A 576,716-nucleotide genomic window follows, 5' to 3' on the forward strand; every position below is an offset into this window, starting at 1 on the left:
AAATAAAGAAATAAATATATTCCAGATGTTTTTTCCACTTCAAAGCTGGCATCAGGTATGAAAATAGAATCTCCAGACCCACACGGCAGAAACTCAGAAGGTCTGTTCTATATGTCAGAGGACTACCCTGTTGCTTGAAGCCTGCTTTGTACTTTCAGAGGACTGCCTGCTGCCACTGGCATAACAAAACTTGAGGGGACCCCCTGCAAGCCACGTGGAGGGGCCCCCTGCAGACTCGATCAGGAGCTCTCTGGCCAGAGTACTGTGCTGAGGGGGTCCCCTGGAGCTTGGGGGCCCCCTGCACCACGGTGGGCTGCGGGGGCCTGTGTTATGCCACTGCTGCTGCTTGAAGCCTGCCTTGTTCCCTCAGAGGTCTGCCTGGCTGCGAGAACCCAGTACTACCAGAGTGACTTCAAGGGCTAATTTGATGGCCTCCTGTTCAGAGCTACTGGGACATAACAAGCTCCAACAACTTGAACCCTGTAACTGGACTCTGCCTGAAGTGAGTCCTGACCCTCCAAGTAGTGCCCACCATGTCCTGGACCCTTGGAAGTGATGCTAAAGTTGCCCAAAAAAGGCTAAAATGCAAATGGGCTTTTAAAATGTTCTGCCAAAAGTGCCCTGAGAAACGGCACAAGACCAGTACCTACCTCTTTCCTGACCTGCCCAAGATGCATCTCCAGTTGGGCTGATTTCACGGTAACTCCTGCCACATTCTTTTCCACAGCAACAAATCATGTTAAGCGGCTCCTCTTAGGAATGGTATCCAGCCTTGTGGAGCCCTCGTCATCTACAGATTGCAACTTCGTCTCACTGGAGATTTATTTTCGACTTCCAAAAAAGAGACTGAGTTTGAATCTAGAAATATTCACTGCAACTTCGTCCAGCGGCTCCCAATTGCCTTGCCCCGCTGAACTTTATCTTCCCGGCATTTTTCTACAAAAATTCCTCTAAGTACGAAGGTAAACGGAGACTGAGTGCTCCATCGCGGTTGGCCATAACTTTTGACTTTGCTTGGTTCTGGCATGAATAGATGTCCGCGGTTGTTGTTTTGAACCTTAAGGTGCTAGTTTTGACAAAAAACCTAAAAAATATATAACTCTAGTTCAACTTACTGGATTTTTGTTATTTTGGTGTGGAATAATTTAGTAACTTCTACTCTATTTTTCTAAATTGGTATGGGATTTTCCTTGTGTTGTATTTTCACTTTATTGCTGTTTAAGTGTTGTATAAATATGTTCTTCATTGCCTCTACGTTAAGCCTGATTGCTTTTGTGCCAAGCTATCAGAGGGTTAAACAGATGTTAATTTAGTTCCTTTTGTAGTCCACCTTGAGAAAGAGTGTGGTTGTTGCTTGAGAAGGGTTTACCCCTCCCTCAATCAAAAACCCAGAGGCAGGTTTACAAGCCCCTTGCGACACATTTACGCTGCCGTTGCGTCACTTCTGTGACGCAGTGGCGGCATAAACCATGCGCCATGTTGCACCTTATTTACAACGTGACACAGCTAGGGAGATGTGTCACGTTGTGAAGCCCTGCGCTACATTAAACCTGCGTCAGGTTTAATGTATACAGGGTGGGCGTTCTGTCGGAAAAAGCCTCGAAAAAGTGATGCAGTGAAATCTACAAGATTTCACTGAGTCACTTTTCCGATGCTGCTGCGTCAAAACCCTGCGCCTGCCTGAAGCAGGCGTAAGGCGTGACGCAGCATGTTAGGTATGGGCAGCCCCTGAGTATTGCTGGAGTTGCGTCGCGCTTGCAACACGACTCCAGCAATGCGCCGCCCTTACGCCATCAGATGCGTCACGCATCTGTTTATCCTTGCGCCACGATGCGCTGCATTGTAAATGCGGCGCATCTGTGGTGGCGCAAGGGTAAACTTGCGTGACGCATCCTACCTGGCGCATCCCTGCTGATATGCAGGGATGTGCCAGTCCTTGTAAATCTGCCCCCCAGTTTCTAACACAAGGTCAATACTGATTTGTATCAGGTAGGCCTCTGTCTAGAGTAGCACAGTGGGCAAAAAAATGATGAGTTGGAATGCGACTTAGTATGACTGCCAGTGTTTTCAAATATTTGGAAGTATTCTTCCAATCACCTTTTGTGTGTTTGATGTGACACCCTAGGCAGCCAAGAGTATTCCCAGATGCAAGTTCATTGCACACTGCGAACAGAATTCAAGCTATACCTCACTGATGAGGCCTAAATGTTGAAACCAGTCTGAGCTAGTTTGTGGAGGAGACTGACCTGGCAGTTTGGAATGGTCTGTTCCCATGAATAGCATGGTGGGTACTCATTTGTATAAGGTGAGCATCTGTCCAGAGGGGCAGAGTGGGGGAAAAAAGATGGCTTTAAATGCTACCCAGAGTGGTTGCCAGTGGTTTAGATTCTTTGCAAACATTCCTCCCATCACCTTTGGTGTTGTTGATGCTTTCCGCATTAGTGTCAATAATGACTAAAATAATCCAGTCTTCTCATACCCTTGCAGGCAGCTGTCAAAAATGCACCACGCCACCATCACCTCTCTTCCATAATCGTCACCTCTCTTCTAAAAAAACCAGGGTATGAGCCAGAGGTTTCATCTAATTACAGATGTCCAAGAATAGCTCAGCAGAAAAGGTCCAGGAAACTTGATTCTTGCAGAAGATGGAAGGCGTGGCAGTGGAAACTACACTCATGCAGGGCAGACACTTTCATGCCTTTGCTAAAACTGCATGCTATCCCAGGCAGTACAGTTCTGGTAGGCCATAATTACACCCACAGATCACAATAGGTAATGCCTTCTCCTGAGACTAGAGAGGAGGTGTCTGGTAATAGCAGCTCTATGACTCTCTCTCACTTTCATATCAGTTCGTACCCAAACTCATTTACTCATCTGTATTGTTTTTCTCCTCCTCTATCCCTCCTGCTTAGTTCCCCCCTATTGACTCTGATGGTACTGCCTTCCAGTTTTGCCTCGATTTGTATTTTACAGTGAATCCTATTCTGCAGTCCTGTTTGGCATCTCAGGATCACTCAGCATTTCCCTAAGTCCAAGAGTTCGACCATCTTCTGTTCTCGGTGAGTTTCCAAGTTTGCCTGGTTAATAGGTGCAGTGAAACTCCTCTGCTCATGGGGTAAGCATTTATTTCCTGTCTCCCTGGTGTTTATATACATTGATTTTACATCTGTTTCTATATCTATCTTACTCCTGTCTCTCTGTGTTCCTACAGCTATTGTGCCGCAAATGTGTGAAAATGTGATGCCTGTTATCTGAGAGTCCAGTCCAGGTCTTCCATCAAACAGACTGCTGGCGCGAGTGTCTCTCGCTCTCCTTCCTTCACAACCCTTTTCTCATTAGATCTGGATTCCATTCATGATTCTGGAGATTAGATACTCTCCATGAGCTAACTCTTCATGGATGTTGGTGGGAAGGATTGCCACAATACCAATCTCAGGTCTACCTGCAAACTTAAAGTGCTCAACGTCCCAAAACAATTTCCACACTTCTTGAGAACAATGCCTTATTATGGATCGATATCCAATATGGATTACCTCCACACCAAGGCACTGACACTACAATACTCAACATTAGATAGGAGCCTCTCACCTTGTGTATGTGCCATGATATAACTAGACTGATTTGCAGCATTTGACACCATATATCATAAAATACTACTCGGTCAATCATCGGTCTATGCTGGAAGTAGCAGTATTGCACTGTCCTGATTTAGGACCTTTCTTGACCATCAAATTCATCAAGTCAAAATAGGCACATTCTTCTCTGATACCACAATCATTTCTTATTAAGTTCCTCAAACATCTTGTCTTTGACTGAGTTTTTTCAATAGCAATACCTTGCCCTTAAATCATCAGTGTCAGGTATATGAACCCTACACTGATGGAAGCTACACAATTACCTCGGCTTTGACAGTCAAACCATGGAAGCCATTTTCCTGGGCACTGCAAACTTATCTTATCTCCATCTTATCTGACCTGATTCCATGGGTGCCTGACCCACTTCTTTGAAAAAGTCCCACAATTCTGGAGAGACAAACCTTACCTTCTCCCACCAAGTTAACGCTGTCACCAAATCTGACTTTCTTCGCATTCAAAGCCTTTTCAATTGTATTGTTATTACATGTATGTTGGATTTTTGTCGTTTTGGTCTTGTTGAAGTTTAGTTAAAGATACTTTATTTTTCCTAAACTGGTGTGGTGTCCATTTGTGGTGTTATCTCCGTATTACGGTGTGTTTTGAGTACAAATACTTTACACATTGCCTTTGGGATAAACCTGTCTGCTCGTGCCAAGCTACTAAGGGTGTGAGCAGGGGTTATCTAAAGTTTGTATCCCCTTAACCTGACTAGAAGCAAGGGTCCCTATTTGGACAAAGGTACCTACCTCTACCAACTAGACACCCCCATTTCTAACACTTATGATTCTGAGAGTGAGGCGCTAACAACTGAGCAGCAAGCAGGGCAACCCTGTGGGTCCTTGTAATTGTCTAAGCCCGTATTGGTGGCATGGGGATCCTAAAACTACCCTTTATAAGAAACCCTGAGAAGAATAGCTCCTCTCCCTTGAGATAGATAACAGCCTCTGGGGCCTAAGGGCTGGATTGTCTAGCGCTACGTAAGGTCCAATCCACCAGTGGAAAAATTCCCCAGGGCTATCTGTGGCACAGCCTGTTCTCATCAGGCAAAAACCACCAAGATGAGGAAGAGTCACCAGAACCCAGACCCATGATTCCTCTGTAGGCACTAAGTGGGTGATACACTGTGGGACACTACTGTTAGGGCTCGGTAGGTTAGATGTAGAACACTGGCTTGATCCTGCTTTGCTGCATGGATTAGGATCTTCTAAAAATACTGACTCACTGTGATGTATGTATGCCTTGGCTTCTATATAGAAACTCAACACAAGGCTGTGTGATTCCCATGCTGTATCACTCACCGCTGTTCTATGGCCACAGAGTATATGTAGGTCACTTCTGGTTTACGTCTGTCAGGGAGCGAAGAAGGTTCTCCTTCCCCATGGTGAAAGGAGTGAAACATAACATTATTGTAACTATGTGAGTGTACTCCATTATGGCTTTAACAATTGAAAAGTACTGTGATTGGTGTGCCTCCCTGAATTAGTGGGAATCTGTGAGCCGAACTGGATAATGAATATATGTTTATGCCTGAATTTACTCTACTTACGCTGCCAGTAATTCACAAAGGAGTTCCTGGAAGGTGTAAGCCCATTTACGTGCGTGGAGATGTACGCCATTAGTCCGGATTTCTAAACATCAATATACTACTCAGAAAGTGGGAAAGTGGGTGTTCCAAGCAAGACGTGATTAGCCTTGGAAGTTTGTAAACAGCCACAAACCTGGATGTTTATCAGCCACAAACCTGGACATTTATCAGCATTCACATACTCTTCTCCTTCCCCTTCCTATTCTGGAATGGGTCGGATTTTTACTTCACCCAAGGTATGGCATTACTCCCTTTCCAGAGTGGAAAGAGGAAAGACTCTGGGGTGTAGTGGAAGGGGTTTCTCCATTAGGAAAAATCTTTTCCCCATGGAAGAAAAAAAAATGTGCGTTTGCATAGGGGATCCTATTTCCCTGCGGAGCTCTCTGCTGTGGAGAGCTCTGCACAGTGGAAATAGATTGTCACTGCTGAGATTGTCACATGACCTTTCCAGGAATACACATGGAAACCTGCACCTTGTTCAGTTTTCCATGTGAATTCCATGGAATGTTAGTGAATCCGAGAAAGTAGTAAATCTACACTCAGAAAACATAGGGCCTGATTCACAAAAGTAATTTACACTTTTGAGTAAGTCTACACTTTGGAGTAAATTTTATCATTTTGGTATTCAGAAACTCTGAGAGTAAACTTACTATAAAAGTGTGAGTTACATGTCTCCTCTCCCAGAATAATACAGTTGGCTTACTCTTGTGTGGGTGGGTGATATCCCACCCTAAACCCCATCCATGACCCTCTCTAAACACCTCTTATTCCTCTCTAAATCTATCCTCTTTTTTAGTAAATCTGCCCCTTTTCCCATCCACTCCCTCCAGTCCCATCTACATTTAGTACTAAAGCGAATAGTTAAGTGTGCATAGACTCCGCAGTCTCGGTGGAGAACTCCTCACACATATGTGTAGGTAATGCAGAGGCACAAAATTCTCCATGTAGTTTATTAATTGCAATTGCATAGAGTGAGGGGTGGTTAGATATCAGCATAGTGAAACCAGAGATAGATACCTTATTATACAGGGTCTTAAGTAGTAATAAATATTTTCCATTGTTTAGTATTTTATTTTTAACACATTTTATTGAGATTTTTGTGGTACAGTATGGCCGGTGCAGAATACATAAACTCAAGTTGAAGTACATTACAGAATAGTACAGTATATCAGAACCATCAGCAAGAGCCTGTGAATGCACAGACCAACAAAACAACCTTGGCACAGGCTACACACTTTGCTCCCCCTTTGTGGGATATGTCCTTTAAGCCTGCGTATATGGCCGAGTCTAACTACCATGAGAGTATAAATAATTCAGTGAATGTGCTGCCTGGTTATGGAGGGTCTAGGGACTGTAGGGGGTGGGGGGTAGGTCCATACCTTGTTAGGCTGCCCAACTGGACCAAATCTTCCTATGCTTTTGCGGACAACCTTGTGCTTGAAACACAACTATTTCTGTCCCCATGCACCTGTCCATGGCCCACCTCCACCCACCTATCGATGGCGGAGAGGTCCCCTTCCAAAGTTGGGCGATATCCCACTTGGCTAGGGTGAGGCCTAGGAATAAGAAATGCTGCTTATAGCGGTTTTCACCAATCACCTCTGTACTGTGTAAAAGAAATAATTTGGGTTCAAGGGCTAAATGCCAGGATGAAACATGTTCCAGACAGGAGGATACATTCCGCCAGAATGGCTGGAGTGCCCCACAGCTCCAAACTGTGTGTAGGAAGGTCCCTTCTGCTTCGCCACATCTAAGACATGTGGGGGACAGTATCGCACCCATACGCCAGAGGCGAGAGCGTATATAATATGTCCTGTGTACATACTAAAATTGAATTAAACGGTATAGTGTGACTATAGTAGTACCTCGGGGCTAGCTATGGCCTCTGTCCAATCATCATCTATGAGGTCTGGGACGTCTGCCTTCCATGCTGTACTTGTTGTGTTTAATATACTTTGGTTATGGGCATCAATGTTTGGTAGATTTGCCGGATTTTGTGGGCACCGAGGTCACCCATCAATAAGCATCCTTCTAGAGGGTGGAACTCCGGTAATCCTTCTATAGAGCGGATTAATGGTGTCAGGGCATCCCTAAACTGTAGGTATCCGTAGAATTGAGTGCGGTGGAGGTGGTATTCTGTTTGTAGCTGCTGAAAGGAATTAAGTGCTGTCCCTTGCATTATGTCTCCTAGCGTTGAAATCCCAATATGATCCCACGCACGAAAGCTTGGTAGCGCAGCGACTGGTTCTAGGTAGGTCCCATGCCACAGTGGGATCGTCTGTGTCAGGTGCCCTCCCCAACCCATCTTCCTCACTATGTGGTGCCATAACTGCATGACTACTTTCTACGCTGGGGGTAGATGTTCGGGTTCGTTTGGCTATCGAGGAGATCCAAGAGAGAGGTATTGCTCATCGTAAGTCTCTCCACCGTGAAAGCCGGGTCTGTCAGCGAGCCATACCACGACTCGTTAATGTTTAGTAATTGGGAGGCTGCATAGTAAGAATATATATCAGCTGCCGCAATCCCACCACAATATGTAGATTGTGTGCAAGTCCGCAGCGCAACTCGTTAGTGCCGCCCCCCCACAGAAAATTATTGAGGAGTGAGTTTACTTGTGGAAACCACGCTTGTGGAATAGTATAGGGAAAATTTGGAGTCGATATAGAATGCGTGGCAGGGAGACCATTTTAAAGATAGCGGACCGCCCAAACAGGGATAGAGGTAGGGTTGACCAACCCTTCGTTTCCTCTCGGAGATGAGATAGCAGTGGGTGGATATTATGTGACCAGGATGTCATTGGACATGGTGAGATGTATACACCTAGGTATTGACAGCCCTCCACGGCATGGGACAGCTGGGTCGCCCATGTACGTCATCCCTGGTCTCCGCAAACTGAGAACAGCACCAACTTCGCCGGGTTAGTTCCAAGACTTGAAGTTTCCCCAAGTACGCAAAGTATCTATAAGATTTGCAGGCCAGAGAACCCAAGGAAGAACAACACATCGTCCGCGTATAACGCAATCCTGTTGGCTGCCTCTGCTGACCAATCGCTAATGCAAATAATAGCAGGGAAAGTGGGCAGCCCTGTCTTGTACCCCGATTGATTGGAAATTGCACTGATTGTACTCCTGCCACCCTTATGGAGGCAGAGAGATCCGTATATCAGGTTGAATATAGCACAAAAAACACTGTGCAAAATTGAGGGCACAGAGTAGCTGGAACAGATAATCCCAACTCAGGGAGTCAAACGCCTTTTCAATGTTGGCTAGTATGAGGGCCGCGGGGCACCCCAGTTCTGGGGCCATCGCAATTGCATTATGGACTTGCCTAATGTTGTGTCGGGTGAATCGGTGTGGCATAAATGTAAATGTCAAGGTACTTATAGAGCGCACTGTCACCAGACGGCCACCTTGCGGTGTCGCCTTTGCAGTTTCCTGGCGCTGATACTCACACCGCTGTGGAACCCCTCCTGGCTTTCCCTGTGAAGTGTCCACTCCTGGGCACCCCCAGGGTGAAGCCAGGCATCCTTAGCGCTGTTGGGGCCGGTGTGGAGGCGAAGGAAGCTATTGCCCAGAGTTGCAGCTTGGGGCCCGTGATTAGAATAGGCACCGAGGCGAGAATAGACAGGTCCGAGGAAATTGAGCCCGAGCCTGGCCGAGGCGGTAATCGAACCCTGGTCCCTGGCCAGAACTCTGCTTCAGGGTCTGCCGCTCTAACCATTGAGCCACACTCCTCCACCATGCTGCCATGAAGCCAGCATGGTTGGGATGGACAAGCTCGTTAATGTATGTGCAAAGGCGATCAGCGAGAACCTTACCCAAGAGTTTAGATTCAAAGTTCGGAAGAGATATTGGGCAGTAGGATGAGGGTTCTTCGGGTGGACGTCCTGGCTACAACGCCAAATCGGCGATGCAGCGCGCAATGTAATTCGTTTTATTTATTTATTTATATACACAACTCCGTTCAGTAGCATTCCGGAGTTTACTATCCTCCCACCCTGCCCCTCCCCGCCCCGCAGCACTCGCTCGAGGAGCCGCCAATGCTCGTAAATGAGGCCCTGTGTGTACAGATATTCCTTCATGCTGTGGATCTTTCTTCAGAATAGCAGTGTTTCTGCTTTCTACCGCTGTCACCATTTCGGGTGGTTTTGAGGATGCCACCTTTTTCTCAATAGAACCAAGCTCTTCCCCCTTTTCCAGTTCACCGCCTGTTACTTTCACTAACTTTTTCGACATATCTCTTTTGCTCAGCATTTCTCCACCTATCATTTTTTTACATTTAAAGTCCTTTTTGCAGTAGCAGCTGCTACCGAACAGAGGTGATAGGGCTGGGGGAAGGTGGAATGGAGGGGGTGGGAAATAATAAAATTTAAAAAATAGCATTTACCTTTTTACCGCCAGCCGCTGCCTCTTCTTCCTCCGTCCTCCTGTCTGCACTCAACAGGAAGCACACAGCCTCCCAGAATCCCCTGACCAGCGTTGTGATTGGTCTGAGCACCGTGGTTCGGCACTCAGACAGGGGCTGGCAGGCTGTGCAGGTTCTCCACCCAGGCTGTAATGCAGCCTGTGTGGAAAACATGCACAGTGGCATAACACTTTGGCCAGCCCAAGACAGCTGGCCAAAGTGTCATGCGCACTTTAGGTGCTGCCACCACTCCTTCCCCTGTGATGCAGGGAGCCAGCCCTGTCTGTCTGGCTTCAGCTGCAAGCTGAATACAAAAAAACAAAATTATAATATTTTCTGTATTCCGCTTGCAGTTGAAGCAGTGGGACGACGCTCTTCCGCCTTAGCGGAGGAGCCACTGCCTTATTGGTAGGCAGTCCTGCCTACTTTGTAAGCACGTCATTCCACAAAAGAGCTCTGTTTTTCCAGGTGACATTGTGGAACTCATGAATAGTTTGTTTCGGAGTTTGTCTTCCTAAGCAATGAGGATTTCCACCGTGTCCACATCTGTAAAGAATAGTTCTCCTGCCATCACTCCCTTCTGGTTCCTAGCTCCCAAGATGCAGCTGGCTCACAGGCTTTTTCGGCCTGCCAAACTGTGACATTAGTTTTACCTTAATCACTTCCGTGTGCGAGGTCCTGCTGTGCTGGCACACTTCAACACATTTTTGTGAGCTTCTGATGACGTTTTTTCTTTTGTGCAATACTGCAACACCATCTTGCATGTGTATCTCACTCACATTAGGTTGTCAATATTATTGTTTCCATGTGCGCATACCCAGATCATTACCATGTGATGATTTGCAGGTGCAACACAATGCAGATTTATGGCATTGGGGCAACACAAATCTTTCAAGTGTTGTTCTGTTCAGCACCAACATTAGTACATTTCAGGGGTGATGTTGGTAACACCCTGCGGCCTTTCAGACCACAGACTGTCACACCCTAAGTTCATCCAACATGCTGCAGAAAGTCTCATCCAGGGCCTGAAGAAATATGATTTGATCACTCCCATCCTGATGGCACTCCATTGGTTCCCCTTGCCAGCACAAGGCATCTTCAAAACCAGCTGCATCATTTACAAAGCCATCACAACCAGCACCCCTGCTTATCCTGCAGACAAGCTCACTATCTCCGATGGTTCTCCGCACATCCGCAGCTAGGACACCATCAGAGTGCAGACTAAGAAGTGTAAAAAAGAAGAAAAAAGTCAGCAGGCCTTTTCTATCTATGCATCCCGGATCTGGAACAACATTGCTGTATCCAACAGAACAGCCCCAACGCTGTTCCAATTTAGGAACGAGTTGAAGATGGACCTCTTTAAAGAACACTACATCACAATGCATTAACCATCCACAACCCAGCTTCCTCTTCTATTGCTGCTTTTCTTTGACCATGTACAGTGCTCTGCTGACTCTTGGCTCACTTTGCGCTATAGAAATGCCACATACATATATACCACATTCATATATGATTCCCTTCTATATCAGTGTAGTCTGAGGACTGGGGGTGTTCAGGATAGGTAACATCATCATTTAGGAGTCTCCGGCAGTCCACTGTGTTGCTGCTTGTCACTTCTGTCCATGCACTATCATCGCCAGACTGGGAACCTTGAGCTGACCTGAAAATTTGGCGGACCAGCCCCGGGTGGTGGGAGGGCTAGTCTGCACTGCTGCTTTTGTTACTGGGGGGCGATATTGCAGTGCTGCTGCAAAACCGGCCCCCACCCTTCCAGCCTCCCAAGAAAACTCCTGATGTCCGTTGCGGCCAGTCCGGCCCTGTGCACTATTGTTGAACCAATCAGACTGCTGGCCTCATAAAAGGAAGTTTACTTTTAGCATTTGCCTACTATAAATAGTTGTTTATTTGTGCCTGTTAACACTCACTTTAATTAGAACATAGGAAAGTCGAGAGCTCCATTGAAGACAATGTAGGGGCTCCTGGTCACCAGTGGCTGCAACAGACTTGCTGCTCTAACATTCTAATGATTGTCTTTCTATTTCTCCCTGTTTAATTTAGAACATTCTACCCTCAGTGGATGGAAACTTCTAATGGTAGTATAGTCCTTTTTCCATGGCTAAACCATGTGTTAAAGGGACCCTCCCTCGTCTTAGCTACTGACCTGAAGCGCAGGCCTGTAACAGGAAGAAATGCCTTTAACAACCATTGTGGCCCGTGACAGCAGGCTCTAATTCTATATTAACACACTTCTGAAAATTTAAATGGAAACTTTTTTAAAAAACAGACATGGCTTCTTTGTTTCTTCTTCGTCACTCATTTAGCTTGAATAATGATTTTGACAGAGATCATAAATGATCCCTGTCCATCCCATGGGAATGTGTTTTTTTTCTATGTGGAGCTCCAAGGTGAGGGTGTAGTCGACTTGATGTCCTTGTGTATATATTCCAGAGTCAATTGGTTAAATACAACTGTTCACTTTGGGCTCCATTAAGAATGTCTGAATACATTGTATAATTGAAATCACTCAGAGGTAGAACTGCAGTCTGAATACATTTCCTGGTGGACAAGTCAAAGAACAGTGGAATGGAATATCCACCCACAGAGTGCCGTGTTTTTGAGCAGCACTCTGCAGATGAATCATGCCTTAGCCACCTCATCACCTTCTTCCTCCTGCTGTCTCATCAGGAGCCTGGAGAGTATGAACAGGCTGGCCTGCACACTGGCAGTGTTCATGAAAACATGAAAGTCATGTTTACATGATATGCGGCGGAAGAGGAGAAGGTGGCTTAGGAGGCTGAGGCATGATCCATCTCAAGAGTAATGTTTAAAACATGACACTCTGTAGGTGGATGTCTGGAATGAGCATATCTGATGAGAGTAATTCAACTACAGCCCCCTCACACAGGCACAAGCCATTTTATATAGTAGGAATACCGTGTATGCCTCACACAGCACAGCATTTTTGCTAAAAAGGGGTTGTTAGAGCACACAGAAGTACACCCCGGTGCTCAGCAAGAGACTGGAAAGAGAAACAAGGGGGATCTCAAGCCCTGCCTCTGTTTCTTAAAAAAAAAAAAAAATCAAGTGAGATTGCTCTGTTTATGTGCGGATGAGAATGCGAGTGGGTGAGTGTGTGTGAATATGTTTATGATTGAAGGAGATTGAGTGAGAGTGAGTGGAGGTCTGAGGTTGTGTGTTTATCTATAAATAGGTGAGAATGACTGGGAATAAGTGAGAGTGAGAGTAGATGTGAGTATGATTGAGAATGATGGCGTGAGAGTGAGGAAGTGAGAGGGAAGGAGTGTGAGTGAGGCAGTATGAGTATGAGTTATGGAGAGGGAGAATGAGTGAGAGTAAATATTTGTGAAACTGAGTGTGAGTGTATGTAAGAGTGAGAATCAGTGAGTGAGACCGAGTTGGGGAGTGTGAATGAGTTAGAATGAGGAAAGGGGAGTTAGAGCCAGTTAGTGACTCTAGTTGAGAATTAGTGAGGGAGACTCAGGGAATGTGAGTGAGGAGTGTGAATCACTTAGTAATATTGAGTTGAGAGAAGTCAGTGAGTTTGTGAGAGTGTATGTGAGTGTGTGTTAGGCTTGTGAGGCTGTCACAGGCTACAGTGTACTTAAGGTTATTCTTGGCTTATGGGGGCACACATCGCACCATTGTGGCACTGGCAAACTGGATATAATTATTGGCATAAGAGTGGTCCCCTGGTACAAAATACTGGTCCAGGCACGCTGGAGGCAATTCTTCGCATATGGGGGCATTAATGGCAAAATGCAGGCCTTGGCATACTGGAGGCAATTCTTGGCATATTAGGCACCTATGGAAAAATGATTGGCCTCAATGAGGGTAACACAATGTCATACCGGGCGGGGGTGGGGTGGGGGCGAGGGGTAACCAGGAGTAAATGATGCCACTGGCATATGGATCACCGATAGCATAAGCAGCATCAATGCTAACAGTCTGGTACTGGCAAGTTGTATATATTTCTTGGCATTAGGGGGATTCAATGGGATTTGAGTGATACCCATGACAAAATGATGGCACCGGCACACTGGGGATAGTTCTTAACATATGGGGGAGGGAGACCCATGTCAATATTTGAATAATTATGGTCAACTCATGGTAAGATTTGAGCTTCATTGGCAAGCCGTGAAAGTACTGGAATGCTTCATAAGTTCCCTCTAGCTTTTGAGCAAGTTTTTAGAATTTTCTTGGTGGGAGACAACACGAGGCTCACATTGTTTGCTCACTGGAATTCAGGGCAAGTATGACATACCACCATTTTTTAAGATGACCAGACGCCACTGGGCATATGATCAATGCAATAATGGAGCAACTGTTGTATAGGCACACATTGATGGCCAGTGACTCAATTATTTTGGGTTCAAGAACTTTGAGACTTGTAACCATGAAATACATTTTGCAGCTCAGGATTCCTTTCTCTGGGGTTGTAAGTATGTTGTTAATTGGTCTGAACAGTTGTATATCGACCCTCCTTATGTTGCTAAACCATAGGACAGAATCAAGATTCTTTTTGAAGTTGCATCATTAAATCGTATGATTCTGAGAGTGAGATGCTAACAACTGAGCTGCAAGCAGGACCACCCTGTGGGTCCTTGTAAATGCCTAAGCACAGTGTGGGTGGAACAGGGACCCTAAAACTACCCTTTAGGAGAGCCACTAAGAAGAATAGCTCCTCTCCATTGGTATGGATAACAGTCTCTGGGAACTAAGGACTGGATTGTCTAGCACTACGTCAGGTCCAATCCACCAGTGGAAAAATTTCCCAAGGCTATCTGTGACACAGCCTGTTTGCTTCAGGCACAAACCAGCAAGGATGAAGAAGAAACACCAGAAACCAGACCGACGATTCCTCTGTAGGCAGTAGGTGGGTGATACCCTGTGGGGCACCATTGTTAGGGCTCGCTAAGTAAGATGTAGAGGACTAGCTGGATCCTGCTTTGCTGCACGGATTAGAATCTTCTTAAGATACTGGCTCACTGTGATGTATGTATGCCTTGGCTTCCATCTAGAAACTCAACGCAAGGCTCTGTGGTTCCCATGTCGTATCACTCACCGATGTTCTATGGTCACAGAGTATATGTGGGTCACCACTGGTTTAGGTCTGTCAGGGAGGGAAGAGGTTCTCTTTCCCCATGGTGAAAGGAGTGAAACATAACATTACCATAACTGTGTGAGAGCACTCCATTATGGCTTTAACAAATGAAAAGTACTGTGTCTTATGTGTCTCCTTGAAATAGTGGGAATCTGTGATTTGAACTGGATAATGAAAAGGGGCCCGATTCACAGAATTAACTTAAAACAAAATCCTAAACTTACTACCATTTTGGTATTCACAAAAGGCACTTACTCATTTTGGTATTCACAGAAGGCACTTACTCATTTCGGTATTCACAGAAGTTAGGAGTCCTAACTTTAGGACTCCTAAATGCCTTCTGTGAATACCGAATGTCTTAAAGTTAGAATTTTTCTCAGTTTAGGAGTAGTAAAGTTAGGACTCCTAACTTTAGGACTCCTAAACTGAGAAAAATCCATTGTTTAGTATCTGTTTTTATTGAGATTGTTGTTGTCCATTACATCCGGGGCTGAATACATAAACTCAAGTTGAAATACATTACAGAATAGTACCAGTATATCAGAACATCAGCAAGAGCCTGTGAATGCACAGGCCAACAAAACAACCTTGGTACAGGCTGCACACTTTGATCCCCCTTTGTGAGATATGTCCTTTAAGCCTGCGTATATGGCCATGTCTACCGATCATGAGAGTATACATAATTCAGTGAATGTACTTCCTGGTTATGGAGGGTCTAGGGACTGTAGGGGGGTAGGTCTATACCTCTATAGGCTGTCCAACAAGACCAAATCTTCCTATGCTTTTGCAGACAACCTCGTGCTTGAAACACAACTATTTCTGTCCCCATGCACCTGTCCATGGCCCGTCTCCACCCATCTATCGATGGCGGAGAGGTCCCCTTCCAAAGTTGGGCGATATCCCGCTTGGCTAGGGTGAGGCCTAGGAATAAGAGATGCTGCCTATCCCCTATGTACTGTGTAATAGAAACAATTTGGGTTCAAGGGTTAAACCCCAGGATAGAACCTGGTCAAGACAGGAGGATACCTTCCGCCACAATGGCTTGAGTGCCCCACAGCTCCAAACTGTGTGCAGAAGGCATGCCTAAGCTGTAGGGATCTGTAGATTGGAGTGTGGTGGAGGTGGTATTCTGTTTGTAGCTGCTGAAAGTAGTTAAGTGCTGTCCCTTGCATTATGTCTCCTAGCGTTGAGATCCCGATACAATCCCACGCACGAAAGCCTGGTAGCGCAGCGACTGGTTGTAGGTAGGTCCCATGCCACAGTGGGGTCGTCTGTGTCAGGCGACCTCCCCAACCCATCTTCCTCACTATGTGGCACCATAACTGCATGACGACTTTACACGCTGGGGATATATGTTCGAGATTCGTTTGGCTATAGAGGAGGTCTGGGAGAGAGGTATTGCTCATCGCGAGTCTCTCCACCGTGAACGCCGGGTCCGTCTGCGAGCCATACCACCACTCGTTAATGTTTAGTAAATGGAAGGCTGCATAGTAAGAATATATGTCTGCTGCGGCAATCCCTCCACAATATGTAGATTGTGTGCAGGTCCACAGTGCAACTCAATAGTGCCGCCACCCCCCACAGAAAATGTTCGAGGAGTGAGATTACTTGTTGAAACCACGCTTGTGGAATAGTATAGGGGAAATTTTGGAGTCGATATGGGATGCGTGGCAGGGAGACCATTTTAAAGATAGCGGACCGCCCAAACAGTGATAGAGGTAGGGTTGACCAACCCTTCGTTTCCTCTCGGAGACGAGATAGCAGTGGGTGGATATTATGTGACCAGGATGTCATTGGACATGGTAAGATGTATACACCTAAGTACTGAAAGCCCTCCGCGGCATGGGACACCTGGGTCACCCATGTACATCGCCCCTGGTCTCCGCAAACTGGGAACAGCACTGACTTCGCCAGGTTAGTTCAGAGACCTGAAGTTTCCCCAAATACGCGAAGCATCTGCAAGATTCGCGGGCCGGAGAACTCAGGGTCTGTTAGGAAGAACAACACATCGTCCGCGTATTACGCAAGCAATCCTGTCGGATGCCTCTACTGACCCAGGGGGTCCTGCCTCACCCAAACCACCAGCGGTTCTATCGCTAATGCAAATAATAGTGGGGAAAATGGGCAGCCCTGTCTCGTACCATGATAGATTGGAAATCGCACTGATCGTACTCCCGCCACCCTACTGAGGCAGAGAGATCCGTATATCAGAGTTGTATATAGGACAAAAAACACCATACAAAATTGAGGGCACGGAGGAGCTGGAACAGATAATCCCAATTCAGGGAGTCAAATGCCTTGTCAATGTTGGCTAGCAAGAGGGCCGCAGGGCGACCAAGTTCTGGGGCCTTTGCAATGGCTTTATGGACTCGCCTAATGTTGTGTTGGGTGGATCGGTGTGGCATGAAGCCAGCTTGGTCAGGATGGACAAGCTTGTGAATGTATGTGCAAAGGCGATCAGCTAGAACCCAAGAGTTTAGATTCAAAGTTCCGAAGAGATATTGGGTCAGTAGGATGAGGGTTCTTCGGAGGGGCATCCTGGTTTGAGGAACACCACAATTTCGGCATGGAGCCAGTCAAGAGGAGGAATGTATTGTCCTATGGCTTCATGGAGTGCATCCCAGAGGTGTGGGCCTAGTTGGGACATATAGGATTGTAAGAATTCACTCGGGAATCCATTAGGACCCAGTGCGCGGCCGGGGCTTATGCGCGACAAGGCCGCACCAAGCTCCTCTACTGTGATTGGTGCATCTAGATGATCACGGACATGATCAGGCAATGCTTTAGGTGGTATATCTCTTAGGAATTCTCCTACATGATTGGATCATGTAATTACCTTTTTAGCATATAGAAATAAATAGTAGGATGCTTAGGCTTGGACGACAGTGTCTGGGGTGGTGCATAAAATCCCTTCCGCGTTTCGCAGCACAGGCACCGAGGCGGGTGACTGTGAAGCCTGACAAAGGCGATGTAATAGCTTAGTCGACTTATCACCCCATTGGTAAATTCTAGATTGGGTCGCTTGCCACACCTCTTGGGCTTCGTTAGTGAGGTGTTGGTACAAATGTTGCTGTGCCAGGAAGAGACTGCTATGCTGCGGGGCCTTTGCCCTCCCTCACCTCGGCTTCCAGAGCCTGCTGGACGTTTTCCAAGTCCACCACATGTGCTAGGCGGCGGCGCTTTTCTCCTGCGCGATAACTGATATCTATACCTCGGATCGTGGGCTTAAGGGCTTCCCACAGTATTGTACCAGAAGGAGCAGTATCTGCATTAGATTCCAAATAGTCTGTGATTGCCTGTCAGAGGGTGGTTTGATATGTTGGATCGCGTAAGTGCCAAGGTGACATTCACCATCTGAAGGGGAGTTTGTGAGGTCCGATAAGCAGCTTTAGGGTGATGGGGGAATGGTCCGAGAGACCCCTGGGTAGAATGGAAATGGATGAGACCTTGTGAATGTAGGTAAGTGGAAGAAAAAGGTAGTCTAGCCTAGATAGGGATCCATGTACTGCTGAGAAGAAACGGAAGCCTGATTCTGCTGGATGATACGCTCGCCATGCATTCGACCACCCTAGAGTAGAGACTAGATGATGAAGTTTGAATTCTCCCGTTTAGGGACTGTGGTCTGTCTCACGCCATCGATCAATGGACCACATAGTGTCATTCTAATCACTACCCATCACCGATAAACTGTCTGGGATTTCCCCCCATAGCTGTGTGACTCTATCTTCGAAAGTGTGTCCTGGGGGGGAAGTGGGTGCGCAGAAGCTACCTAGCGTCAGTAATTCCCCATATAGTGTGCCTGTCTCTATGATGTATCGTTCACCGGGATTGGACCAGGTTTTGGATGGGCAGTAGGGGACCCTATGGTGTATGAGGATAGTCGTGCCTCGTGACCCGCGTGCAAACCCTGAATGATAAACCTAGTCATAACCAAAGAGGGCCACACGTGATGCTTTGTTACCCATCCTGTGCGTTTCCTGTAAGAGGAGGATATTGAGCTCCAGTCGTTTGGCTTGCCTGAGGACGGCGCCCCGTTTGATTTTGTCAAGTGCCCCATGAACATTCCAAGTCATAATATTGAGCCCTCCAGGCAGAGAATTAGTAGTATTCGCGGCCTTCTACATTCCAGGGGGGATGCCAGATGCAGAGTGCATGTGCAGAAGTGCTGTGTCACTGTGCCTGTGCCTAAACTGGAATAACTCTTGTGGAACCGAAAACTATACCCTATCCCCCCTCCCCAATACTTCCACCAAAATGAAATATCTGACGCAGCTGGAGGGCTCACAAGGCCCCAACGGGAGACCCCGGGATACTCCCAGCAATGGTTCCCAAACTTCCCATTGTCATTAACCATGATTGTTCAGGGCATGCAAGTAGCACCGGTTAATGACCCCCAAGCCTGGTAGTGCTCCATGGATCGACCATGTTCTCCAGGCCAGTGAATGTCTGCAGCAGGAAACTGTGGCAAAGTTTCAGCTGCGTCTCCGCTGCGGTTACGACTCATCACCCTGTGTCTGGGAGCGCCAGTTTGATCTCGATCTGTGGCATCTTTTGGAGGTGGATCTTTTCGGATGATTCCTGTGGGTGCCTTGTGAGGAGTCAGACTCCAGTGGTGGCGGGGTGTGTGGTTTCAGGTGAACCGCCTCCTCAGTCCATGTGAAAATCGCCTCCGGAGTATCGAAGAAGAGAGACTTAGATTTGTAGATGACTCGCATTCGTGCCGGATATAACAGCATATATTGAATATTTAGTTCTCTGAGCTGACGCTTAGCTGCAGTGAATGATTGTCGTTATTGTTGAACAATTCGGGTATAGTCGGGGAAAACCATGCTGGCATGAGAATTGTAGAGCAATTTATACTTATGGCTTCTGGCAAATTGAAGAATGGTGTCCTGAGCCAGATAGTTCAACAGTTTGGCTATGACTGGCCGGGGACGTTCTTCCCCGGGGTGTGGGGGGTGGGGGGTGAAGGGACGCTTCCTTGTCAATGCTCAGTGGGCTCGTTCTAGGACAAGGAGTCCTCTGGCAGGAGGGATTTCAGCCACCGTGTGACGAAGCGTTCCATAGAGGTACCTTCACACCCCTCCGGAAACCCAAGAAGGCGCAGGTTGCTACGTCGGGAGCGGCCCTCTTCGTAACCAGTGTGTCGCTGGCATGGGTTATTGAGGCGAGCAAGGCAGAATTATCCGGGACGGGGGCCTCCATTGTGGGCATTGCTTGTCCCGCCGGGGCCAGTAGTGTATTGGCCCAGTGTATTCTGCTGCGTGGTGGGACCTTATGATTTGTCCTTCATCATGGTGGCCAATAGGGGGGCCTGGAGGCTAGGTGCTGCCTATTTCTCCATCCACAACAGGGACAACCGCCTCTCGGGTATCTTTGCAGGTCTTCTCGCCTCTCCGGGTGCCTCTCAATGTGTGCATCTGGTTGAGCCACTGCGGTCCGGGCCTCATGGAAACAGACCGCCCCAGGTTGCAAGCTGCAAGCTGCACCAGGCCTAGCTCAGCCGCCTCTGTAACCTGGGGACGAACAGCCAAGTGGGCCCACTAAAAGGACCACACTTGCCGAACCCCCAGCCCACAGCACCCACCCGTGTGATTGCTGTCCAGCGCTGGCACTGGCACTAAGGCCACCAACCTTCCCACAATGTAGTTTAGGGAAAGGGTCTGGGCCCATGGCCTCATGTAGCACCGTCAAGAATCTGATGTCACCATCACAGGAATATGATGAGGGGCGCACTTCCAGGCACTCACTGCACCACCGTGTGAGTGGGGGCTGCCCTGCACCCTAAACGACCCCAGGGGAAGGTCTTGCACTACTGGCCTGCCTTAATTTATCAGCCAGTGCTGGGAGGAAACGCCGGGCCTCGCCTGAGGCCCTGGAAAGCAATGGTCTTCACTGACTGCCTGGCAGGCGTGGTGTTACATGCAGATGCGGCCACTGATGGGGCGTCCACCTTCCCCGGAGGGATCCACAAGGGCCGCCGCTGGGCTGACTCCGTCAGTGGCGGCCCCGCTGTCCAGGCGGCACCGAGCAGGGCAGCAGATCCGCCTCACTTCCTCGCCCCTCCCGACATCGCGGGCCCACCACGGGGTCCCGAGGCGAACAGTGATATTCTTTGCTTTTGCAAGCGCAGTTCACACCAGGCAGTTCCTCCGGCTCACTATTTCTGCATCAGCCGGACTTCTACATGGCAGTGCAGGCCTCAGCTGCAAGGCCGCAGCTCCTCCCTTGTAGAGACGGATCGCCTTGTCTCCAAGCATGCCGCTGGTCTGGAACCGGAACATCAGTCGGGGGCTCCTCTGCAGGATGTACTAATTCCTGGTCCGTTTAGTGGGATTTTACACCGGATTTCGTCAGATCATGGGCTTGGATGGTCTGAGCTCAACTAGGTTGCGTCCGCCATGATGGCTGTCCAAGCCACGCCCCTTGTTTAGTATCTTAAGTGGTAAGTTATTAACGATTTTTGCCATTTATAACAAAGGACTATTTTACCTGTTATGATCATTGTTAAATCTATGATTTCAGTGGGGTTAGTATGATGTTTTCTTCAGTTCTTCTAACATGACGCTGTGTGTGAATTAGAACCATTTGTTTTTTAGGTCTCGCCTGACCCAGCGCATGTGCTGGTCTGGCGAGACTTATTGAGAGGGCTCCAAAAAGTGCTACCAGGCCAGCCTAGAGCTACAGAGCATGTGCGCGGGCGCGCGCGCCACGCTTTACCGCGATTACTTTCACTTTCACGGCCGCACGGCCGCTTGGCATAGCCAATAGGTCTTGCTTTTGGGACCTTATAAGTATTTAGTTATGCAACTGTTGCATGGCTAAACACTTATAAGGTCCCAAAGGCGAGACCTATTGGCTATGCCAATGCTTGTTATTTCTGTGATTGTTTCTGTACTTTGACAAAAGAGGCCATTGGGCAGGTTTTGCTTGACGAAGAGTATAATTGTATGGACAGGTTCAAACATTCTGTCACCTTGCCACCTACCTAAACAGAGGTCGAAAAATGGGTGGGATCTGTTGGGGATGACATTCCCAAGCTTTTTCAGTTTTATAAAAGACAGTTCCCATACCTTATGGCAAAGAATAACTGTTCCTGCAAGGTTAATGACGACCCCGAATTGCCTGAGGTTGAAAACAAAGAAGAGGTCTCCAGCACTGTGAAGGTCAGTTTAATTAACATTTGTTTTTATTTAAAGTGTACGCTTTTTATATACAGTTACTTACCTCTAGGTTAATGTCCCGCAATATAGTTACAGAATATTTTGTTCTTTTTAGATATGCATTTGACTCCACTCCCATTGCGCTAAGGATCACAGTTCCCATATTTGTTTTACGCACTTCGACCACTGACCGATGTCCTTAAGAGGGTAATTGACCCTGGCTTGTCCCTTGTGGCCCCTGGTACTGCCCTTGTGATCCCTGGCCTCAGAGGAAGCAGGAACAGTGCATCAGATAGGGAAGAAATGCGGGGTTTGCAGCTCTCTTTAGATTTGGCACATGGGAAATAAAAGGACTGCTGCTCCTTGCGGTCTGTTTCTACTGTTGATTTCCCTCATATTACCACTGAGATTACCTGCAGCAAGCTCAAATGCATGCAGCCTTTCAACCTTGCAAACTATCCATACAGCATCTTTACAAATCCAAAATTGCCTCAATTTTCGAACATGGGCCACTTTTTCAGCTATCTTGTTCACTAATAGGAGCCACTTTAATTTTGGTTCCCAGGTACTTTCTATCCCGGACCCTGAAGAGTGGTGCTTCGGTCAGTGAGGTGCTTTAGACAAGAGGGGTACTTTATACAAGATGGGTGCTTTACAGGAAATTGGTGGTTTACATTATTTATTTATTTTTGTAACTTTTTATTGGCATTTTCTGTATTTACGTACATTACAGCAGTAATGATGGCATTGTTATAAACTAAAAAAAATCTCGCATACTCTACATCTTGGCATGAGATCAGGTAACATCATGGTCTGCAATCTCTCGCGTAGCCCCAGAGTCGATGAGGAAATTGGTGGTTTACATGACAGAGGAGTTTTACCAGTGTGAGGTTCTTTACAGCAGAAATGTGCTTCAGATGAGAGTGCTTTGCCAGAGAGAGAGAGTGAGAGAGAGCGAGAGAGAGAGAGAGACAGACAGAGAGAGACAGAGAGAGAGAGGTTCTCCTGAAAGGGATGCTTTACAAATGAGATGTGCTATGAAGAGGTAATGCACCATGAATGGGAACATTGCAATGTTGAGCACTCCATTGAAAACAGTGGAGAGCTATGGGCTACTAATGGCTGGTAGAAGTCCGGAGCATCAATATTCCAATGTTTAACAAAGGCTCATGGAGGTCGAATGGATTTCAACTAACCCTGGGCATGTAACTCCGCTCCGCCAGTGGAGATTGCGGAGATTTGCCTACTCTGCGCTCTGTGGCGAACGTGGAGTAGGCAAAAACTCTGTCTTCGTGGCAGAGCGGAGTTAGCCGCTCCCTCCCCCTCCCAATTGCTTTAAAAATATATAAAGAAGGCACTTACCTGTATTTCTGCCGCCTCCCCTGCTTGGCCGCTCTCCTTCCTGCTCCTCTCGCTTCCTCGATGACGTCCTTCATAAAAAAAAAACCACTACGTTGCAAGTCTGGTGCGTGCGCCAAGCAGGGGAGGTGGCAGAAATACAGGTAAGTGCCTTCTTTATATATATATATATAATAGGGTGATACCTTACCGTGTCATGTGATCAAGGCCCAAGGTCGGGCTGAAACGCATCATGGCGGCATTGTGCGTGTTGAAATAAAGAAAATTGCACTGAAACTGTGGTCCGTATCCGTTGTCCATGAGGAGGCAGTAACGGAGTTCTTGGGATATATATACATATATATATATATATATATCGATAAAAGTTCCTCTCGCTTCTCCTCCAAGTGTTGAAGGTACGTCGTCGATAAGAATCACAGCACCACAAAGCACATTCCAGTAGTATTTATTTTAGATGGAACAGGGCATACGCAAAAGACGGTCTACGCGTTTCGGCACTCGGCCTTCGACTGGACCATATATATATATATATATATATGTTTGCCATGTTGTGTCCAAAAACGAAAGAGCACTCCACTGCAGGCCACTTATTTCAAAGCTTTATTCGTTTGCAGGAGCAAAGCCGCTTGAAGTTGTCAGACATATAGTGCCTAACGCGTTTCGAGTCTCCTGACTCTTGATCACAGGCTTAAGACGGCATCACGGAACAAGAAGCAGTTCACGGAAGTTATATCCCCCAGATGGGACCACACAGGTGAGTTCAATTACACGCCGTGCACTATGGGATCTGTAGTGCTGCTTTAATCATTAATACCCTCCAGTGGGTTTGTTACCGCTTTGCCTCTTTTCAAAATTCAACACAACCCTCCAGTGGGCTACTGACAACACCAAGCAGTTCAATTCTTGGTCCGCTGTGACCGGATTGAGGCGGCGAAAAGTTCTGTGCCCAGCGGCTCCGTTCCACATTTTAACAGCGGTGCTTCTTTCACGGCGGGACAGCCGTAAATATGTTTGCCATGTTGTGTCCAAAAACGAAAGAGCACTCCACTGCAGGCCACTTATTGCAAAGCTTTATTCGTTTGCAGGAGCAAAGCCGCTTGAAGTTGTCAGACATATAGTGCCTAACGCGTTTCGAGTCTCCTGACTCTTGATCACAGGCTTAAGACGGCATCACGGAACAAGAAGCAGTTCACGGAAGTTATATCCCCCAGATGGGACCACACAGGTGAGTTCAATTACACGCCGTGCACTATGGGATCTGTAGTGCTGCTTTAATCATTAATACCCTCCAGTGGGTTTGTTACCGCTTTGCCTCTTTTCAAAATTCAACACAACCCTCCAGTGGGCTACTGACAACACCAAGCAGTTCAATTCTTGGTCTGCTGTGACCGGATTGAGGCGGCGAAAAGTTCTGTGCCCCAGCGGCTCCGTTCCACATTTTAACGGCGGTGCTTCTTTCACGGCGGGACAGCCGTAAATATGTTTGCCATGTTGTGTCCAAAAACGAAAGAGCACTCCACTGCAGGCCACTTATTTCAAAGCTTTATTCGTTTGCAGGAGCAAAGCCGCTTGAAGTTGTCAGACATATAGTGCCTAACGCGTTTCGAGTCTCCTGACTCTTGATCACAGGCTTAAGACGGCATCACGGAACAAGAAGCAGTTCACGGAAGTTATATCCCCCAGATGGGACCACACAGGTGAGTTCAATTACACGCCGTGCACTATGGGATCTGTAGTGCTGCTTTAATCATTAATACCCTCCAGTGGGTTTGTTACCGCTTTGCCTCTTTTCAAAATTCAACACAACCCTCCAGTGGGCTACTGACAACACCAAGCAGTTCAATTCTTGGTCCGCTGTGACCGGATTGAGGCGGCGAAAAGTTCTGTGCCCCAGCGGCTCCGTTCCACATTTTAACGGCGGTGCTTCTTTCACGGCGGGACAGCCGTAAATATGTTTGCCATGTTGTGTCCAAAAACGAAAGAGCACTCCACTGCAGGCCACTTATTTCAAAGCTTTATTCGTTTGCAGGAGCAAAGCCGCTTGAAGTTGTCAGACATATAGTGCCTAACGCGTTTCGAGTCTCCTGACTCTTGATCACAGGCTTAAGACGGCATCACGGAACAAGAAGCAGTTCACGGAAGTTATATCCCCCAGATGGGACCACACAGGTGAGTTCAATTACACGCCGTGCACTATGGGATCTGTAGTGCTGCTTTAATCATTAATACCCTCCAGTGGGTTTGTTACCGCTTTGCCTCTTTTCAAAATTCAACACAACCCTCCAGTGGGCTACTGACAACACCAAGCAGTTCAATTCTTGGTCCGCTGTGACCGGATTGAGGCGGCGAAAAGTTCTGTGCCCCAGCGGCTCCGTTCCACATTTTAACGGCGGTGGTTCTTTCACGGCGGGACAGCCGTAAATATGTTTGCCATGTTGTGTCCAAAAACGAAAGAGCACTCCACTGCAGGCCACTTATTTCAAAGCTTTATTCGTTTGCAGGAGCAAAGCCGCTTGAAGTTGTCAGACATATAGTGCCTAACGCGTTTCGAGTCTCCTGACTCTTGATCACAGGCTTAAGACGGCATCACGGAACAAGAAGCAGTTCACGGAAGTTATATCCCCCAGATGGGACCACACAGGTGAGTTCAATTACACGCCGTGCACTATGGGATCTGTAGTGCTGCTTTAATCATTAATACCCTCCAGTGGGTTTGTTACCGCTTTGCCTCTTTTCAAAATTCAACACAACCCTCCAGTGGGCTACTGACAACACCAAGCAGTTCAATTCTTGGTCCGCTGTGACCGGATTGAGGCGGCGAAAAGTTCTGTGCCCCAGCGGCTCCGTTCCACATTTTAACGGCGGTGGTTCTTTCACGGCGGGACAGCCGTAAATATGTTTGCCATGTTGTGTCCAAAAACGAAAGAGCACTCCACTGCAGGCCACTTATTTCAAAGCTTTATTCGTTTGCAGGAGCAAAGCCGCTTGAAGTTGTCAGACATATAGTGCCTAACGCGTTTCGAGTCTCCTGACTCTTGATCACAGGCTTAAGACGGCATCACGGAACAAGAAGCAGTTCACGGAAGTTATATCCCCCAGATGGGACCACACAGGTGAGTTCAATTACACGCAGTGCACTATGGGATCTGTAGTGCTGCTTTAATCATTAATACCCTCCAGTGGGTTTGTTACCGCTTTGCCTCTTTTCAAAATTCAACACAACCCTCCAGTGGGCTACTGACAACACCAAGCAGTTCAATTCTTGGTCCGCTGTGACCGGATTGAGGCGGTGAAAAGTTCTGTGCCCCAGCGGCTCCGTTCCACATTTTAACGGCGGTGCTTCTTTCACGGCGGGACAGCCGTAAATATGTTTGCCATGTTGTGTCCAAAAACGAAAGAGCACTCCACTGCAGGCCACTTATTTCAAAGCTTTATTCGTTTGCAGGAGCAAAGCCGCTTGAAGTTGTCAGACATATAGTGCCTAACGCGTTTCGAGTCTCCTGACTCTTGATCACAGGCTTAAGACGGCATCACGGAACAAGAAGCAGTTCACGGAAGTTATATCCCCCAGATGGGACCACACAGGTGAGTTCAATTACACGCCGTGCACTATGGGATCTGTAGTGCTGCTTTAATCATTAATACCCTCCAGTGGGTTTGTTACCGCTTTGCCTCTTTTCAAAATTCAACACAACCCTTCAGTGGGCTACTGACAACACCAAGCAGTTCAATTCTTGGTCCGCTGTGACCGGATTGAGGCGGCGAAAAGTTCTGTGGCCCAGCGGCTCCGTTCCACATTTTAACGGCGGTGCTTCTTTCACGGCGGGACAGCCGTAAATATGTTTGCCATGTTGTGTCCAAAAACGAAAGAGCACTCCACTGCAGGCCACTTATTTCAAAGCTTTATTCATTTGCAGGAGCAAAGCCGCTTGAAGTTGTCAGACATATAGTGCCTAACGCGTTTCGAGTCTCCTGACTCTTGATCACAGGCTTAAGACGGCATCACGGAACAAGAAGCAGTTCACGGAAGTTATATCCCCCAGATGGGACCACACAGGTGAGTTCAATTACACGCCGTGCACTATGGGATCTGTAGTGCTGCTTTAATCATTAATACCCTCCAGTGGGTTTGTTACCGCTTTGCCTCTTTTCAAAATTCAACACAACCCTCCAGTGGGCTACTGACAACACCAAGCTGTTCAATTCTTGGTCCGCTGTGACCGGATTGAGGCGGCGAAAAGTTCTGTGCCCCAGCGGCTCCGTTCCACATTTTAACGGCGGTGGTTCTTTCACGGCGGGACAGCCGTAAATATGTTTGCCATGTTGTGTCCAAAAACGAAAGAGCACTCCACTGCAGGCCACTTATTTCAAAGCTTTATTCGTTTGCAGGAGCAAAGCCGCTTGAAGTTGTCAGACATATAGTGCCTAACGCGTTTCGAGTCTCCTGACTCTTGATCACAGGCTTAAGACGGCATCACGGAACAAGAAGCAGTTCACGGAAGTTATATCCCCCAGATGGGACCACACAGGTGAGTTCAATTACACGCAGTGCACTATGGGATCTGTAGTGCTGCTTTAATCATTAATACCCTCCAGTGGGTTTGTTACCGCTTTGCCTCTTTTCAAAATTCAACACAACCCTCCAGTGGGCTACTGACAACACCAAGCAGTTCAATTCTTGGTCCGCTGTGACCGGATTGAGGCGGTGAAAAGTTCTGTGCCCCAGCGGCTCCGTTCCACATTTTAACGGCGGTGCTTCTTTCACGGCGGGACAGCCGTAAATATGTTTGCCATGTTGTGTCCAAAAACGAAAGAGCACTCCACTGCAGGCCACTTATTTCAAAGCTTTATTCGTTTGCAGGAGCAAAGCCGCTTGAAGTTGTCAGACATATAGTGCCTAACGCGTTTCGAGTCTCCTGACTCTTGATCACAGGCTTAAGACGGCATCACGGAACAAGAAGCAGTTCACGGAAGTTATATCCCCCAGATGGGACCACACAGGTGAGTTCAATTACACGCCGTGCACTATGGGATCTGTAGTGCTGCTTGGCAAACATATATATATATATATATATATATATATATATAATTTTTTTAAGGCATTTGGAAGTGGGGAGGGAGTGGGGAGGGAGCGGAGCTACGTGTAGCTCCACAGAGTTTTTATCTACCTCCGTGGAGCTACGCGTAGAGGCACTACGCCAGCTAAAGCACACGTACACCGATTGGTTTCATGGCGCTGCTCTAAGATGTGCTGGAGCCCTGTTGAATTACTCGTATTACTCATCTAAACAGCCAAGTCTTGAGGAGTCTCCTGAAGCTCAGGGGGTCGGTGTAGGAACAAATTTCGGAGGGAAGGGAATTCCAGTATCTGGGTGCCATTATTGCGAACCTACAGCCACCCTGACGCTTCCGTTTGACGGAGGGTATTGTCAGGAGGTGCATCTGAGCAGAGCGCAAGTTGCGCAAGGGTGTGTACCTTTGAATAAGGCTATTGATGAATTTGGGACTCCTGCCATTCAAAGATTTAAAAATAAGGCAGCCTACCTTAAAGGCGCCTCGCTGTAGGATGGGGAGCCAGTGCAGCTTCCTCATGAGAGGGGTGACATGTTGCCACCTAGGTTGCTGAAAGATCAGTCTAGCCCCCTAGTTCTGCACCAGTTGTAATCGTTTGTTTAAATATAGTGGGATGCCAAAGTATAGAGAGTTGGCATAGTCTACATCTAGAACAACCTGTATCAGTGCTTCCTGTGGGAGAAATCTATAAAGGAAAAAGTGCGGAAGAGATGCGCCGAAGGGGTGGTTAGTGTTTTGAAGATGTGCTTTAAAGAGGATTAAGAGCTGCTTAAATGACTTACAGGTGCTCTAAATGGACTCAGTGATGTACAACATAAGTGTTAATATTTCACAAAACTGCAAATTAACATTTAACCCTATGATCCAAACACATACATTCAGAGTGCCCTAATCCACTTGTTACATTTTTGGAAGTAACACAGACATGCTATATATAATTTTACTTTTTCTTGTCCTGCTTTTGGAGTGATCCCATACATCCCCCATTCACTCCTCACTATTTAGTGTTGGTTGTTCCAGTATGATTCTCTATTCCTCTATCCTTAAAATGTTGATAGCATAATGTTCTTATTTGAATCTGAGGACAGTCTGTAGAAAGGATGTCGATGACTAGGGTCCTTACATCATCTGCTGCTTAATTGGGTCATTGTAAACAGACTCTCCACACGGCCTCTGTAGAAAATCTGCGTTTGCACGTCTGCCATACCTTTCCTCTGCTAGACACTGCTTGTATGGGGGTTCTTAGTGCATGTTTACATGGGTGCTTGTACATGCATGTAAAGGTGCTCTAGTTCTGGCTGCAGGTGCGCAGACTGTCTGTTCTTTGCATGAAGAATCTGGAGAAGGCCCTGAGCAGGGTCCCATCTGCAGGGACCCAAAAGAGTATTCTATAAAGCCAGAAAGAGGCTAAAGGGCAGGAATGTGTAGCATACAGGTACTGGGGAACTTTCAAGGACAACAGCGTGCTGGGAAATAAAACTACACAACTGTACTTTAATACTTGTAATACTTTTCCTGTGCTCGTTTATCTACGTTCCAAGACTGAGATTAAATTACATGGTACTCTCAGTTTCTAAAACAAATTATAAAGTGAACTTGTTTTGAACATTATAGGCCCATCAACATTCCAATTTTAGAAGTGTTTTGATATTGATAATGGTTGATTTCAACTTGACTAGTGTATTTTACATTGTTGTACAATATTTGATAGGCTTTTAATCAATGCTACATTATCTTAATTGGATATCTGAACATACTACCAGAAACAATGCACGTAGCTGCATTTTCAGTAGGATTTGATGTCTGTTTATAGGGTACTTCTTTTGTATCCATAGAGAGTTTCCAGCTTCTGTGTGTGATGTAAGTAACCAAAAGTTAGATGCATCACTTCCTGTGATAGCACCAAGCCAAAGGTCATGCAATGTCTCTTCCTTCAATTTAATGGGATCCAAGGGTCACGTGATGACACTATCTGTTATGTCATCAGGTCAAAAGCCATGCGATGTCACTTCCTGTTACATTGGGGTGGGTCAAAGGGCAGGTGATGTCACTTCTCGTACTGTCACCAGGTCAAAGTGCATGTGATGTAACTTGCTGTGACATCAGGCGGGGGCCAGCTGGCATATGATGTCGCTTTCGCTGCACCTGGCAAATTGATGAATCGATGTCCATGGAAGAAATACACCACACGTCTGCTCCCTCGCATTTGATGCAATTAAACGTCAACTAAAATTGAGTTCCTGTACAAATATGAGAAGAACAGTGAGTAAATTGGACAGGCTATGTGCATAAAACAAGGATATTCAAGTAGACAGGGTCAGACAGGAAGCAGAAACGTAGAATGTGATTTGTTTATACTTCCTTGCATGGCCATTCTCATCCATGCTCTCTCTGTCATACCTAATAACATTAATGTTAGTTTTAAAAAGGTCTTAGGCTACACCCACAGCAACCCAATATGACATTTGTATTTCTTTGGGTATTTAAGGTTAGCCAGTATAGTGCCTATGTAAAACACAAACTTGAAATGATTTGAGGTTGAGGTTTACGTGGTTGAGGTTTACGTTGTTAACACACTGTGCACTCCCTGAAACGTGCAGGTGGGCTGTGTAGACATTACATAGTCATCATTATCATTCTGACGGAGCACACAGAGCGTCAACATAAAAGAATGCTCCAAAAGCTGGCTTTCCCCCCCTTAGGCAGCTTAATAATTGAAGGCTACATGTATTAGGATGGCTCATGAACATGGGTTGTTTTGTTGTTGCGCCGGAATGTGGTCATAGTTTTGTAAAAATTCAGTTTAAAATGTGGGTGACCTTGTATGTTCTGCTGTCAGCAGCCAACAGGCATCAGGAGTAAGTGAAGCAAAGCATCAAAGCAGCATCAGGCTCTGATGATAATGAAGAAGCTACTAAATAAGATACAAATCATTTAAAATAACAGCTATGTGTGCAATGATTGAGGTAAAATGGAAAGCTGAAATGACACGCATTTTATATGTGCAGACTGCACTATGCAGAAATAGTTATTTATATAGGCCGCAGAAACGCTTAAATGCAAGTTTTATTTTAACTAGAAGTGAACACGACAATGTTGAAATGTCCGCCATGGAATTTAGAGGCTTGACCTTAATGTGACATGCTTAGAAATATTCATCATAACTGCAGAATGTTCTGTTTTAACAAATGTATTAAAAATTGCTACATAACATATTATTGTAATAACTAAACTTCGTACCTCCCCATATTGCACATAATGCTGAAATAGAATAGTTGCACATTTTTAAATAGTATTTCTTGGTTGTGTTAATGAAATGCATTACTAAACAGTGTTTTCGCAAGTCAATGTTTCTCTTCTTTAGCACAGTTCATTGTGTACGCAATTAAACATTTAACATTAGATTGTTAAACTGTGTTTGATGCCTATGGGAATGGAGGCTTATGGATCGAGAAACTACATACGTAAGATGTCTGTAACAAACTTTGTGATAAAACTTTGAGAGCTGAATGTTATTTCATGGGAAAGGAAGAGCTGAACTCGCTCTGAAATAAATGCTGCTGCCTAATTGGATCTGAAGAGGAAAGACCTGATACAATGTCTACAACATATTTTGTGCCTTTTTATATTGGTGCGGGTTCCTGGTGTAGTCAACACTCATTCCACACAGCGATTCCCAGACACCCTCCCAGTTTCCCTTGTTCTCGACTGACAGCTGTGGCTACTGCTGCTGCTGTTAATCCTTTGCTTTATTAATGTGCTCAAGTATTACAGATTGCTACTGCAACTGTATGCGTATTTGCTGGTCGGCGGAGTTTCATGAACTACTCTTAATGGGAGGTTCGGCTGCTTTCGTTTGGTTTTGAGCTTTATGCTCTCTTTTACTCACTCTTATTCTTTTAAATTTGAGTTCTCCTTGAGTTCTACTAACTCTAAATTTTGGTACTGTTCTTTAGAATGGGTATCTGTCTTTTATGGAATGCACTTGACGCATTATTTGATGATTTGTTCTAACCATATCTTTATGAGACTTCTGTAAACGTGCTTGAATTTATTGACTCATCTGAATAAAAAGAACAAAAAGAATCTTACTAAACTCTTAATGAGAAATAAACTTTTAAAACTAATTTAAACTCTCATCATTGACTGAACTTAGAACTATCATTGTGATTTAACTTATGATGAAATAACTCCTGATTCAAAACTCGGTGGCAAAGATCCATCACCTGAATCGAGTTATACTCGGAAGTCAGCACAGGAAGGTGGCTTAAATCTGGAATTGATTGTAAGAAAAGGTCGACCCATATAATTTACATTTTGACCCAACTCCGTGCTATCAATAACAAGCACTGATAAGACAAATGGGTCTGGTCTTTTCTATAAGTTAAAGTACTTTTTCACTAATAGGCTGTCAGAAACAGCTGGATCAGGGAGGAGACCAGACGACGTAGGTAATGCTTATGGGTTGTGTTTATTTTCGCAGTTACAACAATAACCAGGGGGCATATGTATCAAACGATTTTTTAATCGCAAACGCTGCGATTCGTAAAATAACAGTGTTTGCGATTAAAAAATCACTAATCGCGATGTATGAGCCAATATCTCATCGCAAAATTAAGGAATTGCTAATTTAGCGATTTCTTAATTTTGCGTAAGCATTTAAGAAATCGCAAAATGCGATTTCTTAAATGATATGTAACACGCACCCAAGTTGTGCGAAATATCCTTAAGAAATCGCAAATTACCACCAACTTCTAGTTGGTGGTAATTTGCGATTTCCTTTCAAAATGCACTGTTTTGAATTTTACAAAGTGCCACGTGGCGCACATACATGCCCTTAGGGCATGTATGTGCGCCATATGCGCACACATGCTCATTTCAGGGGTGCATCAGGGTGTCATCATGACACCCTTGCACCTTTGAAATTATTCTCAAATTGCGATTATCAAATTACGAATCGCAATTTGAGAATTACTTCACATTCATTCCTATGGGTCTCCTGGCCCATAGGAATGAATGGGAAGGTATTCCTTAATTGCGAATTCGCAATTTGCTAATCGCAATTAAGGAATTTTAAGAAATCGCAAAAGTTTTGCGATTGTTTAAATACATCCCGTTTTGCAATTCTCAAATAGCGATTCTTTAAAAATCGCTATTTGAGAATCGCAAATGGAGATGTTGATACATATGCCCCATAGTCTTTAGTTCAGCCTGAGGTATTCTTCGTGAGCACTGAGGCCTTCAGTTGGCGTTTTCCCTCTTTGGTCGTCTGTCTGGGGCCCCTCGTATCGTTCTCCGTCCCGGGCTCGCCACATAGAAGGGTGATGATGTAACAGAGGGGGGGTTAGTGAGGGGGTATAACGCACAATAAGTCCCACAACGTGAGGAGAGGGTAGTTCCCAATCACCAGAGCGAGTAGAGCAGAGTGGACACCCAGAAATCGGCAGCCCACTCTGTTAAAGGATTCTTCCCTGAGCGTTCGTTCTCCCCGTAGAACCCCGTAACCCCTCCCTGCGTCTCAACTCAGAGAAACGAGAACGCACCTGTTGTAGCCACGACCCTCCGGGGCCGTGGCAGGGCGAATCGTCCTCCTTGCAGTCTTTAGGGTCTTCTCTCTCCCTGTTGCCAGCAGCCCTTCGCTCTCCTCCGATGCCAGGTTCCGCAGCTCCCTCCTTCCGGTCGCGCGCCCAATGGACGTCTTCATCCGGTTTTAATGGCCCCTGCTCGTGGACTGCGTCTCCGAAGGGGGCGGGGTTTCCGATCTCCTCGTTCGACTTAAAGGGCCAGTCCATGGAAGGGATACTCGTGGTCCGTGTTGCTCTTCTCCAGTACTCGTCAGGGGGCTGGGAAAAAGGGAAAGAATCGGGGCACGAAGGTGAGTCTTGCTCATTGTTACTGTCGGAGGGTGGGAACATCCGACATAGGCACGTTTGTGTGTGCTAATGGGAGATTGGATGAATACAAGAAGGAGTCAATGGCTAGATGAATGGATTAATGAGTTTAGGAATTACTTAGTGTATGGGCGAATAGAATATGTGAGTGAACTCATCCGTTCATCCATGCACTCACTCATGGTTGAATGGGTGAGTGAGTTCATGGATAGGTACCAGATGAATGAATGACCACACCGCTGAATGGATTAGTATGTTACCGTTAGACCTAAGTTTTTCAGCGGGTTTATCCCCAGACTTTTTGCTTTTGGGCCTCCTGTTTGTTTTTGACCTTGTTTATGTTGGTTTTAGGACTCTGGGCACTTTACCACTGCTGATCAGTGCTAAAGTGCATATGCTCTCTGTGTAAATTGGTAATGTGGATTGGTGTTTCCATGATTGGCTTATTTGATTTACTACTAAGTCCCTTGTACAGTGCACTGTGTATTCCCAGGGCCTGTAAGTCAAATGCTGCTAGTGGGCCTGTAGCACTGATTGTGCCACCCACACAAGCAGCCTTGCAAAAGGGTCTCAGGCTTGCCATTGCAGTGTCTGTGTGCAGTCTTGTTGCTAGGTTTGTGTATTGACTGTCTGGCTTTAGAGTGACAGGGGCTGGGGATGTGCAGTCTGTTCAGACAGCTACTTGGGGGGTGAGGTGTGTCCTGCCTATCCAGGGTGAGTCAGGACTGGGCTGAATAGACCTGGGCTGCATTCAGAGTAGAGGGAAGAGATTTCTTTCACACCTGAATGGGCCTGATGTGCCTTGGACAATGCTGTCTCCATCTCCTGCCGGGAAGCTGCACCAGAGAGGACAGAACTGGTTTCGGCTGAGCACAGTGCCTCTCTGACACCAGAGAACAAAGAGAAATGGACTATAAAAAGTGGGGCCCAGACTTTTAGATCACTTTTGGACTTCAACAGGAACCTCTGCCAAGGGGATGAGCTGGAAGAAACTGTAGGAGGAGTACTGCCCCTTTGTTGTGTGCTGTCTGGGGTTGGTCTGTAGTAGCTGTTTCTGCCAAGGAGAGGAACTGTGTGTGTATCCTGCTTGAGAACGTATCTCCAAGGGCTTGGAAGTGGAGCTTGCCCCCTGTTCAAGAGGTCTCAGGAACAGAAAAGGCCTCACCATCCTTCTGGGCACCGCCTTTGGAACCACCAGTTTCAGTCACCGCAGAAGAAAAGGGCAATCTACTCTGTCATCGAGTCCGTCGCAGGATTCCGTGTCCTGAAGGTCCTGCAGAAGGCACCGCCGTACTTCACACCGCGTCCTTGGTCTCACCAACACCTTCTGGAAGAACGTCACCGAGCCGCTGCTTGCACCACGTCCTGTGGACACCGCACTCAGCACACCTCTTCTCACCCTGCCTGGATGTCACCGACACTGTCGCTGCCCGACCCGTACATCGACTGGCTCCGTCGCCTGTACCGCAACCTGCCAGCACCGAATGGAGCACTGCCTCACCCCGCACTGTAAGCCTTAATCTTACCGACGCCGTCTGGACGATCGTCACCGAGCCGCTGCCTGCACCGCATCGTGAGGGCACCGCACCCTACACCACTTCCATTTTTTGCAACGCAATGGCGACGGTTGCTCCGAACATCTCACACTCGTGTGTCGGCCGCAACAAGAAAGGAACTGTTTTCGAGTCTGTCTACGATTTAGTTGACCGACACTGACGTGCTCGGCTGAAATTGTTAGACTGTTGTTTTCAGCATCGAGGTAGCTCCGGACGGAGCTACCAACTTGGAGGAACTGTGTTTTTTGGATATTTTCTACAATTTGAAGGTTTTTTTTTAAAACTGCATATTTTTAAGAACTGTATTGTGGATTTTTGTCATTTTTGGTCTAGTTTGGTTTAGATAAAGAATTGCTTATTTTTTTTAACTGGTGTGGTGTCCATTTGTAATGTTACTGTAAGCATGCACAAATGCTTTACACACTGCCTCTGAGATAAGCCTGTCTGCTTGTGCCAAACTACCAAGGGGGTGAGCGGGGGTTATTTTAGAAGTGTATCCCTCTTACCCTAGGAAGAAGGGTCCCTATTTGGACAAAGGTGCAAAACATTGCCAACTAGAGACCCCCATTTCTAACAGTTATGTTGATGAAAGGGTGCATGACTGGATGAACACTTACGCATTCCTCTTCCTGCCAGTCACCCAAACATAACATGACTCCATCAACCCAAGCAATCATTCATCCATTCTTCCATCCATATACATCCCCTCAACACACATCTAAATATCCATTAATCAACCCACAGTCATATATTGGGTACATCATCCTTTTATCCACTCACAAGCATGAATCCATTGATCATCCATCTACAAATCCACGCATTACCCATTGACTTGGGTGGTGTGTACATGGATGCATGTATCTCTGATTTTGTATACGCCTGCATGTGTGTTTATGTGTTTATTTTTGCCCAGGTATGAGTTACTTGTATGTAAATAGGTGTTTGTATGTTTGTCGCTCTGTATGTGTCTGAATACTCTTAGGTGTTTTTGTGTATCTCTTGGTGCCAGCCTGTGCATATATGCATTTGTGCCATCAAAGTGCAATAGTTCCTATCTACATGATGATCTGTATGTGCATGGAGACCTGTAGGTGGTTTGCTCTACCATTACAGAGGCATCATGGCTTGCTGTTCTCCTGCTTCAGGATCCCGCCAGCATAATGGAATAGTAGAAGATGCCTTTCCTGAGCAGACATGTATTCCTATTCCAGTGCAATGACCGCATGCCATTGGAAATGGAAAACTCCATAGGTTGTGATTGACAATTGCAATAAAAAATGCTGATTAATGTGATCTTGTCCCGATTTGAATTCTGCTTCCAACTAATAGCTGAGGGAGACTGGCATTTTGCCCCTAGTTCTGTATAGATTGTATAAGCTTTTGGGAAACAACTAAGCTCTTTAGCCAGACCTAAATACTCATTAGGTAAAAAAAGCCTGTGCAAGAGTACCATGAGAACGTGAAACTCTAAGGCCCTGATTAGAAATCAGCCACTAGATAAAAGTGGTGGATAGAATGCTTAAATTATTCACAGCCACAGGCATTCACTCTGGTGCATCCCAGTCCATTGTTTTTTCCACACTATGCCACTGTGGATGGAGACCAGTCGTATTCAAATCAATTTTGGTCCTGCTCCAATAGGAACAGTCCAGCTCGAACTGCCAAACTAGGTGTCCTTCAGACGGGAACACAAGCAGCTGCAAAAGAGTTTCGATCTACTTAGGTATCGTCGGTTAGTATTAACTACGAGTCCTGTGGCACAGTAAGCATGGGACACACGCATGGGCATAATTGTCACATTTAGGGCATCTATTGCAAAAAAAAACAAGCACTGGCAAAGCCAATCGGCCTCTCCTGTGCAAGAGCTATTGGCTTTGCTAATGTGTTTTAGTCATGTTGTACATCAGCATGGCTGCTGTTCAGTATGGCTAAACGTTAGTGGCATAGAGGAGAGTGGCATGGAGTGGAGTGTTGTAGAGTGGAGTAACAGGTTGAAGTAGAGTGTCGTAGAATGGAGAGGCGTAGAGTGTTGTGAAGTGGCATAGCATGGAGTGAAGGGTTGTGGAGTGGCTTATAGTGAAGAGGAGTGTTGTGGAGTGTTGAAGAGTGGAGTATCGTAGAGTATAGTGTCATAGAGTAGAGTGTCATAGAATAGAGTGTCTTAGAGTAGAATGAAAGGTCATGAAATGTACTGGAGTGTTGTGGAGTGCAGTGGAATATAGTGGACTAGAGTATAATAGAATGGAGCAGAGTGGTGTAGTGAGGAGTGGAGTGGAGTAGAGTGGAGTAGAGTAGAGTGGAGTGGAGTAGAGTGGAGTAGAGTAGAGTGGAGTGGAGTAGAGTAGAGCAGTGTAGAGTGGGGTGGTGTAGAGTGGAGTAGAGTAGAGTGACGTGGAGTAAAGTGGAGTGGTGTAGAGTGGCGTAGAGTGGAGGGGTGTAAAGTGGAGGGGTGTACAGTCGTGGAGCATACAGTGGTAGAGTTGAGTAGAGTGTCATAAAGTGTTGTGGCATAGAGTGTCATAGAGTGGAGTGGTGTAGAGTGGAGTAGAGTGGCATAGAGTGGAGCAAAGTGGCTAGAAATGGCATAGAGGGAGTTGCGTAGAGGGGAGTAGAGTGGCACAGATTGGAGTAGAACGTCATAGAATAGAGGGGCATAGAGTGGGGTAGAGGGACGTAGACTGGAGTAGATGGGCATAGAGTTGAGTACAGTGTTTTAGAGTGGAATAGAATGTAGAGTGGAATGAAATGGTGTGGAGTGTCATAGAGTGGAGTGCTGTAGAGTGGAGTGTCATAGAGTGGAGTGCCGTAGAGTGGCATAGAGTGGAGTAGATTAGAGTGGAGTATCGTAAAGTGGAGTAGAGTGGAGTGGTGTAGAGTGGAGTGAAGTGTCGTAAAGTGGATTGGAGTGGAGTGGTGTAGAGTGGGGGTGTAAAGTGGAAAGGTATACAGAGGAGAAGAGTGTCATAGAGAAGGGTGGCATATATTGGCATAGAATGGAGTAGTGTACAGTGGAGTAATGGAGCAGAGTGGAGAAGTATGTCATAGAGTGGAATGGAGTAGAGTAGAGTGGTGTAGGGTGTAGCAAAGTGGCTTTAAATAGCATAAAAGGAGCTGTGTATTGTGGAGTAGAGTGTCGTAGAGTGAAGTGGTGTAGAGTGAAGAAGATGAGCATAGAGTAGAGTGGCACAGAGTGAATGTGAGGATCCATTCAAAACCCACCCCGGTACCCCTTTACTCACCTCCAGCTCCGCCTTCACGGTCTCCATGCGTCCTGCGGCTCAATGATGATAATGAGAGCCGAGTGTCACGGTTGCCAATCCCAGGGGGTTCGGCGAACTACAAAAATGGCCGACTCACGGGGGCACACATGCGCAGTGGCCGGCCAGACAGGTCAAAGCGCAGCCACCCCAAGCAGTAACGCTTCGCGTTCCAGTTTTGGGAGAGTGTGGCTTAATGTCCGGGTCTAACACAGCACTTCCGGAGCGTCGGAATCCTCATCCGCGTCCTGCTTCGTTGCGGTGTTCTTCTCCTTCCTAGATCTCCTCTTCTCGGTGTTCCTGTTCCGTGCGCCTCCTCCGCTTGTTGGATTCCGTTTTCTCTGACTACCCGCTGCCTAAAAAGAAAAGAATAGAGAAAAAAGGGTGCATTACTGAACAAGACAGTAACAGCGCTTTGCGCTGATATTTATTTCAGTTTTCCTTGCCCCTGTGTATACTTATCTGATACTGTGTTCCTGACGCTCTGGTCATCCGCTCTTTCTGTCTAGGATTAGTTACCTGTTACAAGGTAGAAAAAGGACATTAGTTATTCATACCTGAATATTAAGGCGACACCTTTTGTTTGGTCATTAGAAAACATTTATTTGGGGAATTACATTACACAAACAGAAGTCTTGTAATAAGGTGGGTTCATTAGCATAGGACCTTCTATACCGTTTCCTCCTTTTATTTAGGTCTCCCTCTAACTAAGTAGTTCCTTGTTTTTCCCTCCACACACAGACATATGCCTGACAACCTCAATTACTTGAATGACTTAGAAGAAGGCAAATCCTAAGGTATGGAATAACACATTTAGAGAGAATAAGGGATAGAAAGTGAACCCTTCTACATACTTATCAGTTCTCTGTTCTTCTCTCTTTTCTACAGCTTTTGTGCCTTTTCCTTGCCTGATTCTGTTGCAGCCTCGGGTTTGATGTGGGACCCTTATCTCTCTCCTTGTTTTGTTTCCCTTCTTCCCGGGTAACCATTGTCACTTTGACCTTGTTGGGTGCAATAGGTAGTTCAGGAAAGTTGCAAATCTTTCTTCATGTCCATGACGTTCCTGCGGAAACATTGTTGAAACCTGACAGCGGGAACTGCAACACCGCGTTCCGAAGACCAGACCAACCACATGACAAGGAGGTGGTTTCCTTGGGCCAATCGGAAAGGAGAAAAGGAGGAGGAAAGGAGTCAGGGATATCAACGAGGGACACCCAGAACCAGGGAAAAGACTCAGATTTTCAGGAGGACGCGGAAAGAAGGAACGCCAACGAGGAAGTCAACTTGGGGGAAAAGGAGGACGTGGCGGTCGTGGCAAAAGGAAACGTCCACTTAAATTCCGAGAGCAAAGACAGCCCCATCAGGGACGTGGAGGACGGGGAACCTCCTTACAGCTGGTCCGAGGAGTGGTGGTTCCTGGAGGAGGCGAGCAGTCCGCCGCAACTCTGAAGACTTGCGGCCTCACGCGGTATGTGATGCGGGCGAAGGGAGGGGAGGCTGATATTTGAACAAGACGCTAAAGGGAGAGCGAATGCAATAGAAGTCCGCTTCTAGGACATATTGTATATAAAAATGTTTTTGTTTTAAACCCTTTTTGCCCACGGTTTTCCTCACCATCCTGAAACCAAATGACCCCCCCGCACCCCTGTTTTTTTTTCACTAAAGAGGCTTCCAACACATTGTTAAGAAGCCAGATAAAGAAAAGGGAAGAACAGAAACGTGAGAGAGAGTCTGCCTAGCCTACCCATATGCATAGGCCTGCCTTTACTTCTTTCTTTGGTTTTTTTACTCCACTATTTCACACATTCCACTACTAGGGTGTGGTGAAAGGATAGCTTTAGCCTTAATAGCCATACTTACCGCTTCTTTTCTTTTGTGTTGTTTCACTCCACCGCAAGCTACCCAGGACCCCACCTTGATGACATAGAGCACCTGGAAGAAGAGAGAGAGAGAGAACAGTGAAGCAACTGTATATCATATGAACTCCTACAACGAAACAGTGTACTCTAATGTTGAAACAACCCACATTTCAATATTTTGTTATGGATTAACCAGTGAACCACCGCAATAAAAAGATCCACTATTAACTCTATAAGGCCTCTCGCTTCTGTTTCCGCCTGACCCTCCCACAGTGGAGTAGAGTGTTTTAAAGTGGAGTAGAATGAAGAGTGGAGTGGCGTGGAGTACTGTAGAGTGGAGTGTCATAGAGGGGAGTGCTGTAGAATGGCCTAGAGTGGCATAAAGTGGAATGGTATAGAGTGGAGTAGAGTGTTGTTGAATTAAGCGAAGTAGAGTGAGATAGCTTAGTGTGTCGTAGAGTGGAGTGGCATAGAGTGGATTGGGGTAGAGTGGAGTGGCATAGAGTGGAGTTGAATGGCATAGAGTGGAACGGAGTAGAGAGGATTGGCGCAGACTGGAGTGGCATAAAGTGTTGTAGAGTGGCATAGAGTGGATTTGAGTGTTGTAGAGTGGAGTGGCGTAGAGTGGCGTATGCTTGGTGTGGTAGTGAACTGTCATTACAGACAAAACATTTTCAATTGAAATGGCCATTACATTTGCACAGACATGTTTGAATGGGAAAATTCTAAAGCGCACAAACAATAAAGTGTGGAAATGCCATTACCTAGTGTATTAATTTGTTTTAATCGTACTAAAACATTTGTTTCCAGCACACTTCGGAATTACAAACAAACATGCTTCATTTGTGCTTTCCTAATTCTAATATATTCTGAAATATTTGCACAGTTCATTTACAAACATTAAAATGGTGTGTGCTAGAAAAAAATGCTTTCTGTTCACACTCACAGATTGTCAGATAAATCCGCTCACATTGGAATCAGACAAAGAAAAGTAAATAGCAAGCTTCCACAGAAGACAGAGCCTGACATTTGACCTTGGTCTTTGGATGCACAGCAAATGTGACAAGGTAAGAACAAAGGGGCAAATTTACAAACCCCTTGCGCAACCGGTGCGTTTCTTTTTTTGACGAACCGGCGGCGCAGTGTGGTCCTCCATATTTAAGAGGCCACGAAAAGCCATCCTGCGTGGCTTTGTAAATACGGCCCCTTTTCACACAGCACTTTGCGTGAAAGGGGTGTTCCAAGGGTGTTGCTGTTGGTGTTCCCATGCAACACCCATGGATTCTGACGCATTCCCAGATTTACGTTTCATAAACCTGGGAATGCGCCAGAATCCTAAGCACTAGGCAGCACATTGTGCACCAATGCAATGAAAAGAAAGGAATGTGCTGTATAATGTTAAATACAGTGCATTCCTGCCCTTTCCTTTTCACGCAGCGCAGTAAGTTGGCTTGCTGCACTACGTTATAGTTTGATAAATGTGCCCTTGAGTATCTAAAATGGAATGCACTACAACATCATGGGGTCAGGAAGAGTGTGAATGTACTAATATGGTAAGCAACTACTGTCTGTGAGCGAACTAACTTTAGAGCTCAGTTGATTTCACGAGTTAGCAGAATATTCCAAAGAATGAACACAGTTGCAGAGGAAGCAAATAAAATTTGAAACTACTGGTGCCTGGACAGAAACGGTTCTCTATCCTTTAGAACGAATTGTAAAAGGGGTACACCCAAAAGACAATGACAGGTTAATCATATGGTCCCATTACAGTATCCTCGTGATTTTCTGTAGGATATAGACTTGTCAACAATGGTGCAAACATCTGATAGCTTTACAGAGTAACTTAAATCAAATCTGATGCTTTGTAGGGTATCAACGGAGGTTTATCATCGCTGCACATACATGTCCCTGCTTTTTCAATCTAGAGCCAACTTAGCACCAACATTCGGTTCCAACTAAAAATGATATATTTAGATATTGGCTTAAAATATTTTCTCTAATTAATCCTGTCCTGACATTAATAAGAGCTCCAGGGCCAGATTTATCATAGTGTTGCATCGCCCTTGTGCCATGCATGTGGATGCAAGTGCTACGCAACACTTAAGTCAAATTTATCAAGTCATGCAAGGCTACATTACATGGCCTGCATGTCTTGATAAATTTGCAGTAAAGCAGGGCAGCGCAAATTGCTGCCTTGTGTTACTCTGCCCAAGGAAGACGGTCCATGGGTGGAGTGTGGGTGTTTTCCATGCAACCGAGAAGGGATTTTGGCGCATTCCCAGATTTACCATTAGTGGTAGACCTGGGAATTCGTCAAAATGCTACGCCTCCGCAGGGAAGGTGTAAGGAGAAGAAATATCTTTATTTCTCCTTGTTTTTCCTCTTGCAGCACTCATAGAAAGAGGAAAATGCCTCTCAGGATTGTTTTTGTGCAGGAAGGTGCCCCTTATAGGAGTCAGCGTCAAATCAATGGTTGTTGTTGTGGAACGCCCACCACAACACCCATTGGCCTCCCCTTTCACGCTAAATACAGGGGGGCAGATTTACAAGCCCCTTGCGCCACTTCTGCGTCACTTTTAACCTTGGAAAAGTGATGCAAAAGTGGCGCAAGGGGCTTGTAAATCTGCCCCAGGGTGCCTTATTGACAAGGCAGCATTAAGCCAGATTAAGTGGCTTAACGCTGGCTTGTAAATAAGGCAAGGCGCCTATCGCCATCACAACATCACTGAAAGTGACGTTGTGTTGGCGATAGGGGCTTGTAAATATGCCCCCAGAGTTCGGTAGTAGTAAGCTGAATCATTTGTGCACATTATCTCCTTCCTAACAGATGTAGTAATATGGACCGTGTAGAAAAGGGGTATTACGCGCACTTCCTAAAATTTCATGAAGTTTTCAAGGTTGTGCCGTGCTCACGGGGTATCACTCTCCGAGATGGAGTGAAAATAAGAACATTGAAAAGCACCCCCAATGATATGGGGTGTGTCCCCCAGGCACTGGCTAATTGCCGCAGGTGCGGTTTTTAATTTGTTGGGCGAAGATAGTTCATCACGAGTTGAAATATTTTCAAGGTAAAGTTTTTATTGTTTTCTATTCATTCATAGAAAAACGAACAGCATTTTTACTCCTTGACTGACGAAAGTTCCGTTGTAATTCACAATAACATGATCATTCCCATAATCGTTCCCAATGCATTTCGGCAGAATTTGCCTTCATCAGGGGAGATCTACAAGCAATTATATACATAGTGAATATACAATATACGACATTCATACAAAACGAGGATATGATGCAATGTATATGACTGGAAGAATAAAAAGAAAATAGTAAAGCGTGGGTTGTTGGAAAAGCGTCGAGTGACGATAGAAACATGACATGAAGAGATGGTGACGGTGAAGCTAAGTGACTTATGTTATAGTTGTGAAGAAGTATAAACGAGTGCCCGTGATTAAACGCTAAAAGGTAACAAAAATAGGGTGTAACTAGCGCGTTTGTAGTGTTAACGAATAACAAAGAGAGTAAAGTGCCTTAGGTTGTGAATTCAAAATGATCGCGTTGTTGCAGGTTGTGCCGGTACCGGTAGTGAGGTGTCGTGCGGTTAATACGAAGCTGTTAGAGTTAACATGTGAAAACGACGTTGCTAAACGTGCGAGAAATTAGATTACGTTTTCCGCCAGTGGTTAAATGCGTATTCTCCTGCCGGGTGTGCCGGTAGAGTAACCGTGTATAAACAATGTTGCTAAACATGCAAGAAAGTTACATAGTACGCCGAAGTTTAGATGCGTATTCTCTTACCGCGTGTACGGGATTCAGAAGCGTGGATTCAATGGTGAAGTGGTGATCTGGATTGGTGCGTGAATTTTTAAAAAACGAAGATGTGATCACGTGATTCAGATTACTGGGTCAAAAAGTGAAAACAGACTATAAGTTAGTGGTAAGTGGTGATGTGACCTAGAAGAAGGACTGAGAACGTAATGTGGAGCTTAAAATGTGTGTACAAATTAACGTGGTCATTAAAATTGAAAAGAGGTAATTAGAACGAGGTAACATACAAATAGAAAGGAATTAAAGTAAGTTTATATAATGAATTGGTTTTGAAAAGGTGTAAGGGGGTTGAGAGTGAAAAGGTGAAAACAAAGAAGGAGATTGAATGAAGAAAAAACATAACGTGTTTAAGGGCAGTGACAACATTTTAGAACAGAGCATGGTTTGGGTAAAACAATGTTAATGGATAATGCTACTTTGGATGCTGACATGTTAAAGGTAACAAGAAAATTCTGTGCGATCATTCATTCCTTTAGGCTTCATAGAGTTCAATAGGTAAATCCAATGGTTTTCTCGTTGTAGGAGGAAGTTGTGGTTGTCTCTCCCTTCTTTTTTCTCGATAGTTTCCAAAATACAGAATTTTAATTGGCTTACTGAGTGTTTGGCTTCGGTGAAATGTTGGGCAACTGTAGACTTCATTTGTTTGTTTCTTATGTTGGACTTGTGTTCATTTAATCTAACTTTGATTTTTCGTTCGGTTTGACCAACATAAACCATGCCACATGGGCATTTAAGCATGTATATGACGTTGTTGGTGTCACAAGTGGCTGTTGTTCTGATTTTAATTTTGTGTCCTTTCAGGGGATGTGTTATATAGGTGCCTTTGATGATATTATGACAGTTATTGCAGTTTAGGCATGGAATTGTGCCTTTTACTGTTTGTTGGATGGTTGGTTGCGTTTGTTGTAGAAGTTCCCCTACGTTCTTATTTCTAGTAAAAGCGAATATGGGAGTTTCATCAAATATGTGATTGAAGTCTTGTTCCAATGTGAGGAGTTGCCAGTGTTTGCGAATAATTCGTTTATATGAATTACTCAGAGTTGAATATTTGGAAACTATGGTGATTTGATTTTTTGGATCTTTGATTTGAGGCTTCAAGAGTTCACTGCGGGTCTTCGTGGATGATCGTTTTCGTGCTTCATGCAATACCTGATCAGGGTATCCTCGAGATCTGAATCTATTCATTAGGGTGTCCGTTTGTATGTTGGATCTGATTGGGTTGGAAACAATTCTTTTGATCCTGAGCATTTGTGAGTATGGAAGGTGTTGTTTGAGCGGTAGGGGGTGGAAGCTGTGAAAGTGAAGGGTATTGTTCCTGTCTGTGGGTTTACGGAAAAGATCTGTTTCAAAGTTAGTGGAAGTTCTGGTAATGTTAACATCCAAAAAGGTGATAGAATGGATGCTGGTATGGTAGGTGAACTGTATGCGCTGGTCGATGTGGTTAAGCTGTTTCAGTTGGTTTTCAAGGATGTCATTAGGGCCGTTCCATATTATGAATATATCATCTATGAATCTTAGGTAGAGTTTCAGGTGATCCGTCCAGGTTTTTGTGCTCAGGATGTGATCTTCTTCAAACCGATTCATAAAGATATTGGCGTACGCCGGGGCTGCGCAATTACCCATAGAAGTGCCCGTTAGTTGCTGAAACCACTCATTGTTGTATTGGAAATAGCTATGTAAGAGAGTGAATTGCATCAGTTCCATTAGAAAAACTTGTAGGTCCGGTGGATAGTTGGTTTGTAATAATGCGTGTTCTATTGCTTCCAAACCAGATGAATGGGGGATAGATGTGTACAGAGAATTCACGTCTACTGTACATAAGATGATGTTCTCATCACTGTTGATGGTTGTTTGATGTAATTTGATTAGAAAATCAGTTGTATCCTTGATGAAGGATCTCATGTTGTAGACGCTGGGTTGTAAGTGGCGATCGAGGTATTTGCCCACTGGTTCATGAATGCTTCCTCGTGTGGTTACAATGGGTCGGCAAGGTGGTTGAGTTGGATGTTTGTGAATTTTAGGTACCAAAAATATAGTTGGACTTTTTGGGTTGGGTTGTATGAGGTATTTTTTGACTTTCTCGTTGATAGTACCCATTTCAAAGGCTTTTTGGATCAAAGATTGTAGAATTCCCATAAAAGATGTAGTGGGGTTGAATGCCAGTTTCATATATGTGTTTTCGTCATGTAGGTGAAGAGTTATCTGGGAGTTGTAGTACTGGGTGTTGAGGATAACGAGCGCTCCTCCTTTGTCGGCCTTAGTACAAGTAATGTCTTTGTTTTGTGCAATGGCTTTAATGGTGCCTAGTTCCTTGTTAGTGAGATTTTGGAATTTAGATGTCTTCTTAGGGTTGAGTCTCGCTATGTCTTTCTTCACTATTGATTCAAACAGGTCCAGACTTTTGTGGCTTATGGGAGCCATAAAGGTACTTTTGGTTTGTAAACCCATGAGGGGATCCTGTTCCTGTTCTTTGGTGGTTTTTAAGATGTTATCAAAGAAGTGACTGGCGGAAAACGTAATCTAATTTCTCGCACGTTTAGCAACGTCGTTTTCACATGTTAACTCTAACAGCTTCGTATTAACCGCACGACACCTCACTACCGGTACCGGCACAACCTGCAACGACGCGATAATTTTGAATTCACAACCTAAGGCACTTTACTCTCTTTGTTATTCGTTAACACTACAAACGCGCTAGTTACACCCTATTTTTGTTACCTTTTAGCGTTTAATCACGGGCACTCATTTATACTTCTTCACAACTATAACATAAGTCACTTAGCTTCACCGTCACCATCTCTTCATGTCATGTTTCTATCGTCACTCGACGCTTTTCCAACAACCCACGCTTTACTATTTTCTTTTTATTCTTCCAGTCATATACATTGCATCATATCCTCGTTTTGTATGAATGTCGTATATTGTATATTCACTATGTATATAATTGCTTGTAGATCTCCCCTGATGAAGGCAAATTCTGCCGAAATGCATTGGGAACGATTATGGGAATGATCATGTTATTGTGAATTACAACGGAACTTTCGTCAGTCAAGGAGTAAAAATGCTGTTCGTTTTTCTATGAATGAATAGAAAACAATAAAAACTTTACCTTGAAAATATTTCAACTCGTGATGAACTATCTTCGCCCAACAAATTAAAAACCGCACCTGCGGCAATTAGCCAGTGCCTGGGGGACACACCCCATATCATTGGGGGTGCTTTTCAATGTAATATGGACCGTTCCACTTCGTCATCCTGTTTTTTTGGTAGACATCATGTAGTTTTTCAAACAGACAATCATGTCTCAATTTAGGGGCTAGAGTGGTATGGTCACTAGACACGTTAAAGTGTTTGATTCGTGTGTGATGTGTCTTTGCGTTATTTCTGGTTTCTCTTATGAGTGCTATGCATAATTAATGACCCACTTTGCTGTGGTAGTGCCTTTCCTTCCTAGTGTTTTGTCATATGCGCATGTGCGGTGCTCGAGGCTGTTCTGGGTTTCTGATTTTTCTTGGCCGCACACGCTTTTGGATTTCCTTCACGCCTCATTTACACCCTTCGATTTGTCTGGAGTATGTCATCACAAGTTTTCTAAATGTCAGTAACCATAATTTTCCTGCAGGCTCTGGAAACATAAATGAACCGAAAATAATGCATATTAAACTATTTTAAACACAATTCACTCGATAATTGGGGGGAATGGCCTTTTAAAAAGGTACAACTGAGACGCTCCTTAAAAATCACTCCAACACCTCTTGCCATTGGTAAGACTATTGGTTCTTAAAATAGAGCTCATTCCAGACGGCAGCAGTTTATCTAAGGTAATCAGTGCTGCCTGTCAGCCTTGTTTGCCTTAGAAATAAATAATCAAGGTGCCGTTATTAAAATGATCGGCAATTTGCAAAGCATACTTGACAGCAGAATGTACACTGATTACTGCAAACTGAAGTAAAGGTGTGATGAAGGCTGTCATGATATGTTACATGAGTACAGAGAGTTTTCTGAAAGTTGCAGTCTCAAAAATAAATTTTACTGAGACTGCAACAGGTCTTTTATTTTGTGATTTTTAAAAAAAACTTTTTTTTTTAACCTTGGTAGTGCAGAGAGTCACAGTGCAAAGGTGGCTGTATGCGAGGGTTAGTGCACACTGTTATCACGGTGGGCTTGCATTCGCACACTCAGGGAGCTTTAGGTTTTGGCATGCACTGCTGTGCCTTTTCACCTTTTGAAAATTCTACCCAGGACCTGGGCTCCATTCTCCAACATGCAGTGGCACTTAGAGCCAATTTTGAGGTGGCGCAGGCCCGGCGAGGTCTTCTTTGCTTGGCCTGGTTGAGAACCTCTGAAAGGCCCCAGGGAAGAGCTTCGGCTGGCTCGGGGAGGCAGCTGTAAGTTCATAGCCCAGGGCTCCATTCTCTGGCCCGCCGTGTCACCACGTGCCTGGGACAGAGCCCAGCAGATACTGGAAGGGCTCCTCAGCTTGGCCAAGTTAAGATGCTCTAACTGCACCCGGATCCAGCTGTCTCAATGTGGTACCCACCCCTCTGATCCATACTCCATCCACCATGTCACTTAGAGCCCAGGAAGGACTCCTGCAGGTCCAGTGAGGTCTCCTCTGCTTCGCTGGGTTTCGAAGCTCTGACCTGGCCATGAGTCAGAGCTCCAGTTGGCCCAGGGTGGAAACCATGGTCACGGGGCTCCATTACCCAGCCTGTCATTTTGATAAGTGCCAAGGAGGTCACCCCTGCTTGGACAGGCTAAGAAGCCCAAGAGAAGCCCAAGGTAAGAGCTCTGGCTGGACCAGGGTGGAAGCCCCTGGGCTTTATTTTCTGGCCCACCATCTTGCAAAGCACCCGGATTGGGGTCACGTATGCACTGAGAGTGCTCCCCTCATTTCCGAGGTACAAATGTGCGTCCGGGCTCCAGGTTATAGCGCCATGAGGCCAACCCACTGCAACACTGTTGGGAAAGGTGCCTTAGACTGATAAAACACAAGCAGCATTTGCATTGGAGAGCTACATGTAGTATTTCCCCAGATTGTGCATGGTTGCACAGGTGACAAACATGGCCAGATTGTTTGGTGCATCAAGTGAGAGACCTACACGACTCAAGCACCATACACAGCTTTGCTTTTTGTACAAATATTTATCACCCTGTAGGCTAGTTTTTAGCTGAAGGACCTCACACTGACAGCCTGTTTAATGTGGAGGTGTGAGGAGATTAAACAGACACATTTTCGGTGGTGCATACCTTTTAAACATTAAGGCACAGCCGGAAAGTAATCCACATTTACCAGACTTCATTGATTTGAGCGGGGCCAACTTAGAGCACATTTGTGCTAGTTGGGAAACAGATTTTGTCGTGGAGTTTAGCCCATGAGACTGGCACAGGACTGCAACCTTTACTGCACATGTACCCCAAAAGGTCCACCTTAAACTAATTCAGTTTAAGGTTTAGGCCTCACCTCCAGACAGCTTAGCTTAGCTGTCTGTATCACTGGTTGGCTTTCTTGTCTGTTTTATTTGCTTGGATTTTATTTGATGACGTTTCTTCCTGTGCTGGGGTTTGCTTTTGGAGCATAGCTTATTTGGAATCTTTTGATTGAATGACATGTATCCTTCTACAACTTTCAGGAAACTCAATTTCCCTTTTGCTTTTACACTTCATGGTACTTCATGTGTTTTCTTGCTTTCTCCTGTGTACTGCTTCCCTCTTTCACACCTCCTCTGGTGCTCTCCGTGTTACTCTTCCACCCCCAACTCACCTACTCACCAATTACTTCCCCTGCACTTAGCCATCCCACATGGCTTTTTTTTTTTTCGACTCTTTCTTCATTGCTCCCCCTCGCTGGCCGGCAGCTTTTAGTGATTCGCTCAACCCCCTGCTTCCAGGGCTTGGCTGAGCAACTCCCACACAGCATTGAAGTGAAGCCCACACATGCATCATAGATTGAAAGGTGGACATTGATTAGAGCGGTAACACCAATATCTCCAACAACTGACCATCACAAGCCAAGTTACACAGGGCAAATCTAGCATGGGGAACACTTGGGTTAAGAGTATATTTGAAGGAACAACACTACATAAATTGAGAAGACAGCACTACACATCTTATCTCCTTATAAAATGAACAGACATATGGAAATGAGGGCCAGGAGCAAGTCACTGTCAGTAAGAATAAAATGAAAAACTTACAGTTGGTGAGAGAAGAATGACAATCGCTGATGGTATGCCAAGCCGAGCAATAACACAAAAAAAAAACAGATATACAAACTGAATGAATTGGCAAAAGTTATTCACACACAGAATCTTCAAACATCTTAGAAGGTGTAACCTTCCTCTTTGAACTCCTACACATAATTACTTCATCATCAATGGAGATGCTGCAAGTGGAGGAACTGGTAGCAGATGATGGTGAATTCCTATACTCAAGTACGGGGGTGTTGTAAATGGTATTCTGTCTGTGTCTCTAATAAGAACACTGGAAGATTGTACCCTGGTGCAAAAGAAGAAGTATCTTCTACCTCTGGCTCAGAGGAACACAAGTTGATGTTGGAATCTTGAGTCACAGGTGACAAATGGTGTTCATTCTCTTGACACATCACATCCTTGTGCAAGTTAATATCATCTACATCATCCAAAACGTTCTCTGGGCACAGAATGCGAAATGTGATTAAATTTAGGAGGATTACACTGGACCACTCGCTTTCAAAGCCAGCACTTTCACTCAAACAGATAGAGTTCCTTATCACTTTTACTATTTCGCAAGGTTCGTAGACCCTCTCTCTGTTGGGAACCTTTCTTGTTTGCTTATTTTCACATGGATCCACTGTTCCACTATCACTTTGTCCCCTTTTTATGGGTGTAGTAGTCCTTGTATCCCTCATCAGTTTTTTTGTATCCGACCCTTCACTACATCAGTGGACCATTTACCAACTTTTTGAATCCCTCAACCATCTTGAGTTACGTTTAGAACTTGGTGTGCTACCTCTCACAATTTCAAATGCACAGAAACCAGAAGCTGTGACAATTGTCATACTCTTAGGCCCCATAGTTCTTAAAACGATTTTGCTCCCAATCACAACTATTTCTCATGACTAATTGGATAGCACCCTTTAAAGCTCTATTAAATTATCCCGCTATACTGTTACCACTGGGATTCTCGTTCTGTGCATGATCCCTACATCCCACATATATATATTTTTTTTTGATGGAGGTAAGTTGTACTCCATTGTCACTCAGTAAATATGGAGGGACAACTCCCCCTTGAAAATCCTCAGCCAAAAACAATGAGACACAATCAGCATCTGCTTTGTCCACAAAATGGCCACAGTATGGAGAAAACATCCATCAGAACGATTAAATATTTAGGTGTCACTCCAGTAGGTCCCATGATGCTATCCGCATCAAACTCCCAGAGAGCGTCAGGCATTCGGAAGGAGGTCGCAAGGTCTTCAAGGACTTGTCAGAATCAGCACAACTAAAACTTTATCTATTTCACTGTCTGTGCTGGGTCTGATGCCTCTCTTGGTTTTGACAATACAGAGATGACCCTCATGACACTGGGATATGACTTTATGTCTTGGTGATTCCAGTGGCAGACTCACATCTCCTCTAATCAATGCCCTATCTGAACAAGAGAGTTAATCAGGTACTTCACAAAATGTTTTCTCAGACTATAAAACCCTCTGTCTTGCCATCCTCGTAACACAAAACATCTAACATTTTAAAAACATATGCCTCACTTATCATTTCTTCTGGGATCCACACAATCCACGATCACAAATGAGTGCCATGTGAAATTCCTCATGTTTTTCCTCTTCATTCTACATACCATGGTGGGCATCCTTGACAAGAAGTCTGCTATCACATTTTTTTCAGGCAAATATCCTACCCTATATACTAAATCTTTTAATCTAATCGATAATTGAGCCATGTGAGCACGTCCATTCACCATTCTGCGATTAAGTGGTTAAGTGAGAGTCCTGAACTGCTCAAGAGCCCATGCGCGGGCTAGTGCTTCTTGCTCTATTACAGTATACCTTTCTTAAGAAGGAGAAGCAAAAGAGGCCACAACATAATTTCCTTTATCATCACATTGGGTCAAAACAGCACATAGACCTTTAAAAATTGCATCCATGTGAAAATACTGGTACATTGGGAAGCGTATTTACTAATCTTTCGTGAGACGCAGGGCAGCAAGCAAAGTAATGCTCCATATTTGTAAATATATGGTGCATTTCTGCCTTCTGCCACAGCTGATGGACTGTATGCTTCCTAGCGCCAATGCAGGCATCCTTGCATCATGGGTGACTGCATTACAGACAGTGTTGTTTTATGCAGGATGAAGCACCTTCCTGCATAAAAACAATTCTTAGAGGCATTTTTCTCTGGAAATGCAGGATGAATCACTCATAGAAAGAGAAATTAACGAGGAGAAATAAAGACATTTCTCCTCCTTACGCCTCTCTGGGGAAGGTAGCTTTTTGACGTATTCCCAGGTTTACTAGCTTTAGTCAATCTCAGGATGCGCCAAAATCCATGGGTGGATGTATGGTAACACTCATGTTCCACCCAAGGAAAGCCTCTGAGCTTGAAATGTAGCGTCATGTAGCTCTAGCAGCAGAGTTGCATTACATTTCTTTGCAAAGCCACACAAGGCTGTGCAAGTCGCCTCTTGTGTGGCTTTGTAAATATTTAAGAAGTCTTTCTGTTGTCCTTGCATCTCCTTGCGAGGCACATCGGCAACGTAAAGGTTTGCTGGGTGTCAAACCCTTGCAATGCAAATGTAGTACATATGGCACTCTTGATTGCTTCTAAACTCTCTTGGCCTTCAGCAATCCACAAAACGGTTAGATTTTGACTTCAACAATTGCCTAATATGGTGTATTTTGTTTGTGAAGTTACAAACAAACTTGGCATAAAATTCCAACATGGCCAAGAAGGATTTAACGTCATCCTTGCCTTGGGGAGGAGAAGCTTGAGTGAGTGCCTTCAGCAACTTTGCTTTAGGCTTTATGCTTGCCTCAGTAACCTCAGGTCACAAGTATGCTATGCTCTCCTCTGTAAACTTTCATTTGGAATAATCCACAATCAACCCATTATTGTTCAAAACCGATGCAGTAGAAGCGAAGCCAAAGGGTATTCTACTAAATTGGAAACAACCATCAGGGGTGATGAAACCATGCATTCTGTTAATTTTGGGTAATGGGAATCTGTTGAATAAAATACTGTTATTTAACTTGTGAAGATCTACAGAATGCTTGATTTTTCCGATGGTCCAGTGTGGCATGACGAGAGGGGCCAACAAATCTGAGGACCCAATTGGCTCGATAATTTCTGCCTCTACCAACTTTATCATTTCCTTTCAAACTTTTCCCATGATCAGGATAGGAATACTTTTGACCTTATGGGGTTTTAAGCAGCGATTTTCCTTCAATACAATTTTGTGTTCAAAGCCTTGTTTGCAACTTGCTGATTTTTCAAGTGAACACATCATTAGATTTAACTGGCATGGCTTTCTTTGTAGTCTCATCTTCTTCATTAAAAAAAACTGCTCTCTACCGTTGGGATCCACAACTATGAGCAGGTTAATTTGAACCACCCACACAAAGACTAAGGGGCTCTTCTTTTTTACATAGAGTTTGAAGGTGTTCCTACTCTTAAGTCTGAAAACTAAGTGCAAGTACCCTAACATGTCTATGAACTTCCCATTGCATCCCTCCAGATTGATGTCAGTCTCAAATAAATTTGGTCCCAAATTGTTTTCAAATTGATTTCTCCATACACTCACCTACTCAATGCCTGAAACATGTTTATTAACAAAAGGCAAAGAAGTTAGTAATTGCAAAACAACCCAACATACCTTTGCCCTAACAAGGACATTGTGCATATAATGCTAATATGTTTAGAAATTGCATTATCTTTTTAAATCTGCTCCACATAGGCAATCAAGAAGTCATGTCACATAATTAAGAGTGAAACTTCTGAAAACAGGAACTAATGAAGGTGCCCTTTGTTATCGTGAGAAAACGGTTGAGAGACCTTTGAATAAGAGACACACAGTGGAGGCTTGTATGCTGAGCTAGCAGTAGTCTAACTTTCTCACAAGCACCTAGGTGAAAGCAAGACTTCGACTCTCACAGATGAGAAGGCCTACACATCTGGTATAATATAGTAGTACATTATACATGCAGCTTAAATCAGAATGGCTAATATAAAAGTGGTACTTTCATAGGCGTAAATCTATGTGTATGTTTAAGCACTTCCCTCTCCTATGGTGTAAGGCGACAATATGAATACAGACATCTCCTATGGTCATACAGCACAAAGGTTTGTTCATAAGTTTCACAAGCGAGAGTGTCTTCATGCCAGAATATGTCCCAAGACATACAGACTAATCAACAACCTCGCAGAACCGAAAGCACACCAGAACAAGACACAAACCCACCCAAAATGGACTGTTCCACATCACAAGACTCACTGATTACAATGCAACCAAATCTGTTCTACAACACAAGCGACCAAAACCCTAACCCAGCTGTCTTCTAACACCCTATCTACCCTTTCTATAAGAAACTCAATAGTTCTACAACAAAGACAAAAACTAAGCAGGATCCTAGTCAAATCTAGACCCTATTTCTCTGGTGCCTCCTCCTATGACTACAGCGACCACAGGATAAGAATGGAGAGTAGATGGGATCACTACAGACAAATCAGTTATAACAGAAAGGAGCCAAAAAACAACACCCCTCCAGAACAAAGGCGTTTACTGATGCCCAAATGGGTTTGACAATCAAAACACAAAAACACACTTCACTGCTCTCAGTAGGCCCACTGGTTGCACTTCTAGCTCAGGATGTCAGAAGATTCTAAGAAGTAACCACACCACAATTGAATCCCCATGAAAGACCCACTACATTGACCTAAATCATACACTGAATGAACACGTACGGTCACCTACAGTAAGGTGAGGACCAAACCCAGACAACTCGATATTCAAAGAGCACACACCCAGAACAATCTAAAGCGATGACCAACATACTGAATCAAAAGAAGAAGGGTACATAGTTCCTTGGTGAGTCTAAAATCTCAGTCAGAGAACTTGTTGTTTTCACGATGGCAGGCTGTCTTGTTGTACAAACAATAGGAGGAGAGGGATTCCTCCTTTCGGAACTAGTGCCCTCACACACCCAGCAAGCTAGGTGTCCTGCTTCATCATATGGGCCTGCTCCTCGTCGGGTCGGCGCTGCAATACCCGACGGGCACCCATAAAGGGGCTCTTTGTCGGAGATCTTTCGTTCCTCGCCTTAAGGTGTCATGGGTGTGAGGGCCTTAGTGTGTGTAGATGTAGTTGTGAATGTGAGAATTAAAACAGCTCAGGACTCCTATAAAACAAACTTTATTTTAGAAGGGCCCCTGCCTGATTAAAAGGGAAAGGAGTGGCGGCTATCTGACTATACTGGGTCAGGATATGGGTGCTCTACTCCTCGTGGGTCGACATGTTTCTCGCCTATTTGTCTGGTGGATCAGTGGCAATTATTCAGGACCTTAAAGTGAAACTATCTACACCCAGTGGTAAGGTGGGAACTTACCTACCACTCAGTGGATAAGCGGGATAAGTACCCGTGGATTCAGAGGACAACCTAATCTCTAAGTAGATCGTGCCTCCTCAGTTTCCAGCGGGCTCTGGACACATTAAAGATTTGTGTCTGGTTCAAGTAGAAGCCGAGTGGTAGACCTACCCCGCACTGCTGGATCCGGGATGGTGTGGGGTAGAAATAACACTCTAGTCAAAACTGAGTCCTGGCTGTCTCAAAACAACCTCAAGCTGAACTCCCCTCATAACAGCTACTCACACATTCAATATTGGCTCAATTACCTAGACCCCCTCAACTGAAAAACTACTGTTATTGATTCCACCAAATCCCTCGGAACAACACGGGACAAGAATCTGAACATGCTAGCACATAATATTGCAACCATGCGCAGAGCGTCATTCCAGCTCAAACTATTGAAGAAAGTGAAACCATTGCTGCCTCCCTCAGACTTCAAACAAGCAGGACAGTCATTAGTGGTCTTCAGACTAAAATACAGATCTGCAACCCTTTAGGTCTCCCCAAGGTGAGTACAGCTTCACTCAAAGGGACTCTCAACGCAGCAGCGAAACGGGTAATAGGCACTAGACACTTTGACCACATTATCCCAACGCTTAGGCATCTAAACTGGCTCCCTCTCAAGGCCAGAACTCAACTGAAAATTGCTTGCCTCTCACACAGAGCCTTACATTTTAACAAACCGATTCCTCAGTTAGCCTATCCCCTGAGCTCAATGGGCACCACAATGACAGTATTATCTTTACAGGACAGAAGCGCACCCATCCTTCCAAAACCACATTCAATCTTTGCTCCCGTGGTACCTGGAACTGAACGGATTCTGAAAAGACTCAGAAAACCACACTGGAGATTCTATTGCGTGGCCTAATAAGTGAATGACGGACGTTTAATATTATCTCTGTAACAACATACAATATCTTAGTTGAGTTTGTTTCTTTTGATGTATCTGTTTTTATTTATCAACCATATGTACAGTGTTCTGATACCCTTGGGTCATATTTGAGCTTTATAAAAAAAAACTCTAAACAAATGACAAAAAATAAAACAAAATCTAGAAAGTTTAAGACCACTTTTCAATTAACAGTCAACACTCCCCCAATACTTCCTTTTTCTTCACTTCTAAAAGATCTGTTATCATGCTCCTTACACTATTTATTTGGGGATTTTCAGGTTTCCTCTTATAAACTTAGTGAAAATGTCCAACCTTACCACACATGGCATCAATGACTGCATAGTAAGTGGTTGTTACCATCCTATCTATAACAGCATTAGTCTTTTTTACCTGAACATGCAGCAGATCTACCCACTTTCACTACAGTCATGAACATTTCCCCCGATTGTTTCTCCGTGATCACCAAGCACATAACTTCACTGTATAATTTAATTTTTGGAGCTCTGAATCCCCATTTATCCCTACCTTGTCTTGGATGGCAGGACTATACGCATTGATAACAACCTGTGCCATATGAATAATCAAAATTTACAGCCCAGAGCCAACCTCTTTATGGCTGTTAGAGAATCGTTGAGAGATTAGTAATTTTGTTGCTTCCTATGGAAAAGTATACCTTGCTATTCCTGTGCAGACCTTCAAAATAAAGTATGCATCCAAGGGGTGGGTGGAACTCGTGGAGTTTCACTATGTGGAATTCTGTGGAGTTGCAGTGCGACCGGTGCAGCCGCACTGGGCGCTGACCTGTGGAGGGGGTGCTGACCTCAGGAAGACAAATGCAAAAACAACAATTGATGGACAGAATGCAGAACAATGTCATACATTCACCCCAGTACAGAGATCTGGGCCTAAATCCATCGTTTTTTTGCTTCCCATGCCATTCCAGTTTGAACCCAGCCATATGCAAATCAGTCTTGACCCTGCGCCCAATGGGAGCAGTCCAGCCTGAACTACCAAGTCTGGTCCTCCCAAATTAAACCCATATCCAGATATGTGACTGGGGGTAAGTGTCTGAAAAGTTTCAGCGCTCCGTCCATCATCTCCTTGGGCTTGCTTTGTTCACCCTAAGTTGGCAGGGTATGCCCAGACGTGGGTCCCTTGCTCACTTTGCCACTGTATTCAAGCTAGCCTGGCTGATGAGGGCTGTTAGCCCGAAACCGGTCCCAGGATGCTTGTTTCCAGTCCAGGGAAGACATGGCTTGGCAGTTCGGGCTGGGTTGTTCCCATGAGGCACAGGGTCAAGACTGATTTGCATATAGCTGTGTCGGAACTGGGGTGGCAAAGTGAGCTAAAGAACGATGATGGATTCAACCCAGATCTGTGACTGGGGGTGAGTGTCTGAAACATTTCAGCTCTCCGTCCATCATCTCCTTGTGTCTGCTTTGACCTCAGGAGTGGGGGCACTGTGTTTAGCAGTAACTTATGATTGGAGAGATGAGAGGCACCTTTGCCCGGTGGTCTTGAGGGAATAGAGGAGGTCATAGGGGGGGTTCCAAAAATTATTGTCGCACTGGGCACCTCCAGCACTGTCAGCCAAGGATTAATGTACCTGCTGGAGAGAGATTGGAATTTTTTAGTGACAGTTTTGACTCAACTAGCACAGAGGGTTAATAGGCCTGCAGCAAAGAACGTGTACCATGCAGATTATGGAACAGTATTTTATGTGCAGAGCTCAGTGGGTTACAGCTTTTGAAACAGAGATCCTTTTGTTACTGTGCAGTTCATAAGTTACAATCATAATCTAGCACAGTGGGCTATGACCTGCCTTCAAGGAGCTGAATGCACACTGCATTGTGCAGTTTAGAATGTTATGTTTTTTCCCAGTCTTTCATTATTCCAATGTTGCTAAAAAGGGTTTGCTTGGGTAGAAATACATTCTTATTAGTAAAGCCAACCATAACCACTGTTGTTCGCTCTGAATCCTGTTTGTGCTTCTCCAGACCAAGCTCTCTTAAAAAATGCTTATTAATATGAATGACAAGTGAATCCTACACCTTGTAGTTCCCTTTTTCTTATGTCTCTGTATGTGTGTGTGATGTAAAGTGCTCCCACACCCTAAACTGGTATAAGAGGCGCAATAAAACAAATGAAAAACGTGTGAGAGGGGCTATGGCGAGATTAGAGGCATTGTTGGAGGGTCTTAGTGAGGGAATCATTGAGAGCCCCAACAAAGATTGTCATTTCCTGGTGCACTGTAAGATCATCATTTACTATACGTTAAGGGAACATACAATTGAATATATAATGACTAATATAAATGTGTTACAGAATGCACATTTTTTTTGGGGGGGGAGAAGCCACAACATGTGAAGCAGTGTAATTTTCCTCTTCCACATTCTCCCCTTTGATTGCTGGGAAAGGATCCCTCATTTAATAGTCCATCACTGCATTCACCTCCTTATGTTCTGCCCTTTCTTTCTATGGAGTCCTTGTGTGACACCTTCTGTGTTTTGATATACACACAGCTCCTGGATTCGAGGCAGTGATGTGTAAATCTCAGAATGCTTGTGCCACTAAGTGCAGTAACAGCAGTAGTGAGTGCACACAATTTTCTCTTTAAGTAAATTATCTTACTACCTTCACAGGCCCATAATACAGTGATGTCCTTGGGGTCCTTCTTCACACAATGATTGGCATGAGTTGATTACAGCATTCAGTACCAAATGTGGTGAGCTGAGAGTGTGAAGTCACACACACATGGAAAGAGCACTCACTATCCACCCCAGTCGTTAATTAAGCTTGTCACCAATGTCCTGATGTCAAGTCCACACATACATCAATATTAAAAGGTGGAAGTCAGTTACCAGGTAGCACCAATATCGCCAAAAACTGACCAATTCGCATAGGACCATTCTAGAACATAGAACATTTGGGATAAGGATAGAATTAAAGGGACAGTACCAAGAGAATGAATTGAAAGGGCAACACTGCAAGCATCTGTCTTGAGCTTCCTCAAAAACTGATTTCTGGTGTTCGTCATGCTCAGAATGGGGTTGGTATGATGTCCAAATATCTGAAGTTTGATCAAGTAATTCTAGATCTCAGGTCAGTCCATTGGCTGTCTGTGGTTAGTACACTCAAAATCAAGATTGTAGAAAATCCACACCGTGCCTCTTATGGTGCCATCCCTCCCTGTCTCTTGAACAAACAAATGGCTGGGCTGGCGTCTGTCTCCATCATTTCCGGCTTCACTAGAGGTTCTGGAACTGCAAGGCAGACCCGGCTGTTGTTAGGGTTTGGGTCCCTGTGTATTTCACTGGAAAGAAAGACAGAAGAACAGGCAGGGCAACCATCAATGTTTTAAACAGGGGCAGCACTGCTGGGATTGCACAGTGCCTAGTGCACAAGCATTTCAAACCTGTTTGAAAGGTTTGGCACTTGTGTACCTTTCAAGAGCATAGTTACTTAGGCTGCGTCTACACTGTCTCAAATAACAATGACCTAAATAACGGCACCGTCTCAATACTTGGAAAACTAAATGGGTTTACCCCCAGACTTTTTATTTTTTGAACTCCTGTTGTGACCTATATTTAGTTGGTTTTAAGACTCAGGGCACTTTACCACTGCTATTCAGTGCTAAAGTGCATATGCTCTCCGTGTAAATTGTGTTTATGGATTGGTGGTTCCAGGATTGGCTTATTTTATTTACAACTAAGTCCCTAGTGCTGTACACTCTAGGTGTCCAGAGCCTGTAAATCAAATGCTACTAGTGAGCCTGCAGCACTGATTGTGCCACCCACACAAGTAGCTTTTCAAAGGTGTCTCACACCTACCACTGCTGTGTCTGCGTGCAGTTTTTAACTGCTATGTTGACCTGGCAAGTGCACCTACATGCTAGGTCCTAACCATCCTTTTTCTCACATATAAGACACCCCTAAGGTAGAGAAAGGACTGGACTGTTCTTTCTGCATACTAAGTGCCTCCATGGGCTTGATGTAGAGCTTGCCTCCTGTTGGAAGTCTCAGGGAAATCAAAGACTTCAAACTCTCCTGGGTAACGGCTTTTGGAATTGGATGTTTCAGCTGCCACAAAGAAGTAAGATAACCCGATGCCATCAACAACGCTGCTGCCGGTTCCATGACCTGAAGGCACCGCAGAGGGCACTGCCACACTCCGCAGCGCAACCCTTGACTCACCGACGATGATGTCCGACGCTACCACTGATCCGTTGCTTGCACTGTGACCTGTAGGCACTGCATTCCGCACCGCCTTGCTTTACGCCGCCACCCTGGTATCCCCGACGATAAAGCAATGCCGTCACTGATGCCACTGCCTGCACTGTGACCTGTGGACACCTCTCATGGAGAACACAGAGCTCCGTTCCGCTTTGCACTGCAGCCCGGGTCTCACCAACGAGGCCACTCCAAGCTGATATCGATGCCGCTGCTTGCACCATGGTTTGGGGCAGTGTTCATAAGTTACACAACGCAGTGTCCTGTCCCACACCACACCCTTATCCCACCAACGCCATCGACTCCAGATCATCAACTGATGCTGCTGCTTGCACTGCGACCTCTGGGACCCGCACACTCCATTGTCCTGTCTCGCACCACAGCCTTGGGTCTACCGACGACAGCGCTTCAGCAACGATGCTGCCAATGTTTGCCCTGTGACCTGTTAGCACCGCAACAAGCACCGTCCCACTTCACACCGCAGCCCTGGTCTCACTGACGGTGTTGGATGACTGTCACTGAACCACTGCCTGCACCGCGACCTGAGTGCACCGCACGTTGCACCGCTCCAGTTCACACCGTAGCCCGACGCCTGCTGACGCTGGTGCTCCTGACTTCAAACTCACAGAGTTTGACCTAAAAACACACATGCCTTCAAGGGCCCGATGACTCCTGCACCGACTCCCTGAATCAACGCCTGCCGCCGCCGCTCCTCTGGAGCTAACCGCAAGGTCCAATGCCCTCCATCTCCAAAGGTACTGTTTTACGGGTTTCCCCAACACCGCAGCTGGCCCGCGACACTGCGGTCGGCTGGAACTGTTGGATTTGTTTGCTCACGATGCCGTGATAGCCCCGGATGGAGCTATTGAGTTCAAGGAACTGTTTTTAAAGCCTAGTTTTGCATTATTTGTAGTTTGAACACTGTATGTTGGATTTTTATCATTTTGGTCTTGTTTTACACAGATAAATATTGGATATTTTTCTAGAACTAGTATGGTGTCCTTTTGTAGTGTTTTCACTGTATAACTGTTTGTTTTGTGCAAATGCTTTACACATTGCCTCTGAGATAAGCCTGGCTGCTCATGCCAAGATACTAAGGGGGTGAGCAGGGGTTATTTTAGATGTGCTATACCCTTATCTTGACTAGAGTTGTCGATTCTCCCAGGCTTAGGTGCTTACCGTGCATACCCTAGCCAACCAGAAAACCCATTTGTAATACTAAATAATCAACAGAAACAGCTGGCCATTGAGTGTCTGCAGCAGGACTTTAACCCCTTCAGCGCTGCGGGAATTCCCCCGCGGTGCTGAAGGGTTCGAGCGCGGGCGGGGCCATGACGGAACGGTTCCGTCATGAGCACAGCGCAACCGATGCTCATGACGGAACCGTTCCGTCATGGGCATGGAAGGGGTTAAGGATGCTGATTTGGAGTATCACCTAAGTGAGAATGGTGTCTGTGCACTCCTCCACCTATACAATCCTCTCAGTGAGTTAAGGACACACTTTTGAGATCTCTCTATAACCTATATTTAACTCATGCCTTAGCTGTACATGTTCTGTGAGCGCTGAAAGCTTGCACTAGTCTGCCCTGATGAATCTGTTCTGCAGGGGATGGGAGACTGCGGTGGCTGCCGTCTGTGAGAAAGTGAAGCTTGCTTTCTTACTTCTGTGCTGTATCTGTTCTGTGAGGTATGTGTCATAACATTGATAAAGTTAACACTGCATATTCCCTAGGTCTACCTGTCCTCTGAAGGAGGGAAGGCTGCAATGTTTCCTGTTCTATCAAAAGGGGTGTTTTCACTGCTGTTGCACAATTTTATGAGAAAGGATATAATGAGTGTACTTACAGAACGTCCCTTAAGAACCAGAGACTGTTTCATAATATTTGAGACACCAAGGGGGATAGTTACAATAAAATGTAGGACATTTTTAAAATGCAGGGATGCGCCATATTTACAAAAATACAGCGCACCCCTACGTTTCCCCTACCGCTGGAGCTAAAAAAGCGGCCAAGCACCAGCGCACACACCCTTGCGCCATGTTGCAAGGGTGCCTGTGCTGCAGGGGTGATTGTTTATGTGCAGGAAGGAATACCGTCCTGCGCATAAACAATCTTTAAAGGCGATTTCCATTCTGCAGCATACATAGAAAGAGCAAAATACAAGGGAAATGTAATAATTTTTCCTTGTATCACAATACTAAGACCAGTTTTACATGGCCTTAGTTTTTTACGCTGCCACATCCTTGTAAATATGGGGCAGCATCAAAAAGCAATGGGTGTCCTGGTGGAACACCCACTGCCCTCACCTTTGCCTCAGCGGGCTGCTGTGGAAAGAGGCATATTTACAATGTGTTGTTAAGCCACGTTAAGTGGCTTAATGCCACGTTGTAAACATGGGGTATGGCGTAACGCCACCGGAGCGTCAGGAAAAGTGACTCTCCGGTGGCGTTAGGATATTGTACGTATGCCCCTCCCTCCAGTTTTATAGTCAGTCCTGAGGAAACCCCTGCAGGGGCAATATTCATGTGCTGTAACATGTTGATTGAAATAATCAGGCACTTGGCCCTCCTATTTCAATCTTCTGGTAGAGAAACACTTGTAAAACCCGTATTAGCTCACCCATCTAGAATTTTTAAATAAGTTTGATATTTTAACAAAGAGAGAACATAAATGAGCATTATAAAGGGAGGACATCATTTCACCAAAACTAGTGAACCCATAACTATACGATTGTGCAACCAGTAAACAGTGTCCTCTTGGATGCTTCTCAATGCTATAAGAGCAACCAACTGATAAAGCATACATATTAGGTCAGTGAGGGTTTTAGCTCCATAAGAGTTTTGGCTGCTTCTTCTAGGACTTTTGTGCTTCTGGTTTGTTTATGTTATGTCTATATACAAAGAATGCACAACAGCCCTTTAACTCCTCTGATTCCTTGTTCATAGTGTGTTAACTACTGCTCTGAATGTGTGAGAGAATTGTGTAATGTTTTACTGTTGCGATCACCTGTACATTACTTGTTCTTGGTTTAGGGAAGACTGCTCTGCTGCTGTCCATGTTGTTCCTTTTTTATGACGCTAGGTATAAAACTTTCCACTATACAACAGACAAGAACAATTCACATTGTCAATGCTTGTTTTAATGCATGATGTGAATGAGAGTGTGAACCTGCTCAAAATATATGAGCAGATTTTAAATTCAGTTTTACGTGTAAAACAATCTAGTTTTTTTTTTTTTAATGGACGAGGCAACTTTGTAAAATTTTAGAACATCGTTGACAAGCGGCTCCAATATGGTAATGTATTACACATTCAGCGAACTATGGCATTTTAGCCAAAAGCACTTTGCATGCTGGGGCTTTGATCTGATAATGACAATGTTAAAACCAAATGTACGAGCCCCATAATGCATCATGTTGTTGTTTGAAAAGTCAGGAATTGCAGATGGTATCATATGTCATAGTGGCACTTGGCAGACTTGAAAAAAAGCAAAGGAAAATTTAGTTCCTGACATTCTTCATTTTTCTCTCATATGCTGCTAGAAATTGGGTTCTGGGTTGAGTAAGGTTTTTCCCCTAGGCCAAGCAGAACCAACCACTCTAGTCAGGGTAAGCTAGATACACAACTAAGATAACCTGTACTCACCCTCTGGTAGCTTGGCGCAGAGCAGGCAGGCAGGCTTATAAAAAAAGAGTCAATGTGTAAAGTATTTGTGCAGCACACACACACAGTAACACAATGAATACACCACAAAAAGACTCTCCATAGGTTTATAAAAATAGGATTTTATATTATCAACACAACGTGATCAAAATTACAAGAGTCCAATACGTACTTTGCAAGTTATGACCTTTAGGCATAAAAAGTAAACACAGTGCCAAATCAGCATTCACAATAATAAACTTATTGGCAGTTATAGGAGTCAGATGAGAGAACGACTCTCAATCAGTTCAGGAAATATGAATGGTTACTTCTTTGTCGTGTTGGGTTAAAGTAGTGCACAAAGAGTACCCGATGAAAGTCCTGCATTGGTCTCTTGTGACAGGGGTGTGCTGGAAAGCTCAACTGCCTGCGAGCGAGCAGGAGGATTACAAGGACCCTGCGGGTCCAATTTCACAGTAACTCATCTACAGGCAAGGAATGGGATGTTAACCTCATGGTTCTTTTGGTGTGGCGAAAGGGCAGACTCAGTGGTCTAATGGTGAAGAGACACACAAAGGTGGTGATCTCTTTTTGAGTCCAAGCCCCTCCCGTGGGATTGCGGCGAACGGCTGATGTCGTCCAGAAACTCCATGTTGCCACGACACCATGTCAGGCCATGCTAGGAGGGCTTCCCTTGGTGCTGCAGAGAGTTTTACAAGCAGGGCAGATACGACAAGCCCAGACAGGGCACCATGAAGGTGGGGGCAAATGCAGAAGCAGGCACAACTGTCGCCACTGCAATCTCAATGGTAGGGCAGACAAGACAAACCCAATCAGTGCCGGTGAAGTTTTTTGGCAAAGTCGAGTTAGCGATCAGGCATGGCTTATCTTTGTAAGGTTCAGGCCGCTGAGCTCAACAGTTGCAGTGTCCCACGGCAATAGTATGTTGAAGTGTTTGATGGCCCTGAGACTTCAGGAACAGTGGGCAAGCCAGAAAGCCCTTGGAGAACACTTTAGGTCAGCACAGCACAAAGGTAGCAGGCAGCAGGGCAGCACCACAAGGCAGGTAGCAAAGTGGCAGTCCCCCCCACAGCTCAACAAACAGCAGGCTAACACAGCAGAGCAGTTGGCAGAGTGGCAGTCCCTCCTGGAAGCACAGCGGTCCTTATGGCAATGTACAGAAGTAGAGCCAGCAGTGTCTGGTTACAGGTCCAAAAAGTGTTTGATTTGAAGGGGTCAGAGCCCCAGCACTTATGTGCAACAGTGCCTTTGATGTAGGGGTGACTTCAAAGTAGCCCTCTAAAGAGCACCAGTCCCCTTTTCCTCCCAGTCCTGTCTGCCAGTCTAGCTATGGGCAGCAAATCAGCCCTTTGTGTGGGGACAGGACACTACCTATTCAAGTGGAGTGTGAGCCCCTCCCATCCCTTCTGCCCAGGAAAATCCATCAGTATGCAGATGAATGCAGATGCAGTTGAGTGTCTTGTATTGTGGCTGTCTAGAGGGAATGCACAAATGTAGCTGTCACTCTGGCCAGTCCAGCTCAGATGTGTATTGGAGGCAGGGTGTCAGGCACACAGAGCAGTAAGCGTAGTGAAATATCCACTTTCTAAAAGTGGCATTTTTAAAACAGTAAGGTTAAATACAACTTCACCAGTAAAGAGGAATTATCCTTTCCAATCCAAGGATATAAAACATAAACAAGTTACTCCTCTCTGATCAGGAATTACCACTTAAATAGGTATAAGGGAATTCCCAATGCTAACCTATGGGAGTAGTGAAAAACAAATGTAGCTGTTTGTCACTACTAGGACACGCAAAACATAACAGAACATGTCCTACCTTTTATTTACATAGCACCCTGCCCTTAGGGCTACCTAGGACCTACCATAGGGGTGAATTAAAGGGGAGTTTTAGGGCTTAATAAATAGTCGAAGTGGTAGTGAGCTGTCCACACATGCACCGCAGTGGCAGGCCTGAGAGAGGTTTGAAAGGCTACTTTTGTGGGTGGCACAATCAGTGCTGCAGCCCACTAGTAACATTTAACTTACAGGCCCTGGCTATATGGCATACAACTTTACGCGGGACTTACAAGTAAATTAAGTAAATTAAATATGTCAATCAGGTATATACCAATTACACACATGTTTAGGGAAGAAGCACATGCACTGTAGCACTGATTAGCAATGGTAAAGTGCTCAGAGTCCTAAGGCCCACAGAAAGATACAGCAAAACTTGGTGATAAAAAGCAAAATGATTGGGGGAAGACCACCCTAAGGATGCCAGGTCTAACACTTGTCCCCCCAGCTGAAAGTGGGGAGATCAACCCAGTCTCTAGGGAGTTCTCTTCACTAAGGTGGCAAAAACCTAGACCGGCAATCAGCATTGGAGTAGTCTACTCCTGGTCTGTGTTCCACTCTGAAGTCCATACCCTGTAGGGAAATGGGCCACCTCAACAGTTTTGGATTCTCACCCATCATTTGCATGAGCCACTTGAAGGGCCTGTAGTCAGTCTGAAATAGGAAGTGAGTGGCAAACAGTTATGGACTCAGCTTCTTTATTATTATTATTATTATTATAATTAAATTTCTAAAGCGCTCAGCTACCCATAGGTTTCCCGGCGCTAAAACCAAAAAGTGAGAGGGAAGAGTCAGAAGAGAACTGTTAGATATCAAATAGCCAGGTTTTTATCTGTCCACGGAACCTGAGATAGTTAGGTTCAGTTCGTATCTGAAGAGGGAGAGAATTCCAGAGTGAGGAAGCCAGCCAAGCAAATGAGCGGCCACCCATTCTGGCTTTCTTGATTCTAGGAACCGACAGTAGGTTTTGATTAGAAGATCGAAGATTACGAGAGGGATGGTATGATTGTGCCAAGGGGTTGAGATAAGAGGGGGCTAAGCCAGAGTTTATTCTGTGGATGATGCAGAGGGCCTTGAATTTTGTCCGATTTTCAATTCGGAGCCAGTGCAAGGAACGAAGGGCATTGGAGGTAGGAGAAGTGTTAGGTAATTTGCAGAGAAGTCACGCAGCCATGTTTTGAACTGTCTGCAGCTTAGGCCCTCACTATTGAGCTAATTAAGTTGTGATAGAACTGCCCTTATGCCATGCTCTGAGGCATCCGTCTGAATGATAAACTTCTTGGTGAAGTCAGAAGCCCTGAGCACAGGAGCTGTGCACCTGGCTTGCTTCAGGGAGTCAAATGCAGTTTGGCATGCCTCTGTCTACATCACATTCCTGGGCTGCTTCTTGGAAATCAGCTCAGTCAAGGGCACAGCAATGGTGCTATGTCTCTTAACAAATCTTTTATAGTACCCAGTGAGGCCTTAGAATGCTCTGACCTCCTTCTGGATTTTGGGGGGCAGCCAGGCCATGATGGTTTCTACCTGGCGGGTGGGAGGGGCGCACCTTCCTCATTCCCACCAGGTGTCTCTAGTACACCACAGACCCCTGTCATATCTTGCACTTACTTGCCTTGATAATCAGGCTTGGCTATTGCAGATCCTGAAGCACTTCCTGGAGGTGAAAAAGGTGGTCCTTCCAGCTGCAAACTGAAGACAGCTATGTCATCCAGATAGGCAGCACAGGCTGCCTCCATACCAGCAAGGATGTGGCTCACCAACCTCTGGAAGGTCTCAGGGGCGTTCTTTAATCCTAAAGGCATTCCCTTAAACTGATAGTGGCTGTCTGCAGTGGAGAAGGCTGACTTCTCATTTGCTCAGTCCGTTAGGGCGAACGGCCAATACCCTGATGTAAGATCAAAGGTACTTAAGTACTTGGCTGCCCCTAACCAGTCAATCAGCTCATCCTCACTGGATATGGAGTGAGCACCTGTTTTTGTCATTAAATTTAGCTCTCGATAATCCACACAGAACCTCACTTCAGGTGTGGTGCCCGCGGGGGCCGCTTTTGGTACCAGAACCACAGGACGTGACCGGCGCTACTAGCAGTTCCATTACCCCTAACTTGAGCATTTTAGACACATCAGCCTTAATGCTGGACCTCACCTTATCCGACAACCGGTAAGGTTTATTCTTAACAGGGAGGTTGCCCCGTGTGTCCACATCATGGGTACACTGGTGGGTAGTCCTGGGGATTAGGGAGAACAAAGAGGAGTACTGTCCCAATGCTTGGTGGCAGTCTCTCTGTTGTTCAGAATTTAGAGTGGGGAAAAGATTACTTCTTCCACAGACCCATATTTCTCCTCACAGGCTAAGAGGTCAAGGAAAGGGTTCCATCTCCTTTTACTCCTTGCCCTCCATCACCAGCAGGCGAGACCTCAGACCTCTCAAAGTGGGGTTTGAGGTGATTGACATGCAGCACCCGGTGGTGTTGCATAGGGGTCTTGAGATCCACAAGGTAGGTGGTCTCCCCCTTCTTCTCAATCATATCATATGGGCCAGTCCAGCAATCCTGGAGAGCTTTGGGCTCCACTGCAGGGAAGGCTCCTCCATTAGGGCAGAGGAGCGTCGCCCCACTGCTTTCTCGCAGTGCGAGAAGCAGAAACATAAAATGGTAAAACTCTAGGGCCGACCAAACCAGTCATGCACACTCTCCCTTTTCTCCATGTAAGCTGCATGCAGCCTACATGGATAAAATGGCCTCCCCATAAGCCCCCGGCTGGGCGCCAACCCAACCAATGTTGCCATTGCAGCGTTGTGATTGGCTTAGGGAAGGGGAGGGAGGCTGCCTGCTTCCTGTTCCACGGGACCCAGCCAGGAGCTGAGACGGGGTGGGACCCGGGAAGGTAAGTTTATTATATTAAATCCCCCCCATGCGAACCCCCGTGGAATCCCAAAACCCACCCGCCCCCCCACCAGCGAGTCATGCCGGCCACGACTGCTCCACTGGCTCCATTTGTCCACACTTTCTGATCAGACTGCCAATCCACAGTAATAGGATTTTTTTCATACCACTCCTTTCTGACTCCCTGGCTGGCTTCTAGGATACTGGAAGTTTGCTTCCATGACTTTGCCATTTGGATCCTGAAGGACAGCATGTAGCTCACCACATCCTCGGGAGTTTCCCTGGAAGATTGCTCCCAGCCTTCCTTGACTCCAAACACAGGGGTTCTGTAGGAGGCTGGCTAAGTATCTGCTGCACACTTATTTAAGGGAAGCATCTTGCACTAATCCAGACACCCTTATGTTGATTTTAGTGGTCTTAGACAACCATAGAAAGCTCTCTAGGGGTTAGCTGTGGAGAGCAGCCTTCAGGCTTGTCTTGAAGGAGTGTTAAGCAACTTGTTTTACCAGATCTAATCATGTAGTGTAGGTTAAAACAAAAAGGATGTGCACAGTGTATGTATACAAATATGTCTATTAATTACACAACACTCACTAACACATTGGTATATCACCTCCACGGAGATATCAACACAAATGCACACTAATACTTCTTCAATTGCAATAGGTAAGTAAGCACAAAATACAGTGGTCTCCAGGGGGAGACCAAACCATATATTAAGAAAGTGGAATGTGAACTGCGATCGAAGTTGGGACTTGGACCAGGAGACACAGTGGAGCTGAGGACACAAGGAACCACCCATGGTAAGTACCCAGGAACCCCACGGAGGCTGAATGCAGAGTGGAAACACAGCTGTGTGTCCAATAGGAGTCAACGGGGAAGTCACAGTTGCAGTTTTGAAGAAGAGGGACCCTTGCCAGTGCACCCTGAAGAAACCCAGTGGAAGACAGAAGGTTGGAGAGTCTCCCCACCCGTGGATACTCCAGGAACCAGGATGCCTATACCAGGGAAGCCGGATGCATAGGTGTGAAGTGACGTCAGAATCAGCCGTAGACCACAATGGAGGACTTCAGAAAAGATGCTGTTGGAGAAGACTGTGCAAGAGTCCAGTGGAATCCAAGGGTTGATTCTGGACATGAAGTACCTGTAAGCAGAGAGGACAGTGTCCATGCTACTCGGAGGTGACCAGGAGGCACAGAAGAGCAATGCCCACTGATGACGGATGTATCAGAAGTGATGATGGTGACCTTATCGCTGCAACTGTGAGGACCAGGCGATGCCGAGAAAGACAAGGTGCCATGCTTGAGCTGTCTCACATCGAAAGTCGAGAACCAGGGGATCGGTGTCCGGCGAGTGCACTAACAAGCCTTAGCAGCTGCAACAGTTGTGGAAAGCGAAGAAGGAGCAACGTTGTGACCAGAAAAGTCCAAGGAACTCATTACAAGCAGGAGAGTTAGAGCAGGGCCTAAGCAAGCAGGGGACCCCATGGAAGCAGGAGAAGACCCTCAAGAGGACCCATAGGCTGAAGGCACAGGAGTCACAAGAAGACACCTCAAGCAGCTCACCAAGAAGGAAGGCCCAGGGTACAGAGGATGCAGTGAAGATGCTGTACTTGGCAGGAAAAGATGCTGTAGGCTGGAGCTTCTTGTAGCCTGAAGATTTCTGGATTGCACAGCCAACAAGCCTTGGCAACAGCCAGTTGTTGGGGTGCACAGGGGTTTGGTCCCAGCAGTTCTGACAAGGGATAATGGCCTCAGAATTGCAGAGAGGACAGCTCAGGCCTCAAGGGAGTTGTAGAAGCACCACTTGTGTTGCTCAGCCTTTTGGAGTCCACAGGACATCAGGGGCAGCAGATCGGTCAGCTTTATTGAGTTGCCTGCAAATGCAGGGGAGTGACTCCTTCACTCCAAGGGAGATTACGTAGGGTTTCCTTGATGCCACAAATCCTGGAAGAAGCATAGACACAAAGAACGAAGAAGACTTGCAGAACAGCAAGACCAGGAGCAGCAGGGGTACTCCTTGATGCAGTCTCGATTCCAGGATAAGTCCAGCGAAGTCCAAGTGTCCAGACAGTCGAAGTGTGATGTGGTTTCAGGCTTGAGTCTTGTCCCACTGTGAATCTGAAGAGCCACCCACTGGTAAGCCCTTAAGTACCCTAGGGAAAGGGTTGGAACAACTCAGGGATCCCTCGCAGAGGAGGGGCTGGACAGAGTGGAGGATACTCCTGTGCCCTTTGTCCAGTTTTGCACCAGAGTCAAGGGCTCCCAAAACTTGTTCCAACTGGATTATGCAAGGAGGCCACCAAATGTACCCTTCAAAGCAGTCTGGTGGCGCTGACAAGTGCCCCACCCAGCCCAATACGCTAAGTCCTGTCTGGGAGGTAGTCACAACTCCCTGCAACAGCAAAATATATTGTTCTACCTTCCCCTGCTCAAGCACAGCTCAGCAGCAGGAGGGCAGAATATTGTCTGTGGTCGGCAGCAGCACTAGCTTGCAGTCAGACCCTGAAAGGCTGCAACCGGGAGTACGGAGGGGTTTCCTAAGGGAGCCCACCAGTACATGGGATCATACTTCCAACACTGGAATCAGTGTTGGGGCATGATTCCAACATGTTTGATTCCAAGCCACTATATAGTTATACATCTCGTAATGGCTGATATCCAGTATATGTATTAAAATGACTGACTGCACCTACAGAGCCTGGAGAATTGACTCCAGGGTTAGTAGGGGTTTCCTGCTCTTGCGTAGACACCTTCACACTCATAACCAAGCACACTGATTCAGGACTAAAAGGCCTGCCAAAGGGGTGATTTATAGGTTTTAAGTGCAGTGACCTCAGCTATAAGAAAACGTATATCTGTTGTGAGGGGTGCTAGCAATGGCAGGCCTGTAGTCACAGTTTGAGTGGTCTCTCATGGGTGGTACAATACATGCTGCAGCCCATGGGAGACCCCTGGTGTACCTATGCCCTTGGCACTTTAGTACCATATACTAGGGACTTACAAGGGTACACCAGTAGCCAATTGTGGCTGTACAACAGTACTTACCATGGTGAATGTAGGGAGGATGCACAGTGACTGGAGTCCTGATTAGCAGGATCCCAGTCAGACTAGTCAAAAGAATATACTGACACCAGCAAAAAGTGAGGGCAACCATGAAAGCAGATCCTACTTTCCTACAGGTCCTCTAACAGGGTGCCCACACAGACGTTTAAATGGGCTAAAGCCCACTCCCTTCTGTGGTACCTCCCTGTAGGCAAACAACAGGCATGGTAAGAGGATATCCCACTTTATCCTTGGGGCCTCTGGCAGACCTCTGATCATGCCCTTCAGGGTCTTTTTGAATCTCTTAACAAGCTCATTGATTTGTGGATGGTAAGGAGTGGAGAACTTATAAGTTACCCCACACTCCTTCCACATTGACTGCATATATGCAGACATGACGTTTGTGTCCCTGTCAGACATAACTTCCTTGGGAAAACCCACGCAGGTAGAAATCCCCATCAAGGCCTTTGCCACTGCAAGTGCAGTAGTGGTTCTTAGAGGGATTGTCGCTGGGTACCTAGTGGCATGATCTACCAAGACCAGGATGAACCTGTTGCCTTAGGCAGTCTGTGGATCTATAAGCCCTACAATGTCAATGCCTACCCTCTTAAAGGGTGTGCCGACTGGCAGTGGGTACAGGGGGTTACTATATTGCACAAGGAGAGAGATCAAGGGCATTAGTGGGCTCATGTCTGCCCTTATTCACATAACATACCACAAAAGGGTGAGACACCTTTGGGTTTTGCTCTGAGCCCAGTTGGCTTTCAGCTAAAAAAGCAAGCAAGCATAAAACGTCCCTACAGTCTACTGTAGCTACCTACTCTTATCCCAGTGTCAAGGCAATTCCAAGAATTGGACGAGGATGGCTCACTCACATAATGTGACATGCTTCATCATTTGCCATCTCGTTCCACCCTGGTAAGATGGTACTACCAGGGCGGACTCAACCTCAGATGGGGGCTGACCTGAGGGACTTCTTAAATATTTCTTATCTTTTCTGGATAATGCTATGATCCAGTTTTGTTATTTTAAAAGCCTTAGGAGTTGCCGCCAGGTTGATGAGGGAGGTGGGGTGCTATTCTTGTTCTGCTTGATTCCGTCTCCCTGATATGGATGATTGAACAGCTGCAGAAAATCAATATGGGTGGATCTGCTCTCAAGGTCCTTCACTATTTTCTCACCAACAGAGTTCAACTAGTTAACTGTGGAGGCTTCTAGGCTGAAGCCTTCAGTCTCCCGTGTGGAGTCCCTCAGGGTTCTCCCCTGAGTTCAACTCTGTTCAATATTTATGTTGCTCCTTTGGCTGGATTGGTGCGCTATTTTGGGTTCCACGTACTGTCGTACCTGGATTACACCCAGATCATTGTGCCCATTTCCAATGACCTGACCTCTGTAGCTGAGAATTTAAATCACTGTATGTCTAGCATTAGCAGATGGGTGAAAGACAACACCCTTAATCTTAATGCTGACAAGATCGAGGTCTTGGTCTTTGGCACTCAGGAGGCTATTTGGTCTAAAATCTGGTGGCCGGAAGACTGTGGACTGTTTCTCACCCTGGTCAGATTCGCCAACAACCTGGGCATCTTGTTTGACAATATCCTGAGCTTTGAGTCGCAGGTCCATCATACCACGAGTACTTGCTTTCTCATTATAAGGACTTTGAGAAGCACTTTTCCTTATATTCCAATTGATTTGCATCAATCAGTCATTCTCGCTCTTGTCACCTTGCAATTGGATTATTGCAACTCTTTGTACCTCAATATTAATGCTTCCTGTTATGTTATGTTATGTTATGTTAGATAAATTTATAACGCGCGATAGTTACTCCAAGGAGTGTCCCAGCGCGAAGCCAAATGAGGAGAACTAAAGTAAGAGGCTATGGAAACAGATGGGTTTTGAGGAGACGTTTGAAACAGAGTGGGTCCTTAGTGTTGCGCAAGAAGAAAGGGAGAGCATTCCAGGCCGCGGCAGCTTTGACCGCGAGCGAGCTGCCCCCGATCCTGGACCGGGAGAAACGTGGAACCTTGGCCAGCAGGAGGGCTGAAGAGCGGAGAGCTCTGGTCGGGACATAAAAGGAAAACCGCCTCTGCAGATAGATGGGACCCAGGTTGTGAAGGGCTTTGTAGGCAATGACCAATGCTTTAAACTTAACCCTTTCGGCCATGGGCAGCCAATGCAGGGCACGGAGATGAGCGCGGACGCTGCTGCTTCTGTCGATTCCAAGGAGGAGCCTTGCGGCTGCGTTTTGGATCACTTGTAGTTTATACATGGAGTAGCCAGGTAAGCCCACATACAGGTCATTGGCATAGTCCAGGCGGGAGAGTAGCAGGGCTCGAACAACTGTTTCCTTGGCAGTTCTAGGGAGAAGAGGAAGAAAACCCCTAAGAACCTTGAGAAGGCCAAAACAGCCACCCGAGACCTTCTTCACCTGGGCCGCGAACGACAGGTTATCCTCGAACCAAACTCCGAGATTTTTAACGGAGTTACCATTAGAGGGAGGAGGAGGAAGATCCGGGGGCCAGATCTCATGTCTGAAGTTCAAGGGGAAGTTGCCATACAGAAGGATCTCTGATTTGTCTTCGTTGCACTTGAGTTGGGCTCTAGCAAGCCAACCAAATACCGAAGACAGACACTTCTGTACAGGCAAGACGGAGTCTTCCCCCTTGGCCCAGGTAAAAAGAAGCTGTGTGTCATCCGCATAGGCTATCACCTTAGCCCCCAACTTCTCGGCCAAAAAGACCAGAGGAGTAACATAGATGTTAAAAAGGAGGGGGCTAAGGGATGAACCTTGGGGGACACCAGTGGGGACCTCCTGCCGAGAAGAGGCGGCCGGTGGCACCCAAACCTGTTGGGTACGGCCCTCCAGAAAAGACCTCAGCCAAGCGAGGGCCAAGCCAGAAACCCCAATCTCAGAGAGGCGGGAGAGCAGTCTGGCATGGGGCACCGTGTCAAATGCTGCTGACAGATCAAGCATTACCAGAGCTGCTCTGCCACCAGCATCTAAGCAGTCCCTAATCGCCTCTGAGATCTCCACTAGCGCTGACTCTGTGCTATATGATGCCCGAAACCCAGACTGGGCTGGGTGCAAGGCCTCAGATCTTTCCACGAATTCGGAAAGTTGTCGGGTCACTACCTTCTCACATACCTTAGCAAGGCAAGGGAGAAGGGAGATAGGGCGGTAATTGCCGGGCAGCGTGGGGTCAAGGGACGGTTTCTTCAGTAATGGAAGAATTTTAGCCTGTTTCCACTCCGGCGGAACACATGCCTCCCTAAGGGAAAGGTTAATAATAGCATTCACCTCAGGGTTGATGATCTCCGCGACCGCGGCCAGCAGTCTGACAGGGCATAAATCCGAGGGTGAACCGGACTTGAGGCCCTTAAGTAATTTCAGAGTACTAGCCATGTCGACAGGAGGGAAGACCGACAGAGCGTGTATTGGAGCGCCCCGAGAGGGAGCAATCAATCCATCTTCTGCCTGGAAAGCTGAACACACAGGCAAGGACTGCTGTATCATACGGATTTTATCCTTGAAAAAGCAGGAAAGGGTATTGCACCAGTCAGTCGTGGCCGGGCCCGAGCAATTGAGAGCGACAGGGGATGTAAAGCTCTGAACTATATGAAAGATCTCCTTCGAGTTGTTACAGGCCTGTTCAATACGCTCGGTGAAATATTGCTTTTTAGCCTGAGAAATGGCGGCGTAATAGATCTTTTGCTTACTCCTCAGAGCGGCCTTAGCCAGAGGACAGTAGTCCTGACGGCGCCAGGCCCGTTCCAGTTTTTTGCAACTGTGTTTAAGCGTGCGCAGCTCAGCCGAAAACCATGGTTTTGAAGGCGCTACTCTCGAGGGCCGAGAGGAAGTAGGAGTAGCCAGCAAGGTCATGGACTTGTCCAGCCAGTTGGAAAAGCCAGCAAGGCTCCCCTCGAGATTATTAATGAGGGAAGGCCTGGAGGCCGCCAGGGCCCCAGCCAAAGAAACGGGGTCGACCTTCTTAAAGGCTGGTTTCCGTGAAGTAGAAACAGCAGCATGATGTTGGTCAGCCTTCCAGGAAAAAAAAGTGATACAGTGGTCTGACCACACAAGGGGAAGAGGATCCTCAACTAGGATGTTAAAATTAGAACAGATCGGGTCAAGGATGTGGCCACCCTGATGCGTAGGGTGGATAACCCATTGAGACAGTTGAGTCATCTGAAGAATCTCTTTAAAGGCACAAGCCTCGGTAGATGACCCTTGATCCAAGTGTAAATTCAAGTCACCAAGGAACAGGAACTGGGAAAAACGAAGCGCCCTTGCAGTAAGCTCATCTCCCCACTTCTGAATGGAAGCATGGGCAGAGCCAGGGGGACGATAGACCAGCGCCCCACCAAGTAGAAAATGGGGGGAGAACCTAATACTGAAATCCAGCGCTTCACCAGTGCCCCAAGCATGGGTTTCGCCCCTAATAAATTCCCATTTGTCTCTGAAAACAACCGCTACACCGCCACCCCTGCCCTCCGAACGGTCGGCCCTTGCCATTTTAAAGCCCTCCAGGATAGCCAGAGTAACATAAGGGTCAGAGTTGGAATCGAGCCAGGTTTCCGTAAGGAACAGAAGATCAACAGGGTGGTCGGAGAGCAGGTCGAAGATGTCGGCGTGATGTTTTTTTAAAGACCGTACATTAATTAGGGCGGCAGAGATAGATGGAACAATATCCCGTTTATGCCGTTGACCTAACAAACATGAGGCATCAGGAGAGATAGCCGGGAGACGAAAGCCACAAACAGCACAAACATGCTTCTGAGCATTCAACATATCAAACTGAGAATGTGAAAGACCTAAAGTCACATTGAGACTCAGTAGCTTGTCCCTACCATAGGTCAGCGCAGCACGAACGCCCCCCATTGGAAGAGCAGAGTAACGGGCGCAGGGCGCATCCGCGGCGCGGACGGGCGCAGACGGGCTTGCCTTAGGCGCGCCTTCGGCGCGCCAGCGGCGCGCCCGCTGCACTCGTCTGCTGCGCGTCCGCCCCGCGTGCATCTTTGTAGGCCGGCAGCCAGAAAGACTAGAGAGCGCACTACAAAAATGGCGCCTCTCTATGGCTGACCGGCAAGACCAGGAAGTGAGTGAAGTCCCCCCTGAAGCAAATGGCAAATCACCCCACAGATTCCCTCGCCAAGAATAAAACGTTCACAAGCTTTTTAAAAATGCCACCCTTTCACCCAGCAATAAAAACAAGCGGGATACGATCTGACAGATGAGTAATTACATTAACATTTACAATTGCTAAAAACAGTGTCAAAAAAGGAAACGAAGTCTTGTTTCCTCTGTTAACAAACTGCAACTGGCTCAGAATGCAGCTGTTTGACTTATCTTGAACATCCCGATGCATCTTTTGGAATGAGAAGAGATTCGTTCCCTCCACTGGCTCCCAGTAAAACAAAAGGATTCTCTTTAAGTCTCTCTCCGTGGTTCTTCTGGCTTTGCATCAGAAAGGCACTTCTCAGCTTAATTCCTTTTTTCAGTGTTATTCCCCGAGCAGGTCCCTCAGATCTTCCTCTCATAGGCAGGTGCTAGGTCCCAGATTCCCCAAGGCCAGATGAGGAGGTTGGTCCATCTGGGTGGCTCCTGCTAAACTGTAGAATACCATGCCTACACACATCTCAGATGCCAATTCTTTTACCGTTTAAAAAAAACTGCTGACAACTTGGCTTTTCTCTCTCCATCTTCTTTAGCTATGGGGTTCTTTGTTCTCTGTCCAGTTTTAGGTGCTCCCCACTAGCACGTTTACACCTTAGGGTACAGTGTGCTTTATAAGTTCCATTAACATAACATAACAATGAATACACCACAAAAAGACTCCACACAGGTTTATAAGAAATAGGTTCTTATATTATAAACTCAATGAGAGCAAAACAGCAAGAATCCAATAAGTACTTTGCAAGTTATGACCTTTAAGCCTAAAAAGTAAACCCAGTGCCAAATCAGCACTCGCGATAATAAACTTAGTGGCAGTTACGGGAGTTGGGGAGAGAATGACACTCAATCTGTTCAGGAAATATGAATGGTTACTTCCTCGTCATGTCAGGGTTAAAGCAGTACACAAAGAGTACCTGACGAAGGTCCTGCATGTGTCTCTCGGGATCGGGGTGTGCAGAAAAGCTCAATCGCCAGCGAGTGAAGAGGGTGAATATAAGGACCTCACGGGTCTGATTTCACTTGACTTCTTCTCCAGCCAAGGAATGGGATGTTAACCTTGTGGTTCTTTTGGTGTGATGATGGTGCAGACTCTGTGGTCTGATGGGGAAGTGACACACAGAGGCACAATATCTTTTGTAGTCCACGCCCCACCCTTGGGGTTGCGGTGAACAGCTAAAGTCATTGGGGAACTCCCGGGCCGTGCTAGGAGAGCTTCCCCCAATGCTGCAGCGAGTTTTACAAACAGGGCCAACATGGCAAGCTCAGCCTGGGCACCACGAAGATGGGGGCAAATGCAGAAGTAGGCATGACTGTCGGCACGGCGATGTCACTGGAAGGGCAGACACCGCAAGCCCAAACACTGCTAGTGGAGTCTCTTGACAAAGTCCACTTAGTGATCAGGCATGGCTGATCTTTTGATCTTTGTCAGGTTCAGGACTCACCAATTGCAGGGTCCCACTGCAGTAGCAGACTGAAGTCTTTGATGGCCCTGAGACTTCAGGATAAGGGGTAAGCCAGCAAGCCCTTAGAGAATGCTTTAGGTCAACAAAGCACAAAGGTATCAGGCACTAGGCCAGAACAAGAAGGCAGGTAGCAAAGTGGCAGTCCCTCTTGCAGCTCAACAAGCAGCAGGCCAACACAGCAGAGCAGTTAGCAGAGTGGCAGTCCCTCCTGGAAGCACAGCAGTCCTTCTGGCAATGTGCAGATGTAGAGCCAGCAATGTCTGGTTACAGGTCCAAAAAATGTCTGATTTGCAGGGGTCAGAGCCCCAGTACTTAAATCCAAAGGTGCCTTTGATGTGAGGGGTCACTTCAGAGGAACCCTCTGGAGTGTACAAGTTCCCCTTTCATCCCAGTCCTGCGTGCCTGTCTAGCTATAGGGGGTAAACCAGCCTTTGTGTGGGGACCGGACACTACCTGTTCAAGTGGAGTGTGAGCCCCTCCCTTCCCTTCTGCCCCAGAAGACGCATCAGTATGCAGATGAATGCAGATGCAGTTGAGTGTCCTGTTTTGTGGTCATCTAGAGGGAATGCACAAATATCAGCCCAGCCAAGATGTTTATTGGAGACAAACTGTCAGGCACACAGAGCAGTAAGTGAAGAGAAAAGTCCACTTTCTAAAAGTGGCATTGCTGAAACAGTGAAGTTAAAGCCAACTTCACTAGTAAGGAGGATTTATCAATATCAATCCAAAGATATAAATCATGAAAAAGGTACTGCTTTCTGATCAGGAATTACCACTTAAAAAGGTATAAGAGAAATGCCATACATAGCACCCTTCCCTTAGTGCTACATAAGACCTACCTTATGGGTGACTTATATGTAATAAAAGGGGACATTTAGGGCTTTGCAAGTAGTTTTAAATGCGAAGTCAAAGTGGCAGTTAACTTTCCACACAGACACTTTAGTGGCAGGCATGAGACAGGTTTGAAAGGCTACTTCTGTGGATGGCACAATCAATGTTGCAGCCCACTATGAGCATTTAACTTACAGGCCCTCTGTATATGGCATACCACTTTACAAGGAACTTACAAGTAAATTAAATATGTCAATCAGGTATACACCAATTACACAAGTTTAGGGAAGAAGCATATCCACTTTAGCACGGATTAACAGTGGTAAAGCGCTCAGAGTCCTGAGGCCACCAATTGGTAACATAGCACTCTCTGGAAAAAGAAACTGCCATGCTAAAAGTACTTTTTTACCAGAACAGTGCGAGCAAAAGCAGCTCGAAGACACAGAGAAAAGCACTTTGTCAGGTCCGGTTTTGGTTCCCAGTCCGGCCCCGTTCAACACCTTTTTACTTTTCCCCCTCTACCTTCTATTCCCCATAGGATGTGTCTATGTTATGCTATGTTCTAGAAACTCATGATGTAATCTTTGTAACTCGCTAATCCTCATGTAAAGCGCTCTGATACCTCCGGGTCTAGCCAGCGCTATATAAAACTCTGTAAATAAATAAATAAATAAACAAATGCTGATTCTAAAGGAACCGTAAGGCTTTTAGTGTTATTATAATATGCGGCAGTCGCGCGCTCTGGGCGTTCAGCTCATGCAGGTGAAAAGCAGCGGTGCGCCCTGTAGTAGTAGTTCACCCCCACCCCACCCTTCTGAATGGAAAACTATCGATCATCGTACTGCAGTGCCTTGGCTCTGACAGAGGGAACTGCGGCGGGGAGCTCCTGGTCCGGCTCATTAGCATATACGTACACGCAGACGCAGAGCCCAGGGGAGGACGGCAGTGCGGGAGGGAGCTCGTGAGGACTCAGTGCTGCTGCCACCACTACCGCGGGACCGTGAAGAGGCGCAGTCTAAAAACAGCCCTCTCCTAATAAAGCGATGGGGCTTGCGCTCTCGAGCCTTCCTCCCCGGGCGCTATAAATACCCGAGCGGCAGAAGAGGAAGGGTTTGGCTGTCGCATCTCTGAAACCTAATACGCACCTGCCAAAGTCAAAGAGAGGGAAGGGAGCGGGAAAAAAAGAAAAGAAAGGATAAACAAGAGAAGTGAAGAAGAAAAAACACACAGACGTGTGGAAGGACTAACACGCCCAACAAAATGCCGCGAGTTGATGCAGACCTCAAACTGGACTTTAAAGATGTGCTCTTCCGGCCCAAACGAAGCAGTCTTAGAAGCAGATCGGAGGTGAGCGCTTTCATTCTTACACTTTTTTCTGTTTTACAAAGCCAGTTCAGTTGGAAATGCTTATTCATTTGAATTGTTATCGCGCTTTTATTATAGCGCTTCACAAACGTGAGAAAACGGTGCCAAAAACGTAATCAGGTGTGATGCAGGTGCTTTCTTTGTTTTGGATTTATGAGACAGGGCTTAAGTGGCAGTGGTGGTACTGGGATATTCCGGCTGTTTATTGTACATTTGTCAAGCAGGTACTTTGGTTGGCCGCTAAAGGTCCCCCAAAGCGCGGTCTTTTATATGTTGCTATGTTAACTATCCAGAAAACATTGCTTACTAGGAGCAGGTGCATCGGAGGAAACAGGTTGCTGACGGTGACCTAACCTGTATTTATCCTCTAGTCTAGTTATAAGTACAGTATATCGCAAAAAGGACGCCCTTCTAAATAATTAACTGAATATACTTATTTACATGTCACGGAAACTTGATTTTTGTATACCAGTTTATGCAAGCTTAAAATCTATTCTGTAAACAGTTAAACAAAATAAATGTGCTGATTTTCGGACATGGAGAGCACAAAAAGCTAGGACAGCTCTGATGGAAGTTCATTCAGTAAACTGCAGATTATTCTGTGCTTGGACAGGGTGAGCATTGACCCCCTGAGCTATACATTCAGCTTTCCTGCATTGAACAGGGATGCGACGCTCACCTTTAGCCTAGTCTGCGCCGAAACGGTTTCGCACAGCCTGAGGGGACCTCATTTGACAGTCCCTTCCCAGGTCAGTAATGAGAGCCCCGGGCTAAATTTACGCTGTCGAAATTCTGAGGGAATGGGATCGGGGGTGGCACGCTTATGTTCGAGTAATGTCCGAACCCCCAGGGCATTTTTCATGGGGGCCTATCAGTTTGCATCACGTCACTGACAGCTCGGTATATGCCCTTCCGATGACCTCTCTGTGACCCGCACTGGTGTCCAAGTCCAGACTGGATGACCTTGACGTTCAGCGTGACCCAGGGCTGCAGAAAGTTCCCCGTGGAGTAAGTTTCTTCAGCCCACGTCACTTACACCCGCCAGAGGGATTCATAACAAACGTGGCCTGTGGGAACCCAGGGCTGGGAACTTAATTGTTTTCCCACCATCAACTTCAAAACGATTTGTCATCTGAACTAAGAGAACTGATCCAAGGACTGCTTACACGCAGAGATAACTGAATGACTAAACCACTGGAATGACAGCCTTGAAAGGCCAGATGTTGGGATGCGCTGGCCTAAGCAACTATCATGGGAAGAAAGATAATGGGTCAGCGTACTTCAGCCAGTGGCTCTCTTGCAGTGTGGGTGATTGAATTGCCCCTAATCATATGTGCACATCCACCTAAAAAGAAGGGCACATGAGTGCCTGAGCTGCCGGGCAATACTTTGCCAATGCTTTTTTCTTTCAGTTACTTACCCTTTTTACTCAGGCATTCATGAATGTTTAAATTACGACCTACTGGCAGGGACACTGGAGTTATGTGGCAGTGAGAACCAAATTATGCAGCAAGGTTGACTACATTATGGGGCAAGAAAAGCCCAACAATGCGTCATAACGCTGTCACGTTTGTGATAAAGCATTGCCTAGTTATTGTTATTCTTTTTTTTAGGCACAGTAGCACTGTCTCATAACAAGTATCAGTTTAAAAAACAAATAAAATGATAAACAACTGAAAGATGACCAGTCACCTGCGTAGGAACACACATTGCCAGGTTTTTAATATTTTTTGATCCTATTGAGCTAGAACCATTTTTTGGTTAAAATCTGCAGATTATGCAGCAGTTGATGGGTTAAGTGCCATATGCGGCAAATCTATAATTATGTGGAAAACGTAGCAGTCACAGAATCGCATAATTACAGTGACCTTGCCTTTTCGCTTTGCCAGTGCTTGTTTTCTTATCCAAGTACTCCACATACAGGACTATGTAGGCCCATATTTACAATACAGGAGCAAAACTAATCCAGGTCAAGGGTGCTGTTGACTAAAAGAAAAAAATACTTCCTGCCGGTATCCCTGATGACGTGGCCAGTTTCCATCTTTGTGCATTGTAATGCATTGGATTAAAATCCCCAAGTTATGGAGCGCCCAACAAACTGAATTGCCTCTTTATGCTTTAATCGTAGGCCTCTTGATCACCCAACTGGAAGGTCCTCATTGGCAGTAACCTTAAAATATTTATGTTACTCAATGTAGACCAGAGTTCAAAAAGCAGCAAGTGCTTTACAGAGAACTCTTTTATTGTAGTAGTAGCATCTCAAATACAGGGCACTATAAGTTTGTGTGAAATTTACAAATAATGAGACAGAGGAAGAAACAAGCAATGGCATAGCCCATAGGTCTCGCCTTTGGGACCTTATAAGTGTTTAGCCATGCAACAGTTGCATAACTAAATACTTATAAGGTCCCAAAAGCGAGACCTATTGGCTATGCCAAGCGGCCGCGAAAGTGATTGCGATCAAACATCAAAGCGGCCGCAAAAGTGAAAGTAATCTCGGTCAAGCGCGGCGCACGCATGCACTGTAGCTCTAGGCTGCCTGGTAGCACTTTTTGGAGCCCTCACAAAATGTCTCGCCAGATCAGCACATGCGCTGGGTCAGGCGAGACCTAAAAATTGCACCTATCACATACAGTGAGACTAGTTAAACTAATGTGGTGCTCTGGTCAGAAGAGCAGCCTCCTCATCTTCTTCCTAGGGGTATACCGCCTAAACATATTGCACAAGAGTGACCACCACACACAATTTTACTTCCTTATGCATGTAACATTCATAAGATAAAGAGAATGGCAACATAGCTGGTTTTCAAGTCAAATGAGAACTAATAGAATGCATACAGTTGGACATGACCCATTTTAGAAGATCGTATAATTAATGAAACCCTGAAGAAGTCTCTTGTGAAGAGACGAAACGCGTTGGCTACTTGAAAAATCTGATTTTATGAAGATTTGACATTTTCTAAAAAAACAAAAAGAATCTGTAAATTAACTGTGTGAAACCCATATCTTGAAAAAAATGAATGTTACATGTATAAGGAAATAAGTTTGTGTGTGTGGAAGTGCATTGTAGACTAGTTGACATATACCAGGATTTAAAGGGGAAGTATGTCGGAGGGACACCAATACTCAACATAATTATCATTTTTGCGAAATGTATGAATTTTAAGCCTAGTCATGCTCACTTCACCTCATGCACCCGTAAGCATGCCAGACCAAGATACTTCCATGTATGTGGAATACTTTCATGTATGTGTGTGTGCTGCACTGTTCATTGCACAACTCACCATTGCCTACTGTCTCCGAAAGCTATGGTTGACTATGGCAGTTCTGTGCACAGTGCTAGGGCACAGTGCTAGGTAAAAGTGATGGTGAGTAGGTTAAGGAATTTGTGAGCAGCTCTCTTAACTCTATGTCGTGTCATTATACAATGTCAAGTTCCTTCACTGCGTTCAATTCTGTAGAAGGCACACACCGGTGAAACTATTTTGTGTACCGAATAACCTATGTTGTGGCAACACTCCAGCAAACCTGCATCAGTGAGTTTGAGGTGGTACCTTGACCTTAGGATGACCTTTCTCTCTGCTTGGCCTTCCATTGCATAGCAGGCATTCTAGCAGCATATTTCACTGATCTCTTGCTACGTCATAAAAACACACATTCTCATGTACCAGTTCGCTATACACCTGGATTACTACGATGATCATATACCATTCGTACATTATCATTGGTGCTTTAAAAAACCTGTATTCAACAGATGAAGTAAGAAATACACAACTGCAAGTTACACAGTGTGCAATGGCAGGCGAGAAAGAGAGGAGGAGCTACTAAAACCAATAAACAAGCCTGATAGTAATTGATGCTTTGTTGAAGTGTGGCTTTTCAAGTCTTTGCTTCATAGGGTCTGGTGGGTGTGCGCAGGGCTTGGGTGGTGGGTGGGCAGGAAGATGAGGTTCCCCTGCTGCACAGGTTGTTATTTGAACAGGTACTGTCGAAGCATTATGCTGCAAGATGTTTAACAGCTTATAAGCTGTTGCTGCTACGCTCTTCTTATGAGATCCAAACAGCGTCAGGCATAATATGAACTAATTGAAGCAAAATGTCGGACAGCGTTTTTCCTGCCACTTGACTAGCTAGCTACAGTGACTATAATGCTTTGGGGCACGGGAGATTGTGCTGTTGAATCATGAAATGGTGTTGTGAGAGATGAGCAGTGAAACACATAGCCACAAGAGCCACAATGAATGCATTAGGAAGTCAGAAGAAAAGGGCAATTAAAGCCAAGATATTCACCGGATGGTCACTTAAGCTGTCTTCTTTCAGAGCAGCTACAAGACATGTTTGTGATTTGAAACTATTTCCTAGCAGCCAAGGAAAGTGAAACATCTGTAGAGCTCGATCTCCCAGACCACTTTGTAGCCAGAGATATTCACAGTCTGTTCTTAGTTACCCAACTCCCTGGCTGATTATGGTTGTAGCGTGGCGGTGATAGCTCTCAGTCCCCAGGTAAACATGGAAAATAGCAAACCAAGCATGAGCAAGCTGAGTTAATAGACACTTTTCACACATGACTGAGGTAACTCATTAGCCCATGTGCACTAAATGAGTTGCAAGAGGTCACCACTGCAGATCCACAAAATGGCGCCGGCTTATCCTGAGCGCAGTGTGCATCTCTCTGGTGAAGATGCTGGGACTATCGATTATTCACAAAAACTGTATTTCTGTAGGGCAGCGCATGTCAGCAGCTTTTGCAGATGTGTCCATCAAAAGCACTAGAAAATTAGGAGTCTAGGCTTGTGGTAAGGGACCCTCGGTAGGTAGGAAGGGGACAAACATGGCAAGCAAATGTATCCTATCTATGACATTGACCTGGATATCTCCTATACTCTTCTTGCTGAGCTCGAAATGGTTACATCACTCAATACAACGCTTAACGTATCTACTACTAGCATTCTGCACGTTTCTTCTGACCCTCCCCTTCACAGTGTACGTATCTCTCTTCTCCATGTGATCCTGACTCCTCCAGCCCGCTCCCAGATAGTCACCCCCTCGTTCAGCCCTGCGTTCTCCCAGCATTTCAACTATTTTAACTGATTTTTTTTCTTTCTTCAATCTCACACCTGAACTTCCATCTTCCAGCCTTTCCACTGTCAACTGATCCACTCTCCTCCCTCAATGTCTATGCTAAACTGCATCCTCCTTCCCTTTATCCTCTATGTTTTCACCCTCTTTTTCCAGCCTCTATATAGTCCTCACCCCTCATTCAAAAAGCGTACTCTTGCTAGCTCTGCCTCTAACTGACCTTGACATTATTCACTATTGTTATAAAAGAAAGATACCAAACTGAGCAAGAGTCAAGCAGCAGCCTCAGACACTGAAACCGATGGCTGGCACAGCCGCATACAGGCTCATTTAGGGGTGTAACACCAGCCCCTGAGGTGCAGGAGGCCCTCAACTCTTCATGGACATGGGGCTCCCCAATCATTCAGTGGGCCCTATTCAGCATAAGGTCAATGAATATGTGTTTTACATGGGAGACTCAGAGGTCTTTCTAAACCAACAAAACCTGAAGCAGGGTACACACCTTGGACCGAAGGGGCCTTAGTTAGGGGCTGAAATATGTCAACAAGTTGTTAGGGCTAGAGGATCATAATATCCTTTTTCCTCAATTGAGACTTATTTTAACCATTCCCAAACAACAGTTGTTAAAGGGAAATCAAGTTGGTTTGAGGATTTGTTTTTTTTGCTACCCCAGCAGTGAAAATATCTAAAGTGCTCCCTGAAACATGGTCACACCCATCCTGGTTTTTAGGGACCGGGATGAGACCTGATGATGAATCATGTCACTACTAGAGTGGGTGAGGGTCTTTCAAAAGAAAAGGAATATTTTTTCCTTTCTTCTGATACTGACAGGATATATATTTTTTACCAGAAAAGTCTCACATTTAGGCAGGAGATACCCAACTGGTTTCTTTCAGACTCAGGGGTCCCTAATCACATTCTGTAAGGGGGGCACCATGGTGCATTACTCCACTGGAAAGATTATCCCAGACTGGAGCAATCCAATTCTTGGTTTCAGGGGTCTGAGACTTCTAAGTGGAACGCTGCAGTGTCATCCATACAGGAATCCCCAGACACTTTAGAATTAAGTCCTGCAGTGTCTAAGGCTATACATCAGTCAGGCTGTCACCTCAACCTCTCCCAACTCATCTTAGGGTGGGGGTTAGGAGACTCACATCCGCATCCAACTGTGTGATGAGATAGGAGAGAGGGTGTGGGAAAAAGTAAGGAGCTGAAAGCTGAAGCCTGCATGCACTGCGCATACTTCATCTTTCAGTTTCCTGCTTTAATGCTTGAGGTGAGAATGAGCTCCATGCCGTCCCCCAGGGTCCATGCACTGAGGTGCGGGAGTTGAATAGTGCAGACAGCTGAAGGTAAGTAAAACACGCATTTACAATGTAATGGTGTCGGCATTGGTAAAGTTAGAGCTATTGGCATTGCTCATGACATTATTTTTGTTTATGTTTTTGTTTTTAAAACATTTAAAGAAACGGCATTGTCATGAGCAATGCCAATAGCTCTAACTTTAACAATGCCGAGACCGTTGCATTGTAAATGCTTGTTTAGCTTGTTGGAGTGGGCGAAGCAGTTTAAAGGGAAGGGTGGGAGTAATTTGGCACTTGCAGGTAGCAAGAAGTTAAAGGTTTACAGTGACATCCTACGCACTCCAAATAACTGACTAATATCCACCACTCACATTACTTTCATATTTCACTATATTGATTCACCGCTAATGCTTAATGGGTTCCAGAGTAGCGTGCTACTCGCCGAAAATGCGCTTTGACGCCTCTTCAGTGGTAGTAATCGCTATATAAATGCAATTACAATACAATATGAAGTAAAGTCAGTTCAGGATGTGTAGAGCATAGATATACTGAGAGGCAGTTGAGCTGGGGGGAAATTGTCGAGGAACAAATAAGGTCGGGGGGGCAACCGGTAGGTGAATACTGACATATAGTGAGAACAATAGTTGTGCAAGACGATTTGCCTAGGGTTGTAGAAATATTTGTGATGTGCACCTGCTTCATTAAGTAGCCTTTTTCACACTACAAGTTGTCATGGTCTGTGCTGTGTCCTCTTGCCCAATGAATATCGTTCCCTTGTTTAAGTACAACTGTGTGCAGGTTTGTTTTATTACTACTTGGGAATGCACACAAACCATTCCACATTCACTTCCTGTGACATCTTTTGCAACCATGGTGCAGAATCTTAGTAAATCCGGGCCCAACTTTTAAGCCGGAAAAGCACATGCTGAAAACTTTGCAAGCGGCATGGAGTCCTTTTTAATACTCACAAGAATGACAGGGGTTTCACAAAAGAATAACTTCGTGTAGACCCAACTGTGCTTGGAGAGATACTGTGCCACGGCTGAGTCTGTACAGAGGCGACTCAGTGCATGCTAAAATAGGAAGTATTAACCGATGAAGCTCGTCAGCAAGAGGCGAGGAAACTGCGTCACTAAGAATTCTTCCCAAATAATGACACTTATTATTTAGAAAAATCGCATTTTTTTTTTATGTGTTACTCCATTCCACTGCCGTGTGAAAACATCACTCTTAGCAAGTCCCACCAAAAAGAGACTTACTGCTAACATGTTAACCCTTTAAAGCATGAAATATTGTAATAATCATCGACTAATCGTTGTCTTATGGCGCTTCAATTTCTTAACCTACTAGCCACGGCGACTCGTGTTTTCGTAGACTATCCGATCACCTCTGGCCCTGGAAGTATCCTTCACAAATACCGTACAATACGGTATTTTAAATACGCGCCTGGTTTCCCACTAGTTGCTATCATGTCACATGGGTTGTTTGTATAGCGCTTAATGGGCAGCACTACAGGAGAGACAATGAGGTAACCTGTTAGGGGAGGGGGGGTTATGGGGGCGCGGCAGGGGGGGGGGGAGGAGAGGCAAAGGAAGGGGGAGAGGCAGGAGGAGGAAAGTGGGTTGTAAGGTGCGGCAGAAAGGTGGAAGGAGGAATCGATCGCAATCATTCAGTCTGTCCTCTTCACCTGCGCAGCTTGAAAACAAGCCTTGCTATGGAGACGGGTTATCTGCGGCCACGAGCTCAGACATACAGGACCGGCCAATGCGGTTTAAGCAGTACACACAATGGCTACAAATTCACATCATGCTCCGCGGGAACTTTCCATTGACTTTTACTTCACAAAAATTATTTCTTTTAAATGTGTTGCAATTTAGCCCGACATTTCCTGTTCAGCAGCGGCGCTTATCCCTCTCCCCGACCCACACTCACTCACTCGTCCGTCAGTCTAAGTGACCTTGGGTGTCTGGCACTGGCGTGAAACTCGGGAGCCGCCTCTCTCCGGACCAGGTAAAAACTAAAGCCTTCCCAGAGGAACAACAAGGCAGAGCAAAAGGCACACCACTGCCTTTCTCCGAGGCAGAGCAGAAATGCCTCGGAGAAAGGCAGCGGCATTTCGGATTCGGGGCGTGTTTGTCTTTTCTCTCCTCCAGCCATTGGCTGGAGGAGAGAATGAGACTTCTTGCAAAAAACACGCCCCCCGATCCGAAAAGGACGGGGCCTAATCGGAATGACTGACCTCTTCTCCAATGGCTGGCCAGCATTCAAGAGGCCAGCCAATGGAGAACAGGGGAGAAGAGGGGCGGGTTCAAGCCCCTCTTCTCCAAGTCATTAAATCTCGGAGCTAGACTGCGCAAGCGCAGCCTTCGCAGCCGAGACCTAAAAACTGTCAAATATGATATGGGTGAGTGAGATATTATGTATGTCTGTGTGTGAGTGTATGTGTAAGACTGCAAGCACGTGTGTGAATAAGAATGAGTGAGCAGGAGTGAGTGAAAGTGCAAATGAGTGAGAATGAGTGTGAAATTGTGAGCGGGAATGAGTGAGTGCAAATCAATGAGAGTAGGTGAGACCAGAGATGTTTTTAGTCATGGGCAAAGTGGGCTCTGACCCAGGACCCACTCTGTTCTGCAGATAGTCTTGCTCTGATGACCGTCAATAATTCTTAAACATATTATTTTAAATACCGTTTTCCTTTAATTTATTTTTAATGTGGGTGATGTATGGGATTCTATTACAGGCATTTTGCAAGGAAATGTTGTGTTTATGTTTCATTCAACAGCCGTAATTTTTTTAATTTTAGATCAAAACAGGACCTCACATGTGAGAAATGGGAGGGGGTCACAGAGATTATTTGCCATAATATGAGTGAGCTGCTGCTGTGTTACAAAATTGAAAACACACGTCGCTATCCCTGAATTTTAGATGTAAACACATTTAGGGCCTCATGTAGGTAGCGAAATACCGGTCGGTAACGGCCGATTTTCGGTAAATATGCCGTTACCGACCGGTATTCAGACAAGTGAGATGTAGGAGTCCAAAAACCACTTTTCGGTAAATATGAGGCGGTAAATACCGATTCATAGTTACCGAATTCTAAAATACCGATTCATATTTACTGAATACATAATTAACGAATCGGTAAATATGAAGTGGTAAATATGAAGTGGTAAAAATTTAAAATGACATGTAGGAGCAGTCGGTAATTAAGAAATCCAGTAAAATCGGTAAATAAGAGTCGGTAATTAACACGGATGGAAAGCAGGTGGTAACCATCAACAATGCACATAAGCAATCCCAAAATGCAACAGCGTGGACAACATGGCCGCCATGTACGTCATTGCAAGGCGCCTACGTCTACAGGCAGCAGGACTGAGGGTGTGGCGACGGGAGGAACAAATCTACAGACAGCGCATCACACTATTACAGCTGACTGATGCAGAGATACATGAGAGGTACAGGCTACACCCCGAAACCATCATGGACCTGATAAGGGACCTGCACCCACTCCTGGACCAGCCAACAAGAAGGGCGCACGCCATACCACCACATGTGCAGGTGCTCTGCAGCCTACATCTACTGGCATCCGGCAGTTATCAGGTGGTGATAGCTGCGGTGGGTGGTGTATCCCAGAGTTGCCTGTCCCGTTTCTTCAGGAAGTTCCTGGATGCCATGATGCAGAGAATGCACCACTACATAAGCTTCCCAAACACACAGGCTGCACTGCAGAAAACAAAAACAGACTTTTATCACATGGCACAGTTCCCCCATGTCATCGGCTGTATTGATGGTACACACATCCCAATCTGTCCACCAGCTGATACAGAGCACATCTACAGGAACAGGAAGTCCACCCACTCCATCAATGTGCAGGTGATCTGTGATGCAGGGAACATCATCACAGATATTGTTGCAAAGTTTCCTGGGAGCACCCACGACTCTTACATCTTCCAGAATAGTGGGATCTACACACGACTGAGTGCCGGCGAATTCGGAGAGGGATACCTGCTGGGTAAGTAACAGTGACGCCCCTTGAAACCTGCAAATCAGAGTGTATAGAGGCATGTAACTGATGGTTCCCTTTTACTCATCCAGGCGACAGTGCATATGCATGCCGGTCATTCATCCTCACTCCCTACCTACACCCAGCAACCCAGAGTGAGAGACGATACAACGTGGCCCACAAATCTACACGCAATGTGGTGGAGCGCACGTTTGGACTACTGAAGAGCAGGTTCCGCTGCCCCCACAAGAGCGGAGGCGCACGCCAGTACAAACCCATCACCTGCTGCAAGATAATTGCCACTTGTGCAATGCTGCACAACCTTGCCACGAAAAAAGGTACAGATGTGGAACTAACATATTTTGAGGACAACGAGGATGAGTCAGGCCAGCCAGAGGGCAGCGCAGCTAGAGTGCCAACTGCAGTCGATGGGAGAGAGAGACGGGCAGAGATCACATGCAACTATTTCTGAGTAAGTGAGGGGACACAGCGAGTTGTGAGAAGTCATGACGTAGTTTAATGTGGCACCACGCCATGAACAAATGAACAGGCCAATCTGGCAATATGCCATCTATACAATGAGTATGTCCAGGGTTACGTCACCCAATGGCAAGTGGATAAGCAGGGCCACATCAATGTTTGCGCATACGCGCTGCAGTGGTGGATTGCACGGCCTGTGCATCCTCACTAGAGCCAACCCCAAGCCGCCTGCTGCTCCTGCGTGCTTCGGGGACGGGGGGTGTGATGCTGCTGCTGGTGTCGATGCTCTCCGCAGCATCCCCTGCAGCAGTTGTCGACGCCTGACTACTCAATAGCACCCCTAGTGCACTTGTCACCTGCACCATCCCCCGAGACAGGTCGCTGCAGCACTGTGTTAGGCCCTCCTGCATCGTCACAGAGCGCCGGCAAAGTAGGGAAGTCGCAGTTGCCAGACGGTTGAGTGCCCTGCTGGTAGTGTCCCTTCGCTGGCGTTCCCGGCGCCGTGCTTCGATGTCAGCATCTAATTTGCTGCACAACTGCTGGATTGACTGGGACATGTCCCGAATGCCCGCAGCCATGCCGCCAATGTTTGTGTCCATGTTGACTAAGCTTGTCTTCATCACCCGCATGTGCCTCTGGACTGACATAACTGCCTTTGATTGCAGGCGCTGTTGCTTCAACATTTGGCCCTCGAGCCCCAAGAAGACACCATGGCCGTCAGTGGGTGCTGGTGGACTCTGGACACGCGACCTGCGGCGCCCTCTTGCTCCCGTCTGTGCTGCCTGTGAGGTGTGGGGCACAGTGGGATGGCTCCCTTCCTGGGGCCCGGTGCGGTCTTCTGGGCCCATGCTGTCGTCTGACGAGGTGTCTAAGGCTCGTAGCCTGGCTGCTGGACGCCTCCTCATTCTCACACCTGCAAGCGGAGATGTGGCCGGTGAATCGAACATGAGTGGCGATGCTGGCTCTGGTGGTGGTGATGCTGGCTCTCGGTGAGGTGATGCTGGCTCTGTGTGCGGCGAGGCTGGCTGCGTAGGTGGTGCGGCTGCAAGTGGGCCTGCTCCCTGGTCTGAACTCGTGCTGGCTAGAGGTGATTTTTGTGGCCGGTGTGCCGTCTCCCCTGCAGCATGCCCTGTACTGCATGATGTCACATCTGTGGACAGAAAAACAACATTGGCTCAGTGTCCCCGAAGGGCTGCATTGCAAGCGTCACAATAAATCATTTCACATTCCAATCTGTCCTCTGTCTCCTTGTGCCTCGAGTGCGTGACATGCCTTGTTGCCCTGTGACATTTACGTCATGGTTAGTGTTGCCCTGACTACATCTCCCGGAATGCATTGCCTGTCTGCACTGACACGTGTGGACTGCAGTGTGATTCTCGTTTCACAATGGGGGATGTGGGATAGGGGTAGGGGAGGCTACATTGCTGTGCTTTCGTCTTACCTTGGTGTGTTGCGGCTCTGGCAGAGCTGTCGGCGTCCCCAAGACCCACGACGCTCTCTTGCTCGAGTGTGGCCGCCACCAGCTCCTCCAGTTCGGTGAGGGCAGGTGCCCTGTTGGTTCCACCTCCGGTCTGGCTGGCCTCCTTCTGGATGTCGCCCATCTTCCTCTTGGTCACAATCCTCAGGTCATACCAGCGCTTTTTGAGGACCTCAATGTCCCTGTGGGTCACTCCCACAGCATTGACCTGCGCCTGGATGGCCAGCCATATGTTGCGCTTTTCGGCCTCAGGCACTTGCAGGGATTGCCTCCCAAACAGCTTCTGGTGCTGCTTCACCACCTCCTCCACCAGCACCTGGAGTTCCTTGGGGCTGAATTTGAGCTTCCTCCTCCTTTCCCCTCCGTCTTTCTGTGTTCTCTGGCTGGACATGCTGTTCGTTTCCCGCTCGCACATGCAACTGCTCCCTGCCTCTCCTCTGCACTCCAGGCCTCTCCAGGGTCGGCTAATTATGTACACCTGCCTGGGTGTGGCCACTTCGGCTAATTGTGTACACCTGCCTGGGTGTGGGCAGTTCCTGGTTGGGTGGGCTGTCGTTGCACAGGATTAGCTGTTTCGTCAAGTCATGTGATGTTATTTACCGAATCCGTACGTACCGATTCGGTATTTTCCGAATCGGTAGATACCACCTCGGTATTTTCCGATTCGGTAGATACCACCTCGGTATTTTCCGAATCGGTAATTATCACCTCGGTATTTACCGAATCGGTGAATTCCGATTCGTATTTACCGAATGTTACCGAATCGGTAACTGTTACCGAATTTTTACCTACATATAACTTACCGATTCTAATTTACCGATTCGGTACGGCTCGGTATTTAAGAACCGGTAAAATTTATTTACCTACATGAGGCCCTTAGAGTTTAGACGAGTGTGTCTGTGCACTCTCCGTTACCTGGCCAAAGAGGGCATAAAACAGCTGAAATTGTATCATAAATCCAAAGCTGTTCAAAACAGGGGTCCCCAAAAATAAGTTTGGCCCAGGGCTCCCAAAATCCTTAAGATGTCCCTGAGTGAGTCTGGGAGTGAGTTGGAGCAAGAGAGAGTGCTGTGACATACTAGAGGTAATGTTTGACATATGGATCATCATCAATGCCAATTTTGTGGCACTGGCATATTGTATGTAATTCTTGGCATAAAGCACACCGATTTCTTATGGGGGACCCATAAACAAATGTTGGCCCTGGTGCAATGGAGATAATTATTCACATATGGGTGGAGGATACACCAACTGTACAGTTTGTAAAAAATGGGGTTAACATCTGGGGTAGGTCAGACTGCATTGCCTTAATTAACCATGAAAGTACCTGAATATTTAATGAGTGCTCTCTCAGAACCTATAGCTTTTGAGCAAATTTATGTGAGAATTGTTCTTTAAAATGCATTATTTCCCCCAGTTTTTTTCAAAATGTTCTCAGGATAAACTCGCAAGTCCTACTAGCTGAGCTACCTCGTTTGACTTGCTTGATGGTACTCAGGGCACGTACTACACCCTACTACTTTCAAAGATCACCACCACCACTGCTTTCCAATTTACCACCTCGTCTTCACTGCGAGTATTTTATTGAAAAACTTGACACCATTACCCAGAAGCTTCCTCTTCTGAACTCTAATTTCCATTTTAATGCCTCATCCCTATCATCCCCTCTGAAGACTGTAAAACTCACTCTCCAGTGGCTGTGCTACCACATCCTGTTGTGCCTCCCCCTAGCCCCTTCCTGGCTCTTCCCCCTTCTCTGATTTTCTACTTCCACCCTCCCTTCTTCTATTTTCACTGCTCATATTCTCCTAATTCGTATGAGCCAATGCCCTATGAAACCCAGTGTGCTTGCTAGAAAACCTTGTCCTGCGAATTTCAGAAAGATTGTTGCCTCAGATGACCCTATCTGCTTGACTTGAAGCTCTCTGCTGCCTAAACTACACCCTCCTGAACTTCAAATTCAAATTCTAACAGCACCAACATAGCTGCTACTATCCTTGACATGACCTTGCAATCCTCAGTTTTACTTGCACTTTACTTAACCAGTCCTCTCAACCCTGTTTAGATATTCTTGTTCCTACCAATGATTCAATTGTCAGAGAGGATCACCTGGAGAAAACTGTTTGGGGATGCAACATACCCCATGTTTTTCTTCTTTTAAACTCTTTCAAGTTGATCTCTTCCCTAGTCACACAAGACTATGAATTGTTGCTATCTCCTTCCTGGGAGCAACTTTACTTTCTTATATGAGCTAATTGAAATAATCACATCAAATCTCCTCCAGACATACATCATCTTTTGGGAGATTTTAATATCAGGTGCAATAATTCCTATGGCTCAGTCACTTCTTCACTGGTACCTTTGTCTCAGCTAGTGGCCACCTTAAACTTTGCTGTAAACCTACCCCTAGCAAATGCCCTATTCTAGGCCTTTCTACTGCCAAACAAGATCGCACACAAACTTTGAACCTTATCATCTTGGGTTAGTCTAATTACAAGATGATCCCCTTCTTCTTACCCCACATCACTACAGGTACTCTCACACGGGCTAATACAGAGCATTTGTGGGGGCAAGATTATCAACTTCTAGAAAGACATCATTTGAGACCTTTGATCTCCTCACTGTTACCTAACGTCCTGCTTTCTACACCTCGGATCTCTTCTGTGAAGAGAAATAACCTTTCAATCAAAGTTGTTGTCAAGGATATCACCCTGTCTCAAAGAAATCACTGAACATCTCCAAAGCTCCAAAGTGATTCTCACCTGGCCTCCTACACCTATTAGCTCCACCCTTCTATCAAAGTCATTGTCAATGATATCACTGTAACTCTAAGAAATCACTGAACATCCCCAAAGCTTCAAAGTGATTCTCATCAGGCCTCAGTTTTAAGAAATGCTCCATCAGATCTATAAGCTTGTGAGAATAATGAAAACTCCTCTGCCACTTACCTAGCTAATACTCAGAAGACACAAATGCAGAACCTCCATTCTCTAAGTGAAAACAGCATATCTGAATTCTAAAATACAGAGACCTAAGAAACTGTGAAATGATTACCCCTCAAAAATAACTATTCTCCTTCTTTTCCTGCTGCTACCAGAAGCAGTGAATTTAGCAAATTTTTATTTGACAAATATACAAATTATATAGAAAATTGAATTCTCTAATGAGATCTCTTTAAAATAAGGCAGAACTCTAATATCCCTTTCTGTTTCTCTTAATGCCATATTTGCACCATGTTGATCTCTCCTTGGAGCTTCACTCACCCATCCATCTCTCAGAACATCCCTCTATCTGCTGTTTCCAAAACAAAAACCCTCTTACTACCCAGAGGGCGTAATCTCTTGTCAATTGGCAAAATCTTTGTTTAAGCCTTTCTCCCTAATTGGCTGGTCCTCATTAACATATCTTTTGAAAATTGTGTTGTACTGAACTGCTTCAAAGTTGAAACTGGCATTCAAAAACATACCTTTGTGTGAACTGTTGCCATCTCATTGCATCAACAAGCGGATTGCATACAGTGTTTTTCTCAAAATTAACTATCCTGAACCCATCTCCAACATATCATATCACATTAAGTATATTTGTAGAGCACTGTAAATCACCTGTGAGGGTCTCGAGGCGCTGGAGAAGCTGGCTGTTGCATGAGGTTTGATCATTCAAACATCCAGGTCTTTAGCTCTCTCCTGAATTTCTGGAGTGGCGGAACAGTCCTGAGGCACAGGGGGGGGGGGGGGGTGGGTGGTTTGTTCCAGGTCTTGGCCGCCAGTGCAAGAAGGAGAGTCCTGCGCTGTTGGCTTTGTGGATCCATGGGGTGTTGGCGAGGGAGAGGGAGGCAGATCGGAGGTGTCTGGTACATTGGCGTTTCTTGATGTATTCTGGTCCTTCGTTGTGCAGGGCCAGCGTGGACGAGCATCTTGAACTGCATCTCTTCTGAATCGGGAGCCAGTGTAGTTTCCTGAGGTGGGGTGTGATGTGGGTCCATCTGTGGAGGTCGAATATGAGTCTTGCTGGGTTTTTTATCGTCTGGTGTCTCTTCATGTGTCGTGCAGTGATTCCCATGTAGAGTATGTTCCCATAGTCCAGTCTGCTGGTGATGAGGGCCAGGGTGACAGTTCTTCTGGTGGCTATACAGAGCCACCTGAAGATCTTGCAGAGGATGCAAAGGATGTAGAAACAGGCAGCTGAGACAGCGTTTACTTGGTTCTTCATGGATAGCTTGGATACAGGTTTTCCTATTCCACAATGGCTACAGGCATACACAACATTTTTATCCATATCAAGATGAAGAGGCATAAAAGCTGAGTTTTTGTGTGTCGTCAGCAGCTGAAGTTTTCCACAAAATCATTAGAAAAGTGATGGCTAACTTTCCAGGTGTCATCGATATCAGTGACAACATCACTCAGACTACATATGAAGAAAAGAGCACCATGGATTACAGAGTGGGATGATGAAGAATCTGTAAGAAAGAGGGTTAACTCTGCATTTTAACAGATGACTTATATAAAGCCATACCTGGAGTTCTATGGTCACGTTTTCACCATAGTTGGAGTATTCACACAGCCTAAGAATGTGAATGCTATAAAACAATGCCTAATTTACCAAATCTGCAAGTGATGAATCTTATAGGCATGTCCACCTGCCGTGGAAGGCTCTTTCCAAATCTAGCAACACTGAAAGAAGCCCTCACAACCTTGTTCAAGGTTAGTCAAATTTGAGGTGGATGATACAACTCAGGAAACTCTTCAAACCAGAAATGAGTCTCTCCTGGCAGACACAGTATTGGCTAAAGTCTCTCCAATATGGAACATTCATATAGTTTTAGATATCAGTGCCTGAGTATTTGGAACAGTGCTCCCGCGAAAGGTCAAAAAGAAGTCTGTCAAAACTATATTCAAGCGTGGTTCTGACTCTCTGAGTCCAACAATATTCTCAGATACAGAAGGAGGCAATTTCAAAACAGACAGTTTTACATATATGAACATCCATTTTGGGTAGTCATGAATCACAAGCTGTTAGTACCCCAGTTCCAAGGCTCTCCTTGCTCTCCTCTAAGGGTCATTCCAGGCTGACAAACCAGCTTACTATCTAAATCACTGCCATGATTTAGAGGATCTATTAATGATAGAGGAGCAGGCCATCAGCATCGTATTTGCCTTTATAGCGTTCTTAAAAGAAGAGGGGAAGCCATCTGCCCTAGGGTGCAGCACTTGAAAACCTGGTTCTTCGGAAACTCTTTGGTTCATTAGTACTGTAGTGGACTCTCTTACTAGACTTGCAGCTGGAATCTAGCACAGGGAAGCTCCGGACTGGAGTAACCATGCGCTCTATAAATCTCTAACATATGTGAAACCATATCCTCTCATGAGATATGGGCATTGTCTAACCTGGGATGGTGGAGAGAAGAAGGAGACTTAACAATAAAGAAGTTACTAATGTTAAAATGTCATGTTGGATTCCCATATAGGGATCCTGGCACTTGACTGGGGCTGACATTCTGGCATTCAGACAAGTTCTGAGTGCCTTTTTTACCCTTTCATGTTGTGAGCTCTCTGGAACCACATGGATGTCAGCTGATTAGCTGGACCCTTTACTGGATGTGGAAAGGCACGAAGTAGAGGGAACCAAAGACATTCTAGCATAGGACAGTGTAGGGACTGCATAGGAGACAAGTTCCACTAGATGTAGAAGACCTATTACAAAGGGCCTTCATCACAAATGAATAGGTTTAGCATTGTGCTTGTGGTCATTTCATCCTAAAATGGAGACGCAACAAACTGATAAACTGCCACAGAGAAAGAAATACCGGCACCAGCAATGTGAGACATGGATCCTTTGTGAGAAATATTTCAAGTTATGCCTGGGGTGGGGTGATGCTCTAAAGAGGAGGAGAGCTATTAAAGCCTAATCTGCACAGGATGCCTGGCTGCCAACTCCACTCTCCCACGTGAGAAGCAGCGGTTTAGCTATTGTCGCAACATGTTTTGTGATGTTAACTTGTATAGCGCACTAATCACCCAAAAGAGGATCCAGGCACTTGGGCGCGGTGTGTAGGTGTGTGGTCCCAAGGTGCTTATATGAAGAGTCAGGTCTTCAGCTTCTTGCGCACTGTATAAATGAGGAGGAGACTCTGATGTGTGGAGGGAGGTCGTTCCATGTCTTGGGTGCGATGTAAGAGAATGAGCAACCTCCAGCTTTGCTTTTACGGATGCAGGCGTGTGTGTGAGTGAGGCAGAGAGTAGGTGTCAGATGGGTTGGTAAAACTGTATGTCAGATGAGGTATTCTGGTCCTGTGTTTTGTAGGGCTTTCTATGTGTGTGAGAAGTTTAAGTCATCTGCACTTGTGAATGGGGAGCCAATGAAGCTTCCTGAGGTGCGGTGTGATGTGGGTGCGGCGTGGGAGTTCGAGTATGAGTCTTGCGGCTCGGTTCTTGATGGTCTGGACTCTGTGTAGGAGTTTGGAGATTCCACCGTAAAGAGAGTTGCCGTAGTCCAGCCTTCTGTTGGCGGTCCATCTGTTGTTCTGAAGCAACCATTTGAAGATCTATCGCAGTATGCCTAGGATGTGGAAGCAGGAGGTTCACACAGCCTTGACTTGAGCCGTCATGTTGAGTTTTTCATCTAGGATGATCCTTAGATTTCTTGAGTGGTCTGTGGTTGTGGGTGTTGGTCCTATCTCCGACAGCCACCAGGTAGATCCCATGGGGAGGTCTTGTTGCCGAAGACCTGTACTTTCCGTCTTGTTGAAGTTGAGCTTCAGGCAGTTGGTTTGCATCCAGTCTGCTTCCATACCTGCATATTCCTGTGCTACCAGAAAGCTAACAAAACCGTACCTGGTAAACCAGCAACCTATTCAACCAGAAGTAAAGCGACTTCTGCTGCATTACTGAGAATGATGCCGATCTCTGAAATCTGAAGTCTTCTCCCTTGTGTGGTGTTCTTTCTAGATATTTGGGCATAAGTGCTGGGCACAACCACAATTCATTTACCTCTAAAGGATCTTAAAGAGTACGCACAGAAGATGGTTTTGACCTCCTAGTACATCCTATTCTAATTACCCGACCATGGAGTCTGCATGCTGCAATGCCACTAAACGGAAAGTTTTGCTCAATCTTACAGTGTAATGTACTGCTAAAACCAGGGACCCGACAGGTAGCTCCATTCTACCCCAGGTGCCTGGGCAAGGCCACATAATACCTGCATCCCTTTCTGCTGTTACAACAGTCACTCCACTACGCCCCCTACAGCATCATAAAACAAGAGGGCAGAAGTCATACTGGAAATGATAGTTGCAGAAATGAGGAAAAAACATTGCTGAAGGCAGATATATACTCTGGATCTAAAACAACATGCACGGATTGCATAATATTGGATTACTCAGCTGATTTTCAGAGTATTAAAATAAACATGAATATCTTGAAATAAATGAATGCACAAAAGATAATGCATATAGGTGTAAGAGGCACTTGGCTTGCCTGTGTAAGGGGACCACTGCCGCCTTAGTAAAAAGTTTTCAACCCACAACTCGCTAGGTTTATGGTTTTTGGGAGGAAAACTTTATAGAAAAACATGGAAATAGGTGGAGCCGTTCAGCCGGGCTTTGCGCGAGTGCACACCTCACTAGTGCTATCCTGCAGGACAGCCACACAGACCCTGGGCCCTGCAGTGTGTGCGTCCGTTATTGATGCCCCCACGAGATAATAATGAACGTTTTTGCAGTACACACTTTTTCACATTACAGATATTTAAGGCATGGAAAATGAGTATTGAAGTAACCTGTATAAAATCACACAATATGTAGTCAGGGCCAGGATTGGAACCTAACTGAACTTAGCCTTAATACTGGCTGGTCTCCATCGGTGTAAACCCTCCAGATTGTGATGGGGAGGCGGGGAGGGAGGGTGGGGGGAGCTGTATCTCACATATCCGACTTATATACATTGACCTTGTGCTGTATGCAGTGGTCGAAGTGGGGAAAAAAAAGTAGGGGAACTATGGGCGGAGACTCAGGGGGCGGGGCTAACCCAAGGTTTGGATTAGTGGGCGGAGTCGGAGGTGTGGCTAGAAAAAGCAAAACATACCAATTTTTGAACGTTTGGCATTTCACTGACCAGTTACAGCTTATAACGTTATTTAATTCAAAGAATCAATAAACATGTTTATTTGAGGTTTAATATATAAGTTGTTTATATTTAATTCATTTACAATGTGGGACATGTTTCCAATCACAGAATATTCCAAATACGCTTATAAGTGGAATCATAAGCCATTTGTCTCCGAGCCATGCAGTTTCTTTCATCTGTACTTCTCCTCCCTTTTTCTAATCATTTCTGAACATAAAATTCAGGTTTAAATTCTATGACAGGTGGCCCCACGATATTTATGAACATTGTAGAAGACAGACGATTGATTGATATTCTGTTCCGCAGTGGTGTGAGCACATCATTCATTACACTAAAGCCCCGTTCACATTCAGCAGTTGAGGTACAAAAGGTGTTTATAATGTGCATTAATGGTTTCAGGCTTTCAGAGATGCAATTTTTATTTTGTTTGTACTCTCTGAAACCAAGGATGTACTGCCTGGTCTCAAATACATGCAACCTGCTACAAAGGTTTTGTAATTCTCCCTCACCGTATAAGATGTCTACTGGATCTGGCCAATAAACTGGTTGTAGGAGTTTCATTCTATGTACTAACTCTTTGTATTCTATTTCATCATTGTTTGTGGTTGTGCATCTAGAAACATTTGATGCATTAGGCATTGTCATCCTTTTTCGCAGGCTATTTGCTAAGCTCCTAAAGAACTGTGCCCTATTGATGCTAACACAGCCTTTGTTCTGTTGCAGTCCTACACCAGCAAACTGCGTCCGTTCAGCAGCATCTAATGCAGTTGTAGCAAACAAAGGGCCCGGGTGAATCAGCCATTGATTCAAACACTAAAATCTGCATCTGTATTGAACGATCGGCCTCATATATGGTCATATCACGCCGCTGCAGCCTTCTGGATAGGTCACCCTATTCTGTGAGAGCATCATATAAAATGCCCATATTTTCAACAAACACCAGGGAGGTTAATAAACGGTTTAAACCAGCATATTTCCTCTGCTCAATGTCACTCCTCGTTGAGTCTTCGGAAGATTCCATGAAATGTTTAATAAGTCCTTTGTAGTTATTCCAAACAGCTCTCACAGATCTTTCACTTGAGGACACCCAACGTACATCTAGCACCTTTCCAATTGCCAAAAGTCTTACTTCTACCTCCAGAGCACATTCCCCAAGCTCTCTCTGATTTTTCGGAGCGGCATGGTAGGTGGTATATAGCTTATCAAAAAAAATTTGAGCTGATTAATGCCTGCGACTTCTTTACAAACATCACCCACAGCAAGCTCCAGCTTGTGGTTAGCACAGTGCCATACACTCAACTGTGGATATTTCAGTTTCAGAAGAGTTGCCACACCAGATTTCCTACCTATCATATTGGAAGCACCATCTGTTACAAGCTGAACCAAATGACTTTTTAAATACTCATCAGTAAAACTGTGTCTCTCTAAGCATGCAAGTAAGGCATCTAAGATTAGATCTGCTGTTGTGCTTGGCAACTCAACAAGGTCCAAGAAAAAGGTCAGTGGCTTATTGTGTTTATCAATACATGCTCTTACACAGATAATTAGTGTGGTCAATTTACTATTTGTGAGCTTAGGGACATATTTATGGGAATGGTGGCGCAGGGCAGCACAGCAAGTTACTTTGCTGCGCTGCCCTGCGTCACAGGGAAAGGGCGGGAATGTGCCGTATTTATCCAATATGGTGCATTCCGGTCTTTTCCCCCTGCACTGGCGCCATTTCGACAGCCTAGCTTCAACGCAGGCACACTTGCCCCATGGTGCAAGGGTGCCTCCTTTGCATGCAGGATTGTTTTTGTGCAGGAAGGGGCACCTTCCTGTACAAAAACAATCTTGAGAGGCTTTTTCATCTTTCTATGTGGGCTGCAGAATAAAGCACAGTTTGAAAGAGGAAAAAGCAAGGAGAAATAAAGATATTTTTCCTAGTTATGCCTCCTCTGGGGTAGCGCAAGATTTTGCCGCTTTCCCAGGATTACAAGTCCTTGTCAATCTATGAATGCGTCAAAAACCGTGGGGGTTGTGTGGGAGACTTTTATTATTGCAGGAAAACTACTGCGTGACAAAGCCACTGCTGCTCTAGGGTGTGCTGCTTTGTAGACCTGCCCGCAAGACTGGTGGTGAACCTGGGTATGAATTGTGGTGGACAGGGCTTCAAGTTTACCCAACTGGCCACCGGTAGGGTTCACCTGCTGGTGCTAAGAGACCAGGGCTTCTAAGGTCTAGTGGGGCCTTCTAAAGTCTATCATGGGTGCTCCCTCAGGAGTAGTCTGATGGAAAAGGCATGAAGGCTGAACCAGGTTCCCCAGTTCCAAATTTGGTAGCTCTGGCCATAATGCCACATCCTATCCCCACCGAACACCCTTCTGCCCCACTGAGTGAAACTCGCACTGTCTTCACCTACAACCCAATTCTGCCCCATTATAAGCACCTGGATGTGACTCATTTCAAATTATGCAGTGCCTGAAAAAAAGTAACAACATTCTGGGAAAAGCAGATACTCATAGGGAATGCAGGATTATGTAAAGCATGCAAAATATAAGCAGGAACGACATGTTACCTTAACGCTTTTACTCTCGTTCAGAAATCAATGAGTATTTTTTGTCTCAAACATTGAGGACATGAATATAGGGCTCCTCCTGTACACGTGTTAAGCAGGGCTCAGAGACAAAGGAACTCTTCAAGAGAATCTGATCTGACTCACGGAAACCCACAAGGGCTCCTTCTTATCCACAAATTGTGCACTCTTGATTGTCAGCGCCAGGATGCCTGTTAGGTGAGAGTGCGCTTTACAAGTGAGATAAATAATTCTTATTCATGTCAGCCAGCTAGCTGCTCAAACATAGTATAGCACATATGTATTCAAGTGTCCTACAAAGAAGAATGAGTGCGAGTAAGTAAATGTGGGTGTGAATGATTGAGTGCCTGAATGTAACTGAGCATGAGTGAAAGAGTGTATGTCGATGAAAGTGAGTGAGAAGGAGTCACGTAGAGTAAGTGAAACTGTAAGTTAGAATGGGAAAAGTGGTGAGACTGAGTGAGTGAGAATGTGATACCGAATGTTGAAGAGTGAGTGCAAGTGAGCAATTTTCAGTAAAAGGGAAAGTGAATGAGAATGAATAATGGTGGTAGTGAGCCTGAGTGAGATAACATGTGAGCAAGCAGGACAAAACACAGGCCTTGGCAAAGTGGAGCTAAATATTTACTTATAGGAGGAACATATTGTGCATCTTGAAAAAAAATGTGGTCAACTCCTGGGGATGTTGTCTTGGCACAGTAATGGCTTTGGAGAGAATTTGTGTAAAAATGGGGTGTTGAAAATAAAATGCAGTATTTGACCCTATAGTTTTTTTTTCAAAATTATCTTGGGAGTAGCAACACCCAGACTGCAAATCCTCCGGGCCCTCCTTTATCTCTTCTTAGTCTTACAAGGCCCAGTAAATCGCACTCTTTTCCAAATCTCTTTCTAAATATTATCACTCTCAAAAACTGTTTTTTCTATGTAATTTTCCTTTGATGGGAAGAGGAGGTTTCTGAGGTGGTAGTATCAGGCAAGTGACACTACTTGGGCTCCCTCTGTTCGAGCCTTCATGGAGGATCCCTCTTCATTGCTACCTCCACCTGACCCCAGACTCCGCAACGCACTCCCTTACAGGCTTGATTATCCACTACTCCTCTCCAGTGCACCTTATCTCACAGCTGACCTTGGGCCCCAGCCCCATATCAGGCACCATCGGGCTCCACTTTCATTTTTCCCGGTAAAAACATTAGTAAAATCACCTTCAAACTTAAAACATTGAATATAGCAGTAAATATAATTAGCACACACTTTAAAGTATGTTCCACAGTAGCCCTTATGACCCGACTGCTAATTAAATAAACAAAAACAGAAAGGCCATGACAAGGCCGGCTTTAGCGCTGATGCGAAAGTCTTTTTTGGCGCCACACCAATAATCACTGCCATACGCCACAAGTGCTCCTCATCTCCCCATAGCCGCTCCCCCTCATGACCTCCTCCTCGGATTCCCTCACTGCCACCCTCCACCAGTGCCCCTCATTTCGCTGTAGCCCCTCCCCCTCATGACCTTCTCCTCAGAATCCCTCACTACCATCCTCCAGCAGTGCCCCTCATCTCTCCCTAGCGCCCCCCTCCCCCCCATGACCTCTTCCTCGGATTCCCTCACTGCCACCCTCCAACAGTGCCCCTCATCGCTCCATAGCCACTCCCACTACCTCCTCCTCGGATTCCCTCACTGCCACCCTCCAACAGTGCCCCTCATTGCTCCATAGCCACTCCCACTACCTCCTCCTCGGATTCCCTCACTGCCACCCTCCTCCAGTGCCCCTCATCTTTATGTAGCCCCTCTCTCATATGCATTTCATTTGTTGTGTAGCGCTACTCATATCAGTGTAGTGTGTGTCAGTATTTTACACCACGCATACATTATACAGAGACAACGAATCATACAAGTATGTAAATCAGCCTACAGGGAATGTCACATAAGCCAATGAGGATTACAAGGTGTATGAATCACATGTCATCCATACTGGTGGGCAGTTATTTTAAGAGGGTTTGGTCTGGAGAAGCACAAACTCAGGATTTAAAGAGTACTCCAGTGGTTAGGGGTTGGCTTTACTGATAAAAATGTATATCTGCCCAAAGATACTCATTTTAGCAACATTAGAATAATGAAAGACTGGGGAAGTTCTAACTATATCACAAAACAAAAAACGCGAAGTTCTAACTATATCATTCAGGTTTGCATGCAGCTCTTTGATGACAGTTCATTGGTCACTGTCCTATGTTAGGATTGTAACTTCTGAACTGCAAGTAACACAAGGATCTCTGTGACAAAGCCAGTAACCCACTGAGCTACCCACATAAAATACAGTTCATCTGCACTTAACTACTAACAGAGAAATGATTGCTCTCCAGCGGGATCATTAATACCCAGCGTTATCTGGGCATTTCTTTATTGTCCTATTGTTGTCCTGCATCGGCCATGATAATGATAAAAACGGATTAAATGAAGCGCACACGAAGTACATGTCCTGCTGCGCCTGTGCAGAATTTAAAAAGAAAAACAAATAGTGACACATTCTCCTACCTATTCCATTAGTCAATCTTAGTGTCGCAGCCTGAAGTGATAAGCAGCTGCAGGGGTTGGGAAAGGTGAATCAAAATAAACAAACTTCTTTTCTCCTGCGCTGCTGCATAGAAAAAGAATATCCACGCAGCAGGACAGTGGACAAAGGTTACCACGGCCAAAGAAAGGATGTGTCGCCTTCGCCATGCCCCTGTTGGAGATGAAGGGGTGAAAAAATAAACAAAGCCTCGTTAACATGTAAATGGTCTTTTAAAGACCTGTGAAGTACTCAGGTACGGCTGCGTTAATCTCTGAAACTGTCTGTGTGTGCGCGCCCGGGCTTTGAAGCACTTTGAGCCCCATGGCGTTTGGCGCCTGCCTTCAAGCCCTTACTAGAACCGGGCCTGAATTAGGGCAGTCCCGGGACGCTTTTTTAAAATCAAGAAGTAGGGGAACGGACTAGCATAATTTTTAAAAGTAGGGGCACGCCGTGCCCTTCCGTTCCCCCCCACTTCTAACACTGGCTGTATGCCCTTTTTCCTACCGGAAGGGCTGCACTCCGAAAGGTAGCAGCGCTACCCCACTTCGCCCCCACCCTCCATGTGCTGCAATGGCCCGTGTTACGCCCCTAGTGGTCTCCTGCTGATCAGCACATACCAAACATGTGTTCAAATATTCACGCTATTTCGCAGTTGGGCAAGGCTTTGAATAAACGTGTTTTTCTTGTAGAACCAAGACTGCCTGAAGGAGGCCGATAAGCTGCCCTGTCCAATTATCGGTCTGTTGTGTGCCGTTGAAAGGACAGCGCGTGAACAGGTTCCGCCCGGCGCGCTCCGCTCTTGAAAGAACGGTTGGTACGCGGCGTGAAAGGCAGCCAAGGTTAAGGAACATGAAGCCGTCATTGGACTGTACCAGAAGAAAGGAAAGAAGGGAGGGACGGTACACCGGGCGGCTGCCAGACTGGCATTATATCGGAGCTTAGCAACCCCTCGGGCTTGAAACGGGCGCTGACTCCGGCTTTCGTTGCGGGCTCTCCTTTCCATTGTCACGAACGAACTTTTTAACCACCTTGGTATGGGTGGGCCACAATGCAGGCGTCAGCTGTCCTCGCGGAGAGACGCAAAGAGAACGCAGAATGGGGGTGGTAGACAGAGATGGACCCAGAGAGAACTATACAGAAACAGGGAGATCAAGATGGAGAGAGAGAGAGAGAGAGAGAGAGAGGGGAGGGCAGAACAGAGTGTGAGTGACTGATAAAGACAGAGAAAGACTGAAAGGGAGTGAGAGAGAGGGAGAAAGGCGAGCGAAAGATAGAGGAGGACATAAAAAGGATACAGTGAGGGCAGGGCTTTAAGTGGGATGAAAAAGCTAGGGATTCCCAAAGGGGCGTGGCCAATGTAATTAAGGGTGTGGCTTAAAAAAACATAAGCTAAAAATCTGTGCTTAGTATAGTGTGCCACCCAACTTGTATTTTGCTCTTTCTGTCATTGTATCCAGATATAAAACACAACATGCAACATCATTCCTACAAGTTAGGAATATCGGCTTTGTCAATGGTTGTTGCATAAGATAAATAAGCAGAAACTATGGCTTATATATAATATTGAAAAAGCTTCGACTTAAAGCCTTGGTGACAATGTTGCTACTCCCGAGTTTCATAAAGAGAAGGGAAATCCGGAGAGAAAATTGTTGTTATCACAGTTACTGCCAACAATAGCTGACTCGCGACTCTCCTGAGCGAGAACAGGCACTACGTGGCATCACTTTTCCTCCCCATTGGTTTCCCCAACATTCCACATTCCACGGCTCACTGTTACTGCCAGTAGTTTAACGTTTCCACTGACAGTTGCTTGCTCCCCAGCAGTCGTACTGCACAGACGTGTATGGGGCTGTTTAATAAAGACTTACAGCTTCGAACCTTACGAGTTTGCTTCGTTATTACAAGTGGTGATGAGCGGACAGCCCCTCACATCAACCACCTTCGTGTTTGAGTCAATCAAGACTTCTATGGGAGCACCGTACTCACCACCTGCTGTGAGCTATTTTGAGAAGGTGAACTTCAATTCTATCCAGAAGGCTGAGGAAGGCCATCGCCTTTGATGTCTTCAACTAGCAGTATCCTGAATTTGCCATAGACGATCTTCTAAACCTCCTGAGGAGTATGTGTCTGCTTTAAATTGCGTGGCTTTAACATGTAGATTTGGGCAGTTACAAGAAGAGTTCATACGTGATCAGATCATAATGCATGCCAGTAACCCCAACATTCAGGACAAACTTTGGGTCAACGGTGAATCCTCGGTAAAAGAATTGGTTGCTTTAGTCAGAAAAGCAGAACTCACTGGTAGGTGTGCAAAAGCCAATTGAAGTCAGGTTAGTAAACACAACCAATGCTGACAAATGCAAAAATAGGGAAAACAACAATAAAAACATGGCAAATGAAGATTATAAGAAAAAGAGCAATGATGGTAAAACCTACGTGAAGAAATTCAGTGAAAACACTGATAGAAAATGTTATCGCTGCGGATCTTCTTCCCACCTTGCTGACTTCAAAAAGTGTCCAGCGAGATTTCCAAAATGCACCTCTTGTGGTTCAATAGGGCATTTTTCCACCAAAGTTTGCAATAGGAAATTCTACAAACGTAGCAAGCCTGTTAGACACATTCAGAGTGAGTGTTGTGAGAGTTCTGATGAATCTGAAGGATCTGATTCCGATAAGATCAACTATGTATTTTCAATTGAGTACAGCATTCTGGATGTCAATCCCACAAAAGCCAAGAAACCCATATGCGAAATTAAAATAGGTTATGTTATGTTTGTGGAACTTTTATAGCGCGCTAGGGTGTCCCGGCGCTTGCTGTAGTTCTCCCAACACCCAAAGCATAGAGAATCAAAAAAGCCATGTTTTAAGCGCTTTCCTGAAGTATAGAAGATCCTTCGAATTTCTCAAATTAAAAGGAAGCTCATTCCATGCCCTAGCCGCCCCTGCGACAAAACTTCTACCGCCCCATCTGGCTTTCCTTATGATGGGGAGAACAATCAGTTTTGCTCCTAAGAAGTGCAAAGATCTTGCCGGTACATACCAGCGAAATTGTTGTCTCAGATGTAGAGAACCTGTATTCTGCAGAGCGCGAAAAACTAAGCAAAGGGACTTGAAAAGAATTCGCTTTTTTACCGGCCGCCAGTGAAGTTTTCTTATTGCGCCGGAAATCGGGGTAAACCTCGAAGTTCCCGTAAGCAACCTGGCTGCTGAGTTCTGGAGCATTTGGAGTTTACGTAAGTTGCCCTCGTGCATGTTCAGATAGAGACCATTACAGTAGTCAAGACGTGACATAATCAAGGCTGTTACCACTGTAAATTTGCAATCAGATGGCAAAAGCGGAAGAACCTTCCTCAGGCTCCTGAGTATGTAAGAGGTGGTGGAGACTCCCGCATTCACTTGAGCTTGCATGGAAAGGCACTCATCCAGCACTACGCCCAAATTGTTAACTTTTTTTGAAGGGACTGGAAGAGTGCCCATAGTCTCAGGCCACCAACTAGGAGTCCAGATATTGACATTATTGCCAAATAGCATCATATCTGTCTTACTTGCGTTAAGCTTTAAGCAATTCTGTGACATCCAACATCCTACTGCACCCATACAGTCATGTAGCCTCTCCCCTGACGCCCTCTCCTGGCCTGGTTGCATAGAAATTACTATTTGAGTATCGTCAGCATAAGATGTTAGACAAAAGCCGAACGACTCAATCAAAGTGGCCAGAGGAGATACGTAAACATTAAAAAGCGTGGGGCTAAGGGAAGGACCTTGTGGAACCCCACAAGGAAGAGAAAAGGGATTGGAGACAAAGTCACCCAAAGCCACTGACTGTCGTCTGTCGGAAAGGAAGGACTTTAAGGGAGACCATGCTTTGTTCTGTATTCCGCATGCCGACAACCGGTCCATTAACACTCAATGATGGACCGTGTCGAAGGCCGCGGAAAGGTCAAGTAGGATCAGCACCGCCTTACCACCTTGATCCAGCCCTCTCCTAATCTCATCCGTAGATTTGAGAAGGGCGGTCTCAGTGCTATGCCCTTCTCTAAAACCAAATTGGGTGGGATCCAAAACATTAGTGTCACGCAGAAAGGCACTCCGCTTATTATTCATATGTTTTTCCACCAGTTTCGCCGGTAAAGGAAGGCGTGAAATAGGTCGAAAATTGTTTGGATCGTTAGTATCCAAGTTAGGTTTCTTCAAAAATGGAAGCACCAAGGCTACCTTCCATCGTTTAGGAAACTGCCCAAGAGAAAACATAGCATTGAAGAGAACCGTCAATGTCAAAGCTATGGGTTCAGGTGCCAACTTTGCTATTGCCACTGGACAAGGATCATGAGGCCACCCAGATTTAGCAGTTAACAGAAGATTAAGGGTGTCTAAGTACGCTATAGGAGGAAAAGTATCCCGGGTGGAATTTAAATCCAGACAGGCCTTTGGGCCTAAGTTAGTGCACGCCGGGTGTTTAAAAGTATTAAAAATTGTTGCTACTTTAGTCTGAAAAAAAGTAGCAATTTCCTCACAGAAATCCCTAGTGGGAGTAAGGTGGACAGGCAATGGGTGCGCTAGCCTAGTGACTATTTTATAGAGTTCCTTTGTTGAATTACTCGCGAGTTTAATCTGGTTTGTGAAAAACTCTTGCTTAGTTTCCATCAACAGGTGTTTATAACACAAAATACTTTGTTTATAGATCTCTTTTGCAGATGGAAGATAGCCCTTCCTCCACGCCCGTTCCAGCTGTTTACATTTTAGTTTTTGGGATTTCAGGTCTGGCGAGTACCATGGAGCTGTAGGTTGTAGCCTTTTAGGAGTAATAGTTTTTTTAGGTGCTAGAGTAAGGCACACCTCCTCAATCCATGCTGTATATACAGAGGCGGCTTCTTCAACCTCTGAAGGGAGGGGTCTCTGAGTGGAGAGTAAACGATCCCTAAGATCATTTCCTCCAACCTTGTTCCAAGTTCTAATTTCCTTAAGCTTCCCCACCGAAGGGACTCTGCCCATATCTTTCAGGCCGATTACCTCGAACCTAATGGCATAGTGATCAGACAAGGCCAGAGGAAAAACATCAATGACCGAAAGGTGTGTGGAATTGGAAAAGATCCCATCCAAGGTATGCCCTGATTGGTGAGTAGGAACCCGGACCAGTTGTTTTAGCTCTAGACTACCCATGAGATCAAGCAGTTTTTCTGTGTCTTTATCACTGTCCATTTCTAGATGGATATTAAAATCACCCAAGATGGTGAGTGAGTCCATAGACAAACCTTCCTCAAGGACAACTCCCACCTCTGCTAAAAACGGGCTCCTAAGTCCCGGAGGTCTGTAAATTAGAAAACCCCTAAACATGTAACCATGATGGAGAGTAAAAGCGAAGGACAAAGCTTCAAAACACGAGTTGACAATTATGTCAAAAGTCGCTTTAATAGAACTATCGTAGATCACGGCCAGACCTCCGCCTTTCTTAAAAGGTCTGTTTGCAATATAGCAAGAAAAACCAGGGGGTGTGGCTTTCACGAGGTCTGGCCCCGACACTTCATCCATCCAGGTTTCCGTTATAAAAGCTATTTTAATGTTATTATCCTCTATCAATGTTGCACACTCGACACTGTGTTTAACCAATGAGCGTGCGTTAACCAATAGGCATTGAGACACAGCCGTTGTCCTGCCTTTGATAATAATAAAACCATTTTCGCGAGCTTCTCTTAGCGTTTTGCCAAAACCAAGCACTGGCAAAGTTGTAGAACAGGCCGGGCAAAGCAGTGGTGTAAAACCCACCCCAGAACCGGGTGTAACACAAACACAATCAGGCAGCCTTGTAGCGTTGTTCATTGCTCGTAATTGCCCACTAGAGTAGCTGAAAATGGGAAGGTCACCTAAAAGTGATTGACCAGGGGTTTTGGCGCATGGCGCGGTACGAGCGCGGACGGGCGCAGACGGGCTTGCTGTGGGCGCACCTCCGGCACGCCAGCGGCGCGCACGCGCCTTGCGTCCTCAAATAGCGAAGTGCCCCAAGAAGCTGAAGCGCCGGCCACCACTCCTCCTAAGATGGCGGCACCTGCCAATCCGCGCACTCAAGCAGCTGTGCAAATATGCAAAAGTGCAAAAAGGTTGTAGTGCCAACAATGATTAAAACAAATACTGTGTCCCCTAAACAAATCAGCAGCAAGCACAGTAAACACGATTAAAACTTTAAAAATGTTTAAAGGATACCGTAGCGTGATGCAGCAAGTGATTCTCCCGGCTCAAGCCTCAGGAGATTACAGCGCTGCGCGCACGCGCCATGCGTCCTCAAATAGCGAAGTGCCCCAAGAAGCTGAAGCGCCGACCACCACTCCTCATAAGATGGCGGCCCCTGCGAATCCGCGCACTCAAGCAGCTGTGCAAATATGCAAAAGTGCAACAAGGTTGTAGTGCCAACAATGATTAAAACAAATACTGTGTCCCCAAAACAAATCAGCAGCAAGAACAGTAAACACGATTAAAACTTTAAAAATGATTAAAGGATACCGTAGCGTGATGCAGCAAGCGATTCTCCCGGCTCAAGCCTCAGGAGATTACAACCCAGATAGGTGGGGTGTCAATGATCACTGTTGCTGATTCAGGCTCTCCTTTTACAATTGTCAATGAGAACATCTGGAAACAACATTTTGTTAATAAGATAGGTGCTTCTCTTGAAAAATCTAACGTAACAGCCAAGAGTTATACAGGTGACAATATTGAGTTCATAGGGACGCGAGAACTTGAATTTGAATTAAAAAATCGGAAAGCTTTATGCAAACTCTTCGTGGCAAAAAGAGGACCCTCGGTCCTTGGGTGGAACGACCAAGCTGATCTAGGGATCATTTTGAATCCAAACTGCACTAACCCAGTCATGTCTATTGAGGATGTACATAAAAATAAACATACAGTTGAATTAAAAGATAATGCTTCACCATGTGTATACAAAGTCAGACATTTACCAATATCAGTCAGGGATGACGTTCAAATTGAACTCACCAGTGGAGTCATCGAGAAGGTTGAATCCGCCGAATGGGTCTCTCCCATGGTCGTCGTTGAACGTCCTAATGGAAAGATCGAACTCTGCTTTGATCTGAGAGATCTCAATAAGAGTATTATTGTTGACCAATTTCCACTGCCTCGTATAAAGGACATTTTTGACGCCACCAAGGATATGAAACTGTTTCCTATTATAGATTTAAAGTCTGCTTACCACCACGTACCTTTGCATGTCGATAGTAAAAAGTATACAACCTTCATTACACCGTTTGGTTGCTATCGCTTCACTCGGTACCATTTGGTTTAGCTTCAGCTGCAGCACTTTTTCAAAGAATAATGTCATCCATCTTTGAGGGCACTGTCGGCATAAAGACCTTCCAAGATGATATCCTTGTCATGGGCAGTAACAAAACGGAACACGATGCACGTTTCAAGCAAGTGTTTGAAATTCTAAAGCATAATGGGCTAACTGTTGAATTAGACAAATGTACATTTTCGCAAAACAAAGTTGTTTATCTGGGTCATTGCATTAGTCAAGATGGCATAAAACCCAAACAAGGCCCTGTTGAAGCCATCCTCAAAGCACCCTGTCCCACCAGCAAAGATGATGTTAGAGCATTCGTCGGTTTAACCGAATACTCTTCCAAATTCATTAATACATTTTCAGAAAAGACATGCGACATCCAGCAAATTACTTAAGAATAAAGTTAAATTCATGTGGTCCCCTGCTTGCCAAAATGCGTTCGATCTCATTAAAAAAGAAATAAGTGGTGCACCCTTCCTGAAAGGTTGTGATCCCAAAGCTCAAATATTCGTTATAACTGATGCTAGCAACAAGGGACTTGGGGCTGTTCTTTCACAGATGGATTCTGACAAAAATGAGTGGGTGGTAGCCTTCGCGTCTCGATAACTGACCACTGCAGAAGAAAGGTATTCATTAATAGAATGTGAAATGCTTGCATGTACATGGGCCCCAAACTACTTTAGAGTCTATGTCTGGGGTTACAATGTTCGCTTAAGGACAGATCACAAACCCCTTATCAAGATTCTTTCAGCTGCTGGCTTACAAACCGCTTCTCCCAGGTTGAGCAAAATGTCTGTCAAATTGTTAGATTACAATTATACAGTTGGATACTGGCCTGGGGTCAAGAATAAAGGTGCAGACTTTCTAAGTAGATTACCTTTACCTAATGAGGAAGTCTTGGAAGATCAAGAAGATATTGAGAAAGTAGCTCTACTTTTTGATGTGGACTTCGATGGTGTTACAAAATCTGAATGGATTGAACACATGGAAAGAGATCTCACACTGCAAAGGGTCTGTAATGACATCAATAACCATTGGCCCGAAAAGAAACATCTTGACAAAGATGCCAGAATTGTTTGGGAACTAAGGAATGAATTAAGTGTTGAAAATGATGTGCTATTTAGGATAGGGAAAGCTGTTCCCCCCCGAATCTCTTAAAAAGAAAATCCTTAAACTTTGTCAGATAGATCACCTTGGTATCTCCAAAACTAAACAAAGAGTCAAAAACAACTATTGGTGGCCTAGAATCGATAAACAAATTGAAGTCTTAATCAGAGACTGTGTAAGTTGCAACAACTCTGACAAAAGTCTCAAGGTTTCCAGAGTTCCTTTAAATCCCATAGAATCCCCAAGTATGCTGTGGGAAAGAATAGGGTTGGACATAACTGGACCTATAGAAGATCATGATGGGGTACTCAAATACATTCTGGTGGTCGTTGACCATTTTTCAAAGTGGCCAGAGATTAAAATTGTCCCAAATGAAGACAGTTCCAGTGTTGTATCATTTTTGGACAAACTTTTCATGAGTGAGAGACTGCTGAAGTACATTCTAACAGACAATGGACCCCAATTCTCCTCCGAAGCATTCAAATTGTTCCTTGAAAGGAATTGTATAACTCACAACACCTCTTCGCTTTATCCTCCTGAAGATAACGGCCTTTTCGAACGTTTCAACAGAGTAATAAAAGGCAACATACATTTGTTCAGAAATAGCAATCTCAATTTGGAAAATGAGATATTTAAACTCATTTGGGCATACAGAATCACACCCAATGCCAGCACGAATGAATCTCCATTTGTCCTCATGAGGAGTAGACAACATAACAGCAGAGATTTAGGATGGTTGCCTACGTCAAAACAGATTGAATGGTCACCTGAAACCATCAGAAGCAACATTGAAAAAGCATAAAGGTGTTATAAAGAATGGTATGACAATAGACATGGCGTCAAGCATCACACGTTTAAGGTTGGAGATCTGGTCAAAGTTCGTCTTGAAAGAAAGGTCAGGAAAGGAGAAAGTAGATTTACTACACCCCTTTGCATCTGCAAATTGTACAATAATGCGGCTAAACTCAGTGATGGCAAAGTGTAGCATATGAACAGATTATGCAAATGTAGTACAGTTGGCCAACAACCTAATCAACAACATTCGAACAGATGTAATAATGATTTATAGGTTGATAATGATGAACCAGAAAATGTACATAGATCAAGGAATGTTTGTGATGAAATGCATCTAAGAAACTGTGACTCCAGTGTAGATGATGTCCCTTCTTCCACTAATCCAATTGATCATCACGCACCTGACTCAGTGATGAAACTAATTTGCACTCTGACTTAGAGATTGCTGGTGACAGTCATGGTATTACTGGAAGATTTGGTAGACACATACAAAAAAAAAATCATCGATTTTGTATGTGACTAACAGTACACAGTTAACAATGTTTTAAGAGAGGAAGATGTGTTGTGATCACAGTTACTGCTGCGTGCCATGAACATGGCACACAACAATAGCTGACTTGTGACTCTCATGCGCGAGAACAGGCACTACGTGGCATCACTTTTCCTCCCCATTGGTTTCCCCAACATTCCACGGCTCACCGTTACTGCCGTTAGTTTAACGTTGCCACTGACAGTTGCTCCCCAGCAGTTGTACTGCACAGACGTGTATGGGGCTGTATAATAAAGACTTACAGCTTCGAACCCTTTCGAGTTCGCTTCGTTAAAGGATTTCCCTTCCCCTACAACGCTCACCTGGCATGACGTCATGACGTAACTTCTCCACTAGTGAGAAGTGAGCAGTGAGCAGTGTGAGCACGCGCACATCGATGTGCCTGCTGTCACTGCAGTCTGGGAAAAAATGGCCCGCATGTGCCAGGGCACAAAACAGAGCCAGATAGAGACCCGGTTTGAGGCCCCCTTTATCAAACTGCTGCTGCGCAGCACCGGTGAGACCCAGCCCACTTAAAGCCTGACTGAGAGTGACAGAGAGAGGGGGAGCCGGAGAGAGGGGAAGCAAAACAGAGAGATAGAGGGGAGTGTTGAACAAGATAGAGGGAGAATGAGCGTGTAAGAGAGAGGGCAACAGACCTCAAGTTGACGCAGTCTCCTTGAGAATGGAGGAGAAACACATCCTTTATATGCAGTCCTGTGGAGAAAATGGGCGTGTCCATGTACAAGGACTGAATACTGCACTGAATGATATCACGTTTTAGATTTACAATGTGAAATACATTTACAGTGTGCGTTTAGAGACTAATGCTGCTTCTGTTAGCAGATGGATCCATATATATGTTAATTCTATACGCAAACCTAGCTAAAAAGCATCGGAGCACTGTACAAGGTCAAAGGCAAGCTTAAAGTCAGCGAGTAATAGAGAAATTTGAGTTGTGAATGGTTAATGTATTTTCGTGTAGTATTCTTTAAAGAGATGAGGTTTTAACTCTTTCCGAAAATGGGGCATTGCTGGGGCGTTCCCAATGGACATAGGGATGTGGTTCTAGATCCTGGGTGCATGGATAGAAAAGACTTGCTGCCTTGTTTTGTTTCATTTTTGCACTTCTTAGTCTGCAGTCTGATGGTGACCAGGCTGTGGGTGTGCTGAGGACCACCAGAGATGATGAGCTTGTGCATGAATAAAGTGGGGTGCTCGTAAATGAAGCAGCTAATTTTGACGATGGTGCAGATCTGCAAAGGGAGCCAATAATTGCATCAGGATGGGGGAGATGTAATCATATTTCTTTGGGCCCTGGATGAAGCATGTAGGATGCCCTTAACAGGTTATAGTGTGGACTCGTGAGAGGCTGTAGAGCAGGGCATTACCACCTTCCAGATGCGAGAGTACTAGGACTTGAACTGCAGTTCTGAAGTCACTTTCTGGAAGAAACTGTTTCACTTTTTTTAAAAGAGAGATCTGGTACCAGAAAATGGTCTCCTTGAGGGTGAGGCTGGTGTCCAGGGTGAATCCAGTTGACTTGTTTCCATTCGAAAGTTGAGGGTCAAAGCCATCAAGTTTCATGTCATTGAGCTAAGTTCGTCCTGTTTCTTGTTTGTTGTTCTTGGAAAATAATAAGAATTCTGACTTGGTTGCATGGAGCTTCTGGTATGTGCTAGACAGCCAGATCTTGATGTTGAGCGGGTAGCGTTTGGGATTTTTGTTGTCTGAAGCAGAGGAGACTTTCCAGTACAATTGGGTATCATTGGCATATTGGAGGATCTTGATGCTGTTATCGTTGAGTAGAGAACCAAGCAACTCAATGCAGAGGCGAAGATGTCAGGGCTCCGCAGGGACATCGATCTTCTGATACAAGGAGGTGCACATGTGAACAACCTGTGTCGTTTGGAAAAGTAGGAGGAGAAACAGTGAAGTACATTGCCATTGAATCCCATTCTAGATGTTGGGGTGCATATGAGGGCAGACTGTTCCATTGTGTCTAAGTTATCTGATAGGTCCAGCAGTATCAGGAGACAGGGGTCATCTTCATCTATGGTCAAGAGGGTATCGTCTATGATGTGTAAGGTGGCAGTCTCTGTCTGGAAAGTGACCTGAAATCAGACTGATAGTAAAGCAGAAGATGGTTAGCAATAATGGGATCTTGGAGTTGAACATAAACTGCCTTTTTAATGATCTTGCCAATGATTGGTACATGCGTGGTGGGCCGGACGTTGCTGAGGTCATCTGGGTCAAGTGTAGGTTTGTTCAGGAGTGGAAGGATCTGTCCTTTCTTGAGAGCTTCTGGGAAGATGTCTTGAGTGAAGGAGGCATTGATAATGACAAGCAGGAGAGAGAAAGCTTCCCCCAGAGAGCTTTGATGAAGGACAAGGTTAAAACTTCAGCTTCATATGTAACACGAATACTCACATTGTCCACTGTTCTCTATTTATTTTCCTACTATAAATGTCATGGTACTCAATGAAAGGGAGTCTTTGCCGATTGCTTGTCTGGGAAGTTCCTTTTCTTTAAGACAAACTAGAGGTGGAATGTTTGTAGTACATGTGTATTCCTTACAAGGAGATATCGGATTGCTCATATACACCATAACACAGCCAAAACTTTAAGGTTTCGAGAAGTCGGGCACTGGAAGGACTCTTCAGTTTAGTGGCTTGCACTGCCCAAACAGTAATGCTTAACAAACCCCACATCAAGAAAGAACTCATTTGGAACATCTCCTAAGTTATGATGAGGTTTCAAATGGAGCGTCGCAGGGCAGAGTTCACACCTGATCTGGAAACCTATTCTTTGCAGGAATTTTTAGCTCACTGTGTGATAGTGGCTCTTTACACTGAGTGGATATCTGATGAGAGATAAAGCTGCGTTTCACACAGCGGAACCATGTGAGTTGGCAGGCCTGGCATTCTCAACAACTGTGTGATAATCTTTCCTGAGTCTTCTTCTACACGATTTAATTAAGAAGCGACAACATTCAGGCAGAAAAAAAACCTACACTTGATTTCCTTCCTCTGACAACTCACAACCACAAAACTGTGACTACTTTACTCTTTTACATCAATTAATGGGACCACTCTTATTGCCTAACTGGCTCTCTAGGACTCGTGCCCAGCTAAATTCCTCGAAACATCTTTTCCGTTTTCTCAAAACTCAAGACTTAACTATCTGTTCATCAGGTCAAGATATTATCCCCATTGTGTGAAAACTGCCACTGTGGAACTCATAAAAAACACACACCTTGGACCACAAGATCTCAGCAACTTTCAGCCAGTCTCCCTTCTGGCATTCTTTGGCAACCTTGTGAGAAAACAAAACTGGTGTTTAAACAGCTCCAGCAATTTGTCGAAGACTTCCAAGCATCCATTCCCAGCCTAGATATAGTATGCAACTGGTGATCCTATCTGCTTTGGATGACCTTGGCTCTCTGGTCGAACATGGGGGTGGTGAGGACTATTACCTTTGGACTTTTCAACAACCTCTATCACCATAGATCAGTCCTTCCTTAAACAACCCTAGGTAAAGTGGGTTTGGGCAACCATGTCATCAAATGGACCATGTCATTTCTCTCTCACCATCCGAAGATTACTGTGTTACTTTTCATTCCCTATCTAACCAACTGAGCAACAGGGGTTGGTCCTATCCCTGCTACCTTTAAATCTATACATATGACCTCTTGCTACTCATGTACAACACCTTGGGGGCTGTAGATGACAAACAAATCTTATTTGGCCTGTATAATCTGATTGAAATAAAATGGAAAGATGTTAATAACCTGCCTTACTTAAACACAATGATGGCGGTCTTTGAACCTGCTGAAGTTAAATCCTACCAAAACTTAGGTACAGCTAATGCCCAAAGCATCTCCTTCCTGGCTCTCAGCTTGCTGGTGCAATCGAGGTAAATACCACTCCTCTGCCCATCGAAAGGCTGGACAGTAAAATACAGCCATATATTGCAGGTATTGGGTCCCTAACACCCCTGGCCTCTGTGCCACTGTAAATACTGCACTACTGATAGCTACACCCCCTGAGAAGGGCCTAGCAGCCATGGGCCACTGCTGTGAATCCTAGAGGGCCATACTAGATCTTTGCAACAAGGCCAATTTCAGAGGATCCAGTGGTTTAGCAGTGGCACTGTGGTTCCCCCACCGTCCACCGGCTGGATATTAAAATACAGCCATAATATGGGTGCATTCGGGTCATAACACCCCTGGGATCCAGTGCCAATGCACGTGCTGCACTAGTGATAGCTACAGCAATGCGAGGAGCTTCATCCCCTGGGTCTCACAGCCAAGTTTCAGTGCTGCAAGACCCAGGGAGGGGACCTCTCTCTTGAGCCTCACAGTGCAAGGTCATGGCTGAGAGGTCAGGGGAGAGAGGAGTTAGTGGTGTAGGAGTGGTGTGGTGGGCCTTGGTGCAAGCACGGGAAAATGCTCCCAATCCGCTGGATGGACAGTAAAATACAACCATCATTGAGTGCAATGGAATCCCTACAAACCCCAGGGCCCCAGTGCCACTGCACTTTTTGCACTCTTGATAGCTAGACTCCTGAGAGGGTCCAGGTGAGAGTGTCCCTTTCCTTGGGCCTCAAAGTACTGGACCAAGGGACCAAGGCTGCAATGCTTAGGTGAGGGCATCTCCTGGGCTTGGCAGTGCTGGCCCCAGGGAATAGGGTCCAGTGTCATAGCAGTGGTGCCACTGGCCCTAGTGCAAACAAGGACAATGCGGCTCCCCACACCCTCTCCATTGGCTGCACAGTAAAATATGCAAAAACAACAGTTGATGAACAGAATGCAGAACAATGTCATACATTCACCCCAGTACAGAGATATGGGCCTAAATCCATCGTTTTTTTGTTCACCATGCCGTTCCAGTTTGAACCCAGCCATATGCAAATCAGTCTTGACCCTGTGCCTCATGGGAACAGTCCAGCCCGAACTGCCAAGCCAGGTTGTTTCCGGCCCAGGGAAGACATGGCTTGGCAGTTCGGGCTGGACTGTTCCCATGAGGCACAGGGTCAGACTGATTTGCATATGGCCTTGTCTGAACTGGGGTGATGGAGTGAGATAAAGAATGATGTAATCCCAGATCAGTTGACTGGGGGTGAGTGCTTGCAATGTTCAACACTCCGTCCATCACCCCCTTTGGTTTTGCACAGTAAAATATAGCATAATTTAGATGCACTGGACACCTAACACCCTTGAGGCCATGTGTCACTGCACCTGCTGCTATGTTTATAGCTAAGCCTTTGCAAGGGACTCTCATACCCTGGGCCTCACATCTATAGACCAGCACTGCGAGGCCCAGGAGAACGTGTGAGACCAGGGGAAGCATGCCTCTCCTGGACCTCACAGCGACGGATCGTATTTTGCACCCTGGAAAAGATGACCTCGGGGGTTGACGTTTCCAGGAAGGCCTGTAAGGATGATAGGAAAAAATTAATAGCAAACTATAATCAAAATATGCCAATAATTCCAGGTATACACATAAACGTAATCTGCAACTAGGTTTCCACATATATGTCAAAGACACACATATAATTTTACAATTTATATAATTTTTATTTATTTTCATCAATTATTTTTCTGTATAAATATATATCTCTTTAGTTTCATCAATTAGGATCACTTATTTGTTTTCTTTATAGAAAATTATTTACAAAAGATAAATCACAAATATCAAAAATTACATATAAAAGACGTTTCATAAATGGATATAATGATCTGATCTAATGGCGATAATGATACGGTCTATGTGTAGTCAATGAGAGCAATGCGGTAGATGGAGACTACGCGCGTTTCGGCAAAACTGCCTTCATCAGGAGACCGTCCATTGCAAAACGAATTGACATGTAAAGCTTCATTTAGTATTGTTGAGGCTCTCCAGAATATTTAGCAAGTAGTAGGACAACTCATTTCCTAAGTGTTGACAAAAATCATCGTTACAGAATCTGGCATGAAGTAATCGTGAAGTCTCCAAGTGACAACTATGTTGTCGACCAGCGGAAGTGCTCTTTGAAACCTGTCTGGGTGAAGTACAGCTCGGTTGCAGTGTGCTTTAAAATCTCGTTCGACAGCAGCTTCTCACACAGCCTTTTCGTGAATCCTTCTGTTTGTTATTCTTTTTTTCTTTAATGCTTTAGGGAAGCTGCTCCGCGAATAAATCCCAAAGATCGATCGCTCACATCGTGTAGCATGTCTCAAGAATTGGGAAAAGATGCTGAGTGCAGTGTTGGACCATTAATAAATCAGATCTTTTCCCAATTCTTGAGACATGCTACACGATGTGAGCGATCGATCTTTGGGATTTATTCGCGGAGCAGCTTCCCTAAAGCATTAAAAAAAAAAAGAATAACAAACAGAGGGATTCACGAAAAGGCTGTGTGAGAAGCTGCTGTCGAACGAGATTTTAAAGCACACTGCAACCGAGCTGTACTTCACCCAGACAGGGTCCAAAGAGCACTTCCGCTGGTCGACAACATAGTTGTCACTTGGAGACTTCACGATTACTTCATGCCAGATTCTTTAACGATGATTTTTGTCAACACTTAGGAAATGAGTTGTCCTACTAGTTGCTAAATATTCTGGAGAGCCTCAACAATACTAAATGAAGCTTTACATGTCAATTCGTTTTGCAATGGACGGTCTCCTGATGAAGGCAGTTTTGCCGAAACGCGCGTAGTCTCCATCTACCGCATTGCTCTCATCGACTACACATCGACCGTATCATTATCGCCATTAGATCAGATCATTATATCCATTTATGAAACGTCTTTTATATGTAATTTTTGATATTTGTGATTTATATTTTGTAAATAATTTTCTTTAAAGAAAACAAATAAGTGATCCTAATTGATGAAACTAAAGCGATATATATTTATACAGAAAAATAATTGATGAAAATAAATAAAAATTATATAGATTCTAAAATTATATGTGTGTCTTTGACATATATGTGGAAACCTAGTTGCAGATTACGTTTATGTGTATACCTGGAATTATTGGCATATCTTGATTATAGTTTGCTATTAATTTTTTCCTATTATTGTTAAGTCCCTGCGTATAGCAAACCAATTGGTTATGTAGGGGTCCCCTTCTTTAAAAAAAGGCCTGTAAGGATGTACAAAGGGCTAAATGGAGGCTTAGTGGCTTAGACATAGGGCACAAGAAGGAATGGGTCAGTGGACTAATATTGGCTGGGTGACAAGATGGAAAAGAGTTGGGGAGATACAATGAGATTTGAGTTTATAGAGAAACAGTTAAGCCTTAAGACACAAGATTGTGAGACACGGGGAGAGTTAAACTGGGGCAGGGAGACACAAATACAGAGACATGGGGTGGGGAGAGACATGTATATGGTGGCATAGCGTTATAATGCTACAGCCAGTGCTTTAAATAGGCATGTACTCTCCGGTATTGAGTACCAGCACTTCTTTAATGTGAAAAGTAGAGTAGCTGCACTTCTCAGCACTGCTCCAATACATTTAATGGTGGAGTACAGGCAATTCTCAGGAGCAAAAAGGTACTTTGAATAGTAAGCACTGCTTCTATATGTTCATTTAAAGCACTGACTACAGTCACTGTGGTACAGGGTAGGCACTGAGTAGATTGATGATATGAACAGGGATGAAATAGCACCCCAAAATGAACAATCTGACATACACAGGTTTCGTAGAAGGTCTCAAGACCCAACCAACCTACCCTAACTCCTAGGAAGCTAATAAACAGAAGACCCACAATAAATGAGGGAGCTGGCTAGTCACTTGGGTTAAGTAGAGGGTTGCAAGACCACCACAGGGAAAGCCCGTAACCTACAATCGCTATTCTCAACAATCACATGAGTAAGATGATAGCTTGCAAGACCAGTGACATCCAAAGGATTTGTGTGGCCCTGGGCAATGTATATTTTCGGGGCCACTGTTTGGAAAACCTTTACATTTATAACCCCTTTTTGACTCATTCAAGCGCTTGTGATGCAAAACAACATTCAAGCCCTTGTGATACCAAACAATTCTGAATTATATGTTACACCTTCAGAAACGGGGATACCCAAAAACAGCCAAAAGCTCAAGTTGCCTGGCATCCACCAGCTAAATAGTAGCAAATAAAAGCTCAAAGAATAATTGATAAAGCAAATTCTATTTCATTTGGGTATAGAATTGTTTTACTTGCAAAAACAAAAGTTTATGTGAATTCAATGACTAACCAACATGTTACTTTAATTGCGGGCAAAACATGTTAAAGGTAACTTGTTCGATGTTTAGTGGACCAGTGCATAAAATTAGAATAACGCAAAAGCACACATTGCTTGAAACCGTAGCTTTAGCTGTTGAATATTTGCACTCACATATATATCTCCCTTCACTACCATCGTTCTTGCTGCAGCAGTGAAAATCTAAGCACTACTCTGAGAAGTGTGACCCTTCCATTGAAACAAAATCTAACATCTTTGTCCCAATCTCTCTTCCCCTGAATTGTCCCTTATTTCCTCCTTATATGTGTGTGCACCTTTCTTTTTAGACAGTTACCTGTGACCCCCTAAATAATAGAAATGGGATGGGGCAGGATAGAGGAAATGGGACAAAGACATAAAGAGAATAGTATAGCAAGAGACGTGAAGTAGAGGGAGACGGGGTAGAGAAAGAAATTATGTAGAAAGGTATGTGAGATAGGAAGATATCTAAAGTAAATAGAGAAATATGAGGTAGCCCGAAGGCAAGATAAAGAGAGATAGAAAGAGGAAGATTTTAGAGTGTGGTGGGGGTAGAGAGAGATAGAGACAGGGAGAAGAAAATGTGTAGTGGGGCAGAGGAGTTCAGTACTCCAAGGACTGAGAGAGAGAGATAAGTATTGTAGAAAAGAGGTGAATCAGAGAGAGGTAAACGCTGAAAGAGAGATAGACTTGAAGAAAAACAAAGAGATGCAAGGTAGAGAGAGAGAAACATGTGAAGAGGAAATACTAGTTCACGTAAAGAAAGTAGTGGGGAAGAGCTAGAGAGAGGGGAGAAGGATAGAAAGAAGAATATGGTGTAGACCACAAAGAAAGTTGAGAGGCATACATGAAATAGAAAAATATATTTGGGATTACACAGAGGTAGAGAGTTCTGAGAGGAAGAGATGGTGGGGAATAGAGAGCAATAAAGAAAAAGGTTAAGAGATATTCTTGAGATGGAGGTCCAGAGAGAGATATGTTTGTGTGTGTGTCTGTGTAAGTGTGTGCATGTGTCTGTGTAAGTGTGTGCATGTGTCTGTGTGTGTGTGTGTGTGAGAGACAGTGAGTGAGAGAGAGAGAGAGAGGGAGAGAGAAGTTGATGATAGAGTAAACGGGGTGAAGGTTGAGAAATATATGTAGCAAGAAAGGAGTAAGATAGAGAGGTGAAGGACATGGAACAGAAGTAGAACAAGAGAAAGGGAAGGTAAAGGATTGAGGTATTAAAACAATGGTCAGGTAAATTGAGAGGTAGGGTAGCACCCTCCGCAAGATTTTCAATTGGCTCCCCATTGACACTAGATGCACCGTCACTCAAGCCCTGGTCTCCAGCAGACTGGACCACAGCAACGCGCTCTATACAGGGATCTTCATGATTCTCCTCAAGAGGCTGTAGACGATACAGAACTCAGCCTCCAGACTCATCCTTGAACGCCCAAGCAGATCTACATCACCCCCACCTCAAGAAGCTTCACTGGCTCCCCATTTAGAAGAGATTCCAGTTTATGATGGTGATCCTGGTCTCAAAGCCCTTCACAACCTAGGACCAGCGTACATCAACCACCGACTGAATTTCCACCTCCCGTCCAGACACCTGTGCTCTGCCTCCCTCTTCCTCGCCCACACCCCCAGCATCTGCCACAGCAAATGTGGAGGATGCTCCTTCTCCCACCTCGCTTCAAAGTCCTGGAACGACCTTCCACTTCACCTATGGACCTCATTCTCTCTGATGGAATTCAGAAAAGGACGCAAGACCTGGTTATTCAAATGAGCACCATCAGCAACACTCTCAGCCTGGATACCCTCACAGGTGATTAGTCACACTATACAAATCGAATTGGATTGGATTGGAAGAGAGATAGAGACATCAGTGGGGTGAAAAGAGGTAAGATAGTGAGGGAGATAAGAAGTAGCGAGATAAATTAAGTAGCAAGGTGAGGGAAAGTGGTGAGGTAAAGAAAGGGCTGCGAGAGAGATAGAGAGGTAAGCTAAGTAGGCAGTGGCGTAACAAAAGTTGAGGGGGGCCCTCTGCAAGGTACCTGTAGGGGCCCCACTCCGGATTTAAACTGGAGCTCTCAGGCCTGAGTACCTTGCTTAGGGGGCCCTCTGTAGCTCGGGGGCCCCCCGCACCACGGGGGCTGCGGGGACCTCTGTTATGCACCTGCTAGTAGGGACAGGAATAGAGAGCTGGAGAGGGGGGGTAAAGATAGAGATGAGGTTGTGTGATAAGTGAAGTAGATGGAGGAGGGATACGGGGTGGTCAGATGGAAAAAGAGCAGTGAGGAACAGAAACAGGGATGAGATAGAAGGAGCTTAGATAGAGAGAGAGAGAGAGAGAGAGAGAGAGAGGATCAAGAGTGATGGATACAAATTCAGGCACTGAGAGTGATAGAGGGGCAAGGTCATGAGAGAGGTTGAGGGAGTTGAAGTTGAGTGAGGTATAGGTTGAGTGAGGTATACTGGGTATATTGAGAGGAAGGCCAGGTACATAGAGAAGTAGAGATAGAGCGAGGGTTGAAGTATAGGAGGTGAGGTGAATTTAGGAAAGCGAATTCACACAGAAAGACAATTTTTCACATTAATTGCCACCAATTGCCTAACAGTTTGAGGGTGAACGCTAAAGCATACGCTTAAGATAAAACATCTTATGCCTACACACTTCTTAAACATTTCACACATTATATGTGTGCTGTGCAACATACATGCAATTTGTGAAATGCTTTGAGAAATGAAATTTGTGAAATGCTTTGAGAAGTGAAAACATTTTCATGTTAGCACCTGCTTTATAGGTGCTATTTGGTTGTGCAAATACCAGTCTAGCAATCCTAGTAAGCTTTGCATCACAAACTATGGGTGCTTGTGCTAATCTGGCCAAATTACACCCAAGTAATGCCCCCTTGACCCAAAGTGGTTTTTAAGCAGGGGAAGGAGCTATTAGTGCCGAGAAAAGGACAGCTTTCCAGCACAAATTACTGTTTGCCTTGGAAAGTAAATACCCTTGCAAAAGTTTGCTCTGCTTAGCGTCAATTTACATCACTTTCCCTCGGCGCACATCCTTAAGAAATCTGGCTCTAAGTTTCTATTAAGGATGTTCAGTTGTAAAAATTGAAAAAATAATCTGTATAGTGAGTAAAGCTATTATGGCAGAAATTACGACTGTCTCATTTACTTTACAAGGGATCCCCATGGAAGGTGGGGGCCATGGGCAATTGCCCACTTTGCCCATGCCTTAAAACATCTCTGTTCAAGCCCCCCCCCTCTTTTGTGAAGCCCTGTGTTAGTATTGAAGCGCACACCCTGCATCATATAATCTGCATTCTGAACATTTTAAACTATATTCAGTTGGCAAATGATACACATTAAAAACGTGTGTACCATCACATAGCATAGCACAATGCCGGGTTCATAGAATATGTGAATCAACTGCCTAAAACTGAGGCCCCATATTTTACAAATTTAAGTCTTGGGAGATCCGATTCTATGGCCCAGAGAGCTACAGGTGCCCCAGCTGGGCATACCCATTGCACTTAGAGAGTTTCCCTGAAAAGAAGAAAAAGGTGACAGATGAAATGCTTGAATTAATTTCAGCCCAAGCTAATTACTGCACTATGAATTCCAGTCCATTTTTGTTTTGCTCAGTGTTCTACAGAGAAGCACAAACCATATGCAAATGAGCCTTGGTCTTCCATAAGAAAACAAGGACAATTATTGGATTCTACATGAGTGTAGAGCAAGTAGTGTTGCAAGCAGCATGCTAGAGGAAGCAGTTCTCCCATTGGCTGCGTATTATTGACACCTGTCCAACATGGTTCAGAGGTCCCAAGGCAATTCGGGAATAATGGTTTCCAAGTGTCACGAATCTAGTCCTTTACCACTGTGTGTTTCACCCACTATTCTGATGGATGCCAAACTGCATACCAAGTACACCCCTGTACTGCTTTACACTTGCGTAGCAGACAAAGCCAACCAAGGCTTATGAGAGATGTTGAAAACTCAGTAAATCACCCTGACATCTCAAAGTACATCAATCTTCTGGAAGTGAATTATGAGTTACTTTTAGTAAAGGGGAAAGTACTTTATTAAACTCAAGCCTACATACTACACATGTAAGGCCAGATTCACAAAGGTAAGTTACACTTTTGAGTAAATTGCACTTTTGAGTTTACCACTTTTTGCTTATTCACAAACTTGTAGTATAAACTACTACTAAAAAACACACAGAGGTAAATCCAGCACCACACATGATCAGTCAAAATAATCTTTATTTGGTTACTTTAAACCATAAAAGATACACACAGAAAATAATGTTAAAAAGCTCATGATCAATCTGACAGTGTAAAAAAGAGGTTGTGTGAAAATCCTTTAAAGTCATACCATCATAAATAGAAATAAAACTACACTTTCTTAAAATCATAGAAGACCGTCACACACAATTCATACCAGAGTCACTATAAACGTTGTCTCTTTCTAAGTCTAATTGCACCCACTAAAAATGATGCTCCATTCAGGCAGACGTATTCATTGTGCAGCATCTGTAGGAAAATTAAGGCAGGTCTGGCTTGTGTTATTTGTTTCCCTCCTAGTAAAGGTAAAATAAACTAATTACGGAGAGCATTATAATATTCACAGAATAAAACAGAGTGCGATATGTGTTGTCAAAATATCAAAAGGGAGAGGTACGGGGAGCGGTTTACAGAAAAAGCTAAGGTCCAGCACCAGTGCTCCCAAGGCTGAATGTCAACAAAATAAATGGGAACTGTTGCTAAGGAAAAACTAGTTCTTTACAACCAATTTTGGCTTGAGATATAATGTGTCCAGGTATTATATAGGTGGGATCAAAGTAGAAATAGGGGAATTCCTCCTTATAGAATTGGTGCCCTCACACACCCTTGCGGGTGTCATGCTTCATCATCGGGCTGTGCTCCTCGTGGGGGCGGCGCTGCAGTCCCCCAGATTGAGGCACTGATAGTAGGCGCCTCAAAAACCTGTTCTCTATTACTTGTAACTCAGAGGCCTCTTTATAGCCCCAGATGTCCCTGCCATAAGACACTATAGAAATGCATTTGGAGTGATAAATCTTGATCAATGCCTTGATAGGCTTAGCCCCCAAATGGCGGGAAGAGTCAAACACTGAAGCCACTGCCCTGGCCATGTAGTTCCTTTTAGCTCTCAATAAGGGGGCCCATGAACTCTTCTCATTAAGTAGGACCCCTCGGTATGGGAAAGCTTTTATTTTGAATATCTTTCCCCCCTCAAGAGTAGATTTCTTAAATTCCTTTCCTCCTGGCCCCAATACCATGTATGAGATTTACTGTAGTTTGTACACCAATCCAACCTATTCATAAAACTAACAAAGGAATTGAGCAATTGCTGCAGACCTATTGCAGTCCTTGTTAGCAGCACCACGTCGTAAGCATATAAAAGAGGGGGAATAAGATGTAGTCCCTCTCGAGGGAGGTCTTTACAGGCTGCACATTAGGTCTACCCCAAATCATTTATATATAATATAAAGAAGAGTGGAGCCAATATACATCCCTGTCTTTCTCCCCGGGAGACCTAAAATGGTGCAGTGATGTTCCCTGCCTGATTATATCTGAATACTACGGAAAGATCTTCATGCAGTTCGTGTAAAAAGTGTGCTACATCTTTATCGAAAAACCCCTGTTAAGAAGAATGGTCCACAATATACTTCTATTAACCTCGTCGAAGTCCGACATGAGGTCCATAAATGCCAGATGCAGTTCAAAACTTGATCCAGGGAACTTCTGCTCACTCTAAAACCATACTGCAAATTGGACAGAACGTTTTTTTTGCCTAACCATGAGGACAACCTGGAAAGCATAACACATCCCATGACCTTGACTATTGAGTCAATGAGTGATATAGGTCTGTAACAATGAAAGGGGATCATTTCTTTCCCCTTTTTTGAGCACCAGAACAATGACAGACCTAAGCCATGATTGTGGGATGCCCTCTGTTTCTGCAGCATTTAGAACATTGGTCAGAATTATAGCTCCTTTCTCAGGTTCTGTTTTGTAGAGATCGGCAGGTACATCGTCTGGGCCAGGAGCTTTATTTTTGGACATCTAAGCAATAGCCTTGTCTTGCTCTTCCTTGCAAAAAACTAAATTAGATTTACCATATGTGTCGACCTCATCAGGGGCTGACACTTCAACTTCAACAGTATCATAACCACACAGGGACAGGCACTAAAGTGGCTTGCAAACTTTCTGGACCAGCGCACTCAAACTGTTAACCTGGGTCCCTTTCGTTATCGCATCCTGGAGCTCACCAAAGGGGTACCCCAGGGCTCCTGCCTCAGCCCCATCCTGTTTAATGTGTAGGTGTCCCCCCTTGCAAAAATGATCAGAGAACATGGGTTTACTCCCTATTCCTATGCAGACGATACCCAACTGCTCTCATCTTTCGATAGTGACACAGACTCAACCAAACGTCTCTTTGCTGAGGGCATGCTAGCAATAGCTGGTTGGATGACAGATCATTTCCTCCAGCTGAATGCTGCCAAAACCGAGATTTTTCTATTTGGCACCGCTCAGAAGAACTGGTCCCCGATTGGTGGCCCGCTGCGCTGGGCACAGCTCCCATCCCGAAGCTTATGGCCAAAAACCTGGGTGTCTGACTCGATCACTCTCTATCTATGAGAGACCATCATGGCCACCTCAGGCACCTGTTACCACACGCTGAGTCTGCTCCGTAGAGTATTCCAGGTGCTTCCTTTATCAGTCCACAGAACCCTGATTTAGGCCCTGGTTACAAGCCACCTTGATTACTGTAACTTTCTCCTTGCTTGGCCAATGAATCGCTTCTGAATAGATTGCAGGTAGTTCAGAATACTGCAGCACGCCTCGCTCTAAATATATCTCCCAGAACATCGTCTAGGCCATTGCTGAAGAAGCTTCACTGGCTTCCCATCCGCCAGCGAATAAAGTTAAAAATTTGCTGCTTAACCCACAAGGCACTTCATGGCGGAAACCCAAGCTATCTGGCGGAAAAACTTAAGCTCTACCTTCCTGGAAGATTTCTGCGTTCAGAGGGAAAAGGGTTGCTTGTTGTCCCCCGCTTTAGAAAACGTCAAACTGGGGGCAACACTTTTGCCTACCTGGCTCTGAAATATTGGAACTCCTTGCTCATTGAGCTCCGTAAGTGCAGCAATCTCCTTCTCTTTAGGAAACTCCTAAAGACAGAACTGTTCCGTTACTAATTGCTCTGACCTGGCATTCTCTTCTTCTGCAGCGCGGAGATACCCCTTCGGAGCGATTCCAGCACTTTATAAATCCTATACATACATACATACACATGAAATCATTAATATAATTAAAATACTTAGAAACATTTATATAATATAGTGGTAAAAATATATAAAAAATCATACATAATTTTAATTTCATTATAAAATAGTTAATGGAAACCTATTTGAATTATAAAAATTAAATTAACAATTACCATTTTCAATTATTTGCAATTAATTCTATATATACTTTAATTTAATTAAATATATTTCCATTAATGAAAGATCAATTTCAAAATTAACATAATTGTGCTATAGCATTCTATTATTTTGTTCTACATTTAAAGTATATAAAAACACTTACATTAATATTTAATATAAACATATTTTTAATATTAATTTTTGAGTTACATTTTAAAAAGATGTTCCCTATACCTTATCATGATGAAGTATAGTGAAAAATAAAATAATTTATTTAACTCAAAATTACATATTACAAATACTTTTATATTGCATTTTAATGTAAATTCATTTTATAAATTTATCTCAAATGTCCAACCAAATGGTACAGCACTATTAACTTAATTTTGAATTAAAATGTTACTTAATGGATTCAATTTCACGACAAATCTTTTTTTATGAAGTTTAAATTAAAAAAATAAATACACTTGGGGATATTACCAGGCTCCTGCATGGTCTCATAGGAGTCTCTCAGGCTCAAACCACTCAAAATTCCCAAAGGGCCCAACCCATCTAGGACATCTGGTTACATTACACAAGGGGAAAAACAAAGTGCCAATGCTCTGTGCACAATTATAAGAGTCTGCAGTTATTGAAAGGAATAAAAAGGTTTGTCCCGGCACCCATGCTCTGGAATCCTTTTACCTTTTAAGATGTTTATTTCAATAGCAAAACAACTCTGTAACCACAAACATTTTCATACACCCAGGTGAAAAGCTAAATCATAGGCACGGTCTATCATGGTCAGAACCTTTTTCACGCTGATCGATGCCCACAGATGGATCGGGGGAACAAAGACACAGTCATGAATCAGGGCTTCAAATGCTGATATCTGCAAAGGATTTCCAGGAGGTTTGCGTTGCGGAACTCAGCAAAGCCTCAACTAACTACCTCTCTGACAATATCCTAGCTGGGAGATGAGCGTATGCGGTTCATAAAGGTCTTATGGAGTCAACAAGGGGCACTCTTGCATCAGAGCTAAGGGGGATCACTACAAGTCAGTGAAGGCAATGATCTTTCTCCTGGGCCCTAAGAAGTGTAGATAGTTGATGAACCTGCACGCCAGCACCGCAACTGTGTAACCCCTTGTTCTGGCAACTGCTCCCAAAGGCCCTCAGTCAGCTGGGCATTATCAACTCCTTTCAGGCAGTCTGTCCTCTGCCGGGTGCAGCCAGGCAACTCCTTTTTCCAGCAGACAGGGTGAGTCCTTACTGCAGACTGTCTTACATTGTCTGTAGCAGGAACACTGACCTAGGCTCAGCACCTAGGCTCATAGGAAGGCAGCAGTCATGCCTGAATCACAGTATCTCCTCAAACACAGTGGTGTGTAGTTCATTCATCTACCAGGTCAATGCACAACATTCCTCCTGGAACCCCCACCGGTGAGTGAGAGTGCCAAGTTCAGACTCCTGGACCAAGACGAGCCAACCTCCAGGCTCTAATAATAAACCGTGTGGTCTACTGCCAGTTTGTTTTTTTGAATTAAGAGAAATGAGTACAACAAAAATACATAGCAGCACGCCATTTATTATTTATAAAGGGTGAGAAGGGGAATGTAAATTTGTATTTTGTATTCACATTGAGTAGAGCTGGTTGCACAGCCATTTTACACAGTTGTGTGATCCAAAGGTCTAGATCAGGGGTACTCATAGTACGGCCCGCAGGCCGCCAGCGGCCCGGCAAGCCTTTCTTGGCGGCTCGCTGACCTTTTAGACATCGTACCGGTGTTTTTTTTTTTTTTTTAACAGTGTCAGCAAACACAGACTCTGCTCTGTGGGGGCCCGGGGATTCAAGCGATAGTCGGAGTGGAGCTGCTGGGGCGCTAAGAGGTGAAATACAACAAAGCCTTGTTATCATGCAAATGGTCTCTTAAAGACATGTGAAGTACTCGGGTGGGGCTGTGTGTGTGCCCTGGAAGGGAAGCTGCCTCAGCTGCCACACAAGCAGAGGAGGGGGAGGGAGAGGTGACAAAGAATGACAAGAGAACAGCAGGGTGTGAGAGTCAGGTAAGGGGACAGAGGGTGACAGAGGGCAGTAGGGAGAGACAGAAACAGACAGAGACAGATAGGGATAGAGACTAACAGAGACAGGGACAGACAGAGACAGATAGGCAGAGACAGGGACAGACAGATAGAGGCAGAGACAGACAGAGAGGCAAAGAGACAGACGGAGAGGGAGACGGAGAGGGAGACGGAGAGGGAGGGCGACAGAGAGAGAGGGAGACGGAGAGAGAGGGAGACGGGGAGAGAGAAGGAGACGGGGAGAGGGAGCGAGACGGGGAGGGAGGGAGAGAGACAGAGAGGGAGGGAGAGAGACAGAGAGGGAGAGAGACAGAGAGAGGGAGGGAGAGGGAGGGAGAGAGACAGAGAGAGAGAGGGAGACGGAGGACGGAGGGAGAGGGAGGGAGACGGAGGACGGAGGGAGACGGAGGACGGAGGGAGACGGAGAGAGACGGAGAGGGAAGGAGAGGGAGAGAGGGAGGGAGTGGGAGAGAGGGGGAGTGAGACAGAGAGAGAGGGAGACAGAGAGAGAGGGAGACAGAGAGGGGAGACGGAGAGAGACGGAGAGGGAGAGAGACAGATAGAAGGAGAGAGGGAGGGAGACAGAGGAGGGAGGGAGATGGAGGAGGGCGGGAGATGGAGGAGGGAGGGAGACGGAGGGAGAGGGAGGGAGGCGGAGGAGGAAGGGAGACGGAGGACGGAGGGAGACGGAGGAGGGAGGGAGACGGAGGAGGGAGGGAGGGAGATAGAGAGAGGGAGAGAGAGAGATATGTGTATGCCGGGTCCGGTGGCTCAGTGGACGAAGGCGTCCGCTGCAGGGACCTGTGTTCCACCTCATGGTCACTGTTTTTTTTTGTTGCTCTAGCCCCGCCCCCAAGGTGCAGCCCTCGGCCACAAACCACACTGTAAATTTGGCCCCCAAGAGAAAGTTTGTGAGTACCCCTGGTCTAGATGCTTGAAATTAACTGACTCCAGTGTTTAAAACTGAACATTTATGAAAAACGTGATATAGTAGACAATCTGGATAAGTTCATTTGATCCAGATATTATGAGGTGATTTGTAAAGTGTTTTGTCAGTCCCCAAGGCCATGTCATAGAACTTTGAATGAGTGATAAAAGGCATCTTTTGCCTCTTTAAAACATATTTTTAGGTCCAGCATTAGCCAATACTTAAAAAAATAAAGAAATAAATAAACTATATACAGTATAACACTCACATAAAAGGGCTTTCAGTCTGCCTTCTTCATCCATTGTTCTGCCATAGTGTCATCGACATTTTGCTTTCACCCAACACAGGATACTGATTGGAAGACAGGAACAGCCCTCTTCAGACATTAGCTTACTGAACTTTGAGTGACAGCATTTTCTTTTGCACAATTTGCACATCTACACAACAAGTAGGTCCCTTCAGTACTGAGGACTGCTGGACCAATGTGTGCTTTCATATGAAGAAAATATTTGGACTTTTAGACAGTACTTATTTTACTTATGTGAAGACCCTGCAGCTGTCCCAACATGGCTATCAGCCTCCTCGTGTGTGATATTCCTTCATACAAAAAACATTCACAAACAGAATAGTTATTGGCAAAGCCAGAAGGTAAGCAAGCCTATTGGCTGTGCCAACGCTTGTTTTTTGTAATTATAGTTGTACATCACTGGTATATTAAAGAAGTCTCAAGCTCACTGCTTTCATCTTTGCAGATGAAGAATGAAGCCCTCCTTACGAGTGACCGGCTGGGAAGGGGATTATTATCATACCTTTTAAGGGTAGTGCGTGTGTATAAGCTTAATCAGTCCGTCAGCCAGTAACTATAACTACAGGTGACATCCACGCTTTTCTTTCTGATGCGTTCCTTAACAATGCGGGTGGAACAACGAATGTGCCTGAAACATCCATTCCATTTACAACGCAAGTTGTTACAACGTCTTGCCTTAGCGGGCGCTGTTTTTTAGAATATTATAACTTACTATTCCAACTCCAGTCCCCGCAACAGTAGGAAAGGTGTTGTACTTTAAAGTCCAACGCATCTTTACCGTATGCATGTCATTGTAACGACTTTCTCTGTAAATGGAATGCGTGGTTCAGCCGCGTTCGTTGTTCAACCCACGTTACAAAGGCAATGCGTTGTTCAGCGGTCGTCGTATTTGCTGTTTCCCATGTCAGTCATGTTGGTTACAGTTGCCAGTCATGTCGGGTGAGATGGTGTTGAAAGACTAGTGGAAGACTAGGTTGGCATACAGCTTAAAGTTCCTATTCTGTGGCAGGATGCAAGTCTGCACTTTCTGGAACAAGTTTGGCTATAAAATGGATAGCATTATTTGGCTATCAGTTCCTTTACTTCCTTCGTTGCAGTCGTGTTTAAGCACGTCTCTCGTAATCCCATCCATTGTGCATGCGCACATCAGTGGCATAATGCAGGCCCAACGGTGCAGTGGGCCCACAAGGAATGAAGGAAGCCCCTCAAGCACTGATGCCATGCCTGTACGACCTGAAAAAAAAACCAGAAACTGCTGCTGCCTGTTCAAAGCCGGTTCCATCAGATGTGCTTGGCTGTTTGCCTAGTTGCCAGTAGCGGTCCGTGGAGGGAGTTCCGTGGGGCGGTGAGGCGGGGCGGGGTAATGTAAACACCGGAATATGGATGAACGGAGGTAAGTACACATTTAAATAAATAAAACAAATTCCTTTGCGCGTGCTTCATCGCAAAATGCGATGCAGCGCGCGCAACGAAATTCGTTTTATTAATTTAAATGTGTACTTACCTCCGTTCATCCATATTCCGGTGTTTACATTTCCCCACCCTGCCCCTCCCCCGCCCCGCCTCACTGCCCCACCTAACTCCCTCCACAGACCGCCACTGCTAGTTGCAACATTTATTCTCTGTGTCTCGTCACACCTGAGGAAGAGTAAGAACAGGCCAAAACAGAGAGAAAGAACCACCAGGGAAAGAGAAATGACCTAGAGAGAGGACACTGTGAAGAGTCAAGAGGGTGTAAGAAATAAGCAAACTTTAGAGTTAAGTGATCAAGAGACGGCTACATGAGAGTGAGAGAGGGAAAGAGTGAGAGCAAGGTTATAAAGAAATAAGTGAGCAAAGAAGCGGAATGTGAGCACGGGAGAGAGACTAGAAAATGGAGAGAAAAAGAGAGACATCACACCAGTAAGAGCAGAGGGAGCCAGACAGAGAGACAAGCAGGCTATAAAACACACAGTTTAATAACAAATACCTAACAGAAAGACGGAGACAGGAAAAAGCGAGCAAGAGAAAGCGCGACATAGACGTTTTAAAGAGACAGGTGGAAAAAAGGGCAGAGTGAGAGAGAAAGTTAAAGGGAGAAATTGAAAGGGAAATACAACACTTAGGCCATGATTGCGAGTGCTCCAGAGGCGCAATCAGTATTTGTTGCAATCAATAAAGGCCAACATCCCTTCGTTTGGAATTTGCAAGTGCAATAAATACCCCTATAGAGCACCTATTCCCCAATGATGAGACATAACAATCATCAAAATCTGCTTGTCCCAGTAATTCCCGGCTCCTTTTCGCCCATTACACGAGTCTCTGTGCAGCTTTGTGAAGTTAAGCTATGGGGGGGACAATACTTTGGAGTATGGTATTATGATATCCGTGAAGACCTGGCTATTCGGCTAATCAACTAGACCCTGCCAGCGCCTGGATACCCTCACGGGTGATAAGTAGCTCTCTACAAATCTACAGATTAATTGATTGGTAGGCAGGGGTGCCTCATCCTTTTGAGCGGAGGAGTGTCGCCCTGCCTGCTGCGAGCGAAGCAATCATACATGAATAAGTAAAATGGCATATCAATGCAATTTTACTTAAAAGCTGCAGAGGAAAGGCAGGGGGTGGGACTGAATCCTGCAATTGCACGATTACGGCTGCCCCTGCAGTGCGCATGTTAAGTTGGCAAGCTCTTTTGCTACGGTCAGCCCGACATGCGCATTACGCACCCAGCAATTCACAGTCGGGGGGTGGCTGGCATAGGTCCCCAGCCTCAGAATAAGTGCAGGGTTAGCCTGCTCCCACCAATCCTGGAGCTGCTCTCAGCATGAGACCAGCTCCAGGATTGGTTGAATTGGTATCCAGTGAACAGAAAGGAAGGCCTTTACTTGCTTGTGGACGCCGATCGGGAGGAAAGGTGCGCACCGGAGGAGCAGTATATGGTGAGTGTGGTGCCATAGCGCCTCACCATATTTTTAAAGTTGTAGCCGCCATTGTTGGTAGGGAGACACCGTCATTGAAATTTGCAGAGGGGCCCGTACACGCCTCTACATACACTTGCGGATTGATGGAGAAAGATTTCAGTGTTTTGATGTGTCTGCTGGAGAGATTTGAGTGCAAGCTGAACACCCCCAGTTGAAATCCTTGTGGGCCATCTTGACCTTTCATATTTCCATTGTCGACAAAACCAACATGACTGAGGTGTTTGAAGAGTTTACCTGTCAGGTACCTGGAGACAATCCAGGCGGTAGATAACACTTTGCAAACATCTGTTATTAATATTTCAAGTATGGACATCCTGAATCCACAGATGAGATTAGCGATTTGTTAGTATAACAGTTATTAAGTGGATATCTTTTTTTTTGTTCTTTGCCTTCATCTGTCAGATTGTTTGTTTTGGAATGAACTATGCTACCGTCATTGTGATGAAAATTCAATAAAGCATATTTTCAAAAAATTGTGGCACTTACAGGGAAATAGCGTTCGCGTGAGAGTAATAGTGAAATAAAAGATGGAGCAAATGGACAGACGTAGTTTCCTTATCACTGTCGCTTCGCACGTGTTTTGTGTAACAATGCTTGAATGTTAGTTATTAGGCACGTACCATTTCTTTCAGAGATAATGCCCGGATGATTGATAATAGCTGTCTGCCAAGCTGCAGATAAATAAAGCTGAGTTTAGGAACAGCGGATGTTATTCACCCCATAGATTGTGTAATGCACTCTCCATATTTGATGGTTGTGCTCTGTTTAACAGCAGTGGCGGCTGGTAGGGGACAGTGGCGTGAGGGCGGGGAAAGGTGGTGGGTTAAGAAATACATTTTTTAAAAACGTACTGATCATCGCCAGTCGCCGCCTCTCCGCAAGGAACCGGGAATAGGAAGCACCCAGGCTTCCAGACGCCCCCAGCCCGGTCTGGTCATGTTCTCCACCCAAGCTGTATTGCAGCCTGGGTGGAGAACATGCAAAGAGTGCATGACTGTTTGGCTGGCTGGAGACGGCCGGCCAAACAGTCATATGCACTATAGGTGCAGCCATAGCCACTCCTCCCTCTGGGTCAAGGTGCCCAGGCCCGCCCCGCCCTGCCCTAACCTGGCGTTATTATCATTTAATTTTCCCATTGCATTTCTTCATAGCACTGGGGCACCGCTCCTCCGCCTTAGCGGAGGAGCCGCCGCTGTTCAACAGACGAGTTCCAGATCTTGCCCCATATTTATCATTTGTATACGCAACACAATGCAGCTAGCCACCTTGCTGTGCTGTGCTGCGTGAAAGGGCAGGACAGCTCTCTATTTAACGTTATACGTGCTATCCAGTCCTTTCCTAGCACTGGCGCACTTTCAGCTGCTTAGTGCCAACAGAGGCACCCTTGTGTCATGGTGCAAGGGTGCCTGTGTTGAAGGCAGGATTGTGTTTTTTGCAGGAAGGAGCACCTCCTAGCACAAAACAACCCTCAGGCATGTTCCTCTTTCTACATGTAGAAAGAGGATAAAACGTGGAGAAGTAAGGAGATTTCTCCTCATTACGCCTCACTTGGGGAGGCGTAGCAATTTGAAGCATTCCCAGGTCTGCCACTCATGGTAAATCTGGGAGTGCGCCAAAATCCATGGGTGGATGCATGGGAACACCCACGCTCCACCTATGGAACGCCTCACTGGGGCAGAGCTAATCAAGGCAGCGATTTGTACTGCCTTGCCTTACTCCAGATTTATCAAGGCATGTAGGGCAACGCATGGTAGCTGGCTTGATAAATCTCACATAGATTTTGCATCACCCTTGCTCTCCCTTGCGTGTCACAAGGGCAACACAAAACCTTGATAAATGTGATCCCTTATGTATCCCATGAAGTCTATGGTATTCCATCTCTCTTTGAGAGGCCTATAAGATTGCTCTGCGGATTAATGAATCTGCCACTGACGTTAATACACAACCTGCAGTCATGGGTTTAATATATATTATGAAAACGTAGCCAGGTCCGAGCAAATGCCAAATCAATAAAAATAAAGAAGATGGAGTTGCCCTCCTACACATTGTCCTAAAAATCTATGGGTCCTGTTTGCAAACTGCATTTTGTAGGACTACAGTGGTACCACTCAAGTACAAAAAAGGCTATTCACAAACCTACAGCTGGAGACCTCCTACTCTTCTGTCTTTTGTGTGCTTAGCTTTCTGCCTTGGTGGCAGAGATCTCCACACACATAGGCATTCGTTTCAGTTGTAAATGTGGTATGGAGAAGGAAGAATGGCTGGAAAATGGAAATAGTTAATATTAAATGAGAGAGGTTTAGAGAAATGTTAGGAGGAGTATAGAGAGGGACATGCTGATGCAAAGACACACCCACAAGAATAAGACCATTGCTATTCACAAACTACACTTCTAAAGATAGTGCTACCCTAAGGATCACAAAACAGATGTTATTGTTGTCCAGCCCAGCCTTGTAGTAAGTCTAGCTTCTTTCTGTTTTCGCATCTTCTCTTTGTTGGATTTGTAACCCAGCGTTTCTAATTGTATATTAATCTTTACACAGGTGTACATGATCTTGAGTCTGCATGCCAGTTTGGTGTTCCATCGATGTTTTGACTTTTTGTCTTTGCCTGGATTCTTCTTGCCTCTGACAATGGATTTTGTACTATTAGACGCTGTGTAATACCTCTAGTGTGAGCTTCTGTTTACTTTGGCTGTATTCAAGTTTTCACTAGTTTCATGCTAAAGTAGGATTGGTTTTCCAGTTTTAAGACTGATGTGATGTATTTAATTTATGCCTGCTTGCTTGGTATTGTGGGTATCTTTAGCCTTAGTATTTGTACTTTCCACATTTCATTATGTATTGTTGTGTTAACACCTATGTTGGCTGTCATATGCTTCCCCCCACCCTATATACCTCATCTATGCCTTAATTGTACTCGCAATGTACCTGTGATGCAGCTGTATCTGTAGTTATTCAATTTGTATGTGCTGGAAATGTTATATTCTATTGCTTATTTATTTTTGCTAAAATGAAAAAGTTTTAAAAAATCATTTATTTTTGTATTGGGAGGATTTTATCCTTTAGTTGTGTTTGGGATATGCCCATTTTCAGGATTTTACATTGTCACATCAGGTTCCAATAAGATGGTCAAACTTCAACTTCTAATAGAGGGTCAGCTTTTTCACTTGTCTAGCCACTGTAACCACATCGATATGATTTCATGGTGGATATCTGCCTACGGAACATTATATAACAATATGTTGGTTAATTTGGTGCATTGATATGAATGCATTTTGCTGTACTTTTATACAGGGGAAGTATATTTCACACAATATGATCTCAACCCCCATGATATGTATGATTAAATAGTATATAGTACTTATATTAATATGGTAGGAATCATGGAGATATTAATATAACACCTATCCTGTAACTTAATAGTATTTAAGTTTGATAGGTATGTATATTAGGCATCACTAATGAACTGTTTCTTATGTTGATTACATTGTATTGAATGTTAGGGATGACCTTGGTGGTGACTTGTAGTTATTAAAAGGGAGGTTTAGGCTTTTTAAAAGGGTGATTTTAACAGGTCAAAATGGCAGTTTTAAAACTGCCATGCAGGGCTGCTGTGGCAGACCTAGAGTCATGTTATACATGGTCACTTTAGTGGTGGCGCAATAATTGCTGCAATGGATTAGTGATATTTAAATTACAAGCCCTGGGTACGCTGGGTACCAGATAGTAGGAACTTACGTGTAAGCCGATAAGGAATTTGTAGCCAATTCGACATACTTTGAGGGCCCAGAGCACATGCACTGTAACCTAGTTGGCAGGGTCACAGTGCACAGAGTTAAAAAAACACAAGAGCATCAGTCCAAAGAAATGAGGGTGATTATACAAAAAAGAATATATTTTATTGTGAATATTTATTATGTATTATTTATAATGTAAAATAATATAATTGAATTATTGAATTATTTATTAAACATTAATTTTAAAGGGTTATTGTGCTGTAACATTTTAATTGTATTATTTGTGTGTTAAAAACATTATTTTGCATTATTTTGTAACAATATTTTTTATATATTATATTTAAATTAATACATTTCATTGATTTTCCCCATCCTTTTCCATTGGGAGATCTGCAGCAAAGTGGTGGAAATCACCACCTACATGTGAAAAGTTACTAGCAGTAACTTTCCACTAATAAATTAAATCTTAGATGTCTCCACCGATTGTCCGATGGGGTGGAGACAAGTAAGTCTGCCCTTAGGGGTAAAACGACGCTTAGAAGTAGTGAATAGCACAGAAGTATGCACGTGCAGAAGAAGATTTACATGTGAATAAAATTTACTCATGTAAATTTACCATTGTGAATTGGCCCTACCCCTAAATTTACCACTGAAAATAAATGCACACATTATGCATACAACTATTGCAGAATTTCTCTGCACAAGATCTCTCTGCAAGGCATGGCGATCCTGTACAGGGTAAAAAAAATGACCTGAGTCACAGGGAAAAAAACTCAAGTGAGCATCAAGGCCATTGTTATTTTGTTTTTCTGGAAGAAACTTCCACGTTGGGTGTATATTTCTGAAAAATAAAAAAGAATGCCGAGTAGTGACATAAAACACAGCACCACCTTAGTAATTTCATCTGCCACAGGATATCTACTCCACCTGTGACTGCAATGAAGGCGTAGGGATCCCCTTCAGGCAGGCAAGCATCACTTGATCTGGTGGATGATCCTCTAATAGGGGGTTTGGAGGTTTGGGTGTTCACTGACTTGGCGAGCCACACACCAATTTAAACATGACCCTCCGAGTCCTGCAGTAACAATGGTAGAGGACCCTGACCACCTGAGAAAGTTAGCACTGAATGCACACAAACGATAGATGCCACAAAATGCACAAAGATCTGAATTGTGTAAGCACAATTGACATGTCAGGACAGCAGCAAAATCTAAATTGCACCAAAAACATCATCAAAAGACAAAAACTCACAATGTTATTCATTGTGAAAACATAAACCACAGTAAAGATATGGATCAAAATATAGCTTTTATTGGGCGCAGAGCAAACATGAAAAGCAAAAAAGAGTAGACATGAATATTGCATCAATCAAGCAGAAATCATTGGGGAACACCACAACAAAATAGGTACACCTGCAATATCATAGTCAATGCAGAACAATGATCAACTGGACACTGGATGTCAAGCACCTGGGCCAAGCAACCTCTAACATAAAGATACAGGCTATACCAATAAACATTTAAGCTGTAAACAACAGCCATGGATACAGGCAATACCATAAACATGTAAGCCATAAACAACAGCCATACAGAAAACTCTTTTTCATTTACACGCAACGCTGCATGGCATGCCAAGTTCCACCTGACAACTAGGAAGGAAGCAAAGAATAAACAGCAGTCCAGGTATAGGACATCATTCCATCTGAGAGTATGAATACATGCAGGCATTCATACTTTCCTAGGACACCATCAATTTCACCAAAGGGACGGTGGACACAATATAAAGGGATGGTGGACACTATATAAATATCATCACTCATTCACCCAATAACCTTCTATTCCTTATTACCCTCCATATCACATCTATTAATACCAGGGTTCATGCCATATCTGGGGAGATAATGTGCCCCTGAGCACCTTGATACTGAGTCACTAGGTCCTTACAGCAGATTCCAGATACACAAATGGTATCTCAAAGCTGCCTATATGAAAGAGTGTAAGGCAAGTTACAGACACACTCAAGCTCCACATGGCACGTCACTTCCCATTTCCAGGCACACCACGGCAGATACAGAAAAGCATCAAGAGACATTTATAAAAATAATCACCGCCCACTCAATGACAATTGAGAGCAACCATACAAAGACAGAGGTTTCAAGAAGCTCATCAAGTATGCTATTGTCTACTTGAACTGCAAAGGATACACCATAATCAGCAAAAAGATGGAATAAGCTCACTCACACTTTATGGCACATTGAAAATGCACTCTGGTTTCATGGCATAAGGTACCCAGCCTAAATGTTGCCCTCTGACAATTCCATATGTAAATTGGGATTTCAAAGATGTAATATATTCCCAATCAATTGGCCACATTTTTATTGTTTGCTAAGTAGATTATCCTTTTTATCCAGGGCCCCAACCAAGGTAGATTAATATCCTGCAATTGGGTAAGTGGATAGTGATTCACGCATATCCTTGGGCTTGTACATATTATCATTGCTTATTTAGTTATAGAAATGCACCCCAGGTGACCCCTGGATGTAAGAGTGGATAGCTGTAATATAAATTACATAAATCTGTGAACAGAAGTGGGTGCACACTGTTTTACCTTAATATGATGTGAATGAGTTTGAATATGAATTGAGCAACACCCAACTAAGCCCCTGTTAAAGCCATCTTAAATGCTGCGGAACATCTTCATCACATATCTCCACTTCTGAGAGAACAGCACTGGGTCCCTTTGGAAGCAATATGACTTTAAAATAGCCATTCACAAATCATTGCACCATGTATAACCCACTTGTTTAGAGGATAAACTACAAATCGCAGCTGATGCAAAAAATCACGAAGCAAATCTCGTTAACATCTGGAGAATCTCAAAAAACGGAAAAACAATGTCAAGTTGGCCATTGTCCTTGGAAGGGATTCCATGCTCAGAGTAGCCCAACTCCAGGTACCCTCAACTCTGATCTCAGTGATGACAGAGTATTGGTTTGGGAAAGGTTTTAGGGGTTGGGTTCACCAGGGAAGGAGACCTGAAAAAACAAGCAAAATCGGTATTAACCAGTTCTCCAACAATTTATTTAATTACTCTAGAAAACCTGGATTAATGATATTTTGCCTGGGACCAGTAGCTGATTCTGAGCACTTTCTCTCTGCCTGCCACTTCATCTGCTTTGTCATTTTCAGGGATTAAGTGTTACTGTGAATTTGAATAAACAAACATTATCTGGGGGTTCAACACACAATATCTCTCTCGTGCTCTCATACTCTCAAAGATTTTCTAAACTCGCTTCTGGTGATTTTTTATTTTTTGATGTCTCTTAAATTCAGAGTCATTTTCTTATCCTAACCATTTGGTGCCTGCAGCCTGTGTCCTGGGTCACATGACTGTAAATAGTTGGCAGATGGACTTTGCATATTCCTCCCAGACTGTAAGACAAGGGGGAATAGGTGTTGGAAGGATGGGTGGGGCAGGGCAGTTCCCTGCCCAACTTACATTTCAAAGGGCTACCTCCAGCACACTCCCAAAGGTACTTGACACCAGCCTATTTTCACCCTAGACCACTTGAAGCCTGGGCAGGGAAAGAAAGGAAATTTTCAGATCCAGATGTGGGGGTGGTCAGGATATTACCCCACTTCAAAGGCTAGCCCAGGTATAAATATTGGTCCTCCCTGAAACATCACTTTAGTGCACTCCTGGACCTGTGGAAGACTCCAAAAGGTCTGCCTTGTTCCCCCAGAGAACTGTCCTGCTGCTACCAGATGACTACTCTGTTGCTAGAGACCTCCTTGGACCCCCAGAGGACTTCTTCGCTGCTTGAGGCATGCCTTGCTGAAAGAGAAATGGACCATCTCCTTGTTCCCAGGCTACCCGAGTGACTCCAAGGGTCAGTTGGCTGACCTCCTGTTCTGTGCTGCAGGGCCACAACAAGCACCAGCGGCCTCCCTGCAACTGCCCATCTGACCTGCTGCACTGAACCTGCACCGTGATCTGCCTGTGCTCTGCTGACCTTTGCTGGAGTGAGGTTCTGAACCCCAAGAGGTGTCTCCCCAGCTCCTGGACCCTTGAATGCATCAGAGAGAACTCCTCCTGGCTTATTTGAAGGTTCCATCAAATCTGGCACAAAGAGATGCGAAGCTTCACCACACAGCTGAAAGCTTCATCTGAACCAACGCCAGGCCACACAAAGCTCTGCAAAGCCTCACCACATACCTACAAGCTTCATTGGAACCAACGATGAGCAACACGAAACCCCGTAAAGTCTCGCCGCACAGCTGAAAGCTTAAGCTGACCCGTCATCAAGCAACGAAACGTCCCGCAAAGCCTCTACACACTGCCTCATCGGAACCAATGCCGGACAGTGAGTAGCCTTGCAAGGCAACCTGGGCGGACCTTGCACCAAGGACTTGAGGTACAAACTTGGTCCTGTACCTGGCCTGCGCTTCATCGCAGTCTGTCTGAACTTATGACTTTGACCTGTTCCAGTGAGACATGTTACCCACAGTTGACGCTTTCTGCTTCTTGCTGCTATTTTTACTTAAACTTTTTAAATCAGTTCTACTGATTTTTGTTGTTCTTTTATTTATTAAAATGTACTCTACTTATTTTTCTTGTGTTGTGGTTGCACTTTTTCTCTCTGTGTGCTACAAAAATACTTTACACATTGCCTCTGAGTTAAGTCTGACTGCTTTTCTGACAAGCTACCAGGAGGTTAAGCACAGGTTCAATTATTGACAATTGTGGTTCACCCTGACATGAATTATGCTTGTTGCTTCAAAGTGGTTTCCACCCCCCTCAATTAAAAACCCACTTTGTTACAATAGTTCTCTTGGGTTCTTTGATCTTTTACTTTACAACTATCAATTCTAAACAACTTATTCTGATTTGCAACACTCCTTTAACTTTATCTACAAATCACTTCTAAGTCGTATTGTTTTTGCTGCTTGGCATGCAACTTTGATTAGGGAAAGGCATTTTCCTTCCAAGACTGTTTACATCCACAACTTAATCAATGGCAACAATTAAAAAACGTTGTTGTGGAACCTTTTGCTCTCACTATAAAAGCTTGTCATTTAGCTTTAGCACGTTGCGCTGCTCCTGGGATCCCCGCATAGCAAGGAACTGCTTCTCAGCTTAAGCTTCAATGAGAATCTCATTGTGATGATTCGACAGGACTGATCTCCTCACTGAAAAAACACAAGAAATGCTCCAGAAAGTTGCAGCTGCTACAGAACTTGACTTTGCTCTTTTTACTACGGGGGAAACTGAAACTGAGAAATGCAGAAAGAACAATAGATGGACAGAATGCAGAACAATGTCATACATTCACCTCAGTACAGAGATCTGGGCCTAAATCCATCGTTTTTTTGCTCCCCATGCCATTCGAGTTTGGACCCAGCCATATGCAAATCAGTCTTGACCCTGTGCCCCATGGGAACAGTCCAGCCCGAACTGCCAAGCCAGGTCCTCCCTGGACTGGAACAAAGCCTCCTAGGACCGGTTTCGAGGTTTCACCCCTCATCAGCCAGTATAGCTTGACTCCAGTGGCATGGAGAGCACGGGACTCACGTCTGAGCACATGTCTTTGGGTGTAGCCTCCCTTTTTAATGGTACCCACCCAAAATGACTGCTGTTCAAAGGATTCTGGGAATTAAACTCACAAACCAACGTTTGTGAGGTTTCTTTTAGTTCAGCTCCTTTTTCCATTACAACATTATAATGGAAGTTTACCCAATGCCTGATTCAATGTAAATATAAATTAGTCTTTTTTCCACACAGAAAAAGAACAAATGTTCCTCAAATTCCTCTGTCAAGCAGCATAAAGGCACAATTTAGATTCAGTGACCAAAGATGGCCAAGAAAATATTAAATTAGTTAACAGTAAAACACTGTTTCTAAATTTCAAATAAAGATATCTTGAGAATGGTGGATTATTATATTCTAAACAGGCTTCAGATTTAAACACTGTTTTTTGTGCAAAAATGATTGCAACAAAGTGTCTAAGGAAGCAGCAATTGAGGTTGGAGGAATAGCTAATGGATTGTACCAACTATGTCTCTGTCAAAGATGCAATAGAGACCTCTTAACATAATATAGCAAAGGAATTCTCGAGGCCCGTGGTCGGCTAATGATGTCGCTAAGCACGTCTCTGTATGGTTTTAATTCTTCAATGTAAAATAAGTGTAACCAGTACAGTCTGAGCCTTAATTTTGTGGGCTCTATGAAAGGTTTCAGTGCAAGATCTAATCTAAAGGGCAGTAAAGGAGTGTTCTGACTAATATTCAAAAGGCACCTTATGAATTTGTTCTCCTCAAACTCTTAGCGTGCCACCTCACAATATCCCCACAATTCTGTGCCATAGGGAGCAGCATTATCAGTTTGGGCTTCGTAGAGTTCAGTGGATGGGTAAATTGGGTAGGAGGATGTATACTTGGCAAACCTGAGGACGGTCGAAGCCCTTTGATTAATGAGTAGAGAACTCTTGGTAATTTGTGACATCCATGAGTTGGAATCCTTTAGCCTGATTCCCAAAGAATGGAATTCTCTAACACTCTCAAGGTGATTCTCCCCCAACCTTATCCTCCCCCTAAAGTTTGTACGTCAATTGAAAGCCATAAACCTGGCTTTCTGGGCACTGACTTCCATCCCATGATTGTCACAGAATAGGGAAAGCCTATGAGGCAGAATTTGTAAGTCCTTTAGAAGTGAAGAGTTTGTTTCAAGGGGTTCTTTGTTCTCTGCCTTACAAACTATAAAACTTTAACACTCAGCCAGGCTTTATTCAACACTGTGGAATTGCCTACCTGAAATATCGAACTCACTCCTCACTTGTCATTATTCAGGAAGGACCTTGAAACTTACCTCTTTGCATCTCACCTAGTTTCTTCAATTCTGTATCTCTGTTCCATTCTTTTTGCTGTCTCACTCCAGACAGCATTGTATACAAAACTACATAAAATAAGAATTAGATCAGCTCTTTCTCATGGTTGGATTGCTTTCTTGTCTATTTCAGTCTCTGGTCTATTCCCTGTACTTGTGCATATCCCGAACATGGAGAATTTAGTTTCCACCTTTGTGCTTGATTGGTTGAATGGTTGAATATATCCTTCTACTGAACTATTTAGTCCTTTGTGTCATTATTTGTGATTTAGCACTCCATGGGAGTGTGTGTCACACTCCCCCTCTCTCTTGCTAGTAATGCTGTGCACGCTTGCACTCCTTCCATTGCACCCCTATCTGCCTCTCACTGCACCAGTTCTTTTTTTCCCTTCCCTTTAACACCGAGCACTGCTGTTGCTCGGTCTCATGCTCTCTCTTTCTCTCTGTTTTCCATCTCTCTACCCTCCCCTGGATTCTCTCCCGCCACTGCTGTCCCTCTCCCACCACGCTTTTGGCCAATGTTGGATGTTTTTAAATTTGCACTTGCACTGACTAAGCAAACAGTGGCCATTTTGAAAGTGTATTTATTTATACTTCCACAAGCCATCATGTTGTGTGATGCAACATTGGATGACACAACATGGTTGCCATCTTGGAAGTATTAAAAATAATGTTCCAAAATGGCCAGAGCGTTATTTTCTATGCTTTCAATATGTCCTCCATGTTGCGTCTACATGCACCATGATAGCCATCTTGAAAGTATAGAAAATCACTTCCTAGATGTCCGGGCACAGCTATTGGCTTTGTCAATGCTGGTGCAATTGCAAGAGCATTGGCAAAGACAGCAGCAGCACAATGATGCCACTGGCAAAGAATTTGAAGTTCCCTTCCCTGTTCTTTCTCTATACTATATGTGACTCCTATTATCGCTCCCTCTCTCTCTCTTGGATTGTCTTTTCCCGGTATGTTTCTTCATGTTACCAGTAAAGCGCTCCTTTTTCCCTAGTGGTTAAGTCCGTGCTACTTAAATTTCTTTAATAAATAAATAATAAATAATTTAAATCCCGCGAGCCTGCTAATTGCACCCAGCCATGGGTGTGTCTGTCCCAATACTCTGTGGAGTCATGTCGGTGACATGTGTAGTGCCTCAATGTGCCGGGACTTCCACATGCATTGCACAGTTAACTGTTAAGATAGGATGACGAATGAGAAAATCTGCATTCCAACCATGAAACAGAGCATCACCTCAGGGAAACACTGCATGTGAAACCAGTAGCAGTAGAAGATATACAACATTCATTTCCACCTCCAAAATGCACAGTAGTTTTAGTTCCCGAGAAATAACTGCCAGCCCAGTACTCTGCAATGTATACATTTCCTCCTCATGTTTCTGAAATCTCTTTGGGAGAGTTCAACTCCTTTAGATGAAGACAGTTTTTAAGGTGAGTCAAAAATATATTTCACAAATCCAAATTGTATATACGGCCCTCGTTACTTTTCAGTCAAAATATTATTTCAGGGCACTCTGTTCATTTCTGTATTTGCATAATAGCCTTGAGTTTTGCTGCAGCCTCTTCAGTGAAAATGTCTTTCCCTTCTGGCTTTTATGTTTTCCCAAAAGCAGTTAACAAGCTCAGCTGTATTTCCTTATCTGTAGCTTCAGGGGCGGCTTGGGCAGTGCCTCTCGGCAGATGAGACAGGCTTTTGCTTTTCTCTTCGCCTCAGACGAGAGGGCGCCATCCATCAGCCTTTTTTAGTCGACCTGACAGGTTAATATGATTCTAATTTCTGTCTCTCTGTTCGTAAAAGGGGCACACAGCCTCGGCTTCTGTGCAGAGAGCTCGGAAATGAAGTACAGCCTTTGAGCGAAGCTGAACATTTTCGCCCATTTGATGTCCAACATGCCTGTCCTTTCTCCTGATTGGACTGCTGAATATTGAACATGGAAATATTGCGATACAGGAATATTGTGGTCACAATATCGCGATCCGAAATATTGAAAAGTAAGTGCATATAGAGGAAGTGTAGATTTACCATTCCTAGTCCCACAACTACACATCTTGAAGATAAGTAATGTCAAAGTACATCAATATGGCATCAGGTATAGACAATCTATACTTACCTTTCGGTATTTCGGTTTCACTATTTATTTTGTCCTCAATATTTCCATGCCATGATAGTCTGTCTTCGGTATCAGTCTTTTGATCATGTTCCAGGCTCTCAGTACTTTGCCCCAAGATCTTACAGTCACTTCAGAGTGAAAGGGGCACACCGCCTGAGAGCTGTTGAAGAGGAATGATTGGCTACAGTGCTTAGATCTGAGATGCCTATTTGACAGTTCTTATTTGGGATACCCGTCATTGTTTCTTTGGTTCCTGTCTTCTTCAGGCACTTAATGCTGGTCACATCATTTTTTTATGTAGCTGGAAAAGGTTTTCATGTCACAAGAGGGTAGAGTCTGATCCAACAGTGTCTGGCATGATGTTACTCCAGACCTAGGGATTTGTTATCAGAGATTTCCCAGGTACAAGTTATAGACTTCCTTGGGTTCAAGTTGGACTCAGTAGTGGTTGTGTTGACTTTACCTTCCAACAAAATGGAGATCTGCAAGATTCAAAAGGGAACAACAATTTGCCAAGGAATTAGGCCTAGCTGGTGATCCTCTTGTCTCCTTGACTCAGGTGATATTTCTGGGCCTGTTAGATTAATGGGATCTTCAGAGGAGGATAGTCTGCATTTGCAGTGTGGTTTAGTCTACTTGTCACGTGTTCTATGGTGAATAGAAGTCAGGAAAAGTGCTGCTATGCTGTTTGATTCACATGGACACTTAGACTGGGCATGCTAGTTTTGGAACAGCCCTGGAAGTGGTAATCGGAACCTATGCAAGTTGTCTGGGCTGGGTTGCAAATTGCAGCCAGCATTGACATGTAGAAGACGTTCAAGGCTGGACTTCGACATCAACTGCCTGGAGCTGTTAGTGAGGCCTTGCAGTAAAAGCCCTCATGAAACACTAGGTACAACGGCTCATTCTGCTGAAGATGGACAAGGTCTCTGCAGTGCATTATACCAACTGGGGAGTCCCAGGTCCTGACTGGTGTCTGAGCCAGGAAGAGGTTTTTGGCAGTGTTATCTAGAACACCAGGTAACAGCACTTGTGGAGTATCTGCTTGGATTGAAATATCAGGTGAAAGACCAGAACTCAAGACATTTCATAGATCAAAGCACCTGAAGCCTGGACCAGAGCGTGCTGGTGTGCTTTTAGGAGAGATAGGGTGGTGTCGGGTTTGCCGTCTCAAGAGATAGAAGAGGCAGTTTTATAGTTGAAGGGCAGATCAGGACCAGCCAACAAGTGAGCATTGTTTGAAGAGTAGAGGCCAGGTTTGAACAATGACTTCCCTCCCCTCAGACCCTCATGTAGTTTAGGAGACAGGGGATCTGGCAGGACTGGAGACGAGGGTTCATCCCTGCCTAAAGAAAGGTGAATGCAGTTTGTGTTGTGCAGGATTTCAGGGTGTAATGGAATATCAGGGAGATTTGAAGTTAGGGGTACCAGACTCCAAATACCCCTAAGAGTTCTTATAAAGACCTCTGTGTAGTGGGTGTGTGGAAAGCGGTGGGCATTCCACTTCAGCAGCTGCAGTGTACATCTTGAATGTCAGGGGAGCAAAGACTATACCCACTTAGATGGAGCACCAGTGGGGGCTCACCTTTTGGTATTCATACTTTTTAAAGGAATAAGGCAACAGGTCCTCCACAACCTCTGTACTCCTTGCTTTGGGCTGTTCATTGGGTGTTTTAGTTATTCTTGGATTGACTTGACAATGATCAGCTATTACTGAAAGACTTTTCAGGGAAGTTAGTAATGTTCTGGATGATTTTGTGCTGCAGAGTTTTGCATATCTTGGCATTAGATGAGTCCAGCAGATCTTTTCCAGAAAAGGAACAATACTACGTTAGCTTCATGCTACGCTTTTTGGGCAGAAATGAAATAATGATTGGTTAGATGCCTTAACGAACATGCATGAAGTGTGAACAAAGAAGTTAAGGGCCAAATGTGTCAGGCAGTTAGTTGTTCATTGCTATTAAGCCTTCTTTTCAGACAGTGACCTCTCCCACACTGGTAGATGAATAAATGTTGGCACATATTCAGTGTGAATGTGATTGCTTACAAGGTGTGGAGATGACAATGTGAGAGCTGTAGAGTGATCTGGTTGTTATTGGAGTAATTTAAACCTTCTCAATGGTCCGCCGGTCCGCCTTGGTGTTGCAGCCAAAGGTCTCCGCTACCCTGGCAATGAACAATGCACCCTATTTATAGATTCATGCCTGGCTGGTGGGGATCTCGATGTTGTGAAGGGAGCTTTTGTCATCGTGGCTCCATTCACAGCGCAGAATGTTTGCTCAATGGAGACTGTATTTAAAGAACCTGCTTGGCAAACGTTTTGGTTTAGAGAACGCAAACTCCCAAAGCAAGAGATTTTTTGCTTTATGCAAAAAACACAAATTTCCCCAACACACGGGGAATATTCTCCCGGCCTACGAGGGCCTTCATCCATTTACCCTGCCCATGTCTGCCATGCTTCGTGTAGCGGACAGAGCAGGGATATTGAATAGCAGCCGCTCTGCTCACAAATGGGCACAGTGGCTGTCATTGTGACCTGGCAATCGCTGTAGTTGTTTTATTTTATTGTGCTGCGACTGAGTAGTGAGGAGAATGCATAATACTCATCTCTGTGTCTCCAATAGAATACAGGCCATGCTTAGCATGGTTCAGAAAGTTGCCATTGCCATCCAAACCCTCTCTTGACATATTCTCAACTTTGAGTAGTAATGCAGTGTCTATGTAAATCGACCCAACTCAATACAACAAACCCAACTTTCTTGATTCTATTACTGCGTTTCCCAAATCTCTTCCAGCCGGGTTCACAGTACACATGAACGGAAATCTGAAATAATCCTACTAGTGACAGTTTTTAAAGTCAATCTGTATTTGTTTACAATTTAAGGAGTTACAGGTATCCACAATTTGTAAGTCATTATCCAATCCTTCTGTACAGTATTCCAGATTTGCTATGATAAAGGGTTTGTGTTGATTTGTATTTTCTGACAAACCTGTATGGCACCCGACTCTGGGGGCAGATTTGCTGATGTTTCACACAGTGCAACGCTGCAAGGCAAGCTGATGCGCTCCTTGTGCGAAGGGGAGAGAGCAGAAATGCACCATATTTACAAATCTATGTCACTGTTCAGCTCTCACCCAACACTAGCACACTTGTTGCTGGGGCTGCCTAGCACCAACACAGGCACCCTTACTCCACGATTCGTTGTTGGCATGATTGTTTTTCTGCAGGAAGGGATACTTTCCTAAACAAAAAAAATCCTTAGAGGCTTAATTCTATTTGTCTGTGTTCTGGAGAATGGAGCACACTTTGAAAGCGGAAGTGACAAGGAGAAATGAAGATACTTCTCCTCGTTACACCAAGGTCAGTTAGATGCACCATTTTGGCGAAAACCCAGGTTTGCAGACTTCATGAAATCTAAGTTTGCATCACAATCTGTGGGTGGAGGCACGAAAACTCCCATGCTCCACACATGGAACACTTTCCCTACGCAAAGTAAAGCTCTGTCTTCTGTTACTTTTTCACTAAGCCACGCAAAGCTATGCAAAGTTGATGGTGTAAAGTCTGCATGTTGTCTTGCAGAATCCCAGCCTACCACAGAGAGATGCGGCCAGGAAAGGTGCAGCCCATATATTGGTCCCCACCTAGGCAGGGAATCATTTTTGAACTTACAAATGCATTTGTGAAAGAGCTTTTGGCACACTAAAAATACCACACTATATAACTGTAAAGTTAAGAAAATTGGATTGGGACTACTTGTTTCACTAGCCATGGTATATTTGAATTGATTTATTGCAGCTTGATGGCCCAAAAGAGTGATGCTGTTAAAATTGTACATACTGTATTAAATAGGGTAGTTGACAGAGATACCAGAAACTTTGCAAGGAGTTAACTTAATTGCAGAATCAACTCAATCCTATTGAAATTAAACAGTACAGTTTGTTCCCACAGTCTATGGATCATGGCATGCACTTCCTGAGTAAGCCTCGGAAATAAAAAATAATGTGCCCATATCCAAGAACAAGCTGAAACAAGCCTTCTCCCTGGTTTATTCATGTGGGGTTTTCATATCAAGTGGGATAATCCATTTTAATTTAATTTGACCTTTGCACAAACTAGACTTGTAAATTTGCAATTATAAACTGAACCTTTGTTTTGGTACAAAGTAGAAGCATGTATGTGAATGGCAGTCGCGCAATAACTACACTCCACGCTGTTACTTGAAGCGTAAAAGGCCATTTTATTAGGACAAGGTTGCAACCATTTAAACTTTATTAAACAGTACATAAATGCAATACATATACTTTCCCATCCCATACCTACTCATTCTCCATTCATCCTTTTCCAAACCATCTCACCAGTTTGACTCTTCCCCATTCACTCGGTGACCTCCTTCCTCTCCCCATTCTGACCTTCACTTGCCCTCCAAGCATCCTCTGTTGAATCTCCTTCATTGCTTCCGCGCCCCGCTATTAGTCACCCATGTACCGTTCTCCCCCCCGAGGGGTGGATCCGCCCGTATGTGACTCACCACCCCTCCAAAGTACCGCCAACCAGGGATCCCCCCGTAGGGCGGTTCCCTGCCCCACCCCCCAGTTCCTGGGCACCTTTTGCCTCCCATCAGCCAACCCCGCGGCACCCGTGGACGACCAATCCACCACTTAAACTTGTGTCCCGTATAAAAGTACCATCGTTGTGACAATTGTTGGTTGCGAAAGGTGCCAAACCTACGCAATACCACTTGCTCCTCCAGTTCCAGTGCACAAAAAATGTCCCACAATGCGGTTGCTGGTGGATGACCATTCACAACTGCAACACACGTCCCGTGGAACCATTAACATTTCGAGCCAAACCTTGTCAATACAAGGTGCCCCCTAGCGCGGTGAACGACCATCCACCACCTGGGCCTGCATCATGCGTAAACCAGTAACCCGTTCGTGCTAATCTCTGTCCATGAAAAAATGCCACCACTGCGGTGAATGACCATCCACCGCCTGTCCCCACATCTGTGCCACAAGTAACCTGGTCAGACCAATCCTTGTCCGTGATCAAAGTGGGGGGCCCCCCCATCCCGGTGAACGACCATCCATCACCTAACTGCGGCCCGTGTAATAAAGAACCTCCAGGCCAACCCTCGACCATAAGAAATATCTCCTGTGAAACAAAACCTTCTGTTTCCCTTCGAGGTAGTCTCATCACCAGTGGGCCTTTACCTACCCATCCCCAACGATAGCATCCCACTCTCCACATCTGCAAGGCACCGTCATGCACATAACCAAAATTACCCCACCGTCCATGTCAGTGAACCATATCCCCTTCCATGTCCCAATAGTGCAAAGCCAAACCAGACATATCCCAGAATACCCCTTTCACCCACATGTATCCCAAATCCACTTGTTCCTCGTGACACCATGTCATCTGTACCGGCCACAACTCCCCCCATTGTCATTCACTGTTTCCCCCATCGCACACAGCCGGACGACTGTGTTCCCCGCCTGGTGACGTCTGTACGCCTGCTAGTACGCCTCCTGTGCAGTCCACTGCCTAGGCGAATGGCCAACCAACGAGGCGACCGCACTGGCGCCCAAACCACGCCCATGACCCGTCGCTTATTCGTTGTCTCCACCACAGAAAAAGAATGATCAGTCCGGCAAGCAATATGGCCCGCTCGATCAGTCCTTATTTGCTAACCCCACTCGCTATGACCCTCCAACACTACATCCATCCACTGCATCCCAAAGAACTCAACCACCCCCAGCTTCGCCAATTGTCCCAGGCACAAAAAACCCCGTCCGCACAAACGCTTCACTGCTCCGACCCTGGTCTGCCCTGCCTAACAAACCAAACCCCTGGACCACTCTAAACAGCTGGCCCAAGCAACCCTCTCATCCCAGCCCATGACCCGTCGCTTATTCGTCGTCTCCACCACATTGCCCGACCCCAAGGACCACTCCCCCAAACTAACCTCCGGAAAATACCACTGCCCTGTTCCTTGAATCTCCCACCGCTTGCAGCACCCCCACCCCCAACATGTACGAACCATCCTCGATCGCCTGCACTACCTGCACCTGTTGCATAGACCCATGTAGCCGGTGACTAATCAACCTCCCGTGCCGGATTTCGGGCCCCTTTGCAATCTGTCCCACGGTCCCCTGCCCAGACCCGGTCTCCCCCAGTCCACCACCAACTGCCTAATGACAAACTGGGAAAAGAAATCTGAGGGCGCCCAATCACTCCTCCTCCAGCCGAAACTGCAATTGAGAAAGACCACCCATGCAGATTCTCCTCTGGTAACGTCCCCCAGGCTGCAAAACGCACTTCCCACGTACCTCAGATGCAAACCCTCCTTCTTCCGCTTCAACAAGGACGTGAACTCTCACCCCTCCCCACCACACTACCGACCATGTCAACCCACTGAGACGTCCACAACCCAATGAACTCCCTTCTCACTGTGGCCCATAGGAGGATGGCAAACCGACAGCCAAACCAGTGCGTACTGCTCCACTGCACTGCATACCTAGGTCTGAAATCTGCCCATAGATCCTTATGTCTCCCCACATCCTGCGATGGAAGGAACTTGTTACCTTTCCGGACCATACAACAAAGTCTCTGATACCCCTGGGACTCACTAGTGCTCCATAGAATCCAAGAGGAAAACCAATGACTGCAGCACCCACAAACCCCACCCAGGATCATAGAACCCAGTGTCCGACAGCGTCCCCCACCCCATTCTGGTCAAGGCGGACATACCTATCCTCCACCCTACTGTATGACGCTTGCCTAGCAAGTGTGTAAGATACGTCCATCAAGAGCCCCATACCTGCCAAGTCCACAGGCACGTCCCCTACCCCCTTGTCGATGAGTTTGACCAAGTGCACCCCCATGATAGCCGAGCAACCGGACCACCAACCCCGCTGTTGCCTTGAAACCCCCATAGTCTGCCATCCCTCGTCATAAGCCTCACGTTGCACAGCGCCTGCCTCTCTTTCCCGACGCGGACCAGTCGCCACCCCCCAACCCATGCCAGAGAATCCCTGTCCGTGCCGCCGCACCGGCTGGCGATCTGAAAAAGACGCTCACCATAAGCCCCTGGCCTCCATGAACCGTATAAGGACCCCTTGCCCCGGACTTCTCCCCCAATCCATCCCTGCTGTGAACTACTTACTATGGCCTACACCTGTAGGGGAAGAAACAGATACATTGACACACCAGTAATTGAACATTCAACCTGGCAACTAGGAGTCCAAGACCCTAACCAGTAGGCCACAATGACACTTGCACGCCCGCTTAAAGAACCCCAGAGTGGCCCCCGTGTAACCCCCTATGAAAGGGGGTTCTTCTCAAGCCTCCAACCCCTAGTTAAGTGACCCATCAGGAACCCGCCGACGACACAAGTATACCCTCGGTGTGCCGAGAGGCTAGCCCAACAAATAAATGCCCCTTCTGGGTTATCTGAGTCAGGGCAAATCTCAGCCCTCCTCTCTCCATGCTCTGTCATGCAAAAAAAAAACAACCCACCTGCCATCATGGTGAATCCTCGGGGCAACTGCCCTGTTAAATTACTGTTGCCTACCTGATTAATGGAAGAAACTGATACATTGAAAGACCAAGAAATGACACGCGCCCTTGAGAGTAAGATTCTGAGACCTTAACCATTAGGCCACAGTGACTCTCCCATAAGACCCGATCCCCGTAGAGACCGATAGCCTCCTCCATGAACAAGCACCCCTGGCCCCCATCCGATACTCCTGTCCAGCCTGGCCAGCCACAATCTGAGATCCCTTGGGCAGACCCCCATTGCGTGTGGTACCACCATGTCCATCCGGATCCATCCCCACTAAAACACCAGGCTTCCCTTACTCCAGCAGGATGCCGCCACTGCACCCGGCATCATGCCAACTCCCTCACAATCCCCACACACCCCAGCCGGCCAGCTGAAGTCCCCTCTCACTTCATTCCGTTACCTGAGAGTCCGTCCAGGACCTCCACCACCCGTCCAGCGCTGCTGCGTTCTGTCGCTCCCCGTCCGCAGGTCCGTCCGAGGCCATACACACCTCCTGCAAAACTAAAACAGGCAGATTACCGCAACCCCCCCCACCCCCGGAAAAAAACCATTCCACCACCACAAACCACTTCTGTCCTCAGACAACCCCCCTCCTGTCACCACTTCACACTCCCCAGCACTTCGCGTCGCACCATACCAAGTGACCCCCAATCCCCACCCCGAAAAACCCCACTCATCCACAGCTATCTTCACATGTCGATCCCTCGTTGGAGGGGCAGGTCGCTGCGGACCCCCCCTACCGCTTCAGGCCAGCTCCCCGGGACCGTCGTGCAGCCTACTTGGGATGCCCCATTACTGCTGGCATCAATCGCCCGGTCCTGGTCCCCCCCCGCCAGGCTGCTCCAACCTGGAGTACCACCGGGTCTCACGCCGTACTGGCAGTCCCTCACCCCTACCCTGGTAAAGTCCGTGGCACCCAACAAACCCTCCCCTCTCACTCCCCAGCCCCCCCGCAGGAAAAACCCTGACCTGGCCTAACCGCACCCTGCCCCGCCCACCGAACAGGCCCCCCAGCCACTGGAGAGGACCAAGACACCCAGCCAATACCTGCCACGCCCAAAGGCGGTGATAACCTGCATCGCGACCCACCGCAGCTGCACACAATGCTACAGAAGGCCGTATGCACCACCCCATACGCGCCGGCTCCCACAGACCACCGAGTTTCGAATACATTCTGCATATGAAACACGTGACCCAGCTCTACGCGATCTCAAATAAACACTTGAGAGAAGGTCATGAAAACCCCCAAGGAAATCTAAAATAGCTCTTTGGGGCAGCGGGGGCTAAATTTTCCATCTGCTAAACTGCTTCTACCATCTCATAGGCATGTCATCTCGGGGGAGATTAGGAGTCCAGGTTTGTGGGGGAAAGTTTTTCTACAATGACCAGCTGTGTCAAATTTGATGCAGGCACCGGCCCCCCTGGAAACAGGCTCGGGCTCTACACCCAGGCGGCAACCCCACCCCCCACCCCCCACCACGCATCGCGGCTCACACGCACGCTTGGCCGGCTGCAGACTAGCAGGGCCCAGGCCGGCCTCCATGCACCCGCCGCAGCTCCAAACACAAATCCACATCAGCAATAGGGACAGCCGGGGCGGGGGGATCTTAAAGAGTTCCCTGTTAAAGCTGTACTCTTATGATGAGATTATAAGAAAGTGAAAGACTATAGACCCTACTCCCAAAACACAGCAGGGTGAAGTGCATGTCTCTGCATTGCATGTGCACTATGTTATTCAATCTATATGTTTGCCTGATTTGCAGTTGAGAAAGGTTGTACATATGTACGCACAAAAAACTAGGAGTGGATGTGCCCATATGGCATTTGCGAATACTGAGAAATACTTTTTATGTATACGAAGCCACAGGGGCGACTCCTCCGCTAAGGTGCAGGAGTGTCAACCCACTGCTCTCAGAGCAAGAGGAAGGACAAATAAAATGATAATAACTGTTATTTATTGTAAATAATCTAGGGCAACTTCAAAACAATGAAAATCTCAGAACATGTCAAAAATAAAAATAGTGACACTAGTGTTTAGAAAAGTACAAAAACAATTTATTCAAGATACATAATTCTATTTTAGATTTAAAAACATGATAAATCTAGTCTTACAGAGACCATACTTTGTGCATCATCCTAACTACACACATTCATCACACATTCAGTCTGCACTCTATTATTCATATCAATATATATCTATTTGAGAACAGTGCAAATCACAATTAAGTCAAAATTGATATAGCAGAACATCTCATTATAACAATGATTTTTTAGGGTGGTTTCCAGATTATCTCTACGCACGTTTCGGCAGATCACTGCCTTCCTCAGGAGTTCCACCACTGAATGTTGTGCCCAGGCAGGTAAGTATTTCAACAAATAACGATGTAGGATGAATAAGATGGAAATTCCAGGTTCAAACCCAAAATATGGTATATGAAGAATACCTAAAAAAGAGAAGAAGCCAGCATTTCACAGTTTGCTTATTAACTTCTCACAAGAGGACGAAATATATATTGTTCGCTTAATATGTTGACAATAAAGAGGTGGACGATTTTCTCTTAAGCCTCTAAACCTTCAAGCTTGCAAGAAATGAGCCTGACAGGATGGACGAGCTGCCAATCCACTAACTCTTGCAGCATGTGCTGAGTGCTGAGAATAAACGGTCACGTAAAGGAATCGTGCAGGCAGCTCTTTTTACTGGTGTCAATCACGTAGACTGGGACGCCCAAGATTTCAAACGTAGCATAACTCTGTTATTAAAATTTTATTTTCCATAACAGGGCTTGGTTAGTGTGGGGTGGGGCTGGGGTCACAGGGGGAGGAGTGGTGGCACACTGTAAGTGCGCATGACTGTTAGGCCGGCCGTCTTGGGCCGGTCAAACAGACATGCGCACTTTGCATGTTCCCCACTAGGCTGCATTACACAGCCTGGTGAGGAACATCCGCAGGCTCCCATTCCCTGTCTAAGCGCTGAACCACTGCTCTTAGACCAATCACAACGCTGCCGTGATTGGCTTAGAGGAGGGACTGAAGCTGAAAAGAGACGGGGGCTGGCAAAGGGAAAGTGTTTTTTTAAATTTTATTGCCCCGCCTCACCAGACCCTGACCCCCACTGCCCCCTCTCCCCCCTTTTCCCTGCCAGCTCTCACTGCAAAGCCATACATTTATGGATGAAATATTTGCAAAATGCTTACTTTTGTAAAATTATGCTCATCTGTTAGGTAAGTCTACATGGGAATAAACTTTCAATTCTCTTTTCATTTTTAAGACTTGGGCCCAGTGTCAGAAGATTTTCCATATTAAGATTCAATTTTGAAATGACAATGTGTTTGTAAGCTCAAGAAATATAGTAACCATAACATAATGGGAGAAATGAATGAAAGAATAGCTGCTGTTTCTGAGGCTAATGCATGGCATACATGTGCATAGCACTACCTGGTGGTTTGTCTTAATATGGGCACAATTCTGTGGGGCCAATTGATTAAACTATTGAGAAGTATTAGGAGTAGCTCTTATGGAGTACCACTTCACATACAAATAAACGACTGTTCACAAAGATACAGGCATAGTCCTAAACACTGCAACCTCCTGTCTCACTTTAGCATGCTACTATACCACATGTGCAGAATTGTCTGGAAAAGTAAGCCCAGTACTGAGTAGTAGTGTGGAAATTGAAAGGGAGGGATGGCCCACATATCTACTCACAATATGAGGCGCTGAGGCAGAGGGGAAATGAAGGATGGACACAAGGAGGTAAATAGGAAAACAAAAATAGACCTACAAAGTGTAATCCAGAATTCCGAATGGCCCTCAAGACCTGACTGTTCAAGTAAGCCTCTAGGGCATGCAAGCGTCTGGATACCCTATCGGGTGATTAGCCGCGCTTTATAAATCCTGATTGATTGATTGATTGAAATTGTACGTTAGATACAATAGACAGAAGTTACACTCACTTCTAAGTAAGTAGTACTGTTGGCCAAATAGTCTCTAACGTACTCATGTCTCACTTATAGTTCACACAGTACTTATGGGCACTTATAGGATCTGCAATTGAAACAAACATAAAAACAATGGAGGCAGTATTAGCACTATCAGGACAAAGGTAAATAAGTGAACAATGCATATACCCAAAAATTAAAGCATGTCCACACAACAGATGCTCAATTGTTAAAATATAGACATGACTTTAAAATACATGTAATTATGTAACACATGACCCTTGTGACAACAATCAGATAGTGACACAGAAATACACATAAGGACAGCTAAAAAGTCCTAGGAGCATACACACCAAGCATATGGGCACACACGGGTAAATAACTTCCTTCGCATCTTGTAGCTCTTGATCAAAGAGGAAGATGAAGGCAGACAACTATCCCTAACAAATAGGCAGAGAAATGAGCCAAGTCAAGTCATTCAAAAGAATAATTGAAAATTCTTGTTGCCAAGAGTAAAAATCTGGGACAAAAACAGTCGAGAGTGGTTGATGAAGACAATGAAAAATAAGGGGAAACGCACAGCTTGTGATGCATTAATCACTCATTAATCACTCTTTTAAATGTGGTTGAAAAAGAATCTGACATCACAAGAAAATATTCAACCTCATCTTTGGTGAAGAAGCTCACACGGTCATCTTCGGACAGACCACCTTAGTGGAAAGGGCATTTCCTAACCCCCAGTCACACCCCTTCATGAGGTACATGAAGAAGGCCAAGATTCACTTCTTTTCTCCAACACAGAGCTCCACAGTCTAGCTGCTGCTCTTTCCACCCACCGGCATTTGAATGCAACTCAAGAAATGCTAAGATGCAAGTCCGCCCGGCCATGCAGTGAGCATGGAGTCCACCACACTTAGTCTGGCTGCACACTAAGTGCACCATCTTTCCTTACTTGCTTATCATCTCAGTTAAGTGCGCTCAACAGTTCCAACTGATATCTCACACCTTGTTGAAACATTTTTTATTATTTTCCAAAACAACAATGACTGTTCATTACACCACGGGTCCCCGTGTTCATTAAGGGTACCTTCCCTCCCAACCCCAACTCGTCCCCTCCCCCCCACCCCCATGTCAGTGCGCCCCCGTCCCCTCCTTCTCCCCCGGTGTGCCCCCCCTTCCAAGGAGATCAGTTACAGTTGCTCACCCCTTCTCTGTGCAGGCAAACCGTCCCTCTTGTCCATGCCTCTGGTATATAGCTAGGGATCTCCTTCCTTCCCATCTCCTCTCATTCCCCAGTTCCCCTCATCTCTGGCCGATCCGACGTGCTCCCTCCTTCGATATCTCACACCTTGAGGGACCCTTTCAAGACTCCAGCCCTTATTCCTGTTTCTCCTCTTTAGAGTCAATTAAAAAACAAATCTATGTAGCATATTTTATCATAGCACAAGTGGAGCTTTCTAACATCTATGTGTAATTTGCTGTTAGGTAGTGGAATTGCATTATCAGCCATTGCTAACCATCTTTCACTGTGAACACAATCCACATATATCCTGCTAGTGAATTTGTATTAAAGCCCCCAAAGTAGCAGAGAAACACTCAGAGAGCCCTCACCCAATTTTGTTTCTGAAGAAATAGATATCCTTAGGTGAAGTCTTCCAAAACTATTGTCAGCTGTATGGGAGATGAGGTACCAAGCTGGCCAAGAGTGAATGTCTGGAAGTTTGGACAGAGATTGCCAGGGAGTGCACTGCAGTGGGTGACACCAACTCTGAGCTGTGGAGTGCAGCAAGCACCAGGAGGCCCTCTAGCGCAGGATCCATATCAAGGGCGAGGACATCTTAGGATTTGTGCCCCAGCCCCTCACCAGCTCACCCCACTGCAAAAGAGATAAGATAAGATAAGAAAAAAAAAATTATTGCACAATTAATTAAAATCATTGCAATGAGGCCACATATAAATGTACAATATAAAATGCATATATTCCAATATTAAAAAGAGTAGAAAAATTGGTTATTTCAATCGATTGAGTGAAAAAGCTAAAAACTCCGCTAAACATGATGCTTTAAAAGGAGAGAAAACTAGACTCAGCATTACAAGTTATAGTTCTGTGCAATGGTCGGAGTCACAAAATGCCTTTACTGCCATAAGGTATTTCAAGAAGCGTGCCGCCAGCTGTGCCGATTCGCCTTTCATGCACTCGACTAGGACAGCTTGACATGTCCGTATATTTAAAATACGCCAGATTGGGTGGAGCCAGTATATTCTCAGCGGACGCAGTGTCTCACAGATGCACAATATGTGAGTTAGTGATGCCTCTACTGCTCCGCATGATAGCTACGCACTCGTTGTACCCTCGCCCATATTTGTAGAGTGATTCTCTTAGTTACAGAGGAGATGGACAACCTGGAAACCACATGCCAGGAAGAGAGTGATGATTGGGATCCTTCTGGCCAGGACCAAAATGTTTCAACAGCAGGCCACCCACCATTGTAGCCACCTCCAAAAACATTCTCCAGGCCCCTCCAACATTAGTGCCTGAGGCTGCCTCTCCCATCGGGTTCCTTCCACAGAGAGTGCCTGTCCACCATTTAATGGTGAGATTTACCCCAGAAATCCTTGAGCCCTCTCGTGGTCCTTCTTCCACGTCCCCTACATGTGTGCCCTTGAGACTTTCTAGGAGGGCATCAGCTGGGTAGGTGCAGGGCAGCAGGCCATCCTGGATGTCTTTGCAACAATAAAAATGTTTCTCAAGGATTTAAAAGATGCCCAGGCTGCACACCACTAGTAGATGATCTGCTTGTTGTCCTTTTAGATAGGCACTATGCGTCGTCCTCACCAACCCTTTTCACTTCACTTGCTGTCTTTCTCAGCCCCTCACCCTCTGCTACGACCTTGTCCCTGGATTTCACCCTGTGTCTCAAATTACTTTGGAGGTGTCTGGTCCTGCCTCACCTACCAACACGCAGTACGTGAGCAGGTGGTGGAGTGCTCCTTACATCAAATGTGGAGAAACCTCCTCCTTCCAGAGGGATGGCTTTGCCCAAGTCAATCCTTTACACATGTGTGCCATCTCGCTCGCTAGCTTTGTTGTTGACCACTTGAAGGGCTGACTCATGGAGGTTGTGACATGGAGACTTCTGCGCTCACCTTGGAAATGTAGTCACTTTGGAGACAACAAGGGAGTTCTGCCTATGCTGGAACTGGGGACTCATCTGCCGGGTATGTTGAGTAGGTCAGTCGTGCACTGCCAGGACAGCATCCATGGCATTTATCCTTGGGGCTGGGGACTTTCAGTTCAGAATATCACTCAACTTTGGAAATTAGTGTCCAGCAGCAAAGTGGTGGTAGATGTGTCATCCTGCATGGGGCCACCAATGTCCTTGTCCTCTACACAGGGTTTTATCTTGGAATTGCACTGCATCCCATGCTACAGAATGGAATCTATCATTGTCAGGCTTGTCAGGCTTAAAGCCTCCAGGTACTGTGAAGGAAGTATAGATCCATATTGATCCATTGACATGGTGTGGTGGTGACACATATTGACTGTGACCTGGTTATTGCCTTCACATATGGACACTGTCCAATTGGATATGATTAATGCCTTTGTGGTACAGAGTTACAGGGTTCGAATGTCTGACCCACTAGTACTAAGGACTCAATGTGCCAAACCGAATTAGCAAACCAGGTGGACTGCATCAATACACAACCCACTGATAAATGTTTGTGTAAGATGTGTTTCTAGTAACACCCATTCCCATGAGAAAAAACACAAGGACAGCTTGTGGAAACCCAGACCCATTAATAAATCCCACACTCAGTTGTGCAGGAACAATTTTCAGAGTGGGGGCACTGCCATTAATGTTAAATCACTGAAGTCATGGTGATTGTGAAAGATCTAAGCGTAAAAAAAAAAACAGGTGTAGCAATTGTGCCATTCCCATTCAACAGGAGAGTGGGTGTAAGGATGTGGTAAGGATGTGGTATGTAACTGGTGGTGCATTTTGGAACACTGGAGGGGCAGTGCACTTTCATTTACAGACAGCATATTTTCCATTGAAATGGTCTCTAAATTTGCATACACATGCAGTTTTACTGGTAAAATACGTAGCACAAAAACAAATATGTGTTGAAATTGGGTTTCAGTGAATATTTGTGACTTGTACTTCACCAAGTAAAGGGGCATATTTACAAAAGAATGTTGGAGCGCGGTGCTATGCCAAATTTGGCAACGCCGTGCTCCAACATTTTTTAAACACAGAGATGTGCTGTATTTACAAGAATACAGTGCACCCCTGTGTTTCCCCTAGCGCTAGCGCAAAAAAGGTGCCTAGTGCCAGTGAAGGCACCCTGCCGCCATGTTTCAAGGGTACCTGAGCTGCAGGGCTGATAGTTTATGTGCAGGAAGGGGCACCTTCCTGCACATAAAAAATCAATAATGGTGATTTGCTCTTTTTATGTGTGTAGCAGAATGCAGCACACATAGAAAGAGCAAAAAAAAACGAGGAGAAATTAATAATTTCTCCTCGTATCCCCATTCTAAGACCAGGTATTCCCAGGCGTTATTGGCGCTGCCTCAGCCTTGTAAATCTGGGGCAGCGTCAAAAAGCAATGGGTGTTGCAGTGGAACGCCCACTGCAACACCTATTGCATGCCCCTTTGCCGCAGAGGACTGCAGTGGAAAGGGGCATATTTAAAAGGTGGCATTAAGCTACGTTAAGTGGTTTAGTGCCACCTTGTAAATACGGGAAATGACGCTAGGCCACCGAAGCGTCATAAAAAAATGACGCTCCAGTGGCGATAGGGGCTTGTACATATGCCCCAAAGTGTTTTGATTTCTTTTGCTCCTATTTATTTTTTATTTGCATCACACTTCATAATGACAAAAAAGTGCTTAATTTATGCTTTCTTAATTGAGGATGTATTTTGAAATATGTGTATAGTTAATTTCTGGATAGGTAAATGTTGTTGTGCCTTAAAAAAAACTGACATGCTACACCTTTTCCTTTCCCCTGTACCCCAGCAGGATTGTCACTATATCACTTTTATAACATCCTCTCAATTTGCAATCAGAGAAATAAAAGTATACTCAAGTTTCTGAATAAGCAGCCACTTGTCAGAAGATACAGCCTGATATTCGACCTTTGTCTTTGAACGCCCTGCAAATGTGACAGGGTAAACACAAAATGTAAAGGCATCTTTATTGCTCATTTAAACTCTCAACTCCAGTATGATAATTTCTGGGGGTGCTGCAGCATCCCAAGCCCCCCTACTTCCAGCACCTATGCACACACTCACGGGTCACTGGAAACGGAATATGGATTTTAAAATGTTTATTTTAAAATCGTATCTGGAGCATATGATATGAATTTTAACAACAGAATAAAAAATAAAGCAGCGAAGCTAATTATGGACAGTGAAAATACCAGAAAACATTTTTACCTGGGTATTGCCTTTTAATGCCCTAATACCCTCATTGTACTATTTGTAGGTCCTTTGCTAGTTCTAGCAGATTAGTAAATAATAGGCCTATTCTTGAGTCTCAAAGGTGGTGCGCATACCTGATTTGGGACAACAGGGTTTGCCGTTGAATCTCAAAAAGCGAGCTTGCTCTTCCTATCACCAGGGCAAGAGCAATTGTGTCTGTTTGAAAACAAACACAGCCCCCCGCACCAGTCAGTAAAGGTCAAACGTCTCGCAGTAGCCTTCGGGAAAGATGGCCGCTGATGTCGCGCCCGGTCTGTTTTGATTGCCTGGGTGAAATCCTCTCTGATCTCTGGCCAGATGCATGCATTTTTTATAAGGCTTAGTTAGAGAGCTTCGTGAAAAATGCAAAAGTAAACAATAAGAAAGGTTTAGCCAGAGAACTTGTTGAACACTGCTACAATAAACAGTAAACAAGGCTTAGCCTGAGAGCTTATCGCACAGTGTCAGACTAAACATTGAACACAGCTTAGCCCAAGAGCTTGTCGCACAGTGGCACGATGAGCATTAAACAGGGCTAAGCTAGAGAGCTCGCTGAACATTTGCTAGAGTAAATATTAAATATTAGGGAGCAAAGCGTTCTTGCAGTCTCTAAGATTAGATGCACCTCTAATAGATTCTAATAGCTTTGTTACTACAAAAATTCTGAGATGCATCTTCCCAAGGATTTCCACACAAGGTCCAGGCTACTATCTCTCTTGTTCTGTCTAAACTCGATTACACCAATAGCCTCTATCTTGGATCATCTTTAACATCTATGAAAAGACTACAGCAGATTCAGAACTCTGTTGCCAGACTACTCTTACATATAAAGCCACAAGTCCACATCTCCCCTGCCTTGAAGGCCCTACCGCCCCTTACCGGTTGCAAGAACATCCACATTCAAGCTGCTTTGTATCACCCACAAAGCGATACATGGAAGAGGGCCGCTCTTCATCAGAAATAAAATCACCACATACATTTGACAAAGGAACCTCTGCTCTAGATTGGTACCTTGCCTCAAAATCCCACTATACAATAAAAATATATAGGTGGCATATCCTTCTCTGTTCAAGCAGCCAAACTATGGAACTCTTTAAACCCGAACATAAGAGCCACAGATAACTACCTTATCTTCAGAAGACTACTCAAGAGTTGGCTCTTTCCCACTTATCCACCATACTCAAATATACAGCATAACCCTTTGTATATAAGCATCTATTTGGAATATACATATCTGTACCTAGATATGTGTATTCCTTTGTATAAATGTGTAGAATAATTATGTCTACAAATATATAGATATTCGTTAGTTCTGCTTAAGAAATGTGCATACTACTAATGGTTATATTATTCTGTGTTTAACATGCATCTTGGTCACTGAAAAAAAATAAGGACATTTTGTATCATAACTGTTTATCAACAATTGCTTTATTATTGAATTAAAAAAAAAATTAAACAATGAAAACTAATAAATTATCTTAAACTACAGCAACACTTGGAAGTCTGAGTTTATTAAATACAACCTAAATCTAGATATATTACGCACCTTATACATACCTACCTTCCATGTACTTGTGTATCTTTATATGTATTACTTTACTCCTAATTCAGCACCTCCAATGCACGAACCTATATCTCACCCTATACCTCTCTCAATATATCCTCTACCTCCAGTCTCTGACTCATCCCAAACCCCATTCTTCTACTATGATCCCCAAAAGAACCCTTTCTAGACTCTTACCTCTGCTTGCATCATTTCAAACTTCTTTTACTATTGCGATCTGTTTAAATGTTATTGATGTAGCACACAGGGGCGGCTCCTCCTCAAGAGTGGAGGAGTGCCGCCCCGCCTGCTGCGAGCGCAGCAGGCCCACAACAATAAGTAAAATGGCATTTCAATCTCATTTTACTTATTAGCCGCAGTGTGAGTGCTGGGGGTGCCTGACTCTTGCGAATGTAGGATTACATCAGCCCCTGCAGTGCACATGTTGGGTTGGCCTGCTGGTTTACTACAGCCAGCCCGTCATGCGCACCGTAAATTCAGAAATCACATGGCTGTGAAACAGATGGGGGATTGCTGGTACACGCCCACAGCCTCAAAATGAGCACTGGGTTAGCCTGCTTCCACCTATCCTGCAACAGCTCTCATGCTGAGAGCAGCTCCAGGATTGCTTTTTGGTGTTCCACTGAGTAGGAAGGAAGTCCTTCCCTTTCCTACTTGATGAGGACGCTGATCGGCAAGAGAAGTGCTGAACGGTGAGTTTGGCGCCGTCGCGGCTCACCATATTTATATAGCTCTTGCCACCCCTGGTAGCACAGTCAAACAATTTTTAATTTCAATATAGTTGCTTTCCATTCATATCAAGCGCAATAATTGGGTTTTTTGACGTTGTGCAGTCAACATGTGTTTCGTGGCTTAAAGTAAACTGCTGCTCCTTCAGGGCTTATTCAAATCTCCTCATAAGCTACTAAATTAGGAACTTCCTATATATTAAGAGAATCCATTGATTTTTGAAAGTTGTCGGGGTCCACTTTCTGTCACCTAATGCAGGACTGTTCACTCTTATAGGTCACGGAAGGGTGGCAGGGGCTCAATATAAAAAAGCATGTTCAGATGGATATTTAACTACACCTCAGGTCTAGTTATTGCTCGTTTACGCTAGCCTCTCCTGGAACATAACTTAAGAGAAAGTTTCTACAACGCACATTTTACTTGTCAGGATTGAAGTATTAATGCATTGGATGGCCTCCATGGCTTCTTGGGTGAAAGACTGGATAAGAGATTGCAGATGAAATTGAGAAAGATCGATTGTAAACTATTAGAAGACTTAGAGGTCTAGCATGAACTCCCTAGAAATCTTGTTTACCCCCTGATACTACACGGTCTGGAGCACAGTGTTCACAACCTTATAAGATGTGATAGGTAGACATGCGTTTGAACAAGTGTGTTGGGGTGCTCCTTTGCTCCTGTATGTATCCTGTGCATTTTGTAATCTCTTGGATTCTGCTTGCTACATAGCAATGCCAGCATTGTAATTTGACTGTGTTGTTCAAATTGTAAATGAATAAAATGAAAATAAAAAATATATTATAAAAAAAAAAACTTGAATGAATGTGTTCTGGTGGAAGCAGTAAATGATCATAATAGTATGCATGGTTAAACGGAGAATTTGTATAGTCTTAAATCAATGATTCCTTCATCTAGACAAAAATAGCTGTGTAGTACAGGCTGGGAATATCGAATCGGAAGTATTGACGGGTTACAATATCGTGACCGCAATAATGAGGGACAAAATATCGAAAGGTCCGTTTATATATACCTAACTCCACAAATATGTATTTTGGTACTATATATATCTTCACGGTTTGTAGATGTGGAATTAAGAGTAGTACATCTTCGCCTCCTATTGTGCGCTTACCTGATCGATATATTGTCCTTCGTCATTGTGATCATGCTATCGAGAGCCGTCAATATTTTTCGGATTCGACAATTCCTACTACAATCCAGCTGTGTGATGTCATGCAACGTAATTAATAAAAACAAAATATTCTATCAAGATTCTTTAAAAATTGCACTAATCTCAACCAGTTTATTAGAATCCCACATATGTGGGACCTACATTGTTTTGTGAGTCTTCGTAACACAATTGCACGTGGTACAGAATTCTATTATTAAGGGGGATGAGCATTGCCACATAAACATATATACATCCCTTTACACCTTTATAAAATGATTTAATATGTGCTTCTCTTTTAAAGGCAATTCTTGTATTCAGTTTATTTCTATAATAAAGACTATTTCGCACATGTAGAGAAATCTTTGGAAGGGCTAAGGATCCAGGCTTCTCGAGAAGACTGTTGTTTCTGTTAGCTGGGCCTTGCATTGGTCCTGTGGGTGCTTTGGAACCTTTAAGAAAAGGTGCAAAGTATGTAATGCTGTTTTTGGAATTATCTATCCATTATTGACATTACTATATGCCACGCCTCCTCAACATTAATAGAAAACGTTTTTCCAGCTAGAGAAAATTACAAGAAATAAAATATCATGAAGGTCTCCTGCTATATACTTTGAAAGCTTTCCAAATTTGTTTTTATGATCAGAGGTGAAAGAAGTCTCTTTGCCACACCTAGGGCCCTTTTTACAGTGCATGGTACAAGGATCACATGATCACTGGCCCAGTAATTATTGTTCCAGACCATTATTCTCACACTGTACCACACAATTACGAGTTTCAGGCTTGACATGGGGAATAACATCTGAGTCACAAAATGATCAGACCCTTTCCAGCAGGCGGTTCCTGGATTTCAGGGCAGTGGAGTTACCAGGTGCAGGTGGAATTACTTTGGAATTACCAGTTGCAAGTCCACTCCCAGCAAATCTAGCATCATACTCGCCGGAATCTCCTGCGGAGATGCCACTCACTACAATTCTTAGGTGGGCTATTGCTCCTGAATTGTATGTTTATAATATTCAGATTGCTTGTATTATAATCAGGTTGCAGTTTTATCATTGCTCGTCAGTCCAAGTATGATGAATGTTGAATATTGGTCTCCTTTTGTCACGTGCCATATATATATATATATATATATATATATATATATATATATATATATATATATATATATTACCTACTGGCGGTCGCCAGTAGGTAGTTATAGTTAGGACCCCTTTTCCATAGGAAATCCGCAACATTCTATTTTGAATAACTTTGGCGCCGGTCGACGAATCCTCGCGAATTTCTCAAAATAGGTGGGGCGCTACGCTCCGCTCCTACCCTGAAAGTCTCGGGGGGATACGTCAAGCGGGGGCTGAGATAAAAGGGGGGTCCCAAAACGCGTTTTTCCCATGCATTTTTTAATAGGACCTTTAGAACGAGCTACAGCCCGAACGGCTGAACAGAATTACTAGAAATTTGGCAGAGAGGTAGTCCCTATGTCAAGGAAGTGCCTTTTGTAGGTTTGGTGTAAATCTGTTCAGTAGATTCTGAGAAAATAGCCTTTAAATCAATATATATATCTGAGCCCGCTTACGGTACGCTTACCGTACGCTTACGGTAAGCTTACGGTACGCGTACGGTGGCGTGCGCGAGCGCGAATCTGATTGGCTCTTAGATCTTAGTAAACATTCGAATCGGCCGAAACCAGGAAGCGGCGTCCGCCATTTTGTCTCTCGCACTGAGTGTTATTTATCAAACATGATGCCAAAAAACATGTTACGGGGCTGTTTTGACAACTCCCTCCCACATAGTCATGTTGAGGGAGTCCCCAAACATCCCCCAAGAGCAAAAACGGTTTTATTTTTTTTTCGGCAATTTCGCCGAGTACGCTTACCGTACGCTTACGGTAAGCGTACGGTAAAAAATAGAAATAAAAAAAACACTATCCACACTTACCCCACCCCCTGTGCTTTTGGTGGCCGTAGGCCACCAAATGTACAGGGCTTATTAAATCAGTAAAAAAACTATATTTTGGCAACATGAAATTATAAAATCGAAATAAAAAAAACACTATCCACATTGACCCCACCCCCTGTGCTTTTGGTGGCCGAAGGCCACCAAATGTACAGGGCTTATTAAAGTTGATAAAAACCGTGCACGGAACGCACTGCGTTAAGTGGGCGCGCACGCCTCGAATGGCGTAAAGTAACTTAGCATTTAAAAAACCGTACAAATTCACTGAAAAAACCATAGGTTTCACACACGTTATAGTTAGGAATTAGCATTTAAAAAACCTTGCAAATTCACTGAAAAAACCATAGGTTTCACACATGTTATAGTTAGCGGAAATTTTACTGATAAAAAACCAATGAAATTGCCCCGTTATAGTTAGTGCTGGCAACTATAACTCACGCGACCGCAATCTTCTGCTGATGACATATGTGTCTTTATGAAAAAAAAATATTTGTAATATATGTATAGCTAAAAATGTATGGAAGAAGACATGGGCAAATAAGTGTCTAAATACAGTATTAGCATCAGCAGAGGATTGCGGTCGCGTGAGTTATAGTTGCCAGCACTAACTATAACGGGGCAATTTCATTGGTTTTTTATCAGTAAAATTTCCGCTAACTATAACATGTGTGAAACCTATGGTTTTTTCAGTGAATATATATATATATATATATATATATTACCTACTGGCGGTCGCCAGTAGGTAGTTATAGTTAGGACCACGTTTCCATAGGAAATCCTCAACATTCTATTTTGAATAACTTTGGCGCCGGTTGACGAATCCTCGCAAATTTTTCAAAATAGGTGGGGCGCTACGCTCCGCTCCTACCCTGAAAGTCTCGGGGGGATTCGTCAAGCGGGGGCTGAGATAAAAGGGGGGTCCCAAAACGCGTTTTTCCCATGCATTTTTCCATAGGACCTTTAGACACAGCTACAGCCCGAACGGCTGAACAGAATTACTTGAAATTTGGCAGAGAGGTAGTCCTCAGGTCAAGGAAGTGCCTTTTGTTGGTTTGGTGTAAATCTGTTCAGTAGATTCTGAGAAAATAGCCTTTAAATCAATATATATATCTGAGCCAGCTTACGGTGCGCTTACGGTACGCTTACCGTACGCGTACGGTGGCGTGCACGAGCGCGATTCTGATTGGCGGTTACATCTAAGTAAACATTCGAATCGGTCGAAACCAGGAAGCGGCGGCCGCCATTTTCTCTCTCGCACTGTGAGGGAGGGGCTGTAAACAAAGGCAAAAAACATATAAAGGGGCTGTTTAGACAGCGCCCATGCACATAGCCATGTTAGTTGAGTCCTCAAAGATCCCCCAAGGCCAAAAACAGTAAATTTTTATTTTTTGAAAATTTCACCGATTACGCTTACCGTACGCGTACCGTGCGCTTACGCTAAAAAATATTAAAAAAAAAAAAAACACACTCTCTGTGCATGGCATATTATTGTCATCACTTACAAATTAAATTTAACAGATTACCTATCACAAGGAAGCGCATAATATGTCCTCCATGTGCGCACGGTGCGTAACGTGCCTACCTTGCGTGTACGGCACTAACTGCGTAAAGTGGGCGCGCGGTGCGCGAAGCGCACCGCGTGCTCACTGTGCGCGCACGGTGCGCGAAGCGCACCGTGCGCGCACGGAACGAACTGCGTTAAGTGGGTGCGCACGCCACGAATGGCGTAAAGTAACTTAGCATTTAAAAAACCGTACAAATTCACTGAAAAAACCATAGGTTTCACACACGTTATAGTTAGGAATTAGCATTTAAAAAACCTTGCTAATTCACTGAAAAAACCATAGGTTTCACACATGTTATAGTTAGCTGGAAATTTTACTGATAAAAAACCAATGAAATTCCCCCGTTATAGTTACTGTAGGCAACTATAACTCACGCGACCGTAATCCTCTGCTGATGACATATGTGTCTTTATGAAAAAAAAAAATTTGTAATATATGTATAGCTAAAATTTAATGGAAGAAGACATGGGCAAATAAGTGTCTAAATACAGTATTAGCATCAGCAGAGGATTACGGTCGCGTGAGTTATAGTTGCCTACAGTAACTATAACGGGGGAATTTCATTGGTTTTTTATCAGTAAAATTTCCAGCTAACTATAACATGTGTGAAACCTATGGTTTTTTCAGTGAATATATATATATATATATATATATATATATATATATATATATATTCAAAAAGACACTGTGAGCTCCTCCTGGGATTTCGCCCGTTGTTGGGTGGTGCGCTACGCCGGTAGAGCCACCGCCGGCAAATTATATCCAAGTTGTCTGCTAATAAGCAAAACGCACTCTCAGTCGCTGTACAGGTAACTTTTAATTAGCACTGTAACGCGTTTCGGGAGACACGCTCCCTTGGTCACACAGTGTGGCATCTGATCACACGCATCCATAAGTACAAGGTGAAATCAACATAGTCAAAGGACTGCCGGTTTACAGTGCAAAACAAATTGTGATAATAGCGGCCATCTTGAAGTGGTGTAACGATATACAAACCAAATGGTATACATATACATAAACAAATCAGACTGGCCTAATGTGCAAGGTGACAGTTATTCGTTAAACCCATGTCAATACAATTCGTCATAGTGACTGGTTAAAGACAGAAATAATGGTCACATATACTGTCGGCTGTCAGTGCGAAAATATTCTTAGCGGCCATCTTGTAATTGTGTGAGATTAGAACCAAGTGGTATGCAATATCACAGATCAAAACCAGATTTCCTCTCTAAAATACGGAGTTATGCATCTTAATCATGTCAATACATTATGTCATAGTCACCGATTTATGAGAGGAACTATCTCTTACATAATATGGCAAAAGTATATAGTAAAGAAATTAAGTTGATTACTAGATTGAATTCAGCCTCATAACTCTATATACAGTACGACAGTAATTCATCAAAGCCATGTCAATACATCTCGTCTTAGTGACCGATTGATGAAAAAAGGGGGCTATCTCATTCATAGTTTGACAAAAGCACAAAAGGTGATTGCTTCAAAAATTGGAATATTCGCACCAGTTTGGATGTGCAAGTGCCGGGAGGAAGAGAATAAGGAGCATACATAGTAACTGAACCGGCTTATAAGTCCAAATGTACTCTAAAGTGTACTACGGTGCAGGCGTGATCCCTACAATACAATTCAATAAGACGTGAAATCTAGAAAAAGAAAGAATATGTGAAACAATACTGGTGAAAAAGAGAGTAAATAAAATCCAAATAGAAAAGGGGTGTTTTCATATCTACTTATTTGCAGATTTCATTCCAATGGAACCGAAGAAAAGGGTAGGAGCCCGTGAAGTGCTCGTGAGGATATAAAGGGCCCCTTCCTTTCCTCCTAAAATGATAAACAACAAAGAAAAAATTGTGGTTAAAATATTGCCATTATCATGTTATCATAAACATCTACACAGACTGTAAGAATTACACATGCATAATACGATGAGAAACTACAGCAAGGAGGGCTAGTCCTCAATCAAGTGTGTTGCCAATTCCTCATCTTGATTATGACCTTTCAGGAATTTCGTTTCAAGGTCCATAATCCACATAGATTCACGTTTCCTCAAGGACAGTTCCCTGTTACCTCCTCTCCTCCCCACTCTCACTTGTTCTACAACAAAATAACTGAGTAAATTGCTGTTGGAAAGGTGGAATTCAGCAAAATGCCGTGCAATGGGGTAGTGTGGATCCTTGTTATTCACTGCTCTCAGGTGTTCGAGAACTCTCTTCTTAGCCATGTGAGTGGTACTCCCTACATATCTTTTAGCACAGGGACATTCAAGAACATATACAACATATGTCGTGCTACAAGTAAGGAATTGTGTTATGCTTCTTGTACCAACTCTGCCAGGTATACTCAATTCTTTAACCATCTTGCTGTTTCTGCATGCCTTGCAATGTCCGCAAGGATGGAAGCCTTTCAAATTATAGTGATATGGGTCCTTATTAATTGTAATGTCACCATGTACTAATATATCTCGCAAACTTTTACTTTTGCGGTATGTTATTTTGGGTCTGATGCTGATTTTAGGGCCTATGATGGAGTCATTCTGAAGAATATTCCAATTGTCAGTTAGGATTTTTTGAACCTTACTTGAATCTTTGTTGTAAGTTAGGATCACCCTTGTCTCATTATTTTCCATCATATTTTCATGTGTCTTAATTTCTAATGTTTCCTCTCTGGTTATCTTTTCGATTTTAGAGACAGCCCTGTTAAGCACCCAATCCGGGTAACCTCGTTCCCTGAATCTTTTTAGCATTATCTGTTCTTCCTTGTGGTATCCCTCATTGTCACTACAATTCCGTCTTGCCCTCAGCAGTTCCCCATAAGGTATACTCCATTTAAGGGTGTCAGGGTGGCTGCTGCGGGCATGAAGAAGGCTATTACCGGCTGTTTCTTTCCGGTACAGTTTGGTTTCTAAGGCATTGCCTTTAACTGAGATCTTGATGTCAAGGAATTCTATTTCTTCTTTTTGTAAGTTGTGAGTTAAAACAATATTATAGGAGTTGTCATTCAGGAGGTTTACAAATTCTGTCGCTTCCTGTTCACTACCTTTCCAAATAAGGAACAGGTCATCTATGTATCTTAACCAGGTGTCAACTTTGTTAAGATGAGTGGCATGTTTGACATCATTACGCACTTCTTCTTCCCACAAACCTAGAAACAAATTCGCGAAACTAGGCGCGAAACATGTCCCCATTGATGTACCTGTGATTTGTTTGTAAAGGTCGCCGTTAAACAAAAATATATTATTGCGAAGACACATGTTCATCATCTCTATAAGCATTTTAGTGTGGTCAAGATACATGATGTCTCTCTCATTGAGGTAATGTATGCATGCTACAATTCCCTGACTGTGTTCAATGATAGTATACAAGGAGCATACGTCTAGGGTTAGAAACATGTAGTTTTCATGCCATACAATACTATCAATTTTGCGTAGGAAGTCTTTAGTGTCTTTGACATGTGTGGGTAATTTAAACACATAGTCTTGTAAAAAGTGATCGACATACTTAGATATATTTTCAAATACACTACCAATTGATGAGACAATTGGTCTACCAGGGGGTACAAGTGGGTCTTTGTGGATTTTGGGAAGAAAGTAAATGATGGGGAGTTTGGGATAATCTCTTTTGAGGAATAAAAATTCTTCCCATGAAATAAGACCCTGCTGCTGCCATATAGACAAATTTTCCCATGTTGTGGTAATACTTTCATTGTATTCTCTTGAGCTGCTCTTAGAATAGAATTTGTCATTTCCCAGTTGTCTGTATGCTTCTTTTAGATACATTTCTTTTTCTTGCAAAACTACATTGCCCCCCTTGTCAGCTGGGCGAATGACAAGGTTAGGGTCACTACCCAATGTAGTAATAATTGATCTCTGTTTCATGGTAAGATTAAAGGATTTGTCCTTCCCTTTATGTCGTCCATGCTTGCAATCTAGAAGTGATTTGGTGACTATATCATGGAACGTATCAATGTTGTCGTGTGGGAGCTTAGGATAGAATATGGATTTTGGCTTAAAGCCCGTCATAGCTGCTTTATCGGTAACAATATTGTTTATCTCTGCAAATGTATTTTCACTGCCTTCATCTGAGTTAATATCATACGCAAGATTCTGCATGGTACGTACCATGTTGGCATCCCCTACAGTAAGGCCAGGTTGGTCATCAGGATTCAAGGATGTACTGCTAAAATCAGACGTACCACTTTTGAGGGTGTGCCATTTGGTAAGTTTCAGCTTACGGATAAATTTAAACATATCTACTCTTGTATTGGAGTAGTTAAAAACTTCAGTGGGGCAAAAGGATAAACCAAGACAAAGTGTTTTCCTCTCGAGGTCAGACAAGTGTCGGGTAGTGAGGTTTCTAATGGTTTTATTTACCATAGTGTCGTCATCCATCATTGATTCTTCCTGTAGCCTCCCCGTCTGGTTCCCATTGGCTCTGTGGTTCTTCCTCTTGATTGTTCTGTGCTTCCGCCTTGTTCTCCTTTGTTTGCTGCGCCCCTGCCTCTTCCTCGTCCTCTTCCCCTCCCACGGTTTCCTCTTCCTCTTCCTCTCGGTGTTTGTTCCTGTGGAGGGGTTGATCTCCCCGACTGCCGCCCCTTCTTCAGCACTCGGAATTCGTCCAAAAAAGTGGCCGGTCGGGTTATTACTTCAACTTCGGATGTAGTGCTGGTTGTTCTTTCTGAAACATCCGTATCCGAGTCATCAATTGTAGTGGTCGTTTGAGCCGTAGTTTCCGTGATGGTAGTTATATCCTTATCTGTGTTGGATGTTTGGATATCATACATATGATCGTACTTCCTGCTATAAGTTAATATGCGACCTGTTTCATATTCTATGCAATCGCGATGCAGCTTTCTTTGTTTCCTTATTTTTATGTCCTCTTCATGCTGCGTGAGTTTTGTTTTTAATTCTTCCTTGAATTTTTTAATTACAGCTTGTTCATTGTGTGTTTTAAGTTCTTCTTCTAATTCTAGTATCTCTTTCATTATGCTCTCCCGATCTTCCCATGCATATTTGACAAGAATGCAGAGCATAGTTTTTGAGCTTTTCGTCGAGTTCTCAGACCACTCCTCCAACATACGCGGGTTAGGGGATTCATATGATGGTGTGGTATAAATTCTTAATCCGCGTTGTACCATCCCTTTGTCTATATAGTCTTGGAGGGAGATTGCCTCCCACCATTTTGATGTTTCAGATTTTTTTAATTTCTCGTATTTTCTAAGTTTCATCATGAGGGTAGCGTCAGTGTTCGGTCTTATAATCCCCTGTTGTATTTTGCCTGGTGCCCTTGCTAAGAGCGTTTGTGCTGCTAGCCGTCTTTGCGAGTCCTCATCTATATCCATGGGCAATAGAACAGTCCGTGAAGAATGTAAGTTAGCTTATTCTTTCACTTCAAAGTATAAAGTTTGTCAACAATCAGTAACCACGAAGCCTCGTTTTTTCTAGATTGTATCTTATGAAAACACCTGAAACTTTCTTCTAGTTTCTAAAAGTTACCAGCTCCCCTTCAACATATTTGAAGTTCCCAATGCCGCTTGAATATATTCCTTAGAGGAAACCGCCATCAAGGTTCTGCAGGGACCCAAAACCAGAAAGCGTAAAGTCAGCTTGCTGCTTGACACAGTCACGGTGAGGATAATACCCCGGTCCTGAAATATATGAACACAAACTCCCAATGCCCTCCCGTAGAACAGCCAACTAGAGACGCCTACCTCCCACTCAGAAACGCTGCCGAACAAGTCAGCGCGTATCCCACGTTAAACTTTCGGATGCGATCTGCGGGGCTGGCTTACCTCTAGGACGCTGTCGGGATGGGTCTTCGATGACACAGGCAGGTTTCACTCGTAGTTGATTCCAATCGTCTCGAATGATTCGGCGGCCGGCAAAATCCCTCCGTTAAATTCAAAAAGACGCTGTGAGCTCCTCCTGGGATTTCGCCCGTTGTTGGGTGGTGCGCTACGCCGGTAGAGCCACCGCCGGCAAATTATATCCAAGTTGTCTGCTTCAAGATGGCCGCTATTATCACAATTTGTTTTGCACTGTAAACCGGCAGTCCTTTGACTATGTTGATTTCACCTTGTACTTATGGATGCGTGTGATCAGATGCCACACTGTGTGACCAAGGGAGCGTGTCTCCCGAAACGCGTTACAGTGCTAATTAAAAGTTACCTGTACAGCGACTGAGAGTGCGTTTTGCTTATTAGCAGACAACTTGGATATATATATATATATATACATATATATACATATATATATGTTTATATATATATATTTATATATATATATATATTCACTGAAAAAACCATAGGTTTCACACATGTTATAGTTAGCTGGACATTTCACTCGTAAAAAACCATTGAAATTCCCCCGTTATAGTTAGTTCAGCTAAATATAACTCGCGCGACCGCAATCCACTGCTGATGACGTCACATATTACATCACTCATGACATGGTCAGTGACATCACTCATAACATCACTGATGACATCTCAAATGACATCACTGATGACATCATCCAGTGAATATGTGTCTTTCTAAAAAATAAATATTTTTTATATATGTATATCTAAAGGTTAATGGAAGAATAAATGGGTAAATAAGTGTCTAAATTGATGTTTTTTTTGGTAAAATTAATTGTATAACTGACTTATTAACAGTATCTTAGTGAATACAGTGATGTAATATGTGACATCATCAGCAGTGGATTGCGGTCGCGCGAGTTATATTTAGCTGAACTAACTATAACGGGGGAATTTCAATGGTTTTTTACGAGTGAAATGTCCAGCTAACTATAACATGTGTGAAACCTATGGTTTTTTTCAGTGAATTTGCAAGGTTTTTAAAATGCTAATTCCTAACTATAACGTGTGTGAAACCTATGGTTTTTTAAGTGAATTTGAAAGGTTTTTTAAATGCTAATTTCTAACTATAAAGTGTGTGAAACCTATGTTTTTTTTAGTGAATTTGTAAGGTTTTTTAAATGCTAATTTATGTATGTATTATTATATTTTTTATATATTTATTTTACAATAAACTACCTATGTATATAGTTATAGATTGACTGTATCCTGTAATATGGAATGGCTCGTTTAAAATGTTTTTTTTTTTTTTAAGGGTTGTTCACCGTGCGCGCACCCCGCAATTTTTTTCAGGGACCCCCTGACAAAGGCTAGGGGGTCAGGAACTCTCTACCCTGCCCCCTTTTCACGTTCTCCAACTTTGTTTTTCACTGCCACACACAAAATGGCGTCCGACACTTCCTGATTTCGACCGATTCGAATGTTGACTGACATCTAACCACCAATCAGAATTACGCTCGCGCACGGCACGGTGCGCGCATATAGATATTTATGTACTTTTAACTGCAATTTTCTCAGAAACTACTGAACAGATTGACACCATATATGCAAAAGGCACATCCCTGACCTGAGGACTACCTCTTTGCCAAATTTCAAGTAATTCTGTTCAGCCGTTCGGGCTGTACCTTCGACTAAAGGTCCTATGGGAAAATGCATGGGGAAAACACGTTTTGGGACCCCCCTTTTTTCTCAGCCCCCGCTTGACGAATCACCCCGAGACTTTCAGGGTAGGAGCTGAGCAGAGCGCTCCATTAGTTTTGAAAATTTCGCGAGGATTCGTCAACCGGTGCCAAAGTTATTGTAATATCTTTGCTGTGTTGCTGTTTTATTTGTACCCAATGAATTACTTTTGCATTGTTTTGAGCTGAAAGCCCATTCAGTAATACATGATGAAGGAGAGTCTATCATCGTTGATAGGTTTTGAACTGTGACGTCAGTTCTATACGTATAGCTCTTTAAGTAAACATAATCTGAGCCGGAAGTAAGGTTGGACAGATCTTTAAAAGAAGCATGTTAATGTGCCCTTTGATTCGGACCACATTTCTAGAAGTTTAACATCACAATTTAGACATTTGCAGTTCACGTTCATGTTTCCAGATCTACAATGCATGTTCATCATCATTTTTAGGGCCTTATTTAGAGTTTGGCGGATGGATTTCTTGTCACAAACGTGGCGGATATCCCGCCCTCTTTATTACAAGTCCTTTGTCTCTTTTGGCACTTGCATTAAGGCGGATCTGTCACATTTGTGCAGGAGTAAACTGTTCCAAACTCTAAATCAGGCCCTTAGTTTCTTGGATGATCATGTTGTCAGTAGTAAATGGAATAATTCATAATTTCTCCAATTAAAAATCCCTAAATCATATTGAGTCCTTTTTAGATTCAGCAGGAGGTGGCCTCCCTCAACTCTTACTTGATTTTAGCAGGAAGGCATCCTGATTCAACTTTCCCCCTTGCAGGCAGGTGTAAGACTAACTTTGGTGCCGTAGTGCCGTTGAGCAAGTGAGCAGCGTTTGGAGGAGTGGAAGAAAATCCCCTGCTCTAATATGTATTGCAGAGTTGAGATGTTGAATCAAGCGCATGCTGGAGGCAGGACATAATTATTATTATTTTTTTTAAAAGAGGCACAGGGACCGCAAGCTTTTCCCAGGAATTGACCACCAGCACTGCCACAGGCTATGCTTGCTGCACAAGAAGAGTGCCTAGATTTGATCCCACCTCATGCCTCCTACTTCCTTTTGTTTATGTCTCTTTATCTCACTCTTGCAGGTTGTTTTTATCCCCACTTTCTCCCATTGTCATTGTTTTCCTATTTTTATCTTCCTTATCCTTTCTCCCTTTTCTACCTCTGCTCTGAGCCAAAAGCCAATCATGAAAAATCAGTCTCCGCCCCCAAAAATGAGTGCTGGTCACCCCTGCCTGCAAACACAAGCACAAATTAAGCACTGGCTAGAGTCTCGGGAATAGGAGGATGGCAGCTTGTATGAAAATGGGTGGTATCAGGGTTTTCCTTATCCTAACACCTCTTAAATTCTGCATCTTACCCCCTGGTGAGATTCAGATACTTGAGCAGCTTCTTACCCCTTCGGAAATATTGACGGGTCACAATATTGTGACCACAATATTGAGGAACAAAATATCGACAGGTAGGCTTATATACATTTTCAATACCTAACTCCACAAATATGTACTGCAATGCTATATATATCTTCAAGGTACTTGGATGTGGAATTAAGAGTAGTATATGTTTACCTCCCTCTGTGTGCTTACCTGATCGATATTTAGTCCTTCGATACTGCTGCACAAGTATCTACCCCTCATGCTGCACAAGTATCTACCCCTCATGCTGCACAAGTATCTACCTCTCATGCTGCACAAGTATCTACCCCACATGCTGCACAAGTATCTACCCCTCATGCTGCACAGGTTTTTACCCCTCATGCTGCACAAGTATCTATTACTCATGCTGCACACGTTTCTACCCCTCATGCTGCACAAGTATCTACCCCTCATGCTGCGCAAGTATCTACCCCTCATGCTGCACAAGTATCTACCCCTCCTGCTGCACAAGTATCTACCCCTCCTGCTGCACAAGTATCCACCCCTCACGCTGCACAAGTATCTACCCCTCATGCTGCACAAGTATCTACCCCTCCTGCTGCACAAGTATCTACCTCTCATGCTGCACAAGTATCTACCCACATGCTGCACAAGTATATACCCCTCCTGCTGCACAAGTATCTACCCCTCCTGCTGCACAAGTATCTACCCCTCCTGCAGCACAAGTATCTACCCCTCATTCTGCACAAGTATCCACCCCTCATGCTGCACAAGTATCTACCGCTCTCGCTGCACAAGTATCCACCCCTTATGCTGCACAAGTATCTACCCCTCATGCTGCACAAGTATCTACCCCTCTTGCTGCACAAGTATCTACCCCTCTTGCTGCACAAGTATCCACCCCTCATGCTGCACAAGTATCTACCCCTCTTGCTGCACAAGTATCCACCCCTCATGCTGCACAAGTATCTACCCCTCATGCTGCACAAGTATCTACCCCTCTTGCTGCACAAGTATCCACCCCTCATGCTGCACAAGTATCTACCCCTCATGCTGCACAAGTATCTACCTCACGTGTTGCACAAGTATCTACCCCTTAATATTGAAGGTTAAAACATCTTCTTTTTTCTCAGGTGGATCTTGTGCGAACCTTCACATTCCGTAACTCCAAGCAGACGTTCACTGGAATTCCTATCATTGCTGCAAACATGGACACAGTGGGCACCTTCGAAATGGCGGTAGCTTTGAGCAAAGTAAGTCATGAAAGGGGAAGAGTTTTTATCTTTTTCCAGATTCCAAAGTGTAATGTAATGTGAGAACGTTTTTCAGCAAATTGAAAGCCTTGTAAACCTTTTCAGAGTCTGTATCTTAGAATGCTATAAAATGGTTGTTATCACTTCTACAGCAAGCTTTTGTCATACTCATTTTGTACTGGCCATGGAGGATTTCTCAAAGAGAAATAAAAAAAAACATTTACAGGGCTCATATCTTAAGTTAATTCGATCAGTTTCTCCAAATTATCCAGTTAGTGGGCACACCTTACCTCCATGGACTGACCAAGTTCAAATGGCATCGGAAAGATTTTTTTATTAGCCTGACAGCTCAACTCCACCCTTACTATCTCTATCACTCTCTGTCTACCTACAGCCCTCCATGTTTGCACTGCAAAAATCTAGAATACATGACATGCTTCAAATATACGATTGCCTTTAACTTTATTAGCAAATACTACTTTTTTTTGCAAACTGATTAAGATCAGGTAAGGTTCCACCTATCAATGGATGTCTCTTCAGAGGATTCCAGTTCCTTCTCAGAATTGTTTTTATAATGAAAGCATCAGTGCTGGAAGGAGAATGGAACGTATGGGAGTTTGGGCATCCTTCGTGCTTTGTTTTTTCATGGCAGCACGCAGTAGATTTTCTTGGGGTATCGGGCTGTGTTAATCTGAACAGGTTCACAACGGCCTTCTCAATGACCTCTGTGGAGTACCCTCTTATCTCAAATTTGGTAGCCATCTCTTGCTTGGCAAAATCAAAGCCCTCCCCAGTGGTGCAGTTTCTTCTGGCCCTCAGAAATGCTCCTTAGGGGATACTCCACTTCAGATAGTTCAAGAGGCTACTGGTGCCATGTAAAAGGCTGTTACCAGCTGTGGACTTCCTGAATAGTTTAGTGTGCAGCTCTAGTCCCACTGCTTCTACTGTCAAATCTAGATACTGCACCTGTGTGTTAGCTATGTGTGCTGTGTAGCCCCAATTAAGATCTTTAATGTTTAGGACTTCCACAAAGAGCTTAGCCAACAGGGAGCTGCCGACTCGGGAGCTGTGGATCCAGATTCGAGTCTCGATGTCGGCGCAATATCCTGTGATTCTGCACAAATCTCTTAATCTCTCAGTGCCCATGGACAGTGCCAGGAAACCCTCACGGGTGATACGTTGCGCTATATAGGTCTACAAACAAACAAATTCTGTGTGATACAGAGGATCCTTCCAAATGAAGGCGAAGGGGATAGGCCAAAGCCTTAAGGATCCTGGACTCTAGGGTTATAATAGACTCGCAGACTAAGGTAGCTGAAGGGCTTAGTTCTGGTAAAGAATTAGTGGTGCATATTAATTGATGTCTGGTGTCTCCACTCTTATCGTGAGCTCATAATACATAGAATCAGATATTGGACGTATGGAGATTTTGATTGTCCACAAGGCATTGATGTTGATTGATTTTTTTTTTTTTTTTAGCATTTTTGAATGTTTGATTTGATGGATACCTTGATTGGACTACACTGAGCATGTTTTCATGGTTAAGAAGAGATGGTGATGAACCACAAGTGAACAGAGGGATCTGACATCTTGCGATAATAATACCTGTACACCATAATGAGTGCACATCTCATTGAACTCCACTGGATGTCAAATCGTGTTATGGTACTCGCTGTAACTGCCCACAAAGGGCTTTATTTCCAGCAACAGTGGCCCTTTGCATTTCGATGGATCTTTGCAATATATTTATAAACTTTCTATATATATATCGTCACTCATTGAGGTTTTCTGGGATCGTTGATTGGGAATTTAAACATGTGGGACATGTAACAAGAATCGTGATCACCACATACATGATTAAGTTTACCTTTAGTATGTGTAGGAGTTGATTGTATCAGAGTTTAGTACTCAGTTACTATTACTGCACAAGTTCTTGAAGTGAACAAGGCTCGGGCCATTCGAAGCCTCAGAATGTTATCAATGGTGTCATTTGAGATTTCAGCAGTGATGTCATATAGCATTGAATGAGTGATGTAATATGTGAAGTCATAAGCAGTGTATGGCAGGGGCCCAAGTTATTGTAGCGAACCATAACAAGCGAATTTCAGTGGTGTTCAGGTGTTGTTTTGTAACCATAACTGACTTTAATTGTGTTTTTTTCAGTGAACTTCAGAGGTTCTTTTTTAAACATATATTATGGTGTTTTCATCAAACTAAACCATAACCTCACTGTAACCTTTGTTTTCTTTTATTGAATTATCATACTCATTGTGGAAGTGTTTTTTGCACCTCAATCTAAATTAAATTCTAGTCACTGCGGGGGACACATTTTGGCTTTGACTTGTAGGGCATAGCTGCAGTCTCTTTAGAAAACTTTTACATAGACACCTTAACCCATTAAAGAACATGTCTTGTAGCAGGGGATTGACTTCATATCATGTTTTTATGGTACGTCCCTGTTTCCTAAGTATACCAGGGATTGTGTTCACAGAAGCTGTTCTGTAGCCTATAACAGCAGCTAAACTGCAATGTGTTCTCCTTCAACTGCACACAGTAGGGCCTTACAGGCCAGGCCCTGAGCACCAACGTCAATAGGCAGACCTTTTCCATACGCAGTATGGGGTGCAGGATGTGACCTCTGGGCAGTCCATGAAAAACTTTCTTCATGGGCATTTAACATCCACAGTGTCCGGCCTTTGAATGTCTGTTGTCGTGGTGAGATCACCTGTTTTAAAGTTGTACACTGCATGGGCCTGGTGCGGGGCCTGGGCTCAGGTGAGGCCCTCTACCCCACCACCAGTATCCATTCAATCCCATTGCAGACAGTCTTCAGCCATGTGCAGTGGAGTTAGGCTGCAGGGCCTGGCATCTTGTCAGGTCCTGCACCCACCCAATGTGGCAGTATGACCTCTATTATTCACGCCCTGTGACAGTGGGGGCCAACTGCAGGGCCATGAGCTTCCAGACCCCTTTAGCCAATGAAGCTTGCCCTGGTGTCGGTATGCCAGGTAGGAGGTAGCTTGGTAGTGCCACCATATACTGTGCCTCCAGGCCTTGCACAGTTGTGAAGCTTACACCAGGCAGTTTTGGTGTACCAGCTAGGCGATACTACCACCTCTGTAGTGGCAGTGCTTAATTTGAGCCAGTGGTTTCAGAAACTCGGCACCGGCACTTAATTATCAACCCCGGCACTTATGACAGCTGCATCATGGTGGTGCTGTTTGTGTAATTTAGTGATGAGCATAACAATGCTTGTTCATTATTTCTGAATACATTCAAAACAACTAATACCTGCTGAGCAAGCCATTTTGATAGCTTTGGGGGCCTCGAAAGACTGAATTGTCATACAGATACATAGGTACTATCATTGGCAGCGCTTGCACGGGAAATGGGTGGTGCAAGCTGCAGTGGCATCTTGACGAGGGCCCTGGCACTTTTTACAAATTAAGCACTACGTAGCTGGTCACTTGAGTCTCTGAAGCTTGAACCTGATGTTAGTGTACCCGGCAGGTCCATAAAGCTGGCACTGCGTGGTGGTGTACTGGGTGTGTGTTGCTAATCCCTCCACAGCCATGGCCCTTGAACACCTGAAGCTTGCATAGGTGGTGGTGTACTGGGTGGGCAGTACTAGGACCTTCACAGCGGGCCCGTCAAGTCTCTGAAGATTGCACCCATTGGTGGTGTACCATGTGATTCGTACACAGGCCTCTGTAGTCTGGCCCCTTGAGTCTCTGAAGCTTGCACTAAGTGATGGTGTACCTGGCGGGTGGTACTAGTGCCTCTGCAACCAGGCCACTTGCGTCTGGGAAGCATGCATCCAGTGGTGAGGTGCTGGGAGGGCGGTACTAGACCAACCACACTGCACATGTCCAGCACAATGGCATCTGGCCGCAGTGTCTGGTCTATGACCAGACTATTCTATTTTTTTGTCCACATTATTTTTGTATTCACGGATCCAAAACAGGATCCTCGAATCAACAATGGAGAACCTCCCCAGGGCCACAAATCCACTGGATCTGTGGACCTTGCAACAAAATGTTTTATCTTTTTAATTTTAAACATTGGTGGACCCACCCCACATGGTCCTGGGGATCAGTGTCTACTGGCCCTGCCCCCTTACCTGCCCTTTACGGGTTTTTTTCAGGACTCAGGTCTTGTAATGGCTGCTACATTTCCTTTCAGTATTACTCAAGATAATCTGATTCTTTTGCATCTAGAGTTTCTCCTTTCTGTCTGCAGATTCAACCTGGCCAGCGGTTTTCTTATTTTTTTAATTCTAGGATTCGAGAATACCCATGGACCCTTAACTGCCAATATATTTCGAACTTTTTCTGCGGGTTAACCCGAAGCCCCTATTTAAAAACTATTTATCAAAACTTACTGAATGGATTTAGGGCAAATAAGAAAAAAACAATGCTTAAGTAAAGTTCTGCCTTCGTACCAAACTTGATGTAAATCTAATCCACCATTTTTTCTGTGTCGAGTAGTGAATTCTATGGAAATAAAATGGAAAATGGCACTTTGAGACCCTCCTGCTTGATAGATCTGTGTGAAACTTACAATGAAGGACTCAAATAGAATGAACTTTTTTTGGAAAGCTTGTGCAAATTAATTAAGCAGTGCCAGAGTTATTCAGAAAACAAAAAACGCTTTTCCTATAGAAACTCAGTGCTAACTATAGCTACATTGGCACTCTCGGTGTGTGTGTGTTGGTGTGTGTGTGTGAAGACAAGCAGAGTGTAATATCCTATGACTCGCGGGACTCGAAGCTTGCCCCCAATACTCCAAGTTAGCCACTTAGGTCCCCATTACATGTGACTTCATTACAGATGGCCCGTAATTAAGAGTAGTGCCAGTAATAGCGGGAACCCCTGTGCATTGAACCCTCCTATAATATTGCTTGCTTATTCTTCACATAATGTTCTTCAGTTATTCTGCCAAAATTGTGTTAGTTTATTCCTCTTCTAATGTTGTGCATTTACCCCTCTATATTGAAGCTCAATCATTCCACCGCATTGTGATGTTAATTTATTCCACAACAATATTGCTTGTTTATTATCCCTAAAGAGATCTAGCTCAGAGGGCTAATGTTCCCTCTACAAGGTTATTTGCATTACCTGCAAACCAAAGGCATACATTCTAGAAAGACTGGCTCATAAACTCTTTCAACCAGTGAAGCCAGCCCTCTCTTAAAGCCAGGCTGGGCAGGGCTTCCCTCAAGGTATCAGATTGGAATGTCTGGGACTGCATCTACCATTTTGACCCCTGTTTAAATTCAGGGTGGTCTGCAGCACAATTCATAGAGCAGCAGATCAACTCATTAGGTTAAAGTCCTCACAGTGACTTGAACATAATGAGACCTTAAAAAAAATATATATATTTTCAATACATTTTCATGATCACTATAAAAATGTAATAGGAACTAATAATAACAGTCTAACAACTGACATACACTCTAAACATAGACTCATGAGCAATGAGAGTTTGACAGGACGATTATGTCTCTTTTAATGATTTCCTTATATCTCCTCCATATATATCTCTTCCCACATCTTTTCCCACACTGTGTTTACCCCCCTCCCCTTCGAGCATCTTTCCTGCCCCGGCAGTTCTCAGTTCATTGCTCTATGGTCTCACTATTGGACCCAGATCTTACTAAATTTGTGAGGACATACCCATGCATTATAAATTGATTCCTCAGCCTGCATGCACCAGTCTACATTTTAGGAACATTTGTTCACCCTCAGTGTGACTTCAATGCTCCAAAGTCTGAATACATCTCTTTTTTCCACCACCAGGGCAGTATTACTGGATAGGAGATTATATTTGGACAAAGTCTGCTCTCGCCTTATCCTCAGTAGTGCCACCTTTACTGCTATCTTTATTGTTGTCTCCAATGCTCTTGAGATATGTGTCGTAACACCTTCCCAAAACAGCCTTACCAGTGAGCAGTCCCATAAAGTGTGCCTCAGAAATCCCCTCCTGGGAACAGTTCCTTAGACACCTACCATTAGCAATCCACTCAATCCTATGTAATCTACATCTATTAAAGTAGCTCTGTCAATGATTTTGAGTTGTTCTGGATGGAAGACCATTCGAATAGGCGCCTCCCAAGAGTATTTATATGCCTTGGGCCAGTCATCTCCATCTAGAACCCACACATCTTTTTCCCTTTGTTCCCTGAGGGCTGTCAACAGTTCTTGTTTGCTGTTTAGTACTGTCCTATAAATACGATAGATGGCATGCCTATTCAATGGGATCACAATCATTGTGCACTCCAGCGAGGATTCATCCACTAATTGATCAAGATAAGTCTTATATTTGGACAAATCAAGTATCAGTTGGGTATATTGGGAGTATTGTGTGGTAGACAGCTTGTATTCTCTCTGGAGGTCCGTGAGGAGATCAGTCCCTCCAGATCCCACACACCCCTAATCTTGGACATCCTCAGCAGATCCAATTTCCGGAATCTCTGGTGCCTTGTTAAATCTCCTAGGATCGCTGAGTCCCAGAGGGGCTTCTTGACTGTGAGCCTATTCCAACAGACCCCGCCTCTGTTGTTCTGATGACTGTCACTGCAATTTGAACCACCTGTTCCTGAAGGGTACCCTGCCATGCCATGACACTATGTAGGCAGCGGAGATTGTGGCAGATGGGTCTGAGTGGTTTACACCCAGATTGATCTGGGTGAATTATATGGTCTAAAGACGATTGGCCAAGACCTTGGACAATGTTTTCACCCTGGTATTAAGCAGATGGATTGGTCTTTAGGAAGAACAGGCTTCTAGGGGCTTTCCCTGTTTGTGGGTAGGCACAACATTGGCGGTTTGCAGGTATCAAGAGAGCAAACCTTTCTCCTATGCCTCAAGAAACACACATGTGAGTGGAACCTTAGCCGATGTGCCAGACATTAAAAAAATTCTGTTGGGAGGCCCGTTGGCCTCCCACCATGTAGCTGTCTAATCATTCCTGCTATTTCCCTAACCTCCAGTTTTTCTTCTTGGTGCACGATGTCCTCCTGGAATGGCCTTGGCGTGGGGATATCTCAGACAAAGTCCTCCAGATCTGCTCTGGGGCCATCTGCCCTGGACCTGTAAAGTTGCTCAAGATCTGTCGCAAAGCATAGTGTTATATGCATGGCAGATCTGTGACTGGGGGTGAATGTTTTGCCAATGTGCAACATTCCGTCTATCATCGTGTGTGTTTTGCTGTTCACCCTATGTGGGAAGGGTATGCCCAGACGTGGGTCCCGTGCTCACTACGCCACTGGAGTCAGGCTATCCTGGCTGAAGAGGGGTGAAACCCTGAAACCGGTCCTAGGATGCTTGATTCTGGTCCAGGGAAGACATGGCTTGGCAGTTCGGGCTGGACTGTTCCCATGAGGCACAGGGTCAAGACTGATTTGCATATGGTCATGTCTGAACTGGGGTGGCGGGGTGAGCAAAATACCGATGGATTAAACCCAGATCTGTGACTGGGGGTGAATGTTTTGCCAATGTGCAACATTCCGTCCATCATCTTGTGTGTTTTGCTGTACACCCTATGTGGGAAGGGTATGCCTAGACGTGGGTCCCGTGCTCACTACGCCACGGGAGTCAAGCTATCCTGGCTGAAGAGGGGTGAAATCCTGAAACCGGTCCTAGGATGCTTGATTCTGGTCCAGGGAAGACATGGCTTGGCAGTTCGGGCTGGACTGTTCCCATGAGGCACAGGGTCAAGACTGATTTGCATATGGCCATGTCTGAACTGGGGTGGCGGGGTGAGCAAAATAACGATGGATTAAACTCAGATCTGTGACTGGGGGTGAATGTTTTGCCAATGTGCAACATTCCATCCATCATCTTGTGTGTTTTAGTGTTCAGCATGACCCCGTGCTTGTTCATGACTCCCCTAACCCACTTCTGGTTCTCATCTATTTGAGCTAGCCAGGTGAGTAGTTAATTGACCCACCCTATTGCCCACATTGTATAGCTAGACTTGTTTGGCCTGAAACAAGGCTGTGCCTCCCCCTCCCTATATTCCTCTCTGATAAGCTCTATTTTGCACATCCTGTCTGCCCCTGCATGTGAATGTAGTCTGCCTCTCTAAAAGTCAGTCGCTGATCTAAATTTTATACTATCTGAATCTTTTTGTTATGATGACCAGAAGCAGTACCCAAAATGTGGCTTCACATTGCTGTTTTATAGGCTTCCCGTAATGTTTCCTCTGTGTCCACCGATCCTATATAAGTCAGTGGTATGTGTTATCTGCTTTTTGACCTCCCAGTCACGCAGGTACCATGGATCGAGTCTCGACCCTGGGCTCCGACCCTGCAGCCGCATGTATAGGAGAGTGCTCAGCATGGAGTGTCAATGATGCCACACGATAAGTATTGTGTATCCCAAATCTCCCCTCCCTGGGACGTTGATATGAAAAATTATCCAGGCTGGAGAGAGAGTGTAATCCCCCAGTGAAATAAGAATATTGGTGGGTTGTGGGGAGCAATTCTTTCCCAAGCTCAACCAAACCCAGAGCCTTTATGAACCTGCAAAGTCTATTGTCAGTCACCCCTCCCCAGTTGACCTGTGGCAGTGATCCTATCCATGTCAGCATGCAGTGTAATGTTTAGGTTCCCCATGACCATTATGGCATCCGGGACCTGGGCAATCCAGCTCCCCAGTGTTTCCTGTCTCACGGATTTCAGACCCTTGAGGAAGTATAATTGACTTAAGTACAATCGTTTCTCCATTTCACACCCCACTGATTGCTGCACAGCAGCTTCCTGGATCTGCCCAATCTAGAGTCACAACTAGTGGGAGAGACCTATGTAGTACAATGCCGGCCCCAGTGTGCCAGACTTAAACCTTGAATGGCCCTAAACCCTTTATCGAACCCTGCCAAGGAACCCACACTTAGTCTACACCAAATGGGTCTCTTGAAGCAGGACCATGTCGGGTCGTGTCTCGAAAAGAACTAACTCAGTTTCATTCTCTTCAGCGTACTTCTCAGGCCATTAAAAGTCCACACGAGTATTGTTAGTTTAAGCCAACGTGATCCCATTGTCCTTGTGATTCCTATTGTAATTGTTTCCTACGCTGTCCCATCTTCGTTCTCCTGTCTGAATAGCTTCTGCATGACCTCAGTGATGCCAGAACTCCCCATCCCCCCAACATCTTCCCCAGTACCTTACAGCCTCATGCTGCAACCTTAACACAGATTGCCATTCCATTGCCTAAGACGTCTATTGCCCCCCACATGCATCTCATCAAGCCTTAAACTTGGATTGTGTCCACAAGTCATCGTCTGCAATCCACTCCTGTTAGTGAGAATGGGGCTTTGCAGGTGCATCAGAGTGTTGTGTTCATCTTTCGTGCACTCTCTGGTTCAAAAAGCTCTAAGTAGAGTTGCAGCAGTTCTGTATCAGGATAATCAGGTCTTTTCCTCTAGCCGTAGCATCATTCCAACCTCCCTGTCTACCATGGTCATTTCCTCCACCCAGTCATCTGGCCTGACTGTTTTCCTACTCAACTGGGTGCCACCTTTCAAGCCATTCTCACACCCTTCTGGCGTTGTGAAGAACCACGACTGTCCCTATAATCTGTAGGAACAACATTATTTATTGTATGTCATGCTTTCTTAGCTCCATCTTTGCTCTATCTAAAGAGTGCTGCCTCATCTGCATTTCTTACATGCAATCCAGGAACATCAGTACCATCGGGTTTTCAAACTGTAGCGTGCCATTTTTCTGTGCTGCTCTAGGGATCACTTCGTTGTCACAGTAATTTAGAATTTTAACTACGAATGGCCAAGGTCTGGTTCTTGGTTTAGGCAATGCCCTAGGCAGCCTGTGTGCCCTCTCAACTACTAAATGGGCAGAGATATGCTCTGGTCGCACTGTATTCTTAACAAAGTCATCCAGGAAGCATTCCAGTTCCTTCCCCTCACAGCGCTCTGGTAGACCCACCAGACAGATGCTATTGCGACAAGACCTTCCCGCCACATCCTCAGCTCTAGCATGAGGGCTTTGAGTGGTCTCTTGGAGGTGATGAACCTTTATGTGAAGAATTTTGTGCAAGACACCTTCCTGCACAAAAACAGTAATTACAGTAATTAATGGCATTTCCCTTTTTCTATGTGCAAACCGCTTAAAAAGAAGAAAAAATGAGAACACCTGGGAGGCGTAGGATTCTGATGCATTCCCAGATTCACAAAACTTTGTAAACCTGGGAATGTGTCTGGTTCCATGGATGTTGCGTGGGAACACCCACAGCAACACCCATGGAGTGCCCCTTTCACGCAGAGTAATGCTTGAAAGGGGCCCATATATACAAGGCCATGTAAATTCACTCAGGGTGACTTTATGTGGCCTTGTAAATATGGGCTGGCCCACTGCGCCGCCGGTGCGTCAAAACATTGACACACCGGGGCAGCAATGACCTTGTAAATGAGGCCCCAATTTCTAACAGTCACTATATTTAGATATAAAGCAAGCCTATTGGTTTTAACTAAACAAAAAGAAACCAAAAAGGGTCTAAGGGGGGTGTCAATGTATTAAAACCAAGTAGTAGTGGGTACTGATCCCAAAGGATTAAGAGATGCCACACGTAAGCAATCATACGTACCAATTGGTTAGCACATCCAAAAGTCATGGCTTTTCATCCTCAATGTGCTCCTCTGTGTGCAGGGATGCTTGCCATGTCACACAACCAAATGTTACAAAGTACCCAGTATGTGTCCCTAGTGCTATCCCTACCACACTTGTGTTCCTCTACTTTGGAGTATACAGTTTCCCAAAGAGTTAGGTCTCAGGACCACAACACAAAAAATGTGTCCACAAGGCTATCTCCAACTTTTATTAGCATAGATCCTTGGCACATGATTAAAAACACAAAGACATGCTCAGACCATGATTTTGAGAAAGGCTAACATGTTTCAAAGCCAAAACAATATTTGGCATATTCATCAGGGCAAGAGGGCCCAACGTTCACCCATTGATTCACCACACCTGTTATAAGGAAAAAGGAAACAGAGACCATAGCAAGTCCCCGGGGAGGTCAAATTGAATTCCAAATTCACATAACAAATCACAGGTCTGTGGCATAAAGAATGATCTTATACACAGTATATTTACCAAGAGTCTGCCAGGTTATTGCCTACCAGTGGACAAATGAAATAATTAAATCTGAGTCAACCCACAAACACTGGGGTTTTAGAAGAAATCGCGGCGGAAACCCACGCACTGCGTCTTGAGCAGGAGTCAAATCCTTTGAAGTTGTATAACTTGAATTCCTATGGGCCAATTTCCTTGATCTTGGGTACATTTCACTACTGGTGGCAAGCTCTAGCCACAGGCAGCAGGTCTCCTGACTTAAAAGGGGCACATGCTGCAGGTAGCTGGTTTCATTGGCGCCCTGCCCCAACCTTTTCCTCTGCTCTCCACAGACACATTGGCATCCTGGCCATCTTGGTGGGCATTTGGGTGGGCAGTGGCGTCCAAGTATTCCCCTAACTGGTTCTCAGGGGCATGAGGGGGCCAGTGCCACTAGTCCTTGCGAGTCCCATCTAGTCCTGTAGGTCAGTTGCAGTCAAAGTCCTTAATCTATTAGGGGTATCAAGTGGCTTCTTTTTTCCAGCTGGCCATGGTGTTGCTGCTGTCGCCGTCCAGGGTCTTGCTGTCTGTCTCTACCTTGTGCATGTGTTTATAAATGTAGGCCGAAAGTTGATGCCAGGCACCCCTGACCAATCTTAGGGTGCCACATCATCCCTCCACCGCTGTCCCAACCGTCCTGCGTCAATTTCTGGGGAAGTCCCATATGGCAGAACCCTTCTTCCCTGGATAGAGCACCTGTGCCCTACCAGAGATAGGCATATCCTCTCATTTGGTCACTTCAAACCAGTTCTGGGGTCACTTCTGCCCCCACTGGGTTTGGAGAAAAGTTGGCTTGAGGCACAAAATAAAGAGAGAAGGCCTGGTGTCAATTTCATTGGCTTGTGACAGGGAAGCTCCTTTGAAGTGTAACTAGTCCTAGAGCACAGCCCCCAGGCCATCCTGTCAAAGGAAGACCAGAACCTGCCCACACCAAAGACCTTTGTCTGGGAGCAATAAACATCTCACCACAGGGGTGCCATTCGGCTTTCAGGTGGCAGTTGAAGGGTTACAAGCGAATGGCACAAGACGGGTAACTTTCTAAAAGTACCAGTTGCTCAATAGTAAGACAAAATTCGATTTCAACATTAAATTGGATTTTAAATTAGGATTAAAATGAGTCCCTAAAATATTTCTCTAGCTGCTAGTAATCCGGATTTAGCATTCAATAAATGTAAAAATGTATTCCATGTTTCCCTATTGAAGCAGCCAGCTTTGCTGCTGTAAAAATCGATTTTTGGGATATTTCACTGTAAGGACATGTTCAACATTAACTTCCACATGTCTTATTTTCAAGTATCATGCACCTTGCCTTTAAGGGCAAAAAGACCTACTTAGGAGTGGCTTATTTATATTAAAAAGGAAGGTGTAAGCCTGTCAAAACAACATTTTGACAGGTCAATTTACAGTTTAAAACTGCCACAGCCAAATGGTGGAAATGAATTTGTAAACTGGGTGTACAAAAAGGAAGTTAATAAGAGAGTCTTTGGAATTAAAACAATAACTGCTGTTTCTTGCACCAGCATTTTTGCCTCTTCTAATTACATGTGAAAGTTGCTCTTGCAACATCCCTCATCCGAATATTGCCAATTGTGATGAAGAGCTCACATAAAAGTATTGTAAGAGGCCTCTCTATCAACGTTTGTTTTTGATTGAAAGTACGAGTTGGTAAGATAGATAGATAGAAAGATAGATATAGTTTTTTGTGGGCTTAATTAAAATCATTATAACTTGCATAAAAATATTCAAATGTTCTTGATAGTTTATTAAATTACCCTAAGAAAATTAATGCAGTCAAGCGGACTGAACTATAGTAAATGTATTAAGTTATCCCTTGGACTGGTCTGCCCAACTTCAGAAATGTATGGGGGTTCAAGAGCACCTTTACAGGGTGACCAAGAAATAGAGCATCCAAGTCTATAGGAGGACCGTTCAGTAAGTTTTATCTCTATAGGAAAAGTGGTGAAAATAATCACCACAAGCCACCGTGACAGTGCCCCAGGTCCCAGCGGCTTACTGCAAGCGATCTTTAAATAGAACGCCCAACTATTGGGCTAAACATCTGCCCACTTTATGCAATCATGTCCTTACTGACCAGATTATCCCAGACGGTTGGTGGCGGTCGATTCTGGCCCGAATCTACAAAGCAGGGAAATGCACACTACCTTCCAATTACCGGTTCATCACTTTAATGGATGGGGAGGCAAAATATTTTGCTAAATGTCTGCTCCCCAAGTTGTCAGTCTGGGTTGAAACAAATTCATTGCTACCGGTAAACCAGACCAGGTTCATCAAGAGAACAGGCACAACCACTAACATCCAAACGCTGGCCCTGCTAAACGATCAAGCAGGCGATGCTCCATAAATCTATACCTGTGATGTAGATTTTCTTTCAGCATTTGATGTAGTACTACAAAACATCTTGTGGTCCAAGTTGCAAAGCTGGGGAATTTTTCCTCTCCTCCTAAGAGCTATTCAAATATTGTACACTGATACATGGACAAGGGTAAGGCTGGGAAAAGGCACGTTGGTTTAAAGAAAGGGCTTTATGAAAGGATGCGTACTGGTGCCATCTCTCTTCAACTTGTATTTAGTGGAGCTGAAAACAGCTTTAAATAGCGTCAATTGTCATTCCCCCATGGTGGCTGGATTTAATGTCTCACATTTGCTGTATGTCGATGATATCGTGTTGATTAGTGCCAACTAGGTCGGCCTACTGCACCTAATCATCGTAACCGCCCAGTATGCTGCAAAACATGGGCTAGGAGTCAATCTTAGCAAAACAAAACAATGCTAGTAACAGCGAGAAGATGCCCGCCGCCCATACTCTACCTAGATGGGTCAGCTTTGGAAACCATGTGGGAATACAGGTATCTGGGTGTAATTATTTTATTCAAAGGGTGCTTTTATGAAACAGTGCAGTGTGATACAAAGGAGAAATAACATGCTAACTGCTGCTTTTTGTTCATTACTGTACTCTCTGAGTGGGACGCCTTATTCCTCACAGAAACATGGCTAAATGAAGACAATTTGGCAACTATTCCTCTGGCTATCCCTCCGGGTTTTAAAATTAGCTTCTCGAACAGAGAGGAGGACAGAAGGGGTGGCGGAGTGGCTATTATCTTTAAGGAAAAATACATATTGGCGTCCTCTACACCTACCACTATCTCTGGCATAGAGGGGCTACACTTCTGCCTTCAAATCAATCCTCAACTATCGTTAGCCGGCCTGATTATCTATAGACCCCGGATTGCTCCCCGACAAACACTTGTGAACTTATGGATGTGTTAGTCCAAAGCTCTCTCGCTCACACACACTATATTATAGTAGGCGATTTCAATGTCCACGCGGATCGACCGGACTGTTCCCAGGCCAACCTACTTATCACTACGTTGCAAGCTGCCAACCTTGCTCAAATTGTTTCTGGACCTACGCACCGGACAGGCCATACGCTGGATTTAATTTTCTCCAACATATTGGATACAACAACTAAGACTCCGAAGCCATTGTTATGGACGGATCACTTTCTCATTCCTTTTTTAATTTCCTTTCCATCTCACTGCCAGACAAGGGGAAAACGCTCTTACGTGCGTAGAAACTGGGATAATATATCAGTCGATACCCTTTGCCCTGCCCTCGCAGCTGTCCCCTTAGCCCTGACTTTAGATGTGAACTCTGATGCAGTGGCATTGAATTGCTGGATAGGAAATATAGTAGAATCCATTGCACCTGCAAAAATTGCCATGTCTCGCAGAGAATCCCCTTCCGCCCCTTGGTTCTTCACAGAGCTGATGGCGGAAAAAAGCTATTGCAAAAGGCTGGAACGCCTTTGGCGAGTAAATTATTGCGATTTAGCAAAAACTCGCTATAAAAAAGCTCTACACGGTCTCCATCAATCTATAAAAAAAGCAAAAAACCTATTCATTGTGAATTCCATTCAGCTAGCGGAGCAATCAAGCAAAGAAGTCTTCAAGATTGTTCATTCATTTTTTAAACCTAGGGCCATTGAGACTGAAGTTACCCCGTCGGCAAGACTTTGTGAAGACATCTCGGACTTCTTTGACAATAAAATTATGAAAGTCTATAACACCTTCACGAGTCCTGAGCCCACAATTATGGCAGACTTGATTAAAAATGTGACGCCCTCCCTATCCTTAGCTCAATTTCTTCCTATCCCCCTTCATGAAGTATTGAAGGAATTACAAAAATGCAAATCTGGGGCCCCGGATGACCCCTGCCCGACTAAGCTCTGGAAAATGATGTCAGACGCTATTGCGGTACCACTCCTACATATATGGAATACGTCCATTGAAACAGGTACGTTTCCTGAGTGCTGGAAACATGCCACACGCCTTCCTCTGAAAAAGAAGCCCAATGGTGCTCCAGATGATCTGAGCAATCTCCGCCCTATCTCCTTACTAGCAGCCCCAGGTAAAATGCTTGAAAAGCTGATACAACGACAACTGAACAGCTTTATTGAGGATAAAGGCATTCTACATGAAACACAGTCAGGCTTCAGGTCCGGTTTTAGCACTGTGACCGCTCTTATTGAGGTAGCCGAGTCGATCAGGTGGTCCTTAGACTCAGGAGCATCAGCTATGCTGGTGCTCCTGGATCTATCAGCCGCATTTGATACGGTGGATCACGGTAGACTGCTGCTACGATTGGAGGACATAGGTCTGGAAGATAAGGCATTGAGCTGGCTCCATTCCTATCTTACAGATCGCTCTCAGAAAGTGGCATTGGGCACCTTCTCCTCTAAGCCTAAACGTCTCTGGTGTGGCGTCCCTCAGGTGACGGCACTCAGCCCTCTTCTTTTTAATGTTTATCTAGCCCCACTTTTCACCCTGATTGCCAACTGGGGGGTCAAGGCGATTTCGTATGCAGACGATACACAATTAGTCTTCCCCTTCCTGGAGGTCTCGGAAGCAGCCTTTAGTAAAATGAGGGGCTGCCTTCGAGATGTGGCTTGCTGGGTGAATGCAAATAAACTAAAACTGAACGCAAGTAAAACGGAGGTAATATTCTTTGGAAAAAATACTCATCCTCCTTCGGACCTGTGGTGGCCTCCTGAAATGGGCCCACCACCTTCCCCCGGACCCTATGCAAAGAATCTGGGAGTAAAATGGGATGAGAATCTCTCTTTTTCCTCTCACATACAGCAGGTCACTACTGGATGTCTCCATAAACTCAGAAATCTGCGTAGGTTTCTTTCTTTTCTTCCAGAAGAGTGTCGCAAAATGGTAGTCCATGCGACAATTACATCCAGATTGGACTACGCAAATGGCCTTTATCTTGGCCTACCTAAATATCTGGTGCAACGCCTTCAGATTGTGCAGAATGCGGCTGCGAGACTGATAAAGCATATTCCTTTTAGACAGCATGTCTCTCCGCATCTGCGCGCACTGCACTGGCTCCCAGTGGCAAGCAGAATAAAATTTAAAGTTCTCACCCTGGCGTTTAGAGCACTAAAAGGGACGTGCCCCAATTACTTAAAAATTAGACTCCCTCGCTACCATCAGGATAGGCGCTTGCGTTCCAACTCCCTGCTTCAGCTACAGGTTCCACGAGCAAAAAAAGCTAGACTTGGGGGCAGGTCCTTTTCTGCCGGCACGGCGAAACTTTGGAACGCCCTGCCCTCTGCCATTCAATCCGCTACGACAGAATCTAGCTTTAAGAAGCTTCTAAAGACCTGGCTCTTCTTGCAGCAAACCTAAGCAATTCCCCGTGCCTCCTTCTCCGCTGACTTGCTTACTTAGTGCCGGGACACCTCCTCGTGAGGTAGCTGTTCGCGCTCTACAAATATCAGTATTATTATATTATTATTATTCTCTAAAAGGCCCGTCTTTCCAACCACTCCTGCAAGTTATGACTGCCAAACATGTTGCTTCTCTTACGTATGCAATTGAGGCGTTGAGAGGAAGAGCTGATCAAATAATTGATAATGCTATAGCAGGGACATACCGACCTGTGCTTAATCTTCCTCGCCATGCCTCTCCTGCTAAAATTCGTCTTGAGTTTGCACTTAGAAAGCAGAGCATTAACAGCTTGGGTGCTTATTTGAAATTTAGCTATAAACTTAAAATAATCCAAGACCTAGTCCAAGTTCTATTGTGTGGAAGGCCATAATTGACCCAAGAAACACCGTTGCATATGATCATCTAAACCTGGCTATAACTACCTTTAAGGCAGAGGATCTTTGGGCCTAAACCCTCACACAACCAGCTTTCAACAGAATCATAAACTCAACAAGGAAAAAGATCTCATCCCTTATGGACAAAGCTGTGTCGACCAAGAGAGCTCACGCATGGATGGTAACAGGTTCATACGGCCTCCTTAAATCTCATTCGTATTTAGGGGCCCTGTTTGGCCTAAAGTTCAAGCTTAATTTGTTAAAACTTCGGCTAGGTGATTTTCAAACAAGCTTTAACGCCCCTGTGTGGAGGAGATCGTCTGCTGGAATATTATGTTGGCTTTGTAATTATCACATGGAAGACATATGTCATATCGTCTGTACCTGCCCAGCTCTAAGGACGGAACTGAAAGGGCTGTTGTGACAGTTCCTCCTAAGAAACAGCATACGCATGTGCCGGCAAGCGATTATAGCCTACCTACAAGGAGAGGACGCGATGTTCTGTGGGAAATTCCTCAAGCTCATGTGCATTGCAGATTCAGAATTAGCCAGCCGTGGTCCATGCAGGTAACAGCGGTGGGGGCAGGGGGGGCGCGCTGTGGGGGGATTTCGAGGGACAATGCCAAGGGAAAATTAAATAATTCGGCATCGTCCATCGAAATCACCCCCAACGAGGCCCCTCCTCCCCACCGCTGTTACCTGCACGGACCGCGGCTGAAGTTAGTAAAGACAGTGTTATGGAAGGAGGGATGGATGTTCATACATCGCGAACGATTTCAACGCGTGCATTTACCACGCGTGTAAAACATCGCAATGACCATTACATCGGCATTTTTAACAACGCACGGCGTTTCAACGCCAATGCGTTGTTTCCTATTGAAAGTACAATACCTCGCACACAGCCAAAGCGCACGCCATTACAACGCATGGTTGTTTCGAAACGCATGGTTATTTTGAAAAAGCGTGATCCCGCCTCTTACACCCGGAGCCCACTGCCCCCCCCTTCCCACGACGCTGATACTTTTCTATTTTTCTTTTTTTTTGTTTGCGGCCAATAATTCTACAATTGAAAAGCGTACATTACCTCAATGTTTCCCTTCACCTCCCTAAAAACTTCATGGGGTGGTATAAAATGTGTCGGACACCGTGTTTCCAGCCATTTGCGACACCATTGCTTATTAGCTATTATTATCTTTGAAATGTATTCTGGCTGTCACGTCGTTGCAGTCTTGTGAGCCGCTGATTGTCTGATCATCTGCCAAGGAATATATAACGAACGACGTATTTTAGTTGTACTCGACATCATGTCCAAACAGTATGACAGCCATCTAGTAGACGACACCGATTCACTTTTTGTGACAGTTACCAGGGCAATACAGCTACCTACTGCAAGTACCTTATCAAACACCACGTTATAATGCTTCATTGCCCAAAGCCCTAAGTGACAATTGTGCATAGGTTACTGTTTATGATACATTGATTAGCTTATTGCCTCAGGTTGATAAATGATGTCTTTTTAGAAGACACGGGCACTGGTGAATTTGTCATCTTTCACGTGCCCTTAACTGAATTGCAACAGAGCCCAGCCTGTCCATTAAGGCCCCCTAAGAGCCAGTGGGATAGAGAGTACCAGTGTTTTTGTATGACATACTGTTTAATTCTATAATTTCCCTATCATTTCTTTTTTTTTTTTTTTTTTTTTAAACCGTTTATTACAAAATTAAAAAAATATACAAAGATGGGCCTACAACCTTCAGGCCGGCCGCTAGCAAGCAAAAGGAGCATGTGATACAAACAATAGCGCGCATGCCGCGGCAAAGGGAAATGCACAGGAGTTAGAAGCGGTGGTAGCCACGCCATCCGGACCCCACATAACGGTTTCATTTTAATATGAATAACAACAAAAAACAAATCCACAAGGCAACCCACAATCGGAAACAGCAGCATGCGCTCCCCTAGAGGGGGGACCCTACCAATCCATAGGAGTATCAAGGGGGGGAAAAGGTCAAGACGGGGATTAGGTGGACTCAGTGCCCGGAACCGGGGAGATAAACTGGCTAAGGGGACGGGGCCGGTGACGGATCGGGCAATAACGGCGGGGTACAGATTCCCCCGCGGTAGGCGTTCCAGGGGCCCCATACGTTCACCCATGTCCCAGGCTTACCTCTCGCAACATACACCACCTTTTCCCGAAACATGCACCAATCCATGTTATCCTTCCATGCCGAGACAGTCGGCGACCTCTGGGAACCCCACAGTTGAGCAATGTCGCGTTTGGCCACCATATATCCCAGAGTCACCCACCGCGTCTGCGGCACCGAGTAGTCGGTTGGCTCCCACACATTCAGAAGGCATCTCCTCGCTTCGGGCAGCAGCGACACACGCGTAACCACCCGCAGGACCTCATGCACACCACACCAGAATCGCTCCACCTCCGGGCATTCCCACAAAATATGGAGGAAGGTCCCCAACGAACCACACCCACGCTTACACAACCCGTCCACAGCATAGCCCATACGCAGTAGCCTTGGCCCCGTAACATAGACCCTATGGAGTATCTTGAGCTGGACGAAGCGAAGGCGGGCCGGTATGGCCACCTCTTTCGGGGAGGCCACCGCAGATACCCAGTCCTCGTCATCCAGCTCCAATCCATCGGCCACCCATGCCTCACGAAGGTTAGTCAGCAGTCCCGAGCGGTCATTGATAAGTTTTTTATAGATTAATGAAATCGTGCTGTCCGGTACATGTCCATCTAACACTCTATCCTCCAGAGGGGAATACTCCGGGATGGAGGCAACGTCCGGGAATACGGAGCATAGCGCATGACGGATCTGCATATACCGAAAGTACTCCCTGTCCTGCAACTGGAATTCTGTCTGTAGCATCTCGAACGTTTTGAATCCCCCCCTCGTCCAGAGATCACCCACCCTACTGATGCCTATCATGTCCCACTTCTCAAAGCCCTTCGAGGTCCACAGGGAGCCCAACTGCTCAGATGCGTATAGTGGCGCCGCCCGGGTCAAACGATCTTTCCACCCCATCGCCACATTAGCCGTGTGCCACACTCATACCATGACACGCGTGGGGCCCGTCAGACGTGCGTCAAGCGAGCTGGAGTAGAGCGCTCGGTTATAATCACCACCCGGCAGTAACATCTTATCCATTTCAAAGGCCGGGTTTAGAGCGGGCCCGTACAGGCCGTGATTAATCGCAGCCAGCTGGGAGGCCCAATAATACCGTTTGATATCCGGGAGGGCAATCCCCCCGTCATACCACGGGAGCGTCAGCTTCGCCAGGGCGATACGCGGTCTACCTTCCCAGAACAGTCGGCGCTGCAAACTCTCCACCTCGCGAAAGTAGCGCGCCGGGACGACGTCCATTGTGTTCTGCAGAGCATACAGGAAACGCGGCAGCGACATCATCTTAAACAATGCCGCCCGGCTGAGCGGCGAGAGCGGCAAGCGCCTCCAACGCGCGACATCCTCCTTCAGGCGCTGGAGGGGGGGAAGCAAGTTCTGACCATATCGGGCCTCCGCGTCCAGGGTAATGAAGACACCCAGGTACCGAAATCCCCGCGGGGCGATCTGGATAGGACAGCCCCGCGGAAGGATAGGATCCTCCCCAGAGAGAACATAGACGCACGATTTAGCCCAGTTGATGACAAGGCCGGAGTTAAGACCAAATGAATGCAATACATCAACCAGTACTATCAGTGATTTACGTGGGGAAGCCAGGTACAGGAGAATATCGTCAGCGTATAGAGATACGCGGTCCTCATACTCGGGGGTCCAGCGGAGACCACGAATAGAAGGTTCCCACCGCAGCCACTCCGCCAGGGGCTCCAAGGCGAGCGCGAAAAGGAGCGGCGATAACGGGCAGCCCTGCCGCGTGCCCCTGCCCAGCTCAAACGGAGCCGACACTCTACCGTTCACAACCACCTGCGCCAGCGGGCCAGAGTACAACAATTTTACCCAACTGATGAATCCTGGGCCAAACCCAAACTTCGCGAGCGTCGCCCAAATATAAGGCCATTCAAGCGTGTCAAACGCCATAGTGGCGTCCAAGGACGCCAAAATGGCCGGCTCTCATATGAACGGGACACGTGCGAGCACCCCATGCAAACGCCGCAGGTTAAGCGCTGTATTGCGATGAGGGACAAAGCCGGACTGATCCTGGTGAATCAAGTCACACACTACGCCGACCAGCCGATTAGCCAACACCTTGGCGAGGATTTTGGGCTCCGCATTCAATAGCGAAATAGGCCGATAGGATGTGACCCGGTCCCGTGGCCTCCCCTCCTTATGGATAACCACGATAGTAGCCAGACGCTGGTCTAGCGGGAGGGAACCCGCCGAGTGGGCCGCGAGGAACATAGCACGGAGATGCGGCGCCAGCGTATCCGGTCGCAGTTTATACAACTCGTTGGGAAGACCATTAGGACCCATGGCCTTGCCGGAAGCGACCGAACGTATGGCGAGGGCAATTTCTTCGGAAGTTGGAGCGGCGTCCAACGACACTCTGTCCTCCTCCGAAAGGGAAGGCAGCGCGATATCCCTGAGCAGGGCATGGGAATCCTCTTCAGAGCGGGAGGACACCGGGGAATACACCCCACGGAAATAGTCTGCAAAGCAGGAGACAATTTCTTCTGGTTCAGTGACACACACACCATTCTGTTTCTCAATCAACGGGACAACTCGACTTGCTCTCTCCTTTTTGTCCAGCCACGCAATCAATTTACCAGCCTTATCACCCACATCATACAGTACCACCGAGGCCTTCATCTCAGCAATGGCGCCCATGACGTCTTGCAGAGTCAGATCCGTGGGCAAATCCGGGGCATCAGGGGGGCCCTCAGAGGACTTGTGCGGTCCGCCGGGAGATCCCTTCTGGAGGGTATAGCGGTCCATGATGTTGGCCTGATGTACGGCGCCACGCCGGGTCGACTTGGTCTTCGACCGATCTCCGTCTTGTTTCGTGGCCATCGCCACGGGTCACACACCCGCACCAGCTACGCCGTAGAGGGCAGGCAATCAAGGCCACGAGCTCCGGGGGGCCACCCCAGGTCGGCGGGGCGGGTCACAGCCGGCAGGCAGGCAGGGTCTCCCAGCGAGGCCACACCAACACAAAGAGCTCAGCGATCTCACTTGCAGAGACGGCAAGGGGGTGCGAAAGTGAAAGCGAAAGTGCGGGGTACGCGACTCGCCAGGCCCATCCCGCCGTTGTTGTTCACTTTGCCACTGGGTCACCCCCAGCGCAAATCCGGGGTCCGGCGAGAAGTGGGCCGCAAACTTCAATCGGTGCTCACTCCGGTACCCGAAGTCCGATTCGAGAACGGGGAACGGGTACCACCTCGGCTCAGGCTCACCGACACAGTCCCCTCAACCGAGGCAGGATGAAGACAGGATAAACGTAGGAGGTTGCGGAGGTCCTCGGGAGCCTCGCACCTACGCGGCCATCTTGGTTGCGCGCTAGGCTCCTCCCACCCCTATCATTTCTTTATTTTATTTTCCTGCTCTGTTCACGAACAGGCCAATGACGTCACCATACGTAGTAACCCAATTAATGTCCACTGTCCATAAATACATAAATAAGTCATATCACGCTGTCACAATACGTAGTAACCCAATTAATGTTCACTGTACATAGTAATGATTAACATTTGTCCTACCCAATGAATTTTCATTGTCCCCAATTAATATTCACTGCGGAAGAGGACAATGACGTCACCATACGTAAATAAGTAATAGCACGCTATGTTATCAATATTACTTGTCAATATTACCGTATTGTCTGTGCCCAATTAATGGTAACTGCGGAAGAGGACAATGACGTCACCATACGTAAATAAGTAATAGCACGCTGTGTTGTGTTGTTAATATTCCAATAAGTAATAGCACGCTGTGTTGTCAATATTACCGTATTGTTCCCAATTAATGTTAACTGCGGAAGAGGACAATGACGTCACCATACATAAATAAGTAATAGCACGCTGTGTTGTGTTGTCAATATTACCGTATTGCCCCACGTCACCATACGATCAATATTAACGTATTGGCTCACGTCACCATACGTCCATAAGTAAATGTCCCACGTCACCATACATCCATAAGTCACCATACGTAAATAAGTAATAGCACGCTGTGTTGTCAATCTTACTTGTCAATATTACCGTATTGTCTGTGCCCAATTAATTTTAATGCGGAAGAGGACAATGACGACAATGACGGCACCATAAGTAAATAATTAATAGCACGCTGTGTCAATATTACCGTTGTAATAGAACGCGCGATGTAACAGCATGCGCGTTGTAATCACATGCGTTGTTTCGTAATGCAATGTTAATGTTCCCGCGATGTAAAATGTGCGTTGTTATGCACCCGCGATGTTCGCACATCGTTGTAATGGGTGTTCACCTGGAAGGAGTATGCTGCATGCGCTTTCTGATTGCATTGTCTTTCCATGAATAGATATCTTCTTCTTCGGGCCCCAAGCTGGAGGATCCAAAGTCAAAGTACTAATCCCTTTCTCTCAGAAGAATCGCCATTACATTTTAGTCTTGGTAGTGTTTAACTGTAGTGTTTTTAATATGATTCCTTGCTAATCAAGTTATGCACTAAGCGCCTTTCCTTGAGCATTTGGCCTACCATGATTTTTGTAATCACTGAAAAAGAAGAGTCGCATAAGGGCAATTATTATGTTTTACTCTTTGCAGTTTTACTTCTTGACTTCGTAGGATGATGATTTGCAGTTCAATTTAAGCCCTGATCACCCTTACATGAGTATTATTACAATTTTACATTAGTAAGCCGATTATGTATGACTCTTGCACCTCTGTATGGTGACCGGGAACTCATGTCAAACCCCAAGCACTTTTCTAATTAATTGTGTTATTCATTTTCTTTCACACTTTACTGTGGGGGGTGTGAACACATGTTGCAGTAGCAAGATTTTGACGAACATAGGTCCTGAAGAAATCCGTGGGTAATATATCCGTATGGCTGAAACATGTCGACCTTAGAAATAGCAGTCATTTGCTTATACTGCTATGTTTTGCACTGTTTTTAATAAGGGTGTGTGGAGTTTGTTTAATTAAAGAAGTGTTTTTCTCCCCACAACTATTTTTAAGATTTCACTCACCATATATTTTTTGCACTGCACAATTCGCAGAGGATCATCAATTATAGACACAATTGTCTCTCTTTATTGTGAGGTCTAGTTCCACCTATTCATTTGAGTAAGAGAGCTTCCCATAGAGGCAGTCTCTATGATCAAGAGACAGGCCTCTTAATTGGGTGGATGACCAAATGATAATACTGATCATGGTAAAAAGATTGATGGGAATCCATCCTCTGCTCTTAGATTCTATGTGTTGATTCCTTATATATACATCCTTGTATTCTTGTGCTTCCTTCTATTGGACCCCCAGTTCTTATTGTGGTTGATATAGACCGGGAACTCATGTCAAGCCCCAAGCACTTTTCTTCGTGTATGGACACTAACAAAGCATCATCATGCATGTGTGCTGATTCTCTGATTTGACTTCTCACTTGTTGCGTGATGAATCTTGCATGTCTTATATCGTAAATGTACTTTAATCCTTTTAATCTGGTACTGGTTTTGGTGATTACATGTGATAAAATCTTTCGAAGGCTAAGGATACACATATATGTACATCATGGATTTTATTGCATGAGGTTTTAACTTGTGAACTTTTGACTAAATTTTAAGTTTTAATTAACTGAACAATAAAGTTTTAATAATAATAATAATAACTTGGACTAAAAAGACAGTACAAATGTACTAACAGGTTAAGGAATATGGTAAAAGAAACAAGAGGTGATAATATTACAAAAAACGTCTAAGTGTCTGGCACCTTACAGAAAGTACGTAAATGCAAAGAGAGAGGCACCACTACTCCAAGAGACAGGGTTCAGTCTTAGACTATCATTCTCAAATAATTTCCCTTACAGAAAGTGTAAAGTTCTCCCCCAAAAAATTATTTATAATAATATCCTCATCATTAATTATTTCAGGTAAAACAGAGTGTAGCAAATTTATTGAGATTATCAAAAGGATTTATGGTACTTAAGAATTGCCTATTAGACTAATCCTTGCACAATTTGGGTAGCACAGGATAAAATCTTTTGGAGGCAATTCGACTAGCAAGGCAAGTATGGACCCTTGAGATATCCCCGGGGATCACCAACCGAGCGAAAGTGCGATAGTGTACTCATAGTAAGTTTTACTGAGGTGGAGCTGCGCGCCCTGTATTATACTGTCACCAAGTCCTCTGAGGAGCCACAGAAATCGGTTTGTTCAATGCCTCACCGGTGACAGCTTCCGGAATCTTGGTGTTATTTTGTACATCTATGACACATTTCATTCATTTAAAAAATCTTGATTTCAGTTGCCACAAATCGTCCTTCAAGCCGGTTTATAGTGCCTTAGAGCAGCTCCATATACGTTGCTGATGGAGCTTCAGGGGTAGCCAGTATACCCTTTGGACCCGCGAGTTCCTACAAATGCGAACCACGTGAACTGAGGGCTCCTGTGCCAGTCTGCACGGATGGCCTTACTGGTCTGTACTACCAGTTAAGCGGTTGTAATGATATGCCTTGAGGGAATGCAGTCAATCCTAAGCCGTACCAGTTGTCTTTTTATGGCAAAGGTGAGTGAGTGGTTGACTTAAATATTCTAGTCAATTCGAAAAATCGTATAAATTCTCTACTATGTTTGCATAGGCCAACTGACGAAGTTCCAATCTGCCAAGCTGTATTGAAATTATTTTTGCCTGTTTTATCAGCACCTTTGAAAGTTGGTTGTTAGGGAGGAAGCTTTCCCTTAGATCTTAAGCTTCTAGGCACTGAAATGCCTCTTGTAAATAGGTGTTTCAGGGAACATAGCTTTTTTTTTACTGTCCAATAAAATATGTTTCAGGGTGCCTTCCACTGCCACTTTGAGCTTTGTACAGAACACTACGGGGCAGATTTACTAAAACCTCACTCAACGCAGGGCAGGAGGCAAAACATCTGTGTGGTGTTGCGCGGGAAGGAGAGAGCAAGAGAGCTCAATATTTACAGAAATATGGCACTCTCCTCCCGTCTCCCCAGAGCCGGTGCTGAAATTAGCTGCCCCGCGCCATGCACACATCTTCGCATAGTGCATAGTGCCTGAGTCTAGCATAGGTGTTATACTAAGAGGATAGCCTTCCAGTACAAAATACTACACTAACTTTAAACTGTTTCCCACTATGTATGTATACTGTACAGTGCAGCACATATACAAAGTGGGATAAGGAAGGAGAAATTAAAGCATTTCTCCGTCGAAGGGGCATATTATCAAGCAGGGCGCTAAAATTATCGCCGATTTAACGGCAGAAAACTGCCGCTAAAGCGGCGATAATGGGCTTAATAATATGCCGCAGAGAATTCCGATAGAAGCCCATGTTGACACCAGAACATGGGCTTCTATTGGAATTCTATAACGCATTTTAGCAAGCCCATTAGTGCCGCTTTAGCGGCAGTTTTCTGCCGCTACAGCGGCGATAATTTTAACGCTGTTTCATGATAATATGCCCCATAGTTCCTACTTGAAATGGGTGCTATTTTCTGACACTGAACCTGTCTAGTTTTTGAAGTAAATAGGACTTAACGTCAGACAGCTTGGGTGGTTGTATGGGAACGCCAATGCATCACCCATGGTTTGCCCCCTTGGCGCTCAGTAACGTGCAAAGCAGCACTTAGCGCTGCTTTGCTTTATTTAGCGCTGGAAAGTAAACCAGTGAAAAAGATTTTGCGTCACTTTTGTGATGCAAACACGGCTTAAAATCTTAGCAAATCTGCCCCCCAGAGTCTAGCCTGTAGCGTTAAATCTTGCATTGTTTAATTAATTCAAAATGAATTTGAGATGTCGCTGTCGAATCTGGGAAGTGAAACAGGTGGCCATAGCATCTGCATTGAGCTCTGTCTAGCCAGCTACTAGCTTATTTCTGAAAAACAGAGCTCCAAATGTGATTGACATCAGAAATGTGCTTGTTATTACCTTGCATTAGGCTGACAGGTATGGGCCTGTTAAATGGATTAAAAGCTTCTGGAAGGCGAAAATCAATGCTGTAGCAGTACTTTTCAGCATGTTTAGGTTGCTTTCGTAACAGCCTCTTTCCTTTAGCCAGACACCCACATATTATATGATCTAACTCTTTCCATTTTCTCCTTTTCCAAATAACAAGTATCCTTTTTAAGGAGGTTCCGACCAAAGACCATTATTCGTATTCGTCTTGCAGAACTTCACCAAAGTACCTAAAGATCTTTGCAGACCAGTGGGTGTTGCATTTAGTAAGATGCTATTGTCTGCTTATTGCAATGCTTCAACTGCTGTTCCTGACAGTGCTTAATTTGTAAAGAAGTAAGTGGCAGGGCCCTTGACAGGAGGCAACTGCAGTTTGTGACACCTATTGCCCTTGTCAGAGCTGTCAATGGCAATGGTCTGGTGGCTCAGTGGACTAATGCATCCACTGCAGGGGCCTGTGTTCCTCCTCATCGTCATAGGTTCAAATCTTGGTGGGTCCACTCAGCCTTTCATCCATTTGTGGTCAATAAAATGAGTACCGTTGGGTAACAATATACATCTGTTGTTCGGTGCCAAGGTGCCCTGTTGCTGGGGTGAACGTGCGCTTTACAAATACACATGTTATGTTACCAACATAACTGCTAACCATCACACTGCTACAGGTGTGACAATTCAGACTATTCCATGCTTTAAAAATGGCTTGGGTGGTAGGTATTAGTAATTTTTACATTGTATTGATCAAATAAACAGCTTTTCTTTTCATGACCTCTAATTGAGATATCCAACGCCACCATGTGGCATATTGTCAAAAGTCCTGGTGATGACAATTAAGTGCCAGTGCCGAGCACCGGAAACCACCGGCTCAAATTATGCACTGGTTCCTGACATCATTGTGGGGCGCGCTCTTGCAGTGGATAGCGTTGCGTGACTATCTATCTGCCATATAGAGTCTGAATAGTAGGGGTGTCAAAATGCACCCTGCTGTAGCCCCATATTTGTATACATTTTTTCAGTTGCAACCCAGTTAGTTTAGACATTTACCCACTTATCCGTATAGATGCCAACAATTTCCTTAAAATGAATACTCCACTTGAGTAGCATTTGTCAGACCTATTGAAGGGCATGATAAAGTCGATCAAAGTGGTATCGAGTTGCAGGCCTTGCCTAGACATTGCTTGCTCTGTCAAAGACCTCAATCAGAATATATTGTCTTCTATGGAGTATCCCTGTCTAAAATCATTTTGAGTGGTTGGAATGAGCCCATTGTCCGAATTCCTGGCTTACACTTTTGGCCAATCCCTTGCCTTCCACCTCCAGCAAGACAATTTGGTGAAAATGTTTTGGCTGATTTTAGGGGTCCTTTTTATGAATGGGCACCAACAAAGAGCCTCTCCAGCTGTCGGGAATGGTATTATTGAGTGAGCAGTTCTTAAAGAGAGGAAAGAGAAGGTCTACCATTCTTGCGTCCCCACTTTAAAAATCACTTTAGGAATTCCACTGGGGCAAGGAACCCCTAGTGCACGCATCATCTTCATGACATCAATTACTATTTGACATGGTAGAAACAATTTGGTGGATCTACTGGGTGGTCCTTCTGGTGGGTGCTTTGTGTCTTTATCTTCAAGAGTAAGTTCAGGAGTAATGACATATAATTGTTTGATTTAATTTGATCATGTTGTAGGGGAGATATTTACACTTGATGACTGACAGATACTGTTACCTAAATGATTTCCTTTTATTTATTTTTTAAAGTAATATCAGAATTGTAAGGCCTTTGTTGTATGAGGTAGCTATTCAGTTTTCTTTTCTGGGACTGGATTTCGGGTCCACAGGCATTTTGGTCATTGTAATTTGCTCCCTTGGCACATGGTTTATCTTCTATGGCAAACAGAAATAATAAAGATTTTAGGACAGTAGGCCAGTCAACATTGGGGGTGACACTTATCTATCTGTGCACGTCACCCAAATATTCTTTCATTACGCTCATGAGGTGATCGCATTTGTCCATGGACCACTTGACTCCTTCAACAGGCTCTACTTCTGCCTGAGTTCCCAGGAATTTCACCTGTTTCAACTGGTGCCGCTTTGCAGACAAACTGGCACATGCATCAAGCTAGGTTTTTGGGAGTCCTTAATTGCGAATATTAAGGATTCGCAATGAAGGACTCGCAAAATCCTATGCATGTAGGAATCGCTATAATAATAGCGATTCCTACACATTCCTTATTTGCGTGTCTCAAATTGCGAGTCGCAAATAAGGAACAGCTTCCCATTCATTCCTATGGGCCTACAGGCCCATAGGAATGAATGGGAAATTGCAAGCGCAATTTGCGAGTAGCAATAGGTACTCGCTAATTGCGCATGCAATTTCAGGGTGCAAGGGTGTCAAAAGGACACCCTGTTGCACCCCTGGAATTGAAGTGTGCACATATGTTGCACACACACATGCCCTTATATGAAACTTTGAAAAATGCATAAAAGTGCTTTTTTCAAAGGTTTTGCAAATTACCATGAAGTTCAACTTCATGGTAATTTGCACACCCTATTAGCGAAATCGCAATTTTTTTTTACTTTAATGCATTGCATTTAAGAAATCTCAATTTGGGATTCCTTAAATGCAATTGCAATTTAAGTAAACGCAATTTAGAGATTACTTAAATTGCGAGTTTTGCATTTGGGATGATGCATCCCAAATGCAAAAATACCGGTCGCAAAGGGACAGATTCTGAGAATCTGCCCGTTAGCGACCGGTTTTTGCTTTGATGCATGTGGGCCTGTATCTTCAGACTCGTTCTTGTTCCCCAAGGGTGAGCCCTATTGACTCTTTGCCTCCAGATTATCGCCCAATGTGATTCCTTTGGCCTGTGACACAAAATGGGGTTCACTGTTAACATGGACAAACTCCAATTCTTCCACATCAAAATGATTTTTAGGCTGCGATTCAGAACTGATCATTTGCTCAGGAGGGCCCTCTTCCACAGGGACTAACTCAGGAATGGTCGCCTCAACTCCTTGCCCTGTGCAACAATGGTATTATGGAATCTCCTAATACCATATTCGCACTGTGTCTCTGGTGGAGACTTCTCTGGAGCAAGATAGCTCTTTCCAAAGTTCCCCTTTTCCTGCCATTTATGTGTGTCTTTTTGTTTTCTCAGTCTAGAGTGGGCCTGTAGCAGGAGGGAGCTACGAGTCTGCATTACTACCTACTTTATTTTCCTCAAAGGTACTATACAGTCGTCCTTGTTGTTTTCCTTTTGTTGGGGAAATGGATTTGGTAGCCTTGGCTGGCAAACGCATGGGAAAAGAGCAAGGTAAGGCCAAAATTGCATGCGGTGGCACAATAATCATACGCTGGAAAGTTGGAGAGTTTCATGCTTGGTTGTGCTTCCTGGCAGAAGTGTTTTAAAAGACATGGATGGACCGAAGGGCATGCGGTATATGGTCGTCATCCACACCTGGGGCGTTAGCCAATTGAACTTACACCCCCTGGGGACCCAAGCAAACCATGCCAGTCCCCTTCACCAGGCAGCCCCACCAGTGCTCCCTGCCCCCTCTCACTCAGCCAGCCGGACGTACCAGTGGCCTCCGCTGCTGGACGTCCACTGCAAGCTAAGGGGAGGGTTTGGGAGGGAGCATCAACAGCAGTGCCTGGCAATCTGGGCAATCTGGGCAATTAGGGAACTGGAGAGCTCTAGCTGACCAGGTGAGAGCTGATCACAGCACAAGCCCCCTGGTCGCCTCTGTGAACCTCTGTTAGCCTCCTGAGGCTTTGCCTCTGCCTATCCCACTCTATGCCTGCTCAGGGCTTCAGGAGCTTTCACTGGATTGTTCCAGGTCGAGCAGGTAATACATTTTTACTTGCTAAATCTCCTCTAATAAGCCCAAGTTCCCAAAATTAAGGCACACAATCTTAAAGCACTAATAGGCCAAAGTTACTTAGTGGGCTCTTAATATGTCAATGTGAAAACAGAATGAGCCTTCTGATCTAGTTAAAATAATGAGCGTTACGTCAAGTCGGGGGACTGCAATCTTGTGGATAATAGAACAGTTGCAGTGTTGGTAGTAGGGCAAACCACTGCCCAAACCACTGACCATTATCAAGTCTATTTGCATAATGTCACGTCCCGGCGTAGTTAGCGGTGGGAACCACACATGAGGTGAGCGTGTGCGAGTGAGTGCCTGGGTATTGTGTTGGGGACTACATCTCCCAGAATCCTGTAAGGGGCGTCACCCGCCTTCTCTCGGACTGCCTTCATAAGCTCCGCCCTGGGACTGCTCGGGGCTTGTCAATCCAGTTACTTTGTGCAACTACGTTTGACCCGCCGTCCTCGTTTCCAGAACTACTCGTCCCGCTGATATCCAGCTGAGACCGCCTACACTCCGGAGCAGCCTCTCTGAACCGGAACCTAATAGCTTCATCACGCGCAGAGCCGCGCGTCTGAAAACCGTTACGGGGATCTCGAACTCGAGACCGCAACTAAGTTCGCTGCTGTTTGAGACAGCTCTGTGGCGGAGAGTCTATTTCTGCACTTGCACTAAAGTGCTCGAGTATTTCAAACTCTCCCGCGCATTTGCGCGTCATTGTATATTTGCATCCTGGTTCGATAGGGTGCTCCTCGGCGAGCCGTTTGAAAGGCTCGGATCCCGTTTTTGTTATATAACTTTCTTGGCCCCAAGGAGGGGACTTCATGAGCCGTTTTGTAAGGCTCGTTTTGTTTTAGGAGTACTTTTACTCGCAACATCAACAGGCAAACGTCTCCAATTGGGATTGAAATCGTGTGAGCAGCCTCTGCCACTACTGGGTTCCTGTCTATCTACACGTAAGCTGATCTCTGTGCCTGGAGTTTCCTGCTCTAGCGAACCACCGACATGCAGAGCTAAGTACTTGTCCTTTTTATATTTCAGAGGGAGTGTGTTTGCATGCAGTCTGATGGGTTTAACACGCTTCAGGAGGTGATTTAATATGACCCTGGAATAGAGAACCCTGACCCAGGCACTGTAAGTGCGTGTCTGTTGTCCATACACATATACCACTTCCTTATTGACTGCTGTTGGTACATATGGTGTGTTGTGCTTATTTCTTGCTGCAGGGAACACGGGGTTTAGACAGTTGGAGACCCAGAGCCGGACCACAGTCTGTTACCTGTCCACAGAGAGTCATTTGCTGCTGTGCCTTTCTTGTTTCTTTTGTCTCTTTTTTCCCTTTCCCCTGTTGGGGAGTTGTCCGGTGAGGGATATATATATAAGTACTCCCGGGCTGCTCCGCAGTGGGGACAGGGTCACCTGACATCCTTCATCGCTCCCGCTGTGTCCGGCTTGACAGGTTAGTGGTAATCTGCCTACGGTCTGACAGATTGACAAGCCCACGGTTACTTACAGCCTGAGCGATGGATACCTCTACCATCCTTACTTCAGTGTTAGAAACTATGACCGTCTTACGTCTAGAAGTAGGCGCATTTAGGGGCGAGAACCTTTTGTTACGGAACGAGTTGGGTTCCCTGAGACAGGAGGTAACGGGGCTTTCGAGAGCCCACCCTACGGGGGGAAGGGGGGGAGGTTCCTATATTAGAGATTGGACACTGCCACCACCTGCCACTGCTCACACTCCTACCAGGGTTACCCCCCAAGCCCAGAATAGGGGAGTCCCGGGTGCAGAATCCCCTTCAGTGCATATTCTTCAACCAAGCCATCTACCCCTTGCACCGCCAGAGCGATTCACGGGAGACCCTAGGAAATTTGGCATATTCCTGAGCCAATGTAAGCTGCACTTTATGTGCAAACCCGCAGTGTTCCCCTCTGACCAGGCCAAGACTGCCTTTATAATGTCCTACCTGGGAGGTAATGCGGCCAGCTGGTCCCTTCCCTTGATAGAGAGAGATGACCCGGTCCTGTACAATTTCACTGACTTTTGCTCGGAGATGAGTAAGTTGTTTGGCAGGAAGGCGCACCACTTATCTCTTGATCGAGAGTTTCTCACTCTTAAACAAGGGTCACAGGACCTCCTCACCTATATTACTAGCTTCAACAGACTCCTCGTTGAAACCAATTGGCCTGTGGAAAAAAGGACCTCCATGTTTTACCAAGGACTCAAGGGCGAACTGAAAGATGTTTTAGCACAAGTCGTGCACATGCCAGACACCTGCGAGGAACTAATCAACCTTACCGTTCAATTAGACCATCGACTCCAAGAACGCAAAGGAGACCGGTACCGACCTGAGACATGGGCCTATTTACCCCGTCCCAAGTCTGTGGTAGAAGACCGCTCGCCTGCTCCTGATGGAACAGAACCCATGCAAGTGGGTGGAATAAGAGGACCTCTTAGCCAAGAAGAGCGAGACAAAAGAAGAAAACAGAGGCTGTGCATGTACTGTGGTAAACCTGGACATTTCATTAAGGAATGCAAGACCCGGGCTCGACTTGTGACTAAAGGCACTCCAGGGAGCCAGACCCTACCGGTTGTCGGCTACTCTGCAGGGGATGCGGGAGACTAAACCTCTCAAACAAGACCGAGACCCCTTGTTTGAGACCCTGGGAGGAAGCGGTCTCTTCGATGGTGGCAAATACCACGCTAACCGTAGTGGCTCACATAAACCTATGTGTGTCACTGGAATTACCCTCTGGAGACACTATTATGGTACATGCCTTGCTGGATTGTGGGGCTACCGGCAATTTCATAGACCAACAGTTCGCCCAAAGCATAGGTATCCCGTGTGAAAAGAAACAGAAACCGGAACACGTTAAGGCAGTGGATGGTTCTGCTCTGACATCTGGGTTGATACGGTTCCATACGCAGAAGGTCCTGATGCAAGTGGGGATTCATCACTATGAGTACATCCAATTTGATCAGATTGATGCCCCCCACTTCAATCTCATTCTAGGGATGCCATGGTTAACTTATCACGATCCCTTAGTACAGTGGGCGGCTCGCACAGTATCCATGAATTCCGTGTTCTGCAAACAGCATTGTACCAAGGACCTGATCAAACCACCGGAAGTCGTCCGAACCCCTGCGGGGTTACTCACTATGGGAGTGAGCAGTAAGACTGTGTGCTGTGCCTCTACATTTCCGGACGAATAACGACAGTTTCATTCCGTCTTCAGCCAGCAAGAGGCAGGGAAGCTACCCCCGCATAGAAGCTATGACTGCGTGATAGACCTACAACCAGGAGCCCTTATACCATGCAGTCGAGTGTATGCCCTGACAGAAGCAGAAACCACGTATTTGCGGAAATACCTTGACGACTTGTTGGCCTCCGGTTTCATTCGCCCTTCTACCTCCCCCGCCTCATCACCGCTCTTTTTTATCCCTAAGAAGGAAGGAGGATTAAGGGCTTGTATAGACTATAGAGCCCTCAATAGAGTGACCATAAAAAACAGGTACCCCTTACCCCTGATACCTGTTCTATTGGATCAACTGAAAGGAGCCAAATTCTACACGAAGCTAGACCTAAGGGGGGCATACCATCTAGTACGGGTGCGCAGCGGGGACGAATGGAAGACGGCCTTCCGGACAAAGTTTGGGCTTTATGATTATCAGGTCATGCCCTTCGGACTCTGCAACGCACCCGCCGCCTTCCAGTACTTCATGGATGAGGTACTACGAGGGCTATTGGATGTATCCTGTATCGTCTACATAGATGATATTCTCATTTACTCCTCATCTATGGAAGACCATACACGCCATGTCTCGGAGGTGTTGGACCGACTACAACGTTTTGCCCTATACGCCAAGTTGGAGAAATGTCTCTTTCATGCCACTGAAGTGGAATTTCTAGGATACATTATAGGCCCCAATGGGTTGTGTATGGACAGCAAAAAGATCCAAGCCATAGTCCAGTCGGAATCACCTCCCAACGTAAAAGCCCTCCAGAGCTTTCTAGGGTTTGCTATTTTTTACCGGAGGTTCATAAAGGAGTTTTCCCGTATTATCCAGCCCTTCACTCACTTACTGAAGAAGGGAGTTAAGTTCCTGTGGACCGATGCAGCAGAGCAAGCTTTCCAGACCCTCAAGAAAACCTTTACCCAGGCTCCTGTACTAAGGCACCCTGACACATCTCTGCCTTTTGTGTTAGAGACGGATGCATCCCATTATGCCATCGGAGGCATTCTCTCCCAACGCCACCCTAGTACGGGACAATTACATCCTGTAGCTTATTTCTCAAAAAAGCTAACCTCATGCGAGGTAAACTACAGTATCATGGACAAAGAACTTTTGGCTATAAAAGGAGCATGCGAAGAGTGGAGATATTATCTCCTGGGAGCCAAGCATACCGTAGAAATATTTACAGACCATCGTAATTTGCTGTTTCTGAAAACTGCAAGGGCGCTAACACCTAGACAACTCCGTTGGTCATTGTTCTTTTCAGATTTTGACTTCCTCATCAAATACCGTCCAGGACCTCAAAACGGCAAAGCTGATGCCTTATCAAGACCTGCCTCCATACCCGAAACTAATCAAGTTCTAGAACGTGACCTGCCTGTGATCCTGCAGGGAGCCTCTTTCCCTGATTCTCTCTTGGCCTCCGCCACTACTCTCGAGTTTTTGGACAAGGTAAAGGAACAACTAGGAGATGTTAACATCCAAGCGTGGATCAAAGAAGACCCTGAGCACCGTAAAATCAGTAACGACTTTCTGTATCATGATGATAAGTTGTATATACCGAATGGCCCTTTGCAACTTCAAGCCCTACGATGGATTCATGACTCCACACTGGGCGGACATCTCGGTATACAAAAAACTATACAAGCAATGAAAAGATATTTCTGGTGGGCAACCTTGCCAGCAGATACAACCACCTATGTCTCTGAGTGTGCCATTTGTACCCAAGGGAAAGCGCAACACAAAAAAACCAAGTGGTTTGCTACGAAACATCCCCGTACCTCCAACACCCTGGCATACACTGTCCATGGACTTCATAGTGGACATGCCTTCCAGTATGGGACATAACACTATACTGGCCGTAATCGATCACTTGACCAAAATGGGACATTTTATAGCACTATCTAAATTACCCTCATCCGCAGAACTGGCCCAAGTGTTTTTGCAACACATCGTACGTGCTCATGGAATCCCGGCGGTGCTCATCACGGACAGAGGGACCCAGTTCACTTCAAGATTCTGGAAGGCTTTATGTGACACTATGAAGGTAGATGCTCGCCTCTCGTCTAGCTACCATCCGCAGACAGACGGAAAAACAGAGAGGCTGAATCAAACGCTAGAGCAATATCTTAGATGTTTTACATTACAACATGAGGAGGAATGGACCAGGCTTCTGTGGTTGGCTGAATTCGCCTACAAAAACGCCGAACATTCCTCCCTAGGGTGTTCCCCTTTCTTTTGCTTAAATGGTTACCACCCTAACATGTTGCGCTTTGAGAGACCTGCACAGTCCAAACACCCTACCATACACGAGCACCATGCACATCTCCGTAGAGTGTTACAAGAGGTAAAAACACAGCTTAGCAAGGCCCAACTCCGGGACAAAAGATATGCCGACAAAAGACGTACCCCAGAACCTTCTTATGGGGTGGGAGACAGAGTATGGCTTAACACCAGACACCTGAGAATGAAAGGGAATACGAGACTAAAACCAAAGTTTGTAGGACTATATGTGGTAGATAGACTAATAAACCCTGTGGCTGTTAGGTTGCGACTCCCTTCTTCCTGGCATATCCATCCAGTCTTTCATGTGTCATTGCTACGACCCTGTCTTCCTCAGACCAGATTGCTTCGAAAGCCCCAACCACTAAACATTGAAGGGGAGGAGGAATACGAAGTGAAGCGTATCCTTGACTCCAAATTAATTCGGGGACGGGTTCATTATTTGATTGATTGGAAGGGATACGGACCTGAGGACCGTTCCTGGGAACCCAAGAGCAATCTTTACTGTCCAGACCTACTCACACACTTTCACAGGCGATTTCCGTCTAAACACGGCGGACCGTCGGGACGCCGGTCATTGAGAGGGGGTCCTGTCACGTCCCGGCGTAGTTAGCGGTGGGAACCACACAAGAGGTGAGCGTGTGCGAGTGAGTGCCTGGGTATTGTGTTGGGGACTACATCTCCCAGAATCCTGTAAGGGGCGTCACCCGCCTTCTCTCGGACTGCCCTCATAAGCTCCGCCCTGGGACTGCTCGGGGCTTGTCAATCCAGTTACTTTGTGCAACTACGTTTGACCCGCCGTCCTCATTTCCAGAACTACTCGTCCCGCTGATATCCAGCCGAGACCGCCTACACTCCGGAGCAGCCTCTCTGAACCGGAACCTAATAGCTTCATCACGCGCAGAGCCGCGCGTCTGAAAACCGTTACGGGGATCTCGAACTCGAGACCGCAACTAAGTTCGCTGCTGTTTGAGACAGCTCTGTGGCGGAGAGTCTATTTCTGCACTTGCACTAAAGTGCTCGAGTATTTCAAACTCTCCCGCGCATTTGCGCTTCATTGTATATTTGCATCCTGGTTCGATAGGGTGTTCCTCGGCGAGCCGTTTGAAAGGCTCGGATCCCGTTTTTGTTATATAACTTTCTTGGCCCCAAGGAGGGGACTCCATGAGCCGTTTTGTAAGGCTCGTTTTGTTTTAGGAGTACTTTCACTCGCAACATCAACAGGCAAACGTCTCCAATTGGGATTGCTATCGTGTGAGCAGCCTCTGCCACTACTGGGTTCCTGCCTATCTACACGTAAGCTAATCTCTGTGCCTGGAGTTTCCTGCTCTAGCGAACCACCGACATGCAGAGCTAAGTACTTGTCCTTTTTATATTTCAGAGGGAGTGTGTTCGCATGCAGTCTGATGGGTTTAACACGCTTCAGGAGGTGGTTTAATATGACCCTGGAACAGAGAACCCTGACCCAGGCACTGTAAGTGCGTGTCTGTTGTCCATACACATATACCACTTCCTTATTGACTGCTGTTGGTACATATGGTGTGTTGTGCTTATTTCTTACTGCAGGGAACACGGGGTTTAGACAGTTGGAGACCCAGAGCCGGACCACAGTCTGTTACCTGTCCACAGAGAGTCATTTGCTGCTGTGCCTTTCTTGTTTCTTTTGTCCCTTTTTTCCCTTTCCCCTGTTGGGGAGTTGTCCGGTGAGGGATATATATATAAGTACTCCCGGGCTGCTCCGCAGTGGGGACAGGGTTACCTGACATCCTTCATCGCTCCCGCTGTATCCGGCTTGACAGGTTAGTGGTAATCTGCCTACGGTCTGACACATAAGAACAACATTGTGGACTACTGTCAGGCCTAACATGTTACTGGATCAGCCTTATTGGATGACAGAGAACAACTATTAACTTTCTCCAAGTGTTAACTCTCAGCATTCTTGGTTTGATTGATCCGCTGGTCACCTAAATTACAGTTAGTCGTCATATTGTGTTTTGACCGTCTTTCGATTGGATGAGAGCCACTGGCAAAGCACTTTCCTTGTATTAGCCGTAAGTACCACCAGAGTAATTCTAGGAGATTTTCAATCTCTGGTGGTGGTATATAGGCACAGCGGTGCCCCCCCCCCCCCCCCATTAGGGCACAAGAGCGTCACCCCCCCCCTGAAGCCAGTGCAGCAAAAGAGAAGAATAAAACGGTAATAAAATGAACTACCGTTTTATTTTTCACTGCTCCCAGCCCAAGCAGTGTTTGGGGGCGGGGCTGCTGCTGACTGGCAGCAGGGGAGTGGTGCTCACAGCACCAGTTTACACTGCGCAAGTCACTTTGGCCAGCTGATTTGCGATGGCCAGTCTGACATGCGCAGGAGGGCAGGCACAGGCCTCCTGTGCCTGCTGGCGCATCGAGGCAGCCCCCTCCAGCCAATCCGGGCTCTGCTTTCATGCTGCTCATCTGCAGCATCGGAGCAGCATCAGGATTTGCAGAAGCCGGTTGCCGGAGGCTCCACGAGGTGCTGTCTCACTGAGAAAGAAGAAGAAAGAAGAAAAAGACGGAGGAGAGAGGAACAAGGGTAAATACATTAAAAAAAATGTATTCTCTTTTTGGCCCCCACAAGGTTTGGCTCTTGGTCCCCTCAATGCCCCTCCAGTGGTGAGGGTCTCTGACTGCCACTGTATAGGCATGGAGTACAACAAGTTTCTTCCCTCACTACCTCCTCTTTAACATATAGTAGATCCCTCTAATAGCAATCAGCAGGAGTTGTGAGATGCACACAGGCCGCACCTAACAATAGCTTCTTTGGAAAGAGGTTGTGCCGGGCCTGCCAGAGTCAATCACAGTCGATTCCAAATGACCTTTTTTTAGGTTTTGTGTTGAACAAGTGTTTGCTTCCCAGAATTGGACTACAGAAAGGCCACCACAACACCTATTGCTTTTTGGCGCTACCCCAGATACACAAGGCTGTGGCAGAGACTGAGGCAGCACCACAAACTAAATGGAGTACCAAGCATTAGATTGGTAATATATATTCATTTCTCCTCGTTTTTTGCTCTTTCCATGTACGCTGCATTCGAAGGTGCAAATCGCCATTATTAATTGCTTATGTGCAGGAAGCTGTCTGTTCCTGCGCATGAACAATTGTCCCTGCAGCGTAGGCCTCCTTGCAGCACGGTGGCAGGGTATCTGCATTAGCGCTAGGCAGCTTTTTTTGCACCAGAGCTTGGAGAAACATGGCGCATCCCTTCATTTTGAAAAAGTCAGCATGTGGCGCTGCCAAATGTGGCGCAGCTCTGCACTCCGACATTGTATTGTAAATCTCCCTCTTAGTTTGCACACAGCAAATGGGAAAATATGAAAGAAAACTGCAATGCTGCATGTTCGAAATATAAACGAAGAATTACCCTAATTGTTGGCATTACGGGTTCATTGTTATGCAGTACTTTTCCTTTGAACTTCGGCCATCAGAATGTCTAAAAATAATGTGCATAAACTGCATAATAGATTTGACTTTGTTTTTGTTCCAGCACACAATGTTCACCGCTATTCACAAGCATTATCCTTTGGAGGACTGGAAACAGTTTGCAGCCAATCACCCAGAATGCCTTGAGGTACGTACGGTGCACTCAAGAACATATTTAGCGACGAGTGTAATCAAGCAAAGCCTTAATATATTCTGTTCAAAATGTGCCTAACAGCCTGCAGCGTTGTTCAAATCACTTGTTTGAAAAGAAGAGAGATGGCAGAGGGTTTTTAGAGGTTTACGTGCGTGGAAATCACCTTAAATGTTATTTAATTTTAAGAATTTGATGTAGGGTAGACATAAGATTCGGAGAGTATGGGTGGGCAAAATTGCAAAAGATTTTGCTGGCATAAGATACATAAAATTACATTTATTATATGAATGATACTTTGTCGCCATGTAAAATTTCAGTACAAGAGGCCTGTTTAATGTGCATTAAGGACGAAGCTGGGTTCAAGTCTCGGCTACGACGCTCAACATCCTGTGATTCTGGGCAAATCACTTAATCTCCCCGTGCCTAACAAAAATGAATGTGTCCATCTGTAACGAAAGTGGTGCTCATGTAAAGCGCTCTGATACCTGATATCAGGAACCCAATTAGTACTACACCATGCCAAAGAATCATATTCATACCACCAACCCACCCTACTGCTCTTCGTTCATGTCTGTGTTTTCCTTATGGTTCTCATTGGTTCATATTTATAATGAGGGCCGCCTTCGCTTGAAATTTATTGGACAGCTGCAGCCATACATGAAGGTTGGAAACTTTAATTGACGGTCACTTTATAAACGTTTGTAAAATGTTAGTCAGGTACTTCAAATCAGGGTTGGTTGAGAGGCTTGTCCAAAGAACCACAGTGCAACCTTCCTACACCACCATCCCTGTAAGAACCATCCTATAGCAGGGGAGGCCTGCTGCATCCTTGTATTCCCATCCATGGAAATTTGAGGAGGTGTCACTAAGAGTATGGTGCAGAAAAAGTGCATATGTGTATGTGTTTGTGTTTCTGTGTGTGTATTTGTGGAGTCAGTAGACCATAATTTCATTCTTGTGTAGTGCCTAATTAATGGAGACTTGATTCTGCAAAATGATTTTCATATATTAAAGCCATACTCGCAAATTTGATATTTTTGAAGTGATCTATTGTCTGACACAGCACACACTGTAAACTGCTTTGCTACAAAGCAGTAGCACATTTTTTGGCAGATAGGCGTGTCAAGGGTTCAAAATCTAAAATCACATTAATTTATCAAGTGGGAAAGCCAGGTTTCAAACACAGGTTTGTTAACTTCAGAGTTTGTATATTAGCAGATGGACCACCCCACCACTGGCCCAAGGCGAATTCTTTCTTTGGCCATTCAACTGGTAGGTTGATACACTTTAGAAAAGTCACACACAAATATTTTGAAAGAGTAAATCTGTTTTTTAAAGTTCTATATGCCTCTCTGTTGATGTTATGTGAAACACAGACTGGATGGAGAATTTTGAATATTTCTTTAAGAATTGTACACTTTTCAGTGACTTATCGCAGCATTATCAGCAGATCATCTTGTGAACATCAGACTAATGGTCTTCATACAGAAGATTTTAATGCAAATAGAAAACTTTTTAAATCACTAAGGTCCAGATGCATCAAGCATTTTTCTCCTCGCAAACAGGCTGATTCGCAGAATCGGCCCGCTTGTGATCGTAAAAAATGCTTTTGCAATGCATTAAACCCAATTTTGCGATTTGGTAGCCTGTTACCGAATCGCAAAATGGGTTTGCAATTTTTTATTTGGAAGGGTAGTGTTTAGGGCGTCCCTATCAAATAGCGAATCCTAACAGAATGCATGAATGATTTGTGACTATGAATGCGGTCGCAAAACATTCGCATATTACCACCTACTTAAGTAGGTGGTAAGACATTTGCAAATAGGAAGGGGTCCCCAAGGGGCGCCTTTCCCTTTGTGGATGTTTGTAAAAGCATTTTTAAGAGCAGGCAGTGGTCTTACGGACGAAATGCATCTAGCCCTAAATGCCATTGTTGTAGGAATGATTCAAACTAAATATTGCATCTTCTTTGTTTCTCCAAAAGTACCAAACGGTAATATCACTTTGGGTAAGGAAATACCAAATGAGTGTCAACTCTCATCTGTTTGTTGTCTTACATCTGAAAATATCTGTAATGAAATCCAATAATCCCTGCCATGCTACAATGGGTGGACTTGGGGTCAACTCATGACCATCTGTCCTCCTTGGTGCACTCTCCTGAAGTATGAGTCTGCCAGGGAGCACAAAGCCAGGTACTTTTACTTCTTCTCTACATTCCCGAAAGGCCGTCTCACCAAGGAGCCAGAAATACGTAAAGTCCAAGTGTGGAGTCTAGCTTACCAGGCGCGGCCTGTGCAGGTAAGGGTGGTGGAGAGGGGTGGGGTGGGCGATTCAACAGACGACGCCAAGGGAAAATTAATTATATATTTAATTTTCCCTCTGTGTCGTCTGTCGAATCCCCCCCACCTCACCCCACCGGTCTTACCTTCACTAGCTGCTCCTGTAGCTGACACCAGGTTATTGAATCGAGGATGTGATGGACAGTTTTTGTAGCTGAACAGATATGTTTCATGTATTTATTTATTAAGGAGTTTTGTAAAGCACTGTGGGCCATATTATCAAGGAATAGCGATAACATTATCGCCACTTTAGCGGTAGGAAACTGCCGCTAAAGCGGCGATAATGGGCTTGATAATATGCTCTTGTGAATTCCCATAGAGCCCAGGTTCAGGTTCAGTATTTAACCTGCAGGAGTACAAGCACGGGTATGATTCCAATATTTTAGCATAGGGCAGCGCCAAAAGCCTTCTAGCTGTGCTACTCTACGTCAAAAGAAAAGGGCCGGAATGCGCCATATTTACGGCGCATTCCTGTCCTTTCTGCCAGCGCCAATGCACAATCTGCAGCCAAACGCCAATGCAGGCTCCTCTGCACCATGGTGCAAGGGTATCCGTGTTGTTGGCATGATTGTTTTTGTGCAGGGAAGGGACACCTTCCTGCACATAAACAAGCAAAGGAGGTGTTTTTCTCACACTATGTTTGCTACAGAATGCAGCCCATGCTGAAAGAGGAAAAAACAAGGTGTAATGAAAAAATTTCTCCTCATTATGCCTGCTTTGGGAAGGCGTTAGTTTTTGCTCAGCACCAAAGTTATGCTATTCTGTAAATCTGGGGATGTGTCAAAAACCATGGATGTTCTGTGGTGTTAGAATTTGGGCTCTCTAGTTGGCAGTGGTATACACCCTGTCCAAGTAAGGACCCTTCCTTCATGTCATGATGAGTAAATTACACAGCTAAGTTTGCCTGTGCTCACCCTCTGGTAACTTGGCCCGTAGCAGTCAGGCTAAACTACAGAGGCAATATGTAAAACATTTGTATATAACACACAGTAACACAGGGAAAACACCAATAATGGACACCACACCAGTTCAGAAAAATAAACTATCTTTATCGAAACCAAAAAAGATCAAAATGACAAAAATCCAACATACATATATCAATATATGACTTTTAGAAGGTAAAAACAGTTCTGTCCATAGAAAACTATGGATGCGTCACTTTTAGCACAAAGTATCGTGGATGTGTCAAAATTACAGGATGAAAACAGGCACTGGGAGGTGCGCGGTTCCTTACTCGCTAGGAGAGTGATGCGTTGGTTCCTTACTCCCAGGGAGGGTGATACGTGGGTTCCTTGCTTCAGGGGATGTGATTCATTGGTTCCTTACTACCACACAGGGGAGGTGATGCGTCAGTTCCTTACTGAAGAGGCGGTGGTGCTTTGATTTCTTACGGCAAGGGGAGGTGATGCATCGGTTTCATACAGAAAAGCCCAGTGTCATTGTAGATTTGGCGCACAGGTGGATTGCATGAGAAAATCCAGGTGCTACGGCTTGATGGGGTGGCGATCCAGGGGCTGTGTTGATTTCTGTAGCCGCAGTTAGGTGATGCGTTGATTTCTCCAGGCACACAGCAGGGTCTGTGTCCGAGTTGGAGCGGGAGTTTCGGACTTCAGAGACTCGGCACTTAGGACTCGGGCAGCGGTGGTTTCTTGGGCCACTCTCAGGCGCTGTGTTGGAATTTTCAGTCGCACTGCAGTGATGCAGGTGTTTTCAACCTCACTGCGGTTTGCGGCGGGAAAACGACACTGGTAGGGCGATGCATGGATTTTCAGCAACAGGAGCAGCGAAACAGCCCAGAAATTGAGTTTGGCACCACAAGGCAGGTCAGGACTCTCAGCAGTGGATGTCAGGGATGTTGCAGGTGAAGTCTTTGTATCCCTGAGACTTCATAACAGGAGGCAAGCTCTACATCAAGCTGATGTAGCGCTTGAAAGGTTGAAAATCGTAGGGGTGCGTTATATTCACTGTTAGTCGGCACCCGCATATAATCAAATGTGTACTCAGGTATTTTGTGTGCAATGTATTAAGAATTGTATAATCTATATCGATTTCAATAGAAGTGTTAGCTATGTACAAGAATATTGTGAATGTATTAGAGAAATGCATAGAGTTAGTTTATTTGAACACAATGTGATGTTAAAAACGTGTAGTTTAGAATTCGTGTCTGTAGACTGTTTAGTTTGACCACACATGAAAGAAAGATGTAAATGTCAATACTGTGATTTAGGCATGCTTGTGTAACCGTAGTAGTGGCCAGAATTCGCATATATCGTTGAAGCGAAAGGCCTGGTATTTTCTTATGTTAGCCAAGGGCAATAGGCCAAAAAGGATTTATTCCAGTAGAGGTTTTAGGCTGTAGTAAATTGCAAAGTTAAAAGATGCGAAGTATGTCTGCCTTGCATGATCTCACCCCAGGTGCAAGGACAGTTGCTCGTTAGTAGAGAAGCTCTTTGTTCATGAATTGACTTATGTAGTAAAAGCCAGACATGGGAGTGCATTGGAATGTGCCAATCGTAACTCCTAGTGCGGATGGTGTCTGGGACTCAAGGCCAAGCGATGGACGATGGAACTGGACAGCGCTCTGTGGAAAATTACTGAAAGACGACCCCGCAGAAGAGGAGGTGCAAAGGGCGTGTTCTGGGACTTGGGGTTCTGTATTAGGGAAAGCGCCCCGAGGGTGGAAGCAGACCAGAGCAGCCCAGAGCAGAGAAAGGCTAGGCGAAGAGCTAGAGGGGGCAACTTAGACTAAGCTCTCTAAGTGAAGACTTCTCAGGAAGTTTCACTCTGACACCTTTCGACTGAGGGTCTCAAGGGATTGCTAAGTAGGGATGTCATCTAGTACAGAGTAGGGACAGAGATGGTATGGTCCAGTGTCCCTAATATCGACATTGGCTTGGTAGTTTTCTACCTCATGCTTTTAGAGATTGTGCTTTTAGTTATTTTTAGCCGTATGCGGATTCTTCGTAGAGTAGCATTTGTGTTAGTGCCTATGTACTTGCTGTGCCTCGTATTGAGGACTTTGTATCTTCAAATCTTTATGCTGATAATAAAAGCCAGAGAGCCAAGAGATTAAGTCTCGAGTCCTTGATTATGACAAATTGTGGACAGCATTTTCTGATAATTGTGTTTATTCCCTCAACGCTATTGGGCAAGTAAAAAGTTCCATCCGACCAGAGTGGGTTCTAGTAGATAATTGCGGGATACTAAAATGGGCCGGAGCAGTTGGTAGCAGAGACGGATGGTTACTTCCGATAGCGAGGGACGATTAGATTAGATAAGGATAAGTGATCCTTGAGGCCCAAAAGACGATAAGTGATGGTGAATCATCAGATGGCGAGCAGCAGACGGCAGCAGATGAGCATCGACGGCGAGTAGCAGTGCGGCAGGAAGCAGCAGTTCCAGGAGTGAGTATGAAGAATGAGATGTTGTAGATTGCGGTGTTGATTTGTTGTGTGATGTCTTGCGGAGTTGATGTGTATGTCGTGTGATTGTGAGATCAGGCTGTGAGCGCGCGCAGCCCAGGAGTTGTGGTGTAGAAGACACCTGAGATAGATTTTGTTGACCACCCAAAGGAGATCGTGAGGTACCATCGATCACCTGGACCGAGATAGGGGGAGCGAACGTGTGTGTGTATGGCAACTTAACGCTGGTCGTGGGTTGTTGTGTGCGGATCAGAGTGTTAGTAACCTATCAGTGGTGATCTGTCTGGCCGGACGGGGGCAGACGGGCGCCAATCGAGGTCAACAAGGTCAAGAGACTGTGGACGAACAGTCAGAGGCTGTGGACGGACAGCCAGAGAAGTAACTTAATCGGTTATTTCAGTGTATGAAAGGGCGTGAACGTGTTTGGAGAAGGGAACTGCTGCGAACGGAGGAAGGTGACGTCAGAGAGTGTCGCGCTCTGATAGGCCGGTTGGTGTGAGTCGCGCTGTTATTGGAGGATTTAAGAACAAGAAGTAAATAGAGCGCGAGATCAAATTCGCTCGTTATGAAGTGTCTTAGGGTTTTGCGAGAATTGTGTAGAGGCGATAAGCATGTGGTTGTTCGAGAGGGAGAAGAAGCCCCTCCCGAGGACACCCCAGCACATTACATGGCAAAGAATGTGGGGTTACATACTATAGTTTGGATCGAGAATTGGCACAAGATTACACAAGGCGAAGGGGAACTAGCTTTCCCGAGGTATGGCTCATTTAGACTAGCGGTGCTGTACCAGCTGAAGTCGGTGATGGGGTCCTTAAGACCCTTGCCAAGACCGGCACAGTTCGAAGCATTACATGCGTGGATTAGAGCAGCGCATGATAAGGAAAAGGGAAGAAGTCAGGAAAGGATGAGAAAGTCGATCAGGGCATTTCAGGATGCCAAGTGGGACGCAGCGGAGAAAAGATGGAGAGTGCAGACAATTGGGGAAGAGAAACTGTATCCCTTATTGATAGACTCGACGGGGATAAGGCATGTGAAAGCACAGGAAGAAGAGAGTGACTCTGATGATGGAGTGTTGCAAAGATTGTTAGACGAGAGACCATCTCCCTATAATCCAGATGAAGCAGACGATAGGTCGGTTGAGAGAGGGGAAACTAGAAGAGTAACCATTCAACCTGAGACTCGAGTGGAAGGGTTGGTTTCGTTTGAAACAGAGAGTTCACGGAGTCAGTCTGAGGCTAGTGGGAGGATTGAAAGAGAGATGAGGTTACCGGATGCATTGAGGGTACCGGTCACCATTGGGCCGATTGTGTCGATTTATAGTCCGGAATCGGAGGAAAGAGAGAGGTCTGAACAAGTGGCAGAAAGAACGAGGAGAGAAAGCGAGGAAAGTGGGTTGGAAGGGGCAATGGCCCAACCTCCAAGCCCTGTACAATGGAGTACACCATTGGTAGCGGTGTCAGACACATCTAGGGGCGAAGAGGACCAGAGACCGGTGAGGCCGAAAAATTTGATGGAGTCGAGATCAGATTTAAGGTCATGGGTACCGTCAGAGAGGCATCTGAACCTGAATGTGGTCCAATCGGAGAGAGCTCGGGATAACTTTAGGAGTTATTCTGCTCCCATAGAAGCACCAGAAGAGAGGAGAGAGAAGGAACCAGAATGTGAATATGATGAGGGACGTGGAGCAAGTTGTCAGGTGTTGAAAGGAGCCTTGAGAGCGGGGATGTTGGACATAGTCAGACTCAAGGCTGAGGTAGATGAAATTGTCTATGGAAGCCTACCGCTTGAGAGGATAGTAACATACAATCCGGATGAGCTGTTCTTTATAGCGAAAGATGTGACTCGTAAAGCACGAATCGCACACGAGAAATTGAGGGGATTGGCGAAAGAGTATGATGTGGACTTATCCAAGACTAGGACGTTGCAGGGTAGTCATAGGATGCATTATACCGAGCGAGAGCTGGAGGAGAAAAGGGTTGTTGGATTAATGTCACATACTAGAGAACTGATTCTAGCCATGCGGCCATGGCTGATGCTTGATAAATGGGAAGAGAAATGGTCTAAGAAAAAGACCTCCAAGGGAGCGGAAGGAGGAACTCCGGGTGAAGGGTTGCTACTGGCAAAGACTTTCCCTTTGAGGGAAGTGGCGAATGGAGGATATGTGCATGTACCATGGAGCAGGGGGGATTTGGCATCATTTACGAATGATTTTCCCAGGCTCAGGGAGAAGCCTGCGGAGTGGTACAAGCAAGTTGAGCATTTTGATATTGTGGTTCCGGGAGATCTGTGGAACGCATGTAAGGTTGCTGTTGATTGGCCGGACTATGAGCCTGAGAGGAATATGATTACAAATGGTCCGTTGCCAGCGGTGATGAGGCTGTATGAGAAAGTAATTACCTGGTTGAAATCAAAGGTTTCACCCCAAGACATTGATTGGGTGAAAATAGACAGGACGGTGCAGGAGCCAAAGGAGACAGTACATGAATTTTATGAGAGACTCTTGAAGGCTTTTAAGCAGTACAGTGGGCTAGATGAGCTGGAAACGAAGGATATGGGACAGTTTGTGTCTAAGTTCGTGTTGGGTTTGAAGCCCGAGGTTAGTCTCATGATACAGCAGCATTTGATCTGTTGGCAGAATAAGCCCGTAGATGAAATCTTGCGGTACGCCAGGTACTGCACGGATGAGATTGAGTCGAAGCACAAGAAGATGAAAGATAATCTATTGCTCATTCAGATGCAAGCTGCTCAGGGACCGCCGAATGGGGGTCCAGTGGTAAGGAGACAGGGAAATTATCAGGCCGGAAATCAGAATGTTCAGGGTCAGGCAAGGCCAAGGCCTATAGACCCTAGGACTGGCATAGATGTAGCGATACTGAAAAAGACGACTGCTTGTCACCAGTGTCACCAGGTGGGACACTGGAGGCGCGAGTGTCCCTTGAACCCCTATAATCAGCCACAGATGGAGGGAGGAATGGTTCAGGTCCCTGGGGCGGAACAGGTACAGACGGTGACTACACCGAGAATGATGCAAGGGGGGACCGGCATCCCGCAAGTGCAGATTCCCCAGCCACCCAGGATACAGAATATACAGCAGGGAGCTCGAACTTATTTGCAGATGCCCATGTTTGAAGTAAGCGAAGAGAAGGATATGGATTTACTGGCTCGGTTGAGTTTAGGCCAAGATGATGACTGCATACTTAGGGCCATTCTAGAGGTAGATCAGAGAGGACCCTTTGTGGAAGCAGAACTCGATGGACACCCTACTACCTTTTTGGTTGATACGGGGGCTACCAGGTCAACTATAAGATCAGCGGTAGTTCCGGGTGTAGCCCTTTCTTGAGAAAGCATACAAGTGGTTGGAGTGGCGAACAAGAGGCTAGTTAGCCCCTTGACAGAACCGATTCCAGTCAGGATAGGAAACTTTAGGGATCGACATCAGTTCGTGGTGTGCGATTCTAGTCCTGTTTGTTTGTTGGGAAGAGACTTATTGTGCAAGCTCAATTGCACAATCTACTGTACCCCGAAAGGAGTAGAGGTGCAGACAAGGGATGATGATGCGACCTTTAAGGTTGCAAATCAGCGGGTGTGTGTGGAAATGTACCCAGCTTTGACAGGGGAGGAGCTTCCACAGGATTTGAGGGAGTCAGTATCGGCTGACGTGTGGGACCTAAGTGGGGAGGAGATTGGCTTAGTCAGGGGAGTGGAACCGGTGAAGATACAAGTTAAGCCAAACGCGGAATTCCCGAGAACGCCTCAGTATAAATTATCCCCTGAAACGATTGCAGGGATTAAACCTGTGATCGAGTCTATGATTAGGCAGGGAATACTGGTGGAGATCATGGGTAGTCCATGTAATTCGCCCATTATGGGACTGCAGAAACCAAGTGGGAAGTTCAGGATAGTGCAAGACCTACGGAAAATAAACGACATAGTCGTTCCATGTTGTCCAGTGGTACCGAATCCATCTGTGATACTGTTCCAGATCCCATGTGAAGCTGAATGGTTCACAGTGATTGACTTGTGTCAGGCATTTTTTTCGATTCCCTAACATGAAGAGAGCAGATTTCTTTTTGCATTTAGACTAGAAAATCGTGTATTAACGTGGTGTCGTATCCCACAGGGGTATACGGAGAGTCCATCGATTTTTAATCAGCTCCTAAAGAAGAATCTTGAAAGTCTTGTGTTGCCGCGAAACTCTGTTTTGGTGCAATACATTGACGACCTGCTTGTTGCGTCAGAAACAGAAGACGCTTGCAGGACCGACACCATTGCGCTGTTGAATTTCCTGGGAGAGAATGGTCACAAGGTGTCTCCGAACAAGCTGCAATACTGTTTACCTGAGGTACAGTATTTGGGGCACAGAATTGAGAAGGGTAAAAGGAAGGTGTCTCCAGATCGCATTGATGCGATTCTGAGAATGCCAGTTCCCTCGACGTAGAGGGAAGTTAGAATGTTTTTGGGAATGGTGGGCTATTGCCGCCAGTGGATCCCAAACTTTTCCTTTGAAGCGAAGCCTTTACAGCGGCTGACGCGAAAGGATATAAGTGATCCGGTACCATGGGACGACGAGTGTTTGAAATCATTTCTGAGGCTGAGAGAAGCCTTATGTAGCGCTCCTGCGTTGGGAATGCCGGATTACAACAAGGCATTTGCATTATTCTGCTGCGAAAGAGAAGGTTGCGCATTAGCAGTGTTAACCCAGAATCATGGAGGTGTCCGTAGACCAGTTGCCTATTTCTCAGCTACTTTAGATCCAGTAGCTTCTGCGTTGCCCGGATGTCTCAGATCTGTTGCGGCAACAGGTGTCAGCATCGAGAGATGTGAGAGCATTGTGATGGGTCATCCTCTTACTGTACATGTGCCACACTCTGTTGAATTGTTGATGACTAGGACTAAAACACAGCACCTCACGAATAATAGGCTGACTCGTTATGAGCAAGTAATTCTTGCAGCCGATAACGTGGTATTGAAGAGGTGTGCTGTTTTAAATCCTGCTACATTGTTACCTGTTCCAAATATAGATGATAATGAAGATTGTGAGGACCATGATTGTCTCGACGTTACGGAACTATGCACCAAACCGAGACCTGACATTGTCGATGAACCGCTCCCGGTGTCAGATGAGATTTTCTTTGTGGACGGTTCATGTTTAAGAGACAGTGTCGGTCGATTGAGAGCAGCGTTTGCTGTATGCACCATCACGGGGGTGGTTGAAGCCGCTTGTTTAGAAGGAGTACACTCCGCGCAGGTGGCTGAGCTTATTGCCTTGACTCGTGCCTGTTTGGCAGCCGAGAAGATCCGTGTAACTATTTACACGGACAGCCAGTATGGGTTTGGTGTGGTTCATGACTTCGGACAGCTATGGTCCCAGAGAGGGTTTATGACGTCTTCAGGTTCTCCTATAAGAAATGGGGACCATGTACGAAAATTGCTTGAAGCATTGCAAGGTCCTGATGAAATCGCCGTTGTTAAATGTGCTGCACACACGAAGGGAAATGATTTTGTTTCATTGGGTAACAATTATGCCGATGAAGTAGCTCAGTTTTGTGCAGAGCAGGGATGCAATTTTACGGAGACTCACATTGAAGAAACTGAGGAGGAATTGGTGTATGATCAGATGTTAGCAATGGCAGACTCATGGGAGGAACTGAAACAGCTTCAGGAAGGAGTCTCGGATCAGGAGCGAGACAGTTGGATACGAGCTGGATGTGAGAAAGGAGATGTGGATATATGGGTTTCGAATGATGGACGAGCAGTGTTGCCGGAAAGTTTGTTGAATCCCATGGCGAGGTTGATACATGGTGCTGTACATCTTGGTAGAGACGCAATGATGAGAGTGTTTCGTAAGACTTGGTACAACCCAAAGTTTCGGGCAGTGGCTGAAACCGTGTGCCAGAGGTGTGTCACTTGTCAACAGATGAATGTAGGAAAAAGGACTGCTGTGACGTTGAGTCACATAGGGAGGTCAGGAGGACCTTTCAATAGGTTGCAGCTGGATTTTGTTGAAATGCCAAAGTGTAATGGGTTGAGGTACATATTAGTGATAGTATGTGTCTTTTCCAGGTGGGTGGAGGCGTACCCTACACGCAGATGTGACACACTCACGGTAGCAAAACTACTATTGAGAGAACTCATTCCAAGGTACGGGTTCCCGACGTCCTTTGAATCGGACAGAGGAACTCATTTCCATAGCGAAGTTATGAAGTTGCTTTGTGCTGCCTTGAATATAGATCAGAGGTTACATTGTAGCTATAGACCAGAAGCTTCAGGGATAGTGGAGCAGGTGAATGGAACTCTGAAGGCTCGGATGGCGAAAGTATGTTCGTCTACGTCTCTGAAATGGCCTGATGAATTACCTTTGGTCCTTATGAGCCTCCGAAGTGTGCCTGATAGGAGGACTGGGTTGTCACCTCATGAAATCCTCATGGGAAGAGCGATGCGCTTGCCTGCAATACCTGCTACAGCTCTGATAAATATCACTGATGATATGATCCTGGACTATTGTAAAGGCCTTGCTGACGTGGTCCGTTCTGTGTCTCAGCAGGTGCAGACAGCAACGGTTCCAGCTGCGAGCGACCTGTGCCACGACTTATGCCCAGGTGATTGGGTCCTAGTCCGAAAGCACGTGAGGAAGAGTTGCCTGGATGCTAGGTGGTGAGGGCCGTTCCAAGTGATCCTCATCACGAACACAGCAGTCAAGTGTGGAGGTTTACCGAACTGGGTGCATGCTTCCCATACCCGTAGAGTTCCAGCACCCTTAGAAGATACAGCCCCTCTCGAGAACGAAAATCCAGCTGAGCCGACAGAACCATCTGAGAGGGCCAGTCAAGCTGTAAGGGTTGCTGAAGCAGCTGATGGTGCACTGAATCGAGCTGAGGAAGGACGTGAAAGAAGTACTGACCCAGAAACAGGCGAAGGAGCAAGAGGTGCAGTGGGCAGTACGGAATCGAGTTCGGACGAAGAGGAGGAGGCCAGTGCACAGGGTATCGAAGGGAAGACCGGAGGTGCCACAGAAGCAGAAAGGGTTTGGCCCGCAAGACAAAAACGGGTAAACCTGAGGTTGGTACCGGACACAGATCTTGCACCAGTTTCGGAGGAGCCAGAAGAAGAATCAGGCGACAAGGAGTATCCTCAAGGTATAGTGAGAAGGTCAAAGAGAACTAGAGTGCCAAGTCGGAAGTACGCTTCACCAGAGTGGGCATATCCAGTGACTGATGCCAGGGTTACCGAGCACGGGAAGATTGAGGTCGATTACATTGGTCAACAGTGTCCCGCTCCAGAGAGTGGAAGTGTTGCTGAAAGTTCCGGGACTGGAGATCGAAGGAATTCTGACGATCCACATTCCGAGTCCACCTTTCCTGAGTGTCATTCGAGGTATGATCTTGGACAATTTAGAGTTCCCGACGTTCACTACTGTGCCAGATCCACAAGCACTGATCATCCTTAAGCTCGAAATATTGCAGGGAGTCCTGGAACTGTTGGGACCAGCAGTTATGTTGGACTGATTGGAGAGGGTTGCAAGCAGGGAGGAAGATAACCTAGATCCGAGCGGAAGAAGAACAAAATTAGGGATTTTTCCGTTATAGAACGAAGAACAGTTAGGGAGGGTTTGCCTAAGTTCACGAAAGAGACATTGATTAGAAAGAGACTTACCATTTCAGAGACTGTACTGGACATTGAGTATATTCCGAAGATGGCAGATCCTGCAAACACACATCGTAGGGCTAAATTGATAATAGGCACATTGATAGGGGTTGTGATAGCCACTATATTTGCAGTGGTGATAAGTTCGTACATGGTGGCTCACAGGCAGGAGGGGAAGGTTCAGGGAGCACCCACACCTATTACCCCAGGGCAGAGAGGTGTTAGTATCCGAGAACAGGGAACATCAAAGTTAAGTGAGGATCGCAGACTCCATATGGATTTGTCGAAGGGTGATTTTAAGCTTAATGCTTATGCACAGTTATTGTATGAATATGTTGATGCGATGGATGTGAAGGATTGTTATGTGTGCATGCAGTTGCCCGCTTCAGTGGATGAAGGTATCAAGTATCATCATCTCCCATTGACATATGGGATTTCTTGTAGTTTATTGCTCAGTTTATTTTACGACAGGAGACAGTTCGAGTATTTCTTTTCAAATTTTGATACGGTACTTCCTGAAGTTCCAGCAATCAAGCATCTGAATAAATACGATTATTATAAGAAAGAGGACAGACTCCTGAAGTATTTTAGACCGACCTTGAAGTTGGATACTGCGCATGCTCACAGGCATAACCTGACATGTGCGTTATCTGGGACGGAGAAGAAATTTATTGATCAGGTAGAGGACAGATATAGAAAGTTGACCCAGACACGAGACACCGGAGATAGCCCAGTAGATTGGACAGAGGAGGAGAAGGCTCACAAGTCCAAGGGAAGTTATGGACCAATAGCGTTAGATGAAGTGCAGAAAGGGAATTTGTGTATTGGGCGGCCTCAATCGGCCACGGAGAAGGTTGCAGTAGGACATAGCACCTGTTCTCAGACCTTCACCCTGGAAGCTTCTGTTAAGGACTTTATGCAAGGTCCGGTACAAGTAATTCCGACGGTATATTATGTATGTGGGAAGAATGCTTATGTCAGGCTACCTGCAAATTGGTATGGCATATGCTATTTGGCTATCATATTCCCGAAGATTTATCACACAGAGGACTTGGAGTTGTTAGAGACGAAACAACATTCTAGAAGACGTAGGGCTGTAAATACAGGTGCAGTGATTGGTGATATATATGGAGCAATGATACCTAGTATGGGTGTGGTGTTGAATGACGTGAAGATCAGGAGGTTGGCGACTGTAGTTGATGAGTTGTCTATGAATACGGCGAGGTCTTTGTTGTTGGTGGCTGGAGAGATGTTGTCGATACGAAATATGGTTATGCAGAATCGCCTTGCGTTAGACGTGTTATTAGCCAAGGAAGGTGGAGTCTGCAAATTATTGAAGGTTCAAGAATGCTGCACATATATTCCAGACAACACGAAGGAGTTAGGGAAGTACATAGATAACATCACAACTATTCACAAGGAGATTATGGACTTGACGGAGGAGAATGTGTGGGAAAAGATTGGACAAGGATTTGGAAGAGTGGGAACGTGGTTTGCGAATTTGGGAAGAGGATTTCTTGGATCAGTGTTGAAGCCAATTATCATTGCTGCAGTTTGTGTGATTTGTTTGTGGGGATGCGTGAAAGCGTGGAAGTGGTATCAAGGAGGCAAGGTTGAAAGAGCTCTTAGGGCAAACGAGAAAAGGATGGCGAAGTTTCAGGAGCAGCAATATGAGAGTCTTAAGAGGATGGAGGGAGTTCGACATGGCAGAGTCATGACCAGTACGGTTTAAATCAGTTCTAAAGAAGAAGATTGTAGTGGTGTGATGACAGATGTCATCAAAGGGGGGAACTGATGTAGCGCTTGAAAGGTTGAAAATCGTAGGGGTGCGTTATATTCACTGTTAGTCGGCACCCGCATATAATCAAATGTGTACTCAGGTATTTTGTGTGCAATGTATTAAGAATTGTATAATCTATATCGATTTCAATAGAAGTGTTAGCTATGTACAAGCATATTGTGAATGTATTAGAGAAATGCATAGAGTTAGTTTATTTGAACACAATGTGATGTTAAAAACGTGTAGTTTAGAATTCGTGTCTGTAGACTGTTTAGTTTGACCACACATGAAAGAAAGACGTAAATGTCAATACTGTGATATAGGCATGCTTGTGTAACCGTAGTAGTGGCCAGAATTCGCATATATCGTTGAGGCGAAAGGCCTGGTATTTTCTTATGTTAGCCAAGGGCAATAGGCCAAAAAGGATTTATTCCAGTAGAGGTTTTAGGCTGTAGTAAATTGCAAAGTTAAAAGATGCGAAGTATGTCTGCCTTGCATGATCTCACCCCAGGTGCAAGGACAGTTGCTTGTTAGTAGAGAAGCTCTTTGTTCATGAATTGACTTATGTAGTAAAAGCCAGACATGGGAGTGCATTGGAATGTGCCAATCGTAACTCCTAGTGCGGATGGTGTCTGGGACTCAAGGCCAAGCGATGGACGATGGAACTGGACAGCGCTCTGTGGAAAATTACTGAAAGACGACCCCGCAGAAGAGGAGGTGCAAAGGGCGTGTTCTGGGACTTGGGGTTCTGTATTAGGGAAAGCGCCCCGAGGGTGGAAGCAGACCAGAGCAGCCCAGAGCAGAGAAAGGCTAGGCGAAGAGCTAGAGGGGACAACTTAGACTAAGCTCTCTAAGTGAAGACTTCTCAGGAAGTTTCACTCTGACACCTTTCGACTGAGGGTCTCAAGGGATTGCTAAGTAGGGATGTCATCTAGTACAGAGTAGGGACAGAGATGGTAGGGTCCAGTGTCCCTAATATCGACATTGGCTTGGTAGTTTTCTACCTCATGCTTTTAGAGATTGTGCTTTTAGTTATTTTTAGCCGTATGCGGATTCTTCGTAGAGTAGCATTTGTGTTAGTGCCTATGTACTTGCTGTGCCTCGTATTGAGGACTTTGTATCTTCAAATCTTTATGCTGATAATAAAAGCCAGAGAGCCAAGAGATTAAGTCTCGAGTCCTTGATTTTGACAAATGGTGGACAGCATTTTCTGATAATTGTGTTTATTCCCTCCACGCTATTGGGCAAGTAAAAAGTTCCATCCGACCAGAGTGGGTTCTAGTAGATAATTGCGGGATACTAAAATGGTCCGGAGCAAAGCCTTGGAGAGCTTCTCAAGCAGGATTTACAGCAAAGTTCAGTCTTTGTCCTCTTTCAGGTAGATTCAGGCAACTGCTGGCCCACCCAGCAAAGCAACGCACAGCACAGGGGCTGCCCCTCACAGCTCTTTAGCTCTTCTCCTTGGCAGAGGTTCCTCTTGGTCCAGAATTGTTCTAAAGTTCTGGGGTCTTAGGTCTCATACTTATCCCCCTTTTTCACTTTGGGTCTTAGTCAGAAAGTTTCTCTTTTTCAGTAGATCTAGTTCTGTCCTCCCCAGTCCAGCCACACTACAGGGCGTGGAGACAATATTGTGCAAGGCAGGCACACTTATTCATGTGGCAGTGACAACTCCTCCCACCACTCTAGGCCAGTATGGCTCATCAGCATATATAGGGCACACCTCAGCTCCCTTTGTGTGAGTGTCTGGAGGAATGCACAAACAGCCCCTGTCAGTCTAACACCAGACATTAATTCCACAAGCAGGCAGAGGCACCCAGAATGGTAAAGCAAGAACATGCCCACTTTCTGAAAGTGACATTTTCAAATACACAAGTTAACAAGCATTTACAATGCAATCGATCTTGCATTTGTAAAAGTTCAAGCTATTGGCGTTATAAATTATACATTTTTTATTTATATTTTTTGTTTTGCAGTGGAGTGAGTAGTTAACAAAAAAAAATTCCCTTGTGCATCAGGTAGTTTTCAGGCAACAATAAAATATCAAGATAACTCTTGTGATTAATGTTCCTACTAGTAAGAGTTCAGAATTTTGTTTGGTTGCAGTTATGGCTCATCGTAATGTAGCAGGGAGGGTTAACGTGTGAGTGAATTTTGAATAGCACTTTAAAAAAAAAATGTACGTCAGAGAGAGGATATGGAGAGATGAGGTGCATTGTTGGAGAGTGGTAGTGAGGGAATAAATGGAGAAGGAGCAAATGGGGAGGAGAGCCCCAAAAAAGACTGTTGTAACAGCCCAAGAATCATTGTATAATTATTTCACTGCCCTCCAATAATTTGTAACTTTCAATAACATCAAAAAACGCAAATGTGGCTTGCGATCTACAACAAATACCTAGGGAACCAAGTCCCAGTCTCTGTGGCAAGTTTCACAGCCGGTGATTTCGGGCAATTCGTGCAATGTTTAGGTGCCAAGAAAACACACACACGCTAGTCTTAGCAGCAATAGATCATAACAGTTATGCTAATGTCCTCTTTTATATAGGGTAGCTATTGCCTTTATTCAACCTTCTTCCCAGACTGTAGATTCCTTGGCTCAACTAAAGGGAGAATTAGCATAGCTGTAAAGATTGTTATCGTTCTTGTGACCAGCATGTATGTTTTTTATTGGCACTTAGTTTGTGTGCAAAGGTTCCCAAAAGGAGGACACACTGTATTTAAACATATTGGAAATCAAACACACGGTTCTAAAACGCGATCTGGTAGAAACAACACTTACAACGTAGTGAACGTAAAACTAATGTTTAAAACAATCCACTATCTCCTTTTTCACCCCTTGCTTTCCAGCTCTATTCTGTCTTCTTTCTCTCTTCTACACTGATAACGACATGTAGAGCTAGCTAAGAATCATAATGTCAAAAAAGCAATTGGAATAACCTATGCTAACCCTGTAACAGTACTGCTAATGTGTTCTTGTATAAAAATTAGTAAAACATGTTGAAATAAAAAAAAAACAATTTAGCTATAAGCTCCATTTCGGAAATAGATAAACATTTCCATTCCTAAATACATTGTAAGACTTTGTTTCTTTGGACGTCGTGCTTGTGAGTTTTATTAATGTGTTTTTTTGTTTATTTTTAAATTACATTATTTATGAGCTTTGGAGCACGATGAAAGATAGATCTTACTCTAAAATGTGTATTTACGCTGTTAAAAGTGCTTAACTGGCATCAGAAGGTTGTGTGGCTTTCCATTTAATTTATTTATTCAGGACTGAAAGTGTTTCTTTATGTCCAAAATGGACCCTGTTGGTACATTGTAAAGAAGCGTATATGCTGCTAACGGAGCAACCGCGCCGCAGCTCAATGCACATTGTAGGAAGACGTGTTCAGACGCGCGCAGGGGGACGGGGTGCTTGCTACCACTTGTGATGGGGTTGTGAATTTTGGTGCACGCACTGTGTAAGTGTGAGCAGGTTGGCTCAAGCAGCTCTTTGAACTCTGGTCCATAACATATGTATAGCCCGTACCGTACAAGTTGGAGTCCCGCCAAGGCCATCTCAGCTCTTCATCCTTCATAAATTGGGCAATTGAGAAGCATCAAATTGGACATTGGCGCCACCTCATATTTACCCCCCCCTCAAAACAGTGGTAACAAAACAAGTTGTTACTACTGTCGAAAAGATGCCCGTTGTAGGTTAAGTGTATCACAACAAGCAACCCACAATGGTACTGCTTTCATTTAGGCCTCAACACAAGCACTACCAATCTTCTCTCAGAGTACCCTCCTCACGGTTGAAACCACCTGTGTGCTTGTGATTGTACAAGAGGGTGTGAGCAAAGAAAGTGTGATCTCCGATCCATGGACGCTCCTGGTACTGTTTAGTTACAGGTCTGTTAATTTCACTTAACTATAGCCCCTAACTATAGCTCCACTGTGTAAAGCGCTATGACAACACGGAGGGATGATCAGCTGCATATAAACTGCATATAAACTAAGATAAATAAATGAACCATTTCAAGTTTCGTCCTATCCCCCCTCATTAAAAACGTATATGTGATATTTCACTTTTAAATCTGTAAATTCATGCCCAACTGCTACCTTTTCTAAGGGGTTTAAATAGTAGGTGGTATTAATGTCCAGTTTAGTGGTCCCCATGTTACCATCCTCGGAAGAGGGAAGTCCGCTGAGATGGCCAAACTGGGAGTTGAAATGGTGACCTGTAGATTACAGCCAGTGTCAGAAATGAGGCTGGGAGAGCAGGCCTGGCTTTCCTCTGCAGAAAATACAGGCGTGTGCTCTCCGCACACCCATACAGTCAGATTTAAACATTTGAGAGAGAGTGAGAGAGAGAGAGAGAGAGAGAGAGTGTGTGTGTATACACGTATATACGCGTTGACACACTTGATGGTTGCTATTTGGAAGAAACCCCACCAGCTTGACCTGTGCGCCCCCCCCCCCCCCCCCCCAAAAGGAATTATAAGGATGCCGCTGCCTCCGCGTCAAAAAATATATTATCGTCACTTCTATGGCACTTAATAATCTGAGGTAACCAAGTGCTATAAACAAACAACAGCAACATGGTTCAATTTCAAAACAAAAAACGTTTTCAGAACTTTCTTAAATTGATCAACTAACAATCCCAACAAGGCTGGCAGTAAAAGAGGCATGGTAACCAAGATACACATGTTCACATTTTCACATTTTAAGCTGCGAGTTGTCAGAAGATGCTCTGCTATGAGGAATAAAATACACACTATCCTGTCACCATCTGCAGACACCAGAAGCATGCCGGGCTCTGGCAGTAAACAATGACTGATAAGTAAACGTCTCTAAAATTGCTCCTTCTGCCGTTTGAGGTGCACCTGGTGAGATCTCTGGAGCTGGGGGCCCCTGCAGGAAGGATTTTATCTTAAGTGCTGCATTGCACAGCGAACGCCCCTCCCCCGATACCCTCTCCTCTCTGCAGCTAACTCTTGCACAGCAGAGCTTAGGTAACTCCATACAGAGTCCTGGTTTATGGTTTTGCTTATCCCACGCCGTCCAGTCGGAATGAATGACAGCTGCATGGTGTTGAAACTCTAGTGCACAGTGCCCGGAACAGACTCATGCAGGCATTATAAACATGAACGCGGGCTCTGTGCTGAAACAAAGCACAGCTTCCGAGTATACAAAACATGTGCGTGTGGCGGCCCTTGAAGCGAGCACCATAGTAATAAAAAAAAGCGGGGGCCGTGCTAAAACACGAAGCGTGGCACCAGGGGCACTCACACCACACAGTAACAGGCCTGCACACTTTCATGCAATCATTATAAACATGAACGCAGGCACTGTGCTGAAACAAAACTTGACTCTTCACGTTGCGGCCCGTGAAGCGTGCGCCATAGTGATTAAAAAACATTAAAGCGGGCGTTGCGCTAAAACATGAAGTGTGGCACTCACACCACACAGTAAAACTAGGAGGAAATAAAACAAGTGGTTCCCAAATGAACAGATAAACACTCACAGGAGTAAGGAAACTGTACTTAGGCGATGCTCCCAAGCTAAATACGCGAGTGATGTATTGGTCACCAACCAGTAATGACCTAAGAAATAAGAGTGAAGCAGAAGTGAACCAATAGCATGTAGCAGTCTGGATTACACTCCCGTTTAGCGATTACACCAGGCCTTGCAGACAAGCGCATTCATGCTGCCTAGGTTTGACCTAAAAACTATCTTCACTAAAAGATGTATTTTTAAATTCTGAGTTTAGGGAACCTAAACTCCAAATCTCTAGCTTTTCCAAATTGAGAGTTACACTTGTACAGTGTTACAAGGCAGTTCTAATGATAACTTATGGGAGAGCTAGTCCTTACAATAGTTAAAAAAATGAAATTCGTAGTATTTCAATATCAGGGCATGTAAAACACACCTTTCACATACACTCACCCTGCCGATGGGGGCACCTTGGCCCTACCTTAGGGATGTCTTACGTGTTGTAAAAGGGAAGGTTAGAGGCTGGGACTTGCCAGATCGACAAGGCAGTCTAAGACTGCGTTCACAGATACTGCAATGGTAGGCCTGAGACAGGTTTACAGGACTACTCATGTGGGGGGCACAACCAGTGCTGCAGGCCCACTAGTAGCATTTGATTTACAGATTCTGGGCACCCATGCTGCACTGTACTAGGGAATTACCAGTAAATCAAATATGCCAATCATGGATAACCAATCACAATCAAAATTTACTGATGGTGCACTTGCACTTTAGCACTGATCAGCAGTGGTAAAGTGCCCCAGGTTCCCAAACCACCAAAAGCGAAGTCCAGCACACAGTCAATAATACAGGATGTAGAGGCAATAAGTCAGGGGAAACCACACCAAGAATGCCAGGTCTAACACATGTCCCCTCCACCTGAAATGTGGGGAGAAATAGCCATCCTCATTGGAGTTCTTATCACTACGGCGGGAGAACCTGGATAGGCCATCAGCATTGGCGTGTTCTGTACCAGGGCGATGTGGTGTTTCACGTTAAAGTCCATCCCCTGTAGGGAAAAAGACCACCTCAACAGTTTTGGCTTCTCACCCCTCATCTGTATTAACTGTCTAAGGGGCCTGTGGCCTTTCTGAACCTGTGAGTCCCAAACAAGTAGAGTCTTAGCTACTTCAGTGCCCAGACCACAGCAAAGCTTCTCGCTCACTTACACTCCACCTCTGTTCCCAGGGAAGCAACCTCCTACTATACAGGTTGGTCCAGGCCCTCATCATTTAACTGTGAGAGTAAAACCCCAAAATCTTACTTTGAAGCATCTGCCTGTACAACAAATTACTGAGAGAAGTCAGGTACCTTGAGCAGGGGGGCAGTGCACATGTCAGTTTTCAGAGCTTTAAAAGCGGTTTGACAGGCATCAGTCCAGATCACTTGTTTTTTACTTCTTCTTCTATGCTCCGTAAATTGCCTGTTTGTGATCGTGCTTTTTACATTGCTGATTGCTTTGTTTTAAAATTATCGTATTTACTGCTCTTTGATTTTAACTGCACTATTTGCACTTTTGGCGCTCGAACCCCTGTCCTGTAGCCCTTGTCCCGCCCTCCTCCAGACGAGCTGGGCGTTCAGACCAGTGCTCCGCCCCTCCCCACCTGATTAGGATTAAATGGCCACCTTGTTCAGGAAGCGCAGCGGACGAGCGCAGCGGGCGCGCCGGCGGCGCGCCGAAGGCTCGCCAAAGGCAAGCCCGTCTGCGCCCGTCCGCGCCGGTCCCGCGCCTAGTGCCGGAACCCCTGGGCCTGGGTCAAGGAACAACTCGAGCGGTCACATTTACAGTCGTGACACTCTCCTGGCTCTGTGGCGCAAATGCAGGAGCCCGGGTTGCGTGATCCTGGAAATGCAGGAGGAGATACTTCCCCCTCAGTGCTGCATCAATTGTGGACAGGCTCTCCCCTTGTTAGGTTGGCAACCTAGTAACTCTCTCACTGCCCTACCTATTCCTAGGATGAGGAAAGAACACGCAGCAATTACATGCATGCTATTGAATGCCAGATCCCTGGTGAAACATAGTTCAGAGTTAGCGGAGCTTATTATCGAAACCAAATCTCTGATAGCATTTATCACTGAGTCCTGGACTGACGCTGCCTCAGGCCCAGATGTTGTTAAGGCCACCCCCTCTGAGTACCAGTGCTTTGTCCAAAACAGAGAAAGTAAAAGGGGAGGAGGTCTTGTTATTATTTATCACAACTCGATCAGAGGATCCTTCCAGTCGGCCACTATGGATTTATTCGAATCACTTATTTACAACTTTACTCTGTCCAACCATCAAACTCTCAAGGGTGGCTTGATCTACAGGCCCCCAGGACCCAAAGTCCCGTTCCTCCCTGCACTCAGTGGTCTGTTAGAAGAAGCGCTTTGCGCTAAGACTTTTACTCTGCTAGGAGACTTTAACTTTCATCTGGAGTGATTCTGACTCGGACATGAGAGACCTAATAGAACTGATGCACGGTATGGAGCTGAACCAAAGGGTCACCGGCTCGACCCACAGGGCAGGACACACCTTAGATGGGATCTTTTCTAATCTTCCCAACCTAGAACTCATTGCAGTTCAACCGGTTTCCTGGTCTGATCATTCGGTGGTGCAATTTGAAATTACCTTAGCCACGCCTCCCAGATGTAGTAAAGTCCTGAACCCCCCCAGAGTGATCAGGAGGTGGAAAAACATAGATGGAGAGGCCTTAGAAAACTCGCTTAAAATCTCCATGGAGCCCCTCCCAGTCAACCTGGAAGATGCTGCCACTGCCTATACGAGCTGGTTGGAGGCTGCCTGCCTTAACCTAGCCCCTCCTAAAACGTATCACTCCACACGCTCTAACCCCTCGGCACCGTGGTACTCTGAACATATCAGGGACCATAAAATGCTTTGCAAAAAACAGGAAAGACTCTGGCGGAAGAATTATAAAGAGGAGGATAGGAAGCTTCTCAACGCAGAGTTGAAAAGGTATAAACTCGCGATTCAAGAAGCTAAACATGAGTTTTTTTCAAAACGCATTAGGGAGGCCGGTAATTCCTCCATGGAACTGTTCCGCACAGTATCGTCCCTGGCGGCCCCCAAACCAGTGGAGATACCTCCCAGTCGCAAACTATGTGAAGACTTGGCGAAATTCTTTCAGAATAAGGTAGAAAACATCTTCCTTCCATTAGACACTCGTGCCAAGATGGCCGCTCCAGAAACCAACTTAGAGGCAGATAGCAATTCACCTAGGCTATTGAACTTCTCCCCCATTAGGGAGGAGGAGGTGAAAAACCGTCTTCAACGGATAAAATCTGGCTCCCCTAATGACCCCTGCCCAGCCAGTGTGGCCAAACTTGCCTCATCGACTGTGGCCGCAGGTCTCACTCCACTGTTCAATGCTATGCTGGACACGGGGGAGTTCCCTTCACGTTGGAAACAAGCTTCCATCCTTCCCTTGTTGAAGAAACCGAATCTGGAGCTGACCGATTTGAACAACTACCGGCCTATTGCCAGGTTGCCACTTCCAGCAAAAATCCTAGAGGGTATCCTAAACTCGCAGCTGAGCGCCTTCTTGAAGACAGGTCAGAGCCTGGATCCATCTCAACATGGATTTTGGGCGGGCCATAGCACCGAATCTGCATTGATCAAATCAGCAGAGGACGTAAGAACAGTGATGGATGCAGGAGGCAGAGCCGCCCTGATCCTGCTGGACCTGTCCGCAGCCTTTGATACGGTCCACCACAAGATACTTGTGGACCGGCTCAGGGCTAGTGGCATTCAAGGATATGCGCTCAAAATCTTGAATGCCTTTTTGTCCAGCAGGACTCAAAAGGTGGCGCTGGGGGACTATGAATCTACCCCTTTCGTGCTTCCCTGCGGAGTCCCTCAGGGGTCCTCCTTGAGCCCTACCCTTTTTAATGTATACGTCTCCACCCTGGCACCGGTCATCAGATCTTTTGGCTTCAAGTTAACATCATACGCGGATGACACTCAGATAGTAGTTTCAGTACTACCGGGGGAAACAGACAGCACCGCGGAAAGGTTCAGAGGCTGTATGCGGGAAGTCAGTAATTGGATGACGCAAAACTGCCTTAAACTTAATTCAGCTAAAACCGAAGTGTTGCTTTTTGGGTCCAGAGATAACTTCTGGTCCCCGTGCTGGTGGCCGGAGGAAATGGGCACCCCCCCAGCTCCGGTCTGGAAGGTTAAAAATCTGGGCGTTCTGATGGACGATTTGCTGTCCTTCAGACCTCAAATCAATGCACTCTCCTCAGCTACTCACTTCGTCCTAAAAACTATTCGGAAAGTTTTGCCTTTTCTTGCTGACGAATACAAGAAGACGGCGGTCATAGGTCTAGTGATGTCACGACTAGACTACTGCAACAGCTTATTGTTGAATGCCCAACAGGGGCTTCTCAACAAACTCCAAACTTTGCAGAATGCGGCAGCCCGACTGATCACAGGCACACCTAAATTTGCCTCAGTGTCACAGGATCTGGTAAAACTACACTGGCTACCAGTTCGCAAGAGAATTATCTTCAAATCTCTTTGCATAGCATTCAAGGCCCTGCATGGCCTGGGACCCCACTGCATTTCTCAACTTTTTCAATGGCACAGACCTAAAAGACTGCTGAGGTCAGCAGAGCAGGGTCTGGTAGTCATCCCCAGAGTCAGGAAAGCTCGCTGGGGTGGGAGGAGTTTCTCCCTAGGTGCAGCTAAGGCATGGAATTCTCTGCCACTGCACCTTAGACAACTGCCGGACCTCTTGTCCTTCAGGAGGGCCTTAAAGACGTGGCTCTTCTCACACTAATCACTTGTTTCATACACTCACTGTCAATCAGCGCCAGGACACCTCTGGGTAACAGTGCGCTTTATAAATGTGAAAAATAAAAAAAATAAAAATTCCTGGATGTCAGCTCAGTCAAGGGGGCAACAATGGTGCCATAGCCCTCAACAAATCTCCTGTAATAGCTGGTGAGACCTAAAAAGGCTATCACCTCTGTCTGGGTATTGAGGGGCTCCCAAGCTGGAATTGTGTCAATCTTAGGTTGTAGGGGCTCCACCTGGCCGCTTCCTACCTGGTGTCCTATGTACACCACAGACCTCTGCCCGCCCTGGCACTTACAGGCCTTGTTTGTGATGCCTGCCTTCTGCAGAGCCTTCAACACTCCCACAAGTTGTTGCAATTAAGTTCCCAGCTGGAACTGAACACTGCAATGCATTGCTGTGTTCAGTTCCAGCAGTTGGCTATAGTCACTCTGCTGTTGTGGAGTCAGTGTAAGGGAGAGGTTCATGCCTTCCACTGATCCATCGGGCAACTTGGCAGACAGGAGATCAGAAAGAGGCTCTCTCTTCTCTTCCAACCTGTCATCTGTTACCAAATGCATGTTCGCTTTCAAACCTCTCAAAGTGAGATTTGAAGCTGTTGACATGTAGGACCCTTAAAGGGTTCCTGGGAGACTGCAAGTTCACCAGCTAGGTGACAGCACTCAGGCGCTCCACCACCTCAAAAGGCCCAGTCTACTTGTCCTGAGGCTCTACTGAGGCCATGACCCACACTTTCTGGCTAGGCTGAACCTCCACCAGAGTGGCATTCTGGTCCAACCAATGTTTCATGTCCTTCTGGCTTGCCCCCAGGTTCGCCTAAGAGATTTTCCTGAATTGTGCAGTCTGGTTTCTGAAGGCCAGCATGTAGCCTAATAAATCCTAGAGAGGCTTACTGGGAGATTTCTCCCAGCCTCACCAGACTAAGAGCTCCTCCTACAGGGTGCCCATACAGTTGTTCAAAAAGGCTGAACCTTAGTGACTTCTGCTGTACCTCCCAGTAAGCAAAGAAGAGGCATGGCAAGAGGACGTCCCGCTTGGAGTCAACCAGACCACCAATCATGCCTTTCAGGGTTTAGTTGAATCTCTCATCCAAACTGTTACCTTGAGGGTGGTAAGGAGCGATTAACTTTTAGTTTACACCACACTCCTTCCACAGAGATTTCATATACTGGGATATGAAGTTGGTTTCCCGATCATACACCACCTCTTTGGGAAAACCCATGGGGGAAAAAATACCCATCAATGCCCTGCCCACCATGGGAGCGATCGTTGTCCTCAGAGGGATGGGCACCGGCTACCGGGTGGCATGATCCACCAAGACCAGGAAATACCTGTTGCCCATGGCTGTGGGGTCCAGAGGCCCCACAATATCAATTACCACCCGCTCAAAAGGAGTGCTTACAACAGGGAAAGGTTGAAAGGTTAGAGAGGAGCCTTACATCTCCTCCCACTCATACCACTTGCCTGACAAGTTTAGCAAAACCTACAATTCACTTCAAAGTGCCTTTGCATTTGGGGCCAAAAGAAGTGGTTGACAATCCTTTCAAAGGTTTTGTCCTGCCCCAAATGTCTTGCCAAAGGCACATCATGAGAAAACTCCAGTAGGAAGGTTCTGAAGCAATGGGGTACCACAAGCACACAAGCTTACCCAGGCTCAGCAACTTTAGGCTCGCTTGCCAGTAGACCATCCTCCCAGTTGATCCATTGTGATCCAAACTGATCACCAGCTGCCTGGTTTGCAGCCTGCTGCCACAAACCAACAAGAGAAGCGCATTCCTGCTGTTCCTTGCAGAACTCCTCCCTGGTGGGACCCCTTCCCGCTGCCAATGGGTCAGCTCAGGTAAGTCCCACAGTTCAGCCACTTGTTCCCCTGTAGGTTCCCTGGCATAACCTTTAAGGTATGCCTCCTCCAGGACCGCTGGAACATTTGGTGCAGGTATCCCATGCCTTTTACCCCTTCTCCTTCTGGCAGGCACCTGGGCCACTCTTTCAGGCCCCAGGTCCTCTTGCTCACCCTAACAGGCTGCCATTGATGAGTGGTCACACACGTGCACTCAGGCAGACCATCTCCAAGTGTGACCTGCGTTCCTCCTCCTTCCAAGGGGAATCCACCAGGTCATTCCCTAACAGACAGTCAAAAGGCATGGTTGAACTCACAGCTACCGTCATGGAACCTGAGACCCCCCTCATTTTAAAGGGAACCTGTGCCACCTTACATAGGCACACTGAGTTTGCTGCAGCAACTACTTGGTGAAGTGCATTGGGGATTACCTGCTTTTCAGACACCAAGCGACACCTGACAGATGTCACACGGGCTCCAGTGTCTCTTAGAGCCTCTACCCTTTGGCCATTGATGGTCACCCACTGCCTGTATTACCTAGTGTTCCCAGGCAGAGAGGTTTCCTAAACCATCTCACTATCCCCTTGTGACACATGGGTCATCCCAGCTTACTCCCACTCTTTACTTGGATCCAACTCCTCCCCAAGCGTTACACTGACCAACCCATGTCACTGCACACCATTGAGTGCCGGTGCCCACTTGGAACATTTGGAGTTCCCCCTCATGTGACCCTCCTAACCACATGCATAACACTTGCGGGGACCTCCCTTTGCTGGCTACCCTGCAGAGTTCCATGACTTCTTATCACCTGGGGGCCAGGGACCTTTACCCTTGGAACTAGATTGAGGCCCTCTGGGAGCTCCTTCTGTTTACCCTTGTCCGCTCCATTCTTCTGCAGGGGACCCTGCCCACTCTTGGCTGAGTCTCCAAAATATCCCTTGTGGAACATGGTGCTGACCCAGCGGTCCACCTCCGCAGCAAGCTTCCTGGGGTCAGTAAGCCTACTGTCAATTAAGTGCTGGTGCAGCTCTGGAAAACTACTATTAGTCAAGTTCTCCAATGCAATCAAATCATAAAGCACTTGATAATCAGTTACCATGCTGCCCTTCTCCCAACCTTCCAATGCTCTGCAGTATAAGGCAACATATTCAACCCATGTCTGTGACTAAAGTTTTTTGAAGGCCCTGAACGTCTGTCTGTACATTTCTGGGGTCAACCCATTGCTCCTGGTCAGGGCTTACTTCATAGGGGGTACCTCACCTTATCCTCATAAGGCAAAGCTATCAAAGTGTCCTTTCCCTCTGCAGTGAAGCGGTTCCACACGTCCATTCCCCAGTCTCTCTCAGGGACCCTGTGGGACAGCATGGCTACCTCATACCCATTAAACCACTGATCAATGTCTTCCCCTACAAACACTCTTTTATCACTTCCTTAGGTATATGTACTCTCCCTTCTGTGTGCACTGAAGACATGCTGCCACCAGTTGAGATGGACTCTACACTATTAGATTGTATACCCAGTTCCCTCAACCCTCTGTCATGCTCTAAAAGCAATTCATTTTCTTCCTTTGCACGTTTCTGCTTTTCCATTTTCATCCAGTGCTTTTCAAGCTCAAACTCATGCACTGTGCTCCTTTGTCTGTCTCCCATCTCCTCTGGGGATAGTCATTTGAAGAGACACTGCTGCCTGCCCTGGAGGGCACCCTCCCTCCAGGTAGGTCCTGGCCCAACACCCCATCCTGCTACATGTTTAAATCCTTACCTCCCCACAGGCTATTCTGAATGCCCACTTGCATTCCTAGCTTCTAACCAGGTCCACAGCACCTTTTCACACTCATTCTCCCTGGTGAGGCCTCTCATTGGGACTTTAAACATTTTGCAGATTGATTTCAAATGTGGCACAGTGTGGGATCACCCTATCCTCTTCAAAATCCAAATGTAAATCTGATGAAATCGGAAGTTCAACTATTGGTAAAAAAAAAAAAATACCCCAAATGTGAAAACAGCCAAAGAAGAAAGAAAAACGTTATGTGGTTCCCTAGTGGTCTGCACTAATCAGTAGTAGTGTATACCAATTACTGTAGGTCAACTACAAATGCAAGTCCTGTCGTCACTGCTGGCCACCAGTGTGAGAAATGGGGGTCTCTCTAGTTGGCAGTGGGATACACCCTGTCCAAGTAGGGACCCTTCCTTTTAGTCAGCATGAGTAAAATACACACCTTCATTTGCCTGTTCACACCCTCTGGTAGCTTGTCACACAGCAGTCAGGCTAAAATACAGAAGCAATGTGTAAAGCATTTGTATATAACACACAGTAACACATTGAAAACATCATAAATGGACACTACATCAGTTTAGAAATATAAAATATCTTTATCTAAACCATACAAGACCAAAACAACAAAAATCCAAACTACAGTTTTCAAAATATGACTTTTAGAAGGTAAAACAATCCTGTTCATAGAAAATATGGATGCATTACTTTTAGCACAATGTACCTGGGATACGTCAAAATTACAGGATGAAACAGGCGTAGGGAAGTTGATGTGTCAGTTCCTTACTTGCAGGGAAGGTGATGCATCGGTTCCTTGCTTCAGGGGAGGCAATTCATCGGTTCCTTACTGAAGAGGAGGTGATGTGTTGGTTTCTTACTGCAAGGGAGGTGATGCGTCGGTTAGTTACTGAAAATCACAGCATTATTGTAGATTTGGAGCACAGGTGAGTTGTGTGAGAAAATCCAAGTGTACTGGTCGATCAGGTGGTGATCCAGGCGCTGAATTGATTTTTTTAGCCACAGACAGGTGATGCGTTGATTTTTCCACACGCACAGCATGACCTGCATCGGAGTCATAGCGGGAGTTTCGGACTTCGGAGACTCGGAGCTCAGGACTTGGGTAGTGGCCTTTCTCAGCCCAGGAACAGGCATTGTGTCAGAAATTTCAGCTGCACCTCAGCAATGCATGTGTTTTTCAATCACACAGTGGTTTGCAACAGGAAAAACAGCACTTGAACGGCGATGCATGGAATTTCAGCAACAGGAGCAGCAAAACAACCTCCAAGGGCACAAAAATTGAGTTTGGAAGCACACGGCAGGTCAGAGCTCCCAGCAGTGGAGTTCAGGGATGCTGCAGGTGAAGTCTTTGTGTCCCTGAGACTTCAGAACAGCAGGCAAGCTCTGCATCAAGCCCTTGAAGATCTTCAAGCAGGATTCACAGCAAAGTTCAGAATGTCCTCTTTCAGGCAGCTGCAGGCCAACCAGCAAAGCAACATACAGCAAAGGGGCAGTACTCCTCCTCACAGCTCTTCAGCTCTTCTCCTTGTCAGGGGTTCCTCTTGGTCCAGAAGTGTTCTAACTTTCTGGGGTCTTAGATCTAATACCTTTGAAGTCTTTGTCGGAAATGTTCTCTTGCTCAGTTAAACCAGTTCTGTCCTCCCTGGTCCAGCCACACTACAGGGGGTGGAGACAGCATTCTGCAAAGCAGCCACAGTCTATTCAGGTGGTAGTGACAACTCATCCCACCACTCTAGCCCAGGATGACTCAACAGCATATGCGGGGCACACCTCAGCTCCCATTCTGTGAGTGTCTGGAGGGAATGCACAAAGAGCCCCTGTCAGTCAAGAACCAGATATTGATTCCACAAGCAGACAGAGGCACACAGAATGGTAAAGCAAGAAAATGCCTACTTTCTAAAATTTGAAAAACATCTTCACTAAAAGATGTATATTTAAATTCTGAGTTCAGAGAACCTAAACTACAAATCTCTAGCTGTTCCCAATTGAGAGTTACAATTGTAAGATGTTACAAGGCAGCTCCAATGATAACCTATGGGACAGCTAGTCCTTGCAATAGCGGAACATGAAATTGGAAGTATTTCACTATCAGGACATGTAAAACATACCAGTACATGTCAGACCTTTCACATACACTGCACCCTGCCCATGGAGGCACCTTGGACCAACCTTAGGGGTGTTTTACATGTCGTAAAAGGGACGATTAGGGCCTGGCAAGTGGGCGCACTTGCCAGGTCAACATAGCAGTCTAAGACCACACTCACAAACACTGTAATGATAGGCCTAAGACAGGTCTACTGGGCTACTCATGTGGGAGGCACATCTAGTACTGCAGGCCCACTAGTAGCATTTGATGTATTTACAGGCCCTGTGCACGCATGGTGCACTGTACTAGGGACCTGCCAGTAAATCAAATATGCCAATCATGGATAACCAATCACAATCAAAATTTACTGATGGTGCACTTGCACTTTAGCACTGATCAGCAGTGGTAAAGTGCCCCAGGTTCCCAAACCACCAAAAGCGAAGTCCAGCACACAGTCAATAATACAGGATGTAGAGGCAATAAGTCAGGGGAACCACACCAAGAATGCCAGGTCTAACACATGTCCCCTCCACCTGAAATGTGGGGAGAAATAGCCATCCTCATTGGAGTTCTTATCACTACGGCGGAAGAACCTGGATAGGCCATCAGCATTGGCGTGTTCTGTACCAGGGCGATGTGGTGTTTCACGTTAAAGTCCATCCCCTGTAGGGAAAAAGACCACCTCAACAGTTTTGGCTTCTCACCCCTCATCTGTATTAACTGTCTAAGGGGCCTGTGGCCTTTCTGAACCTGTGAGTCCCAAACAAGTAGAGTCTTAGCTACTTCAGTGCCCAGACCACAGCAAAGCTTCTCGCTCACTTACACTCCACCTCTGTTCCCAGGGAAGCAACCTCCTATAATTTACAGAGGAAGCATTTGCACTTTAGCACTTATCAGCAGTGGTAAAGTGCCCAGAGTACCTAAACCAGCAAAAATGAAGTCCAGCACACAGTCAAGAAAACAGGAGGTAGAGGCAAAAAGTCAGGGAAATCCATGCAAAGGATGCCAGATCTAACTTGTGGGAACACCCACAGCAACATCCATGGAACGCCCCTTCCACGCAGAGTAAGGCATTGCCTTACTCCATCTTTATAAGTCCATGAAAAGCCATTCAGGGTGGCTTTGCGAGGCCTTGTAAATATGGGCTGGCACACTGCGCCTCCGGAGTGTCACAACAGTGTAAATATATCCCCGAATCATCTTACTCATAGGCACTGTCACTCACTCTGGACACGGCCCAAGCCTTCCTGAATGCTTCATGCTTCTTCCCATCAAGACATACAAAGTTTTATCACACACACCCACTCTGCAAGCAAAATAGCCATACTATTGAGGGTTATGCAAACAAATATTTTGAAGTATGTGTGAATTACAGTTTACTGAATATATAAGACTGTTACACATTATGTACTATTTAAGCTTGGCACATAAATGCAATAATCACTTTGCAGAAAAGGTGCTCCAGGAAAAATCAGCGTTTTCGTGTTCTTCCTTTTCTGATGTTTCCAACACTCCAGGTTTTGAGGTCTTTTCTTGGACTTATTGAACACAAAATGCAGTGGTAAGATGCATATACTTTCTGGGTTCCTGGGACCCCCCTCTTTAGATGGCTGTGGTACAATAGCCAGATTAAAAAGCCACCTTGGAATATTATGTTCTCACACACAGAACGAAAAGTACATGTTTGCACAATGGGCTTGCAGATCAAAGGCAAATCCTTGAAGCCAAACTGTGAAAGGCTTTTTTCTCAGAAGCTAAGACCTTTTCTCAACATCATGAATTTTTAAGAATTTGTAAGAACATTGCTTTTTTGTGTGCATGGTGGGTGAGACAAATAAGCAGCCTTTAATTGAAGAAAGGCAAAGTTGGATATCGAAGTGCATGTTTTCAGTTGCAGTACGGTGTCTCATCACACAACACTCATAGACTTAGGGCCTTATTTGAATTTGGAAGGTACTTCAAGTCCTCCAATTTCTAAAGTGTAAAAGAAAATACAATACACAGGATAGCTCATAGAAGTCTAACATGCGTTAAATTCAAAACAGGTGGCAAGAATTCCAAATAAGAAAGGCGGTTGCCAATTCAAACGACCAGAGCTTTGCCCTTAATCACTTGGAGCATGTAATGCTGAAATCCATACATTTTTGTGTGACAGTAACACACTTTACCTCAATGCTAGTAAATGGAAGTGAGAAAACATGACAGAACTTAAACCTGCACATAGGCACCAATGAGAAGGTGCTACAATCTCATAGGGAGAAGAATGTGAGAAAACCTTGGTGAATGTACTGCACAGAATAACATGATGTAGAGTCATTTAAATTGTGTGTAACTGTGCAGTAATAGTTTTTGTGGTCTTTAGGTTGGTATAAAACAAAATATCAATTTACTAAAATGTGGCAGCACACTTTAGGGCACACATGAGTTTTAGCTTTTTCATAGTAACATGGAAACTTTAAGGGACATGTGAGTTTGTGTCAGGGTCCTGTAATCCTGCCATTGGGTGGCACTACTTGAAGACCTTCTGTGAGTCTGCTGTCATCATGAATACTAGTATGGAACCTGTGCTGAACTTCAGTGTCCAAATTCTTTTGGAAATCAGAACCACTCCATTCCAGGCTTTACCATCTCCTAATGCATCATGGTACTTGTATGCCTTACCTTACTATGAGAGCTGGAGAGGAGACTTTTAGTGAATCATATTATACTTGGAACTCTGTCTTCCCTCTTCCAGTATGTGCATGTACTCCCTTGCTTAAATTCTGGTCATATTATGAAACTAGATCCGATCCATGCTCCAGTCCAGATTTTCGTTCTGCCTAATGGTTGCTTCCTGGAACCTCTCTCCTCTCCTTCAGGCAGCGGGTTGAAGGAGGGTCTTTATCTCCTCTCGCCTGTACTTTGCTGCAGCCAACTCACACCTGTTCTGAACCCCAATCACCCTGTGTGGCTGTGATCTGGGAGGAGGGATTTAAGCCTGGCTTCTGCATTCAGAACTTGTGCTTCAACTGCCATTGCTGGGAGTACCTGCTTTCTTCTCCAGTTGCTTGTACTAATGAATCATTGAGAGAAATTCCTGATTCCTACTACTACTAATTGCAGTGTCCTGCTTTTCTCTGGCTGCCCAGGGCAGCATTGGGCTTATTGTGTTTCCCTTGTTTCTCAGTCTCACCTTCCTCTGCCTATCCTTTCTAGCCAGATATCCTGATTTGTGTGTTTTCTCTGTTGGGCTTCTGACCACGTATTCGCTGAGCAGGCAGTTGTTCCATTTGTTTCCTTTTTCTGATTTACAGGTCTGTTCTTGTTCTGTATTCCTGTGCTTATTCGATGTACCAACAGGGCATAACTTATTCCAGTGTCTTTTGTGTAAATGATTGAATTCCTTTTTAGTTCGAACCTGTAACAGCGTGCATGCGCTGTTCTGGCGAAGACTTTATGTAAGGGCTTTTGAAATCTCACCACACGCTCGTGCGTGTGGTTTTGTTTTCGTGGCAGGCTATTGGGCTTTGCGTGCGTCTTTCTGAGAAAGAAGGCATGCAATTGCATGTCCCGCCTTTGCTCCGCCCACGGTTACCCGCACAGGCCACATCTGTTTTCAATTATCGTGCCCAGACATGGGCGCAATAATTGAAAACAGATCCTTTTAGCTTGCGCGCGTGCACACAACTCCCGGGCTTAGTGCTTTCACCTGATATTGTCCGATTACATTACATTAGGCCACACCCGCTTGCTTGTCCCGCATAATTATAGCGCAAACTTGAAACAAGGGCATTATAGCGCTTCACACGGAAATCAGCTCCCCTTACACAACAGTTTTTAAGCACAGTGTAACGAATCGATTTGCATGGAATCACACGATGCTGCGCCTGAGCCAAGATTCGAACCTAGTTACCCAGTTCTAACATCCGCAGCCCTAGCCGCAACGGATGTGATATTAGGAGATTTGCCATAAGAAGAAGCACTCCCTGAGCTGTGAATATGTAGTGCTTTCACCTGATATTGTCCGATTACATTACATTAGGCCACACCCGCTTGCCTGTCCCGCATAATTATAGCACAAACTTGAACCAAGGGCATTATAGCGCTTCACACGGAAATCAGCTCCCCTTACACAACAGTTTTTAAGCACAGTGTAACGAAGCGATTTGCACGGAATCACAAGATGCTGCGCCTGAGCCGAGATTCTAACCTAGTTACCCAGTTCTAACATCCGCAGCCCTAGCCGCAACAGGTGTGATATTAGGAGATTTGTCATAAGAAGAAGCACTCCCTGAGCTGTGAATACGTAGTGCTTTCACCTGATATTGTCCGATTACATTACATTAGGCCACACCCGCTTGCCTGTCCCGCATAATTATAGCGCAAACTTGAACCAAGGGCATTATAGTGCTTCACACGGAAATCAGCTCCCCTTACACAACAGTTTTTAAGCACAGTGTAACAAAGCGATTTGCACGGAATCACAAGATGCTGCGCCTGAGCCGAGATTCTAACCTAGTTACCCAGTTCTAACATCTGCAGCCCTAGCCGCAACGGGTGTGATATTAGGAGATTTGTCATAAGAAGAAGCACTCCCTGAGCTGTGAATACGCAGTGCTTTCACCGGATATTGTCCGATTACATTACATTAGGCCACACCCGCTTGCCTGTCCCGCATAATTATAGCGCAAACTTGAACCAAGGGCATTATAGCGCTTCACACGGAAATCAGGTCCCCTTACACAACAGTTTTTAAGCACAGTGTAACGAAGCGATTTGCACGGAATCACAAGATGCTGCGCCTGAGCCGAGATTCGAACCTAGTTACCCAGTTCTAACATCCGCAGCCCTAGCCGCAACGGATGTGATATTAGGAGATTTGCCATAAGAAGAAGCACTCCCTGAGCTGTGAATATGTAGTGCTTTCACCTGATATTGTCAGATTACATTACATTAGACCACACCCGCTTGCCTGTCCCGCATAATTATAGCGCAAACTTGAACCAAGGGCATTATAGTGCTTCACACGGAAATCAGCTCCCCTTACACAACAGTTTTTAAGCACAGTGTAACAAAGCGATTTGCACGGAATCACAAGATGCTGCGCCTGAGCCGAGATTCTAACCTAGTTACCCAGTTCTAACATCTGCAGCCCTAGCCGCAACGGGTGTGATATTAGGAGATTTGTCATAAGAAGAAGCACTCCCTGAGCTGTGAATACGTAGTGCTTTCACCGGATATTGTCCGATTACATTACATTAGGCCACACCCGCTTGCCTGTCCCGCATAATTATAGCGCAAACTTGAACCAAGGGCATTATAGTGCTTCACACGGAAATCAGCTCCCCTTACACAACAGTTTTTAAGCACAGTGTAACAAAGCGATTTGCACGGAATCACAAGATGCTGCGCCTGAGCCGAGATTCTAACCTAGTTACCCAGTTCTAACATCTGCAGCCCTAGCCGCAACGGGTGTGATATTAGGAGATTTGTCATAAGAAGAAGCACTCCCTGAGCTGTGAATACGTAGTGCTTTCACCTGATATTGTCCGATTACATTACATTAGGCCACACCCGCTTGCCTGTCCCGCATAATTATAGCGCAAACTTGAACCAAGGGCATTATAGCGCTTCACACGGAAATCAGGTCCCCTTACACAACAGTTTTTAAGCACAGTGTAACGAAGCGATTTGCACGGAATCACAAGATGCTGCGCCTGAGCCGAGATTCGAACCTAGTTACCCAGTTCTAACATCCGCAGCCCTAGCCGCAACGGATGTGATATTAGGAGATTTGCCATAAGAAGAAGCACTCCCTGAGCTGTGAATATGTAGTGCTTTCACCTGATATTGTCCGATTACATTACATTAGGCCACACCCGCTTGCCTGTCCCGCATAATTATAGCGCAAACTTGAACCAAGGGCATTATAGTGCTTCACACGGAAATCAGCTCCCCTTACACAACAGTTTTTAAGCACAGTGTAACAAAGCGATTTGCACGGAATCACAAGATGCTGCGCCTGAGCCGAGATTCTAACCTAGTTACCCAGTTCTAACATCTGCAGCCCTAGCCGCAACGGCTGTGATATTAGGAGATTTGTCATAAGAAGAAGCACTCCCTGAGCTGTGAATACGTAGTGCTTTCACCGGATATTGTCCGATTACATTACATTAGGCCACACCCGCTTGCCTGTCCCGCATAATTATAGCGCAAACTTGAACCAAGGGCATTATAGCGCTTCACACGGAAATCAGGTCCCCTTACACAACAGTTTTTAAGCACAGTGTAACAAACTCAGCGCCACAACAGCATCACTTAGCACCACCACAGCCTCACTCAGCACCACCACAGCATCACTCAGCACCACCATAGCATCACTCAGGGCCACCACAGCATCACTCAGGGCCACCACAGCATCACTCAGCACCACCGCATCATCACTCAGGGCCACCAGAGCATCACTCAGCACCACAACAATATCACTCAACACCACCACAGCATCACTCAGCACCACCACAGCATCACTCAGCGCCACCACAGCATCACTCAGCGCCACCACAGCATCACTCAGCACCACCACAGCATCCCTCAGCACCATATCAGTATTACTCAGCATCGCCTTTGCACTAGTACACCACCACATCATCATCACTCAGCAAGACCTGAATATCATTCAGCATCACCTCAGCATTGTCTCCGCACCAGTCACCACCACCACCACCACTACCACCTCAGCATCGCTCAGCACCACCTCAGTCTGCTCTCGGAATCTGGCATCTGTTGATTCTCCCCTGGCGTCTGGCCGCTGCTAGTGTTATAATACAGGTACTAGTTCCCAACCTTCACCCTCCGATTGTTTATGCCCCCTCAAAAAAAGCTTTAACAAACAACCATTGGAATAGGCAGAAACAACACTTATAAGGCCCCAAAGGCGAGACCTATTGGCTATGCCAATGGTTGTTCTGAATCCTATTTCCAGGTTTACTATACCAGCAGGGCATTACTTGTTCCAGTGCCTGTTGGGTACAGCCTCTAGTTTCTTGCACTGAATCCTAGTTCCAGTTCCCTGTACCAAAGGGGCACTACTTGTTCCAGAGACTAGTGAGTACAGCCAGCCCTTGATCCTGTATTCCTGTTCTTGATTTCTGAAGTCCTGTTCATAACTCATTGTCTTGTTTTTCTCCTTGTCTGATTGCTGTCTTGTCTGTTCCGTATTCTGGTTAATCTTTCCACTCTGGTTTTCTGTTCCACTCTAAATTCGGACCACTGTCTGTTGCAGTCCATATCTGTTTACAGTGTGACCTTTGGCTTGGTATTCCTACCGATCAGTTGTGGGAAGAACCGCTGCTGTTGGACCCAGGTTCCTTGGAGTCTTACCTGTCTAAGTGCTGTTATCAGTCTCTGTCTACCTTGTGCTGAGTACAACAGTCTCTATACAGCAGGCCCCATTATGATTTCACCGTATGACTGTTGAAAAGAGCAATCAGCTGGTGTCAGTCCAAAGGGCTGTCCTTAAGCTACCAAGAGACCTCTTGTTCTGTGTTGTTTAAAGGCCTCAGTTGTACTTTGAGTAGCCTGGTATTACCTTGCCTTGTCTCCTTGCTAAATGTTACCTCTGGAATCTCTCTACCTCCTTTTTAACATCTATTAGAGCCCTCTAATAGTAATCAGCAGAAACGCAGCAGGAGTTGTGAGATGTACACAGGCATCACCTAACAATTGCTTCTTTGGAAAGAGGTTGTGCCGGGTCTACCAGGGTCAATCACAGTCAATTCCAAACTACCTATGATCCCCGCGGAAGGTTTTGAGTTGAACAAGTGTTTGCTTCTCAGAATTGAACTAAAGAAAGTTAAGAATCCTAGTTGTAAGACTTGTCTAGTCTACTCTGAGCAAACGCAACAAGATGAAGGATGGTGTGCAGAAACCTTTAAACCACTCACCCATCAAGAGATCTGGGTGTAATCCATCTTTCTTTTGCTCAGTATGCCACCCCAGTTGGAACCCTGCCATATGCAGATAAGTCTTGACTATGCTCTTCGTGGGAACAGTCCAGCCCAAACTGCCAGGCCCAGTCCTCCTTGGACTGGAAACATATATATTGGGTCCTGTTTCGGGGTATCACCCCTCATCAGGCTAGTTTGAATCCAGTGACATAGCGAGCAAGGGACCCACATCTCGGCATACGCTTGGCCACTTAGAGCGAACACAACAAACAGAACAAGATGATGGACGGAGTGCTAAAACTTTTTGACAACCAGGCAAGAGATCTGGGTTTAATCCATCATTCTTTTGCTCACTATTCTACCTCAGTGTGGACCCAGCCATATGCAAATCAGTCTTGACCCTGCTCCTCATGGAAACAGTCCAGCACAAACTGCCAGGCCAGGTCCTCCCTGGACCGGAAACAATCATCCTGGGACCAGCAAGTAATCCAGGTCTGGGCATACCCTTGGCCACTTAGAGCGAACATAGCAAACACAACAAGATGATCCCCAGTCAAGAGACGTGGGGGTGAATGTTTGATAATGTTCAGCATTCCGTCCATCATCCTTTTGTGTAGCTATAGGTGCCTTAAGTGGAAAGGGTATGTCCAGACATGGGTTCCCTGCTCACTGTGCCACTGAATTCAAGCTAGCCTGGCTGATGAGGTGTGATACCTCGGAACCGGTCCCAGGATGCTTGTTTCCAGTCCAGGGAGGAACTGGCTAGGCAGTTCGGGCTGGAATGTTCCCATGGGGAGCAGGGTCAAGACTGATTTGCATATAGCTGGGCTCAAACTGGGGTGGTATGGTGAGCAAAAAAACGATGGATTTAACCCAGATCTGTGACTGGAGGTAAATGTTGGACAATGTTCAGCATTCCAGCCATCATCTTTTTGCCCTAAGTGGGAAGGGTATGTCCAGGCGTGGATCCTGTGCTCACTGTGCCATTGGATTCAAGCTAGCCTAGCTAATGAAGGGGTAATACCCCGAAACCAGTCCCAGGATGCTTGTTTCCGGTCCATGGAGGAACTGGCTTAGCAGTTCGGGCTGGACTGTTCCCATGGGGAGCAGAGTCAAGACTTATTTGCATAAAGAGCTGGGCCCAAACTGGGGTGACATGGTGAGCAAAAACACAACAGATTTAACCCAGATCTGTGACTGGGGGTGAATGGTTGACAATGTTTAGCATTCCGTCCATATCCTTTTGCCCTAAGTGGGAAGGGTATGTCCAGACGTGAGTCCCGTGCTCACTGCGCCACTGGATTCAAGCTAGCCTGGCTGATGAGGGGTGATACCCCAAACCAGTCTTAGGATGCTTGTTTCGGTCCAGGGAGGACTTGGCTTGGCAGTTCTGGCTGACTGTTCCCATGAGGAGCAGGGTCAAGATTGATTTGCATATAGCTGGGTCCAAACTAGGGTGGCAAGATGAGCAAAATAAACCATGAATTTAACCCAGATCTGTGACTAGAGGTGAATATTTGACAATGTTTAGCATTCCGTCCATCATCTTTTTGTGCAGCTATACTCTACCCTAAGCCCATTCCTATGATCCGCTGCTCTGGGCACCATTCATCCCTGTGGAACCAGCAGAAATATCTCTGTGGATAAAACATTTAAATAAATGCACCTATCCTGCTTTTGCTCGCTGACAGTTTCATTTTACAGAAGGAAACTCTAAATATGGAGTACAGTCTACTAGTCTAACTTCCTCTGCATTATTATCCCTAAGATGAAGAAATTTCTGCAGTATTTTACTGCTCACATATAGTTTTCTTCAGAAAGTTTTCGATTTTCAGTTTCTCCCAAACTTTAACTATGAACCGTAGTCATTATATTCCCAAATAAGACAACTGCCTTGAAAATGTTTAAAACACAGTCTTAAAACCCACAATGAGCAAACATATTCTAAAATATATTAGGGTTATTTTCCCTACATCTTACCACACGGAGATCTCCACCACTCAGTTGCCGATCTCCCTATGGTATAGGAAACATTTTCCTACACTTTACCAAATGGAAACCTCTGCATCGACTGCTGAGTCTTCCTTTTGTAAACGGTAGGGCAAAGTAAAAAAGTTTATTAAACATACAAAAAAATTGAAATATTAATATAGATCAATTGTATTTACTTATTCGTAATGTAGAGCAAAAGAAAACAAGCTACAGCACTATTAACTTAATTGTAAAATAAAATGTACATGAAATTTAAATATATTAAATTAAAGTCACTTTTCTCAAGTTTAAATAAAAAAATGAATTCCCACCAAAAGTATACAAATATTTTTTTATTATGCAATAATACTTATTAAAAGTGGTGTATAGAATTTATTAAAAGTAATCTAATTATATGTTATTGAAATCTAATTTAACATGTATTTTAAAACTCAAAATGAGATGTTAAGATATTTTATAAAGAAATGATAAATATACATTATTTTCATATGTTTTACATTAAATTATATTTATTTATTATTTTACAAATTTTTTATATTTGAATTTAATTCAACATTATTTTCTACTGAGTTTTATTTTACGTCCATACCTTGATTTCTGTGGGAGGGTTTTTCAGTACCAGTGGTTGGCCACAAGCGGTGCGGGACTTACTTCATTCAGCTCTGAGCTGGAGAAATATGCAACCAGTTTGGGTCTCTTTTTGGCTGTAGTAATTTTAGAAGGCAGTTGGTGAATAGCAATGACTTGCTTGTGGGTGGGTGCATGCCACTCCCTAAACCCCTCCCTAACCTTCCCTAAACACCTCCTTACTCCTCCCTTAAACCACTCCCCTTCAGTAATAAGTGGTCTCCATTTGCTGTCACCACCCCGTTTCCCTCTCACATTTAGTACTAAAATATACACTTATGGAGACACTCCAAGGGGGTAAGGGGGTGATTTCAACAAAGAAAAAGATGGGAGAGGGAGAGGTGGACACTGCACGCAAGGTTGTGAATAGCATTTAGTACTACGTTGGTAAGCCTGTTGTAGGAAGCATCAGAGAAAATGCAATTCTTAGAATGCTGTGCTTTAAGCCTGTAGGTACCTACACCTTACATCATCAAATAAGGCGCTATTAAGCAAAGTTGAGTAAATTTCTTACCAGGAGAAGATACATTTCCGTTGACACATAATTACAACATGCAGACGATTAGCAACTCCTGGTATGTTACAGAGTACATGTTACATTATACTGTCTCATTTAGTAGTAAATCAGGCACTTAGTAGTGCAGAAATAACAGATAATACGTGCATGGTAATTCATCACGAAACAGTCACAATGTTCATGATGGGTTAGCTTAAGTCCTGCAACATGTAAAGGCGACAGAGGAACTCTTGATTCCAGTATCCACTAAACAATAAGCGACAGTAAAAAGCCCAAACTAGTGTCCCCTTGTACCCCCCCCCTCCCCACCGGATACCTAAACCGTCAATGGTACACATGATTCCACAGGTCTAGCTATGGAGTATGAATCTTTGTGCGGGATGAGCTAGAGAATGCCGGCTGTCACATAACATGTCTAGTATGGAATGTCACTACGTGAATCCATCTCCTCATCTCCCTCCCGCAACGTAGTGTCTAGGAGCCCTGGATCAGGATGTTCTTCATTTTGAAAATCATGCAGTATGGCGTCCCAATAGGTTGCAATGCGGTACTTACACCACCCTTAATTATTCTCCCTGTACAGCATGGCACTCTCGGCCTGGGCCCATATCAAGGGCGATCCCCACCCGTCAGCTAGTGACAGTGGCTCAGGTGATTTCTAATGCCGCTTGATGACATTTAGCTGTCAGAATGCCCAAATCAAGAAAGTGAGCGGTGACCCTATGCTTCTTTCCCCTATGAAACAGAGCCAGGATACATATTTCCCATGTATGTAAAGCTGGGCATCCTACGCAGGTGGACAGCTGAGTTGTGATGCCTTGCCAATAAGCGCGGAGGAGCGGAAAAGCCCGTAGCATATGGACTAGGTCGGCGTCGAGCAGTTGATATCTAGGATACTCGGCATCAGAACGATTAAAATAACGGTTTATTTTAGCAGGTGTAAGGAAGGCTCTGTGGATAATATAAAATTGGATGAGTCGGAAGCGAGTGTTACGGTGGGGGCACAAATTGGACTTTCTAATATGGCTTCCCATTCGTTGTCCATGTAAGGATTAGATTAAGTCCCCCTCCCAGCGTTGCTGTAGTGGTAGGATCTGTATTGCCGTGTGAAAGCTTAAAGATCCCGGAAACCAGTGTGTGAGGTGTCTGTCTGGTCCCATGATATGCAGGTATTGTATTGTGAGGGTTGTTGGGGGTTCCTGCAACATATCACCCCATTTGTTGCCCAGAAGTGCAGTTAGCGAGTTATACATGAGGAATTGGCTAGTCTTCCTTCACCAAGGAGTCACAAGGAATGAGGGCATTGTCCCTATAGAGGTCCCCTAGGGAATGCAAACCAACCTCTATCCAGTCGGAGAGTTCCGCAGTGGTGACGCATCTCAGGTGTGCCAAGCAGTTGTAGGGCCGGCTCGTACGAGACGTCTTTCGCTTAAGCTACAGGCAACAACGGTGCACATAACCATGGACAGCAGCGACTCAGGCGGCTTCCCGCAAGTGCATGGGCAGTTGAAGAACCGCTGAGAAAGACCGGGCTGACAATAGCATGGCAGTGTCAGTCAGATGCAGTCCTGCCAATCACTTTGCTACCCATTGAATCTGGGCGGCAAGGTAATACTGTTCCAGATTCGGCATCAGGAGTCCACCCTGGTCTGTGGGCAGCTAGAGTTTTGACAGCGCCACCATGCAACGCGAGTTACTCCAGATGAATTACCCCTCCCCAAGTATGGTCATAATTTCAGTTTTGGTAAAACAATGCCTGCCGCCAAAGCAAGGGAATTTAAATATGACAGTGGTCCTCAAGTTCCCGCCGTGGTCTAAATTAGCCAAAGGGTGATAGTGTGGAATTTTGAAGCTACTTAAAATATGAAACATGTGATATTACAGGTACTTTGGTATCATAATGGAAAGCTTCCTAATTCTTTTAATTTAATTTCATGCAGATTGGGTTAAGGTACCCACGTTGTTGTCACATGATATATCAATTGTGTGTGGAGCCGTGGAACTCAAAATGAAGTATCTAGTTGTCAATACCGCAGCATAGTGGCTAAGTTGTGTTTTCATGAAGCTTTCACCTGCAATGGAAGTAGCTACAACATGACATTTATATTAAGTAGATGCATTGATCACCTAGTATAATAAATAATCACTTCCTCGTTTCTGTCTCACCATCCAGCACATAGCAGCAAGCTCAGGGAGTGGACAAGCTGACCTCGAAAGACTGACCTGTATCCTGGAGGCCATTCCACTCATCAAATACATATGCCTTGATGTGGCAAATGGATATTCTGAACACTTTGTGGAATTTGTTAAAAGTGTACATGCCAAATTTCCAAATCATACAATTATGGTAGGTCCTGTTATATTATGTTTTATGCTGCAGCATCGTACCTCATGTTTTAGTTTGTTAATTTGTGATTTGTTTTGTATAGTATCCTCTTTTACAAATATGTTATGATGTGGTACCTGATATATAGTGTGCTATGTTTCATGTTGCACTGTGTCATGTTACAATGCAAGTTATTATATGCTGTATGTGTTATTTTATACAGTTTTTGTTCAAGTATGTTATGCATTTTTTAATGCCATTTTTTGACATACCACTTGATGTTGTGCTTTGTTACAACCTATGCAATGCTACTACTTTTTATGCTACACTTTATTAAACATTGTGTACTTTCATTTACTGGTTTACTTCATTCTACATTTGTGTAGTTCGGCTCTGCCACATTCTGGTTTAGTGTACTCTACGATAAACAAACTACAGATCAAGAAACAACTCAGAGAAATAGATGAAGAGCAATAAACTTTAGAAATTGCATTACTCAATAATATTAATTAAAGAAGAGCAGAAGATATGGAGGGAGGAGGAGAGGTAGAAAGTCAGTTAGATTGGTAAAAGTGTGCGAGGTAATACGAGTTGAGAAGTGAAAAAAGGTTGCTACTAGTTGAAGGGGTGTATTTTACTACTTTCTGGATCTTCTTGGCAGCTCTTGTGTTCCACAATGAGGAGGCTGGGCCTGTACTGGACAATACTGGATACTGCTTAGAGTTATATCACCATCTATTTGAATTGGTTTGGTTGTTTAAGATAGAGGTTAAATAAACTGAGAACCCTTCCCTTGAAGCACGTGTCTGAATCCATTATGTGGCTCAGCTTTTTCCCTGTTGGGCAATTGTATTGGATGTCACAGAGAGGCCAAATGAATGAGAAGACAAGTGTCACCATTATCCAATATGCAGTGCATGGTGTCATATGTTAATCCAGTGGAATCTTCAGTGCTACAGCCTTAATGAAACTCATATTGATAGCCTGCTAAGAGAATGTTGTTTAGAACAAATGTGTCAAGTTGCACAGAATCCTACTTTTTCCAATGAATTTGAAAGGCATGGTTGACTAGCGAAAAGTCACTTATTGTTGAGTTGATTCGGATCGGCATCAGTAAACAGATAGGTTCGTTACCATCACTTACAGGAAAGTAGAGCGTTGTTCTTGATTATTGGTGAGAAAGGAAGGGTATTGGACTCTGCTTTATTTTTTAGATCTTTAGTGATGAAGAACATTTGAAGGTCCAGACATTTGATATTGGATGGGAGCATGGTTTCCTGTTGTTGGGCCCGATTCACAGAACCAACTTAAGACAAAATCCTAAACTTACTACCATTTTGGTATTCTCAGAAGGCACTTACTCATAAATGAGTAAGTGCCTTCTGTGAATACCAAAATGAGTAAGTGCCTCCTGTGAATACCAAAATGAGTAAGTGCTTTCTGTGAATACCAAAATGGTAGTACGTTTGTGATTTTGTCTTAAGTTAGTTCTGTGAATCGGACCCGTTGCGATTTGGTATTTAGTGAGTTGTTTAGGTCTGTTTGTTTTCTGCATGCTTTCTTGCAGCAAACACACTTTGACAGATATAATATCATTCTTGTATTGTTCCCGCACCTTTTACGACTGATAGATGCATTGGAGATTAATCCGACCTTCACATTCTTTCAGGCTTACAGAGGACTTTCCCATTTCTGGAGTAGCTCATTTTCGAACCATGGGCTATTGGTTCTCATTGCAGATTTTTTTTTTTAAGAAGAGTGATTTTAGAAATAGTGTTTAGTATCACTTTATAGGTCTCGCCTTGCTATCAGCGAGACTATTGTAAGGGGGTTTTAAAAGTGCTCCCAAAAAGCAGATTGGATGGCTAGCACGCGCACAATCACGCGCATCGTGCCGCCATGCAATCCGTTTGGCATCGCACTTCAAAGGGTCCGCTCCCCCGCCTGGAATGCGCTCCCCCGCCCCCGCCAAGCGCGCGCGCCACGCTCCGCCGGGCTTGTTTAATTAAGCCCTGAACATAACAATGCTTGTTCTACCTACAGATATCGGCATAACCCTTATTGAAAAAGAAATGTTTTGACGTGTCAAGGTTTCTCGATTTTTAAGTCCTTGTCAATTCTTTCATTCCTAATGTCTTTTCTCTAGCACGATTTGGTTTGAAATCAGACACAAATCAGCTTCACAAAAAGAGCATTTACATAATTAGCAGACTGAGTTCACATTGTTCTTGCATGCTTGGTGCTGCACCGTGCCATAAGGTACTTGGTATAGGCACACAATACTGCTGGTCTCAATGTGTGTGGTGCCGAGCTGGTCACACAAAGAGTCAAATTCTTGTCGTGACTCGTGAGGGGTGAAATATGCTGCAGGGGGCTTGCTCCACTGAACTGGAACAGCCGGCTTTTGACACAGCTGCCACATTCACCATAAACGACTTTCACTATACCACCATGACCCACAGCGCTTTCTTTTAAACACTCTTTATGACCAAGCAACAACTTTCCATTATCTTGGCTGACCCCCATCCTGTTTTCGTGACTTGAAAGGAAACTGTGTTCATTTGTAAGGCGCAGTTTATTTCCATTCCCGGCAAAAAGAACTAATGTTGACTAGCAGGCGAAATCGCACTTTTGGTTTCAGCCAATGAAACTGAGGGTTCCTATTGTAAACACTTGCAGGATCGAAGTGTCGGGCTCGCATGCTGCATTTGATCTAAAGAGATTTACAACGGCACTGACAGAAAAACAATGTTTAATCTGTTCCTCAACCTGGAATTTCCGTTTTCACTTTAAAGCACAGCATACACCCTCAAAGTCCCATTAATTGTACCTTCAGTTTTCAAAGTAGCAAACCATTATAAAATAAAAACGTTGTGGAATTGTTAAACTCAGTCAGAGAAATGTGCAGATCTTTGCTATCAAACACCCTCCCATCTCCATGTCAAAATACAAAATAAGCCCCCTCCGACTCATCTCCAACCTGCTCCTGGAAAATGTCAAACCCGTAAATAATCTATTATCTACAGGCGAGACACACTAACGTGTAATTCTATGGGCGGGTAAAAATCTGAACGTATTTGTAAACTTCGCAATATTTGCCGAGGCTCAAAAAATGAATAGAAGAAAACTTCAGCTACAAGTAAGTTTGTGATGCATAAACTCCACAGAATCCTATATTGATGTTCTGCCCCCACCCACGCCCTCTTTCTTTCTCGTTCTTTGCTTCTCCTCCACACCTCCCACACTCCACCCCTCTGTGTCGCTTCTCCGACCCCCTGCCCCCAACCCCACCGACATTGCTTACCCACAAGCCGAGCACTCCATATTGTTTCCCCCACCCTGGCCCTCTGTGCTCCTTCCGCCACCCAGACACTCCATGCTGCCACCATCAAAGCTAAAAGAGTACACAAGCATTTGCAATGCAGTAGGTCTCGCATTTACACGAGTTTAAGCTATTAGCATTGTAAATGACAATGCCTTTTATTTATGTTCAAAAAACAAAAATAAATGGCATTGTCATTTGTAATGTAATGTCAATAGCTCAAACTCGCGTAAATGCAAGACCTATTGCATTGCAAATGCTTGTTTCCATTTGTCAAATGTGGGGTTATCGTCCAGCTAGCCTTGAAATTCAGGTGCATTCGTCTTAAGTGGCTTAGCTAGTGCCTAGTCCTGAAGATGGCTGGATGCTATTTTTTTCAGCTGCCTGAGTGTCAGGTTAGTAAGACTTGGAATTCTTCTACAATTTGATTTTGAACAGGACGACACAATGCATCAGCCATTCCACTTCACCAGGCTCTACACATTCTAGTTTAGGTAGATCGCTGCTTACCAGGTCAACGTGTTGCTTGTAATTTGAGTGCTGCCTGAGGGTGTTTTGGGGGTCATTTTCGAGAAGTCGAAAAGGCCAGTATTATTCCCCCAATTAATGTTGAAATCCCATACTTATATATTTTGAGCAGAGACGGTTTGCTATGAAGTTACGCAATCAGATTGTTTAGCGATGAGATTTAGTCCAACTTGGAAGGGAGTGACATAGTTGTTAAAATGAAGTGTTCCAGGCAATGTTTAGGAATTCTAAAGAAAGTCTTGTTTTTTTTTTAATAGGGAAAAGAGTTATGGTGTATAAATACAATTCCATTTCCATTATCTATTCTGCTATCTGCCCTACAGATGGAACACATTTGAGGAACTAAACCTCAATTATTTCTTGTGAGAAGTGGTGTTGCAAGGCCAAAAGCCATCGTGCAAACAAGGGAAGTGGCCCACCACCCCATTAGAGCATGGTAAAAGCAACATAATTGTGGTGCAGAGGTTCATGAAAAACTCTGGTGCCCCTGTATCATTAATATCTACTTCCTGCCCATGAGTCTGCATTCAGCCATGCTTCAGTTAGCAAAAGGAAGTGCAATTTGTGCTTGTCAATGGGGTCAGCTATGGAGCTGTGGTATGAATTTGCTGATCCGTGTAGACCAATATTGTTACTAAACCTTTGCGTCACCTTGCATCATGCAAGGCACTGCAGGGCAATAAACAAAGGCTAATTTGGAATTTAAAAAGCCATGCAAGTCCTGATTTGCATGGCTTTGTAAAAATGCCACGCAAAGCAGCTGCTTGCGCTGCATTATGTTACATTTCAACTTGGGAGGTGTTCCATGGGTGGGCATGGGCACCTCCATGCATCCACCCATAGATTTTGATGCAATCCCAGATTTACTAAAGCTAGTAAACCTGGTATTGTGCAAAATGCTAAGCCTTTCCCAGTGAGGCCTTACGTGAAGAAATATATTTATTTCTCCTTGTTATTTCCGTATTCCCTATGTGCCTCATTATGCAGGACACTTAGAAAGAGGAAAATGCGTCTAAAACAATCCTGCCTGTAACACAGGCAACCTTGTATATGTTGCAAGGGTGCCTGCACAAGGAGAGAGCAGTAATGCGCCATAACTGCCCTCTACCTTTTACGCAACTTTACTTGCTGCCCTGCAGTGCGTGAAAGGTTTGTAAATATGCCCCAAGTGTTTCTGTGTAGGAAGTGGTTTATTTGGGATTTTTGTTTTGGGAGATGTATTATATTTAGGTTTGCCGTCCAGTTTTTTTATTTGCTTATATTATACTAACACTTTACACAGCAACTAAATAAATAATTAAATATATTGCACATGATTGCTGTGCTCAGTTGGCAGTGAAGAAAAATGTAGGGGCATATCAACAACAGACGGCGATAAATATTGCAAAGCGCGCTTAGCGCTTTTATATTTATCGCCACCTATCGCTGTAATTTATCGCCCGGATAAAGCGTCATCAACAACGCGTTTCTCCAGGGCGATAAATTATACATCAAAAGTGGCGTTATGCGGGAATATCGCTGTTAATCCAGCGATATTCCAACAGCGATAGAAGAAATCCTGATGATAGGGAGATGTGGACTCAGCCACTGAATCCACCTCCAATTGCATAGATAGGGTAGTCATAAAAAATAGCAGTCTTAAAATACCGGCGATAACAGCGGTTAGCGCTGTTTTTTATATCGCTATGGGTGTCCTGGGCCGTATTGTAAATATAGAGGACAGTTAGCGATCATTTTCCCTTAGTTTATGCAGGGAACGCCTACTTTGCATCTCATTAGAGATGCAAAGCGAGGCGTGAACTAAACGGGAGCTGAATCAAGGAAACACGCGATAGCGTGTCCTTGTAAATAATGCGATATAATTTTTGCCGCTTTTCGCCCAAAAACGGACGCTAAAGCGGCGATAATTATATCGCCAGCCCTTGTTGATATGCCCCGTAGATCTTTACGGTTGCTTGAATTATATGTAAAAGGGCACTCGTTATGAATAGTTTGCACTTTGTCTCATTTCGATACTTTAGTCAATATTTTTGAATGCAGTTGTTTTTTTAACTTTTCATTTTGGAAGGGCCAGTAAAATGTAGGTAAACTGCATTCTGTGAGACAGATTTTGGATATTATGCAGGAAAACCTGTTCCTGTGACTTGGACTGCAAACTAAAACAGTTTAAGGTGCTTAGAGTGCAACCTCTTTTTCCCGACAAAAAAACCTATAATTATTATGATGCATTATTATAATGCTGTGGTGTACCTTGAGAGACTCTGTGTTAGGTGCTATTTCACGCTATATTATTCATGTGTTTTATTTTGGGATTTCACGTGTTTTGTGAGTCAGTGTTATATATTTTGTTATGCTTTGCTGCCTATCATGAAATGATGTGCTTCTTGTTTCATTGTACCTTGAATATTTCAAATTACGCTTCTTATTTGACCTCACGAGTTAATTCTTCTTTCAGATATTTTATTGTGCCATCCATAATGCGTGTTATGTTATTAATTGATATGCATTATGATATTATGTTGGACATGTTATGCTGTGTCTTTAATTTATTCTGTTGTGATTTGCTATAAAGTAATACGGCCTTAGTCGTGGCTTGCTGGCTATTTTACTACATAGAATGTGTCAACAGAAGGAAGAAACGGATGTGAAAATGTTCTTTGCTTGGCCTGTTTCACATCCCTAGGGTATTTTTTCCATCTGTGGCTTACACATATATTTGAATCTTCAAGAGAAAAATTCCCAGGCATTAGTTTATTTCTTTACTTCCAAAAAACCACATTTATAATATGATCGCCAGCGCTTGAATATATATAGGACATGACAATCCTCTGATAGCAGTCTAGTTAACTCTTTGGTACTAGTGGTTAAAACACTGAAGTAGCTAAAATCGCTTTGAGAAGCTGGCGTCTTGGTTGCATGCCTGGGCGACGCAGGGTGAGTCCAGATTTACTATACCTTTGCCCCAGCGCAAGGTGGCGCATGGTGCAATCTATCCAGCTCAAAAGGTGTTTTGACAGGAAAGGAGCCTTTTTTTCAGCACAGTAACCGGTTTGCGCTTCTCTTTGTTGCTTCACGTCAAGTGGTTGTAACTGGGGTTGATCAGTGAAAACATTCATAGGTTTTGACGCAAAGCCCAATCTACTAACATAGACTAGTCTTTTTGTCAAAATCTAACACCTACTGGATGCAGGCATTATCAAGGGCAAATATGATTATTTCTAAAATAAATACATTACTTCTGTGCGGCAGTGACCATCAGTCATCAAGTGTGAGGAATCCTTCAGACTTTGTCTAGATTTGGGTATTTGATTGGATGGATATGCCTCTAATACAAATCCTATGCCCCACAGCGCGCTCATCTCTGCACCATGGTGCATGGCTATGAATCGCGCAAGTCAGCCTTATTAGGGTGCTAGCACAGGGGATGACAGCATCAGGCTAAATTTAGGAGATGGCTCTGCATTGTGTTTAACCCTGCGTGCAACGGAGCACAGCAAATTTAGTTGTGTTGCTGTCAGTGGCGGCCACCACAAACAAAGTGTGGTGAGTCGGGTGGAAGGAACACGGGAGGGGTCGCGTCCCACTGGCGAGTTTAGTAATGATATATTAATTTAAAAAAAGAACTTACCAGAAGCCGCCGGCCAGCTACATTGTCGCGCCTCCTCTCCCTTCCTGGTCCCAGTAGCCCCTGGGAGAGACTCCCATCCAATCACCTTGCTGCAGAGCAGCGCTGGGATTGGCCTGAGCAGGCTGAAAAGATGCTCCGCTCAGGGAGTCTTTGAGGTTCTCCAGCCCGGCTCTGGGGAAATCTAAGTGCGCATGTGTGCTTTGGCCGACCTGAGACTGCTGGCCAAAACACATATGCGCACTTAGGGAGTGCAGATAGCACTCCTCTTACCCCTCCAATGCATTCGCCCCGCCCCTCCCTACAGCGCTGGCTCAGAGCCGGCAATGAAAAATCAAATGATGCTAGAACATCGCTTTAGTTTTCATTATCTGACTCTGAGCCAGGCAGTGGGGCGGCGCTCCTCCGCAATTGAGAGCCCCCGCTGGTTGCTGTGCTGCATTGTGAAAATTTGAGTAAATCAGGTTCTTGATTTCAGGGGTGTATTTAGCAGAAGGGGATGCTCAGCATTACCCCAGATGTTTGTGGCTGGTCTGCTTGGAGATTCTGTATTCTGTGTCCGTGTCCTACAAGAAGTCACCACTGCAGTGTGCCTTGGTTATCATCCATTTCAAATTAATGTAATGATTTTATAGTATATTGTTTGCAATGTTTACAACATAATTAGCACATGTCATACATGATAATCCTATGAGCTCATATTATACTTATAGCATCTTCAAAGAAATTGCTGTACAGTGCTGACTTGTTCATTTTTATTTAAAAATACTACTTACAAGGCAGCCTTTTGAGGGCTCTTTGTGATGATAACTACAGCTGTGGCGTGCAGTGTGAGAAACAGGGACTACTCTTGGTGCTGGGTTCCCCTGTTTAATTTACACATTGCAACTATTTATGTGCTTCTTATAGCAACTCACATGGCCTAAATGAAGAGCTTGTGAGCCATCATGAAATCACCCATTCTGCAGGTGGAGCCAAGTCCTCAGCTAGGGATAGGAGCAGGTAAGGCTGAAGCCGGTGTTTGGACAAAATATTGAGTTTTTTATATCGGGAGACTGAAATATCGTGAAAAGAAATATAATGAAATAAAAATATTGTGATGCAAAAATATCGTTGCCAAGAGTACAACATCATTGTTAAGAATATTGTTGTTAATATCGTTTTCAATAATGTAAAATCTGCAAGGGCAGCTACGTTGTGGACAAACGCAGAACTATTGATCATACAGTGGGAGGCTGAATTGCTGAACACTGTCATGATGCATGGTGATAATATGCATAATTAGAATATGTCTAATACTGAAATGCAATAAAGATATTTTTATAAAAATACATAGTTGTAAAAAATATAATTTCTTTATTATGTGTTTTAGTTTCTAAAATTATTTTATGTGCTAATATTGTTTGTATAATTGTTATTATTTTTTTTGTATAGTTTGTAATTTTATAGATTTCGATTTTTTATTTTAATTGCTAATAGCAATTTATAGTGTCATAGCAGGTCGTTGGGATTGTAGGGGGATTGGTTGGGTAGTTAATTAAGTAATATTTAATTAATTAATCCTTTTAACATAAGTGTGTAATGGATATTAATTATGTGCAATATGTAATACTGATTTATTTTAGTTTTAGTTGAGGTGCGGGTTGCTAAGTTTGTAGGGGCATAGGGTGGGAAGGTAATTAAGTAACAGTTAATTAGAAGTTGTTAATAATATTTTAATTGATTATTAATTATGTATATTGTGTAATAACTATATACTTTAGTTATATTTTTAGATGTGGGCTGCTGGGTTTGTAGGGGTCTAGGGTAGGAAGTCCACTGGTTTCCCAACTGTTTATAGTATTTTTAGTAAATGTGTTTTTTGGTGTTTTACATTTGTAATATTTGATTTATTGTCTAACGTTAATAATATTGTTTTGTTATTGAAGTGTTTATGCTTTTATTGTGTATAAATGATACATCTTTTGAATATGTGTGGCCAAGCCCAGGCCACGGCTTCACACAACCACGAGACCTGAGTGGGTCGGCAGCAATGCACTCGCAATGCACAGCGGATCTGGAGGGGCCGTTTTCACTGCCAGGGTGCCTCTTTGAACTTTGTTTGTCCCACGAGGATTATTCACGCTTTTAAGGCCAGCGCCCACTTGGTTATGGTAATTAAGACTTCAAGTCCCATCATGCAACAGAACTACTCACCTGAAATTAATTGGGTTTTAATATGCAAAATAGAGAAGGGACTTCCACAAACAACTGTGTAAAATAAATAATGTTATTAATTATGTTACGTTATATGTTATATAAACGCAAACACACATATATGTATGTATGTGTTTGTTTGTTCAAATAATTATATAATTTTATATATATATATATATATATATATATATATATATATATATATATATATATATATATATATATGTATATATATATATATATATTCACTGAAAAAACCATAGGTTTCAGGCACGTTATAGTTAGGAATTAGCATTTAAAAAACCTTAGAAATTCACTGAAAAAACCATAGCTTTCAGTGGCGTTATAGTTAGCTGGACTTTTCACTCGTACAAAACCATTGAAATTCCCCCGTTATAGTTAGTTCAGCTAACTATAACTCGCGCACCCGCAATGCACTGCTGATGACGTCACATATTACATCACTCATGACATGGTCAGTGACATCACTCATGACATCACTGATGACATCTCAAATGACATCACTGATGACATCATCCTTGTGATAGAGTGGCAGACCTCCTCTCCCCCAATATAACCTTTGATACACACATTCAAAAATAGAAACTACAATTTTCAAAACAATGGACATACCAATATCAGTTACAACGCCATTGCAGGGAGGTGTAAAAAGGGGCACGGCCTGCACCACCTCTCTGCAATGCAGAGCAGTGGCACTTACTAGAAGCACCTGGTGGGCTAGTTAGCCCCCAGGGTCCCTCAGGATTGAAAGGGAATTATTTCCCCAACTTAAAACGTGCCACAGGGTGTGTTTGCACACGTCCCCTCAGGCCCCGTCCCCTCCCTTCACCACTGTGTAAACGCGCCCTGTGTCCCCTTGTATCCTAAGGGTCCCTAGGGTCAAACTAGCCCACTAGGTACCACCAGTAAGCGCCACAGAGCCGCGTTGAATAGAGGTGTAAAAAGGTGCGTGGCCTCAGAACACCTGTCTGCAACGCAGCTCCCTGGCGCATATTGGAGATACCTGTTGGGCTAGTTGGCCCTCAGGGACCCTCAGTATTGAAGGGGAATTAATTCCCCAACTTACAACTGGCCAGGGGGCGCGTTTGCAGAGTGCTGCAAGGAGGGGGCGTGGTCTCCACCGCGATGCCGGTCTTTTATTTATTTTATTTTCTTAAGAAGGAGGGCTGTGTGGCCCCCCTTCTTTTTCTAACTTACTGGCCCTGGGGACCCCATCCCCCAGGGCCTGCACCCTAATTCTTTTTTGTTGAAAAAAATACATTTTGCCCTCCCAAGGCCTTAATCGGCCCCGGGGACCTTTTTAAAAAAAAATTCTTTAGGAGGGGGCTGCGTTGCCCCCTTATCAGGCCACTTATGGCCCCGGGGACCCCATCCCCCGGGGCCGGCCTTTGTTTTTTATTATTTTTAAAAAAAATATATAGAAACACCTAGGACATGCTGGACAAACGGTATGTACCTATCACCATGACGATTTGTGTGATATTCATTAAAAGGCGACTATGCAGAGAATGAATCCACATAGAATGTATTTACACCGCTAGTGAAGCTCTGATGTGTCTGACGCCCTACCGTGCCTAATCCCGGCGCCCCCGCCGGTGGGTACTCTCCAAGTAGACACCCTTGTTGTTTATTTATACAAACATGGGTAGCTATTGACGGGCACATTTAATATACACGCACACCAAGCCATTCAAAGGGGATTCGACAGAAATTCGACCAAACTATGCAAGAAACCCCCCTCACGGTTAATAAATCACACATCCACCGCCGGATGTGTAATACTTTTTATTTTACTCTCTGGAAAGGAGACGAACCTCACTTGAGAGTCACTGCTTGCTCCTGGCTGAGCCCAATGCTGTGTTACACCCACCAGTGCCTGCCGAGTGCCTCACACCTCTGTGTTGTATTCCACCAGCTAGTGCGTATGCTATGACACTCTCTAGCCCATGTGCACTGTGACACCACCCCGTGAATATGTCATGCCACACTTGCCTTCGCACGGGTTATATTGCCCCATCTAACGTGCCTTCCTCGATGCCTATGTTATAACGCACAGCGCTATGCCATACATATTACAATCTGAGATCCATATCTTTGTCACAGTGCATATGCAACGTTACACTTCCAGGCACATATTTTATATTACAACTTTAGAGACTAGTTAGGTTACTCAACACTGCCCTGTGCATATTACACTCCAAGGCGCATATCGTATAGCACGCGCTAGTGCCTGTGCTATCTCACGCTCTCCAATGAATCTGTCATTGCGCACAATGTATTGCATATTATATTTCTCGCCCCGGTTCATCTTATATCACACTTTTTGGTGCATAGTTTATACCATGTACTATATCTAGTTTTCATTTTCAATCGTGCTCTCAGGACTATGTTCTATATAAGACTGCGTCCACCTACCTTTTCACGGGCATTACATTTTGCGATGGGGGGTGGAGGGTCAGGGGGTGTTTCTGCCATGTGAGCCCGGAGTCGCAGTCACAAACGTCCTCTTCTTCCTGAATAAAAGTGAGATTATGCTGCATACTTGTTCATATTTTAAGTAGTTCGCACAGACACACATTTTAAAAACAATAAAGTTCCTAATACCCATCTTCTCTGAACAGTTAGCTTGCTGCCCGATCCACCTCCTCCCTATCATCTGTTGTGTGAATCCATGGACTAGCCTCCTCCCTCCTGCCATGCATGGTCTGATGTGCTGCCACTGCCCTCCATTTAGCATGATGTACCAGTCCACTCCTCCTGCCCTCCATTGCCCAATTCTATGGCCCATCATTGACCTCCTGCTTAGCCTCTGTGCTTAGCTTGCTGCCCCTATTCTCCTTCCCCATGCCCTCCGATGTCTTTGTGCATGCCCCTGCTCCATCCTTTTTGCCCACCATGTTCCATGGACCTGCCACTCCTATCTACTCTGCGTGTTCTGTTGAGCTGCCACTCCCCTCCCACCTGCCTAGCATTGTCAGATGACTGTAACCTGTCCCTGCCACCTCCACCCTGCCTGTCCACTTGCCATGCCCCTATCCCCTTCCTCCTGTCCTCCATGGTCCATTTTACTGCCACACCCTTCTGCCCTCCCTGGTCTGTTGTGCTGCAACTGCTTCTCCTGTCTGCCCCGCGCGGTCTGTTGTGAGGCCCCTTCCCCTGAACTCTCTTGTCTGTGCCCAGGTCCTGACCCTCTCTTCTATCCTCCATGGTCCTTTGTGCATGCCCCTGCACCCTCCTTCTTGCCCATCATAGCCATTGTGCTGCCACTAACCCCCACGCTTGCCATGCATGGTCTTCTGTGCTGCCATGGCCCCTCCCATCTTCCCTGTGTGGTCAGATAGCTGCCCCTGACCCCCTCACACCTTCCCTCCATGGTCTGTGTGTATGCCATAATAGTCTCATTGTTGCTATCTGTGGTGTGTCTTGTTTCTAGTGCCCATCCTGCCTGACCTCCATGGTCATCTTGCTGCTCCTGCCCTGCTCTAATGCCCCCAGCCCTCTGTTTCCATGTGCAGACCCCTATTCCCTCCCTCCTGGCTTGTCTGTTCCATTGGAATGCCCCTGATCCGTCCCTCCTGCCCTTTATGGTCTGTTATGCTGCAGCTTTCTCTCCTGTCTGTCCATTATGGTCAGCTAGCTACCATTGCCTCTTTCCCCTCTGTTCTCAGTTGTCCATGTGCATGGTCCTGTCCTGCGCGGTGTGTAGTATTGTGCTGCTGCAAACCCTGATGCCTGCCCTGTAGGGTCAGTTTGGTGCACCTCTCCATGTCCCTCCTGTCCTCTGTTATCCGAGTCCATGTCCCTACCCCAATTCCTCCTGCCTACCATGATCCAATGTACCATACTTGCGAACATTTTGAACTTGGTAAGAGGGAGATTTTGAAAAAAACTGGGGTATTGATTTTCCCCTTTGAGTTACATTGAAAAAGAGGAGATTGTAGACAGGAAACAGATCAAATAAAGCCCATTTGAGCTTAAAAACATTGGACGTTTCCTGGCTGAAACAGGTCTGTTGGCATGTATGGTTGTAATACCACTGCCTCTTCCTTCTGCCCACAATGGTCTATTATATTGCCACAGCCTCTCTTGCCAGTCCTGTATTGTTGGTTTGTTGCTCCTGCCCCCCTTTCCACTGCCCTCCATAGTCTGTTGTGCTGCCACTGCCCTTCCTGCCTGCCCAGTGTGGTCAAATTGTTGCCTCTGCACTCTCCTACCTGCTTTCAATTTTCAGAGTCCGTGCCTCTGGCCTCTGTCTCTCAACAGTATCCCAATGAACAACTAGATTGCTAACATTCTATATTTATTACAAAAGTGTGGAACGCCTGACGTCATCTTGATGTAATCAAAACTGTAATACCTAGAGTATTTCCTTTAGAAATTACATATATGAGAGGGTCTTATTTGCATCAAAATTATGGTTAGTGCTCTAAAAAACTAAAATGAGGACATATTTTCAGAGTTTTGAAATAGCGACAAAGAACTTTTAAATTATTTGTAATCTTTATGTTTTTTTATCCAGTTCACCACTGTTGCACCTAGGGGAGAGGATGTGGTGTTACTTCCAGAGCTGCAGACTTTGCAACTGGGGAACCAGGTTGGAGTTTCTGCTTCAGCTCAACATTCTGTGATTCTGGTCAAATCACTTAATCTCCCCATGTCTACAACCAAAATGAATTTGATCTTGTGTGATGTAACCAAGGCTCATGTAAAGCACTCCAATACCTGACAAGTCTCCACTATATAAAACTGCAAATACACAAAAAATAAGTGTTTTGCACACTTCTGTCATTGGGCTTCATGTGGGCTACATCTGGGTGATATTTGTGCTGCATTTTGGCTCTTTTGTCTCTGGTGGCCATCTTGGGAGATTTATTTGTTATGAAGTTTCCTAATTTCCTCATTTACTGCAGTCTCCTTAGTAGGAAATGCTTTCAGTTTTTTACTTTGATTCCATCAAGAAGGTATTCAGATATGTCACACATTTGCCATAAATTCTGAATGTTAGCACTCTAGTTGCTCATTAGATCACTGTAGTAAAGCTACTGCTCACCACGGAAGTCTGCTGCTGGTATTAAAATTGCATGTTTCAGTCTGCGTATCAGAATTTATTAATCAAATAGAAGAGGATTTGAGAAGTCACTCAAAATGTGCCCTCATTTTTCTTTCTTCAGCACTAATCATAATTTCTATGGCAAAATGAACCCCCTCATTGTGTTCGTTTTTAAATTAAATGTTTTAAGTGTTACCAGTTTATTCCAATCAAGATGGCTTCAGGTGTGCCATACTTTTGTCATAAGTAAGACAGTAAGCGGTCTAGTGGTTCTTAAGAACACTCTGGGACATTCTGTCATTGGGCTATACTTGGGCTACATCTGGGTGATATTTGGGCTCTTTTGTCTCTGGTGGCCATCTTGGGAGATTTATTTGTGATGAAGTTTCCTAATTTCCTCATTTCCTGCAGTCTCCTCAGTGGGAATACTTTCAGTTTTTTATTTTGGTTCCATCAAGAAGGCATTCAGATGTGTCACACATTTGCCATAAATTCTGAATGTTAGCACTCTAGTTGCTCATTAGATCACTGTAGTAAAACTACTGCTCACCAGGGAAGTCTGCTGCTGGTATTCAAAGTGCATGTTTCAGTCTGCATGTCAGAATTTGTTTATGAAATAGAAGAGGATTTGAGAAGTCAAAATGTGCCCTAATTTTTCTTTCTGCAGAACTAATCATAATTTCTATGGCAAAATGAACCCCCTCATTTTTTTCCTTTGTAAATTAAATGTTTTAAATGTTACCACTTTATTCCAATCAAGATGGCTTCAGGTGTGCCATACTTTTGTCATAAGTAAGACTGTTAGCGCTCTAGTTGTTCGTTAGAACACTCTGGGACATTCTGTCATTGGGCTATACTTGGGCTACATCTGGGTGATATTTGGGCTACATGTGGGCTCTTTTGTCTCTGGTGGCCATTTTGGGAGACTTATTTGTTATGATGTTTCTTAATTTCCTCATTTACTACAGTCTCCTCAGTAGGAAATACTTTCAGTGTTTTACTTTGATTCCATCAAGAAGGCATTCAGATGTGTCACACATTTGCCAAAAATTCAGAATGTTAGCACTCTATCCCGATCACGAGCTGTATGCTAATTGGCTGTAAACACTCCAAACCAGGAAGTGTTGGCAGCCATGTTGTGCCTCGATAGAGCCGAGGCACAAGAAATCAGTCATACAAGTGCGCAAAATGCAAAAAAGGGGGCAGGGTGGAAGCACCCGGACCCCCTAGGCCTGCTTTTTTTTTTTTTAAACGGGAAAATTCAAGGAGGATTAGCAGATCCAGCCACGGGGAAAAAAAATGAAGCGCGGGCTGCCGCCCTTCGATACTATTTAGCCCCCAGGGGGGCTAGGTCCCGGGGGCAATGGCCCTGGGGACTGCCACCCCCCGGGGTTCTACTTAAGTGTGATTGCGGGGGGCACCCTGCCCCCCGCAGCCCCAGTGACCGCCACCCCCCGGAGCTTCTTAGTTTAATGTTGGCGGGGCCTCTAAGGCCATGACGGACCCCCCAGCCCCGGGGACCACCACCCCCTGGGGCTTTGTAAATTGTGGGAGGGGGGCCGCGCAGCCCCCCTCATGGAGCATTGTCATGGCCGTGGGGACCGCCACCCACCAAGGCCGGCTCCTGCAGTGTCCCTGGGTGCCCACCCCCGGGACACTGTAGTTTGCTATGGCAGGGCGAGAGCCTCATGGCTCCCGCCCTGCCTTAGCAAACTTGGTTTGGATTTTGAAAGAGAGAGCAGGGAAACCTGCTCTCTCTTTCAAAATGCAATCCAAATTGCTTTTCCACACGGGGAGCTGCATCTTAGCAGCTCCCCATGTGGATAAGCAATGCCGGCTCCTGAGGGACGCGGGGAGCCGGCGGGACCGTGGGGAGATTGGGGACCCCCCCACAGTCCCCAATGGAGAGGGCCAGCCCTAGTGGATGGGGTCCCCGGGGCTACAAGTGGCCCGGGAGGGGGACCACGCAGCCCCCCTCCCCAAAATGTTTAAAAAAAAATAAAAACAAAGGCCGGACCCGGGTGATGGGGTCTCCGGGGCCATAAGTGGCCTGAGGAGGGGGGCAATGCAGCCCCCCTCCTAAAGAATAATAAAAAAAAAAGGCCATGCCCTGGGGCCGATTAAGGCCTCGGGAGGGGGGCCACGTGGCCCCCTTCCAAATTTCTTTTTTTTTTTTAATTAGGGGGAATGCCCTGGGGGTTGGGGTCCTTAGAGCCAATAAATTAGAAAAAGAAGGGGGGCCACACAGCCCCGCTTCTTAAAATAAATAAATTAATAAAATACCGGCATCGTGCCGGAGGCCACGCCCCCTCCTTGCAGCACTCTGCATACGCACCCCCTGGTGCATTTGCAGATGGGGAACTAATTCCCCTTGAATACTGGGGGTCCCTGGGGGCCAACTAGCTCACCAGGATGCGCCAGGGGGCTGCATTGCAGAGAGGTGTTCTGAGGCCACGCCCCTTTTTACACCTCTCTGTAACGCAGCTCTGTGGTGCTTAATGGAGGTAGCTGGTGGGCTAGTTGCACCCCAGGGACCCTCAGGATTCAAGGGGAGTTAATCCCCAACTTAAACGCGCCACGGGGGGCGTTTGCACAGTGGTGAAGGGAGTGGGCGGGGCCTGAGGTGACATGTGTGCAAACACGCCTTGTGGCGCGTTTTAAGTTGAGGAATTAATTCTTCTTCAATCCTGAGGGTCCCTGGGGGCCAACTAGCCCACTAGGTACCTCCACTAAGCGCCACGGAGCTGTGTTGCAGAGAGCGTGGCCTCTGAACACCTCTCTGCAACGCAGCTACATGGCGCATACTGAAGGTACCTGGTGGGCTAGTTGGCCCCCAGGGACCCTCAGGATTGAGAAGGAATTAATTCTCCAACTTAAAACACGCCACAGGGCGTGTTTGCAGACAAGTCACCTCAGGTCATATACATATATAAAACATATTTGATTTTCAGAAAAACACACATTCACTGGATGATGTTATCAGTGATGTCATCAGTGATGTCACTTGAGATGTCATCAGTGATGTCATGAGTGATGTCACTGACCATGTCATGAGTGATGTAATATGTGACGTCATCAGCAGTGCATTGCGGGCGCGCGAGTTATAGTTAGCTGAACTAACTATAACGGGGAATTTCAATGGTTTTGTACTAGTGAAAAGTCCAGCTAACTATAACGCCACTGAAACGTATGGTTTTTTCAGTGAATTTCTAAGGTTTTTTAAATGCTAATTCCTAACTATAACGGTCCTGAAACCTATGGTTTTTTCAGTGAATATATATATAAATAGCAACACATATTAGTGGAATTTGTTTAATTTATATTAGATTAACTTTTTATTTTAAAATATTTAAAATTTGCTACTTGAAACTCTGTATTAAAAAATCAATAGTTTTGTATATATTTGGATGATATTAGTGTCAAGGATTTTTTTTCTCGATATTTTGGTGCTTACCATTATATATTTCGGTACACTATGTTTTTGACAAGATATTTGTGTCAAAAAGTATTGTTTATGTCGATATTGTGTCAATGATCTGCTGAAGCTACAGCAATATATGTCATAGGTTCTTTTTAATCACTTCATAGCTCATAACGTGTATTTGTAAAGTACACATTCACCCAAGGGTATCATAGTGCTGAATCTCAGAAGAATACCGCCGGGATTTGAACCTCCGACCATGAGGTCGAGCACAGGCCCCTACAGTAGACACAACAGTCCACTAAGCCAACAGACCCTCCTATTATGGCTCAGCTGGGGCGGTATCACACAGGGAGATGGGATTGCTTTTGCATTTTTGAATGGCCCACTATTATCACATCTGGCAGTACCTTGGGTAGGGGTACACTAGGCCTGATTTTATCATCAATCCCATGAGCTCAAAAATGCAAGAGTTAGATTCAGCATTAAGATGGAAGCCCAAGTTCAAATTTATTAAACGCTTGTGGGGGCGCTCGAGCAATGCAGGGTGGCTCTTTTGTAGTGTAAACAAGAGCACTGATCTAAAGTGGGAAGTTAGAAGAGCAAAATGGGACAAGTAATCCCCATAGTCAAAAACGTAATAGCAGTAGGTATAGTTACCTATAACAAACCCAAGATGATAATAGGTGTCAGAAAGCTGCCAGCACACCTCTGCATATTCAGCAGTGGTGTGACTAGGTTGTGAATATTTAACCCAGATTGTCCCTCATCTTTTGAGTACCATTCAATCAATCACTCAATCAATCAGGGGTTTGTATAGCGCGCTACTCACCCGTGAGGGTCTCAAGGCGTTGATGGGGAAGGGGTGGTAGAGCGGCTCCGGATCAGTCGAAGAGCCAGGTCTTGAGGTCCGTCCTGCCCATTGCTCATATTCACTTCAGCTGAAATGCAGAGACAGGGATAACAAAAGAGGAAGAGAGAGAGAATGAATCACATTAATGTTATAATGTGTTAATTTGTTTTTAGGGGCACACTGACACCTCAGGTGGTTCCTTAGTGGTTGGAAAAGCCACATACACTTGTGAGCCTGGTTGTGTTGGGTAACAGAGGAAAGAAATATCATTTTTAGACATCTAAATGGCCTATAGATTTCTTAATGCTAAAGGAATATTGTTTAAGAGTTTTCCAGCAATGTTGCAGATGTCCATTTTCCAAAGGGAATTTCTTTTGGTTTTCTCAAGTAGAATAAACAACTATCCGCTGATCCATATCCTGTCTTTGGGTGGTAATGATGCAACTAGTCAGTAAAGGACTTTTATCAAGTTATATAAAAGGCCTGGTGGCTAGAGGAAGTACTTATTTATGCCAGACTTATTTCTGGAGCCAGGACACTCTTGCTGCTGATTAGTGGCAAGTGCTGATGAGCCCAAGCCCATGGCAATCATTAATCATCAGTTAACAAGTACTGTACTGAGGTGAGGCTTGGCACTGTAAAGCCAATGAGTCCTCACACACTGGCACTGGGATGTCCAGGTGACATCTCATAGTCACACTCAATATATAAGGGAGAGTATAGAGAGACTGCAGTGGAGCTAGCCACACTCGCAGTTGCCTCTAATTGGTTGACTGTCCTTAATGGAGAGGCTTAGCTTGGGGGAGCCAATCATACAAAGTCCTATGTCTTCGCATTATGTCCAGTTGCTCTCAATGCTGCCCAAGCCCTGGGGCATATTCACAAACAAATTTCAGAGCGAGCAGCGGCACCAAATTCAGCAGCGCCTCGCTCTGACAATTTTAAAACTCAGGGATGCGCCATATTCACAAGAATACAGCACACCCCTGCGTTTCTCCTAGTGCTGGTGCAAAAAAAAGCAGCCTAGCGCCAGTGCAAGCAGCCTGCCGCCATGTGAATGGCGCTGTTTTTGGCACTGCCTCAGCCTTGTATATATGGGACAGCACCAAAAAGCAATGGGTGGTGCGGTGGAACGCCCACAGCAACACAAATTGCACGCTCCTTTGCCTCAGAGGACTGCAACGGAAAAGGCATATTTACAAGGTTGTGTTAAGCCACCTTAAGTGGCTTAGCCCCACCTTGTAAAAATCGGATAAGGCGCTATGCCACCGCTGCGTCAAAAAAAGTGAAGCTCCGGTGGCTTATGGGGCTTGTTAAACATGCCCCCCAATTTGTCCAGGTGCCTCACGTGAACCCCCTTCCTCCTTGAATCAGGGCATCACAGTGCAAAGGTGGCATATGGTGTATTATAAGACTGATTACATCAACAACCACCACTGCAGTTTGGTAAGCAGAATGAAATATGCAAGTCATACACCAACTTACAATTATGAACATCAACACTTAACCATACTTTAGGGGCAAGTACAGGAAGAAGAAATGAAGCCACTTTCAACCACTTTAGCTTAAATAATCTGCACAAGATCTGCCCCAGACACAAAACAAAATCAGTAAATGAGCTTGTGTAATTCACCCCCACTCACTAAACGTAAAGCTGTAATACTTCTCAAGGTTTAAATGACCACAGTGCTGAGGAAGGCCCATCATTACTACAATCCCTCAGAGCAGCTGACACATTTTGGCCATACTAAAGATAAGTCCGAAACAAATGAAGGGGCATATTAACAAGGGCCGGCGATAAATATCGCAAAGCGCGCTTAGCGCTTGCATATTTATCTCCGGCTATCTCTGGAATTTATTGCCTGGTTAGCACGTTATCAACAACACGCATCGCAGAGGCGATAAAAATTCCAGAGATAGTGTGGATATCGCCGTTTTGCATTGGCTTAAAACAGCGATATCCTAGATGATAGGGCCTGTGGTCTTAGCCACAGAATCCACCCCCCATGTTAAATATGCCTTAGTCAGGAATTTAACAAATGTAACATTTCTGCGTTAAGGCATACTTAACGCGATTTAAAAAATCGCTACCCTTCCTTGTTAATATCGTGAAGCTGCCTTCGCGATATTTTCCCTGGTTGGTTTCACAGCCACTCCTACTTTGCATCTCATTAGCGATGTAAAGTTAGGCGTGCTGGAAACGGGCGCTAAGTCAGCAAAACACGCAATAGCGTGTTTTTGCTGATAAGGCAATGAAATTATCGCCGCTTTTCGGCCGAAAACGGACGCATAATTTCATAGCGCCACCTTGATAATATGCCCCGAAGACACTCAACAACATAGAGCCAAGCCAAAAATATAATAAATGATATAATCCTTTCTTTTCCACTTTCTCTTTGTGGGAAGTACATTAACTTGATCTAGGACAACCGAAATGAACTAATGTAAAGTAAATACATTTAAAAAAAATCACTTTCCGTAGATCCCCCTGTTTGTGAAAAATGAAAACATTCAATGTTCATGTATATAAATATAAATACAGTTGTTAAGTATAAAAAAGAGTAACACTTCGAGATCATGGTACATTGTATTCTGCATTCATAACATTATCGCCCAGGTTTGTGGTCCTTCACACCAGAACCTGGGCTTCTATTGGAATTCTCTAGGGCATATTATCAAGCCCTTTATCACCGTTCTTAATAATATGGCCCATAATATGAATAGATGAATTGTATCGGCTATAAAAAGTAATAGCTCGCCACGGTGTAAGGGTGACTGAGTTACCAGTAGAATTGTTTCGGTGCACAGAAAATTCCCAGAATAAAATGTAACACAAGGCGCTGTGTTGCGTCACCTTTCTTGACTAAACCACGCAATCCAGCGCATATCGCCCCGTGCGTGTCTTTTAAATATCTAATTGCATTGGGGCAGATTTACAAGCCCCTTGCGGCACTTTAACGTCATTTTTCCCATGTCAAAAATGACGCAAAAGTGCCGCAAGAGACTTGTAAATCCGTCCCATTGTGTGTTGTGGCTATACCACAAAAGTGGAACAACCATGACGCAACATGTTACTAAATATGGCCCTTGGAGATTCATTTTCTCTGCTTTCTCCTCTTGCCACTGTTTTCCTATCTTTCTCTTCCTGTTTCTTTCTGCCTTTTCTACCTTTCTCTGTCTTACTCTGAGCCGAAGTATGATCATGATAAATAAGTCCCGACACAAAAAATTACTGTGTGTGCACGCCAGGGCAACCACCTCTCCGAATTATGCATTGAAAAAAGATATCATTCGAAATTAATCCCATCAAAAGATATCTAAGACTTTATTTAAATATCCACTGGGTGGCAGTAGAGCTCTAAAATACTGTTTTGGCCGTTAGAACCGGAGCAGAGATTAACAGTCTTGTGCAGGCATGCAGAGTGGTGGCGTGTGATTAATCCCTAATGTGCCCTTATTCAAGGGTGTAGTCAGACATGCAGTAGAACAGATGGATGGAGTCCGCATTGCTTGATTCGCGACTAGAGGCGCTGATTACGATGTCTTGACGCTTGCTTCTTGTATTGTTTTCATGCATTGTAACTGATGAGTCCTTAGTCCTGCCTCTTAGCTAAATCTTTCACCCAAACATTTACAATGGCGGCTCCTCCGCTATGGCGGAGGAGCGTCGCCCCACTGCTTTTAAGCAGTGCGAAGTAAAAACATAAAATGATACTCACTTTGAGTTATTATCATTTTATGCATGTGCTCCTTTGCGGGCAGAGCAGAGCAGGGCAGGGGAGGAGTGGTTTGCTCACTCCTAAGTGCACATGACTCTTTGGCTGGTCTTATCGGGCTGCCCGAACCATTCATGCGCACTTTCCCCGTTCTCCATGCAGGATGAATTACAGCCTGCATGGAGAACATACCCAGGCCCCCATTACCTGGCTGAGCATTGAACCAGGATGCTCAGACCAATCACAACTCTGCATTGCAGGATTGTGATCGGTCAGCAGAGCTTGAGTGCTTACCTGGCTATGCTTCCTGTTCCCCGAGTTCAACGAAGAAAGCAGGAGCAGAGACGTGGGACCCAGCGGCAAGGTAAGATTATTTAATTATTTATTTTTATATTGTGTACTGCGTGACACACCCCCCCTCCACGCCTGCCCCCGTCCCGCCAGCCAAGCAGGCCACCACTGCATTTTAGAAGTGCCTGGGAAACTGAACAAATCACCAAAAAAATTATATGCTTTTAAGTAAATGTATATTTCACAAAATATAAAAGAAAATGCTGGAAACAATGACGGTGAGCATAGGAGAAAGCTGTAGGGTTGGTTTTTTCCGGTTACGTATACCATATGTTGACATTCGAAAATGGTGGTGGAGAAGCAGACTTGGAGGAACAGGGGCCACTAGAAATAGACAAAATACTTTGCTGTCTATTTCCATAGCTGCCTTGCCCTGTTCCATTTCTGCACATGACCAGTGAGCTGGAGCACAGAGGCCTCCAGCTCTTCCTCCAAGAACAGGGAACACCATGACTGGTGCTTTTCGTGGGATAAGCATGCGTGCTTTGGTTAAATGATGGAATGAGTGATTATAGTAGTACATGTAGGAGTCCTGCATTTAGCTAGGCTGTGTTTCACTCACTGTTTATTTAAGGGGTAGTTTTATGTCTGTATATATCTTCTGCACCACCCCCTTATTTGCTTCCCCCAGATTGCACTGTGTGGTATTCAGTGCAGGAAATGAGTGGGATCTGGTCAGATCTTGGATCCGACAGCTATTATTGAGCCGGATCCAGGCTGGCCCAGATTAAATTTGCTGAATTTGTCACAGTGTAATTTGCCAGCACTGGGAACATTTAGCAGCGCGCACACGGTTTTTTCTTTACATTTGGAGCCAGTGCTTAATTTGTAAAATAATAAGTACAAGGGTCCTGACCAGGAGGCCACTGCAGCTTGTACCACCCATCACCCCTGTGATTTCTGCCAAAACAACTACTAACCATCTCTCTCGCCATGCAAGTGCGACAGTTCAGATTATTCCAGGTCCCCAGAGCGAAAGGAATGGCTGGAGACTCAGGAATTAGCAATTTTTAATATATATTGTATTCATAGACAACCGTTGTTCTGCTCATCTCTAAATTAGGTGAGCAGCGCCACCATGTGACAGACTGTCATAAGTGCGGTGTTGACACTTAAGTGCTGGTGCCGAGCACCTGAAACCAATTAAGTGCCAGTGCTGAGCACCGGGAATTTCCGGCTCAAATTAAGAACTGTTTGGAGCATCAACCTGCAGGCAGAGAGGAGGCATTCTTATTTTTACTTCTGGCTCAGCACAAAAGAAAGGTCTGATTTAAAGGGACATCATCCCTCCTTTTCTTCAAGCTTCATTCTAACTGGGATCTATCTGGAGCCTAACACCTAGGCCCAATTTACAAGATTTTGTGTTGAGGTTGTGTTACAAAAGCAGTACAAACCAATGCAAAAAGATTTTTATTTTAAATTTACTTTCTGAAAAGTTGCCTGAAGGTAACCCAAAACAGCACAAAGCACTGCTTTGCATTACTTTGCATTGAGGGAGCATTCCATGTGTGGTACATGGGCGTCCCCATGCAGCCACCAATGGTTTTTGATGCAAAACCGTATCTACGAACAATAGTTGACAAGATTTTGCGCCAAAATTTATGCCACTTTGAAGCAGGTGTTAAAAGGAGAAATGCTCTAATTTCACCTAACATTTCCACCTCTGCATGTGTGATGCATTGTACAGCACACATCTGAAGTAAGAAAAGTGTTGGTAAAGTTTATCTAGGCATATTATTTTGTACTGGAAGGATAATCTTCCAGTCCAAAACCTATGCTAGACATCATACATACACCCTTGCACTATTATGCAATGGTGTGTGTTTGTCTGTGTTTGTGTCTGTGTGTGCCTGTGTGGCGCTCGGCTGCCCAACTATGCGTCGGTGCTGTGGAGAGAGCAGGACAGTGCCATATCTCAGTAGATATGGTGCTTTCCTGCTCTATCACACAATGCAGCGCAGCAATTTTGGGTGCTGAGCTGCACCCCATGACATCTTTCTAAAATGGGCCGTAGGTGCCAATGCAAGGGGGGAAAACAAAGGAATACAACTTGTGATCATTTCACAAGTACTAAAGAGAAACTATAATTTCGAGGTAGGTTTTCGATTTTGTTCAACCCCTCTACATAAGTGAAATGCACGCACTGTAAGGATGTCTGATTTATCTATCTGTTTGCATGAGTAATTACACAAGTGACAATTTAAATGTAAGTCTTTTATTGTGCTTCTCATCCCAATGTAGGGTGTCACAGTGCTCATCATCACACACACACACACACACGCACACACACACAGACACACATTATTCAGTGGCAATAAATCATACAAGTACAACGCAGGCTCCCTTGCACCATGACGCAAGAGTGCCTGTGTTGGCGCTAGGCAGCCAAACGTTCACCAGCGCAAGGAGAGGACATGTAGAATATGTTGCATTACTGCCCTCTCCATTTCACGCAGCACAGCGCAGCACGATGTCTTGCTGCCTTGCGTGAAATATTGATAAATCTGCCCGTTATTAAGGTGGGAGAGTTGAATGACTTTGAAGTCATTTTCCACATATTACCCAATGTTATTTGTACTCTCTTTTCCAGAATATATTGTCTTGTGGGTTAGACTATAAACACATCCCCTCTGCTAGGTTGTAAGGTTTCTAAGAGTAGTATTCCTTACTGAAGGAACCTGACTCTTTATATCGTATAAAATAAAGAGGCATGCTGTGTAAAGAGTTCAGGTATGCCTCATGAGTGGACAGGGGCTTGCTCTAGCAATCTCAAGGTGCTCTATCTAAGGTAGTGTAGTCGAGCAGCATTAGGCTTATCAGAGAGGAGTGTTATACATTGTTTGCACACACTGAGTCAATAAATGAGGCACACGCTCAAAAAAGAGATCCACAATAATTTAGAAAAATAACAGGAATTTTTATATATATTTTGAACCCAAGAACTTCCTAATCAGGTAAATAAGATTTTGTAATAGACTTTTTACAGTTTTAGCAATATTAACCAACAGTGCGTTTTTACACGCAATGCTTTCCTGTGGGAGAAAGAACATTCACAGCAGACATATACTTGAAATACTTTTCCATGGGACCCCTTTCGGTCGTTAAGGTGGTAGAGGGACAAGGTTCAAAGTTCCACCAGCAGATTGCTGGACAGGTTGGTAGCCTTGCTGACTATGTGGTAGAAAGGAGGGAGGACACATGAAAATAGTTGCAAAGAGGGACTTAGGGACAAAACTGGGATCTCCCATTGGGGTTTCCAGATCATGAGGGTCCTGAGAGCTTGGGGGAGCTGTCGATCCTTAGGCCCAGGCCGGGTGGCTTGTTGCAGGGGTTATTGTAGTTGGCTGGCACTTGTGCGAGAAGGGTCTCAATGTCGTCAGTCAGGGCCAGCAAGAGAGACAAAAACATGACAGCTGGGCTGGTCTCTGCGGTGCTGATATCCCTCGTTGGCTGGCCGTTGATGATGTCATGAGAGTCCGAACTGGACTTCCAACAATGTTTGGTTGCAGCAAGGGTCTGGTACCCCACGTATTGGTGCAGGAGGGCTCGTGGAGGTATTGGCATCTTCAGGCTTGGCAGTAGGATGGAACTGAGCTCCTTGGGTGTGCTCAGCTTTTCCTGGGGGACTACTGCTCGATGGACTCAGTGGACAACAGCTTCTTTAAAACGGGCATCACAGTTGCTGTCTGCAGGGTGCGGACTAGTAGCTCCTCTACTCTAAGGGAGATGCTGGTTGCTTGCCGAAGTGCTGACAATCCTTCTGGGCTTGTGGAGGATGCACAGCTGCAGAACGAGTTGGGTCTTTGCAATTGTCAAGGTTCTGTGTGGCAGGCAGGGTTTGGCGCCAAAGTCCACAGTAGTCTTCTGTTCTTGCAGTTATCGGCTCTTCAGTATCCTCTTCTTCATTGTAGTCAGTGGAACATGAAGTTTTGGATTCAGGGAGACCTCTAAATTCTAAATTTAGGGATGTTAGGGGAGTGAAGAGTAGTAGCTAATGGAATGGACAACCTATCCTTGGGGTCACTACGCCCCCTATATGACCACTTCCTCTGGGAAGTGGGCATAACCCTGTTCCAGTTTCCTAAATTCTGTCATTACCAAGATGGTGGAATTTTCCCAGAGAAGGGCATTCCAAGCAGCTCACCTTAGGGGTGTGAATGACCTGGGTGTGCTCCACGCCTACTTCGTATACTGATTTCCCGGTTGTCTTGGTGCCAAAAGGGCCTCGGGTAGGGAGTGGCATCTCCCAAGTCTGGGGGATGTCAGGGTGGGTATATCAAAGGCCTTGGTATGCTGATTGCTAGCCATCCTCTTTGGAGGACGTGTAAACACCTCTTGCCAGAGCAGGCATTGTTCCTGACATTTGATAGCGGGGGTGTTAACCTCCTAGGGGGTCAGAAGCACGTCTGTGGTGGCAGGTGGACCGTAGCAGTCAGCCAGCACACTAGTGAACTAGTAGGTTTCAGCAGGTACCTCTAAGGTACCCTCTGGGTGCACGTATTTATAAATCCATCACTAGAATCAGTGTTGGTTTATTAATATAAGATGTTTGATAACAAACATCCTTGGTTTCAGTGAAGCCATATGTAGCTAGAGAACTTGTATTCACCAGTGCCCAGTACATATCCTTAAGATGACTTCCCTGCTCACTTGCAATGACTATGAATCAACTTACACATCACAGGGACATATCTGCTTGTGCAGATATGTCCACACATGTAATATAATGCACCCTATGTAAGGACTGTATGGCCTGCTGTAGGGGTGACTTACATATATTGCATGCAATGTCTGCAGGAAGTGAGCCATGTCGTGTTTCCACTTTTGTCTGCACCATCTCACGCAGCCTGCAGTGGCATTTTGCACGCATGTGGTGAGGTCCCCCCTAGAGTGGCACAATACATGCCGCAGCCCTAAGGGACCTTCTTTAGTACCCAGACCCTGGGTACCAGGGGTACCATCTATTAGGAACTTACAGGGACACTAAAGGTATTGCCAATTGGGGAACAATTGTACAGTTTTAAGGAAAGAGATCTACCACTGGGGACCTAGATAGAAGAAACCCAGTGCACTTCTGTCAAAATTGCATCAAATACAAGGCAAAATGTGTGGGTGACCATGTCAAAAAGGGGCCCTTTCCTACATTTACTAAAAGGGAAATGTCTATTCAAGCAAATGCTCTGTGCCTCCAATTGTAAGTAGCACGCTTTGCATGTAGCAGTAGGCAGTAGCCTGCTTGTTCTCTTTTCAGTACTCATTTATTTTGACCAATCTTCCCACCTCCCCATAATTTCAACACCACAAAAAATAGACAAGAGCTCCCTACTCAAATCTATACTTAATATAACTGAATTATTGTGAAGCATTACCTTACTCTCCCCAAGGAGACTGTTAGATGCAGTGACTGTTTCACGTGTTGCCCTAAAGGGGCTGCATCCTTCCATACTTTCACCTACTCATTTTTTCTTTCACTCACCCTTTTATTCAGCCATCCACCCATGCACTCACTATTTAAAGCATTTACAAATGCACTTACCCTTTTATCCATTCACCCACTCACTCACCCTTTAATTATCCTTACAGTAGGTCACACCCTCATCCTTCTGTTCATGCACTCATTCATCCATCCAAATGATGACTCTCTCTCACATAGATCCCCGCATCTATTCTCACAAACACCAACTAGTAAATAAGTGGAGAAGCACTGTCACTTATAAAATACCTAGACCTATTGTTTTTGCAAAAAACATTGGGGTAGTGAAAGGCATCCTTCTTGATTCTGGATTCCAAGTATCATGCATGACAGTGGCAGCTAGTCCTAGTTATTTACCCAACTGCACTACGCATGCTGAGATGTTTATGAGCAATCACACTTGACTGCTTTATTTGCAGTCCTGGTAATGGTACCTGACTAGTCATGACATATCGTTTCTGGACCAGCATACACCAAGCATCCTCCAGTGTCCTTTTCAGGCAAGCCTGCGTGACCTCTCAACACATAGTACAGCTTTGTATGAGTTTCCTGGGGGATACTTACCCTGATGCTTTGTGCAAAATCCAGGGCACAGTAGGTTGAGCGCACACAAACAGAGAGGTCTTCCACACTTAGATTTCTACTACAGACTGGTGATTGAGTGCTGCACCAAAATAGGGCTATCCCAGTTATATGGGTAATGTGAAAATTTACCCGGAAGCAGCACCTTCCTCATCCCTCTGCATGCACTCCCAGTTGAAGAGGCACGACTGGGCCAGACCTGAAGTGGGCCTCCCCGAGAACAAAAGGATCCTGAGGGCACTCCTTGCAGTCCACATCAGTGCATACCACCCTTGATACAAATTAGTGCAAAGTAGTGCATTACACTACTTTGTGTTACTTTTAGGCAACTTCCCAATGGAAACATGTTTTGCACAGGAAACTAAATCCAAAATCAACACTTTGTGCTGGTTTGCAACCCTTTTTATGCCCCAGGTTAAAGTTTTGATTAATCTGCCTTATGTGTTGACTGCTTCAAAACAGGGCTGGTGCTTCCATAAGGCAAGGCTAAGTAGCATGTTTTGGTGCTACTGCTAGGTGGCCCCAAATTAAAAGAAAAAACAAAACTTTAGGGGGCAGTGTGCCCTCCAGAAGCAAAGTGCTACTTTGCCTAAGGCACTGAAAATCCTTGCACTGTTTCTTTCTCCAGACCTATTGTGCTTGCTGTCGAATTGGCTGGTACTTGGTGTTAGCCTCTTGTATCCATGATCAACTTAAATGTTAAAATCTCTCAATAGTTGCTCATTTGCTAAACAGTTGCACCAGGATTTTAATTGATATTTATTCCCATCCTTCCTGGCCTTGCATTGAGCTCGGGACTTAAGCAGTAAGTGTGTGATTTCATAGTATATCTCAGATTGCTCGTGTGCAGTCAGTAGGAGACAATTTTGCTAAATTGGCTGAAGAAATGAATAAAGATGTTCTGTTTATTTCCATAAATGGTAAATATTTCTGTTGAGCTTACGCAAAAGTCTGCTATCATGTGATTTCACATGTTTGTTGTCCTAGACAACTATAGTATTGTGAAATGCATGCCTTTATCCTTATTTATTGCAAGCCTTTGTCATCCTCTCAGGCAGGTAATGTGGTGACTGGAGAGATGGTAGAAGAACTGATTCTTGCCGGAGCAGACATCATTAAAGTGGGCATTGGACCAGGTAAATCTAAGATGCATCTATGGTAACTATTAACCTATTGTATAAGCGTTCATGCATTCTAGAGACTGTGTTACTTACAGATGTACACTATGGCAAAATTGAGCAAATCCATTTTGGACTGTATTTGCTTGATGCCAAATATAGGATGTATCCAATTCAAAAAGTGTCAGTACAGAGGAAAACAAGAAATTGAGAAATGATAAATAATGGAGACAATAATCTGAACAACAAGCTGTGCTCACAGAAAAAAGAACCAAGTCACACTTGATCAAGTACTAACCAAAAACTGAAGGCGAGAATTCACTAGGTTATACCACAGTAAGAAGAATAATTAAGCAGTCAAGGTCCTGAGGAGTACTCAAAAGCAATGAGAGGTTCGAAACGCGTCAACAACTGGCTCTGGGGAGTTTTTAGCACTTGACGCAGAGAAAAATGTACTGCTAATTCTATTAGACCTATCAGCTGCATTTGATACCATCTCTCATGATATTCTGCTGCAACAACTTAATCTTTGTGGGATTTCCCACAGGATGCTGGCCCGGGTTAAATCCTTCCTCTCAGATCGCAGACAGACAGTTATGTTAGAAACCTTTTTTCCTCAAAAAAACCTGTCACATCAGGGGTACCAGAGGGTCTGCACTCAGCACTGCATTGTTTAACATCTATATCGCCCCTTTACATCTTTACTTAAAAATTCTCAGTCGTATCGGTATAGCAGGTCAAATCCTTTGGATGATGTATGGTCATATTAAATCATGACTCTGACTAGGTCCGGAGGGGCTGACCACCCATGGTGGGACCCTTGCCCCAGGCTAACTATATAATCAATGAGATACAAAGAAAGAGGAAACCACAGAGGAGCACTTCTGGACCTAGTCTAACCCTGGTTTAATATGACCATACGTCGTGTAAAGGATTTGACCTGCAATACCGATACGACTAAGAATTTTTAAGTAAAGATGTACAGCTAATGGTGCTGCTATTTATCCCAAAAAATCTGAAACAAATATAGAGTGACAAGTGCGTCTTTTGAACAAGGATCTCAATACCGTAGGGAGACAGGATTATTGCAAGGTCTGCTCAACCTGAGAGAAGGGATCACTCATACAATAGAACGGACATTTGATGAGCCCTGAAGAAGCCCTTAAATAGGACGAAACACGTTGGCTACCTGTGAAGAAAAGAAAAGTTATAGAATAAAAGAAATTTGCAACGATTTTACTTGTTGGAACTGTTTCTTTTTCTTTAATGTGTGGTGATCAAATCATTATTGTAAGAATTGGAATTATGTGTCTTGTAGGAAAACCTGCACCTTTGTGTTTTTTCCATATACCTTTTGGCAGTGAAAAGCAGGCCAAATCTATCTTGAGAGAAGTCTTTGGAATGAGTGAAAAATGTGCGGAAATCGATTCAGAAGCACCAATTTCAGATGTTATTGGAATATTTTGTGGATTTTGGTGTTTACATGCTCATAAATCTGCATGGTACAGTAAATCCCATACACTTTTTTCTTGTTAAATTCTGGCAGCTTCGACCAGCTAAAATTTAACTAAAGGTATGAAATGTAATGCAGCTGTTAAATACCGGATGTGGTAAATACCATCCAACTTGCAATTCCGACCTTTGCACAAAACATTTACGCAGGTGTTGGAAATCAAAGACCCACTCTTGCACTTAGTAACTACCATATCCTGAAGTATCAATAATGGCAATCCTCAGAGGAGGAGCCTAGCGCGCAACCAAGATGGACGCGTAGGCACAGGGCTCCCCGGACCCTTGCCGCTCCTCGCAACTTATCCTGACATTATCCTGGATTTGTGAACGGATTCTGGAAGATGAACCTTGGCTGAATCCATAACTCTTTTCAGAACGTAAATCGGACCTGGGAGACCTGAAATATAGCGTCTTGCATTTTGGAGGCCCACCTGGAAGCTTTGCCCGGTGCTTTGGTGAACTGTGGGGCCGGGGAGTAGTTGAACAAGAACGGCATCGGCGCCTTGCCAATGACCGCGCCCCCACTTTCAGTTTCGCTTTTGTACTTCTGCATGGCCGATTGAGGAGCTACTTCGCGCGGCTGGGGCGTCCTCCGGCCTTTGTACTGGACTGATTTGTGCCTTTTTCTCCACTTTTCCGAGCGGGCTCTCGGACAGTCTGTGTCTGATCTGCTGGCACCCCTTTGCTATCGGTCCTGGCGGACCCCTCCGGTGAGCATCGCTTAACATGGCGGGCAAGGGGGACCCCGAGAAACGGAGGACCAAGACATCCCACCGTGGGGGACCAGTCCAGAGTAACATCATGGATCGTTATACCCGGGCAAAGGATCCCCCGGGCCAGCAAGTGCCGCCGTGGAGGACTCTGGTGGTGGTGGCCCACGGAATTGTCGCTGCAAGACGTTATGGGCGCCATCAACGGCATAAGGGAGACCATCGCCCTGCAGTACGAGGCTCTGGCCCGTAAAATTGACACGGTTGCCATTGATGTTACGTTAATTCGGGCGGATCTCTCTAAGACTAACGAGAGGGTTCAATCGCTGGACTTGAGGACATCCACTCTTGTCACGGATGTATCAGACCTCCAGGCAACTCTTGGCGATCTAAAGTCGGCGAACGACACGATGTCCCGCCGGCTGGAGGATTTCGAAGGTCGGGCACGACGCAATAATATCCGCGTCATAGGTGTGCCGGAGACTCTCGACAATCGTCCGGTGGACCTCATGGTCGAAGATCTCGTCCTCAATCATCTTGCTCCTTCAGGCCTGAGCAAGTTCTTCGCCGTGGAGCGTGCCCATCGTGTCCCGGGCGGTAGGCCTCGACCAGGAGCTCCCCCGAGGCCTATTATTGCAAAACTTTTTCATTACAGAGACCGGGATGCGATCCTGCAGGCCTCGAGGGTGCACGGCCCAGTTAACTATGAGAATGCCTCCGTTAACTTCTTTCCGGACTTCACCCAACTCGTTCAGAAACAGAGAATGGGCTTTCAGGGGGTGAAGCGCCGTCTTCGAGATTTGGAACTTAAATACTCTATGCTTTTCCCTGCCAGGCTTCGTGTGGAATATGAAGATCGGACTATCTTTTTTGAACGCCCTGACATTGTGAGTGACTGGTTAGACTCCCTGCCGGACCGGGGCGAACAATCTGGGCGTACTGGCGGTGCTGAGGGCGGAGGGCCTCCGCAGGAATGATTCTTGGTCCTCTACTTTGACATTTCCTTCTGCGCCCAGCCAGGTTCTACTTCAATTGTATATTTTGTCTATTACTGTTCTGTTTGGATGCGGGCGGGGACGGGTCCCTTTCCTCCTCTAGGGTCTTTTTGTAGCATGGGATTGTTAGGGCGACAGGCACACTGCAAGTTGGGGGGGCTGTATAGTCCGCAGGGGTGCAGGGTGGGGGGAGTTGTAATGGCGTGGGGGTGGGAGGGGGACAGTGGTTGTTGGGTTGTGTATTTTTTCTTTTCAAGGCGGTGTGTTTGTTTCCTTTCAGTTTTAGGTGTCTGGCTGCGTGCCCGGGGACTCCAGCTTCTTGTGTTGGGATGGGGGGGACGGGTTGAAACTTATGTCTTGGAACGTCAACGGATTGGGGGACCGTATCAAACGTGGGGTGGTGTTGCAATATTTGCGCCGATTGGCCCCTGATGTGGTATTTCTTCAAGAGACGCACTTGGTGGGCAATGTATGTCATGCCATGAACAGGGGGGGCTACCGACTGGTTGCACATTCTGGCTTCACCACTGGATCCAGAGGGGTGGGCATCTTGCTGCGATCTTCCCTCCCGCTTGAGATTGACAAAGTTACTCTTGATGATAGAGGGCGCTATGCGTCCTTGACTGGACGGTGGGAGGGTCAGACTCTTTCATTGGTCTCGGTCTATGTTCCCCCGGGCCTCCAGACCTCCACTTTCTCTGATGTGGGTCGTATGTTACTTGAACTTCCTGATAGTCTCTTGCTTGTGGGTGGGGATTTTAATTCCGTGATTTCTGGCGAGTTGGATCGTTACCCTCCCAGAGCCCTCTCTGCCGCCCAGCCGTGGCTCGGCGGGTTCTTGGACACTTTTGGCCTAGTGGACTGCTGGAGGTTGATACATCCGACACAGAGTCAGTACACATTCCACTCCGGGGCTCACGGGAGTCTCTCCAGACTAGATTACTTTCTTATGCCAGCGGCCCAGACCACCCGGGTCCGGGAGGTTAAGCACCTGGCCCGGGGTATTTCCGATCATTCCCCATTGTGGCTCCTCTTCGATACCGGGATGCGATCCGCCGGGCGGGTCGCCCCCATTAACCCCTGGTACCTGCGTGACCCCAAGATCCGCAAGGGTCTCATTAAGTCGCTTGACCAGTATTTTCTTGAGAATGAGGGGTCCGTCTTGTCCTCTGTGTCCTTGTGGGAGGCTTTCAAAACGGTTCTCCGAGGACACGCCCTATCCCTGATCGTGGAGGCCAAGAAAGCTAAGAACGGGGAGGTGGTTGCGTTGGAGGCTGAGATATCGGGGTTGGAGGCTGCCTTGGAGACGGCTGTCACTCAGGACGGGCTCCACGCTCTCAGCCTGAAGCAATTCGAATATAAGTCCCTTGTTACGGAGGCTGCTCGGACAATGTATAGGGAACAGCAGGGTAGGCTGTATGATGCTGGGGATAAGGCGGGTAAATTGATTGCTTGGCTTGATAAGAAGGAGAGAGTAAATCGAGTGGTCCCCGAGCTTCAGACGTCGGAGGGAGTGAGTGTGACTGACCCTGGTGAGATTGTGGAGTGTTTCGCTGATTACTTCCGTGCTGTGTACTCCCCGGTGTCTGATAGGGATGAGGCTGACTCCCGTCACTTGTTGAAGGATATTGCTTTGCCCTGCCTGTCGGTGGATGAGCGTGAGCAGTTAGATGCCCCGTTGTCGGTCGACGAGATTGCTACCGCGATTCGTTCCCTTCGCTCAGGCAAGGCTATGGGCCCCAACGGACTCCCTATTGAACTTTACAAACTGCAACCGGATAAAATTGCGCCATTTCTCCGTCGTATGTTTTCGGAGTCGCTTGAACTTGGTTCTCTCCCTGCTGACCAACGTTTGGCCACTATAGTCGTGATTCCCAAGGACGGTAAGCCTCGGGACCGTTGCACCTCGTACAGGCCTATTTCTCTGTTGAACGCCGAGCCGAAAATCCTTGCCAAGGTTCTTGCTAATCGCCTGCTTACTGTTATCTGTGACCTGGTGCATCCGGACCAATCCGGTTTTATCCCGCACCGGAATACGGCCCTTAACTTGCGGCGGCTACATGGCGTACTTGCAAGGGCGGAATATCTCTCAGAGCCGGCCATCTTGGTTTCCTTGGACGCCACGATGGCCTTTGATACGATAGAATGGCCGTATCTTTGGGCCGCCCTGGCAAAGTTCGGACTCGGGGCGGGATTTATTAGTTGGGTTAAACTCTTATACGCTGCTCCGTTGGCTCAGGTTGTCGTTAATGGGAGGGTTTCCCGGCTCTTCGTTCTTGGGAGGGGCACTAGGCAGGGGTGTCCGTTGTCTCCCCTGCTCTTTGCTCTGGCTTTGGAACCGCTCGCTGCTTGGCTTCGTTGGGAACCGTCGATAAGAGGGATCCAGTGGGCCCCTGGCTTCGAGGATCGAGTTTCGTTGTACGCGGATGACATTCTTTTGTACCTCACCTCACCACGTCAGTCACTTAATGTGCTCTTTGACATCCTTACTTCCTTCGGCAAGAACTCTGGTTTGATCATTAACTGGTCCAAATCTTGTGTCTATGCTATATCCGGTGGCTTTCCTCTCTTGCCTTCTCGTTTTCCTATTAAGGCGTCCCACTCCGGCTTTACGTACCTGGGGGTGTACGTCTCATTGGACCCGGCGGTCCGCTACGAGCATAATCTCCTCTCTCCACTTCGGAGATTGAGGTTAGACGTGGCCCGTTGCCGTAAGCTTCCCTTGTCTCCCCTCGGTCGTGCGGCGCTTTTTAAAATGATGTCTCTTCCCCGATTCCTTTACGCACTTCAGAACTCCTTTGATATTATTCCGGCGGCCTACTTCCGGGAGGTGGAGAGCTTACAGAGGAGGCTTGTTTGGGATGGTCGTGCACGTATTGCTCTTGCAAAACTGACTCTCCCCTGGTATGACGGGGGCATTGCACTCCCGGACATCAGAAGGTACTATTGGGCCTCCCAGCTATCTGCTATTAACCATGCAACGTACGCACCTGGTCCGAATCCGGCTTTCGAAATGGATAGATTTTTGTTGCCTGGCGGCAACTTTAACAGAGCGCTTTACTCTCGATCGGCGGGGAAGAACTTAACCGGTCCCACTAAGATTGCTGTGCGCGTGTGGAGGGCTGCGAATGTGGCCACGGGCTGGAATGAGCGTTTGACGGGTGCGACCCCTTTGTTTGCGTCTGAAAGATTGGGAAGCCTCTGGACGACGAAGGGCTTTGAGCGTTGGGACACGATTGGCATCAGTAGGGTAGGTGATCTTTGGGTGAAGGGTGCGGTTAAATCCTTTGCTGCGCTGCAGAGTGAGTACGAATTGAGTGAGCGGGAGTTCTTTCGGTACGTCCAGGTTCGGCACGCCTTGCTCTCGGCCTTCGGGGCTGGGACTGCAGTCCCTGTGTCTTCGCCACTCGAGGACCGCATACTCGACGGTCACTTGCCCGACAGTACTATTTCCCTTATCTATAAAAAACTAATAAACGTTCGGGCGGATCTCCTCGTGCGCCTTCGGGAGGCGTGGACCGGGGATGGTGTGGAACTGGACGATGAGGATTGGCAGTCTGCGCTGTCCTCCCCTAAGGAAGTGGCCATACCCGCGCGTCTCCGTCTTGTCCAGCTTAAAATTCTCCACCGTGTCTACGTGACGGGCCCTCGTTTAGTTTTGATGGGTTTTTCTGAAGACGGGCTCTGTAGGCGCGGCTGTGGGCTCAGCGCCACTTTTCTCCATGTTCTCTGGGAGTGCTGTGAGGTGGCGGAGTATTGGCGCCGGGTGCATGCTGTCATGGAATGCGTCACTGGGGTCGCTTTGTTGTCCGAGGCTCGCCGATGTTTGTTGAACGTGTGGGAGCCTAATGACTATAATGCGGCTCAGACTCGGTGGGCGGCCTTTGGGAACATGATTGCTAAGAGGGAAATCGCACAGCGTTGGGGTTCCCGACGGCCTCCCACCGTGTCAGTATGGAAGGAGAGCATGGATTGGTGCATGTGCAGAGAGAAGACTGTGTATGTGTCTCGGGGTAAGCCGGGGGCGTGGGGTAGAATCTGGGGTCAGTGGAACGCGTACCGAGGGAACATCTGCACGCCCCCCCTCGTGGACACATCTGATGCCGCCTTGTCCCCCTGATCCTGAAGTTCCCGGACTATTACATTTTATCTCTAGACGGTTGTGGCTCTCCCGTCGCCCCCACCTCCCTCTTGCTCATCCTCATTGTCCACCTGAGGGTGGAGTATGTATTGTGTAGTTCCCCGGATGTGGTTAGACGCCCCTTTTTGATGGTTTCCGCCTTGCTTTTTGGTGTTATTTTATTTTTTCGTTGTTTGTATTTCTAAAATCTATGTATCCTGATACCCTCTGAGGTGCACTCAGTAATTTGTTAATTCGGCTGGGCCCCAGGGGGCCTGTTGCTGCCTTGATGTTGTTGACCATGTACATATTAGCGGCCGGCCCTGGTGGTTGTAGGCCCATGTTTGTATTGATTTTTATGTACAATAAAGGTTTTCGCAAAAAAAAAAAATAATAATAATGGCAATCCCATTTTACCACACAACTCGTAATGAGACAGGATTGTTTTTTTGTGGAGGGGTACCTTCCTGCACAAAAGCAATTCTTGGAGAATTTTTTTCTCTTTCTAGACATTCTGCAGAATACAGCACATTTCGAAAGAGAAAACAATGAGGAGAAATAATGATATTTCCCGTCTTTGCGCCTCCACTGGGTAGGCATAGCACTTTGACTCATTCCCAGGTCTACCACTCATGGGTAATCTGTGAATGCACCAGAGTCCATGGGTAGACATGTGGGAACACCCACACTCCTCCCTTGGAATGCCTTCCTGGGGCAAAGTAACGCAAGGTAGCATCTTGCACTGCCTTGCGTTACTCTAGATTTACCAAGCCATGCAGAGCTATGCAAGGTGGTCCTGCATGGCTTTGAAAATCTCATCTAGGTTTTGCGTCAACTTTGAGTTATCTTGCTTAGTGCAAAGGCGATGCAAGCTTTGATGAATGTTCCCCCTTGTCTTTAAAAGTTCAAAACTGCCTAAGTTTGCAAACATGGGACTCTTTTTAAGCTATCTAATTAACTAATGGGACCCACTTTTATTTTGGTGCCCGGGCCTATTTTCAGCCCCAGTGCTGGCAGTGGGCTCGTTGCATTGGGTATGTAACTCATCATCTGTTTGGTATCTTTGAAAGAGGTGGAAACTAAGCAGTAATATAGCAAAGGCTTCATTTAAATTAGTCGTTTACAAAGCAGCCCAGCAAAAGTCAATATAAAAAGAATCCCATATCTTCCTCTGTATCTCATCTGCTTTTCTACATGTGTGTATACACAGTTCACACCTTGCAGTCATTTATTTTCTTAGAAAAACTAAACTTTTGCAGGGCGACTTACACACTGAAAACCTTTCGCGGCTGCCAAGCACAATACATAAAAATACAACAGCTGAACCTCCTGCCTTTTTATGAATGCAGGTTTTTGCACTGTCTAAATAGTTGCACACCCTGCTGTTCACTAGGCCCTGCAGAGACAATGAACTGAAGCCAAAGGTAGCAAGCTGTAAGGCCTATATTTCCATTTCATCTGCACACACTGGTCCACTGCCTCGGTTTTTCAATGTCTATATAGTTGGTTATTGAATGACGAGGTACTTGGTAGCCACAGAGAAAGCTACATTGTTCCATTCTATAGGAAGTGATGCCAGTAACAAAGAAACATAAACAGAACGCCATTATTACCATCAGGGCTGGAAGAGCAGACTGGTTTGGAGCCTGATTGGTGGAGCTTCTTCAAGCTGAGGGAATGTGCATCATCAATACTACCGTAAGGCATAAGGGGCTCAAGCAAAGGTCAGGGAGGTGTGCCAGAATGCCTGAAATATCCACTGCTTCAAGCGCAGGCATTAATTTTGAGTTATTGCATGTACTGTAGAGACCAACAGCAACACTTGTGGGAGGCGTTCAGACTGTTGTCTGGTGTATCTCCGCAGGTTCCCAATTCATTGAAGATAACTCCATACTTTCCGACTTCCAAACAGGATTCCGTCTAGGAAGAGGCCCAGAATTTGCCCTCTTCGCCATCTGTGATGACCTCAAATTACAGTAGGCCTGAATGGCGCTGCTGTACTACTTCTCTTGGACCTTTCAGCTGCCTTTGACACAGTTAACACTCTAATTTAAAGACTCTACGAAGCCAACATAGAGGGGACTGCTCTCGACTGGTTCACATCCTACCTTTAAAACAGAACAAATGTCATCCATTCTTAATCTTTCTCATCCAAACCGTACTTCACAAAAGCAGGGGTCCCTCAAGGCTTTATCATCTCATCCATGCTTTTCAACATCTACATGAAGTCACTACCAGCAATGATCAATGAATTTCAGCTCACCTGCTATAACTATGCAAATGACACACCAATACTCCTTAAACTGGAAAGCTCAAAAAGACATTGGAAGCTCACACATTTTCGGTTGTCTCAGAGCCATTGATGAGTGTGATTGGCGTGGAGCCATCTCAAATTGAAGGCTTCCAAACAGAAATAATCACATGTGGCGATTGGAAAAATTATGACCCACTAGCCGCCTGGCCTGACGATCTGGGACCACCTCCTAAAGTATCTAAAGAAGTAAGAAACCTTGGAATTTCCATGTCTCTAAGGTATCAAATAATGCCCAAGTGGACAAATTAGCAAGGTTAAGCTTCAATACTGTGACAACTGTGTGATGCATCTTCCCCCACCTGAGATTTCCACATAAGGTCCAGACTTCTGTCTCTCTTGTACTGTCTAAACTTTATTACACCAATGGCCTCTATCATGGATCATCTTTATCAACTATGAAAAGACTACAACAGATTCAGAACTCTGTTGCAAGATTATTCTTACATCTAAAGCCACAAGTCCACATCTCCCCTGCCTTGAGGGCCCTACATTGGTTACTGGTTGCCTGAAGATCCACCTTCAAGCTGCTTTGTGTCACCCAGAAAGCAATACATGAAACAGGACCACTTTTCATCAGGAATAAAATCACCAAATAAACGCCAAAAAGGAACCTCGGGTGTTGCCAGCAGCTGATGAAGATGGCCCCTAACTGAAAGAGCTGTGCTGGCCGCCAGCTTGCAGACCTGAAATATCCGCTATAATCCGCTCTTCAGGAGGGAACTAGAGACAGGAGGATAGCCAAAGTCGAGTAGGCCACCCTGATACGCGTAACAACTCTATAAGGGGGCCGCTGTGCAGAACAGGAGGAGCGAAGAAAGATCGGCCATAGCAGGCAAGATGACGGCGCCCATGTGACCGGAAGAGCTGTGGAGATTCAGCCGGAGAGCCAAAACAAGATCAAGGCACCGCCAAGGCATTTCGCCTCATAGAAGCGACCGAGACGCTACATACCCACGGTGTGGGGTAAACTAGTCTATCCTCTTCCAACGCAGTCTCTATCGCGGCATGGACGCAGTAGTGTACCGGGGAGGCTGACAGCATACAGCACACACATGCTCGCAAGCCCCAGGGGGGTGTGCAATGTGGTGATCTGAGCTGGGCCATACGAGTGGGACAGTGGCGGTGTGCCCTACGCCTCGATCCTGGATGGGACCGAAACGGAGACCGGGTAAGGGGCAGGTGCGATGCCCAGAGGGAGTGCTAGCAGTCGGGCCCTTCTGATACTGTGGGCGGCTGAGGAGACTGACGTCTGCAGTGCGGCCTTGAGGTAGAGAGCGAGGCCCCCCGCAGTCATCATTACAGTCCGGTCCAGACGGGACCCAAGCCTGGATACCTCGCTTGGGGGTCACAAATGCTGAAGACAGCTGAGAGGTAACAAGCCTGGCTCTGTGGAGCTTGCACTGAGTGCTACCAAGCCCGGCTCCTGTGGGCTGGTTGTCAGTAAGAGACAATTTGGGGCTGAGGAGGAGCCTGAAGCAGCATCTACGAGGCCCTAGTGGAGACGCGTCACGGGTTCTCCCCCCAGCAATTGGATCAGTGAAACTCTCCCCAAAAGGCGAGATCAAGGTTTTGAACTGACTTGGGGCCCTACATGAGAACTGGTACGAGGGAGAGATTAAGTGCGACGAGCGAAGAAACTCTTACCAGCACCTCCTAGCCTAGCGTGAAGCACAATATCCCTCAGAACCAGGGCTGACCAGGGAAAAGCCGCTAGTACAACAACAGGCAACAGCCATGGGCCATACTAAAAATGCGAGCGCCAGGCCAATCACATTGCTAAGTATACAGTTACGATGGGCAGTTAGGAGGGCACAACGGGAGGGACGCCGCAGACCAAGTTGGACGACCAGACCCCTGGTCCCTCCTTAAAAGACATCATGATGGCAATCAGGGAGCTGCGGGGAGCCCTAGAGCCAAAACTAGATTCAGTTACGAAAGAGGTTAACTTACTCCAAGCAGACCTCTGGATAATGTCGGCAAAGATGTCCACAGCCGAGGCAGGCATAGGGGGACTATAGTCTAAAACTAAATGCCTAGAAGAACAAGTCATGACGCTTACCAAAACTCTATCTTAAATCCTTGCCCGGCTCGAGGACCAGGAGGGCAGAGCCCGAAGGAACAACATTTGAGTGGTGGGAGTGCCGGGGGGAATGGAGGGACCCTCGTTGGACCTCTTCCTGGAAGATCTGATCCTAAACAAGCTGAAGCCCAAACGCTTGTCCCGGGGCACCTCCGCGCATGATCATAGCCCAGATATGGAATTTCAGGGACAGAGATGCCATCCTAAAGGCGGCGCGCCAGCATGGCGACTTACAGAATGAGAATGCCACCATCTACTTCTTCGCTGATTTCACGCTCCAGGTCCAGCGCCAATGATGCACTTTTGATGCGGTCAAAAGGGCCTTCCGGGAACAAAATGTGAAATACATTATGTTATTCCCCGCGAAACTAAAGATCGTCGAGGCTGGAAAACGTATTTCTTCAACTCGTCAGCCGAGGCAAGCGATTGGCTGGAAGGATGGCGTACTGTTGGGCAGAAGGGGGGCAGAAGTCGAACGCCACCCATGGAGAAACACGCCACAGAGGGACGAGAGGTAGATCGGGTGCCCGACAGTCAAGTCCAACGACACAGCACAGATAAGTGACTCTGGGGAAAAGCCCTTGAACACTGCGACTGAGACAGCTCTCCAATTACCTGGAATCTAACAACCTCCTTTCTGACTCCCAGTCGGGCTTTAGGACGGGCTATAGTACTGAGACTGCTCTGCTGGAGGTGGTGGAAACCATCCGGGAATCCCTAGACCATAGTAGCTGCCCCATGCTTGTGCTGTTGGATTTGTCCACAGCTTTTGATACAGTCTTGCATTCGATTATTTTAGACCGACTGCACAGTTGGGTATCTCGGGGACCATCTTAAACTGGTTCCACTCATTTCTGGATGAGCGGTCTCAGCAGGTCTTTCTGCGTCCTCATGTCTCCTCCTCCTGTTCCATGGTATGCGGAGTACCTCAGGGCTCAGCATTTAGTCCCACCCTGTTTAATGTCTATCTTGCTCCTTTGGCATCGGTTGAGGAACACTGTGGAGTGAGAATAATATCATACGCTGATGACACGCAGCTTGTGTTTTCTTTTAAAGACACTGCGAAGGCTGCATTTGACAGCTTCAGGCATTGTCTAACTGAGATCGCCTCCTGGATGACGGACAATTTCCTGAAATTAAATGCTGACAAAACAGAGGTGATGTTTTTTAATCAACCTTCCCCCCCACCGGCTGATCTCTGGTGGCCGATGCAGCTGAATCCCCTCCTACCCCCGTCACCTCAGTCAGAAATTTAGGTTTCAAATTCGACTCAAAATTGTCAGCCAAGGCCCAGATTGGTCAAGTTTCCAGAGCATGTTTCTGGAAACTCAAAACCTTGCCATTTCTCCATCTGTTGCAGATGGACTGTCGGGACACCATAGTCCATGCCCTTATTACATCTCAGCTGAACTAGGTAAACAGCTTGTACCCAGCTTATCTTACCCATAGGCTGCAGACAGTCCAGAGCGCCACAGCAAGGTTCATCAGAAATGTGCCCCTCCGGCACCACATTTCCCCTCATCCGCGTAGCCTTCACTGGCTCCCAGTGAAAAAGAGAATTGAATTTAAGGCACTGGCTCTTGCCTTTAGAGCCACAAGAGATAGAGGTCCAGGATACCTGAAACAGAGACTTCAGAAATACCATCAGTCCAGGACCCTGCGATCTAACTCTCAGATGCTTCTCCACCTCGCTCGTGTTTCTAAAGCCAGGTTTGGCGGGCGAGCCATTGCAGTAAGAACAGCCGCTCTCTGGAATGCTATGCCTAATCACCAGAATCGGAACCCACTTTTAGGAAGGCATTGAAAACATGGCTGTTTGACTTGCCCTAGCCCGTCCCTTCTCCCCCTATCTGACCACTTAGCGCCAGGACACCGCCATCGGTGGTAGCCGAGCGCTCTATAAATTGCTTGGTATGGTATATCTTCCTAGTGGGGTCTCCGAAGGGGGGTACGTGGTGGTCTTGGGGTAAAACCACAAAGCAATGGCCCAATTGAAGCTGGGCGACGAGTGGAATCACATAGATAGGTAACCCCCGCGGTCCCCCGAGGTGGCTCTGACTGGGAGCCGATAAACAAGGTTACTCTAAAGACATGTGTTAAGAGGTCTGAGTATATTCAACAGCAGATTTGTTTAACTTCATGCTGGAGGCTGGCCCACCACCCCTCACCAATGTTTGTTCTTGTACAGTTAGGGCACCAGGCACTCTGCGCGTTGGGGAGTTGGGAGGTTTACTACTCACCTAGCAGGGTTGTAGGGAGGGGGGAGTTGGGTGAAACGTAACATTTTATTGTGTGTGATCGTGTGCTTAGGACCGCCACTGTCAGATTGCTATGCATGTTGACATAGAATCACTTCGAGGGATGGGTGGTTTTTTAGGTGCGCTCTCTTTGACCAGGGATCATGGGAGACTTAGCTAATATACGCGTATGTACCTGGAATGTGAATGGTCTGGGGAACAAAATCAAGTGAACACTTGTCCTCCAACACATTAAGCAACACTCCCCAGATGCTGTATTGATACAAGAGTCGCACTTCGAGGGGAGTCGATGTAAGGACCTGGACTGCTTTGGGTACAGGTTGGTGGCACACTCTGGGTATTTAACTGTGGTCAGGGGAGTGGGAATTCTAATTCGCAAAACGTTGCCCCGGGCTGTGACCGGCACCAGGGCTGACAACGCCGGCTGTTGTGTCGCAATAGTGGGTAAATGGGAGGGGCACTCGATAGCACTGTGCTCTTTCTATATTCCCCTGGGGCTCCATGCTATTACTTTCCTGAAGATTAGTGTGATACTGATGGGACTGCCCCTGGGTACCCTCTTGGTGGGTGGTGATGCAAATGCGGTCATGGACCCAGAGCTAGACCGGTCTGTTGTGCGGGCAGGCCGGAGGGGGGAGCGAGACCTGTCGGGCTTCCTGATGGCCATGGGCATGGTGGACCTGTGGCAGGCACAACTCATTGACGCGACAGTACACATACTACTTGGTGTTCCACGGCTCTTTCTCCAGAATTGATTATTTCTTTACGCGAATGACAAAGGTGGGTGAATTTGCGCCCTTAGTACATATGGCAAGGGGCATCTCAGATCACTCCCAGGTGTCTGTGGTAATTCCAGGTCCACCCATCAGTAGAGCAGTATTCCCGAGGAGTGACCCCTGTCAGTTGCGTGACCCTAAGCTTAAAGAAGAAATCCGAGATAGCTCGGAATTATATTATAAAGAAAATGTGGGCTCGGTTGATTTGCACATTACCATATGGGAGGCCTATAAAACAGTGCTGAGGGGCCCAGGCACTAATTGAGGCCAAAAAGAAAGAGAAGGCTCTACAAATTAGATCAGTGGAGCAGGAAATACTTCAGATGGAAAGAGGCGCGATGATCGAGACAAATGTTGACCTACGTCATAGACTAGCACTGCACCAGCGGGAATTGTGCGCCTTGGCAGACGGCGAAGCAAGAGCATACGCCCTGGCAACACATCATCGCCTTTATGATGTGAGCGACAAAGCTTCGAGGCTGTTAGCCTGGCTGGAGAAACACGATAGGGAGCACTCATGGGTAACTAGGATAAGGGATAAAGCAGGGATACTGAGGACATCAAGGGCTGAAATAGCAGAGGCTTTTGCTGCCTACTTCGGGGAGATTTACGCTTCCGGCAGCACTAGAACCAAAAGTGATTGTGAGGAACTACTGAGGGATTTCTCAATGCCCACTTTAACAGAGGAAACATGCAAAACATTAGAAGCTGACCTCACGGAGGAGGAACTAGCGGGCTCCTTGGGGTCTCTCATATCTGGGAAGGCGGTGGGTCTGAATGGACTCCCAGTCGAGCTGCATAAAAGTCAGTCCTCCATAATAACCACACCGCTCTTAAACATGTTGGCAGAGGCACGCGAGAAGGGATGACTACCGGTTGATCAGCGAGCAGCCACCATCATGGCTATACATAAAGGCAGGGAAGCCACTGGACCAATGTGGCTCCTACCACCCAATCTCCTTGCTTAATGTGGAAGCAAAGGTGCTGGCTAAGGCCTTGGCCAATAGGCTGACACCTGTCCTGTCAGAGGTGGTCCACGTGGATCAGTCGGGCTTTATGCCTAATAGGAGCACTTGCCACAATCTGCGGAGATTGAAGGGGGTGCTCCACATAACGGGCTGTCCCTCTGCTCAACAAACGGCATTGATGGCACTGGACGCATCAATGGCATTCAACAGCATAGAATGGCCCTACTTGTTTATGGCACTCTGTAGGTTGGGCTTTGGCCCCAACTTTTGTAGTTGGGTGAGGATACTTTATTGGGAGCCATGGGCCCGAGTGAATGGAGCCCTTTTGAGACCTTTTCAGCTGAGGAGGGGCACTAGACAGGGGTGTCCCCTGTCTCTGTCCCCGTTGCTGTTCGCCCTCGCATTGGAGTAATTGGCTTTTTGGATTAGGAAAGACCCGATGATTTGGGGTATAGAGGCACCGGGGGGCTGGGAGGAGCGTATTTCACTCCATGCGGACAATATACTTCTATATCTGGCAAGACTGTATTATTCCATGGCAAGAGTACTCCAATTTTTCGAATTGTTTGGGAGCTACTCGGGATACACCATTAATTGGTCAAAATCAGTGGCTTTCCCGTTATTGGGCCCTCCACCAAGGATACCGGCAAGGTGCAAGGCTCCAGTTGAGACGGAGGGATTTAGGTACCTGGGCATTCATGTCACCCGAGACCAGGGGAATTTCCTGAAGAGGAATCTTATACCCCAACTAGATTGGCTTGAAGCGGATGTGCTTTATTGGCGTACTCTGCCGCTGTCTCTCATGGGTAGGGCCACCTTGTACAAAATGATGGCCCTGCCACGCTTGTTGTATGTTCTCTAGAACACCCCTTATCCAGTCCCCCCAACAGTTTTCAAGCACGTGGCCCACGAAGCCAGGACATTACTATGGCAGGGAGGTTCTCCAAGGATAGCGCTTCACAAACTGCAGAAAGGACTGTACGGTGGTGGACTGGCGGTCCCAGATATTAAATTATACTACTGGGCCTTGCAGCTGCCAGTTATAAATGATTGGGTCTACGCACACAGCAACGAGCCAGACTATAGAGTAGACAGGGCGGTCATGCTGAGCGGTGATTGCGAGCCACTTATATACTCCAAAAGGGCTCGCTCGGAGTGGCCAGCGCACACTGGAGTGGTGGTGTTGTGCTGGCACGAGGCGAATAGATTTCTGGGATGGCAAGGGAAGCTGACCAGTCAAAGCCCAGTGTGGGTGGGGGACTCACTGAGAGAGGTAGCCTCATTAAATGGTTTTAGGGGTTGGGAGATGATAGGTATCGAACACCTGGGGGACGTTAGGAGGGGCAGGGCCCCTTTTCCCTTTGAGGACTTACAACAAGAGTATACCTTGAACCCAGCACAGAGGTACCACTATTTCAGGCTGACACATGACCTACAGGAACACATCCGGCTTGGTACTTCTGTTCCAGACCCTTCCCCCTTGGACGATAGACTGTGAAAAGGCGATCTACACGATATACCGCAAATTAATGAACACCATGCCAGACCCCTTGACGACACCGCTCGCGACATGGACTGACGACCTCGGGAACATAGAGAACGAGGAGTGGCTGGAGGCCATACAGAGCCCCAGAGAAATTGCAATCCAGACAAGATTCTGCCTGGTTCAGCTTAAAATACCCCATCGCTCTTACTATCCCCGCACACACCTATATAAATGGGGCAAGGCACAAACAGCGCTATGCGTAAGGGGATGCCAGAGGGAGGGGACTTTCTTCCATATTATATGGGAGTGCCAGAAGGTGACCCATTTTTGGCAAAAAGTCACGGATGTAATGTCCTAAGTTTCTGGGGTGACACTTCCAATGGACGCTAACTGGCTCCTGTTGATTATCAAGGGAAGTGTTGACTGCCCCAGACATGTGGGTCTATGGTTGGCCCTTGCGGCCGGGATCGCAAAGAGAAACATCACAAAGTGGTGGGGGGACGCCCCAACCATCTTCACTGATGTAATGGGAAAGAGACCTAGACTGGTGCCAACAAGCTGAAGAGACAGTATATAAAAGCAGGCTGTGCACGAGAAAATGGGAAAAGATATGGGCATCATGGTGCAGATACAGAACGACTGTGGGGGAAACGTGAATCACACCTGCCATATTGAGGTGAGAGGTGGCAGGGATTCGTAAAATGATATCTATATTTGTATTTGGGAATTGTAATCTACTATGATTCCATGCCCTTTTGACCTGCGGGGGACGGTTTGTCTCGATCCTCTCTCGAGTGTTATTAATGCAATGATGAAACTTAACAATGTACATCCATATGAGAGCTTTGTATTGTATGGTCTTTTGGGCAAAGTTAATAAAAAGAGTTTTAAAAAAAGGAACCTCCTCTCCAGATTGGCAAATCGCCTCAAAATCCCACCATACAAGAAAAAACCATAGGGGGCCCATCCTTCTCTGTTCAAGCAAGCAGCTAAACCATGGAACTCATTACCCCCAAACATAACATCCACGGATTACTATCTTATCTTCAGAAGGCTACTCAAGAGTTGGCTATTCCCTACATAACCACCATACTCAAACACAAATGTACAGCATACCCCTGTCTATATGAGCATTCAATTTGCGTATATGTTTGTATCTAGATATGTGTATTTCTTTGGATAAATATGTATAATAATTATGTTGTTAAATATGTAGATATTCTTTAGGTCTGCTTAACAAATGCATATATTACTTATGGCTAAAATATATATATATATATTTTCTATGCTTAATGTATATAGGTCACTGCATAGATTTCATATAAGTTATTTGATTGGATGCTTACGGTATGCTTATTTAACTATCGCAATATGTAAACGATATAATAACTATTTATCTACAATTGCTTCCCTATTAAATTACTGAAAAGATATTTAATTAAAAAAATAATAAAAAAACACAAATAAATTAGCTTAAAAGAGTAGCAAAACTTGAAACTCTGAGTTTATTAAAAACAACTTACATATTGATATATTACCTTCCTTATACATGTATACCATCAATGTACTTATGTATCTATATATTTATTATTTTACTCCTACTGTAAAAAAAAAAAATTGAGTCTCTCTAATGCTCTATCATTTGTTTCACTCTATACCTCTCTCAATATATCCTCTACCTTCTCTCTCTGACTCATCCCAAACCTCATTCTAATACGATGATCTCCAAAATATCCATGTCTAGACTCTTCCCTCCTCTATCCCTCCTTGCATCACCCCAAGCCCAATTTTACTACTAAAATCTCCCAAATAACAGACTGGCCTATAGAGCAATTAGGCAGTGTGCCAAGGGCTGGACTGACAGGTCATTGTGTGGTCTGATTTTTGGCTGTTTGTGGGACTGTTTCATAGACAGGTGTGTTGTATTTTCTCTCATTACCACCAACATTGCCTGCAACAAGGACACATGCATTCTGTTTCCCATATCTTCACAAAAACCCTATACAATTTGGTGCCTTTACACGTTCAGAAATGCCCTGATTTGCAAATGTGGGTCAATTGTTATAGCTATCTGATTCACTACTGGGCCACTTTTATTTTAGTGTCCTGGCCTATTTTCTGTCCCAAAACGACCCTGTTTCTGCTCTGAGGTTGAAGGTGTTAGTAGCTCATCACACAAGGGGCTCTTATTGGTGTTATCATGGGGGTATTGAGGAGGAGCACGGCACCATCTCCCTGAGACCGGCCACATGTGGCAGGTTTAATGAGGAAAGCAGTTATCATTATCTAAGGGGTCACAGGCGCCCCTGTCCCACGGAGGCAAACCACGAAGCCCCCTCTGCTCGGCACACATTTCTACCCATCACCCAGTGGGCACATAGGCAGGAAAATGTCCTTCTCTGCCCTTTTTCCAGCTGCTCAAGCGAAGATGCATTACTGTCTGTAATCCTTTGCTATACCGGCACCCAATCAATATCCCCGCAAGTCCTACTTTTGGGGTGATTGGTCCACACCTTCTCGAGTTTTGTAGATGGAAGGCTGGGGCATAACATGCAAAATCCAAAAATTGTGCACTGAATTCTGCACGTTTTGCTCTTTTTAACTTTTGTTTTATCCCAGTAGATTAAACCACTTTTTCCTGGCAGAGTACATCAGGGGAAACTTGTGGGGCGGTGTGGTTATCACTGAGTGTTGCAAATTCCCCACAACAGGGTAAATACCCCAAACAAAATTACCACAAAACTTGGGGGCATATTTCTGAAAAAATAACGTAGTGCAGAGCGGTACCAAATTTGGTAATGCCTCGTTCTGTCATTTTCAAAATGCAGGGATGCACCGTATTCGCAAGAATATGGCGCACCCCAGAGTTTTCCCGAGCGCTGGCACTAAATTTAGCTGCCTAGCACCAACTCAAACACCGTTGCACCATAGTGCAAGGGTGCGTGCATTACAGGGAATGATTGTTTTTGTGCAGGAAAGTGTCCCTTCCTGCACATAAACAATCACTAATGTCAATTTGGTACTTCTACGTGTGCTGCAGAATGCAGCACACATAAGAAAACGCAAAAGCGGGAATAAATGAAAGTATTTCTCCTTGTTTTGCCATTCTAACACCTGCTCTTGCATGGCATTAGTTTTGTCACTGCCTCAGATTTACACCTCCTTGTTAATCTGGTGCAGCGTCAAAAGCAATGGGTGTTGCGGTGGAACGACCACAGCAACTCACTTTGCACGGCCCTTTCATGCTAAGTGATGCTTGTAAAGGGGCCTTATTTACAAGGCGTCATTAAGGCACAAAAAGTAGATAAACGCTGCTTTGTAAATATGGAGAAGGCCATATCACCATCAGCACGTCGCTAAAAGTTACTTTCTGGTGGCGATATCCCCTTGTAAATATGCCCCTTGAACTGCCGATCCATGTGCAATCTTCTGTTTAGAGGGGATCAGAGTTTTCCCCGTTAATCATAATTGGGACTGATGTGTGATTTGTATGGCCTGCATTTTTGACATGTAGAGACATTATCTTTCTCACTATCTTCATCTGATTTACATATTTGAACTACAATTTCAAACAGCACTGTATTTTGTGGATGTAGCCAGAGGGAGACTGACCATTAAATGACTGTGGCTAAAGCTGCAATAGCAGCGGTCTGAACTAAAGGCTCTTGGTCTTTATGACTCTTTCACTGCAGTTTTCACAGTGCCTTCGTAGTACTGTTTGCAAAAGTAAACGTGTCTGAAGTATCATGGGTGCTACAGCCTTTTCCTTCTATATACCTTCTGTGCAAGGCCGGGCCGGCTTTATGGCAGTGCAACTGGTGTGGCCTTAATGGGCACTGACCTGGGGAGGGGGCGCTGACTTTGTGGCAATAACAATAACTTCCGATTTAAAAACACCTGCTGCAGAGTTTCTTGAGCATCCAGCTTTCAGGCAGCAATAAAAATGTCAAGATAGTCAAGATAACTCTAGTGGTTAATGTTCCTGCTAGAGAGAAAGATCGGAGTTTTGTCTAGTTGCAGTTTTGGCTCTCCCTTAAAGTAGCTCAAAGGGTTAATATGCCTGCTACAAAGAACGCCTACCAAGCAGATCACAGATCCTTATTTTATGTGGCTAGCTCAGTGGAATACTGCTTTTGTCACAGAGATCCTTTTGTTTATGCAGTTCATAATATAGTACCCTAATATACAACTGTGACTGTTAAGAACTGCCATCAAGGAGCTGCATGCAAACTGCATAAAATAAGTAAGGATGTAATGTTTTTTCTTCCCTGTCTTTTATTATCTATTCATACGTTTGCTAAAAGGGTTAGTTTGGGTACATACACATTCTTATTAGTAAAGTCAGCCTTTACCAGTGCTTTAAAATAAAATAAATGCATGTGAGAGAGGGGCTATGGAGAGACGAGGGGTACTTTTGCCCGGTGGTAGTGAGGGAATCTGAGAAGGAGGTCATCATAGGGGGAGGGCGCCAAAAATTATTGTCGCACCTGGCGCCACCAGCGCTAAAGCCGGCCCTGTGCAGGGCTACTGGAATTATGCGATTTTGCGGCCACAGCATTTTCCATATAATTATACATTTGACGCACTTGCCACATAATCCATCAGCTGCTTTATAATCTGCAGAATTCAGCAAAAATATTTCTAGCTCAAAATTTATGAACAACACGGCAACGTGTTGCTGCGCAGTGGTAGCTGGTTCTTCTTAAACGTTGGCTGGCCATGTTTCCATTGCATATTTCTGTATTTGGGTATCAAAGTGGTAGTAATGAGATTAAATCTTTGCCCAGATAGTGTTAACATGTGTAAACATTGCCAGATTATGAGGTACTATTAACACAGAAAATGTTGCATAAATCGTCTGTTCTTGCTGTATAATTGAGTCGACGCTGCTGTATAATCTGGTGCTCCCCTGCTGCATAATTCATGTGGCCTTGCTGATTGGCATTTCTTTGACAGCTCATGTGCACAGTCTGCAGGGCTGCGTGAGGAGCATCCTACTGAGTTACACTACTCGTGGATTCCTGTTCTAGTCTGCATCAAGCTATTAACCCAAAAGCAAACAAACTAGCCCGTGGGCACCGATGACAGCTAATGCCTGGTGTTTGGTTGTAGTTCAGTTTACGTTGGAAATGCTACAAGCTCTTGTTTCGGCATGAAAAATAGCAGAATTTAAAAAGGGCCTGTAAGCACTGGAACATATCCACCCACTGTTTACAGGGCCGGACTAGGAACCACAACCGGCCCTGGCAAAGTGCTCGGCCGGCCCCCCTCCCCCAGGAGGGGTGGGGGCCCCGAGCTTTTTGCCAGGGCAGGTTTTCGGCCGATTTTGTTACAGGGCCGATTTTGCAAAAAAACGACCCTGTAACGGAAACGGCCCCCAGGGGCCCAAAACCGGCCCCCACCCGTGCGGCGCACCGGGGGATTGCCCGGTGCCCGCTACGGCCAATCCGGCCTTGACTGTTTATGCTTTGTCAGTGGCCTAGCAGCCCTTATATACTTCTTTGAGGGTAAGAACTGCTAACACCTGAACCAACCAACTCAGAACAACAATCCCTAATAGAAAATATGTTATTTTTTCCACACTTAACACAAACTAATTTCACAAGAATTTACTTGCATTGTGCATCATGGGACTGTCCACATGAAAATCACTCATTGGTACCCCCTCTCGTATGAGAGACTTGCAAGATACTGTAGCTTCTAGTAGGATTACACCACACACGGAGCTTAGTATCACATGTCTTTATTCTTCTGTGTCTACCCACAAACTCAACATTCTGAAGCAGCCTTTACTGCAATACACTCTATTTATTACATCATAGTTCTACGGAGTTCATCAGGAGCCAAAATAGTTCCGTCATTGTAAACTCGTCCTCTGTTAAATGAAAACTTACCAATTTTGCAAAAGATATACACATTTATACATTTAAATCTCTTCAATGAATCACTTTGGTGCTGTGATTGTTTGACCTGAATGTTTCGTGCAAAGTTGAGACTTGTCACCATCATGATCCATTAGCTGCTGGGATGGTGAAAAGGAAGCAGCAGTCATAGGTGCTTCAGAGTCAGTCTCTCCTTCACCATGGCAATCTGGTGAACTATGAATCAAATGCCTAAAGTTAGAAGAGTCTATAGTAAAAGACTTCACAGGGCCCCAGGCAGACAACATGTGTCCTTTGGTCAACACCACTTGGAAAAGTTCTGCATCAAAGGGAGCGTCAGATTTTCTGTTCCGTATCTGCTGTGCGAGCACTCTGTCTACTTTCTGACAATGTTTTTCGCTTGTCGTCTCCGGTCAGCATATGTCTTCATCTTTTGTTTCTGAACTAAGTCCCTCCTATGAGTTCCATTCTCAGTTCTTTCTCTCTGATTGGTCCACTGGGGTATATTGATTGTCATTGCTCTCTCGAACATCAATATTGCCGAACATTCACTTGTGGTCGAGTGTGGTGTTGAACGGTAAACTCGCAATGTAGAGTTTAACACGGAGTGTAAATTGAGCACTCTGCATGGCTTTCTTTAGCGTACTCATAAATCTATCAACCAGTCAGTTGGCCTGCGGTCTCAGAGGAGTGGTCTTTTGATGCTTCGTACTCAGATGCTCTAAGAAGTACTTCACTCCTGACTTTTGAAACACAGGCCATTGTCAGATTTTAGTGTGACTGGAACACCCCATGTTGGAAAGATGCCATTCAGTTTCTCAATGACTCATTCTTGAGTGGTGGATGAGAGATCCTCAATTAAAGAAAATCGCGCATATTCGTCCAAAATCACCATAAGGTGATGTCCGGTGTCGATTGGACCGAAAAAAGTCAACGGATATCCTCTCCCATGCATGCTTCGGGAGATATGGCATGTTTAGGGTGTGCTGAGTAACTTTTGCAGATAGGCATTTTAATAGAGGACAGGCCTTTAATTCCTTCTCAACTCGCTTGACGAGATATAAAAACCAGACTGGGTCTGGGAGAGCTCGTTTTGTGACAACGATTCCCCTATGTCCTTCGTGGGCCACTTCAATCCTTTTCTGCTGTATACTCTACGGAATCAAGATTCTCAAACCTCGTAATGTAACTGCCTCTTGAGTTATGGAAAATTCATCTTTGACATGTCTGTATTTTTGATATTCACCCTTACTGGTGAGAGGTCAAGTGTGCTGGTTCCATGACTGATGTGTAGTTATATCTTTCAACTTAAGCATGTCACTGTTGTGGCTTGTGGCAGTGATAATCTGGGCTAACGAGTTTGCAGCTGGTGTGTTTGATTTTACGATTAAGTGGATGTAAGCAACAGCTGACTTAGATGAATTGCCTTGACCTTGAATGGGCACTCTGGAAAAATACTCAGCCTGGTTCAGATCCTTTCCTGGACGATGCACAATGTTATAATTGTACTCTTGTAGCCGTAGTCCCCATCGTTCAATGCAAGAAGGCATCTTGACCTTTGGATCGTCAAATATTGTTAGTGAAGCTTGATGATCAGCTACCAGTGTAAAAGGCCTTCTGTACAGGAATACATGGATGTGTTCACACACCAATACCACGGCTAAACTTTCTTTTTCATGTCTTGAGTAAGCACGTTCTGGTTGGGACATATTTTCACTCGGATACACCACAATATGCCTTCAATTCGTTAATAGTTTATCACCACATAATAGGCAGTATGATTAAAGAAACTGAGGCCCAGATTTACTAAGCTTTTGCATTGTCCTTGTGTCACCACACAAGGTGATGCAAGGATAACTCAAAGGCTTCAGTAAGATATACAGAGGTCTTTGTAAAGAAATGTAAAGCAATACAGTGTCTTGTGCTGTATTTCATAACATTTCAAGCTGGTAAGCATTCCATGGGGCAATCATTGGCATGTCTCTGCATCCACCAATGGATTTGACGCAACTCCAGATTTACAAAGGTTTGTAAACCATGGATTGCATCTAATCTCCCAGAGGATGGTGTAAGAAGGAGAAAAATATTTTCTTTTCTCCTCTTTCTATGCATGATGACTTCTGCATCACACATAGAAAGAGGAAAATGCCTCTTCGGATTGCTTGTATTCAGGAAGGAATCCCTGCACCCCTTCTTGCACAAAATCAAAACTGCTCGTAACACAGGCATCCTTGCACTAGACTACAAGGATGCCTGTGTCAGCACTAGGCATTACACAGTGCACCAGCACAACAAAAGTGCAGAAATACTTCATATGTTTGTAAATATAAAGCACTTCTTTTTAAAAAAATAATAATATTTGATTGGCATTTTCAACATTATACTGTACATTTCACTGCAGGCAATGGCCCCACAATTATTGTACCCACCAAGGGGCCGATTCCGATGGCCGGTCGGACAGCTGTCCGTAGCCTTACCCTGCGACCGACATGTACCCGGAGCCGGTCCGTCCTGTATAGGAAGTACGATGCGCATAACTGCCAAAAACACGACCGACACATAGGCTGTGAATCAAGACCCATTCTCCGTCCAAGCTGTAACTCCCAAAGAGGAAACGTGTCGCCCGGAAGCAGTATCCATAGCAGTTTCCGGCATGACAAGTACGATGCGTACTTCCTACGCGCCGGACGGGCCGTCACGTACGGCACGTCACAGAATCCGGAAAACAAGCATATCAGCTACGATTCGTGCCACAACTCAATACACGGCTACGAGACGGAACAGCTTGCAGTGGGTATGAGACGGAGCAACAAGCAGCGTGTATGACACAAACACATCATGAATCCCATCGCGCAGGTCATACCAGTACTCTACATCTATGACCGGATCAGGGACCGACGCCGATGGCGCAGACGGTAAGTCAGACACCTACCACATAAACAAACGACACGTACCTGCAAAATGGCACACACACACAGGTGATACATATCCTTGCCACTAACAACAGCCCACCATAGGGGTTGCATAGCCAGCACCACTAACACCTTCACCCATAGGGGGCCTGTTGCCCATCACCCCTGCCACCCCCACTCACAGGGCTTATGTTTCCCATCACCCCTGCCACCCCCACTCACAGGGCTTATGTTTCCCGTCACCCCTGCCACCCCCAGCCACAGGGGACCTGTTGCCCATCACCCCTGCCACCCCCACTCACAGGGCTTATGTTTCCCATCACCCTTGCCACCCCCACTCACAGGGGACCTGTTGCCCATCACCCCTGCCACCCCCACTCACAGGGCTTATGTTTCCCATCACCCCTGCCACCCCCACTCACAGGGCTTATGTTGCCCATCACCCCTGCCACCCCCACTCACACGGCTTATGTTGCCCATCACCCCTGCCACCCTCACTCATAGGCGACCTGTTGCCCATCACCCCTGCCACCCCCACTCACAGGGCTTATGTTGCCCATCACCCCTGCCGCCCCCACTCACAGGGCTTATGCTTCCCATCACCCCTGCCACCCCCACTCACAGGGCTTATGTTTCCCCTCACCCCTGCCACCCCCACTCACAGGGGACCTGTTGCCCATCACCCCTGCCACCCCTACTTACAGGGCTTATGTTTCCCATCACCCCTGCCACCCCCACTCACAGGGCTTATGTTTCCCATCACCCCTGCCACCCCCACTCACAGGGCTTATGTTTCCCATCACCCCTGCCACCCCCACTCACAGGGCTTATGTTTCCCATCACCCCTGCCACCCCCACTCACAGGGGACCTGTTTCCCATCAACCCTGCCACCCCCAACCATAGGATGGGTGATGCGCAACACATCCAGCATAAGCAAACATCAGGTATGTCCACAAAATACATCCCCCACGACATCATGACAACAGTGTGTAGTCTGAGACAAATGGCCACAACAGTGAATATGGCTACCAGCATACAATGTAAGTAACAGCACATGTGTGACCAACACATGAGTGTGACATACACAAGGCAAGCCTCACCATAGCACTGTGGCAATGTAAAATAACACCCCCTCACTGTGTAGAACAGAAGTCAAGTGGGAGCTCACAAAATGCAGCAGATGTGGAGCACTGTGGTGATGGGGACCAAACCCCCCTCAACACAGTGACCAAAAGGTAAGTGTCATCATGGTCAAAGCTGCAAATAACTAACAGTATGTATGATCCCTGCTCCCAACACATCAAACACTTCTGGTGGAAAATAGTGGTTGTGTCCAATACACACAGAGATGTGGTGAGGCAAACAGTGCTGTGAAAACATAACACTCTCGGCCATGTGCAGACAAGCACCACACATGGGGGCTGACAATGCACACAGCGTACAATGACACAACAGCAGAAGTGACCATAACCAAGCGTGGACACATCTCGAAAATAGACACACCAACCAAAACAACATGTGTAGACTATAAGTGTCAGCTCACTATCACATTCCATGCCAGCAATGGCACCCAACAACCAGGATGAATGTGCACAATGATGTGTAATGACTCACAGGGACAGCATGCAAAATCACAGAAACAGCATCCAGACAAAGGCCCACAACAGCAATACCAATGCACTGGTGCAGATGCACAAACACAAACAGGCAAACTCACACAGCACAGCGGACACAACATGTGTGTGTGTATGTCACAGTATCCACAGGCAACTACACAACACATGAGAGGGGCTGAACCACAGTGACACAGATGTGGACACAGTGCCATACAAAAGTAAACCATCATTGGGACACCCTCAGTAGGCAATCAGGCATTGGGAGATGAGAGGGAGCACAACAGACACATGTGACACTAGCTGGAATGAACACCAACTAACACAGCAAGAGACTGACACACAACAGCACAATCCCCAGGGACAAGACATTGGTGTGACACAAGCATGCATGACACCTCCACTGTGATGACAAAGACAGATGTCGTACAAACTGGGAAACCCAGACATGTGTCCTGTGCCACAAACGTACATCACACATACACAAACACAAATCACTCATCATGGCCCCTCATCCATGGACAAACGGGAGCTAAGGGACCATCCATGCAAACATTCACATCAGTCCACCATCAACACCACACACCTGAACTGCAACAATGTGTATCTGTGAAGCCCACATGGACAGGTGATATTGCACATGCCCACATGAAAAACACAGGAATGTTGGCAGGAACTAAGGTGCACACACACATCACACAAGGACTGTTTACAACCCTGGGGAATGACAGACACACTGCACAGTATGCGGTACATGGCCATGACCTCAAAGCTCATGTGACCTTCACAATCCCTGCCACTGTCCCAGGACTATACAGATGCCAAGGAGGAACACAAGGTACCCATGCTGACACCTGCCAGCATGGGTACCTGTGGGAGCAGTCACACACACATACAGCAGTCACACACACATACAAATGTCTCATCTGTATCTGACAACATCAACACTCAGAACTGACAAATCACAATGATGATACACCAATTAACCGGAGTGAGTCATGCACCCACACATCTGGTAGCAATTGGAAAAGTAGCGGGATTAACCCAGTACCAATCAGCAAGCATCAACAACACGAACATATCAAGGGAACACTGTCTGTGTATGAACAGGGATGTGGACACACACACATGCGCATACAATACACACCATGGGCCCAGGCAATGTCACTGGACAACACACCAACTTGAGGGGACACTCCTGTGGGAGCCCAGCTGTGCCAAACATATTCACCGCAAGTCCCACTCATGTCTGCAGAACACTTGGTCACTCAGCCATCAGTTACCGCACAATGAAGGCTCTGGTCACAACAGCCTGGGTACGTGAGTCTCCCTTAAGGCATCTGCACATACTCAATACATATGTACAGCAAGTTGCACAGAGGACCCAGTTGCTCCTATACCAATGATGCCCACACCTGTAGGGCCAGTAGTGATGAGCACGAAGTATGTGGAAGTGACAATTTGGACAATGGGAAGCACATCATATGTGCAGGGGTGCAAGCCACAGATGTGACCATGGTAATTAAATGCTCACAAAGAGATGTACACAAATGGTTGATCCAGACACACCCAGGTAGCTGCAAAGGATGACATGGATACCCACCAGAATAGGATACATATCTCATGGACCACAGGGAGTACCTCACATCAACACATCAGTATGCAACATTGTAAACCAAGCATTACAGGTGCAAGGGCATCTAAAACAACCTCAACATGATGTACAGCTAAATCAAGTTCACAGGGACAAAGTAAAAAGCTTTATTCAGCATATGAAAAGTGAAACGTCTGTTCCAACAAAAGGCCAATGGCCAGTCCATGTCCAAAGGGCAAGGAGTGAACTAGAGTCACAAATTCAGTATATGAAATTCGAAACGTCTGTGCAACCAAAAGGCCAATGGCCAGTCCATGTCAAATTGCCAAGGAGTGAACTAGAGTGACAACTGTCACACCTTGCTTGCCTGTACTGCTACGGACCGGGGTCATCCCCTCAGAGGGGCATACATGGGGGCAGGCCTGGCACCACAGGGACAGGATCAGGGCGCAGCAGAAGGAGGCAGTGAAGAGGTGGGGGATGCAGGTGAGACACTTGCAACTGCAGTGGAGATGACTGAAGTGGTGGGTGCTGTCAAACTGTGGGGCACAAGTCAGATGGGGTGGGCGTGGACTCCAAAGCAGTGCCTACATCCACGGGAGCGCAATGGGGGACAGGTGAGGTCTGCAGGGCAGGGGGTGATGACACGGTCCCCACATCAGTGGCAGCAACTGTCTGACCAGGTGTGGAGGAGCAAGTGCTAGGGGGGGATAGCCTTAGCATTTTGGGGATGGTGTATCTGTGTGTGGGGGAACCCGGGGCAGGGAGTGGCGGGGGAACCTCTGGAGTGGTAGCCTGGGGGATGGAGGATGGAGACTTTGCCTTGGAGCTGCGTGCCGGCGGGTGGGTCTTGCTCTTCTTGCGCCGTGGGGACTTGCGGGTGGGCGTCTCGGTCTGAGTGCGCCTGGGGGAGGGTGTCCGGGTATGAGGGGCACTCCCTTCTGTGTGTGGGGACTTCCTCTTCCCCTTGTAATCAGGATCAGCTGGATCAGTGGGGAAGAGGCCAAGGTCACAGAGGAAGAGCTTCTGGGGGGATGGGGTTGCAGGTGAGGCAAGGGAAGGGGGCTGGGAGGGAGAGGTCTCGGAGGACTGTGGAGTGGTTGTGGATGACTGTGTGTGTGTCAGCAAACCAGCCCCAGTGAGTATGGAATCAGTTCCCTGCGCTTGCTTGTGTGCACGTCTACACCTTGGTTTGGGGGTTTCGGGGCTTTGGACAGGTAGTATGCTAGGAATTGTGGGTGCTGCAGGGGTAGGAGGGGTGTGGACTGTTGGAGGAGGAACACTGCTGCCGCCAGGGAGTAGGCCACGGACTGGTTGGTCCTCTGTAGGGCAGACATGCCAGAGGAAATGCCCTCCATGAATGACACCAGTTGTGTCAACAGACCTGTGTGTGCATGGAGGACCTTCAGCATCGACGTCTGCCCCACATGCATCTGTCTAAGTAAGTCCATAGACTCCTCACTCAGGGCAGCAGGGGACACAGGGGCAGGGGGTGCGGTGCCTGGCACAAAGGAGACATGCTCACGAACACGGGAGCCCACAGGGACCTCTGGGATGGGAGCTGATGGGAGGGGGGTGGTTGTGGTGGTGGTGGTGGCGGAGACTGCCTCACTAGCTGGGGTTTGGTGGCTGCTGACACCCGCCTCCACAGGGGAGTCATCCTCAGAGGTGCTGTGGACTTCAGCTGGGGGGGGATGGTGCTGACGACTCCTCTGTGTGGCTGAAATCGCCCTCCGTGCCACTGGGTCCACCTGACTCCTCTCCTTTTGTCCCTGTAAGGCTCTGTGGCTCCTCCTGTTCCGTGGAGCTGTCCCCTCCTTTGGCCGTGGATTTATCTGGATAGGAATAATAGGAAGTAACAGAACAACATCAGTCACCTGCACCGACTGCACACACCACAGTGAGTACATCACATCACAGGGCAAGCCCTGGCATCATCAGCTGAACACAGCTCAAAGTGCCAACACTGTTTAGAATAAGACAATTGTCATTTCCCACATCAACCATGGCACACATATCCCTCCTTGATTTGCACACATATGTCTGTTGGATGCTAATACCCCAATGTGCCAACATGCACCACCCACACATTAGTTGTACATGCAAGTGAACATGTAGGAGTATGTCACTAGACCCACAACACATCTCTTGCGACTGACTCAGCACAGGTGTCCAGATGAAGGGATGGGCAGAGACTCATTTCACATGCTTGGAATGCATGCCAGCAACACACACTATGATGTACTCATGTCCTGATGGGCAAGGCCACAATGGGGTGCATGGTGCACACTTGAACACAACGCAGGCTCACTCATAGCAAGTTCAATGCCATGACACTGGGATGGCCTGTAGGTCAGTCAACACTGTCTCCTGTCACAGGGGCAGGGCATCCAGACAACAACAATATGCACTGACTCACAATCCTAGCTCAGGGGCAAATCTGACTCTGCAGATGACCGGTGCACTTGCCCATCTCATGCAAACAACATATCCAGGACCCAGAAGACCCCACATCATGAAAATCAGACATATGAGTCTCAGCAAACACGACTCCATGTACATTAACACATCACAGTCTGACATGCATATAACCCAGCTGCATGAGGGACAGAGTTGCATACACCATTGTGTGCTGTCAGATGCTCACACACCTATATGTCACACAGGTCTTGTCTCCCACAGTCACATTGCAGATGTCATGCTGACCCTCGAAATCATGGACACCCCAGTTGTATGTAGCAACAAGCCACACCCTAATGACACAGAGGCACACACCTGAGGGCACATGTCACGAAGCACAACCTGCAATTTCACACACAGGAGTGGGATTACAGAGTGTTTCTGAATGCCCTTGAGGGGGCAGGACTGGGCAGGACTAAGTGAAACAGTGTTTTGCCCCAGACAGTAGTCAGGTGGCTAAGCAATTGTGGCATACTTGCCATACCTACTCCTGATGCCCAAAAATTGGAGTACCCTGCTGCATTGTTTTGTATTGAATACCCCAGAAACATGCTGCGAGTCAGACCAGCAATTGGTACACATCTCAAGGGCACACACAGTTCATATGTCAGATCTCAGGCATTGTGTAAACAATTGACCCACCCATGACACACACAACAGAGTCACGGGAACTGATGCTGACTGGTACCTGATACATAGATGACTGCAGGGACACAGTACCCTAGTGACACAATCCAAAGACTATAGGGGCCACACCTGTGGAACAGATGAGGAGGGTGCATCACACAGATGAGGGACCTGATTTGGGGACTACAAGACCTACGTAATGTGGAAGTGTGACCCGGACAAAAGACTGCTATTTGCATGTCAGACATAGTACACAGATCAGGCATGGACTTACCCCTTTCCTGCTGCTGTCTGGCCTTCAGCTGCCTATCCAGGTCCGGGAAGACCACCGCCAGTATCTGGAGCATGTGGGGAGTCAGGGCCCGGTGTTCTCCCCGCCTGCGTGGAGGTGACAGCTTCAGCTGGACTCTAGCTATCCTCCGGGTCCAGCCACAATGGTCCTGCCACCTCTTCTGGCAGTTGCGGATGCGGCGCTTGTAGACCCCCACAGAATGAACAGCCCGGGCGATGGTCAGCCAGATCTCCTGCTTCTGGTGGGCATCAAACTGTGAGGAGGACAAGTGAAAAGTACATTAACACACATGCCCCAGATTTGTGCAGCACACAATTAGATATACATGTCATCATCACAAAGGGAAAATAATTACACAGGTAGTGCAACCATGGGGTATGAAAACTCACACGCATGTCTGACATGTTAACAATGCATGGATAGTATAAGCTGGCAAAAATGCACTTTAGCAGCAGGACAAATATTCAGTACATGTCCCTACTCACTTTGGGGGATGAAAGTAGTCAGTGATAATGCTTGCCACTGATGTACACATTGCTAGTACTGCTAGTCAGACAACATGCTTAATTAGGAAGGCAGTGGACAGCACACTCACCTGCTCCCCTGGCGTCCCATAGAGCTTTCTGTACTCTGGAAGGAGCCCGTCCAGCAGGGCCTGGTTCTCCTCCTCAGTGAAGGCTGGGGCCCTTTCCAGTGTACGTGCCATAGCAGGAGCCAGAGGATGCAGAGACAGCAGCAGTGGTAGCAGGGATGTGGTCCAGTAGCATGTAGTGCAGGCAAGTGAGCTCCCTGGGGTTCTGCCAGCCTTATATCTGTGCTGCAGAGGCAGACTCTGTGCCATGTGTCCAAAGTGATAGGTCCAACACGGTTGCATTCTATGAATCTGGCCAATCCATTAGAAAGTACGACTCGTACACGCCTTCCGCATCGTTCAAATCTTCACCTTCATAGAACACTTGAAATTGCAACATTGTTGTAGGCATCCAACTGAATTTCCAGTGCACAACTCGTACAAGTTTTGAATCCGCATCCGTCTCTATGACAGTCCTGAGCCAATGGGTGCGCCCGGCTCGTTCAACGGATTGTACAACGCGTATTTGGAATGTACACATGCACCCGTCTCCATACGATTCAATGACAAGGCGTACGCACGGTTGGGACATGACCCGTGCAATGCGTACGCATTGTCACCTGCGTCGGACCTCATTGCATTCAATGACAAGGCCTACACACGGCTTGGACATGACCCATGCAATGCGTACGCATTGTCACCCGCGTCGGACCTCATTGCATTCAATGACAAGGCCTACGCACGGCTCGGACATGACCCGTGCAATGCGTACGCATTGTCACCCGCGTCGGACCTCATTGCATTCAATGACAAGGCCTACGCACGGCTCGGACATGACCCGTGCAATGCGTACGCATTGTCACCCGCGTCGGACCTCATTGCATTCAATGACAAGGCCTACGCATGGCTCGGACATGACCCGTGCAATGCGTACGCATTGTCACCCGCGTCGGACCTCATTGCATTCAATAACAAGGCCTACGCACAGCTCGGACATGACCCGTGCAATGCGTACGCATTGTCACCCGCGTCGGACCGCATTAGTGTGACTATTAGACGGATGCAACACATATATACTGGCCATGGACACCTGCACACACCTGCCACACTATAGCATTGGCCACACAGTGTCCCATGGCATGTGAGGCTGCATTCCATGGGTGTTTGAGGGGGCCACAGCAGTTTTTTGTCTGGCATTTTGTGCAGCCACTCCCAGGCTGTTATCTTGTACATGGGGGAGAGTCCTTTGTGTGTTGTGCACATTTGCACTGTGATGTGCAATTGGACAGTAATTGGCATGAGTGAAGGCCACAGTGTCAGGTTGGATATGTTTGTGGCATGTCACCTACACCCTGAGTCCTGGGGGTTATTGCATGTACGTCACAGTGAGACCTGTAGCCCCAATACTGATGTGCACCCACAGTCTGTGTGCATGTTGTGTCTCAGATGTGTCTGATCACATGTTACCAATGGGTGACAGTCTCCACATCCATGTGGTATATGCATCAACCTTGATGGGGTGTGTGTCTAAGAGACGTACATGTAGGGCTGGCATGGACAACAGTGGCCACTACCTGTGGGACTTATGCTTGCCTTGTGGTGTGTACGTGCTACGCCATGTCCATTGCTGTGTTGATGTGGCAATACAGGGAGCCTGGGTTTCTTCATGGCAAAGATCTGTGATGCCTGGGAGACATGAGTCCTCATTAGTCACTGGGGTGGGTTTTTTGAATGTTGCAGCAGCACATAGGTTGGGTGACACAGCCAGATGATTAGTCCATTGCACTACATGGGACTCATGTGGACATGTGGAATTGAGATGTGAGGTGGTGGTCTTGTAGGTGACATATGTGTCCATGACCAACAGCACACACCTCATTACATTGTGTAATGTCATGAACTAGCATGTGAGAATGATCGTGGTCATGGCCACATGGGGGGATGTACTGACAATCTTCCTTTGTGCATCTCTGTACTGCAGGGCACCAGCTGTGCATTGTCTGTTCCCAGAGCTTGCAACCATGCAGGAACGCGACAGTATCGGACGGTACCGCTTCACCAGGCCACTGATTGGGGAGTTGGCGGAGCAGTTGGCGCCACATCTGCTACCTGGCCGGACATACCCTACATCACTGACCCCAGAGGTGAAGGTGATGGCAGCCCTGCACTTCTTTGCTACTTGTACCTTCCAGTACACTGTGGCTACTGCTGGTGGTATGTCGCAAACAATGTTTAGTCGGGTGCTACGCGATGTCTTGGAGGGGATGTTGCAATTCCTCGACCTGTATATCAAGTTCCCGAGCCAAGATGAACTCCCTGAAATTAAGGATGCCTTTTATACACTGGGGAGGATGCCAAACGTCATTGGTTTCATTGACGGGACACATGTTGCCCTGATACCACCACAGGCACATGAGCAGGCATACCGTAACAGGAAGCACTACCATTCGATCAATGCTCTGGTGGTCTGTCTTGCTGACATGTTGATCACACATGTGTGTGCATGGTTCCCTGGTACGGCGCACAATGCCTACATAATGAGGAGTAGTCACATTGCAACGCTGATGTCACAGATGCCAGCTCAGCGTGCCTGGCTTGTCGGTGTGTACTGACTGTTTCTCATTGTGTGTGTTTGTCAGTGTTGTATTCCACACTCCTACCAAACTCATCTACTTGTTCTTTTTTGTGTGTGTAGGTGACTCCGGATACCCCAACATGCCGTGGTTGCTGACACCCCTCAGGAACCCTGTGACACCAGCCGAGCTGCGCTACAATGAGGCACATGATCGGAGCAGGAGGGTGATTGAGCGGACATTCAGCCTCCTGAAAAGCCACTTTCGCTGCCTGGACAAGACCTGAGGGGCCCTCCCATATGAGCCTGCAAAGGTGTGCAAAATAATACTGGTCTGCTGCATGCTACACAACATGGCAGTGCGGAAGGAGGTGCCTCTCATCCTGGATGAGGATGACGACGACCAACGTCCGGCACCTGTGGAGGATCCCGGCCTGGGCCAGGATGCCAGTGATGATGAAGATGATGGTGACGTCCGCTCCCAGCTCATCAACAACTTCTTCACCTGAAAGTGAGTTTCCAGGAATGTGTTGAGCCAGCTCTGTTGCTGTCTGAGTGTGTCTGTGTGCCACTTGACTGGATGCGTGCTGTGATGTGTCCATTCAGGTGGTGTGTACTCCACAATAGGGTAGAACTGCTAACTAGTGTTTGTGTAGGTGTTTTGCAACATGTTTTGTGCATGTGTATTGCATTTCTCTCCTGTTCGTCTGTGCTTTTGACTGTATCTTGTCTGTCCTTCCCAGGGTCCTTTGCCTGTTGTGTGGTCAACACTGACCCCCAACACCCAGAATCCAACACCAGTGTGGAAGTTGAGAATTCCAATCAACTGATGTACCACACATCCCTGGACTTCCATTCTCCAAAATATTGTGAGCGTGTGTCCACTGTTACGTAGAATTACCGTGCAACTATTGTGGAATAAACGTGTTGCTGGTGTGTAATGAACCTGTGCTACGCTTTGTTATGTGCGTTGTCTGTCTTCCCACATCTGAGTGACATCTGCTTACCTCACCTATGGACTTGTTACCATTGACTGTGCTTGGTGTTGTGTCTGTGCATGCCAATGTGTTTCAGGTCAACATCATTGTGTGTGATGAGTAACATGGCCATGGTGAGTATGTTTTGTGTTGCCATAGTGGTGTGTCTCCCTCACATGTGTCACACCCCCATGACTGACCTTACGTTGGTCACATTGTTGCAGTATTTGGCATGCACTGTGTTGTGTAGCAGATCAACTTCGCCCTGAACATGACAAGTTTGATTCACAATAGAGGCAAGTATGGTGTACTGGTGAGTTTATTTACGACCATGTGTGAGTGAGGTGCACAGGATGTTGGGTGCTGTACAGTGGTTTGGGAATCCAAAGTTCACATTTGAGTTGGACGTGCTGGTAGATGAAATGTCCAGAGTAAAGTCCACAGTCATCTGATACATTGGCCCAACATGAACCCTCCATGTCATGTGGGCGAGTTGTGTGTGATTGGACAAGGTGAACGGGTTGCGCACAAAGAACATTGTCCAGAACAGGTTTAGAGGCCCTGGGGGATGTTCTGGGACATCTGCCTCTCACATGTCCTTCTTCAGACGACCCCTCTTCTTCTGGGGTGGGGGGGGGATCCTCATGTGCAGGCCTCTGCGGTGCAGGGGACTCTCCGCCAGAGTCCTTCTCCCTCCCTCTGGTGCTGGCAGATGGTGTTCCGACAGATGTTGTGGGCACACAGGGGGGTGGGGACAGGTTGGTGTTGATCTGGCGGAGGCATTGTAGTATGTCCCGATGCACCGCAGTAAGGGCATCCCACTTTGCCTCCATGCGGGCATGGTGGGCGACCTGCTCGTGTTGTATGTCCTTGAGGATCCCCACTACCTGGCCAAATCCTCTGGTGCTATCCTGGTACGCATCTATGATGCGTGCCAGTTGGGGGTCATCATGCAGTCCAGACCCCTCTGCAAGGCATGCCCTGTGCCTCCCACCCCTCCCAGCACCCATCTCCACACAGGCAGGACCAGTGGAGGTACGCAGAGGTGACCCTGGGACACCTTGGGTGGTGTTGCTGGTAGTGTTGGCTGTAGCTTCCGCGTGTCCTGTGTCCCTGTGCTGTGGGTGTTGATTGTCATTGGTCTGTCCGTGTTGGCGGGGTGCCCTGTCGGTGTCCAGATGCTGGAGGCGTGGGTACAGAGGGGGCAGATGTTGCTGCTGCTGGTGCTGCATGATGGCTCACACCAGAGGGGCCTGGTTGGTCGTCGTCATCCGAAGAGGACAGTGAGAGAGTCAGACCAGAGAGCTCAGTGTCCACCAGAGTCTTGGACTGGGTATCCTCATAATTTGGTGCTGGCTGCCCAGCACCACCTGTGTTTGGAAGAGACACACAATGTGATTTATGTTTCTACATGCATCGTTGGTTCACAAACATGACATTTTCTACTTTTATAACAGATGCCTGCCTGTACACTGCTTTTTCCCAGCTTGTCACGGACAGAGTTTGATCTTGTTGTTGGCCATTTGCCAGCATAACCTTGTGCTCCCCACAACAGAGCCCAGTGTCAGACATCTTGTCGGCCCTGTGAGGCGAGTATGGTTCAGGTTGATCTTGCTGGGCCATGTGGGTGTGTGTAGGTTGTGTGTGACTGCGAGTCCCATCATACTCTTGGCTACACCCCCCTTCCCAGCATGCCCATGCTTCCTCCCTCTTGACTCTGTTTCCCTGTGAGGGGGTGTGACAGCAATGGCAAGATGGCTGACTGTGGAATCCTGGTGTTTGTTTGGCTAGCAGTCCCAGCATGGCCTTGTGCTCCCCACAACAGAGCCCAGTGTCAGACATCTTGTCTGTCCCTTCCCACTCCCTGTGGGGTGAGTATGGGTCAGGTTGATCTTTCTGGGCCATGTGGGTGGGTGTTAGTTGTGTGTGACTGCGAGTCCTATCATACTCTTGGCTACACCCCCCTACCCAGCATGCCCATGCTTCCTCCCTCTTGACTCTGCTTCCCTGTGAGGGGGTGTGACAGCAATGGCACGATGGCTGACTGTGGAATCCTTGTGTTTGTTTGGCTAGCAGTCCCAGCATGGCCTTGTGCTCCCCACAACAGAGCCCAGTGTCAGACATCTTGTCGGTCCCTTCCCACTCCCTGTGAGGCGAGTATGGTTCAGGTTGATCTTGCTGGGCCATGTGGGTGGGTGTAGGTTGTGTGTGACTGCGAGTCCCATCATACTCTTGACTACACCTCCCTTCCCAGCATGCCCATGCTTCCTCCCTCTTGACTCTGTTTCCCTGTGAGGGGGTGTGACAGCAATGGCAAGATGGCTGACTGTGGAATCCTGGTGTTTGTTTGGCTAGCAGTCCCAGCATGGCCTTGTGCTCCCCACAACAGAGCCCAGTGTCAGACATCTTGTCTGTCCCTTCCCACTCCCTGTGAGGCGAGTATGGTTCAGGTTGATCTTGCTGGGCCATGTGGGTGGGTGTAGGTTGTGTGTGACTGCGAGTCCCATCATACTCTTGGCTACACCCCCCTACCCAGCATGCCCATGCTTCCTCCCTCTTGACTCTGCTTCCCTGTGAGGGGGTGTGACAGCAATGGCAAGATGGCTGACTGTGGAATCCTGGTGTTTGTTTGGCTAGCAGTCCCAGCATGGCCTTGTGCTCCCCACAACAGAGCCCAGTGTCAGACATCTTGTCGGTCCCTTCCCACTCCCTGTGAGGCGAGTATAGTTCAGGTTGAACTTGCTGGGCCATGTGGGTTGGTGTAGGTTGTGTATGACTGCGAGTCCCATCATACTCTTGACTACACCTCCCTTCCCAGCATGCCCATGCTTCCTCCCTCTTGACTCTGCTTCCCTGTGAGGGGGTGTGGCAGCAATGGCAAGATGGCTGACTGTGGAATCCTGGTGTTTGTTTGGCTAGCAGTCCCAGCATGGCCTTGTGCTCCCCACAACAGAGCCCAGTGTCAGACATCTTGTCTGTCCCTTCCCACTCCCTGTGAGGCGAGTATAGTTCAGGTTGAACTTGCTGGGCCATGTGGGTTGGTGTAGGTTGTGTGTGACTGCGAGTCCCATCATACTCTTGGCTACACCCCCCTACCCAGCATGCCCATGCTTCCTCTCTCTTGACCCCTGTGAGGGGGTGTGACAGCAATGGCAAGATGGCTGACAGTGAAATCCTTGTGTTTGTTTGGCTACAAGTCCCAAGTGAGCCCCTGTGCTCACACAGCAGCAGCCAGTACGGGGGATCTTTTACTGATATTTCAATGAGGTGTGTGTCAAAGCATTGTACCCGGTGAGTTGTGTGGAGTTTGTGTTGGGGGGGTCTCCCCATGCTGATTAGTATGGTCAGGGCTGTCAGTCCTCCTTTCTATCATGACACGTGCTTCCATTGTAGGGCGTGCAAGTTGTCTTTCAGGATGTCAGTCAGTGGTGTCCTGCTTCTGATTTGCACACAACCCCTAGCAGGAGACAGTGTCAGCCATCTTGTCAGTCATTTCCCACTCCCTCTGATGTGGGCATGTTTCCGAGAGGTCTTGATGGGCAAATGAGGAGGGGGAGCATTATCTGTGACTACAGGCCCCATCATGCTTTTGTCTACACTCACTTCACCTGCATCCCCACTATTCCTTCCTGACAGTCAGCTGCTCTGTGAGGTGGTGTGTTTGTGGTGGCAAACTGTCTTGCTGGATGTATTTGGCTTAGTGCCAGTGGCTTGCTCTATTTGTTTGTAGGTTGGTGCATGTCATGACACAGTCCCTAGTCACTATGAGATGTCAGGTGTTGTGTTTGTGTGACTGGCATACACATCTTGGGTTGATTATCTATTGGTTAGTGTAGGTTTGCTTGGGGTGCATGGTTTCACTGTCCCCTTGCCAAACAATCTTGGGTTTGTTGTTTGTGTACTCACCAGTCTCTGGGATGTCTGTTAGGCCATGGACGCTCTCTGGTGGTAGGATGTCCCACACCTTCTCCTCCCAGGTCCTGAAGTAGACTGGTTTGGCAGGAGGGCCATCGCCGGTGCGCTGACTCAAGGCGTGATCTTTCTTGATGAGTTTCTTGACCCTCCTGTGCACGTCATACCACCTGTTCTGGATATCGTCCTTTGTTTGCAACGTTGGTGCTTGTGCGTTCACCTTGTCCACAATCCTCGCCCACATCTTTGTTTTCTGTGAGATGGGGGTCCTTTGAACCAATGTACCAAACAAATGTGGCTCTACTCTGATGATATCGTCTACCAGCACTTCTAACTCACTATCTGTGAACTTTGGATTCTTCTTTGGGGGCATGGTGATGGGTGGTGGTGGTGAGGGATGTGTGTGTGAGGTGAGGGTGCAAGTGATGTTGGTTTAGTATTGGTTTTGCTGTGTGTATGTGTGTGTGGTTTTGTATGAGGTGCTGATGGTGTGTGAGTTGTGTGATGGGTGAGTTGTGAGTGTGTCTGTGGTTGCTGTGTACTGGTGTTTGCTGCTGGCTGTGTCTCCTGTTTGCAAGGGATGATGGTAGTGATTGTAGTCCTTTATATAGTTGTAGTTGTGGGTGTGTCTTTGTCCAATTAATTTGTGTTGGGTATTTATTGGCTTAGTCATTGCTTTTTTTTGTGTTTTGTAGGCATGTAGGAGACGTTCATGTGACAGAAACGGATGCTGCTGTTGTCTCGTACGGGCTTCACCGCCTCGTTCACGCTGCCTGTCTTCTGTGTTTGGTAGGCGTCGTTCGCGCTGGTCTCTATTTCTTGTGTGCTGGGTTGTCTGTGCCTGTCGGTCGTGCAGCTTGGTCTCCGTGCGAGTCGGTCTGGTTTTACACGCATTGCATCATACTGCGCTAATCATACATCGCGGGTACGGGTCGGTCGGGTTGATTCCGGGTTCGTGTCGGTCAGTGAATAACGCGTCGGTTTTCCGGCCAGATCACTGTTTTCCCTCCGGCTCGGTCGTACAGTTCGTATTCCGTACGTGTCGGTTGTAATTCACTCGTGTTGCATCGTACTGCACGGGTCGTACGGTGCTGGTCCGTGTCAGTCGGTATTCGGTCCGGGTCCGTGTCGGTCGGTTCATTTTGCGGCCAAAATCGGAATCGGCTCCCAAGTGTGATACTATACCCACCTGCATATTTCTGCCTTATATGTCAGGATAACCACATTTGAAATTTAGCTTGAGGTCAGGGAGTGGTACACACAATACTACCAATCAATCAATCAATCAATCATAGGCATTTGTATAGCGCACTGCTCACCCGGAGGGTCTCAAGGCGCTGGGGGGGGGGGGGGGAACGCTACTGCTCGAACAGCCAGGTCTTGAGTTGCTTCCTGAAGGCGAGATGGTCTTGCGTTGTCCGGAGGTGGATGGGGAGGGAGTTCCATGTTTTGGCTGCCAGGTAGGAGAAGGATCTTCCTCCGGCGGTGGCTCTGCGGATGCGGGGGACGGTGGCAAGTGCGAGGCTGGCGGAGCGGAGCTGGCGGGTGGGCTTGTGGAAGGTCAGGCGGCTGTTGAGGAACTTGGGGCCCAGGTCGTGGAGGGCCTTGTGTGCGTGGGTGAGGAGTCGGAACGTGATTCTTTTGTTGACGGGGAGCCAGTGCAGGTCTCTCAGGTGTCCGGAGATGTGGCTGTGTCGGGGGATGTCCAGGATGAGTCGTGCTGAGGCGTTCTGGATCCGTTGGAGTTTCTTCTGGAGTTTGGCGGCAGTGCCGGCGTAGAGGGCGTTCCCGTAGTCCAGCCGACTGGTGACGAGGGCCTGGGTGACCGTCTTCCTGGTCTCGGTGGGGATCCACCGGAAGATCTTTCGAAGCATGCGCAGGGTGTTGAAGCATGAAGACGAGACGGCGTTGACTTGTCTGGTCATCGAGAGGGAGGAGTCCAGGATGAAGCCTAGGTTGCGTGCGTGGTCCGTTGGCTTGGGGGTGGCTCCCAGGGCGGGGGGCCACCAGGAGTCGTCCCAGGCGGAGGGTGATGATCCCAGGATGAGGACCTCTGTCTTGTCTGAGTTCAGTTTCAGGTGGCTGTTCTTCATCCATTCTGCGACGTCTTTCATCCCTTCGTGTAGGCTGGCTCTGGCGGCGTCCGGGTCGCTGGTGAGGGAGAGGATCAGCTGGGTGTCGTCGGCGTAGGTGATGATCTTGAGGTTGTGTTGACGTGCGATGGTTGCGAGGGGGCTCATGTAGACGTTGAAGAGGGTGGGGCTGAGCGATGACCCTTGTGGAACGCCGCAGATGACTTCGGTGGCCGCTGACCGGAACGGGGGGAGGCGGACTCTCTGGGTTCTTCTGGCGAGGAATGAGGTGATCCACTCCAGGGCCTTCTCCTGGATGCCGGTGTTGTTCAGGCGCTGTACCAGGGTGCGGTGGCAGACAGTGTCGAACGCTGCTGAGAGGTCCAGGAGGATGAGGGCCGCAGTTTCCCCGTTGTCCATTAGGGATCTGATGTCGTCTGTGGCTGCGATGAGGGCGGTCTCCGTGCTGTGGTTGGCTCGGAAGCCGGATTGCGAGTGGTCGAGGGATCCGTTGGTCTCGAGGAAGGCGGCTAGCTGTCTGTTGACGGTCTTCTCGATGACTTTGGCAGGAAACGGGAGGAGCGAGATGGGGCGGTAGTTCTTGAGGTCGGAGGGGTCTGCAGTTGGTTTCTTCAGCAGGGCACTGATCTCGGCGTGTTTCCAGCACTCCGGGAAGGTGGCGGTGTTGAAGGAGGCGTTGATGATGTCGCGAAGGTGGGGTGCGATGATGTGGTTGGCCGTGTTGAAGATGTGGTGTGGGCAGGGGTCCGTAGGGGATCCGGAGTGGATGGTGTTCATTGTGCGTGTTGTGTCTTCGGTGCTGACTGTGGTCCAGGTGCGGAGGGTGGCGGTGGGGGGCATCGGTTCGGTGGTGGGGTTCGTGGTTGGTGGGCCGAAGCTGTTGTGAATGTTGACGATCTTGTTGTGGAAGAAGGCTGCGAGGGAGTCGCAGAGGTCTTGCGAGGGAGTGATGTCATTGTTTCCGGCATCGGGGTTGGAGAGCTCTTTGACAATGCTGAAGAGTTCTTTGCTGTTGTGGGTGTTGTTGTCCAGTCGTTCCTTGAAGGCTGTCTTCTTTGTGGCGCGGATCAGTTGGTGGTGTTTGCGGGTGGCGTGTTTGAGGGCCGTCATGTTGTCTGTGGTCTGGTTGGTGCGCCAGGTGTTCTCCAGGGAGCGGCAGTTCTTCTTGGAGGTGATGAGCTCGTCGGTGAACCAGGAGGCTTTCTTGCTGCCGCGTCTGCTGGGGGGGTTCTTCTTCAGTGGTGCGAGGGCGTCTGCGCAGTTGGTGATCCACTGTGTGAGGTTGTTGGCGGCTTCGTTGGGGTCCGTTGAGCTGGTAGGGGGGTTCTGGCTGAGGAAGGTGGTGAGCTGGTCGCCGGTGATCTTGTTCCAGCTCCTGCGGGGGGCTTGTTGAGGGTGGTGGTGGGTCGTCGTTTTACTGAAGCTGAAGTGGACGCAGCTGTGGTCAGTCCACTGGAGATTGGTGGAGTGGCTGAAGGTGACGTATTTGCTGGATGAGAAGACTGGGTCAAGCGTGTGGCCGGCGTAGTGGGTGGGGGTGGTTACCAGTTGCTTGAGTCCGAGGTTGGCCAGGTTGTCCAGCAGAGCAGTGGTGTTGCGGTCCTTGTTGTCCTCCAGGTGGAAGTTGAGGTCCCCCAGGAGGATGTAGTCGGTGGAATTGATGGCGTATGGGCTGATGAAGTCTGTGATGTCTTCGCTGAACTGTGTGCGTGGTCCCGGTGGTCTGTAGACGAGGGTGCCTCTGAGCGTGGTCTTGGGGTCGGTGTGTATCTGGAAGTGGAGGTGTTCGGCGGAGGTGAAGGTGTCATCGGAGTTGGTCGTGATGCGGATGGTGTTCTTGTGGATGATGGCGATGCCTCCTCCTGTCTGGTTGACGCGGTCCTTCCTGGTGATTTTGTAGCCTTCCGGGACGGCGATGGCGACGTCGGGCGCTGAGGAGGCGTTCATCCAGGTTTCCGTCAGGAAGGCGATGTCTGGTGCTGTCGAGTCGAGGAGGTTCCAGAGTTCGACGGCATGCCTGTGAACGGAGCGGGTGTTGAGCAAGATGCACATCAGGTGTTTGTTGCTGGGGCTCGGTTTAGCAGGTGCGGTGTTGGGTCGGAGGCTGGTGAAGCGGCAGGTCAGGCAGGTGAAGGGTCCATGGGTGTGTCTCGGGGTGGCTCGGTAGCAGGCGGTGTTTCGGCCGGCATTGAGTGCGTGGAGGGTTTTGGCGTCGTATATGTTGGAAGAAACAACAGGGTAGACCCGGACCCCAAACACAGACAATGAACAAAACATTTTTAATGAGACCAAAGATTAGAAGCATTAGCCCAATGATATAGAAGCAGTAATATATCCACTTGAAAAAAACCGACAATGAGAAAAAAATGCCATTGATCCTGAGGAAGATCGCTAGGGCTAGTGTCCACCACATGAGGTTGAAACACGTTGGCAAGGTATATGAGAAGCAGAAATAAGGAAGTTTGCCTAGAAGAAGAACCGTTCACTGCTTACCTATGATCAGTCCTTAAAGACAGCTTCTTCATCTGCGGTAGCCTTTTTGCTGTTTTGGAAGGATCACTGACAGACTAGCGAAGGTCAGAATATCAACCTACAACAATATCGCAGCAAGAATATCGAAGTCAAGAATATCGACATCCTATCTATATTATGGTAAGTACAAAACTATCGGTAAAAAAATATCGTTGTCAAAAATATCGTTGTTAAGAATATCTTTTTTTTTTTGTTAAAAAAATAATGTAAAATAAATTAAATAATACATATAATTAAAATAAACATAGTTAAAACTATTTTAAAATGTTTAAAAATGATAAATAATATACATATAATTTACAAATACATTAAGGGGTCGATTCCGATCCTGAATTTTTTTTCCGTACGAATCGTACAAGTCCCGTACAAACGGCGAAGTACGATTCGTACGTGGAAAATACATACGAATCGCCTCGGGAAAAGTCTACGAGACGTCCCTGGACAGATTTACTTACAACTCGTAAACTGAAGTCCGAGCGCGCAAGTACGAACCGTACCGCCCATCTGAAAACTCAAGCGCATGGAAAAGGCCCCGTACGGAGCGAACTTTGTACGACCCCTACCCCGAGTACACTTGTGCCCGGGGTACGAGTCGTACGGCCCCCACAGCCTCCCACCCCTCCCGCGTACGTCCGCACTGTACCCCCCCACCCCCGTATGTATGGACCGTACCCCCCACCCCCCGTATGTACGCACCATACCCCAGGCATACCCAATCCTCACGTATGTACGGACCGTACATACGCGAGGATTGGGGTACGCCTGGGGTACGGTGCGGACATACGTGGGTGGGGTGACGCCTGGGGTACAGTGCGAACATACACGGGTGGGGGTACACCTGGGGTACGGTCCGTACATATGGGGGGTGGTGGGGGGTACGGTCCGTACATACGGGGGGTGGTGGGGGGTACAGTCCGTACTTACGGGGGTGGTGGGGGTACGGTCCGTACATACGGGGGTGGGGGGTACGGTCCATACATATGCAATGTTGGGGTACGCACCGTACATGATGACCTGTACGATGTGGGTGATGACGTGTACGTCGCGTAGCGGGCCCCCTTTTCCTCGTGCATCGCAGCATACTTAGCTTTTCCGGCACTTTTTGGCTCCCGTAAAAATATAGCCGTGCGGAGTGCTGTAGGTACGAATCGTACTTGCTGGTCCGTAAAACGCTGCCTGACTCCGTGCGGACGTCGCATACGCGCTGTCCAGGATCGGAATTGTATGTATTTTTTAGCCGTACGGTGTTTTTTACGATTCGTACGGAAATGGTATTTCTGTATGAATCGTACTTGTGGGTTTGTACGGTGGAATTCCCGGGTACGAGTCGTACGGAGAAAACACTCCGTACGACCATTTGTACCCAGGTTTTACAGGATCGGAATCGGCACCTAAATGTATACATATAATATATAATATATACACTTACTTATTAATATGTTTTAATAATTCTTTTATGAACATAAATTATTTTAAAAATCTTATACATTATAAATACATCTATACACATAAAACTATCATATAAATAAAAATTAAATAAATATATGTAACAAATTAAAACAATTAAAATTATTTTTAATCTTTGTTAAATTAATTATATACTACATTAGCTAAAATAATACAAAACATATTAGATAGTGGAGAGAATAAAATTACTATTCCAACTCTAAACAGTGCAACAGTAGGGAAAGTGTTGGATAGTGTAGGGGTAAAAATTACTAATCCCCACTCCAGTGAGTGCAACAGTAGGGAAAGTGTTGGATAGTGTAGGGGTAATAATTACTATTCCCACTCCAGAGAGTGCAAAAGTAGGGAAAGTGTTGGATAGCGTAGGGGTAAAAAGTTACTATTCCCACTCCAGTGAGTGCAACAGTAGGGAAAGTGTTGGATAGCGTAGGGGTTAAAAATAACATACTTATAATTAAAATACATTTTTTTTTATAAATAATGATTTAATTATTAAATAACAATAAATTAATGATCAATACCAATAAATAATTAATAAAGAATAATTACCAATTAATAATTAACAATAAATTATTGATAAATACCAATAAATAATAATTAATAAAAATGAATTACCAAATAAAAATTAATTAACAACAAATTAATTTTCAATACCAAAACAGAATTATTATTAAAAAGTAATTACCAACTAATAAGTAATTAACAATAAATTAATGATAAATGCCAATAAATAATAATTAATAAAAATGAATTACCAATTAATAATTAATGCACAATAAAATAATTTTCAATACCAGATAATAATAACTATTAAAAATTAATTACCAATTATTTATTAATTAACAATACATTCATTATCAATACCCAACAATAAAATTAATATTTACTTAACTAGAATTAAATTACTTCCCACCCTATTCCCCTATAAACTCACAACCCACTCCAGTAATAAATTAATACAATTAATATAATTACCAATTAATCAATTAATTAAAATTAATTACCAATTAATAAAAATTAATTACCAATTAATAATTCTTTAACAATAAATTAATTATCAATACCAAGAAATAAAAATAAATAATTACTTAATTACAATGAAATTACTTCCCACCCTATTCCCCTATAAACCCACAACCCACGAGGGTACTAAAATGCATATTTTACTTAAAAAACATTACTAACTTCTAAAAATGTTATATATTTAAGAACCAGTACAATACTTAACAAAAAATATATACCAGATACATATAAAATACATAATAAAACACATAACACTAATATAAATAACGATATTAGTAACATCGATATTTTTGCTTTCGATATTATTAACTTTGATATTAACAAAATCAATATTTCTTACCTTCAGGCCGATATTCTGGTCATCGATATTCTTGATTTCGATATTCTATACCTACAATATTTAAAACTCGATATTACTGTAGGTCGATATTTAAAACTCGACATTTTGGAACCTCCTAGAATAATGCTCTCTGGGACTCTTTTAACCATACACAAGTCAGATGAATTACATAAAACTTGATGAAGGTCCCGTGTGGGAAATTAGTGAACATATGTTTAGAGCCCTCTAAGAACTACTGCTGAGTTACCAATATATCTGGAGGCTGTAATCACTTGGAAAGCAAAACATTGCTAAAAAATAGAGACGCTATATATTAAAGATTTATTTTGACATAAAGAAAAATTCAGATCTGGGATCCTGCTTCCTCTTGAGCCAAACATCTGAAATTTGTTCTCAGAGGGTCTGCAGTGCTTCCCTTCTGTATATATGTTATGCAAAAGTACTTAGTTTTGTTTTACAGAAATGTTGCAAAGTTTGCATCTAAAAGTCTTACAAGATACTTGCTGGAGGCTGGTTCAAGCAGAAAATGTCTTGTGGTAAGAATGATCCTCCAGCTTGCAAAACATTCCATGAAATTCCTTAATGTGAAATGTCATACATTTTGCAGAACATGAAATTCAGAATTTACACACATTTTACTAGCATAATTAATATTCTCCTAAACCTACTACTGTACTCCTTTGAGAATCCCCCTTGGAAAAAAATCAGCAGTCCAGTGAGACTTGACATTTAAATGTAGCCCTACGGATGCAGGGATAGGAATGTCTACCCTAACCCTTAGATCCCTGTTTTGTGTCTCCAAGAAAAGCTCCTGATAGTCTGGGAGCATTTGTAGCATTCATCTCATGGAAAAGTTGGAAATTAGAAAATTATCTATCTGTGAAGGACTGGAACAAAGTGCTAAGACTACCTTACAAAGGCTAGACATCAGTGAACGGGCTTTTCTAGTCTGTCCTGCTCTGAGATCTTTGCAGTAAAATTCCAGACTGCAAGGAGGATTTAAAACACAGTTATCCAAAACTGTGGAGTTCTGCCTGCATGCCTCTCTGCCTTGCCTTACTAGAAAATGTTGAGGTCCAGAAAACTGACTAGGGCCTTATTTTAAGTTTGGTGGATGAGATGCTCCATCACAAATGTTACAGGTGTCCTGTCTGCTGCATTATAGTCTATAGCACCTGTGATACGGTGTACGGGATATCTGCTACGTTTTGCCAAAGTATCCTGTAAGTCAGATTCTAAATAAAGCCCTACGTTTTAATGTAAAGCATGAAAAAGGTAGCAAAGTGACCTGAGTGTTGCATCTACAGTTTTCAATTGTTGACCAGTCTAACCATTTGCCACCAATACTCAAGTCTTCAGTGAAACCCCAAATTGGATCTACCCGATCTTGTGGAAGCCACTGTAGTCATAGTGTCATTCATTGCCCTGCTAGAGAATTTTGACCTTCAACAAAATGACTATGGCAGAAGTTAAAACAGTTAACAGGTTGATCTTCTAGTGTTTATCTGACATGTGCCCAAGGACGGTCGACCTGTTATTGCACTAATGACACAGTCACCTATGCATCAATACTAACATTAACTTGGGCCTATGCGGTTGTTTTCTATAGATGCTTTTTAGTTCTTTAATTCCTGATCATCTTTACCAATTGTTGATGTTTTGGTTTCTCTTTATTTATCACATAATATTCCTTGTTACTACATTGGTTTAAGAATTATTTGTGTTCAGTTTTCTGACTTAATGCTGTTTTGGTGCTGCTAAAGATATTTGACAAACATATTCTGTGATGAACATTATAGTGCTGAGCCACAGACACAAGGATACGTCCATGATTCATCTATGAAACCCATTTTTTTACTTCTTGAGGTAACTTTGTGAGAGTTCATCCACAGCCCCTCCCCCTGGTTAACAATCCACTTCCCCACATTATATAATCATTTAACTGCTAGAGCAAGTTACCTTATATCATCCTTGTTCTGTGTGTATTTATTTCAGAGAATTAGGTGGCATTCAAATCTAACTATAAAGCATTGGAGCACTGTACAGAGGAGGAAAGGATACCACTCAGGTGGAGAAGGGGTGCTAGGAATAGTAGGGAAGAGGGAAGTAAGCAAAACATAAAAAATTGAAGCAGAACATAAAAACATTTCTGATAGGGTGACAAATGGTGTGGTCAGGATGTTTGGAAGAGCATGAGAAACAAGTATTTTTTGAGTTAAGGAGGAAGTAGACATATTGCAAAAAAAAAAAAGGCGACGCAAGAGTGAGTGGCGGGGGCAACAGAGTGTGTCCTCACTTATTGTCTTTTCTTTTGTTCTATCTCTTTTAAATAATGTGCGTGGATGTCTAGCAGTTGTGCAAGAACACAAGTAAACATTTTTATTTCAAAGAGAGGATCTTATCCATAATTATAAACACATTTGAGGCATAAAGAAAAATACTGAAGTTGCATAAATCGTTGCAAAAAGTAGTGAGATGTTTTGATAGTAAAAATAATGGAAACCAGTATCCATTAGTTCCTGCACATTTTGTTTTCTGTACAGTGCCTCCTCTCAGAATGTATATTTAGCTCAAAATACTAAAAAGCTCACTTCAGGAGCTATATTAACCTGGAACTGCACTGTGTCCCTGCCAGAAACCCTTTATATTTCCCATTGAAGAAGTAATGGGAGACTGGTAAGCATTTATTTAAGCTGTAGAGGGTGAAGTGGAACAGCAAGTTCAGACGTATTGTTGTGAGTTCTAAGCTTTACTAGGCCCTTATTATCATGCTAACACATGAATAGTAACAGAGGCATACTACAATCTAACCCTTCCCCTTTTTTATTTCAGGATCCGTGTGCACTACTCGAATCAAGACCGGTGTAGGTTACCCTCAGCTAAGTGCAGTCATCGAGTGTGCTGACTCTGCCCATGGTCTTAAAGGACATATCATTTCTGTAAGTCAAAATGGCATGTTCGTCTTGGCATCGAAAGGGGGTACCACGCAAGCCCTCCCCTTAAAAATAAAATGCCCCAGGGAATGGGGTCCCTGGAGCCCAAAGTCGCTTAGGGAGGGGGGTTGTGCCAATGGGTTGGACGCAAGAGCTGACAGCAGGTCAGGACCTGCAGCAAACCCCATGCTGCGCACAGCCAAAGGCCATCTGTGGCATGGGGCTGGCTGCCTGCGGGTGTTTGGCCAGAAGGACTGGCCTAAAGCCCCCCACTGCGCACAGCCTTTGGCCGGGGCTTGGTTTTATGTATAGTAATAAAGTGTTGCTTTACGGGTAAAGTAATGTTATAGTTAGGTGAAAATTTCAGTGACAACATAACATTTTAAACATGGGAAACCACTGAAATTCACCAGTTATAGTTATCTCAAGTAACTATTACTGATTTCCTAAGGTAACTATAACTCGAGGACCTCACCATGCACTGCTAACTACCCCACATTTTACATCACTCATGACATCTTGTGTGACATCAATGATAATATCACTGCAAAATCTGCAATTAAATTATTGATGAGAAAAATGCAAGGTGGGGTGCGAGGTATAGTTACCTTAGGGCACAAGTTATAATTACTTCTGAGAACAATAACTGGTGAATATCAGTGGTTTTGTACGTTTAAAAAAGTATGCTGTTACTGAAATTTTCTTTGTATTACTTTAACCTTTGGTTTTTTAGTGAATGTATATGTATGTGAAATAATTTAATTGATTTAATATTTGTTCCTATGGTGTGTTATTTTATTTCCCTGCCTCAATTATTTTCTATGCTAGTTTGTTTCAGTACTAATGATGGCCATGTTTGGTGCTTGACTTACTCCAAGGCACTACATTTGAGACATTTTTTACTATTTTAGGCCTCTTATAAATTTAGCAGTGTAGTTTCTGAATGGCAATGGGCCTACTCAGTTATGAGTCTGTGTTTGTGCGATATTGTCCCTCCCTACACCCCTCTTTAAATTTCCCTAAACCCTTTACTATTTTGTAGTAAATGGTGGGGAGAACTAGGGTGAGTGCTGAAAAAATGGGGAATATACAATACCAAATATCCCCATTTTTTCAGCACTCACCCTAGTTCTCCCCACCTTTTACTACAAAGGGGCCGATTCCGATGTCGGACGGACTCAGGTCTGTCCGACATTGGTCAGGAGCCGTAACCGACCGACCTGCTGTCGTCGGTTACGGCCTTGCAAGTACGATGCAACCGAACAGGGTTCTGAGGGCTTTCCGGACGGCGGACGGGCTCTCCGAGCCTGTCGTCTGCAATCCAGAAATCCAAGTCGGATTCCTTTCCGACCGAGCCCATCAGAACGGCACGGTCGGAAAGGAATCCGGCCGACACGTTCCGATTCGGTCGGAAGGGCTCCAACCATCGTTCTTTTGCCCTTCCGACCAAAATCGGAATCGGCCCCAAAATAGTAAACTTACAGGTGCAGCGATCTCTGCATACAAAAGAAAGGAGAGGCAGAGTTGGAGATCGCCACTGTAGGTTTGTGAATTGCATTTTCGAGTAAATAAGTAGTACTGCTGTAGAGTTACTTTACCTACTGCAAAATGTAGTTCATGCATTTAGCTGATTATTTGTAAAATGGCCAACACACGAAAGAGGTGTTTATTTTGAAAAACAAAGTACAGTGTAAAATGTCCTACTTTTTCTTTTAAAGAACGTTTTTGCAAATCTGAAGTGGTTTTCTACTGAATGGGGATCGCGCACAGTAGCAAATGGGTACGCCATCTGCTAAACGACTCAGTTTTTTATGATGATCTAAAACTTCCTCATTTTAGGGAATTAAGTATTTACTTTTTTTAACTCTTTGTTTGAAAAAATATGGATCTGTATTAAAATTGCAATATATTTTTTGTGATTGTCCAGCCACAATGTATTCTCATAGAATTTGTTGAATGCCTTGGTGTGGATACTGTTATTGTTTTGGTTACGATTGGGTTTAAGATATAAAAACAACTGAAGAAGTTTACTCGTTACTTGATTAAATACATCCACCATATCATAACTCTGGGAAGAGATCATCCAGCCTGAAATCAGTCAAATGCAAGTTCATCATACAAAATGGCTTTCAGTAGGTTGTTCGCATTTAAGCGGGTTTGTTTTGGCCTCTAACTTTGATTTCATAAGTGAAGTCTGAAAATCTATTTGGAAACTACTGTATTGAAGTTTGATTGCCTGCTGTGTACAGAGCTGATTGCTGAAGTCCTATTATCAGATAATTCCAGCACAACTCTTATTTCATCAGAGCCAAGCAATTATTTTGGCATTCATTAATGTGACTGAAACAGCAACCCCTTTGGATGCGCACATACTGTGAAAGCATATGCAATTTCATATAAAACCTGTTCACAAAGCTTCAGAGCCACCAGCAAGTTCCTTTCTTGTCTTACTTATTAATATTTAAATGCTTAGTCAACATGGCAATGATGCATTGTGAATCCAAAATACTCTTTTTAGACATTGGTATTTGTTCTAAGATCTTCCAGTTGATAATCAATTAGATGCTTCTTTATTGGAGAAAAACCAAATTATAGGTATTATTGCATTTGTTATTGCAGTGCAAATTAAAGACTATTTCCCACGTGCAATAACTAATTTCTTTTTTATTTCTTCTTTTCTTTAGGACGGTGGTTGCAGTTGTCCGGGAGATGTTGCCAAAGCTTTTGGTATGTTTATGATGTTACCATCAAAGTGTACATGCAGATGTAGAATTTATTTGCTAATCATATTGCTCCAAAGTGTGAAATTTAATTTTAATTTACTGAACATCGCAGAATTTTCTCAGTCTTCAGCATGAGGGGCAAGTGTCTTACAATTGTAGTCTATGTCTAGGGAGGTTTTCGAGCAATTAAATGATGTATTGTATGATCATAGCCAGTAACCATAAGTTTAGCTCATGCTGCAGTAATGTTATCATAGGTAGAACCCCTGAAGGAGCTGAGGAATACATAGAAGCAACAATAATAGAGAAATTGTTAAAAACGAGATTACATAACATAATGAAGGGGGTCTGTAGATAGTAAGAATTGACACTCTTTGTTTCAGGCAGTGGTTTTCTTGTCAAGAGGTTTTTCAGAGAAACAAATTCTTGGAATTGATAAATAGCAGCACATATCAGAGGAACATTTCCTGAAATTTTCAAAAACAGACATGTTTTGAATATTTTAAACACATACACCTAAGCCACCTAGGATCACACAAAAGAGTGCTAGCTAAGGCTGTTTTTCCCCCTGGACCCACTGTAGATTGATGTGCCTAGTACAGTGAATGATAGCATCATATATCTGTCATCATTACCACTCGCATTGTCCATTACTTTGAAGTGACATCTCACTCTCAGCAAAGGGACCATCACAATAACTTTGCAGATGACATAAAATAGTAGAGTAGAATAAATAATATGACTTTTTTAATTAAACTTAGGGACACTTAAGTACATACCATGTGAAAGAATAGAGTCTTATTAAACGCAAACGTTAGTTGCAGGCAGAGGCGCAACTAGAGCCAAATTTCGGGGGGGCTAAGAAAATATTTCAGGGGGGGGTGAATCTTTAAGCAATAGGCAGAGTGGAGCTGCAGGGGCTCTTAGAAGGGGTGAGCAATAGGCAGAGTGGAGCTGCAGGGGCTCTTAGAAGGGGTGAGCAATAGGCAGAGTGGAGCTGCAGGGGCTCTTAGAAGGGGTGAAACAACAGCACGGCCTCATTAACATGCAAATGGTCTTTTAAAGACCTGTGAAGTGCTCCGGTGCGGCTGTGTGTGTGCCGGGAAGCTGTCTCATCCCGGGCTGCCACACACGATGGGGGGAGGGGGGCTGAAGCCCTTTGAGTCCAATGGGTGTTGCGCCCAGGAGCCAGATTTCTAAACTTTCGGCAGTGCTCAAGAAGGTCTGGGCCATCAGAGGCTACTCCGTGAGTCCTAGTGCATACAGTCCCACTTTCTTATTAGCTAATTCCTATTGCAAGCACCAGTGAACAAAGCCATGTTTACATAGTAACTGTATTTACAAGAACCATAGCATAGCCAGGCAAACCTATATTGGTCATAATGCACAACTTGAACTACATCCAGGAACTCAATAATTTTCATTGCAGATCAGAGAGATTGAGGTCGGATTTCCTGACGCTTTGCACCACGTTTGCATCACAAAAGTGATATAAAACTCTTTGCTAAGTTTTGTTTGGTATTTATTCTCCTGTGCAACCCTTGTTTTGCACTAGAAAGTAACACTAAAGTAACACAAAGGAGCACTGAGTGCTCCTTTGCACTGCTTTCCTTCAAAGGGCATTCCATGGGTAGTACATGGGTATTCCTGCGCCGCAACTCATTTATTTCGATGCAAATATCTATCCACTAACATTGGTAGTCAGTGATTTGCATTAAAAATTTACATCTCCAGACAGTGACTCGGATGAGGACATGTAGGAATAGTAAAGACATATGTGCACCAATGTAGAAATATATGACGATTGTCTGTAAAGAAGTGACATCAAGAATGGAAAATTGTATACGCAGATCACTGTTGTTTTCAAGAAACTTTAATAAAAATGTAATAAAATAAAAAGCAATTACATCTCCTAGAGGTAGGCATAAGGGTTGCAGTGTGCTGCACTGTACAGCATGCATACAAAGTGCAAAAAGTATTCAACTTTGTCAAAGCTCAGTATTTTGTATCTTTCCAATACAAAACCTATAATTGACATTGCACAAACACATGTGCATTATGGCGTAAGGGCAGTGCGTTGTCGCAAGGCAGCCGAAAGAGCGCTCTTCTTCTCTCTCCCTTTGAAACAATGCAGGTCAGCAACTTTGGTTGCTACGCCGTGTTACATGAAAATGTATTACAGCTGCCCTTGAAATTATCATCCTTAAAGTGGAAAACTCAACTTAGCATCCAATCAGAAAAATTCTAACATTAGTGGAGTATTAAGCCCTCATTACGAGTGTCCTCTTAATTCTGATAGGGCTGGTAACAGCAGTTACAGGCCCCATCTGAAATATTAGACCCATAGATCTGGTAATTTTCACACAGAGTTTTCTGCTTTGAATGAAACCAGAATATTTTGGTTAAAATCTGAGGGAAATGAGGAATTGCCAGGGAAATCAGACCCAGAATTACTGATTCCCCTGATAATTCCTCATTTCCAAGGTGATCCTGAGGGTCCAACTTCTAATCGCTCAGATTTTTCCCCACTCTGGGATTTAATTACTGATACCAACCAACACATGAAACCCAAAGGGTTAAAGTGGTGGTGTACCTAGTGCTGGCCAACCATTGCATTACCATGCTTTTGTTGCAGTGGGCTGGCCCTTGGTCAAAAATATGGTGTGGTGATTTAAGGGAGCGGGCAAAAGAAATACCCATGACTCACTAAATGGATGAGGAGCTGCAGAAGTGGGGTCAAATGTTGGTGGTATTGTTTTCTTCTACAGAGGTGTCTGTTCTTAGGGCAGTGTATCTATATTATTTTCTATGTGTTCTCCATTTCAGAAAGGAGGGGACTCATTTACCTTAATGCTGTTCTTCATGTAATCATAATAAAAGTGACGCACCGGCAGCGCAAGGGGCTTGCAAATAAGTCCCACAGTCCCTTGCTCCTGACGTCGCTTATGATGGCTATTGCATATTTCTTTAATCATTCTGTGTTAATGGTCTTTTAGGTCGACTGTCCATTATATTTTCGTTTGGCTGTTACCTTTGTATATTTTGTGAAAATCAGCAAAACAATTAAAAAAGCAAACATAAGCAGGCACAGCTATATCGGTCAAAGCACCCAACATGAACTGGATCCAGAAACACACAGGGGCATATTATCAAGGACGGCGTTCAAATTATCGCCGCTTTAGTGGCAGGAAGCTTGCGGCGATAATGGTCTTGATAATATACCCTTGTGCTTTCCAATAGAAGCCCATATTCTGGAGTGAATATGGGCTTCTATTGGAATTTTCTGCGGCATTTTATCAAGCCCATTATCGCCGCTTTACCGGCAGTTTCCTGCCGCCAAAGCGGTCATAATTTTAACGTCGTTCTTGATAATATGCCCCACAGAGTGAAGGTCATTGCAGGTCAGAGAGGTTAAGAGTATTATCTATCCTGAGAGTGGAGAATTCAACTAGGCATCTAAGCAGAACAATTCAGGGCCATATCATCAAGGAACGGCGATAATGGGCTTGATAATATGCCCTTGTGAATTCCCATAGAAGCCCAGGTTCTCGTGTGAACATGGGCTTCTATGGGAATTCACAAGTGCATGTTATCAAGCCCATTATCACCACTTTAGCATCAGTTTCCTGCCGCTAAAGCGGCGATAATGTTATCGCCGTTCCTTGATAATATGGCCCAAATACTCACTGGAGTCTTAGATGAAGTGTGTCTCTGTACATTGATTTTCCCTGCACTCATTTTTGTGTGTACACAAGCATGTGGATGAGTTCATCAATATGCAGAAAGTCATGCAGAATGTTGATATATCTTCATCATATTTAATATTGGAGCCCATATTTGTAGAATCAAACACATACTTTCAGCACAAAACCGTTCACATTTACCCTCGGTATTTCCGAGAAAGGGCAAAATAGTTTTTCATTTGTTTGCTGAAAGTGATACAATGAGTATGTTTCAAGAGAATAATAATACTAATTATTTAAAGCTCCTAGAGAGACAAACCAGATATCTGATTGGAATTCATTCCTGTCACCAGCAGGTTACCCAGAGATCTTTCAACCTACGTAGCTACATACAGGGTTCAAAGGAGCAGATTGTCAACAGTAGTGGAAAGGTATATGTCATTAGAGGTATTTTGCAAACTTGTGAAACTGACATATTCATACCATAGCTACAAGTAAAACCTCTTCTGAGCCTTTGACACAACCAATCATGTCAGCCTTATGTAGAGACTGGCGGACAGGGTATTCCATCTCAAAGGATACTCCATCACAAAGGACACTCCGAGCGGCGGCTGGCAAGTAGTCAGGGTGGGGAGGCGGGTAAATGTGTTATCGGTGCGTGCATGCATGGTAAGTGTAAATAAAAAGACATAACCACTCACCTTGCTTGCTCCAGCAAATTCTCCTAACCAATTCTGATGCTGTTCTCAGCAGCATGAGAACAGCGCCAGGATTGGAAGGAGCGGTCTTTCTCGATATTCCAGAGGGCACTGGAGGCTTGCGCTTGCTCTAACCGAGCTGTCTTAAGACAGCTAGGTTAGAGAAGTTTGAACTGCGCATGTCTGGCTGGCTGTCGCAAGATAGCTGGCTAAAAAGACACACACGCTTTAAACTCAGCAGCAGTGCAGCAGTGGCCCTGCCTTTCCTGAAACTGTTATTTTCCATCTCTGGGTCTTTCCTGTAGGGTATTTTTGCCAGTGGGGTGACGCTCCTCCGCTTTCACGGAGCTGCCCCTGGACACTCCATCACAAACATGGCTGATTTCCAGTAAATCATACTCTCAGTTCCCCCACTCTATTTAGCATCAGGGTAACTGACGTGTTTCTAATGACAAAGCCTCCACAAGCTCTGCTGATGGAACCCTATGTCAGGCCGCCCAGCTGATTCTGGGCTGTCAGTCACTGTAACTCAAACTGTCCGCCCTGTTCAGGGCCAACGTTCAAACATACATTTTTCCTTTTCACAACTTCCAGAAAAAGCCTGGTTTTCCCAAACAGTGAACGAAAGAAATGATTCCCATGTGCTCAGAAGAAAACCCAGGGGGTTCACGGAAATGTATTTTTCGTTTTTCAACAATAGACAAAAACATTGCTGAGTGGGCATTTTAATACATGCCCCTGTAAAGCCTTAGTACCATCAGCTGAACCACTTTGACCATGGGTCTGCTAAGGGCACTGTGATCTCCACCTGCCTGGCAGAGATCTTTAAATATGGTATGAGGTTTTCAGCAGGTCAGTGCAGTAGTTGATTTGGACTGCTGCTGTGACAGGCAGGCAGATCCGTCTGCTATACTCCAACTGAGGCGTCAAGCCTCCTAGCATCACATCTGTCAAATATTTAAAACCAAAGACCAGAAAATTCCCACCACAAATCCCCATAAACAGGTTTTATGTTTTATAAATTGACATTTACACAGATGAGGCAAGTTATTGAATTTTCCCTGGGGTAAAGAGAATGCCGAACATCAGCACCAAGATTGAAAGATCTTGAGAGGCCAAGCACTTTTATAGTTAAACTACAGAGATAGATGTTAATAAAATGTACGTTGCAAGAGCCAAGGAGTGTAATGGTGTTACTTGGGGAGTACATCAAAATATGATGTTTTTAGTGACTGGAGTAGGGATAGTGTTGAAACTCTATCACTTCATAACATTAAGGAGAAAAGTAGAAAAACACCCTGACTACTGTTTTGTTTATCCAGCATTTCTAAATATTGTTTCTTAAAGTAAAGCATACTGCATTAGGGTGTGAAAAATACTAGGAATTTCTTTCAAACTTATAGAAAGGTTTTTATGGAGCAGAGTTCAAATCCAGGGAAAAAGTGTAGACAAGTAGCGAAGTATAGTTCTCCCTTCATATGCAAGGCGGTTTAATTTGTACTGCTCCACAGCGATTTATGTTTAATAATACTTTGGACATTATATTGAAATGTGATCATTCTTGACTGGATTTTTAAAATTGAGCAATGGTAAATTGCCATTGCTTTGTCATGTTCTGATGACTTGTTGTTCTACTTTCATGGCTTCCCATATGATTTATTGCAGTTAATGCAGTTATTTGAAGGGCAAGAGAAGACAATTTTTTGATTGGAGTGATTACTTGCTTGGGGATGGACCATGCACTATCTTCCTCCTTAGTCAAAGCCTCTAAGTTGCCCTCAAGGGATTCAAATGGACAATTAAAGTCTCCTCCCACTAGTTTCCAAACTCCAGCCGGGGCAGACGCCAGTTGTGCATTTAACAACTCTAGGGTCGTAGAAATTCTGTTTTATGCCCCAGGTCTAAGATACACACTATAAATGTACAGGGCGAATTACGGGAAAGTCAGAGAAATACACAAGATGCCCGAGGAGGAAATTGCAAGTTCGTTCATCTTGCAGGTCAGGACTGGGAACACCTACGTACTAAATCCCCCCGATGGTCTACCCTTGCCTATAGATAGAGCTGCCTTACTGAAGTTGACTTATCCCATCCGGTGCACCGCCTTGGTGCACCAGGTCTCCTGGAATAGCCAAAAGTCATATGAATTGATAAACTGGCTCCAATCAGGGCAATTCAACTTGGAGGCAAGTCCAGCAATATTCTAGGAGAGCAATTTGAGAGGGGGACTGAGCTAGGTATGGCTAGTGCATCTACAGTGCTAGGCCCTTCCTTCTCCAGCCTTCGTCTATGCAAGCGCTAGGGCAGGGGGATACACTGTCTAGCACATCTGCAGTGCTGGACCCTTCCCTCCCACCTCTATCTATGCAATGGCTAAGGCATGGAGATTCACTGAAATAAGCGACCTGCTTGCAGCTAACAGATTTGGGCCTGTGCTGGGTCAATGGCAAACTGACTGCAGACAAGAAGTTAGTTAGACTCTCTGTGGGTATGGGTGACTCAATAGTTAACTTTGGCTAGGACAGGGCCCTCTGCCTGTGGTCTCGTATTACCGCAGAAGGTTGCATTTCTAAAAAGCCATCCTGTTAAGTCAACTTAGGTCGCCCTGTCATAGTGACGTCAGGGGACCTTCTCCCTGATGCTACGGTATCACTGAAAGGCAGTCTAGAAGAGCTCCTCAGTGCGTCCTCAACGCCCCAATTACTTGCATGCAGTGCCTCAGATGGAACATGTCTCTGTAAGATAACTAGGGTAGTTTGTCAATCAACATCAGCAAGGGCATCGGAATCGGTTCGAAGTGGAGAAACCGAATACACCACATGCGTATGCGGGATCAGGGCTGGACTGGCCGTACCGGGCATCAGGCATTTCCCTGGGAGGCTGAAAGGATGTGGGGACGATTTTGCAGCGTTGGGGGCCGGTATTGTTACTGGGGGCAGTTTTGCCGCTGTGCTGCATTATCGGCCCCCTGTAACAAAATCAGCAAGCAAGCGTTTCCTGCCTCCTGTGGACAGACAGGGCTTCCCCAGAGGCTAGTCCAAGAAGATTGCCAGGGCTGCTTGAAATTCCCAGTCCAGCCCTGTGCAGGATCATTGGGTGCACGAGCCGATACAGGAACGGACCATGTGCGTTGAGACTGTTGAAGGGATTCTGACCTATAGAAGTACTGGGGTTTGTAAAAATCACCCAAAGGAAGCATGTCAATGCCTGTGGAAACCACCCTTCTACTAAGATGACCCAATAGTAAACATTCCACCAAATGCGGAGACCTGAAATTGATGACCACATAGTCTCCGGGGTGATCAGCCTTGCCTGGACCCAACCACCCCACCCTGCGCGCTAGCAAAATGCAATTTGCTTGGGAGAAGAGGAAGTTTCTGTATCTCACTAACCAGTCCAATACTTTGTTGGTGAGCTCACCCGGAGACTCCCTCGGTACCTCGCATAACTGTGGGACACCTACAAGGATCACGACATAGGGGCAGGAAGCTGGTGCTAGATCAATCCCTGGGTGATGCTGAAGTGGAACGTGAGCTTCTGCCAGGGGTGGTCGAGGTCTAGGTAGGCTATCCTCATTGCCCATGGTGGTCCCTTGGCGGCCCAGATTCCTGCTTGAGCTAGTGTGTAATGTAGTAGCTGCTGGCTTTGTACCATGTGTAGAGGGAAGAGCAGGTAGGGTGCTCTTCACTGTTGCACCATCTGGCGTGCCAGGAACCATGGGGGATAGAGAAGTAGACTGACCAGACACAGCCCATTGGCTATCACTGGGGGTGGTGTCTAAAGGCCTGTGAAGCATGTGGAGTATGGGACTGGCCTATCATAAAACCCCTAAGCCCTTGTTCAATCGCCTGCAGTTAGTCAAAAATGGAAGAAAGGTCAACAACAAGTACCTTTTTAAACTCTGTAATGCACAAAATAGTCATAGTTCAACACCATGTCTGATTTGAAAAGGAAATATGTTGGTCTTGTTTCAGAGCCTCATAGTTCATATTAGCAGGAGCACACTGAAAAGGCAGAGGTTAACCTTGCAGTAGTGAAAAACGAATTTAGGAATTTTTCACTACCAGGGCATGTATAACTTAAAAGTAAATGCCCTACTTTTTAAAATACATCACACGCTGCCCTCTGGGCTTTCTAGGGCTTACCCTAGGAGGAGGACTTGTATATTTTAAAAAGGAAGGGTTGGAGCTGCAGAATGTGTACTTTGCCAGGTCGAAAGGCAGTTTTGAACTGCACATCCCAGGCTGAGACAAGTTTAATAGGCTACTTAAGGCCCCCTAGTAGCATTTAATTTATAGGCCCTGGGCACAGGTAGTGCAACCTCACTAGGGACTTAAAAGTAAATTAAATAGGCCCGCTGGGTATAAGCCAATCTTACATGTTTTAAGGGGAGAGCACAAGCACGTTAGCACTAGTTAACAGTGATAAAGTGTGCAGAGTCCTAAGGTCCAGGATTAAATAAGTCAGCAAAAAACAGGATGTCTGAAAGCAAACAGTAAGGGGGGACACCATGCCAAGGATGCCAGGTCTAAACATTTTTGTCCTGTAGAGTTTTTGTCTCAAGGGAGAATTGTTTGTCCTTCATTCTAAGGACAGGAAGCTCGACATTTTCTTCTTTTTGCTAAATATGTAAAGGCTGAGGTCTTTTAAACTGTATCACAGCAGAAACTGCAAGGGAGGACCAAAATCTTCAGCATCCCTTTCCATTCTCTAGAAATGAGTTCTTCAGCATTTCTGTTGGGTATTGCTGAGCCCAGATGCATACTTGTGTCTTTTGAATGATTATTCATATGAATGCCTTACCACCAATATTCAGTGATTTATTTGAATGTGTTTACAGTTTGTATTATATTATTTTAAACTGAAAAGTTATCAAAATAGTCTATATTTGCCGTGGAGTTGCTTAGAGGACTGAAATCTTGTTAATTACTTTGAGTCATACAAGCATTCTTGAGCAGTTTTCTGAATGTAACAGGAATGATAATTGAATCAGGTAACAGTGAATGAATGTACTCCTCTTTGGTGGTTTCTTGAATCTTATTCTTTGAGTCACATGTTTTAGTAGTCAGCTTTAAATGCGAGTAGGAACATAAGAGCAGAGTTAAACTGGATTTTTCCCTCAGCAGGTATGACTTATATAGTGGCTGCTGCTTGTATTTGAAAGTAGTGCGGCGAACAGGCAAATATATCGCCCCAATATCAGGCACTCTTGGAAGCTTGAAATGCCCTTAGGTGCAACCCCATAGCTCTCAATCGTGGTCCATAAGAAATTGTGTTTATAACGGGTCACAATTGAGAACTCTGGAGTTGAGGTTGAAGGTAATGTGAGTTTCTCAAACTGCCTGACAGAGTGTACAAATAAAACAATTTTAAATTAAAAAAACACACTTACCTACTCATCTACAGTCCCATGCAGGCTGTGGCAAAAAGGCATAAAGGGTTCTCAGAGCCACCTCCACCAACCAATTCAGATGATGCTTTCATGCTGTTAATTAGCATGAGAGAAGCACCAGGATTGGTTGTAATGGGCTGGCTCAGTGCTTCTACAGGCATTGGAGGCATGTTCCTGCTCTCCACCTAGCTTTCTAAAACAGCTTCTACTGTAGAGGTTTACAGTGTGCGTGTGAGGCTGGCCATTGCAAGACAGCTGGTCAAAGTGACATGTGCACTTTAAAATTGTGCACCACTCCTCCTCCCTGCCATGAGTCAGCAGCAATGGCCCCACCCCAACACCTGGCTCGGGCTGGCTGGCTGCACTGAAAAATAAAATAGTAATAACCATTTTATTTTTCATGGTTGCTGAGCTGGTCTCAGGGTGGACGACGCTCCTCCGCCTTAATGGAGGAACCTCCGCTGGACCTATATGACTTACTCTTAATCTACCTTCTACTAATGACAAAGTGTTAGGTGAAAACTCAGCCTTTTTAAAGGTGCAGTGGCATTTATACACTTTTTGGATGTATTATAATTGATTTTTGGGGTTATTCTTGCTTCCACCTTTAGCCCCTATGGTTAATGTAAGATTGGGTTGATGGGTGCAAATTTAGGCTTTTTATGGTAACCTTTGCTGCTGCATTTTGATCCTTCATTAGGCTAGTAGTTTTTGGGAGGTAGATATCTAAGACCAGTGCTATAGTATACATTTATCCATAAGGTCTTTAACCACTGTGCCTGTCATTTGATTGTGATGCTGTTTCAATAATTGTTTGGTCTTAGACCATAAACATGTGCATGGTAGAAGCAATGACTCTCTGGAAGGATGTTTTTTCAAAATATCACGTACGGTACTGGAGTATGACTGGCCTTCACTCACCTGATGAGAGAACGAGCTGTTAAGGAAAGCCTTAAGAAAGATGTATACAAATGGTGAAACCGGTACCAACAAATGATAATTGGAAGGATTGCATTAGGATCAATATTGTGAACTGTAATTATCTTGCAAAGAGGCAAATGAATTAATTGATGCCAAGTGAAGGTTTAAATTCATGATGAAGTTTTAAATTTGCAACTCAAAATTTACTACAATCCTTAATCAGAAATGTGAAATTTAGATACCGAATTAAACAACTGACAATCAACAAACTAAGCAGATTTTGAGTTTTTTCTTTTCAAGACAAGCCGCATGCACGCACTTGCTGTGCCTGGTGTTTTTGCAATTGACAGTGAGCACTGAACTCTTCATTGCATGGATTGCTCTCAAGATCCACAAAATCCATACAGCTGTCTTCCTGTGGCGCTTTCACCGCTTGTATTTGCTCATGGAGGATAATATACAAGCCTTTACGGCTAGTCTTCGAAGTATGAGTGAACAGACTTTTGTGTTCATTCAATGGGCATGGTGAAGAAGAAATACCATTGGGCAAGAGTATTAGGAAAGGATTAATATGTATGGAAACCTTTCCTACTGCTCCATCAGCACAAACTGTCTGTCCACTGGAAACTTCCCTTACTTTCGTTTGAGCCCATCCCTGCATGCTCACCTTCTTCTTATATGAGGGACTCCATGCCACTTTTACTCCCTGGGCCTTTTCACAGGAATGTATGACGTTACAACGCGGTCTTTACACCGCGATACGTTTACAATGCAAGTCATTACAGCAACTTGCGCTGGAGGCGCTGGACTTAGGAATAGTATGCTTTACTATTCCAACTGCAGCCTAAGTAACAGTAGGGAAGGTGTTGGAATAGTAAATCATACTATTCCTTAGTGTATAGCGCCATCCAGCGCAAGTCGTTGTAACGACTTGGGTAGTAATGGCCACGTTTTAAACGTATCGCGGTGTAAAAACAACGTTGCAACAGATTTCTCCCTTTTCACAGTTCACAGTTCTCCCTAGAGAGGTAAATGATTGAACAGAACAACATTTATCAATTGAGGTGTGACCCTTGTATATTGAAGATGGAATTACATGATATAGGAATATCGAGGACAAAATATCGAAACCAAAATATGACAGGGTAAGTAGGGGTAGATTTTCTATGCCTAAATCCACATATATGTACCTTGAAAATGTGTGTATATATATTTATATATATCTGCAGGACGACTCTTGCATGTTGTCTGTTTGCACGCACAAGGAGTCACGGACCCAAACTTGGTGGCTGAAACAGTTTTATTCAATAAGCCATATGACGCGTTTCGGGCATACAAAGTGCCCTTGATCACATGAGATATATATATATATATATATATATATATATATATATATATATATATATATATATATATATATATATATATATTAACACCCTGATCGTCTTTCCACAAACAGGCACCAACACCGTGAAGAATTATGGCACAGACGGCGATTTATTTCAAATTCAGGTCAGACGCGTTTCGGCTGTAAACCGCCTTGCTCACTGCATGAAATGTTCTGTCAGTGTCAGCCAAACAAATACCTCCACCATTTACCTGTGGTTGCCTAGACAACCAGTACATGTCATTGACATAGAAGTTTTTTCATCGTGACTTTGCAAAATACATTGGTGCGTAGACATATATAATGACATACAATGGTAATTTAAATAATATATATTCACATCTTTAGGCAAAATATTTCCTAAATAAAGATCGAGTTCGAAAGTCACTCTAAAAATAGAAAAACCAAAATTGATTAGGAGTACCGCTCGAATAGAGGCGGAACATCCAGTCTCATTGTGTCCCATATAATGTGCTCTAAATCAATGTGCCTGTGTCGGCGTGCAGAGGAGGGAATGTGACATATGATTATCATACAACCAAAAAGGCGAACTAGACCGGCCTGCACAATCTACGCTAGTATGTACAGTCTCAGAATGCGGTACTACAGATAAATATCGTAATTCAAAGTAAAGAAAGTGGAGATTGCCACTTAGAGATTTTCCTTACATCCACATGAGGGGAACAGCGTAGATGACAAGTGCCACTACCTGTTATAGATCAAAAGGAAAAGGGGGGTGGGTTAAATATCACCATAAGGAGCCCCTAGTGCTAATCCAGGGGAAAAGGAGTACATACAAAGCTAATATATATTATATATATATATATATATCTTCAAGGTGCGTAGATGTGGAGTTAGGAATAGTAAATCTATAGTTCCGCTATATGCACTTTCATTTTGATATTTTGGCCGTCGATATTTTGTCCAAGATATTCTTGTATCATGATATTCATATCTTCGATATTCAGTGGTACGATCATCAATAAGGGTGCCAAGGAAGAGCTGCAGAGCAAGGCATGTAAGTTTTGTCTGTCCGAAACACTTATACTAATAGCGAATTGGTCCAGTCACCTCACTTGGCAATTAGAAAGGATGATTTCAAATCTTTAATATTAATAATAATTATATCATACTTTTCACTTATCATGTGCCTTAATGTAGCACTGTAGAGAGAGGTGCTAGCTTTAATGAGTAGAATGATGGAAGAATAAAATACAGAAATGGCCTCTGACTTGCAGTTCACAATCAACTAACAACCGAGTGCTTTCCACACTCCTAACTTACTGGCTTTATAAAGATATCTCCTGTTGTACAACAATATTTTTTCTAACCATCATCTGAACCACTGTTAGAGAAATGACCTGATATTGAGTAGCTGAAGAAAGCTGGGCTTAGTTCATATTGAATCTTCTAGCAACTAAATATAATATGTAAAATCGTTCCACTTTGGTCAAATTCTAAAGGGGTGAAACAAAATGGTTTCCCAAATTCGCAAACTGCACTTAAAATCCTAGTGAATGGGGCAGACATCACACTTTCAAATATTTGTGTATCTGCCAGCAGCATGTTGGGAGCTGCGATCAATAAGCCCTTGTTTAAGGGGACACATTTAGATAGACCTCTACTTTCTAAAGTAGAATCACAAAGAAAGGCCTTAATCTCAACTTTTAAGTAACTGACCATTACTTATGCTGACACATGGGTAACTACATGACCTACTGAGAATAGCAACAATGTTCTCAAAGTGTTGATGGCCGCTATGATGGCAACAGAGAAGCACCCGAAGGAACACATGAGTGAAGATGGATGCTGACTCTGCCACTACCAGAAGGGGCAGCCTGTGGAAGTGGGAGGTGCATCTCTCACCAGATGACGCCCTGAACCTCACTTTACCTGATTAAGAGCAGTACGCCAATACCAAGCAAAAAGCAGAGTCGGTGTTGCTAGAATCACCCTCCCGCCTTCTCGCGCCGCCCGCCCGCCATCACCAGCCTTGTTCTTGTTCTCGCCTCTTCACTCTGCTTCCTGCCGTCAGTACCATTCTTGTACTTCAAACCTCTGCTCTTGTTCCTATGGCAACAGATTCTCGCCCACGCAGTCTGCAAAAGGGCGGCTGGCAAAGATGAAAATTAGTAGCGCCTCCTGCACCAGATGTAGGTGGACGATAGTGGCCAAGAAGCAGGAGTGGTGATGTCATCAACCAAGCCTTTTCCCTTCAAGCATCTTCACTGATAGGAGAAGGCAAGGGATGCTTTCCCAGCTGTTCCTTAGGTAACGTAACATGGAGGGCTACTGAGCTCTCTCTTATATTTCGCATAGTATTGCGTTCCTCAAATATAAGCGTAACACCTACATAGAACAGCTAGGGATTTGCAAGTAAACAATATAGGTTTATTCTCGGCCCTGCACTCCACCAAACCTTTCAAAATGCCTCCTTTTTTCTTAATTTGATCATACTATACTTGGCCACTGAAAGCATTCTCTAAGCATCTCTATGGGAGAAAACAGGAATTACCATGCCAGCACGCCTTAATTACATCTCCTTTATGTCTTCTGCACACCCTTGCAGCTTGTTACAAACTGTGCTTAACAATGTCACCCAAGGGATGGCTACATTGTATTTCACCATCAGCAGCAGATGGCTCAATGTGGCAGCTGCTTTAAGTGCCAAGGAGCCAGCATACTCTGCAGCTTCTATTTTTGGGTTCAGAAAATCCGCCTCTGAAGAACCATGGAAATGAGTGTCAAATGTTGCATTAAGTAATGGGGAACGCTCCAAAGTAACTCTTCTTTAACACTACTTTTTCACCTAACAAACAAAAGCAAAACCCCCTCTATCATTCTCACAGATTTAACAATTCAGCATAGTTTATGTCACAAACTCACATTTTCAGTTTGCCATAATTCGAATAAAGACAGTAATATTTCCCACGCTTAATGACGGCGAACAATTAATAGCCAGAGTAACCCATGTTCAGTCGTTTCTGAGTTAAACTATATAATAGCTGTTATCAGTACATATTTCTCATGTTTTTTTCTGCCAAAAGTCTCTCAGTCTAGGCTTTTGTGCAAATCTTGAGCTCTGCATCAAAAAGATGGCGCCCAAGATCATGCATAAAATAGTGGCAACACTGGCTTACCCTAACAAAGATGGCTCCACCAGTGGGCAGCACTGTAGACTGGAAAGGTAGATGAGCAGACCTCATGTTAAAAGTGGATTACAAACATTGATTTTGCTGAAACAGTGAAGTTATGTTAATTTCCCTAGATCCAGTTTACTGGACGTTTTCACCAAATTCTTCAAAATGCCGAAGCCAAACGTTCAGCAAAAACCATCAGGTCTGGTTCTTCCAGTGTTTCACTTGTTGTCCATCTGAAATAAAATTAAATTTGAGTTAGTCTATAAGCTATAAAGGGAGTGCCACGCTTTAAAAATCTCATTCTCGATTCATAAATAGGGAAAGTGGAATCCTGAAAATGTGCATAGAGCCACACCATTCCAGTGTGTAATGGCTGAGGGCCAGGGCATTCTTGTTTCAGGTAGCTTACTTCTGAATAACATAGTTCAACTACTTTGTCAGTCTTGGCATTCATTAAAAATTCTACCAGTTGAGGTGAAAACAATGGTTTAGGTACTGCATTCACACATAAAACGGAGCACCACAAAATAAAATTTAATAGACGGGGAAAAAGGAGGCCCTTTAATGTGTAGCTCTCCTACTGTTTCCAGAAGAGGGATTAATGCTGGTTTCTCCTTTTGAAGTCTGATGATCCCTTGCATTTAAAGTTGTGAGATGTAAAATAAAAATGTCCTTTTGGTGCAAAGATGGAATGATCAAGCTTAGGTTGTACGTGAGTCACTGATTACCAGTGCATGCTCAGGGGAGAGCCTAACCTAGTCTCGCCATCATGCTTAGCACAGCGACACTGATCTCGAGTAGTAAAAAGGACTTTAACATCTAAAAGGATTTCACAGAATTTGATCCTACAGTGATGAAGAAAACCTGGATTTCATGACAGATGTGCAAATTATAATGAAAGAACAGGAGGAATATTTCATACCATACAGGAGCTGGAAGTGCTGGTAGATGCCATCATACCAAATGAATCCCAGCTCTTTGGTGCATGATCAGGTCGAACACCAATATCTGTGAAAAATAAAATATGGAGCAAAATACTAGCACATGTAAATGCAGTTGCAGCAGTGAGAAGGAATAACGAAGACTATAAGAAGAAAATGTGATTTAAAATGAAAAATAAAGGAGTACATTACACAAGCCAAAGAACATAGCAGAGGCACATTGTGGTGTGCCAGCACCAGGACCAGAAATCAGTGCTGTCCAAGAAAATGTCTTGGTCACAATGGATATAGGTACTGTTGAAGGCACCGATGGAGTAGACACTACAGCTGAAATTAGAGAGGAACAACAATCAGATGCGGATTTTTTTAGAAGATGAGGGGACTGAGGAACAAAGTGCAATGCCAAACGTGGCAGAGACTGACACTCGTCTTGGATCAAGCTCCTTTAGAGTGTCCTATTGCACCAAGAACTAGACCCTCTACTAGACACCTGGGGGCATATCAACAAGGGCTTTATCTCTGCTTTTTTGGCTTTAAAAGCCAAAAAAGCAGAGATAAAATTAGCACCCTATCAACAACAGGGTGCTAACATGCAAATTTGCATGTTAGCACCAATTTACTCTACGCTTCCCCTTGCATCTCTAATGAGATGCAAAGGGGGCGTTCCAGAGTAAAATAATAGGAGAAATGTCGCTAAGCGACATTTCTCCTATTATCAAGAATATCGCTAACCCTGTTAGAGACAAAAAAAGCAGCGCTAACCGTGGTTATCGCTGCTTTTTTACGTCTGGTATTTTTCTGACTTAGCCATGATATCCTATGGAAGGAGGATATCATGGCTAAGTTTGTCTGTCCCTATCAACAAGCTAACGTGAGATTATCGCTGGGTTTCCAGCGATAATCTCCCGTTAGCCACTTAGCGTGAGGATGTTTATCGCTATTGAGATAAGCTTTGCTAATAGCACGCTATCTCAGCGATAAAAATCAACGCTAGCCGGCGATAATTATCCTAGCGCTAAGTGCGCTTAGCGATAATTATCGCCGGTTGCTGTTGATATGCCCCCAAGATAGTGATGCCTAGACAGTGTGATTTTGTGGAGTAAACAGTGCCATGACACAAAAAAGTATTACTGTGTTACGTCTCGAAGGCCGGCGTCTTTCGAATGCTGTAGTGGCTGTGGCTGCTGCAGTTTAAAAACACTCTGTGAAAACAGAAGTTCTGCATAATACTTTACTTGAGGCCTGCAGAAGTAATGCTCACACTACTGTTGAGATCATTGAAGAAGTAAGGTCCAAAAGCAGTGTGAATGAGAAGAGTTTGCCGACTATGTACCTTCTTCTAGTAGAGTTGCATCGACTGTGCCACTATTCTCCATTTCTCAGTCACGCCAAAGCCATAGCCAACATCCCCAACTCAATGAGGCTTTTTGTGAAAACTGAACACATTCTTTAAAATATTTAATAGATGAATCAGTAAAAAGATCTAGATTTTATTCTTATAAATCACACACATACCAATAATCAGAGCAATGGCAATAACAGCTTAATAGGTTGCCCGATTTACACACTGACAATTTGCTGTTGATCTTGACTGGTTACCAAAGGGTGATGCGAGAGGATTAAATCAGTGGAAGAGGGTGTGGAGGCCAACAGGAAAATACTAATATTGCATTAGCTATGACAACTACTGAACGTTCTGCATTGGAGTTTAGTCCATCTTTGGTCTAAGATCAACAGAAATAGCTTGTCACATTTTTAAGGGTTGAACAATACCTCAGTGAGAAAAAGGGAAAATCCAATTGTCTCTTTTCGACAATATGAGGAGAAAGGTTGTAGGTTGTCGAAAAGTGTCACCAACCACTGAGTTAGAAATTGTTGTGATTGAACATGGGTGAATATAAGGAACTGTGCTGCCTCCTATGAAACTAGAGGCAAGATATGAAAGGCTGACCTCTGTGTTTTATCTGTGCTACTTTTAGCATCCAGTCACTTGTCGGAGGATGGAGCCCTGCCTCTGGGACCTGTAGCTGCCATTCAAATGCTGTTTCCTTGATGTTTGCAACTTTGTAAGAGAATTTCCCCGACCTTTAATATCAGTTGTGCTAACACATCGTGGGGCTGATTAGGATGTTGGTGGGAGTTTGCTTCGAACGTCATACCTGCGCTTTTGAGACCGACCGGCCTCGCTTCGGCGGCCTAAAATTGCAAATACGATGTGACCGCACATGGTGCGGTTGCAGACTCCCATTTCCCTATGGGAGATTGTGAGGCGGTCATAAACTGGCCGCAGCACAAGCTCCCATAGAGAAATGGGAGTCGCTGTAAATCCTAGCACCGTTTGGTAGGCACCTCATGGTGCCTGCCACACGGTACAGTGATTTACAGGGGGGCACCATAGGTGTCCCTTCAGCCCCCAACCAGAAGCCGCGGAGAGAGAGGATCCCTGCTAGGGGCCCCCAACGTTGCTTTCCAACAGGCTTTCCATGTTGGAAAGCCCGACATGGAAAGCCTGTCAGAAACCAACATTATAATCCCAACAGCATAAATGCCGTCCGTATGGGAATATGGTGGCAGTTCCAACTGGCCGGTGGGTTCCTTGAGCTCGTTGGAAGCCAGCCAGAATGATTAGCCGGTTTGAATTCCGACTGCTTTAATCCTATAAAAGGCGGTCGGAATTCAAACCAAGGATGCCGGTCAAAAGGCATCCAACCGCAGGTCGCAAGCTTTCAGACCAATATCCTAATTAGGCCTTATGTGGCTTGCAACTGATTCTACAGAGACCTGTATTTAATGCATAACCAAAATAATAGGTTACTGTTCTGGAGATTTTTTTAAATCCCGGACATCTATGTGTGGCAAAAGTTTTATAGACAGCTCCTAGAGATCCCAAAGCCTGTGGGTTGTGTCTACTATTGCTCTTTTGTTGTCCTGTTGTGAGGGCAGCAATTTATTTGAACAAGATGACTACAGCAGTTAGGGCTCAACCAGGAAACATGAGACTGTTCATTCTCTACATTGGTCTCTCCTCAAATATCCATGCAGGTACCTCCCGTGAATGACAAACTGCCATGGAGTCACAGAAGTAAATCAAATATCACCTAATTGCTAATCATAAATAATTTGAAAGTCCAGACTAGTCAGGAATGTAATGTTGTAGCAAAGACAGTTAGGGTTACACTCCAAATATTGATCCAAGAAGGCCTCTCTATATGAGAAGTGGCATTAGAATCTATAGACCAGGGATATTCCACTTTGGTTATAATATTAGGTCTTAATGTATGATTTGACATACCATATCACTCTATATTTTTGGATCAGCTTCATATTGTAGCAAAAGTAACCCCTCCATCCTGTGATTTAAATCTTGTATGGGTGGAAGAGAAGAGGTAATCGAACTAGGACAAACCCTTCCTGCCCCTAAAAAATGTTGGCCCCATCTCCATCATACATACATTGTCAAGGTTGAATAAAAAAATAATATTGACAAATCTTTCCACAGAAACGAAAGTACCCTGGTAGTCATGGCACATAGCAGACAGACTTAATTTAGAGAAAATGTGTAAAGCTTTTTTTAAAAATCCCACTCCAATTTATGAAAATAGAGTGAAATGTAATAAACAAAATGACACCAAAACAAGAAATTTCCAATAGGGGAACCGGAGGTATGAATTTTAAAAGATATAACAGAAAAAGCAATAGTAATGAGTAACACATCAACAGAAAGTAATGTTCGTGTGTGACCGGCACCTCAGTGCCTTTTCAGACAACTGAGAAGGAGTGCGGGTCGAATATGCCAAATGGACATAGTAACATTAAATTTCTGCAAGTACCAATTTTAAATACAATGCACCCTACCTTGTAGGATACCTGGCTTACATAGGGGTGAAATCTTAATATGAAAATGGGAGATTTTTCCCTGTCAAAAAGTGCTATTATGACAGATCAGACAGCAGGTTTAAACTAGGGGTGGGCGCAACTCATGGAGTTTCATTCCACTGAATTCTGCAGAGTTACATAAAAACTACGAGGTTACACGGAGTTCTGTGAGCAGCCAGAATTCAGCATGTCGTGCTGCTCACGCTGAGTTTTAGTGCCGGGAGCTTCTGCAGAAACTCGGCATTCCACGCAGAACGCGGAGTGGGTGAAACTCCTCGAATCTTGCCAGCAGAATGTTTTGCTTTTTCTCCCACCCCTTGTTTAAAATGCAGCAGTCAGGCTACACTGGTAGACCCGAAGCCAGGTTTTCCCTGTCACACTACTGGATGGCACAATAAGTGCTGCAGTCCAAAGGTAACGTTTAACTTTCCATGCCATGGGTTTGTTTCTGCACCACACACTAAAGCCTTATAGGCAAGTTAAATATGCCAATTAGGAGTAACACAATTTTACCACATATAAGGTGTCAGAGCACATGCATTGGGGCCTAATTACCAGTAGCCAAGTGCACAGTAAAATAAAAAAACAGCAATTAAATTCAACAAAATATGCGGGCACCACACAAAAAAGGGCATTTTCTCACACCAGAGCATTTCAGATAAAACTTAGAGGACCAAATTATTGAAGAGGTGAGTTAATATAGGTAAGTATAGATTTACTACTCTTAACTCCACATCTATGACGAAGGCCGTCATGGCCGAAACGCGTTTGTCTGCCGATGGGAGCAAAATAAATTAATCATTGGAATATAAGTTTGTGTGTGCGCCACAGTTTGTCTTTCCAAAGCGTTTGAAAGAAAAAAGGCTTCTAAAGCTGAAACGCGTCTCTCTTACCTCATGGGTTGAGGGGGTCCTGATTTGATGTGTATGTGTGTGCTTAAGTGCAGTAAGCCTATAGTTACGATGTATACTAGGTGTATGTGTGTGGTTAAGTACAGTAAACCTATAGTTACTGATATATAATAAGCTGTCGATATTTTGGTCCTCAGTATTTTGGCTACAAAATTCCTGTAATTCGATATTCCCCAGCTGATATTTTGTTCCTCCACTGTGCACAAGAGTGTCAATCAAATCTTGCTTGGTGCAGCACAAGGGCATAACTATCATTTGTGAATGCTGTCCCAGTGGGTCTAACCCAATATGATGAGGGGCCCATTGCCCCCAATTATAGATGGTTTTACTTCCAAACCAGGGAATGGTGTGCCTATTATCTATGCTTGCATTTCAGCCATATTAAACCACTGGGGCAGCTAATTACAGTGGGGAGTTGCACAAGGATTTTAGTGTGCCAGTAATAATACATCTTTATTTATTAATCGTTATTCTGATAGTGCTGACATGTTGACTTACAGCCACTTGAGAACACTTGTCTTTAGTGGTACCATTCCCAAGGCGTGTGAGTCCTCAGTCAATCTATTGTTACTCAAGATGTTGCTGAGAATATTGTTGACAGACTAACTGAGAGAATAGTTAATAGAGAAACAGAGGGAGGGGTAAGTTTAAGCCACAAGTTATTGCCAAATAAGAGTGGGATCTGAATCTGAAGTGTTTCTGAAGACAGGCCTTACATCGTCTCCTGCGTGCGGTCACTAGATATCCTGTTCTTTGGTTTCCGAGGCTGAATAAAATGTTCCATTATCAGGAGTTTCTTGATACTATTGTGATTCGACAGTGGTAGTTCATTCTAGTCTAGAGCGGCACATTGTCTAGACACTAAGAAATATAGTGCTTGTTCCCTGATCCAGTTTCCAGGCCGCTACAAATAGGAGTGCCAGCAACATACACAGGACACTGGAGATTGAGAAGTTTGGTTACCACATCTAATGCATATAATCCAAAGAGGGAGAGAGAATCGGAGATTCATTCGGCTTCCATAGGGTTATGATCATAGAGGAGAATAAATCACGTCTTACTTTTCAGGGTCTTACGATCTTTGTTCGGGAGACCCTCATTCACACTAACTCAGGGTGCGGTATATGTTGATTCTCCGCTCTGTCTGTTAGTTGAATAGCATCATCATGGGTCTTTATCACTTGAGTTTTCAGTTCTCTAAGTGATCTACGTTCCTCCACCTGGAGGGAGATTGTCTAGTTACAAGACAGGTGTGATTAAAAGGTTAATAGTGCCAAAATGGGTGAGTTTAAAATTACCTATGTTCCCTTGTTTGGTCTTTTATTTGACTAGGAAGGGGCAATGTTAAAAAAATTGTAGGTGGTGCTCAAGTGGATGTGTTAATGATCTACGGCACCTGGTGTGAGGTTGTGACAGGTCGACATGTTTCTGCCCTTGTTTGCCCAAACGGGTCAGTGGGCCTTCTTCAGGACCAAAGTGAGGGAAACTACCTTTCAAGTCGCTCTGTGTGAGTAGTGGATTCACTTACCCCTCTTCATCAATGAGCTCAGTTGCTCAAGATCTGAAGTGTGTTATAGGTACATACTTTGCCTATAACTGGGAAAGAAAGAAAAACAGGATAGACAAACAACACAAATATTACAGTTCAGTACATGTATTTATGCATTTGTTTCACACTCAATGTGTTGCTGTTCTACTGATATTTAATAGAAATATCAATTGGTAAGATTCTGCTGGTTGTTTTAGGTACTAGTCATTTGTGAAGAAATAATTTTCATTACTTTGCTAATGTTTTTTGTGTGGGTATGGGTTGATGCAAAGCTGTGCCTACTATGTGTGTATGGGTTGTCAAGGTTACATACTGAGGTTCTGTTCACCAGATGGAGAAAGGATACCTTGTGAATCATTCATTCATACGTATGGTTAAGGAGGTGTTGGTGTGCTCCTTCTGACTTGCTATGTTATGTGTTTTTCTCCACTTTCAATTAGGCCAAATACATCTTAATGTTTTATAACGCATGTTTATTAACTTAAAATGTTTCTAGTTTAAACAAATGTATTTTTCTGTTATAATTACAACACCATGTCTACAGGCCATGGGAGCAAGAAGATTGGTGTTTGAGAATGTGACACTTGGAAATGAGTGAACATTTAAGTGACGAGTTTTATGGAATCCATATAAACAAAGCTAACTCTTCAGTTTAAGTTTCTGGACACAGTGCCAAATTTATAAGTGAAAACTACAGCCATTATTTTAAGTTGGAGAAATTTAAAGTGCAGAAAAATGTTTCACATTACCAACACGTGGACAACATATAGTTGTATCTAGTACAGTAAGATGGGTTACCGGCTAACTCAAAGTCACAGAAATAAGAAAAAAGCTAAATTAAATTTACTCTCATGAATCCAGGATTCCTGAACACGTATGACCATGTACAACATAACAGAGAACTCATATTGAAATTAACATAGGGACTATGCTGAACATCTAAGCCACACAAAATGTCTAAGGTCTCTTTTTCCAAATCACCCATATAAATCCATAATAAGACCAAGTTAACGATACTCATGGTATATTAACATACAGGACAAATATCTCCTTATAAACTACCCAAGAATTAAGGAGAGACAATGAAAAAATACGCCAATATATCATGTGATGTACGTAGTTGATCAAAAACCTTTTTGAAAATAAAAGATAATTCTCCTCATTTATTTATTAAACATTCTTTTAGACACCTTAAATGAAAGACTGCAAACTTTGGGGCATATTATCAAGCCCCGGCGATAAATATTGCAAAGCGTGCTTAGCGCTTACATATTTATCGCTAGCTATCTCTGGAAGTTATCGCCCGGTTAGCACGTTATCAACAACGCGCATCGCCGAGGCGATTAAAATTCTAGAGATAGTGGGGATATCGCCGTTTTCCATGGTGGAAAACAGCGATATCCTAGATGATAGGGCCTGTGGTCTTAATCACACAGTCCACCCCCCATGTTAGGTATGCCTTAGTCAGGAATTTAACAGACGTTAAATTCCTGCGTTAAGGCATACTTAACGTGATTTTAAATATCGCTAACCCTCGTTGTCAATATGACGAAGCTGGGATAGCGATATTTTCCCAGGGGAGTCTTGTCAGGCTCGCCTCCTTTGCATCTCATTAGCGATGCGATGGGAGGCGTGCTGACAAGGGGCGCTATTGCCAGTAAACTGTCGCTAACAGCTGTTAGCGACAGCTTGCTGATAGGTGATAAACATATCGCTGCTTTAGCGGCAAAAAGTGCCGCTAAAGCGGCGATATTGCCCTTGATGATATGCCCCTCTGTTTTCTAGCATTTCTACCAGTATGGCAGTTCACAGGTCTGGATTGGCAGTTCAAATGAAAAACGCATACCCTTAACTATTTAACATTAACTGTACCACCCGTTTTCAGCTTGCTTGTTAAATCTCTGCAGATCAATGATCTGCTAGTTTTCCTTAAACAGACTCATTACATATGGCCCACAGTTATATTTACCAACACCGAGTGGCAGTGCCATGCTTTTTTCTGCAACATTACGAGTTATGGCATCTGAAATGGGGAATAACATGTCGAATTTGGTGTTACTTCGCTGATTTATATGCGTATTTTCCACACATACATTCTTTTTTTTTTAAACTGGTCCGCTTACAATTCTGTTTTGTTCGAAAACAGGATTTTTCTGCCTCAAACAAAATTACCGTTCCACTTGTAACAGGCGCAAAGTTCTTTTAAGTATGCTCTCTTTTTACCATGGCTGAGTCAAATCTCTGTATTAGCTCTAAGGCACTGTTAACACTGCATCAGAATAACAAAGACTGTTTAACGATGTTCGCTGCCTTGGTAGTGAAGCAAAGTAAAAGCTATAAAATAGAAAACTGTGACGCATTTTGAAGAAGTTGCAATTGTAAGATCAAGGGATTCAGCCAAAGAAAGAGGAACTCTGAAGGACTCCAAGTAGCTCAAGTTTGTTAAACTCCTACATTTGCTGCCGGATTTCTTTGGGCTGCTAAAACCTTTGTGTCAGGGGCTTCAGAACAAGGAACTAATGATGTGTTACATGAAAGACAAAATGGCGCTTTCTAGTGAGGGTTTTGAGGACTTTTCAAGTTGAGGAAATAAATGAATAAATGGTTTCAGAGGGCTGCAGCTGTCCTGCAGAGTAACAAGCACGCTCCAAGCTATTTCAGACGATCCGGCAGTATAGTGCTGGAAAATACAAAAAATTATTTAGTTTTCAGACTGTTCTTAGATGAACTGCTGACATAAACACTGATCACCCATTTTAAACAGTGCCTTATAAAATAGTTTTTGTTGTTTAAGCTTCTCACCCACAAAACTGTCTTGCTGGCACATTTAGTAGCCTGCCATTCACAAGACATGACACAAATCCTTAACTGTGGATTAAATGACCAGATTGGTGCCAGAATATCACTGTCAGAATATTGTGACCTGAATATTTCTTACAGAAATATCAGCGGATTGGAGACCATAATAGAAAATCTGCATGCAGTGAATGATGTTTTGCTAAAACATATTATGGGTGCAATATTTATGTCATATGATATAACCCAGCCTGGAGGGGTGTGCTTCTCGGCCCTCTAGCCACTCCATAACCAGTTACCTTACACAAAGGACACCACAGGCCTTTGTTGGTGTGGGAACGGCTGCAGGTTATTACATTCATTACGAACTGGGACCTACATTATCAGGAAAGCATTGGTCATTAATATGTTCCAAGTATACAGACATTTTGTACCTCAAGCGATTATCTTCATAACAGGTTATTCAGTAGCCATGAATCCACTTACAGTCGTAAACTACTAGCATCATTAATTCTCGTAAGTCATCTTCCAGTCATGAGTCATTCTTTAGTTTGTCATAAATCACTTTTATCCGTGACTATAACTCATCTTATGACAGCACTTTTCTCTGAGGCCCACTTAGTACAGAGCGCCGCGACTTCGATGCTTCCTCTGCTACAGATGTCTGTCGTTAGACGCCTGTGGCTATGACTGGGCTGCAAGTGCTGTGTCCGCCTTGTGCTGACCATCTCTTGGCCCCTTGTTTGCCCTCCAGTGTCTCTGCTGTGAGGCATGCCAAGGACCCTGTTCGGGCATATTCTCTTTCTGGCCTCCTGTTTTGTCATTGGCATTCCTTGTAGCTGTCCCAAACCATCTTGCCAGTGGTTTCACAACTGCCGCCAGCACCCCAAATCCAGTCGGAATGATCTCTGCTCTTAAGAAAACCCTAACAGCTCAAGTGCTCCTACGATGTTTAGCAGGAACATATCCATCCCGACCCTGGATAGGTGAACCCTGTCCTCTGTGTAGTAACCCAGCATCTTGAGGTTACAATGGGCGTGCCTGATGAACTCAAACCCATCCCCCTACAACATATACTCATTGAGGGGCCTATTCACAAAGGGCCTCTGCATTCGTGATGGGGGCCCCTCAGTCCTGGAGGGACTCATGCACTTGTGGCGGCACCACCACAATGAGTAACTGCAGTGTGGAGGTCCTGACGCAAGTGTGGGCCCTCAGGCCACGACTGCAAGACGTCTGCCACGATTGCGGAAGCCCTTTGTGAACAGGGCGCAAAGATGTAAAACTCCCTCCTGGATCTCTCAACCATGCTATGGTTCACAGCCCCTCTCAATTCAAATGTGGCTATCACTGCAGACCACAGTACATCGGTGGGAAGGAGCATTAGGGAGACGGTTGCCAAATCTGCCTTCATCATCTCCAGAAACTTCCAGCGCCCTGGCTCCTTAAAGTCAGTCAGTCATAAATTTTATTTCAATCAACCAAGGATCTTAAAAGTACAAATACAAAGACATATTCATACTATCCAACTGATTTCTGTGTCATAGAAAACAAGACGTCTCAGTACTAGCGTTGTACTCTTTGAACAACGTTATTTAATACAAGGCCTCATACAGGTTCCTCTGTTCCCCATAACACATAATACAAGGCCTGCTTAATTAGACAGTGGCTAATTTAAAAACAAATAAAACCTGCATTGTAGTGTGCCTAGTGCTAGGCGGACCATCCACCTGAAAGGGTAATGTAATGGGGGGTCAGGGCTCGATATGTACAACCTATCCTGCTGGACCTAGACTTAACTATACACAGTACACTATGACAGCTCGAAAAAAGTGCAAGTGCTTCTCATGTCCACATAAGTTCCCACTGTATTTAACCTTTCAAGCCCGAAAGAGTATGCAAAATAGCAGTAGGCCAGTAGGTAAACAAGTGCAATTACCCAATCTATGATAGGCCATGTTACATCTTTACCCTGAAGCCCTTGTCATATCTTAACCAGGCCTCGCCCTGACACTTGTGTTGCACCTGTTGAACCTTCTGCTCATATAGAAAAAGTGCTGCTGCATTGTGGGGGAACTTCTTAACAAACATACCTGCTAGTGTACAGAACGCATGCATCCAGTTGTCTATGGACCTCTTGAGTCTGGGCCTCCGTCTCTCCCTCCTATACTCATCTTTCTTGTCTTGGTTGACTAAGTTTAGACTGGAATGCTTAGCTTCTAGCAGAGAAAATATAAAAAGTAAATTAACTGTTTTCACCAGATCCTCTCCTTTACAGCTAAGAGGTCCAGACTTGCTAGCCCTGTATCGCGAAGTCCCTGGTGATGGCCTAATATATTAGCTGGGCAGCTAGTCACTGCTGGGTACGCCGTTGCTATCTAGTTACTGTGGGCCCCTGCTGTGTGGTTTTTCTTATTGGCCTCCTGCTGCGGTGGTCTCCTTGCTGCCCTTGCTGTCCAAGCCTTGCCCTGGCTGTGCCTGCCTTGCCTCACCTGTATCTGCCACCTTGCTCTATGTGCTGACATCCATTGCTTTAGGTGAGGGTGTACCCTGTTCTTTTGTTCCTAAGACCACGTGACACCCTGCACTTGGTCCTGTGTTGCACACTGTCTGGGCCCGTAACTGGGTCCCAGCTAAGTGTATGGTGGGATACTGGGAGCCTCAAGGGCCCCAATGCCTTGCATGGCCACCACAAGGGGTCCATGGGGGGGAGATTGTTTGAGTCCTTGTACTCCCTCACGGCCTGTTTAGCCCTTGTGTCCTCTGGGCTGTGACCGATTGTTCTACCCATATGCGCCCCACTGAGCGCCTAGTTCGGAGTACTGGAATGTGTAGGGGAGTTGGGAAGTATAGTTGACCACCCCTACTTGCATGAAGTAATTAGCTATCCCGGGAGTTGTACCCCTGCGCACTGCTTCCCCATCATGACTCCGTTAGCTCTGTGCTTGCCAACTGGCCCCACTCACATTGCTTGTGATGTGTGTCTCATTATTCGTTGCTGGGAGGTCGCACCCGCAGGATGCCGCACTCCCATTAGACACCGCCGGGACAGCTACATGTGTCTCCTGGGTGCAGGTGTCATCCAGCTCTTCGTCATAGTCACTCCAATAGTTTCCTTTCAAGTTGGTGTGCATGCATCTCCTCTTGTGAGGGGGCCTCCTTTCTGGCTGACTGCCCAATTCTGGCACACTCCTATCCCTAGAATCCTCACTGTCACTGGAGCTCCGGCGATCCTCCTACCTGGACCTCACTTTGCCTCTTCCGCCCATGGACTGTCTGTCGCTTGATCTCCAGCTTGACTCCCACTTGGGCCACCTTGCAGTCTTGTGTTCATGGATGCGCCTGCTCTTTTCCCTCGAGCTGCTGCTTCAGGTCTCCAATGTCCTTCTCGCCTGGGCTGCTTCCGTTTGGTGTGAACCTAGCTCTCCTTGCACTGAGTCTGCCTACTCTAACCCAGGGCTGGAGCACCAGGTCCTGCTCCAGTAGCCAACCGTGGCTGCGCTGACCGGCTGCTTCCTTTACCTGAGCAATCAGGAGGTTCAAGTGCTCCTCGCTGGACACAATCATCCTCCGCTGTGTTCCTGCTGGCTGCTTCCTCATCCCTTCACTCCTACGGACTTTGAGTTCTGCAGGTGCTCCTCATTGACCAGAAATGTCTCCCCTGCCCTCTCTGAAAGGGCTGGGTTTTCAGCAGATTCTCTTTTTAGCCAGCTCCTCACTGCCAGTGGCTGCCACCGTTGTGTTCCGCACCGCGTCGATGCTGCAGTCCTCGATGCGGAAGGTCCAGGGCCATGGCCCACCTCTCCAATTGTCATTGTGCTAACTGTATCCTGTGTGGGAGGGGGAGCACAACACACTGAAATTTGATTGCGGCAACACTGGTGAACCCCACCGCCACCCTCTCTTTTTGGCCTCATGTTGGCCACACCCATTGAGCACTTTAAAACACAAGGGCCAATCAGAGTGCATTTCTGTGAGCCCTCCCGGCTGCCAGCCCCCTTTGTTTGCTGCCTGCGGGGGGATTTAGCTGAAGTCCCATCTAGTCGCCTCCTAGGCCCGCGCTTCTGCCGTATATACAATATTCTAGCATACAACTTACCGCATTGACAGGGCATATTTGAGCTGGAAATGGTGGAATGGAATATGTTCCCTTTCTGTAAAATGTGTGGGAGGGTGGAAGCAGAGGGCAGCTGTAGCCCTACCAATGTGAGGTAAAGGTGTCTTCTGCACATAACATTTCAATCCTCAACACTACTCTCAACTCCATCCAAGATTGGATGCCAACACATCAACTAATTCTGAATCCTTCCAAAACGGAATTCCTTGTTCTCTCTACCTCACTCTCTTCTCCTCCTGTTTAATCATGGATGGACAATCTGAACATTCTTAACAACAATCCTATCATTGGTCCAATCATTGGTTCTTTACAGATTGGATTACTGCTACTCTCTCCTTGCTGGCCTCCCCAAAACCCACCCTTCCCCTCTAAAATCCATCCTCCATTCAGCGGCTTGTTTGGTATATGAGGCTGAAAGAAATGATCACATCACACCCATGCTGTTTTCCCTTCGCTGGCTTCCCATCGAAGCTAGGTCAATTTACAAAACTGTCTGTATCATTCACAAAGCCTTGCACTCTTTCACCCCTCACTATCTGGCAAATAAACTCAAAATTTCAGGCGGCTCTAGACCTTCAAGCAATGCTGAAAACTTACTACTCGAACCTCCTACTTTTAAAATGGAAACATTTATGGCTCAATCCTTCTCAGGCAATGCGGCTAGACTTTGGAACTCACTTCCTCCAATCCTTCGAACCACCGCCTCTTTCCAGGCGTTCAAAACAGATCTTAAAACTCTTCTCTTCTACAGACACTCCCAGAAATAATTCAACCCAATTCAACCTTGTACCTATGTATTCTATACTTGTATTAACCTAATGTTGCCACCTTTAATTTTTATATTCTTGATTGTATATGTAACTTATTAGTGTGTAAATTCCATCATGTGTACCTTTTGTAACTTACTTGGTTCTATTGTAAAGCGCTCTGACACCTTTGGGTAAAGTTTGCGCTATATAAAATTGCATTAAACAAATGAAAGAAAGAAGTATGATGCATGGGAATAGAAAAACGTTCTGGTGGTGGTGCGTGGCAGGATGACTGGAATGGCCAGAAATTCTTCAAATGCACAGAAAAAGAGAGGGAGAGACAGTGAGGAAGGAAAGGAGAGATAGAAAGAGACACAGTGAGGGAAGGAGGGAGAGAGAAAGGCAGAGACAGACAAATCCATGCAGGGATAAGAGCCTGCAAATTCAATACTTGTAATTGGAACACATATTATGATTACCACATAATTATGCGGATTGGATTTACGCAGAGTAAATATCTTAGTCGGTGGACTTTTAATTCATGAAGAAGAAAGACTATATGCTGGGGAGAGGACAGAGAACAAGAGGGAGAGGGAGGGACAGGGAGACAAAGTGTGTGAGATGGAAAAGGGAGAGAGGAGACACATGGACCCCTAAAATCAGAGAGAATAACGAGTATAATTGATAGTTGCACAGAAAAAGAAGAATTGGTAAGACTGGTGCAGTGAAGATTTTAATTAACTTTATTTGTATATTCTCTGCTTAGCAATGAGTGCTGCTAATAATGGGATGTATTACTAGAAATTATCCTGTAAACTAGGTCAGCTTATATATTTCTCATGTTTATTGGTATTCCTGTGAGTGGCACACAGAAGATGACCCGATGGTTACCATTGTATCTATGTCACTGAGGACAGATTTCACTCATTAAGGCCCTTGAGTTTTATAATTGCTTTCTATACTTCCACTACAAACCAACACTTATATTTCCGCATATAAGATCAACTGCTTTCTATTTTGATAAAAGAAATAAACCACACAGAAACACTTCACAATAACTACAAAGAGGACATACCCCTCTCGTGGTAAGAATGGCCAATGTCTAGGAGTTATCATACAGTGCTCATGGACAACACAAAGTACTTGGGTACTGACTTTGATGTTGTCAGTTTGAAGGTGCAGTTTATGGCACCTGATAAAATCCAATACCCTGGGTTTTGGAAATCGAAATATGCATGTCTCTTTTTATTTTCCCTGTTAAATTTCAAAAGGTTTGACCTGACAAAAGGTGATTAAGGGTGAAGTATTTGCTCCCTTTACTTAAATACCACCCAACTCGAAATTCTGACGCCTGCAAATCGCTGCTTTGCGCAGTGGTCTGAAATCTCAGACCAACTCAAAATCAGGGCCTTAATTGGTAGCATTACAATAGGTAAATTATTCAGTGGCAGGGACATTTTGAATGTGGAGTGGTCACGGCTTCCTGTAAAAAGCAATAATAATACAGTTTGTGAAGCACTCACAGTCAAGCTGTGCCATGTAGCACTATGCTATTAAAAAAAAAGAAAAATGTGTAAATTTACATGGACTGCAAGTCATGTGTTTTTTTTTGAGGTGTAAAGCAGATTACAGACAGGCCATGATTATGAGTGTTTTTGAGATTTCCGACCACTGTCCAAACCCCTCTTTGTGCAGAAGTCGGAATACCTAGGAGTGCAGACCCACCAACCTACAACTAAATTTTGACATGCCTGGGGAGCGAATCTTTTTGGCACGTTCCCAGGTTTGGCAGGTTTGATAAATCTGGGAATGTGTCTAAAACCATGGGATTTGCATAGGAACACTCACCGGAATGCCTGCCTTTGCGCAGAGTAATGAAATACAGCGATTTGCGCTGCATTACATTAATCCATATTTTTGAAGCCATTAATCCTTTAAGTGCGCACGTCAGCCAATGGCTGTCGCAAGCACTAACTCGGTAGTGCTGCGCATGTCCGTTGGCCAATGTGGCCGGCCCACTCAATGGAACGGCCCGCACAGCGGCTGAATTTAAGGCGTGGAAAGCCAAGCAAAGTGGCTTTGCGTGGTTTCATAAATATGATTTAGAAGTTTGCGTTGTGCATGTACAATATTGAATGGTGCCAGCATGAAGCAAAGCCCTCATAAATGTGCCCCTTAGGTTTTTGTGTCAAAAACCATGCGTGATTGGGGCGTGGCTTGCGCGCCGCGGTGAAATGGCGGTTAGCGCTTGAGCTCCGTGCTGAGTAAGGAGCCGACGGAGGTTTTGTTGCCGCGTCGGACTGCCCCGCTTTATTTAGAAGATGACCTCAGGGATATGACGCTGCCGTGTGTATTTTTATGGAGGTTTCCTGATTTTTACCGCTGCCGGTGACCACATTTCGGGAGTCTCCAGGTGACGCTCGGTGGTTCGCGAGTGGCCGCCATTTTACTTTCTCACAAGCGGACTTGTTCTTTCTCTTCAGCATGATGTTGACGCTGCTACAGTCTGGCCAGGACTAGGAGAATACGAGCTGGTGATGTTGTTTTTTTACATTTCCTACGTCTATTTTGATTTTTTTTTATTCTCTCCTGCTGAATTGAACATATTTTTGGTTTCTTTGTGATATATTTCTCGTCAGAGTACCGCCATTGGCCTTATATGGAGCCTTTTTGACTTATGTTTTCCTGCCTCTGAGTTGTTTGTGGCTGGTGGAAAGAGCCCTCGTGGTTTCTGCAGGGCATGATATTTTTGTGAGGAGGTTTCCTTTCCTTGGCCTTGCAAACACGCCACTAATATTTTTTTCTGTCCTCTTGCGGTGGGCGCGCTCTCCATTTTGGCGCATTTTCTCAAGGCACATTGAGCTGTTTTACTTCCTTTGGTGTTTTCTTTCCTTGATTAACCTGAAGGGGTGTATTTTGCTCCTGCTGAGGTGGTGTGCTCTATGGCTGCGAATATGGGCCCATCTCCTAATGCTAAAGAAGCAAAGGAATCTAAGGCGTCTCTTAAGAGGTCCAAACAGATATCCCCCACACCTGAGTCTGCGACAAAGGACCCCAGTCCCACTCTTGAGACTATCCTGTCGCGCCTTAATGAGGTGTATGAAATTGCGCAGTCCACCAAGACTAACACAGATTTGTTGCAAGTGGAGGTGTTAGCCATCAGGAATGATTTTAAGGCACTTTCCCTTCGTGTTTCGAACACAGAAGCACGTATCAGTGGCGCAGAGGACTCCATGCAAAAGCAATCTAGATCTCTCTGCCAGTTCGAGCGCTCCATGGCAGCTTTGCGGAGAGATCTCACTGAACAAGAAGATCGTAACCGTAGATCTAATCTGCGCATTTTTGGCCTTCCAGAGGATGTTGAGAAAGATGCATCTTCTATGATTGACTTCCTTTATCAGTGGATTCCTTCTACGTTGCAAATTTCTTTCCAAAGAGATTTTGAACTGGAACGTGCACACCGTGTTCCCACCTTTCGTCCTAAGTCTGCTACGCAACCTAGAGCGATAATTTTTAAGCCACTGCGCCATCAACATACAGAACAAATTTTGGCCCATATGCGGGAGGTTAGAGTTGTCTCTTGGAATGGCCATCGTATTTCAATTTCGCAAGACTTTGCCAGAGACACGGTAATAAGGAGGAAGGGCTTTCTCAATCTCCGGAAACGTTTATCTGAGATGAATATCCCCTTTTCTTTTGTTGGCCCTTCAAAATTCCGCATTACTTTCAAAGGTCGCTCCAGAGTCTTCGATGAACCTGCTGAATTGGCCTCGTTCTTGGATAATCAAATGGAGGCTCAGATGGATCTTCAAGTGGAGGCCCCGACTGAACCTGGCTCCTCTGGCATCTGATGCGACCCTACATACTGCAATGAGCTTTCTCTTTTGCCAGATCTATTTGATCTCATCTCTCATATATCTGCGTGGTGATTTTAGTGTTTATTGTTCTTGAGGTGCGTTTGTCGTCTTTTGGTGTTTCCTTCCTTTCGTTATAGTGGTGTGGTCTTTTATGGTCGTTATTTACATTGGATGTTTCGTCCAATAATTCGTGGTAGTGTTTCTTGATGGTTTTGTTTCACCCCTGTTCATTTGGCGTCCTTATTACTCCTTTCCTTCCCACTTTGTCTTTACTTATATTGGTCCGAGTCCGTTTCTGATCCCATGTTATGACTTCGTTATTCCCTTTAGATTTGTAGGTGTGTTTTGGTCTCTTCTCTATTTGGTGTTTGGTCTTTCTGCCTGATCATTGTTTTCGGTTGTTTCGTATTTATGGAGTACGCTATTGTTTATTAATGTTTTGGTGTTTCGTTTGGTTACATGTTTGATTCATAGATGTTTATTATATGATTATTAATTGCTATATTTTTTGTATAGTTAGTTTTATATCTCTTTCATTGCTATATTATTGCTTGTTTTGATTACTTATTATTATTAATTGTCTTTTTCGATTAGATCGGAATTCTATAGTTGTATTGTAACTGTTGGGTTCTTTGTATTTGTGGTTAGTTTCTATAAGCTTATTTATAGTTTTTACATATTTATATATAGTCTCATTTCTCCTATGTATTTGCCATAGGGATTCATGATTGTTATATTGATCTTTACTATTTGCCGTCTTCTATTATGGTTCACTTATTTTCTTCACAATGTCCCATATAGTATCTTTTCTAATAGTGACGATAGCTTTTAGCTCACGATCCTTTATTGGTGGTATCTATTTATTATCTTTGCTCCACATGTTACCTTTATAGACTTATATGCTGCACTGTTTCTAGAATATTATAATTAATTCCTGTTCATATCCTCTAGATGGTTCTTCTTTTTAATTACGTACAATTAATTATGTACTGTTTTTGGGGCTATTTTTGCTGATGGGTTTTACTCCTTTGTTGTTTCTCTTGCTCTTTTTCCCACGTTCCCCCTGGTATGAATTTGGTCTTTTTCAGACCTTCTTTGTGGGCTCTTCTCTCTCTTTTTTTGTCCACTTTCTTGCTTTCTTCTTCCTCTTCTTCCTCCTCTTCTTTCTTCTTTTCTCTTTGGATTTCCTCCTTGGACTCTCCCTGTTTTGTGTTAATGTTTAGTGTCTGGAAGCGTATTTTTTTGGAGGTTGTTGTTCATATATCATTTATGCAATATATTTTTCTCTTGTCTCTGGCTCTATGTCTGGTTTGAATATACTCTCCCTTAATGTTAAAGGGTTAAATCACCCAGTTAAAAGGTCAAAGATTTTAGACTATTGCAAATCTCTTTCTTCGGATATAGTCCTTTTTCAAGAGACAAAGGTCTCTGTCAAGGAGGCGTTATTTCTGAAGAAAGATTGGGTTTCTGATGTTGCGTGTTCAGATGCTTGTGGTAAAAGAAATGGGGTACTCACTTTAGTTTCTAAACATTCTGGATTATCTATCGTTTCCTCTGAACAGGACACAGAGGGACGTTGATTACTATCTAAGTTGTCCGATGGTAATGCTGTTCTATTTGTCATGAATATTTATGCCCCTAATAGAGATGATCCGTCTTTTTGGAAAGCAATCACCAAAAAGCTACATGACACACCTCATTTGGGCAATATTATTGTAGGTGGAGACTTTAATTTACCAATGGATCCTATATTGGATAGGAATTCTGCCTTCAACTTTCGTCCCCCTCAAGCACATAAACAAATGATTAGTATGTGTTCTTTGATCCATCTTCAGGATGTTTGGCGTCTCCATAATCCCACTGGCAGTGATTTCTCCTTTTTCTCTTCCCCTCACTCGTCTTTTTCACGCATTGATTATCTTTTGGTTCACTCTTCTCTTGTTCAATCTTCCTCTTCTCTGCTTATTCATCCTATTTTAGTTTCTGACCATGCTGCTGTGACCTTTACTCTTTTGTCTTTTGCTCCTAGGCCAAGGTCTCGATCTTGGAGACTAAACACAGAAATTTTACATGATGATTCACAGGTTCGCGTGTTTTCTAAAGATATTGAGACGTTTTTCCTTGAGAATGTTGGTTCGGTGAGCTCTTCTGTTGTTCTCTGGGACTCTTTTAAATGCACTTTCCGTGGTCAGGTCATTAAGTGTATGTCACGGAGAAATGTTGCCATTAAAAAGGAACTCACGGATTTAGCGGATGAGATTAAGCGTCAGGAATCTCTTTTTCGTCATTCTAAGGATAAGTCATGTTTACAATATATTAAAAATTTAAAATATACGTACAATACTATTGTCACTAGGAGGGCTTATATTGGTCTTCAGGCTCAGAAATCTAAGAAGTTGCTGTTGAAAAATCGCGCGGGCAAGATCCTTGCAGCTACACTGAAGTTCCAGGAATCTTCTTATAAATCTTCCCAAATCTCCTCTATTTCTGATCATCTTGGTCAGAAAAAATTTCAGACTGAAGAGATTCTTGAGGTCTTTCGCGATTTTTATAATAATTTATATACCCCCGCTACTCAAGCTTCTTTTGAACAATGCCAGGAGTTCTTGACCATCACCACCCCCTTTTGTACCGCTTCAGGAGTTCTTGAAGGCAGTTCCTTTGAAAGCTGTATCGGTGGGAGATAATAATTCATTGAATTGCCCGATTACCCCTGATGAGATTATTTCCGCGATTAAAGCTACTCGTTCCGGTAAGGCTCCGGGTCCCGACGGGTATCCTATTTTGTTTTATAAGACCTTTCTTTCTGTGATTGTTCCGAAACTACAAGTGGTCTTTGATGCTTTTATTAAAGATGGTTCTGTGTCTGGTTCCGCTGCGGATGCTACTATTGTAGTAATCCCCAAAGAAGGGAAAGACCATTCAGACCCCAAAAATTTTCGACCTATTTCCCTTCTTAATATGGAAGCTAAGATTTTTGCCAAGATATTAGCTAAACGTTTAGAATCCTTTATTCCTCGATTGGTTCATCCTTCCCAAACGGGTTTTGTAAAGGGACGTCTTGCACGTGATAATATCTGTACTTTTTGTCACATTCTCGGTGCCGCTAAGCGATCCAATCTTCCGGCGGCGGCCTTGGCCCTTGATGCTGAAAAGGCCTTCGATAAGGTTTCTTGGCCTTTTTTACGAGCTGTTTTATGTGCGCATAACCTTGGTGATTCCTTTATTCGTATGGTTATGTCTCTTTACTCCCGACCTCGAGCTAACATAAGAGTGAATGGCGCTACGTCGTCCTTTTTCAACCTTCGCCAAGGCACTAGACAAGGTTGTCCTTTGTCTCCTTTGCTATTTTTGTTGTCCATTGATCCTCTTCTCAGAATGATTGACTTACATCCAGATATTAAGGGGTTCTCTTTTGGGTCTCATCAGATAAAAACAGCTGCTTATGCGGATGATGTTCTCATTTTCTCGGATGACATTGCACTGGCCATCCCTGCTATTTCTGATACAATTTCTGTCTTCTCAAAGGTTTCAGGGTATACCCTGAACAAAGATAAGACAGAGATGTTCCCCTTAAACGCTTACTGTTTCTCCTCTCATATGGGTTCGGCGGGCTTTAAGTGGCAATCTAAGCAATTAAAATATTTGGGTATTTATTTTTGTTCTACCCTTTATGCTACGGTTACTTATAATGAATCTCAAACTATTCTTAAGGTGCGACATCTTTTAGAAAATTGGTCTCCGAAATATATTTCTTGGTGGGGCCGTCTCCAAACTCTTAAAATGATGATAACACCTATTATTAATTTTGTCTCTTCTATGCTTCCAGTAAAGTTCTCTGATGTCTTTTTTCACGAACTTGATTTAATTACTTCCAAATTTTTATGGAATGACAAAAGGGCTAGAATTGCCTATACATTTTTGAGGAAACTCTATGATATGGGTGGTTGTAATCTTCCTGATTGGGGGAAATACCAGTCTGCTTTTTTGGCTTCTCAGGGTGCGCTCTGGTTTTCCTCTACCTCCATTCATGTTCCAGCTTGGTTGCTCATAGAACAGGAGTTGGCCTCTCCTCTTCCGACTGCCTCTTTCTTAACCTCACATACACTTTCTATTCCATTCTCTAGATCTATTATTCTAGACACTATTGCGGCGGTTCGCAAGGTTGATAAGAGAGTGGCGATTCCACTACATAAAACCAGATGGTCATCTATTTGGCGGAATTCCAAAATTAAAATTAACATTGATCCAAACTTGATGTATTATTGGTCTGGGAAAGGTATCTCGCTTGTTAAACATTTATATGATTCCAATAATGATCCTCTCCCTTTCTCTACCCTGGCTCATCAATTCTCTCTTTCTAATTTAGATTTTTATACTTTTCTTAAGATAAAGGTAGCACTTGCTAAAGTACATCTCCATTCTTCTTCCCCTACGGTTACGCTCTTTCAAATTTGGATTAAATCTGGTCATATCGCATCTAGGATTTATAAATTTTTGTCGACTTCGACACTTCCTTCGCAGACTGTTGCACAGCAAAAATGGCTGCATCATTTCGAGCATAATGTGACTGATCATATTTCTCCAGACACTTGGCAAGATATTGGTAGATTCTCTCTTCGTAACAAAATCGCCCCCTCATTAATGCAATCTAAGTTTTTTTCTATTAATCTTCTTCATTGGACTCCCACTCGTTTATATTCGTTAAATCTCAAAGAAGATAATCGATGTTGGAGTTGTGGTTTGGCACCAGGCGATTTTCAGCATATGTTCTTTGATTGCTCTCTTCTCCAACCCTTTTGGGGTTCAATTCACAAACACCTTATGATTATCTTTAATATCAAGTTTCAACTTTCTTTTCCATTAATTCTTTTAGGCCCGTTGGCGGCCTCGGCCCCTTTGCCTTTAGATTCCATGGATTTACAACTGTTGGATCTTTTACTAACTATTGCAGTCAAAGTAATTCTCATGGAAAGGAAATCTTTTTCTTCAGTTTCTTACCATACTTGGTGGGCATGGGTTTCTTTCTTACGTAGTGCTCATACGTCAGTTGATCATGCTCATCTTTCTCCGTATATATCTAATGGTGTATGGTTGGCTCTAGATAAGTATATACAATTGGCTTCAGAGGGGTTGGTGGATCAATATCCTTTTGATTTGTCTGGTTAATGTTATCTTTGGGGTGGGTGAATCTTTTGGAAATCCCTTTCTCTTCTTTCTTTTCGTCTTCTCTTTCTTCGTTTCTATTCTATCTTTTTCCGTCTTTGCTTTTTTTTTTCCTTTCTCGTCTTTTATCCTCAAATTTATATCTGATAATGATACTTTTGATAATTATTTCTCCCGGTGTTACTTGCTTCCTCTCTAATTAATTTATTTCTCTGTTATTTCTAGTCTAACGAATTGTATGTTCATATTTTATTGTTTAATTTCAATCTATCATATTGTATATTTTAACTGATATCAATTGTATCATTTTTGTTTATATATTATGCTTGCATTTATTCCTTTAAAATAATAAATTCTTTTGAAATCAGCAAAAACCATGCGTGATTGCATGAGAACATCCATGAACCACCCATGCAATGCACTAAATAAACTCATTTTGTGCAGGTTTGCGTCATAATTGTGACCTAAACCCAGCCCAAAATATTTGTTAATCTAAGCCATAGAGTGAGGTCTTGGAAATGTTTGCTACTCAAAGGCACAGAGGCAGTGATACACTGCATTAGAACACACCTTTCTGTTATGTTTATAACTAAAATCAAGTAGACACCACACCATATAAAATCAAAAATGATTTTTTCAGTTGATTTCATAAACTTCATTAGTTGCCCGTAGTGTACTTGTCTTTACTTTTATGAAGATTATCCTTTACTAATTATGCAGATGTACATCTATAGAAATACAAGGCTTGTTAGAAGTGCAGTTTTATACCATGTTGCTACTGTTTGTTTCGCTTCTGAGATATATTCTTTTTTAATTTCGCTCTCTGTCAAAAATGTTTGAAGTAATTTTGCATCATCTTCATTGATGTTTAACCAATAGTATATAAGCATTTCTATTTCCTGTTTTCAACCACCCTGCCTTGTGAAATATGTTTTAAGGCAGATTATAAATATGACAAACATCCATTTTGTAGCCTCTTGCCACATAACTCCACCTTTTATCTCTACATTTTTATTTGTTTTAATCTCAGTTAATTACTGTGTTTTTTTCTTTTTCATTTCATATGGTATTTTTGCCTTAATTCTCAAGACTTAATTGTATTTGCAAAGCCCATATATTTTTAATTTCTTGTTGGGAAGATTTTGACTCCTTTTCATGATTACCCTTTTTGTTACATTTAGTAAAATGTAATTTCATGTAATTTATTTCCATTATTAGATGTACCTCATTAAATGTCTAGCATTTGATCAATTTCACCTTCATTTATATAGTCCGGCGAACTACGACTATGCAAATAATATTTGTTTCATTTGGGCTGTATATCTTACAACTTTTCTTTTGTCTTTTCTTCTTTCATTCTAGAGTTGGTTTATTAATGTTGTTATATGGCATTCAAGGCCGGATATTTCTAAATAACCATAGCACGATAAGAAATATTGTGACCCATCCATTGAATAACAAGAACCAAAATTACAGTCATTGTGCTTAACTGATATATCGTTATTTTATGTATTTCCTAATCTTTATACAGAAACATGAATTATTATCACGTAAGCAAACACAGAAATATCTAAAATTAAAAGTGACATCTCAGAAAGCAACCAAGAGAAGTGTATGACTGATATAGCGCCCATTTCCTAGAAAGAGTTTGATACGTTTGAAAAATAATGCACGTGATTATTGTGTTCTTGAAACTAAGAAAAGGAGGCATTTGAACAGCAAATGTTTACCCCATAGTTCAGTTTAAGGTGCATGGGAATACCTCGCCATGTGTCATATTTCAAGATGGTAAACTGAACATTTTACATAAGAGATTGACACCCATCCAAATGTTGAAGTGCTGAATCTTGATTTGTGGATTAAAGAATTAACATACTGTGAATACAGTTTCATCCATCATTTCACCCTTAAATCAACCGAAATCAGCAAAGATTCATTTTGTTTTTGAAAAATATACATACGTTCAGCTCTAATGCAGGGGTTCAATGTGTTCAAATAAGCAACTTTTGAGTAATCGTAAGCAGTATCCGTTATGTCCTACAAAGTAATATTCTCTCATATTCATAGAAATTAATAATAACGCATGTATTTATTTATTTGATTTATTAAAACACTTTTATCCAAATCTCTGTACAAAAGATACCGTTACCTTAGGAAAACAAATCAGCCAATCAAAGTTATCGTGTAGAACAGGCATCCAATAAATGTTCTTTTAACAAAACTGAACGAGGACAGAGTATATGCAAGTCTCGCGGGAAAGAAGCCAATAATTCAAAAGAGGAGCAGTGCGGGGGTGCACGGGGCGAGCACAATGTAGTGTCCTGCTGGGAAATGTTCAGTGTTCCGCAATACACTAGTTTACCAGGCACTCCTTTGAGGCCTGGCCATACACCCACCCCACACTGATCCAACACAGGTGTCACCAGTCAGGTGACCCTGCCAATAAAAGGGTCTGAGTGCACATGCTCATGGACAATTTCTAGTACCATATACTAGTGTACGTGTCGTCCTTACTGCAGTATGCGGGTCCAGGGCCCACAACATTACACACAGCAAGCAGCAGAGGCAGAACACAGAAAATGGCTAGGAACATAATGTGAGCTCAGGGAGGATAAATACGGAAAAGCTAGAAAAATATAACATTTCAAGGCAGCGCACAATGATATTTGCATTTCAAGGGAAAAGGTAACCAACGGTATCTTTGCAAGTAGGGAGAAGTAAAACAGCATGGTAGAAGCAGGGGCGTAGCTACCATTGATACAGCAGGTGCAGTGGCACCAGTGCCCAGCACCGTGAGGGTTTAGTCCAAACAATGGTTTGTGAGCCAAACTTAAATATAGGGGGCCTCATTTATGAAAAGTGACGCATCACTGCGTGAAAACAGTGATGCGTCACTTTTCACTGCGCCCTCCCTGTGACTCCAATGATGCGTCATATTTACAGTATGACGCATCATGTCGCAAGGAGTCACAGATACGTCAGTATTTCTGACGTATCTGTAGGCGCAAAAGTGACGCATTGCTGGAGTGTGTCACAAAAGTGACGCAACTCCAGCAATGTGTCCTTTCACATGGGGCAAGCCCCATGTGAAAGGGCCTGCGTCAGTCTTACGCCTGCTGTGAGGCAGGCGCAAGATATTGACGCATTTGCACCCTAGAAGTGGCGCAGTGAAATCTCGTAGATTTCACTGCGTCACTTCTACGATGCTTACTTACGTGGGAACGCCCACCCTGCATACATTATACCTGAGGCAGGTATAATGTAGCGCAGGGGTTTACAAAGTGGCGCATCTAGGTAGATGCGTCACTTTGTAAATATGGCGCATCATGGCGCATGTTTTACGCCACTGGTGCGTCACAAAAAGTGACGCACCGGTGGCGCAAAAGTGACGCAGGGGCTCATAAATGAGCCCCAAAGTTTGTTGTTTTAAAATTTAGGAAAGAACCTAAAATAGACAAAAACAAGTGCTATCTATATTCCACATTACCCATGTACCATTAATGGTATCAAAAAGACTGTTATTTAATGTTAATTGAACAAAAAGCATGTTACAAATATATATACACATTAATAATGGCGCTCATAGTCTTCCAGCAGGTATGATACTGATTGGTGGGGACTTCAATGCGGTCATTGATGGGACCAGAGATAGGTATCCTCCCAGGTAGAACACGGCAGGTACTGCGTGTATGGGGGACTTTTTGGATGCCCTCTGGCTTACAGATGCGTGGAGATACAGACATCCAGAAGTGCAGCAATACACTTTTCAGTCGGGGGTACATAGTAGCCTCTCCCGCATCGATTACTTTTTTACAGCCGCAGACCATCTCACGAATGTGGTGGATGTTGAGATCCGCCCTAGGGGTATTTCAGACCACTCGCCATTAATACTAACATACACAAACCATCACAAAACGCGGAAGCGGGTCTTTCCCGTATATCCGGGGTATTTACAAATCCCTAAGATTTCAAAAGACATAGTCGCGGCGACACAACATTACTTCCAAGAGAACGCTTCCTCAGTCCAGTCCCCAAGTATTCTTTGGGAAGCATATAAAACGGTGATCCGTGGGCAGGCCATTTCTTCTGTAACAGGTCACAAGAGGGCAAAACAAGCTGAACTAAATATCACAGAGTCTGACCTGACTAATGCTACAGATCAACACGCACAGAATCCATCATTGGAGACATCCAGAACCCTGCGTGGTAAACAATGTGAGTTCAGGGAATACCAGCTGGAGGCAACTAGGGCTCGGCTCCAAGCCACGCGGCATACGATATATGAGATAGGTGATAAGGCTAGTAAACTTTTAGCCTGGCTTGATAAAAAGGAGCGAGCGCAAAGAACGATAGCGCAGCTACGGAAACCAGATGGCTCATTGGTGGCTGCGCCGGAAGAAATAGTGAATACTTTAGCCGGGTATTTCAAACAGGTATACGAGTCCCGGACGACTATAGAGACGATAGAGGCTCAAACGTATATTAGGGATATTAATTTGCCTAAACTATCCCCAGAGGAAGCCCTCACCCTAGAAGCCGACCTAACGGTCGAAGAACTACAAGTGGCTATTGGCTCCCTACAGTTGGGGAAAGCAGTGGGACCTAATGGTTTACCCATTGAACTGTATAAAAAGACAGCCGCTACGACTGCCCCATATCTTTTAAATATGTATCTTGAGAGCCTCGAGGCATGGGAGCTCCCACAAGATCAACGCAGGGCTACCATTGTGACGATCCCGAAACCCGGTAAATCCCCTGAAGAATGTGCCTCTTACCGTCCGATATCGTTGCTTAATGCCGAAGCCAAAATATTAGCCAAACTGTTGGCGACGCGGTTGACCCCACATCTTACGACCCTAATTCACCCGGATCAATCTGGGTTTATGCCCAATAGGAGCACGGCTCTCAACCTGCGGCGGCTGCAGGGCGTAATGGCTCGGATGTCCCATATTCAGGAGCCGGCGGTTATCCTTTCCATTGATGCGCAGATGGCATTTGACATGGTGGAGTGGCCATATCTTTTTGCAGTCCTTAGACACTTAGGCTTTGGCCCGAAATTTCTCTACACTAAACCGTTGGCACATGTAGTGGCCAATGGTCATATATCCAGAGACTTCCCACTGACGCGGGGAACGCGCCAGGGGTGTCCACTGTCCCCGTTGCTCTTCGCACTGGTGTTGGAGCCGCTGGCGGCATGGATCAGGTGGGAGTCAATGATTCGTGGACTCCAATGGACGCCAAACTGGGAAGACCGCATTTCCCTCTATGCAGATGATGTGCTGCTGTATCTGACATCCCCTGGCCGCTCCATCTTAGTGCTCTTAAATATTTGTGAGATTTTCGGTCGGGTATCTGGATACACCATCAATTGGTCCAAGTCGGTTCTGTTTGTACTGCGTGGTCCGATGCCGTCGCTTCCGAGGGATTGCCTGCTGCAGGTCACGGAGGCCACCTTTAAATATCTCGGCATTCATATTACACCCAAACCCGATGAGTTCTTTCGGAGAAATCTTGGGCCCCCCTTGGAGCGGTTTCAGCGCGATGCGTTGGTCTGGCGCAGTCTGCCGTTGTCAATGCTGGGAAAGGCGGCTCTTTTTAAAATGATGGCGCTCCCACGCTTTTTGTATGTCTTGGAGAATACTCCGTTTCAGGTACCACTGAGCTACTTTAAAACAATCGCGTCTGAAGTTTCCGGTATGATTTGGGGGAACAAACCAGCGCGCATTGGGCAGGATAAGTTGGTCAAGAGCTGGTATGACGGTGGTATAGCCCTCCCTAATATACAGTTATACTACTGGGCAGCCCAGTTAAAAGTAATTAATTGTTGGTTGCACGCTCCTCATACCGACCCAGCGTTTCAGGCGGATAGGCAAGGCCTAGGAGAGGATGGGGTCATGTCAGTGCTGTATAATAGAAATAAATCCAGACTATTGATTGGGCCAACAGCGCACACATTTCACATATGGCACGAGGCGCATGCCAGGTTGGGATGGAGGGGAGTTATCACACAAATGACACCACTCTGGATCTTTCAGCGGCTTGGGCGACTAAAGAATAGTAAAGGCTTTGATAAATGGGATGCGATAGGCATATCAACGGTGGGTGATCTCTGGAGGAAGGGTGAGGTAATCTCATTTGAACGCCTGCAGACCCAATACGAACTTGCCTCGACCGAACTTTACAGATACACGCAGGTCAAACATGCACTACAGGCGGTTGGCAGAGGCTACTCCTCTGGAGGATAGGTTATTGACTGAATATATGCACAAAAGAGCCACTTCCTTCACCTATCGTAAGTTAGTAAACAACTTCCTGACCCCACATTGGCGCTTAGACAGAAATGGGTTGCAGATTTGGGAGAGTTGGATGATGCAGAGTGGCAAGAGGCACTGTCGTCTCCTCGGGAGGTTGCAATACCGGCACGCTTGCGGTTGATACAACTCAAAGTACTTCACCGCACGTACTACACTAGTGTGACCATCTTCAAAATAGGGATGGCTGTACATCAATTCTGTCTGCGGGACTGTGGGGAGGAGGGTACTTTCTAGGGCGTACTGGGTCAAGATAATGAGGACTGTGTCTCAAACTGTAGAGGAATCGTTGATTCCGGAGCCAAAACGTTGCTTATTAAATATTTGGGAACCAAATGACCTAACCCACCCGACACAGGACTGGGTAACACTGGGAATCATGTTTGCTAAAAGGAATATTGCGAGGAGTTGGGGATCAGGTGAGTCTCCTACGCTGCAGGAATGGTGTAGGGATCTGGATGAAGCTATGGTGGCGGAAAGGTCGGTATATGTGCATCGGGGATGTCCGAAAATGGGAAAGAATCTGGGGAAAATTGAATAAATTCAGAGGGTATATATGTGAACCACCAAGACTGGAGGCGATTCAAATGTCCGATTAGGAGTATAGGGTGGAAAGTGTTGGGGTTGTTGTAATGTATTGTCGCGGTGGATGCTCCTGAAGTCATGTATAACTATTTCATTAACAATGTCAGAGAAGTATTAGTGCGGATGGAGGCTAACTTTGTGTAGGCCATGTGTTTTTGTAATGCTTATTGTTTCCAATAAAAATAATTAAAAAAAAATAATAATGGCGATCATACAGTTACACAGTCAGTGTTCTAATTATGGACAATAACAAGTGTAAACTAAACAAATAGTGGCTGAGGAAAAAATAAAAAAAATAGGTCTCAAAATAAAACAAAAATACACAATACAACAATTGTGTCCTCTTTCATTTAGGCCACATTACTGGCGTCAACAACATTTCAACCCAAAGGGTACTTAGAGGGTCATCATCAGGACAGAAGCATCATATGTTATTCAAATAAATCTAAAAAATTAAATATATATGTGTGTTCCAAAGAGTAATGTAGAATCTTAGTTAGCACCTAAAACGTGACAAAGATCTGAGATAGTGACCAGAAAGAGGAAGACCAACTAAGTGAAAATATTCAAAGGAACACCCTAGAGGAAAGGGGGAAGAAAGGAAGTAAATGAATAAAATAATAAGTCTAAATTAGTATTCACCTCAATAGACACGAAGAATGAATCAACATACATTGTGCATCAAGCACTTAAACTTGAAATAGTAGGAGCCGAATCTCTCAGAAAATAGAAATAATTACCAAATATAAACAGAAACACTAATTTGTGTCAGCCCTCAAAAGTGTAGGGAAATCAAAACACACATATACATGTAGGTATGTTTCTAAAATTCACGGAGAGATCCTCAATTTCAAAATAGTGAGGATATATGCCAGAAATGGGCATCAAATCCAAATCGGTATCCAACTGTCGATGGTCCCGAACGTCATACTAATTCAGGGGATCAAGGTAGATACAAGCAGTAGTGCTGCAGAAAATTAGATAAGGAATTAGTAAAATGTACCCAAGTCAAGGTCTGAAACATAACAGGAGTGGAGCGGTATCTCCATAATAAATGAAAGCCGCAAAACCTTAATTACTCTCTAGTGGGTATGTACAAAGAATGGGTCATCAACTGTCAAAGTCGATAAATACATAATGGCAGAAAATGAAAAGAAAAAAGAAAAATAAAAAGGAAAAAAACAGTCACAGTCGAACTACAAACATACCGTTGGTAGGGCGGCATATCCATAATAGGGGAAAGCCACTAGACCCAACGTACTCACTGATCGTATATAAGCAGAAAATTATCAACTGATACGGATTATGTTCTCCCAAAAAATAATAACGCTGTTGACCAACAGCCAATTACCTTGTTTCAACAACATTTCAGGAAAGGATCAAACAATCAGTATATCAATAGTTAGTTCATGGCCGGCCGCTCAGCTCAAAAGCGACCTCCATTAGAAATAAATAAACGCATAAGCCTGCAAAAATGAAAGCTCACAACAACTTTACAATCTGTAAAGAACAAAGTAGTCGGAGGAAGTTGCGTGAAAAGGGGCCGTATTTACAAGAACACGAAAAGCCATGCAGGGTAGCTTTACGTGTCCTTGTAAATATGGAGCACCACACTGCGCCGCCAGTGCGTCACAAAAAGTGACGCAACGGCAGCACAAAGGGCTTGTAAATATGCACCAAAAAGTGGGAACAAGGAGGAAGAGAAAGGTGAAAAAACTGTGACAATGGAGAAAGCAGGGATGAAAAGGAACCTGCAAGAGTGAGATGAAGAGGGAGGGAGTGTCTGGTGGTGAATTAAAGAGGCATGAGGTGGAATCAAGAATATACATCTTTGGCACCTCAACCTTTGATGGCAAAACTTTGGACACTGGCACTTACTATTTTGTAAATTAAGCACTGCCACTAGGGCCCCTTTTGTTAATAAGAGCTCATTGGAGAGGCCTAGGTTCCCTCACTTTACTTACACAGTGCCATATGGGCTAATTTAAAACATTTAACCAGGGTTCGATTTGGGTCCCAGTCCGCCTCCATGCTCTGCTGCAACCTGTTTCTCAAGAGAGTCCTGCCATAGAATCATCACACTACAAGGGTACTTCAGCACTCATAGAGGAATACTTAGAGAAAGCTCACACTATTGAGGTCAGATTACCTGAAATGCACAAGGTGGTACTAATCTTTCATGCACAAATGTTTACTTCTTTGCATGTGTAGAGCAACGTTTTACACTACTGACTAGCACTGGTACACAGGGCGCACCTGATGAGTTATACATGAATTACGCAGTCAGGGTCTACGTTTATGGCTTTGCCAATGGATCCAATTAGCTTTTTTTCTAGTTCCTCCAATCCATGAGGTAGGGATCAAGCCAGAGTCACCCACTCAAAGTTTTGGGCATGGAGCTTGTGTTGAAAAGTGCCTTACCAGGTGGAATAATGCCTCTTCCCTAACTGAAAGAGTTTAGGCATCAACTACGACAGCTCTCACCTGCCCTGCCAGAGGTGATTTGCACTACTCCAATTACACGGGGACGAGCCGCCACTAAGACCACTCGCCCTATGGAGAAAGTGGCAAGGGGAACCTTAAAAGCAGGAAGAAAGACAGATTAGATCACAGATGCCCAATATAGGTCCAGCAGGGTCGGCTCCATGGCAGGTTTTCAAGAAATGAACGAGATAAATTTACATACCATAAATCTATATGGAACTCATATACATGGTCCTCCTGGACCGAAGGTCCTGAACACTAGAAGAAAAGAAAACCTCTTGCTCCATTGAATACAACAATGGTTAACACGGGGCCCGATTCACAAAGATTAAGCTCTGATTAGGTGTGACTTACTCTTGTGGTACTCCTGGCTCATCCCTGGACTCCAGCGGGCATATTTGTGAGGGGTTTGCATCATGCTTCTACCATGCACCATGGTACATGCGTGACGCAAACCTCAAAGTCAGAATTATGAAGCCACGCAAAGCCACTTTGCGTGGCTTTCATTGGCTTCATAAATCTGGAGTAGTGAAATGCAACACAAATCGCTGTCTTGCATTACTCTGTCTCGAGAGGCATTCCCTGGGCATTCTATGTTCTATGGGCATTGCATGGGTGTTCCCACAAAACTATGGCTTTTGATGCATTTCCAGATGTACCAAACCTTGTAAAACTAGGAATGCACCCAAAAAGATATGCCTCCCCAGGTGAGACGTAACAGGGAGAAATATGTTTATTTCTCCTAGTTTTTCTTCTTTTTAAGTGTGCGAGGAAATATGTTTATTTCTCCTAGTTTTTCTTCTTTCTATGTGTGCGAGGAAATATGTTTATTTCTCCTAGTTTTTTCTTCTTTCTATGTCTGCTGCGTTCTGCAGCAGACATAGAAAGAGGAAAAAGCCTCTCAGAATGCACAAAAGCAATCCTGCCTACAACACAGGCACCCTTGCACCCTAGTGTAAGGGTGGCTGTGTTGCCAGTAGGCTGCCAAAATGGCACCAGTGCAAGGAGAAAGGACAGGAATGAACTGTATTGTATATATACGGCACATTCCTTCCCTTTCCCTGCGACGTGGGGCAGCCCAGCAAGGTGACTGTCTGCGCTGCCCTATGCCACAAATTTCATAAAATGCCCCTAGGAGTAAACCAGTAGTGCCTGATTACGAGTTTGGTGGTCTTGGAGCAGGCCGCCACTCCAGCGCCCTGCTCCGAGAACGCCAAACCCGTAATCAGTCCGCCTACCGTATTCTGACTGGGATATAGGTTGGGTGGTCCTGCCGCGGCGGTCCCACTGCAGTACCTTTCTAATGCTCTCGGCATCGCTGTGAGAGCGCCTCAGCCCGTTCCTGCAAGGACCGAAATGCATGATGTTGTGCATTTCTTTTCATGCAGGAACCGAAGGTGCATACAGACAGGGCGGCACACCATGTGCCCACCTGCATGCACCCCTAGGCCCTGAGGCACCGGGGGCCCTACAGGGCCCCCTTAGTTTTCTCACCACCACACTTTATCATGGCGGGCTCATCGACATGAAAACTGGCACGGTGAAGAAACACGTAATATGCTTGGCGTTGCCGCAGAGCACCACCAGCATATTGCAGCCTCGAACTGGTGCATGACCACCAATGCATCCCCAGCTGAAGCAATGGTCTCATGGCAGTCCGGCCCCCTAAAATCGTAATACGGCGATCGGACAGCCGGTGCGGCATCATCCCCACCGCCACTGCGGGTTTGGTGGGCCACCGGACCGCCAAACCTGTAATTAGCCCCATAGTCCTGAACTTCAGGAGGAAGACAGGAGTACTATGGAGTAAGCCACAGCAACACCTTTCCAGTTGGTCCCAAAATAGGTATACCGAGGTGCAAACCATACTCTGAAATGCAACTGCACAGCTTTGTGCTAAGTTTTCTGTTTTACTTTCCTTTGTGTCTCATACAAAAGGAACTCACGATGGATGTTTTCGCTGCATCTGATAAGCTTTTTCGTATTCCATGCGAGATAAGCATATTTTATACTGTACTGGCATGTCTGGTATTAAGTTATGATTCCCCTGAGGTTGCTTGAGGCTGTCTGCTTGGACTGCCCAAGCAAACTCAATTTGTAATTCTTTAAATTACACAGCCTTGAGTCAGCTGCAGTAATCATGAAGAGAAGGCTATTGGCCGCCTGTGAGAAGGGGAGGCAGTTTTGGCAGCAGAGACACACAGTGAAATACAAAGCATTCTAACCATACACTTTGAACCCTGTATAAAAGTGCACCCCACAGAAGTCTAAGAGCAGGTTATTTTTCAATGGGAATATGTACTAGAATTGTGCATTATATTCTGTTACTCTGCACATCTGCCATGATTTAGCACAATTTATATACAGAACAATTTCCTTTAAATCCCACATTTGCTGTGAATCCGTGTGAAATTGTTCGAATGATGTCCGTGTGTTGTGACAAACACTGCGAGGGCTAAATATAGATACATGGATGAAAGCTGGCACGCGCGCTCCCAGTGCCATCTTTGGTTGCTGTTCCGAGGTTGCACCTGCAGGCTAGGGCCCATATTGTTGTCGCAGAGCAGTGCACGTGCCGCAGCTGCTTCCTGTGTGGTTAGCCTGTCATTGGATTACAGTGCGCGGGAACAGCTTCTCTCCGTAAACACCACATTTGTCCTCCCATCTACAAAATAGTCTATTTAATTGCCAACCTATGGTTTCATTTTTCTGAGTTTTGCCAGAAAACATGATTCCCGTTTAATACCCATTTAGACTTGTATGTGACGTCTCTTGCCAATCAATGAAGGGAACAGTCAAGTCAATTTGCGATTATCTATCAAAAAGTGAAAATTCATTAAAAATGGATACATTTTGACTGCAACTAAAGATTATTATGTTGCGTGCAGACCCCAACGGGAATTACGTGTGCCATTTTCCTAGGGCGGAAGAGTCCATAACTCAAAGCTATTCTACTTTTGGGCCTCCTTGTGAAGGTGCAAGGGAAGTTGGTATTTAATGGCCCAGAAGTAGGTTTTTTCATAGTACCATTTTGCCCCCTCTTCTCAGCCCCCAGATCTTCCATTCACACCATCTATTTTTTCAGAACATTTCCGTCACCCAGTTAGACATAGACATCCCAAATAAATTATGATCCAGTTCTAATTATTGACTGTATTTGAAATGTACTGTAAGGATAGCCCCGTGCTTGTTATGGCTGTTGGTCTGGTCCAGTCCCGAGGCTGTGTTGGGTCAAACGATCATTGCTGACTGTCTAAAATTGGGATGGGACAAGAAATTCAGACGGCTCAGTCATGTAAGGGAAGATCTACAGGCCAATCCTTATAGGAACCCACATACCATTCATCAGCCAATCAAGGCTGTAATAGGACGCAAATTATTAAACTTTTATGGCACCAAGAGAACTGGGCTGGAATCCAACAGAAAGTCTGTTGAGGCATTCTATTGTGCACTACCCCTGGCATGGAACTCTACTTGACCCAAGTCCCACGTTATCAGACATTCTACCTCGTCCGCTTCAGACTCGGTATAATTAAATATTTGGTATTCTAGCCCTCAAACGTGTCTGATAGTCAAGATTTAATACCTTGTCCATGTGATTCAGTTTCATCTCAATCCCAAATGTACTTGTTTTTTTGTGCAATGTTTATAAGGAGCAGCGGCGGCCGGTGCAGGTAAGCGCGGTGGGCGCAGTGGGGGCGAGGTGGGAGGGGGGTAGTCAACAGACGATGAAATAGGGAAAATAAATCAATCCTATTCTGTCATCTGTCGATTTCCCCCCCGCCCGCCTCACCCCACCGCATTTACCTGCACCGGCTGCGACTGATAAGGAGCCAAGGCTTCTACACATATTAAGGCCTCTTCTGTGGAACCTCAACATTAGAGAGTGTAAAGCAGCTTTATTTTATTTAAAGCTGTTCCAGATGGAGGCCGCACTATCTATAGATTTAATGCGTCAGTAGTATGACTGCAGAAGACAGTCGGAAAGTGACCACAGTCTTACTCTATTAACTAGAATTGCCTTTGAAGGGGGATGCTCTCTTGTTATTGACCCATAGCACTGATTACATGCACTTTAAGCCCATTTTTTTGGTGTTTTAATTTATTTGTATGAAGCCTCAGTTTTCGACATGTTAACTTTATTGAATTTTTAGTTTTGTTTTACAGTATAACATTGTTTAAAATGTTTTTATCTTTTCTTTTTAATGGCTGTGTATAAATGCACATGTTGGATCTTTTATTTATGTGACTTGGTCTACTGTATATATTTATTGGATGTCTAAAACCGAAATAAATTTCAACTTTGAACTATTGACTTCTTGTCTTGTGCGAGTGCTTGTTGAGATATACTAACCCATAAACTCTTTTGGTGATCACACATCCTTACATATTTACCCTGAATTTGTATGGGCGCTATTGAAGTATAAAAGAGGGATGCCCAAAGAAGGTGGAGAAGCTGGGAGTAAAGTGTTTTTAAGACTCCCCCACAATAAGGTAGCTGCTCTGATAGCTTACACCACAGAAGTCAGTTGTAAATCGCATCTGCGGCGACTTGTGTCTATGTGTTAAAAGGTAGGGCATGAAGGGGAAGGTAGCCTACTTACACCTCTAAAGCAGGGACAGAAGCATGCAAGGGAGTCAGCTGTGCAAATCGTATGTGCTATTTGACAATGAGAAGATCATTTGAAGCCCGGCAAATATGTCAGTCTTGCATAAATTGATTGTACTGCTAAATATCAACCCTCAAAATATTGTGGTACAAGAATCTCTAAGACACACCAGCTGGTGTCGTCCCACAGGGACCACCACCCAGAGACTGCCTACGGCCTGAAGGTTGGCGGGGACGGAGAAGAGCATTGCAGCATAACTTTGTCTCTCCTCCCTGATTATAGCCTTCCTAACTTACACATGTCGGCAACCGAATGATGCTGTTAAAATACCACACGGAACCAGGTGCTGCCTCAATTATCTCAGCTCTCTGCTACAACCAATTTCGCCAAAGCTTGAGCCCCGAAATCATGTTGAGAGGAGTTACCCAGAATATTGCTTATCTTGATATAACTCGTACCTACCAACAACATCTTTGTGGCAAAATTCTCTTGGCATCCCGGCACAAGACAAACCTCCACCATGAGAGAGCCACAGCGAGGTACACAACAGGCACTCACACATTTTTCTTTTCATGCTAAACCGCTCTGCAACCATGCTCTGCAACTAAACCATTTGTGCGTATGGAGAACCGGGTCCATTTCCCTGAGCGCCGACAAAACCCGCACTTTGAACCGGGTCACAGCAAGCAAACAGCAAAATAGTGTGCTGGATGGGCAATTCCCTATTGGAGGAGGAAAAACATGAAAGAAAATGTTGCAATATAGAATTTGTGTGTTTATATTAGTGCGTATTCTTAGACTAGCAGCTGGATTGTAAGATTCCATGATTCCCTTAGATTAGCAGCTGGATTGTAAGATTCCATGATTCCCTATCTATCTCTGTGATGGGAGACTCACTTTTGAGTTTCTGATGCCTTTCTACATAAGAGATTGCCTTAGTTATCTTTTACGGAATTGTCTGCTGGGATCTTTGAGCTGAGGATAGTTTCCAGCTTATTATGCAAAGTATTTATGCTTGCATCCCTAGTTTCTCATCAGTACTCTTTATGGGTATCCGAACTGACACCTTTTTCTCTCATTGTTCAAGCTTATCTAAAATAGGGAATTTCCTTTATGGAACACGTTTGCTTTATTATTACTATATTAACTGTGATTCTAACAAATATTATGTTCTATTTCATAATCAAATATTGATTGATGGATTATATTAATTTTTAATGCTGAAATCTAAAGACTAATACATAATGAATAATTAGATGAAAGACTAAAAGATTCGAAAATCAAACCCTTTAACTCACACTCATTTTCTTTGTTGACTGAATTGAAAGTCTTTAATGATTTATTTCTATGTAGATGATTGCTCCTTACTTCTCCTTGTCAACGAGCAAAGGTTCATAGGACCAGTGGCGGGGTTATTTAATGATTATACCCGATGATTGAGATATTGGAAAACCCACTCCCTCAAGGTTTTTGTGAAGGAATTTTTTCACAAAAAGGTTTTTGCAAGAAAATTAATCACTAACCTCGAAGGCCACTTTTATTTGAATTTGACTTTAACAACTTTAAAAAAAACTTTGCAAGTTTCATGAAGCTCAAGAAATCTGATTTCTTTCTCAAAAACAGAAATTACTGAGTCTGAGGTTAAAAAATGTCTAAAACTTTGTGCACCCCTATGTTCAAGACTGCATGAGTTGCAGAAAATGTGTAAGGAAATGGAAATCTGGCAGAGCCTCGATTTAACCTTTCTATGCTTTCATCTATACAGGAGCTGGTGCAGATTTCGTCATGCTTGGGGGAATGTTTGCTGGCCACGACCAATGTGCCGGGGAGATGATTGAAAAAAATGGCAAGAAGGTGATGCTATTCTATGGGATGAGCTCTGATACTGCAATGAAAAAGCATGCAGGAAAAGTGGCAGAATACAGGTAAAATCAGTAAATATGTTTAAAAGTATGGCTTTAGTGATTGCCCAGGGGCCCGACTTCCAAGTGCCCCCTCGTAAAGTGATGTCTGTCTGTATCTCACCTTAGTATGTTTCTTCATCTCAACCTCTCTCTGCCTAGCTTTACCTCCTATCCTGCGTATCTCTACCTATCCCAAATTCAGCACTCTTTACCTTTCTATCTTTCTCTTTGTCTTCTTACCTAGCTCTTGCTCTTTCATCTCTGTCTACCTAAATGACCTAACCTTTCTTTACCTTTCTCTCTCTATTTATCTGTCTTCCTCCTTCTAACTTAGAGTTCATCCCACCTTCCTCTGTCTGCCTTGCCTTTCCCACTGCCCTTGCTTTCTACCATACATTGCCTTATATCACCTCTATCTCTCTACTTCTATATTTTTCTGTGCCTCATCTATCTCTGCCTCACAGTCATTAAATCCTTTCTCTCTATCCAACGTCTCTACCTACTCCTCTCTCCAGCTACCACTGTATCACTGCTCCGTCCATCCACCCACCTCTCTTTCTCTAACACATTTATCTACTCATATGTCTCTCTCCTTACTCTTTTCCCCTCTATTTCAACTTACACATATATCTCTATATACCTACCCCTTTCCTAACTCAATTCTTTCTACCCGCCTCTTTTATGACTTGACTTCTCTGTCTACCACTCTGGGCCTGGCCCTACACCTCTACCTCTCCACTACTGTCCCTTTCACATTTCTATCTAACTCTCACTACACCTTACTACTCTTTTTCCATTTCACCTCAATGGATCGTTCTTCCATCTGAATCACATTTCTCTTGTCTCTCTATACCTTACCCCTCTCTACCTTTCTAACATCCCTCTTTCTGGCTGATCACTCTTTTGCATTCCTCTTTCTACCTAATGTATCTAATTCAGATTTACCTCACTTCCTTATCTATATTTTCACAACACCTCTCGCCCTTACTCATTCTCCCAAACTAATCTCTAAATTTACTTCAACATTCTTTCACAACCTCACCTCTCAACCTCCTCTGCCTTACTAACTCTTTTCCCTCTACCTCACCTATGTCTCTCTACTTCAGCTCCTTTCTTTCTACTACTCATCTCTTCACACCCTTGACCTCTCTTGCTTTACCATTCGCACTGTCTCACAACTCATTACCTAACCGCTCTTTCCTTCTGTGCCTCTAACTTTCTTCTCCCTCTTCCTCACCTCACTTGGCATGCCATTCTCATTCACTCTGTCCTTCTCCTGTCTTATGCCCCATCCCATTTCTCTTAATCAGCAGGTCATTGTCTAGCCATAGAAGTGTACAGATAGAAAAAGTAGAGGAGGAGCAAGACTGCAGAAGAGGAGAGAATTAAAGAGAACATTATGAGATTTCAGCGAGTGAATGGTCAAAATCCTCAGAGTAGTACTTTGACTTTCAAAGTTAGAGTAAAGTTGATAGTTTTGCATGGGGATTTATTTATGATTGTTATTGTCCATTATTTAAAGGTACAATTTAGCGTACCAGGGGAATATATATTATTTTGATATCAAGCAGTATACCCCGAAATATCCCATAGGTCATCCTTATCATCTCCTTTCTACAAGATGAAGAGGCTGGGTAGATTCATGTGCAAAAAGAAATAGCTTCATCAATACTTGTTCATCTTTCTTTTGTTCCCATTTCTAAAGTTTACCATATAATTTTGTATTGTTTGGCAACATGCAGACTTGAATTAGGAGGAAATGGATAATAAATTCAAAGGTTTTCCAAACAGGGAACTCACAAATGTGCCTTGCCTAGTGCCCCAAAAATCCTAATGATGACACTGGTAGGTGGATTGTTCTAAGAAAGCAGTTTTTAACCTTGTGACTTCTGTGTACCCTCATTGAATCATTACTGGACTGCAGGGACCCCTGAGGCATTATTGGAAGCCAGAGACTCTTGGCCTAAGTAATTTCAATGATTTGAACCTCAAAACAATACACAAAAATACAAAAACGAATATACATCGAAGCAATGTTCATGAATTATTTTTTATTTCATTCACAACCAAATATAGAAAAAGTTTTCAAATTTCCAGTTTTGCTTCTTTATTTGTATATATTATTAATTTTAATTGATTAATTTTAATATAATTTAAATTTTGTAAAAGAGTTGTGAACCCCCAGGCATCCTCGGACCATAGGTTAAGAACCTCTGTTCGTATAGCAATATCGCCATTCTGCCTTGGGTTACACCTGTTGGCAAAGACCCATGCCTGCATCTCAGACTAGTAACTCGGGTATCGGGCCTTTAACAACTAGCTTAGCCTTGGTAGTGGGATACAATTCTAAATTAATGCACATATTTGTTATTTATACTCTACTGGATGCAGTGTGTTCAGAAAGTGTGGACTACATGCTACTGTCAGCAAGCTATTTTCCCAGCGGTGCCCCTCCATTAGAGTGGAGGAGCACCGCCCCAGCCACCACCTTCAAATAAAACGATAATAAAACCGGTTTTAAACCTGTTTTATTATTGTTTTATTTGAATCCCCTAGACCTGCCCCAGGCCTCTGACGAGTCTTGGGAGCGTGTCCAGGGGGATGACACTGCTCGTGGGGAGTGGTAGTGCACTCCCTTCACTGCGCTTGGGGGTTTAGCCGGCCGTCTCAGGCCGACCAAACCGTCATAAGGAGTAAGCTCTCTCCAGCTCCAGCAGCATTGCTGGGCCTGGAGAGAGCAGCCACAGTCTCCCAGTCTGCCTGGGAGCGCAAGTTGCCAGTGCTCAGGCCAATCCTGATGCTACTTTCATGCAACTTCAGGATCGGTCTCAGTGCAGTCTGGGAGCCTGTGCCCAGAAGAAGGAAGAGCGTGATGGGGCGGGCGATGGTGGCGGTCAGGCAAGGCTTTTTATTTTTATATTTTTATCCCTGAATCCAACCGCCCTCCCTTGTCCAGCCCGCTTCACCACTTTGGCATGGGACAGGCCACTACTTTATTTTCCTACTGATTTATTTTACTTTTATTGCCCAAAATGGAGTAAAGCAGGGATAGGACGTCCGAAAGACATGTCTTATTTGTCTCAGACTTCACTTTGGGTTGATTTCTCAATCCCTATCCTGAACATTAAGGCCCTCATTACGAGTTGCATGTGTGCAAACTGTGAAGCTGTAATTACTGGTACCATGCAGTAATACCCCTCCAATACAGTGCAATTATCAATGAAACCCCATGGAATAAGAATTAATTGTGTGGACTAAGTTTTATTCCTAATTCCAATATGTCTAAGACACCCATGCTATCATGCCCATGTGCCATTGTCCAGCATTAGAGTGTGTGTGTGTGTCTGGGTGAGTGTGTCTATGCAAATTTGTTTTCATTGATTACAAATTTACATCAGCCTTAAAATGCACACACTAACTCAGAACAAACAATGGGTAAAAGTGTCAGACTGAGATCTTTAAGTTAAGTTGGCCTGTCTAAAATCATTGAACATTTAAAGTTCTAAATAAGTGCCAGTAACAACAGTTTTCAGCAGAAAGTGTTCAAACATTATCATCACACGCTGATACAATTGAGATAACAAGAAGTGAAGCCTGTTAAGTAAACTGAGAAATAACCTTATTGTAAGGTATGAGATATCACTTAATGACATGTGAATCTGCAATCTCTCAAGTCAGAAAAATATTGGAAAACTATAATTGAGACAATATCTGCAGCCTTCCTTGTAATAAGTCAGCAGAGATCGAAGCGAGATCTTCATCAGGCTGCAGTGAAAAATAAATGTAGAAAACAGTGTATTGATTCCCTGGAGAGGCATGGCTGAGATAGAAATAAAATTGAAACAAGGGGGAGATATTGAAGCTCACATCTGTTTGCAGTGCCTCATGGCTGCACCGTGGGTTTGTACAACATTAAAAGACATCTCCTCACTAAAGTACCAATTTCATTCATGTAAGAGGAATGATGTCCTAACCGTAGTCCACACATTTCTTCCATTACTCTGCTACTGGCATGTGTTTACAAGAAAACATGGACTTCCTCATTGAGTTTGGAGTAATTTCTTGCTACCTGTCCCCTTTACGGATGTCACTGGTACAACCATCAATATATTTTCTGATCAAATTGTTTGAAGGTGTGCGGGTGGAACTGTACATCAAAATGATTACTATCTAGCTTTGATTCACAAATTTCTTTTATATAAGTTGTAGAAAAATATCGGACTGCATTTTGAAAATGCACTAAAGGATGATGTCGGGCACAACCTAATACTGATGCCTTTGACCCTTCACACGTGAATTAGTTGCTTTAATCCAGATTGTCTGGTGAGATAAGTCATAACTAAGCCTCTTCTGCTTATAGATTATCAATGACACAATCAATAGTTCATATTAGGTAGCTAGGGTTTGCATGAATTCCCAATCCAGCAATTTAAATAATAGAGATCATCATCAAGTTGATTTTGAAATTGTTTCACAAAATATTGCATTTTAGGACAATGATCAGCCCAGTAACTGAGACAAAGCAGGCCAACATTTAGAGATATGCTAGCAGCATTTTTTGTACAGGTGGAAGATATCACCTGCATAAAGATGTTGCAAAACCAAAAGAATCATCTGCCCCACAGTTGAAGGACATGGCCTCCCCATATTCATTCCATCCTCATCCTCTGAAAACTGGCTCTGCACATTTACCTAAGCATCCCTCTCAAGTCAAACAACATATTTCAACACTTTGGGAGAAGACTTACACAGTGGAAATATAACATTCAAATAAATAAGTGAAAGACAGCATGAATTGATGTAGTGTTGATCATACAGGATAACTCACTTTGGATTTAAAGCAGTCCTTACCAAACTTTTTAAAACCATACACCAATGTGTACTCCGACAAATTTTTGCAACGGACCTAGCTTTAAAAGACATGAGAAAGGGTGTATTTTTATGTACACGTGGTTTTAAAATGCTGTGAATTATCAAAATAACATACTCTTTATAACTGCTTGCGTTCCTCTCTAACAGCAACTGTTTGTAAATTTCATGACCCTGACCACGCCCTTTGATATGGGGATGTGACTAAGCTACTGATCTGCCCATAAAAGTGTCAGATGGTGAACTGCACTGGAGCTGTAACACTCTCCAGAGTGCAGGGCCGGACTGGCCATAGAGGGCACCGGGCGTTTCCCTGGTGGGCCGCGAGGGTGGGGGCCGGTTATGGGCCGGTTTTGGGCTGTTTTTGTTACAGGGCCGTTTTTGCAGCTTAGCTGCAATATGGCCCCCTGTAACAAAATTGTCTGAAACCGGCCCTGGCAAACGGCTCGGCCTAAGCCTCAAGCCCCTGGGGGGGCTGGCCGAGCACTTTTCCAGGGCCGTTTTTTGTTCCCAGTCCTGCCCTGCCAGAGTGGGGTGCTGGCCTGTGGCATCTGCTCAATAAAATCAGAAGGTTTCTGACAAATTGTGGCGTTGATACCAGTTATAGTAGCAAATTTAACAAACCCCTTCTGCAGCAGAATATGGGCTAAGGCCTCATATCCATTTTTGTGTTAAAATGTTAAAACCAGGCTGAGTGGAACGTTTTGGACTCCCTATATATATTTCTGTATTCTATGGTGCAAACACTGCCCAAATACATTGGCTTGCTTTACATGAGCACCAGATTACACTACACAAGGTCTGATTCCTTTTACTTTAAACACAGAAGATTAAGCGATTTGCTGAGAGCCAACGCCAGGACTCAAATCTGGTTCCCAAGATTCAAAGTTGACAGCCCTGGTTGTTAGGCTATAGCCATATTTCTCAATTGATGTGTGAAAGTCATACACAAGGGGGGGGTGATTATGTATGATCATGTATAGTAAGCCCATTCTTTGTTGAAATAACTTTGTGAAGTAAAAAAAACAGCAGCAACAATACTAAAGGGTTCATTCGGAGTCTTGCTTGGTAATACTTGCAAGGGCTTTTTAGAACTGAACTTAGGGACATAGTTCAGCACCTTTCCTTTGCACCAGTGGGGATGCTGACATCAATGATACATCACTGAAGTCATAGCAATTGTGAAGAAAAATCCAAGTATTACACAAAGTGGAGCAAATGTATTCAGCAGGAGAGTGGTAAGGGTGTAGTATGTGGCTGGTGGTGCATTTTGGAACAAACGTTCGCAAATATATTGCTAAATCACCGTGCGGCAGTGCACAGTCATTTAGAGACAGCACATTTATTTATTGAAATTGCATTAAATTTTCATAAACAAATGTTTTACTTGTGTAGCACAGAAATGATAATGTGTGGAAATTGGGTTTCAGTGAATGCTTATCATTAGACCATCACCAAGTGAAGTGTCTTGATTTGTTTTGATTCTATTAAAATCTTTATTTAAATCACACTTCAGAATACAAAAAATGTGCTTCATTTTTACTTTCCTAACTATTGATATATTATAAAAGCTTGCAGGTAATTTCAAGGTATTTACAATTTGTTGTGTGTTACAAAAAAATACATCCTACTGCTTTTTATGTCACACTCCCTGTACACCAGCAATATTGTCACATAGCTCACTTGATAAACTCCACTCACTCTGCAGTCAGAGAAATAAAGTAAACATCAATCCCCATGTTAAAAGAATAAGCAGCAACTTGTCAGGCATAGCTTGACATTTGACCTCTATCTTTGAAGCACAGCAAATGTGCTAAATACAAAGTCTCCGATTTACTATTATTTTGCGTAGAGGTTTCACCACTTTTGTGGTGAGCTCAGACTCAAAATCCTTTTTGACACTTGCTTTGTGTGATTTAGTAAATACAAAGTAATGCATGCAACGCGTTGCATAGAATTGCCTTGCATTACTTTGCGTCGAGTATGCGTTATATGGGTGGAGCATCAACGTACCCATGCATTCACCCATGTATTTTGACACAAACCCAGATTTACACAGACTGGAATCCTGGGTTTGTGACAAAATGGTGCACCTACTCGACAGAGGTGTAACAAGGAAAAAGACCTTGGTTTCTCCCTCCTTATTTACTCTTTCCATATGTGCTGTGTTCTGCAGCAAACATAGAAAGAGGAAAATGCCTCTAAGGATTGTTTTTGTGCAGGAAGATGTATCTTGCTGCACAAAAACAATTCTGCCCATACCACAGGCACCCTTGCACTGTGGTGCAAGGATGCCTGTGTTAGTGCTAGGTAGCACACAGTGCACCCGCATAGGAAGAGAGTAGAAATGCTCCATATCTTTGTAAATATGGAGTTTTAGAAAATATTTCTGCTCTCTCTTTCAAGCAAAGCTGTGCAGCATGTTCCCTTGCTGTGTTGCGTTGCATGACATTATAGTAAATGTGGCCCAAAATGCAAAGGCATTTTTATTTATTGCTTTTTCATGACCCAGCAGAAATCGGCTGGTGACCCACTAATGGGTCTTCAATGAGATAATATCAACAAATTGGCTCCAAAATACCACAGAACCTAATAGATGATCAAAGTCATCTGGTCATCCTCCATGTACTGAAAAACCCCAGAAAACTTTTATTTCAGTCTAACTGAAAGGTTTCTATATATGGGTGTGGCATGTTATGTTCTTCCTTTGGGCAGAAAACATAGAAATAGTCTTCCCTAATGTACTTTTCATACTTAAAGACTACTTTGTTGATTCCCACTTTGCAATGTAACTTACATGAGAAGCGCAGACAAAAAAGATTGTGAGTAGCCAATGCTGTTACGAAAAAAATCCTCTATACCAGGTACCTTGGCGTCAGTCAGATATGTATAGTGCAGCATTAATTTGCTAATGAAGAATTTATCTGTGATAAGGAGATCTGAGAAGTGAAATCTTACATAGAATCAGTCTTTTGTTTCAATATTTTGCTTCAGTAACGGTGTTAGCTGTACATTTTAATGGGAAACAGCCTTACACCGTGGCTTGAACCACGCTGTGCCTTAACAGCGCAGTCCGAACCACGAATGAATCTTCACAACATATTCCTTTACCACGCAGGTCGGCTTGCCTTAAGGAAAGAGTTGTTAAATTGCTGTTGAACTTTAAGTCCCACACTTTCCCTGCTGTTGCACAGACTGGATTTGGAATAGTAAATTATACCATTCCAGAGTCCAGCTCTTTCCCTAAGGCAAGTCGTTGCTAAGACTTGCGTGGTAAAGGAGTGCATTGTGAAGACGCATTCGTTGTTTGGACCATGTTATTAGGGCAGGCGTGATTAACGCCTGCGTGGTTCCAACATACAACCCATTTTAACATGTTTGGCTTATTGTTCAAAACAAAGTAGGGTTGATCAATTCACCTAATAACATCACCCTCCTCCCCTCCCCTGGCACAGAATTGAAATCTTTGGTCAACCTGAAATCATCAACACTTTGTGTTCATCATAATATTACCCTATAATTTCCCCTGCCAGACTAATCATTACCTCAAATCAACATACAATACATTTCTGTACCTGCCCTAAGACAGCTAAAAAACAACCTCAAAGGCATCCCATCCTTGAGCAGCCTGGATTACAGTTAAAGAGATTACAGCGAATGGCAAACATTGCTTTGTAGGCCAAGTGGAGTAGGTGATGGATGTTTAGCAAGCAATGAGCTTTGAGTATTTTCTTCCACTGCTGATGTTTTTGGCTTCTGTGCAGACTGTCATGTCTAGGACTGTCATAGCCCGAGTTAAATAATGTTCAAAGAATGTTACAAGAATTTAAAACCTGCTACAATATAGCTATTTTGAGGGTTTTTATTGAGTCTGGGCTTCACGCTGTCCAGGCAGACAAAAACCAGAGCATCTCCTAATCCAAATTCATTATTTCTGACTATGTAGGAATAACTTAAAAATGTATCTGGCCTATAACTTGTTTACCAATCGTGTTAAGGTTATTAAACTAAACATGTATTATTATGAATGTAATTTTCGAATGTATTGATCATTGACGCCCTGTATAGCGAATCAGGGAATTACACTGCCTCTTCCACTGTGCCCAACATCACTCAATTCTCTTCTTGTCTTTGTATGCAGGGCTTCGGAGGGCAGAACGGTAGAAGTGCCTTACAGGGGTGATGTGAACAATACCATCCAAGACATACTTGGTGGGTTGCGATCCACCTGCACATATGTCGGGGCAGCCAAACTGAAAGAGCTGAGCCGAAGGACGACATTTATCCGAGTGACACAACAGTTCAACCAGATGTTTTCATAAAAGAGCCAAAATCAACATAAGTATTGCAACAAATCCCTATCCTTTTTGTTTGGACACCACCAAGGCTGTAAACTGGTTCTTGGCGAAGCAAGAGGGCTAAATTGCTCTATTCCACCTCATTTTATCATAGGCTGAGCATGACGTGGCCAAGCCATCAAGGAAAATGTAAACATGCACGATGCCTGTTCCCGGATGGGCTGTTCTCATTTCATTTTATTTTGCCCATTCACATGGAGCCCAGAGTTCGAACTAGCAGGTGAAGACTGTTAGCTTCCCTAGTTTGCATTGCACAACAGTGGGTCTGGGGTTGTAGGCAAGATAAATGTTGAGCTAGTGAATGTGGACTTCACTACCCATCATACATATCTCATATCACACATCTATATCTATAAATATATATATATATATACACACATATATATGTGTGTATATATATATATATATATATATATATATACACATATAATAGAAAAGGTGTAAGTTACAATACTTTGTCTCCATCTCTTTGTCATCACCCTCCTTTCATGGTAGCTTCTTTCTCCCAGTTGAATTGGAATTGTCCAGAATGGTGATGAGACAAGCAATAACCATTCGTTGAAACTTTTGCTACAGTGAGTGTCTGTTGTTTGGGTTGGTGAGGATATGATCACTAGTTGAAATGGTAGTAGGAAACTGATTTCTTAAATTGCTGCTACTGTGTACAGCTGAACCCTTGATGTGCATTGACAGTATAGTTCCTGCCTAGCTCCATATCATTAGGACACCATCTTCAGTCTTGGACTTCTCGGTTACAAATAGTTGCTATCAAGCATGCCAGTCTAAATGATTCAGTGGACACAACCCATGACCACAAGTCCCAGACACATATGGTTGCCCAGAGAAAGGCCAGCTCTACAATATGATGCCAGGACTGGATGGAGTTAGGTAGCAATTCTAAATGAAAGTGACTGCCAGGTATTAGCTAAGTGGACTCCTTTGCCCTGGCTACAGACAGCCAGGCATCTTGTGTTCCCAATAGTGTTCTATATCTGTATCCAAACCTAATTTTTTTAAACGGAGGGCACGGTTTGCCTCAGAAACAACATACTTTTATGGGGCTGTATTGTTTTTCTTGGATTATGTGCCTTTTAAGTTAAAGCTTGTAACAAATGTATGCCTTGATTCCACAGACACCATGTGGTAAAGGCAACAGCCTTAGAATCGTCATGTTAGTCGTCAAATATAATCAGGTTGGTATACTGCAATAATGCTAGGCGGGTCAGTGCCATGTGTAATCTGTGAGATACCTTATGCCTGTCTATGTTTTTAATTTAACGTCTTGAAATACTATACTTGATAACTTTGCGGCCATTGAAATACTAAACTGCAATGAAAGAAATGTATGATGCATCATTAAAAGAGCGTCTTGCGTCCTGAGACTGGATTTCTTTGTTTACATTCACTATATATATAGTGGAAGGCTGTGATATGGTATTTATGATTAAAAGAAATGTATTAACTATATAGACAAGCATGGACCTATATTGATGATCGGCAGTGCCAAATAAAGGCACAGTATTTTCTAGTTGGTTGAAATCATACTCATTAATTTCATCATAAACTACAGCTTGCACCCCATTTACGGTTTAATGATATCTAATTTTCCAGAAGTCATCAGAAGGCATTCAGTATGGAGTGAATATTTGTTAGACCTGTCAGCCATAGGTTTGTATTTCCCCAAACTGTTTGCCTTACTCCTCCATTTTTCCTGAACTCGTTTTTGTTGGCCTTAGGTGTCCATGCACTTTACCACTTCTAACCAATGCTAAAGTGCATGTGCTCTCACCTTTAAACATGGTAAATTTGGCTGACATCAAACTAGCACATTTAATTTACTTGTAAGTCCTTAGCAAAGTGGTACTACATGTACCAGGGCCTGTTAATTCAATGCTGCTAGTGGGCCTGCAGCACTTCTTGTGCCACACACTTAAGTAGCCTTTTAAAAATGTCTCAGGCCTGCAATTGCATCCTGTGTGTGTAATTTTAAACCTTTTGCCAGGCCTAAACCTTGTTTTTTAATATACATATATGCCACACCTAGAGTAGGCCCTCCACAGCACAGCACAGTGTATTTAAAAAGTTGGACATGTACTTTTACATGTCCTGGTAGTGAAAAACTCTTAATTTCATTTTTCCTACTGCTAGGCCTGTCTCTCACACAGGATAACATTGGGTTAAATTATTACATTTAGGGGCATATTAACAAGGGCTTTATCTCCGCTTTTTTGGCTTTAAAAGCCAAAGAAACGGAGATAAAAATATCGCCCTATCAACAACAGGGTGCTAACATGCAAAATCGCACGTTAGCACCCTTTTCCACTACGCTCCCCTTTGCAGCTCTAATGAGATGCAAAGTGGGCGTTTCCCAGAGCAAAATAATAAGCGAAATGTCGCTAAGCGAAATTTCTCCTATTATCAAGCATCACGCTAACCCTGTTAGAGACAAAAAAAGCAGCGCTAACCACGGTTAACGCTGCTTTTTTACGTCTGCTAATTTTCAGACTTAGCCATGTAATCCAATGGGAGGTGGATTACATGGCTAAGTCCACCATGGGCTATCAACAAGGATATCCCTATCCTTGTAGTTTTATCACTGTATTACCAGCGATAACCTCCCAAAATGCTGCTATCGCTGGATTTTTTATCGCCTAGGCGATAACCAGGCAATATTATCTAGCGTTAATTTTCCCTGTTCCTTGTTAATATGCCCCATAATAAGTTATAACTGTCAATTGGGAGCAGACAGGAATGTTGAATTTTGTGTCTAGAGAATTGAAATTGAAAGTCCTCTTTAATGGTAAAGTTGAATTTTAAGTCACAATTCTGAAAATGCCACTTTTAGAAAGCTGTGTGTATTGGGGGGGGTGGGTCCTATTTAGCCAAATAAGGCCCCTTCAATATGAATATATAACAAAAGATTCTGGCCAAATTAGGCCCCTTCAATATGAAGATATAGCAAAAGATTCTGGCTGCGGAGAGTTGAAAAAACTTATTTAGAAATCCCAAATAATTTTTGGGAATTTATCTATTCCTCCGCAGTGTGTTTCAACCAATCAATCAGGGGTTTATATAGCGCGCTACTCACCCATGAGGGTCTCAAGGCGCTGGGGGTGGGGGGAGCGGCTCCAGATCAGTCGAAGAGCCAGGTCTTGAGGTCCTTCCTGAACGTGTGCAGGGTCGGGGAGCATCTGATGTTCACCGGGAGCTTGTTCCAGGTCTTGGCTGTAATGTAGGAGAAAGCTCTCCCACCAGTTCTGTGTCTGTGGATGCGGGGGACCTCTGCAAGGGTGAGGTCGGCGGAGCGGAGGTTCCTCTTGGGTACATGGAAGGATACTCTCTCATTGAGGTATTTGGGTCCAATGTTGTTGAGGGATTTGTAGGCGTGGGTGAGGAGCTTGAAGGTGACCCTCTTCTCGACAGGGAGCCAGTGGAGGCCTCATAGGTGTTTGGTCATGTGCTCGTGACGCGGTGTTCCGAGGACGAGTCTGGCTGTGGCGTTCTGTATGGTTTGGAGTTTGTGTAGAAGAGTTCTGTTGATTCCGGCGTAGAGGGCGTTGCCGTAGTCCAGTCTGCTTGTTATGAGTGCATGGGTGACCGTCCTTCTGCAGTCGGGGGGGGATCCATTTTAAGGTCTTACGGAGGATGCCAAGGCAGTTGAAGCTAGTGGAAGCGACGGCGTTGATCTGGCGGTTCATGGAGAGGGAGGAGTCAAGGATGATGCCGAGGTTCCGAGCGTGGTCTGTAGGGGCGGGTGGGCTCCCGAATGTCTCTTTTTTATTCAGTTATATGTATAATTGTTGAAAATCATTGTTGAACTTAAAGGTCTTCATTGAAAAGGAGATTTGGTCCTGTAGGACATATTTTCAATGATAAGAAATGTATGTGTGAATAGTAGTGCAAGTAAATGTGAAATAAATACACTAACCAAGAAAATGAATTAATGACACATGGGATTTCTAAATATGTTTCTTCAACTCTCCGCAGCCAGAATCTTTTGCTATATTTTCACTTTTAGAAAGCTGGCATTTTCTTCTTCCAATCATTTGGTGTCTGCTGCCAGCACCCTGGGTCACATGACTAGGTGTGGCTGGCATTTGGTCTCTGTGTATTACTCTAAGCCAGTGAGACAAAGGGGAAAAGTAGCAGGCAGGTTGGGCCATCTTTCACCTGATGAGGGTGAGGAGCTTTCACCTGCCACACTTGCACATCACAAAGGTTCTGTCCAGCACAAAGGGTTTTGACACTAGTCGTTTGTGACCACACACAAGCTGTGGCCAGGGGAGGGAGGCAGGAAATTCCAAACACCTCTGGGGGTGGAAACCTCCATAACCTTCTCCTACTTCAAAAAGGGTGCCTGCTATATATACATAACCCTGTGACTCAATTCTTCAGTACACCTCTGGACCTGTGGATACTACAGAAGAAGGACTGCTGTGCTGCCAGAAGGACTGACGTCCTGCTATATTTCTGCTGCTCTGTTGCCCTGCTTGCTGAGAAGGAAGACTGGACCTGGAACCTTCATCCCAGGCTGAAGTGACTCCAAGGGTCAGTTGACTTGACCTCCTGTTCTGAGCTACAGGATATAAGAAGATCCAGAGCTCCCTGGATCTGCCCAGCTGACCAGCAACCTGACCAGCCTGAGCCCTGCTGGCCTCTGTTGGAGTGAGTCCCAGATTCCCAAGAAGTGCCCCTCAGGTCCTGGACCCTTGGTGTGGCATCAGTGGAGCTCCTCCTCAAAGAAAAGGAGAAATCCTGAAGTTTTGTGCTGCTCATGACCTCGAACTGGCCTCTTTGTGCCAAGATCTTGCTGCCTGCACCACCTACCAAGGCAAAGTTCCAATCAACCCGGCTCTTCGTGTGCAGTGACTGCCAATGACACCTAGCATCGTGAGTTCTGCACTTCGCTGTACACCATTGACAACCCAGAGTGACCGCCAATGCGGATCCCCAGCAACAACTATCCACAACCCCGACAAAAGATCTTGGCACTCCAGCGATGACTGTCCGTGATGCCTGGCCTGCTCTTTGTACTACATGGACGACCAACTGCAACGCTCTGCCTGCTCCTCGCGGTCCCCCTCCATGGGAAAGGAACTCTTTGCGCTGGACGTTTGAAGGTAACTCTTTCAGCAGGATTAACCTGGTCCCTGTATTCGACCCGTGCTCAATCGCCATCAGCCTGAACTTGTGACTTTTACCTGGTCTCACACAACCAGATTACTGCGAGCGGCTCTTTGTGCTTTTCGGTGCTATGCCTACCTGAAATCTTTAAAATCACATATCTCCCATTGGATTTTTGTTGCTTTGATCTCAAATAATTGTTTTTAATTTTACTCTATTTTTCTAAATTTGTTTGGGATTTTTCCTTTGTTGTGTTTTCACTGTATTACTGTTTGTGTGCTGCATAAATACTCTACACATTTCTTCTAAGTTAAACTTGACTGCTCTTGTGCCAAGCTACTAGAGGTTTGAGCAGAGTTTAATTTGGAGTTTGCTTGTGACTTCATCCTAACAGAAATTGTGGTTGTTGCTTGAGTAGAGTTTCACCCCCACAACCAGTCACCCAGTTTCCAACTGTATTAATTTCTTTTTTTTTTAACAATCTCTTTGAACTGTTCAAGTCATATACTACTCCATTAACAAGGTACCTGTTTTGCCTTCCGTTGGACTTTATCAGGAATTCCTTCTAAAAGTAGAGAACCAAAATCAAACAACCCATCGTCCCTTGTAACAGGTATGATAAGCTATTGCCTCACTTTTAAAAGGGTCACTTATTGTGGGTTCATTGGTCATCTGTGTTAGACTGCATCTCATACACATAAAGATGTAAACCACTGCATAGTTCCAATGAACTACAAGCACATTTGGGGGCACTTTCTCTTCATACTATATTGCAGGTTGTATGTCAGAATATTGAGGATATTAAAAATGTCTTGCAAGAGTACGGCAGCCAGATTGGTTTACATTCTCCCAGCAGGCTCTCCTTCGACACCTATCCTCAAGTCTTTATATTGGGTACCGGTGAGGTAACATATCAGGGCTTATTTACAAGCCCCTTGCGCCGCCGGAGTGTCTCTTTGTGACGCACTGGCGGCGCAACCTGCTGCTCCATATTTACAAGGACACGTGAAGCCACCCTGCATGGCTTTTCATGTCCTTGTAAATATGGCCCTTTTACACGCAACACTTTGCGTGAAAGGGGCGTGCCATGAGTGTTCTGCATGAGCATTCTGCAGCACACATAGAACGAGGAAATCACCTCTTGTATTTGTTTATGTGCAGGAAGGTGTCCCTTCCTGCACATAAACAATCATTGAAACAAATTATGTTTTTCAACTTCTATGTGTGGTGCATTAACCCCTTCAGTGTCACGCCCTTTCCCCCTCCTGTGCCGGGCGTTTCATTAGTGGGTGGGGTTCATGACGAGATAGTCTCGTCATGGGCACAGCGCGACCGTGCTCCATGACGAGACTATCTCGTCATGGGCACAGAAGAGGTTAAGTAGCACACATAGAAGTTTCAAAACACCATTTTAGATTGTTTATGTGCAGGAAGGGACACTTTCCTGCACATAAACAATCATTCCCCTCAATGCAAGCACCCTTGAACTAAGGTGCAAGGGTGCCTCCATCAGCACATGACAGCAAATTGTGCGCCAGTGCAGGGGGAGCACAGGGATCCATCATATCGTTGTAGATATGACGCATCCCTGTTCTTCGGAATTAACGCCAAATGGCTTGCGGCACAGCGCTGCGTTAATTCCTTGTAAATGAGGCCCAGTGTTTTTAAGATCTGCTTTCTTGTTCACAAAGCCCTTTTTTGGTAGATCCCCTCTATATTTGAAAACCAAACTTCGATTCAACTGCCCGGCATGTACACTGAGATCTAATGATAAGGCTTTTCTCTCTATTCCACGGGTGAGGCTTGCCAGAGATGGGGACAGATCCTTCTCTCACACTGCTCCGAGGGCATGGAATCAGCTTCCTGTCTTTCTTCACGGCTGTGTAGATTCCAGTCAATTTAATATGTAAGAAATTGTTGAAAACCTGGCTATTCTTGAAGTTGTTAATGGGATCTAAAGAGGCTAGCGCCGAGATAGACCTTTAGGTGTGAATTGTTGCGCTCTACAAATGGATATCATATCAGGAGCATTGTAACCAAAATATTGTTTGTAATTGTAATTGTATTTATATAGCGTTTACTACCCCTGACGCATTGAAGCACTTATCAGTGAGTAGCATGCTACTCCAGAACCCAAAGTGGATTAGTGGTGGGTTAGCATAGGGAAATCTAAGTTGTTAACTACATGTGAGTCTGTATTTTGGAATAAAATAAAGGAGGGATAGAGGAAGGAAGAGTCTAGAAAGTGGGGCTTGGGGGATCATAGCAGTAAAGTGAGGTTTGGGATGAGTCAAAGGAGGGCTCGAGGATGAAGACTCTAGAGAGGGATGTTAGGAGGATTATAGTAGTAAAATCCAGTTTGCAATGAGTCAAAGGAAGGATAGATTTGATAACCAAAATATGATGGTTGATATAATTTTCAAAATATGAGGAATAGGCAGTGTTAGAGGGAGCCAAGTGTAATTTCAGGGTTTAGGGGTGGGTAGTGTTAAAAGGAGATCAGGGTAATTTTAGGGTTGTGGGGTGGGCAGTGGTAACGGGAGGTAAACGTAAATTTAGGGTTGGGTAGGGGTAAAGGGATGTAAGGGTGAATTTAATGTTTAGTGGTAGGTAGTGGCAAATGGCGTAATGGGTAATTTTAGAGTTTAGAGTTGGGTAGTGATAAAGGGAGGTTAAGGGGAATTAAAAACAAGGAAGGTTTGAGGGAATGTCCCCCAAAAATAAAAATTGAATATTATATATAATCATTTAGGGGTTTACTTGCCGTATGTTGTACTTGCCAAGCCTGGTGAGGGCAAGCGTGGTAAAGGCATCTGCATGGCAAAGGCTGCGTGAAAAAGGCATACATGGTAAAGGAAAGCGTCTTCTTGGTTCATGACCCTATCAATAATCCATTACATATACAAATGGGAAATTAAGTTTTATTAAAATCCCACATGTGGGGAAAATATAGGGTAAGCTTTACTAAACAAATTATATCCTGCATGTTGGTACTTTCTGCACATTGAAAGGTCTCTAAGGATATTCCCTTTCCCCTGATCAGAAATTATGTCTATGTTCCCAAATTCCTATCCAGTCTAACCCCCATCCCACGAAACAGTTGGAGATGTACTCCTACCACTGACTGGGGCAAACGCCTTTCCGGGGTGGGAAGTGGGAAGGAACACCCCCAAAACTGTTCGCGGTTTTAGGAAAAGACAATTCTCCACAATTAATAATATTTCCCCGTGAAGAACAAAATAAGATTGTGTCAGTGCACAAAGCTATTGCATTGCATCACGGGTAATTGTAAAACCCGTACAGTTATGGCTGTGAAAATTCATCAGCTTTGTCACCAACAGAAAATCAGAAATGTTTCCTGGATAGCTATGTAAATGCTTGAAAGTCGAAATATCTGCACACGTGTGAGGCTGTAATCATGGCAGTACAGAGTTACAACTTTTGGTGTAAACTGGATCCTTCTTTTTGTCATTGCATTCAAATTTAGCCATCAAAACTTCCAGCCCAACCCCACTTTATTGTAAACCAAAGACACCTCTATTTGCCTAATCCGTTCAGCCTACCAACATCAAAGACAAATTTATGGTGTGAACTGAAAACATCAAGCACATGAACCCGTTGAAGTAAATGGACAATCTGAACCACTAAGTCCCAGGTTCCCAACCCTTGCTAGTCCTTCATGAGCCGCTGCTTGACATTACAATGCGACGTATAAACAATGCCCACAATTAGACCCAGTGGTGCCAGAGCAATTATCAGAGTTGGGGGCTGCCATCAATGTTGCATCCCTGAGTCATAGGGATTATGAAGGATAGCGCAGGACCCAGTGGTGGCTGGAACGGATCGGGGATGGGGGGGGCGAGTTGGGGGCGGGGGGTAGTAAAAAAAAAAGCACCTCTTTGTAGCTGTGTCTCTCCTCCTCGTCCCTCTTCATCTTTGCTCTGCTCCGGCCAGAAGCAGGAAGCATCCAGGCTCCCCTGAGCCAATCACAACGCTGCAAAGTGCGCATGACGATATGGCCGGCCTGAGATGGCTGGCCAAACTGTCATGTGCCTGTTATCCCTCTGGACCTGCCCCCAAGACTCCGGGACACAAAATAAAACGCTAATAAACCACAGTTTATTATCATTTTATTTATATTTTCTATAGCTGCTTAAAGGGGGGGCAACACTCCACCGCCATAGGGGAGGAGGCGCGGCTGACAGGACTCCAGTTCTGGGAAGAGAGAAGTAAAAGATCCATCAACTGGGGTTGGAAAACACTACAAAGGTTCCTTCTGACTCTGCCTAGTCATCCAGCAAACAGTGGAACAGAAATGGCATATCACTTTGCCCTTTTTACCACCTTCTAAAATCCTTTTATAGCAATATGTATATGTCCAGTGGTAACAGTTACCTCCCCGTCATGTGCTATTATTATATGAGTGTGTTTAGAGCTTTTGATTATGCACTCCAGTAAAATGTGCCGAAAAGAAAAAGTGCACTCAGAGTTCAGAGAAGTCTCTTTTTTATGAAGGGATCATCAGATGTGGAACACTTCTATGTAGCAGTGACCAGTGATTAATTTGAGCCGGTGGTTTCCTGTGCTAAGCACGGGCACTTAATCATCAACACCGGCACTATAGTTTCATGAGCACCAGTTAATGGCACACTCATTTTTGAGGGATTGGGTGGCTTATTTATAAGCCCCTTGCGCGCCGGTGCGGCACTTTTTGTGACGCTCCGGTGGCGCAGGACTCTGCACCACATTTACCGGACAGCACTAAGCCACTTTTTGGGAGTAATGCTGCCTTGTAAATATTGTTCCCTTTAATGCAGTTTTCTGCATTAAGGGGCATGCAATGGGTGTTCCTGGGGGTGTTCCCAGCAACATCCATGGCTTTTTAACACTGCCCCTGATTTACAAGACATCAGAACTCCGAGGCAGCACCAAAAAGATACCTCTAACATACGAGTAAGGGAGGCACAACGAGGAGCAATATCTTTATTTCTCCTCGTTTTTCCTTTTTTCCATTCTGCTGCACACATAGAAAGAGGAAACAGCCTCTTGTAATTGCTTTTGTGCAAGAAGGCTTCCCTTCCTGCACAAAAATAATCATCTCCGCAATGCAGGCACCCTTGCGCCATGGTGCAAAGGGGCCTGCGTTGGTGCACAGCAGCCCATTGTGCACCAGCACATGGGAAAAGGACAGGAATTACCCGTATCTGATAGATATGGTGCAATCCTGCCCTTTTCTTTTTCCGTAGGGCAGCGCAGCAGGAAGATCAGCAGCACTGCCCTATGGCAAAAACCCATAAGTGAGGCCCTAAGTGGTTTCTCCTTTATCACAGGATGTTGCGCTGATGCCGAGAATCGAACCTGGTTCCCCAGATCCGAAGTTGGCAGCTCTGGGCGTTACGACACATCGTCTCCCCACTTCATGGTTTGTAGTTGGCTTTGTTTTAGGTGGCGTTACAGGAGAAATGGGCTGGTGCACGCTGCCTCCTGATGAGAGCCTTTGTGATCCCTGGCCACAGAGGTGGCAATATCTGTGCCTGGAAAACAGGGGCAACTCGTACTAATGGATGGTGGTTGAGGCTCCACTTTCTTGATTTTCTATCATTTTATTTTATTACACAAATAGTGAATATTATTATTCACTATTAGTGTAATAAAAAATAGAGTACAATTAACTGGAATATGACACTATCTGACAGCTAAGGTAAGTAAAAACGCATTTAAACATATTTTGTGTGCATGCTTGTGAGTTAGTGTTTTTTGATGCGAGAGAGAGTTTGAAGGTGTGTGTATGTGGAAGAATGTGTGTATGAGTCAAAGTAAATGTCAAATGGCATATGCTGTCACTTCCACTACCCCAGGCATTTTGGTGAATTGACGCCCATGAGGAGTGGATGAGATATAGCTCAAATTTTGATCATGAGTGATGACAGGGAGTGGGAGTATGGGCAACTGGATAGGGGAAAAGACCAGAACCAAGAAATATGGATGAAGATTAAAAACAACTTTAATACACAAAACCACATTGTCAGGAGCTCGACGTGAAAGCAGCGATGCGTCACTTCTCAGTGCGCCCTCCTTTCGACATGATGGATACGTCATATTTACAGTATGACGCATCATGTCGCAAGGAGTTACAGATACGTCAGTATTTCTGACGTATCTCTAGGCGCAAAAGTGACACATTGCTGGAGTGTGTCAGAAAAATGAACAACTCCAGCAATGTGTCCTTTCACATGGGGCAAGCCCCATGTGAAAGGGCCTGCGTCAGTCTATTGACGCATTTGCGTCCTAGAAGTGGCGCAGTGAAATCTCGTTGATTTCACTGCATCACTTCTACGAGGCTTACTTACGTGGGAATGCCCCCCCTGAATACATTATACCTGACGTAGGTATAAAGTGACGCAGGGGTTTACAAAGTCACGCATCTAGGTAGATGCGTCACTTTATAAATATGGTGCAACAAGGCTCACTTTTTAAGCCACTGGTGCGTCACAAAAAGTGATGCACCAGCGGCGCAAAAGTGAAGCAAGGGCTCATAGATAAGCCCCTCAGTATTTCTAGAAGTGATTAATAATGCATTGCACATGCCAGCAAACACTGGCATCCCATTTAATCAGGGCAACACGCATGCACAATCATGCAGCCACTCTGCGTCCCTGTGCCACTGCAGGCACAACAAACAAGAACTGCTGTCTGACTGGCTTTGTGAGGGATCTTTATAGCGCATTGCATTTCCCCATATTTACCTTTATTGAATGCCTGACCACCATTTGAACTGACTGTGAATCCTAATACTGATGCAACCAGTGACCCTGAGTCATGGTGATGGAACATAGAAATCATAACACAATTCTCTAATGAGAGTTTGGTCTGAGTTAAGGGTTTTATTAATCAAATCTTTGGGTAATTTATCTTTACTAAGGTCACAAGTTAATTTAATCAATCTCGATTATTAGAATCTTATTAGAAACCAATACATTGCAATATAACTGCATTGAGCACATTTCATAAAGGAAGATTCCCTATCCTAGGAACGGGGGAGAGAAAGGGTGTCAGTCAGAACCCACAAAGAGTTCAAATATCGAGAGAAGGCATAACGCTTCATCATTAAAGTCAGCTCATTAAATCAGTAATCAATCAAAACAGAACTGCCCATATGGAGAGGTTCAACAAACTCAGTAGAGTCTCTGAGAAGCATGGAATGGGTATAGATGTGGAAAATGGAAAAGGTCAGACTGGGTTTGCTCTAGGAACACGCACTAATATAGAGCTCACAGTCTAAAGCGTTTACAACAAGTTGCTTCTTCAGTCAGCCAATGAGGTTTTGATGCCCTTATGGGAACAGGATCACTCCTCATCTTCTCACCAAGAATACAGTAGTCCTTAGACATAAATTTCAAAGTTGTCAACTATTTTTTATTATTTCTAAGCCCTCCCAAGAATCGTTCTCCCATTCACGGTTACTTTCCCATGTGTGAAACTAGGGGGCAAAATAATGACATTTGTGGCGCAGGGCAGCGCAGCAAGACACCTTGGTGCACTGTTCTGCATCACTGGGAAAGGTCAGGAATCCGCCGTAGTTATTCAATACGGCGCATTACTGTACTTTCTTCATGCACTGGTGCCTTTTTGGCAGCCTAGCGCCAACCCAGGCACCCTTGCACCATGGTGCTAGGGTGCCTGTGCTGTAGGCAGGATTGTTTTTGTGCAGGAATAGGGCACCTTTTCCTTTTTCTATGTGTGCTGCAGAATGTAGCACACATAGAAAGAGGAAAAAACAAGGAAAAATAAAGATGTTTCTCCTTGTTATGCATCTCCCAGGGAGGTGTATCTTGTTTGGCACAGCCCAGGTTTACAAGCCATTTGTAAATATGGAAATGTGTCAAAAACCATGGGAGTTGCGTGGGAACGCCTCCCTTGCTCAGAGTAAGGCAACACAGCGGTTTGCGCTTTGTTGCCGTACTCCAGATTTTGAAGCCATTTAAAGCCATGCAAAAAGGCTTTGCATGGCTTCAGAAATCTGACTTAGAGGTTTGCGTGGTGTAAGCATGACGCAAAGCTCTCATAAATATGACCCTACATTTCTATCCTTCTTAATAGCAAATGTATTCATTAGCTAACTATGGTCTAGGTAGAAGTTGAAACATCTGTGTAAGGAAAAGATAACATTTTGTACAAAAATCATTCATTAAAAAGGAAATACAAGGCAGTTAAAAAGGTCAAGATCAAGTTTAACAGATGAATCTACATATTTGAACTTTTTCATTACCTCACTAAACATCAAATCTCCACTCATTTAACAGTGATCTTTATGTAAGTAGAAACATTTACAAAGTTATATGACAACATTTGCGCAAATATTATTCATTATGAAAAACATGTCCATGGGAGGGTCAGAAAAATAAACATTTTAAGTTATTTCAGCATTCTTTAGTCATGTCAGCTTTTGGTCAAGCAATGCTATTTCAGCCGTTGAGGCCAAGAGAGTAAATATGCTTGCCTACTACAATTTATGTGTTTAGAAACATTTATTTTCATTAGGCCTACATGTTTCTTCTTCACATTGTTTCATCATTTTTTTCGTAATTATTAAAAAACGCTCCCTCATCTTGAGAGATAAGGCGCATTCTTGCCCTCTCCCTTTCATACAGCACAGCGCAGCAAGGTGTCTTCCTGCATTGCATGAAATCATGATAAATATGGCCCCAATACTGTGGGGCATTTACAAACCCCTATCGCCACCACAACGTCACTACTGAAGATGTTGGGGTGGCGATACCGTCTTTGCCTTTATTTACAAGGCAGTGTAGGGCCAGACTGGGAACCGAAACCGGTCCTGGCAAACTTCTCAGCCAGCCCACAGGGGGAGGGGAGGGGAGGGGTTGCGGCTGAGCTGTTTGCTAGGGCCGGTTTCAGCCGATTTTGTTACAGGATGCCGATATTGCCAGCCCCCGGTAACAAATATGGCCCCAGGGGCCCAAAACCAGCCCCCTCCCTAGCGGCACACTGGGGAAACGCCCGGGGCCCGCTACGGCCAGTCCGGCCCTGGCGTTAAGCCACTTAATGTGGCTTAATGCTGCTTTGTACATAAGGCCCCCTTTCACGCTATACATAGCGTGAAAGCTGAGGGCAATGGGTGTTGATGTGGGCATTTCAGCGCAATACCCACTGATTTTGACGCTTCCCCATATTTACAAGGGTGGCGTAAATATGAGTCAGCGCCAAAATTAAGACCACGGAAAACCTGGTCTTACCCTGGCGAAACAAGGAGAAATGTTTAATTTCTCCTAGTTTTTGCTGTTTCCCTGTGTGCTGCGTTGATCAACACACATGGAAACAGCAAAACTCCTTTGATTGTTTATGTGCAGAAAAGTTTCCCTTCCTGCACATAAACAACCATTAAAAAATTATGTTTTGGAACTTGGCGCTAGGCAGCTAAATTTAGAATCAGGGCAGGGGGAAACGCAGGTCTGCACCATATTCTTGTAAATATGGTGCAGCCCTGCATTTCTAAAGTGACGGAACGTGCCGTTAGCCTTCTTGGCTTAACAACAAGCTTCGCCACTTTCTTTGTAAATATGCCCCTCTATTTCTGAACTATTGGTCAATGACAAAGCTGATTTCCTGGCTTGTCCTTTATGAATGTCCCATAGGACAATGACTCTTACTCCCAGTCACCAGAAGGAGGGTTAGATTGCACCGGAGTTTCGGAGAGCCTGCATGTTGCAGTTCCTCCTGCAGAATCTCCTTAGTAAATATGAAGGACAATGTGGTGTGGTCAATGTAGAGGGAACAATGACCCATCTGGTTGCTGGACTCCAATTTGGTTTCTAGAAGGAATGTGATAGCCATTGAACATGTAGGGGCATTTTTATCATACTTTCATGCAGTGCTAGGCAGCAAGTCACCTTGCTGGGCTGCACTGCTTGAAAAGCAAAGGGTAGGAATACGTTGTAGTTAACATCATACGGCACATTCCTGTGTTTTCCTTGTGCCGGTGCCCTTTTGGCTGCCTAGCACCAATGCAGGCATCCTTGCACCATAGTGCAAAGGTGCCTACATTGTAAGCAGGATTGTTTTTGTGCAGGAAGGGGCACCTTTCTGCACATAAACAATCCTGAGAGGCATTTTCATCTTTCTCTGTGTGTTGCGAAATGTGGCACACATAGAAAGAGGAAAAATGAGGAAAAGTAAAGATATTTCTCCTCTTTACGCTTCCCCTGGGGAATTGTAGCATTTCGATGCATTCCCAGGTCGACCACTAACAGTAAATCTGGGAATCTGGTGATTTGCGCTGCCTTGCATTACTCCAGATTTATCAGGCTATGCAGGGCGGCCTTGCGTGACTAGAAAAATCTGATGATAGTGTTGCATCACCCATGCATCCCCCTTGCGCACAAGGGTGACGTAATTCTATGATAAATATGGGCCGTAATTCTTATAATCCTTCAAAAAGGTGTACATAGAGAAACAGGTGCTTACTTGTTGTGAAAAGACATCCAACAGTGACAGTGGTATTAGTGCAGCAGGTGCCTTTTCTATCCTGCAGTCCAGGAAGGAGCACCAGAACCTGATCTTCAAGGAGAACTTCTTCAATGACTGAAAATTAGTGATCAGCAAACACTGCAGGCAAAACTCCGTCAGCTTCGGGCAGACCCCATTCTGAGACTCCATCACACTCTTTACCAATCACAATCCACCCCCAGCTAGCCACACTTGTCATCCAATCCTTATATATCTATTGCCTTTCTCCAAGTTAAACTGTATTCCTTTGCTTTCTGATTATAGGCTTGTGTTTAATGAGCATCCACAACGTATAAAAACAAAATACATTTTAATTGATAAAGAGGAAAAGATTGCAATGTTTCTTCCCGAACCAGACACCCTAAGTAGATGTCATGTTATATTACGTTTTGTGAATTTGTAGAGCACGGCTAATCACCAGTGAGGGTATCCAGGCGCTGAAAGGGTGATCAAAGACTGATGAAAGATCAAGGTGAAGATGTAGTAATTCTAATGCTCTAATGATGAAAGCTCAAGGTTAGGCTGTAGTAGGTCTAGTTCACCCTGCTACTTCATCTGTTTTTTGTCATTTGACGTTTATGCTCTCTAGGGTATCATCAGGAGATGGTGGTAATAGGGAAGGTGGCAAAACTGGCAGACGTCACATTCCCAACCTAATGAGTGTGTGGGTGATGGTTTTCCTGATGGTTGAGATGCGCCTGCCTCCGGCATTGGAAATCTTTTTTCAGGGCATCCCCTCTCATGCCATTCCCAACACTGTTTTCTGTCTTGATCCTTCATCTAAAACATTATAGTGCCAGGCAGAAAAAGTCCACAAATCCCCCCTCCCCCTCCCGAGAGCTGGAGAAAAAAAACTCCCAGTGTGTACCACACATTTTAGGGCAGTCTTTCGAGAAAACAAAAGGATGACAGGTCGGCAATTCCTGCATGGTACTGCAGGCCTGCCATCACTGTTTTTATCTGAAAAAAGACTCCTGCCATCCTGCCATGGCCGCCACAACTGCTTCAGGGACAAAGGCTGCCTTGATATCTGCAAAGCCTTAATTCGACAGGCCAGCCACAGCTGTAGTGACAGAGTCGGTGCTTCTGTCACATCTGTTTTAATTGGCAAGATTGCCAAGGGACAAATTAGGGCCTTTGACTTTGATGCAGAAACGACTTAATAGTGAATCACTCAAGTAGAGGTTAGCCAGGTTTAAAAAAGGTGAAGTATGAACTGTTGACAACTTCACACTATGGTACCAGACAGTAGACAAGATAGGTGCCAAAAAGGCTTTCAAAAGAAGACTCTACCTCCGGGTCACTCAACAACCCCACGCGTTTGTGGATCTACACACTCCACGAAGGCTTCGTTGGACTGTTGTTCCAAAGAGGATCTAGTACTGTTCTCCAGGTAGGTTGGTAAGTACATGTCTTCGGTGTTTCTCTTCTATGTCTATACCTGAGCAGCTAAAGCGTCCATTTGATATAACTTGTAAGAGTCTGTGTCTGTGAATGTTCTCTAGCCATCATGATAGGCGATTCAGACCTATCGGGCTAGATTCACATAAAAGGTGCAATGGTGTGTCTGTAGCAGTCCCAAGTGCTCCCACATGTTCTGATGGAGAGCTCTCTACATGCTTTTAATTTATGCAATGTATGGGGTGTGGTATCAATAAGCGTCTGCTCTTATTGGCAGGAGCGGCCCGTGTTGGTAAGACCGATGGGGCGGTGGTGCCGGTTTGGGGGCAATTCGACAGACGACCACAATGGAAAATTAAATAAATAATACATTTTCCCTCTTCATCGTCTGTCGATATCCCCCCACTCGACCCCACGGCTCTTACCTGCATGGGCCGCTCCTGCTTATTGGGTTACTTGAGGATCATGCGTTTCTGGCTTGCCACTACTCCTCTCCATGGGATGGACTGCTAATCAGTGATTCTGCTATACTGCGTGTGTGGTTGCTTTGAAAAGGGACTGATGCATAACAGGCTAGCCTGCCTTCCCACCTAGTGCTTGTCAGGAAAATTCCCTCAATGATTCACCTTCTGCCTGAAAGTACGAGATACAGGAACACGCAGTTCGTAGTACAGTCGGAGGCATAGGACCTTATTTAGAATTTGGGAGACTGGATACTCTGTCGAAATGTGCAGGCTATCTCATCTGCTATAATATGAGTGCCATATGCTATAATGCACTTGTAATACAGTGGACGGGACATCCTGCGTTGCATGGTATTCAGTGCCTAGCTTTATCCTGTATTGACATATGGCAAGAAGGTTTGCGTGGCTAAGGTTAGCTTTCATTGCTGAAGTTTGGAGAAGTAGGAGTTGTTCATTACAAACCCAGGGGCATATTATCAAGGACGGCGTTAAAATTTTCGCCGGTTTAGCGGCAGTTAAAGCGGCGATAATGGGCTTGATAATATGCCCTGGAGAACTCCAATCGAAGCCCACGTTCACACCAGAACATGGACTTCTATTGGAATTCTCAAGGGCATATTATCAAGCCTATTATCGCCGCTTTAGCGGCAGTTTTCTGCTGCTAAACCGGCGATAATTTTTTTTTTTGTAAATATTTTTATTGGAATTTAAACATAAAACAGTACACATTGGCATCAGGTTCAGTAGAGTAATTGTCCAGTGCGAGTGTAAGGAAACATTCATGACATTTTGAAAATTAGTGAGCGCCTTCTGGCTTCGCAATACAGTTTTTATCACATTGCGTCGACCAAGTACATATCGTCTAATCGTGATCACTTAAGTCTGAGTCTGAGGTGTCGCTCGGGGGTTTACATATATTCCCTCTATAGGCAACCGGCGATAATTATTAACGCCGTCCTTGATAATATGCCCCCCAATTTTTCTTAGGCGGGTATTGAGGCCCTGGGGTCTGATCTTGTTTTAATTTCATGATCCTGAGTGGTCCTGGGTAAATTTGTAGTAGTTACCTGTTTCGATGGTTGGTGTCCGCCTTCAGTGGGTCTAAGGAAAACTCATAGACTACAGTGTGCACATTCATACTTGTAGCTAATGCTATTAAGGAATTATTTTCCCACATGCTAGGTTAGATGTATGTTGTGTAGACTTATACGCTTCATGATTGTGTGTCCACGAGGATAAGGGGGGTTTGAACTTTCCTATTTAATCTGGGGTTAAAATCCTTATCGTTGTCATTAGGCATGTAAAAAACGACCAATTAAATGTAAGAGGCTGAAAGTATCGTTCTATGGGTTAGAGGCAATAATTGTAGGTTTTCTATTATAACTATGTACACTTCGCAGACACATATGTTTACTTGAAATCAGAGACTAGGGAGAGCCAAGTCCCAGTGGGTAGTTCATTAGATAAGTGTCTATTTCTTTTATCCATATTTACTTTTAGCATTTTCAGTTTCGGTTAATGTTTGTAATAACTTAACACATCTACCATTAAATACAACAATTGAGCTAGTTAATGCTCTTCTTGGAGTCATGGGCTCTGCTTACACTCCGGATGGAGAGCCACGTGCAATAATATACCAATTGGCTTGGTTTGTGCTTTCAAACATGTTGCTTCTGAGACGTTTTTCACAATATGTAACCACTTGGCTTGATTGTATGGTTTGCGTCTTGGCAGCTTGAGGTCTAATCCATTTCCTACACTTGTACATAATCTACGACCATGTGTTTCTGAGCTCATATTCTATAGATATGTTGATGTGTGAGCTTTTACATTGTAGGTTTGCCCTCATAATCTTGGGTTTTTATAATTTTCCAATTGGGCATCAGTGTATGGTGTGTGTGCAAGAAGTGTATTGAAGGTGTTGTTACTCCGGGATCAACGTATACGTATTCTGCTAGCTCCAGGATGGGAATCAGCAGAGGAGGAGGATGTGCTGCCCTCATTCTGACTGATCTCTCTGCTGCTTTCAACACTGACTCATACTCCATATTGGTTCTTCATCTTGTGTAAGTGGGGAGGAGGGGGTAGTGCCTCGTGTAGGAAGGTGGATATCTGACTATGGTTACCCCCAACTTTTTGCCTAGTGTCTAGCTGGTTTTTCGACTTAGTTGGCCTGAGATCCTGCCATTCAGGGTCTCAGGCTGTCTGCTCTCTCTTTAAAATGGACTCCATGTACCCTAGGTACATACCCAATTGGTAAGGCTCACCTTATTGGACCCTGTACAGAGTACCCTAGGTACCTAGGGCATAGGTGTACCCTAGGCCTACCAGGGGCTGCAGCATGTATTATGCCACCCCTGGCCTGGCCTTCCATTATGACACAACTGGCTGATCACTCAGCTGGGGCAAGGTTGTGTAAGCACCCCTTGCTTAGGTGTAGTATTCCTATATCTACCCTATCTATAGACACATGTGTACCTATCAGCCACTCCTATGGCAGGCCTTAACAATCCTGGAGGCAGAGTGCTTGGTAACATGTGAGATGGTGCTCTAGCATGAGCTGAGCCTGTCTGCAGCTTTCGGAACCATGTCCTTATAGCTGTTCTATGATATAGCCTACCATATACTCTTAAAGTACCTTATAATCTTAAACGGTTATGGTAACTATAGTTTGGCTTTATCAAAACATGTCGTGTAAGGTGTCTAACACTTTGGAATAATACCCCCATACCATTTCTGGTGATGAGGATATTATTCCTCCCTTATAGAGGGAGAGACATGTTAAAATCCTACTTTGCTGTTTAACTCTCACCAAAGCCTCAGCATCACAAAATGGATGCTGCTGCCACAGACATGAGTCTGACCTCCTGCTGCTGGGAGCCCTCCCAGCCAGGGAGGCCTGGACCATAGGTTTCCTGCTTGGGGAGGTGCTAGCACCTCCCCAGACAGACTTTAGTGTATTGGGGCAGGAAGGGCTGAAAGGAATGAGACATGCCTGGGGCACACAAGGTGCTCCATGCATAGTCCAGTTCAAACCGATGCTGGGGCACTCCAGCCCCAGCTCTGGCGCGAAACTGGACAAAGGAAAGGGGGTGTAGCCACTCCCCTTCCTGGTCCCACCCATAGGAGGGACCTTGCAGGTAGCCCAGCCCACTAGCCCAGTATATTAGTAGCTAGTTGGGCCCTGCTAAAGTAGATTATCCTGAACCTGCAACTTGAACAGAAACTCTGGACCTTCGACATTCGACGAAAGAAGAAGACTGAAGAATCTCCCTTGTGGCCAAGGAGTGGCTACCCTGTGCAAACAGGCACCATCAAGAGACTTACCCTTTGCTTTGCTGAAGTTCTACGAGGGACCGACTGCAGAGCCTGACCAGAGCCTTGACTTCCAGACTTCTCCGACCCTGATCCACATCCACAGCCGAGCTGAGATCCGTGGAGGCGACGAGAGACGTGGGACCGTCTACCTGGGAAAAGTGGCGAGTATCTTCCAGCGCAGCTTCTGAGGCACCCTCGAAGTTGTGCACCGGGGATTGAGAAGCCCCAACCCCAAGCATCACCTGCACCGAAGATCAGCCCCCCCACACTCCATGAGTCCTGCGTGGGGCCCTTCTGCATTTTCCTGCTTACCGCGTCTGTCCGGTTGCTTGCCCGTTGGCTAGCGGCCTTTGCGACGACACACCTTTGATTTTCCACTGCTGGTTTGGCTCCTCCAGACTAGCTCCTGCTCCTCTGCAAAAGAGAAGCACCCCAGACCTTCCTGGTCTGCACCAGAAGCAAGTCCTCCATTCTTCGTGGGTTCCGCTTGCCAAGGCTTGGTGAGTCCTAACTCAACTTTGACGCCGCCGACAGCAAGAGCCTGCGTGGGACAGCTCGCCTCCTGGTCCTGGTTGTCCTCGACGTCTCCTGGTACCCGTGGCTGCTGCGCAAGCTTCACCTCGTCACCTGCAATCTCCCGACATCGCCTGGTTCCTTCCTGGTTCCACGTGGTCACTGGCTAGTGACCCAGACTCTGTCCCTTCTGCTTGCAGGTATCCTTCCTTCTTGATCCCAGCCTTGGGATCCACCGGACACTCTTCACTGACCACCTGTCAGCATCTTTCCTTCAATAACTCGAACAAAAGTAATGCTCTACCTGTTTAGATAAAGATGGATCAAATAAATCTCACTGATAAGTCACCCACACTTGGTCGTCAACGGCCACACCATTGGGAAGAGAGCACACAAACAAGTATAAATTGTGATTAAAGATAATATTTTTCTTTATTCTTTTTGTTCAATAATTTTGTTGATAAATATACAAAGAAAACACATGTGCTCAGAATAAGCAAAAAGACAGATTTTTTGAAAGGATATATGCAAAAAATCAAAATGGGCCCCCACAGGGGGGTTGGAGGAGTGTATAAACAATTAAATAACAATCATTCTCATCAAACAACCCATACAATCTTACACAATCAACCACAACATAAAACATGCATTTGCTCTACATTAAAATATTTGTAAATATACAAATGAACAATCTCCTCACAGTCTTGGAGTGTCTAATATGTTGGACACCACTAAATCATACAGAGGGACACGCCAGATCGTACAAAAAGACACGCCGACGCGCGTTTCGGTGCAATCACCCAATCATCAGGGTGCCACCTTCTTCAGGGCTTTTCTATAATCACAGGGGGCCTGCGGATAGGTAAAATTCAAAGAAAAAAATATCTCATTGGAGGTAACAAAATAATTTATTAATTGTTCACATCGCATACAGCAATGGTAAGATAAAGCACATCAATAAATGATTGATATTTGTTCACAAATCAATTTTAAACCAAAATGGTGTAGCACACAGGCGCTCAAGTTGGGTTTCAAGTTAACATAACTACATGCTGGATGAATAAATAAATACAATGAAGATAATTAGGACGTGATAACCAAAACAACTGCACATTGTAGGCCATCTCTCATAGGATAGGTTGCCCATGGAGAAACCAATAGGGGGAATACAAGAAATTTAAACATAAATTGTGCAATAAACATGAAGATAACAAAGGCTAAAAATAGAAAAAGGAGTAAATATATAATATACTGTATGGGTTTTGAACCTCACCCAAATTCAAATCCTAAGGAACATCAAATAAGATCAGGAAGCGATCACAGGATGGGCTGTATGGGGAACCGCTACGATAAATGTCCTAAATCGAGAAAAACATAAGAGAAGAGAAGCACCCATTAAGGAATCATTTAACCCGGGTTGTGCTTGATATATACAAAAGAAACAAAACTACAACCGCTTGCCTTTCAAGTTGTGCGGTAGAGGCTCAGATCGGGGAAGCTTCAGGATCGGTAAGCGCCCCTTATTCTGTTCGTTGGAATGGTTAATTCCATTGACTGCTTACAAGCTAGATGAAAAATAGAATGACACCAAAATATAAACTAAAAATAGAGATAAATAGAGAGAGATCCTGAGCAAAGATTGTAAAGCGCTAAGATCTAATGGCCAAAAAAAACCTCAAGGGACAGAATCTGAAGGCTACCGATTAATAAGATATAAATTGTCCTAATAACGAAAGTGATGATGTGAAACAGGAGTTTGGTAAGATCTAGGAAAAGGCGTCGTAGCGGAGACGTTAAAATCGGGATAAGAATTTAATTTCCTAATGTGTCTGGACAATAAGAGAGGTGATGGCAATTTAGGTAGTCTAATTGGAGCTTAAGGCGCCCATTCTCAAACTAAATTAGACATGGATGCAACTAAATGGATACATTTCAAGACAGCGAATAGTTGCTAATTGCTCGCGGCTGCAAACTAAATGTCGGGAGATTAAGTCATACCTTAGAATCCGTTGTGCGATGATAGAAGGCCAACTGGTCACGTCGCGGTATCACAAGGATCTTAGGAGCAACATATCCCGAGAGCAGCCGCTCAAGTGGAGATGTTGGTTATTGACGTGGCAATGAGGTTGACCTGGATAAAGAATGATAAAAAAATGTAATCAAAAGACCCAGTTGCTGTACGGATAGCCCAAAGCAAAACACTGGGTTATTATTCAAGCTTACGTAATTTATCTAAAATTCCATTACAGGTACTGGGGGAAAAAAGGAATCTACGCGTCTGGTTTTTACCTCATGAATAGGTTCCTGATGTCTCAAGCCGATGAAGGGCAAGGATAGCGAGGTTCCGAATGAGTGGTTATCATAGCAAGTAACCGCGCGAAAGGCGGCTGAAACACTGGATCTTTAAATACAGACGTCAACCAATGAGAGGACAACAAAGCTATGACGTCAATAAGCATGTGATGTTGGCTTCAGTATGAAAACGCCGATTGGTGCTCTGCGTAAGCCGGGAAGGTAAGGGAAACGTTCTATTGGTTCCCTGAATGACTCGATACATTCATCTGCCAAGGGAGAAGGAAAACGTGGTTTCAGACGTATTCAGGATGCACACAATGATGAAATAATATAGATCTGTTTCTCAACAGATAACACAAAAGGTTCATAAGATGGAATCGAATAAGCGGTAGAACAACATGTTGGTGTGTAAACAGAGGATCTTGTTATATAGAACAGATACAAAAAACGTGATTCAGTAATAAGAATCAAAGGGTAAAATGAAAGAATATAACCCTGAAACAATCAATCACAAAAGTTCTCTGCAGTTTGAAGGGTTGCCAAGATCAAATGAAATTAAACAAACTAGAAGAAGATGTAGTATGAAAGCGTAAAGGGAGTGCCCCACAGATTAAACCCAAACGTGTCATCATTACATGGGCCAATAGAGATGGTTAAAGCCAGGCCAGCAGGGTGTGATGTCGCCAGAAAAACAGCTCAAAGAGGTTATAATGTCGCGTTTTCCCATGGTAAAGATTCGTTCAGGCCATTTTTTTGAGCATCAAGGAGAAATATCCAAAAAACCTCACGTTTTTTACGGATGTTAGTGATGTTAGTGCCCTTATGGCTTTGTATTTTTTCCAGAATGGTGTAACGTAAATCGCTTTCATTGTGATTAGCCTCTTTCCAATGGGAAACGAGTGGGGCTGAGAGATTGTTGCGTCTGATGTTTGATTTGTGCTCTCCAATCAGTATCCTGCATTCCCTCGCGGTTTCTCCGACATAGGGTAATTCGCAGGGACATAAGATGACATAAATACAATTCGAAGTACGGCAGTTGGTCATTTCCCCTAGTTATACCGAACGATGACGAAAATTGATTCTTTCACTTACGATGGCATTGACACATGCATGGCATGTTCCGCATTTGTGGTGGCCACGGATAGGTTGGCTGCCAGTGATGGATTTCTGTACAAGTGGGGTCTTAGAACTTGTGTATTTGGCCTTAACTAACAGGTTCCTCAAGTTTTTGTTGCGTCTGAAGGCAAATAGCGGTTTTGGAATCCTGGGTGCATCGGAGTCAAGGTTCAATAAGTGCCACTGGGAGTTGACAATGTGTCGAATTCTGTTGTTAAACGAGGAATGTTTTGTAATGCATATCAGTTGTTCGGTCTGTTTTTTCTCTTTGGGGATAAACAGAGTGTCCCGATTGTAGTAGCAAGCTCTTTTAAAGGCATCGCGTACCACTTTTTTAGGATACCCCCTTTGAACGAATTTTAGTTTCATAGCTTCTGAGTGATAAAGGTAATCCTGAATTGAGGTACAATTTCTACGCAGGCGTAGAAATTGACCAAATGGGATGCGAAAATGCCCAATTGAAAGTTACACTCTTCACCAAACCCACATCGAGAAACACTCTCCTTCATTTTGACAGTTTCCACCCGTCCAGCCAGAAAAATAGCATCCCATTTGGTCAATTTCTACACCTGCGTAGAAATTGTACCTCAATTCAGGATTACCTTTATCACTCAGAAGCTATGAAATTAAAATTCATTCAAAGGGGGTATCCTAAAAAAGTGGTACGCGATGCCTTTAAAAGAGCTCGCTACTACAATCGGGACACTCTGTTTATCCCCAAAGAGAAAAAACAGACCGAACAACTGATATGCATTACAAAACATTCCTCGTTTAACAACAGAATTCGACACATTGTCAACTCCCAGTGGCACTTATTGAACCTTGACTCCGATGCACCCAGGATTCCAAAACCGCTATTTGCCTTCAGACGCAACAAGAACTTGAGGAACCTGTTAGTTAAGGCCAAATACACAATTCTAAGACCCCACTTGTACAGAAATCCATCACTGGCAGCCAACCTATCCGTGGCCACCACAAATGCGGAACATGCCATGCATGTGTCAATGCCATCGTAAGTGAAAGAATCAATTTTCGTCATCGTTCGGTAGGACTAGGGGAAATGACCAACTGCCGTACTTCGAATTGTATTTATGTCATCTTATGTCCCTGCGAATTACCCTATGTCGGAGAAACCGCGAGGGAATGCAGGATACGGATTGGAGAGCACAAATCAAACATCAGACGCAACAATCTCTCAGCCCCACTCGTTTCCCATTGGAAAGAGGCTAATCACAATGAAAGCGATTTACGTTACACCATTCTGGAAAAAATACAAAGCCATAAGGGCACTAACATCACTAACATCCTTAAAAAACCGTGAGGTTTTTTGGATATTTCTCCTTGATGCTCAAAAAAATGGCCTGAACGAATCTTTACCATGGGAAAACGCGATATTATAACCTCTTTGAGCTGTTTTTCTGGCGACATCACACCCTGCTGGCCTGTCTTTAACCATCTCTATTGGCCCATGTAATGATGACACGTTTGGGTTTAATCTGTGGGGCACTCCCTTTACGCTTTCATACTACATCTTCTTCTAGTTTGTTTAATTTAATTTGATCTTGTCAACCCTTCAAACTGCAGAGAACTTTTGTGATTGATTGTTTCAGGGTTATATTCTTTCATTTTACCCTTTGATTCTTATTACTGAATCACGTTTTTTGTATCTGTTCTATATAACAAGATCCTCTGTTTACACACCAACATGTTGTTCTACCGCTTATTCGATTCCATCTTATGAACCTTTTGTGTTATCTGTTGAGAAACAGATCTATATTATTTCATCATTGTGTGCATCCTGAATACGTCTGAAACCACGTTTTCCTTCTCCCTTGGCAGATGAATGTATCGAGTCATTCAGGGAACCAATAGAACGTTTCCCTTACCTTCCCGGCTTACGCAGAGCACCAATCGGCGTTTTCATACTGAAGCCAACATCACATGCTTATTGACGTCATAGCTTTGTTGTCCTCTCATTGGTTGACGTCTGTATTTAAAGATCCAGTGTTTCACCCGCCTTTCGCGCGGTTACTTGCTATGATAACCACTCATTCGGAACCTCGCTATCCTTGCCCTTCATCGGCTTGAGACATCAGGAACCTATTCATGAGGTAAAAACCAGACTGTTAGATTCCTTTTTTCCCCCAGTACCTGTAATGGAATTTTAGATAAATTACATAATCTTGAATAATAACCCAGTGTTTTGCTTTGGGCTATCCGTACAGCAACTGGGTCTTTTGATTACATTTTTTTATCATTCTTTATCCAGTTCAACCTCATTGCCCCGTCAATAACCAACATCTCCACTTGAGCGGCTGCTCTCGGGATATATTGCTCCTAAGATCCTTGTGATACCGCGACGTGACCAGTTGGCCTTCTATCATCGCACAACGGATTCTAAGGTATGACTTAATCTCCCGACATTTAGTTTGCAGCCGTGAGCAATTAGCAACTATTCGCTGTCTTGAAATGTATCCATTTAGTTGCATCCATGTCTAATTTAGTTTGAGAATGGGCGCCTTAAGCTCCAATTAGACTACCTAAATTGCCATCACTTCTCTTATTGTCCATACACATTAGGAAATTAAATTCTTATCCCGATTTTAACGTCCCCGCTACGACGCCTTTTCCTAGATCTTAGCAAACTGCTGTTTCACATCATCACTTTCGTTATTAGGACAATTTATATCTTATTAATCGGTAGCCTTCAGATTCTGTCCCTTGAGGTTTTTTTTGGCCATTAGATCTTAGCGCTTTACAATCTTTGTTCAGGATCTCTCTATATTTATCTCTATTTTTAGTTTATATTTTGGTGTAATTCTATTTTTCATCTAGCTTGTAAGCAGTCAATGGAATTAACCATTCCAACGAACAGAATAAGGGGCGCTTACCGATCCTGAAGCTTCCCCGATCTGAGCCTCTACCGCACAACTTGAAAGGCAAGCGGTTGTAGTTTTGTTTCTTTTGTATATATCAAGCACAACCCGGGTTAAATGATTCCTTAATGGGTGCTTCTCTTCTCTTATGTTTTTCTCGATTTAGGACATTTATCGTAGCGGTTCCCCATACAGCCCATCCTGTGATCGCTTCCTGATCTTATTTGATGTTCCTTAGGATTTGAATTTGGGTGAGGTCCAAAACCCATACAGTATATTATATATTTACTCCTTTTTCTATTTTTAGCCTTTGTTATCTTCATGTTTATTGCACAATTTATGTTTAAATTTCTTGTATTCCCCCTATTGGTTTCTCCATGGGCAACCTATCCTATGAGAGATGGCCTACAATGTGCAGTTGTTTTGGTTATCACGTCCTGATTATCTTCATTGTATTTATTTATTCATCCAGCATGTAGTTATGTTAACTTGAAACCCAACTTGAGCGCCTGTGTGCCACACCATTTTGGTTTAAAATTGATTTGTGAACAAATATCAATCATTTATTGATGTGCTTTATCTTACCATTGCTGTATGCGATGTGAACAATTGATAAATTATTTTGTTACCTCCAATGAGATATTTTTTTCTTTGAATTTTACCTATCCGCAGGCCCCCTGTGATTATAGAAAACTCCTTGAAGAATGTGGCACCCTGATGATTGGGTGATTGCACCGAAACGCGCGTCGGCGTGTCTTTTTGTACGATCTGGCGTGTCCCTCTGTATGATTTAGTGGTGTCCAACATATTAGACACTCCAAGACTGTGAGGAGATTGTTCATTTGTATATTTACAAATATTTTAATGTAGAGCAAATGTATGTTTTATGTTGTGGTTGATTGTGTAAGATTGTATGGGTTGTTTGATGAGAATGATTGTTATTTAATTGTTTATACACTCCTCCAACCCCCCTGTGGGGGCCCATTTTGATTTTTTGCATATATCCTTTCAAAAAATCTGTCTTTTTGCTTATTCTGAGCACATGTGTTTTCTTTGTATATTTATCAACAAAATTATTGAACAAAAAGAATAAAGAAAAATATTATCTTTAATCACAATTTATACTTGTTTGTGTGCTCTCTTCCCAATGGTGTGGCCGTTGACGACCAAGTGTGGGTGAGTTATCAGTGAGATTTATTTGATCCATCTTTATCTAAACAGGTAGAGCATTACTTTTGTTCGAGTTATTGACTTTGTCCCCTACTGCTCTGCCTATATTCAGATTGGGGTACCCCTTCTCTTAGTGAAGCATCTTTCCTTCAGGCATCCATAGGAGTCGACGACGAAACCCGACGCAAGTTCACACCTATGCACCCGCAGCCCGTGGGCTAGGTAACTTGGGTACTCCGGTGCTCAGTAGGGTATTGACTATCCTAGTGTCTAAGTTTCAAGTCTCGACTTCCTAGCTACTTCAGAAGTGTCCTAAATCTTATTATTTCCAAACTGTACTATTTCTATCGATTATACGCATTACGCGTGAGTGTTTCCACTCTGCACCTGAATCCCGTGGGCCTCCCACTTCCTAACCTTTGGTAGTATAGTGTAGCCCCAGCGATTCCCTAGGCCTAGGCCTATCCTATTTCCGTGACAGTGGTCCTTATACACCACTTCTTTAGTATATGGTTTGCGTGGCCCCTAGGGCCTAACTGTATTACTTACCTGTGTGACTTAATGTATGATTAAATAAGACTGTGTTGTACTTACCTCGAATCTCATAAAGAGTGCTGAGGGTTTGACTACACTTTATTTTATATATATATATATCTGTTGTGGTGTCCTTTCATTTGGTATTCAAGGGGTTACAAATGGTATAACAGCTGGCTTCACATGCCATACAGAGTTTAGCCTAAGACTGCTCTTGTCCATGCTACCACTAGGATAGCTGGTCTATAAGGTTGACTTTACAACCAATCACCATAAGGGTTGTTTGGACTGATATAAGGTGTACACTAGAATTAGTGACATCATACATCAGGCCAACTTCTCACATTGGTGAGCAGCGGTTGGGATCTGAGCTTGCTGTTGTAATACCATTGTAATCATGAGATACAAAATTGAAAGATCACACAGATATTGTTTAGGTACATATAACATAGATTATAAATACTTAAGTCCTACTGGACTTAGTTGTTGTAGGTTGAAGGGCCTACCACACCCTGACTACAACTACTAAAGAGGTTTAGTAGATACAACTAGTGTAGGTTGATGCACACACCACACCCTCACTAGAATCATGTCCCTGAATGGAGATCACACTGATACTCCCTCAGGAGAGGAGAATCCTAGACAGATTCCCTCTAGATATGATGCATTCACTTTCCAGGAGATGAGACAACTGTGTACCTCCAGGAGATTAAAACAGGGTTCCAACCCTACCCTTAGACAGCTAGTGGAGCTTCTGGAAGCCTATGATGCTGAAAGAGCTGCCAAGTATGGTGCCATAGCTGTAGATAAGGGCCTCCCCTCCACAGAAGAGACCCCTGACTTAACTGATACAGATGAGTTAGAAGAGACCTCAGAGGAAGAGGGAGGTAGCAAGACCCGAGTCAGAAGACTTAGTCAGGCTAACTTAAGCTTGCATGGGAGCTTCCCTTACAGGCCCCCCAAGTAATCTTAAAAAGAGAGATAGAAGGTGTAGATCTCCCTCAGGGGACTCTCTCCACTCCTATCACTCAAGAAGCTCCAATGCTTCATCCCACAGGGGGATGACTTCCCCCCAGAGGAGAGAGCATGAGGCCAGAATGAGGGAAGCCAATCTGAGGATTGAAAGAGAAGAACTTGCCCTTGCCAAAGAGAAGCTTGCTCTGGCCAGAGAGCAAAAATTGTGTGGGTCAGAACCCACTGGTGGCAGCAACATTCCTAGAGATAGGGATAGGTCTTATGACCATAGAAACCTAAGCAAGATAGTCCCCCCATATCAGAATGGGGATGACATCCACAAGTGGATGACTGCTTTGGAGAGGGCCTGCAAAGTACAGCAGGTACCCCAAAGTCCGTGGGCAGCTATCTTGTGGCTCTCCTTTTCTAACAAAGGTAGAGACAAGCTCCTCACAGTTAGTGATGAGGATGCTGACAATTACAAAGTCCTGAAGAGTGCTCTGATAGATGGGTTTGGCTTAACCACTGAGCAATATAGGTTGTTGTTCAGAGACACCCAGAAGACACAGACACAGGACTGGTCTGATTTTGTGGATTGTGCCACTAAGGCTTTGGAAGGTTGGTTAACTGGCAGCAAGGTGCAGGACTATACAGGATTGTACAACTTGATTATGAGGGAGCAGATCCTTAATAATTGTCAAAACCAGCTTCTCCATCAACACCTGGTAGACTCAGATTTGACCTCTCCCCAAGAATTGGGAAAGAGGGCAGATAAATGGGTCAGGACCAGGATTAGGCCATAAAATCAGGGTGGTGACCAAAAGAAAGATACCACCAAGTCTCAAGAGAAGGGTGGGGATAAAACAAAAGAGAAATCTTCCTCAGGGCCCCAAAACTCCACTTAGGGTGGTGGGTCCCAAGCTCCCTCCTCTACCACAGTTAAAAAGCCTTACTGCCATGAGTGTAAAACTCCTGGGCATTGGAAAACTGACAGCAGTTGCCCAAAGGCTAAAAACAAAACTGTTCCACCAATTACTCCTGTAACACCACCTATTACTGTCAGCAGTAATCCCCCAGGTGGTGGGAGTGCCCCCAAAAATATGGTTGGGTTTTCTTGGGGAACACAGGGGGACCCTGGCTTAGCCAATTCCCCTACAGCAGCTACTCTTGTCTGTGATGGTGGCATGGGGTTTGCCAACTTCAATGCCTGTCCCAACACTTTGGGTAGGTACAGACAGGAGCCCTACATCAATGGTAGAAAAGCTGAGGCCTACAGAGACACTGGAGCTAGCATCACTATGGTGGCCCATAGGCTAGTTCCCTCTGAGCAGCTTTTGCCTGGTATCGGTAACTAACATTGATGGCAAACAGAACAGTCATCCCATGGCAGAGGTATGTCTCAGCTGGGGAGGTGTCACTGGCCCTAAAAGGGTGGCAGTGTCCCCAACCTTGCCTGTAGACTGCTTACTGGGGAATGACTTAGAACTCTCAGCTTGAGCTGGAGTTGAACACGACACCCATTCTAAAATGGTAGGCCTCTCACAAAAGGGTAGTGGGGTTGTGCCAGCCACAACCCCTGTCCAAGTGGATTTCCTCCCTGAAAAGGTTGGAAGGGCAGTGGTAGCCACAGCCCAGGCACAGACAGACTTCCCTGTAGAGATTGGCAGAGCTGTGACAGTCTCAGCTCAAACCCAAACTGAGTGCCTCCCTGAAAAGGTTGGCAAGGCTGTAACGGTCTCAGCCCATACTCAGACTGACATAGGTGTAGTGAAGCCTGAAACTATGGATCACTCCACACAAACAGAGAGTAGTGGGGAGGAAGAAAAGTCTCCCTCTCCCCAGACATTAGGAAAAGGTCAGCCTCCTCAGGGATCTGACCTCACCCCTTGTGAAGGAACTGCCCCAGAGGTAGCCAGGCCTGGCCTGGCAGAGCCTCTGATGTCAGTGGCCCCTTCCAAGGTGGGACCCAGTCTGGTGCAGGTAGCCTGCCTCTCTCTACCCTGCCTCAGTCAGCCCAGGGCTGCAGAGGTCAGGGAGGCCAGTGGACCCTAAGAGGGCCCCTGTCCACAAGAACCCCCCATCAAAGGAATGAGGATTGCCTGGCTAGTAGCCCTAGCCAGGTGATGGTTAAAAACATTCCTGAGGGATCCCCTTTACAGGTAGTTAGGGACCTCCCCCAGGGGGATTCTGTTGGGCACAGGCAAACATGGGACCTTAGGGCCCCAAACCTGACCTGTCCCTCCAGTAAGCCCACAAAAGGGACCCAGCCTCCAGCTTTAGGTAGCCAGAGGCTGACCCTGAGAGCACAGTGCAACTCAGTTAAAGAAAGAAAGGCATCCATGGTGGAGGATGATTGGAGGAAGCTGAGGCCTCACTTTGAGGACACTCACTTCAGTACTCCATCTCAACACCAGCCTATTACTTTGCAAAGACACACCAAAGGTAGAGGTTCCCTATGGTGGAGACCCTATGATACCTTTAGGGTGAGGGATTGCTTAGTGGACCATGAGACAGGGGGTAACCATGCCAGTGCTGGTTCTTCCTTATATGGCCACTTAGGCAATATAGGCTTACCTGGTCAAGGACAGCCTTATCTCCCTTCGTTTGGGGGGGGGTTGTGTAGGAAGGTGGATATCTGACTATGGTTACCCCCAACTTTTTGCCTAGTGTCTAGCTGGTTTTTCGACTTAGTTGGCCTGAGATCCTGCCATTCAGGGTCTCAGGCTGTCTGCTCTCTCTTTAAAATGGACTCCATGTACCCTAGGTACATACCCAATTAGTAAGGATCACCTTATTGGACCCTGTACAGAGTACCCTAGGTACCCAGGGCATAGGTGTACCCTAGGCCTACCAGGGACTGCAGCATGTATTATGCCACCCCTGGCCTGGCCTTCCATTATGACACAACTGGCTGATCACTCAGCTGGGGCAAGGTCGTGTAAGCACCCCTTGCTTAGGTGTAGTATTCCTATACCTACCCTATATATAGACACATGTGTACCTATCAGCCACTCCTATGGCAGGCCTTAACAATCCTGGAGGCAGAGTGCTTGGTAACATGTGAGATGGTGCTCTAGCATGAGCTGAGCCTGTCTGCAGCTTTCGGAACCATGTCCTTATAGCTGTTCTATGATATAGCCTACCATATACTCTTAAAGTACCTTATAATCTTAAACGGTTATGGTAACTATGGTTTGGCTTTATCAAAACATGTCGTGTAAGGTGTCTAACACTTTGGAATAATACCCCCATACCATTTCTGGTGATGAGGATATTATTCCTCCCTTCTAGAGGGAGAGACATGTTAAAATCCTACTTTGCTGTTTAACTCTCACCAAAGCCTCAGCATCACAAAATGGATGCTGCTGCCACAGACACGAGTCTGACCTCCTGCTGCTGGGAGCCCTCCCAGCCAGGGAGGCCTGGACAATAGGCTTCCTGCTTGGGGAGGTGCTAGCACCTCCCCAGACAGACTTTAGTGTATTGGGGCAGGGAGGGCTGAAAGGAATGAGACATGCCTGGGGCACACAAGGTGCTCCATGCATAGTCCAGAGCTGGGGCACTCCAGCCCCAGCTCTGGCGCGAAACTGGACAAAGGAAAGGGGTGTAGCCACTCCCCTTCCTGGTCCCACCCATAGGAAGGACCTTGCAGGTAGCCCAGCCCACTAGCCCAGTATATTAGTAGCTAGTTGGGCCCTGCTAAAGTAGATTATCCTGAACCTGCAACTTGAACAGAAACTCTGGACCTTCGACATTCGACGAAAGAAGAAGACTGAAGAATCTCCCTTGTGGCCAAGGAGTGGCTACCCTGTGCAAACAGGCACAATCAAGAGACTTACCCTTTGCTTTGCTGAAGTTCTACGAGGGACCGACTGCAGAGCCTGACCAGAGCCTTGACTTCCAGACTTCTCCGACCCTGATCCACATCCACAGCCGAGCTGAGATCCGTGGAGGCGACGAGAGACGTGGGACCGGCTACCTGGGAAAAGTGGCGAGTATCTTCCAGCGCAGCTTCTGAGGCACCCTCGAAGTTGTGCACCAGGGATTGAGAAGCCCCAACCCCAAGCATCACCTGCACCGAAGATCAGCCCCCCCACACTCCACGAGTCCTGCATGGGGCCCTTCTGCATTTTCCTGCTTACTGCGTCTGTCCGGTTGCTTGCCCGTTGGCTAGCGGCATTTGCGACGACACACCTTTGATTTTCCACTGCTGGTTTGGCTCCTCCAGACTGGCTCCTGCTCCTCTGCAAAAGAGAAGCACCCCAGACCTTCCTGGTCTGCACCAGAAGCAAGTCTTCCATTCTTCGTGGGTTCCGCTTGCCAAGGCTTGGTGAGTCCTAACTCGACTTCGACGCCGCCGACAGCAAGAGCCTGCGTGGGACAGCTCGCCTCCTGGTCCTGGTTGTCCTCGACGTCTCCTGGTACCCGTGGCTGCTGCGCAAGCTTCACCTCGTCACCTGCAATCTCCCGACATCGCCTGGTTCCTTCCTGGTTCCACGTGGTCACTGGCTAGTGACCCAGACTCTGTCCCTTCTGCTTACAGGTATCCTTCCTTCTTGATCCCAGCCTTGGGATCCACCGGACACTCTTCACTGACCGCATGTCAGCATCTTTCCTTCAGGCATCCATAGGAGTCGACGACGAAACCCGACGCAAGTTCACACCTATGCACCCGCAGCCCATGGGCTAGGTAACTTGGGTACTCCGGTGCTCAGTAGGGTATTGACTATCCTAGTGTCTAAGTTTCAAGTATCGACTTCCTAGCTACTTGAGAAGTGTCCTAAATCTTATTATTTCCAAACTGTACTATTTCTATCGATTATACGCATTACGCGTGAGTGTTTCCACTCTGCACCTGAATCCCGTGGGCCTCCCACTTCCTAACCTTTGGTAGTATAGTGTAGCCCCAGCGATTCCCTAGGCCTAGGCCTATCCTATTTCCGTGACAGTGGTCCTTATACCACTTCTTTAGTATATGGTTTGCGTGGCCCCTAGGGCCTAACTGTATTACTTACCTGTGTGACTTAGTGTATGCTTAAATAAGACTGTGTTGTACTTCGAATCTCATAAAGAGTGCTGAGGGTTTGACTAGAATAAATACACTTTATTTTATATATATATCTGTTTTTGTGTCCTTTCATTTGGTATTCAAGGGGTTACAAATGGTATAACAGCTGGCTTCACATGCCATACAGAGTTTAGCCTAAGACTGCTCTTGTCCATGCTACCACTAGGATAGCTGGTCTATAAGGTTGACTTTACAACCAATCACCATAAGGGTTGTTTGGACTGATATAAGGTGTACACTAGAATTAGTGACATCATACATCAGGCCAACTTCTCAAACCTCGTCTGACTGTTTCCCTGCTCTTTGGCTAAGCCACAGTAGTCTTCACTCCTCCAAGGAAATTTATCAACACTTTGTGTGGGTTTGTGCCACAAAAGTGATGCAAACCAAGCTCCACATGTTTTGTCAGAATTTACTTTCCAACACAAATTTTGTTTGCGCTACTACACTCATAACATTGCCACACTACCAGGGCCAGACTGGCTATAGCGGGCACCGGGCATTTCCCTGGTGGGCCGCCAGGGTTGGGGGCCGGTTTTGGGCCACTGGGGGCCACTTTTGTTACAGGGCCGTTTTTGCAGCATAGCTGCAATATGGGCCGCTATAACGAAATCGGCCGCACCCCCAAACTCCTGGGAGGCTGGCCAAGCACTGTGCCAGGGCCGGTTTTGGGTCCCAGTCCGGCCCTGCACACCACTGTCTCCACACTAGCATCCACCCCAGGGCACCAATATTGATCTTTCAACCTCAACCGTTTCTTAATGATGCCATGGTGACCCTCATGCAGGGCCGGACTGGGAACCAAAACCAGCCCTGACCAAGTGCTCGGCCGGCCTCCCCCGGGGGTTGGGGGTGCGGCCGAGTTCTTTGCCAGGGCCGGTTTTCGGCCGATTTTGTTACAGGGCTGATTTTGCAGCTATGCTGCAAAAACGGCCCTGTAACAAAAACGGCCCCCAGGGGCCCAAAACCGGCCCCACCCATGCGGCGCACCGGGGGATTTCCCGATGCCCGCTACGGCCAGTCCGGCCGCGCCCTCCTGATAAATCGTCTAAACGTTTTTCTTCAAAGTCGTGAAGGCACAATCCTTCCACCCCTTAATAAAAAAACTATCCTTATTAGACAATGTGTGCCTCATCTCCCAGTAGTGCTTGACATACTCCTCAATGTCTTTCTCAGCCCAGCCATTCTTCTCTGTACCCAAATTAGTATGCTTATCATACTCCTCTTTCCGCTCTTTCTTACAAATTGCTTCACAGCCCTCAAGATTCACACTTACTACCCCACAATCCTCCCAATCACCATGGACACATTCCTTCAAAGGCAAAGGAGGCTTACTTAAAAAGGCAGCAACCCCGTTTTTCGCACCCGGTATACATTTAACATTGTAATTATGGTTTCTTTACTGTGTTTTTCCACAGAACAAAAAGAAAAAAGGTAAACTTGCAACAGCGTTTCGGGGCCTGTTGAATACAGGACTCCATGCAGTGTGACATAACAACCCAAAACTCCCCCCACCCCTGGACCTGGTGAAGGAAGAAAAATAGAAGCTGGGTAACCCTTTTAAAGGGTGGTCTTATGTGGTGGCCCTTAGGTGGAAGCAGAATGGGCCTCAGCAGTCGCAACAGCAAGGTATTTAGGGTAAGTGAGTTCCTGGAATTCTGATGTCAATAGGGACAGAAATGGTCTCCATAGTTTAGGAAATGCCATTCCCTGATTAGACAGGGAGAGATTGATGCGTCCATCCCTAGTATGTACCACATATGGTGTAGCCAGCCTAGATGGGTAGGGATCTGCCCTGTACCCCAGTGGGAAAGAATGTTTTGTAAGGCCGTACCCAAGGCTAGGCTGATCTGTTTACCCCACCGGGACTGCAGGGGGAAGTGAGAGGGTTCGGAAGACCTAATATTATGTAATCAGGAAATCTAGGAAGCTCTGTGTCCAGGTGAGTATCAATATCTGTGAGCACCTGCGACCAGTAGGTCCTGAGTTTCGGGCAATCCCACAAGATGTGTAGAAGCGTACCTGGGGATCCACATTGACGCCACCATTCCTGGGATTTGGACTGGTTGCATTTATGAAGCCAGTGGGATGTATAGTACCAGTAGGTAGCAATTTTTGTAGCTGTCTTGATACTGGTGATGTTATGAGCAGTGTACTGCTCTCGGTTGTAAATGTCATCCCATTCTTTAGTCGTGAGTTTCCTGCCTATTTCTGATTCCCATCGTGTTTGGCTCTAAGTTTTGGGACCTCTGTAGGTGGGCTTATCAGACGGTACTGGTCCGAGACCAGGCGCTTGTCAGATGTCCTCGACAGGAGCCATCGTTCAAAGGGAGTGAGTTGTCGCTCTGCACCAGGGCGATCCCAGGGGTGGAGGCGAGTGACGGTTTGCTTGCAGCATCGGATCTCGGCACTGAGGAATCCAAGGGCGTCCAAGATCAAAGCTAGACTTGGCAAGTTCACCCCACTGAGAGAGGCCAGTGGGAGGGCAGCCCACCTCCCACAGTGGCCTGGAGCTCGGAGTACAGGCCTCAGTGTCCCCCGTCGGGGACAGGCGATGGAGACCAAGGCCTAGGTCAGGCAACAAATCACGCGGACGCGAAGGGCAGAGTCCTCCAAAGTGCTCCCTCCAGTATGGGCCTAGACGTATGAGGGCTGTGATGCAGTGGCCCGCCCTGCCACCTAGGTGAACCCGACGGCCTCAAGTGCGCTTGTGGCCTCTGGGGAGTGCCCCACAAAGTCCTCCGTAGGGCCCCACAAGTGTCAGGGGGGTGCAGAACAGGGGGGCTCACACTACAGGCTTCTCTACTGCTGCCCCCCTCCTCACCTTTATGTCCAGCCCGGCCCTCCAGCGGCTTCTCGCAGTAAGGCCTCATCCTCCTTCTTCCCTATTCCTGGGCCCTCCGTTTCAACAGGTCGCTGGCCCCGCAGGCCCAGAAGCTTTATCAGCCCTGAGTGGCCCAAGGTGTGCCTCTTGATCTGCAGGTAGGAGACGGCAGGTTCTCCACTGAGTGGACTTTGGACCATACTATATCCGAGGAGCACCGCAGGGCAGCAGATGCGACGCCATCTCTGGCTCCTCCCCTGTGCCTCCCGTGTGTGCCCCAGCACCTCCAGGAGCCACGTTCAGTCTCGCGCTGATGGGCGACAGGGCTCTGGGCCACATTCAGCCCCCCAGAGAGTCCTCCCAGAGAGGCCACGCTACGAGGCCTCAAGATGAGGAGCACTCGGCCTCTGGTGCCTTGGTCGGGTTCCTACCGCTGGCTGCCGTCCGTGCAGCCACCCCCTGGCCCTCAGCCTCCTGCTAGGCGTAGGAGGGCGGGAACAGCTGCCGGAGCGATCCCCCGGCTCTGGAGGCCACTCTATTCAAAGCAGGGGCACAACTTCAGTGCTATTACGGTTGCTATCGGCGGGGCCTTTCGGCGGGGAGCGGAGAGAGACGAAAACGCGTCTCACCCATCTGCCATCTTGGCCACGACCCCCCTAAAACTGTAATTATATTGCAAAAGCCTCACACACATCATCAAAATGCAGGGTCAAGCTTTGTGAAGTCCAGAAGGGGTCAAGAACTTGGTGAGGAGTTTGCTTCCCAGACATAGACCTAATTTACAAGAAAATGATGAAGCGTGGCACTGCAAGCCATTTAACTGTGCCAAATTGCGTCATTTTCAAAGCACCCAAATGTGTCATATTAACAACAATACAACCCATCCGTGTGCTTTCCTCTGTGCTGGTGCATAATTGGCTGCCATGCGCCAGTGTAAGCACCCGTTGCATCATTTTGCAAGGGTGCCTGCTTTGCGGGGATGTTTGTTTGGGGGAGGCATAGGATTCTGATGCATTCCCAGCTTTACAAACTGGGAGCACCCACAGCAACACCCATGGAATGCCTCTTTCACGCAGAGTAATGCATGAAAGGGGCATATATTTATAAAGCCATTAAAAATCACGCAGGGTGACTTTACATGGCCTTGTAATTATGGGCAAGCCCATTGTGCCGCTGGTGTGTCAAAAAAAGTGACGCACCAGCGGTGCAATGGGCTTGTAAATTAGTCCAATAATCTCTAAAATGGCCCATTGCACGTACACATTCCAACATCTCTCATTCCCAACAGAGTATCTTTCTTCTGTAGGAGTCAGAGTTCAGGAAGCAAATGCCACTATGGCCTCCTTCTCATTTCATTCACTCTGAGACAGCACAGCAGCGAGCCCTTACTTATTAATAGTTATTAAGCTTCTTGCCTGACTGTCAAAAACTTGCTAGGATGTTATTTTTGTAAATGTCATTTTTGATGGAAACAAAATACTTTTAGAGATGGTCATTTCATTCAAATTGCTGCTTTGCTTTAAGTAGGTGTCTAATGGAATGCATTTCTCCTGCAAAGTTCTGAACAAGCGCCAAAACACCTGAGGATATTCGTGCGCTGTATACATTTTATTAACATAACATAACAAATTTGGAGTAAAACTTAGTTAGGTTCAGGAAAATCCTAAAATCGTCCTTGCTTTTGCACTTAATGATCTCTACCAAATCTTTCTTATGTAGCACACCCGCCTCACTAACTTCATGCCCCATATATGATGTAGTCTTCATAGCAAACATGCACATTTTCAGCTCTGCAGTTAACCCACTTCTCTCAAGAACGCTCAAGATCCTACAGCAATGATAATCATGCTCTGACCTATCTCGTCCCATGACCAAACGATCATCTTGGAAGATCGCTATCCCCTTGCAGCTCTTAAACATGCAATACATTAAGCCAAGGGTAGCAACTCAAAGATCATTCTGACAAAATGGTAGCAGACCTTCACATGGGGTAAATAAAGCAGTGAGGCTTTTGTTGGACTGATGCAATGGCACCTGGTGGTAGGTCAAAGCCAAGCCTATTGAAGAAAACTACTTCACTGCCTTGGTCAGGCAGGGAGCAGGGGGATTATTTTCTGCAACATAAAGGTTACACACAGCTTCTCTTCCTTTAAATTCAAGAGAAGAGTCCTTAAGTCTAGCATAGATATGGGATTCCGAGAAAAGGTTTTCAAAGTAATATCTGATGTTTCAAGTTCCCAACCCAGACTGTGCACAAAAGTATTCTTCCTCACTTCCTTGTTAACAATGGTGTACTGCAGAATAGAAACATAGAGGGGCATATCATCAAGCCCCGGAGATAAAATTATCGCCGCTTTAGCGTCTGTTTTCAGACGGAAAGCGGCGATAATTTTATCGCCTAATCAGCAAGGTCGCGTGAATCCTTGCATTATCGCCCTTTCCCCTAACGCCCATCTTTGCATCTCTAATGAGATGCAAAGTGGGCGTTCCTGCCCTGACATAACTGGAGAAATGTCGCTAAGTGACATTTCTCCAATTATCAATGGGCACGCTAACCTGCAGAGCGACAAACAAAGTAGCGATAACTTCTGTTATCGCTACTTTCCTTACGCCTGCTTCAAAACTGACTTAGCCATGATATCCTATGTAAGGTGGATATCATGGCTAAGTATGCCTTGCCCTATCAGCAAGCTTTCACCAAACCTTGTGTGATTATCGCTGTATTTCCAGCGATAATCGCACAATTGGCAGCTTGCGCTCTGAATTTTATCGCTTTGGGGATAAGCGTTGCTGATAGCACGCTATCTCTGCGATGAAATTCAGAGTTGGCCGGCGATTATTATCCTCGTGCTAATGGCGCTGAGCGATAATTAACGCATGGCCTTGATGATATGCCCCAGAAAGAGTAAGAAACTAGGAGAAATATAGTTATTTCTCCTTGTTAACACCTCCCTTAGGAAGGTGTAAGATTTTGACGCATCCCCAGGTTTACAATTTCTCGTAAATCTGGGGGGATACTTCAAAATCCACGGGACTTGCGTGGGAACACCAACGCAACGCCCATGGACCACTTTCCCAGGGCAAAGTAATGCAATGCAGCGGTTTGTGCTGCGTTGCAGTACTCCAGATTTTTGGAGCCACTCAGAGCCATGCAAAGTGGCTTTGTATGGCTTCAAAAATATGTCTTAAGGTTTCGGTCACTCTTGCCCCACGTTGCATGGTGCATGAACAATGCAAGCAGCCTCATCAATAGGCACCCAGTGTTATTATTATTATAATTATTATTATTTTAATTTATAATGTACAACAGCTACCCAAAAGGGGTATCCCGGCGCAGCAGCAGATCCGAGACGTAGATGGAAATATAACAGCAGGTTAGTTGTCAAAAAGCCATGTCTTCAAGGATTTGCGGAATTGAATATAGTCAGTTCCGTTGCGCAATGTTGTAGGCAGTGCATTCCACAGTGAGGGGCCCAGATAGGAAAACGACCTTCCGCCCATCCAGGATAGTTTGATTTTGGGAATGATGAATTTCCCTTGCGTGGAGGAATGGAGGTTTTGAGAGGGGAAATAGGGACAGACCATAGATTGAAGATATTGCGGGGCGTTTCCTGTTTTTATTTTATGCATACAGCTCAGGGCTTTGAACTTGACTCGGTTCTCCACCCTGAGCCAATGCAAGTTTCGTAAATGAGCAGATATGGATGTAGCTCTAGGGACACCGCACAAAAGCCTGGCTGCAGAATTGTGTACCATCTGTAGCCTACGGGTTACGGCTTTGTTTTGAGCCCAAACAGAGCACATTTCCGTAGTCCAGCCTTGACATAATCAGGGCATTGACCACAGTTTTCTGAGTGGACTCTGGTAGCATCCAGCAGATTTGTTTTAGCCATTTAAGAATGGCGAAACACGTAGCCGTTACTTTCACTGCTTGAGAGTGCATGCTAAGCGAATCATCAATGATGATGCCCAGATTTCGAGCTTGGGGGGAGGATGTGGGGGGAGCGCCCATTTCACACGGCCAATGTTGAGGGCCCCAGAGATCTTTGTTTTTACCAAATACAAGCACCTTGGTTTTCTCTCCATTTAATTTAAGAAAGTTTTGTTGCATCCATGATGCTATTTTGATAAGACCCATTTGTAGAGGGGAAGAATCATTAGTGTTCTTTGAGGAGAGAGAAAAAATTCTTTGGGAATCGTTGGCATATGAATATAAGGACAGCCCTGATTCCTCTACCACATCAGCTAGGGGTCTAACATACAAATTAAAACGTAGAGGGCTAAGTATGGAACCTTGTGGCACCCCGTGGGGAAAAGAATACGTTTCTGAGCAGGCTGTACGGGAAAAAACTTGAAAGGTACGGTTAGTGAGGAATGAGGTGAGCCATTTGAGAGCTGAGCCATGGATGCCCAGAGAACTGAGGGTTTTGATTAAAACCGTATGAGACACTGTGTCAAATACGGTGCTTAAATCCAATAGGATAAGAGCCACGGTGTCTCCAATATCCAGGTGGCAGCATATGTTTTCCGTAACCCCTAACAAAGTGGTTTCGGTGGAGAAGCCTGTTCTAAAGCCAGACTGGGAGGGATGCAAAAGACTTTGGGTGGTCATGAACTGAGAAAGATGTGAATGAACATGCTTCTCTTGAATTTTTGATAAGACAGGCAGCAGGGAAATAGGTCGATAGTTCACGGGTTGGTCAGGGTCAGCGTTTGCCTTTTTCAGGAGTGGGTGTATCATGGCATGTTTCCAGCCAGGTGGGACAGTAGCTTCCTGTAGGGAAGCATTTAGGAGATCTGTGATCACGAGTAGTGAAGAAGGATCCAATTTCTTAAGCACAGAGATAGGCAAAGGATCTTTGGGTGATCCTGATTTAATGTTATTAAGGAATTTTACTAGAGTGTCTATATTTAGCCAGGGCCAGGAATCAAAAGGCAATTAAGAGCACCAGGTAACTCAATTTGGTTACGGCGAGTATTGTCTGTGAAGAGTGGTATGGGTAATTCAGAAGGGGGAAGGAGATTCTTATCTTGCGCAAGCACGATGTCTTGGTAAATTTTTTCAAATTTTTGGACAAAAAAGGTGGTCAGTGCCTCACATTTCTGTTTATTTCTGTGCAGGGGGCATAGCTTGAGTATTTGAGCCAGCGATCTCCTTCACCATATTAAAGAGCGTTTTGGAGCAGTTAAGAGCATCCAAGATGGTGGTGGAAACATAGTCCGCTCGGGCGGTTCTACAAAGATTATGATACTTTTTTAACATGGTTTTGTAGCCAGTTTTAGATTTGGTTGTGTAGTTCTTTCTCCACCTACGTTCCATAACTTTGCAGTTAGCTTTTTCTAATTTCAGTGATTCGGTGAACCAAGGTGCTGGGGGCCGGTGGTTACTTACTCTTTTTTTTTAGAGTGGTAAACAGGTGTCTATAGCTGTAAGAAGCCATTTCTGCACTGCGGTAGACAAAGAGTTGACTAATTGTTTGGAACAGGGAAGGTGAGAATTTAGATATGTGTTTAGGGCAATGATATGTAGTTTTTTCCAGTTCCTAATTTGCGATACTGGAACTGAGGAGGTTGATGTACAATATGCAGGGAGTGTTAGATTGAATCTATTAAGATAGTGATCACACCAGCATATTGGAAGTGCAGGAGAACATGCAATCTTAACAAGATTAGAAAAGATAGGGTCCGGGAAATGGCCCGCCTCATGTGTGGGCCCAGAATTAAGTAGATTGACGTTTAAGGAGGCCAAATCAGAGATAAAATTTGTGCTAATTTTGCATGCAGGATTTTCTAAATGAATGTTTAAGTCTCCTAGAAGAGAAAAATTAGCTGTTCCCATAACCAAAGGAGTTATAAGTTCGAAGAAAACAGAAGCCTAGGAAGTAGCGGGCTCAGGAGGTCGATAGACGAGTACACCAGAAAAGGTGAATTTAGGGGTAAGAGACAACTTAAATAGGGCTGCTTCACAATTGGGGAACGGTAGATGTTCAAACTCACATCGGTAGTCTTTCTTGAAGATAATGGCAATACCCCCCCTGTTTTGGTGTTGCGATCTTTCCTGATTATTGCGTAATTGGTTGGTAAGGCAACGGCAATATCCGGACCTGAACTCTCATGGAACCAGGTTTCCGTGAGGAAGATCACGTCGGGTTTGTCGCTGATTAACAGGTCAAACAAATCAAGTTTATGTTTAGGGAGGGATCGACAATTTGTGCTAATAAATGAAAAGTATTTATTTTGCAGAGTTGTTTGATTGGCTCTAAAAGGTTTTTTTTCCTTTTTGGTTTTCAAATTTGGTGTAAAGGCAAAGCCACACTTTGAACATATGTCTGTTTTGGCATCAAAGTGTGATTTTATAGATTCTGGGGACGGAGGTTCATGAAAGACCTTTAATTGCTCAGGAGTGTACTTGAGCCTAGGACCTTTCTCAGGGCCCAGTAAAAGATCCATTTGATCATACGTTGCGGGCTGCTTTTTGGTACTATATTTGGCAAAAGAACCAGGATTTCTAGCCCTAGGCCCGGGCCAAGCGCAGATGGCCTTGCCTTTGGTGCGCCAGCGTCGCGTCCGCTGCGCGTACCTGGCATCGGCCCCTTATGTGCTTTCAACCTGATGAGTCAGTGGTGGCGTGTCATGCTCTGCCAGCCCGCCCTCCACTCAAGCAGCCAACAGCTGTGATGGACTGGGGTCGGAGCGAGCAGCGAGTGGTGCAAGATAGGACTTTTAAAAAACACAGTAATTCTGTGAACAATACAATGTTTAAAAAAGTTGAGATTGAGTTAAAAATTGCCACAAACGAGTGCAGCCAGCAGTATTCACAACGCGACTTATACTAAAAAACATATTTACTATTTACTAAAAAAAGTAGACAGGGTTTTGTGCCAACACCCGTTCCAATTAGTCGCTATCAAGGAGAAATGCTTTTATTTCTCCTTTCTTTTCTGACTTTGCATGTGTGCTGCGCTGTAAAGCACACATACAAGGTTAGAAAAGTTTTAAAGTTAGTCTAAGCATAGGATTTTGTACTGGAAGGGTATGCTTCCTGTACAAAACCTATGCTAGACTCACGCAGACACCCTTGCACTACGGTGGTGCTAGGCAGTCTGATTATGCACTGGCGTTAGGGAGAGGGGATGGGAGAGCAATCTCTCTGTGAATATGCTGCTCTGCTGCTCTCGCTTTCTCATGCAACATAGCGCAATGCAGCATTTTTGGCTTCTGCGTGGCATGAAAAATTTGCAAATCTTAGCCTTAGTGTCTGTTTTCTTCTTCTGGCACACACTTTACCCTAGATGGGCTGGTTCAAGTTAAACCCATGGTGGTGGCAGGGCTGGGGTAGACTCTAGAAACACTGGCTCATTGCATGGTCCATTAAAGGCATTGTTCATTAACAGTGTAGAGTGTTCTAAGATATTCAAATGTGATGTAATGGGGCTATTGCTTCTTAGATGTCGAGGTAAAGTTAATTCCAAGACTCCCATCTAGAATTGAACCGAGAAGAAAACAATGAGACTTTAGAGCTGCAGGGACATCAGCCGTTTGAGTGTACTTTATGTCCACTTCCAGCATCTAATGTTGTTTAGAGCAAAAGAAAATGGGCATTCAGCAATTGGCAGACATTGAGAATGCAGAAATGAGAAGCAAGTATTGGCAAAGACAAAAGGTCTACCTTGAAATTTGTATCCTGGTCTGGTGGCTTAGTGGACTAATGCATCCATTGCAGGGACCTGTGTTTGACCTTATGGTCACAGGTTCATATCCTTGCAGGTCTACTCAGCCTCTCATCCTTTCTGAGATTGATAAAATGAGTACCATTGAGTTGGGTAACAATAAACATCTGTTATTCAGCACCAAGATGCCCCTTTGGGGGTGATTGTGTGCTTTACAAATACATGTTGTGACTTAAACATCAAAGAAAAGCCTGCTGCTGTGAAAAAACAAAATATTGCTTTTGAATGCTATGAATCTATGAGATACAAAGGTTAATGTGTGATGATGAGTATACATTTGAGATGTAAAATAGTCCTGCATGCATTACAATGTATGAATTCAATAGAAGATGAAATTATACACTAAACAGCCAATAATATGGGATGAGAACGTGATACAATTCTAATTGGAGCCAAAGCCTCTTGTCTATGTTTTAAAGAATTGGTAACAGTAGGTCCTGCTGAACCATGAGTGTCATCATCCTCAATTTCTGCTGGCTCCCATCAAATATTGTAGAATGTCTCAGCAACTTTGGTCATATTTGACACTCTAAGGCAGAGGTTAAATAATACCTGGAGTACAAATGAAATTATTCTAGAGATCAATATTGGCTCTGTAATAGTAAGTGACACAAATTAATTTTGATGTACGGGATACAATGAATAAGTAATATGTTCCCATTAATATTAAGGTGCTACTACCATAATATCCAAGATGAAACTTCTAAACTCGATATAAAATTAGGAGTCATTCATTAGGGAAGTAATAATAACAGAAATAATTTCTCTGCACAAATTAAAGTAATGAATCCTAAGTGTTGTGGAATCAAAACTTCACTTTTTCTCTTATCGAGAATGAGAAAGATTGATCTGTGTGATAATGCATGAACAATAAGGCAGACAAAAGCAGTCATTTCTTAAGATGGCATCCATGGAGACAGAAACATTTTTCACAGTAATAATACATGCATGCTGTGATTATTTCATGGAGCATGCAGGTTATGAATAAAGTAACACATTTACAGACTCAAAAGTACAAAGCATATTGTAGAAACGCATAGTCTGTTATATTAATAAATGTAACATTCTCTATAGAAAGGCAGTGGCGGCTGGTAGGAAATGGTGGCAGGGAGACGAGGTGGTCTAGAAAATAAAAAAAATAGGAAAGAATAAAGAAAAATTACCTGCCGGTCGCGTCCCAGCCGCCACATCTCCTCCTCGTAGGAAACTCCTGGGCTCCCAGGCTCCCTAAGCCAATCACAACGCTGCAATGCAGAGTTGTCATTGGTTCCACTAAGTTGCCCTAAGCCAATTACAATGCTGCATTGCAGCATTGTGATTGGTCTGAGCGCCGTAGTTAGGAGCTCACACAGGGACAGGAAGCCTGTGCATTTTCCCCACTAGGCTGTGTAATGCGGCCTGATGGAGAAGATGCAAAGTGCGCATGAATTTTTGGCCTGCCCAAGACAGCCTGTCCATCATTCATGCCACTTTCAGTGTGCTGACCACTCCTCCCCTGGCCCCTGCTCTGGCCAGCCCCACCCCTCCCCGCACCTAGGAAGGAAAAATAAAATGATAATAACTCTTCTTTATTATCATTTTATTTTTCATCTGCACTGCTCACAGAGCAGTAGGGCGACGCTCCTCCACCTTAGCGGAGGAGCGACCCCTGTAGACACGATCATATATTGTGAACCTCTAGTGTTGCTCTCTTTACTTCTCTTAACATTAAAAACTAGAACGTTAGTTGAGGAAATGGTCAGCATTTTACTACATTTGCTTGCATAAGATTAACATTCTTTTACCTTTGTCACTAGTAAGTTGTTGGAATTCATTATGAAACGTGCACTTCCATATGTGTAGTGACTTCTAGCACCGCACATTTTGGAATTACAAGTAATGCCTGGAATTGGAGCTATTTATTGAACCCAATAAATAACCTTCTTCAGCATTTTGTTATTTATCAGGTGCTATAAAGATCGCACCAAACACCAGGCCACTTGCAATGAGGGATGTTAGGTCTTGGTCACTTACATCAACAGCAGTGGCGGCCGACGTATATCAGTGGTTGGGTAGGTGGAGGGGGCACAGGGAGGGCGTGGCGGGGGTGGAACACAGGGGGTGTAATAATTTTTTTTTAAACTTACCTGATGCTGCTCCTGCCACCTCGTGCCTCAGAGCTTCTATGTTTTTCCGTCCCAGCAGCCCCTGGGTCAGCATCAGAGGCTCCCTGTGCAATTCCCGGGTTGCTCTCATGCTGCATGATAGCAGCGCAGGGATTGACCTGAGCGGGCTTGTTTAATGCTCGCTCAGGCACAGGGAGTTTGCGATGTTTCCCCTGTGCAATACAGCTGGGTTGAAGAAACCTAACTGTGCATATCTGTTTGGCTGGCCTAAGAAAGACGGCCAAACAGACATGCACAGTTAGCAGTGCACATCACTCGGCCCCTCTACTATGACCCGACCCTGCCCATCCCCTCACACGCTAGCTCAGCCAGCAGCTGAAAAATAAAACAATATTGTTTTGTTTTTCAGCTGCTGGCTGAGCTGGTGGGGCGATGATCCTCCGCCATTGTTGAGGAGCTGCCGTTGATCAACAGTGGGATCTATGCTGGCAGAATGGTACCTGTTGGGGGTTAGAGCATTTTGGGGTACTTTTATGAAGCGCAAAACATATATTGCTACTAACAGGACATGATGCAATGAAAGGAACGCCTGGGAGACATACAACCACATCTGGCTTCAAGGCAAAGAGTAGTGGCACATTGCTGAACCTGCGGCGGAAAAATACTAGTACCAAGGTTCCTGTCTGAAATATTGTGGTGTCACTTTTTTGCCATGGATAATGCTTAATTCGAATGAACAGATTTTATTTATCCATTTTGGAATCAACCTGATTGACAGGTTACTGCACATGTGAGCTCCTCAATCAAGTTTGTTGCCCTAATAGAAGTATTTCAAGTGCCACGGAAGAGGTGCTGTGAGCCACCGTTCACTATGCTTGAAGAAAGAGGGCGTCATTTACTATATTTTGACGCATGGCAGTGCAGCAAGCCTTCCTGCTGTGCTGCCATGTGGCAAAATAAAAGGGCAGAAATGTGCTGTATCTATAAGATGTTACAACAAACAAATGATGGACGGAATGCTGACAATGCAGACATTGCAATGAACTGGGGTGGCAGAGTGAGCTAAAGAACGGTGATAGATTAAACCCAGATCAGTTGACTGGGGGTGAGTGCTTGCAGTGTTCAACACTCCGTCCATCATTTCCTTTGGTTTTTGCTTTGTTTGCCATACGTTGGCAGGGTATGCTCAGACGTGAGTCCCTTGCTCACTTTGCCACTGGATTCAAGCAAGCCTGGCTGAAGACGGCTGAAATGCCAGAAAACTGTCCTAGGAAGCTTGTTTCCGGTCCAGGGAAGACATGGCTTGGCAGTTCGGGCTGGACTGTTCCCATGAGGCACAGGGTCAGACTGATTTGCATATGGCCATGTCTGAACTGGGGTGGCAGAGTGAGCTAAAGAACGGTGATGGATTAAACCCAGATCAGTTGACTGGGGGTGAGTGCTTGCAATGTTCAACACTCCGTCCAACATTTCCTTTGGTTTTTGCTTTGTTTGCCATAAGTTGGCAGGGTATGCTCAGACGTGAGTCCCTTGCTCACTTTGCCACTGGATTCAAGCAAGCCTGGCTGAAGACGGCTGAAATGCCAGAAAACGGTCCTAGGAAGCTTGTTTCCGGTCCAGGGAAGACATGGCTTGGCAGTTCGGGCTGGACTGTTCCCATGAGGCACAGGGTCAGACTGATTTGCATATGGCCATGTCTGAACTGGGGTGGCAGAGTGAGCTAAAGAACGGTGATGGATTAAACCCAGATCAGTTGACTGGGGGTGAGTGCTTGCAATGTTCATCACTCCGTCCAACATTTCCTTTGGTTTTTTCTTTGTTCGCCATAAGTTGGCAGGGTATGCTCAGACGTGAGTCCCTTGCTCACTTTGCCACTGGATTCAAGCAAGCCTGGCTGAAGACGGCTGAAATGCCAGAAACCGGTCCTAGGAAGCTTGTTTCCGGTCCAGGGAAGACATGGATTGGCAGTTCGGGCTGGACTGTTCCCATGAGGCACAGGGTCAGACTGATTTGCATACGGCCATGTCTAAACTGGGGTGGCAGAGTGAGCTAAAGAACGGTGATGGATTAAACCCAGATCAGTTGACTGGGGGTGAGTGCTTGCAATGTTCAATACTCCGTCCATCATTTCCTTTGGTTTTTGCTTTGTTCGCCATAAGTTGGCAGGGTATGCTCAGACGTGAGTCCCTTGCTCACTTTGCCACTGGATTCAAGCAAGCCTGGCTGAAGACGGCTGAAATGCCAGAAACCGGTCCTAGGAAGCTTGTTTCCGGTCCAGGGAAGACATGGCTTGGCAGTTCGGGCTGGACTGTTCCCATGAGGCACAGGGTCAGACTGATTTGCATATGGCCATGTCTGAACTGGGGTGGCAGAGTGAGCTAAAGAACGGTGATGGATTAAACCCAGATCAGTTGACTGGGGGTGAGTGCTTGCAATGTTCAACACTCCGTCCATCATTTCCTTTGGTTTTTGCTTTGTTCGCCATAAGTTGGCAGGGTATGCTCAGACGTGAGTCCCTTGCTCACTTTGCCACTGGATTCAAGCAAGCCTGGCTGAAGACGGCTGAAATGCCAGAAACCGGTCCTAGGAAGCTTGTTTCCGGTCCAGGGAAGACATGGCTTGGCAGTTCGGGCTGGACTGTTCCCATGAGGCACAGGGTCAGACTGATTTGCATATGGCCATGTCTGAACTGGGGTGGCAGAGTGAGCTAAAGAACGGTGATGGATTAAACCCAGATCAGTTGACTGGGGGTGAGTGCTTGCAATGTTCAATACTCCGTCCATCATTTCCTTTGGTTTTTGCTTTGTTCGCCATAAGTTGGCAGGGTATGCTCAGACGTGAGTCCCTTGCTCACTTTGCCACTGGATTCAAGCAAGCCTGGCTGAAGACGGCTGAAATGCCAGAAACCGGTCCTAGGAAGCTTGTTTCCGGTCCAGGGAAGACATGGCTTGGCAGTTCGGGCTGGACTGTTCCCATGAGGCACAGGGTCAGACTGATTTGCATATGGCCATGTCTGAACTGGGGTGGCAGAGTGAGCTAAAGAACGGTGATGGATTAAACCCAGATCAGTTGACTGGGGGTGAGTGCTTGCAATGTTCAACACTCCGTCCATCATTTCCTTTGGTTTTTGCTTTGTTCGCCATAAGTTGGCAGGGTATGCTCAGACGTGAGTCCCTTGCTCACTTTGCCACTGGATTCAAGCAAGCCTGGCTGAAGACGGCTGAAATGCCAGAAACCGGTCCTAGGAAGCTTGTTTCCGGTCCAGGGAAGACATGGCTTGGCAGTTCGGGCTGGACTGTTCCCATGAGGCACAGGGTCAGACTGATTTGCATATGGCCATGTCTGAACTGGGGTGGCAGAGTGAGCTAAAGAACGGTGATGGATTAAACCCAGATCAGTTGACTGGGGGTGAGTGCTTGCAATGTTCAACACTCCGTCCATCATTTCCTTTGGTTTTTGCTTTGTTCGCCATAAGTTGGCAGGGTATGCTCAGACGTGAGTCCCTTGCTCACTTTGCCACTGGATTCAAGCAAGCCTGGCTGAAGACGGCTGAAATGCCAGAAACCGGTCCTAGGAAGCTTGTTTCTGGTCCAGGGAAGACATGGCTTGGCAGTTCGGGCTGGACTGTTCCCATGAGGCACAGGGTCAGACTGATTTGCATATGGCCATGTCTGAACTGGGGTGGCAGAGTGAGCTAAAGAACGGTGATGGATTAAACCCAGATCAGTTGACTGGGGGTGAGTGCTTGCAATGTTCAACACTCCGTCCATCATTTCCTTTGGTTTTTGCTTTGTTCGCCATGAGTTGGCAGGGTATGCTCAGACGTGAGTCCCTTGCTCACTTTGCCACTGGATTCAAGCAAGCCTGGCTGAAGACGGCTGAAATGCCAGAAACCGGTCCTAGGAAGCTTGTTTCCGGTCCAGGGAAGACATGGCTTGGCAGTTCGGGCTGGACTGTTCCCATGAGGCACAGGGTCAGACTGATTTGCATATGGCCATGTCTGAACTGGGGTGGCAGAGTGAGCTAAAGAACGGTGATGGATTAAACCCAGATCAGTTGACTGGGGGTGAGTGCTTGCAATGTTCAACACTCCGTCCATCATTTCCTTTGGTTTTTGCTTTGTTCGCCATAAGTTGGCAGGGTATGCTCAGACGTGAGTCCCTTGCTCACTTTGCCACTGGATTCAAGCAAGCCTGGCTGAAGACGGCTGAAATGCCAGAAACCGGTCCTAGGAAGCTTGTTTCCGGTCCAGGGAAGACATGGCTTGGCAGTTCGGGCTGGACTGTTCCCATGAGGCACAGGGTCAGACTGATTTGCATATGGCCATGTCTGAACTGGGGTGGCAGAGTGAGCTAAAGAACGGTGATGGATTAAACCCAGATCAGTTGACTGGGGGTGAGTGCTTGCAATGTTCAACACTCCGTCCATCATTTCCTTTGGTTTTTGCTTTGTTCGCCATAAGTTGGCAGGGTATGCTCAGACGTGAGTCCCTTGCTCACTTTGCCACTGGATTCAAGCAAGCCTGGCTGAAGACGGCTGAAATGCCAGAAACCGGTCCTAGGAAGCTTGTTTCCGCTCCAGGGAAGACATGGCTTGGCAGTTCGGGCTGGACTGTTCCCATGAGGCACAGGGTCAGACTGATTTGCATATGGCCATGTCTGAACTGGGGTGGTAGAGTGAGCTAAAGAACGGTGATGGATTAAACCCAGATCAGTTGACTGGGGGTGAGTGCTTGCAATGTTCAACACTCCGTCCATCATTTCCTTTGGTTTTTGCTTTGTTCGCCATAAGTTGGCAGGGTATGCTCAGACGTGAGTCCCTTGCTCACTTTGCCACTGGATTCAAGCAAGCCTGGCTGAAGACGGCTGAAATGCCAGAAACCGGTCCTAGGAAGCTTGTTTCTGGTCCAGGGAAGACATGGATTGGCAGTTCGGGCTGGACTGTTCCCATGAGGCACAGGGTCAGACTGATTTGCATATGGCCATGTCTGAACTGGGGTGGCAGAGTGAGCTAAAGAACGGTGATGGATTAAACCCAGATCAGTTGACTGGGGGTGAGTGCTTGCAATGTTCAACACTCCGTCCATCATTTCCTTTGGTTTTTGCTTTGTTCGCCATAAGTTGGCAGGGTATGCTCAGACATGAGTCCCTTGCTCACTTTGCCACTGGATTCAAGCAAGCCTGGCTGAAGACGGCTGAAATGCCAGAAACCGGTCCTAGGAAGCTTGTTTCCGGTCCAGGGAAGACATGGCTTGGCAGTTCGGGCTGGACTGTTCCCATGAGGCACAGGGTCAGACTGATTTGCATATGGCCATGTCTGAACTGGGGTGGAAGAGTGAGCTAAAGAACGGTGATGGATTAAACCCAGATCAGTTGACTGGGGGTGAGTGCTTGCAATGTTCAACACTCCGTCCATCATTTCCTTTGGTTTTTGCTTTGTTCGCCATAAGTTGGCAGGGTATGCTCAGACGTGAGTCCCTTGCTCACTTTGCCACTGGATTCAAGCAAGCCTGGCTGAAGACGGCTGAAATGCCAGAAACCGGTCCTAGGAAGCTTGTTTCCGGTCCAGGGAAGACATGGCTTGGCAGTTCGGGCTGGACTGTTCCCATGAGGCACAGGGTCAGACTGATTTGCATATGGCCATGTCTGAACTGGGGTGGCAGAGTGAGCTAAAGAACGGTGATGGATTAAACCCAGATCAGTTGACTGGGGGTGAGTGCTTGCAATGTTCAACACTCCGTCCATCATTTCCTTTAGTTTTTGCTTTGTTCGCCATAAGTTGGCAGGGTATGCTCAGACGTGAGTCCCTTGCTCACTTTGCCATTGGATTCAAGCAAGCCTGGCTGAAGACGGCTGAAATGCCAGAAACCGGTCCTAGGAAGCTTGTTTCCGGTCCAGGGAAGACATGGCTTGGCAGTTCGGGCTGGACTGTTCCCATGAGGCACAGGGTCAGACTGATTTGCATATGGCCATGTCTGAACTGGGGTGGCAGAGTGAGCTAAAGAACGGTGATGGATTAAACCCAGATCAGTTGACTGGGGGTGAGTGCTTGCAATGTTCAACACTCCGTCCATCATTTCCTTTGGTTTTTGCTTTGTTCGCCTTAAGTTGGCAGGGTATGCTCAGACGTGAGTCCCTTGCTCACTTTGCCACTGGATTCAAGCAAGCCTGGCTGAAGATGGCTGAAATGCCAGAAACCGGTCATAGGAAGCTTGTTTCTGGTCCAGGGAAGACATGGCTTGGCAGTTCGGGCTGGACTGTTCCCATGAGGCACAGGGTCAGACTGATTTGCATATGGCCATGTCTGAACTGGGGTGGCAGAGTGAGCTAAAGAACGGTGATGGATTAAACCCAGATCAGTTGACTGGGGGTGAGTGCTTGCAATGTTCAACACTCCGTCCATCATTTCCTTTGGTTTTTGCTTTGTTCGCCATAAGTTGGCAGGATATGCTCAGACGTGAGTCCCTTGCTCACTTTGCCACTGGATTCAAGCAAGCCTGGCTGAAGACGGCTGAAATGCCAGAAACCGGTCCTAGGAAGCTTGTTTCCGGTCCAGGGAAGACATGGCTTGGCAGTTCGGGCTGGACTGTTCCCATGAGGCACAGGGTCAGACTGATTTGCATATGGCCATGTCTGAACTGGGGTGGCAGAGTGAGCTAAAGAACGGTGATGGATTAAACCCAGATCAGTTGACTGGGGGTGAGTGCTTGCAATGTTCAACACTCCGTCCATCATTTCCTTTGGTTTTTGCTTTGTTCGCCATAAGTTGGCAGGGTATGCTCAGACGTGAGTCCCTTGCTCACTTTGCCACTGGATTCAAGCAAGCCTGGCTGAAGACGGCTGAAATGCCAGAAACCGGTCCTAGGAAGCTTGTTTCTGGTCCAGGGAAGACATGGCTTGGCAGTTCGTGCTGGACTGTTCCCATGAGGCACAGGGTCAGACTGATTTGCATATGGCCATGTCTGAACTGGGGTGGCAGAGTGAGCTAAAGAACGGTGATGGATTAAACCCAGATCAGTTGACTGGGGGTGAGTGCTTGCAATGTTCAACACTCCGTCCATCATTTCCTTTGGTTTTTGCTTTGTTCGCCATAAGTTGGCAGGGTATGCTCAGACGTGAGTCCCTTGCTCACTTTGCCACTGGATTCAAGCAAGCCTGGCTGAAGACGGCTGAAATGCCAGAAACCGGTCCTAGGAAGCTTGTTTCCGGTCCAGGGAAGACATGGCTTGGCAGTTCGGGCTGGACTGTTACCATGAGGCACAGGGTCAGACTGATTTGCATATGGCCATGTCTGAACTGGGGTGGCAGAGTGAGCTAAAGAACGGTGATGGATTAAACCCAGATCAGTTGACTGGGGGTGAGTGCTTGCAATGTTCAACACTCCGTCCATCATTTCCTTTGGTTTTTGCTTTGTTCGCCATAAGTTGGCAGGGTATGCTCAGACGTGAGTCCCTTGCTCACTTTACCACTGGATTCAAGCAAGCCTGGCTGAAGACGGCTGAAATGCCAGAAACCGGTCCTAGGAAGCTTGTTTCCGGTCCAGGGAAGACATGGCTTGGCAGTTCGGGCTGGACTGTTCCCATGAGGCACAGGGTCAGACTGATTTGCATATGGCCATGTCTGAACTGGGGTGGCAGAGTGAGCTAAAGAACGGTGATGGATTAAACCCAGATCAGTTGACTGGGGGTGAGTGCTTGCAATGTTCAACACTCCGTCCATCATTTCCTTTGGTTTTTGCTTTGTTCGCCATAAGTTGGCAGGGTATGCTCAGACGTGAGTCCCTTGCTCACTTTGCCACTGGATTCAAGCAAGCCTGGCTGAAGACGGCTGAAATGCCAGAAACCGGTCCTAGGAAGCTTGTTTCCGGTCCAGGGAAGACATGGCTTGGCAGTTCGGGCTGGACTGTTCCCATGAGGCACAGGGTCAGACTGATTTGCATATGGCCATGTCTGAACTGGGGTGGCAGAGTGAGCTAAAGAACGGTGATGGATTAAACCCAGATCAGTTGACTGGGGGTGAGTGCTTGCAATGTTCAACACTCCGTCCATCATTTCCTTTAGTTTTTGCTTTGTTCGCCATAAGTTGGCAGGGTATGCTCAGACGTGAGTCCCTTGCTCACTTTGCCATTGGATTCAAGCAAGCCTGGCTGAAGACGGCTGAAATGCCAGAAACCGGTCCTAGGAAGCTTGTTTCCGGTCCAGGGAAGACATGGCTTGGCAGTTCGGGCTGGACTGTTCCCATGAGGCACAGGGTCAGACTGATTTGCATATGGCCATGTCTGAACTGGGGTGGCAGAGTGAGCTAAAGAACGGTGATGGATTAAACCCAGATCAGTTGACTGGGGGTGAGTGCTTGCAATGTTCAACACTCCGTCCATCATTTCCTTTGGTTTTTGCTTTGTTCGCCTTAAGTTGGCAGGGTATGCTCAGACGTGAGTCCCTTGCTCACTTTGCCACTGGATTCAAGCAAGCCCGGCTGAAGATGGCTGAAATGCCAGAAACCGGTCATAGGAAGCTTGTTTCTGGTCCAGGGAAGACATGGCTTGGCAGTTCGGGCTGGACTGTTCCCATGAGGCACAGGGTCAGACTGATTTGCATATGGCCATGTCTGAACTGGGGTGGCAGAGTGAGCTAAAGAACGGTGATGGATTAAACCCAGATCAGTTGACTGGGGGTGAGTGCTTGCAATGTTCAACACTCCGTCCATCATTTCCTTTGGTTTTTGCTTTGTTCGCCATAAGTTGGCAGGATATGCTCAGACGTGAGTCCCTTGCTCACTTTGCCACTGGATTCAAGCAAGCCTGGCTGAAGACGGCTGAAATGCCAGAAACCGGTCCTAGGAAGCTTGTTTCCGGTCCAGGGAAGACATGGCTTGGCAGTTCGGGCTGGACTGTTCCCATGAGGCACAGGGTCAGACTGATTTGCATATGGCCATGTCTGAACTGGGGTGGCAGAGTGAGCTAAAGAACGGTGATGGATTAAACCCAGATCAGTTGACTGGGGGTGAGTGCTTGCAATGTTCAACACTCCGTCCATCATTTCCTTTGGTTTTTGCTTTGTTCGCCATAAGTTGGCAGGGTATGCTCAGACGTGAGTCCCTTGCTCACTTTGCCACTGGATTCAAGCAAGCCTGGCTGAAGACGGCTGAAATGCCAGAAACCGGTCCTAGGAAGCTTGTTTCTGGTCCAGGGAAGACATGGCTTGGCAGTTCGGGCTGGACTGTTCCCATGAGGCACAGGGTCAGACTGATTTGCATATGGCCATGTCTGAACTGGGGTGGCAGAGTGAGCTAAAGAACGGTGATGGATTAAACCCAGATCAGTTGACTGGGGGTGAGTGCTTGCAATGTTCAACACTCCGTCCATCATTTCCTTTGGTTTTTGCTTTGTTCGCCATAAGTTGGCAGGGTATGCTCAGACGTGAGTCCCTTGCTCACTTTGCCACTGGATTCAAGCAAGCCTGGCTGAAGACGGCTGAAATGCCAGAAACCGGTCCTAGGAAGCTTGTTTCCGGTCCAGGGAAGACATGGCTTGGCAGTTCGGGCTGGACTGTTCCCATGAGGCACAGGGTCAGACTGATTTGCATATGGCCATGTCTGAACTGGGGTGGCAGAGTGAGCTAAAGAACGGTGATGGATTAAACCCAGATCAGTTGACTGGGGGTGAGTGCTTGCAATGTTCAACACTCCGTCCATCATTTCCTTTGGTTTTTGCTTTGTTCGCCATAAGTTGGCAGGGTATGCTCAGACGTGAGTCCCTTGCTCACTTTGCCACTGGATTCAAGCAAGCCTGGCTGAAAACGGCTGAAATGCCAGAAACCGGTCCTAGGAAGCTTGTTTCTGGTCCAGGGAAGACATGGCTTGGCAGTTCGGGCTGGACTGTTCCCATGAGGCACAGGGTCAGACTGATTTGCATATGGCCATGTCTGAACTGGGGTGGCAGAGTGAGCTAAAGAACGGTGATGGATTAAACCCAGATCAGTTGACTGGGGGTGAGTGCTTGCAATGTTCAACACTCCGTCCATCATTTCCTTTGGTTTTTGCTTTGTTCGCCATGAGTTGGCAGGGTATGCTCAGACGTGAGTCCCTTGCTCACTTTGCCACTGGATTCAAGCAAGCCTGGCTGAAGACGGCTGAAATGCCAGAAACCGGTCCTAGGAAGCTTGTTTCCGGTCCAGGGAAGACATGGCTTGGCAGTTCGGGCTGGACTGTTCCCATGAGGCACAGGATCAGACTGATTTGCATATGGCCATGTCTGAACTGGGGTGGCAGAGTGAGCTAAAGAACGGTGATGGATTAAACCCAGATCAGTTGACTGGGGGTGAGTGCTTGCAATGTTCAACACTCCGTCCATCATTTCCTTTGGTTTTTGCTTTGTTCGCCATAAGTTGGCAGGGTATGCTCAGATTTGAGTCCCTTGCTCACTTTGCCACTGGATTCAAGCAAGCCTGGCTGAAGACGGCTGAAATGCCAGAAACCGGTCCTAGGAAGCTTGTTTCCGGTCCAGGGAAGACATGGCTTGGCAGTTCGGGCTGGACTGTTCCCATGAGGCACAGGGTCAGACTGATTTGCATATGGCCATGTCTGAACTGGGGTGGCAGAGTGAGCTAAAGAACGGTGATGGATTAAACCCAGATCAGTTGACTGGGGGTGAGTGCTTGCAATGTTCAACACTCCGTCCATCATTTCCTTTGGTTTTTGCTTTGTTCGCCATAAGTTGGCAGGGTATGCTCAGACGTGAGTCCCTTGCTCACTTTGCCACTGGATTCAAGCAAGCCTGGCTGAAGACGGCTGAAATGCCAGAAACCGGTCCTAGGAAGCTTGTTTCCGGTCCAGGGAAGACATGGCTTGGCAGTTCGGGCTGGACTGTTCCCATGAGGCACAGGGTCAGACTGATTTGCATATGGCCATGTCTGAACTGGGGTGGCAGAGTGAGCTAAAGAACGGTGATGGATTAAACCCAGATCAGTTGACTGGGGGTGAGTGCTTGCAATGTTCAACACTCCGTCCATCATTTCCTTTGGTTTTTGCTTTGTTCGCCATAAGTTGGCAGGGTATGCTCAGACGTGAGTCCCTTGCTCACTTTGCCACTGGATTCAAGCAAGCCTGGCTGAAGACGGCTGAAATGCCAGAAACCGGTCCTAGGAAGCTTGTTTCTGGTCCAGGGAAGACATGGATTGGCAGTTCGGGCTGGACTGTTCCCATGAGGCACAGGGTCAGACTGATTTGCATATGGCCATGTCTGAACTGGGGTGGCAGAGTGAGCTAAAGAACGGTGATGGATTAAACCCAGATCAGTTGACTGGGGGTGAGTGCTTGCAATGTTCAACACTCCGTCCATCATTTCCTTTGGTTTTTGCTTTGTTCGCCATAAGTTGGCAGGGTATGCTCAGACGTGAGTCCCTTGCTCACTTTGCCACTGGATTCAAGCAAGCCTGGCTGAAGACAGCTGAAATGCCAGAAACCGGTCCTAGGAAGCTTGTTTCCGGTCCAGGGAAGACATGGCTTGGCAGTTCGGGCTGGACTGTTCCCATGAGGCACAGGGTCAGACTGATTTGCATATGGCCATGTCTGAACTGGGGTGGCAGAGTGAGCTAAAGAACGGTGATGGATTAAACCCAGATCAGTTGACTGGGGGTGAGTGCTTGCAATGTTCAACACTCCGTCCATCATTTCCTTTGGTTTTTGCTTTGTTCGCCATAAGTTGGCAGGGTATGCTCAGACGTGAGTCCCTTGCTCACTTTGCCACTGGATTCAAGCAAGCCTGGCTGAAGACGGCTGAAATGCCAGAAACCGGTCCTAGGAAGCTTGTTTCCGGTCCAGGGAAGACATGGCTTGGCAGTTCGGGCTGGACTGTTCCCATGAGGCACAGGGTCAGACTGATTTGCATATGGCCATGTCTGAACTGGGGTGGCAGAGTGAGCTAAAGAACGGTGATGGATTAAACCCAGATCAGTTGATTGGGGGTGAGTGCTTGCAATGTTCAACACTCCGTCCATCATTTCCTTTGGTTTTTGCTTTGTTCGCCATAAGTTGGCAGGGTATGCTCAGACGTGAGTCCCTTGCTCACTTTGCCACTGGATTCAAGCAAGCCTGGCTGAAGACGGCTGAAATGCCAGAAACCGGTCCTAGGAAGCTTGTTTCCGGTCCAGGGAAGACATGGCTTGGCAGTTCGGGCTGGACTGTTCCCATGAGGCACAGGGTCAGACTGATTTGCATATGGCCATGTCTGAACTGGGGTGGCAGAGTGAGCTAAAGAACGGTGATGGATTAAACCCAGATCAGTTGACTGGGGGTGAGTGCTTGCAATGTTCAACACTCCGTCTATCATTTCCTTTAGTTTTTGCTTTGTTCGCCATAAGTTGGCAGGGTATGCTCAGACGTGAGTCCCTTGCTCACTTTGCCATTGGATTCAAGCAAGCCTGGCTGAAGACGGCTGAAATGCCAGAAACCGGTCCTAGGAAGCTTGTTTCCGGTCCAGGGAAGACATGGCTTGGCAGTTCGGGCTGGACTGTTCCCATGAGGCACAGGGTCAGACTGATTTGCATATGGCCATGTCTGAACTGGGGTGGCAGAGTGAGCTAAAGAACGGTGATGGATTAAACCCAGATCAGTTGACTGGGGGTGAGTGCTTGCAATGTTCAACACTCCGTCCATCATTTCCTTTGGTTTTTGCTTTGTTCGCCATAAGTTGGCAGGGTATGCTCAGACGTGAGTCCCTTGCTCACTTTGCCACTGGATTCAAGCAAGCCTGGCTGTAGATGGCTGAAATGCCAGAAACCGGTCATAGGAAGCTTGTTTCTGGTCCAGGGAAGACATGGCTTGGCAGTTCGGGCTGGACTGTTCCCATGAGGCACAGGGTCAGACTGATTTGCATATGGCCATGTCTGAACTGGGGTGGCAGAGTGAGCTAAACAACAGTGATGGATTAAACCCAGATCAGTTGACTGGGGGTGAGTGGTTGCAATGTTCAACACTCTGTCCATCATTTCCTTTGGTATCTATAAGATGTGGCGCACTCCTGTCCTTCTCCCCTGTGCCAGTGCACAAACAGCAGCCATGCACCAACGCAGACACCCTTGCTTCATGTTGCACGGGTGCATGCATTGCAGGGATGATTGTTTGTGTGCAGGAAGGAAAATCTTCCTGCACTAAAACAATCAGTGATGGCATTTTGCAGCACGCATAGAAAGAGGAAAAAACGAAGAGAAATAAAAGCATTTCTTCTTGCTGCGCCTCCTTATTCCTCCCCTGGGGAGGCATAGGATTCTGACGCATTCCCAGGTTTACAAAATGTTGTAGATCTGGGAATGCGTCAAGTTCCATCGATGCTGCATGGAAACACCCATAGCAACACCCATGGAACGCCCCTTTCATGCAGAGTTATGCGCGAAAGGGAAACATATTTACAAGGCCATGAAAAGTAACGCAGTGTGACTTTACATGGTCTTGTAAATATGGGGAAGCCCATTGTGCTGCCGGTGTGCCAATAAAAGTGACGCATCGGCTGTGCAATGGGCTTGTAAATAGGCCCCCAGGCATCTTCTTGAAAGGCTGCCTTTGACCTGTGGCCAGAGTACAATAATGTGTTGGTGATGAAATACCAATTTTTGGGCAAATAGAAAGATTTGTCACTTAAAGAGCAGTGCTCATTTTCAGACTCAGAGCTGAAGTTCATTGCTATGACCAACATGGCAAAGGTCTTTTGAGGAGGAGGTGCTACCAGATCTACAGCAATGTAGTTTAAAAATTCTGAGCCATATTTACCTAAAATTCATGCAACACAGCAAGCCATCTTGCTGTGCTGCATGAAAAGGCAGGACCGTGGTACATGTGTGACGCAACTGAAAAATTAGATTAATGAAGCCATGCAAGGCCACTTTGTGTGGACCTGAGTGGTTTAATTAATTTAGAGTAAAGCAACTTAGCGCAAATCGTGGCATTGTCTTACTCTGCACTAGAGTGGCGTTCTATGGGCATTGTGTGGATGTTCCCATGCAACTGCCATGGTTTTTGATCCATTCTTAGATACACCAGAACTAGTAAACGTGGGAATGTGCCAAAAAGATACGCCTTCCCAGGAGAGGCATAATGAGGAGAAATATCTTTATTTCTCCTCGTTGCTTCCGCTTTCTATGTGTGTTGAATTCTGCAGATACAGTAATATGATTCTAAGGATTCTTTTTGTGCAGGAAGACGCCCCTTCCTTCACAAAAACAATCCTGCATGTAACACAGGCACCATTGCACCATGGCGCAAAGCTGCCTGCATTGGCGCTAGGCAGCCAAACCAGCACCAGCTCAGGGGAAAATTTAAATATGGTGCATTTCTGCCCTTTTCCTGTTAGGCATGCAGCACAGCAAGGTGACTTGCTGCACTGCGCTGCGTGACAAATCTCATAAATAAGACCCTTAGTATATATGGCACTGTTCTGTTCTCTCTCTTTCACGCAATGCAATTCAGTGCAGCAATGTTACTTGCTGTGGTGCGTGTCTTCTTTGTAAATTTTGCCCTCAGTCAGCACTGTTGTCTTGGTCCGGATGCTTAATTGATGGATGGAGACCAATGGACCACTGCCAAATTAATCTTTTTTCTAACGGTTTAGCACTCTTGGGTGTGTGTTAAGCATAGCACAAGATGTTTACAATGAAAGTCTCACATTAGTTGCACATCTGGGCGTATGGTTGTGGCATGCTCCCAGTACAAGGTTGCGTACAGCCAGATACTACCTGCTAAGCTTAAGCTATATGAAAGTGGCTTATTTGCAGCTGTGGTCCCTTCATAATGTGACTGGTTATCACTTCAACACTTGTGGCTTGAACTTCATAGAGTTCATAGATCCCTGTGATTTCAGTTATATCTATTATATTTGTATACCTATTTATATTTATACCTATTTTGACTATTATATTTGTGAGTGACAGCTTTGGGAAATTTCTTTTCACAATCTGAAAATCCAACAAAAAAATTGACAATGAAGAGAACCCTCCATGTGTTGTTCTCATTTACACACGACAAACGATACCACAAGAAGGTTATGTGATTAAATGTTTAGCATGTTAACAAATGAAGGGCCTCATTTACAAACAAATGATGCAGCACAGAGCCTCAAGCCATTTTGCTGCGCCCAACGGCGTCATTTTAAAAGCTCAGAAATGCGTTGTATTAACAAAAATTCAACACATCTGTGTGCTTTGCCCTGCGCTGGCGCACAACTTTCTGACATGCGCCAGCACCCTTGTGTCATGTTGCCAGTGTGCCTGCATTGTGGGGATGATTGTTTTTGTGACATCTTCCGACACAAAAACAATCATTGATGGCATTTTCCTCTTTCTATGCTTGCTGCAGAATGCGCAATAGGCTTGTAAATGAGGTCCTATATGTTTTTGTACGAGAGAACCTTTTCTGCACAGAAGCATTCAAATAAGGGGAGAGAGCACAGGTGGGCAACAAAAAAGATATTTGCAAGGATCAACACAAATGACTTAGATGCAATTTAGAGTATCAGCTAAAAATCGCATTCTGCCTGCAACAGACTTCAGTATGTAGCCATATGTGTAGTTAATTCAGTAAGCTATTTAGGGGTCACCCCTACTTTTGATTCAACAAGATTCTTTAGGTTAAATTGCAAGTAATACACTGGCTAAATGCTTCACATTTTTTAAGAAACGTCTCCCTATTGGACATTTAAAAATAGAGAAGTTAGTATTATTAAAAAGTTGATGGTACTTATTTACAAGCCCCTTGTGCTGCTCGTTCACCACTTTTTTCCATGTAAAAAGTGAGGCACCAGCAGCGCAAGGGGCTTGTAAATAAGTCCCTATGGGTGATATTCTCAAGAACGTGCAATAAACATCACCAACCTAGGCTAACGCAACTTTACATAACGCCGTCTATCGAAGGAAACTAACGCTGTGTTCACGGCGTATTCTCAACACGCCGACAACAGGTGATAGTTCCCCGATAATGAGTCGAATGTGCACGTTAAAATTACCGGGACGGCGATAAAAAAGGAAAACCGAACTTGAGGAAAGTTGCGATGGGCCCAACAGCGATAAAAATATCAGCGATAATCAATGCCAGGCTTGCTATTCCCACGTCAGGTGGGAAAATTCACCATAAAAGCTGCCAAAAAAACCCTAAAGAGCTGAGAAGCACCATGGAGGAAGCTGGAGCAACTACAAAGGCCAACCAGAACCCCACAAACCCCCATGAAGACAATCCAGGGACCTCGGGGAAGGAGAAGAAGATGAACCCGCGATTCAGTCTGCAGGGAAACAAGATCCTGATTACGGAGGTGATAGAACACCACCAACAACTGTTAATCACCTTCACAGTGTCATTGGCAACTAAAACTGCAATATGGCAGTCCATCTTGGCCAAGGTGAATGCAGTCGGAGTGAAGAGAAGGGAAGTGGATGACTGCAAGAAGCGCTGGAATGATGGGAAGCGCAAAACCAAGCTGAAACTCGCCAACAACGGGAAAGTTGCAATGCAGACTGGAGTTGAGAGTCCAGCGCCACAGCAGGAGCTGAATGAGATGGAGGAAATGGTGTCCACAGTCATCAGTGGGGAGATGGTGGCCGGAGTTGGTTGACCGGACACTGCTCAACATGACCTGACCCAAGAGCAACAGGATGAGTAACGACCAGGGACTGAGGGGACGGAGGAGATGGGCACTATGGCACACATGCACAATTAAGTATAGCACAGTGCACACCCACAATGACTCTGGATCATGTCCCTGATCTCCTTGGCATACTGCTGCACACACAGAAACAGCAAGTAGGCCTCTGTCGACAATGTGCCCAGAGAGGGCCCTCCCCACACATCACAAATCTCACAACAAACCCATGCACATGTGCTGAACCCAGCAAAGCTGTGGGTCCATGAGCCACACTGACAATGCAAGTGACACTGCATGACGATTAGCATGGCTGCAGTCCAATTATCATGACATGGTGCACGCCACAACACTGAGGTGGCTGAGCGTGGACCACATCCGTAAAGGAGCTGGTCACACTCTGACACATCCACGTGCACAAACAACCCCTGACGTCAACAAGACATCTGCGGAGAAACCATGCCCAAGAGTCCCAACTCCCACCATGAGCCCAATTTACCCAAATCTGCAACATCTCAGCACTGTATGAGCACAGAAGTGAAAGGCACACTGCCTGAAAGGGATAAGGGCCAGCAAAACCAGGGCTGCAGGGGAGACTCTCCCACTATGCAGCCCACACACATAAGAATCAGAGCATATCAACATAGACACCAATGTGGTACAAACTGCAACACTCTCACATCAGAACAGAGGACACAACTACTGCCGCTTGTGTGTAGAAACTGGCCAATCACATTTGGCATACCAGGAAACTGTGAGATGATAATGTACAAATACAACCTCACATCCCTGTTGGTGTAGAAATATCCACTGTCCAGCATCAAATAGGCCTCTCCTCCCAAACAGTCACATTGTACATTGTCATGCAGTCTGTCTGTAAACGTGTCCAATGCGTGAACATACATGGAACACACTGTTAAACTGCATCTCCCCTTCACATTGCAGAGGGAGAATCAACACCTCCTGCAAGCAGACTGTACATCTCTTCACTGATGATGAAGAGGACCTCCACACCATTGACACTGATGCCCTCCAACATCTCATGGACACCCTCAGCACCCCACCCCCAGGAGCAGGGCAGCCCAGCTGCATCGAGGAGACCCCACCCCCTGCACAGACCACACAGCAGGAAGCACCCACCACCACGGCTGTCCCCCAGGACCCGGGTGGGGTTCGACCTCATGGCAGCCAGACTAGATGCCATACGTAGGTGTCTAAGTCCCATCAGGGACCAATTACAGTCCCTAACGGACACCCACAGTCCGCTCCATGCTCTCCAACAATCCATGGCTGACATCGCTGGAGTCATGACTCTGAGACAAGAACAACTGTCTAGTCAGAGTCGTTCCAGTGATGTCACCTGGGAGTTGGGACACCATGCGGAGGATCATGGAGAACGTGGAGCAGATGCATGCGGAAAGAATGGCTGCCACGGCTGCACACCAGCAAGATGTAGCTGGGATCTTCCACGCCCTGCAGATCCTCATCATGGCATTGCTGCCACAAGGCCTGGCGCAGATGAATGCTGCTATTACTACTCCATCCACCTCTCCGCCCCCTGATGTGTCAGTGCCTCACAGTGCGGCAGACATTCCACCTCCGCCCCCTGATGTGTCGGTGCCACAGAGTGCTGCAGACGAAACACTACCACCCACATGTGAGGCACTTCACACATCAGAGGATGAGGATGTGGATTATTCTGCCATTCTGAAGGAAGAAGGAAGCGGTAGCATTCATCTCCGCCATAAGGCCTGTTTCAGCTTAGTTCTGCCCTCTGCATCATGCCCTGGAATAACACCTTTCACTGTCCCCCGATACACTCTGCGACACTCACCTTGGCGCTCGACATGGACTGCCATATTTGGTTTGGTTACCAATGACACAGCAATCAGACTGCGGACTGAACTCTTCCGATTAACTTGTCAATCCCTAAAGGATCCGTAAATGTAAAGTGGGGTTTGCATGGCCATGTATTGGTCCAGCTTCAACACTCCACCGAATGTAATAACAACATTCTAATTCACACAGATGTGTCATGTCTATGATCAAGCAAGTATGCGTTTGAGGTTAGGCCTTTGATTTATGCTGCGGCAATGAAGATACACACACAACAGTTGGCATGTATGAGCCAAGACCCCGGGCGGTCTTGCGCTCTTTTATTTAGCCATTCGGGCGAGCCCGCCTTCCGGGTGCATGCTACATTGCAACATTGTCGATTAAGGGCTGGGTGGCGCCGACACTACAACAGAGACACACCCCATAGTCACTTTTGTGGCCCGGTCGAAACTGAACCACACCCAGAGCCCAGGGCCATTTATTCACACTCCTCACACACCTACGCGTGGTCCGCCGCTGCGGCGCTGGCATGTCGTGCGCTTTGGAGTACGTCTCCAGACATTTCACCCAGGCTTTCCAGCGGCCTGCCTGGGACGGGGGTGGCCCCGTGACTGTAAAGGGCTCCAGTGGCGTTACCGAGGACATGCTGTTGGCTGCTGGAGGCGGACATGTGGGGTAGCCCCATGGGACGATGAATTGTGGTGCACTGAGTTAGGCCCACCAGAACAGCTGAGCGGGTGTGCAGCCTGTGATGATGCAGTGGCCTGGAGGTTGGACGATGACTTGTGGTGCACTGAGGTAATGGCACCTGAGGCACTGCGTCCGGCACGGGCGTACCGCCATGTGACGATGACTTGTGGTGCACTGAGCTAGGCCCATCGGAAGAGCTGAGCAGGTGTGCAGCCTGCGATGAGTCCATGGCCTGGAGGTTGGACGATGACTTGTGGCACGCTGAGTTAGACCCACCTGAAGAGCTGAGCGGGTGTGCAGCCTGCGAGGATGCCTTGGCCTGGAGGCTGGACGATGGCTTGCGGTGCACTGAGTTAGGCCCACCTGAAGAGCTAAGCGGGTGTGCAGCCTGCAATAATACCTTGGCCTGGAGGCTGGACGATGACTTGCGGTGCACTGAGTTAGTCCCACCGGAGGAGCTGAGCGGGTTAGCAGCCTGCGATGATGCAGTAGGCCTGGAGGTCGGGACTAGATTGGATTTGGGTGAGACAGCACACACAGAACTCCACGGTGCAGTGCCACAGGCTGCGCTGGGGGCCTGTTGCTCGGAAGCCAGCGATCGGCTGAGGAGGCTGCCAGGCTCACGGGCCTCGGACTTGAAGATTGCACCAGCACGTGGTGGGCCCTCTTGGAGACACACCGGTGGCGGCAGGTGAACAGTGAGGCCTGGGTGCGCAGGGGAGGGCACCAGCGGGCTGGGGTGCAGCAGGCGCACAGGATCGCGCAGGCACCACCGGTCACGGCGGCGGCCTCGTGGCAGGGTGAGGGGCGCCCGATATCGCTCATAAACGCAGACACGAAGTTATACTCTAAAGTATGGGCTAAGAGGTTGGGCAGGATCATTGGCGGTCTTGTCTCCCCCTGGCAGCATGGTTTTATTCCGGGCCGCGGTACAACTGACCATGTTAGAAGAGCTATAGCACTGTTTGACGCCCAGGGTGCGGGGGGAGGGGAGATTGCCATGATTCTGCTCGACGCAGAAAAAGCCTTCGACAGGGTTGTCTGGGATTTCCTTTGGGGTGTATTGGTGGGCAGAGGATTTGGTAAAAAGGTTATCAGAGCTCTCCAAGCAATGTATGTAGATCCTGTTGCTAGGGTGGTGGTTATGGGTGAGAGCTCCGAGAAACTAGTTATTAAGAGGGGCACCCGCCAAGGTTGCCCATGCTCCCCAATCCTCTTTGCGCTTTATATAGACCCTCTTATTCAGAAAATCTTGGGGTCTTCTAGGATTAGCCCGGTGGTTTGCAATGGTCATACTAGTAAAAGTTTTGCCTATGCCAATGACCTGGCAATAATTACAGACAACCCCCAGCAGGCGCTTACGGCCTTGGTTGAAATAACAGAGGAATTTGGTAAGCGGTCTGGTTACCTTCTTAACGAGACCAAAACCCAAATAATTTGCTCTCCGAATATAGTTAAAAGCGACTCGAGGAATGTGGAGTCAGCAACCTATTTAGGGATTAAGATCAATGCCTCAGTCGGGGAAATAATTGCTGAGAACTATCCCCCAATCATAAAATCCATTGAAAAAGAGCTAAAGAGGATAGACGTGCTACACCTTTCTTTGATTGGGCGGGTACACGTATTAAAAATGTCTATCTTCCCTAGAGTTCTCTATTTGTTTAGGGCCATACCCTTATTTTTGGATGAGAAAATTATTAAAAGGTTGGAGTCTATCTTTATCAAATTTGTTTGGCAGTATGGCAGGATTAGGCATTCAACTAACTATATGTCCCTTCCCAGGGAAAGGGGTGGTTTGGCCTTACCAAATCTAAGATTTTATCATTGGTCATGCCTTTTGACACAAATGTCCATCCTGTTCCAACAGGAGGTCAACCATGATGGTGTTAATTTGTTAGCCTCGGATCTACCTTCTATCTTTGAGCTGTTAATCGGGGAACAGGCTGCTGGGCTGTTGTGGCGTGAGGTGGATCGCAGGTTTTATAAGAGGCCTCGTTTGAAGATTTTGGAAGGGGTATGGGAGGTTTGGAGATCTATTTCGAAGTTATGTAAAATCCCTAAGGTAAATCGTTATCTCCAGCTCTGTAACTCTAGTTTGCTTCCCTTTGTTGGGTCTCATAGGAATTTACAGACATGGAGAAATTTTGGTATTAGGTCTCTAGGCAATATTTGGGGGAACCATGCTCCGCTCGGTTTTGATACTATCCAACACTTGTATGGTATTCCGACCAATCAGTGGTTTCTCTATGGTCAAGTTGCCCGAGCATTTAAGGCAGTGAGACCAAAACCCCTGTCAATGGAGGTTGTCTCTGTTATTGAACTGTTAATGGCAGGGCCTAAAAAGATCAAATTGGTATATAAGCAGCTTATCTTGGAAATACCAGATGATATGGAAAAAACGGAAGTATCTCTGGCCCGGAAATTAGATGACCCCGATGCTGACCTAGACCTGGCCATTTCCCTGAATAAAAAAGTTTTTAGATCCACCAACCTGAGGGCCCAGCATTATAAAACGGTATTTAATCTATATCATTCCCCAGCCAAATTATATGCCTGGGGGGTCAGGGGGGATGATAAATGTCCTAGATCCAACTCTGGGCCAGCAGATCTCCTGCACATGTTTTTCCATTGTAGCTCACTTGCTCCAGTACAGAGGGAAGTCTGTAAATTTTGGGAGGGGCTGCTAGGTCATAAGATTGATCTATCCCCTACCCTGATGCTGCTGGGTTGTGATAATAAGCAAAAACTGTCTCAAGCTGAAGAAGCGTTGGTTTTTATGTCGGTTGCGGTATTGAGGATTTTAATCTCCTCAGGCTGGAAAGATACTATGGCCCCGTCTTTTCAAATGTGGCTTTCTAGGCTGTTGAGTATTCATAACATGGAGAACGGTTTGTATGAACAGAAGGGTAAAAAAATGCGTGATTTTGGCCAAAAATTATGGGCGCCGGTCTCAATCTGGAGAGAGATGACCAGTAATCAGTCGAGCTAGACTTAAAAAAAAGTTTTTTCTTTTTTAAATCTGCTTTTATAAATTTCTTACTGTATCTCATGTATGGCACTTTGCATTCTCCTGCTATGTATTTATGCTGATGTGTCTTTATTTTTTTTATGAGGTGTACTAACTGCAAATAAAAAAAATAAAAAAAAAATAAAAGAATTGTGGTGCACTGAGTTAGGCCCACCAGAACAGCTGAGCGGGTGTGCAGCCTGTGATGATGCAGTGGCCTGGAGGTTGGACGATGACTTGTGGTGCACTGAGGTAATGGCAACTGAGGCACTGCGTCCGGCACGGGCGTACCGCCATGTGACGATGACTTGTGGTGCACTGAGCTAGGCCCATCGGAAGAGCTGAGCAGGTGTGCAGCCTGCGATGAGTCCATGGCCTGGAGGTTGGACGATGACTTGTGGCACGCTGAGTTAGACCCACCTGAAGAGCTGAGCGGGTGTGCAGCCTGCGATGATGCCGTGGCCTGGAGGCTGGACGATGGCTTGCGGTGCACTGAGTTAGGCCCACCTGAAGAGCTAAGCGGGTGTGCAGCCTGCAATAATGCCTTGGCCTGGAGGCTGGACGATGACTTGCGGTGCACTGAGTTAGTCCCACCGGAGGAGCTGAGCGGGTTAGCAGCCTGCGATGATGCAGTAGGCCTGGAGGTCGGGACTGGATTGGATTTGGGTGAGACAGCACACACAGAACTCCACGGTGCAGTGCCACAGGCTGCGCTGGGGGCCTGTTGCTCGGAAGCCAGCGATCGGCTGAGGAGGCTGCCAGGCTCACGGGCCTCGGACTTGAAGATTGCACCAGCACATGGTGGGCCCTCTTGGAGACACACCGGTGGCGGCAGGTGAACAGTGAGGCCTGGGTGCGCAGGGGAGGGCACCAGCGGGCTGGGGTGCAGCAGGCGCACAGGATCGCGCAGGCACCACCGGTCACGGCGGCGGCCTCGTGGCAGGGTGAGGGGCGCCGCCCTGGCTGACACGCCCCTGAAGGCGATGACGAGATGTGCACCAGGTGGCGTGTGACGTAGCCACCACGTCGCCGGTGCAAATTTGGCCGTTGAAGGTGGCCAGCCACGTGTGTGTAGGCCTATGTTCAGGATATGGCAGACACAGAGACACCCACAGAAGGTCCGCTGTCTTGTTCTGCACTACCTCAGTGGTAGTCCGGGGGGTGGTCCTGGGGTTGGTGGCGGTAGGTGTTGTGGCCCTCTTGGGTCTCCAAGCTGCATGATTAGTAGCTCCATGGCATCTGTTGGTCTTCAGATATGGCTCTGGGCTGGGCTCCCTTTCTACTGCAGGTTTTCGTCCTACTTAAGGCCAGAAAAAAGCAGGTCTTAAATTCCTGCTGCTAATGTGCCTTATCGTCTGTTTTGGCCCAATTTGCCAATCTGGCTAGTCGTTGAGAATATCGCGAAGTGGTGTTATTGTGAGTTTTTGGATGGAAACGCCTACTCTGCATATGATTAGCGTTAGTTGTCGCTGTCAGCCTTTGCGATGTTTTAAGCGGCAGCTATCGCAGGTAAACTGATGATGTTGGCTGTTAGCGCAGGCTTGTGAATAGGGCGATAAATCTATCGCCACTTTCGTGGCAAAAGAGTGCCACTAAATCATCGATTTGTCCTTGAGAATATGCCCCCATGTATCTTCTCTGTGAATTTCCATGACCTTTCAATCTTTGGGGCATATGTACAAGTAAATGGTGCAGTGTGGCGCTCTGGCAAATTTTGCAGGCACTGCGTCATTTAAAAAACGCAGAGGTGCACCGTATTTACAAGAATACGACGCACCCCTCTGTTTTCCCTTGCGCTGGTGCTAAAAATAGCTGCCTTGCTCCAACATAAACAACCTAGCGCCATAGTGCAAGGGTGCCTACATTGCAGGGATGATTGTTTATGTGCAGGAAGGTGTCCCTTCCTGCATGTCAGCAATCAATAATGGCGATTTGCTACTGCATTCTGCAGCACCCATAGCAGTAGCAAATTGCCATTATAAAATTATTGTTTTTGTGCAGGAAAGGATACTTCCTTGCACAAAAACAATCATTAATGGCGTTTTGCTCTTTCCACACATAGATTAAGCAAAAACGAGTAGGATTAAAAGTATTTCTCCACTTTTCACGAATCTTACGCCTGCTTTTTCATGGCGTTAGTTTTTGGCGTTGCCTCAGATTTGCACATTCTTTAAAATCTAGGACAGCGTCAAAAAGCAGAGGGTGTTACAGTGGAACGCCCACAACAACGCCTATTGTACGCCCCTTTCACGACGATACCTGAGTGAAAGGGTACCATATTTACAAAGTGGTGTCAAGCCACAAGAAATTGCTTAATGCCACTTTGTAAATATGCAGCAGGGCATTGCGCCACCGGAACGTCAGAAAAGTGACGTTCTGGTGGTGGAATCCCCTTGTACATATGCCCCTTTGTGCTTACATCATTCAGCCTGAATACGGAAATATCAAAATGTAATTGGTGTCACAAAAAATCGAGCTGCTCCTTCCAATAACTTCAACTTTCACTGCTACGCAGTAGTGCCTGAGCTCTTCCAAACTTTAGATTATACTTCGGGACACCATGGCAAAAGAGCTTGACTTACCAGCAAAACTTTACCCAGAAACATAGGGGCATATCAACAAGTGGCAGCGTTAATTATCGCTGGCCGCTCTTAGCGTGAGGAACTTTATCGCCGGCTATCGCAGATAATTATCACCATGCTAGCGCTGTATCAACAACGCATAGCGCAATGGCAATAATTATTCCAGTGATAGCGATGTTTTCCATGGTACATCGCTGGTTTTCCAGCGATGTTCCATGGAAAATGGCGATATCCTTGGTGATAGCGCCTGTGGTCTTAGCCACACAATCCACCCCCAATGTTAGGTATGCCCTAGTCAGGAATTTAACGGACGTTAAATTCCTGCGTTAAGGCATACTTAACATGATTTTAAATATCGCTAACCCTCGTTGTCACTATGAGGAAGCTGGGTTAGCGATATTTACCCAAGGGAGTCTGGTCAGGCACGCCTCCTTTGCATCTCATTAGCGATGCAATGGGAGGCGTGCTGACAAGGGGCGCTAATGCAAGGATACACGCGCTAGCGTGTCCTTGTTGATAATGCGATAATATTATCACCGCTTTTTGCCCGAAAACGGGCTCTAAAGCGGCGATAATATTATCGCCGCACCTTGTTAATATGCCCCATAATTCATTGATGCTTTTTAATTTGAAATGCTTTATTGATTTTGAAATAGAGAGAGACTCAGGAACAACCCATGGGTGTGTAAACAATGTTAAGATAAGGACATGGTGTGCATACGCCAAAAAGTCGACATTGGAATAGCAAAAGTACATTGGCTGCACAAAATTTAAACCTGAGAGATACCTCTAACAATCGTTCCTGAAAGAGAGAAGAAAGTTGAAGAAAGGAAAGAATAAAAAGAAAGAAAATAACTATGAGCAGGGGAGAAGCAAGAGTTCATACATAAGAAATTTCCTTGAAGTTCTTGACAACAGGATAATCCAGCTATATCATATGTAGCCTGTGCAGATAAGGGAAACCACACATAACTCATCATTATGAAATACAACAAGGGTATACAATAGGACTGCAAGGAAGCTCACGGGGTTTGTGAGAGTCAAAGTAATTGTCCAGAGTGGATCACATTGGTCTAGAAGGGGATCTCCAAGGTGAGTTTTGCAAGGCCACATTGTCCGCATCTAATTCTTTGATGCTTTCAACAAACGTCAGGCCATGGGATTTTTACTAAATTTGGGTTTCACAAAGAAGTATGTATGAAGAGACTTCTTTAATTCTATCAAGTTTTTGTAAACATCTTCAAACACTGTTGAACATCATTAGTACATGACTGTTCTGTCATTTCACACTATACTCTTCCCTGTACTATTTTTTATGATAAAAGATTATTGTCTGTGGATAAATACTTAACTTTTTCTTTCTTTCTTTTCTTTTCTTTTTCTTATTATTTTGCACAGTAATTAGCAATTCATTACAGTTATATCTTAGGAAACATAATGCCATATTTTACCAAAACAGCATTTCATTTAGCATAAGAGAGAGGAGTTAAAGTAAATAAAGCCGACCACCAACAAAAAATATATAAATATAAATTGGCGGCATATGGGCTCCATTCCATTGGGGCAATCAAAGATCTATTTTTTGACCTAGGACTCCCGCCAACTATATAGGGGTGCCCAAATACGTCTGCCGAGGAATTTCCCTTTCTTGCCTTTTTTCTCGTATATTCCCTTCTCAAGATTAAATACAGAGAGAAGCCGGGCCAGCCATAAATTAAATGTAGGGGCGGCTGGATCTAGCAAGGCTGAAGCAACACAGATTCGAAGAACTGCCATAGCAACAAAGAGAAAGTGAAGAGACATGTATGTCCCTGGGTATTATCAACCCCCAGCAGAATTAAAGATGAAGTTAACTTAACCCGAAGACCCAAGGTGGACTCAAAAAAGGTAAAAATTGCATTTTTTAGCACATCTAATCGGGGGCAGGTTGAAAACATATGATCTAGATCAGCCCGTAGGGAATCGCAACGTGGACACGTGATTCCCTGCTGCCCCCCCCCCCATTGTAAAATTTTTGCCGGGTTATAGTACAGGGAAAATACAGTTTTATAATGTTGAGCCAGAAGCCTCGCAGAGGATAGAACTGTCTGTCCCAGCTCCAGCGACTGAAAGAAGTTGTCCGGATCAGTGCCCAGCCTATCTTCCCATTTTCCAGCATGTTTCTCTAGATCATCTTGTTTAAGTGCCAACAGTTCCCTATATATTCCTTTAATAGTGCAACCATCCCTACTTCTTATAATTTCCATAGTTTTTACCTTATTGAACCCGTTAGGTCCACCTAGCTTTTTACTCAGGTAACTTCTAAGCTGGAGATATTTAAAAAAATTCCCCTGCCCAATTCCATATTTATCTTGTATATCCTTAAACTGATAGATTCCATCAGTACTTAATAAATCCCCAATTTTTAAAAGGCCACGTCCCACCCAAAATGCCATAGTTTGATCTGAGAAGATTTCTGGGAGTGTTGGGTTACCACTCATTTGTGTGTAGTAATTCAACCTCCCTAAGCCAACCTTTTTTTCAAAACTAGACCAAATTTTAAACGCAGCCTGAAGAGTTTTAAACTTAGTTCGCTTGAAATAGCTCGGCTCACTAAATCTCATGAGGCAATTTTTAGCATCTTCCCCCACCAGGAGTGTATTTACATCTGGGATCTTGCCTTCCAAATTTAAATTTTTGGGATTGCCACCGAGTATTCCAGCCATATATTGAAAAGCGGCAGCCCAATATTGTAATTTAAAATCCGGAGCAGCCCAGCCACCCCTTGATTGGGGTAGAGTCATAAAACGTAGGGCCCTCCGGGTTTTACCGTGAGCCCAAATAAATCTGTTAGCCAAATTGTCCAGTGCAGTAAGCCATTTTTTCTCAAATTCCAAGGGTATTGATCTAAACAGGTACAATATCTTTGGTAAGAGTACCATTTTTACCACGTTACAGCGGCCAATCAGTGTCAGGTGTAAATTGTGAAATTTATCGAAATCTATGTTGGCCTTCCGAATAATGGGATCAATATTAGTAGCCACTAAGTTATTCAAATCTGAAGTAATATTAATCCCTAAATATATTGCAGAGTCTGTCATCCGTGGATCAGAGTGACTTAATTCCCTATTCACAACAATCTGCGTTTTCTGTTTATTTAGGGCATACCCAGAAATTGAGCCAAAGGTTAAAGCAATTTCCTCAACTGCTACCATTGCTGCTACTGGGTTGGGGGTGACTAAAGCAACGTCATCAGCATATGCTAAGACTTTTTTAGATGCCCTATGATAAATAACAGGCTCAATCTCACGGCATGCCATAAACTGCCGTATTAGAGGATCAATATAAATGGCAAATAATAGGGGTGAGCAGGGGCAGCCTTGCCTGGTACCCCGCATAATCGGAAAGTGGTGGGTGTATTTCCCATTGACTCTGAGGCGAGCTGTAGGTGCACTATACATGGTGCGAATAGCCTTTATAAACCCTGGCCCAATTCCAAACCAATTCATAGCCTGCCATAGATAGTCCCAGGAGACCCTATTGAAAGCCTTCTCGGCGTCCAGAAGGAGCATAGCCATAGGGTCACCGGAGACTTCTGCTGCATCGAATAAAGTTATTACCAGACGGATATGTTGGGTAGTCCCTCTTCCCGGGATAAATCTGTGTTGAAATGGATGGATTACTTTCATTATTATAGAATTTAATCTAGTAGCCAAAGCTTTAGACATAATCTTTACATCACAGTTTATTAAAGTGATGGGCCGATAAGGTGATTTACCCTTTTTTTTAAATATAATAATATCAGCTCCCGACCAGGAATCGGGGACAGAGCTCCCAAGTTGTGCTAGGTAGATCGTATCCACCAGCACAGGTCCGATTTCATCCCAGAAAGTTTTATAAAACTCCAGAGGAATCTGGTCAGGGCCAGAGGCATTGCATGGAGGAAGACTCTTCAGAGCGCAATATACCTCTTCATATGTCAGAATAGTTTCAAGCCCCGATCTATCCTCATCATTAATATGAGATAGTGGTATACTATTAAGATAATCTAATATTAATTCCTTCTGAACCGGGGGTTCAGCCCCATATAGTCGCTGATAAAATCGCAGAAATACTCCCTGAATCTTAAATGGATCCTTAACTAAATTCCCACTCTCATCTGTAATCTCATTTATTTCACTCTTAACACTCCTTTGTCTGAGTCTGGCTGCCAGCGTACGGCCGATTCTATCACTAAATTCATAGCAATGTTCCCTCTTATTCAAAAACAGCTCGGCTGCCTTTAAGGCAGCTTGATCTCCTATTTCTGCCTTGGCCCACGCCAGCCGAAGTAAAATATCATTTAGAGATGAACCAGTGCTTACTGCAGTTGCCAATTCCTCCTCAATCCTAACTAGAGATTGGTACAGTGCTTTCGTCCGACATGCTTCCTTCTTTTGTCGAGAGAGGGTGAAGCTAAGCGATTCCCCTCTAATACCTGCCTTAAAAGCATCCCACACCTTCTCAGAGCTTGTACTATATCTATTCATATCCCAATATGAGGTAATCCATCCCTTCATACGAGAGACATATTCAGGATCTATTAAGAGCCCTCTTTCAAAAGTCCATATCCGCTCACTACGCGGCCCGCCAGTGAAAACAAGGGTAAGGGCCAAGGGGTTATGGTCAGAGATTACCCTAGGATATTTTTCTATCACGGCCCGATGTGCAAGTGAGCGAGAAATAAAAAAGTAATCAAGTCTAAAAACTGCCTTATGTGGAGCTGAAAAAAACGTACTCCCTGGTTCATTTAGTTTAACATGATTCCCTAAATCAATAAGGCCATGGTTGCTAACCATATTAGTCAGTGCCTTGAAAACCCTTTTTTTTCGCCCAAACAGAAATCTCCCCCCCTACCCCAAAGCCCCCCCAGCCCGTTAATATTAAAATCACCACAAACTATTAAAGGTGTAGGCCAATTTGCTAGTTCGATGTCTAAGTACTCCAAGGCTTCTGATTCATCAGCGGTCGAGCCATACAGTGAGCATACAGTAAAGACTTCTCTGGCGAACGCACATTCTATTATTGCCCAGCAGCCCCATTTGTCTGATAATTTCCTTTTAACAATAATATCACTCCGTTGGGTTAAAATAGCTACCCCTCTTGTCCGGGTGCCTTGCTTTGTAGCAACCAGTAACCTAAATCCGAGCTGTTCAAGAACTCCGCCCTGCGTACCTTCTATATGAGTCTCCTCATATAGAAGCAGCGCGAGGTCAGTCGGCCATCTTGCCTCTACTTTACTTTTTCAAATGTATCAGATTTTGATGGGCCCAAATTTAAAACTTTTCTGCACTTAGTGGTAGGACTCAGTATTCATATTACTGCATTTTTAAAATACTTACAAATTCTACGCTTGTATATGCATAATCAGATCTCATAAGAAGTTCCCTCCCTGCTCCATATACCTTAAGGATAACAGATACCCTCTATCAGGGTACAGCCCATCAGTCCAAACTAAGCACTGCAAGGAAGTCGCTCCAGAACTTCACAACACATAATACAAAATCACTACTAGATCTGCCTTTGATCCCTCTAGCTGCACTTTTATTACACCTCCTGATAAAATAAGACTAAGTGGGTGGCGCTGAAGGGGAATGAGCCAGCTACGCTACACAAAGAGGCAGAAAACACATGTTCATCTCTTTTCATAAGATTCAGTGTTATTCGAGCAAAGTCCTTAGGGTTCTGGTTACAGGCAAAGTGATGCTTTCTGATCCCTGGGTAAACCCCTGTTTGCCCAGGGGTCAGAAGAACAAGTTGGGTGGTATTCATTGCATCTGGTAGTTACGGGGTGCATTAAATATCTCACCCTTTGTCAAATTTCAGCAGGTCAATTTAACAGAGGAAAAGTGTATAGCATTTACTGTACCATGCATATTTTGATTCAGCAAACATCAAAATCTGCATGACATTTCCCAGGAACTCATAATAGATTCTGTTTATCATATCTGATAAAGGACGGGCCCCAGGGAATCAGAATGTATCTGGTGTAATGCATTGCACCTGAATTCCGACAAAATCAGAAGGAGTGTCGGGTATTGAACTAGGAACTTGGGGCACATTAACAAGGCGGCAATAAAAAATTATCGCCGCTTTTGCGTCCGTTTTCGGCCGAAAAGCGGCGATAATTTTATTGCCTTATTAGCAAAGACACGCTATCGCGTGTTTTGCTGATTTATCGCCCCTTATAACAACGGCCAGCTTTGCATCTCTAATGAGATGCAAAGTGGGCGTTCCGTGCCAGAATAATTGGAGAAATGTCGCTAACCGACATTTCTCCAATTATCAAGCTGCACGCAAACAAGCAGAGCGATAAGAAAAGTAGCGCTAACCACATTTATCGCTACTTTCCTTACGCCTGCGTGTGATCTGACTTAGCCATGTAATCCAATGGTAGGTTGATTACATGGCTAAGACCACCCTGCCCTATCAGCAAGGTATCGCTGGTCGCAGTGGGATTATCGCTGGATTTCCAGCGATAATCACACTGTTTTCCAGCTGACGCATGGATTCCTATCGCTTGGGAGATAAGCGTTGCTGATAGCATGCTATCTCCGCGACAGAATCCAGCATTACCCTGCGATAATTATCCTCACGCTAAAAGCGCTGAGCGATAATTATCGCAGGCCCTTGCTGATGTGCCCCTAGTTTTGGATGCTCGGGCAATTATGTCTGTGAATGCTCCATCTTGTTTTGAGAAGCTTCTCTTTATTACAGTCAGTTTTGGTACACTGATATTTGCCCTTAATTTGTGCAACAAAAGGCCACCGACTTTCACTCAATAATGGGCTGAGCTGCTGGATTGCCAGGACCTTAAAAAAAAAGGTAGAGGAGGAGCCTAGCGCGCAACCAAGATGGCCGCGTAGGCACAGGGCTCCCGAGGGCCTCCACAACTTCCCACGTCTATCCTGAATTTATCCTGATTCTATCGACGGGCTTCTACAGGCGAACCTACGTGGAGGTGATACCTGTTGTCCAAACTCAAATCGGACTTCAGGAACCGGGATAGCATCGACTTCAAGTTGGCGGCCTACTCCGGACCTTGCCCCGGACTCGAGTTGGCATGGTGCCCGGGCAGAAAGTGAACAACAACGGCATGCACGACCCGGGCCGGTGCGCACCCCACACTTTCACGTTTGGTTTCGGGTCTCCTCGCTGAAACTGACTGAGGGGCCCTGGATTGTCAGCACACATTTATAGTGGGAAGATCGGGTATACTGCCTGATCTTGGACACTAGCCTGGACTACCTTTCGTGATCGCCGAGGCTCCCTAGATCGGCTCTCCGGGGATCGCTCATCGTGTTGGTGGCCGACAACCTTGGCGACCATCAGACAATGGCGGCTAGATTGGACGGAGATAAACAAAAATCCAAGACGACTAGGCGGGGAGCTCATACCCAAGCTAATAACATGGACCGCTATACCCAGTCAAAAGGATCCCCTAGTGGCCTGCATAGGTCACCGGAGAGACCCAAGGATGGCCCGGGATCGTCCACGGAATTAACATTGCAGGACGTCATGGGTGCCATCGATGAGATGAAAGCGGCGGTCGGCCAGCAATTCGGCACCTTGGCCCATAAATTGGACACGGTTTTGATCGACGTTAAACTAGTCAGAGCGGACCTTTCACAAACGAATGAAAAGGTCAAATCCTTGGGTCTGACAACATCGAGTCTGGTAACGGACGTGTCTGACCTGCAATCCGAGGTCCGTAATCCGCAGACGTCTACTGATTTGTCTGTCCGTCGGCTGGAGGATTTTGAAAGTAGGGCTCGGCGGAATAATGTGCGCATAATAGGGGTGCCGGAGAAATCGAAGGTCCCTGCGGCTGACCTCTTCGTGGAAGACCTCGTGATCAACCATCTCGCACCCAAAGGCTTGAGTAAATTCTTTGCGGTCGAGCGGGCCCACAGAGTTCCGGGTGGTAAGCCTAAACCGGGCACTCCCCCACGGCCCATCATTGCCAGAATTTTTCATTTCAGGGACAGGGATGCTATCCTGCAGGCCTCGAGGGTGAGTGGGCCGACGAAGTTCGAGAACACTCATATAAGTTTCTACCCGGACTTCACACAATTGGTCCAAAAGCAGCGACAGGAGTTTATGGGTGTTAAACGGCGACTGAGAGACATGGACCTGAAATATGCGATGCTCTTTCCGGCCAGGTTGCGTGTTGAGTTTGAGGATCGGACGCATTTCTTCGATCGGCCGGAGGAGGTTGGAGATTGGCCCGATACCCTGCCCCAGCGACGACGTCGAGAGGGACAGACCGAGGAGAACGGAGTGGGCTTGGCTGGACAGGAATAGCCTCTTGGTTCCCGGTGACTGACCATTGTGATGCAACTTCCATATTTTGGTTTGATGTTTCTATTCAGTGCCTTATCCTTCAATGCCCGGGGGTTGTGGGGCGCTCAGTAAGGCTCTTTCCTCCTCTGGGGTTTCTTTTTGTAGAGTAGTTAATGCTAGGGCGACAGGCACACTGCAAGTTGGGGGGGCTACATGGGCTCACGCAGGGGTGCAGGGCGGGGGGAGTTGTAACGGGAATGTTGGTGGGGAGGGGGGGAGTTGGGGAATGTTTGAATGTTCTACAAGGCAATGTCGCGCTATACGACTGGTGGTCGGGATCGTGTTCTCTGGGGGGGGAGTTGTGCGTGGGGTTGGGATGGGGGATAGGGGATTGTGAGTACTCTCGTGGAATGTGAATGGCTTGGGGGATAGGATTAAATGTGGAGTAGTGCTGCAGTTTTTGAAACGGCTGTCGCCAGATATTGTCTTTCTGCAGGAAACGCATCTAATTGGGAGTTCTTGCCATGCTATGAATAGGCGGGGATATCGTCTTGTTGTTCATTCTGGTTTCACTTCTGGCTCGCGGGGGGTGGGCATCTTGATTAGAGCCTCTCTCCCGTTGGAGGTAGACGATGTGATTCATGATGATAGAGGGCGGTATGCTGCATTTGTAGGCCGATGGGAGGGCAGGACCGTCTCGCTCGTGTCTGTTTATATCCCACCAGGATTGCAGACCGTAACTTTCGCTGATTTGGGGCAAATGGTCTTGGGACTCCCGGGGGGGGGGGTTCTGGTGGTGGGGGGCGATTTTAACTCTGTCGTATCTGGTAGGGCGGATCGTCACCCTCCCAGGGATCTCCCGGGGGCACAGGCCTGGCTGAGTGGGTTTGTAGATACCCTCGGACTGATAGACTGCTGGAGACTAATGCACCCGGGGCAGGCGCAATACACTTTCCACTCAGGGGCTCATGGAAGTTTATCGAGACTTGACCCTGTGCCTCATGGGAACAGTCCAGCCCGAACTGCCAAGCCATGTCTTCCCTGGACCGGAATCAAGCATCCTAGGACCGGTTTCTGGCTATCAGCCGTCATCAGCCAGGATAGCTTGACTCCAGTGGCGCAGTGAGCACGGGTCCCACGTCTGGGAATACCCATCCCACTTAGGACGAAAAGCGTTACAACAAGCAAATGATGGACGGAATGCTGACAATGCAGACATTCTCCCCCAGTCAAGAGATCTGGGTTAAATCCATCGTTCTTTTGGCCACTACGCCACCCCAGTTTAGACATGGCCATATGCAAATCAGTCTTGACCCTGTGCCTCATGGGAACAGTCCAGCCCGAACTGCCAAGCCATGTCTTCCCTGGACCGGAATTAAGCATCCTAGGACCGGTTTCTGGCTATCAGCCGTCATCAGCCAGGATAGCTTGACTCCAGTGGCGCAATGAGCACGGGTCCCACATCTGGGAATACCCATCCCACTTAGGGCGAAAAGCGTTACAACAAACAAATGATGGACGGAATGCTGACAATGCAGACATTCTCCCCCAGTCAAGAGATCTGGGTTAAATCCATCGTTCTTTTGCCCACTACGCCACCCCAGTTTAGACATGGCCATATGCAAATCAGTCTTGACCCTGTGAGGAAGAGTAGCAAAGTGATGTGTAGGACAGTGTGTGACGAGGGTGAGGAAGAGGATGAATTGACATTGGATTATAATGAAGGCAGTGATGAGTGGGGAGAGAATGAGCTGCGTGATGACGCGGATGTGGGGGTGCCAGAGATGAGGACGAAAGGGAGAGAGGAGACAGCTGAAAGTACAGTTGATGTCTTTCAGAGGTCAAGTGCGGACAAGGGAAGCACCGTTGGTAAGTCAGCACGGAAAAGCAGCGGATGTCTCAAAGAGAGGAGGGATGTCGGCACTGTGCCATCAGGTATAGGAGCTTGGTGGTCAGTATGGAATACAAGGGAAGCTGGGACTGGTGGAAAGGCTTGCAAGTCTGGGTGTTGGGGATGGAGCCATCGAGAACGGTTGGACAAAGGCAAAGGACACCTAAAATTTTTGATTGCCACCCAAGGGGACCAACTGTGGCAAGACCACAGATGGGAAAGGGGTTCAAATGGAAGACACAAAAGGTACTAATGATGCAAGGGGAGAGGAAGCCGCAGATGAGGAGAAGCATAAGAAAAGGTTGCCTTATATGTGTTTAGCGATGCCCCCGGGATCACACCTTTCTGAGAACAGGATATGGAAACATGAATATGTGGATGTGTTCAAATTGTTAAACAGGGACATACAGGCTAAAGAGGTGTCTAAAGAAGGAGAGTGGGAAGTGACAAGGCGGCCTAGGGTGCCCATCAACATGGGGAATTGGATGTTGGCATTTTGATATAGGAGAGCATTTATTGTGCACACAGACAGGGCAATTGGTTTGTTTAAATACATGGATATTATTAGGAAGGTGCAGATGTACTTTGGGGGCTTCGCGGGGCTTATCTACGAGGAAGAGTTCTGGACACGAGTGAGCCTTAACTCAGATAAACCAGAGAGGCATGGGGAGAGGTGGATTCTGAGCTGTGAATGCAGTGGATGCCCTCTACACAGTCCGCGGCCTCTACGCACACTGCGAGTGGCCTTCTGATCAAATACTGGCACTTTCAGCCCTGCCCTGCTCCACAGGGAGTGGGATGTGCTCCAAAGCCAAAAGGATCCATTGTTGGGGCGTATTAGAACTTCAACAATGGGGGTTTGCTCTAGACATCCATGCAAGTGCAAACATGAATGCTCCAAATGTAAGGGGAGACGCCCCATAACACAGTGTTTCATGTTGGCCAGCCCCGCTGAACAATGGAGTCAGCAAGACCTGCCTGGGTCAAAGGGTTCCTACGCCCATTAAGGTGGAGGTCATGATACCATGGCTAGCTGTCTACTCGGACAGGGAGGCAGCCTTGAAGCTGGAGTGGGTTTTAAAGGAAGGTTTTCAAGTTGGCTACCTGGGTCACAGGGGACATCGGTGGGCAGACAATCTGAGGTCAGCAAAGGAAATCCCTCAAGTGGTGGCGGCTAAATTGGAAAAAGAGTAGTCAGAAGGGAGGATCACGGGCACATTTTTCGATTGGCCCCTTGCAGATTTGATCATCTCCCCACTGGGAGAAGAGGGTTGGAGAGTTCAGAATGATACACCACTTGTCATGGCCGGAGGGAGCTTCTGTTAAAGACTGAACTGCCACAGAAGACACTAGGGTGTTATATGTGGCGGCTGATGATGTCATTCTTTTGGTGAGACAGTGCGGACAGGGAACAGAGCTAGCAAAATGTGACATCAAGTCTACTTTCTGGATTTTCCAATACACACCAATAATTTTCCATTTTTGGGCATGCAATTTGGCGGTGCCATTTACGTAGACAGGATATTGCCTATGGGCTGTGCCATTTTGTGTGCGTTGTTTGAGGCTTTTAGCACGTTCCTGTAGTGGTTGGTCGGATGGTTTCAACCTATTTGAATGATTTTTTGTTAGCAGCCAGGAAGGTCTCTGGAGACTGCTTTAGGGTGCTTCAGCAATTCAAGACTATGTCAAAGGACATGGAGGTGTGTTGGCTCCTGAAAAGACGGACGGCCCTTGTGAGATGTTGACATTCCTGGGCATTGAGTTGGACACTTTACAGTTGGTAGCAAGGTTGCCTTAGGCAAAGGCACAGGAGATCAAAAGGTTCTTGACGGAAGTGGTCGGTGAACGGAGGATTGAGTTGAGGGCAGTGCAGAAGTTGCTTGGGTTTTTTAATATCACCTGCGAAGTGGTCAGGGCAGGTCAGACCTTTTGCAGACTTTTGGGCATGGCAATGTCAGGGGCAGGCAACTGGACAGAAGATGGCGGCAAGGGAGCTTTCCGCGGCACCACTACGTGTGCTGTATAAAGTAAACCGTTCACTTCATAAAATCTTTGATTTTTGCCCACCTCTAAAGGCCAGCCACCATCATTGGCCTTTCATTAAACAATCTATTTACACAAATAGAGAGGCAAGTAACCAAGATCTAAATGGTAAATGGATGCTCGTATGACCTCAAGTCAGAGGCTTAATGAGCAATGAAAATGTCAAAACTCCTCGTATTTAAGGCCATGTATGGCCATCATGGGCAATAGTGTACTGCGGTATCTCTGATCTTCTTTGATCCGAGATACCGCAGTACACTGCGCCCATGAATACCGTACATGGCCTCAAATACGAGGAGTTTTGACATTTCCATCGAAGATTGACAGAGTGGTACGAAAAGGTGCATACACAAAGCACTGCTCATTAAAACTCTGACGTGAGGTCAAACGAGAATCTATTTACCATTTCGATTGGTCTGAACGAACATACGTATGATATACAACTTATGAAGATAATGAACTTAACAAGGGTGAAATACTGTACCGGCGAATGATAACTGCGTTCTGAGGGTAATAACCAGCTGTCTTACGCCCTGAAGAAGCCCGTGTTGTGACCGAAACGAGTTGGCTGTGTCAAACTGTATAGTGAATAAAAGAAGTACAAGATTTTTGTGAAGAACACAGGACCTCTTGCATCATACTTTTTGTCCCTCAACATTGACATTAAGTTTCAATTACTGTTGTAAATCTTGGTTACTTGCCTCTCTATTTGTGTAAATTGAATGTCAGGGGCTGTGCTGCCACATCACAGAGTACAGATTTTTTTGGGGGGCAGTCAGGGCTGATCTATGCATCGGGAAGACCTTTTGGAAGATTTCAATGGAGTGTCTATGATGTTTTTGAAAGAGAACACTTTGTAGCAGGTCCAGATTTTTTTAGATGCAGCAGAGGCGCATGGTTTCGGACTGTTTTTGGATGGAAGTTGGTGTGCAGAACAGTGGCTGGCACATTGATTGCATGAGCGAGGGAGCATTGCATTTCTTGAATTCTTCCTGTTGTTGGAGGCGTTGCAGGTGTGGGGAAAAGAACTGGCAAACAGGAAGGTGATGCTCAATGTGGACAACAGGATGGTGGTGGACTTGGTAAATAAACAGAGGGCGAGAGAATTGAGAGTTTTGCAATTGTTGAGAAGATTTATGCTGGGTTGCTTGCATTTTACATTGTTTTCAGGGCAAAGCATGTATCTGGTGTAAACAATGATATAGCGGACTCATTATCTCATTCGCAGTGGCATTGTTTTCTCATACTAGCCCCAGGATCAGAGGAACAACATGACACCTTTGCCTGTAGACATTTGGGCCTGGGGAGAGTGAGAGTGGTTGGACTGGTTGAGAGAACTTTGGCTGAGTCTACCAGAATGAGCTACCATCTGGCATGGAACAAGTTTGGGGAGTTTAAGGGATGTCATCTGGATGGGATGATACATTATCACAGTAAATTTCAGCAGTGGCATTGTTTTCGCAGATTGGCAACAGGAGCAGAGGACGACAAGACACCTTTGCCTGCAGACATTGGGGCCTGGGGGGGAGTGAAAGTGGTTGGGCTGGTTTAGAGGTTTTTGAATGAGTCCATCAAAAGTAGCTACAGCCTGGCATAGAATGAGTTTGGGGAGTTTGAGTGACGTCCTCTGGATACAATGATCCGGGATCACAGTGAAATTGAAGGTAGAGTGTTACATCTTGTTATGGTTTGTGTTGACAAGGATTTGTCGCCCACAAACATTGCAGGAAAGTTAGCAGGCATTTCTTTCTATTGCAAACTGTATCGGGGATGTGATCTTGGGCCGAATATAGAAAGGGTAGAGCAAGGAGAGTGGTGCAGGGGGTCTGTAGTATGGGAATCGATTATGTTTGATTTATTGCAGTATCTTCTTGCAGTGTTGCCTGATTGTTGTTATAACCACTTTGAAGTGGCTGTTTAACGGTTCTACATGATTTGAATGTTTTTGGTGCCTTTTGAGTGTCTGAATTGTTGGGGTCGGCCAGCGACGTAGGGGAGCTGCATAAGGATATATGTCTGGATTAAGGGCGAATGGCAATTTGGCTGGGACGAACCAAGATGGATCAGACGGGGAGGGGCAAGTGGGTATGGTTGCAAGAAGGAAGCAGTCTTGTGGCTTGTCCAGTACAGGGGTAATGTAGGTTTTGGGATTTGCCCAGAAAATGGCAGGAAGCTATATTTTGCCATGAAGGAAGAAGCAGAGTTACGGTGTTCCAATTGTTGGCAGTGTTGCGCATGGCATTGATCAGGCTTGGGAAGAATCCGGATAGTTTTGGAACTCATTCTTTTAGGATCAGGTGACGATTGAAGCAGCATACTTGGGGCAGGATTTGGGCAGATTCAACAGATTGGGAGGTGGAGATCAAGGTGCTGTGAGCACTATGTGCAGAGATAAATTGGTTCTGTGTGAGTTGTGGTGAGGGAGCATGGCCAGCGCTAATTACTTCTTTTCTACTGCAGTGTTTGTGAGAGGTCCTGGGAATAAGCCGTAGACCTGGACAGTTGGACACTCTGAGTGCCCTAGGCAGCGAAGTATGAGGATCAGCAGATTTATCGACAAATCCTGGGCCTGACCAGCAATAGGCATGAGATGCTATGGTGGGGAAATGGATGGATGTGTTGGGGTAATTTATTGCCATGGTTGGGGAAGCTGGTTCTGCAGAGGGGTTGCCCGGACATGCTCCTGGTACATTTGGAGGAGAACAATTTGGCTCAACTGTTGGGTTTGATTCTTCTGCAACATATGCAGTGGTACTTAGAGGTGATCAAGAAGAACGTTTCGAGGACATGTCTAGGTTGGGCAGAGTTTTTCCCGCATAGACATTGGAGGGGTGCGATGAAACATGCAGTGATTGACAAGGCTCGGAGCAAACTCAACAGATCCATGAGGGTATTTTGAATGGCTAAGGACATTGAAGTGATAGCACACTGGGGCGTAAACGAGGAAGAGCAGTGTCTCTTCCGGGATGATGGGGTACACCTTTCTCAGTTGGGGAATGCATACTATATGATGGAGATGACTGAAGTGGTGAGTGCATTGTGGAATTAAAATATCTGGTGCAGGAGAGCATATCGTTGAATAGTTTGGAACGTCCAGAAGAGGGGAGCAGTAAAATGCCCAATGGCTTTTTGCTGGATGGAGTTATTTTGGTGAGTGGAGAGTCACATGCAGGTGTATCCACCCATCGTGGGGCATCGAGGGAGCAGAGGCAAAAGAAGACGGTGTGCAGGATTTGTTGATCAGGTCAAAGAGTTTCATTGTAATGTGTTTAATAGGGCAAGTGGAGGAGAGATTGGGTAACTGGAAGGAGGTCAGTGAGTGAAAGGGGGAAGGATGAAGCAAAGTATAGGGCATTGTGGTGAAAGTTGATGTGATGTGAGAATGGTTTGAGGAGGAAGGGGAATGTCATATTTATGATGTTGTTGACGTTATGTTAAATGTTATTAAGGTTGAGTAACTGTTTTGCAACCCTGTCCTAGTGAAAGGGGGAAGAATGAAGCAAGGAATAAGGCATTGAGGTGAAAGTTGATGTAATGTGAGGATGGATTGGGTAGGGATGGGAATGTCATATTTATGATGTTTTTGACGCTATGTTAAATCTTATTAAGGTTGGTTTACTGTTTTGCAACCCTGTCCTAATAAATGGTCCTTTACGCTAAATTGTTGACATGGCGTGTGGTTATTGCATGACGATGGTCCCCAGGGGAAGTGACTAGTCGCAGACTAGTCTTCCCTCTGGGTGCTTCGTGCTAATATAATGAGGCATTATGCAGGGATAAGTTAAATTAAGGGGAAGGGTCGGGTAGTTTAGGCAGGTATAAATGAGTCAGAAAGGGCGGGTTCAACCCAGTGGTTAATTTGTAAAAAAAATAAGTGCTGGGGCCCTCATCTGGAGTCGGCTTGCAACCCATTTCTCCTGTTAGTGCCACCTAAATCAGTCGGCTTGCAACCCATTTCTCCTGTTAGTGCCACCTAAATCAGAGCCAACTACTAACCATGAAAGTGGGGAGAGGATGTGGTGTAATGGCAAAAGCTGCTGGCTGAATAAAGCAAGGTATGAGGCATTATGGTGAAAGTTGATGTGATATGAGAATGGAATGGAATGGAAATCTCTTATTTATAATGTTTTTGACGTTATGTTAAATGTTATTAAGGTTGATTGACTGTTTTGCAACCCAGTTCTAATAAATGGCCTTTTACACTGAATGGTTGACATGGTATGTGTTTATTGCACAAAACTTGCATGTGAAGGCTGACAGTGGGAAATCGTGGTAAGTGCTCATTGACCAGGCTGTCACATTGTCGCCATAATATTTGAATTTTTCCTGTTGCAGTTTTACAAGGAGATGTGCGTTCCAGACTGGAACTTGTGCCTTTCCCCTTTTCGATCTACTCCAATGTTGTCACCCTCATCCGCGTCCTATGCCATGTCCTGTTGGGGTATCACCCAGTAAATGACCATCTAAGACCAGAGGCGGAGTGTAAACTGGCTGAGGAAGTGTCTCATTGTCTTACATCCCCAAAATACTTTAGCTTCTAGAAAACCTCACAATTTGAAGACACATATTCCGCTGTTTTCACACAGGGGACCATCAAAAAATGTACCACTGCCGTACGGAAAGTCCTAATGACATTCACAATACGCTGCAACGTGGTGTTAGAAAAAGGCAGCAGCCGAAAAAAATTACGCTAACACAGGTGTCAAGTCTTTAAAAAAATGCATGCTACAGTGTAAAACGTGATGTTCGTCCAATTTGCTACACGAAAAACCATGCTAGCCAGCCTAATGTCACTTTTCTGCACCTAGCGTGAAAAAAAATGCAAAAATGCCACTAGGGAGGAAAAAACCCACAAACCTGAATGCAGAATGGAGAAGCCAGGTACCAGCACAGCACAGGACAGCAACCGCCCCAACCCCACTACCACCCAGGATAGTCAGCTAGAGTCCAAGGGGAAGAGGAAATGCAGGTTCAGTCAGAATGAGATCCTGATTGCGGAGGTGATGGAGCATCAACACCAGCTCTTTGTCAGCTCCAAAGTGTCACTGAGAACCAAAAAGGCCATATGGCCATAGTGAACAAGGTGAATTGCATAGCTGAAGTCAAGAGGACAGTGACAGACTGTAAAAAGGGCTGGCATGATGCCAAGCGAAAAACTAAGGAGAAACTGGCACCCAATCTACAAACAGTATTGCATACCAGAGGTGGCAGTCCAGTGCCCCAGGAGGAGCTCGTTCCCTTAGAGGAGCAGATGTCCACAGTTATCTGTGAGGAGTCAGTGTTTGGAGTAGTGGAACAGGAGAATGCTAACCATTACCAACTACATCAACAACAGGGTAAGTACCAAAAAGGGACAATGGGGAGAACTACGTAATGTCATGCAGTCCAGTCAGCTATGTCCTAGCGCACTGCCATGCTCTCTGCAGGTCAAACAGTTGCAACCTGGCCACTCTATGATTAAATATTACATCAATAGAAGGCGCATTTGCGTTTAGATCACATGTTGGCATAGGGCAGTGTCACAAGCATCATAGCTGGGCTATCCTAACTTACATTGTAATAGTAGCAATATGCTGTGTCTACAAGATACCGTGCATTCCAGCAGTACCTGCATGCACTGAGGAACATATAGCCAATGTGCACCAATGCAGGAACCCATGCACCATAGTTCAACGGGCACCTGCCTTGGTCCTATCCAGCTGAATGTGCACCAGCAGAAAGGAAAGCACAGGGATGTAGTCTACTGTCCTCAACACAGCTCAACCCTGCACTTTCCTATTCACACAGTTTGGGGCAGCAAGATGCTTTCTGACACTGCGCTGCACCGCATGTCCATGAAAGATGTTCCTCTGTCAACCTAGGCTACACATTCCTAGCATACAAATTCTTTCTCACAGGATCAACAACACACTTCAGGGATGGGGGATCTGTGGGCCATGGCTAGTACCTTTACATGAGGATATGTATATTGCCACTTCCACACTCACCTAGAGCAAAGTACACGGCACACAGCTGTCATGGCATGCAGGCTCAGTTTACACATGTGTCAGCTGCTATGGCAGGTACCACCTAAATTCCTCTCATCAACACATACATGGCTGGGTGTGGGGCTGAATACAACCTATGTGCACCAGCGTTACATGGGCCATAGTTAAAGTGAAATGGCACAGGGTGTCAATGCATTCCTATTGGCAGTGCCAACATGCATCCTTTCACAGATGCATGGAAGGACCATAACACTGGATTATGTTCCATCACTGCGCTGCTGCAAAAAGAAAAGCTGTACTCCAATGAAAGAACCCTTGCACCATGACACAAGGTTGTCTGTGTTGGTGCTTGCCTGTCTTCATAGTTGTCAGCTCAAGGTGAAACACATGGGGTGCGCCCAATCCTTGTGAATATGGTGCTGTCCTGTGCAATGATGCAGGGTTGCATAGATCAAGTGTCTGCTGCGCTGCGTTGTGCCATTCCGTGAAAATGCACCTCAGTAGGTACATGTCACCATTCCCAGCAACACTACCATCTGGGGTGCTGCCTGGCACATGTCACCCTGTAACAGCCTGCCATGTCAGCTTATTGGAGATGTCCACACATGATGTAGGTGGTGTAGGCACTGTAAATTCTACGTATGATCAGGGTCCCATCACTGTGTGGCAGTCTGTTGGCTGCCAGGACCTTATTTGAAACGGCCCGATGGGTCAATGGACACATGGAAGAGCATGGATTGGATCAAAGAGATGTCTTACACCCTGCAGATGACCAACTCTGCTCATTATGAAATGGCATGAACGTCAATGACTAGATTCTGACCACTAGGACAAACCCCATCCACTCAGAGTAGGCACACAGTGGTACTGATCACAATGCTGAGGTCCTGTCATTTGAAATTAAGATACAGTGCTACCTACCATCCACAGCCTAGTGTAACAGCTGTGCTACGTATCAATGGAGAACGGAAAGTGTCATGCCATGCACTTTGTTTGTCAACTGCTTTAAACCATGTCAACATGTAGAAGACATCACCAATAGCATTTCCCATTTCATTGCAGAGAATGAACCCTTACCTCCTGGCCAGCACCCTGTCCCGAGATCACAATAATGGAAAAAGTACAACTGCTACTTCCTTTGTAAAAAGACGCGCACTTGTGAATCTGATGAAGCAAAGAAACTGAATACACTGTGACTAAAATAGAACAAGCACATTTCCACTGATATGTTTTCTATTCAGATCTCGTTGACAAAGTTTGAATATTTTGGAAGGAAATAGTACATTTGTGAACTGTACAGACAAATAAAAACAAATCCATAGAGCATATTTATTTGAAACTGTGTACAAGGGAATACTTGTAAAGGAATTTAATTAAGTAAAATGTGGTTGTTTGCTGCTGCCAATTACACATAACAGTAGTCAGAGTAAAAGCAACTGCAGGGGAATTGTCAACACGACTATGCTATTTGAAAAGCGATACAGTTATTCTGATGCCAGCTTTGGACAGAGGAGCTATTGAGAAGCATGGGCAGCGGTAGAGGAGTGGGATAATTACAGCCAGCTAAGGAGAAAGGCATGTCCAGGAATCCTTATCTTATGTTTAAAATTTCAGGGGCATATTATCTACAGTCCGCGATAAATACCGCAAAGCGCGCTTAGCGCGATTTTAATTATCGCGGGCTATCGCTGGATTTCATCGCCTTGTCAGCGGCGTATTAGCAACGCTTAGCTGACAGGCGATGTGAAATCCTGTGATAGACTGCGATAATGAACATTAGTGTGTGAAATCCTGCGATGATTTCACAGCGCTAATGTCAAGCTTGGTAATAGGGGAGTGTGGACTTAACCTTACAATCCACCTCCCATTGGCATTAATGGCAAGTCAGGTTTTATTCAGGCGATAGAATATTGCGATGATGGGGGCTTAGCGCACCTTTTCTCATCGCTTTGCGGTTCAGGAGCAGCGTTGGTAATACCGCAATGTAGGTTTTGCGGGCATAGCACTGTTTGTCCTAGGAGGGAACGCCTACTTTTCATCTCATTAGCGATGTATATTGCTAAGATGCGTGGCGTTAGTAATTCGGCTGCTAACATGCGCTGATGCATGTTAGCGCCGCCTTGGTAATGGGGCGATGGGATTATCGCCGCTTTAGCGGCTAAAAGTGCCGCTAAAGCGGCGGAACTGCCATTGATAATATGCCCCTCGGTCTCCACTGTGTAAACCTTGCTGATGCAGCCTGAAATACATCCCCTAGCAGCTTGGGTCACCCATATTGATTCCCTCGTCACTGTGAAGAGCAGAGCACAAAAAGTCTTCCCTCTGGTCTACTGAAATGTTTTGTGTATGTGGGTGTGCAGTTGGGCTTAGAGGATTTGTTGACCAAAGTGATCTAGGTAGATACGTCACTTTGTAAACCCCTGCGCCACATTATACCTGCGCCAGGTATAATGTATGCAGGGTGGGCGTTTTGACGCAAGTAAGCCTCGTAGAATTGACGCAGTGAAATCTATGAGATTTCACTGCGTCACTTCTAAGACGCAAATGCGTCAATATCTTACACCCGCCTCACAGCAGGCATAAGACTGATGCAGGCACATTTGAAATGGGACTTGCCCATGTGAAATGACCCATTGATGGAGTTGCGTCACATTCGTGACACACTCCAGCAATGTGTCATTTTTGCGCCTACAGACACGTCAGAAATACTGACGTATCAGTAACTCCTTGCGACATGATGCGTCATACTGTAAATATGACGCATCCAGCATGTCACAAGGAGGGCGCAATGAAAAGTGACGTATCGCAGTTTTCACGCAGCGATGCGTCATTTTTCATAAATGAGGCCCACAAGTCTTTAAATAGATCCCTGTCTGCTTATTGTTTTTCCTTTAGAAGCACTTGGCACAAGGAAAATCAGGCTAAGTGACACTGTAGTGCATATTTCTGATTACACATACATAGTTGGACAAAATCAGAAAAATTCTACAGGCAGAGCTTTCCAATTTTCCATGGCTGCCTAGGTAAAATATTTTGTCCCTGGGTGGGTAGTGCAAATAATGAACAGGCATGGGGCATATTCCCACAAACAATGTTAGATGCAGGAAAGGATAGCAACCACAACAGAATGGGGATACATGAATAGGGCCTGTAGAAACTTTTATTATGCAGAGGACGGATTGAAAAATCACAATATTCGAGCTACACAAATTTTGCAATTATTTTTCCCATTTTGCGATTATGCAATGTTCCATAATTTCCACCCAGGCAAGATTGGTCTACACTTAGCAATTCTCAAAGGAGCAGTAAAACCATGGTTCAGAATTTTTTTTTTCTCAAACCAGTTTGTGCTAATATCAATGCACTGCAATTTCCCAAATGAAAAAAAAAAATCTAACTTGGAGTAGGTTCTACCACTGGGCAGGTCTTGTGTTGTATGAATTTCAAAGTAGGTTAATAGGATAGCCAAACCACACCGACTACCGTGGACCGACCAGGATGACAAAAAGAAAGACTGGGGTCTTGAACAGGTACATGAGCTGGGGAGACCGGATTGCACAGGTACTACTGCCATCTTTGGTGTTACAGGCGCAGTGGCATGTGTCTGTCTGCTTTTATCTTTTATTTCCTTCAAGTGAGTGGGCACTTACTACCTCTCATGTCCTCGAGGAGACCAGGAGGCAGGTGGAGCCGAGAGTCTACACAGATGGCTGAAAGGCTCAGCAGGCCACTCCTACCGCATGTTGGTTTGCCTACCTCCTGGATGTTTGTGAGATCGACTGGTAAGGTCTGGGTGGCTGGCACCCGCATGGTCAACTAAAAGACTTGGGGGCATATTTACAAGGCGTGTCACTTTTAGGAGGCTCTGGTGGCACAATGCCCTGTTCCATATTTACAAAGTGGCGTTAAGACACTTTGCGTGGCTTAATGCCTCTTTGTAAATATCGTACCCTTTCACTCAAGTATCTGTGAGAAAAAGAAATGCAATGGGGTATATTTACAAAGAAATGGTGCAGTGTAGCGCTGCAACCAATTTAGCAGCAATGCGCTGTGTCCTTTAAAAAATGCTGGGTAGCACCATATTTACAAGAATACTGCACACACCTATGTTTTACCTTGCACTGGTGCTTAAAACAGCTGCCTACCAACAGCACAGAAACCCTGGCGCCATGGTGCAAGGTTGCTTGCATTGTAGAGATGATTCCCTGCAACACAGGCACTCTTACACCATGGTGCAAGAGAGTCTGTGTTGCAAGGATAATAGTTTATGTGCAGGAAAGGGCACCTTCCTGCACATTAACAATCGTTATAGCTGATTTGTTCCTTCTACATGTGCTGCAGAATGCAGCACACATAGAAAGAACAAAAATGAGGAGAAATAAAAGTATATCTCCTCGTTGCACCAGTCTAATGCCTGCTTTTGAGTGACATTAGTTTTTGCCGCTGCCACAGATTTACACATCCTTGTGCAGCATCTAAAAGCAACACGCCCACAGCAACAACCATTGCACACCCTTTTTTCACAGATACCTGCGTGGAAGGTTACAATATTTACATGTTACTTTGTAAATATGGGGTAGGGCATTGCGCCACCTTAGCATTCTAAAAAGTGAAACTCCGGTGGCGAATTCCCCTTGTTAGTATGCCCCAATGGTTGTCTTTTGGGTGGTCCGCCATTGCTATTTATGATGCTGCTCCAGATTTACAAGGATGTGTAAATCACAGGCAGTGCCAAAAGCTAACGCTATGCAAAAGCAGGCATTAGATTTGTGCAATGAGCAACAAGTTTTTGCTTTTTCTATGTGTGCTGCATTTTACAGCACACATAGCAAGAGCAAAACGCCATTACTGATTGTTTTTTGTGTAGGAAAGTGTACCTTCCTGCACAAAAACAATCATTAGATAATGGCAATCTGCTACTTCTATGTGTGCTGCAGAATGCAGCACGCATAGAAGTAGTAAATCGTCATTATTGATTGTTTATCTGCAGGAATGGATGCCTTACTGCTCATAAACATTCATCCCTGCAATGCAGGCACCCTTGCACTAGGGTGTCTGTGTTGGCGCTAGGCAGCTACTTTTAGCACCAGCACAAGGGAAAACACAGGGGTGCACAATATTCTTGTAAATACGCTGCATCCCTGCATTTTTTAAATGATGCAGCACTGCAAAATTTGCTGGAGCACCGTGCTGCGCCATTTCCTCCTAAATATGCCCCTGAAAGTGAATTGTATTGCACTTTGACTGTCAACTGGATTACTCATGTCAATATCTAAGAGAGATAAGCCATAGCAATTCTCTATTTCATTGCAGAGGATGAACCCTCATCTCCTGGCCAGCAGCCTGTCCCGGGGACTTCTGTGATGATGGGGATAATGACAACATGTAAACCAGTGACTAGGACACCCGCCAAGAACTCCTGGACCCCATCTCCGGACATGAAGCAGGGTCAACAGTGTTGTGGGATCTCCACATCCCCGCCTAGCAACCACCAGGCACTGCCTGCCACCCCACCCAGACCCCTGGACTCCGAGGACCCACAGATTACCTTCCAACATACTGCAGTAGGAGTCCAGCGGGAGTTGGTAGAGCAGATGCGGGCGGGACTGGAGACCATGGCAGCCACTCTAGAGGGAGTCATTGGGTGCCTCGCTCCCAATAGAGGCACCTAATCTCCACTTCGTGGCCTCCAGCAGTGCCTGACTGACATTGTTGGTGTCAGGAGGCAGAAGCATGAACAAATGCCCTGCCAAAGTGGCACCAGCGATTTGGCCAACCAGTTGGGGGCAATAAGAATCATCTTGGAGTCCTTGGAGTGGAAGCAGGACTCCCACTTTGCTGTCAACCCTGCCTACCACCGCGACATTGGTGGTGTGTTGCAAAACCAGCAGATCCTCCTTGCTGCTGTGCTGCCTCATGTGTTGGCACAGATGAATGCTGCTGCTGGCACAGGATCCACATCTTCCGCCACTGAAGTATGTGGGCCTTCCTTGGCTGCCGCACCTACAACTCCACCCTCACGGGAGACACTGCAAAACATATGAGGAGGAAAATTTGGATGGCACCTCTTTCTAATGAAAAAGTGTCCGGTAGCAGTCATCAATGCCGCATACCCAGTTTCTCCTTTACCCTGTGCTTATGAACATGCCAGGGAACATCTGCTGCCACTGTCCTCATTTTGACTTTGCACTGTTCACCTTGACCATTCGTGGCCTGTCAATGTGGCCTATTGTCCCTAATGACATTGTGGTCATCCTCCTGACATAAGCACTCATCTCTCTCCCCCACATGTCCCATGACTTGTTCCCCACATGTACTCTATCTGGACATGCACTGGCTCTAAACATCTTTTGGGGTTGTTGTCCAATGAACTTTACCTATGATCCGCTTCAACATTTGCATATATAAATAAATGCACGGACAAACTACATGTGTGTTGTCTGTCTGTAGGAGTCAGGAACAGGTGGACCATTGGCCATTCTGTGAGGCAAATACACCAACTACTTGCCATAGGGACATGGTTTTTTGGAGTCAGTGACAAGGCTAGGCAGAAACAGGCACATGCATCAAAGTGAAAAATTGCGATTCCTTATTTGCGATTTTTAAGGAATCGCAAATAAAGACTCGCAAAACGCGAAGCACCAAAAAATTAGCGATAAAATAAAGAATAGCAAATATTCGCTAATATATTAGCGATTCCGGCAATTGCGAACTCGCTATTAGCGATTTCGCTATTAGCGAAATCGCAATTACCGAAGTCGCATTTTGATGCATCTTGATGACATCAGAACCAGGAAGTGAGCAGCTCCAGCCTCATTTTCAGTGCACAGTCTCAGGGAGAGGAGGGAGCTGGCTCTGGGAGCTGAACAGGAGTGGGAGAGAGACCTTACAAACACCTTGAATCTCAACTAAATGGAAGCCTCACAAACAGCAGAGGAGAGCCAAACAGGCAGGAAGCGGAAAATAAAGTTTTCTGAAAAAGAAATTGACACCCTCATTGAGGGAGTAGTCCACAGCCATGATAAGCTGTTTGGAAAATTATCCTTAAAAGTGGCAGAGCAGGAGAAAAGAAAAATCTGGCTCCGGATCCAAAACAGAGTCAATGCCATTGGGGTGACACACCGCACCATCGAAGAACTGAAAAAACGATGGTACGACTTGCGCAGTTGGGCTAAGGTGCGCATTGCTGGCCGGCTCAAGGAGGCAAAGTAGACTGGAGGGGGAACACCAACAGACACTGGGATCACTCCCATGGAGGACTTGGTCGAATCCACCATCCAGCCAGAAGCTGTTGTTGATGTGACCCAGCTTGACACGTCAGGAGCAGCAAACACATCTGAAGGCTAAGATGAATGCATGTTACCATTGTCCTAAAATTTAAAGGTGGAACATGACCTCAGTACAGCCCAAGTGCACACTTTGAACATCCACTACACAAGGTATTCATAAAGGGAGGTGCATTATGGGAGATGTCAGGTGAAGCAGTTACAATGACAAACACACAAATCTGAGATAAAAAACTCGAAATAGTGTAATATATTATAAATTTAATAACAAAACAAAAAATATATTACTGTGACAAGACATCACAGACATTAATTTAGGCAATTTTGCACTGTTTCACCTCACAGATGCACAACGTGTAGAAGCCGAGGATAGTGAGTCCCAGGACATGCAGGACACCAGCGCAGGTGAACACATGGACACACCCGTGTTGCAAAAAAATCCGTCACGTGCCCCAAACTCACGCAGGGCACCTGTCCCATCACTGGTCACCATGGATTCTGATGATGAGGCTGATGCAACACCAGGTGCCAGCCATGGCCAGGCCACTTCCATCCCAAAACCCCAAACACAGGTCCACAGAAGCAATGTCAGAGTCCGGCATAGAAGAGGAAGAGCACTGAGAACACAGCAGGAGGAGCAACCAAATGATGTCTGGGGTGATCTTGAGGGACAGATGCTCCATATGCAGCGCCTGCAGACAAAAAACACAAGTGCAGTGAAATTACAAATTGGCAAGATGGCAAGCAACATTGCAGTACTGTCCGATAGTGTGCAGCAACTGACCAAGGTCATGCAGGAGGGACATGTATCCCAGAAAAGACACCATCGTGAACTAATGCAGCACCTCAAAATGTATGCTAAATCAAACAATAGGCTGGCCACAACAACTGCACTGCTGGCACGTAGGTCTGTGACCATGCAAACAGAAATGTGCCATTGGAGTGGGGATGTGGCTAAAGCACTGGACCAGGTGACCAATGCAGTAGATTTGCTTAATGCTTCCACAATTGCGGCCAACATTTCCACGCCGAAACAGGGTAGTGAGGGTGCCTCAAACCTAAGCAGTTTGGTAATGCCAGTCGCCACTGTAGGAAGACGCAACACACGCAGCAGTACCCCCTCCGCTTCCAACATTAGGGATGACCATGCTGGCTCTGACAGGCGTCTGGGTGTTCGTGGAAGAAAGCGCTAGACTGCCATGTAGAATTACATTCCACTATGGTGACGTAACCATTGTTGTGATCTGACCTTGTACTGACTTACAAGTACATTTTCTTTTGCAAACCATTTATGTCCATTACACTGGTCACATTAAAAGTGTGCTTCAACACTCATGTCATTCTTATTTAATTAAAGATTAGTTTGATTGCAATATAAAGTTTCTGTGTGATCATTACTCACCTCAGAAATAATTTTGTGTGATGTCCAATCTCCTCCTGCGCCCTTCTGCTGCGCTTGCCCCTTGTTCTGCACGGTGGTGTGGCACTTGCTGGTTCCCATCCTCTGATTCGCTCTCAGACACCTCAATTTCCATTCCTCCCTTTGTCGCAATATTGTGCAGCATGGCACATGCTGCTACTATCTTGCAGCATTGTTCAGGGTTGTACTGAAGTGCTCCACCGGTCTTATGGAGACATCTGAATCGGCTCTTCAGCAGCCCAAATGTGCGCTCTATGATGTTCCTTGCTGAAATATGTGCTGCATTGTACCTCTGATGATTGGCAGATGTGGGATTGAGGTAAGGCGTCATGAGGTAATTACGCAAGGCGTATGCGCTGTCACCTACATGTAAGGAAGCAAAGGGTCAGTGGCAGTTTGACATTGACATACATACAATGACTGTGAGAAACAATTACACATATTTACCAAGCAGATGTCCCTCTCCAAATTCTCCCCTGACAAGACGGGCGTGTATGCCACTTTGCCTGAATATATAAGAATCATGTGCACTCCCGGGAAATTGCGCAACTATGTCAGTTATTATGTTTTTGGCATTGCAAACAACCTGAATATTGAGAGAATGGTAACATTTCCTATTTCTATATATATATTCCTGTGCTGCAGGGGGACATATTGCCACGTGGGTGCAATCAATACAACCCAAAACATGTGGGAAGCGAGCTATCTGGTAGAACTCCTGTTTAGTTTTCGCAACGTCAAGCGCGGTGGTAGGGAAATTGATGTGTGACCCGATCACGGCCATCATGGCATCAAGGAATGCTTTGAATATTCTTGAAAGTGCGCTTTGTGACACACCTCCCGCTACAGCAATGACCCCCTGAAAACTGCCTGACGCCAGAAGGTGTAGGCAACATAGGACCTGCACATGCGTTGGGATAGCATTGGTCCTACGTGTCTGTCGTTGCAGAATGGGATCCAATTCATTGATTAGATCATGGATCATTGCTGCATTGAGCCTATACTTATAGTATATCTCATCCTCTTGCTGTCCTAGCAAAGTTATGCGGACTCTGAAAATGCGCTCATTTATTCTCCTCTGTCTGTGTGCAGCAGCCTGCAGCCTCATCCTCCTCGCCATCAGGTAAATCCCTGCCATTGTGAAATGTGCTAGCTCATTCTGGGTGTGTTTAAATAGGTTTTAGTTGATTTTCAGCTGTATCTGATTTGCACTCATGATTACCACCTGGTTGTGATCCTTCTTATTTTGCTCTCGCAAAATTGCGATTTTCTGGTAAATCGCAATTTGCGATTTTTCATGCATATATTTTGCGATTCTTTATTTGCGAATCGCTATTTGGGAGACGCAAATACCGAATCACAATATGAATCACAGAATGTTTAGCGATTCTTTATATTTGCGAAAACTTGTGTTTTCGCAAATATACAGTTGATGCATTGCTACACCGTCTTTTGCGATCGCACACGGCCAATTTTTGCGATTTGCACTGTTTGCGATCGCAAAAAGGTTTGATGCATGTGCCTGTAAGAGTGTAATATATTTGGTGAACACTTTTTGTGTGTTGACAAGCAAGTGCTTGCTCAAGGTTGCAAGCGTGAAGTTAAACTAGTGTCGTACAGTCAATAAAATGGCGAATTAAGTCACCCAACATGTGCCGTGTCCACCAATAGTTACTAGCAAGCATACAATATTGGGCTGACAAGTAAACGCTGCAAGTATCAGTGGGTACGGAGCAGCAATCAGTGCGTGAGTCCAAAAACCTACTAATTGGATAAATGCTTTTGACCATCTCTCCAAGGCATGTTGCATGCCATATCCACACAGAGATATTATATGTGAACAGATGATTTGCACTATGCACAATTTCCATCTTGATTGCCACGTCCACTGCTCAACAATGTTTTATAGTAAGAAAGTGTAAAGTAATGGCCATCCAGACAGATCCCTGTCCATTGGTAAGACACCTACTCACACATGTTGCCAAACACCACTAACAAAGACATATGCATGTACATAACATTACCTGAGCACACATGTTAACTTCCACACAGTAAATCATTACTTAGTATGTAGCAAACAATTACATTTAATGTCAATAGAAAAGTAAAAAAAATATAGAACTACCTACCTTATACTAACTAACTATTCTGACCTAACCTACGCATCATATATTTTTTGTATATTTTTTTTACTTTATACTTGTTTTGTTTATACACATCAAACACATTAAACCCTCAACCCAAAAAACAAAAAGTACTCCTACCCACTAAAATTCGAACCCACCCCTACAAAACCCCTAAAACCTAATCCCTACACTTTCACTCTCACTACACCACCCTAAACTAAGCTAAAAAATTATGTACAACTTTAAAGCAATATATAGGGGGAAGGGCAGAAAGGGTCCCTGTGGCTATGGTCGCTTGGGTCGCTTGTGTCTTCCCACTGCCTGCTTTATCTCATGGAGGAGTGTCAAAGTCTGCTCCATTTTGTTCTCCAAAACAGCCACCCGCAACTTCAAATCCAAAATGTCCAGTTCAAAAGAGCTAGGGCCTCCTGTGGGCTGAGGTGTGGGTCCAGGTGGTTGTGATGACCCGCTGGTGGAGGTACTGGGTACTGGTGGCTTGGAGGTACCTTTCCTGGAATGCCCACTTCTGCCAGAGCTCCCCTTGTCGGGTGTTGGTGGTCTGAGCGGAAAGCTTTGCCACTTGCCCTGAGCCTTCTCCTCCTCATACCTTTTCTTCATCGCCCTGTGTGCTGTTGCAACACATCTGAGGTGGTGGTAGCACTCCTTTCTTTTGCAGTGCTTCCTCAGCTGCTCTGGGGTCATGTTGTCTGATGAAGCAATAAGGATAACTGTCAGTCAAAGGGTAACTGGGAACAGGTACCAACATCATGAAACATCATTATTGACACAACATTTAAGGTATAATATGAGAAGCAAATGGTCCTAGACTGCCTTAAGAAAAAACGCAAAGTGAGGGAAATTCGTCAAGTGGGGGTTGCCAGATTAATCAACAGCTAGTACTCAATACTAATAAAACACAAATGATTTGATAAATTCGCACCCTGAAAAAAGAGGAGAAAATATATATACAAACTACACCCACAATTTTCTGTTATATGCAATCATTTATTATATTTTCAAAATTGAAATCAAATAAAACGCCTAACACCTGCTGCTCCTTCTGGATCCCGACGGAGCAGCAGGTGTTTGGCATAGTGCTGGAAATCACACAGGAATATGGATTCATTTGTCATTCCTCGCATTTCAGCACTTATGATGCTTGAGAAAAATGCTCTTTGGTACCCATGGAAGGGTACACATCACCTTCACTGTACATTAGTGTGCCTTCTGCATCCTGCAATGGCCAATATGCCATGGGGATTTGCCACAGTAAGATGTGCAATATCTTCAAAGTACATGTATTGTCTCACAAAGTAGTGAAACTGATATGGCAAGGACCCATATCAGGACACATTGCTAACTTTACTGAACAGTTTCCAGTTATGACATGCCACAATGGACGCTGGATAAGTACCTCACATCACACAGATGCATATGAAACCTCTCCTATCTGAACTGTTGAAAATCCAACGTGGACAATGTAATCTCTTATTACATACTCCCAATATCATTAGAAGTGCAACTGACTGCATTTCAAATTTTTCCAAATCACATCCATGTTCAGATGTGTATCCACTACCACATATATTCGCAGTCTGCCTCTATAATGCGGACTATCCCAGATTGACAAAGTGTTCTCCTTGACAGTAGTCAGAGGCTGATAGACATGCAACACTTAATATCCACTTTTCCTTACCTATTTATCTTCATACAAAAGGTTATGTGTGATAGGGATGCACATTGATGGCCTCATTTACAAGGTTTTGGAGCAGGGCAGTGCCACAAGGAAACTTGCTGCGCTCACTTGTATAAAAAAAGGCAGGAATGCGCCATATCTATGTGATACAGTGCATTTCTATCTATTTCCCCTGTGCTGACACACAACGGGTTGGCATGTGCCAACGTAGGCACCCTTGCACAATGGTGCAAGTGTGGATGCTTTGTAGTGGTGATTGTTTTTGTGCAGGAAGAGAAACCTTCCTGCACCAAAAAATCACAAGAGGTGTTTTCCTCTTTCTATGTGTGTTGCAGAATGCAGCACACATAGAAAGAGGAAAAAACAAGGAGAAATAAGGATATTTCTCCTTGCGCCAACTCTGGGGTGGCGTTAGAATCTGACTCATTCCCAGGTTTACGATTCTTTGTAAATCTGGGAATGCTTCAGATTCCATGGGTGTTGCATGGGAACACCCACAGCAACACCCACGGAACGCCCCTTTCATGCAGTGTTCTGTGTGAAAGGGGCACATATTTACATGGTCATGAAAAGGCACGCAAAGGTGCTTTGCGTGGCCTTGTAAATATGCTGCAGCACATTGCGCCACAGGAGCGTAAAAAAGTGACACTCTGGCAGTGCAAAAGTGCTGCTAGGGGCCTCATAAATGAGGCCCTCAATCTGGTAAGTCACACAGCATCGGACATCATACTCAATCCTTGTATTACACAATTTGCATTAATGAAGGCACTCACCGGTGAAGTTGGGGTCTTTGAAGTTATCCACCTCACCACGTGTGTATGGTGGGGGTCCTTCTACAAGACATAACGTGCAAAACACATCAGTAAACTTAGAACACATATTTGATATGCAACAGAAGCACAGTACGTATGTATAGGTATTGGCTCTGTAACCCTTCAAGTTATAAGTAATATAATGACACAGTTGACATGCCTGAGCGAGAATCATTGGTAAGGCCGGCTAAAGTGTACATACATGTGAAGATCCAAAACAAGCACTTGCCGGCCAGTTTGCGGAACCAGGTCATGAACGTCATCACTACCAACTTTCACTATGGTAGCTGACTGATGATTCTCTGCACCTACATAAATCACATCCCATACTCAGCAAGATACTGCAATACCCAGGCCCTCTTAAATGTTCACACCAGGAAATGAGTACACTACATACATCTCACATCATGCGTACTTGTTTCCTAAGTCAGGTGAGCTCTGTACCTGTCAGTGCTGCTGAGTGCATGATATTGTTCACAGGTATTCCATGCATCCCTAAGTTTGAAATAGCATAAGGGAAAAACAATACTTATGGGATAGCTTGAGATGTGTCCTATTCAGGCTAGCATACCCTTGGCGACAGTACCATGTGAGTGGGCTCCAATCTCTCATACTGGAGGCATGTACTATGTGCGTCTCATATGTAAGGACAGTTCCAGTGGCTCGGGCCTCAAAAACACCTCTATGATGCCATGCAAAGGCAGCATGTGGGATTTGCTATGCATTCAGAAGTATGTAGTCAGGCAAGACAGTGCAAAGCACAGCGTAGCTGTAGTGGACATCAAGGAGTCATACCTTTTACATAAGAAATGCTGTTCAAGACCAGTGATATGTGTTTTGCCAGATTAAGAGGTTAGCTAAGCAGTGTAAGCAATAGCAGGCCTCATTAACGCTTGACCACCCAGGGGAGGTATGCCAAGGAGGATCATCGGCACATCACTATGGGCCTTATTTACAAGACCCTTGCGTGGACGGTGCATCACTTTTGACATTGTAAGAAGTGACATCCCAACAGTGCAAAGGGCTTGTAAATAATCTCCTTTATGTGTAACATATGTTCTGTAATGGTCCATCACAACTGTACCTGACAAATGCCTGTTGTGAAATAAGCAGCTCTGGAGCAGATCTGCACTACCTGAGCTGTCATCACTGAGTTGCCTGGATAGGCTATGGGCATGTACCTCATCTCAATGCTTCCCTGGGACTCATTTGTATCACCTACAGGGACACGAATACTTGTGTGGCCTGCACAGTGTCACAGATAGTACTGGTGCACAGATTGTGCCAGCACTATAGCCACGGCATTTCCCACTTATGCATGGGGGCATGGCTAATTTGAGCCAAAAGTCATGTGAGTCTTACTTAATGTTATCACAATCATCAATGGGTACATGAGACACAAAGGATAGCAAACAAATCATGTGTACTTACCAGTTGCTCCACCAACTTCTATGCCAACATAATCCTGGAGGTCAGACTCCCTGCCGACCACATCAGTACAGCAATGTTTTAGCTGGTGGGTGTCCTGGTCCACTCCGAACATCCTCTGCATCTGGAGGTGTATACACTCCCAGCATGATTTGCGGACCTTCATGGGGTAGCCCTAGATGACACAGCCACCACGGGCTACCATGGCATGCAGGAAAGGCGTGACCAGCAACAGGAAATTCCCAAACTCCTGCTCAGTCATGGCGTGAGACCGACTCTTGCTCGGCAGAATCCCACAAAAATTACAACACCCAAACAAAACTGAACCCACCCAAAAACCCAATACTACCCCTATAAGAAATATACCCCAAAAGACGAACATCTGACAGCAAACAGGACAATACACAACAATATACAACAATTAATCCCGAAAGGGACTTGTGAGACACGACAGGGGCAACAGACACGACGCACCAGCTCCAACCACACCAAAACCACTTTCCAGCACAACCAAAACACCACCGCTCCCAAGCTCAGACAGAAAAACTGTGACTTAAAAGGAAAATGAAAGTGACTTAACAGTTCCTGGTTTGCAGCTTGCAAGCTCCATTATATCACTTCCTTTTATCCATTACGTCACTTCCTGGGCCCATACGTCACATTTTCAGCTGAAATGACATTACACTACCAGTCAATGCGTCGATTTCGCACAAGGCCTGATAACACACAATGAGGTTTCTAGTACACGTCGGCTGGGACGTGTCATTTTTGGCTGACGCGGTAGCTGGAAAAATCACACTTAATGGTCATATATAATTATTTATTTATTTTACTCAATACGTTTTTGGGGGTATTGGGATATGCAAACCATTTACTAATGTACAGGGATTGCAGTTTTGGGTGTGAATAGTGGAGTTGACCTGTTTACAGTCTTTGCATGTTTTTACTATCTGTGTTGACAGTGAACATATGTGCGGGTTCATCCTGTTAAGGGGTCATACTATGCAGAGTGCCCAAACACTGTGATAGCATAAGGGCGCATCTTACCAGAGGTGCCCTTTGTTCTAAATTAGTCTTAGAGCCCATTGACATTGTATTAGCTTCCCCCAGGGATGCGACAGACTACCAATGCCATGGGGTCAGTGTACCCGCATCTACTACAGCTCAGTCTACGGCCATCCAGCGCCATGTCCCACAGTGGAGGCATCAGACTGTGGAGAAATTTGGGAATGTGCAGTGATTGGCTGAACCCACCTGGAAGGGGATGTATGGATGGAGCCATTTGATTGTTTAAGTATTTGGCATCTATATCCAAGGACTATAGCCTCAGGAAAGTTACAGCATCATCATTTGTGGCCAACATGATCCTTAATCATGACAATTGTGCTATGGTAGATCATCATGCATGTCTTGGCGTGACCTCGTAGATATTTATGATAGTAAGGCTGCATAAATAACACCATAACTAAACTCTGCATCAAGGCAGTGTTGCTTGTGCATAGCTGTTGGTGATCACATGCAACACTGTTGCACTGGCAAAGTATAGTATGTAGCATTTGTATGTGTAATAAGAGATCTCCTAATGGATTTGACATTTGGATCCAGTTATTAATGTAGCATATGTAGACTGTAGTTTTGGGACTGTGTTCCCATGCACATACTATGTGGAACACTTCAAAGTCATCATACTATAAGTGCCCTCTACTATCGGCTACAAGTATGAAGCCATACTAATGACTAGCAGCAGGAGACACACACACACACAGTCATGCACACTATGTACGTTAATACACCATGTTAATTGTGGCAATGGAGGACTATCTGCTACAGGTAGTTGGCATGCTCACTATTTCATTTGTACCAGATGATGTTCAATGCTGTTAGCTACACATAGCTACATACATTATCTACGTGACAATTAATAGCAGGTCAAATGTGAATATTTAGGTGTTTACTGTGACTATGGAATCAAAATGCATACACAGTGGTAGTGATGGAGCAAGGATTCAAGAAAACGAAACTTGCTCGGAGCAATCCTTGATTAACCTTTACTAACAGTTAAAAGTTGTAGATGAGATTAAACTAATATACACCAAACACCGACATGTGCGGAGAAAGCTTTACGCATGCTTAATTAATGTGAAATAGGGGGGAGGAGCCTAGCGCTTGACCAAGATGGCCGCGTGAGCTTTGAGCTCCCGGGACCCACGCGCCCTCCGTCGATTATCCTGTCCTAAATCCTGTTTTATATGCACGGCATCTTGCAGATGACTCATTGCTGAGGCGATTGATGCTGCCCGAGCTCGGATCGCCCGCCGGGAACCGGAGTTGTGCATGGCGGAAGATTGAGGCCTATCTCCGAGGGATGCCAGGGGCTGGCGTTGGCAGGATGCCCGGCCTCTAATTGAAGAACAGCGGCCTGGCGAGGTGTGAACTGGCGGACGGAGAACGCCGTACTTTCACTTTCACTTTCTCGCCCTTTGTTTGCCTTGGCCCGGGAGTGCCTTCAGATGCTTTATTATCCTCTGGACGCCTTGCGCCCTACTCTGCCTGGTTATTGCAGATCTGGCTTCTCCTGTTCCCTCTGACTGAGAGAGGGTCGTCTCCTTGCACCGGGTTGCTCGGTGCCAGACATGTCGGGTAAAGCAGAGGTGGATAGGCTGAAACCCAAGGCTACCAGGCGGGGAGCCTATACCCAATCCAACAATATGGATCGTTATGCCCAGCAGAAGGGATCGCCTGGTGGATCGGGCCAGTCGCTGGACGTACAGAAGTCTGCCTCATCCCCGACCTCGGAGCTCTCGTTGCAGGATGTCATGGGTGCGCTCGAGGGGATGCAGGCCTCGATTGGGAGACAGTTTGATGCCCTGGCGCATAAAGTGGATACTATCTTGGTGGATGTCAACCTGATCCGCGCGGACTTGGGCAAAACTAATGAGCGGGTTAAATCCCTTGATCTCAAGACCACAGGCCTCGCTGATGATGTCTCGGAACTTCAGACCGAAGTTCGTAAGCTGCGGGCCGAGAACGACCTCTCCGCCCGTCGGCTGGAGGACTTTGAGGGCCGGGCCAGGCGCAACAACGTGCGCATTACTGGGGTCCCGGAATCCTCGGACGAGATCTCCGCAGATCTGCTCGTGGAGGACTTGGTGCTTAACCACCTGAAGCCTAAGGGCCTTGGGAAATTTTTTGCATTCGAGCGGGCTCACAGAGTTCCTGGCGGGAGGCCCAGGCCGGGAGCCCCTCCGAGACCGATTGTCGCCCGGCTCTTTCACTTCCGAGATCGGGACGCTATCCTGCAAGCATCGCGGGTGACGGGCCCGGTCCCTTATCAGAACGCATCAGTGAGTTTCTATCCTGACTTCACCCAGCTGGTGCAAAAGCAAAGGCAGAGTTTCCTGGGGGTGAAGAGACGTCTTCGGGAGCGAGACTTGAAGTATGCTATGCTTTTCCCTGCCAGATTACGTGTGGTGTATGAGGACCGGACTTTCTTCTTTGAGTCGCCTGCTATGGCCGGCGACTGGTTGGACGCTTTGCCCCGACGACGGACTGGCGGGGATGCTGCCACAGACGTGGAGGGTGACCGGGATGGGCAGGGTTGATGCCTCTGGGGCCAGTCTGACTTGCTTTGGTTCTGGACAATGACTTGAGCTGATTGCAGTAATACGGAGGGTTGCGGGAGGAAGATGGGAGCTCTTTCCTCCCTCAGGGTACTTTTTGTAGTTTTGCGTTATGGTAGGGCGACAGGCACACTGCAAGTTGGGGGGGCTTTGTAAGCTGCAGCAGGGGTGCAGGGTGGGGGGTGGAGTTGGGATTTTGGGGTTGTTGTTGGGGGGTTTGTTTTTGCAAGGCGTAGTAATGGTTGTCAGGGTTGTTTACTGGTGGCACTTCGGGTGTGGGGCGGGCCTCTTTGTGTGTGGGGATGGGGGGTAGGGTCTTCAATATTATTAGCTGGAATGTCAATGGCTTGGGAGATCGTATTAAGCGGGGGATAGTCTTGCAATTCTTGAAACGGTCTTTGCCGGATGTGGCCCTACTGCAGGAGACACACCTTATAGGTAATACTTGCCATGCTCTTAACAGAAAAGGTTACAAATTCATCGCCCACTCGTGATTCTCCTCAGGCTCCAGGGGTGTGGGTATCCTAGTTAGAGCTTCACTACCTTTCGAGGTGGACTCCACCATTGTTGATGATAGGTGGAGGTTTGTGGCGGTGGCGGGGAGATGGGAGGGAAGAACGTTGGTGTTGGTTTCGGTTTATGTCCCTCCTGCCCTGCAGGCCTCCACGTTTGCAGATCTGGGCAGGGCCTTGTTGGACCTCCCGGAGGGTATGCTAGTGGTGGGGGGAGACTTTAATGCTGTCGGCTCTGGGTTGCTGGATAGGTACCCGCCCAGGGACACCGGGGGGGCTCAGAAGTGGCTTCCAGATTTTATAGATACATTCGGTTTGGTAGACTGCTGGAGGCTCCGGCACCCCACACAGAGCCAATATACCTTCCACTCCGGGGCGCATGGTAGTCTCTCTCGGATTGATTATCTGCTCACTCTGGCTGCGCATGCCTCATTGGTATCTGAGGCTAGGCATATGGCGCGGGGCATATCTGATCATTCGCCAGTGTGGGTCTGGCTGGATGTCGGCCGCGAGGGAGGGGGCAGGGTTGCTCCTATAAACCCCTGGTACTTCCGTGATCCCAAGATGCGCAGTGCGCTGCTGAAGACAGTTGATCACTATTTTAAGGACAATCAGGGTTCCGTTGACTCGGCTGTGTCGTTGTGGGAAGCATTTAAGACCGTGTTGAGGGGGGAGGCCCTCTCCTTGGTAGTGGCCGCCAAGCGACGGAGAGATGGCGAGGTTATGCAGGTTGAGGATGAGATCGCGGCTTTAGAGGTGGCTCTGGAGGGGGAGGTTACAGCGGCCTCACTGCATGATCTGAGCTTGAAGCAAGCGGAATATAGGGACCTGGTGACGAATGCAGCCAAGACCCTCAGCAGGGAACAGCAGGGTCGCTTGTACGATGTTGGCGATAAGGCCGGGAAACTCCTAGCGTGGCTGGACAAAAAAGAACGTGTTAATAGAGTGGTGCCGGAGCTGACGAGAGAGGGGGGAGAGGTGGTTGTTGATCCCGAGGGTATAGTACAGTGTTTTTCGGATTATTTCCATATGGTTTACACCTCGGTTTCGGATAGGCCAACTGAGGATTCGCGTGACCTCCTGCGCGACATCGCCCTGCCCTGCCTTTCTGACGTAGATAGAGATGACCTCGATGGAGATATAACGGTTGATGAGGTGGCGGGTGCTATCCGCGCGCTGCACTCGGGCAAGGCCTCAGGCGCAAATGGTTTGCCGATTGACTTGTATAAGCTGTTTCCGGATAGGGTCGCTCCTCACCTGCGCGCCATGTTTGTGGAGGCGCGGGGGAGTGGGTCCCTTCCGTTGGACCAGCGACTGGCGACGATTGTTGTGATCCATAAGGATGGTAAACCCCGGGATAAGTGTGCCTCCTATCGGCCGATATCACTCCTTAATGCTGAACCGAAAATTCTGGCTAAAATCCTGGCAGGCCGCTTGGTCAGGGTACTTGGAGACCTGATCCACCCGGATCAATCGGGTTTTATCCCACACCGTAACACTGCGTTAAACCTTAGGCGACTTCATGGAGTAATTGCCAGGGCGAGCACGCTGCGTGAACCAGCTATTGTGGCGTCTCTTGATGCCACGATGGCGTTTGATATGGTGGAATGGGCATACCTGTGGGCGGTGCTTGCCAAGTTCGGCTTTGGCCCTGGTTTTGTGAGCTGGGTGAGGTTGCTTTATGAGGGTCCTCTTGCGAGTGTTGTGGTAAATGGGCGAGCGTCGACTCCGTTCCAGCTTGGGAGGGGCACCCGGCAGGGTTGCCCCCTGTCGCCTTTGTTGTTCACCCTTGCCCTCGAGCCGCTGGCGGCGTGGATACGCTGGCACCCGGATATACGTGGACTTAGATGGTCGCCTGATCACGAGGATCGTATTTCGCTCTATGCCGATGACATCCTGTTATATCTCGCCTCGCCCAAGAACTCGCTTATAGTGGTTTGTGACGTTCTGACATCTTTTGGTAAGAACTCTGGTCTCGTCATCAATTGGAGTAAATCATATTTGTATGTTCTGAGCGGTGACGTCCCACCTGTCCCGCGAACTTGTTCGATTCAGATCGCCCAGCAGGGCTTCGTGTACCTGGGGATTTTTATCTCCACTGACTCCACTTTGCGGTATGAGAGGAACCTGCTCCCCCCCCTGGCGCGTTTGCGGCGGGATGTTGCGGCCTGGCGGAGGATGCCGGTCTCCCTCCTCGGACGCGCCGCTTTGTTCAAAATGATGTCTCTTCCTCGGTTCCTCTACGCCTTGCAGAATACTCTTGACTGGGTACCGGCCAGTTACTTTCGGGAGGTTGAGAGCCTCCAACGATCGTTGTTGTGGGATGGGCGGACGCGCATTGCGATTGCTAAGTTGACGCTTCCGTGGTACGACGGGGGTATTGCGCTTCCGGACATTCGACGCTACTACTGGGCCACCCAGTTGAGCGCGATTAATCATGGTTTCTATGGTCCGGCTCTAAGCCCCGGCTACGCCATGGACCGATGGTTGTTGCGCGGTGGTAATTATCACCGAGCGTTGTACTCGAGATCGCTGGACTCGTCCCTCACAGGGCCCACGGGGGTGGCGGTGCGGGTGTGGAAGTTGGCGACTGACTCGCTGGGCTGGAAGGATAGGCTCACCCTTGCTACCCCGTTGTTTGAGTCTGACAAATTAGGGAAGCTTTGGCATACCAAAGGTTTTGAGAAATGGGACTTGATCGGTATCTCCAGGGTTGGAGATTTGCTGATCAAGGGGAGGGTGAAGTCCTTTGAAGAGCTGCAGAAGGAGTATGAGTTGGGGAAATCTGAGTTTTTCCGCTATGTTCAGGTGCGTCATGCCCTGCGGTCAGTTCTCGTAGAAGGTGAGAAGGTGCCTGAATCCTCTCCATTGGAGGACCGGATCCTCGATGGCCATATGCCGGAGAGTACGATCTCTCTTATCTATAAGAAATTGATTAATGTTCAGGCTGACCTGCTATTGGGGCTGCGGGATCAATGGATTAGGGACGGACTTGAGCTGGATGACGAGGATTGGCAGTCTGCGGTTTCCTCTCCTAAGGAGGTTGCGATCCCGTCGCGTCTGCGGCTGGTGCAGCTCAAAATACTCCACAGAGTCTATGTTACGGGGCCAAGGCTGGTTCATATGGGATTTTCTGAGGAGGGCTTATGTAGGAGGGGCTGTGGTTTGGTGGGTACCTTCCTGCATATCATTTGGGAATGTGGCGTCATCATGGAATTCTGGAGGAGAGTCCATGCGGTAATGGGGGAGGTGACGGGCATTGCTATGCAGCCAGAGGCGCGGTGTTGTCTCCTGAACGTGTGGGGGCCTGCTGACCACAATGAGGCACAGACCCAGTGGGTGACTCTGGGTAACATGGTGGCTAAGCGAGACATAGCGCGCCTGTGGGGCTCCGCGGAACCCCCACATTGGCTGCGTGGAAGGAAAACATGGACTGGAATATGTTCAGGGAAAAGACGGTATATTGCGCTAGAGGGCGCCCTCGGAAGTGGCATGCCATTTGGGGGCGGTGGAACCAATATAGGGGGGGCATATGCCTTGCCCCTGATCTGGATCCCCCCGAGGAGCAGCTCTCTCCTTAGCATTCTTTCCAGCTCTGTACATATGTTTTGATTGTTAATTGACTTCTTGGGCCTCTGCTTTTCCCCTTTTTCCTCTTATCACAGCGCTGTGACTGATAGACGAAGGGGGTCAGGTCTCCCCTGAGGGGCAATCACCAGGTGTATTCAGTGTACTTCGCCTTGCTTGGGTTTGGTTTGTGTTTGTGTTTATTTAAAATGGAACCTTTTTGTTTCTCCTTTCTATGCACTGTGGATGCTTCTCTGTATTGCTCTCTTGAAGCTGCCGCACCTCCGGGTTGTCGGCTGAATAGCTGTGTCCTCATTTTTGATGAATAAAGGTTTTAAAAAAAAAAAAAAAAAAAAAAAATAATGTGAAATAAAATGCAACATGACTAAAACCACATTAAATTTGTAAAAACGCTTTGCGCATGTGCAAGCTGGAATTACTTAGAGATAACGTGACTAACTTGCTTTTGGAGGGAAATCTTTGCGCATGCGCAAGAAGGACTAACATGTGGTCTTGCGGAACTGCATGCATGGCATCTGCTTACCTGAACTAAAAAGAAAGCCGCTTACGTTAATGCTTTTGCCTAGAATAATAATAATAACATGGGATAGATTAGAAGTGGGTGGGGAACAGTGAAAAATTTATATTTGAGAAAATAACATATGTTTATGGTTCTTAAATCAATAGTGTGCATTTGAGCCTGCTTCGCAAATGACTGGGAGAGAAAATTGAGTCAAATCACGATGAGATAGAGCATGCTCAGTAGACTCGGAATATGACCCAATGACCGGAGAAATGAACTGCTGCCAAATATCAAGGACAGAAGACGTGGGAAAGTGAAGACGAGTATGCCTCGTCTATGGAGCCTGCATAGAAATTGTTATTAAAAACTGCAACAATATATGAATGTGAAAGGAAGCATGAATGAGCTAAAGGGGAAGGGTTTGGGAAACAATGCTACCTTAATAAAAACAAGCATTGGCATAGCCAATAGGTCTCGCCTTTGGGACCTTATAAGTGATTAGGTATGCAGTACATTAGCCTGGGTGCTAAGCCGCTAGGAACTGAAGAGCTATACAATTGCTACACACTGGGTCATGCAGTCTGATTCAGGAATACATGTTGTATCCCATGTTAAAAATAGCATAGTTCTCAAATGCCTAATATGGCAGATTCCAGACATGCAGAGTTCTCATGGCCTCACACGTGAGATGTGAAAACCTCACCAAGTTTTGTTTTTTCCTTTTGCATTATAAAAATTGGCAGCCCAGAGCAATAATAAATGTTATTGTTGCCCCATGTAATGTTCAAGGGCAACAAGCCAGGTTCATGCTGCAACCAAATGACACAAAAGGACAACAGTGGAAAAAGCACAACTGCAAGTACCAGAATGCAAAGAGCAAAACAAAACTCGATGCAACTGACCTGGGACAACTTGAGATTTGTGCCTCAGACTGTCAACTCTTTTAGAAGCACAAGCTTTTCACTTAATTTTTTTATTTCTCCCTGGTGATTCAGCTTTTCTACGTGCTCCGTCACTCAATAATGAGTGTACACTTAAAAAGTTACTGGAGGGAACATTGCAGTGGCTGCCCCATCCAGCCCAACCTTCTTAAATATGTGCCTGTGTCAGGGCAATGACAGTAAAACATCTTTGAAGTCTGCAGCAGGGACTCGCATGACCTGGGGCGAGGGTGCAAATGTGCTGGGAGGGGCAGGAGCTGCCCAATTCTCACAGTACTTTGTGTGTAACACGTTAAAAACCTCCAACTCAGAATCTATTGCCTTCATTTCACAAAGTGTGATTAGAGTCAATGTTTTCTTGTAGGGCTGCTGCTAGTGAGACTGCTCAGTGGGTTACTGGCCCGCCGTCCAGATCCATGTGGCACTTGCTGGTAACAGAGAAGGCACTTAGTGGGGCCAGTTCATCTTTCATCCTTCTGATGTGGGTAAATTCGGTTGGGTGATTAAGTATTGTATTTATTCTATTCAATTATTTTTGCATCCTGCATACACTGATCTCAGGTTTCAACCAAGTGCTTTCGAAAATAATGTGTGTGCAATTTTTTCACGCAAGCAAATTTTCTCGAATATCCTAGTTTTGAGCTTATGAAGTTGAATCGTTTCCTGGTTTATATTTCCCTTCACCCAATGCATTTTTGTGAGGCAGAAGGATACACCCAAAGAGCAAATAGCATTAAGAGGCGAATGCCCCACTGAGCTGATCCAAGGTATGATTGACAAAGGCTTAAGCCAATGGCTGAAAAAGGCTGGATGACGAGAGCAGATAGTTGAATGGAGCAGACACAATGACCACTTTATACATACTGAAACCTGTGCCTCTGGTTGATGTCTCAGCTGTCAAAAGCCAGACCTAAAAACGCTAGGGGGCAATTCCATGTGTGTGCTTGCTTAGATGGAAAACTGTTAAGTCAAGAGAGGTGCCTAAGGCTTCTCTGCTCTTTGACATCACGCCCAAAGCCGCAAAGAAACGTTCATATGGCAGACGGCACTTATAAATATTTTCAGAAATCACGCAAGGATTTCTTGATCACACACACCTTTTGGACCCTGCTATGGGGCCCTTAAAGCAGGGCTCTGCAATTTCATGGCTCCGATGAGCTTTCGACTACGAACGCTTGACCAAATTGTTAATTTTATTTCATTTTTTATTTCTCCTAAGAAGCTACCATTTTCTTCAGAATATGGGGCTATTTTGGTATTTCGCCACTGGGGAGTTCTCGAGTAAAGAGCGAGAATTTACCACTGAACCTACGGCTGCCAATTTTAGACCTGGATGTAGCGTTTTAAATAATGCTCATTTGCATATTAGTGCGCTCGCGCTTAGTAAGGACAGGAGCCGGTGATTTGGTCTTTACACGCGGCTCCGACTGATTCGCCGAGGCCACGCCTCTTTATTAAGTACTCGCTAGCGTCTGACATCACGCGTCAGCGCTAGCGCACTCCGGCAGCGCGGTAGGCTAGAACGCCTCCTCGCGCGCCGGACATTACACTCCTTCCCAACTTTATCAAAACAGCAAACATTTAATACAATATGCAATTAAACGATGGATCTGTTACCAGTCCACCAGTCCTTGCGGGTCACACCAGATAGTCAGCCAGCTGGGAGGATGGTGCTGGATTCCTCCGCAACCCATACTGGGATTGGCCTCCTCTGTACCGGGTCACCTCCGGGGTCCTGCACCTTGTGGTGTTGTGCTCATCCTGGGGCGAGGAGCAGCTGGGCAGGTTACTCCTGGGCGTGGCCGGCAGGGACTGGGGGTCATGGTCCCTTGGATCGTAATTGTCCTCCGGAGCTTCCTCCCTCTCCTGGTCTCCGCACTGTTGGCTCGGGCTCCGTCCCTCTGGCTCGAACCCGGGACACGGAGGTGTTCCAGGATGGGCTTTCTTGAAAAAGGATACATCCCTGGTGACAGTTTCCGCTCCTCTCTGGGCGGTCACCGTCGTGCCAGTCCGGCGGGTAACGGTCCATGGTCGTCGTTCGAAGGGAAGACGAAATTTGCTTCCGGGGTATCGGTCCTTAACATACACTCGATCTTGGATCTGGAACGTTGACTCCTTAGCTCCTCTCCGCCGGCTGGCTTGATCATTTGAGCGAGTCCGATTGGCCAGAGTCTTCTCGTTGCTGGCCTGTGCCGGAACCCAGGTCGGGTGGTGAGGAAGCGTGTCACTCACTATTCGGCCCATAGTGGCCGTTCCTGGCGCTGCCTCCGTTGTGATGTGGGGTGTCATCCGGTATTCCCTCAGAAAGCTATAGATCACCCTTTCCAAAGGAGATCCATCTGCCATGGCTATGCGTATTGTCTTATTTAGGGTGCGCATAAATCGTTCCACCTCTCCATTGGCTTGGGGCCAGCGTGGTGTCACCTTGCGGTGATGGATCCCCCAGCTCCTGAGGTACTCTGCAAACTCTTGCCCAAGAAAAGGGGGTCCGTTGTCAGTCTTGACCACCTCAAATATGCCATGAGTGGCGATGGTTTTCTCAAACTTTGCAATCACCTCTGTGGCTGTTTGGCTCCCCACTATTTCGACCTCGGGATACTTGGTGAAATCGTCGATGATGACTAGTGCATGACGTCCATCTGGGAGGTGTCCGAAGTCGGCACTCACACATTCCCACGGCCTCTGGGGGTTTTCCTCTGTCACCACTGGGTGAGGGCGATCCGGCTGTCCAGCCGCTTGGCACCAATTGCAGGTTCTCACCGTTTGCTCTACCATTGCGTCCATGCCAGGGAACCATACCTTGGCTCTGAGCCTGCCTTTGGTCTTTACCATTCCTTGGTGTCCTCTGTGGGCTAGGTCTACCGCCTGCTGGGCGAGGCTGGCCGGCATGACCAGTCTGGGGCCTCGTAGCAGACATCCTTGGCTGTCAATGGACAGTTCCCCCTTTATCCTCAGGATGGACTCTAGTGTCATTTTGGCATGGGGTGTCCTCTTATTTAGCGACTCTTGGATGGCCCTCCAGTCCCCTGACTTGACTGCAGCCGGCACTATTTGCAGACATTCGTCTCTTCTTGACGCGTCGATGAGTGCGTCTAGACTCATAGGAAGGGGTCGTGATCGTTCCGTCACTAACCGGACGTATTCTTCTGTGTCCTCCGCCTCGTCCCTTTCTTCCTTGGTGGCTTTACGTGGGTGCCTAGACAAGTAGTCCGCCGGATTTGTGGCTCCCGGTTTGTGCTCCACCCGGTAATCGTACCCTTGCAGTTGGAGTATCCACTTCTCGATTCTGGGTGGAGGTTTTGAAGCTGACCCTTGGAAGAGAAGTATGAGTGGCTTGTGGTCAGTCGCCACTGTGAAGTGATGGCCATACACGTATACGTGAAAATGTCTACAGGCCCAATGGATGGCGATGGCCTCTCGCTCGATCTGCGAGTAGCGTTGTTCCGTCTCTGTCAGAGACCGGCTGGCGTAGGCGATGGGGGCCCACTCGCCATTGCTCTGGAGTTGCGCCAACACCGCTCCCAGACCATAGGGGCTGGCGTCCACAGCCACATTGGTGGGCTTCGCAGGGTCAAAGTACGATAAGGTGGTGTCTGCCGACAGAGCTGCTTTCGTTACTTGGAATGCTTGCTCTTGTTCGGGCCCCATTGCCATGTGGTCGTAGACTTGGTCAATTCCCGGAGGGGCTTGGTGAGGTTGGAGAGGTCAGGGATGAAGCGTCCGCAGAAGTTTACCATGCCCAAGAAACTCCTTGCTTCTGAAATGTTTGTCGGGGCGGGGGCTTCTTGAACGTCCTTCACCTTGTCTGGGGCCACCCCTTGATCCGAGAATGTGTACCCGAAGGAACTAATCTTGTTCTGCAAGAATTGGCATTTCTCCCGGTGCAGTGTCAGGCCTGACTCCTGGATTCTTTTGAGGACTCCCCTCAACCTCTGGTGATGTTCCTCAACGGTTGACGCGTAGATCAGCAGATCATCGCTCACATTCAGCACTCCAGGGAGTCCACTGAGGACTTCTCGGATGGTATTCTGGAATACCTCGGCGGCACTCGAGACACCAAAGTTCAAGCGCCGATACCGTCTGCGGCCCACGTGTGTCGAGAAGGTGGTTATGTGCCTCGAGTCTGGGTGAAGTGGCAGCTGGTGATAGCCTGATCGGAGGTCCATTTTTGGGAACCACCTGGCCCCATTCAACTCCCCCAAGATGTCATCAATGGTGGGCGTCAGGTGTCGTTCCCGTTTTACAGCGGCGTTGGGGAGGCGCATATCCACACAGATGCAGACCTGTCCGGGCTGCTTTGGCTTCCTGGCAATGACGATCGGGGACACCCATGGGGTTGGTCCACTGACCCTCGCTATGATGCCTTGTTTTTCGAGAGCCTCCAGCTCCTCTTCGACCTTTTGCCTCAGATGGAACGCAATTCGCCTGTGCCTCAGCGCCACCGGTTGGACAGATGGATCGATATGTAAGGACACTTCTTTCCCCTTCAGGCACCCGATTCCTTTGAACACTTCCCCGAACTCCTCCATGATGGTATCCAACTCCTCCTTCAGGACTGCCATGGCAAACGATATCAGTCTCAGTTCTTCGGCCGATTGCCCACTCAACAGCATACCACTGCCTTCTTCTGTGACATAGATAGTGGTGCCTATCTTTACCTCCCCGTGTTGCAATTCCGTCTTGAAGCACCCGATGAGTGGGATGGGCGTCTTTTGGCCGTATGCAAATACTCGGATCCTTGCTTCTCGTAGCGGGGTTAGGTGCGCAGTTGGTGATAGACGTTGGCGGCCATCAACTCAATGGACGCCCCTGTGTCAATGGTCGCTTTTACTTCCTGTTGGTGGATCAAGATGCGACATTTCGGAAGTCTGCGCTTCTTCCTTTGTGGCTGGTTGATCGCAAATACGTAGTGGACTGGGTACTCCTCGGTGTCATCGTCCATGTCTTCGCTATCCGCCTCTTCCCGCACCGCGTGTGCAGCTTCTTTCTTGACTCTGGTGGACCGGCACACCGCTGCGAAGTGGTTCATCCATCCGCATGCACTACATTTCTTCCCTCTTGCCGGGCACTCTTGTATGCGGTGGGGCTGGCCTCCACAATACCCGCAGTCTTTCCTTTTTGTGTCCGGTTGTCTCTTTCCACCCGCTGGTCTCACCTTAGGCCGTACCACATTCACCTTTTCTGCCACCTGGACTTGTTCTGTCTTGACGGGGCGATGTAGGGTTGCTTCCATGTGCAAGGCCCTCGCCTGCGACAGCTCCTTTGACCGGCCTAATGTGAGGATGTCCGCCAGGGGCTTGCCGTCTTCCTGGAGGATGGTGACTCTGAGTTTGGATGAGTAACACCCTTGTATAATCTGTCAACGGATCTCTTCTTGCTCATCTCGGAACCCACACGTGCTGGCAAGCTCCTTCAGTCTGCCAAGGAATGCATCTAGAGACTCGTCGGCCTCCTGCTTGGCTTGACGAAAGATAAACCTTTCATAGTCTCTGTTCGCCATGGGTTCGAAATGGGCATTGAGAGCGTTCAGCAGCGTGATGTATGTCTTTGGCGTTGCCTCCACGATGGTCTTGTAGATGCGGTGGATGTCCTTGCCGCCAAGGTGGAGCAGTAAGGCTCTGCGTCTTTCCCTAGCTATGCCTGCCCCCTCAAAATATATTTGTAGGAGGTCTGTCCAATCCCTCCAGCGCGGGGCAAGGGACGACGGGGCACCATCAACGACAAACGGCTCTAAGGCGGGAATAGACGCCATCTTGGCACGTGCTCAGCGTGCGGCGGAGGCCGTCTGCCTCTCTTCCCTCGTCGAACGCAAGTAGTGGGCACTGCCCAGTGCGCGTCTGGTGTGCCCCCCCCCGTTCGTAATCACCATCAAGTGGGGTCACGTCCCTCAGGGATCCAGCTTCAGGGTCCTAGGGGCCTGGACTCTCCCACAGGGCGCGGGCCTGCTCCGGGGTACAGGGCGGGCATCTGCTGGTCAATGGTTGCGCCTGCCCTGCCACCAAACAGGCGTGTGGCAATGCTCCCGGGCCACTTGGATGGGGCTCTCACTGTGTGTCCCATGTGTAGCACCAACTGGCTCCTCAGGGACCCCTGGGAGAGAGCACCAATCTCTGGCCAAAGACATGGGGGGCAGCCACTCAGCTCTGTGAGGCCACATGCATCAGATGCAGGGTCCAGAAACACTCCCTCGTCGCCAGTGTTGCGTTTTAAATAATGCTCATTTGCATATTAGCGCGCTCGCGCTTAGTAAGGACAGGAGCCGGTGATTTGGTCTTTACACGCGGCTCCGACTGACTCGCCGAGGCCACGCCTCTTTATTAAGTACCCGCTAGCGTCTGACGTCACGCGTCAGCGCTAGCGCACTCTGGCAGCGCGGTAGGCTAGAACACCTCCTCACGCGCCAGACATTACACAGGAAAGCAGATTGGAGTCCCGGTGTCAAATATACAACCTGTGATTCTGGGTAAAATCACTGAGTATCTCTCCCCATGCCTAAAAACGAACGAGACCGTGTGCAATGTAACCTACTCGCGCACAGCTATGCAAAAACATTTGGGTTGAGTTTACGCTATGTGTAACTATTTAAAACAAGTGGCTCGGGGAAAGAAAGAGTGACTGCAGCCTCGATTTTACGGTGCAAAATAAGTAAGTGGCTAAGGGAACGGCAGAGACGCACGTACAGCCTGGACCGCCGTACACTATTCTAACAAGCTGCTAATTAAACCAAGCAGCCGAACCAGCTGTGTGGGAGAGCTCGGTGAGAGGGGGTGAGCAGATTGGAGTCCCGGCGTAAAATCTACAGCCTGTGATTCTGGGCAAATCACTGAGTATCTCTCCCCATGCCTATAATGAATGTGACCGTGTGCAATGTAACCTACTCGTGCACAGCGCTGCAAAAACATTCAGGTTGAGTTTACGCTATGTAAAACAACCTTGCTATTGCAAACAGCACTGATTATTGTATACTTTTTGCCTCAAAGTGACCTGGGAAATTTGAGAACAATGTTGATCATTCTCTAGGGTTCAAGCCCTTAACACATTTACTGGATCAAATGCTGATTTAAATTCAGAGCACACTTCTGTGCACAATGAGCACAAATGGACAGTGTAAATGCTTTCAAACAGAGGCAACAACGTGATTGGCCAGTAGAAGGGAAGTAGATGGCAGGTAACAAGATATTCTTTAAAGCCTTAGATAAGAAAAATGGTGAAATTACAAATGTGCAAGGTGTCAAAAAAGGCTATTTCTAAAATGAAAAGATTAACAAAATGATCAACGTAACAGAAAAAAGTAACACAGCAAATGACTAGTGAGTGTGCCAAGCCGTGGGAAACATGTAAAACCTACACATGTGGGCACCTGGCTTGTCCTTTTCAAATCTAAACACATAAAAATGTAAAGCTGAGGGATGCAAGAGCACTGAAGAACTAGCACGCGAGTGGTGTGCACGCACGCGCTATAAGGGGAAAAAAGCATAAGCAACATGGTGAAATTACAAATGTGCAAGGTGTCAAAAAATACTATTTCTAAAATGAAAAGATTAACAAAATGATCAACGTAACAGAAAAAAGTAACACAGCAAATGACTAGTGAGTGTGCCAAGCCATAGGAAACGTGTAATACCTACACATGTGGGCACCTGGCTTGACCTTTTCAAATCTAAACACATAGAAATGTAAAGCTGCAGGATGCAAGAGCACTGAAGAACTAGCCCGCGAGTGGTGTGCGCGCACGTGCTATAAGGGAAAAAAAAGCAAAAGTGAATGCGTGGCGCCTAGTGACAAAGTAGTAACCTGATCCTCAACAGATGGTGCCAATGCTCGTTCCCGACAGCTGTAGGCTGTGGGAGTGAACATTTACGGAGAAGGTGGGACATGCACACGCCTTTTGTCAATTGCGTGCAGAAAGCCACACGCAAAGGCCAATAGAAAGTGTGGGAAATAAAAAGCCATACGCACGAGTTTAGTGAAAGTCTGGAGAAGTCTGTACTGACTCCAATAGGCCCTCTGCTTAGTGCAGCGCATCCGCGCTGCGCTAGGCGAGACCTAATGAATATGTCAGCATAGTATGATGAAAACTCCCCTAGTCTAATTGGAGCAGTGGCAGTGAAGGTTATATGAGGCACAATACCGCAGTATATACAGAATTTTGGGAGTAACAGAAACAATTAATGAAAATACGAAGAAGTGACCATCGGCCATAAAAAACAGCACAAGCAGCAGGGAGCATCACGTCTGCTTAGTACGAGAAAAGCGGCAAGGACTAGGCCGACAACAATATTGTGTCACATACCACTTGCTAAACAGCCCGAGGAGAGTAGTGGCAGTACCCTCGCTTGGAGCACTGTGAATATTGAAACAATATGAGTTCCAAGTATTATATGACAGATCTGTGAAGGTCCACATGTTATGAAGTTTGGATTCGTAACCATGCAAATATAGTGCGCAGTCAATGTTAGCAGTCCTTAACATCCCGGATAGAGCACTTTTTGAACAATAGCTACAGATCCTCCTTTCTTCACCCGTTACAAAGTAGAAAAATAACAGGTCCTGAAGAAGATGGAGTATTAATTAATCCATCAAAACGTACGTCAGCCAGAGAGTGTGACACCCCAATTATCAGCGCAGCATCTAAGGGATGATGTTATCACCCTGTTTTTGACATCTATAAATGGAGTGCTGTTTTGGCGTGGGGAGTGATAGTGAGTAGTAGTATGTTTGTGACATGGTAGTGGTTGAGAGAGTCTTGAGTGTATGGGGGTATGTTTTTCCAAATTACAATTGTTGCTACATTTATGTGGAAATTATACAGTTATAGCTATAGTTTTGCAACTGATGATGAATTTCACAGCAATGTATATATAAATTGTTTCAAAAAAAGAAATGAAATGATTTTATGCAAAGTGTTATATATGAAAAAGTAAAACGACAAAATAAAATAAAGATCAAATAATAGTAACAAATTTTGTGTGGAGATAATTATCATTAATGCCCCTTATTTGAGCTTATGAGAGCCAATTAAAAAAAAGGACTATAGGTCAAGAGGGAGCGTGCTCTTATTATATTGGTTGTTTCTTTTTCCCCCTTTCTCCCTGACCTCTAAAGTAAGTTTTTTTTAAGGGGTTGCCTTTTCAGTCTCATGAAAACTCCCCTAGCCCTGTCCAATCATATTGCTTATTTTATTAATATTTGCAACTATTGAGGGTGGGACATGCAAAAATGAAGACTATAACTAGAATGACTTTAGTATGTTAAAAGAGGACTGGAGCTAGAGAAGCTGGTGATGCGATTGCTGAGCCAAGAGAAGCTTGCTGCTGCTGGGTCGAGAGAGGGAAGCTGGGTCGAGCAAGATCAAGAAAATGAGAAGAGAGAGCAGTCTGGGAAGATTCAGATCTGAATGACAGCCTGATTAGATTCAAAGATTCCGGAGGAACATCGAGGAGGGAGAGAGTGTAAGAGAGGGATGCGCCGTGGTACATCGGGTTTATAGAGAAGTCTAGTAAGTATCTGTCCTGTCCTGATCCTGTACTGTAGTCTTTGTCTCCTGATTCTAATTAAGGGAACACCCACCATTCCTTTGGCCAGAGGAGTGGTTTTTAGTATTTCAAATAGGTAAATATCTTTCTGACTCATATTTTGCATAATTCTTTGCAAATTTATTTTTACCTCTGAACTCTTTTGTCTCTTCATCTATCCACTTCTTTGCATGAATTCTTGAATGAGTTTGTGTCATTGACTGTATCTGCTAAATGATTTATCTCTCCCAAGTGGAGTTGATGGCGTTTGCACTGTGAATTTGTATTGAAAGAGCGTTCACCTTTATGCCTGAAATTTAGATAAAACTTTATGAATCTTACTCAGAGTCTGTGGTTATTTCACTAGGATATATGAATTAGTTAGAAAACTGTTAATATCACCATCAACTAACTCAACTAATGGTCCATCGACCAGAGGAAAGAGTGTTGATCTGTGAAAGATTAGTTAGGCTACATATATGGTTACGAAAATTTTAAAAACTACAGAAAAATGAACTAATTGACATCTGAGTGAATTATGAAACTTGACCCCCAGCGGGTACCAGGGAAATGTGATGACATTTTGGGTAAATGTGTATGGGCCTTGTTGAATTGTGTGGAAAATATTTATCTCTGGCATACCCGCTGGATCAGTTTTTCTGGTAGCAGAGTTGTGTTTATTATTGATTAGTTTGGTGATGATTGATTATTAACTATATGTTTAACATTAAGAGTTAGTGTTGCATTCTATGTTGTCTGGAAGTACAGGTACAGAGCTACCTGGGAATCCAGGGAATTAAATTTGTGTGGTAAGAAAATCACACTGCAGAAGGTTACTCGTCTGTTGTACTAATACCTAAAAGCTATGGAGGGGTGTAGGTGTTATATTAGGGACTATATCGTATAAGAGTAGAGCGTGAGTGATAGCGAAGGCTTCACCTGAGAAACTTTGGCATTATCCCCAGTAGAGTCCCAAGACCTTTTTTAACACTAAAACGTCTGCTTGCAAAGCTCTGGCCTTATCCCCAGAGGAGTAATAGGTCACCCCCGAGCTTAATTGAAGGGTAAACAGTGGTTTTTACTCATAGTGTAAGGAAAAACTCTGTTTGAAGAAGTGAAGAAACTATCTTTGGCTTAGCGGAGCAGACAGAGTAGAGCTGTTTTTACGTTGTTACTAACAGAAATTGATAAAGAAAAGATAGAAAAATACATTGCCGTATTACCTTATGAAGGGAGGGTCAGTAGCAAGAGTCATACTGATGTCACAGAGAGCCGCGCTGACATTGGTTGAGACAGCGGGCGTGTAACAAGTGCAGATTGTAAAGGGAGGGTCAGTAGTAGGAATAATACTGATGTCACAAAGAGTCGCACTTGCATTGGTCAGACAAGGTGCTGTGTTGTAAGCTCTGATTGGCCAATAGACAAGAACCGCGCTGGTATTGGTTGTGAAAAGAGAAAAACGTAGTAAGCTCTGATTAAACTGTTGGTGTGAGTCGCACTGGTATAGGACGAGTATTAGCAAATAGAATACGTTGAAATACGGAAGAGTTTCTGGATTTTGCCTGCTGAATTAGTTAGTCACAGGAGTCGAGAAAATGAAGTTGATTAATAAAATCAAAAATGTCTTTAAGAAGGACATGCGTGTAATAACTAGAGAGGGAATTCTTATGCCACCACCTAAACCGCCTGCTTCCCTTATGATGATGGAACGAGGATATCATACCTGGGTCTGGTTGAAAAATTGGGTAGAATATACGAAAGGTGATGGTGTTCTAGCTTTCCCAGAGCATGGTACGTTCAATGGAAGGATTCTGCAGAATTTGAGAAATCAGATGAATTCATTAGAACCAAATCCTAGGTTAACACAGTATGAAGCCTTGTAAGAATGGGAAGTTGAGGCATTCGAACAAGAAAAATACAGAGGGGGTAGAAGAATTAATAGAGGATTTTTGCCCAGATACCCATTTGAAACTAGAGAGAATCAGATGAAAAGATGGAGAAGAGCTGTAGTAACAGAGGGCTTGTATCCAGTATTGATGGCTAAGGATCAAATAGGAAGTAAATGTAAAGAAAAAACGAAACATATAGGTATGACAGGGACAGGGTGTGATGAATCTGATGATGAGTTATTAGAGGACATTTTAGTTAAGAGACCTCCGACTTATCAAGAGAATGTCAGAGATACAACTCCTAGTGCAGCAATGATGGGAACTCCATTAGTTCCGCAGGTTCTATATGATCCAACAATCACCCGAGTATTACAAGAAAAAGAAAGGGATACATTGAATAAGACAAAAGAAGAAATAATTGAGAAAAAAAATCAGTTAGGTTTGAATGCCGAAGCATTGACAGTACCAGTGACAATTGGTCCTGTTATTCCATTGTATGGTGATAAACAAGACACACCGAAATTACAAGCAGTGACAGTCCCACAGAATAGGGTTAGAAAAGAAGTAGTGATGTTAGAAGATCAAACTAGTGAAAGTGATTTGAATGTCTCGTTATTAGATCTCCCAAATCTTGAGACAGTAACTAAAACCCCTAAGAGAATTTCACCTGTGGATACAAGGAGGAAAGAACCAATTGTCACTCCAGTAGCAGGGAATTCAACAGGGTTTTCTACAGAAGACCTAGAGGAGTGGCCAAAAGGAATAGAAAAGAAAAAACCCCAACCACAAAATATAGATTTAATCAAGTTGAGAGTGGATTTGGAGAAAATTATTATTGGCACAATAAGTTCAGATAGATTAGGTTCCTATGGAGATGAGGAAATAGTAGAAGTGGCTTCAGAGTTTGGAATAGATGTAGAAAAGTCAAAAGTATTGCAAAAACCATATGGATCAGAATTTACTGAGAAGGATTTGGAAAGTTTGAACGCGTCAGGAAGAAGATTACAGATAAAAGAACTAATTATAAACTGAAGAAATGGGGAGATGCAGACCGATGGAGAGGTAGATGGACAAAAAAGAGGGATGAAGCAGATGCAAAGGAAACATCTACATTTCCATTAAGAGAGACAGAACAAGTTGAGAGAGTATGTCCAATGAGAGAAGTTCATGGTGGTGGATATGTTCATGTTCCTTGGACTAGGCAGGATATTTTCAGGCACATGCATCAACCATTGTTGCGAGCGCAAACGGTGCGATTCGCAAAAATCGGCCGTTTGCGTCTGCAAAAAGGGCATTTGCGATGCATCAAGGTTCAAGGCACTCGCAAATTGAGAATTCGCAATTATTTGCAATTTCTCAAATTGCGATTGCATTTAAGAAATCACAATTTGCGATTCCTTAAATGCAATGCAAGAACCACTTTAGAATAGCGATTTCGCTAATAGGGGGCACAAATTACCATGAAGTTGAACTTGATGGTAATTTGCAAAAACTTTGAAAAATGCACTGTAACAGGGTGTCATTTTGACACCCTTGCACCCTTGAAATTGCATGCGCAATTTGCGAGTACCTATTGGTACTCGCAAATTGCGCATGCAGTCTCCCATTCATTCCTATGGGCCTGTAGGCCCATAGGATTGAATGGGGAGCCATTCCTTAATTGCGACTTGCAATTTGCGAGTCGCAATTAAGGAATTTGTAGGAATCACTATTTTCTCAGCGATTCCTACATGCATAGGCATTTGCACTTCCTTATTAGCGAATCCTTATTTTTCGCTAACAAGGAATCGCAAATGGCATGTTTGATGCATGTGCTTGTTTATCCTTTACGAATGATTTTCCTAGATTGAGAGAGAAACTGGTTGAGTGGTACAAACAGGTAGAGAGGTTTGTAAAGGTTTCAAATGTTTTATTGAAAGATTTGGATGATCTGTTTGACATAGTGGTACCAGCTGATTTGTGGGCAGAGTGTAAAATTACTCTTGATTGGCCGACGGAAGAGTATCCTAGAGACGCAAAAACAGGTGCACATTCAGAGGATGTAATGAAAAAATATCAACAGGTGATTACTTTCTTGAAAGGAAAAATTCCTCCTAAAGAAACAGATTGGGTTAAAATAGACAGAGCAACTCAAGAACCAAAGGTGTCAGTACATCCGTATTATGAAAGGTTGTTTCAGGTATTTAAACAGTATAGTGGATTTGAAAACATTGGTGATAGGGATATGGGACACTTTGTATGTAGGTTTGTGAATGGATTGAGACCAGAAATTGGTCAGATGATTCAGCAACACATGCTCTGTTGGCAGAGCAAAACCATAGACGATATTTTAAAGTATGCAAAGTATTGTAGTGATGATATAGACGCAAAACACAGAAAGCTGAAAGAGAAAATGATATGGGCACAAGTGAAAATGGCAGAGCAACAAGAGGCAAACTCTGGTTCTCAAAATGATAACCAGATGAAAGGTCAGAATCAGAATGGTCAAGTATTGAATGGAAGTAAAGGAAAAGAACGAATGAGTAGAGGGGAAGCGAAAAATAAATCTTGTCATATGTGCGTAAATCATGGACATTGGAAGAATGAGTGTAGATCTATTCAACAGAATAATGGGGTAAATCAAATTTAAATCCACAGATGCAGAATGAGGTGGTTGTGAATACACAGCAACAGCAACAGCAACAGCAACAGGTAGTTACTCCTCAATTACAGGTGCCACAAGCCCCTATGCCAAACTATGTGAACGCTCAGGTGCAGAGATACAGTGTGAACGTCAGATTTCACGGAGAGAGTGGTAAGCATACACAAACGGTTCCACAATAATGGATGGAAAGTAATGAAAGTGATTCAGACTTGCGTCAATGACGGTGACTGAGGGGGGAGGAAGAGTGTGTGCTTGGCACATCCATGGCGGTAGATCAGTCAGGTCCATTGGTTGATGGAAAAGTGGAAGGTAATGACATCAATTTCCTAGTGGATACTGGTGCTACCCGTTCTACTGTGAAAACAGCAGAAATTCCAAACCTACCCCTCTCGGGAGAAACTATCCAAGTTGCAGTAGTCTCGAATAAGCATATAAAGACCCCAGTCACAAAACCAATAGAAGTGAATATCGGGAATTTCAGGGACATGCAGAAGTTTGTGGTATGTGATACGAGTAAGATAAATCTATTAGGAAGAGATTTGTTGTGCAAAATGAATCGCACCATTTACTGTACGCCTGATGAGGATGCTGCAATTAAGATGATGCTAGCGAAGCAAGGGACAAAGTGGATGAGATGTTTTCACTTCTTTCAGAAAACAACTTGCCGGATGAGCTGAAAAACACAGTGAGGTCAGATGTGTGGGATTTTTCAGGAAAAGAAATTGGTCTGATGGTGAATGTAGACCCAATTAAAATCATCGTGCAAGAGGGTGCGATTTATCTGAACACACCCCAATACAAAATGAGTCCGAAGTAAAAGCAGGAGTTGCTCCAGTAATTGATCAGATGATTGAACAAGGTATTTTGAAGGAAATAATGAGCAGTCCTTGTAACTTGCCAATCATGGGGCTTAAAAAGCCTAGTGGCAAGTATAGAATAGTGCAAGATTTGAGAACAAAATTATAAGATAGTAGTACCCTGTAGTCCAGTAGTACCAAATCCAGCAGTGATCCTTTATCAGATACCTTGGGATGCACATTGGTACACAGTGATTGATTTGTGCCAAGCATTCTTTTAGATTCCTTTACATCCGGATAGCCAATATCTTTTTGCATTCTGGTGCGGAGATCGTGTTTTGGCATGGTGCCGTGTTCCTAAAGGTTACAGAGAAAGTCCCTTGATTTTCAATCAGATTCTGAAAAAGTGTTTGGAGACATTGATTATGCCAGGAAATTCGGTTTCGGTTCAGTATATTGATGACCTATTGGTGGCATCAAAAACACGAGAAGCTTGTGCCACTGATACAATTGCTTTACTGAACCATTTGGCAGAAGGAGGACACAAAGGTCACCTGAAAAATTACAGTTTTGTCAACAAGAAGTTCAATATTTGGGACATAAGATAGAAAAAGGAGTCAGAAAAGAGACACCAGAAATAATAAAAGTGATTTGACAAATGAACCTGCCTAAAACTAAGAAAGAAGTGCGAATGTTTTTGGGAGTGGTGGGATACTGCTGCCAGTGGATTAGTGGGTTCTCACTAATTGCAAAGCCTTTACAGAGGTTGATACGAAAAGATGTGATGGATCCGATTGAGTGGGATGATGAGAGTACAGAAGCATTCATAAAATTGAGAGATTGTTTGTGTCAAGCGCCTGCATTGGGAATTCCAGACTATACAAAATAATGTGCATTGTTCTGTTGTGAAAGTCAAGGATGCGCACTTTCAGTATTAACCCAGAGTCATGGATTGTTACTGTTGGACTTGGCCCTTTTTGCAGGGTCATCCCTGAACCTTTTGCCTTCCTCCTGTATTTTCTCTGACCTGTTTTGTTGGTTTTATGACTCTGGGCACTTTACAACTACTGATCAGTGCTAAAGTGCATATGCTCTCCCTATGATAAATTGATGTATGGATTAGTGACTCCATGATTGACTTATTTGGTTTACTTGTCAGACCCTAGTATAGTGCACTGCGTGTGCCCAGGGTTTGTAAATCAAATGCTGCTGGTGGGCTTGCAGCACTGGTTGTGCCACCCACAGAAGCAGCCTGTAAAGTGTGTCTCAGGCCTGACATTGCAGAGCCTATGTGCAGTCTGGTACTGCCAAGTTGACTGGCCAAGTGCACCCACTTGCCAGTCCCTAAACCTTCCATTTTCTTCATATGAGACACCCCTAAGGTAGGCCCAAGGGCAGGGTGCATTGTAAGTAAAAGGTAGGACATGCCCTGATGTGTGTGGCATGTCCTAATAGTGAATTACAGCCATTTTCGTTTTTCACTATTGCAAGGCTACCTGTTCCCCATATGCCAGAATGGGCAGTTTGATTATAACACCTTATAATCCTAACTGATCCAGGGAACATGGTAGAAATTTGAGTAGTTTAGTATGCCTGAACTCAGAATGATAAAATACATTGTTTAGTGAAGTTGGTTTTAACATTCTGTGTTTGAAAATACCACTTTTAGAAAGTATGTATTTTCTTGCCTAACTGTCCAAGCCTGCCTCGGCTAGGTTGTGTATTCCATGTCTGGTTTGTGAGTGACAGGGGCTGGGGGATTCCAGGAGACAGGGTGAGTCAGCACCAGGCTGAATAGAAAGATCTGCATGTAGAGTGGTGGGAGGAGTTGCACCTGGGACCTGAATAAGGCTGTGCCTGCCTTCCATAATGCTGGCTCCACCTCCTGTGGTGCGTCTGATGGCCCTGGCCCACACTGTCAAAGGAAAAAAGAAGTCCTGTAAACAAAGTGCTGCAAGACTGACCAGAACTGGTCTGGACTAGGCAAAGGTCTCTCTGCCTTCAGAGAACATAGAAAATATGAGTATAAATACTGGGGCCCAGACCCCAAGACTTTAGATCACTTCTGGGAAACAAGAAGAACCTTTGCTGAGGGGAGGAACCAGAGAGAGAAACTGCATGAAGAGACTATCCCTATGCTGTGTGCTGTCTGAGGGATTGGCCTGCAGCGGTTGCCTGATTGCCAAAGAAAGGAGAAAGGAACTTTGTGCTACTTTCATCAACTTGTAAGAAGATCTCCAAGGGCTTGAACTAGAGCTTGCCTCCTGCCTGAAGTCTCAGGGATACAAGACTTCACCAACCAGCTTCCTTCTGAATTCCCTTGCTGGGAATTGAAGTGCCTGCTGTTGAGCTAGGCCTTCTGAGAGACTGTGTGTCGCTGGGAGCTGGAAGCACGACTCAAGACGAAGAAGCGTGTCGCCGCCGCAGCAGTTGTCGTCGCATCACCGAGAAAGCGTGATGCCGCAGTCGCCATCGAATCATCGAAAGCGCCTCGCCGGAGAAGAGTGTCGCTGTCGCAGCAGACGCCGTTGCATCACTGGAGAAGCATGTCGCAGGGCCTGTTGCGGCTCAGAAGACTCACTGAGTCGCCGCACGGCAGTCGGGCGTGCACGCATCACCCCTTCGTTGTCGCAACATCAAGAAGACGCCATTTTGTTTCATTGCACCGGATCTTCATCGCATCACGGCATTGCTGGTTGCATCGCCACAGAAGCGCAGTAAGAAACCGACGCATCATTTTCCCATGCGGACAAGAACCGACGCATCACCTCCCCTCTGGTAAGGAACCGACGCATCACCGTCCCCTCTGCAGCAGTAGGGAACCAACGCATTACCTCCCCCGGAGTAAGGAACAGACGCATCCCCGTTCTTGCGTGTAAGGAACCAACGCATCACCTTCCCTGCAATTCTTTTGTTTGTATAGCGTTACGCATTCAAAGGTACATTGAACATAAGTGTCGCATTTACCATCTAAAGAGAACTAAGCTATTTCTACCATTCTAAAGTCATATTTTTGAGTACAGTATTGTGGATTTTTGTTGCTTGTGGTCTTATGATAAGTCTATATAAATAATACTTATTTTTATACTACAACCTGTGTGGTGTCCCTTTGTAGTGTTGTCACTATATTACTGTATGTGTTCACAAATGCTTTACACACTGCCTCTGAGATAAGCCTGTATGCTCGTGCCAAGATACCAAGGGGGTGAGCAGGGGTTATTTTAGAAGAGTACCCCCTTACCCTGACTAGACGCAAGGGTCCCTATTTGGTCAAAGGTACCTACCTCTGCCACTAGAGACCCCCAAATCTAACAGTTACGATGTCCATTGGCATACTTTTCTGCCACCTTGGATTCAGTGGGTGCAGCATTGCCTGGCTGTTTAAAAGCAGTAGCTGCTACTTGTGGGAGTCTGGAACAGAATGAATCGATTGTGATGGGACATCCCATAAAAGTATATGTGCCACATTCAGTCGAGATTCTTCTAACAAGGACTCGTACTCACCACATGACCCTTAGTTGGCTGACTAAGTATGAAAGAGTGATTCTGGGTGCTGAAAATGTAAGTGTGATAAGATGCACCACAGTAAATTCAGCAACCTTGTTACCTGATCCATACTGTGTTGGAAGTAAAAGAGGAGGTTGATCATGATTGTTTGATGTGACAGAAATGTGTACGAAGCCCAGACCTGATATTTGTAACATTCCATTAAAAGAATCAGACTGTGTGATGTTTGTTGATGGGTCATGTCTGAGGAAAGAAAATGGAAAATTGAGTTCTGCCTATGCTGTATGTACTGTGGCAGCTATCCTGGAAGCATCTTATTTAAAAGGAGTCAAGTCTTTACAAATAACTGAATTGGTTGCTTTGACAAAAGCATGCAAAATTGGGAAGAAATTGAGAGTAACCATATTTACGGATGGTCAATATGGTATTGAGGTTGTGCACGACTTTGGCCAATTATGGATGCAAAGGGGATTTCTGACTTCTTCAGGTTCTCCTATCAGGAATAGTAAACATGTAAAAGAACTATTGGAGGCACTAAAATTGCCAAAAGAAATTGCAGTGGTCAAATGTGCTGCACATAAGTCAGGAAATGACTATGTGACACAGGGCAACAGATATGCTAACCAAGTTGCACAATTTTGTGCTCAAAATACAATGTCTTTGAACAGAGGGTCGGAAAAAGAATTTACCAATTGCCAACTAATGTTCTGTTCTTCTTTTGAAACATGGGATGAAGTTAGGCAGTTGCAGGATGAGGCAGATTCATGAGAAAAGGAACTCTGGATAAAATCAGGTTGCACAAGAAGAGCAGACGAGGAGGTATGGGTGTGTCCAGATGGTAGACCAATAATGCCAGATTGTTTGTTATCACAGATGGCGAGGGTACATTATGGAGCTACCCACATTGGGAGAGATGCCATGATTAGACACTTCAGTCAGACATGGTACAATCCCAAGTTTTGTATAATTGTAGAGAGTCTCTGCCAAAGATGCTTGACATGTCAACAGCTAAATCTAGGTAGAAAAACAGTTGTCAGTTGGGGAAAAATTGGAAAGGCAGAAGGGCCATTTACAAGATTGCAGCTTGACTTCATAGAATTGCCACCTTGCAATGGTTTGAAGTATGTCCTTGTTATTGTGTGTCTGTTCTCTAGATGGGTAGAAGCTTATCCCACAAGAAGGAATGACAGCCTCACGGTTCCTAAACCATTGTTGAGAGAACTTATCCCTAGATTTGGATTTCCAGTCACTTTGGAATTAGATAGAGGACCTCATTTTAACAATGAGATAATTCGATTAATTTGTGCAGCTTTTAAAAAAGTTACATTGTGCCTATCGACCAGAAGCTTCTGGAGTGGTTGAGCAGCTTAATGGCACAATACAATCTAGGCTAGGAAAAGTGTGTGCATCCACAACACTGAAATGGCCTGATGCTTTGCCCCTTGTATTAATGAGTCTTAGAAGCATTCCTGACAGAAAGACGGGATTGAGTCCACATGAACTTCTCATGGGAGGAGCAATGAGACAAGCATTTGTACTGGGAAACAAACTGATGAATATAACTGATGATCTAATGTTAGACTATAGCAAAGGACTGGCTGATCTGGTACGTTCTGTGTCTCATCAGGTTGGAAAAGACGCAACCACAGCACAGCCGAATCAAGCTCATGATTTGAATCCAGGAGACTGGGTCATGGTGAAGAAACACGCGAGAAAAATATGTTTAGAAGCTAGATGGAAAGGACCCTATAGAGTCATATTGGTTACAACGACAGCAGTGAAGTGTGCTGGCTTACAAAACTGGATTCATGCCAGTCATACACAAAAAGTCCCAAGTCCACCTGAACGACAAGAACAGCAATTGGTTGAACAAAGACAAGAACCAGAAGCTGAAAGTTGTGAAGTCGAAGACATCAGAGTAACAGACTCTGAAGAGCACATCGACGATGAACAACCAAGTACCAGTCAAGTAGAGTGGGCACCAGTTACTGGGTCTCGTGAGACTGCGGTTGAAACAAAAGAAAGAAGAATTTGAGAGACCAGAACAAATTGTGCAAAGAATAGAAGAACTAGTTACAGAACATCCAGATCAAGCTCAGTCAGAAGAAGAAGAAAGATTAGGAGACTCAGAACAAATTCAGTCAACCAAAATGGAAAGATCTGAAAGTCCAGAACAAGTTCAGCTAAAAGAAAGAGAAAACAAAAGAACGTTCGAAATAGGTGAAGAAGGTGAAAAGCCAGTACAAACTATGAGGGTCAGAAAAGGTGATCACTGGCCAAGTGGAGTGAAAAGACTGAGATATTTTCTGAGAAGGAAAACAGGGAAAGAACAAGAGCAAATAAATGAGGTTTCAAATCAAACTGAGCAAGAATCATTAAGAAGCAAACCAATACGAAAGTCAAAAAGAGTGAGAATTCCAAGCAGAAAATATAAAGCCCCTGAATGGACCTACATTATACTAGAGGACTTTGAGAATGTAGATCTGAATGAAGAACAAGAAAGTGATGCTGTTGAAAGAATTGAGGAAATCAAATTGAGACAACCTTAAGAGGAAAAGACTTTGACACTAGGGGTGGAAATTATTGGATAAATAAAGAAGATAATTAAAGAAATCAAAGAAGTAAAGAAATAAAAAGAAAAAGGGTCAAGGACGAAAAGCATTGAAGTGTGGGATCACACAGAGAATTTTATTTTTAGAAAAGAAAAAATTAGATAATTTTGTTAGAGTACTAAAAATGGCAAAATCGGAAAAGACTGAACATCCGAAATCTAGCCAAAAACGAAGATGTGTCAAAGTTTGTTTGTGTAGTATATTAACATTGATATTGATGTGGTTATTGTTAACTGTTGTAATAACTGTTCTAGTGGTAACGAATAACCAAAATAACACAAATACTAGTGAACTAAAAGAACTACTACTACTATTTCAGAGCAAATGGATGAGAGCATGTATCATCATGACAAATCAAATAGTGATTTGTCATTAAATGTGTTTACTAAACTCCTTTGTGAATATGTTAACACAATGGATTTGAGTGATTGTTATGTTTGCATGAAATTACATCAGTCTCGGAGGACGTAACATATCACCCATTAACATATGGTGTGTCATGTAGTGTTGTGTCCAGTCTGTTTTATGTAACAGAAAGCTTCAGTATTACTATTCAAATATGGATTTGGTGTTTTCAGAAATCCCTATTTGGAGAAACATGAACCAAGTGCTTAGTAGTAAAGATGCAGAGTTCATGGGCGAGTTCTTCTTAACAACAAGCCCAATAGATATAACATATGCTCCCAAGAACAATTTAACATGCATTTTACGTGATGAAGAGAAAGATTTTCTAAATTTAGTGGAAGAGAGAAGGCAGGATTTCCAAAAGAAAGCTGTTGAACAGAAGTCACATACACCGCCATGGGCTAATCAGGAGGGGGACCAGATCAAGCTCTACCGACTATAAGAAAGGCGAGACTCATGCTGCAATGTCAGTGGACTTGTCAAGAATGGGGAAATTCTGACTGCATAGACTAAAAACAGATTATAACAACATTTTCATTGGTTCTGGTGAATGTGAACAAATACCTTCTTAATAATGGGGGTATGGGGACTAAAAGGTGGAACTGATCCTGTTTTCCCAGGTATTTATTAAGTGTGTGGTAAAAATACCTACTATAGGGTGCCTACACGATGGTATGGTAGTTGTTACTTTGGAATAGTATTTCCGAAGGTATATCATGTAACTAAGAACAATGAAATGAATGAAGTAAGTCAAGGACTAAAAAGAAGTAGAAGAGCAAGTTTTTCAGAAATAGTAGGTGATATATTTGGAGCACTGATACCGTCAGTTGAAGTCATACTGAATTCACACAAAATACGTAAATTGTCAACAGTAGTTGATCGTATATCAACAGATACTGCTAGAGGATTTTTGATGATGAACACGGAAATAGTTGCAATTAGATCCATGGTTTTGCAAAACCGACTTGCCCTTAATATTTTATTGGCAAAAGAGGGTTGAGTCTGTGGCATGTTAAAAATGTAACCCGTGCTCTCCATGCCACTGGAGTCAAGCTATCCTGGCTGATGAGGGCTAAAAGCCAGAAACCGGTCCTTGGATGCTTGTTTCCAGTCCAGGGAGGACCTGGCCTGGCAGTTCGGGCTGGACTGTTCCCATTGGGCGCAGGGTCAAGACTGATTTGCATATGGCTGGGTCCAAACTGGAATGGCATGGTGAGCAAAACAACTATGGATTCAGGCCCAGATCTCTGTACTGGGTTGAATGTGTGGCATTGTTCTGCATTCTGTCCATCAATTGTTCTTTTTGCATTTGTCACCCCGAGTGGGACAGGTATGCCCCAAAGTGGGTCCCGTGCTCTCCATGCCACTGGACTCAAGGTATCGTGGCTGATGAGGGCTGAAAGCTCGAAACCGGTCCTAGGATGCTTGTTTCCTGTCAGGGAGGACCTGGCCTGGCAGTTCGGGCTGGACTGTTCCCATTGGGCGCAGGGTCAAGACTCATTTGCATATGGTTGGGTCCAAACAGGAATGGCATGGTGAGCAAAAAAATGATGGATTTAGGCCCAGATCTCTGATCATTGTTCTGCATTCTGTCCATCAATTGACCTTTTTGCGTACATACATCCCAGACAAAAGTAAAGATATTGAGGGATATATTAAGAATATTACAAAGATTCATGAAGATTTGACCCAACTGGAGGTTGACGGTGTTTGGGAAATACTAAGTAAAAACATTTCCTCTATAGGTAGTTGGTTTTCTACCTTTGGACATAGTTTATTCGGAAAGATAGTTATACCAATAATATCAGTAGCAATAGTATCCCCGATGATAATGATGATATATAAGTGTTGCAAGGGTTAAACCAGAAACAGAATGATGACTGAAATAAATAATAATAGAATGAGAAGAAAGAGAAAAAGGGATGCGATCGAATTAGAAGAAATGAAAGGAATTCTATATGATAAGATGAAAGATAGATATGAAAGAGATAAGTGAAAACCTTGTAAAAAGAGAAGATAAACAAAGTTGGCACTTGGTAATGAAGGATATTTTATGATGGCTCAAACATGCCATCAGAGGGGGGATTAATGGAGCAAGGATTCAAGAAAATGAAACTTGCTCGGAACAATCTTTCATTAACTTTTACTAACAGTTAAAAGTTGTAGATGAGACAAACTAATATACACCAAACACCCACATGTGTGGGGAAAGCTTTACACATGCTTAATTAATGTGAAATAAAATGCAACGCGACTAAAACCGCTTTAAATTTGTAAAAACGCTATGCGCATGTGCAAGCTGGAATTACGTAGAGATAGCGTGACTAACTTGCTTTTGGAGGGAAATCTTTGCGCATGCGCAAGAAGGACTAACATGTGGTCTTGCGGAACCGCATGCCTGTCATCTGCTTGCCTGAACTAAAAAGAAAGACGCTTACGTGAATGCTTTTGCCTATAATAATAATAATAATAATAATAATAATAATATTAATAATATGGGATAGAGTAAAAGTGGGTGGTGAACAGTGACATTTTATATTTGAGAAAATAACATCTGTTTATGATTCTTTTATCAATAGTGTTCATTTAGGCCTGCTTCGCATTTGACAAGAAGAGAAAATTGAGTCGAATGACGATGAGATTGCGCATGCTCAGTAGACTCGGAATATAACCCAAAAACCGGAGTAATGAACTGCTGCCACATATCAAGGAAAGAAGAAGTGGGAAAGTGAAGACGTGTATGCCTCGTCTATGGAGCCTGCATAGAAATTGTTAATAAAAACTGCAACAATATATGAATGTAAAAGGAAGCATGAATGAGCTAAAGGGGAAGGGTTTGCGAAACAATGGTACCTTAATAAAAATTAATATGTCTGCATAGTGTGATGAAAACTCCCCTAGCCCTGTCCAATCATATTCCTTATTTTATTAATATTTGTCACTATTGAGGGTGGGACATGGAAAAATGAAGACTATAACTAGAGCAACTTTAGAATGTTAAAAGAGGACTGGAGCTAGAGAAGTTGGTGATGCGATTGCTGAGCCAAGAGAAGCTTGCTGCTGCTGGGTCGAGAGAGGGAAGCTGGGTCGAGCAAGATCAAGAAAATGAGAAGAGAGAGCAGTCTGGGAAGATTCAGTTCTGAATGACAGCCTGATTAGATTCAAAGATTCCGGAAGAACATCGAGGAGGGAGAGAGTGTAAGAGAGGGATGCGCCGTGGTACGTCGGGTTTATAGAGAAGTCTAGTAAGTATCTGTTCTGTCCTGATCCTGTCCTATAGTCATTGTCTCCTGATTCTAATTCAGGTGACCCCCACCAATCCTTTGGCCAGAGGAGTGGTTTTCAGTATTTCAAATAGGTAAATATCATTCTAACTCACATTTTGCATACTTCTTTGCAAATGTATTTTTGCCTCTGAACTCTTTTGTCTCTTCATCTATCCACTTCTTTGCATTGAATTGCTGAATGAGTTTGTGTCATTGACTGTATCTGCTAAATGATTTATCTCTCCCATGTCGAGTTGATGGCGTTTGCACTGTGAATTTGTATTGAAAGAGCGTTCACCTTTATGCCTGAACATTAGATAAAACTTATGAATCTTACCCAGAGTCAGTGGTTATTTCACTAGGATATAGGAATTAGTTAGAAAACTGTTAATATCACCATCAACTAACTCAACTAATGGTCCACCGACCAGAGGAAAGAGTTTTGATCTGTGAAAGATTAGTTAGGCGATATATCTGTTTTTGAAAATTTTAAAAACTACAGAAAAATTAACTAATTGACATCTGAGTGAATTATGAAACTTGACCCCCAGTGGGTACCGGGGAAATGTGATGAAATTGTGGGTAATTGTTTATGGGCCTTGTTGAATTGTGTGGAAAATATTTATCCCTAGCGCACCCACTGGATCAATAGTGCTCATACATTTATTTACAAATAGATTAACTATGTTAGATCTGTCATCATTGTGTTGTATCATGTACATCACTCATGCTTCTGTGAAGAAATTATTGATGATGTTGACTCTTCGCTGTGTTGTGCCAACTGATGGTACAGGTCGATGATATTCCTCATCTTCCGCCTTTTAATCGTCCGGCAGTTCCTTCTCCCCATGGCACATTTGTCCTTACACATATGTTGTACCAATATGCAGCACACCAATATTATTTTGCACACCATAGATGGCGAGTGCAGCAATCTGCCCTCAGATATATAAAGAATCCAGAAGCAGGATTTCAAAACTCCAAATGTCTGCTCAGTGATGGACCTGGTGCTGCATAGGGCAAGATTGGAGGTCCGCTGGGCTTCCGTTTGTAGTTTTTTCAGAGGAGTCATGACCCACGGCAGCAGAGCATATCCTTTGTCCGCCGCAAAGAAAGGTGATGTACAATCAGTTAAGAGTCATGACAAGGGATGGCCCAACGTTCATGTTGATTATTTTATGTGTCCTGACTGACTCATACACCTTGCTTACTGTAAAAGACGTGGTATGACATTGTGTGGCATACACGTAAGTAGGGATTGGAAATTACTGACACTGTACTACACATACAGGTGCGCTGTCCTACGTAATGCACTTACTATTTGTCATACTGGTTAGTGCCAAGGTCATGCAGGTGATGATTTGTCACCAGTAAGGAGAGTCAATTTTCCATTGAGTAGACACGGCTCACATTGTGCCTATTATTGGCTACTATTGCCATTCCTGAATTGATACCTGTCTGATTTGACAACATATAACAGGAGCAGGTGATGTGGCATACTTCAGTCACACTTATTTTGCATTGAGTGTTGGAATCAATGTTGTTAAATGTGCAATTCCATGTGAAGGATAGTGAGTGGATATCAATGTGGGACATGATAGTGTACACATGGCAGTTCACAGTGTCCACTATGTTGATAGTACATAAGGGGTTAGAGCTATGTCTTAATTGTGCGCTGTACAGTGAAACTGGCAGACTAACTACACTACAGTGCCACACTGCTTGTGGACAGTGTAGGGTATATTTTCCACATGATTCAGTGTTCAGGGGTTTGTGGCTGCACTGGCAGAACCTGTGCAGCATTGCTCCAAGGCAGACACATTATTTCCATGATAACTGTGTTGTTGGCTGTCATGGAAGATGTTGTTTGCATGAGGCTGCACCTTGCTGCACAGTCTGGGGCCTTGGATGAATGATATAGTGGTTTGTGCGCAACAAAACGGTGTGCACATAGGATGTGATGTGATGTGTGTATATGATGAGTGATATAATATATAGCACGGAAGGCATGATCTTGTTAGGTTCATATATAACAATATTTCTCTGTTTCACAGGTCTGGGATACATCTCATGCCCAGTGGCAGCTCCTTGAGGGAGTGCTGCGGGGTGGTGGGGCTAGGCTGGAGAGGGGCAGGGTGGAGAGTAGTAAACTCCGGAACTGGGCCGAATGGAGTTGAGTAAATAAATAAATAAATAAAATGAATTACATTGCGAGCTGCATTGCCGATTTGGTGTTGCAGCGCACACAATGTAATTCGTTTTATTTATTTATTTTTTTACTCAACTCCGTTAAGCCCAATTCCGGAGTTTACTACTCCCCACCCTGCCCCTTCCCCGCCCTGTCCCACCGCCCGCAGCACTCCCTCGAGGAGCTGCAACTGCTCATGCCTCATGACCATGGGATTTACATGTGGACACACAAACAAGAGACAGGGATTGTCTTGCTTCAACAGGGTGTTTGGACGCATCATTTTACTAGGCGTTGCATTTGTGAGGGTCTTTGACACTATAGAATGCACACACAGGGCCTCCTTTAGCAGTTGTTGCCACTGGGCAGCAATGGATGTAATATGGCTGTGCTGACCTGCATACAAAGTAAAAGGGTGGAATGTGCCTTTTTCCTAACATACAGCACATCCACGGGTTGTTCGCATTTGCACCTTTACATGGAAGTGATTAGTGCCAATACCCCCCGTGCACCATGGTACACGTGTCAGCTTAGTGTCCTCACATGACGTCATGCTTTAAGGGACACATTCCCGCACAAAAAAAACATAATCTATGCAATTCCCTCCTTCTATGTGTCCTGCGGAATACAGGACACATAGTAATTGGACATGACAAAGAAACATGTTATTATGTATCCTCATTCCACCTCCCCTTGGGAGGCACACTATTTGCACACAGTCCCAGGGTCCCTGAACATAGGATGTGTGGTAATGTGTGAGATAATCATTGGTGTTGCATGGGAAAGGCCACCTCAAGGCCTATGGTATACATCCTTAATGTAGGGTGAATGAATGCTGCACTTTGATGTGGCTTGACTTACTGCATACCTATGAGGCCATTCAATGGTATGCAGACAGACTGAAATGATTTGGAGAGCTGCTCCACATGAGAAACATGAATAGTGATACTCCATCAGCACAGTTCACTTGTACATATGGCCCACAGTGGTGTAGGCAGTCTCGATATGTGTGACTTGTAGGATTGTGTTGCACATATGCCATGTAGTATAGCGCAAGTATGTAGGCCCACACCAACTACTTATGCACTGTCTCATTCAATCCAAGACTGATATGCCACTGTGTTCCTACATAATTGTCTGTCATGTGCTTGAGATGTACTTATCAACCAGTAGGCCATTCCCATAGGTCTCATTCTGGAAGCGCTCATTGATGGCGTAATGCCAGAAGTGGAAGGAGTCATGAGCAGTGCCGGGGTACTTTGCAAGTACATTTATGAAGAGGCCAAGATGGTCAGCGATTGCCTGCAAGTTCATCGAATAGGTGTGCTTCCTGTTGCGGTAGATGTGTGATGTTGCAGCTGAAAGCACAAGTAGCACATGTGTGCCGTCCATTGCTTCCAACATATGTGGAAATCCTGCAATGGCATACAAGCCTTGCTTGTTTTCCTGTTGTTTCTGGGCTGTGTTGGGGAATTAGAGGTACTGGGGTGTGAGGTTCATGATGGCATCCAGGATGGAGGAGAGGAACCTTGAGAATCATGCCTGGGATACTCCTGCCACTCTGGCTGTGGTGGGCTGGATAGTTCCAGACACCAGCATGGTGCAGGACAGTCAGTAGGTTGGCCTGCGGAGGTATGTTGGTGCAGCTCTGCGATGCTGGCTGCAGCCTTGATGCAATCTAGTGCAGTAGGTGGACAATGGACTCCCTCCTGAGTCTGCAATGGGCAATGCCCTGCTCCTCCCTGAGGGCACTGAGGGTAATCCTCTGACGGTATGTCTTCTCCATTCTCCTGCGCTGCCTCTGTGGTGGTGGTTGTGGTTGTCTCCTTGGTGCTCTGAGCTGCAATAGTAGTAGATCCATGGCGTAGTTGAGTTGCCAAAGTGATTTCAGTATGTTCTGATTTTATACCAGTGTCCATGCATCATTTTTACACCTGCTTTTCGGTAGTAGTAAAAAACTGTTGCTAATGGGACTCAGCACCTTTTTTTTTTAAAGTAACCCAGTTTCTGAAAATCCTTGTACATATAGCATTATCAGTATTGTGATGCTTTTTCTGGGGGAACGCCTACATTGCATATCATTACAGAAAACTGGTCGCTAGCAGTTCTGACGATAAGAAATATAGGTGCTATCAGTGTAAAAAGGAAGCTAAAGTTCTCCAGCATCACTTTGTAAATATGGCACCAAAAAAAAAGCAGCCACAGTGTCTGAAAAATGACGCAGTGGTGGGGTTAGCTCCTTGTAAATCTGTCCAACAATTTTTCTAAAGCTGAATTTTGTTACCACCTGAGTGTTGGGTCTGCATGTAACGTAGGTCGGGCCTATTGATCATAAACCCTTTGGTGTTGTCAAGAAAACATGGCTGACATATGTTAGTGTCTAATGGCCACACTAACCATCCCTCTTGAATGGTTTGTGAGGAATTGTATGTTCTATTGTGAAGCATGCTGTTTAATGTTTCCTCCATGTAGTTTGTGAATCATTGCCAATTCGTAAATCATGCAAATGTGGGAATATATGGTGAGTTTAAATTTGGCCAGGCCAAGACAGGCCGTTGCTGCACAGTGTTGTGCAGGAAAATCATTTAGTGTGGTATAAGGCATGCTCTAAATAAAGGCTTGTTCTCCTGAATCTCTAATTCCCCATATACATTTTAAATCAACATTGTCCTTCTAAACGTCAAACCCTTGTACAGACAGCTGGGAAATGAAAAGCTGCCGAATAAATCAGCTTGGTGTCAGTGAGCATTGTTTTTCTTAGTCCATCGAAGTCCTACTTTAGGGGTGACATATGTTTTAATAAGGAAGGTTTAGGCCTGCAAAAGGTTTATTTTGCCAGGTTGAAATGGCAGTTTGAACTATACACATGGGCTGCAACGGCAGACCTGAGACATGTTTAAAGTGCTGCTTAAATGGGTGACAAAAGCAAAAGGAACAAATGATGGACGGAACGCTGAACAATGTAAACATTCACCCCCAGTCACAAAGATCTGGGATTAATCCATCTTTCTTTTGCTCACCACACCACCCCAGTTTAGACCCAGCCATATGCAAATCAGTCTTGATCCTGTGCTCCATGGGAACAGTACAGCCCGAACTGCCAAGCCAGGTCCTCCCTGGACCCAAAACAAGCATCCTGGGACCGGTTTAGGGTCATTATCTCTCATCAGCCAGGCTAGCTTGAATCAAGTGGCGCAGTGAGCACGGGACCGGCGTCCGGGCATACCCTTCCCACTTAGGGCGACAAAAGCAAAAGGAATAAATGATGGAAGGAACACTGAACGATACAAACATTCACCCCCAGTCACAAAGATCTGGGTTTAATCCATCGTTCTTTTGCTCACCACGCCACCCCAGTTTGGACCCAGCCATATGCAAATCAGTCTTGACCCTGTACCCCATGGGAACAGTCCAGCCAATCTGCCAAGCCAGGTCCTCCAATTGGGCGCAGGGTCAAGACAGATTTACATATGGCTGGGTTCAAACTAGAATGGCATGGGGAGCAAAAAAACAATTGATTTAGGCCCAGATCTCTGTACTGGGGTGAAGGTATGGCATTGTTCTGCATTCTGTCCATCAATTGTTCTTTTGCATTTGTCACCCCGAGTTGGACAGGTATGCCCAGAAGTGGATCCCGTGCTCTCCATGCCACTGGAGTCATGTTATCCTGGCTGATGAAGGGTGAAACCCCGAAACCAGTTCTAGGATGCTTGTTTCCAGTCCAGGGAGGATCTGGCCTGGTAGTTCAGACTGGACTGTTACCATTGGGTGCAGGGTCAAGACTAATTTGCATAAGGCTGTGTTCAAACCGGAATGGGATGGGGAGCAAAAAAATGATGAATTTAGGCCCAGATCTCTGTACTGGGGTGAATGTATGACATTGTTCTGCATTCTGTCCATCAACTGTTCTTTTTGCATTGTCACCCCGAGTGGGACGGGTATGCCCAGACATGGGTACCGTGCTTTCCATGGCACTGGAGTCAAGCTATCCTGGCTGATGAGGGGTGAAACCCTGAAATTGGTTCTAGGATGCTTGTTTCCAGTCCAGGGAGGACCTGGCCTGGCAGTTCAGGCTGGACTGTTCCCATTGGGCACAGGGTCAAGACTGATTTGAATATGGCTCGGTTCAAACTGGAATGGCATGGGGAGCAAAAAAACGATTGATTTACGCCCAGATCTCTATACTGGGGTGAATGTAAGACATTGTTCTGCATTCTGTCCTTCAATTGTTCTTTTTACTTAAGTGGGTGGCACAATCAGTGCTGGAGGCCTACCAGTAGCATTCAATTTACAGGCCCTGGGAACAGGTAGTGCCACCTTACTAGGGACTTACAAGTAAATTAAATATGGCAATTGTGGTATAAACCAATATAAGGCAAGCAAAAGCGAAGTCAGCAATACAGGAGGGCTGGAGGCAGAAACCCTCGGTCACTTTGATGTCACAAAAAATACTTTTCTAACAACTGATGGCAGTTTAAGTAAACTGTATGAAGTTCTGTCGCAAGCGAAGGATGGTGACGAACAGGTGGTGGCTTTTGGCTGCACACTCCCTTAAAGTTGTTGAAGAATGATAATCTGTTATTGAGCATGAGGCTTGGCACTACTTGGATGTTGCACTTGGGCGATACACCACTGTAAGTTATTTGGGGCCAATTCACAAAGGTAATCTGAGCCAAAGGTCAATCTTTACTACTTTTGGTATTCACAGAAGTCACTTACGACTTATGGTATTCACAAGTCATTTATGACTTGTATATTTACGACCACATTGGGACCAAAATTTCCGCACTCAGGGTGGAATCTTCCCACCGGGGCCGGAATCGCCAGTATCAGGCCGGAGTCTCCGAAATCGGACCAGAGTCTCCGCAATCGGGCCGGCATCTCCGAACTCGGGTCAGATGATCATTGCATACAATGCTAAACACAGGTGTTAGTGCTTCCCATCCCCCACCATGCTCCAACTGAAACACTGTTGGTCCAAAAGCCAATCCCAGCCGTACAGCAAATATAAAATCAGAGCTAACACATACGAACCTTCCAACATGTCGCTGAATGTGTTTATTGCTCTGCCCCTTGCCATGCAGCATGAAGAGTTGAGAAGGAGGAGGAGGAGGAGTATGAGGATGAAGAGAGTAGAGAGGATATTCAGACAAAGAATTAACCTATTTGGGATGCCCAGCCAAGATATCAGGGCCAGATACCGTTTCCCCACATGTCATCTTGGAGATGGTTTGTGATTGGGAGCAGGCACTTGACTTTGTGACCTGTTGCTCTCAAGCCATCCCAGCTTATTGCAGGATCTTTGCTGCCTTCCATTTTTTCACTATGGGGTCATTCCTAAGGGTCTTCAGTGACCTTGTGGGCATCTCTCATGCAAACCATTCGTGGAGCTTGCATCAGGTACTGAGCTGCATCAATATGCTTCCCACATGTGCTGGGTGCAATTGATTGTACCCATGTGGCTCCTCAGACATCCCACCACATTGTACACATCTTCTGCAGCTGACACCGATGGAATTCAATAAATGTGCAGGGTGTCTGTGACGCCAGAGGTAGATTCATTGATGTGCATGCAGTGTTTCTAGGCAGTACCTATGACAGCTTTGAATTCTGCATGTCATCTTGGGCCCAGCAGATGACTGAGGGAGAATTTGGCAACATGTGGTTACTGGGTAAGTACCAACAACCCTGTAGCGAGTTGACAGTGGGGAGTACTTTTGGTAAAACTAAGTACCAAGCACAACACATGTGGGATATGTATAATTGTAATGTATGAAAGCCATCTCACATAAACAACCATTTTACAATAAAGATTCATCATGGCACATACACGGCCTCACCAGACACTACATGCACCAAAGTATAGATCATGTTCTGTTCAGATGTAAGAGGGAAATGTAATCAATTGCCCTAAAATCCCTCCTCAGGTGATGCCGGGTATGCATGATTATATTAGCCTGTTGTGTCTTGCACACCATAGCTTTAAGTCATGGCTTACACATACGTCTTGAACCTCAGCTAGGTCTGAATCTGGGCAACCTGGCCATTGCATCAAACGGAGGTCAGGGTATGCAAGTCTGTGATTAGCTAGTTGGCACTTTTTTCACCTGAGCAACCTGTTGTATTACGGACAAAATGTGGTTTGCAATCTGTTGTCAATAATGAAAGTTGGATATTTATGACTCAGTCCAAAAATTCCATCCTGAGACTACTTTGCAAGCCACACTAAATGTATGTAAACCACACCTGTTGACACGCGTCAAAAGATTAGCCGTGCATTAGGTCATGTGCAGATGTCAGCAATCAGTGTTGTCAATGTTCCATTGCCTCAGAGGATTAAATGTATGTGCATGTGTGAGACCCTACAGGACCTTTTGACAATGGGTGCCTGATTCAAAAAGGGGCCTTACTATTGCATTGTGGAGTATTTTCCCCCAACTTAATCGACTCCCCCACAACTGAGGGGCACCCACCATGAGTGATGATGGGCTTGGTGAAGGCCCTATGTGTCTGGGATACACAGCACTGCTTCACCCGAATTTACCATAACACTATAGTCAACTCTTGAGTTGAGCACATAATATGAACTACATGTACCATAATGCAAAGGAGCAAACTCTTTCGAGATGTTATGTTGTGCCTTGCCACAGCCTTTTCCCAGGCCAAACATAATTAAATGGTCTGTTCTACCTTTTGTTTCACGTCGATAATGTTCCTTTTATGTGTCATTTTTTAAATCTCTACAATAGAGCAGCAGGATGGCAGAGGATCTGATCTGTGACAGAGGTAGACTCAGAATGAACAGAAAATGGCTACCAGCAACTTTCTGTAATGCATTTCCTGCCTACCACTTCCTGTATGTCATTTCCTGTATGAAAGAATGGGTTCCAGTCCATTTCCGGAAATTCTGGCCCGAGTGCGTACTCTTCGTATGCGGAGCGTAGACGCCATGAGTGGCACCTCGGCTCTGCATACGGTGCATATGCTCTGCAATCAGAGAGTATGCACTCGGGCCGAAATTTCCGGAAATGGACCGGAACCCGTTCTTTCATACAGGGAGTGGTAGGCAGGAAATACATCACAGGATGTTGCTGGCAGCCATTTTCTGTTCAGTCTGAGTAATCCTTTGTCACAGATCAGATCCTCTGCCATCCTACTGCTCAGTACAACCCAAGTACCTCCAACATGGCTGATGGATATGAGGAGAAAGCACTCGTTTCCACTGAAAGGGAACTGGATATCCTAGCAGAGGGGTGCTAGAAAAATTCCCTCAGCTGTTTGGGGGGCCTGAGGACCAGTTGAGCAATGCAGCGTGTGCCAGACTCTGATCGACCATTGGGGAGCGATGCAGTGCCATGGGTGTCTATACCCGGCGGGGTGGGGCATGCCATAAGCTTGGGAGGATCTAAAACGCTGGAACAGGATCAAGGCCCAGGAAATCTTGGGCCAGTCCACCCAGAACCATGTCCACCAGCCCGCCTATTCGCCACTGTATAGAAGGGTCCTGAAGGCAGCCTGGCCAACCCTCCATGCTCAGCTAGAGGAGCATGGAGCTGCAGAGAGCTGGTAAGTGCATTAACTGAAATAAGTGTCTGAAAGTATGATGTGAGGGATGACAGAGCTGTACCATCATGGGTCCCATGCCTCATATCTATTCTTTGCAAATGCAGCAGTCATTATTTTTATTTTTAAACACATTTTATTGAGTTATCCAAAAGACATAGGCACATACACGTACTCATGCAGCAATCATTATAAGGCCAAAGGCTTGCTGATGCACATAGAATGCACTGATCAGAGTGCATTCTGAGAGGGGTAGTTTTTGTATGCCACCAAGGGAATAGAGCCACACACATGCATTTGGATATAAAATTGTACTGCCAGCACCATTACCAGTGAACCAAGGGCTTTTTAACTGATGTGTGCATTGGGTGAGGAATGGTACAGACACTGTCCAGTGTGTGGATGAGAGGCCTGTGGGTGTTGGATGCTGTGACTTACATTGCCTTTGGTGAGATTGGGTTCTATTTAAGACAGATCATCATGTGCCATGGAGTTAGGACTGACTGAGATCTTTGCCTCACTCTTAAGTGATACCAACTTCTCTAAGTGGGTCCACATACACAAGTCTTCCCAAAAGTGGCATGTACGTCATTTTTCCAGTCAAGGTAGCTGTAACAACTAGCCACAACTGTTCACCAGGGTACGGTGCTAACTAAGCAGTCTTTGACGGCAAAATGTGGCACTAGACTGCTGTTGTGAAGGAATATAAAATTGTTAGACTTCCCACTTAGAAAAGCTAATATCCCAGCACCTATTTGGATATGTACACCCAAGTCTGCATTTGTGTTGTCACATACAATGCTACACAGCAGATGACATTTGTTAAAAAGTGTAAAAGTGCAGAGACTCCATATCATGGACCATTCCAATACCATCTGGACTGTCCCAATCTCCTTTTGTAGACTGGCATTGGAAGATAACTATGTAGCAATGACAGGAAACACAGATTACAAGAATGCAGAAGGTGAGGGTTGGTCAGTACAGAAGTGTAAGCCATCACATTTCAAGTAAGATGTCTATGTGTGAGTCAAATCAGGACATTACAGTGAACATACACATACTTTAGGCTCAAAGTCACTTATATGTGTATGGTGTGATCAAAGGAGAACAGAGTCTACCCTTGCTTCATGTAGTTATGTGTGTCATTCTGACGTGTACAATCGTACGAGTTACTTACCTTCGGTAACGATGTATCTGATAGGGACGTTGTCTAGCCGCAGATTCCTTAACTTAGAATATCTCCAGGCGTCGGACTGGATCCGTAAAAATTTTGCAGCAGCACCTCTGCGCGCCAGGTGACGGTGCCACACGACCCCGCCCTGACGTCGTCCACATACATGACGTCAGAGAGGTCATAAAAGTCCCTCCCGGTGCGCTGACGTCAGTTTTCTTCGGAGAAACTTATCCGCGGCACAACGCGGAACCACCAACAAAACTGGAAAGGTATGGGAACAGTGTGCGAAGGAGAAAAAATCTGTAAGACAAAGAAATCGGATGGTGCATAACACCATCATAAAGGACAGTATCAGACACTGTCTATTTACAAACCAAGAAGTAAAGGATAGAGTAACGCTCTGAGAAACAACCCCACAAAGCAAAGTGTGGACCCTCCCCAGAGGCTGAGTAACAAGGGAAGAATATCCTGACAGACAAAGACAGACTGTTATTACAACATAGAACTGTGTCGGCCAACAAGAGCGGAGCACAGGAAGAACAGCAATCTACTGGGAGAAAGCATTACAAGAATGGCACTTCCCCAATAGTAATGGAAAGCTGAAACACAGCCCAGCAGATCCCAAACGGACGACAGGACAGGAGACAAGATCCCCAAGTTGAAAGAGGAGGCGGGAGGGAGAAATAGCAATAGGAGAAGATCCCACACTGGAAGGACCAGGGTGGAGGAATGCAGAGAAAAGGAAGAAGAATCTCCCGGTGAAGGCGAAGCAATAAGCACCGCTCTACAGGAAGAGAAGCCACCTGGAGGAAGGTGGCTGCATATTGTAAATCATAAAAGGGTTGCACCAAATTGAACACCTTGAATGAAGACCAGCACCAACTGAAAGGAGGCAAAGCGGAGAAAACCACCTGGCAAGGTCCTCGCAGAACGGGGAAGATGGGTGGGCGTTACGGAATCTGCGACTAGACAGCGTCTCTACCAGATACATTGTTACCGAAGATAAGTAACTCGTACATCTGATATAGACATCTAGCCGCAGATTCCTTAACTTAGAATAGATACCACAGCCATACCCCGGGGGGGGGGGGGGTCTTCGACAGAACAACAGAAAGTGCCCAAGCACTGAGCCGGCAACAGAGTGACGGACAATGGGGAAGGCTGTGGCGAAACAGCCAGACAGCAACCCAATTAGCTCGGAAGAGCAAAAGATAACGGGAGGCAAGGCGTCCCAAAAAATGCCAGAATGGTGCTACACCATACTTGTATAAGTATGAGATGTAGAAACGGCACCAGCTATATACCAGACAAGAGAGAGAGAGAGTCCCAAACAAAGGAGGAAGAAGGACCACTCTTAGCTTAATGGCGCACTAGGTGGACACCAACCAAAGGTTGGGGAAAACATGAAGAGATGCAACCAGAGCCTACCAGGCTAGCCCATGGAAGGATGGCCGGTGAAGCTACAGCCAGGAACCAAAGGGCAAAAGGTAGGAACTGAGCAGTGTCCTAGAAGGACAGGCGGGAACAAGAAACACGCCAAGTGCACACCCAGGCACCAAAAGGGAGGACAGGGGCGAACAGTAATAATCTGAAGCACGCTGATGTGGGCCACCACTGAAACATGCACAGAGCTGACAGCTACAGAGACAACAAGGTGGCGTAGCTAAAGTAAGCATATATATATATATATATATATATATATATATATATATATACCATGTTATTAATTTGTTCTCCTTTAAATTGTCTTTTTAAATTGTTCATATTCAGAGTTATTCAGCTATTATGTTACTCTGTGTTCAGTTAACAAGGCAGGAGATTGTTTGGAGGTATGGTAATCTAGGCCCACTTGGGCTTCACAGTGTGAATATATTTAAGTTTCTCATATCCTGTCTAAATTCACATGCAGGAGGGAACAAAAAGTATATAACAGTCTGTCTTCTAACTCTATATCTGGGTAAGGATTGTATTTTTATGTCTATTGTTTACCGTTGTCATGATGATTGTCCAAGATACCAGGTACTTAATGGCTGCTGATGGTGTTGCCTGTTGTAGTGACAAAGGCGGCTTGCCGTCGAAACGCGTCGTGGCCTTCTTGGTGAAATAAAACCACCCCTTGCTTTACTCTCACGGAGTCTACGCCTGTCTTCATTGTTTATGGCAGGAATGGTCGTATATATATATATATATATATATATATATATATCAAGGCTCGTTGGGGTGACCAAAGGGCAAGCAGCACTCGAACACGACACTCTTTTCCCCATTAAAAGCATTTATTTGGTATGCTCAGCTTCGCTTCTCAGTCTATTAGCATACGACTGCCACCTGACGCGTTTCGTAGTTCACTTCCTCAGAGGCACCGCAGTCGCAGGAAGCAAGCCGGGCCACATCCTCCTTTTTAATCCAATCGTCCGCTGATATGCAGCTGCTCTGGATGAGACAAAACGCAATGATTAATGGGAGATGTAGTCCGTAATTACTTATCCATAGATGGTTGCTTCCTTAATAATTGCCAAGTTCATAGCTCTACATTGAGCCCCAAGGAGTGAAGCCGCGCTCAATCCACGCGCCGTGCTCCACATTGAGCCCCGTGCTTCGGAACTCGTGGCCCCCTTCACATGGGGTGGTGCTCGCTCAGCGGCTGGTCTGCCGCTAGTTACATCAAGGCTCGTTGGGGTGACCAAAGGGCAAGCAGCACTCGAACACGACACTCTTTTCCCCATTAAAAGCATTTATTTGGTATTCTCAGCTTCGCTTTTCAGTCTATTAGCATACGACTGCCACCTGACGCGTTTCGTAGTTCACTTCCTCAGAGGCACCGCAGTCGAAGGAAGCAAGCCGGGCCACATCCTCCTTTTTAATCCAATCGTCCGCTGATATGCAGCTGCTCTGGATGAGACAAAACGCAATGATTAATGGGAGATGTAGTCCGTAATTACTTATCCATAGATGGTTGCTTCCTTAATAATTGCCAAGTTCATAGCTCTACATTGAGCCCCAAGGAGTGAAGCCGCGCTCAATCCACGCGCCGTGCTCCACATTGAGCCCCGTGCTTCGGAACTCGTGGCCCCCTTCACATGGGGTGGTGCTCGCTCAGCGGCTGGTCTGCCGCTAGTTACATCAAGGCTCGTTGGGGTGACCAAAGGGCAAGCAGCACTCGAACACGACACTCTTTTCCCCATTAAAAGCATTTATTTGGTATGCTCAGCTTCGCTTCTCAGTCTATTAGCATACGACTGCCACTTGACGCGTTTCGTAGTTCACTTCCTCAGAGGCACCGCAGTCGAAGGAAGCAAGCCGGGCCACATCCTCCTTTTTAATCCAATCGTCCGCTGATATGCAGCTGCTCTGGATGAGACAAAACGCAATGATTAATGGGAGATGTAGTCCGTAATTACTTATCCATAGATGGTTGCTTCCTTAATAATTGCCAAGTTCATAGCTCTACATTGAGCCCCAAGGAGTGAAGCCGCGCTCAATCCACGCGCCGTGCTCCACATTGAGCCCCGTGCTTCGGAACTCGTGGCCCCCTTCACATGGGGTGGTGCTCGCTCAGCGGCTGGTCTGCCGCTAGTTACATCAAGGCTCGTTGGGGTGACCAAAGGGCAAGCAGCACTCGAACACGACACTCTTTTCCCCGTTAAAAGCATTTATTTGGTATGCTCAGCTTCGCTTCTCAGTCTATTAGCATACGACTGCCACCTGACGCGTTTCGTAGTTCACTTCCTCAGAGGCACCGCAGTCGAAGGAAGCAAGCCGGGCCACATCCTCCTTTTTAATCCAATCGTCCGCTGATATGCAGCTGCTCTGGATGAGACAAAACGCAATGATTAATGGGAGATGTAGTCCGTAATTACTTATCCATAGATGGTTGCTTCCTTAATAATTGCCAAGTTCATAGCTCTACATTGAGCCCCAAGGAGTGAAGCCGCGCTCAATCCACGCGCCGTGCTCCACATTGAGCCCCGTGCTTCGGAACTCGTGGCCCCCTTCACATGGGGTGGTGCTCGCTCAGCGGCTGGTCTGCCGCTAGTTACATCAAGGCTCGTTGGGGTGACCAAAGGGCAAGCAGCACTCGAACACGACACTCTTTTCCCCATTAAAAGCATTTATTTGGTATGCTCAGCTTCGCTTCTCAGTCTATTAGCATACGACTGCCACCTGACGCGTTTCGTAGTTCACTTCCTCAGAGGCACCGCAGTCGAAGGAAGCAAGCCGGGCCACATCCTCCTTTTTAATCCAATCGTCCGCTGATATGCAGCTGCTCTGGATGAGACAAAACGCAATGATTAATGGGAGATGTAGTCCGTAATTACTTATCCATAGATGGTTGCTTCCTTAATAATTGCCAAGTTCATAGCTCTACATTGAGCCCCAAGGAGTGAAGCCGCGCTCAATCCACGCGCCGTGCTCCACATTGAGCCCCGTGCTTCGGAACTCGTGGCCCCCTTCACATGGGGTGGTGCTCGCTCAGCGGCTGGTCTGCCGCTAGTTACATCAAGGCTCGTTGGGGTGACCAAAGGGCAAGCAGCACTCGAACACGACACTCTTTTCCCCATTAAAAGCATTTATTTGGTATGCTCAGCTTCGCTTCTCAGTCTATTAGCATACGACTGCCACCTGACGCGTTTCGTAGTTCACTTCCTCAGAGGCACCGCAGTCGAAGGAAGCCAGCCGGGCCACATCCTCCTTTTTAATCCAATCGTCCGCTGATATACAGCTGCTCTGGATGAGACAAAACGCAATGATTAATGGGAGATGTAGCGCGGCTTCACTCCTTGGGGCTCAATGTATTCAAGTGTTTTAAAACCACACTCCAATATGGCGCCGTATACTGAAAGGGTATTGTCCTCTGTTGATTTTCATGCTTCATCATGTCATGAGATTCACGTAACGCACTTTAAAATATGCTGCTTTTTGGCGCGCTCAATGAAAACACTCGACTGACTAAGGCATAGCCGAAACGCGTCATGTTCTTCATACTTTCCGTGATTGCTATGAAATAAAGGATTTAAAGACTGCAGAGGTTTCCCGCGGAGTGCTTTCCGAAGTCTGTAATAGATGAGGAGTGAGCGCGTATGTGTAAACGCGAATGCACCTTCGCGTTAGAAGCACCCGTCCAGAGAGTGCGCTATTCTGAGGTGCAGTTGAAGCGACGATAGTAATTTTCAGCAGCACCGCTAAAAAGAAGGAAAATACTCGGTCGGAAGTGAGAGTGATATCGGAGGGTTGGAGGACGCCCGTAACGCAGCAACTGAGAGCGGTAAGCGAGACACCAACGTTTTACTCGCTGATTCCTTATACTTATGTAGCAGGACAAGGGGCTCTGCATCAAACCTTAAAGAAGCATTTTTTACACGGAAGTATGTTTAATGTATCGGAACGCCGTGAAGCGGCTCAAGGCATGTTTAAGAGGAGCGCAGTTGCTGACATCACGCAACGAGGTAGCAAATTGTCCCCTGTAATCACAAATTTGATATCTAAGTTCACAGCATTGGAGAGACTATATGAACGTGAACAACGGAAGTGGTGGGAAGCATCCTCCTTGCAAAGTTATATTGATGTAGACCGGATTCCAAGGGGTCTACGTATTTACACAATTCCTGCTTATGAGAACCCAGACCCTAAACTTCTGGATGAATGGGCAGCGCACACTGCTAAATCAAGTAAGGGCATGCTGTCCATATTAGTAAAGTTCGCCTGGAGTGACAGGGATAAAGCCCTACTCGAAATTGAAAAAAGTGGAGGCTGAAATTGATAAAGAAGAGGATAAAAAGAAAATCGAAGAATTGAAGGAACAGATGAAAAAAAGACTCGTGAAGTATGAAGCAAAAATTAAATTGAGAAAACAAGAAAAATTCGAACGTGATGAACGTGATTACGCCTTGGGCAGAGTGCTAACGTTTGCCAAGAAATTTTAGGGTCCACGCAAAGAATTGAGGGCAAGGGAAAACGAACCTGATACAACTCGAATCGAAACTTCAGAATCGGATCTCACCGGCGGGGAGTCCTCAGACGACACAGCAGGCCAGTCAAGATCTATCAAGACTCCTTTTCAGGAGGAATTTCGTATAATGAGGCAAACGTGGTTAAGAGGTGGAATAAGCAGACCGCCCGAGGTGGAAAAAGAAAAACAAGGCGGGGGGGTTGGAATCGAATGATAAAAAGCCCCTACCAGAATTTCACGCAACAGGAAGGGGAAGAAATGGAACTAGATAACCTCACCATTATCAATTTAACATCTAAGATTCTTACACCCGCGGAACAGCAAGTATTGAGACTGGGTTTGACCTTTTGCCCCTCCAGTAAAATGGAATATACACAGACTCGTATTGATCTTTTTAAACTTATACGTAAATTCAAACTTCACAAGTATTTTAAGATGAAACCTAACTCTTTGAAATCAAAAAGACAGTTAAGTAAAATCAGAGTGACTGATACTTTAACAAGGGAAGATCTGGCTGCCCTAGAAACAATGGAATCACTTCGGATGGACAACCAAATAGATGATCAGGCTGAGAGTACCCAGGAATGTGATCAAGTGCAGAGAATAATGCGATTGGGATTTGATCAAGAGAAGGATGAGAGTAAGTTCAAACCGACTTCACAGTTCCTACCACAGCTACCCAAGGACGCTATTGATGTGTTTGCGGAGGCTGTGAATAAAGATCTTTTAGCCCTGAGAGAAAGACTTACACGTTCCAATAACAAACAAAATGTAACTAAAGAACAACGAGAGGCCATCGTCAGTCTGGGAAGTGACTATACAGTAATTTGTAAACCCTCGGACAAAGGAGGGAACGTGGTCTTACAAACCAGGGAGAACTATAGGACAGAAGCTCTTAGACAACTGTCGGCTGAGGAGAGTTATCAAAAAATACCCAAAGATGTGTATATGGACAGCATCAAAAGATATCATGATATGATTAAATCGTGGCTTGATAAATCTATGCTGAGTATGGAAGAGTATTTGTTTCTTCGATGTCTATATCCAGTGGTGCCTTCTTTTTATCATATCCCCAAGATTCACAAGAATAGGGATAACCCTCCGAGGAGACCTATTGTTTCCTCCCAGGGTGGGTTAACAGAACATTTATCAATTTTTATTGACTCATTCCTTTTTCCATTAGTGAAGACCTTACCTGCGTACATCAAAGACTCACAGGATTTTTTGATGCATATTGAAAAACAGCAATGGGATCCTGGATACAA

The 576,716-nt window shown here is 45.3% G+C and overlaps 1 protein-coding gene across 1 annotated transcript; it reads left to right on the forward strand.

The window, feature by feature from the left end:
- Nucleotides 1–81,338: 81,338 nt before the first annotated feature.
- GMPR (guanosine monophosphate reductase) lies at nucleotides 81,339–419,188 on the forward strand. Its single transcript, XM_085607036.1, has 9 exons — nucleotides 81,339–81,699; nucleotides 185,701–185,820; nucleotides 226,050–226,133; nucleotides 270,582–270,755; nucleotides 300,927–301,008; nucleotides 351,910–352,016; nucleotides 354,695–354,737; nucleotides 409,672–409,831; nucleotides 418,821–419,188. Exons 1-9 carry the CDS (start codon nucleotides 81,613–81,615, stop codon nucleotides 418,999–419,001), a joined length of 1,038 nt encoding a protein of 345 aa, XP_085463162.1. The 5' UTR covers nucleotides 81,339–81,612; the 3' UTR covers nucleotides 419,002–419,188.
- Nucleotides 419,189–576,716: the final 157,528 nt, after the last annotated feature.

Source organism: Triturus cristatus, chromosome 5_2 (genome assembly GCF_964204655.1).
Source record: "Triturus cristatus chromosome 5_2, aTriCri1.1, whole genome shotgun sequence".
NCBI classification, from domain to species: Eukaryota; Metazoa; Chordata; class Amphibia; order Caudata; family Salamandridae; genus Triturus; species Triturus cristatus.

Bases quoted from the DNA above. Each gene is read 5' to 3' on its own strand.
- GMPR (XM_085607036.1), top strand. From the start codon at position 81,613: ATGCCGCGAGTTGATGCAGACCTCAAACTGGACTTTAAAGATGTGCTC. The intron at 81,700-185,700 runs GTGAGCGCTTTC...CTTTTTTCTCAG, and splicing joins GTCTTAGAAGCAGATCGGAG to GTGGATCTTGTGCGAACCTT. The intron at 185,821-226,049 runs GTAAGTCATGAA...TTTTTGTTCCAG, and splicing joins TGGCGGTAGCTTTGAGCAAA to CACACAATGTTCACCGCTAT.